The 475862-nt window shown below is 44.0% G+C and overlaps 1 protein-coding gene and 1 long non-coding RNA gene across 5 annotated transcripts; both read left to right on the forward strand.

Annotated features, from left to right (window-relative positions):
- Nucleotides 1-7537: 7537 nt before the first annotated feature.
- On the forward strand, nt 7538-10363 carry LOC142006949 (uncharacterized). The gene is made up of 3 exons (XR_012643861.1): nt 7538-8143; nt 10001-10079; nt 10195-10363. It is a non-coding gene; the product is annotated as an uncharacterized LOC142006949 (long non-coding RNA).
- Nucleotides 10364-50218: 39855 nt separating this feature from the next.
- On the forward strand, nt 50219-414424 carry APP (amyloid beta precursor protein). 4 transcript variants are annotated; one of them, XM_074997321.1, is made up of 17 exons: nt 50220-50402; nt 119961-120128; nt 177950-178079; nt 219956-220068; nt 221667-221860; nt 247961-248163; nt 260065-260232; nt 299668-299801; nt 312712-312786; nt 314272-314430; nt 331091-331219; nt 332978-333077; nt 366030-366251; nt 373803-373856; nt 399963-400063; nt 405529-405675; nt 413225-414424. In XM_074997321.1, exons 1-17 carry the CDS (start codon nt 50343-50345, stop codon nt 413324-413326), a joined length of 2259 nt encoding a protein of 752 aa, XP_074853422.1. In that variant the 5' UTR covers nt 50220-50342; the 3' UTR covers nt 413327-414424. The 4 variants fall into 4 exon arrangements, with proteins under 4 accessions (XP_074853443.1, XP_074853454.1, XP_074853422.1 ...); XM_074997342.1 differs by lacking the exon at nt 260065-260232 and having other exon boundaries at nt 50219-50402; XM_074997333.1 differs by lacking the exon at nt 373803-373856.
- The last annotated feature ends 61438 nt before the right edge of the window (nt 414425-475862 follow it).

The following is a 475862-nucleotide window of genomic DNA, read 5'->3' on the forward strand; positions in this document are numbered from 1 at the left end:
TTTTTCCATTATTTTCAGTTGCTGTACTGCCATGGGGACCAACAAAGCTTCAGGTTTTATATTTCAGCCCTGCTAGACTGGCAGCTCAAGAGTGAGCACACTGATGACTCTGGCTAGAGAACAGGCAGTTGTACTACTTAAAGAGTAGGACATGGGTCTGAGGTATACATTGGCTATACAGGCTCATGACAAGAAAAACTGTTGGGACAGAATTTTTGTATATGGGATACTAAATACATGTCATACTCTTCATATATAGCCACCCCAGGGAAAATTGCACCTACATATAGTGGAACTGAATTTCATCCCTAAAGTAAAAATTAAGGGTCCTTAGGTTTCATTGATGGTGGTAGTGGTGGTTCACAGTTTGTTTGCAACATGCTGAATTCAATATGACTAGAACAGAATTCAGTGTAACTGGGTTTTGATTATTCTAAGCTTGAGAGTGCTCCCCCACCCCAGCCAGTGGTTAAAGATTTTTTCCATTTGTTTTTGGTATTCAGTCTTTCTGTTAAGAGCCTACACGTAAAAGGTGGCTACTTTCTGAAGATAAAGCTATTATCCATGAAGAAATGTGCTTCCTGAAATCCTTCACTATTATGCCTGATTTTGAAATCAGAATGGAAACATTCTTAGATGGAGGTATGATGGACTGTCCTGGGTAATCTAAATCTCCACAGCAGATAACCATATTCATCAAAAACCTTGAGCTTTGCTGAATTGGGGGTCTTGAGATATTTCACTTCATAGTTTTTCTCTTTTCTGCAGCCAATTTGATTTCTGCAACTAAGCTTGATGTCTACAGCCTGGTAAAAAAAGCTTTGTGGGCAGAGGAATATTGAAGGTATTGTTACCTCTTGAGGGAAAATTTGGATTTGCAAGTTTATGGAGCAAATTCTAGCTTGCTAAAGGAAGCATTTATTAAAGGAAATGTACTAACACATTGAAAAGTAGAAATCACTGCAAGTAAACTTAAAAGTTTCAATATCAAACTAATAGATTTATGCAGAAGGAAATAAGGAGATGATTCGGTATGAGATGATGGTTCAGTTTTCTTGTTTACTGGAATCTGTCCTTGAGAGAATTTAGTTCACCAGTGCAGATAACTGAAATCTTTAGAATGTCATTTAAATCAGTGTTCTCTAAAATACTGATCATCACCTAAATAGACTTTTGCATGCTCTCATCACAATGTTTATCTTGTTTTGAGATAAAGACTGCATTATGTTCAATATCTGGAAACATCATGACTGTACATCCTTTTAACAAATACACAATAAAAAGACGAAAATACACAACTTTCATGATTTAAACCACACAGTTGGGCCCAGGAGGAAAGAACTGCTGACATCTATATTAGGAATTAATTATACTGTTTTATTTATTGCCAAATTTCAAATTACTAGTAATGTGGAGTGAGGGAAATATTGTTCACTACTATAGTGCTTGATTTTGAAACAGCAATATCTAAAAATCTTGCAGAGTGGGAAAAGCGGAGTACAGAGAGTGCTCATTATGCTATCTTGTTGAAATCTCTTTTCCCAGATTTTAATTAAAGATAGATTAGATTTTGAAAAATAAGATTTGCTAATTACAGGTTAATTTGCCTCTTTTTCACATGACAAGCTAATGGATAGCTTTAGTAACAAAAGTTATCTTTCTGTTCAATTGGTTTTAACCCACTCGTGGTGCTTTTACACGTAACTTATCCTTTTTCACTCTTACTCTGATGAACCAGCTTTGTGGTTAAAAGGAGCTGTACATAGGGAGGGTGATTTTATGACTTTTTAAATGTATTGTGACCTGTATTTTAAATGTATTGTTCCCATAATATAAGAAGTAGAGGACACTAAATGAAATTAATGGGTAGAAGGTTCAAAACTAATAAAAGAAAGTTTTTCTTCACACAGCGCACAGTCAACCTGTGGAACTCCTTACCAGAGGATGCTGTGAAGGCCAGGACTCTAACAGAGTTTAAAAAAGAGCTTGATAAAGATCTGGAGGTTAGGTCCATAGATGGCTGTTAGCAAGGGGTAAGGTATGGTGCCCTAGCCTTTTGTCGAAGGCGGGAGATGGATGGCAGGAGACAAATCTCTTGATCATTGTCTTAGGTTCACCTCCTCTGGGGCACCTGGCATTGGCTATTGTCGGCAGACAGGATACTGGGCTAGATGGACCTTTGGTCTGACCCAGTATGGCCGTTCTTATGTTCTGTTCCATCTATCACATCTTAGATCAGTACTTTGTAGGTAGGGGTATAAGGTATGTATTTTAAAATTGATAAATGTTTTTTTAAAATCTAGCTGAACTGAATTAGTATATCTTTAAAATATCACCACAAAATACTATAGGCCAAAACCACGTTGCAAATCTTTTGGAGCACTAGTGAGAGTCCCCAGTCATAAGGGCCCATCCATATCCTGCACCTGGGAATCCTTCTCTGGAGAGACTGTATATGCCCTGTGTAGTCCCCCATCCCTATATCTGCCTGAGACACAGGCAGAATAGGCACTGAGGATTGGTACTGCAGAAGACCATAGGAGGTACTGCAAATGTGCAGTATCCTTGATGCTGTGTGAAGGCTGAATTGCCACTTGTGCCCCCCCCGAAAAAAAAGGAGCTTGTAATTGAAATAGAGAAAGCAGACTGGGAGAGGAAGGGGTGCAAAAGAATAAAGTACACATTCCCGGGAGTGGCAGGGAGCTGGGAACCAGGCAGCAACCTGGCTCCCAGCTCCCTTCCACTTGCAGGAGCTGGGAAACTGACCAGCACTCCTGTGCTGGTCAGTTTCAAGTGGCGTGTATCTGGGAACTAGGTGGCAGCCACTCCCAGGAGCTGAAAACCAGGCTGCCACCTGGTTCTTGACTCTCTGCCACTCCCGAGAGTGGGGAAACTGACCAGGAAAAGCAGAGGGGAACTGGGAGCCGCCTGGTTCCCAGCTCCCCCCACCTCACAATTTCAACTTGCATTATTACAAGAAACACATAAGTCAAAATTGTGTAAGTCGGAGGTCTACAGTAGCTTATTTCAAAATATCCTTTATTCCCTGTCTCAAAATATCTATTCCTAGGTTTCAGAATAGGTGCTATTCCTGGTGGAATGAGGTTTACCAATTTCAAATCGGCCGTTATTTTGAAATAAGTTTGCTGTGTAGACATACCCTAATATGGCTGTTGCACAGGAGTCAGAAATGTGGCAGCTGTGGTAATTCCACAGCCACAGAAAAACACCTTGTTCATAGCCTGACTTGTCATCAACCAAGCACCAATGCTCAGTTTTGTAATTATTACTCAGAATTATTTAATTATTACAGTACTCAGCATATTTTTGTAAGTTATAACAATATAACTTCTCATCTTCATGAAATACTGCTATAAATACTTCCATGGCAAAGAAAATAATTGCTACATCCAGCAAGCACAATAAATGTAATACTATAATCTCTTTCTGAAGCATCATAGCTTTAGCCTGTGGCTAGACTTGTAGATAATACTGTGCAGTATATGTATTTTCAGGTGCAGTGCAGGAGACTTTTGTCCAAGCAGAAGTAATCAGTAGTTTTGTTTCACACAAATCTCTTTTGTATATGTTGAGCCAGTGTAACTTTTTCTCATTGTACTTGTGCTGTAATCTGGGCTATTTTAAGTGCTAATATAAATAAATATTCAGAACTGTTGGGTGAGTACCCCCTGGTCCAAGTGACTTATTATGGCTTAATTTATCAATTTGTTACAAAACCTCCTCTATTGACTCCTCAATCTGGGACACTTCCTCAGATTTGTCTCCTAAAAAGAATGGGTCAGACCTGCTCTACACTAGACCTTAAAATCAATTCTAGATAAGCAATTCCAGCTAAGGCAATTGTGTAGCTGGAATCAACTTATTTACAATCCACTGGCCATCCTCACTGAGGGAGGTTGACAGGACAAGCTCTCCTGTCAACCTTCCTTACTCCTCACAAAATTGATTAGTGCAGGGATTGACTGTCGACCCCTGATAGTTCAATTTCTCATGTCACCACTTGGCTCATGAAATCGACCCCCAGAAGATCAGATCTGACCTGTGGTGGATTAGAGAGGCGAAAACAAAAAGACCTGATTGACCACTTTCTAGGTCATTCCTATTCATTGTCCATTTCCTAATGTGCCTCTGGCACATACCTGGAAAAGCAATTCAGGTAAAGTATTGACCCCCTGACTGGGTCAATCTTCTGGGTAGTGAAGACATATCCTCACGTTAGGAAATCTCCTTCACATCCTCTGCCACGAAAGCTGATGCAAGAATTCATTTTGTTTCTCTGCAATGGCTTTATCCGGCCTGAGTGTTCCTTTAGCACCTTGATATGGAATTGAATGCACTTACTCCAGGACTGAACTGAAATGTACATTTGTAGCCTTTCCAGCTAGGAATAAAGGAGACAAGCATTAAAATCCATGATAGCATAATAAGGGTGATAAAGTACAACTTTATTAAAACTAGCGCCATACTCTGAGGCTGTTTAACTTATTTCAGTTTTCTGCAAACCCACTTGTCTCCTTCAACTGCTTTGATTCAGGTCTGGAAAATGAATACAACATTCCTACTATGTAACAGGCAATACAAAGGACAACAGATTAATGATAACAGTTTTAAATATTTCTTTTCTCAACTCACAGAAAAATGTTATGTCCTGACTTTAATTCATGCTATTGATCATTTGTGGTGTTTCTTGTGAATTTATGAAAGCATTTTATTATGGTTTAATTTATGGTGTGGTCGATGGATGTCATTTACCACAGCTGAGTGGGTCTGAAAGCAGCTTTGGCCTGGTTTGAGTTTTTAATTGAAAAGTTCTTCCTGTCCTTCATGTTTTAAGCTAATTGAGCAGTTATAAAGCAAAGTAAAAGGTGCAACTGACAGCCCCATATGACCAATTAATCTGAGATTTTACTAGACAATTCAAAACAACCCAAAGTCAGCAGTTTGCTTACCTACAGTCCATGCATGCACCCCTGAACTTGACGACCAGTCTCCCACTGAAATCAAGAAGGCACAGGGTTGGATTCTTACTTAGGCCCAAGTCCTCAAAGGTATTTAAGCCCCTGTTTCAGTGACAGTTAGTCAAGTGGCCCAGTGCCTTTGATAATCTTGGGATGAAGGAAAGGCCCATTTTTTCACTGCAAAAATGTACTGGGCAGCACAAATATTGCTAAAGTAGTAATTTTGTTTCCTTCCAAAGAGATTTATAGGACAGTGCCCAGCAGACGTGGGGAGGGTGCGAACATTCCTTACTCGCAATATATTGCTTCCCTTTCACTGAGAGTGTCTTCAGCTCAAATTCTTTGCATTAAAAACAAAATTGGTCATCACAGATGACATGCTCTGTTTTGTTTAATTATTTATGGTTGCATGTTCTCTTCAGCCTTCAGCCTCAATTAAGTGTTCCTAGCAACTTGCAAATTAGCCTGTCATTTTTAAACATTGCATTTCCAGCTCCGTAGCTATAGCCCTGTAATTATGTAACTATTCTCATTATGGCACTAATTCAATGAGGTATTTCAGCCCCTGAGTAGTCCCTTTGAAACCAATGGAACTATTCACATGCTTAAAATTAGGCATGTATTTAATTACTTTGTCAATATAGTGAGCTGGAGATGGTTATAGGAGTTGGTGGGTTGTACGCATTCTAAACATAATAAAAATTGATGTTTCTGAATTCTAATAACTGCCTTCCTTTATCATGAACATTTAAAATTAGTCTTCCCATCTCAATAATGGCTATCACCATTATAGCACCATTTGAAAAATCTTTAGATTCCTATAAATGTATCAGAGAAATCTGTCTTCTATCTTAGATACTAAACTCCTAAGTCCTATTCATGAGGAATAATTCCCAAAATATACACCTCACCCAGCATACTAAAGGCTACACCTACACTAGCCCCTTCCTTTCGGAAGGGGCATGGTAATGCGCGAGTTAGGCAGATGCTAATGAGGCGCTGCCATGAATATACAAGGAAAGAGAAACACTGCAATGAGTCATACAGGTAATGAGGTAAGATGCAAGAGTCACTCTGAGACCAAGACAAACAGGGTAGAATTGCTCCTTTTGGCAAAGAATTAGAAAGAGTTGTAAGAGGAAAAAAAGCAGCAATAAACAGCAAAAGAGAACCTATAAGAAATAAAGGTTTGTCTACACACACACTGAAACACAAAGCTAAAGTCATGTGTTTACATGTGTAAACATTGAATTTTTCTGTGTACCTGTGCTAGTAGCTGTGGAGCACTATTATTTTGGCGTAAAGGTGCCCATGTTTGATTTAACTTATCTGTTTTACCAACTGAAGTTGAAACTGGGTGCCCTTGTTCCCAAATAAATGCCTATACTGAGGGCATGTCTATATTTACAGAAAAATCAACGCTCTGGAGGTCACTCTTCTAGGGTTTGATTTAGCACATCTAACAGGAACGTGCTAAATCAAATGTTCAGGGAGTACCTTTCAACCCTGGTGTGCCTGACAGTCATCAGGAGTAAAGGAAATCAACAAGGAAGTTTTTCCTGTTGATTTCCTGCTGTGGAAATGGTGGGGAAAGTCGACCTAAAATGCATTAACTCCAGCTATTCTAATCTCCTCGCTGGAGTTGCATATTTGAGGTTGATGTCCCCCACACTCCCCTCCGTTGCCGCCAGTTTAGACCTGCCTCAAGTCTTGCACTGAAAGATCTTAGGCTACAGCCACACAACCAGATAAATTCGATTTTACTAAATTTACTTTTATAACGTTGGGTTTTACAAATTAGATTTTGAGTATCCTCACTTCCCACAAAGTCCACACAAAGTTGAGTTAGTGCTGCCACACTAGAGTGGCCAAACATCAACTGTTGCAGCAGTGCATTATGGGAACCTATGCCACAGTTCCCTCAGCCCCACATTCTGCGCCCTCCCCCCAGGCCCTGCTGCACCCCCCCTCCACTGGCAGCCCTTACCCTGCTGTCTGGTTCCCAAATGCCTGCACTTTGGGGGGAGCCAGGAAACTGACCAGCACTGCTGTGCCTAGCTCGCAGGAGCCAGGCGCATCAGGGAGCCAGGTGCTGCACGTGTGAGTTTCCAGGCATCTGTGAGTGGTGGGGAGCTGGGAGCCAGGTGCAGCAATGCCAGTCAGCCTCTGGAGGCTAATGAATTTGATTTAAAAACATGGCACTTCCACACAGGCTTTCATCTGAACTGTTAAGTTTGAACTTGGCACTACACCCGTCTGGTTCCGACCATAGTATGATATCGATATTAGTGCTCCCCAAATGGAGCTAATGGTAGTTACAGCAAAGGCAGTCACTTGGTGCAATTGAACTAACTGCCTCAAATTTGAATTTATTTTGTAGTGTAGATGTAGCCTAAAATGTGAATTAAAACCAAATTAGTTAGTTTTGATCTGAGTTTGTGTTGACAAACTCTAGATATTTACATAGCACAAACCATGGAAAATGGATCTGAAGTAGGGAAGCACTACCACTTGAAACGCTTATCTAGATCTCACTTGTACTCTTGACACAGTTGAGTTACACCTCTGATCTTCAGTGTCCATAGAGTCCCCTTTCTTCCCTCTCTGTGCCTTTCTTTTTCCATTATGAGAGGTTCTCTAATGTAATCCCTTAGTCTGCTGTCTGGCTACAGCCCAGGAAAGTGTGTTTTTCAGAAGCTAATGGGTTAATTAATATTTATGATCTTTGCTGCACTACATGTTTGCTCTTAGAAAGATAAACTGACTATCACCATTAATACAAGTGACTAGTCATGTAAACACAAGTATGGGATTCCAATTATTTTCTGTTTCCTTTTGTTTGTTCATTCATTGATTATCTAACAGCTTAACAGGAACAAAAATACACTTCAAATAACAATTTCATTTTACCTTATCACACCTATAAATATATTTAATATTAATAGACTTCTTCTTTTCATTAATTTGAAAGATAACGCTACTTTGGTATATATCCTCTACCCAGCTCCTTCTCAGGCTCCCGGCTGTTCAGCTGCATCTGATTCGGCTTATGATGCATGATGCGCCAGGGTAGAGGATCTGTTGTCAGTCCCTTCCCAACTGATCAGGAGAGTTATACAGGTGGTCTATGGAGAATCCTACCAATCATCTGCCTGACATACAATGTGGGTAGTAAGTATCGCAAAGACCCCTAATTTCCTTTAACTGTTTTACACACTTAGATATAACCTGACACTGTGGCCACATCCACACTACCCTTCCCTTTCAGAGGGGTATGTAAATGGCATGGATCAGAAGTGCTAATGAGGCACTGATATGAATATTCAATATTTTTGGGAAGAAGGGTGCTTGCAAAATCAGGGTTTCCTTTTGAAGGAACCCTGTCTACACGACTAGTTTTCAATTCAAAAGCAGTACTTCTGATGCTCTGGGTGGCTGCGACTATGCAAATCAGGTGCTGCATATTCATATCAGCACCTCATTCGCATTTCTGATCATCTCCAAAAGGGAGGGGTAGTGTAGGTGCTGCCTGTATGTTTAACATCATGTGGGTTGATTTTTTTTAAATTATTTAGTGTACACCACACAACATACCTGAAGTGTACTATGGCTGACTCAAGCCTGTCAAAACATTAACTTCTGAGGTCACTCTTCGTTGGTTTTTGTGACTTCTCTTTTATTACACGACCTTGAGTCATTTGTTGAACATGCACGCAGGTAGTCGTAGTGACCTTTCTCTGTACAGCTCACTCATCTGGAGCTCACTCATTATGTCTGCCTTTGCCTTAAGATGGTATAATGGTGAGTCCATCACTTACTGTTCAGCCATTTCCCTTTTCCTACTGTGTGCTAGCTTTAAAAAGTCGTAAATACGCTGAGATTGCAACCATACAGACACTGTCAGGCACAGCACTGACTGCTCCACAGCTCCTCATCACAGTCAGTACCATGCTGGGGAATAAGGAAGTGGGCCACCACAAGGATTTGGTAATTTTAGGTGCCCTGCCACCCAACAGAATCTTCACCCCTCCTTAGATGTCCCTATACAATAAACGGGGACAACTAAGCACCTAAGAGTGGAATTCATAAACACATCCATGCTAAGCAGGGGACCAGCTAAGCTAATCAGTAGGAAATGCTAGAGGTAAGGTTGGAGCCACCCCCGAAAAGGAGTCTGGGGCCTACCTCCACTCAGGATACTCAGTGGTGAGCTGTCTCCTGCCATTAGGTGCACAAGCTCTTTCTTACAAAAACCTGAGGTGGGACCCAGCCATGCTTATAGCCAGTGACCTGCTGCTCAGAGCACTCAGCTGGGTTACAAGAGACCTTGTGTCAGATTCTTGTTCTGCCTGATTGGAGTAGTGACTTGAACCCTTGGTCCCCACATCCCACCTGACTGCCCTAACTCCTGGCTATGGCCAACTCAGTTCTGCCTGTGGAAGCTCCTATGAAACACTGACACCGTGATTAGAGCAGGAACCAGAGGCTGACTCCCCCAAGTGAGTCAATGGATTATAGAGCCAGTCTAATTGTCTCCAGTCTGGAGTCAATTCCCAGCTGTGAATCTAGCAGAGTGGAGTACCCATATCTCAGGCAAGTGCTCTACTCATTGGCCTACTGCATGTATGGGGACATCTGAGTAGTAGTTAAAAAGTATATGTGGCCCCTTTTCGGCTCGAGAAATGGTGGTCAGCAGCGGTTGTGAGGATGTATGGTCAGTGTTAGAGTCTGCAGCTTCTCTCACGGCTTAGCCGTCCACTATTAGAGTTGAATGGTTGACTGCAATAGCTGCATGTCAGTCTATTTCCAAATTCTTGAGTCTGAGAGCTTCTCTTTCTAAGAGGAAGTTCTTTTGTGTGGTTTGCACATATGCTATCAAAGAATGATGTTCCCTGTCATAGTATTAACCAAGTGGTTAATGCTCTGTATAGTCCTGATCTACCAAATATGTCGAACACCTTTGTAAAGTCCACAAATACTATGAATAATGGTTTTCCTTGTTTTCTGTATTTTTCCTGTAGTTGTTGAAGAGAGAAAATCTTGTCCATTGTTGACCTTCCAGCCCTGAAGCCACATTATGTTTCTGGATAGACTCAATCTGTAAGTTTTTTCAGGCATTTGAGAATGACACGGGCAAGTGCTTTTCCTGTGATGCTCAGTAACGAGATGTCTCTGCAGTTGTTGCAGTCACCCTTGTCACCTTTGTTTTTAATAGAGAGTGATGATGTTTGCATCCTTCGTGTCATGTGGGACATCTCCTGCTCTCCAACACTTTAGGAGTAAGTTATAGAGGACGGGGAAAGGCAGAACCTTCTTTGCCTTCAGGACTTCAGCTGGGATTCTGTCATTTCCTGGCACTTTTCCATTGGAGAGGGCATCAAGAGGCTGAGAAAGTTCCTCCTCCGTAGGCTCTGCATCTAGCTCAGACATTTCTGAAAGGGTTAGGATTAGGTTGTCAAGTTCAGATTGTATTGTACACTCATGGGAATAAAGACCTGAGTAGTGTTCCACCATCTGGACATCTGCAGCTTTCTGTTTGTGATCACTTGTCCATTTAAATGCCTCCGTGGGGAAACTTTGGTAATGTTTGGTCTGAGTACTTTCTTCAATCCATCATACATATTTTTCAGGTCACCCAAATCAGACACCTTTTGAGTATTAGAACATAGATCAGCCCAATACTTGTTTGCACACTGCCTGGATTCTCTCTGAAGAACAGATCTTGCAGGTTGAAGTTCACCTCTTGTGCTTTGAGATGGGATTTTTATGTTATTCAGGTGTGCCTTGTGTTTTTCTTCCAGAAGAGGCCGAAGAATGTCAGCATTTTCATCAATCCGGTCTTTGCTGGAGAATTTACGTGTTCTAAAGACAGATTTGGCACAATCATATATTGCATATCTAGTCGTGGACCATGTTTCTTCAACAGTTTGTTGGTCCAGTTTGTGTTCCATTTTGCGAGTGAGATCATCTGTGAAGACAGCACTTCAGCACATCTCTGGTATTGAGGGTACTGATCTTTGGCTTACTGCATTCCTTTGTCATATAAAGTTTCTTTGGGATGATTTTCACTCTGCTGATGATCAAGGAGTGATCAGTGTTGCAATCTGTGCTGTGGTACATGTGTGTAAATTTGACGGTGTTGAGACGTTTCCTGCCTACCAGTACAAGGCCAAGTTGATGCCAGTGCCTAGATCTGGGGTGGTACCACAAAACCTTGTGACACTATTTCAAGTTAAAGGAAGTAGTAGTGATGCAGAGCTGATTCTGAGAGCCGAATTCAAGAAGCCTTTGACAATTTTTCATTCATTTTCCCAATACCATGATGACTGAGGCAAATGGGCCAGGACTGATAGTCATGTCCAACTCTTGCATTGAAGCCACCAAGGATGTACAGTTGTTCACCACTTGGAAAGGAGTTGATAACTAATGATGCCCAGCAGGTGCAAGGCGAGGCTGCAGTGGTCAGCTCAAAGGCAACCAAAAGGCCTGTAAGGTCGTCTAAGTCTTCCCACCAGCAACCAAGCACCGCCTCAGGTTTTACCCTGCAACCTGGATCGATGTCAACGGAACCTAATCCAGTGGGGTTGTACTGGGTGTGTGACTGAGCTGCGTTGTTCCCAAGGAAGGACGACAGACCAGTGATCAACTGTCCACAAAACAGATTTTATTTAACAAGAGCCGATTTGTTTTTATATTATAATACTTTCCCTTCCTATTTATACTTGCTTTTTACTCTATATTTTTGGTATTCTAAAACCTACAACTGTTTATTCCCCTGCTCCCTGAGTCTAGCACAGGATTTGGGACCCAACGGACTAGTAGCCCTTAGTCTGTATACTGTTGTAATAACTAAGTCTTTACTAGACCCTCTTAACTTACTGTGGCTCCACAAAGGTACACAACGTGGTGTTCTTCTTCGTGTGCTGTAAGAGAAGAAAAAATCAGAACTGGGTAGAAATATTCCTATTACTGATGTGTGTGTGTGTGTATTTATATATGTATTACTATTTATATGTCTGTATTAGTTAAATGTACATGCCAGGTTGTTTATACTGGTAACGGGCTTCCAGTATATATGTTGTTATGTATTGTTTATGCCAGATTATTTATCCTGGTAACGGGCTTCCAGAAATTATATGAGATATTTTAGTCTAAAAGGACTTCAATGTAATGATTAAGACTACATTGGCTTCCCTTTACCCTAGCATCCCAAAGCCCAAATTGTGGGTGGTTTGATCTAAAGAGACTACAATACGATGCCTCCTGGAAACTGCCTATGACGTTCCCCCTAATATGGGAGTCCCTTTATTGCCTTGTTCCAGGAGGTACTGGACTATACTGTATTCCCTTCACTACAGCGCCCCCGCGCCTCTCCTTCCCTTTAAAGGGCAAGGTCGTTCTATCCCAGGCCCAGCCTCCCATGAGAACAGGTGATATATTAATTGCCTAAGTGAGGTTGCCCCTGCTGGCCAGGCAGATGGGACCTCCAGAAGTAACACGCGGACTACTACCTTAGGACTTTAAATAAGTAAATACAATTAATAAGTGTAGGTACAGGCTCCTCAGTCTAATTTAAATAGGATACTATGCCTCCTAAGGCCGCCCCAGGTCTTATTGACAACGCCCAAGGTCTTTTACTGCCCTGCAGGGGTTTGAATAATGGGGTTTTCCCCTCTAATGGGTTATCCCCTCAATTATCTTCCTATTTATATGTATAAGTGTAAATTTGGGTTTTCCTGATTACAGGTTATCCCCTTGTGCTTCGACCTCTGCTTAGGTGAGCTCTACCTAGCAGAGGGAGCAACAGTTCTGAATCCCTTCTAAATGATTAAATCTAAACCAATCTTCTATAGTGAATGTAAAAGTATAACGGCTAGATCAGTTAGACCGCCTCCTGTGCTTTACAATAAAAACCCAAGGGAACAGGGTTACAAAATCTAAGGCGCCTATTTAAACAATATTGTTTCCAGATCTACCTTGCATACAACAACAGCAAGGGATCAATACGCATACTACCACTAACAACAATACGATAGATAAAACGAAAAATATTAAACCTAACTCCATTTGTGACCTAATTAGTTAATTAACCTAATGTATGTGGAGGCTCGATATTGAAATACCTATCCCTCCTGCTCTGTCTTTCTGGGCGCCGGGCCCGAGGGTCTCCGCTGCAGCTAGGAAGTGAAGCCCTCACGGCGCGCTTTTCTGGCAGCCGCAGCAGGCAGACAGGAAAGATAGGAAAAGAAGAGGTGGCCAGGGGAAAAGGCCAACGTGGTAAACAAAAACTCCCGGTGGTAAAAAAAGCGGCAGCGGCTCCGCCGCTGGCCCGCAGAGGCCGCCGCTTGCGCGGCTCACCAGGCAGGGCACCTGCCGGTGCGGTCTGCCCAGTGAGCCTGCCTCGGGTAAAGTTCTGAGGGCTTACAGTGATTACAGTTCAGTCACTGGATCCTCTTGACAGGAGCTCTTCAAAAAGGCTTCGTAGCCGGAGCTCTTCGAAAAAGCTTCTGCGTCCCGCGACGGCTGGGGTGCGTCGATTGACATGGCGGTCCACTTCAGCCTTCCGTGTCGAACCTTCGGCCACAAGCGAAGTCCAGCTCTGAACTCTGTCCTTTGGGTCTTCCGTCCGTTGTCCTCTTCCTCTGCTGTCCTCTGAAGGACTAAGGTAGCCAGGGCTGGGCTCCAGAATTTATAGAGCCAGGGTGGACCTGTTTGAACACTCGCAGGTGTCAGGTCCGCACCTGTGTTGCCCCGGCAACCAAGATGCACATTCCGTATACATATTCATGAGCATCTTAGATGGTCCAATCCGTGCATCAGAATTTAAACCTATGCTCATGAATAGTCAATTAGCTAATACATATTTATGAGTAACCGGCAACCCTAACGGTTACCTCCTATACCTTGTATTATACCTGTGTTACATAGCCATTTCAACATCAAATTTAAAAGTAAATCTTTTTACATTTTAATTCTATTCCTAGGTGGATTGATGGGGAATACTGTTAGGCTAATAAAAATAAGATTTTTAATTTAAAAATGCTTAATACCTCGAGGCTATCTGGTAAAGGGTAGTGGAAGGCACACAAACCTCACAGCCCATGGCCAGGGACATGTTCTCTAGAGAGGAATTTACAACAATAACATTCTGAAGATTGTAATAAAAGCAATCCTTGTCTTCGGTGCATGACACCAATGTGAGTGCATAAACACTGATGCTGTTGGCATATCCTGACTTGGTGCAGATCTTCAAGGATAGAATGCATTCTGATTCAGCTGTGGGCATATTGATAGATTCATCCGATTGTTCCAAACAGCAAATCCAATTCCACGGAGGCAGTGTTCCTCTGAACTCAAGCCCTTCAAGAAGAAAGTGTGGTTGGTGTCTTTCACTGATTCAGCATCTGCCAGCCTGGTTTCCTGGAGAGTAGCGGTGTCGAAGTTCAGTTTGTGTAGCTGTTGACCTGTGCCTGCTGTTTTGCATATTGAGTCCATGTTCATAAGGTCATGGGCAGATTCAAATCCTGGATACATGGTCCACATATTCCAGCTGCCGAGCCAGAGGCAAGTTGATTTATTATTTCATTTTTGGCAGGTATGTAATTTACATCTACTTCGATTTTTGGTCTATCCCCATGCACCCAATGAGGAAGGCAGATTGTGGCAGGTCAGCACCTTATTGATCGGGGCCTGCCCAGCTTGAGGCGAAAGGTAGGTGACCAGGGGAATGCAATGACTCCTCCCACTGACAAAAGTGTCCTGTGGTGTCCTCCTCTTCACCAGTTGCGGAGGGCTTATAGCCCGTAACTGCCACTTCCTGTGTTTTTTCCATGCTACCCACCAGGATGGAGTGTCCTCTCCATTTGGCGCCCTCTTACACTCTGCATTGACCTGGCTAGTGTTTGGAGCAAGTGCATTACCCAAGCAGCACTGTCCCCCTCTCGGTTGCCACAGTTGAAACCAAAGGAAAGACAGAAGTCAGTACGTTTGGAACTGAGGTGACTGCAAGGAGATGCCGGAAAGTAGGTTAGACAAATCCTCCCTGCTAACTGCCTTCAGGTCTCCACTCCAGATTTTCTGTCTGGGTTTACTCCCATAGCCTTTGGATCTCCCGAACCTACCCACAAGGCAGTGGGGAATTTTCTGACAGGTGATGTAAGGAGTCACACTTCTTTGGATGTTGGTGACCAAATCATGGTTCATATGCCATTTGGATTATCCAAAATAATCCAGAGACCCAAGAATTCCAGACCCTACTTTCATGCAGAATGAAGGGGCAGTAGCTTTATTTGATGATGGGCTACCTACGCCATGCAATAACGCTGTCATTGGGCACTTGTGATTTTTTTAGTTGAGACAACGGATGCCAACCAGTGTCCCTTCACACCCTGGTAAAGTTGCCTCTGTTGGTCTGTGGCTACATATTTGCATGACAAAGCACACTTAATTTGCCGCAGACCACTGAAGAGAGGCCCCCTCCCATCCACCACTTGGAGACACGCTGGGTAGCATGCAGCCCCATGCCGTGGCCAGGCCCGCTCGCCCCAGTCCACTCCCCGTAGCACCCTTGGGCCCAGCCAGACTCCCCCACCCACCTCAGCTCGACTTATCACTGAAACCCCCCACCCACCCAACAGACCCACACTGCTCCCCAATCTGCTCAGCCTGACCTGGCTCCACCTCCGGCCCAATCCCACAGCATGGGCCAGCTTGATCCTCCCCACCACTGCCCACTCTGCTGTAGCTGAGCTCCCCTCCCCAGCCCGCAGCACCCCCCCTGCAGCACTGACCCACCCTGCTCCCAACACCCCCCTCCCAGCCCACTGCTCCCCCCAGACTCCCTGGCTTGGCCTGCTCCCAACACCCAGCCCAGCCCAGTCCCCAAAACGCTCCCTCCCAGCCCACCGTTCCCCACCCCATCCCCCAGGTAAGTTAAAGGACTTAAAAAGTGGAGTAAGGAAAACTAAACTCCATAGTCCTCAAATGTAAACTCTGTTTACTCTTCGCTACACTACTGCCAATGCTGTTTTTCTGCAAGACCTGGTCCCATAGGTATATTCTAAGGCAAGATCTGAGCATTCCTACCAGATCAGACCACCCAGGTGAGTGAGGAGGGGGATATCCCAATTTTAGAATCCCCCCAAGGTTTTGATGCTGAGCAACTTGGCATGGTCAGAACGTAACTGACATTGCACATGCTTACAAAACAGTAATTTAAGTGCCATAGAGGTTTTACTGGAGGAGATTTAGGAGCCTGAAGTACCTACAAGGTTAAGCAGCAGCCAAACAATGGTTTTGAGGAGCTACATTCTTCACTTAAATCTCTGTGGATCTAGCCCCAAACATTTGCAGAATCAGCCCTTATTTGGGAATATACCTTCCTTTAAACAATATTCTTTTATAGCTTGTAACCATGGTGGAAGAGTGTGGGGCCTCCATTTGAATACTGTCAGTGCTTTGGGCTGCCCCAATGTTTTGTTTTGCTTACAAAATATATCTAAACTGGGTGGAAGATTTACAGAGGAGAGAAAAGTTTTAGAGATGATATGTTTTCGATTTTTCTAAGAATGCACTTCATTCAGTGTTGAGGAAAAGAAGTCATGTTTTGTGACCATGATTGCATGACAGCTGGGGAGGAGCTGAAAAGCATAAATAAATTCATGAACTCAGAGTTTACCAGCAAAAGGAATGAATTCAGTTCACTCTTTTGTCAGTTCACTGACAAGAAATTGAGAAGAATGTCACAAGTTTAACTTCCTTCTCCACATATATTATCTGGTGTCCTCACCAGCAATAAAAACCCAAGCTAGCACATACCGGGCAACATTTCTATGGAGTGGTCATTTTTATGTTAAAATTAGTTTAATTCACTGAAATCTCTTTTCAAAGGTATTGAATAACTCAGGGGGGGGAATGAATGATGTCTGGCCCTTATAAATAAGTCAGAGTTTACTAGAGTGCTAGCACTCCAGAGTTTGGAACTATTGCCTCCTACATGGGCCTAGGGCAGTGTTTTCCAAAGCGTGGTACACATATGTGGTACATGAAAGGATTTCAAGGTGTATGTGGCAGAAAATAAATTACTAAAAATCAGGAGATAAGCACTAGGACGGTGCTGGGAGAGGGGGTACACCTGTATGGCTGCAGTCCTGAAAGGGATACGCCAAAGTTTCAAGTTTGGGAAATGCTGGCCTAGGGGCTCAGAGTTACAGTCTAGGAGCATAAATATTGGAATTAGAGGTGTCAGGAGCTGTAGTGGGGTTGGACTCACCTCTGCAGTGTCTCCTGCTGGTCACTCCAGGAATTAGCTCTGTTCCTCGGCAAGAAGCCTTCTCCTGGCCAGTGTCGTGGCCATTGTCATTCTCCAATCTGATGTCTCTACCGTTTGGAACCATGTCAGTCCCTGGATTGCAGTGTCCTCTGCGGAACACTGCCCTCCAGCAGCGCCCGCCACTCTGCTCGCTCACCTCCTTCTGGGGGTTATCAGCAGTCCTCTGTCTCACCTGCTGCTGTGCCCATCTGCAGCCCCAAGCTTTATCCCCTTGCCCCTCCCCGTTTTGCCTGCAAAGAATGCCAGGCCTGGAGGGGGAACTAAAGCAAAGAGCCTGGTCCTGTTTGGGGCTGACTTGCAGGGAGACAGAAGGAAGTTCAGCGGAGGAGCCACAGTCTGCCTGCTCTACAGCCATGAGTGCGCATAAGCCCCCACCCTACCCCTCCGGGAAAAGGGGGACAATCCCCCAAGAGACCTCAGCTAAGGGGAATCTGGGCTATTGGGCCCACACCCAAACTTGAGGACTAGCTAGGGAGTGTTTCAGGGTTCCTCGGCCATGAGCACATGGGACAGAAATGGGCCAGCCCCCCTGTTCTGTTTGTGCCTGACTACTCTGTGATAAGAACATAAGAATGGCCATTACTGGGTCAGACCAAAGGTCCATCTAGCCCAGAATCCCATCTGCCAACAGTGGGCAGTGCCATGTGCCCCACAGGGGGTGGACTGAAGACAATGATCAAGCGACTTGTCTCCTGACTTTCATCTCCAACCTCTGACAAACAGAGCCCAGGGACACCATTCCTACCCCCTGGCTAATAGCCTTTTATGGACCTAACCTCCATGAACTTATCTAACTCTTTTTTAAACTCTCTTATAGCCCTAGCCTTCACAGCCTCCTCTGGCGAGGAGTTCCACAGGTTGACTGTGCGCTGTGTGAAAAAGAACTTTCTGTTATTCGTTTTAAACCTGCTACCCATTAATTTCATTTGGTGTCCTCTAGTTCTTGTATTATGGGAACAAGTAAATAACTTTTCTTTATTCACCCTCTCCACACTGCTCATGATTTTATGTACCTCTATCATATCCCCGCTCAGTCTCCTCTTTTCTAAACTGAAAAGTCCCAGTCTCTTTAACATCTCCCTATATAGGACCCGTTCCAAACCCCAAATCATTTTAGTTGCCCTTTTCTGAACCTTTTCTACTGCCAAAATATCTCTTTTGGGGTAAGGAGACCACATCTGATCTAGCCATTAGGCTACCCCGCCCCCAGGGACCCGCCCACACTTTCAAAAAAACTACTTTCCATTTTTCAGCCTCTTCTAGATGCAGCATTATCATGTTGCTGTTTTGATATTTTAAAACTCCAATGCCATGTGTTATTATTAGATTAGCTGTTCTTTCCCTCTACATAATATTACCATTACTAACCTAGGTAAGTTATATTAAAATAAAGCCTGGGGAGTTAACGGAACCTTAAATTTTACAGGCGCACGTTAATTAAATTGAATATTTTAGCTCTAGTAATAAAATATGACTTGTCTCAGCTAAGCCACAGTTTTAAGTTCTGAAACATCTCCAGGATGATGAGTGTGAGTTGTTTGGATAGGAGCATTAGCAGCAATGCAGCTTACCACGTATTGTGTGAGTGGTGCAGGAAGCAGGTAAATTAAGTATCTTCGTGCACTAGAATGCAATGAATGCGTATGTCTCATCGCAATGGTGGGAGCCAGAGTGACCCATCATCCTGCTCTGCTCTGCTCTGCTGCCCATCTCCCAGGCCGCTGTGCTCTGGTTCGCCGTGGTGTCAGCAAGCGGAACCACCTGACCCCAGCCCCAGGGGGCTCTGTTTCTCATTGCCCCTGTGAAGCAGAGCACAGCAGACAGAGCTGAGCAGTGGGGCAGAGGGTAGCTGGCTTCCAGGTTGCTCCAGATCCCATTGCTGTAGTGAGTGCGAGGCAGGGGTGACCTCTGCTGCTGCCCTGCCCCAAGCCTCCTAGATAATGCTTTGGCTCAAGTCGCTCAGGCGAAAGTGCTTCAGGCAAGGTGTGCAATGGAGGTGGAAAGGGGCAGAGCAGCGGTGGGAAAGGGTGAGGCAAGGTAGAACAGGGGCAGGGTTTGGGGGAAGGGAGGAGCGCAGGGGCAGGACCTCTTGATGGACCCGTGGCCCACAATTCCAAATCAGCCACCCTGGTCAGCAGTTTGAGCTCTGCCATCCTACAGCCAGGTGACCATATACACAGCCACCAGCTCCTCCCCGCCTTCACCATGAGTAAGCTACTGATACGTGTTCTTTGCAAGAGTCAGCAGGAAAGCGAGTGGGAAAGGGGAGTCGGAAGTGTAATGTCAAAATATGGATGCACTTGTGATTGAGTCAGTCTTTCCTGGAGGTCCACAATTGCTTTTCGAGCCATTTATCATTGCCTGCCCTACTCCAATTGGTAAATGACGGTGGGTTCAATCCAGCTGCCTTTTTAATCAATGGAGAATCAATGGGAGTTGGATTTGACCCCAGTGATGTTGTTTGAATTTGGGAAATGTAAAAACTCTAGACCCACCTATTGAAACATTTTAAATGAGGTCACGGGAGGAAAAGGAAGTGATAGGAAGTTGCCTGGATCAAAGGCAGAGCCCTGGAAGTAGGAGCTGTCGGAAACATGTCATGCAGAATTAGATGCATTTTTGACTTGTCTGGATTTGACTTTGTAGAGTTTTCATGAGTTTGGAGTGTTGTGTAAAAAATGTTTATGCAACTCCTTTCACCCACTTGTCACTTGGGAACTGCTAGGTCCTTTTTTTATGCATCTGCTGACTGAGCCAGACAAAAAACGTGGGGGAGGGAGGGGTTTCTTCTAGGCCCAAGCACTAGGGAGTCTTTTAGAAAAATCCCTCCCAAGAACCTACAAGAGTGATGTAGCTGTCCAAATTCCCTGGGAGTAAGTGGAAACAGCAAGAACCCCTGTGGGAAGGAAGGGTCCCCTGAAGACCATCCTGTTCCCCTGAAGACCAGCCTGGACTCAGCAGTGGTCAATCTTCATCAGAGGGATGAGCACATTATCAACCATGCAAACCATTAGTTCTTCCTCCCAAAATGCAATGTTAGGTGTGAGCTGAAGAGGTTGTTGGTGGCTTTCTGGTGGTGTGGTGACTGGGTTGAGCTGGAAGGTGGTGGGGGGGCACAATTTTGGCTTCAATAGTTTCAGGCAGCAGTTTGGGTAAGCGGCTATGAGTTGGAATTGAACTTTGATGGATTTGAGGTTTACACATAATTCTATGCTATCTAGGCTAATTTACTGCAAATGTATACAAACCCTTCTGTGAACATTCCAGAAGCTTGAATGTTATATGTATTTCTTCATCGCTGGATGTCATGACAGGCTTTTTGCTTTGGTTCAGTGAAAAGCTAACCTTTCTTAATAGTGCTTTTAAGATTATGGAATCATAGGTCAGCATAATCACTGGTTAAATCTAAACAATTATTTTTTAATTACAAGCAACAAAACTTTATGCCAATGAACCCCAAGAGAAATAGGCTATATATCCATGACAGGAGATTACAAGTAATTTAGTTATGCTGATGTTCATTCTTTGGCTATAAAGTCTCTTCAGGCCAAAAACCTGTCCTAATATGTACATAATAGAGCCCTGAACCTGGCTGAGGTCTTTGTATGTTATGGAACTAGAAGCCTAAAATAATTAATAATACATTTCATGCTCTTTTGCTGTACCATAGTGCTTCTTGATTGCTTGTTGTTGTGGTTTATTTCCCTCACCAGAGAAAGAGGGCAAGAATTATTTAAAAGAGAAATTTGTTCTTACTTCTATTTAGGATTCACAACTGAGCAGGGGGAAACCTGTGACTAGAACTAGCTCGAGCGGTGGGTGAGATAGGTTAGCTATCTGTCCTTCATCCATGCATTCAGTGAAACACTTCACTACCTGTGAGGGGGGAGGTCAAGTTCAGAAATGATTTGGCTACACATTTACTATACTAAGAGAGGCCTTCCAGTGTGGTCTTCGACTCGAATCCTGTCTACAGCTTCTGGTGGTCATCCTGGCTGACTGTACTCTTTTATTATGCTTTATATGGATCAACAATCCTGTGGCTGTTCGCGCTTTCTTTCTGTGATCCTGGCCGGGGCAGTTAGTTATAATGTTGAGGAAGATATTGTCTTCTGCGTGCCGTCTGTATTTCATCTAAATGCTGTCCTTTCAGTCCTGCTGCTGGTGTGTGACTGTGCCCTGCCTTACACACCCATATCCCTCCTGTCTAATGCAAAGTTGGTAAAAACACCAGCAGTCAATTTGTTGTGTCTCATTGTGACCTGTGCAGAAAAAGATACACTGACTGGAAACAGCTACCTGGGTGAGCTCTGGGAAGAAAATTTGGGAGAAAGAACTTTTTTAAAGAAAAGAATTAAATTTATAACGTAAGAAGCAGGGGTGTTGCGGGGGGTGCATGGGGGGTCACATGCACCCTCCCAGCCTGTTCCCCACCCCCATACTCACTGTCAGTGCTGTGGTGCCGCTTTCAAGTCATGAAGATCTGGAGGAGGAGCAGAAGCTGCATGGCGCTCCCAAAGGAAGAGGCAGACCAGAGGTTGTCCTGCCCCTCCCCTGGAGCAGCACAGACTGAGAGCAGAGCTGCAGCGCTCTGGGGGAGGGGTGAGACCACACGCCCCCCCACTGACCAGAATAGGTGTGGCACTTCCAGAGGAAGAGGCAGGTTGTGGCAAGGTGGGGCAGACTGAGGATAGGGAGAGAGCAGGACCTGGGGTGGGGGGAGTGTTGTCCCAGTTTCCCAGGCTAGGGATGGAGGAGCGCATGGCTGCTGCCCCCTCTGGAGCCCCCTTCACCAGTAGCCTCTAGTGAAAAGTGTCCTTGAACGAAGTGATAGTTCTGCTGCTTCTCTCCTGATGACACTTAGTACATTTTAAACTTTAATTAAAAAATGCAGTGCTAATAGAGCAAAAACATCACCTATTTACCAAAATATCCATATTCAATCTGGTGGAATGAAGACAATGTATGGGACACAGTCATACCAGGAGATAAAATATATCGGAAGGATAGAATGGGCCGTGTGGGTGGTGAAGTGGCACTGTATGTGAAAAATAACATAGAATCAAATAAGATAAGAATTTTGAATGAATCCAAATGTTCCCTAGAATCACTATGGCTAGACATTCCAAGCTCCACTAAGGATATAGCAGTGTGGATATATTATCAACCCCCTGATCAGGACAATGATAGTGATGTTGAAATGCTAAAGGAGATTAGAGAGGCTACCAAAATAAACCACTCAATGGTAATGGGGGGATTTCAATTATCCCCATATTGACTGGGTCCATGTCACATCAGGACGAGATGCTGAAATAAGATTTCTCAATGCCATTAATGACTGCTTCTTGGAGCAGCTGGTATGGGACACAAGGGGAGGGGCAATTCTTGCTTTAGTACTGAGTGGAGCACAGGATCTGGTCCATGAGGTGACTGTTACAGGACTTCTTGGGAATAGTGATCATAATGTAATAACATTTAATATTCCTGTTATGGGAAGAACACCTCAGCAGTCCAACACTCCAGCATTTAATCTCAAAAAGGGGAATTATGCAAAAATGAGGAGGTTAGTTAAACAGAAATTAAAAGCCAGAGTGGCGAAAACAAAAACCCTGCAAGCTGCATGGAAGCTTCTCAAAGACACTACAATAGAGGCCCAACTTACATGTATACCCCAAATCAAAAAACATACTAAGAGACCAAAAAAAGAGGCACCATGGGTTAACACCCATGTAAAACAAGCAGTGAGGGATAAAAAGGCATCTTTCAAAAGGTGGAAGGCAAATCCTAGTGAGGTAAATAGAAAGGAACAGAAACACTACCAAAGTAAGTGTAAAACTGTAAAGCCAAAAAAGATTTTGAGGAACAGCTAGACAGAAACTCAAAAAGTAATAACAAAATGTTTTTTAAATACATTAGAAGCAGGAAACCTGCTAAAAACCAGTGGGTCCCCTAGACGATACAAATACAAAAGGAGCAATCAAGGACAATAAAGCCATTGCAGAGAGACTGAATGATTTCTTTGCTTTGGTCTTCACGGCTGAGGATGTTGGGGAGATTCCCAAAGCTGCACCATTTTTTGTCGGAAATGAAACTGAGGAACTGTCCTGGACTGAAGTGTCATTAGAGGAGGTTTTGGAACAAATAGGTGAACTTAATGTTAATAAATCACTGGGACCAGATGGCATTCATCCAAGGGTTCTATAAGAACTCAAATGGGAAATTGCAGAACTATTAACACTAGTTTGTAACCTGTCCTTTGGATCAGCTTCTGTACCTAATGACTGGAAGATAGCTAATGTGACACCAATATTTAAAAAGGGCTCTAGAGGAGACCCTGGCAATTGCAGACTGGTAAGTCTAACGTCAGTTCCGGACAAATTAGTTGAAACAATAGTAAAAAATAAAATTGTCAGGCATGTGGGAGAGCATAATTTGATGGACAAAAGTCAGCATGGTTTCTGCAGAGGGAAATCATGTATTACTAATCTGTTAGAGCAACGAAGGGTCCTGTGGCACCTTATAGACTAGCAGAAAAGTTTTGAGCATGAGCTTTCGTGAGCACAGACTCACTTCATCAGATGCGGGTCATGGATTTCCATGTGATGGAAACAAATTCCATTTGCATCTGATGAAGTGAGTCTGTGCTCACGAAAGCTCATGCTCAAAACTTTTCTGTTAGTCTATAAGGTGCCACAGAACCCTTCATTGCTGTTACAGATCCAGACTCACAGGGCTACCCCTCCGATACTTGATCTGTTAGAGTCCTTTGAAGGGCTTAACAAATATGCAGACAGGGGAGAGCCAGTGGATATAGTATACTTAGATTTCCAGAAAGCCTTTGACAAGGTACCTCATCAAAGGCTCTAACGTAAATTAAGTTGTCATGGGATAAGAGGGAAGGTCCTTTCATGGAATGAGAACTGGTTAAAAGACAGGAAACAGAGGGTCGGCATAAATGGTAAATTTTCCAAATGGAAAGGGGTAACTAGTGGTGTCCCCCAAGGGTCAATCCTAGGACCAACCCTGTTCAATTTATTCATAAATGATCTGGAGAAGGGGGTGAGCAGTGAGGTGGCAAAGTGTGCAGATGACACTAAACTGTTCAAGATAGTCAAGACAAAGGCAGACTGTGAAGAACTTCAAAAAGATCTCATCAAACTGAGTGATTGGGCAACAAAATGGCAAATGACATTTAATGTGGATAAGTGTAAGGTAATGCACATTGGAAAAAATAACCCCAACTATACTTACAATATGACTGGGGCTAACTTATCTGTAACTAATCAGAAAAGAGATCTTGGGGTTATCCTGGATAGTTCCTTGAAAACATCCATGCAGTGTACAGAGGCAGTCAAAAAGGCAAAGAGGATGTTAGGTATTATTAAAAAAGGGATAGAAAATAAGATAAGGAGTATCTTACTGCCCCTATATAAATCTATGGTACATCCACATCTTGAATACTGTGTACAGACGTGGTCTCCTCACCTCAAAAAGATATTTTGGCACTCACCTAAAAAAAGATATCCAGGGACTGGAAAAGGTTCAGAAAAGGGCAACTAAAATGATTAGGGGCTTGGAACAGGTCCCGTATGAGGAGAGGCTAAAAAGATTTGGACTTTTCAGTTTAGAAAAGAGGAGACTGAGGGGGGACGTGACACTTATATAAAATTATGACAGGTGTGGAGAGGGTGAATAAAGAAAAGTTATTTACTTGTGCCCATAATACAAGAACTAGAGGACACCAAACAAAATTAATGGGTAACAGGTTTAAAACTAATAAGTTCTTCTTCACTCAGCGCATAGTTAACCTGTGGAACTCCTTGCCAGAGGAGACTGTGAAGGCTAGGATTATAACAGAATTTAAGAAAGAGCTAGATAAATTCATGGAGGTTAGGTCCATAAAAGGCTATTAGCCAAGGGTAGGAATGGTGTCCCTGGCCTCTGATTGGCAGAGGCTGGAGACGGATGGCAGGAAACAAATCGCTTGATCATTGTCTTTGGTCCACCCCCTCTGGGGCACCTGGCACTGGCCACTGTCAGCAGACAGGCTACTGGGCTGGATGGACCTTTGGCCTGACCCAGTATGGCCGTTCTTATGTTCAATATAGAAAAAAATATGCACAAAAATAATCCCATTTGGTCCTATATGATATGTGGCACATCAGTTTTGTGATTTCTATCTGCACCAAGCATTTTAGAAACACAGATTGAAAGAATTTTTATGTAGAGACTAGGGCACCAATTTTCTCAGCTTCCCTTTCAATCTTGTTTTCGCTGTGCCTTTATTACAAGACTTAACCTTCCCTATCACTCCTATATTTCATTATGAATTAGCTCCCCTTGAGGCTACCCCGATACCGTGACTGGCAAGAAGTGCAGATTTGGGTAGGGTGGGTTTTTCTCACCTCTTGTTTCATATAATTTTTCCCCCAAGGGAAAAGTCAAGGTGATTTTAGTGTTCAAAAAGGGTACTAGACTGACAGCTCTGAAGGCCCTCTCTCCACAGAGCAAGTACAGGAGGCATACTAATACTGCACGTTTCCCCAGCCTACGTCCATGTATCTCAACCTGGAGCTGGAAGAATAACCTTGAAGTGTGAAAGAGTATTTCAGTTTCCATGCCATTCACACGTCAACCCCTCTCCTTCTCTTTCTTTCTCCTTGACTCTACTCTTCTTTCTTCTTCTCTGTAGTGGGGCGGAGTGGCCACCCCACTACCCGAAAGTGGGGGATCCCTTCCGGCAGCCAGTTAGCCTGGCCCTTGGCCCCTCCCACTCACCTGACTGGAAGTCAGGAGGTGGGGCCAATGCTGTAAAAGCCCAGGCTGAAGACTCACTTGGGTCTGAGCCTCCAGAGGAGCCAGATGATGAGTCTGTGCTCCCTGCCTGGCAGCCTGAGGACCGGCTGAGGGAGGCCAAGGCCTGGGTTGGGCCGCCTGGGCCCTTGCTGATACTGACGCCCTGTGGACCCCAGCAGACCCAGCCTGTAGAAGACCTGGAGAACCAACCTGTGGACCGGCCTCCACCTTCACCCCGAGCCAGCCTGACGTCACGGAACCCCTACACCACCCAGACCCCAGCCGGACCTGGAACCTTGTGAGCCTGAGAAGTCGGTTGGACTCTGGATATGTGACAGGGGAGTGGCCCGAGGGTAGAGAGGACTGTTAAAGGTCCTTGGGCAGTGTGTTGGGGTCTGGATTCCCCGCTGACCCCCGCAGCAGACCATGTTGCTGTGAACAGGGCCCCTTCGTTGGGATGTGGTGGTGTGGGTGGGCCCGTGTCCTCCCTGCCACCCACTTGCCAGGTTGCAGTCTCCCCCTTCTCTGCCAGCACGGGCATCCTCATAGTTGATGCACCTCTCCCATTTTCCTTTTGCCTCCTCTCCAGGGTCTGTCCTTATTTGTTGGTTCAATTCTGCCTTCCTCAGTCTGTTCCTTCCCAGTAATCCATTTAACTCTATCTATCCCCTTCCATCTATTCTGACATTCAGAGATCCAGAATAGTAGAGCCCTACATATCTGCAGATGTGGCTTTATATCAGCAGATGTGGATGCAGACATCCGGGGACCATTTTCACAGACGCGGGTACAAATCTTGTTTTCACACTGGCTACGTCTACACGTGCACGCTACATCGAAATAGCTTATTTCGATGTAGCGACATCGAAATAAGCTATTTCGATGAGTAGCGTCTACACGTCCTCTACACGTCCCCTTGACGTTCAACATCAATGTTGGGCAGCACCACATCGAAATAGGCGCTGCGAGGGAACGTCTACACGTCAAAGTAGCACACATCAAAATAAGGGTGCCAGGAACAGCTGCAGACAGGGTCACAGGGTGGACTCAACAGCAAGCTGCTCCCTTAAAGGGCCCCTCCCAGACACACTTGCACTAAACAGCACAAGATACACAGAGCCGACAACTAGCTGCAGACCCTGTGCATGCAGCATGGATCCCCAGCTGCAGCAGCAGCAGCCAGAAGCCCTGGGCTAAGGGCTGCTGCACACAGTGACCATAGAGCCCTGCAGGGGCTGGAGAGAGAACGTCTCTCAACCCCTCAGCTGATGGCCGCCATGGAGGACCCTGCTATTTCGATGTTGTGGGATGCGGATCGTCTACATGTTCCCTACTTCGACGTTGAACGTCGAAGTAGGGCGCTATTCCCATCCCCTCAAGGGGTTAGCGACTTCGACGTCTCGCCGCCTAATGTCGAAGTTAACTTCGAAATAGTGCCCAACACGTGTAGCCATGACGGGTGCTATTTCGAAGTTGGCGCCGCTACTTCAAAGTAGCGTGCACGTGTAGACACGGCTAGGGCTCTACAGGTCACCATTTTGTCCCAGCAAAAGTGCATCAGGGCCATAACTAGGATGAGGCAATGAGGCACTCACCTCAGGAGCAGGACTGAGGGGGCGCGGGGCACCCGAGGAGTTCCTGCTACCTGATTCCGTGCCCCCTCCTGCTGCCTCCTTCAGGACCCCGCCGGTGGTGCTGCTGCTGCAGCTCCCAGCATTCCCACTGCCACTGCTGCCTCCCCCTGCACTTCCTGGGAGTGGCAGGTGCACTGGAGAACATCCTCTGCCCAGCCCTCCCCTCCCCTGCCGCTGGCTCAGAGCAGCTGCTGCTGGATGCCTGACCAGCTCGGCATCCTGGGAGCTGCACCACACTGCTGCCCGCTGCTGTCCCAGGGAGCGAGTGGGCTGCCATCACCGAGTCACATGCCGCTAATTGCCACATGCTGGCCAGGGAAAAACCCACCAGAAGGCAACGTAGGCAGGTGTCCTGCTCACCCGCCCTGAGCACTCACGGAGTGCCACGGGCTCGGCCCCTGCCCTCTCGTGCATTGCTCAGCTCCCAGCCATGGCCACGTGCTGGAGCAGACCTGACACTGGTACCAGCCCAGCACCCAGGGCACAGAAAGCCCCACAGCCAGGAGCTGGCACCCGCTTCCCTTGAGGGCACCCCATCCTCATGCATGGTACCGCTGGCACCTACACTTGCACACTCCCCCCGTGCACAGTGGTACGCACACACAAGCCCCTGTGCGCAGCAACACCCACCCTCCCTGTCCCTGCACACAGCACCACCCACATACTCTGCCCTCACACTCAGTGTGCCACCACACCCCCCCGCCCCAGTGCACAGCACCACGCACATGCCCTGCACCCATGCACAGCACCATGCACACGCCCTGCCCCCGTGCACGGCACCACACACACGCCCTGCCCCGGTGCACAGTGCCACTGCCACCAGCACACCTTGTACGCAGCATTGGCAGTGCTTACATACGCACACCCTGCCCATACGCACAGCACCACTGCACACACCTGTCCTGACACACAGGGCCACCAGCACATCACCCCACTTCCACACACTCTGCCCCAGCGCACTGCCCCACATTCACACACCCTGCACTGGCACACACAGGGCCACCAGCACTTACGTACACCTGCCCCTTGGCACAGCACCACCGCTGTTTACACCAGGCCTGTGCACACTTCACTCTCTCCACACGCTCTCTCCCGGCACAATATCAGCAGAATCTACACATGCACATACTGCCCATAGGCACAGCACCATCGTACAGAGCCTACCTTTACGTACACACACACACACACACACACACACCGCTTGCACACAGCACTACCATCACCTCCACGCAAACCCCCGGCCTTACACACCATGCCACCTTCCACGTTACTATCTTGGCTCTGCACCCAGTGCTGTCCGCACACCCACCCATGCCCTGCCCACCCCATCTTCGTGGGTGGCCCTGCCACAGCCCGCACTAGCGGCTGCTAGTGCCACAGGCCCCACTGAGGTGGGAGAGATGGGTGGGGGCATTGTGGGTCCACCACACACAGCTCCCCCTCCACCAGTGAGCCTGGGGAGCGGGGTGAACTAGACACAACCGGGGCATGCAGGATGTCCAGCTCCACCAGAAGGAGCTGCTGCTGGAGGGGAGGGTCCAGCAGGGACAGGCTTCCAAACACCATATGGTCCATGCAGAGGCTCTGGGGGGCTTGTGGCAGCTCTGCTAACCTGAGCAAGTGCAGGGCAGTGGAGTTTGGGAGGGGCCCTTTAAGACAGCAGCTGGCTGCAAGCCCCAGAAGGGCTTGTCAGCCATGCAACCCCATCTGTGGCGCTTCCCGCTGAGCTCTTTCGAAAGAGCAGCCATGGCTGTGTGGACACTCCCTTTGGAAAGAGCTGAGCGGTCTTTCGAAAAAGCGGATCTCAGGCTTGATCTGCTTTTTGTGTGTGGACACCCTCTTCTAAAAGACAATCTCTTGAAAAGTATCGTTTGAATGTTTGCCTTTCAAAAGAAAACTGTAGTGTAGACGTAGCATGACAGTGGAAATGAACCCTCGCCATACCTACACCTTGTATAGATGCTACATGCTCAACAATGGTTTTGTAAACAAAAAAATCAGATCAAAATCTGTAGATTCTCCCTTTGTGTATGGCACTCAATAGACTTTGTAGTCAGAAGATCATCATTCTAATACTGGAACAACCTATCAAACATTTGCTGTCTCTGGAATACAGTGATAGGAGTAATAGATGCATTTTTATATTGATTTAGTTTTAATTAAAGCATTCATGTACAGACACTCCATTGCAAAGTCTTTCAGACGTGGTCATTCAGGCCCACAGACTCCGACAGCGGAGTTCCAAGTGAGAGAGATGCAGGCTTTGAGCATGAAAGGTTCCTCATGCCCTAAACTTTCATTCACCAACATGGGAGTTGAAAATTCTTGCCACCTAGAAACGGGTGTTCAGATCTAATACTACAATAATAATAACCACACACAAAAAAGAAATGACTGGTGCTTATTAAAGCTAATTTGGAAAATTATACTGACAAACATCTTTTCTCAGGAGAAGAGTATGAATTCTGCAAGATAGCTGTAAATTTTGCAGACATTTAATTGATCAACAGTGTTATGACTTGATTCAACTTGGTATTTAAGTACATGAACTGTTCCGTGGAGCTCAGTGGAACTTCTGCCATTTGAAAGTTAAGTATGATGCTTGTGAATAGTTTGATTGATCTCAGTGGGATTGCTCAAGTGCTTAAAATTAGGCATTTGCTTGCTGAATTAGAGCCTGTAGCTGTGAGGTAACTTTTTTTTCATCTATCTCTTCTATTTAACTGCATTCTTCTTCTTCTTCCCATATTGATTGGGTTTACACTTCAACATCTTAGAAAGCAGTCATAAATGTCTGCACAAATCTGAGGATGTCAATAGTAAATGCCAACAATGGACCAAAAGGAAGGGGAAAAAAAGCCCTATCCATTAACTTTTGGGCTGGTATGTTCATTTTTATCGATAAAACCCTACTATTCATCAATCACGTATGTCCATTTTGAGAGATTTCTTTTTCTTTTGTTTTTACCAGCACTGCAAGATGTGATTTTCAGAGTTATATCCAAATGACTGGAGGTGATATTATCTAGAGAGCATGCAGTAAAGGATGATATTAGCAATGGAATACTTAATACCTTTTAGCTCATTTTTATTCTTTTTGCTCATTTTCTTATATTCACCTCAGCACTTGCTTCAACGTGAACTTAAACTATCCTTAAATAATAAAAAGCTTTAGACCACAATATCTCAATAACTGTAATATAATATCTTCAGTTTGCTATGCCAGCAAAAAAAATAAAAAAAAAAGTCTAAGCCTCCAAGAGTGCCAAGGTTAATAAAATCCTTTTACGTCATTACCAATTTATTGGCACAAATCTACCATAACTCACTTTGATATTTACTGGTTTTGGCTCAACCTCACACTAATGTTAATTTCTTTAGCTTTTTAACTTTCTCCAGTGTGTTTTGACATGATGTGAAATGGACCAGTGAGGCGGGAGAGGAGGCGGCTAAAGAGGCAATTGTCTTCAAATGTGGTGTTCCAGGAAAAGAGGAGGCTGTGTGCAGACTGATAAGGTTCTCTACAGTGAGCTTATTGTCAAAGTAAATTTCCTTATGTGACACTCTGATGTTTAAATTTCATTATTTCAAACTATTAGTCTAAAGCCATCCCCCACAAAATACAAAACCCTCCATTTGATACTGCTGCTACGATGAAGCCCAGCTCTGTCCAACAGAAAATGCAATCTGTCACTTCCCATAACTGTGTAGTATAACAGCATATCATTTCTAGCACAATTTGCTGGTGAACATTTTGGCAGGTGTCTACATGATACTAGAGCTGCTGAACTTCTACCCTTAACAGTAAGAGATGTGATTTGGAGCTAACTATGGATGGGGTTTCTGATCACCTAGTAATGGGAGTCAGTAGATGTTTTCCTTAGGAAAGAACTAAACGAAGACTCCAGGTTTGAAATCAGGCTTATGTAGAAATGACACCCATAATAACAGCTGGAACAGGTGAACAAATCTATGTAGCCCAGGCCACCAGAGAACTGTGGTTAGTGCATTCCTGCACAGTGATGCCAGAGCCACTACATATAATGCCAACACAGAGAAACCAGGGTAAGATGTTGTGTTCCCTATAGCTTCTTATGCTGCCTTCATGACACTAATATCTGAGAATCTTCCAGACATGGATTCTGTGATATGATTAAAACCTGCCAAGTGTGGTTCATTATCTTTCCCAGCAGGAAAATCGTATGAGCCATATGGAGTATTGGTGGGTGGGGTGAGGTGGGAGATAATTTTTTTAAGTGTATGTGACTCTGTGCTTATAAGAGAGAAGACAAGGTGAACGAAGCAGGCCTTAACCTTGGAACAGAAAGAGTGAGACTTGTAATGGCCTTTAGTTGCTCAGGTAGGTCATGAGAAAGTTCTGTGCCCTGCACAAAGGAGCTTAACACTTGCAATAGAAAGCTGCCTTATGACTGAGGAATAGAGTTGCACACCAGCAGGTCTGCCGATGGAGGAGTGTAGCGAGGTGCAGTGGCCTCCCCCTGACTTAGAGGCTGAGGACGCCTCTCAGAGACCATGGTGGGCAGGCCCAGAACACCTGTGCCCCGCCCCCCAGAAAGCAGCACCTGGGGCCGGAAGTACCAGGGCGGGGCTCGAGGCTCATTAAAAGGCTGGTCTCTGAGCAGAGCAGAGGACTCTGACCAGGTTCCTGGGAGCCGTAGCTGGGGGACCCAGGCCAGACTGCTAGGCCGGCGAGAGCCACCCGCCAACTGCTCTGGCGAACTCAGAGGGCCACAGTCAAGCCTGTTGTTAGCCAGGTACCAAGACTTTTCTGGTCTACCAGGGCCCTCAGGCCTGCAGCGAACCCCAGGCTCTGAGGCCCCGTCAGAGCTGGAGAGCCTGCCCGTTGCCAGCTACCCTGGGGACCCAGACAGGTGTGAGCCTGGAGTCTTGCCTGCCCCCCGCAATGCTGAGGCCTCGGACCTGCTGGAGCCCATGGTCCTGCCCCCTGCATACTGCGCAAATGATGTGGAGATGCCTCACTGGCCGGACCTGCTCAGTGCTACTTACCCGGAGGAGACCCACCTTCCAGAGCTGGCTGAGCACTCCAAGGGGGACCAAACACCGACAGAGGTGGAGGTAGGAAGTGGCCCAGGGAATGGTCCACCTGAGCCCAGGGTAGGGTGTTGCGGCCTGGATCCCCACTACCCAGCTCATGGTGACAGCTGTCGCTAGGGCCTAGGTCATGATGCAGTGAAGTGGGAGATCTTGCATCCTTCCACCCCACCCCTGAAAAGGCAGTCCCTCACCTCTCCTGATCCACACCACTTTGGTGGCTATTTGCCTGATGCCCCGTCCTGAACCAGGGTTGGGTTTCCTGACTGTTTGTCCGCTGTCCAGGCCAACCAGGGCCTGGGTGGGTACCCTGGTGTCCGGAGCCCCATTAAAAGGGACAAGAGTCCCAGGGAGATGGCCGTCAGTCCCAAGTTTGGCCATACACAGACTGGGGCAAGATGCGGAGGCCCACGTCATCCAGAGGGAGCACCCACTGCTGGCCAAGACTGTTACAGGAAGGAAAGGGGAGGCAGCTGCCCCAGAGTCCAAAGATTTAGAAGGCAGCAGCAGACAGAGTCCACGAACCCTAGATGGTTAGGGCCAGGCAGCACTGAAGGGCTGGCTGGGGGAGGCTAGACCCAGCCCCACGCCATCTGCCCAAGGTCCCCCCACTTCCTCAGCCCTATCCACCTTAGTCCTCATCCTGGAGCATTAGGTTATCTTTCAGATACGGTAGGCCCAGGCCACTGATTGCCTTAAAACTAAGGATGAAGTCCTAAAACTTGACAGGTTATTTTATGGGAAACCAGTGTAGAGATGGAAGCAGAGGTTTAATGTTTTGCAGTACCTCATGTTGCTGAGACCAGCTCCCATGTTCTGTACTAACTGAAATTTTCTGAGAGATGATGGCGTCATGCAATGGTATACCACATTATTGTAGTCATCCCTGAGAGGTATATTGAAGAGACTGCTGGTACACAACCCATCTTTTGAATAGGTTATTAGTATCAGACTTGGTAAATGAGTTAAACAGCCAATTCTTTCTACTAATCCTTTTCTTTCCAAATATTCTTCTGTTAGCAGATTTTATGGAGTACAGTCGAGCTATGTTTTCGTCATGTGCTCTATGATTACCTTTCAGGGGAATCAAAGTTTCAGGCAGTGAACCAGATCAATTGGCTCATAGGTGCTGACTCTGTGGGTGCTCTGGCCATGGAACATCTATAGGGAAAAACTGGTGGGTGAGGCTCACCCACAGGTAGCCCCATCTCAGCTATACATTTACACATATCAGCATACCTCCCACCACCCAACACCACACTCTCACTGATCAGTGCCTCCCTGGCCCTCCCCATGCCTCTTACCTGTTGTGATCACCTCTTTTGCAGTGTTTAGGAGGCTGGAGGGAGGGGGAGAGGAGTGAGGACATGGCACGCATGGGAGAGGGGGTGGAACTCGGCAGGAAGAGGTGGTGTAAGGGTAGAGCCGGGGTGGGAAGAGAAGGGGCTGTAGTCTTGGGAGAAGTGTGGAATGGGGGCAGGGCCTGGGGCAGAGCCAGTGATCAAGCACACACACACCCCAGCACTTTTTAAAGTCAAAGTCTTTGTATGGGATCCTGATTACCGTGGATTTGGACAAAGAAATGCTATTACGGTTGCCCCTTCCTTGAAGGCTCTATACTTGAATGTCATAGACCCATCAGTTAGAAAGCCCTCAGGTTGTGGAAACGTTGCCTCAGAACACAAAGTCAATGTCATCTACCTTCAGGAAATCAGTGCTAATTCCCTTGATGTTAGATTGTTCATAATCTCTAGTTTCAAACTCATAAACTGCAGACTCCATGAAAACTATAGCCAAGCCACTTGGGTAACGTTCTACTTAGTTGATATGGAGATCTACATATTTTATCTGACTACTCTGATGCAGTAAGGAGCAGCCCCTTTAAACTGGCTAATATCTACAAGTTCCATAACCAGTTATGGACAGCTCCTTTTCCGTCATCACTCCAGAATTCCATCATTCGTGCTGGAGACTTTAGTATGTATTGCATTATCTGGGGCTATAGTGAATTGGCTCCAAGTGGGATAGACATGGAGACTGGGCCTTCGTCTAAGAATTCATCCTTCATGATGCTAATTACCTAGCAACTTTTCACTCTTCCTGTTGGAAACAGGGCTTTTCCCTTGACATTATTTCTGTCACTTCTGCTGAAGACTGCCCTCTATTAGTTGTCTTCAGGGTCCTTGGAAATTTTTTCCAATAGCCAACATCTCCCCATCCTCATCCCAATACAATAGATGTACTATACACGTGGTGGCTATTAGCACAAAACTCCTGGAACAACAGAAAGACAACAGTGGGACACATACACTAAACTCATTGACAAATATACTGTGTCCTATTTAACATCTCTCTAGGTCAAGCATAGTCATGGTTTACCAAAGCTCTTTTTAAGGCCACCTCTAAGTCCAGCCTATGCAGCTACCGGTGCTCTATAGATCATGGCTGAATGAAGAATGTGCAGACATTCTGAAACAGTACAAAAAATTTGGTGATCCAGAAATAGCCAAATCTAGTGCAGCTGTAGATTGGGGGCCACATCAATGAGGGCTGGGTTTTTTTTGCAGGGAGGATTGACTCTCACGTGTATGGCCCCCAGGGAACTTTTGACATGCAAAGGATAGACTAGAACCCACATGAATCAACTTAGTCTCCTCCAGGTGGTGTAAGTATTGTCCTGAGCCTAGACATATGGCACTATTGTCTTTTTGCTGCACAATTTTTTTATTCAAGTGATTGTATTTGTTTTATTAAAGCTATAACTCATCAGGGTTTTTCCTAAGTATGATTATTGAACCTGTGCACCTCAGGGTTTCCAAATCAATATTAATTCTAATAACTCTTGGCTTCATCTTGGTACTAAACCTTGCCAACCACAGAGTGCTAACTGGACAGTTTTAAGTAATCAATAGAATGAATATATAATCAATAGATCAAGCAACTTGCTTCATCAGTACTGATGTGGTCTTTTTTCCACTTACCTGTTACTATTATAAAAAACAATCCTATTGTTTCATGAGTAGATGTAGAGAAGTATCAACTATTGCCCTAAGAGCTCATACTATTGCTTATATTCACTGTTTTTAGCCTTAATTGTTTTCATAAATAAGAATGGGAGCAGGAAGGAGATCAGAAGGTCTGCAATACACGGTTTCATCATTAGATTGCAAGAATTGCATTATGCTATACCTTCTGTTAGATAATATTCTATATGAAAGGTATAAGAATCAAAAGATTCTTTAACACAGTAAATCAGGCCAAATACTCTTAAATATATCTGTCTATTCAACTTATTTCAATGCACTTTTATTTCATATTATGGGTATGAAAACACTTCCATGTCCAATCTATGACATTGATATATATCATTTCTATTTATTTTAAGTACGTTTAATTATATAGACACTGCATACTCTATGTATGCTGTGTGTTTATTCTCATAGAAACATTTGGCTGTTATAATGTACGATATGTTCAAACTTTTAGTCTTCTCTACTGTAAGAATTTCCACCTGGCACAGTAAAAATGTCAGATCTTTCCCATTCATTTATTCTATATAAAATTTAAAACAAATAGATGGATCAAAAATAGTGAAACTTATTCACCTTTGGGAGGTGTTGGTCTTTGGTTTTTGGTTTTTTGTTTTTCTTTTATCATTGGCCAATATAAAGGTCTAGGGTAATATTTCCCAGTCTAAGTGACTTCTCAAAAGTGATTTTCAATGAGATTTACGCACTGGAAACCGATGGAGTCATAGCTACATTTCTCCATGTGTGAAAAATTCAATCCAGAGAGGCATACCTAAGTCAACCTAACCCCAAGTGTAAACACCACTAGTGCCAGGTCTACAATAGCACTTACTTTGGTATATTTTACCATCACTGAGGAGTGTGAATAAAATCCCTCAAAATGACACAAGTTACAGCAACCTCAGCACTGGTGTGGATGGCACTGTGTCAGTGGCAGCACTTCTCCCAACACCATAGCTGCCACCTCTCACAGAGGTGGAATTATGATGCCAATGGCAGAGCTGTCTCCTGTCGACATGGAGCACCTTCACCACGTGCACTATAGCAGTGCAGCTTGCTGAAGTAGCTCTGCTACGGTTGATTGCCCCTACGTCGACGGAAGAATTCTTCCATCCACCTAGCTACCAGTTCTTGGGAAGGTGGATTGAGGACAATGGCAGAGAACCCCCTCATGAGGGCCTACACAGGCACACTGCAGCAACATGGCTACAGCACTGCAGGAGTTTTAAGTGTCACCACAGCCTAAAGCTTCGTAGGGCCTGAGTCACTTTTAAAAATAGAACTTATACAAGCTATTGAGGGGCTGACACAATTGCTGGGCTCCTGGGTGGGGGGAAGAGGGAACAGCTCTGTACTTCCAGAAGGGGTTCGGTCTTGTACAGAAGGAGCGTGACTTGGGCAGCAAGCCCTCGGCGCTGGCTGGAAGGTGCCGTGCTGCACTAGCTGGGATCCCTGGGCCCTTTTGAATTGCTGGGCCCTGGGGTGGTTGTCCCCTCTGGTCCCTCCATCAGTGGGCCTCCAAGCTATTACTGCATATTATAGTTAAGTTTTATTTCAGTCGAGGCAATGTGCAATAGCTCACAGATAATTATGTAATATGATATCATAGCTAGTTGTGGATTTCTCTTCAGATGGATTTCTATTGTTGAGGCTCCAGTTTTGTGTCAGCGTTTGCTCTCACTCCTGTGTTTTTCAGCACTGATGCTTTGAGGGAGGAATAATCTTTCAAATGCCTTACACAGCACTCATAATTCTCCCCTGCTGTAGGATCAGCTGTATCATTAAATGCACCAATTTGGAAGAAGCTTTTAATACTTTTTTTTAAGCTGGATATTTAAAACAAGATGTGTGGGATGGTGATGATACATAAATGTCAGTATGTCTGTCATAATGGGTTCTTCATGCTTATGGGTGAAGCTCACACCTCCATCCCTGAAGACAGCCTGACTCAACAGAGGACTCAGCTGGTGTTTGGAGTGCAGAATCCACCCTCAATCATAAGCAGCACAGAGGGTAATTGGACAGCCCTTCTGAGGCTGTTACTTCAAATCCTGAAGTGGAGTACCAGCCACAACCACTCCCCTACATGGGGATTTGTGGCCATTGAATCTGTGATAATAGCAGGCGTCCTGTTCTTTACTTTTCTCAGCCTGCCTCCTAACCCTGAACCTGAGGTGACCCATGAATACTATAAGCCAATGTTTAGTGTACCACGTGTGGTTCTCATGCAATGGATCTAAGGCAATTCTAATACACCTGGGTCTTTCCACAACTCCTTCAATGGATAGAAAACCCATGAGATCACTTACTGACATCATGCCTTTGTCTTTCTATTCTGGACCAGAAAGCTTTATTGTCGGTTTTTAAAAGGGGGATGAGCCAGATATGTGTGAATTTGATTCCAGCAATAACTTTCAAGCCTGTTGCTTGCAGGAAATTGCAGTGTGACTGCAAAAAGATAGAGGAGCTGAGGATGATATTGTTCTTTTTTATGCAACTGGGATGGGGCAATCATAGGCTTTATGAACATACACTTATGCTAGCTCATTAGCAGAGTTCCCACAGCTGGCAGCATCTGTTTCCACTCATGGTGCACATCCACACATGCCTCATTGCGTATAACAAAATTTATTCTTCACATGACTGGAAAAAATGAGAGGGAACATTGGTGGAGAGTGAGGTAGTCCTGGTTGCAGGTTCTCCCCAGCTACTCCACCCAAGATGACTGGTGGAAACAACCAAGACTGAACTGCGGGAAGCAATGGGGCCCAGACTGGAAGTGTGTCTGGCCTGAGAAGAATATTATTAGAATCATATTTAGGATGAGTTCTTATACGTAACTTGTTTCTTTAGTGTATTAAGTTTAGCTTGCGTGTTTGCTTATTTTGCTCAGTTACCCACTTTGTACTGTCTGCTACCTCTTATGGCCACTTAAATCTTATCTTTTTGTACTTACTAAGATCACTTTTGTTCAGTAATAAAACCAGGTAAGTAATTACTACCTGGGAGAGCAAAGAAACTGTGTGTATTAATCTTTACCTTGAGAAAGAAAGTGAATGTCTTGAGCTTGTAGGCTATAGATCTCTATACTGTGTAAGATGGATGTATTTAGGATTCAGCTCCCAGAAGTGTGGTGTACATGAGTGCTCGGAAAAGAACGCACACTGTGTGAACTGCAATGTGTGTTTGCAACCTGGGAGGGAGAGGGGGCTTGTCTCTGCATCTGTGTTGAAACAGGCTGGAGAGATGGGCTCAGCAAGACAGGGTTACAGGGTCCCCAAGTTTTCAGTGGAAGCAGGCTTAGGGGTGTCTCTGCATATCAGTTGACAGGCCCAAGGGAGTCCTGACCTGTCGTAATAACAATATGAAGTTCTTCACCATTTTCTCTTCCTGCATTAGTAGTACTTCATTCACTTCAAAGATCCTGCAAGCTTTGATTTATATGCTGGTCATTGAAATCCTTTGTCTCTAATAATTCCAGCTCTTTATGAAACATAGTTACAGCAAATCACTTAGATTGGCTCAGAAACACCTCCAAGCCGTTATATTCTCTACTTACCTCTGTGTATTCTTTACCCTGTCTGTTGCTGTCTGTGGTGCTATTCAGCTGCCTCTGCTTCTAGTTCCTTGTCAGTTACTTCACTGTTGCTGTGAAACTTATTAAAAAGAAACCATGTGGCAATGTCTGGTGGCATTTTGTCAGTTGTTTAACCTGTGTAGCTGTATAATGTTCCACACTTCATGGTACTACTCAATAGTTGAAGAAAGTCTTAGGCCAAGTTTACATTAGACCTTAAAGTCAATTGTAGATATGTTATTCCAGCTGCAGCAATTGCATAGCTGGAATCAACTTACCTACAGTCAACTTACCTGGCTGTCCTCACTGAGGAAGGTCAATGGGAGAAATTCTGCCATCAACTTCCCTTAGTCCTTGTGAGATGGAGGAGTACAGGGATCAACTGTTGACACCAGGTAGTTTGATCTCAGGCATGCCTAATAGGCATGCAAAATCGAACCCTGGAAGACCGACCCTGCCTGGGTCAGTCTTCCAGGTAGTGAAGGCATACCTTAAGATTAGCTATGAGGATTTTGGTTGGTAATACTAACAGCCATTGGTCTTTGTCCCCACACAGTGGTCATACTGGTGAACAATGGGAACCTGAGGGTTGGCCAGTGCTAAGCCTAATCTTTGCTCAGCTCAGAAAAAGTTAAATTTAGGGCAGTGCAAAACAAAATACCTGTAACTGAATAGCTGCATGAAAAAAAGCTCTGACTTTTCTGGGGACCTTTCCATTTACTTGACCAGCATGAAGCAAAACCACATTAGAAGTTTAAATCAGATCTCAGGAAGGATGGATGAATATTGCACAGGTTTTTTTTTCCCTATCTAGCCATTATCCCCTTCCATCCCACTCTTTCTCCTTTAAATGTAGCCTACTTATTTATCTCAGTAATAGCAGGTAGGGAATTTAGCAGTCTTTACAGCATGTCATATTGTCCTATAACAGCTATCCAACAAGAGGCATTGCTCATAATGTCAAATGACAATAGTTTTATCCCTTTCTGCTCCATAATTTATGTCTTGAATTTAAGAGTTTGAAGTGTCACAGATGCAGGGAAAGAAATATCAAATCTCTAACAAATTCTGATCAAAATAGCTTTTCTTATGGAAAACTGGTATAGGATTAACAAGGCTGAACTATGCGGATTTTATCCAGTAGCTGAGTGTACACTGATATCCATGAAGGTGGATATCATCTGAGGACAAGAAGATAAAAATGACATGTAGCAAGATGGCTGATACATTGGGATACCATTCTTCAACGAACATACATTGTGGGAAGTGAAACATCTTAAAAATCTCCAGGATTAATATCACTGTATTTCAGCACACAAATTATATGAACATCTAAAGGATTGGTAACAATCAGATGCCTCTTACAGCTAGTCATTAACTATGAGTCAAACAAAATTGTACTGGAAACAGTAGCTTTTTAAGTATTGTGGGCTTCCCTGTGCTTGTTTTAGCTTTTGACCTTTCACTAACCATATATTTGAAGGAATGAGCACCTTAACAAAGCCCTTTGGCCCAGACCAGGTTAATAGGTCTTTGGTTTCTTTGTAGACTGTTCTCATTTTTTAATATTTTGGCTGAACCTGATGTTTTTTAAAGTGAAACTATCACTAGATATAAGGATAAGACTGCCACAAGCACAGATGCAGTGAAAAATTTCAGTATTTCCTCTTAATACATATTTCTTGTTTAGTTCAGAGCTAAACAATCCCTATAAAATTAAAAAAAGCTTCACTAAGTAAGTGGTTAGTCTTGTTATAGCAGGCCTTTAATCAGTCTGATAAAAACTAATCAGAATCGTTAAATGTCCTCCTTAGAGTGATAATAGAACACTACAGAAGGTCTTATCACTATTACTGGATAAGACATTAAAAAGGATTTTATACGTATTTTTTCACGTCTGGAAACTCAGTGACTATGGGCTGCCATTGTTGCAAATGATATAGTTTTTCTTTCTTCATGTCCACTAGGGACTATGAGAGAGGCAGGAAACAGTTACATGCTCCTTTCTCCAGGAAGACTTTCTCTTCTTCACAGTGAAGAGGAACTGGCTTTGGGAGAGGCTAGCAGTGACTTGCTCCCAAATCTTGTAACTTTTGGCCAGGGCAGTGGCTACCCAGTGCCATCTCTGGAGCTAAAATAGTTCAGAGACACACTGATGGTACTTTCTTCCTCCTGATAAAGCCAAATGGTTTCCTAATCAGCCAGGCAGTACACAGGTACTTTTTGCCCTCTTGGATGGTGAGGGAAGCAGTTTATTAACATTTGATTAAAATATGCAAGATTCAAATTAAAAATTGACCACTCAGAACACTGCATGTGACTACTCAGCACTCTACCAGGTTGTGAGTTCTGCAGACAGATCTAAATACAAACTGACCTTTACATTATGCAATAAGGTTTTGAGGCTGTATTGGAGACAACTGTGCAACAAACATCTTATTATGTAATCGGATTGAATATATGTGTAATTTTCTCCTGCTTCTCTGTGGTCATGCACCAATAGATTGTCTCTTTCGCTTGTTAAGATATGTCTCAATGTCAGGTCAGAGAATTTGAACTAAATACATTACTCATTAGTATTTTTATTGCACTTAGCATGTTCATAGCACTACACAAATTACAGTTAATGATTGTCATTATTCTTTGTACATAAAATAATTTGAACACATACTTTGAATATTTTGACCCACCCTTTACTTTAGGTTCCTCCATTTTATTTCACACCACTTACCAGATGACCTCACATGTGCATTAAATGTAATCCACACGTGTGCATTAAGTTACCATCTCTATGCTGATGAGTCACACGCTTCTTTGTAATTCATTCAGTTTTGACTCTGATGTCTCCTGGATGTCTGGCTGTTCATTCAAACATGACATGGCTTAATCTTTCTTCTTCGACCATCATTAGCTTTCTAATTCTATCACCACTGACAATGCCACCATCCTTGTGACACGGCCCATATAGGCAGGCAATAATCTTTTGGTACCTTCTCTCCGTAGCCCCTGTATCCAAGATTTATCCAAATTCTGCCATTTTTAATCCCTGTCATTTTCAAAAGCCATCTATTTCTCATCTGTTAAAATGTTTGTCCAGGCCCTTCTAATATCCTGTCTTGTTTGTTACACCATCCTTCTCTCTGGCCTCCTCAACACCCTCTTTGCATTTCTGGTCAACAACAACAGTTGCTGCCAAAACTTATCTTCCTCCCCATTAATATATCACCCCCCCCATCTCTAAAGCTTTTCACTTGTTTCATCTCCTCTACCACCTAATAGCCAGGCTTCTTGGTTTGCCTTCAGGACCCTGTATAAATTCACCCATCTGTACATAACTATCCTTGTCTCATTTCACAATGCCCACTCTGTCCGCATTGCTCCATCAGTGCTGCTGGCCTCATCTGCTCGTTATAGGGATGTTAATCGTTAACCCTAAATGGATGAGGCTTACTGGTTATGATTAGCAGATGGGGACTGTTTCAGCCCCCACACACTGTGAGCAGGCAGCAGATCCAGCCCTGCAGGGCCTGCTGTAGGTGGAGGGTGCTCCAGCCTGGCAGGAATAGCCCTGATCTGTGGTGGCTTGGGGCTCTCCAGGGTCAGATGTGCAGCAGCCCTGAAGCAGTCCCACCCCTGGACACTTTCCCCACCTCATTTAACTGGTTAACTGGTTAAACTTAACATTTAAATGGTTAACTACTGAAATGGGATTTTATGTCCCTAGCTTATTAGGCAGATCCTTAGATATTTCCTTTGTGCCGCCTTACACGACAGTCCACATGCTTGGAAGGTCTTAGTTGAGCTTAGCTCCAGGTCATCATCCTCTCCACATGCAAATTCCTCCTAAAAATCTACCTGTGCCAAGACAACAAATACAATCTGATTATTATGGCCAGGCTGTGGGGCCCTAGGGACAGGAGATGCATCACCTTTTCTTTTCCCCATAAGTATAACACATTGCATTACCAAGCGTTAAGCATTAAGCATCATAAGGAATTACCGCCATGAGCACTTCATATTGCCCATCACCTCTGTTTCTCAAATTATTATTTTTAATTTGTTTTCCAGCCTACATTTTATGCATGGGAAGTGCCTTACACTTACACTTCCAAGCATATAAATACATGGGGGATACTGCCACAATCAAATTAGTAATAATTTCAACCAAGCTTCTGACTGTCCTGGCTGTTGTTACTTTCTTTTCAGACCTAGCCAATTATAACAACTGATGCACTGATTTGAAGCTGAAGTGGGCTCTTTCACCTGTAACAACATCAGTTGCCAATGTTTCTAAATGAATGCAATTTATTTATCCCATTTCTTTGTGCTGAATTTATTTCAAGAGGTACAATTTTCACAGTGTACTGTAATAAATAGGAACATGAATGCCACTTAAAAGCTGCGTCTACACTAGCCGGCTATTTCAAAGTAGCTGGGCCAACTTTGAAATAGCACCCACCGCATCTATATGTGCTGAGCGCTATTTTGAAGTTGAAATCGACGTAAGGCGGCAAGACGTCGAAATCGCTATCCTTATCAGGAGATGGGAATAGCACCCTAGTTCGACATTGAACGTCGAAGTAGGGCACGTGTACACGATCTGTGTCCCGCAGCATCGAAATAGCAGGGTCCTCCACGGCGGCCATCAGCTGAGGGGTTGAGAGATGCTCTCTCCAGCCCCTGAGCTCTGTGGTCACCACGTGCAGCAGCCCCTTAAAGCTCCCCGCTCCCTTATTTCCTGCGCAGGAAGCTGAGAGCGCGTGCAGGCAGGAGGACACACATGTGCCCAGCCTGCACGTTCTCCACAAGCCCCAACCCATCACCCAGCACCCATGGCAGCCAGCCAGCTCCCCAAGCATCCACAGGGCACCCCCTCCAAGGGGACCAAGGGCTCCCAGCCAGCCAGCCAGCGGGGGAAGAGCCAGCGGGGCCCCTCCTGGTCAGAGGCCGAGATCCGAGACCTGCTGGGGCTTTGGGGCAAGGAGGAGGTGCTACAGGTAATGCGGAGCAAGCTTCAGAATGCAGATGCATTCACTCAGCTGGCCGAGGGCCTGGCTGCCCGGGGTCACCCTGTCTGCACTCCTGACCACGTCAGGAGTAAGGTGAAGGAACTGCGTCAGGGTTATGCCTGGGCCCGGGACACGACCAGCCGATCTGGGGCCGCCTCCTCCGCTTGCCCCTTTTACAGGGAGCTCAGGGAAATCCTGGGCCCCCGGTACACCACCTCCCCCCGGCCACCCTTGACACCTCGGCCGACAATCCCCAGCAGGCCCCGGAGATGGAGGCCAGCCCAGAGGCCAGCCCTGCACCCCAGGGGCCCCCACAGGAGCCCACCCCTGGGACAGCACAGCAGGAGGAGGAGGAGGAGGCCTCCAGCAACAGGGGGTTGCTCATATACCTCCCCTCCTGCAGCTCCAGCAGGGCATCCACCCGATGGGTGTCCCCCGACCGTGGGAGCGGACCATCAGGTATGTACCCCGGTGCACACCCCCGGGGTTAAGGTGCGGAGACAAGGGACATGACCAGGGCCTTCCACGCACCCAGATGACCATGGCCCCGAGGACAGCAGTGGCATGTCCCTCAGAAGAGTCCATCAGCCCCTGCCCACCCCCCAGCAGGACAGCGCCATGCCCCATCCCTGGGGATGGGGGGAGCAGAACCTAGAGGTCACCCCGGGGGGCAGGGGGGGGATAGCACACCCATCATCATCGGCAGCATCTCTGGGGGACGGGGATGGGGAACCAGCAGCAGAGGGGTAGGGAGACACGGGCCATGGGTCAGGGCCCAGACTAACGGCTGTCTCCACTCTTCCCCACTCTGTTCCACAGCTGTACCATCTGAGGGCCCTGAAAGCACGGGCGCTGTGTCCATTGTGCTGAACAGCCCACCGGGGTCATCACAGCAGGCCAGCCCAGCAGCGGAGCAGGGACCGGCCCCAGGACGAGCCCGACAGCACCGGAGCCATCCCCGGGCGGCCGCTGACCCTCAGCTCCTCGCCACCCTCTGGCGTCAGCTGGAGGTCTCGGAGCGCCGCCTGCACGTGCAGGAGCGAGCGCTGGCCTGGTGCCAGGAGGCTTGGGGGGCTTTCATGTGGACTTTTGAGCGGATCGCGGAGCAGTTGTCCCCCCCCCGCCGCTCTGCCCGCCATCCCTCCGAGCTGCCCTCCACCAGCAGCCGTCCTGGAGCCTGCCGCCGAGGGGGACTGCGGGCCTCAGGACCTGGCCCTGCCGTATCTGCCGGTTCTCCCGGCCCCCACCCAGCCTCCAGCCCAGACGTGGGTTGCGCCCCCCCCCCCACGCCAGGCGCTGGACAATAGGGGTGAAGGGCCAAGGACGTTGCCCCCCAGGCCCCCCCCCTTTGTATATATTCCCCCCATAATTGTAAATAGTTCATTTGTTCCACTCCCCTTTAGTAGCTGCCCCCCCCATGTACATAGTTCCCCCCCTTCTTAATGTAGAGTTCATTGTTTTGTTTAAAAAAAAAGATTTTGGTTTATTTACAAAAGAAGTGTGTGTGTGTGGTGTGTGCTCCCTGGTGCGGGTGTGGGGGCAGGTAGTGTTGTGGGAGATGTGGGGGGGCGGTTGGTGGCTCACCAGCAGTTGGCCCTGCCAGCGTTCACGCTGCAGCCTGCTCAAAATGGGCCCGCAGGGCCTCCCGGACCCAGATCCCCTCAGGGTCGACCTGGCGACTGAGGGCAGCGGGTGGCTGGGCCTTGGCCCTGCCAGCCTCCACAGCCCAGCCCTGGAAGAATGCCTCTCCCTTGTTCTCCACCAGGTTGTGGAGTACGCTGCACGCGCCCACAACCTGGGGGATGTTGGCAAGCCCTGCATCCAGGCGGGTGAGGAGACACCTCCAGTGGCCTTTGAGGTGGCCGAAAGTGCGCTCGACCACCTGGCGCGCAAGGTTCAAGCGGGTGTTGAACCGCTCCTGGCTGGCTGTGACATGGCCCGTGTAGGGGTGCATGCGCCAGGGCTGGAGGGGGTACGCCACGTCTGCGACGAGGCAGAGGGGCAGGGTGGTGTCCCTCAGTGGGATCTCCTGCTGGGGAATGTAGGTCCCTGCCTCCAGCTGGCGGCACAGGCCTGAAGTTCTGAACACCCGGGCGTCATGGTGCTTCCAGGCCAGCCAACGTAAATGTCCAAGAAGCGGCCCTGGCTGTCCACCAAGGCCTGGAGGACCACGGAATGGTATCCCTTCCTATTCAGGAAGCATCCTCCACTGTGCTCTGGGGCATGGATGGGGATATGGGTCCCATCTAGAGCCCCAAAGCAATTAGGGAAGCCCAGGCTGGCAAACCCCGCAATGGTGGCATCCGGGTCACCAAGCCACACGAGCCTGTGGAGGAGCAGGGCATTGATTGTGCGGACCACCTGCAGGGGAAGGACATGAGAGAGCACCCGTGAGGGGTGTGCAGGGTGTGTCTGGCCCTTTCCCTGGGCTCCCTCTCCCCCCAGGGCTTCCCCCTTGATTCCCCCTCTTCCCCAAGCTCCCTCTCCTCCCTGGGCACCCGCTCCCCCCCCGGGCTCCCCCCTCCCCCTGGGTCCTCTTATCTCCATGACGACAGGCCCGACGGTGGCCTTGCCCACGCCAAACTGCTGCCCCATGGATTGGTAGCTGTCTGGAGTGGCCAGCTTCCAGACAGCGATGCCGACCCATTTCTCAATGGTGAGGGCACGTCTCATGGGGGTGTCCTGGTGCTGTAAGGCAGGGGTGAGCCACTGGCAGAGCTCGAGGAACATCTGCCAGCTCATCTGGAAATTCCGGCGCCAGCGGTCGTTGTCCCACTCGCCAAGCACCAGCCGCTCCCACCAGTCCGTGCTAGTGGGGTACCTCCATAGCAGGCGGCATGTCCGGCAGGGGGAGGCTGGGAGGGCAGCAAGGTCTGGGGCTGCTTCTTCATCCCCCGAGGACAGCTCATCTTCCTCAAATAAAAGATGCTGAGCTGCCTCCTCCATGGCACTGAGCAGGGTGGCCACTGCTCCAGGGGCGGGTGTGTGGGCCTCTGGCTGCTGCTGGGGGTTCACGCTGCTTACACGGTGTATGTGTGCTTGTGGCTCTGCAGACCGTGTGCTGTGCAGGCTGAGTGTGTCTGGGAGAGGCCCTTTAATGGAGCGGCTTGCTGTTGCCCCGGAAGTGCTAGTCTGCCCTGTGACCCTGTCTGCAACTTTTCCTGGCACCCTTATTTCGATTTGTGTGTAGACGCTCCCCTGCAGTGCCTATTTCGATGTAGTGCTGTCCTACATCGACGCTGAACGTCGACGGCACCAGCCCTGGAGGATGTGTCGACGCTACTTGTTGAAATAGCTTATTTCGATTTCGCTACATCGAAATAAGCTATTTTGATGTACCGTCCCAATGTAGACGTAGCAAAAGAGTAACAAAATTAATTGGCATCACAACTTAAATCTGTGAGAAGCTGTCTTTCCAGAATGAAAACCAATCATAGGATGTATTTAGACATTTTGCTATTTGTCTTTAGTTTGACTGGTTGCCAGGTTGGTTGTTTTGTTGAGAGATTGGTTGGGCAGTCTGGCTGCACTCTGTCGACAGAGCAATTAGCTTTGCTGCCTGCCCACGGTCTGTTGACAGGTTTTGTTGGAATATATCGTCCGACAAAAACTTCTGTTAACGGATTGCTCTAATCTAGACATAGCCTCTGTACTGCCTGCTCATTAGTTTGCATGAGAAAGTACATATTTGTGTAAGGCTAAACTGTCTTCTAAATGTATGTTCCTGAATCTGCAAAAAAAATGGAGAATTAATATATTATCTGTCCACCTTATGGAATACTCTAGTTAAGATCATCTGGTAATCTCTGGAGGGATGGGGCAGGAAGGAGCGTGTGTGTGCGTGCGTGTGTGTGTTACTGGGCTTATGTAAAACAATTAAGCTATGTTAGGTGCAGCTATTATTTGCTTATCTAACACTTGCTTACAGAGATGAGATTAGAGTGCATAATATGTATAGAGTATAATACAGAGACCATGTTCCATAGCTTGGAGCATAGAGAACAAAGCTCATTCCTCTTCATGGGCTAAAGTACCCCACCTTGGAGTAAGGCCCAGGAAGGCAAAAAATGAGGGTCCTCTTGCAAAGTCTTTTAATTTTTTCAATCAGGGCATGGGCTTTGGTCCTCTAAACGCCTGTCCACCAATGTTAAGTCACATGAATCCAAGATACCCACTGAGAGACCTTGTAGTTCTGGTCTTCATGTTTCACAGGGCAGCTTTGATCAAGATGAGGCTCTGACAGCAGACTTTTACCTCAAATACGATACCAAAATCAGTGAAGAAACACAGCAGAAAGGTTATTATTGCCCCATCCTCCACAAAGGTCTCTTCCAGGTGCTACATTAGAGGAAGTAGGAACAACTTACATGTCACCCTTCACTTGGCCTGGCCACTTCTCCCCTATATGGGGACTCAGGACCAATAGACTGAAAGCAATGGGGTCCAGAGGAGAATGTAGACACTCTTGCAGAGGCAGATGATTCCCCCATTTGTGTGAGAGAGGAGATATGCAGGAATAATTTTGAGTGCAAAAAAGGGCAGATCTCCTGGTAGTCTTGAAACTGTGTGTGGAGAAAGAACAGTTTGCAACCAAATTTGCATTTTTTCCAGCTTTCACACATTTCAGTGTGAAACTGATAAAGATTATCCATTTAGACTTTCTTGCAGATGTATAATACAATACTAATTCTGTCAAGGCAGCAAGAAAATAAGTCTCTTTTGTCTCCCATCAGGCCAGCACCTAGATGCAGGAATACTTGGAATTATTTAATGTTTTTTTATTGTGTATGTGCCTTGGGCCTCAATCCTGCAGCTGCTTGCACGTATAATTAAGCAATTTTAATCATGTGAGTAGTCCCATAAATTCAGGCAGGAGGCTGCAACTGGGAGTGAGCAATGGTGCCCCCTTATGGACACAGCTGTTCACCTACTAAGAAAGGGTTGAATTCTGGCCTGGCTCACTTGTGTTTGTAGGACTGGGATTTAGGGAATTGAACACGTTTACCTACAGGATCTGATACCCTAACAAGAAAAGATCATGGTGTATCCTATCAACAATATTTGAAGAGACTAGCTTAATATAACCAGGCAGTTTGTTAATGTTTTACAAAGAGCAACATTTCTTCAAGTACCATAAGGTACAATTAACTTGTGCCTGGGTATTGGTAGAGACTATACAAACCTTTTTTTTGGGGGGCGGGGGGGGGTGTTTCCCTGAACCTTATTTATATTTTAAAATCGGGATGATTGATCAATCCAAGTACCTTCAGCCGTATGACCCCTGTGCAAGAGATAGCAGCAAGAACTGCTGCAGCACAGCATTCCAATGGATTTTGGAGCAAGGAAAATACTAGTGACCTCATGGAGGGTAAAAAGATGTTCTGGTTAGACCGAAGTAATAGAAGCCAGCAGTCCCTTGAGGCTTCATCCTAGGGGCCGGACTCCAGGCCACAAAGAAGTGCCACGTCCTTGGACATGAGCTGGGAACCAGCTGGCCGAATGTGTCTTTTATTTGGCTTTACTGTGGTTAAAATGAGGCCTGGCGCACGTGCCCAGCTGGGAGGGGGGCGGCGGCAAGGGACAGCGTTAGGCATCTGTACGCCCACTCCAGAGCGGGAAAAAACGGGCTGCCTCCTGCAGGCAAGGCAGCGGAGGAGCTGCTCTCCCCGCAGGCTCGGGGAGCCAGGCTAGGGCCCCAGCAGGCCGGTCGGCTGCGCTTCCCCCGCGCCTCCGCTAGGGGTCTCCCCGGGGTGTGCGCTGCAGCTGCTCGGGGTGGGCCGGGCTATCAGCTGACTCGCGCTCTCCCCGGAGCTCGGCTGGTGCTGCCGCAGCTCACTCCGGCTTCCCGGCGGCGGCGGGCAGCGGATCTACAGCCAGACTCCCGCCAGCCACCTCGCTGGGCTGCGCCGCTGCGATGCTGCCCCGCGTCGCGCTCCTCCTGCTGGCTTGGTCCTGCGCGGCCTGGGCTGTCGAGGTAAGGGCTGCCCCCCTCCCTCCCGCTCGGCTGCCCAGAGCCTTTGTCCGCGCCGCGCCGAGCAGAGCCGCTGGCTGCTTCGGGCTCGGCTCCAGCCCGGCGCCGCCCAGGGGCTAGGGTAGCCTGGCTCGGCTCCAGCTTCCGCTCCGCACGCCGGGCAGGGCAGGGCAGGGCAGGAGGCTCCCGCAGCTCGGGCGGGCCACGAACAAAAGCGGGTGGGGGCGGTGGTAGGCGCCAGGAGCCGGCACGGACCGCAGCCGGGCTGCTGGCTTGCGGGGAACTAGCTCCCGCCCCGCGCTGCAGGACACCCGGCGGCAGTGCACGCCCCTGCCGAAGGAGGGGGTGACTGCGCGCCCCGGGGCAATCCCGGCGGGGCGGGGGCTGCCTGGAGCAGGTCCCGCGGGAAGGGAGCCTGGCGCCGCCTGGGGCTCTCTCTCCAGCGCAGCGCAGCCCCGGCCGTGGAACAAAGGGCCGGCGGCGCCTCGCCCGGCTGCCTGTGGCTGGGGGCTCACCCCGAGCCGGGCTCGGCTCGGCTCAGGTGGGCAGGGAGCAAGGGACAGCCGGGGAGGGGCGAGGGAAGGAGGCGCCGGTGCCCGGCTTTGCGGGATGGGGGGGGCGCTGCCCCTCCGCGGGGCGCCGGCTTGCGGGGTCCCCCTCGGCCCGGCTGGCGGGGTTGGGGTGAACGCAGAGTAGGAGCGAGAAGATGGCGCCTCTGCAGTGCAGCAAAGCCAGGCTGTCAGGCGGGCTGCAGCCGGCAGACATCCTCCCGCCGCTAGGTGAGACTAGCCCCAGCCCGCCTTCCCTCCTGCTGCTGCTGCCCCGCGGGCAGGGATCCTCTCCGGGGCCGCCAGGCGGTGCTGTGTGACACGATGCTCTCCTGCTCGCCTCTTCCCTTCGGGGAGCTTCGCGTCCCCTTTGCTCCCTCCTCTCCTTAACTGTTCCCGGTGTCATTGCGGGGAGGAACATCTCCGCACCCTGGCGGAGCCAGCCGAGGTGTGAGCGCTTTGCTGGCGCGCTTAGTTAGCCCTTGTGGATTCAACCCCTCTCCGGAGAAGCATGGCTGTGGAGGAGGAAGATTAAATATGCGCCCCTCCTTTGGAAGTGAGGCGGTTCTGAAGAGCAAGGAGTCATAAGTTCATTTCTTAAATAGGGTTGAGTGTCCAGACCTTGGATCTTTTGGGAGGTAACATGCAAGTGGGGTGGGGCCAAATCTGGGCAAACACTGGGGCTGAGAAAAAATCCCTGAGTCATCTTCTGGTCTTGTTGTGTTCTTGTTTTCCACAGCTTGCCTTCAGAGGCACAGGCTCTCCCTCTCCTAGTAAAGCAATTAATGCCTAGCTAGAAAACAGGCATTCAAGGAATGGGAATGTGCTAAAGACAAACAGCAAGCACAGGCTCGGCAGCCAAGCAAAACCATCGACTGCCCTTCTGCAATGAACTGCCCCTCCTTATTTCAGGGAGGGGATGTGTGTGTCCAGGATATTTCACTCTAGATCAGTGAGGGGCGCAATCTAGGCTAGCGAGTGGGTCGCATGAATGGTCCTTCTTCATCTCAGTGGGTCTCAAGATTCTTGTTACCAAGGCAGTCTCCCAGGATAGGGTAACTTTCCTAACTGTGCTTGCGTACCTAGAATTTGCAGTGTGTGTCGACTGAACCATTGAGCATGAGAGCCATGTGCTCCCACTCCAATATTGTGTGTTATCAGCATGCACCTCACTTCACGTGAACCTGTTTTACATGTATGCTGCTCTTGTAATATCGGTAGAAAAAACCTCTATGGGCAAAAACCAGCAGATTCTGGCAAAGTTGTGCATGGGTAATAGGAAACAAAATTTCTCATAACAAAATGCCACAGAACCCCAATAGGCCACAGATTGCCCACCAGCTCTCTAAATTATTAGAGCAGCTGAGGCAGGATTTTTTTTATTTATTCAGTCTTTTCCTAGTTAATAAGAAAATATGTAGGCTTCAAATGCTAATATTACATGGGTTTCAAATTAAAGAGCTATAAATTCAGGTTCTGATCTCACAAACTCTTCCTGCAGAGTGCGTGGCTTAAAACTGAGGCCAGGTCTACACTAGGATAGGTTTGAATTAAGATACGCAATTCCAGCTACATTAATTGCATAACTGGAAATGGTATTCCCTGGTTTGAATTTTGGTGCTGTCCCCAGAGCGGGAGGTTGACTGGAGAAACACTCTCATTGACTTCCCTTTCTCGTTGTGATTGTGAGGAGTATAGGAGTTGATGGGAGAGGCCTTAACATTCGATTTTAGCCTGTCCCTGTTAGACGTGCTAAATTGAACCCTGGAGGATTGACCTCTGGAGCAGCAATCCTTGGACAAGTATAGCTGTGCTCTGAGAGTGATTCTGGGGAAGCTTGCAGGATTGCGTACTTGGTTTTCAAATGGGTTGGGTTCTGTCAACTGGAGTCAACCGAACATTGTTATAAATACAAATGAGTTAAACAGAATCTCCCCCTAGGCCAGGGTTTGGTAACCAAAATATCAAGAAGAGCCATTTTTTTTCAAATTTGGTTAAAAAAAAAACTCCATTCATGAGCGGCAATGCATGTGAACAGGACTTCATTAGTAGCACAATCAAAACACAGATACAGTATGATATCCCACAATGCACTACACACATTAAATGGGGAGTTATCCAACATTTCAAGATCACCTATCATTTGGTATTTAGATATGAGTTGTTCATTGTTGGGCTTTTCTATGTTCAGTTTATCAAAAATAATTAGGAGGGTTTTTGTTTTACTTTGCAATTATAGTGTTGGGAGCCACAAAGAAGTGTGCAACCCGCAGAAGACCCCTGCCCAAGGCTCTGTTAGTGGAATGCTAAAACAAGGTTAGGCAGAAAATTTAGAAAAAGAGGGCAAGTTTTTTATGTCTTTATTTTGCTACAATACTGTCTCCACTTTTACTGCTCTCTTTGCCCATTCTCTTAGGTTTGTTTGACGAAGAATGATATTCCTCGTCTTCAGCCTGACATCTTTTGTTTTGAAACAATTATTTGAATTGAGAAAATCATTTTATGTGCAAGAGTTCCTATTTTATTCAGTAACCTGTAATGCAGGCGATTCTTGGATTACCTGTCATTTAATTGCCGGGCATTATAGACATTTTGTTTTTAGGAGTATTCTGCATCAGAAAAGGACTTAAATTATTTTTATATGGTTTAAAATACCCCTGTAGAAACCTGATTCTATACTATTTAGAATGAGATACTTCAGTACATTATCAAAAATATTTGCTTATATAAGAGAGTGAGGGCAGGAAGAGAAGAAAGAATTTACTTCAGTTGAAATGGCTGTTTGCCTGTATCTGAGAATTTGCTACTGACTTCAGTTTATGAAAATCTTGCTTCTAGGCATATAAGCTTTTCCTCCTACAGTTTCAAATTGCTTTTGGAATTCATTAAGTAGCAGAAATTCTTGTCTTCAAGAAATTTTTTCTATCCCATATTTTTGGGTTGGGGGTTGAGAAGGAAGTAGAAATTAAGGACAAGGAAGAGAAATGGTTTTAAGTGGCATATGGAGAATACCTATCCTATACAGAGATAATCAGGTTCCTTGAAACATTTTTAAATAAATTCCTAGTTCTCTGGCCTTATACTGGTTTTAGTAAGTTTTTATTTCATTCCATGTAACTGATCTGTGTTTGAAGAGTATGAGATGCATTTTGCTTAATTAAGCAAAAATTGTAATGAGTATGAAAGTGATGGATAACAGGGAAAGTATCTATTCAAGAACATGATAATTAGAAGCAGAAATGCCTTTCAAACTACATCTATTTCCACTAATTGTCTGATTTTCAATACATTAACACAATTATATCTCTTCCTGAACTTCTTAGTGAACTTTTCTTATTAGCTGAGATTTTCTTTTTAAATTATATATTAATGGAAATATCAAGATTGCTATTAGCTCTGTTTTGAATGCTCTAGTTGTTCCAACAAGTGAGATTGTTTACTTGATTGTTCTAGCGTGGTAATGAAAGTTAACAAAAATTAAGATGCTTAAACAGGTCGTACTTTGGTTCATTTACTATGTGAATGCTTAGTGTATTGCTGTTAGTGAAAATACAAACGTTATTACCTAACAAAAGTTTTGACGTAGTGACTTACAGAAGTCACTACAGACCTCCCTACACCTCTCATTTACTTTAAGGAAGAAGATAACCTAGCAGGTATTTTTTTAATTAATGGTTTGTGGTTTTTTAAATACCCTCAAATACTCAAGCCTGGTTGAAAGAGAGACATACATTTGAAATCTTGAGAGGAATTAAAACAAATGTCTAAATTATTTGCATTGGTGTACCTGCATCCCCTGAAAATTACATTAAACAAGCCTTTTGAAATGTATTAAACTAAAATAAAATGTTTTTCTCTTATTGTCTGAAACCTACCTTAACAAGTGGAAACTTGTACAGGGGAAACAGTGAAGCTGGTTTTGCACATAATGCTGGCCATTTAAAGAGTAAGAACTTATTTTCTAATTTTACTTAGTCCTGTTAGTAGGCAATAAGTAAAGAATATTCACACAATTATCCTTTTCCGAGGTCATTTTTTGTTGTTCACAAGCATTTCTTTTTACCAAGAGAAGTTGGTCTGATAAGCAAGCTCTCTTAATATTAATATTGCATTCTCCATCAGTACAAATTACTTGTAAGAGACACTTTCTGGTGAAAGTTTCTAAATTTTCGTGCTTTCATAAAACAAAGCAAAAGAGGGTAGAATACAAAATGAGGTATTAAGAATCTAACGCTTTTTTTTTTTTTTTTGCCCCCGGAGGGTTATTGTGCATTAGTTATGATTATCTTTCTTTATGCCGTGCTGGCTCTCCAGTGTTTTGTGCAAGCTTGAAGCCAGAGTGATACAAGCTTTTGTTTCCTGGCTCCAGGAAGGTTTATACTGATTGACCGTTGTATTTGTTTTCTAAATATTTTGTTGTGAAAGTTAAACATGGAGAATATTTAGTGTCAGAGTTTTGAAGAACAAATATTTTTATTATTTTTCTGTTAATACTTCTGTCAGAGTATGAAGTGCCACACAATAGTTCCATAAATTGGCAGTTGTTTATAAATAATTAATTAGCAACTTCATTTTTATTGACTGGTTTATTTTTTAACATCTCTGAAATAGTGCCCCAAAGCTGTTGGTTGAAGGTAGTTATTCAACAGAACATTTGGATCATATTTAAGTTGCAGAATATCTCAAATGATTGGGTTGGGTTTTTTAAGAGTGTCTTTAAACTTAAATTATATTTGTTCCTCTTTTGTCTATTTGTCTCTCTCCTTACAGCATCTTACTATAAAACTCAGAATTCCCCAACTTGAGAAGTATAAGGTTATCTGCATTCAGTCTTCCTGGAGACTTTTAATTCTTCCCTGTTTTTCACCCCAGTTCTGCTCCAGCCCTCCTCCCCACTGCATAACAGAATAGTTCCTAGCACTGTATTTAGGTTTTTACTAAGTATTTCTTAGTAGGGATTTACCAAATTCATGGTCCATTTTGGAAAATTTCACAGTCATAGGATTTTAAAATGGTAAATTCATTATTTCACATATTTAAATCAGAAATTTCACAGTGTTGTAATTGTAGTGGTCCTGATGCAAAAATTAATTGTGTGGGAGTTGCAAGATGATTGCGGCAAGGAGGGGTTGTTGCAGCACCGCTACTCTTTCTTCTGTGCTGCTGACAGCAGCTCTACATTCAGAGCTGGACTCCCAGCCAACAGCTACCGCTTTCCAGCTGCCCAGCTCCAAAGTCAGTGTCATCGCCAGTGGCAGTGCAGAAGGAGGGGTGGTATGGTGTTGCCTCCCTTACTTCTGCATTGTTTTCTGCAGAGGTAGGACCTTAGTCAGTAGTTGCCACTCTCCAGGTGTCTAGTGCTGAAAGTAATGGTGACATGGGTATGGCGTTGCCACCCTTACTTCTGCACTGCAGCTGGTAAGGTGCTGCCTTTAGAGTAGGCACTTGGCTAACATTGCAACCGCTGTTCTCCAGTTGCCTGGTTCTGAAGTCAGCACAGAAGTAAGGGTGGCAATACTGTGAGCCTTCTAAAATAACCTTGTGATCTTCCTGCAGCTCCCTTTTGGGTCACTATCCTCAGTTTCAGACATTCTAGTCTCCTTTGTGAAATCTATATAATATAGGGTAAAGGGACACACAAGGGTGGATTTCAAGGGAGGACACCAAACTTCATGGTCCATGAGCTGTTTTGCATGGCTGTGCATTTGGTAGGGCCCTATTTATTAGTTAATAAGTATTTTGTGAAGTAGATTGTAACTACAGAGAAAGAATAAAAGTAATTCTAGACTAACAATAAGAGTATAATTGGGTTTATGTATGATAATATGTTCTTCTAATGTGCTGTCTGTCATGCTTTTAACTCTTTAAGTCTGCAACTATGTGTTGTTGGATTTAAATTCTTCGGATTTTGGAAAAATCCTCTGGTATAAGGAGATTAAAAGTGAAGCAAATTAAAGAATACCATGCTATTTTGTTAGGTTGGGTAACTGTTTGTTTGTTAGAACATGCTCTTATATGATGAGCGTTCCCAAGTTTCTGCCAATCTGAGTAATGTCAACATCTGGAGAGAGAAACAGACAAATGAGAGCCTAAAGCAATATTATGTGAAAGAAATTTACAATGAAAAAGTCAGAAATGTTTTCTTATTGCTAGATAAAAGAATATAATTAAGGGCATATGATTCCAGAGTAACAAAATTTGTGGCAGAATCTACATTTTAACACAGACGTTGCTGCAAAACGTAATCCATTCACATGGATAACAAGCATATTCCAATTGTTAAACTGAAATACTCAAGAGATGCAATCCCTTTTGAAGGGACATAAATCTTCAGGTCTTGGAGCATCAGCCAATATCATTGGGGCTTCTAAGTATATTTTTCTGGTGGGAGATTGTACCATAACTTTCAGCTGTAGTGTCTGTTCTTCAGCAGGTGGTACTGGCCATTGGCAGAGACAGGACATTGGACTAGATCATGTGCCGGACTGATACAGTACAGCAGTTTCAGGGCTCCATAATCATTATGCGGTTGCTGCATAATACTTAACTCATTTGTGGCTATCGTGGGTTTTCCTATGTGCAGAATTTCCACTAGATTTGTATTCATTAGTTATTTAAAATTTAGTTTTTTGTAATTTTAGAAATCTAGGGAAGCCCAGAATTATGACCAGTGGGACTACAGTTAAGCAGTGTACCTCCAGTTAAGTTTGGCAGTGTCGTCATTCATGGATAAGAAACTCACTCACTAGCAGAAGTAGTATCGGAGGGGTAGCCGTGTTAGTCTGGATCTGTAGCAGCAACGAAGGGTCCTGTGGCACCTTATAGACTAACAGAAAAGTTTAGAGCATGAGCTTTCGTGAGTTAACTCACTTCTTCAGATGTCCGAGCAGAAGAAGAGCTCTCTATGATGTGAGAGCTTATGCCTTCCATGAAAATACGTAGTTCCAATGAAGGGCACCACCTCCCAGCCCTCTCTCTGTTTCCTGGCTATCCTTTCCTGAGCATCCCTTTTTTCCTGAGCATTTTCCACTGAGCAAAGATGGAAAAAGGAGGAATAGGCTAACCACCGGGAGTTATTTCAAAACCCATCCCTAGGCTGTGGTTTTTGTCGTGTGTTCTTGAAGCAGGTTTAATGTTACCTTTTTCAGCAGAATTGCAAATTGGGGAGGGCTGGTGTTAGAGGCACTGCTTTATTCTAAAAAATGTTAAAGAATCACAAACTGGGCCAAACTGGGGGAGAGGTTCACAGGACCTGGGGCACCCCTTGCTCCCTTCCCCCAATTATGGTGGTGTGGTATGTTGGCAGCAGGGGTCACCTCCTTCCACAATCACCATACAATCAGTGGGAGCAGAGCTTCCAAGCAGCCTGCTACACTCTGGCCTGTTTTGCTGCTCTCCTGGCCTGTTTTGCCTTTGTTCTTAGTGGGCAACAGGAAGCAGAGTGCCCTTCCTCAGTGTGCTTTGGTTTCTGACCCCTGTGAAGGGAGGCATAGCTAGCCAAGAGGGCGGCATGGTTGGGCAGAGTGGAGCAGGCTGCCTGGCCTCTTTGGCTCCCACCACCCACTTGGTGAGTGATGGGGGAAGGCAACCCCTGTTGCTGCCACCCTATAATCCTCCAGTCCCTTCCAATCCATACGATGGTTAGAGCGGCTGCTTTGCCCCCCCCTCCCCCGCCAAAGTACAGGGCCTGGGGCAGCCACCCGGATTCGTCTTGTGGATGCCCATATGGATGGGATGAGTCTGATCATAAACCGTGTAATTTAAAACTCAGCCCAAGACAATCAGCTAACCCAAGAATTGTTTTATTTTCCTGATTCTCTCCCATTTCCAGACTTGCCCTTGTTCTCATATGCCAGGCAGAACTCTGAGACAGAAACTTTCTGCTGGATTTTGTGTCTACAACAACAGCTAATGTCAATTATTTTTAAAATTCAGTTTTAAATATTTTCTGTAACTAAGATTCTACAATAAGCCTGAAATGTGGAACATTATGCTAATACAGTAGTTTTAGATGTATTTGCATCGTTAAGAGATCTTGATGGAGTTCATGTCCTCTTCCAGTTCTTGCTTTCTTTTTGAAATTGGAGAAATGGTTTAGTTATTGCTAAAGATTTGTTAGCGTATATTTCAATCACATCTTTCTAAGATTTAAAGTGAGCTTTATCATAAGTATGCACTGAAGAGCCAAGCCCATGATTTTAGCCCAGAAGAAATATATAGATTTCTATATGCAAACACACAGAATATTAACTAAGCATATATTTATGCAGAGAAATAAAGTACAGCATTGTTTTGAGGAAAGTAAAATCACAGAAGAGCACTGCACATTTAATTTGGAATTAAAAAATAAACCCCATTCATAATACGTGTGAGTCATCAGTTGTAAGATGACTCATAATCAAGAATTAAAGACATACAAACCATAATAGCTATAGATATTATAAATGAGCATGAAGCAATTGTGGATAAACAGTAATTGACTTGTAATATGAGTTGTGAGTTATTCCCTGGAGAATTGCAATATTTCTTTATTCATTGAATCAAGATTAGCGATATAGTAACATGATTTCCTAATACTAGATAGTGTTAGAGTCATCTTCTGCATTTTTGCAGTTTCACTATGTGCCGCATTCTTTCCTTTGCCTTTTTTAAATCCAGAGCTGAGTAAAATAGCTTTTTAATGTGTCGGTGTTCTGGAGCATTCACTAAGACCTTCTGATAACTTGTTTAGTTATCTGACTATCTGTGCAATTGCACTATTTTCCTTGAAAGGATGGTGTTTACAAAACTGAATATTTTACCAATAACAAACCATTAAAATTGAGAACTTCAGGTCTCCAGTTTACTTGTCATTGTGTCAGTCATGACTGCTCCTTCAGTTCTAACACAAGTTGCTTGATCTTTCTTAAAAATCCTTGCTCCTGGAGTCCAGTGATTTATGTGAGAGTCTCAAACTTAATTAAGAAGAGCATTTCTGTTTGTGTGAAAAGCTGGAAATTCTGAAGCCTTAAATGCTTCAGAAAACCTGAAGGTAAATAAAAGACCATGAAGGTTTTTTTTTTAAATGTCCTGGCTTTTTAGCCACTCTCTCAGTACCAATAATAAAAATCATAGCTTCTATTTATAGTAACAAAGGGGAAGCTGTGCTAGTTTATACACTATCAAAACAAAAAGCAGTCAAGTAGCACTTTAAAGACTAACAAAATGGTTTATTAGGTGAGCTTTCGTGGGACAGACCCACTTCTTCAGACCGTAGCCAGACCAGAACAGACTCGATATTTAAGGCGCAGAGAACCAAAAACAGTAAGCAAGGAGGACAAATCAGAAAAAGATAATCAAGGTGAGCATTCTCTGATTTGCTCACCTTGATTATCTTTTTCTGATTTGTTCTCCTTGCTTACTTCTATTTATAGTCATTGTTTGTTTGTTTGCTTTCTGGTGCTTCTTTGTTAGTTTTTAAGATTTCAGGGTAATGTTTATTTAAAAAAATCCAGCTGTTTTCCGTTTAAATAGATTTATTTTCCTCAGAACTGTTTTGCACTTTTAAATTGATAATGTTACTTTCGGAATCTGGTCAGAAATGTGCCACAGGCCTGAATTCTTCTTTTTTTCCTCCCTCCCTCCCCCCTCAAACTGTCTTAGACATACTGTAATTAAGAGGTTCTCCTTGTCCTTAGAAGCTATATTAAAACAAAGTTCTGCATAGGAATTGTTGTATTGGATCAGGCCAGTCATCATCATGTATTTAGAATCATAGAACACTAGAACGGGAAGGGACCTTAAGAGGTCATCAAGTCCAGTTCCCTGCCCTCTTGGCAGGACCAGACACCAACTAGATCATCCCTGCTAGGTGTCTGTCTAACCTGCTCTTAAATATCTCCAGCAATGGAGATTCCACAACCTCCCTAGGTAAATATTCCAGTGTTAAACCACCCTGACAGTTAGGAAGTTTTTCCTGATGGCTAATCTAAACCTCCCTTGCTGCAGTGTAAGCCCGTTGCTCCTTGTCTTATCCTCAGAGGCCAAGGAGACAATTTTTTTCCCTCCTCCTTGTAACCCTCTTTGAGGTACTTGAAAACAGCTATCATGTCCCCTCTAAACCTTTTTAAGCTAAACAAGCCTAGCTGTTTCAGTCTTTCCTCATAACTCATGTTTTCTAGACCTTTATCCATTCTTGTTGCTCTTCTCTGGACTTTCTCCAGTTTCTCCACATCTTTGTTGAAATGTGGTGCCCAGAACAGGACCCAGTACTCCAGTTGAGTGCTGAGTAGAGCGGAAGAATAACTTCTTGTGTCTTGCTCACAACAATCCTGTTAATACATCCCAGTATTATGTTTTCTTTTTTTGCAGCAGCATATTTAGCTTGCTGTCCACTATGACCCCTAACTCCCTTTCCGCAGTAGTCCTTCCTGTACAGTTGCTTCCCATTCTATATGTATGAATCTCATTGTTTCTTCCTAAGTGGAGTACTTTGCATTTATCATTAGTAAACTTCTTCGTGTTTACCTCAGACCATTTCTCCAGTTTGTCCAGATCATTATGAATTACGAGCCTATCCTTCAAAGCAGTCTGGCATGATTTGTTCTTTACAAATCCATGCTGGCTGTTATCTATCACCTTTTTAGCAGTGGCCAATACTGGATGCTTTTTAGGAGACTGGTACAAAGCTCAGAATTCATTCTGTATTTGGGATGTGAAGGTTCTAGTATTGATCCGTGGTGTTAGCAAGGGTTGGAACCATGTGGAAAGCCGCTTACGGATTTCTGCTGACTCACTGTAGCAGGTATGACTCATTAATGTCATTCTCATTGTAAGGAAGATTTGAAGTGCCCTTCAGGTAAAAGGACCTAAGGTCTGGGATGGAAGCATTTGCAAGGAAATCCTTGGAATAGCCGAGCTGGGGGGTGGAAAGAGTAGACTGAGATACAAGCTGGAACAATTTACTGTGATGATTTAAGTAACTTTAAAAAAAGATTTAAATGAGTCCGAGGCTAAAAGTAGTTTGAAAATTTGTGCTATTTTTAGATTGAAGTTGGTAAGGAAGGAGATTAAGTACCATTGTTAGGGAATGTTTGAATTTTACAAATTGGCTATTGGCAAGGACAGAAGGTTGACAATTAAGGCATTGACCCTGCAAACACAGAATGAAACAGGCATGTAAATTCAGTCATATGAACAGTCCTTCTGACTTTATATTCTGTTAAGCAATAATGCAAATGCTTAATTTTGGCTGCATGAGGGGCAAATATTTTTATTAAAGCCTTTTTTATGAAATAAGATCTGCCTTTTTAAAAACAAATTTTTTTATGATGTAATTCTGTTTTTAAAGGGAAAAAAAAGTTTACAGCTACAGTAAAATTCCTTTAATCTGGACTTTGATGGTCCGGAAATCCTGATGGTCTTGCATCCCCTGAGATAAGCATAACTCTAGATTCGCGTAGGTTGTGGGGCTTGGATGGTGGGTTGGGGCTGTGGAGGGGGGTGGGGGATTAAGCCTGGTGTGGCTTGGGGCTGGGGTGTGCAGAGTTTGGATCTGGGGCATGCAAGGGAAATGAAGGAGTTGCAGGAGCATGGGGGTGGTGATGGGGTGTAGTGGTTATGGTGATGTTCAGTGGTCTGGAAAATTTGGTAATCTGGCACCTGTCTGGTCCCAGATGTGCTGGATTAAAGAATTTTATTGTACTATGTTCCTCACAGGCCCTATTTAAAACAAGATCCTGAATGTTGAGCTCACTAAATATATATTTAGTCAATTAAGGTAGTTTTGGGACCTTCGGGTTAAAGCTGCACTGAAGTTTGTGTTTTGGGACCTTCGGTTTAAAGCTGCACTGAAGTTTCTATTTTGGGAAATATTTTCTTTTACTATTTTATTCTATTTCTATCCCAAAATAGAAACCCCATGGCCAAACGCTGTGATCAAAATAGCAGGGCTATTTCAAGCATGATATTTCATTCCCGCTGCCCCTCGTTGTGAGAAGGATAGCGTGAAATTTGAAGTAGGCACTTTGATGCCTTGTAGCTGGCACAGAGTTCAAAATACGTTACCTCAAAATAACTTAATGCAATTTACACAACCCAAATTGCGTAAGTTACTTGGAGAGAGGACTAGCCCTAGCCTTAGAGCCTTCTGGCTTAGACGTATTAGTCTTATTGTCCTCAAGCTGCAAGATCTGAGAATAGCCTGGTCTAAGCAATTGTTTGTTGCCTTGTGGAAGTTCAGCATATCACAAAGTGGTGTTGATTCCACATACAGCTGATATTTAATGAAGATTTTGATGTTTTGAATTTGTGGTATTCTCATTAAAGATGTTAATGAAACCTTGAATGCTGTTTTTCAGCATAGATGAGCATCCTTTGTTTGAAAATTCTTGGCAACTACAAAACATCCACTTTAAGACTATACAATTGTAATCCAGTCAAGCATGAGCAATATCTAAATAGGACATTTTTTTTAAAAACTAGTTTTATAAACTGGTGAGATCTGTTTTGAATTAGAGGTGGAATTAGATCCCAGAAAGAGGATAAGTTTGCACTGTGTCAGAGCCTGTGAGAGTCTTACACAAGCCTAACTCTCAGTGAGTGAAACAGGAATTAAGCCTATGTTGTCAAGAGCCTTTAGGTTTTGAGAAAACTGTGTTGATTGTCAGTGGCCTCAGCATTTCAGTGGCCTGTCCATCAAGATGACTGCTTTATTATTTTGTTCATAACTATTGGACTTCAGACAGACTGTCTGGAGTTCCTAAAATGCATACCTGTATATATGAAAACAATTTCTTTTGTAAAGTTTTATGAGAGTCTGGAGGCATTTCTCAACTTGCGAATATGTTGAAAAGGGAAAGCTGCGTTTTTGATGGCTTGTTATGAATCTGCATATAGACATTTTGTTCTGAATGATTAACTATTCTTGTACATGTTCTGATGTTACCTCCCTCTATAGTCCCGTACAGTTTCAATTGTATCTGATTACATTTATTTATTATTTCACCATTCCACTGACAAGATCAAATAGTTCAAGCCAGATATTGCCAGACCATACGTGATAGGTAACATAGAAGATGAAAGTGTTCGTCATAGACGAGGCAGTTCTGACTCGAATATTTTTCATACTCTAGCCCAGCAGTTCCCAAGCTTTTCCAGATGGGGACCCATTTTCACAATTCAGAAGACTTGGTGACCCAAAGCAATTCAAAAAGGGGGTAGTGGGGGGGAAGGCTGTAACTAGCCAACTTTGCACTTGTGGTGAGAATATAAAATTGTGCTCCCTCATGTTTATACATTCATAGTTATTTTGTAGAAAAGGGGAAACAAATTAATAAAATAAAACTACATTTAGTATAGTTAATGAGAGTTGTGGTGGTGGAAAGACGCTCATCCCCCAACTGCTCCCCACAGCTTAAACCGCACACTCAGGGGCTAGAGGAGTCACATTCAGGGGCTAAGAGAGTCACACTGGGGCGGAGAGAGCTAGCGTAGTCACACTCGGGGTAGGGGGCTAGAGGAATCACACTCAGGGCTAGGAGTCCCTCAGGGGCTGGAGGGGGCTAGGGCAGTCCCACAGGAACCCAGCTGGGGGGACCCAACCTTTAGAGGCTGGAAGCCAGGGAGCTTATCAGTTCTGCTTTCTCAACCTCCCTCCCAACCGTGGACCCATGCCCCTACCTTACCTGAGCTGGGCACTGCTCTACCATGTATGCAGTTCTCTGCCCTGCAGCTGAAATTGTTCTCAGTTTAATTGATTGTTTTAACTGCCTGACAGCTGTTAATCTAATTAAGAAGTTGAGAACCACTTCAGGAGTGTGAATGGCTTCTTAATAGCCACCTGTGGAATTGCTCAGCCCAGCCAGTGACACTTTTAAAATGTAATCACTACCCATGTTTGGGTCCAGACCTGTAGGTTGGATAACCCTGCTCTAGCCACTTTAAATGTCCTCTATCATGTTGTCTGGGATTTTTGTTATGTATACCACAAAATCAAAAATTAGAATGGGCTTATTTTCGTTGGCGTCAGAGTGCAGTGTTGCATTTGGAGTATTCTGGAATATTTTTGGCTTCTGCTAAGTGACAATGTATTCAGCTGTTTTTCTGAAATACGTTATAAAAGCATTTAAATTAATTGAGTTTTATAACATAGCATTACGTATATTGAGTGAATTGTGAAATTAACATTAGGCTCCTTTTAAGAATAATTTGCATAGCTATCTCTAAAACAAAGTGTAAGTCAAACATTTCACACAGTCTTATAAGCCTCAATGAACAATTCTGAGCATGCTGTTTATGGTTCTTATTTAGCTAGAGAGTTTAAGTATATGCTGAAAACCATCTCTGTTCAGGAGACTCATTAAGATTTAAGCTAGTTCTGAAATGTTTTTCTGGAAAGAGTTTTTTTTTTTTTTAAATTGGGGCCTATTTGCCCATGAATGTTGTTTGATGTAGTAAAGAACCGTGTTAAGACACATGTTTAAGTTGTCCCTTTTTATGACATCAAAGGCAAACATTATAAAAAGGTACAGCTTCACCAATATTCCCACCAGTGCAAACAGCTATCACTGAACTAGGAACTCATTCTAACAGTGGTCCAGAGAATGTCCTGAGACACACCTTGGGCTTGTCTACACTAGCTCCCTATTTTGAAGGGAGCCTGGTAAGTAGGGTGTTGAGAGTTTGCTTAATAAAGTGCTGCATATGCACCACAGCACTTCATTAATAAATGTCCCATCGCGGCAACTTTGAAGTGCTGGCTCACATCTAGCCACGGCTCACCCGGGTGAGCTGCGGCTAGATGCAAGCTGGCACTTTGAAGTTTAACACTTTGAAGTTCCTGTGGGGGGAATTTGCTTAATGAAATGCTACATGTGCACCTCAGCACTTCGTTAATAAACTCCCAACAACTTACTTACCATGCTCCCTTTGAGGTAGGGAGCTAGTGTAGACACAGCCCTTATGTAGTACCTTCGATTATTTTGACAACCACGTGGCATCAGCCATACTGTGCTTGACCCAGAGCATTCATACTGTTTGTTTACTCCCTTGTAAGTAAACTGTCTTGTCGCTCTTAATACCGGATTTGTCCTTGGGCAACTAACTGAGCTACCCCTCTGATACTCTTCTTAAATTGTTGTTCAACCCCTATATATAGATTGAAGAGTTTGAATCCTTTCTTCAGCAAAGGTTGTATGAGGTAACGCTTGTTCACCTTCCGGCAAACCCACCAATCTTGTCTTGGCTGCCTGAAGTTCCCTCTCTCAGTAAGTTGCTGTGTGCCTACTTGGAGGAATGTTCTTAATCATGCTGGCTACCAAGTCCCTTTCTCTAGTTAAAGGTGACTTGCAAAGAGGGAAAAAATAAGATTGCGGCCTTTACGCTAGCTTGAAAGGCTTGTTCAAAGATTGAAAGACGGTTACTGTGATTGGTAACTTGCTCTGTGGGGCTTTTCACCATCCTGTCTTGCTGGGCCAGATCTTCTGGTCTGCCCTCGCCAAGGCACAGAATTGTGGTTACTGCCCCATAGCAGAGCAATGCAGACACTGAACCAATTCAGCTCTGGGACGACAAAATTCTAGGGCTTCCCCACTCCCCCTCAGGAAATCAACCCCTTCCAAAGAAATCTGTTTTTCCCCCTCTACAGGAAAGTTTGACCCAGGGAAAGCTTTTAAGAGAAGCACTCTAGATCAAAAAAAAAAAAAAAAAGGGGGGGGGGGCGGGGGCCGGGGGGGGATATGCACAGTGGTTGTTTCCCTGCAGGTAACAATAACTTACATTGGGACTGATGATAAACTAAAGTGTTTTTAAGTGACTGCAAGTGAACACAGATCAGAGTAAGTTATGAAATTAAAATGAAAAGAAAACACATAGCTAGTGTTAATTCATTAAGAAGCTTGTTGCATGCAAATTCTCACCCTAAACTTCTATTCTTATTGCAGGCATAAGTGTCAAGTCAAAGTTGATCTTTTTACTTTGACTTGGGTCACCAGCCCTTCAGAGTTCTTTGTTTCCTCTTGGAGTGTGCCAGACAGTGTTAAAAGCTAGCTGAAGACTGAGCTGACAGACTTTCCCTCAGGGCAGGATGACAGCCCCACTTTCCACGGAAAAATATTGGATTCAAAGTGGATTTCAGTACTAAGTGAAATGGTCACATGTCTAGCTAGCACCAGGCATTGGTGAGACCTAATAGGACAAACAAGGCTGTTTATAGGTCAATGAGTTGATTACAGGTTGTACTACCCTGGTCTGGCATCCTTGGGAACTCAGTAGTCCCAAATGAGGGATTTTGTCAGACCAGGGGAGGTTGATGTTCCTGACCACCCACACTGGCCTTCCAGCTGTATCTCTCCATCCCTCCTGCTGTGGCTGGCTCCCCCAGTCTCCCATGTGGCTGATGAGGCATGCCAGTAGGCCAGCTTAGTTTACCCTCTTGTTCTGGTGCTCTGGTTGTGGAGCATCCCTGGTCCTGCTGGACAGGGGATGTCACCAGACCAGAAAATGCTAGTGTTAGGAGGTGCAACCTGTACCAAGCCATTAGGCTTCCAGGACAATTACTTTCGCTAGCACATTTTAAATTATAAACAGATGAACACTTCATATTTTTAGTTTCACATACAAGAATGACACATGCACAAAAATAGATTATACAGATTCAGCAGAGTGTAACATTAAAATAAATAACGTGGTACTTAGTTTAAAGCATCTTTGATGCATATTCATACTAGAGACAATTTTCTTAAAGGATGGAGGGTGCTGTCACACTATCACAAGATAGGAGTGCAAGATGGGAAGGAGTTTAGTCATTCTTCAATCTTAGTGTTTTGTTTTTTTTTAAAGCATGTGTTTAATTGCAATGACCAATAAAGGCTTTGGCCAGAGGACATCCTTTTTTCATCTGCAGTTCAGGTCTGAGAACTCTGTATATATTATGGGACACACCAGAAGTGGTTCAGCAAAACTGGGCTTCGTTTCTGACATCTCTGAAACAAAAATATGTGCAAGAAAAAAAAATGGTTTTGAGACAACAGCTGCCCTGTCCTCCTTTGTTACAGAAGCAAACAAGGACACAGGACCAGGTCTGAAAACTCTGTTATAGGGTATCTTTAGTGTTTCTGCTCTCCATTGTCAGAGTTGTTCCTTGCTTAGTTGCTCACCTTCCCCTTAATTTGGTTGAAATTCAAGATGAATTTATGGGAGTTTGACCCCAGTATCTTATGTTGTGTTTTGCTGCCCTATTTGTGCATTAAAAGTGAAATTGTTTTCTGGTGCAAGAACAAGATAGGAAGGTGATCCACAGGCCAGTAGCCTCTAACTTTGGTTTAAAAATTGGCTTGAGGTATTGCTTTTTCCCCTTTTCTCTCTCTGCCTTATCTCTGTTTTTTGGCAAATGTAGAGAGAGCAATAGGGAAAATAGAATATTGCAGAGTTACTCTAGGAGGAGTGTAGTTTCTTGTTGGCTGAACTCTACTTGTTTCTTTCAAGAAATATTTATTTGTAGAATCATCTGAGCTGCACAATGAAGTGGATGCAAGATACAGGGCACTGTTAGGCATTCTGAAACAGTTCAGCAGATAGCTTCTAGTTGAATTAAAATGCAGTACTCCCTCTCCAATGTAAACATCCATGCAGGAGTTCTGGAAGCTTGGCTGTGAGGGATGCTGTGGGCCCCCCACTTTTATAAGTGGAAGGGCTATGCCTGCCTACCTTTTACCATGGGCATAGTTTGGGAGATGGGGCCACTTGGCTACCCTCAAACTGAAAGCTTTGAACAGGGGTAGAGGAGGGCCAGCAGGGACTACACTTTGTGGTGGGAAGCTGATCATCAGCTCCCCTGCTGTGAAAGCACCCTGTGCTTGTGACACCAGCCTCTTCCTGGTGGGTGAGAGAGTATGGGTCGATGTGGGTCTTATCTCTGTGCCTTGCTACGAGGCTGATGCCTCTCATTTGCCTCGTGGCTACTTCTCTTCTTCCCCCCTCACGTCCCAGCCATTGGCCAGGCTGTGGCATGAACTGGCCAGGGAGCCTGAACCACGGAGGGGCAACCCTGGGCAGGATAGTGCCTAAGAGTAGCCCTGACCCATGTTTCCAGCTCTGAGGGCAGGGGGAAGGTTGGGGAGTCCCTGCAGCAGCCCAGGTTCCCTGGGCAGTTCTTATCCTGCCCAGCTATGGCTTGGGGAAGGGTAATGGGGAGAAGAGGAGCAAGGCAACTGAGAGGTGCCAGGTCTCCCTGCAGAGAGATTCCACTTTTGCTTCTTGGGAAGGTAGATTAACGACAGTGACAGAACTTCTCCAGTGTTTGTAGGGAGTGGCTACACTGAAGTGTTAAGGGACAAAGTTGCAAAGCTACACCTGTGTTCTGCTGAGGACACGAACACCAGAAGCATCTCTGTGTTTGGACCATTTAATTGCTTGGTTCCTTTAAAAATTAAAAAGTATGAAGTAGGTTTTAGACCGACATTTCCTTTAGAAGTCTGATACCTTGGGGCGGGGTGGGGGAGGTAAGGAAACCTTTGTCTTAAAATGTTCCTGAAGCTGCACAGGCTGATTCGCTGGTCTGCCTTAGATCACATCTGTTAGTTTTAAAGTAAATGTTGCTAATAATACCCTGACTGGAATACAGGACATGGCATCAGTTGTCTGAGCCTGGAGCTGCTGTTAAAAATGCAGGCAATGTTTTTTCACAAGAAATTACATGTTAAGCAAACAGCTTGTACATCAATGAGAAAAGTGGATTGTATGAATTATCTGTGTATTTTTAAAGGTAATGGTGCGGCCTTTTTTCAAAAGCAAAATTTAGTTTTTGTTTGGAGAACACTGTAAATACATAGTTCTGCAGCTGGTATTATACACTTGGATTTGGTGTTAAAATGCTTTACAATAACCGCTGAAGAGTTAACACTACACTTAACCACAGGCTGCTGAGAATAAGCAGTTTTTTGCCTTGAATGTTAAAACCTTTTCAGAAGTGATTTGGAACAATTAATTTCTTTTCAGTGATAACATTCCATGCTTTAGTTAATCCAGGAAAAATTGTTAATGAAAACACATCAAGACTTAGGCCGGGTCTACACCAAAGTTAAATCGATCTGTTTATGCTGCTTAAGGGTGTGAAAAATCTGCATGGCTAAGCACTGAGGTTAAATTGAGCTAACTCCAGTGCAGAAAGGGCTTAATTGACAGAAGAATGTTTCTCGTTACTTCCTCTTGGGGATGTAGATTACAGTTAAGAACACTTCCGGTCTGTGTAGAGTGTAGCTACATTGAAGTGCTACGGTAGCACAGCTGCCTCTCTGTATTTCTGTAGGGGTTTTAAATATGGATATCACCTCAGTTTGGTTCCTATGCAGAAATCGTAAGCCTTTTCCATTTGTTTTCACGTCTCTTAAGGACGCATGCAAACATTCTCACTATTTCTCCTGTAAGGGTAGGACTGGTATGTTTGGCAGCCCTTATCTCTTGGCGGCTCCTAGATGCAAAGGAAATCACCATCTGATTGCCATCTTTGAAGATAAATGATTTATAAGCCTCTTCAGTAAACAGTAGAGTTACTACTCTGCTTTCAGTACACATGCTTACATGCTGGGTTTGTATTTAAAACTCTTCTCACTTTCTGGGGGTAATTCATTTGGAACTGGAAAACAGACACTAAATCAGGGCCTGAGATTTCTTCTTCACTGGCTCTTTCCTGGTGACAGCTTTTGCATCAACCCCAGACTCTCTTGCCTTAAACTCTTTGGTTTTGTTAAACTAGGAGAACTTTCCAGGGTTGGAGCTAATGAGACCAGCCCCATCTAGATTCTAGGATGTCAAGGTATGGTCCTCTTGCAAAGTTCTGGTTCTTGCTGTGCCTCATGGGTTCTCCTTTTGTGCTAGGAAACCAAGCAAGAAGTAGTGGAGGTTGCTCCTCAAAGATGTATTTCTTCACAGTATTTTCTAGCAGTGCCACAGTCACCACTTTCTAACAAGAAAAATGTCTGTGCCCCTCAAGCTACTTGACTGTTAGGTTACTTTCAGTCACTTTCCTTATGACTAAATATCACAGCACTGAGGTTTTTTGAATAGGGTGCATTGTCAACAGAATCTCACCGCTGTGTATCAAGTGAAGATGGTGCAATTGTTGACTCGATGCCAGAAAGATCAGCTGTGCTCCACTTTCTCACAAAATTTCTTCGTTTACCTTCTCTCAGAATTCTTATAAGGAGGAGTCAAAAACTGGTACAATCTAGTTAGGAGGAAAGCCTTAGGATTGTGCTAAGTGGATGAAAACATGTAGCAAATTAATGTTGGTGCCTTACCAGGCTTTTGCAGGTATGATGAAGCAAGAGAAGGATAGCATAAGATTAATAAAATAATTCGTAGCCAAATTCTACAAAGACAGTCTAGTTCCTTCATGTGTTCTGCAGGCACATTACTTAAATGCTGCAGTCACCTCCTGTGCTGAAAACTGATCAGTATCCCCAAGAAAGTATATAGTATGGTCATATGATCCATTTTACTTAGCTTCCTGAAGCATCAGCATGTGACTGCAGATGCTTGACGTTCTATAGTAAAAGGGGCGGTGTGTAGGAAACAGAAGTTTTTGCTTGCTAATATTGAGAGAGCAGCCGTTTTGTGTTTTCAGTTCAGAAGTAAAAAATTAGCAAGTGGATATTCTTGTCCCATTTTTTTCCTCTTGCCCATTTTTCCTTAATGTGAAATAAACCATCCTCACTGGAAAAAGGGTGCAAGAGAGGATCGAGTTTTCCTAATATTAGTCACTGTGCTTCAGTGGCTGCCGCTTTCAGGAGGGTGGTGCTGCCTGTTGTCCCCATATGAGAAGTTGAGAATTTTTCAGTGAACAGGGAGGAAATTGAATTTGTTTTATAAGTGTACCTCACTAGATTCTAATAATCTTTATGTGGGCCAAGATGAGCCCTTTTTTTAAAAAATACGCTGCTGAGTACTGGGAACTGATATTGTATTTCCTTCTAACTTCTAAGTGATTGGGGCATTTGGAAATCCAGCCACTTAAGTGCCTAACTTCAGAAGTCTTGAAAAATGTATCTTGGCCATAGTACTGTGTATTTTCTTTTTTCTGCATGTTTCTTTCTTTCTTTTTTTGGAGATGGCGTAGTTAAGAGCTTTGTAGACGTAAGAATGGCTGTTGTTTCTGAGGATACAAAAGTTTGACTTGCTTGTGCTTTTGCTTTTTATAGAACTTGGCACACTCTCTCTCTCCCTATCCCTGCATCCTCCCCACCTCCACCCTGTGGGTATAGAGGGAAATGGAAGCTGGAGAGTGGGAACAAAGGAGAGAAAATCTAGATTCCCTGGAGTCTTAATTCCAGTCAAATCTGTAGCATCTAGGATTTAAAATGCTACTATGGTTCCAGTAATTTGTGTGTGTGTGTGTGTAACCACATTAAACAACACTTAATTTATCTGTATACCATTCTCTATGGGAAAAGTAAAAGGAGTATGGCTCATTTTGTAGTTCTGAGTTTGCCTTTGCCTGCAACCAGCTGGAGGTATAAACCCGAGGCTGACAGGCATACGGTACTACCTGAGAAAAAAATAGTAAGAAGTTTTCTCCCCTCATCAGTAACTCCTATTTTCGCCCTTAAGCTCAATGCTGCTAACTCTTTCCTACTTGCTCTGATTTCTCATTTAGGTTGATGGGAAATTTTGTAGTGCAAAATGGGGCACTAGCACTGAAGTCCTAACAGTTGTACATGTATCTTAAGCACCAGTCATCACTGGGAGTGTGGAGGTGTGCTTCCCCCTCATCTCCCCTGACTTCTCTGTTAGTTTGGTGATGATACATTTAATGATAGCTTCAAGGCGTTTGGCAGTAATGGATCATTAGCTCAGATGGAGATTTTTTTTTGTGTGTGATAGTTTTTTGTATATATAACTGTAAGTAATATACCGGCTGGAGCTCAATACTACTGAAGGATTTGGGGAATGTGTCCTTCATAGATCATTTGCATGAAAATGCAGAGGTGGGCATATGTAATTACACAACATTGTATGCTCCTGTCCTTAATATAATACAAACAAAAGCAATTCTAGAAAAAAAATGAAAATAGTCCTTAATGGGAGACTAAACATTCCACCTTTAATATTTTTGTAGCAGGTTGAAATGTTGGAACTTTGAGCTTACCATGTAGAACTTTTCTGTGCTACATACCCTCCTACTGGAAGCTCTGATATTAAATTGCATTTATTTGCAGTTTTAGTAATCTTCCCTGTGTGTGTTGATGGCTCTTGTGGGGAAGTACAGAATAAGTGGCAATACCTATCTCGTTTTTAACTGAACATATTGCAACGTCTACCTGCAGCTGGTGCTTTAAACACACACTCTGGATTGTTTTAGCACAAGTACAAGAATAACCATTAATTTGTCTATTGCACCTTCTAGCTTGCAAGTAGTAAAGCATAAGTTCGTTACATGTATTCTCTAGGACAAAGATACGTCTTTTTCTCTGTAAAGCTGTAGTGCTGTATTTAAATAATTGCTTATTAAAGAGTCAGTCAAGTTAGAGTGGGTACTACACAGGTTTTAGTGTCAAATATGATCTTATAATCAAAATAAATGATTACAAGTAATTAATGGTGGTTAAAATTTTGAAAACTCATGGCGGCAGCGTGGAGAGCTACTCCTGCCTGTTGGTGATATATTTCTGGAGTTGAAACACCATGCAAAATCTTACCATGTGTGGGTGGGGGCGGGGGGAGATGTAGCAAATCACTGAGGACTGAGGGAATATGATGGGCTCTTCTGAATGCCAAAAATGGAGAACCAAAGTCTGAGAAGGGGCTGTAGTAGCCCATGTTCACGATTCCCTAACAGAAAGGGAGTGATGTCTAGCTGTATTCAGTTCTACTTTAACAGAGCCAGGACGATTCCCTTGCCCCCACTGTGAAACACCCATGCCGTTCAGAGGTAGGCCTCATGGGAGGTATAAAGACTGCATGAAGGCCAGCATTGCTCATGCTGGTTTAAAACATGCTGATCTGGTTTTAAACGAGCCTGAGCAATGTTGGCCTTCACGCAGTCTTTACACCTTTTTGTCCTGGGAAAGTTCACCATAGAGGAGTTGCTTAAGGATTTTTGACTCCTCCATTCGTATGACATGCCCTGTCCAGTGAAGCTGGGCTTTCAGAATCATGGATTCCATGCTCATGGTTCCTGCTCTGTCCAGGACTTCCAGGTTTGTAACTCTGTCCTGCCATCAAATGTGCAGTACTGACCTCAGGCTGTGTGTGTGGCAGTGCTCCAGCAGTTCTATGTGTTTTTCTGTACAAGGTCCAGGTTTCACAGCCATGCAGGAGACTGGTCAGGACTACAGCCTTGTACACTTTCAGTTTAGTGGACTGTCAGATATTGTGCTGATTCAACACTTGCACTCTGACGTCCTCGTGCCCCAGCTGGCCTGGCAGATTCTGGCTTGGATTTCTTTGTCAAGGGAGCCATCACTGGCTATCACACTGCCAAGGTATTTGAACTCCTCTACTGTTTTTAACTCTGTTCCTTCAATAAAGATTGAAGCGGGGAGAGCAGCAGATCCTGGAGCAGGCTGAAACAGTACCTTGGTCTTTCCTAGGCTGATGGTCAAACCAAAGAGGCGAGTGGCATCAGCAAACTTGTTGCCAATGAGCTGGAGATCAGATTCCTTGTGTGGCATAAGTGCACAGTTGTCAGCAAAACGGGCTTCAAGGATGAGCCTCTCAAGTGTCTTGGTTTTAGCATTCAGACAACGAAGGTCAAAAAGTGACCCATCAAGCCTGTATTTTATGTAAACCCCATGGTCTAGGTCACTAACTGCATGGTTGAGGACACGTGAAAAAGAGGTTGAATAACACTGGGGCCAGCACGCACCAGTGCTTCACACCATTGGATATCTCAAATGGATCTGAGGACTCTCCATTTGAAAGAACAAAGCCAGTCATGTCATCGTGGGACAGGCGTATGAGGTTAACGAATCTTCTCGGGCAGCCAAGTTTTGACAGGATAATCTACAGGGCTTCTCTGTTGATGGTGTCAAACGCCTTGGTCTGGTCTATAAAGACAATGTACAGATCCAAGTTTTTCATGGCTATTTGCTATGGGGAATTGAGGCTCTGATTTTAAGCAAAGCTATGAAACATGAAAGCAACTTCTGCAGTTTATAAAGTTTCACAAAGCAAATTCCAGCAGTATGGAAGGTGTAGGTGTAATATTGCCAAGACATTACAGGAACATGCTTTTTGCTGTGGAGGTATATATATGTGGTTATTCATATGTAAAATATATCATGCAACATAGACCAGTTATTTTGAAGAACATTGTGAGGCCTGGTACGTTTGAATTGTGATGAAAGATCCAGAACACTTTATTGACATTTGTTGACCAGAGAGGTTCGCATAGTGAATTTAAACACTTCCAATAGTCCATGCTTTATGTTTACGTAGTATTTTGCATTTCAGTTAATCGTTCATATAGTCATGGCACTTATGACTTTCCGAGAGAGAGAACTTTACAGATCAATTAAGTGAGAGCTTCGTGGGCTTTTACCAAGACATACACAGCTGTTGGCAGAGCTGGGTTTATTACATAGCTCAGAAGTTCTGTCTCCCAGTCTCTTGTGCTTACTTCATTACCTACGCGGTCATTCAGGAATTGAAGAAGCATTGTGTCCAGCTATCAGTGAGCCCATTCATGATCTTATGGTAATATTGTGATCAGACTATTAACTTCAAACATACTAAGGAAAAGCCTCTGTGCCAGCTGAGAAATGAAAAGGGAAAAACTTTGCAAGTCCTAATATGTCTGTCTCATTTCTCCTCATACATTGGGTAATTTTATTTAAAACAAGATATAAGAGGAGATTGTCCTTAACACCCAAATGAATTGAAAAATTGCTGTGAATAAGCTATCATTAAGATAATTATGCACGGTGCTAGAATAGCCTAAACATCAGTGCCTAGTGTGAAAGAAAGATTTCTTTGTATGAAACTTCTTTTAAAAAAGTACATGGAAATGCTACAAATGCGGAACACTTCTTAAATGGTAACTTTTTTTTGGTTTTTGCTTGTCAAACACCTTACACTATGACATTGCTATTAGTCATTCTGCTTTTTGTACAATTAAAAAAATCTATACAGCTGAAGTTAAACAACTGACAACTTCTGTGTAGAATGCTTTGAGACAAGAACAGTTAATTCTTCGTCTGTGTAGAATCAGAGAACAATAGAACTGGAAGGGATCTCAAAGTCATCGAGTCCAGTTCTCTGCCCTCTTGGCAGGAGCAGACACTGTCTAGATCATCCCTGATAGGTGTTTTATCTAACCTTGCTCTTGTGGAATCTCCATCACTGTAGACTTTTTTAACCTCCCTAGGTAACTTATTTGAGTGTTTAACCACCCTGACAGTTAGGAAGTTTTTCCTAATGTCTAATCTAAACCTCCCTTTCTGCAGTGTAAGCCCATTGCCCCTTGTCCTATCCTCAGAGGCCAAGGAGACAAAATTTTTCTCACTCCTTGTAACCTCTTTGAGGTACTTGAAAACTGCTATCATGTCCCCTCTAAATCTTCTGTGTTTTTTTGTTTTTTTTTTTTTTAACTATACAAGCCCCATTCTTTTAGTCTTCCCTCATAGCTTGCGTTCTCTAGACCTTTATTCATTCTTGTTGCTCTTCTCTGGACCTTTTCCAATTTCTCCACATCTTTGTTGAAATGTGGTGCCCAGAACTGGACACACTACTCCAGTTGAGGCTTAATGAGCACTGCGTAGAGCGGAAGAATAACTTCTGGTGTCTTGCTCACAGTACTCCTGTTAATACATGCCAGAATCATGTTTGCTTTTTTTGCAACAGCATCACACTGTTGACTCACATTTAGCTTATTGTCCACTATGACCCCCAAGTTTCTTTCCACAGTACTCCTTCCTAGATAGTCGCTTCCTATTCTATATGTATGCAACTGATTGTTTCTTCCTAAGTAGAGTACTTTGCATTTATTAAACTTCATCCTGTTCACCTCAGACCATTTCTCCAGTTTGCCCAGATCATTCTGAAGTATGAGCCTATCCTTCAAAGCAGTTGCAGCCCCTCCCAGCTTGGTATCACCTGCAAAGTTGTTAAGCGTACTCTCTATGCCATTATCTAAATTGTTGATGAAGGTATTGAATAGAACTGGTCCCAAAACAAATCCCTACGGAAACCTACTTGTTATGCTCTTCCAGCGTGGGTAGCATAATAATATGTCTGACTTCATTGTTTTTAAAAATAAATAAATAAAACAGCCTCTTTCCTTGTATATATAAATTCTCTTTGGGTCCCTTATTTCACAAGGCTACAGTACGTAATTCTTCACATCCATTTTTGTTTCCTGTTGTATGCAAAGAGATCTAGAGTTTGTATCAAAATATTTTTAATCATTGTCTATTCCAGGAAATTTCAGCCTGCACCAGTGTCCCTAAAAGAGAGAATTCCTATCATAGGTGGCTTACCAGCCCTGGCAGCCATTTCTGTGCTCTGAGCAGAGTTACATTTTTGTTGAGTGGGGAGAGAGGAGGGACTTTTCATAAAACACTCTATCTGAGAATTGGAATACGTCTACACTTACTGGGAGAGTGAGCTGGTCAGGGTCGATCTTCCAGGGTTTGTTTTTTTTGTACCTAGTGGGGATGTGTGGAAATCGAACTAGCAGGCTTGACTGTCAACCTCTGTATTCCTCATTAGCACAAGGAGTCTACTTCCCTCAGTGAGAACGGCCATATAAATGAAACCTAGATGAGCTGATTCCAGCTATGCAATTGTCATAGCTGGAATTGTGTGTGTAGGATTGACTTTCAGGTCTTGTGTAGATCTGCCCTCAGTTATTAATTAATGGGTGGCATCCCAGCTACTAATTGCCATTGGTGTTAAGAAGAACCATGGAAGAATATCTGAATAGCTCTCCTTAGGGTTACCTTGATACATTGCTATGGATTGATGGAGGAGAGAGTAGAAGTAGAGGAACTAGTTAAGATAAAATAAATCTGACTCTTACAGGAATTCTTTTTTTCTGAGATACACTCAGACATGAGAAATGCCTGAAACCTAGAAGGTAACCAAATCCATCTCCTTGTTGAGGCGGAATTTTTTTTTAAATAGTGCATTCTGACTATCTTGTCCAGTTGCTCTTAATGTTCCAAGAGACCGTTAAAGACAGATGCACCCACTCTGACACCTGCCAAATGACCGTGACATCCCATCCCCTCTGTAAATATCCATATACCGTCCTTGAATTATTATTCCTCTCAGTTTGATGGAGAAACAGATAGAATACTCAGTCTTTTTGATTTGATGCCTCTGAGCATTAACAAGGGAAAGATGAAGATAATGAGGATCAGCCAGTCAAGCAATACCACCATCACGCTGGGAGGGGATGACCTGGAAGATGTGGAGCAGTTCATATACTTTGAGAGTATTTTGGGCATGGATGGAGGAACAGATAAGGGTGTCACTGCCAGGATAGGGAAAGCAACAGCTGCGTTCAAGACTCCCAGTTCCATATGGAGTTCACAAATAATATCTGTGAAGACGAAACTGCGGATCTTCAGCAAAAATGTGAAGAGTGTGCTCTTGTATCGTTGCAAGACCTGGCATACTAAAGTCTTCAAATCACAAGCTACATACAGATGCCGGAGATATATCCTTCACATCAAATGGCAATACTTCATCACAAATGAGCAGCTTTGGAACAGAGCAGGACAAGAACCAATTGACATTGAAATCAAAGGAAGAAAGTGGGGATGGCTAGGCCACGCTCTCAGAAAACCATCATCCAGCATACTCTGTCAAACTCACATGGAATCCACAAGGAAAACGCCAAAGAGGAAGACCTCAGACAACATGAAGATCTACTGAGACTGAAGGACAACATCTGGGCTACTCCTGTAGTCAGCTAGAAGAATCATAGAAGAGTGGGACTGGAAGGGACCTCAAGAGGCCATCGAGTCCAGTCCCCTGCCCTCATGGAAGGACCAAGCATTTTCTAGACCATCCCTGAAAGCCATCTATCTAACCTCTTCTTAAATATCTCCAGTGATGGAGATTCTACCACCTCCCTTGGCAATTCTTTCCAGTGATTGATCACCCTGACAGTTAAGAACTTTTTCCTAATGTCCAACCTGAACCTCCCCTGCTGCAGTTTCAGTCCATTGCCTCTTGTTCTATCCTCAGAGGCAAGGAAGAACAAGTTCCCTCCCTCTGCCTTATGACACCCTTTTAAATACCTGAAAACTGCTATCATGTTCCCCCTCAATCTTCTCTTTTCCAAACTAAACAAGCCCAATTCTTTCAGCCTTTCTTCATAGGTCATGTTCTCTAGACCTTTGATCATTCTCGTTGCTCTCCTCTGGACCCTCTCCAATTTCTCCACATCCTTCCTGAACTGCGGTGCCCAGAACTGGACACAATACTCCAGCTGAGGCCTAACCAGTGCAGAGTAGAGCAGGAGAATGACTTCTCGTGTGTTGTTCACAACACACCTGTTAATGCATCCTAGAATCATGTTTGCCTTTTTCCCAACAGCATCACACTGTTGACTCTCATTTAGCTTGTGGTCCACTATAACCCCCAGATCCCTTTCTGCTGTACTCATTCCTAGGCAGTCCTTTCCCATTCTGTATGTGTGACACTGATTGTTTCTTCCTAAGTGGAGCACTTTGCATTTGTCCTTATTAAACTTCATCCTGTTTACCTCAGCCCATTTCTCCAGTTTATCCAGATCCTTTTGAATTATGACGCTATCCTCCACTGTAGTTGCAACCCCTCCCAGCTTGGTATCATCTGCAAACTTAATAAGTGTACTTTCTATGTCAATATCTAAATCATTAATGAAGATATTGAACAGAACCGGTCCTAAAACAGACCCCTGTGGAACCCCACTAGTTATACTTTTCCAGCTGGATTGAAAACCATTAATAACTACCCTCTGGGTATGGTTATCCAGCCAGTTGTTCACCCACCTTATAGGAGCCCCATCTAAGTTGTATTTGCGTAGTTTATTGATAACTATATTATGTGAGACCGTGTCAAATGCTTTACTGAAGTCTAGGTATACCACATCCACTGCTTCTCCCTTATCCACAAGACTCGTTATTCTATCAAAGAAAGCTATTAGATTGGTTTGACATGATCTGTTTTTAACAAAGCCATGCTGGCTGTTCCCTATCACCTTACCACCTTCCAAATGCTTGCAGATGATTTCTTTAATTACCTGCTCCATTATCTTTCCTGGCACAGAAGTTAAGCTGACTGGCCTGTAGTTTCCCGGGTTATTCTTGTTCCCCTTTTTATAAATGGGTACTATATTTGCCCTTTTCCAGTCTTCTGGAATCTCTCCCGTCTCCCACGATTTACCAAAAATGATTGCTAAAGGCTCAGATACCTCTTCTATCAGCTCCTTGAGGATTCTAGGATGCATTTCATCAGGCCCTGGTGATTTGCAGACATCTAATTTTTCTAAGTAAATTTTAATTTGTTCTTTTCTTATTTCAACTTCTAAACCTACCCCTTTTTCACTAGCATTCTCTGTCAGGCATTCCTTCGGATTTCTCAGTGAAGACTGAAACAAAGAAATCATTAAACATCTCTGCCATTTCAATATTCCCTGTTACTGTTCCTCCCTCCTCACTGACCAGTGGCCCTACCCTCTCCTTAGTCTTTCTCTTGTTACCAATGTATTTGTAAATAGCCTTCTTGTTTCCCTTTATGCTTGTAGCTAGTTTGAGCTCATTTTGTGCCTTAGCCTTTCTAATCTTGCTCCTGCACGCTCGTGTTGTTTGCCTATATTCATCCTTTGTAATTTGTCCTAGTTTCCATTTCTTATAAGATTCCTTTTTTATTTTGAGATCATGCAAGATGATCTGGTTAAGCCAAGGCAGTCTTTTGCCATGTTTTCTATCTTTCCTACACAGTGGGATAGCTTGCTTTTGGGCCCTTAATAATGTCTCTTTGAAAAACTGCCAACTCTCCTCAGCCGTTTTTCCCCTCAGTTTAGCTTCTCATGGGACCTTACCTACCAGCTGTCTGAGTTTACCAGAATCTGCCTTCCTGAAATCCATTATCTCTATTGTACTGTTTTCCCTTCTACCCTTCCTTAGAATTGTGAACTCTATGATTTCATGATCACTTTCACCCAAGCATCCTTCCACTTTCAAATTCTCAATAATTTCCTCCCTATTTGTTAAAATTAAATCTAGAACAGCTTCCCCTCTGGTAGCTTTTTCAACCTTTTGGAATAAAAAGTTGTCTGCAATGCAATCCAAGAATTTATTGGACAGTCTGTCCCCTGCTGTGTTAGTTTCCCAACATATACCTGGATAGTTGAAGTCCCCCATCACCACCAAATTCTGGGCCCTGGATGATTTTGTTAGCTGTTTAAAGAGAGCCTCATCCACCTCTTCCACCTGGATGGGGGGCCTGTAGTAGACTCCTAGTAGGACCTCATCCTTGTTTTTTACTCCTCTGAGTCTAACCCAGAGACTTTCAACCCATCCATCTCCTGCGTCCATCTCCACCTCTGTCCAAGTGTGTACATTTTTAATATACAAGGCAACACCTCCTCCCTTCTTTCCCTGTCTGTCCTTCCTAAGCAGGCTGTACCCTTCAATAGCAACATTCCAATCATGCGTATTATCCCACCAAGTTTCTGTGATGCCAACGATATCATAGTTGTATTCATTTCTTAGTACTTCCAATTCTTCTTGCTTATTTCCCATACTTCTTGCATTTGTATATAGGCATCTCAGACATTGATTTGGTCTTGCCTCCCAGTTTTGCCCTGGCCCTCTTTTTACTCTCCCAGTGTAGCCCATACTCCCTCCCATTTCCAATTCATCCCCCATGTATTCATGCTGTCCACTTACCTGCAGGCTTTGCTCCCCTGTCCCCCTCGAACCTAGTTTAAAGCCCTCCTCACTAGGTTAGCCAGCCTGTGTCCGAATATGGTCTTCCCCCTCCTTGAAAGGTGAACACCATCTCTGCCTAGCAGTCCTTCCTGGAAAAGGATCCCATGGTCAAAGAAACCAAAGGCTTCCTAGCGACACCATCTACGCAACCAAGCATTCACCTCTAGGATACACCTGTCTCTGCCTGGGCCCCTACCTCTGACAGGCAGGATTGAAGAGAATACCACCTGCGCCCCAAACTCCCTGACCCGTGCCCCCAGAGCCCTGAAGTCACTCTTGACCTGCTCAGCGTCACACCTCGCAGTATCATTAGTGCCCACATGGATGAGAAGCATGGGATAGTAGTCAGAGGGCGGGATAATCCTCGACAATGCCTGCGTAACGTCTCGGATACGGGCCTCCGGCAGGCAGCACACCTCCCGAGAGGAAATGTCAGGGCGACAGATGGGTGCCTCCGTCCCCTTCAGAAGAGAGTCTCCAACCACCACTACTCTGTTTCCTTCTTGCAGGAGTGGCAGTAGACTTCCCAGCCTTGGGGCTACGAGGCTTCTCCTCATCTGTACGGGGTAATTCTTGGTCTCCTGTATCGAGTACAGCATAACGGTTTTCCAGTACCACGGTGGGAGGGTTCTGAGCAGGGGTGGGACACTGCCTGCTGCAAGAAGTAACCAGCTGCCAGTGTCCACCCTGGTCCACCTCCTCCAGTGGTTTATCAGCCGTCCTGTGCACCGGGACAGATACCTCCGCAGTCTCCACCTGAATACTATCCAGGAACTGCTCATGGACTCGGATGCTCCTCAACCTGGCCACCTCCTCCTGTATCTCCCCCACCTGCCGCCTGAGAGATTCCACCAGCAGGCACCTTTCACACTGAATATTCCCCTCAGCCTGGGTATCAGTAAGTGGGAACGGCAAGCCACAGTCCGTGCAGAACCACACCAGGATCTGGGTAGAAACATCCATGGTCAGGCAGTCTGTCTGGCTACAGGCACAAGTGGAGGAGACAGCAGTAGTGCTGCCACAGGTGTTGCGGGTCTTCCTAACCATTATAGTCCTCTCTGTCACACTCCCTCTGTCAAACTCCCTCTTTAAACTCCCCTGTCTGCAGCTCCCTGTCTCTTCGCTCCCCTGGTCGCTCCTGCTTCTGGCTTTTACGCCTGCTGGCCTCTCTCAGGCCCTCCTCCTATGAGTCACATGGGAAGGCTGATCAAGGAAGCAAAAGGTCAGGCAGGCAGTCCCAGCTGAAACTGAAACTCCCTCCACCTGGAATCAAAATGGCAGTTCAATTGCCAGCAGTTCAAGCACATGCTCACTCACCCAGAGATCAGCACTCTCACCTGGTAGCTTCTTCAGTGGTGGGCTCACCTGCTTTCCTCCCTGTTTAAACTCCCCTGTCTGCAGCTCCCTGTCCGCTTCGCTCCCCTGGTCGCTCCTGCTTCTGGCTTTTAAGCCTGCTGGCCTCTCTCAGGCCCTCCTCCTATGAGTCACGCAGGGGAAGGCTGATCAAAAGTTTTGTCCCAAGACAGAGTGAAGTGGAGGAGACTTGTAGATGACTTATGCTCCACGCGTACAAAGGTTAAATTGTAGTGAAGCATGCTAGGACCTGGATTTTTGCCATAAGGGGTGAGAAGCATTTCCCAGAGAATTTTGGGTCCAAATGCAGGAGGCAATAGTTAGAAATCTTATAGGAGTGCAGCCTCTTATGAAGCTTTCACTCACTTTTCCTGGCTCCGAGCAAACTTAGTAAGTCGCCAGACGTCTGAATGTTCATCCAGAACTTTTTGAGGTTCACCCTCCACTGTGATAGATTTATTGCTGATCTTTTATCCTTTTTGCTTTTCCTGTTCTCACTCAGTATAAATTTTACTACTTGTATGGGCAAGATGAAAGGTCGGGACAGCCTGACAAGGCAGATTTATGCTGAATGTTTCATTATGTTGCCTTCCTCAGTGCCCTGCTCTGAATGCTGTGCTGTGTGTGCCAACAGTTCAGGCTAGGAAGTGTGAACATTTCATTTAATCAGCCTGGCCTGTATGTGATCAGGTCAAAAGTTAGGTTGTATGAGCTCATTACGCTCATCCTGTAGCTTGTTCCAAATGTTTTGATGTCTGCTTAACAGGGATGAGTTCAGCATCTGCTTTTTCTCCTTAGCTTATAATAAATGGAAAATATGCTTGTGATATTTTTCATGTAGTTATATTTTCCTCTGGTGCTTAGATATGTGAGTTTCAATTGTTCTGCAGTTCAATATTAAATAATTATGTTTCAGTGCTTTGAGCTGTTATCTGAAGAATAGCAGATTCATTGATTACATTTATAGCTGAGTTCATGAGTACAACCCATTTTAGTGAACAGTCCATCTTTGGGGTTGTTTAATAAGTGTACATTAAACAAATTAGTTTTCTTTTTCCCCTCATCTTTGCATCTTAATTGAATAATTGGTTATTGAATATTTCGATCAGCGAAAGTGCCAAGGCTGAAGTTTATGATGCCTTGAATAACATAATGTAATGCTTTCATGGAGACATTGTTTTTATCTTCCATAAGTTTGTGTTGATAATTATGTAATTTTAGAGATACTTCCACCCATATTGGGAAACTTTGAGTAGGTGGATGCTTTCTTTTGGTAAGCTCAGGTCTTATTATTTGTTGCCTAAAACGACCCAATTTGTATCAGTTGCTTACGGAATATTGAGAAGTTGGTTACTAAAGATTTAAATACCTTTTTGGATTTCCCAATACTGTTTTAGTTTGCTACAGACACTTTGTTGTTGTTGTTGTTTAAAAATAATCGACAAATCTTATATTAGTGTAGCTCTATGTCTTTCAAACTGTAAATAATCTGTGTACTGAATGAAGGAAATTTTCACTGGAAGAATTATGTATACCTTTGCAAGTATGTACCATACGCAAAATGGCAAAGACAAAACAGCTTTCATTATTAAAATATTTTTATTCCTCAGCTGTTGGCTGGGAAGTATGATCAGTAAAATGTTAGCATTAGTCCATGAAAAGGGTTTTGTGTTGTTTTACACAGAAAGAGAACAATGCCTTTGAAAATGTTACTTGAAGTGGTATCTAATTTGGACAGGTTCTTTTCTTACTTTGACAGGCTGCATTTCCTCTGTTGATTGGGGAAAGTAAGTTTGTAAACTACAGCCTCATGAATAACCTAGTAAAATATCCAAAATATTTTCTCTGCATATTTTTAGTGAATCTTAATGTTTTTTGTTGAAATATACACAAGAATGTTACTGATAACTTACTCAGGTGATGATATCAGTGTTCCTGCTTTCTTTTTCCATCCATGGGTAGAATAACTTTTTATGTGCACCATCTATAGAAACACGTTTCCCACTGTGGGTGACTGTGGGCTCTCTGCTAATTAGGTGGGTAGCACCTGAATCTTTCCGAGGTGGCTACCCAAACACTCAGCTTACAGGGAATGTTGATACCAGATAAATTCATAAGCTTAAACAAGAGATCCAAGAACTGGGAGGGGGTTGCTTTAAGTTTGTTGAGTTCTGCCTCATTTCAGGTAAGGGTGTGATTTAGCTAGCCCTGAAAGATTTTAATACATTTTGGAAAAGTAATATAAAGCTCTGTGCTCTTTGGCTTGAGAATACAACATAGGCCTGTATTTTGCTTTGGAGCCATGTCTTTGGAGGTAATGAGTTTTGGCTGTTGGAAATCCACCTTATTTTAGCACTTGCATTTTTTAATGTTTCTAAAACTTGTCAGGAGTTGAAATTCATACCGAGTTTGTCCCGTTACATCAGTATGTTTTTAACAAACCTTTATCCAAATAAATGTCAGTCGTTCCTCTAGATCAGTATTAAATACTGTGTATAATGGTTTAATCTTAGTTGCACTTTGCATCCTAGCTGACAGGATTTTCTTGCTAATTGTAGCTGTAAAGCAAACCAAGTGGAAAGGAGTGGAGCAGCGTTAAGATCAGTGTACCACTGCATTCCTTGAATTCTCTGTGGCTTTCAAGCTTTAATCAATATGGAATGAAACAGAAGTCAAATTAGCAAGACATGTAAAGAAATGGAGGGTTTTGTTACACATTTGCTTAGCAGTACTGCCTCTCTGGTTAAGTAATATTACAAACAGTGAATTATTAGTAGCAATTTACATGGCTGCTGTTCTAGATTCCTTCAGTCTTTTGTCAGAAATCCAAGACTAAAGAGGCTAAGAGTCTAAACGGCTTCCTTCTGGAAACAAACAGACTTATTATTGCAGGCAGTATTTTGTTACAGTTAGTCCCTTTTCATAATGAAGAGAGAAGAAACAGGGTATTGTTATAAAATAACTCCATTGTATATCCATATAACATGCTGCTTTGTAGGGGAAGATTGGGAAACTGTCTTATGTTACCTTTGAACACATACAAATGCTTTTGTTTATATAAAAAAAAACTGAACTAAAGGAATTGTAAAGGCAGGTTCAAAACATTTTATGTTTGATACAAAAGCCACATGAATAAACTGCTGTTAAATGGGTGTAAATAACTTGAGATTTTTTTTTAATGTGCGGGAAAAATTGGGTTCTGGATTTTTTTGGTTTTTGAGTGGAGTTGAAGTTTTTGCAAATCTGAAAACTTTACTTTTGTTTAAGGTAGTTCCTAGAGGCTTGTTCTTTGTTTGGGTTATCACAGTACAAATTTATAAAGGTGCCACAGGACATTTCGTAGATTAACACGTGGATTTGGGCATAAGCTTTCATGGGCTGGAGCCCATTTTGTCTGATGCATCTCATGAAGTGAGCTTTAGCTCTCAAAAGCTGATGCCCAAATATATTTGTTCGCCTTTAAGGTGCCACAGGACTCCTCGTTCCTTTGGCTGACACGGATACCCATCTGAAATTTATGGCTCCGATAATCTGTGGAGTAGGAATCAGATTTGTTGAACTGTCCTGAGTATTTATGTGGTTAGAGCATACAAGTGTAACACCAACAGACCCAGGTTGCCAGCATCAGGGATTGAACCTGCAATCATAGGGGATGAAACCCTGTGCTCTACTGCATGAACATGTGGTGATAGGATGATTTTCATATCTGTTTATATAGCAGTTTGCTTATTGAAACATCAGACAAATTTGCATCAAATAGGTTTGCCTGAATTGTTTGTTTCTCAGTGAGCTGTTAATTCAGCCTCACCTAACGCACTTTACAACAGGTTTAATTTGTAGACAACATTAAGGGAAAATACTATTCCCTCTCAAGTAATAGTAGAGTAGTAAAAAGGCAAATGATTTTATTATTTGTCTGTCTGGTAAAGGCTTCTGTTGTGATGGGTGTTCTTTCAAGGAGTGAAGCTGAGTAGAAGATGAGTAGTGGTTAGCTTTTCAGGAAACTTCCTATGTTCCTAGAATGTTCTGTGTACTGTGAGAGCTATTGCATACTACAATGCTAAGGCTTACCATACAGAAAATACAGAGGTAGAGGAATGCTGCCTTTTAGGTTCTCTATGGGGTCATGCTTTACACATCTTTGTATTCCAACATTTGACTATTTTGCACTTTTGTGAATGATATTTTAGGGCAGTTTTTGGCATGGTCCTAAGCTTACTCAGTTTCTTTAATTAAAAAATGGGTTTGAAATGCAAATTTAACAAAGCTCATGTGGATTTTAGGGATAGTGGACATATTGATGTTGATACAGGATGTGAATACTACAAGATAAGCTCAGTGATTTATGAGGAGTTGTGATGAACTGGCTTCTTAAACATGGCAGGGACTGGCCTGAAGTCTGGCCTGTTTTTGTCTGGTCAAGTGATTACTATGAAGAAAGCTCCTGATGATACACAGACTAATGCACAGAAAGGAGAACTACATCCATTTCTTACAGGGTTTAAGGCCAGAAGGATCATCATGATTATCTCATCTGACCTCCCGCACACTGCAGGGCACAGAACCTCATCCACCCACTCCCCTAATCTCTGTCCGGGTTACTGAAGTCCTTGAATTGTGATATAAAATCTTTAGGTTATAGAGAATGTACCATATGGAGTAGACGAATCCTGCAAGTGCCTTGTGCTGCAGAGGAAGGCAAGTTTCCTTCTCTGTTCCCCCCGACCCCCCGGTGTCTGCCATTCTGACTCCAGGCCAGGGGCTGGGGGAATTCCTTGCTGACCCCCAAACAAGGTGATCATTTATGACCCTGAGCATGTGGGTAAGACCCACTGTTCAGACACTTGGAAAAGAATTCTCTGTATTAACTCTGAACCCTTCTCACCTAGTGTCCCATCACAAGCTTCTCTCATTGATTAGATGGAGAGAATCTAAATGGTCAGTCCAAACTGATGCCTGTTCACTAATTTTTTGCACACTGTTCCAAACATTTTTTGGGGGGCATATCTGTTAATATTCAGTATTTCAGGGACATGACCTAAAATTTTGGGCCCCCAGATATTGTCTGACTGGTGGTTGCCTCTTGTCTTCTAACCTTATCGACTCCTTAATCAACGTGAACCAAAAGAAAGAAATTGAGAGGGAATGAGAGAAGCACAAAAGTTTTCTTCTTTCTCTTTTGTTGCGGCACTTTAGCAGCACATAACCAGAGTGTTCTCTTAACTTTATTGAACCCCCTTGAGGAATGCATTTATAGCCTGTTAACTTGCTCTATCTCTGAGAATACTTCTGAGAGTGCTTCTTTGAGCAATGGGGGGACTTGTCTTTCCTTCCCCTCCCCTCCAGCCTGAGCCTAAAAAGGGGCAGAGCCAGGTAGAAAATCACTAGAGCTGTAGGAGAAGCAGAAGGGTATCTGGAGTGGTTTGGTTGGGGAACTGAATTAATTCCTGGGCAGAGAATGGGCAAATGTGGGAGCTCCTTCAATGCTGAGCCGTGTCACTACAGAGCTCTCTTCCCACTGCCCCTTGGTGGGCAGTGTATGTTCAAAAATCAAGGTAGACAAAACCCAACAGAACCTTAAAAAGCATGATTTTGAGTAGACTCTCAGGGTTTTTGGGAGTGTGAAATTTGACTCATGAACCTTCGGGTTTGGAGTTGCTGCAGTTTAGTTTCAGCTGTGTCTTGCGATGTGGCTAGTTGAATTTCCATTGCAACTACTAAAAATAAGCTATATTTAAAAAAATTTTTAATAGCTGTATGCCAGGGCAGTAGTGTCAAATCACAGTGCTTTGCATTAAAGATAAAAGGAACAATTAACTAGGAGGGTTGTTGGACTGTGATACATTCAGGTGTGCTAGTGTTGTGCTTGTAGGGGTTGCTAATTGAAAACTTTAACTTAAATCCATTTTGATCAGGAATGTGGATTGGAGCTGTGGATGCTGATGAGATTTGACAAGCCCATTTTGAAAGCAAGAACTTGCTCTCTACTACATCTCAAAAGCTGCAAATGAAATCATGGAAATGGTATGCTTGTGAACCTAATCTCTTAAACCTGCAAGTGCTTAGTTGTCATAGCATCATATACCTACAATGCAGTATTATGTTAAGGGTGATTGAAGCCCAGACATCTAACACCACAAGCCCAATTTTGTTCATCATGCAGAAGGAGAATTTCCTTATCTATGAGAAAATAAGGTGATGTATTGTTTTTTTGGGCTAGTCCAGTATGAGGAGTTGTAATCAGATGGGTGAGGCTACTTGTGTGTATGTTCTCCCTGTTCCCTGAATCTAAGCATTGGAGTTTATATGCCAGCCCGAGTGACACTTCTGTGGCACTGGCCTATACTTCGGTGCATGGCAGATGGTTTTAAACATGATTTAAATAATAAATTTGAATTGTTTTTCATTTGTAGATATTTTGTCATTAGTTGGTAGATATTTAAACATTGATTTGCAGCTAAACATAGCCTGTGCAGTAAACTTCGTACTTCATTTGCTAATCAAGAGGATATATTTTGTCTGTACGTTTCTGTTTAAGCCATTTTGTATCTTAATTTACATTTATTTGGATTCTTAACTTTTATGATTTTATGCTAAATGGTGGAGGATTAATATTTTTACTTGTGTCAACATTATTTGGATGGAAATGAGAAATGCACTGAAACTTTTTTTTTTAATTAAAAATAGGTGGGCTGTGGGGCTCGGGACTAAACACCTACCCACCAGTGGAGTCCATGCTGGCCCTGCAGCCCCGCAGTGCCCCCTCGCCCTATGAATTTCTTGCCCCAGCACTACCTTCCTGCTGGTGGGGGGTAGGGCGTAGAGCCCCGGCGCTGCAGGCTGGATCTGGTGTGTAGGGCAGATGAAACATAGGGCCATGTTCTGTTCTCCCCCTTCCCATGGCTGGGAGGGTGCAGAGCCAGAAACTGCTCATGGGAAGAGTCCCCTGCTGCTCCCGTTGGTCGAATAAAACCAGTGGGAACAGTGGAGGGTGGTGTACCTGGGAGCAGTGGGGGGAGTGCAGAGTCAAGCAAGAGCTCATTGCCACACTCATCTCGTGGCCAACCACGGCACTCCCATCCTTCTGTGCCCCCCTGCTCTCCCAGCCCCAGTCAGCTCTAGAAACCCTCTGCTCAGCTCCTGGACCCCCCACTCGCCTCCTGCATCCTGTTTGTCTCTTCCCCCAAGCCAGGCACCCTACATCCAGCCTGCTGTTGCACCTCTCTCCTGGCCAGACATGCTACCCTTCCTTGCTCCTGCATTCTTCCCCTGGTCAGAAACCCCGCCCACTGCTGCATCTTTCCTGCCTCCAAGACCTCCTCACATCTGTCTTCTCCTGTGCCCTCCCTCCTGGCTGGACACACTACCCCATCTTGCTCTTGCGCCCTCCCACCCTTCCAGAGACCCCACCCGTAGCCTGCTCCCTCACCCTTCCTCCTGGCCAGGCCTCTGATCCCAGCTGGTTCCATAGCTCTACCTTCCACTCAGTTCCCTAACAGACTCCCTGTCATCCTCCTCCCACACACACTGAACCCCTCATTTTTGGCCTTACCCCAGAGCCTGGAGTGGTCTCTCGAAATTCTCTAACCCTGGGACCCCAAAGGAGTTAACCCAGGCCATGGGAAGCCCTGAAACTTGGTTCTGCCTGCTTTCTCACACCAGCGAGTGTTGTTGTTGGTTCTTTTTTTTTTTGGGGGGGGGGGGTGTTGCCTCTCACTTGTGTAGCGCCATCTGATTTTTCTGTTAGTGAGTGAATCTCAACCCAAAAATGTTCATTACCCTTGCTGTAAATAAAGGTAACATTGAATTTTTGACACATTAGTAAGTTATTTAACATGAAGTTTTGTAAACTAACATAATAAAGTTAAAGCACTTGATCTGTTAAATTATTTTGATTTTGATTATTGAAGTATTTCCTTTTTTACCAGTTTTATTTACCTCTGTAGCCTAATATGAATATTTTAGTATGTAAGGTATTTAGAGAGAAACAAAAGCATTTTGTCATCATGGATGGTTAGCTGGTGTTCCACAGAAATGTTTGCACTGAGTGTGGTGGACCATAAGCCAAAAAGTTTGAGAACACTGCTTTAAATCTTATATCTAATAGGAAAAAAGTTTATCAGAAATGTTTTGCATTTAAGACTAAGTGATACATTAAACAAAGGATTCAGTAATTAATTGAGTAATTAGTGAATTGAACAGATTTGTTTTTGGTCACTGTAGGTCCTTCATGATTTTAGAGCTACAGATCTCTCACATCTGAATTTATTTGTTTTTTACTAATAGATTGGAAAAGGAAAACTAGCTTTCCTGCTTCGGCTCACTATTAGTTTCTTAAGTTTCAGTGAACTGGGCATTGAATTGAACTAGATGAATAAGCAGAAAGGGAGAAAATCTTTGCACCTTCAGAAATGCTGTTGCTGTTTAAAAGCTGATACAACTGGTGCTGCTACTTAGCCCGTGACAATTTCATTGGTTTAGCATGCTATAGAGTTTTGTAGGAAAAATGTACTCCTTGAATATAAGCCAGTAGATAATTTGACACTTTCATTACCAAAATATGAGCCCCTACCCTCTGCGACTGGTGGTGTTCCATGGTTTTATGTATAGAGAACCCATGGTCTAAACTGCTAAAAGTCCTTCTGCTGGTGACCATGTGTAACTGCCAACAGGCGGACATGAACCTGGGACCTCTGGAGCTTAGTGCATGAGTCTGAGCTAAAGCCAACTGGATCTTAGCTAAAGCTCTAAAGAAGACTCATTCTTTCTCTCCAAGTACAAGGGTTGGCACATGTTTCTCTGTGCAAGTGGTCGAGGTGCTAGTATGTGGGACAGTGAACCACACCTAGGTGTGTGGGTTACACATGGTGTCTTTGTTACTCCTGGGGAGAATTCTGCATCAAAAAATGAAAAATTTGTTGCCAAGTATTCTAACATTCTGCAAACTTATGCATATTTTGTTTGTCAGCAATACATAATCTCACCAGTTTCAATTATTTTGTAATTTAATTCAAAGTACCCAGCAGTAATCATGTCTGTAACAACATAGGCACACACAAAATTATGCAGCAGAAACAACCCAATTCCTGTTTCCCTCCCCTTCCTCATCCCCCTGCTCCCCCACCTGAGCTGAGCATGTGTTTGGGGCTGCCAGCCATGCCCACCCTCAAACCCAGCTCTGGGGCTTCCCCCTAAGCCAGACACTTACCTCCTCTACCCATCAGAGCCCAGGATCAAGAAGGAGAAACAGTCAGTCTTTTAGTTTTGTTCGCAAGCTGGGTTCTGCTGCGTCCAATAGTGTCGAATGGGAGCCAGCATCATTGCAGCCCATTTCTGTTGGAATAAGAGGACATTCTTTGCATAATATTAATTTTTTTACAAATTCTGCATTACACAGTGGTACAGCATTCTCCCAGGAGTATTTTGTGTATTCAGCTATGGCTTGTTAGTTTAGCATCTTATATTGTCTTTGATCTGTGTGCTCATCATACATTACACCTTGCAAAAAGGCATAAATTTTGACTTTTTCCACTCACATACAGAAATAGAATAAACAGAAAGGTTGGGTAGGTGAACCTGTTATTAAACTATTTGCCATGTTACAGTGTGACTGAGGAAGTGAATAAACAGTTTTATATTTTGATTGAACTATTCTAAGCTTTTGAGTTATGACTATTGGTGGTGAAGTTCTTCCTTGTGTGCTGGTTCTTGCATGGAAATTGTTTTTAACACTAATCTGAGCTCGTGCTATTTCTTTGCCTCATTCTTTCACTACTTCCAGAAATACCATTTGTATATTGCTGCCAGTATAAATTATTCTGCGTAAGAGTCAGTGCAGAGGCTCAATTTGTCAGTGCTTGAAATACCTAATTGTATGATGACTATAAGTGGGTTTATGGTGCACCAGTGTATTCAAGATCAGTTGCTTCTGACAGTTTTTTTTAAACAGAAAGATTTCCAGTTTGTGTCTAAATGTGTTTGGACAGTGCGTGCCTTGACAATCCAAGTCTGATCTGAAAAGGAGATAAAACTGATGGTGTGTGTATATGTATGAAAGAATGTTTGTTTGTTTGTTTTTTTGTTTGTGGTTTTTTAAATAGGCTTCATAATCAGATCAAGATTTTGTGACTTGTCTCTTCTGAAATCTTGCAAAACAAATGATTCAGACTTGTTCTTCTGGTTAGGAAACCATAAGGATTGATTCTGTGGCATTTAGAACGCATTGCCTTTCCCCTCAACATTTAATCTTTTCTGCCACTGAGTGTAGGGGAAATCGTGTACTGGGAACTATTCTGGAGGCATTACTTTGGAGAAATTGCAAGGGTGTGGATAGCTTACATGAGTATGGTGCATATATGGAAGCTAGATTTAGAATTAGTGGGAAAGACAAACTGTTCTCTACATAAACACAAAAACATGTTTGGGAAAAACAGACTTCCTCATCATGTCCTGCTCTTTGTGTGAACTTGGGCAGTAGATGCTGGTCAGTATTGAGAGAGGGAGGGAAAAATTCTCGTGTGGCAATACATCAGTATTTAGTGCTTTCTTAAATTTTGGATTTGCTCGTTGTCTATTGATCCTGAAACACATGTTGGCTGTTACGCTGAGACATAACAAGAGTGACCTTTCACTTTTTTCAAATAACCTTTCCTATGTTGATCTGACTTCAGCTAATTGAATTATGTCTTCGTACGTTACTTTGGTTTTACTTCCCTTTCATGTAATTTAAAAATACATTTTTCTTTAAAAAGTCCACTTTTTCAAATAAGTCCACCCAGAGTTTTGCAAATGCCCATATTAGGCACTCAGTTTCCCAGTATACACACGTAAGGAAATCAGTGTATTTATCAGATTATATGTGTCAGAATGTTTGCCTAAATGAGAAGTCCAACTAAAACCTTGGCCAAACAGTCTAAAATATAATTTTATATTTACACCAACACACAAGAACGGAGGTGAAGTTTATTTCTTCTGGGTGCCCAGGGAGAAACACTGGATGTCACTAGAGGACCACATTAGAGTGGTTTAGCCTATATCCTGACTGCATATCAGGCATGTTAGTAGCCCAAGTGAGAGATGAATCTGGGCCCAAAGCCCATGTCTACACAAGCAGCATCTGTCGACAGAGAAACCTTGGCAGTACGTCTGTAGACACGTAGCATCTGCACACAAAAGCAGATCGAAAGAGCAAGCCATTCTGTTGGCAGAGAGCAGCCAGACTACCCTGCTTTCTCTTGGCAGAATGGCTGACTGAAAGCTCTAAAAATCCCCAGCAGCCCTCTCTGTCACCAGCAGTATTTACACAGGCACTCTGACAAAACACTGTTGACAGAGGTGTTATACATGACTGGGGGGAGGTATAATGCTGCTGGCTGAACAGAACAGCTGAGTTTTGTTGACAAACTCTCGACAGAGTGCTTTAACCGTGTAGATAAGCAGTGAATTTTGTCGACAAAAGCCCAGTTTTGTCACTAGAAGCTGCCTGTGTAGGTATGGCAAAAGATGGACCCATAGCCAATGTTGAAAGTGCTGCTTCTCTCAGGTGAGGGAGTCTGGGAGAGAAAATTAGGGTGCCCATCCGAGGCTGCTTCTACACTCGCCACCTGCAGTTGTAGGGGGCATGGTAATGAGGCAGTTTGAAGCAGGCATATTCAGCACCTCATTAGTATATGGCAGTCATACGATTTCAAAGTGCAGACTTCGAATTGCAGATTGACAGTGTAGATGTGGGCAGCTTTGAAATGAGCGCCCTACTTTGACATTCCCTTAGTCCGATCTAGTTTTGTGAGAGTAATGGACTGTCAAAGGGGGGCGTGTATTTCGAAGCTGCCCCCCTCTACACTGTCAATCTGCAATTTGAAGCCTGCACTTTGAAATTTGCCTGGGAGCCGTTATGCTAATGAGGTGCTGAATATGCACATTAGCACCTCATTTGCCTGTTTCAAATTGCCTCGTGTAGAAGCAGGCCAAGTAATACATACCATAAAGAGATACAGCACAAAGCTTGCAGCTTTGGGGGGACGGGGAAACAGTGGCACTAAGTCACCTTTTGCACACTCTTTGGTTTGGCTTCTGTTGTGGCTGCCTGCCAATGGCTCGAAACCTCACCCAGAATTTTTGCCCCTCCTTCTGTTCTTCCCCTTTGTCTTGTCTCTGCTATGCTCCATATGCATGGGATGTGAGAGACTTCTGAAGTTGGTTTGCGGCTTTCTCCTGCATACTGATGGGAATCTCCTTTGGTTGGAGCTGGCGCTTCATGCCATTCTGGCACCTTTGCTCCGTTCACAAGGCAGAAATGGGGGTTGCGGGGGGCAGAGGAGTGGAACTCAGCCTTTATCAGTCAATGCACATCATCAGCCAGGAGTAAACCAATTAGAATGTGTTGTGTTAAAATGTCCTAGCAGTACTAGGTCTGTTTATCTTGGACCATGACTGGTGGCGAAATACAGCTGTCTAAACAAGTGTATCGGGGGGAAAGGCTCCAAATCTGGGGTTTGAAACTTAGAAAAATAAAAGCACACCAATCGCTTCTGAGCAAATTACAGTCTGTTAAAGGGACATTGTGGGAACAAGTTATTTTAGAAATTGGGTAGATTGTGATCCAAGCAGTTCCACTACCAGTTTACAACAGACTTTTGATATGTTATCTAAAGGCAGCGTTTCCCAAACTGTGATCTGGGATTTTGATAGTTGCGATATTTTTCCTTCTAAAATATTGTGTGTGTCAGATATTCTAGGGTACTTGAATAGTATTTAAGTTGTGGGCATATTAATATTTGTAACACATTCATAATACTGTAGTCAGTGCTCTTTTATTTTTTTATGAAAAAAATGAAGAGCCGGTACTCAGCTGAATCCCACCCCCCTTCCCAGCCAGTCCTGCAGCTGGGACTACCGGTACTGGTACTCGGTATTGGCAAACACTGGCACAAAAAAAGCACTGGGTTCAGTTGTTCTTATGTAATTCATGCCGAAACAATCAGAGTCGATATGGATTGTTTTGGCACCAGTCTTCTTCAGAGAAATCGTGCGGTGCTGCACCTGATATGAGGATCCAACTCTCCAGCACCGTTCCTAATTTTAACTGGATTTGTGATTAAAAGATGCAAAAACGCTCGCCCTCTTTTTAAAAAAATTTGTCAAATGTTACTTATTTTTCTTTCGTAGTGTTCTGTAAAAATAACAAATTTACATGAACAAAAAATTTAAAAGTATTTTTCTATATCTAATTTATTTTGCATTTCTTTTTCATAAATATGGTTTTTAAGCTTTAAGGAAGGACAGTCCTTTTTGAACAACATTGTCCTTTCTACTTTTGTACAAAAGCATGACATTAACCATCCTTTCAGCGGTTATTGATGTTTTGTTTTGCATTGGTACTTTAATTTTTTATTTTTATACGTAATTAAAAGGTTGCTAACCTGCCTCCCATCAGGACATTAGTTGTTCAGTCGGATGGATTTCTGTTGTTGTGTTTTGTTCTTTGTAAAATAGAAGACATCTGAAAAACTCTTTTATATCAACTTTTAAGCATTATGTGTAGTCATTTTTTTATATAAATCTCACCTCCCTTCTCCGGACCAGCATGCGTGTGTTCTGTCAATATATTCCATGCCTAAAAGTTCTGCATACAAATTAGTTTGGGAAGTACTGCTTTATTGCTTCTTAAGCATTGGAAACCATTTTAAAATCCATCCTAACTTAATGAAATCTAGCTAAACTCCATCATTTCAAATTCTTTTAAGTTATAACATTACTTATATTCCTCCCGAGATGTTCCTTCATGTGTGTGTGTGTTTTGTATATTTCTTTTTCACTGGTGTCAAAATAAGGAAGAATGACTATTTTTAACAGGGTGGATGTAGCTAACCAGGGCTCAAGGATTTCCTTTTACTCCAGGAAAGATCCTTCTCTGATTCTTCCCCCTGCCCCCCATTTCTTGACTTAACTCATTAACAGTTACTTATTTTTTCCTTTGTGTTCCACTCTAAATATGAAACCTTTGTGCAAAGAGCTGTTGACTTTTGGAGCTGTGTGATCTCCAAGGAAAACCTGTCTTGTAAAGCGTCTTGGGTTCCGAAGAAATCTGCACTGTCCTTGGTTGGCTGATACTCTACTCGAACTTGATTAATGTGTTCTTCAAGTGCGAGTAATTCTGGGCAGGATCCCTGTGTTTTAATTCAAATGAGGATTTATAAACTCAATGTCTACATTTGTCTGTCTGTCTGTCTGTCTGTCTACCCTGAGACTGTGCCATTTTACGAAGAATAGAAAGAATTTCCGTGTAGAATTACATTGCCAGGCTCATGTAGTATTTCAAAGTGAAGTGGGGGCAAGGATGGTTTGTTTTTGTTTTTTTTTAAACCTACATCTGTACTGGACCTAGCACAAAGGGGCCTCAATCTCTAAATGGGGTTTCTAGACTCTGCCACAATATAAATAGCAGTTGTGGCAGCCTGTTGTAAACAAAAGGACATAGCAGGTGTTTATGGTTTGATCTGATTGATTTAACTGATCCATGTAAAAAGCATCTGGAGTTGTACTCAGTAATTTTTGGGGCATTGGTAATGGTAATGGAGGAGTGAAACTCCCAAAGCTAATTTATGTAAAGGGCATTGTAGTCACCCAGAAGGTTGAGGTTTTCCTATTATGCTGAAATTGTGAAATGGAAACAGTCAGGATTACATCCTGTTATGTGGCAGCTCCTTGTCCAGTTTATCTGTGTTGATGATCTCCTGACAACAGAATCTAGGGTAGAGTATCTGTCAGAAGACTTAACGTTCCTATACCCCAGACTTCTGTCTCAAAAATTAGGCCCTAAAAATACCACAGTGTGGAAATACTCTGAAAAGAAGTGCTGTCCTGAAGCAGGGAGCATTCCCCTCAACAAAGTCTTGCTGCTAGGATTGAGGGCTTCTGTGTACATTTTCATCGTACGAGGAGGAGCATTGAGTAAGACCCATTTTGTCCCTAGAGACTAAACTGTGTGGAAATGTTGGTTCTGTGCATGAAGAAGTATTCCTTGATTTGATTTGATTTTTTTTTTGTTTAAGCGTGATTAATGTCTAAGATTTTTTGGGGGTAAAAACATTCTCTATTAATGATGGTCCTTGTTTCATTCATACCTTGTAACATTCAAGAGAGCTTCCTTCCAGTTATGTGGTGGTTTTTTAGTTGTTGGCAAGGGTAAATGTTGAGATTCTTACAGACTTGCAAATATTGCTTCTAACTCATGCATAATGGGATTATATTTTGTCATCACTCAGTCATGCTTATTCTCTGTCCTTTTTTCCTGAGGCTGTGGTAATGGTCAAGAATGAGTCAATCTTCTTGAATGCGAAATAGTGCCAACGCGCACATTGGTCAAAATTTGATGTGTAAAATGTGGATTTTTTTTTTAAATGTAATGCTTGTTACATGTGTGGTACTAAGAGCTTTTGGGACACATGCTTCTATGTGAAGACAAACGTGTATGAAACTGTTCTTCAGGTAAGATCTGGTGTTAATCTAATTGAACAGGCTGCCTAATGATCTTTAAAAGTAACTGTTTTTTAGTTGGGCTTTTTAAGATGAGATTTATTGAATCTTTCTGTGAACAAAGAAACACTTTTATATAGGGATAAATTTAGTTCTTTCTGTGTCACATTTTTTGCAGTAAAACTTAATACATTTGAACCTCTGAAATCTGGATTCCCCTGATCCTGGTCTTTCATGAGGTGGCTGGATTAAAGAGGTTCAAGTTTGGTTACAGTCATAGTTTGTTTAGTAACGCCCCACCCCACCCCAACAATGCTTAAAACTGTGCCTTTGCCATGTTCTTGTGGAGACAGTGAGAGAGAATTGTGTAGGATGCATTGCATTTATACAGATGAAACAAATCCATAACCAGGTCCATTCAAAATCTGTTTTTGTCTAGGATGCTTGTCAGTCAAGGCTGTTTGACTAAAAATTTTCAGCTTCCTCCTCAGTCACTTTGGAGTTTGAGCTATTAAAATAAAAAGCTTAGTTTTTCCTTTGATTGTATTTTGTAATGGGGCAGAGCGGTTCCCCCGCCCCCTTGTTTCATTGTCCCGAATGGCTGTTTTCTATACACTCATCAAAAACTATTCACTTTCAAACAGTGAGAAAATCACTAAAATTTCAGTCCAAATGATGAAAAGTTTTACAAAGTTTTGTATGTTGCTGGTAACGCTTATTTGTAGCCATCACTTCTGATCTTGCATTAACAAAACCAGCAAGATAGTGGAGCCTCATTCCAAATTATCCAGATTCAGCTTAATAAACCTTTACTCTCCTGCAACTTTTAAAATCTCTCCTCTCCAGTCTCCTGACTTTTATCAGTCAGTCCACCTTGTAATTTGTAACAGAAGACATACAATAATTCCATACTCCCTCTCTATTACATTTTACAGCTGTAATCCAGAAGAGGACCTTTTCCTCCATTACTTGCCCATGTATTAGGAGGAAGGAGAACAGCCAGGGAGTTTAAACTACATCGCTTGATACTTTTTTTCCTTCCCAAGTTATTCATTTAAAACATATTTTTGCTTAATTTGATTCAACTGGATTTTTTATAGCCAGATTTGGACTTGATTTAAAATGGCAACTGGGAGGGAGCACTAATTTCTAAATCCACTTGCTTGATATATAGCTGGTGACCATTGGGTACGTGGTTATATGACTGCTTGTTAGACTGGCACTTAGGATTGGCAACCCCCTTGGTTTCACTGGGAGCCTCACGGAATTGGGCTCTATCTCCTGAAGGCTGTTGAAGCCAAACTATGAGATCTGCTGGTAAAAGTCCAGTGGTGCAGCTGGGCTAAGGTATGCTTCCTGCCTGCAGTGCTCCTGGAACTGGCCACATATCCCCATGGCCCCTGGGGAGCAGGGGTTCTCCTAGTCCTCTTTGTACTCCCGAATGCTGACTGTGCACTCCCATTGGCTGTGAACTGTGGCTGGTGGGAGCTGCAGGGGCAGCATGTTTGCCTCTTCCCCCATGCCCAGCATTTGCAGGGAAATGCGGGTTGCTTTTGGGAGCAGTATGGAGCCTGAGCAGGCAGGGGCCTGTCTTAGCCCTGCTGGCCACTCACTGGCTGGGAGATACCTGAGGATAAGCACTACTGGGCTGTGCCCAGTCCTCCTCCCACATCCCAACCGTTTGCCTCAGCCCTGAGTCCCCTCCAGTGCAGACTCCTCCTGCGGCTCACGCCTCCCTCCTGCACTGCAACTTCCTGCCCCAGTCTCGCCCCGATCCCCCTCCCCTGCACCCAGTCCTGCACATAAGCAGGTGGGGGAGAGTAAGTGGGAGAAGGAGAGGGGGTGGTGTGAGTGGGGCAAGGCCTTGGAGGAAGGTGTGGGGTCTTGGGAAAGAGTAAGGTGAGGTGAAGCAAGGGTATTTAGGTTTGTGTGATTAGACAGTTGGCAGCCTTACAGGCACTTAATTGATTCATCACTATATCTTGAAAGATAGTCTTGGTGTATATGGCTGAGATTATATATTGGGCAGACTACTGTGTATTTACCATGGCTCCTTTTCAGAAAGAGTATGACCTTCCTCCTTGGCTCCACTGGTGTGCCAACGTGGAAAAATCTAAGTCTTTACTCTTTGATGGTTAGTCTGTAGAAGAGTGAGGGGCAATTTGATAGCGGCTTTCAACTTCCTGAAGCGGGGCTGTGAAGAGGATGCAGAGAGACTGTTCTCAGTAGTAATGGATGGCAGAACAAGGAGCAGTGGTCTGAAGTTACAGAGGGAGAAGTGTAGGTTGGATATTTGGAAAAACTATTTAGTCAGGAAGGTGGTGAAGCAGTAGAATACATTACCTAGACAGGTGATGGAATCTCTGTCCCTAGAAGTTTTTAAGTCTCAGCTTGGCAAAGTCATGGCTGGGATGATTTAATTAGTGTTGATCCTGCTTTAGGCCAGGGGCTGGACTTGACCTCCTGAGACCCTTCCAGATGTAAGTTTCTGTGTTCCTACATGTGGAAGATGGTAATTCCTTCATTTTCTATATCTGAAAATAAAATTCTACCCTTGAGCAGTCACATCTGGGAAGATATGGTTTCTGTAGTTTTAAAATAATCAAAGCTGTAATTTCTTTTAATAGGTAGAAAAAAACTTCAGCCTGACAGCAGTCTGAGCATAATACTGGAAGGATGGCATAACGCCCTAGCAGTGGAAATATGTCCCTTGCAATATTTAGTCCTCTCCAGACCGGTAATCTATGGAAAGGGTTTAAGAATTTGCCTGGAATATTGTGTAGTGATTACAAAGGGTAAAACGGCCCTTTTAAAAGCTGCACTGGCACAGTCAAATCTGTGCTGATGTAAGATGCTACTACTGCAAAGGGGGTGCTTCTCCCATTTGTGCAGTTCATCTGTCTCTCCCAGAGGTAGTGCCTATGTTGTCAGAATCAGCTCTCATGGAGCTAGTGCTGTCAGCAACAGGGGCTGGGGCTGATGTATCTATGTGTGGGTGAGGATTTTTGCCCTGCCTGACGTAGTTAATGTAATTCTGCAGTGTAGACCTGGCCTTAGAGATGAGAGACTGAAAGAGAGAATTTTAATCAAGTGGTGTAGCTAATGAATCAAAATTAATTCATTACTCTTGTGTCGCATGTAAACATGGAGGTGCATATAGATGATCTCTCCTTGCAGATAGTAGCACATAAGAAATTGTGATATGAGACGATCTGGTTTGGAGCTTATTGCCATTTGAGACTGGCTTATAGAGGCGACTCTTTGAAAGTTTAGGTATCTGTAAGGAAATGTTTTGGAGCGACAGTGCTGGAGAGAATCTGCTCAAACTTACCGTTACCTCCTTTGGCAACTGTTCATAGTTCTACTGATAGTCACAGCTTTCTAGTGTTAAATTATATAGCTTTGGTAGCTCAGCAAAAGCTTCTTGAGGTAGATAGTGGTTTTTTTTTTTTAATTCAGTTAAAGTAATAGCAAATTTTAAAATGGAGGAATGGGGAATCGAACATGTTTATTGGTCATGTTCGAGCTGTTGGGGTTTTGTGTGTGCTTGTCCTGGTGGTTGAACTGAAAAATCTAAAAAAATTGTTTTGAATTAAAACTGATTTTTTTAAATTGTTTTCTTTTCAGTGAGAAACACATTTGGGTTGAAAAAAAATACTTGTCAATGTTGATTGTAATGACATTTCAAAGGAAAGTGTGGATTTAGATTAGACTAGTGTTTCCCAAAACTAATTTGGCCACAGAATGCTTTTGGGCTTAGAATATATTGGTGGAACACATACATGTGGGATGGGGGCTTTGGGTGTGTGTATGGGGAGGGTTTCACACTGAAGAATTGCCCCATGCAATGCTCAGAAGTTGATTTAGAAGTTAGGTTTTTTGATGTCTTTAATTTTACAAAGGACAAAAAAAACAAAACAAGAAAAGCATCTGGATGAACAATTAATGTCCTTCTGATAGAAGGATGTTTAGCAACCCTGTAATAAACTGTAAAAATAAAAAATTAAGTACAAGCCCAAACCAAAACATCAACATAACAGCTGAAGGAAGGATGGTTAGTGTTCTTTTGTACAAAACTAAAAGGACAGTCTTTCCTTACTGCTTAAAATATTTTTATGAAAAAGAAATGCAAAACAAATTAGCTGTGGGGAAAAAAATTTAAACCTGTTTTTATACAATTGTAATTTTTACAGAAAACTACTGGAAAATAAATAACACTTGACAGTTTTGTAATGGGAAGAATGTTTTTGCATCTTTTGATCACAAGTCTGCTTCATGGTAGAAATGGTGCTGGAGAGTAGGATCCTTGTATCAGGAGAGCAGCACCAGGTAATTTCTCTGAACATGATTAGTGCCAGGGCAATCCAAATTGATTATGATAAGCGGTGAAAGTGTTGGTGATACTGCTAGACAATATTGACCTCCTGTGGTCTGGCAGATTCCCTGGTTTAGCACTGGTGAGGTCTCTGGAGTGCTGGAATTGAGAGGTTCAACCTGTAGTAACGGACAACCAGCATAGCTATTACAATAGCATGATTCTCCGCCCCCCCCCCCCCCCCCCGCCCAGTTTGAGGAATTGTTGCACATGGCTATGCCAGAAGTCAGGCAAATAAAGTATATCACATCCTTTCTTTAAAATGAGTAGAATAATGTATGATTACTACTTAAAGAATATGTTTGGAGACATCAGTCTTTCTATTTAAGTAATGAATTGGATTGCTGCTGTTTAAAATGGTAATTGGTATTGTATGAGCTGATCTTTGGAAAACTAATCTGAATGAAAGCCTGTATGATCAGTAGAGGGGAGGTTGGCACCACAGGCAGGTCTTGTTAGGAACAAACACTGTTGCTTTAAGATGCTCACCATTTTCATTTAGAAATGGCTTTGTACAGGTGCTGTCTTTGAGTTGATTATATAATTACATTTCAGTAGAGAAAAGGGTTCTTGGCAGGGTATAGACTTCTCATTAATGTGAATGAAACAGATAAATCATTGGGTACAATGAAATGTAGCATACATAGAATTCTTTTTACAAATGTGCTTATTTTAACTTGACCTTTGTTTGAAGGATCAGTGCCTTAAATGGAACACTTGAGGTACATTTTCATTATCGAATTTATGTTAGCACCTCGAGAACTCAATCGGGATCAGGACTTGGCTGTATTGGTGCAGGATAAACACATATTTTAAGACTTAAAATACCACCACTCAGCTTCGTAGTTCTCTGCTGGAGTGCATGCAGTGTTTAGATGTGTACAATAAAGGAAACTGATACCTTTAACCATTAAAATAGGTTATTGTACTTCTTTTTAACTTTTCATTTTGTCTTTACTATACATCATTATGCAGGTATTAGCAAAACACGTTTGGAAGTTGTATTTTTTTTACCTTTTTGAAAAGTCCACTTGTGTTTGGTCATTTTTTTTGTCGTCTCCATATTTATTTTTTTCAAATGTCCAACATGGTAACCATACATTATAAAGTCTGCTTGATGGTATAAGAGTCTTATTTTTTTCTGTTGAAAGGATTTCTGAGTTATTTCTTCTTGATACTGACATTGAGGGATCTGTCCTTTTACTGTTGTCATCATGGTATTATGGCAATAAGTATCTTAAGACTTCAGTGAATTTCATGCAGCCAGTCCTGCTTACAGAGTGGGTCTCTAGAGACTTCTTATTAAAGTTGTGGGGAATTTTTGGGTCCATACAAATGTAATAAAATTCTTGTTTGAATTTCTTCTAGACTTCTTAATATCCGTACTAGTAAGGTTTGAAACATAAAGTTAATTTTTGGCAGCCATAAGATAGTTGATTGTTATGACTGCAATATGGCTTAGCCAATCCAACAAATACACTTTTAATGTTGAGATAATGGAAGGCAAGTTAATTTCCTGTAGCTAAAGGGTTTTTTTATATATAGAACTCTGTTTAGACTGTACAAACTCAAATGTAACTTGCAGCAGTTTAATCATAGCTTTTTCTAGCCCTATATTTAGTATTTGATCTAGTGTAATGTATAGCTTAATGTATCACTAAATGTATTAGTTCAGGATCTAAGTCATAGATTGCTCTTGATGGGTAACCATTAATATCTCAACATCAACATACAGTACAGTTCTGTTCCATTTTATTAATTTTAATCCATTATGCTATTATTCTGAGGGTTTTTTTTTTGTGGTACAGATTCAGTAAAATTAGGCAAACATCTAGGGAGATAGAGGGATAACCTTGTATGTTTCTTCTTCGTAGCTGAAATTTTTTGGAGTGTGCTTCTCATTAAATTTTATTCTTTGACTTTATATTATCCACGTCTTTACATTGCTTTCCAGACCTATCTTTGACTGCAGTGTTTTTAGGAAAGGCCATCTGTTTTATCTAATTAGCTTTCTGACATATTAGTGTAGCGTTAGCACTTTTTTATTCTGTTTTATTAATTACTTCTATGAGCCATTGAATGTGATTACTCAGTTATATCACATGAAAACTGAAGAACTCTTATTACTCTTTTAGCAAGAGTCTTTGAAAATATTTTTGTCTACTTTCAGAAGCAATATTAACTTGAATAAGGCCAGTTTTTTAAAATTCTTCTTAAATATGAGAAGTTGAGGAATAAAAATATTTAAAAGTTAACTATAAAACTGTGTGACTGCATCTACACTATAGTGATACTTTGAAAGAAGTTCTTCTGGAAGATCTCTTCCAAAAAATCTTCTTTCGAAAGATATAGTCCAGAGGCAAAAAAGTCATGTGCTTTTTTGAAAGCGCGTCCACACAGCCACCACTCTTTTTAAAGAACAAGCCGGGGATCAGAAAATCCAGTGCCATAAGGGCTGCTCTTTTGAGAGAGGGGTCCCTGGAGTCCTGGAGTGTCTACACATGCTTTTTTTTAAAAAAAAAAAAAAAAAAAAAAAGACTTTCCAAAAAAGGCACTCTTCCTCAAGTGGGAGAGGAAGAGGGACTCCAAAAGAACTGCTACATTCTTTCCAATTCCTTTTGGAAAAATGCATTTTGTGTGTAGACAATCCATGGGATCTTTCGAAAGAGGCCAGGCTTGTCCAAACGAGCTTGCTAGTGTAGACACAGGGCAATCGGTATTTTGAAAAAGAAAGTGTGTCTAGCCATTCCTCATTATAGTTGAAGTTATTAAGAATCCCAGCAGTTGAGAAGCCTAACAGAAGGGTATAAAAGAGAATTGTTAGTAGAATAAAATGAACTTAATTCTAATAAACACTTGATTTAGCAAGTCATTCCTTGTTGACATCAGTGGGTTCAATTATTATATTGATAAAACCTGGGAACTCTGTTTACTGCCTGTAGGTAAATCAATACAGTATCAAAAGGATTAATATTTCACCTGATCTTCAATGTGTTCCAAAATACACTGTTCCAAAATCATGAGGTAAATTTTGCACATATTTATATTTCACTTGGTTTAGAACCAGTAAAGGAGTTGACAAATTTCATTGTATTGTCACAAACCTTTTATCCATATTCTGATATAGTTTTCTAGTATTTTGAAGATGACACAGACATCTGTACACTTGTACTGAGCAGTACTCCTCAACTTTATTTGGGAGCTCACACCAATAAGACAGAGGAAATATGGTCCCATTCAGTCTGCTCACCAGATTGAGATTGTGAAAGCCAAATGAAGGCTTTCATGTGTTAGCCTTTCTGACTGCGTACATATTTGAGACTCTCTCTGGACCATCTGCCTGATGCTTAACTATTGTTGGTCACTACCAGGGTGGGTACAGGTTAAATAGTGACCTAGATAACAGAAAACTACTTGCTAGCTGCCAAATCACTGGTATTAAGATTTATATTGCTTTGTCAGTTTAATGTGTTTTTTTTTTTCTTCATTCGCAAATAGAAATGAAAAGTTTCAAAGAAAACTGCCAGTTCAATAAATATTAATGCTCTAGGGAAGATTTTCTTTGTTGTAGATTTTTGAGAGAGATTTTCACCCATAAAAAGTTTTTAGAGTAAAAAAAACACCAACATTAAAAACAACAAAAAAAATGGTCTTTTAGAGCTGTGGTTCTGAGCAGGACTTGCATTGTAACTAGGCTAAAGTAAATTTTGCACAAGGAGGAGAATTATGAATTTTTTCTCTCAGCGCATGTAATTTTGATGTTTTTAATGCACAGTTGCACTTTTTTTAGACTAACAAATTAAATAGCCTGCCCTTTATGGATGGAGATGGGGTGGGGTAGTAGGAGAGGGAATGTCTTCAGGGTACATTTTTGAGGTCACTTTAATTCTAAATGTTTTTCAGCAGGGATTTATTCTTTGTTACTTAATCTTTATTCCTTTGTGTTATGTTCCCTTTAAATTCTCATGTTGAAAGATGGATGCGTGTAAATCTGAAAGAGCACAGTATGGTTCCACCAAAAAATCCTTCTATTTACTTGATGGAAAAGAGAAAATGAAATAATCCCTTTTACTTTTTTAAAAGCCTAAACAAAATGACGTTTGGAAAGAATGGTGTTGGATCATAAAATAGGGAAATGTGAATCTGAATAGAGAGATCATGATCCTAGTAAGAGATCAGACACTAGTATAGATCAATTTTGTTTATGAATCCCAATTTTTGCTTAACCTTCAGTGAATTTTCTGACACTTTGTCTATATTATGGAACTGTTTGGAAAGGGTTTGTATTGAATAATGTATAAAAGTTCTGTAAGAGCCCAGTCTATATCCTGCCTCTAAACATCATGATGTTTTATGAGAAGTAAGTGCTAGAGTCAAGGTAACAGTGAGAAAGCCATGCTAGTCTATAGACTATCAAAACAAAAAGGCAGTAAAGTAGCACTTTAAAGACTAAATTATTTTGTTAGTCTTCAAAGTGCTACTTTACTGCTTTTTTGTTTTGATAGAGTCAGGGTAGTAACTCACTACCAGTTTGAACATCAATTGGACAAAACGTTTGTAAATTTATGGCACCCTGAAGACAGTGTGTTTTTGTCTGAACTCAGAAAAATCTGATTTTGCTTCTTTGGGGCAGAAATCAGGAGAGAAGAAAAGGGAAAAAATGTAGTTTACTGGGTTATGTAACTGTTCATATGGACTAGTCCATAAAGCTGAGTTGGTAGTCAAATTGAAAAATAAATACCATTTGAATTAGTAATGCTACTATGGCACGTGGATTAATATCTATATTTAGCTTGCCTGGAACTTGCTATTGCAAATTGGGGAACTGTGTGAGGGAGCTGAGGAAGTCCTTGACTCCTCAGAAAATTTGTACGAGGAGTTGTGCCCCTTTTGTATCCTATCTGTGTGTGTCCTGTTTCTGTTCAGTTAGTTCCTTCTCCTTGTGGACAGGTGGAGGTTTGTGACTGGAAAGCCATATCCTGCAGGCCATTAAGAGAGGTGGTGGGTGGTGTTTATGGGGAGATTGTGGGAATTTCTCCATCCTAGGAACTCAAGGCTCATTTGTTTTCATCCTTCAGAAAAGTGTAGCATGCCTTAACCTCTGATTTTAAAAGACTTGTTATAATCTGTAGACCCTAATTTGTGTTGTCAGACTAGAGGTTATAAGGATTGAGTCTTGCTGGTATGTGGATGGTCTTTGGAAGCCTCCAAAGAGCTATCTTTGGCCTGTTGTGTAGCTCCAGCAGCTTTCTGTGCATTGTAGACAAGGCCTTGGAGCTGTCAGTGCTTTCTTTACTGTTTGTCTGACTCTGATCAGAGTGGATCTGAGTGGTATGGTAAAAATGCTGGCTGTTTCTGACTCTCTATACCCTACTATTCTGACTGTTGCCACAATTGCTGGAGCTGAACTGGTGGTAGAAGAGTATACTTTTTTTTTTTTCCAAAATAGGCTAGTGTTTAAAAAAAAAAAAAAAAAAAGTGGGTATTTTTGGGGAGAAAACAGCCTTTGTTCTGAATTTGTGCACTTCTAAGTCTGACCTGGAGAGGTGATGTTCATCTCAACCACCAAGTGATGGTATGTAACTGCCTGTCTAACTTAACCTTCAAAAATGTGTTCATGTGTTGGAAAATGGCCCCTTTATCTTGGGGATGTTTCCAATGATAAGCCTATCCTCCTTACTCCAGCCTGGCTTGTGTGTCTTTATTCAGTACTAGTCACAACATCCATGACTGAGATTTTGCTGTTTGCCACGGTGGTTAAGTGAACGTGACTGTGGCACAAGAAGTACATCTACGAAAGTGTAACTGAGGTAGCAAAGGCACTTAAAATGAATGCTGCTCTTTCACGTTCAACATAACAAATTTCTACCAAGCTTTAATGTAATTATTTCTGAAGCCCTCACTTCACTGTTTGATTTTGTCAACTGGTACCTTAAGTCATAAACTTTCTCAGAAGTGGGATTTATTTGTTACTCGCTTTTTTTTTTAAATATGTTTGAAACTAAAAATGTTGGTGTTAGATACTAATATTTACAAGCCAATTGGCTAAAAAACTTGGCAAAGGGCTTTTGTAAAAGGGTATACAAAACCAGGTCGGATATAACTATATCTGTAGGTATATAGGGTATGTATTAATTCTAGTATAGTCTAACAGACTTTGTTTTCGTAAATAAAGTCAACATTTGTACCTTACTTTAGCTTGTATACTGCATATGGAAATGTCTGTGGTGATAATTTTCTAGCATATAAAATTGTATGAGCAACTTTTAACCACAAGTGTTTTAATGTTAGTGATGCACTTTTTTTACCAGCTTAATGTATTTTGTGCATGACCAACCCACTATATGCTTGTGACCAATCAATAAAAATCAGTTTTGTCGGGATCTGTGTCACCTGTATCATAGACCAAGGTTTCCATCTGTACAGCGGCAGAGATGGGATACAGTAGACTGTGTACTTCAAATTTTAAGGAACCATTTAACCCGTTCCTGTTGCGTTGAAATTATTACAAGGCTCAGTCCAAAGTCCATTGAAGTTAATGGAAAAATTTCAATTTACTTTGATAGGCTTGGATCAGGTCCCTAAACAGCAAAATAGGAGCTTGGAATTTTTCTGCCATGGGCCCCAGATACCACACACGGTTTTGCTTGTCTTTGGCGAGGTCCTTTTGGTAACCTAGATTAAGGGAGGTCTCCAAGACAGAAGCCTTGGGGGAGGAAAAATACTTGTCTCCCTATTTTAGTGAGAGGGTAGTCAATATGCAGACTGTGGGCCACATCCATCCTGCCAGATGCCTTAGTGATTTTAAAAAGTATCCGCTTCACTTGGACTGTACATATAGGTCAAAAGGTCAAATTTCAGCACTCTGCCTTGGAAAGGTTGCTCACTCCAGGACTAGATGCTGACGGTTATTTTTAATTTTTCTGAAAGCAGGTGCTATGTTGAATAAATGATACAAACTTAAACATCAGGTATGATATTTTCATTCTAATTCAGAATTCAGTATAGTTAGCATGCTCTGAAGAAGATGCCTTGAGGCATGTTAAAATGTTAATGGTATCTCGTTAGGCATGAGAGAAAGCATGAAGACACAGTTGGTGCTTACATTTCTGTTAGCTTTAATTGGTAATGAATAAGGCCCTACTTAAATTGTGGGATGACTGTCCAGTAATTGTGACCGAGCTGCTGACAAGACATGGAAAAATCACCGAAAAGTAATAATGGATGTTTATTATTTGTGCTAATTTGTAAACATTACCAGTATTTATGTATTCAATATTGATATTATGTGCAGTAAAAGCTGACAGCTGGAGCCCCCACCATTGGCCATTTGGGGCTGACAGTCGGAGATCCTGCTGTCAGAATTGCTGGGAAAGCCTAATATTGCAGAATTGGCTAGTTCTGCAGTATTGTGAATTTGGTTGGGCCTTAGTAATGAGAAATACCATTTTTTCTCCAGTGTAAGAGAAACTCATTTTGAAGCGGAATGTTTAATGTGAGGTCTTCAGAATTTTCTTTAATTCAGCCGTAGGGACTCAGTGGGAAGGTTAATTGCCAAGTATCTTGGTGACAGGTTTTCAGTTGATACTTCAATATATTGCTTTAAGTACATAATAAGCACAAAGAAATCCATAGTCAACAGGAGCAAATGAGTAAATGTAAATAAAGGAATCCATCAACACTACTGCTAATTAAAATAGTTAAATGCTTATGTTGTAGGAAGTATATATAATGAATAAGTTGCTTCATTAAATTCAATTTCAGTTTCTTACTTTGCGCTGCATTTTATAATAGTCAAGTCCCTTAAGAAAACTGCAAGCTCCCAAGATCACAGTGAAGGAAATAGGATGATGCAGCATACACGGTGATTTACACATCTAACCATTTAAGAACTGGTATCTCTTTTCACTCTGGTTGAGCTTGGATGCACTGTAGCTGAGGCTACTATTGTCTTCTATTTTCTAAACATCCAGTTATATGTCCAATTCCAGCCTCTCCTCCCAGCACCCCTGCAGATCTTTCCGAGGACCTCCAGCAGAGAGACATGAGGCATTGATATGTTTTTAATATTAGAATATTATACTAGAAATACCTGATATTTTAAAAAATAGTGGGGCTGTCAAGTTACACAGAATAGATTTTTTCCATATTTTCAAATATATTGATTTCAGTTACAACACAGACTACAATGTGTACACTGCTCACTTTATGTAATCATTTTGATTACAGATATTTGCACTGTAAACCTGAAAGGACATATATACAAATATTTAGCATAGCTAGCATGTAAATACCTGGCATTTCCAGCTAAACAGTGCCCTAGGAATGCCTGGTCTTACTTTCAGGTGACAATGTAAATAAGAAGTAGGCCTTGTTATGTTGTATAAGTGTAAACAAATTGGTGTTAGTGATTGGCTGAACTAGAAGCCCTACAAGAATGGATTACAGGCTGCTAAATATTTACAGTACTTGGTTTTGAATGCAGTTATATATGGTAAAAAAAATTACCCATCTGTTGGCTACTTGCCTCGTTGAGCAACCACTCCTGCTCGCTACATGGCTCCATTCTGGGGCTTGGGCGGTATGCAGGCCTCCGTGGGCTGGCAACAGAGCCCTACTCCAAAGATAAAGTGCCCCGGCACAAGGTGGGTCAAGAGAACCAAGCATAGTTACTACAAAGTCCAGAAGCAAACCGTCATGGTGATGCAGAGTGTATGCCCAAGTTCTGGTGCAGGGTGGGGCAGCAAACAAGCAGAGTCAACATAAAGTCAGTAGGCCCAGGCCCTCTCAAAGCAGAAAGTGCCAGGCAACCCAGGCATATGCCTAGACCAGTGAGAGGCGGGAGACTGCCACAGGCCTACCCACACCACCGTCGTCCTGCCCGGGGCCCTGTTAATGGTAGCAGCCTGCTGCCAGAGTCAGCGGGGATCCACACTACAGCACGCTGATGCTTGTTATCCTTGGGTCACTTCCTGATCTCCCCCTTTCCTCAGACCTGGTTGTGAACTGATGGATCTCCTCTGGCTTTGTAGGGGTGCAGAGCCCCTGCCACAGCAGGTAGTTTCTTCTCCAGGTCCTCTGGCAGGGGCCCTGGTGGTCCGGGCCAATCCTCAGTCTCCTGGAGTGAGGGATCTTCCTCCCAGCTTGAGAGCTCGGGACCTGTGTCTGGCTTTCCTGGTGGCTGGGCCTCATCTGAACTTGGGACTGGGTATTTTATACTTGTAGCCCTGCCCCTTGCCTTACGGTCAGGGAAGAGAGGGGGCTAAGTTCTGTCATCCAAAGTTCAGGGAGGGGTTCTTCCCCTTCTGATTCAGTGAGTGGCCGCTCCTGCTCACTACACCATCGTATGTTGTATTTTCATAGTAAAGAGATTGCACCACAACACTTGTATGTGGTGATTTCAAAAATACTATGGCTTGTTTCTTTTTCACAGTGCCAGTATTTGTAATAAAAGTGAGCACTATCCACTTGTATTCTGTGTAGTTGAATTCAGAGCATTTGTAAAGGTAGAAAAACATCCACAATATGTATAAAACTTAAAATGGTATTCTGTTTTCACAGTGCAATTAAAACTGTGATTAATCATGATGATTTTTTAAATCTAGTAATTTGTTTTGTTTTAATCATTTGAGTGAACTACAATTAATTGACAGTCCTAAAAGTAGCTACCATACATTACAAGGAAACAACAGGAAAACCTAAAATCTTGGGTACTTTTTCTGCTTTGTAATTAATCTTTAATACCAAAGTTCAGAACTACAAAAAAAAAAAAAAAAAAAGAGGGGGGGAGGGGTGGTTTCTTGGTTACTGTGTCTCCAAGGCCAGGGAGGGACTTATCTTCTCTTTCCCTTCCTGTGAGGCTCCAGTAGTTGACTAGTGGTATAAACTGGAGTCCAGACAAACGAATCTGCTTCAGTCTCTCACCAGACACAATTCTCTTTGAGGGTCTGTTGACAGTCTTCCAGGGTACTTGGTCTCAGCAAGGTCCTCTTGCTGTGTGTCAGCATCAACAATCTCTCCCTCACTCTCCTCCCCTAATAATAGCAGGTTAGTTTCACCCCTGACAGGGTGGTAGCTTCTTTTTCCCCCTCCCTACCCCTGACCCTATATCCCATCAACATGCTGTGTAAAAAAAAAAAAAAAAAAAAAAAAAAAAAAAAAAAATCACATCCCGGTGAGTTGCTGGCATTAATTTAGAACTGGGGAAGGCTGGGGGTGCCTGGGTCTGGGAGAGGGCACAACATGTATTTGGAGCAGTGGTTCACAAACTTTTTGGCATCATGCCCCTCTTTTGATGCTTGAGAAACCCTCACCCCCCCACCTCTTCTTTACCATCATCTATTCCCCTTTTAACAAAAAAATTAAATTCATAGTTTAAAATAAAAAAAAAAAATTGATAATGTAATTTAAAAATAAAAATAAGGACAGATAGTTTTTCTTGGTCCAAAAATTTAATAAAAATGTAATTTAGTATCAAACAGCAGAAACAAAATGAACTTAATGTGAAGGATGATGCTGCATTCTAATGAGAAGGATACTGAGCCCCAGCCAGGCGTCCAAGCCAAGGGCCTGCCACCCGAGTTCTGCCAGCTGCTGGCCTGAGCCACCGGAGCCCCTTCAGCCGCAGGCCCAAGCTTCCTGAGCCTTGGCCAGCCACCAGAGCTGCAGGCCCTGTGCCGGAGTCCTGCCAACCTGCTGCCCCAAACCCTGCGAGCCGCAGGCCGTCTGCCCCAAGCCCCGCCAGCCGCGGGTTCACCACTCGAGCCCCGTGAGTTGCAGGCCTGCAGCGTGAGCCCTGCCAGCAGTGGGTCCCCCATCTGAACTGCAGGGCCGCCGTCCGAGCCCTGCCATTGCTGCAGGCCCACTTCCTGAGCCCCACCAGCTACAGGACAGCTGCCAGAGCCACAGGCCCACCACCTGAGCCCTGTCTGAGCAGCGGGCCTACTGCTTGAGCTCCACAGACCGCTCCCTGCATGCCAGCCAGCCAGCCGAGTCAGAGCTCCCCTGCTGCATGTGAGCTGCCAGAGCCCGCCACCGCCCCCAACCGTGCAAGCCACCTGCCAGCTGGATCCATGGTCCAGCTGCCAGAGCTCCTCTCCCCAGTCCAGGTACCCCAGCCCTCCATCCTCCTCTCCTCTCCCCTCCTCCATCCCTTCCCCCAACCCACACTCACTCACTTTTGCAGAAGGGCACTGTGTGGCTCTTCAAAGCCACCTCCTTTTTATAGTGGCTGCAGGGTCACCCACGTGAAATGGCAGGGGCTGCTCACAGTGCCCCTGCGTGCTGAAGGAAGGAGGACTCAATTGGAACTTAACCAATTGAGTCTGTGGTTGAGAGCGAGCTCTTTCTTGGGGTGGAGGGGGAATTAAGGGGTAAGATGAGTCACCTCGTGCCCCCCCCCCCCGCCCTAGGTTGGGAACTCATGATGTGGAGTGTGTGGGGTGGGGGGAGGAAATGCAGTGAATATGGAAAGTTTGATCTTTGGACACCACTACCTAAATTTGTGTTTTGGATGATCTTCATTCCTCAGATTTATTTTTTTTGATATCCTATCATACTCTCGTGTTTTAGAACTAACTCCGCTGATAACACAGTGGTGGTAATTTCTTGAAATTCAAGAAGCTGCTGTTTTTTTTTTTTTTACTGAGTCTTAGGACTTGTCTCCACTATGCCCGGGATCAACCCTCTAGCAGTCGTTCCACGTGCCGTCAACTAATCACGTCGTCTTAGATACAATAAATTGATCTCTGAGCACTCTCCCATTGATGCCAGTACTCTTATTTCTCTTTGCTTCCTTTAATATTTTTTGTTTACAATTCCTACCTTCTGGTTTATATTCATTATGTTCAGCTTTCCTGCTCTTCCAGTTTAGTATACACTCATCCCTTGCTATACAAGCGCAGTTGGTTCCCAACTTTCTGCTCGTAGGCGAAAACTCATAAGAGCTACGTTATAGTCCCATTAAAATACATGTAAAAGTCTCCAATTTGTTCCGAGTGCTTGTAACTTGACATAAACCAGTTGAGTTTAGGGACTTTTCTGATGTATTTGAATAGTTTGGCACCAGAAATAGGATGTAGTGTATGTACGTATGTAGAGCAGGGGTTCCCAACCTATGGGTCGGGACCCAAATGTGGGTCCCATTAGATTTGTTAAAGGTTGCCAGCTGAGCAGTTCCCAGCTGCATGTGGCTGTTAAAGAAGCCATTTGCAGTTTCTTAACACTGCTGCCTCAGGCAGGTATCTGTCAATAGCTATAACTGCTGGAGATGGCAGCTATTTCTATCACTAGGGATAGCAATTACCTTATGCCTAGGTGATGAAACCATAACACTTGAGTTAATTGCTGGGAGCAGGAGGGCTGGGGAAGCCACATGAAGAGGCTGCAGGAGGAGGAGGAGTGTCTAAGGCTGGGGCTGTTGAGGAATGTGGGGTGGGGGGTGTTGAAGACGGGGGGGAGTTTGGGGCTCCTGGGTGATTGTAAAGCTGGGGGCATTTGGGGGCTGCTGGGAGGCTCTAAGGCTGGGGGTGGTTCGGGGCTGCTGGCGTGTGGTTAAACATGGCCGAGGGTGAGGTCCGTGGGTTGGGTGTGTGTGTGTTGGGGGGGGGGGTGTCTGATATAGTAAACCCTGGAGTTACCCAGGGGTTGTTCCTGCAACCTGTGCATAACTCAAATGTTCCTGCAAGGGGAGGGGAGCCAGGAACCACCAGGGCTGGTCAGTTTCCTGGCTCCCAGAGTGGCAGGAGCAGGGGACCAGGGTCAGGCTGGTTCCAGTCTTCCCTGGCTTGCAGGGTCAAGAAACTGATCAGCTCATGGCTGGTCAATTTCACATTCCCACCATTGCAGGAGAGGGAACCAGGCTAAGAGCCTTCTCCCTCTCTTCCCCCAGTCGTAGGGCTGTCAGACAGCTGCATGTCTGAGGAAAGGGAGGGAGAAGGCTCCAGCTGTGGGTCTCTCCACCCCTGGCCAGGAACCCTGCTCATATAAGTGGGAGAAGTTCACTCATATAGTGAATAAAGGTAGGTATATATGTTCCTTGTTTTAACCAGTACTCATTAGTAAAGTGCTTGTTAAACAAGGGATGAGTGTAATATTTTTGTCTTTAATAGCTGTCTTCTCGTTCCCTCTTAAACCAGTTGAGCTTTTTTAATCAGCACAGCCTTCTTAGTTGTGGAACTGTGACTTTGAGCGATCTAGTAAATGTTCATAAACAATTCCCAGTTATTCATATTTTTCTGATTAAATTCTTCTTCACAGTTAATTTGGCCCAACATTGCTTTCAGCTTTGTAAAACTGGCCCTATTAAAACACCATATGTTGTTCTGTGTGCACATTTCAAATGTTAATTAAAACATAATCATGTCACCTAAGCTGCCATTAATTTTTAGTCTTTCGATTAGTTCCTCTTTATCTGTTAAGACAAGGTCTAACAGAATTCTGTCAGGTTGTCTGCAACATGTTTTGTGTTAGGAAATTGTCATCTGTAACACTTAGAAAGTCTAAGGGTGTTTTAGTACTGTCAGCTTCAGATTGCCAGCATATGTCACTCAAATTGAAGGTTTTTTTTTTTCCCCCTACACATTATAGATAGCTGCATAAGGAGGTAGGAGCGAGATTTTAGTGGTCTGAAGCAGACACCAGTTAATATCCCATCTTATACTTTGTCTCTTAAGAGCTGATCCATACGCATTCAAGACAATTTTCTTCTAAGTACTCCGTAACTTGGGAATGAGTAGTGTCTTTTTTGACACCCGTTCACTGTTGCGAACTCAACCCTTCCTAAGTAGATCATAGTCTTTAATTTTAACAATCCACTTGTGCAAATCATCCCACCAGATTGCAGTAGCACCTGCAAGATTAAATTTATGTTCGTTATATTTGTTATCCAGCCTTCTAGCATTGGCGAATAGGCAAGTTAATTTCTATTTTTTGTGTCTTTTGTTTCTTTGGTTAAATCTGTTCTTAGAATCTTGATTTGGTATTGCATGCTTCTGTCTTTTTTATCCCTTCTCTTTTGGTTTTAATTTAACCCAATCCAAATTACTCTAGCAAAGCCGTCTTCACAAAGTTTGCTTCCCCTTCCACTGAAGTGGAGGCATTTTCACACTATGCAACCCACACTTCCCATAGAAGTTCCATAAACAACAAACCAAAGTGTTCTGGAGGCAGACTGAAAATTGGTAAGGAGACGCATAGTAGGGAGGTTTTTTGGAAAACTCTTCCTTCATCCTAAAGCAAAGGTTGGATAGTACAGGTTGAACCTCTCTTATCCAGCACCCTGAGGACCTGACCGGTGCTGGCCAAGAGAATTTTCTATATAACATGAGGTTAATATTTTCTAGCACAACAGCAACACTTCAGTTGCTTATTGGGCTCTTAGAAGACATTTAGGGGTAAATTACAGCTAAATAACAGCACAGAACACTGAGAGCCAGAACAGGTGGGAAACTTGGTCATGATGGCTGTGTCTACATGAACTCCCATATCCCCTTTTGAAAGGGGGGTGCTAATGATACACTTTAGGATATGCTGATGAGGTGCTGTAGTGGATATGCAGCGCTTCATTAGCATAATGGTGGCTGCGGTGCTTTGAAAGTGCTGTTTTTGTTTGCGTGTGGCTCGTCTGCACGGGGTCCTTTTTGAAAGGACCCCACTCATGTCGAAATCCCCTTATTCCTATAACCAAATAGGAATCAGGAGATTTCAACCCTGTGTAGGTGAGCCACACGTGATGGAAAACGGCACTTTTGAAGTGCTGTGGACACCATTATGTTAATGAGGTGCTGCATATCCATTGCAGTGCCTCATTAGCATATCCTGGAGTGTCTCATTAGCATTCCCCTTTCAAAAGTGGTGGGCTAGTGCAGACACAGCTGACAAGTGCTTGTCCAGCTCACTAAAATCATATGCCACATGACTGCTGTTTTTGTTTTGTTTTGTTTTGTTTTGTTAAAATCATGCCAGATTACAGAGTTTGCTGGATGAGAGAGTTCTGGATTAGAGAAGTTCAACATGTAATAGGTACTAACAGTAGTAGGTTAGAGGACGGGACAAAAAGACTTTTGTAGGTCTATTTTTGTACGGCAAGAGGGTTTATTTTATTTTTTACCTTTATTGTACTGCCCCAGAAAATAGAAATGAGCACATGATGAAAGGCATGCCTTTCTTTGTGGCTGGAAATAAGCTTAATGGCAATGAAAACCTCCATTTGTAACTTGGTTGCCTGAATCATAGCAGCTGCACTAACATGAGTATATGAGTCAGACCCTAAATGTGAGGGTCAGTTTTAAAAAAAAAAAGGTGCATGCTTGATAATGCAAATGTCTGATGTGATGGACAGAAGGAAGAAAGGCTTTGTTAGTCTTTTTGCTAAGGTAATGGCCCAGAACTTTCATGGGAGATCTGTCTTTTGTTTTGGACTCACCACTTGGTATCTGGTTAATTTTTCAACCTTCTGATATTTAGAGTAGTATTCAGCACAGATGTTTAGATCCATCCTTACTCCCTGTTGAAAGGCAATACCTTCTAATGCTGATGCTTGACATCTGTTTCCATTGAATTCTTGCCAGAGCTTCTTTCTGTTAGTAACATTGTGGTTAATGTATCTGCTGAGTCTTACATTTCATACTCTTACATGGTTTCATTGCATATTCAGCATCTTGAGGATGATTTCAGCTGTGAAGAGGTTCAGTGTTGAGTTACTTAAAGAGACAAGTTCTAGACAGAAGGATGTTTATCATGCATATGGCAGTCTCTGAGAACGCTGATTTGTAATGCATTTAGAAATTCTTGTGGGAGGGTTCACGAGATCTGGAAGTAAGATGTATATATAAATGGTGAAACAAACGTTCAAATATTTGAAGTTTTATGTAAATAACCTATTACAAGGAAACGACATTATGATAGGAATATTATTTTAAAATCTGTGAATTTTTCAAGAAGGTGCCACACACCATCTTTAATTGACCCCAGGAAATAGTTATAACAACTTTAACTGGTTAACATCCCTACAACATAAAAGCTTAATTTGGTAAGCATGAGACTAGTTAACTCCGTCAATGGCGAGCTGCACTGGGCCAGAGCACCCAGGCCTGGCCTGGCAGTAGGACCTAGGTTAAAATGGTTAACTGTTTTAACATCTCTATTTTGTTGTGGTTGTTGAGTATATATCAAACAAATCTGCACAATTACATATGCATGTGACCCCTTTCAGCAATTACACAGGCAATATGTGGTGGTGGTATTAATTGTCACTTATACTCCAGTAACACTTAGGTGCTTCAAATGGGTGGAGAGACCCAGGGTGCCAGGCATTGTAAAAACACATTGGTCTTGCCTACAATATGAGTACATTTTGAAAATGTATTAATGCATCTTAGTTAGCACATTTTAGTATTTTAGAAATGTCTGTGGGAGCTGGGGTTCATCTCTGTATCAGCTCATATGTGAAAATATACCTCACCCTGTTTACAAAAGTCTTTAGAAATGTTAATTTAAATAGAGCTGCTTGAAATTTTTCATTTATTTTTTTTTTTACTGGAAAAAAGGTCCAGATTTTCAAGAAAACTTTTTCACATTTTTTGATCAGCTGAAGTTAAAACATGTTTCTGCATGTTTGTTACCCAGCATATTTTAGCCACATGCATCTTTTGTCCTAGTCTAGACAGGCTTACAGAGAATGCCAACCCCTGCCCCAAAGAGTTTTCAGTTTAACATGTCTTGAGTTGGTTGTGTTGAATTAATAAAGGGATTTTTGTTTTGATTTCCCAAATATCTGTACAGATAACCATGTATATAATTTCTGCCTTGTGTGGATCAGCACAAGTCATTGGTTCTAGTTCAGTTGAACTGTTGCCACCTTGGATTGAGGTTTCAATGGTCAATAATGGTATTTTCCTTTTTCCAGGTGCCTACAGATGGAAATGCTGGCTTGTTGGCAGAGCCTCAAATTGCCATGTTTTGTGGCAAACTCAATATGCATATGAATGTTCAGAACGGAAAGTGGGAATCTGACCCCTCAGGGACCAAGACCTGCATTGGAACAAAAGAAGGGATTCTGCAGTATTGCCAGGAAGTAAGTTCCTAGTTCAATGGAGAACATATTTTTCAGACATGAAAACAGAACTTTTGTGTAAGAGTTGAGTCCACTAGAATGTTTCCTTCTCTTCTCTTCTTACATTGCCTTGCCCTTTCCTATATTTTAAGGAGGTTCTCTTCAAAGCCTGCCAACCCTGCTCCCAAGCAGTGGCTGAAGAGGCTACTCGCAAGTGATTCAAGGCAGTCCTCCTGCTGAGACTAATTACATGCTCCACACAATGAACTAATTGTTTGTAAAGCCCTTTGAAAATTAAAAATGCTGAAGGGATGTTGTTTGTTCACATTAATATCCTAGCTCCCGCTAGGCACGTATTGAGGGATTGGGTTGTGATAATCTTGATGCCGTTGGGGCATTCCATAAACATACACCCGGTAAACCCACAGCTGTTGGTTTCTGTGGTACAAAGAATTGTTTGAGGATTTTTTGAGTAGAAAGCTTTAGCTCCAAATGAGGTCACAACAAATGACTTGGTGTTTGAGAGCAGAAACTTATTGTCCATTTGCTTGAGTCGTGTGAACAGATTGTGTATCTGATTTTATTTTGTCTCCACGCTGCGATATTATGATAACCTTGCCACCAGTGTGTGACAAGGGGAAGAGAAAATGTGGTTTTCATGCCATGAAAGACAAGAACACAGCTTGAGCTACTGTTTTAATTCCTCTGTCTTCTCATTCAGACTTCCTTTTTTTTTGGGGGGGGGAGGAGCACAGGCCAATGCCTTCCAAAAAAAAAAAAAATGTTGTCTTGCCTATAAATGTCACACTAATTCTTGCTAAAATCCCTTTCTAAAAAGCAAACTATTTTAGCATTTGAATCTTCAGTATCCTGATCCATATTTACCTACTCATCAGAAATTCTTTCTACTACTTGCACTAATTTTTCCTGGTGTATATTATTTTTTATTGTGGCTTTTGGCTCACATGTATAATTCTGTAAGGTTTATGGGTTGGATTTTTGTCTTGCAACTGTAATGCCATGACAGCAACAGTAATTTTCGCTCCTAGCGTTCTCTTTACCAGAATCAGTACACTCATCCCTCATTAAACGAGTACTTCATTTACGAGTACTCGCTTAAACAAGGGACGCACTAACCTACCCTAGCTCACTCAGAGTTAACTTCCCCTGCTCATGAGCCTTACCCCCCTCCCCCCGGCTCCACCCCCCTAGTCTGATCTCCCTGCCAGCCCCGCAGCCCCAACCGCTGCAGCCAGACCCCCTGCTGGCCCTGCAGTCTGACACCCCACTGCTGCCTGCACTCCCTGTGGCCCCGCAGCCCTGAACCGTGAAAGCCTGACCTCCCTATGGGCTCCGCAGGCTGAGCTCGCGGCTGCCTGTACGCCCTGCAGCCCTGCCGCCAGACCCCCCCCACCCCTCTGCCTGTGTCCCCTGTGGCCAAAATGCTCTACGCCGCCTGTATTCCCCAAGGCCAGGACCCCTTCCCCCGTAGCCAGACCTCTCTGGGGCTGCCTGGACCCCCGTGGCCAGACCCCCTGCGGCCACCTGTACTGCTCCGGGTCTGCCTGTACCCCTCTGGCCAGACTGCTCTGCAGGTGCCTGTAACCCCTGCGGCCCCGCAGCCACACTGCTTTCCGCCCCCCACCTCCGCCTGTAACCCCGGCAGCCACAAACCATGGCAACCAGACCCCCTTACCAGCTCTCAGCCAGACAGCTCTCCCCTCCCCTCAATCTGCCACCAGCTTTTAGCCCTCCCTCACCACAGCCCTAAACTATCCCAACCTTTAACCTTCCCCAGCCAAGGTTCACTCACCTTTCAAAAGCAGTGCCACCTGCTGCCACTTCTTCCCACAGTTCGGAGCCCTAGGAACTAATCAGAGACTTTTACATGTAATTTAATAGGAATTTGGTGTCCCTCTTCCAAGTTTCTGCCTACGAGCAGAAAGTTGGGAACCGGTTATGCTTGTAACGCAAGGGGTGAGTGTATTAATATGAGATATGACATTTGTTGAAATAGTGTAACTGTTTATCTTGCAAGTTGTCACAATGATTTAGCTTTGAAAACCATGGGCTTTATATCTGTTTTCAAAAGCATCTTTTAGTCTTCTCTTGGCTTCCTTGGGACTTGTATATAACCAGTGTTTGTTTATAGTGAAACTGTGAAACCTGAAACAATTGAGGAAACAAAAGTAAGGCAGTTGTGCTATGTCAAGTATTGCCCATTGGGATAAAAATCCGTGGAGGTATTAAGACTTAAAATAAGCAAAGAAACAAAACAACTTTTTAAAAGCCGTTATCAGAAGCAATAAAATTACGCAGTTTCAAGGCATAAACCTACAGTGGCCTGATATCCTAGTTACACATGCTGAAAGAGAGTGTGAAGGGCTTTAAAATAAAAAAATAAAAAAAAAAAAAAAAAAGGCAATAATGAAAACAAATTGCATTTTGAAATGCAGGGTGGTTAAAGATTTTAACAATATTTATTAAACAACTAGAAGGCAAAACTAAAGTGTTGGGGGTGGCGGGGGAGAGGAGAGGAGAATTCTCCATAAGCCTGTTTCTCATGGAGAACAGAATTACATCAGACTGGGATGGACAGCATACAGGCTATATTTGTTTAGTGTCTGGAAAAATAGGGGACCAAGACAGTGGGAGAGCTATGCTGTATGTTTTCCAATCCTGTGTGAAGTCGCTGTGTGTGTTACTTACTACACCTATCACCTTCACCTATTGACCCCATAAGAGGTCAATTTAAATCCTGAGTGCCCTCATTGCTAGCATTCTGATCCCAGGGCTGAGGCATTTGGACTGGAAGAACTCAGCTCTCAGGAACAGTGGAGATTCTAGCTAGAAAATTTGTGTCCTGAGCATGTGCCTAGAGCCCCAGGCCAGAGTAGGGCCTGGACTCTGTTCAGACCCGAGAGGCTTAATTATTTGGATCCTTTCATAGGAGTCAGGTGAGTGTCTAAAAAAGCAATGAAGGGTCCTGTGGCACCTTATAGACTAACAGAAAAGTTTTGAGCATGAGCTTTCATGAGCACAGAGTCCATCAGATGCACAGAGTCTGTCCCTGCTGTAGGAGAACGCTTTAACTTCCCTGGACATTCAACAATGGATTTAAAAGTAGTCAGTCTTCTGCAACAGAATTTTACCACAGGGTTACGAAAGGAGATATCTGAATTGGAATTCATTTGCAAATTTGACACATTTAACCTAGGCCTGAACACAGATCTCAACTATCGTATGCATTCCAAGGGCAATTTCCCCACCTTTTGATATTCACAGCAATGGGACATGTCCAACTTAATTTGCTTCATTAACTGCTCCTGCTAATGACAGGTCACTCCCCTCTTCCCTCCTCCCCATTCAATCCTTGCTCTATAAATGCTTGCTTTTTTTTTCCCCCTACGTCTTGCATCTGAAGAAGTGGGTCATGAGAAGGAAGGTGAGGAAGAGAGAGTGAAGAGGGAGGGAAAAGTGAAAGTGACTTTCCGATGTTGCTGCAGCAGATCAGTGGTTTAGCCAAGATTAGAATCTTGGTTTCTTTAGCATTTTATTCTGCTGCTTTATTCACTGGACTGCTACCTCATTTCCCTTGTACCCTGATCCCAAACCCCATGCTCCAGCAGTGGTGGACTGCTTATGGGAGTCAGCTGGTGGTTCCCTTCCCATCACAAGCAAGGTGACGGTAAGGGTAATCAGCACATGCCTCTTAAAGGGGCAGCAAGGGTTCTGCTGGCACTTTGGAAAATAGCAGAGGGAATATAAGCTCTGTGTTCTGCTAAATTGGGTAAGTTTAGGGTTTCTGTCTGCCTCTGAGAAGTCATCTGCTGGCTGTTCCACCTCATTCCATTTTTTTCCTCATAATTGGCAGGCTATATATAACCTGCTAGTGGAGGGATGATGAGCAGGAGAAAGGAATGGCCTCAGGCTGACTCACTAATGCAGGTGTTGGGTGCTGCACCAGAGTGGAGGTTTGCTTCCCTCACTGTGTTGTGTGGCTGCCTCAGCTCCTTTGTCTTTGCTCTGCACTGCGGTATGTTCTGCTTATAGTCCTTTTCACCCAAGGATAGAGAAATATGCTCATATGTGTCGTAGGTCCTATGGGTCATTTGGCAGCTGGGACTGCACAGATTCCTCTTTCCAGACACAGATAAGATCCTAAAGCTCCACAGTGGTCCAAGCAAGAGAGCGTTGGAAGCAAGAACAAGCCACAGTCAGCTGGGAAGGTGCTATGAGAGCACTCCACACTCAGCCATCCAGCAGGATGGAATTTGTTTCTTGGGGCTTAAAAAGGGCAGGGATTGATTTGCTGTTTAGCTGGCTGCAGGGAAGTGGACTTGTAAACTGTTTACTTGGCAACTTGGGCATTGTGGGAAACGTTCTGGAGTTCAGTCAAACCTCAAAAAAAATTGGGGGAAGGGGAAGGAGACGGAGAGAAAAACCTTCCTCATGGAGGTGGAAGATTTTTGTTCCCAAAAATGGTGGGTTTTATTTACTTTGGTCACATTGCAGTGCGGATGCAATCAGAGTTTTGTGGCTGAAAAGGGTTATTGATGACAAAACTTAACAGTTGAGACCTGCCCGGCTGTGCTGCCAATCAGACACAGAGGAATTGGCACACTTTCAGCTTTCCTGTTAGCAGGGAAGCAATGAAGCATCAAGGCTGAGATGGCTATTCAGACTCCTTTTGCCAAACACAATAATCTCCCTTCTTCTCTTTGTTGTCGTTGCTGCTCTTCTACTGAATGAACTGATGTAACTCTTGGAGTGCGGCTTCCACCAGCAGAGATGGAGACTGATTTCTTCTCCTTTTATCAATCAGACCAGTCTTGGATACAGCTGTTCATGGTTAGTTCCTTCTCTTGACATACAGGCAGCTTCCATTAGGTGTTGTCCTGCCTCCTTACGAACAGCTACTCCTGGTACTACTACTACTACTACTACTTTCTGCTGAGGCACCATTTTTCTTCGACTTCTCAGCAATGATTTGAAGTAACACGCTACATGTGAGGGCAAAGGAAATTTACTCATGTAGAAAGCTGTCCGTGAGATAGTGCTGTCCTGAAATCTTCAGCAGAACGGTTGTTACACCCATCTTCTCTCTTCCTTTTTCCTCATGCTGTGATCTTGCCATGCTGGCTCCATGCCAGGCACAAGCATGAATTTGAGTGGCTCAACTCTAGATGAGCACGTTCTACTAAAGTGGATTGCCCAAGGTTTGGGGGACCAGTGGAACAGCTTATAAACACTACTAGATACCCAAGAAATCCCCTTCTCGATACCTCTCCAAGGGGAATTCAGGTGTCAGGCAGGGGTTTGCAAGATACATGCTGGAAGTAGTGCTCCCTCCTCCACCATCTACTCATCTAGGAGTGGCAGCCTGGATCAAGGGGATCTGTTCTGCCTTCCTGTTTACCTCCATTAAAGGAATCTTTGATCTCCAAAAGAACTTGTCAAGAATTCTCCCCTTCCTCAACAGGTGGGCTTCCTGGCCCCATCTTTCATTGCTCCTCTTTGACATATGAAAGCAAGAAAAATCTTTGTGATTGGGTGCAATCAAAGAAGACCCCTTGGGATGTTCCCTGGTGTGCTGATCAGGCTGATACTTGCCTTCTTGCTCTCTGGGGCTCCCCACCACCCTGTCCTGCTGGGCTAGAGCCTCTGGTCTCCCCCAGCCCAGGCACAGAGTTGGGGGTTACCATTCTCCCTGCAAAGCAGTGTAGACACTGATTAACTAAAGCTCTGCGTGGATTCAGTTTTAGGGCACAATACCTGGGAAGTCAACCCCAAATAAATTTCTCTCCCTCTGTGCAAAAGGATTTGCTCATTAGGTAAGCTCCCTTTATCATTGAAAGGGACACATGCACTTTGGTAGCCTTCCTAAGGTAGTAACCATTTATGCCTTGCTTGATTTATAAACAAATCACTTTTTATTAAGCAAAACAGTAGCATTTAAGAGATTATAAGAAAAATGGGCAGATCAAAGTGAGTTACCAAATTAAACGGAAGAAAACACTAAGAATCTAGTTAGTTGTGAGTTCTTACCCTAAGCAGCTGCTTTTATGTCAGGTAAAATCTTCAAGTCAGAAAAGATCCTGTCCTGACTTGGTCTCCAGTTGACTATTAAGTTCTCTGCCTCTCTCAGGGTGTGCCAGGCAATTTCCAAGGAGGGCTGAAGACAAAAGACAGAGGAACCCAGGTCACACTTTATATCGTTCTCCTTTGGAGGGAATTCAGTTATTCCCTTTGTTTAAAAGTATACTTCAGGATGGAGATGAGTTTGTCTTGCGGTCCCTTCTGCCACATATTTTATATACTTTACACAACTTGAGGAGGATCACACCAGGACGCTTACACTTGTTCTCCTGCATAACAAAATCTCTTTTCTCTCAGGTAGAAAGGAATGCTGAGAGGATGAGCTGAGGGGAATACTAATTTCCACATAGACATAACTGTGTCTAGACATCAACTGTCTGTTTGGGCAGAAGGAAGCAACAGGTAGTGCCTATTCTTTTACTGTATCCACCTTGCCCCAGACATCTTCGGATTCTTCAGCTGAATGCCAGCATCCATAGTTTCTAGCTGTATGATCCAAAAATGGGCTTGCAGGCTTCCCATTTTTAAGCTCTCAGAACTCCCTCTGGGGACTTCATGGCCAGGAAGCTGGAAGGGGCTGTTAACTGTGTTTGAACTGCAGCGTGCTCAGCTTACTGCTTGAAGCCTTGCCACTTACACCACTTACTGGTAAATAGTCTGAGTGGTAGCCACGTTAGTCTGTATCTTTGCAAAACAAAGCAAACAGTCCTGTAGCACCTTAAAGACTAACAGTTTTCTTTATTAGGAAATGAGCTTTCATGGGTCATGTTTAAGGTGCTACAAGACTGCTTGATTTCTCTTATTCACAGTTCACAAGGATGCAAGAGGACAAGGCTAATTGTATCTCCATGTGAAATGCCTTGTAGCTGTCAGTGTCCTCGATGAGGTGGCTCAGCGTTAGGGACAAACAGCTTTGGAATGTCTGTCCTGGTCCATACAGCTTTGATACCTGGACTGTGCCTGTTCTCCAGAAATGCTCTGATGGGTTCAGTCTGAGAAATAGCCATCAATCTGATATTAAAAGGAGCACTTAACACTTTGGAGGAAGGGACCGTTCAGGAGGTGTTTCATTATGAAAATATACCATGTCCTTCTTTTCCTTTTCATGGTTGGGTAAGGTGTGGGGAAAAACTTCAGGAGTAGGGGAGGACTACATATTGGACCTCAGATACTTCTATGAAGTCTTACACCACATAATTGGTTGATGCTTTGTGTTTTATGTGCTTGGAGGGTGGTTTGACTGTTGAGCCAGTTCGTGGAATATACATGAGTCCGTATGAATTCCACAGGACTTTAAAAAACACTGTTTGTAGCTGTAACAACATGGATTTGTAACTTGCATTTCCTGGCAGAAAATAGATGTCTGAGATGCCGAAACTGGGCCATCACTCTTGAATGGCTCTTCCCTTGTGGGAGAGTGGAAGCAGCAGATGGAGCCGCTGTCTTTTAGCCGCCCTCTGTTAACAGTCAAGGAAGGTAAATCCCAATGTAAGAGAAGGAGGAGGACAAGCTGTGAAAACTGACTTACAAAGAGATGTGCTCTGTATGCAGAAGCAGCAGACTCAGCAAGATGTGGGGGCAGGAAGCATCTTTAAAAAAAAAAAAAAAAAAAAAAAAAGTTCCAAAGACTCTCAAGAATAGAGAGGACACTGAAGAAAGGAATTGTATTCGGGTGTTACTTGTTCTCACTGTAGATTTTTTTTTTTAACTTCAGTGTGCTTTTTAAGAGTGTGGTTGCATGTTTGTTTAAGAAATTCCTTTGTGAGCCCTCTTATCTTTCTTTAAACTAGAATCATGAGGGTGGACCTTTGAGGCGGACTTGCCTAACTGATGAGGGGCTGGAAAGCCTGGGGTGGGGTGGGGAAGGTGTTGCGTATGAGGGCAGTTTGCCTTGCAGAGTCTTACATCCCAAGGAATGGGTCCAGACAGGGAATCTGAGTTTCAGAGCTTGTCTGAGAGGACACAGTTAGACATAATATAGAGCAATGATTCTCAAACTTGAGCAATCTGAGGACCCTGATTGTGATTTAAAACTTTTGTGGACCCTCAGGTCTCCACCCCATTCTACCTCTACCTCTTTTCTTCTCTGCCTCTTTCTGCTCCCCCATCCCCAGCTCTCCTTTACCCTCCCACCATCTCTTGCATGCTGCAGAACAGTTGCTGAGGGAGGAATGTGGAGGACCCCCAGATCAGCAGACCCTGGAGTATCCTCAGTTCAATAAACAAGGGCTATCATGCTAGACCCTATGGAGACGCATGTGGGATAACTGATATTGGCGGAGACTCAACAAGGACTGTTTGTAATATGAATGCGCTAAGTTTGCCAAGAAGGTACGTCTGGGCAGTAATGGCAGTTTACGTTGACTTAAAGATGATGTAAAGATGGCAGAAAGGAAAGAGGTCAGGGCTGCAGAATGAGGGAGAAAAACAAGAAGCAAAATGTATACCTCTTTCTATATATGCTGATTTATTTTTGATCTTCTCCAACTTCCTCATAAACAGGAATCTTAATTGTTTAGTGGCACCTTAAATATTCTACATGCTGCTAAAAGAAAAACTAGTCTCCTGTCCCTGACAGCTCACACTCTGGAAAAAGTTATTTGTTTAAATAAAGTCAATTATGCTGTGTTTAATTTTTCAACACCTTGTCAACATGTGTAGAACTACGGTACATCAGGCAGGTTTGAGGATGTAGAGAGATGTCATTCCCTTCTCTTTTAGGGCAGTGTTGTGTAAAACACCACATCTCATTGAGAGTTAGCAGATAAAGTTGGTTGCTCTTCCCATATCGGTGATTTATTGCAAAGTTTTTATTTTTCTTGAATCTTGATGGAATGAAACACATTTGTAGAAGTGAAAATAATCAGTTGTGTTTGTTGTCACTAAATTATTTATTTCCTATAAATAATTTCTTCTCTGCCACATAACAGCACTTCTGAATGGTATGGACCTCATCCGTAGCCAGTCTACAAATCTGAGTGCTGTAAGCAGTAGAACAGTACGATATTAAGATCAATTAATGCAAGATGGATGGTAATACCTGTACAAGTGCCAGTATAGCTAGTGTTGTGGCCATAGTTCACTGCCATATCAAATTGAGCTGTCAATCCCATCTCTATCAGCATATAGTACCAGTAGCTTCAAAGGAAACATTAAAAAAAATTCTTTGTAAGTAGTTGTGGAATAACCTGTCCACAGGGAAAGCGTCTTCCAAACCTCCATTAATTAGAGTTTATCTTGAAGCATGAAGAGACAGCTGCTCTTTCGTTGTGGGAACAATTTAACGTCCCCACGTGTAGATGTTGGAGATATCAACTGGCAGATTATTTTGTTGAAGAAGCTGTGTTATAGTATCCATTTTAGTACACCTGTTCAAAGTCAGTTGGCTGCAGTCTTGAAATGGCTTTAAGGCTTTTGTGTGTCCTTGCAAAATTCTGCTTTTGTGAAAATATGAATGTATTCACAAAGGGGGAATTACTTTTTGAGTGAGTTTTGTTTCAATGGAAAGGGATTTACTAGAAAAAGGGTTCAGGCAGAATGTACGTTTTACTCTACTAACAATATTGAAAATTGCATCTGTGTGCTGCAGTTGAAGTGCATTATAAATATAGCTCATAGGATTGAATTAATTTTGCTCTATATTCTGAACTGGTTGTGACATGCAAGGATGGTAATACATAAATCCATTTTTTTGTCCAGGATGTGATGTCATTCAATTAATGTGAGAATGCTCATTTTTAAATTACATTTGATTTTTCTAACTAAATGTGCATTGAGTTAAGCAAAATGCAAAGGAATATTTCTGAAAATTAAGCTCTGCAAGAGTAAGCCAGGAATTATGGTAAATTTCGTTTGAGTGGTGAAGTGGATGGAGCACAGAACGAGGTATTGAGATATATGGGTTCTCTCCCTCTAGTCTGCATATGCAGCTGCCCTGTTGTGTGATCTTCAGCTTGTATCTTAGGCTACATACAGAGGATCAACAGCTTCTATTAACTTTAATGGGCATTGGAATGCCCAGCATCTCTGAAAGTCCCTGAACTCAGTTTAGTTCTCTGTAAAATGGGAGAGTAAACCACTGAGAACCTTGAAGGCAGTAGGTAGATATTGTCTATTCTTGCTATAATCCTCTGCAAAGAAATGCTTGTATAAACGGTAACCACACACTGCTGTTTCTTTCGATTGTTTGCTTATATTATTTGGGACAGGAAATAACTGCAGCATATTTGATGTCACTGGTATAGCTGTTGGGAAAATATCTGTCCTAAGACAATCAAGAGAAAATTCATTAAAAACTTTACTGTTACTGTTCTAACCTGAGGCATTTTCCTTTAGCCAGAAGGTACCTGAATATGTTCATGTTTTAGTCTACGTAACCTGCAATTGATATTTGGGGGTTGATCCTGCTTGAAGCAGGGGGCTGGACTAGATGACCTCCTGAGGACCCTTCCAGCCCTGTGATTCTGTGATATAACTTCCACACTAAGCAACTGACGTAGCTCAGAAGATGCATTTGGAAGTACCTTCAGTTTTGTGTTTACATTTCATACACCTGCAGTATCCCAACACTGTGTTTCTCATGATAACTGTTTAAACAACTGATCTGAAGGGCATCAAGTATGTAAGGCAGGGTGGGTAATAATTTTTGATGGGTGCCACTCCAAGAACTTGGAAAGCAGGCAAGGGCCATGCTCTTCATGATATTAATGGAGAAGGTGCGGGGTCTGGGATGGAGGTAGAGTTCAGAAAGGAGCTTAGGGTGAGCTGTGTGGTTGAAATGAACTCTGATGCTCAGTTATTGCCGCTATTTCCGAGTGAAAGACCTAACTCATGGCTTCCTAAACTGGGCGGCGTGCAGAAATTCCAGGGGGTGTGAGGCAATCCAGTCCTTCCCCCCCGCCCTTTTCTTCTGGCTCTCAGCCCCTGCCATGTTACATGGGTGACCTAGCACAGCTGCTGTAAAAAGCAGGCAGGTGGCGAAGACCCATGTGCTAAGGTGAGTGAGTGTGGGTTGGGGGAGGGGGAGGATGGAGTTAGATGGGGGCCTGGGGGTGCCTGGCTCAGGTAAGGGGGATGGAGTAAGAGCAGGGGCTTGGTGGTGCCTGGTTTTGTGGGAGGGGAGGGGCTCTGGTGGGCAGCTTGTGGGGCTCAGGCGGCTGGCTGGCTTGCAGGACTCACGGGTCTTGGGCTGCAGGCCCCGGCATTGCAGAGCTCAGGCAGCTTGGGCTGGTGGTTGGGTGGCTGGCCCCAGTAGCCCAGGGCTCAGGTGGGCGGCTGGCCCCAGTGGGGCTCAGACTGGTGCGCGGGTGGCTGGCACGGGCAGCATGAGGCTCGGGCAGGCGGCTCAGGCAGCTAGCTGTGGCTGTTGGCTGGACCCAGCGGTATGAGGCTTGGGCGAGCAGCTCTGGCAGTGCAGGTGTGAGGCAGGTGGGCAGCTGGCATGGGGCTCGGGCAGCTGGCCAACTAGGGCTACACCAGGCACTCGCAAAGGTCCAAGAAAAACTATTTGTGCTTATTTTTAATTTTAAATAACATTTTTAGATCAAGTTTTTGTGTTTATTTTAAATTATGAATTGAGTTTTTTGTTAAAAAGAGGGGTTGGATGATGGTAAACAACAGGTCTGGGGGGTGTGAGAGTTTCTCAAAAAATCAAAAAGGGGTGTGATGCTGAAAAGTTTGGGAACCACTGACCTAACTATTTGGAGAGTTTTGTTCCCTGGGAAGTGGGAATTAAGTACAGGACTCCTAACTTTAGGGTAAGGGACTTACCCATTGATGTCTAGTTGGAATTTTGAAGAGAGTTTTTAATGTATTAGCTCCTGTGGTTGGGAATCTGTATAGAAAAAATGCTGAAAGATGAGGTGTGCTGAAAATTATAAATTGAGATACAGGATGTGGCTTAGATAGGGCAAGTCAATATAATGGACTTGTTCAAGCTCAGTTTTGACAGTGCTGTACCTAGCTTATTTGGATACTGCAGTCTTTTGGGAGTGAAGAGCACATTGTACTGAGCCCAAGAAACAAATCTGGATGACTGCCCGGAATTTTATCTTTCCTGAGATGATAGGACCAGATGAGTCCAACAGAATTAATCCTAACATGATCCCATGCATTTTGCAGGATTGTGCGTTTAGAGTTTTATATCCTTAGTCTTTCCTCTAATGATATTTATTAATGACATTACTCTCATTAATACATTTTAATCAGTTCCTGAACACCTGAAGTAATTGTGCTTTGATCACTCCCTATTTTTTCTTATTTTTTTTTTTTTTCCTCCTAAACATCCAGGCTAAACTTTTCTCTCCCTTAAATTCTTAAATTGTGTTAAATTCTTCTGGGACGATGAATAATCCCTTCCTTTACTAGTAGAGAAAACGTACAACACACAAACTGCTGTTGCAGTATGGTTCTGTCTCTCTCTGCCTTGCTGTATGCCGGTGGAGGTTCAAGTGTATTTTCAGGTTTATATCACTCTAACTCCAAGTGCTAGTGAGGAATAACAAACTAAATAAAGCTAAGAGTTTCCCTCTTCATATGGTGGAAAATGGCTGAGAGTCCAGAGCCCACAACTAGGAATCTGGGTTACAGTCCCATCAGGGTGTCATCATAGACAACTCATTTAACTTCTCTCCACCTCAGCAACCCCCTCTGTAAAAACTGAGGGGAGGTTTGTGAATCTCACAAAGGTCTTGTTAGCTTTGTTAATTTTGAAGTGCTTTGTGATCTAGTTGACAAAAGAGCAGAACCTGATATGTTAAGCAAAAGTGTAGTAAAACCTTGCCTGTGGTGGGCATGTCGAAGATGGGGACAATTTCTCCCCCGCCCCCAGCTTGCTCTCCTCCACCGTAGCAAATGTGCCCCAGCCTCTGCAAGTAGAGCCTGCAGCTAATACTGCAGACTAGGAAGAAATTACAGACACAGTGAGGTGCTTCCTTTTCATGCGCTTTTGGCTCTTCAGAAGAAAGGAGGTAAGAACCTGCTGATGGTGCTGTCTGACCTTCTATTCTAACTACATCCAGAAACATCTTGGCACCCTGCTGTGTGGCCTTCAGGAAGGTGCAGAATTCCTCTGGGTAGTGCTTGGCCTCACTTTTTAGCAGAAACAGTGTTACTGCTGTGTTGTGGACGCACCACGGAAGGACGAGATGGTCCCACAGGATAGTTGTGTTTAACTGCGCTTGCGTCCCTAGAATTTGAGTCTGAATCATAACAGCTCTCTGATTGGATGCAGAGGAAATGCATGCCTCATAGTCAATGTTGTGTACAATCAGCACACACCTCACTTCACGTACGTGCGTCACTGTAATACTGATTAGTAACAGTAATAATGTAGAGCAGGGGGAGGGAAAACTACATGCATAGAAACCAGCAGAATCGGACAACCCTACACATGGGTAACAATAAACAAAATGTTTTGTGGGCCACACACACAATCCCAGTGGGGCACCGGTTGTCCACCACTGATGGAAAGTGATGGAAACAGCTAAAAGCGAGGCTGCAGGCTCCTTCTATTTAGTTTAAATCATTACTGGGATTCCCAATCTATTGTCCCGTTTTTAAGCTTTCGGTCGTTTGGCTTTGTGAATTATACCTGTGTGGTGTATGGGCTACAGTAAAGCATCTAGGTCATTTCCAAGAGTGTCTAATCATTCTGATATCAGAGGTAACTGAGCCAGTCACTACCGTTACTCTGCAACTGACCTGAATGCAGCAGTTTCGTTGACTATATAACGGAGACTGCACAGACGGTGGATTCCTTGGCCCAACAGCCACAGTTCATCAAAGCCACCCACACAGCAACATAGTCAGCACACTCCATAAACTCAAATACACATCGTCCCCCTCAGTAACAAACATCCTCATTCACCACCCCCACAAATCAACACACGTTCTCTCAATATATATAATCACCCACCTTGCTCAGAAAAGCTGTAAAATCATAACGTTGATCTGCGGGTCGTCACTAAATAATAAATATATTGCAAATAGTGTTCAAAATAACAGAGAGAGAGCTCGGATCTCTCTAGTGTCTGTCCTGTTTGGAATGGATCCTGGTGCATTGTCATGGTAGTGGCAATCCTTTTGTTTTTATTCCCTATTTATTTCTTTTACTTTTATTGTATGTAGAACTAATATTGTACTTCTCTTTTTGATGTCGTCACCCCCCCCCCCACCCCAGGAGGATTTTACATCCCCAGCATCTGTGTCAGGATGACATGTTGATGGACTGTACAGAACTATGCCTCCTGCAAATTAATATTACGAGCGCAGTTCAGTTTAAAAGGGGATATTGGTCATGTTAGTGGAAGGTCAGGAAAAGCTCCATAACTTGTAGCACTGCCCCTGTTGCATTACCACTTTTCCTTTTCACGGGAGGGGGGAGAGTAATAATATCCTTGTTGTTCTACTGTTTTCCAGAGCTTCTTAGCTTTTCCAAGGGAATGTATCTTTATAATACACTAGGCCAGAGGTCTGCAACCAAACTAGTGAGAAGAGACCGTTTTTCAAAATCTGCAATGCATGTGGCTATGAGACAGCCTTTAAATAAATACGGTCAAACTGTACTTTTTGTAACCTCTATTTTAAAAACAGTGCACACAATGATTTGTACCTGTTAGGTTTGTTGTTTTTCACCCCTGGACTAGAGAGAAGAGGAGGATAAGGAAAATGCTGGGCCTGGGGATAGCTCTACCCCCCTTGACCCACACACTTGCTCCCCATATTCTGGCTTTACTGCCCAGCCCCAGGTTTAGCCCCTCTCTGCCCCATCCACCCCTGCCCCCATCCACAGGATTAACAATCTCCTCCAATTGGTTCTGTAAAGCAAACCAACCCCCCAGTCTCTGGGGCTGCTGCCTCTGCAAACTCCAGGGTCTACATTCACATCTGGAAATAGCATACTGCTCCTTCTGGCCTTTGGAAAGGAGTGGTGGGGTAACATTTGGCACAACCGTTGTGCACTTATAGAGAAAGTGGGACAGCTCAAAGGGGACCGGAGCTCATGGCCACCGCTGCTACAGCCACTCCACACTTCCTGCTGTCGGCGCAGTTGTAAGAGCAGTTCAGCTCTTGCCCAAGCAGTTGTGTTAAAAGGAACTACAAGGATCACAGACACTAAATGTCTTAGTAAGCTGGCTGGAGTGTGCATGTGCTACAGCCCCTCGGCTGGAGGGAGTAAGAGTCCCTCAAGTGCGTGTCCTAGGGCCTACACTGCTAATGGAGCTAGTCTTTCTGCTTCCATGGGCATGGGAGGAGCCTCTGCTTTAGGAGCCAGAGGATGTGTGTGCTGCTGTAAAGTTCACAAAGACCATGGTGCTCAGCGCAGCAACAGCTGTTAAGCATATGGTAGATGGACAGAGATTAGTAACTATCTGCGGGATGTGGGGGGGATCTAACTTTTGTCACTTGGAAGAAGTGCAGATGCATGCCAGAAAACCCTGCCTTTTCCCCCTTGGCCGCTGCTCTCCTCAGCAGTCCTGCTTGCTTCCCCCACCTGCAGCGCAGGCATCTCCCTGCCTTGCTGCTGCTGAAAGAATGGAACTGAACTCATTTGTTTTAACAGCTGGATCTCTCCTGCCAGCCCTTAAACCAATTAAATGTAGTGCCATTGTTCCAGTGGCAGCAGGGCAGGGAGCTGCAAGAGGAGTTAGCAGTGGCAGCGCCCAGAGCTGCAAGTGACTTCTTAGAGAGCCGCCTGTGGCACTGGAGCTGCAGGCTGCTGACCCCTGCACTAGGCAGTGGGTACAGTCATACTTCCCTCGAGTGACTGGCATCTCTAAAGGTTTTAGCATTACAGTTTATTTTAAATATCGCTCGGGAGTTATAGTTTTGCTGCTGAAGTTTCCAGATTCAGACCCCACTTGTGACCAGGAGAGAGAGGGACATGTGCATGCAGTACTTAGATACATCTCCGCTCTAATCTCAGCCCAGAGTATTTTTAAGTTGTCATCTTCCCCCCCAAATAGTTCCATAGCTTGTGTCTGCTCCCCCAAGCAGTAGCAGAGTGAAACTCACACAAATCTTTTCAATTTCACTGCTGCCCACAGGGTTCTTAGCAGCAGCAGGGAAACTGATCAGCGTTTTGTTAATTTCCCTCTGGTGCTGTTTAGGAAAGTGATTAGGAGCAAATGTTGGTATGCTATGGCTGCAGGCTTGGACACAGCCATATACGTTCACATTCAGAAGCCTGTCTTCAGAACCTTAAGAGGGTTAGCATGCTTTATGTAGGTGTTTTTACACCTTAAATTTGGCAGAAATCTATAGATTATTTGTGGAGTGTGGGGGAGAAGAGAGGAAATCTGGCTGAAAAATTCTGCTCTACATTTCAGTGTAATCCTCCTCTTATCCTCCCTTCCTCCCCATGTAGAGTGCCTGCTGCTGCCCTGGAGCTTTATAGAGTTCCAGAGAACTGCTGGGAGTTAATCCATCCCCTTGTCCCCATCCTCTTGTCCTTCCCTAAGTGTCTCTTAAAAGCTCCCAGCTTGTTCATCCTCGTAGCTCATTTGCCCCCTCTGTGGGGAGAGGCTCCACTTGTTTCCTTGTCCGCGCAGGCCCCAGGGAGAGGTAACAAATGAATGTATGGGAGAGGCAGACATGCATCTTGAGAGGTTGTGCCTGGTGGAAGGTATTGGGAATGGAGAAAGAAGAAAACACTGGGGGTGGAGGGGGAGAAGCAACCTCTGCTGGATTTTCAGTAAGCCCACCACAAAATTACAGAGGGTGGGTGGGATCTACAGACAGCGCTCAACATCCTTCTACTCTCCATCCAGCTCCCAAGCTGTTGAACCAGCAATGAGCAACCAAGAATAGTGAAGGGGCCACACGAGTGGCCCTCCTTCATCTTAGTGGGTTGCAGACCTTCTGTCTGCACCTTCTCCCCAGGCACCTCTTGCACTTGGACACTGGATCCCATCTGATTTGGGCTCCATCCCTGCTCCCTGACCCATCTCTTCTAGAGCTGAACAGACACAAACATCTGATTTGCAGTGTTCCAGCTCTGGGAGGGAGGGAGGGGGAGGAGCAGGGATGAAGCTCAAATCAGACAGTTTATGGTGCTCAGAAAGTGCAGGGAGGAGTAGGAACTGTGGAGCTCCAGGGCATGAGAAGGGGTTCTGCAGTGGACCACCAGGCAGTGCACACAGCCCACAGGCCACAAATTGCCCACAACTGTGTTAGATGGAGTCTGTTGTGTTTCTCACCAGAGCAGAGCCCCAGTGGGATTGAGAGGGAAAAGGACTTTTGTCTTCTTATTGGCCTGCTCGCCGGATAAAAAGCTTTCTAGATTCTTAAGTCATTCTATTACATACTATTCCCACTAGGATTTTATACTATCATTTTGTAATCTGTGATTTGACATTTTCCTCTAGTTGGCATTTATCTAGTTAAGTTGCTCTATATTGAATGCCTTCCTGAAATCCAAATGCAGTGTATCTGAGTACCCTTCATCCATGTAATCCGGACTTACACTGATAGTCTAACTTCTTAAATTTTATTTTAATTTATTTTAATGAAACTATGCTGCTTTTAGGTATCTTTGTAGTAATGCTATCATTTTGTTCATATACGTACCCAGAAATGTCAGAATATGAATAATTGTTTCTTTTTTCCTACCTGTTGTTAAGATGATATCCGGTTTCCCTCTTTTTAAAGTCATAAGGCAAAATTCTAGCCCCTGGGAATTTTTTCTCTTGGGTTTAGTGAGGCCAGATTTTCACATGGAGTATGCTTTTCTCATGACTTACTAAAGGTTCTAATTAGAGATTCTTCTTTTGGTTGCTTTGCAACTGGTGGGTGCTACTGGAGGCACAATTCTGTTTCTAGTCTGTTCATCAGTTTAGTGCTAACGTTATTTTTATATAGTATGGAATGGTTTTGGTTTTTGAATGAATTTTTTCTAGAAAAGAAATTCGTTTCTCTGCCCTGCGCTAAAATGGACAAGGAGTTTAATATTTACTTCTGTAAATGTGCCAGATGCTCTTACAAATGCTACACAGTCAGCATTGAAATTTTACTACACACTGTTAAAAATTTTATTTTGCAGACCTTGACATTTGTTGCCTGTAGTGATGTTTATGTAAAATGTGTTCTGCAAGGAAAAGATTCAGTGAAAATAGCTTAAAACACATACATGTTCTTCCTCTAGGTCTAATCTCTAAAGACTTAATGCTGTTAACGGTAGGTCTGTACAGCAAAGTTACTTTGAAATAACTAGCCTCGCTTACAACATAACAGCTGTTTTAGAATAGTGGTTGGCTTATTTCAAAATTGGTAAACCTCATTGCATGAGGAATAGTGGCTATTTTGAAGTAGGAATTTAGAAATCAGGGCTGTGTAGACAGGGAATAGAGCCTGTTTTGAAATAAGACATAGTAAGTCCAATGGCTCTATTTTAAAGCAGGCTGTGTGCGCAAGTTTTGTATTTTGAAATCGCCAAGTGCTATTTCGACATGGATTTTGTGTACAGCAGAATGGTATAGTTTTGAAATCAGGCTGCATTGTAGACATACTTTTAGTTGAGAAATATAAGGAAACGTGAATTACAGTACAGTAAACCCTCGATTTAGTGGAGGCTGACGTAACAGTCTTTGGAAATAATGGACGCTGTCCGCCAGCCCACCTGTCAACCCCTTAATAAATGCTGGAGACTCACCAGAGCCACTGCCGGAATGGCTGGGGCCACTGGGGCTGGAGGGGCCACCACAACGTCTGGGGCCACCAGGGCCAGAGCAGATGTGGGGGGGGGGTCTGCGGTGGGGAGCAGGAGCTCTCCTTCCCCAGCCCCATGTGCATGGAGCATGTCGGCACCTGGCTGCCACTATCTGCAGTGGTGCTGAGCAGCAGCCAAGGTGTTGGAGGCTGCTGCCTGCTGGCACGCTGGGCTGTCACGCTCTACCTTCGCACGGGCAGTTCAGAGCCAGGGCGGAAGGAGCTGCAGGGCTGAGAGCTGCAAGAGGTGGAAGGAGCCAGGCCAGCATTCAGCTCATCTCCTGGTAATTGGGAGAGGAAGGGGGAGGGGAAGAATGGGATAAGAGGGGAGAAGGGAAAGGGGAGGCAGAGGACTGGAGTGAGTGTTGGGCTGGGAAGGTCAGTGCATCATCACACAGTGTAACCATTCTGATATAATGGACTTTGGGCATTAACGGACACGGCTTCTGCCCCATTATTCTGTTAAATTGAGTGTTTACTATTCTGTTTCCTTGTCATCATAGCTTGTCTTTCAATAAATCTCCTCTTGGTCAAGAAGGAATTGCTCCCAATTTGATCCTCTCCTGAATGCTACCAAAGAAGCTCATCCATATTTTCTTAAGGAGTACATTATGGTGTTAAAATTGTGGTGTTATATTCTGAATGAATCATCTAGTAAAATTAAACTTGATTTAATCATTTGGTTCATATTCTGGGTCATATCACCAGACTTTCAGCAAGATACAGCATTAGTCATTTACAGAGCAGATGAATTCCTTCATTCACTGCATACTACTGTCTTTTAAACTTCTTTCAATGCAGAGAGTAAGAATGAAGTTATCAGTAAATGGCCCATTTACCCTGATACGTGGGTGTAATTTGTTTATTAGGTGTTCCAGCTTGCTAAACTAGATTTGAAAGAGTGAGGTAAATTAGAGTGTTTGAGGTAAACACAACTTGGGACAGGGACTGACTTGTCTTAGTTTGACTTAAACCCTTGTACTCCAAGTGGAGCATAGGTCATGTATAAGTCTCTTTTACTTCACTCTGTCTTGGGACAGAACTTCCAGCCGACTCCAGGAGTAACGCAATTGTTGTCCTTCAGTCTCAGTAGATCTTCTCCATGTTGTCCAAGGTTTTCCTCTTTTGTGTTTTCCTTGTGGTTTCCATTTGAGAGCTTAATGGACTATGCTGGTTGATGGTTTTCTGAGAACGTGGCCTAGTCATCCCCACTTTCTTCTCTTGACTTCAATGTCAATTGGTTCTTGTCCTGCTCTGTTCCAAACCTGCTCATTTGCGACAGAGTCTTGCTGTTTGTTGCGAAGGATGTACCTCAGGCATCTATTTATGAACGTCTGTAGCTTGTGATTGGAGGATGCCAGGTCTTTCTAACATACAAGATCACACTCTTCACATTTGTGTTGAAGATCCACAGTTTTGTGTACGCAGATACTATGTGTGAACTCATATGGGATGAAGAGTCATGAATGCAGCTCTTGCTTTCCCTTTTTCAGCATTGATATCCTTGTTTGTTCCTCCATCTCTACCCATAATACTCCCCAAGTAGGTGAACTGCTACACATCTTCCAGTGTGATGGTAATGTTGTTGAACTAGTTGATCCTCATTCTCTTGGTATTTCCTTTGTTAATATTCAGTCCAGTCATTGGGGCAGTTTTGTCTAGGGCTGCAACCTTTTCTTCCATGCTTACATGTTGGTGTGAAAGGAGGGTGATATTGTCAGCAAAATCAATGTCCTCTAGCTGTTTGAGAAGCATCCACTGAATGCCCTGTTGATGACCATCTGTTGTCCTGCTCGTAATTCAGTCCATTGTGACGAAGAACAGGAAAGGTGACAGTAGGCACCCTTGTTGCAGTCCTGAAAGTATGCTTAAGGATTCTGTCAAGACGTCATTGTGAACAACTTGGCATATTGAGAGTTCATACGTTGAACAGATCAGGTTAATAATTTAGAATGGGATGCCATGGTGTTGCAGCAGTTTCCACAAGTTGGGACAGGGGATCAAGCGTAAGCGGTAACACCTTGATATTAATTCAATGCAGGAAAAAAATAAGCAGTGACAACACACCGCTACTTGTTATCTGACATCCTACACTGGAACTCGTGTGTGTGGTACCATACAATTGCATTGCATGCTCATGCAGGAGCACAACATCAAATCATTTTGAACCCCCTCTTCTATCCTTCAGACAACCAGTTACTTTTATTCCAGACTCCTCATCAGAAACAAGCTGCCCACCCACGAGGGGCGCAACAAACACTGCCGAAACAACATGCAGACATATCTTCACTGGTACAATGATAAATACTTTCACATCCTTCAAGATTCGCTGATCTTACACATGTCTATCAAATGCCAAAATAGCAATTATGTGGGTGAAACCAGACAATCAGTGTGCTTTCAGATGAACTCACACAGGAAAATTATAGAAGACAAAAACACCATATCACCACGGGTGAACACACTTTTCATAATATGATCACTCCACATCTGATTGTTAAATACCCATCTTTAAAGGAAACCTGCATAACACTTTCGAAAATGCCTGAGAACTGACATTCATAATGCAACTAGACGCTAAAAAACATGAACTTAACAGGGACACTGGTTTCATAGCTCAGTATAATAATCTCTGTCTGCTTCCCCATCTGGCTTATATGTCAGTACAACATACGTGGGCTAACACTTAAGAGCCCATATCAAACCGATTTCTGCATAACCATCTAATCCTTACAGCACAATCCCACTTTAGGTGGCATCCTGCAACTGTTGGTGGTTGTGGTAGCCATTTCCACAGTGGGATCTACTACTACTTTGTTACAATGTTTGTTTTTTTTTTAAATGAAAGCAGTTTTAATTGTGTATCGTGGACACTCGCTCTTTGAAACAAATTTTATGGCATTTGAGAACCTGGCTGCAAATAACAGATTATTTTGGTGTGTTTGAGGTGGTTGCTGGATCCATGAAAGTAAATAGTGGTGTGATCTGTGGGTTTCTGTATATAGTTGTGCAATTTCATCACTTATCTTCTATGTAAATTGTACAAAGGGGTGGTCTTTTAGTTCTTTTTAGTAGATGGTGTCAGAGTATTCTGTTGTGCTTGTCGGCGTAGTTGTTACAGTTAAGGACTATGATAAGCCTCCCTTTATCTTCAATAAACTATGCTTGAGTGGAAGGTGCATCATTCTGTTGATACTGTACCAATATATAACCATTATTGATAATTACTTTTTTGTGTTTTGACATAAGATGAACTTTCAACAGTTGAAAGTACCCTTTTGGTCTTGATTTTATATTTTGATTTTTATATTTAACAGCATATTTTTATCCATGTTTTTAACCCATTCATTAATCTGGCCCATCTAAGAAAAAAGGATAAGTATATTCTGCTTTAGACGTGTGTATACAACAGAAACAAATGATGCTTATGTGTCAAATCCGAGGCTGTTGTGAGACTTGTAGGAAAATCACTTCTCAAATGACATACTGGAGACTTAAACTTGTAGTATGCTAGAACAGTGGTTTCCAAATTGTTTAGGCCACGTACCCGTTTTCAAATAATGTAGTTAGTTGCATACCCCCATCTGAATTAGCATCATAATATACCTGTGAAAACAGAGGAAGAAATATCTGTAAGGGATAACAGCGTAAACCAGTGCACAAGCGTTGTAGTGCATTGGCCTAGATATTATTATCATTTATTATTCATTTTGTATGAGAATAGTCCCTCAGACAAGCTTCTTGTTGCCAGGGAGTACAGGGACTAGTTCTAAATCCCTTCCCCGAGCTCTGTGGCTGGTATCCAGGAGTGTAGAGCAGGCTGGGGCCAGGTTCCCGCTGCTGTTGGTGTGCAGTGTGAGTGGGTGCAAATGATCCCCTGCTGCCTCCCTGCCCTGATCCTGCTCCCCCTGCAGCTTTGAGTGTAGTCCCTCTACGGAAGGGGCCTGCCAGAGTAGTTCCCTCCCACCTGGGGGGGAGGCTGCCTAGGACACCAGGGCTTCTGAGGGCAGCCTTTTTAGCAAGTCAGTTCCTGGCTGAGAGTGGAGGGGCTTGCCAGGGAGACTCTTCTTGGCCGAAGAAGCTCAACAGAGAATCTTTAGAGTTTTGTTCCAGCTGCATTTGCTTTGTACAGAATTGCATGTGACCATAAACAATCATTAATCACAGTATCTGCTGAAACAGTGAGTGTATTCGGCAGATTTTCAGCTTGCAAAAAAATTTCCATCAAGAAGTTTGTGATTGAAGAGGTTGAATTGGTTATCTTTGTTCCAGCGAAATTCAGTAAATGTAGTTGTTGCTGGGGGGAGAAAGGTAATCTGAGGTAAAGGTTTTAATCAGCAGCATCTAAACATTGCATAGTGTTCTGAACATGAAACATAAAAATATACAGGTTGAACCTCTGCCGGATGAGAGAATTTGCCAGATGATGGGAGGTCAGTGTTGTCTAGCAGCATTACTGGGCTCTTCGAAGACATTTAGGGGTAAATTACAGCTAAATAACAGAACACTGAGAGCCAGGACTGATGGTTATGATTAGAGTTTCAACCTGTATTGGCAAATTATCATTTGCACATGGATTTTAAACTTCCTCTTCAGTCTTTGGGAAGGCCTTAGTTTCATGGTGCATGCAAACTAAAGCATGGACGAATTCCATTAGTGACTGTATTGCCTTAAATTCCATTAGTGACTAGATGGGATTACCTTAAATAATATCTTTTGGTGAGCGTTTTGGAGTTTGAAATTATTAAACCAAAAAATGCAGATTACTATGTTTTCATTTCTTCCCCTTTTTGAAAGGTGAAACAAGGGTATCCTGCTGCCGTTCAAGGTGCTGACTTGTCAAATACTGTTGCAGAAAATATATATATACTTCAGAACCACTGAAGAGAAACATTAATGTTTTTGAGTTAGTGCAATGCTCATTGCAAAATTATATTTGAAGTAGTTATCCTCTCATAACCTTCCTGCTCGTCTTCCCCACGTAGGCTGTTACTTATTGGCATTTTTGTAAAAAACTATTTGGATAAAATGCATCAAGGGCTTATTTAGTTGTTGTGTGGAAAATGTGACTGAATTGAGATATTGCATGTTAATTGGTAGCTTGAAGCAAACCGCACAGGGAAGGACAGGAAAAGAAATCATAGCAAACTTTAAATGTCAGTAGAATTCCAGTACATGTTGTTATACCCTCTTAAAGTGAGCTTTGCTCCTATTTCCTTGTCTTAAAGTCTAAAATCTTAGTTGAGCATCATCCAAAAGTTTATTTCTTACTACCTGTAGTAAGAGATGAGGGAGAAATTGAAGATCTACTGTACAGGTCGCTTGCATAGCTGCCTTCAGGGGAGGAAGTTCTATCAGACGCAACTGTTTCTCTATAGGAAAAAAGACGCCATAGTGCTTCCCAAATGAGAAATGAACAGTTGTTCATGAGAGGTGTGCTATTGTCCATCAGACGTGTCTTATGTTCTCTGCACTGGCCTCTTACAGAATATTGCATTATATTCAATATTGCAGTCTGTATCTTTGAAGTACTCTGCAGTCTGGGCCCAGGTTATATGTATAAAATATCCCTTCAAGATTAAGTCCATTGTTGACACTGCCACTTCTCAGAATTTGTGGATGCTTACCTGGGCAGGAGACAGAGTTTTCTTGGGGGCTGGTCCAAGACTAGGGAATGTACTCTCACCAGATTTAATCATTCTCCACACCTCTACACCACCTGCCCCCAGGTGCAAGGCACACTTCAAGCCTGAGTAGGGTTTAAGAACCTATATAACAGAAAGCCAAACAGGCACTCATAAGGAATGATGAATGGTTGATAATTTCATCACAGTTTTGGAGGTAGTGGAAATTGATTTTTCCATAAATTTTAGGGCTGGAACACTGAAGTTGCAAGTCCTAGTTATGTGCTTAATCAAAGTGAATAGAAATTATTCTGTCCGGACTGCTGATTCAACAGGATTCAACAGACTGCTATATTTATAGCATTGCGTATACAATCCATTATGTCATTTATTGGTGGTAAATTTGTATTTTTGCTTTTTTATTTTGAATATTTGGCACATGTCTAACTTTGAGAGCCTGGGTCGTAAAGGCCCTTGATTAGGAGGCACAATAAATAAATATACCTCTCTGAGTCTGCCTCAACACTCCCCTCTGAAAACCAACTGAAGAGACCAACGGCACAAGAAGTAAGCCAGTTTCAGTAAAACACTCCAGTTGTATTGTATGCATGTTGGATACTGAAGGTTGCACTTTGTGGAAAATCTGCATACTTTTGCTTGAAGGTACCAAGAAATTAAGAGCTTTTGAGAGCATTATACTTAAATACAGGTTCAGCCTCTGTAGTCCCGCACCCTTGGGATGTGACTGGTGCCCAACCAGAGAATTTGCTGATATACAGGAAGTTAATATGAGCTAGCAGCATTATGAACACTTCCACCATTTACTGAGCTTTTGGAAGACATTTAGGGATAAATTAGAGGTAAATAACACAGAGCACTGAGAGTCAGGACTGGTGGCTAGAAATCTTTTGGGACCACAGGAAACTTAGCTAGATATCCACTTATCCTGGGTATGGCCAGCTGAAATCATGCTGGACCAGAGTGTGCTGGACAAGCGAGGTTTAGCTTATACTGTGTGTGTATTCTGTATGAGTGTCAAATGAAACCTATATCTATATGGTCATTGTGTCAAATTTGTTATAGAATATATACCGTCCTTTGAAATTTTGTGGCACAACGTTGTTCTAGTACACGGGTCAGCAAACTTTCTGAGGCAGCGATCTGAAATTTGACCTTTTGACCTCTGTGTACAGTCCAAATGGCAGTGGGACTTTTTAAGTGCACTCATAGCCCTACTTACAACATCTTCGTAAATAAGGATGCAGATCTTTAATGATTTGGTGGTGGTTAGTAGCATTAGCTGATCATTTGTTATTCCACAGGGGGCAGGGCTTGACCAAGCTCCCAGCTGCATGGGAGGAGAGGTGGGGCTGAGTTCAAGCCTCACGTGCCAAAGAAAATTGGTTTGCATGCCACTCTTGGCATGCATGCCAAGGTTGATGACCCCTGGTCTATTAGTTATTTACTCCAGTAAATACTGTGTTATTTTGATTGGAGATTAGATGTATTTTTGTTTCAAAGTGTCTGTTGTCTTCTAGGAAGAGTGCACTTTCTTATTCCGCTATCTTCATTTTCTCAGAGGTTTAAAACCTGTTTGCACTGAAGTCAGTGACAAAACTGCTAATTTCATTGGTTAATGAGCAAGCCCAAGTGTAAGGTTCACATGGAAGAAGGTTTAGAACAGAAAGACGGGTGGCAGGAGAGCATTTGAAGGGCTTCTGAGATGTGTATGGGGTAAGAAGAGGAATAGACAGTACATATTTCTGGAGGCTATATGGGAAGCATGTCTCACACCTTTACTTCTAAAGGTAAATACCTGAACTGGTGCTGTTGCACATGAAGTATATGGATAGTTGAGTGACTAGGGCCCTGACATAATACTTAAATCAGGAAATAAGGTGTGTTGTCATAGGACAGGGGTCTGCAACGTAAGGCTCTGGAGCCTCACGTAGCTGTTTAAGGGTTTCTTTGTGGCTCCCAACACTATAATTGCAAGGTAAAAACCAAGCAAACAAACAAACCCCCAAAACAAAAACCTCACCCAATACCTTTCTGATATTTTAGTGAATGACTAAAAGCTGAACAATGAACGCATATCCAAATAGCAAATGATATGTGATCTGGAAATATAAGATAATTCCCCTTTTAATATGTGCAGTGTGTTATGGGATATGTGTGTGCACAGTTGTCAAAAAGGGGTTACAAAAAGTATGCTTTGACATTATTTATTAAGGACCATGTCATGTTCACGTGCATTGCAACTCTTGAATTATTGAGTTTTTTACTGAATTTAAAAAAAAAACTCTCTTCTTGCTCTTTCGATTGCTGACCCCTGTCATAGGACTACCAGCCTCTTTCACTGGATACAGTTGTTTCCTCTATTATTAGCAGGAAAATGCTGGTGAACCTATTCTACTGGACTTCATTTTTTTAATTTTTTTGGCTGTAACAGAGTCCCAAGCTTAAATCATAGGGCTCTAACCTTTCTTGTTTTTAATAATCAGCTTTGAAGACTTGGATAATGGAACTTTCTGTGTGTGTGCAATATTGTCTGACAAAGCGCATATAACATAGACTAACTCTGGAAATAGAATAAGCCAGATGGACCTGCTGTGTTAACAAAATAGCAAAGGAAGGTTTCCTGTGCAGTCATGGATTTTCACGCATGAAGAGACACAACACAAAAGATAGATAGCAAGAAGATTATAGTAGGATTAATAAGAACACTAACAGTTATGCAAGAGAACTTCCATAACCCCCATGATCTTGCAGTCACCAAGAGTCTGAAATAAGCATAAATTAACAATTTGCAGATGTTGATACCCCACATGAACTATATCTGTTGGGTATTTATTACATGCTCTTTGATAATGCTCTGAGGATACAAAGAGTAGGAAGACATTGTCATTCCAAGCTTTACTGAATTTTGAATTGACATGTATGGAAGCCTTTAGCACTAGTATACATTTAACCTCTGTTCAGGGAGAGATGAGGTTTGCAGATCTTGCACTGAAGAAAATCCCACAAGCATTTGATGGCATAAGGAATTTTAGGCTGTCCATTTGTTTGAATTGAGACATGAAATTAAGTGAACAATATGCCTCTTAAGGCTGATGCGTGAAACGTCATGTGAAAAGAGAGATTTCTGAAGTAATGAACAGAAAGCTGTATTGACTGGGCATTCAGTCCAGGAACTTTGAAATGTAGCCTTGAAAAGGGATATGCGGGAATAAGGTTATGTACTTTCTTGCTGCAACAAGCACACTTGAAATGACTGATTTTTTTTTTTTTTTTTTTTGAAAGGGTTTTGTTGACTGGTAGCTGTCAACAAATTTTATGGGGCCATGGGAAACTTGGCCACACTCATGAGAAGTGGTTGTCTGGCTAATTGAAATCATGCTGGATTATGGATGTTGCCGGGCGAGAGAGTGTCAGATGAGAGAGGTTCAACCTGTAGTGTTCCCTGTGTTAGGCATACTGCATCTCACCACAGTAGCGAGAAACTGTTTTACATACTTCGTCTAATCTAATGTATGCTTCCAAAGAGTCTTTATTTGCAATACTACCCTGTAGTTCACTTTCTGCATCTCCCCACTTACTGCTTTCTTATCAAATGAGAGCAATAGGGGAATGACTTGTGGCTCCTTCCTTCATGTCTCTGCTTCTACATGAGGGATACATTTTGTCAGCACTGATAATGTGAACAGAATATTGCTTTTTTTTCTCCTTCTCCCAGTGATATGTGAATGTTGCTTGGGCAGTGGCATTAATGGCTGAACTCTATTACTGGGGACACAGGGAGAACAGACCCTGGAATGCAAGGATAGCAGAAGGAGACCCAGCACAAATTCTTGGAATGGAGAATAGTAACAGAGAGAGAGAGCCGTGCTAGTCTATATACTATCAAAACAAAAAAGCAGTCAAATAGTACTTTAAAGCCAAACAAAATAATTCATTAGGTTAGCTTTCGTGGGACAGACCCACTTCTTCAGACCATAGTATGGTCTGGCTATGATCTGAAGAGGTGGGTCTGTCCCACAAAAGCTCACCTAATCATTTTGTTAGTCTTTAAAGTGCTACTTGACTGCCTTTTTTTTCTTTTTGTCTTGGAATAGAGTGTGAGTTTTAATTTCAAAACCATGATACCTATGACGTAAGAGAGCTGCAGACCTTGCCGGACACCCATCTTCACTTTGCCATAGTACCTGAATATCAATTTCCTGATTATTATAACCCAAGGACATAATTCAGGTGCTGTGCTGCGATAAATGGTGAAATCCAGTTCTTCTTCGAGTGTCCCCGTGGGTGCTCCACAATAGGTGTCGGGCTTGCCTGGCGCCGCAGATCGGATCTTCCAAGCAGTTTCTGCCGGACCGCGCATGCGCCGGCGCGCGCCGCTCCCTTGCGCGCTCCTGGCCATGTGCGCGATCCGGTCCCCGCCAGTTCCTCTTAACCGCCGTCGGCTGCAGACGGAATCCGAACTAGGCTAAGGCCAAGTAGCGTATTCAATGACTTTAACTGTTTTTCTTTAAAGTTTTTCAAGTACTTAGGCTACTGCAAGTTAGCCGGTTGTTATTTTTGCAAAAAAAAAAACAAAAAAAAAACAAAAGCAACAAACAAACTACAAGCGGGACAGCTTCAATCCCGTCCCAGTAACAAGCGCCGGAGGCCAGGAGCATAGGGCCATCAGCACTCCTGCTGCGGCAGGCCATCGGAAGGGGAAAACAGCACAGAGAAGGTGCTAAGTACCCGTTTAACAACTGAAAGACTCACCAACAATGTCCTCTTCAGGATTTAAAAAATGTGAGTCCTGCCGAGAGGTGATGCCAGCGTCCGATGGGCACAGTCTATGCATAAGGTGCCTTGGGGAGTCCCATGTTGCACAGAAATGCTCCTTCTGTGCTAAATTAACAGCCAGAGCAAGGAGAGACAGGGAGATGCGGCTTAAAATGCTGCTTTTTGATAAGGCCCTCCAGCCAGACGTGCTGGAGCGGCCGCAGCAGGAGGGACCCTCCGGGGCCCATAAAAGGAAAGCTGCCTCCCTCACCCCATCAGCGCAAAAACGGAGGAAAGCCTCCCCAGCCCGATCCCTGCTAGCAGCAACAGCGAGCGGGACGGGAGGAGCGAGCAGCCCCCAGCCGCAGCAACAGCTGATCGGCGGCGGCACGGAGAGCCACGTGGAAGCGGCTCAGCCTCCGATAATCAGCCAGCCGCCCCGCACCGCAGGCAGGGCGGCGGCTAAACGAGCGCCGGTACCGGCGGCACTGCAGGCAGCGGCACCGACCCCCGGGGAACCGGCAGTGCAGAGCGCGCAGGCACGCAGCCTGCAGGCACCGAAGGACACCGCACGTGCGGCACCGCCTTCGAGCGTGCCTAGCACGGTGCGGACGGGGCTGGGATCCCTTGTGCGTCAGGGGGCGGAGTTACCTCCTCCAGGGAGGGGGAAGGCTGCACACAAGAGGAGGCATTGCAGCCCCTCTCCAGACAGGGCTGCGGAGTTGCTTTCTCACAGCCCTCCGCTTATGTTGCAGACTCCAACCAGAAGGCAGGGGTCCCCCCTAGCCTACCCGGAGCCCCCTTCTCCATTTTTTTTTTGCAACCAGCCTCACCCTGGCTGGGACCACCTTCACCCTTCCTGGGGTTTGAACCGCTGGACTATTATGCAAAATCGCTCTCTCCAGTGTCTCGATGATCTCCCTCCCCCAGAAGCAGAGGGTATGCACCAAGGGAGTGGTCTAGGTCACCTTCCCAAGAACAGTGCCTATACTGCCATGGTCGCCCCTACCACGCGGGGCATAGACACCATCGGCAATCTACTAGGGAAAGATCCCCACAGATGATCTCGTACTCCCGAGGGCAGTTGCGACCGGGGACAGAGACTCAAGCATCTCAGGGGGGACTGGTCATGGAACCCCGAGATTTTCCCTCGCAAACCTCCAGCGAGAGGGTGTACCATCACCAGCAGGAACCGGAAGGGTCCAGAGAGACGTACCCCAGCGGTTCCTTGCTCTTCTCCCCGGACGAGGCTACGGCCCTGGGGGACGTCCATCCTACGGACGATCTCAAACAGTTTCAGGAGCTGTTTAAGAGGGTGGCCTTCACGCAAGGCATCCAGACAGCAGAGGTGCAAGAGAAACACCATAAGCTCCTCAAAAATTTGAGACCCCCGGCCTCCTCCAGAGTAGCAATACCGCTTGATGAAGCGATCTTAGAGTCCGCCACTACGATATGGCAGACCCCTGCGACTATTCCGCCTGTCCAAAAGAGAGCGGATAAGAAAAACTTCGTGCCGGCGAAGGGCATGGAGTTCCTGTTCAGCCACCCAGAGCCAAATTCCTTGGTGGTGGAGTCGTCGCAACAAAGATCAAAGACATCTCAATTCAGGACAGGGGGAACAGACAAAGATGCCAAGAAGCTAGAGCTGTTCGGCAGAAAGGTCTACTCCTCCTCCACTTTAACGTTGCGAATGGCAAATTATGCAGTGCATTTAGCGAACCATAATTTCGACAACTGTTCCAGGTTAACCTCCCTCATGGACTCGCTTCCAGAAGACAAAAAGCCGGTGCTCAAGGCCATAGTGCAAGAAGGCTACGCGGCCTCGAGGACGGGAGTTCAGATCGCCCTGGATGTTGCAGACACAGCAGCACGTTCCATAGCAACGGCAGTGGTGATGCGAAGGGAGTCCTGGCTCCAGACTTCGGGTATACCGAGGGATCTGCAGGCGAAGATAGTTGACCTTCCCTTCGACTTGCAGAAGCTGTTTGCTGAATCAACTGACTCGGTCCTTCATTCCAGTAAAGATTCAAGAGCCACACTCAGGACCCTGGGGATTTACACCCCTCCATACACAAAGAAAAGGTACTACCCTCAACAAAGACGGTACCAGTACCAGCAACAGCGCCCCCAGTACCACAGGGGTTACGAGCAAGGGCGACATCAACAACACCAGCAGTACAGAACTCCCAGGCGACGTTCACAACAGAGCCGTGCGTCCTCGGGGCGGGGCCAAAGGCCACAAGTTTGACATACAGATCCAGGGCTGCGCCATCACTACCATCGCACAAGGTCATCCGAAGCGACTATTCCACCATCGCCTCCGACCATTCTACGACCAGTGGCAAAGGATCACCACAGACAAATGGGTGCTGGAGATCATAGCCACGGGGTACGCCATCCCCTTCCAGTCGCTCCCACCGTCACGACCTCCACCCAAGCCCCACCTCCAGGAGGCCTCCCATGTAGCGAGGCTCAGGCAGGAGGTGGACCATCTCATGCTCATAGGGGCAGTGGAAAGAGTGCCGGAGCAACTGCAAGGGAAAGGGTTCTACTCCAGGTACTTCCTCACGGAGAAAAAGACAGGAGGCTGGAGGCCCATCTTAGACCTTCGCGGCCTCAACAGGTACCTGCGCAAGCAACGTTTTCAGATGACCACAATCGCCTCCATCCTTACAGCACTGGACGATGGAGACTGGTTCGCAGCCCTCGATTTACAAGACACGTACTTCCACATAACTATCCATCCGGCTCACCGGCGATTCCTCCGGTTCATGGTAGGCAACGAACACTTCCAATACAAGGTCCTACCGTTTCGCCTCTCCTCGGTCCCCAGAGTCTTCACCAAGACCTTGGCAGTGGTGTCAGCCTACCTGCACAGACAGGGGGTATTTATTTTCCCGTATCTGGACGACTGCCTGCTCAAAGGGGCCTCGAAGGGGGAGGTTCTGCGCATGATACGCGTCACAGCAAACACGTTCTCTTCACTCGGCCTGGTTATCAGTCTGGCAAAATCAAAAATAGACCCCACACAGGACATAGAGTTCATAGGGGCTCGCATAAACTCGGTTACAGCGAGAGTATATCTACCAGAGGCTCGCTTTCGGGCCATCGGTTCCCTCGTGCAGGTCATCACCTTCAGCCCTACGGTGCCGGTCTTGACGTGCTTGCAGCTGCTGGGCCACATGGCAGCGGCGACGTTCATAGTACAGAGCGCCAGGTTACACATGCGCAGCATGCAGCACTGGCTGGCGAGCGTATACAAACCGGCAGTACACACCGTTCACAGGGTGGTGTCGCCCACAGCTGGGGTGCGCAAATCCCTACAATGGTGGGTAAACCCCAGGAACCTGCTAACAGGGGTACCCTTCCACCAGCCGCAAATATCGGTTTTTCTCACTACAGATGCCTCCCTCATAGGGTGGGGAGCGCACATGGGCAAAGAGGTGACTCAAGGACTGTGGTCATCCACGGAGCAGTCACTACACATAAAGATACTGGAGCTCAGAGCAGTGTTCAACGCCTGCAGACACTTTCGAGACCATATACAAGGCAAAGTCGTCGGGATCAGTACAGACAATACCTCCACCATGTTTTATATAAACAGGCAAGGAGGAGCTCGATCCCGTGCCTTATGCGCGGAAGCAATCCGCTTATGGAACTGGTGCATCGCCAACAATATAATCTTGAAAGCCTCATACTTGCCGGGTGCGCACAATGTGAAGGCAGACCAGCTGAGCAGGCGTTTTGCACTCACAGACGAGTGGCAGATCCGTCCCGATCTGCTACGACCGATTTTCCACGCATGGGGTTTTCCCCGAATAGACCTGTTTGCCACTCAGCACAACAAGAAGTGCCCACGATTCTGCTCCAGGGCAGGACTGGGATGGGGGTCCCTGGGGGACGTGTTCGCGATCCCGTGGAGGGGCCCCCTGCTTTCTGCGTTTCCTCCCACAGTGCTGATCCACAAAGTCTTGCAGAAAGCCAGGAGGGAAAGGGCCCGGATGATCCTAATAGTCCCAACGTGGGATCGACAACAATGGTTCCCCCTACTCCTGCGCATGTCGGACCGTCCACCGATGCCTCTTCCGGTGGCGCCGGATCTGCTCACGCAAGCCCAGGGGTCCGTAGTGCACCCGCACCCCCTAAGCCTGCCACTGCAAGCGTGGTTAATCCATGGCTCAGCTCCCTAGAGAACACATGCACAGTGGAAGTACAGCAAGTCCTAGAAAGTAGCAGGAGGACTTCCACCAGGAAGACCTACAAGCAAAAATGGACTCGCTTCACGGCTTGGTGTTCTACCAAACAGCTGGCCCCCCTTTTGGTGCCTATACCTACAATACTAGAGTACTTACTGGACCTCAAGAGAGGAGGACTCTCGCTATCCTCGTTGAAGGTCCACCTTGCCGCCATCTCGGCGTTTAGACATGAGGAGGAAGGGCACACGGTGTTCGCCCACCCTATGGTTACCAGGTTCCTCAAAGGGTTGGTAAACCTATACCCCCCTCGGAAACCGATTCCATCTTCGTGGAACTTGGACCTGGTGGTTACCACGCTAATGGGACCACCGTTCGAGCCTTTGGCCACGGTTCCCCTCCGCCTCCTTACAATAAAGACGACCTTTCTTCTTGCAATTACGTCAGCTCGTAGGGTGAGCGAGCTCGCGGCAGTCATGGCAACGCCACCCTGCACTGTTTTTTCCAAGGAGGCAGTAACCATACGGCTGCATCCAGCCTTTGTTCTCAAAGTTTCTTCTGAGTTTCACATTAACGAACCTATTGTTCTACCCTCATTTTATCCAAAGCCTCATAACTCCAAGGAAGAGGCGCGCCTACACCTCCTGGACGTGAGGAGGGCGCTAGCCTTCTACGTTGACAGGACCAAGTCCTTCCGGAAAACGGATAGACTCCTAGTCTCCCTCGCTCCCAAATCAAAAGGAGAGGGTCTCTCCTCGCAGAGAATCTCGAAGCACATTGTATCCTGCATAAAAATGTGCTACGAGCTCAAAAAGACTCCTTTATCGGCCACTCCCAGGGCTCATTCCACCAGGGCGGTGGCGGCATCAACAGCCTTTTTCAAGGGCGTTGCGTTAAAAGACATTTGCAGAGCGGCGACCTGGTCATCCTACGACACCTTCGCCAAACATTACGCCCTTCACAGGGTATTCCAAGAGGATACCCGTCTCTCTGCAGCGGTCCTCTCGGGGACAAGCTGCCCATAATCCGATTACCCACCTCCTATCTTGGGTTACTGCTGGGTAGTCACCTATTGTGGAGCACCCACGGGGACACTCGAAGAAGAAAGAGAAGTTACTCACCGTAGTAACGGTGGTTCTTCGAGATGTGTCCCCGTGGGTGCTCCACTACCCGCCAATCCTCCCCGCTTCGGATCTCTGTTAGTGTTTTGCAGGGGCACCCGAGGCGGTTGGTCGAGGAACTGGCGGGGACCGGATCGCACACATGGCCAGGAGCGCGCAAGGGTGCGGCGCGTGCCGGCGCATGCGCGGTCCGGCAGAAACTGCTTGGAGGATTCGATCTGCGGCACCGGGCAAGCCTGACACCTATTGTGGAGCACCCACGGGGACACATCTCGAAGAACCACCATTACTACGGTGAGTAACTTTTCTTTTCTCTACAACTGTAACTTTCCAGGAGAGAAGAGGAGTCCAGCGTGTGTGGGGGGGGGGAGGGGCTGGAGCTGGGGAGGGAGAGGTGGTAGGGTGTAAACTAATAGCACAACCTAGAGGAAATTGTCTTCTGGGCATCCTGCCCTGCTTTCACACTGTCAGTCTCAGGAATTCTGCAATAAGTTCAGGAATATTTCCCATTTGAAGACACACAAGGAGAGTGCTTCCATTACATAATAATCTTGACCAAAGGATCTGTGACTTCTTCACAGCAAGTAGCACATTTTAACATACAGATAGTGTTGTGGACACATTCCATTTGCGATAATGCATGACAGTCATCTTTCACATTCAGGTGAATGTTACATTGTTGAGGCAACAATAGCAATTGTTCGCCTAGAAAAGAAATAGGAAGCAAATTTCTTGTAATTTTCAGCAGTCTTCCAGTGTAATTTAGAAGATTGAAACAAGGAAGAGGAGTTAAAACTATTCAGTTTTCTGAGGGCCCACCAGTAGCTAAATGTTTATCGTTCGCAGTTTGGAAACTAATGAGAGAGATCGATTCTTAGAATTAAAAAAAAAAAATGAAGCTCCATCTCCATTGCAGAAGAGGGAATGAACGATACCTTATACATGAGGTTTCAATAGAGAATTTTTAGAAATTTTGTCAGGCTCCTCGCTTTTGGATCTACGCACTGTATCTCTGTGCTTCTTAGCTCCACTGGGTGTGGGCTTCAGCAAGTCTCTCCTCTCTTGGTTAGATGTCCCAGATCCAGATTCTCTTTCTGATATTATTTTTGGAAAATATAGCTTTGAGGTCCAGGTGCCCTAGGAGTTGATACCTTAAGAGATCCCAGTTGCTCAAGCACCTCCTCCTAAGACCTCGGCCTTTGTGGGTATTCTCATTTATAGTTTGTCTTCAGGGATACCTGAGGCAAGTGACAGACAGAAACCTTCGAGGAATTTTTAAACCAAATAACCTTAGCTCATAGACAAAGTACTGGAGATATGTAGACATAGGCAAAATAATAGCTCTGATGGAGATAATTGATAACTGGTGTTTATCACCAGGTTGAGTGTATGTGGATTCAGGGTTTCAGGGTTCCCCTTGCCTTAATTTCACTTTCCCAGCTCTGTGTGTGTGTGTGTGTGTCTGTGTGTGTTTTTGTGTGTCTGTTTTTGTTTTTGATTTGTTTTGTTTTCCTGGGTCACGGAGTCTCTTACTCCTGGGGCAAGCTCTCCTCTCTTCAGATTTGACAGTGAAAAGGTTCCCCATGTTGGACAGCATGTTCCTTTTGTGTTCCCTGAGCCTGCAAGAGTCTGGTGAGTTTTTATTAAAACTGGTCCCACCATCCTGTTTCTTTCTCCTTCTTTTTTCTGTTGAGGATCTTCAACGACTCTAATGCTTCCACTTGTAGGCAACCTGGGTAGAACTAGTTTCTCTGAGGCTGTAGCTATACTATTATTTGAGGACTCTCCCATTTGAATGGGGGATGACACCTGCCCTGGTAGCAGATGGCTGATGCAGTTGGTATACATAGACATTTGACAATACAACAACTTAACATCTACCAGAATTCAAAATTTTACAAAGCCAGTCCCCCAAACTGTTGTAAGAGGCATATAGAGATTGTAGCAGTAATTGATTTGCCCTGTTCTCATCCTAGATGTGCAAAGTAGCAGAGTTTGTTACCATAAGCAGTACTTTATTAGAGAAGAAACCACATTTTGAAGAGTCTTAAGTTTTAATTCCTAAAGAAGAATAGTAAATATATTGCACATCCCTAACTTCCCTTTCCTCCTTTTACATCAAACAGATGCCCTGATGATTTGCCTTGGGAGTAGAGGAAAGAGCCATAGTACCTTACATCAGCTCTTTTCTTACGCATGCTGCAGGGCCCAGTTTACTCATGCTGACTCTGACTTTATTTATAAATGGGTAATATACCTTGATTGCAATCAAGGACTTATGCTGTGTCTATCTTTTATATTTTATAAGAAAAATGTTAAATCAAGCTAAGGGAATGATTTAAATACCACTTTTTTCCTTTGTGGCGTGGGTAGCTTACAATGTTAAGGGGACGCATCTTGATCAGTTAAGCAGCAACAAGGCACAAGGCCCACAATCCTAACAAATCCCAGTGATACCATTTCAAAGGGAGTAAAGGACAAATGGAGCATACGATGTGTACCCCTCGCCACCCCCCAGTGGTTCTTCCAAATTAAGGTTATGTATGTGGGTAGGCAGGACTTGACTGTATAGAGTTATCCGACTGTATAGAGTTATTACTGCTTTGTAGCACTGAATCCACTTATTATTTCTAAAGAAAATGTGTAACCTTAATGTTCACGTTCAACCAGAGTTAGTTAAAATAAAACCTGTCTCTTTCTCCTGCGTGTTTCTCTCTCCCCACCCTCATTCTTGTCAATTTTTCCTTTTCTTTCTCTCCCATTAATATGTGAAAAATCCACTCAGGAAAGATGGAATAACTAGTTGGAGAGAGCTGTGAAACTAACTATGCAGTGAAAAGGACTAAGTAAACAAGATGAAATGGTGGTTAAGGCAAAAATATTTTTTTCTATTCTGTAACAGTAGGTAAAACATTTTCAGAGAGTACTGTCAATTTTTTTCAAGATGATCATGTCAGATTGAATGGAAAATACTAGCTATGTTGTGTTCCATTTGTCTGTTTATATATATTCTGTTTTGCTTTAAAAAAAATGCTGCTGTAGCGATCTGAGTAACTACACCAGAAATCATACATTTTACAGACCAAATCCAAGGACTTTGTATATACCTTTAAAATGTAAGTTTAAGTAACTTCAGCAAATAAATTGCAGAAATCTGTCTTCTGCAGATTTGACTATGTTCTGCAAATTTACTTTAAATATCTTTGTCACGTTTAACTTTTCATAGGTAAAAATAACAGTTGATCAGTTTATTTAGGTAGGGTATCTCTTTGGCAGCATACTTCCTAGATCTTACTCTGTTGCTTCAATTTAGTACTAAGCCATATTCAGTATATGCAGTAGTGTATTTTGAATTACTTGGAGCACAATCTCTGTTTCAAAGGTTAAACATATGTTACCATATTACTGTTTTATATTTTTGAACTTAAGCCCTGAGGTGAATTCCATAAAAAAAAATTAAACCCCAGCTCTAGTTATCTCCTGGGATATAACTAAAGCAGAATCTAAATTCTTAGCCTGGCAAATTACCCCTTGGCTAGTTCCGTAGTAAACTCAACAATGCATAAATTAATTAGATTATTAAAAAATGAGTTTCCAGGCCAGTTTGTTTCAGCTCACCCAAGGCCCAAGGAGAACACTGAGAAGTAGGTCATTTTATAAAGTGATGCAGCTTGGAGCAGCTGAATGGAGAGAACAAGTAATATTTTTAAAGGGACTTCAACAGAATGTAGGCTACCTTTTGGGAGCTCATGCTGTAGTCTACTTAATAAACATAACTGTAGCTCATTCAAATACCCATCTGTCCCAATCTGTTTGAAAGATGCAATTAGAGATTTGCTAGATGAAACTTGCAAAACTGACTCAGTTGCTAATATGATAATTAAAGATGAAGTGTAGTTCATTAATATCTAGGAGCTCTCAAACATGCTGTTGTTTGTCAGTAAAACCAGACTCTAATCTTACACCATTTGAATGTTTCTCCAGAATTAAGTTTTGGACTGCTAATTTTCTGCATCTAAACACCTTGTTCTATCCTTAGGCATAAATTGCTGGGAAAAGATGCACCGGAGGAAGAGGGGGATCCAGCAGGGGCAAAGGACGCATGGCATAATCTTGCAATTTATGTCAAAAGACTCTGACATTTCATCTACATGATTATGAGGCCAGGCGTACATGAGTCAAGTGTTTTGATTGCTCTGAAGAAGCTCTTAGAAAAATACAGTCCTGCTAAAGCAACCTAAGTGCAGGACCTGCCACAGTACAGACTGTTGAAATTTCTGTTTACAGTCTATTGACCCTGCCAGGAGTCCTGTAGCAAAGGCAGCTTTGTTTAAGTATCCTCCTAGATACACGTTGCTTTTACCTCAGAAGCAGAACAGGTTGTGATATAGGGCAACAAAAGGGTTTCAGTAACTGCGTAATATGAGAACTGATGGCTGGTTGGGAAGGACAAGATGCCTTCTACTGAGCCTAAAACAAAAGATCCAAAAAGCCCTGCTGCTTTCTGACACCAAAGGATCCCCTACTAGCTGCTGAAAAGAAATGTAATTTAGTAGCTTTGGAAAAAATTAAATATGCTGTTTTAAAATTACTTTTTTAAATGTGCCTTCCTTCGTTTCTTTAGTGTTTTACCATGTTCCTGTGATACACAGGATCAGTGCAGCAGTTTGGTAAATTATTGCAGGCTCAAGGAGTCTAAGGGTTTGCCAGGAAAGAAGACAAGAGTACAGACCCTGTAGCTTATATCTATACCTGATTTGCTTTGTGGATGAAGTTGCAGCATCCATGCACAGAAGAAAAGACCTGATGAATTTGAACAAACATGTTGATTGTAGGCAGGTTTACGGGAGGCAATGCATGTAGACATGTTTAGATTGACCTCTTGCATAGAACTTGAGTGTCATGTAATTGCATTAATTTCAGTCTGTCTCTTAAGAGATCAACCAAATTGGGCAAGAAGGAGCTGAATTTTTTTTCTTATTGGTAGGGGGATTTTTTGGTAGAAACTGGGATATGTTTTGCAAAGTTTGTGTGTGGGGGGGAGGGAACAAACCCCAAACCATAACAATCGTTGGTATCCTGCTGTGTCATCTAGAGATTCCACACTGATTGTTTCAATTTTTGGGAGAATGTGGAGGTAATTTTATGAACAAACGACAGTGGAGCTGTAGAGAATAGGGGGATTACGGAGGAACTGATACTGTTGAAGCAAGCAAAGGGTGATTTTCTATTTGACTCAAATGGACAATGTTGCCTGGTTTTTGTTTTGTTTTAAGACTCCTTTCCCTAGGTGATGCTTTTCTGAAAGGTTGATGTCCATGCCTATTTCCTTGCCAGGAGATTAGATCAATCTCTTGCTGAATCTGGCCAGTTGCTTGCAGATTTTTTTTCACAGCCTTTGCAAGAGTGTGATGATGTCAGTTACTGCTGTTACAGCTTGGAAGGCAGTTGGTATTACACAAACAGATGTTTCTAGGCCTATTTAGGGGTATAGAAGAGAGTTAAACTGGTTTTTGTTCAGATAAGAGGGGGAGGAGGCAGATCTCTTTATATGCAAATTATTCTTAGCCTGGGAACTTTCCAGGGACCAACAGAAAACAATATTGATCAGTTGAATGTTGAGGGTAATAAGGATGGCAAATCAGGTGTAAGGAATGTAAATATAGAATAGTAAATATCTGTGTTAACTTGCCTTCACCTTCATTTGCTTCTGTGCCTAGGTGTTTGTGGGAGACTGAGGGGAGGAGTGTTGCCTTTGCTTGGGTAAAATTATAGAACAGTTGAACTGGAATAGGTTTGACTGAAAATCAAATGCAGTATCGTTAACTCATGTAAAAGCGTAGTGAGCTGGGAAGGTGAGACCTCTCCTTCCATTCTGCAGAGTGCACTGCTGAGGAGAGAGGGAGCTGTGCATTTAACAGAATGCTTGCAAAACTGATGCAACCCCCAACACATAAAAGTGGATTCTTTACAGAAATATAGAAGCATAGTGCTAGAACTGCTGAGCTGAGGAGGAGCACTGATCCCCTTTTGACTCTGCATTGAAGAGAATTCAGTGCCCATTCATACTTCGTACTGCAGACATGTGAACAAAAAGAGCAGCATGCTTCCTGTGTATGTCTTTGGTGAGGAGTAGAAGTCTACACAGGGGTGCATTCAGTTGCTCTCTTCTTTCATTTCTTGTCTGTGTTTTTTATGCAGATCCTGCTTTTGTAAGACACTGAAAATGTTCTTCATAGATTCAGGGCTAGAAGGGGACCATTGTCAAGTCTGAGTTCTTTAAAATATAGTCTTTTTTGAGCATTTTGTGTGTTCTGTTTTACTGAACACCTTTCAAAAACTGTATAGCCCCTGTTCTCTTTCTCCTTACAGATTTTGTCCTGGAAGACTTCCAGATGCCTACCAGCCCAGTATCATAGTTTCCTTATGCTAGGCAAGACATCCTATTGAGTCTAAAAGAGTGCTGGTTTTTTCCTCTGGTTTCCCACAGGTGGTGATTAATGCTCCTGGATTAGTTGTATTATGGTAGGACTCAAGAGCCCTAATAAAGATCAAAGTCCCATTGTGCTAGAGCATGGGTTTCAAACTGGGGGCTGTGCTGTGAAGAAATTCTAGGGGGGGTGTAAGGCGACTCCAGCTCCCCACTTCATCCCCCCCACCACCTCAAGAAAGAGTCCGTTTTCAACCACAGACTCAATTGGTTAAGTACCAGTTGAGTCCTTCCTTCAGCGTGCGGGGCGCTGTGAGCAGCCCCTGCCTTTTTACGTGGGTGACCCTGCAGCCACTATAAAAAGAAGGCAGCTGCGAAGAGCCATGTGGAGTGCCCTCCTGCAAACATGAGTGAGTGAGTGTGGGTTGGGGGAAGGGATGGAGGAGAGGAAAGGAAGATAAGGGGAGGAGGGGGTGCCTGACTTGGGGAGATGTGAGGAGAGGGGCTCTGGCAGCTGGACCTGGATCAGGCTGGCAGGTGGCTTGCATGGTGTGGGGGTGGAGTGGGGTGTCTCTGGCAGCTTTTGTGTGGCAAGGGGGCTTGGGCTCGGGCTCGGGCTCAGGCAGCTTGCTGGGGGGCGGGGGGCTGGCTTGGGTGGCTCGTGTGTGTCTGGCAGTTGGCTCTGGCAGTGGGCAGCCCATGGCTTGGGCAGGCGGCTGGCCCATGTCTCAGGAAGCTGGCCTGTGGCTCGCAGGGCTCTGGCGGCTCGGGCTGGAGACTCGTGGGGCTCAGGCGGTGGGCTTGTGGCTCAGACCTAGGGCCTGTAGCTCGGGCGCAGCTGTGGCTGGCGGGGCTCGGGCATTGGGCCTATGGCTCAAGTGGCTGGCCGGGACTCCAGTGGCAGGCCTAAGGCTAGGGCGGCTGGCCAGGGCTCTGGCAACTTGGGCCTGCGGCTCATGGGACTCTGGTGGCTTGGGCCGGCGGGACTCAGGCCAGTGGTCCCACAGCTTGGGTGGCTGGCGAGGGCTCATCATCCTTCACATTGTTACATTTTTATTAAATTTTTGGACAAAGAAACACGATATATGCTTATTTTTATTTTTAAATAACATTTTATCAATTTTTGAATAGTAACAGAGAGGGAGCTGTGCTAGTCTATACACTATCAAAACAAAAAGCAGTCTAGTAGCACTTTAAAGACTAGCAGAATAGTTTATTAGGTGAGCTTTCGTGGAACAGACCCACTTCTTCAGACCATAGCCAGACCAGAAGAGACTCAATATTTAAGGCACAGAGAACCAAAAACAGTAAGCAAGGAGGACAAATCAGAAAAAATATGATCAAGGTGAGCAAATCAGAGGGTGGAGGCGGGGAGGTCAAGAATTAGATTAAGCCAAGTATGCAGACGAGCCCCTATAGTGACTCAGAAAGTTCCCATCCCGGTTTAAACCACGTGTTAATGTGCCGAATTTGAATATAAAAGACAGCTCGGCAGTTTCCCTTTTGAATAGTGGTGCGAAATTTTTTTTTCAGTAACACACATGCTCTTAAGTCATTAACAGAATGGTCCACTGCATTAAAATGTTGACTGACTGGTTTGTGGATCTGGAGTGTTTTGATGTCTGTTTTTTTCTATTAATGACCTAAAGGTATGTGCGTTACTGAAAAAAAACTTTTGCACCATTCTTCAAAGAGAAACAGCCGAGCTGGCTTTTATATTTAAATTCAGCACATTAACACGTGGTTTAAACCGGGATGGGAACTTTCTGAGTCACTACAGGGGCTCGTCTGCATACTTGGCTTAATCTAATTCTTGACCTTCCCCTCTGCCCCTCCACTCTCTGATTTGCTCACCTTGATCATTTTTTTTCTGATTTGTCCTCCTTGATTACTGTTTTTGGTTCTCTGTGCCTTAAATATTGAGTCTGTTCTGGTATGGCTGTGGTCTGAAGAAGTGGGTCTGTCCCACGAAAGCTCACCTAATAAACTATTTTGCTAGTCTTTAAAGTGCTACTTGACTGCTTTTTGTTTTTATCAACTTTTGTGTTTATTTTAAACTATAAATTGAATTTTTTTGTTAAAAGGGGAATGGATGAAGGTAAAGAAGAGGTTGGGGGGGCGTGAGGGTTTCCCAAGCATCAAAGTGGGGGGGTGATGCCAAAAAGTTTGGGAACCTGTGTGTTAGAGGCAATCCAAGAACGCAGGGAAAATACAGTCCCAAAGAGTTCAAAATCCTAAACTGAAACCATGCAATGACTGTACCAAGCGATGGAGAGTCAAAGAGAAAGAGAGTGAAGATCATTTTACTAATAGCCCATACTTACACAGATGAATGGTGTGCACAATTTCACACCGCTGGGTCTTCTGAACGTTGGTTTGTTTTTTTTTTCCCCCTTTCCGCTTTCTCCAGCTTCATTCACTGTTGCTGTGAGTGTAAGTCCAATTTCCTGTAGGCATCAAGGTACAAGTGACTGGATAGTGACTTTATGGAGTACATGCGCCTTCCAATCATGTCCCTTTGAATGTCTACACTAGGTCAGTGTTAAATGAACCCCACTTTCACTTATAAGTAAAGCCATGGATGTATTTTGCAGGAAGACAATTTAAAACCATGCAGCAGAGCAACAGAAACAGACTGCATTTAAACATTCAAAACATGTCCTTCATGAGTCTGTCCTGAGGCTTAAATCTCACTGCAAGGATATAAAGTTCTTACCTCTCAAGGTTCTCTCTAATATGTAAGAAGGAGCTGTAAAAAAGGACAGCGTAGATTGAAATATTATCTCCTGACACCACAGAATGTCTTGAATTCACACACAACTGACCATATTGCAAATGTCTAGGCAGTTGTTAGTAACAACACCAAGAAAGGACTATTTAGCGATGTCTAATCTGTGGTGAGGACCAGATGCCACAAGCATTGCAGCTGTTCTAGTTCATCTGGGGCTTCAACCTCCATCCTTCAATGCCCAAGCATTCCTTGCTCCCAGCAACAGTGCTGCTTCAGGAATCTGAGGGGTGACCATTTTTGCCATATGTAATGTATGTGGGAACATCAGAACCGCTATCGCAATTGTCACTGCTGGGTGGACATTTAAGGGACAAGAGATGCAATATCCATCCAAAGGTTTCCTTAATTGTACCTCAAAGTTCAGCTACTCAGTCGAAGAAAAAAATCCTGCTTTTCCCTGTAGGTGCTGTTGAACCATCAATTTGTTTGACTTTCTCTGCCTTCTGGCAACTTTATCAAAGAACTTTTTGAGCCCTTAAAATCTAGTTGGAAAAAGAAAAATCTTTCCATCAGCTTCTAATGTGGCATAGGCAAAACCTGTGAGTGAAGATATTTTCCATATTCAGAACATGGTTTAATTATCTTTTTCAAAAAACCCTCTCTAAATCTTCAAGAACACTCTTTTCCATAATCAATTATATAACAGGCACTTTCCTGAAGATTGAATATTGAATGTACAGATTCCTTTGAAATGTGCTTCTAAAATGTTTTCTACCAGATATTTCATTTAGATGATCAAAAGACTTTCCTGACTCTGAAGCCTGAAGATATATTTTTACCTGTTGTAGGTCCATTAAATTTTTCACAGCTCTTTTCAAATCAGTTCTCCTAAGACTTCAATGCATATTTGGTGGTGATTAATGCAATCTAGGCATTTTAATAAATGGTTTATTAAAAAGTATGAAATAGTTGAGCTGGAAGAAATTTTTTGACTTTTTGCACGGGGAGCAAAGATTTCAAATTTGTTTACTTGGGAACAAAATTTGGTTGTCTCCATATTGAGATCATATCTTATTTTTTGTCAAACCAATTAAACTGTTGTTGCTTGATCTGATTTCTTCTGCATTCTATTTTGGACTGTCAGGCGAGTGCTTTCAGGCTTATCCTTTTTTGTACATGACTGCCCTTCACGTAGTTTTATGGGTTGAGTTTGTCCTAGTTTTAATGTAATTAAAGTTTTAATGTAAGTAAAGATGCCATTGCCACCAACAACACCTGGAGCCTCAGTCAAATTTGAGACTTACAAATACTAGAAAAAAAAATTTGCAGATTTGAGATCTGGAATTGATCTCACAGAATAGCACCCGTCCTGTACTAGTGCTGCCTCTTGCTGTTGATGGGTGTGTGAGTTGTGACTGTCCACTTTTTCTGTTTCAAGTCAGTAGAGAATTGAGAATTATAATATTCAATACAGCTGATTTTTGGCAATCCCAAACAGAATTAGATCCCCATTTTGGAATGCAACAGACTTTTCGAGGGAGGATGGGTCAGGGGCAGCAGAAAGATCTCTTAACTTGTGACTGTTATTTTGAGTTGGATAGGACCATCTCTTATCTCTTCCTTTGCTGCTCTGCATAGACTTCAGACCAGAGCACAACAGAGAGCCCATTCAAACTGAGATGGGAACTACTTAGGGTTTTCTCTCCCTTTGAGTATTTCAGATTAAATTGAGAGTTTATTAAGTGAGTGAGTTTTGCCTAATAATTAAGTTTCTCAAGTTTTCCGACTACCAAATGTTTGAGTCAGACGTTCAAAACAAATGATGAAGATGCAAGCTAATTCTTAACTTTTTGTTCTAAACCATTTCATTTAGTCAGTGGTACCTCCATGAAACACCTCTCTTCCGTAATCCAAGATAAACAGTATCCAGGCATTACAGCAGCACCATGGCAATACCTTTCTTCTTCTAATGGGGGGTTTTAGTACATTTTAACTGTCTTCAATCAGCAAAATAGCTCTTAACCATTACATCCTGCTAAAACTTTTTTCTTAATTGAAAGCATGTTAAGACCATGGTTCTGGATGTACAGAAAAATACTTCAGCTCTTCAAATCAAGATATATAAAAATGATTATACATAATGTAATTTTAAAGTACAGTACAAATATGCTTACAGAGAACTTATAGATAGCTTTGAGTTACTGATACAGAAGAGTTTTAGTTTAAATCCTTGCAGACAAATACTAGTTAACTCAAAAAATTTTGTGAATAGTTGAGTTGATGTCATTATAAACGCTCTAAATCTCTTGGGTAACAATAAACAAGAAATGATATAATGAACAAGCGGAGGTTGCTATATTAAAAATAGACAGGGCTGGTGAAAACCAGTGGGCTCTTTGATGAAGGAAATACTGTGCCTTATTATATTGGAATTGACAATAGATGTCTTAGACAAGTATTTGTTTGATATTTTTTTCTAATATTTCTTTACAGCCTTTTGCTTGACTCTATGCAGAGCACAGTGAGTTCTGTCAGTACATATGATTAATAGTGAAGACCCCTTCTAGCAATTTCTGATAGATTTTAATGTGATAGTAATTAAAATATCTCTTTGTAGATATAGATCTGTTAGGTTCGTAGATTTTAAGGCCAGTAGGGAACCATTGTGATTATTTAAACTGTGTTTTGCACAATACAGGCCATGGGAATTCCCTAAATCAGTTCCTACTTTGGGACCAGTTGCTTTAGTTGAACTAGTGTGTATGTGTCTTAGAAAAACATCCAGTCTTGATTTTAAAATGTTCATCATTGGAGTATCCAACACAATTCTTCTGCAGTTTTTCAAGGTTAATTACTCTTCCTGTCAAAAATTGCACTTGACCGTAGAATTTGAGTTATGAACACCTTGGTCAAGTGGAGGTTGTGGGTAACTCTGAAATGTTCATAACTCTGAACCAAATGTTATCGCTGTTCTGTACAACTGAACGTTGACTTGATACGGCTTTGAAACTTTTCAGTACGTAAGAAAAAGCTACTTTCCTTATATTTTTCTAGTAGTTTACATTTAACACAGTACTGTATTTGTATATATTTTTGGCTCTGCTGCTGCCCAGTTATATACTTCTGATTGCAAAAAAGGTGTGTAATTAACTGTTCACTTCAGAGCTCTTGTGTTCAAAACTCTGTGGTTCTACTGTATTTCCAGTCTGCCTAGATTTTGTATTCCATATGGGCTAATTCAGTGCTTCTTCAATTGATGCAATGGGCAACAAGTTAGCAGATCTCATGAAGACATAAGTCGATGGGAGAATGTTTCTCTGTCAACTTCAGTAGTCCACCTCAATAAGAGGCAGAAGCTGTGTTGACAGGGAACTTTCTCCCATTAACATAATGAGGTGTAGCTGTTTCTGTAAATCATGCCAGCTGAAGTTATATAACTTAAGTCACTTGATTAGTGTAACTTAAGTTGATTTAAAAGATTAGTGTTGAAAAGGTTCTTGTTTTGACTTTTTTTAGCTTCTAGATCATAGTCATAGAACACTAGAACTGGAAGGGACCTTGAGAGGTCATCGAGTCCAGTCCAGTCCCCTGCCTTCATGGCAGGACCAAGCACCATCTATATCATTTCTGCGAGATATTTCTCTAAGCTGTTCTTGAATATCTTTATTGATGGAGAGTCTACAGCCACACTAGGCAATCAGTTTCAGTGCTTAGCTACACAAACAGGAGTTTTTTCCTTATGTCCTAACTAAACTTCCCTTACTGCAATTTAAGCCCTTTGCTGCTTGTCTTATCAGAGGCTAAGGAGAATAATTTTTCTCCCCCCTCCTTGTAATACCCTTTTAGGTATATGAAAGCTGCTATCATGTCCCTTCTTGGCCTCTTTTCCAAATGAAACAAACCCAGTTCTTTTACTCTTATCTTAAAGATCATATTTTCTCGCCCTTTAATCATTTTAGTTGCTCTTCTCTGGAACCTCTCAAATTTTTCCACATCATTCTTGATATGTGGTGCCCAGAACTGGACACAGTACTCCAACTGAGACCTCATCAGCACAGTGTAGAGTGGAAGAACTACTTCTCACGTCTTCCTCACAACATCTGTTAATCTTGGTCATTTTCCCCCCCTCCCCCCTTTGAGAGTCTATCAAATTTCTGTTCCCCCTCTAGATACTAGTGGACTGCAATTGCATCACCCCATAATCTTCTCTTTGATTGAGCTTCTGGAGCCTTACACTAAAAGGCATAGTCTTTAATCGTTTTTATGGCTCATCTCTGATCCCTCTCCAAGTTATCAACATCTTTCTTGAATTGTGGATATTGGAACTGAACACAGTATTTCCAGTAGTAGTAGTTCCAGAGCCAAATTCAGAGGCAATGTAACCTCTCAACTCCTGCTCAGCATGTCCCTGTTCGTACATCCATGGATCACCTTAGCCCCTTTTAATGACAGCATTACCATAAGTTTGTTTGTGTTCAGTTGTTTGTCCACTAGTACCCTTACAGTCTTTTACAGTCACTGCTTCCTAGAGCAGAATTCTCTAATCATGTAGGTTTCCTAGATGTGTACCTTATTTTAGTCTGTATTGAAATATATATTGTTTTCTTGCACCTGACTTATTAAGTGATCCAGATTATTTTGTATCCATGACTTATTATCTTCATTATTTAGCTATTTTTTGGTCACCTGAAAATTTTATCAGTGATAACGACGAGAAGTCTTGTGCGTGCATGCCTGCATTTGACGAAGTGGGATTTTGGCCATGAAAGCTTATGCTCCAAAAATGTGTTAGTTTATAAGGTGCCACAGTGCTTCTTGTTGTTTTTGCAAATACAGACTAACACAACTACCCCTCTAATATTTATCAGTGATGATTTTGTTTTCTTCTGTTAGATTTAAAAATCAAATATATATTGTGCTATGAAGCATCACACATTTGACTGAAATACTGTTGCACAAATCAGTGAACAAAAGGCAGGGGTGAATCATACTTCCAGTAATCCTGAAAGTAAAGCTTATTGAAGTGTTTCAGTTTCTTGGTTTTAAAAAAAGATTTTGTTTTGAGAAGTTTTTTTTTCTGCAGTTTTTTAATGAAGAAGAGATCATGAGAACCAAAAGTGTTCTGATTTCAGTTTTATGTTAAAAAAGAAAACATGATGTTTTGAAGGGGAAATGTAGGAGAAAAAATTTTCTTAGAAGTATTGTCTTGTAAACTTTCTTCATGCAGAAACCAACTGATGATCACTTGTGTGGCATATGGAGGATTTTTTGTTCTGTACAAAGCAGGTTTGGATTTATTCATTTTACTATGCCTCCAGTTTTTTGAGAGGAATTCTGCTACTTTCAGAAATAATTTTACACATAAGTCTTTGCCAGATTTGGGCCTACATAATCAAAAGACTTATTTACAGCTAAATTAATAGGATTAAAATTGCATTAAACAGAATCAAGTTGCGGGGGGAACTCATCTCAAGCTTAAAGAGCATTTACGTATGAACAATTTACAGTTTGTCACCTTTTGACTGCCAAAATGTCTTGCTCTTTGTCTTTGCTTTTTTATTCTTAGGCTATAGTAGACTTTGAAGTCAACCACTGATACACAATATTAGCTGTGCCAGTTGCGTAGCTAAAATCGATTGATCTGTGGTTGACTTCCGTGTCTGTCCACATGGTGGAAGGTTGACAGAAGCATTTCTCCCATCAACCTTCCTTATTGCTCACTTCTCACGAGAAGTACAGAGGTTGACATCGACCCCAGGAGTGTCATTTTGCATGTGTGAAATGAAACCCCAAATCATCGACCCTCAGTGGGTTGATATTCTGCTGTAGTGTGACTCTAGCCTTAGTGTAGTAAAATGTTGTTTTACTGCACAGTAATTCATAGGATTAAGAGCATTTAGAACTATTCCTTCTGCCGTAATCCTCTCAAACTAGTAATCTTGACCATCTAGAGGAAATTAGCTCCACAGGAATACCACAAATAAACATGAACATAGTTTCCCTCTGATCTGGAGCAGTTCCTACTTCACTTCAGATCAAATATCTCGTGTAAGTCAAATTGCAGAAACTGTTGCCTCAGTAGGTTCATGTTACCAGTATTTGATTAATTAGTGAAACTGAAACCTAATTTTGGTTATGCGAGTAGGCAAGACTTCATTTATGTGAGCTGCCAGAAGATATTAGGAGTGTAGTAAATAATGTAAAATATACTGGTAGACTTTTTTTTTATTGGTGCTTTTATGTGGATAAATGACTTGTGTCAACAGCAGACTATTCTTACTATTTGGTTCAGTAAAAAGTATTTGCCAACAGCTTAAACTGGAAAAACCTGAGCTGAAATTAGCTCAGACATTTTTTTTTCCTCTTCTTCATAATGAGGTCCACTGATCCATCATACTTGATCTCCATGTAGCCTTGGAGGCAGGTCATTCCTGTTAATCAGAGACAGGAGGGGGGAGTAGCTAATTTGCTAAAAGTCATGTAGCCATAGTAGCATGGGCGGCAGAAGTGACAAACGCTAGTGGCGCAAGTATGTTTCCCATTGAAAAGGGAAAAATGAAAACCCAAAACCAGTAACAGAAAATGTGGAAATGGTAGAGGTACTTAATGATGTCTTTGTTTTGGTTTCGTCAAGAACATCGCTGGTAACTAGCATAGTGAATGCCGGTGGAAATGAGAGAGGTTCAGAAGCTAAGATAGGAAAAGAACAAGCTAATGATTACTTAAGCAAGTTAGATGTATCCAAGTCACCAGGAACTGATGAAATCATCCTGGAATACTTAAAGCTAAACGTGGAGGTATCTGAGCCATTAGCAGTTATCTCGGAAAAATCACGGAAGATGGAAAAGATTCCAGAAGACTGGAAAATGGCCAATATAGTGCCCATCCATAAAAAAGGAGAATAAGACCATCTTATCTATGCCAGGAAAAATAATGGAGGAAATAATTAAGAAATCCATTTGCAAAATCTGGAAGATAAGGTGACAAGTAACAGTAAGCATGGGTTTGCCAGAATCAAATAATGTCAAACCAACAAGCTTTGTGAATAAGGCGAAGCAGTAGATGTGACATATCTAGACTTTAGCAAGGCATTTTATATAGTCTTGCATGACCTTTTCATTAGAGAAATACAACCTAGATGCAGGTACTATAAAGTGGGTGCATAACTAGTTAGATAACCATTCCAAGAGAGTAGCAATCAATGGTTCACATTCATACTGAGAAGGTATAAGAAGTGTGGTGGGGATCAGTTGTTCAATGTCTTCATCAATGTTTTTTTTTTTTTTTTAGATAATAGCTTAGAGAGTACATTTATGAAGTTTGTGGATCATACCAAACTGGAAATGTTTGTAAGTGTTTTGGAAGAGAGGACTATAATTTAGAATGATCTGGACAAACTGAAGAAGTGGACTGAGGTAAATAGGATAAAATACAATAAGGACAAATGTAAAGTATTCCACTTAGGAAGGACGGACCATTCAGTTGCACATAATGCAAAATGGGAAACGACTGTCTAGGAAGGAGTACCACAGAGAGGGATCAAAGGGTCATAGTGCACCACAACATAAATACGAACTAATATTTTGTAACGGTGTTTTTTTTTTTAAAAAAAAAAAAAAAAGCAAACACCATGCTGTGATTTATTAAGTGGTGTTAGCAAAATGTGAGAAATAATTGTTTCACTTTATGCTTATTAGACATCAACTAGAGTATTTGTCCATTTCTGGACACCACATTTCCGTAAAGATGGGGAGAAATTGGAGAAGGTCAAGAGAAGAGCAACGCAAATGATTCAAGATCTGGAAAACATGAAGGAAGATTGAAAAATATTGGGCTTGTTTAGTCTGGAAAAGGGAAGACTGAGAGGGGACATAACTGCTTTGAAGTATTTAAAACGTTGTTACAAGGGGGAAAGAAAATTTATTCTCCTTAACATCTGAGGGTAAGACAGCAAGGAGGGTTTATGATGGACATTAAGAAAAATTTCCTAACTGTGGGGATGGGTTTAGTACTGAAGTAAATTGCCTGCGGATGTTGTGGAATCTCCATCATTGGAAATTTTAAGAGCAAATTAAAGAAACACCTCTCAGCAATGATGTAGATGATGCTTGCCCATGTCGTGAGTGAAACAGAATGGATCTTTTGAGTTTCCTTTCAGTTCTATTATTTTATGAGTCTATGTACCCTCGGGGCTTGGGGAGGGTGTTTGTACTTAATGTGGCTAGTACAGTTCCGCAGCCTGCTACTGCAGCTGCTATTCTCTGTGTGCTAGTTAGCAGGAGTGCGTTTACATTAGTGGGAATCACATTCCTAGCTGATAGCCGGTGTAGCCCAAGAGAGGGAAAGCCAGTGCTTAGACACGATCTGGGTTTTCAGCAGCCTCCCTCCCTGAGCAGGAGAACTTCTAGGGATCTTTGGCAGTACCTCAGCAGCAAAACTCTCCACACCTGGTACATGCTATGCCAGCAGCTTGAGAACTAGTAAGTGACTTGCACGCATCTCACATATAGGAGGAGGAGAGGAAGTTGAAGCACAGTATTAAAGGACCAGGGAAACTTCATGTCTCACTGATGGAGGCATGACTTTTGACTGTGAAGCACCTGCCCAGATCCTCTCCTGTACTTCTGCAGTGGCAGGGAGCTACTGACTGGGATCCAGAGACTAAGGGGAAGGAGAACCGGGGAAGGGGCCCTGGACTCATCCCCTCCCTCTGCTGTACATCAAGCTCCTTCCTGGTCCAGCAGTGGCTCTGGGCTACACCTTACCAACATCAGCCCCAGTATTGTGTCCCAGTGCAGCAAACAAGACAGAGACTTGTCTAAATATCCAAGTTTTGAGCCTGATTCCCTTGTGGTGAAGTTGACTTATCTCCAAACCAAATCCAGGAGTTTCCCTTAGAGCAAGAGTTGCAGGGGAGCCCTCTTTCTGGAGCCATTCTAGAAAAGAATCTTGCTTCTGAGTCTCTTCTTTCCCAGGGCAAGAAACCTGATCAAAAGAGTAACCAAGTACATGAGTCTCTCCCCCACAACACCCTGGACTGTCACTTCTCTCCTGAGCAGGAGACATAAGAAAAGAAGTTTCTCACATTTTCAGACTCCTAGTTGTCCCAACATAAGTTAAAAATAAAAGCTCTCTGCCCATTTCATATTCTAAAGTATCTGATTCAAGGGATTCCTGTTGGAAGTGCTTTTTAAGAGTCACAGAGACAAATCTGTTTTCCCTCAAACTCTAGAAATCTGCTGTGTGTAGCAGGACAGATATCCACAGCACCCAGTTCTCCTGCTCGTCCTCCTTGTGTGCAGCTTCAGGGATCCTCCATCAGCAACTGTTCCCTTCTCACCTTCAAAGAGTGCACCACGTCGAATCAGTGCTGGAAAGACTAGCATGCAGACAGATACTTTTTCTTCTTGGCATGCACACACAATCCCACAGAAGAAGTTCTCCTTGCTTAGAGGAGGGAGGCCAAAACGTCGATTCAGAGCAGAAGACTCGAATATTAAAATATTTTTTAAAAAGGAAATGCCCCTGGAAAATGGACTTTAAGGCAAAAGAGAACTAGGGCTGCATCTACACTACGAGATAAAGTCGAATTTAATTCAGTTAGCTCGATTTTTACCACATGAGTGTCCTCACCGTAAAGACCATTAGGTTGACTTTGGGTGCACTAATCTCAAGATGACAAAATCGCAGTTACCTGATGGGTATAAGCATCAAGCTCGAAATCAGAAGTTGGATTAAACGCCAGTGTTGAAGTGCCATGTCTTAAAATCAAATGTATTAGCCTCCAGAGGTGTCCAGTATATAACCCCCAATGCCTGTCTCATTGCTACACTCTGGCCACTGCTCTCCAGTAGCAGGAAGAGCCTGATTTTTCAAGCAGGAGCAGTGAGCCTTTAGCCATGGTTATGACAGCCTGAGAAATGGCTTCTTTCTTTCTATTCTGTTAGCGGGATGCATGCATCTACTCATTCAAATAGCCCCTACAAGGAGTTCACCACTGTCTGTACAGTTGCTATTTTTTTCTGCGCTGTCTGGTGCCAGCACCTGCCCCACCGTACATGTGTCAACAAGTCTGTGCTGGAGGTCGTGCTTGCATAACATGCCAAGAAACTACTTCTCAGTGGTTTACATTTGTGTGTGAATCCCCTTTTCTCCCTCACAGGCGCCACACAGTCTGGGTCTTTCCTGCACTCAGGCACATCATGTGGGTCGCCCCCAACCCCATAAAAGGATGTGCCTGCTGTTCGGCGCCGGCAATGCTGCCAGTCGCACAGGAAAGAGAGGGCGCTGCTGCTGCTGTGGAGAAGTCTCCTCGGGAGGTTAAGATACTGGCGGGGCTTTGCTGCTGCCGTGGGGAAGGAACAGCTCAACTGGTCATCCAACGACACCCCCACACCCCCTTGGCCCATACCTGGGCTTGCTGCTGCCCCTGGGGAAACATCTCCCAAGCTAAGCAAGCTAAGGGGCTTGCTTCTGACGGGGGAGAGTACTTCAACTGGTCGTCCAGCAACACCCCTCTCCCTCATAGCCCACACCTGGGCTTGCTGTCGCCGGGGGAAAACCAACAGTTCTCTTTTCTGCGATGATGGGAGGTGGGATGGATGACCAGTTCAGAATACAGTTGCTGAACCTGTGTTGCCACTATAGTGTGTGGGGGGGGAACCAAAAATTCTTTCCTTATGCTTCTCAATCTAGCATTCCAGGCCCCTGTATTATTTTCAGGGATTACATTTCGGCAATGATGGGAGATGGGATGGATGGCCAGTTGAGAATACAGTTGCTGCACCCATGTTGGCAATGTGGTACAGGGGGAAACCCCCAAAAATTCTTTCTTGTAATTTTGAGTGTCTTCTGCCTTATTTCCAGGGCTCCACATATTTTCAGGGATCGAGAGGGGAATAATGAGATTGCAATATGGGAAGTTGACAACAAGAGCAGTGACCATACCCAGAATGCTCTTAGCCCCGCTCTAGAGCCTGACACCCCCGCCCTTGAGTCATCACACTCCTGTACTGCAACCCTCTGCTCCAGCCCTCAGCCCCCTCTCGCCCTCAGAACCCCTTGACCCCACTACTGCCATGTGATTTTTTTTTTTTTTTTTTTTGGTTTGTGTGTGTCCATTAAGATGATGTGTGATGCATGCCTGCCACATAAGAAAATTCATTCCTCTCAGGTATGGTAATTTCAACCATATGCTTAAATCTGGGTGACTTCATTGCGGCTTAACCGTGTGTTTGTATTGTCCTGAAGTCTGCATATGCTTTTGTCAGTGGTTTAATTTTTTTTCTGCATAGTAGCCAAATTTCCATTCTTTCTTTGATTTAGTCGATGAACTATGTCAGAAAAATTCTCCAGTGAGATCATTTGTAACATTGCATCATATCTTAGCCTTATGATCAAAGGTATTGTCAATGATGCCATCTGAAATTCAGGTTAAGATGTCTATAGTGGGGGTTAAATTTGGAGCGGTAAACGTTGGTCTCTCAACTATTACCATTAGTCTACATAGCAAAACAAATCTTGTAACTCACTCAGGGCTCCCAGAACTGTTTGTGTGCTTTCAGGTAGTGTTTACCCACCAGTATCAGCTTGAAACCAGCATCATGGAATTCTAATTAATCCATTCTGGTACTGCTGTGAAAATGAACAGGAACAAAAGCATAATTGTACACTCACCTATCAGGAGAAGGATAACAGGAGAACCGAATGGAAGAAATACCCAGTTTCAGAGGGTGAAAAGAACCTTTTATTTCATTCACAATATTTTCACCTTGATTAAAATTCACTACTGTGACACTTCAGGAGATAGAGCAGCAAATTCTGTTGGATTCACTTTTTACTGGTGTTTCATAACTGAACATGGAAATTTGGTGCATTTACCTTGTAAATAGTGAACGCTTAAATCTGTGTGCTGCAGAACAGACATAGGAAGTGGAACACAGCCAGTCCAATGTCTTACAAATATAAAAATATTTGTAACAAACACCACAACCATTTTGTCCATATAGACCCAGAATCTTTAAATATTGTTCTTTGCCTGATGTAAATAATGGTCTGAGAAGCTGAAGTAAAAAATCCTAAACTCTGTTGGTTTTAGTGTTCAAAGAAATAAATCTGATCCATTGTAAAAGAGGAGCTGTTCATATAATGTTGGTAGTACAGTGGTTCAGCCATGGAGATAACATAGTCATTTTTGTCTTCCCATTTTAATTAGTAATTAATGAAAACTCTTGAAATGTGATATACAGGAAGTTATTCACACTGTCAGTTATGAATGTTCTGCATAACATGCTAATCTTTCAGCCTTGAATAACTGTCTCCTTCCATAATAGATGAATAGAAGGTAATTATCCTGGGCTTACATGTAACAAATTATTTAAATGTAATTTATAATGTGCTTTAAACACACAGTCTAAGGTGCAGTTACTCAGTATTTTAATTACAATTTCCTTCAACTGACCATTAGGTGAGAATTGCCTATTCTCTTAATTGTATGATTTAATGTTTATACCACGTCCTACCCATCCCTTCCTTTACTACCTTCCAATTCTGCTTGAATTCGGTTAGTGCTAATCTTAGAGCAGCCTAAAAATAGCACAAATGTGTATTACTACTTATTGCCATTTACATTGTTTTATATTTCAACTTTAGTTGAAGATACACTTCTGATTTTGCTACATCTGGCTTGATTGTGAACTCTTTGGGCAGGGATCATCTTTTACTCTGTACAGTGCTGATCAGGATGGGACCTTGCCCCTGTTTGGGTCGCTACATGTTGTGAGAATGAAAGCAGTAAAAATGATAATTTAATAGCAATCGGGCATTTTTAAAACTCCACCCATCCTCCAAAGGGGTTCCTTCTCTCCAAGGTGTATTCCATTCAACAGCACAGAGTTCCCAACTACAGTAAAACACAACAAAACCCTCCATTTATGGAAGGCAGGATTTTAAGACTCCAGGGCTGTATGTTCTTTCAGGTATCTTAATGCATAATGAGTTGAGAATAGGTTGGAATGGCTGATGAGAAGAGAGGTAAAGGGAAGCTGGTGCCCTAGAAAATTACATCTCAGGATCTACGTGACTGATCACTGATTGTAGTCAGCATTAGAGATGAGTTTTTCACTTCCTTTCAAAAGAAGGTAAGGAGAAGTTAGATTATTGGAAAGTGAATTCACTGTTCATATAGCTAGCGAGCAGGAAAGAATTGTCACCGACAAAGAAGAGCGGACAGTCCGGAAATGACAAAGGAAAAGGGATCGAATGAGTGTCGGATTGAGGGAGAGATGAGATCACAGGTAGGAGTGGATTGGAATCATGGCGATGACAGTCATTTAGTAGTTCCTGTCCATACTGGTGTCAGCACATGTGTGGGTGAAGCACTGTTGGGAAGTGTTTGAAACAGATTGGATTTTGAGATGAGCAATTTAGGAAAGTGAGAAAGGAGGGGATAACAAATAACGTTATTCATCAAATGAATAACAGATTCAGCAAACTGAGTGTGGAGGCAGATGAGGGCTGTGTTGGGAAGGTGATAACTGACATTCGCCAATAGACGTTCTGAATGCAACAGTGGTGGGGAAGAGGAGGGCTTTGAGTTAGGGTGAATTCAAGATTAGACTTGAGAAATGAAGGGAAGTTCAGAATCTTGAGCAGGGGATTGGTGGACTGGTCATTCAGTAGGGGATACTGTAGCTTTTGGTGATGCTCAGCTGAAGAAAATTAAGTTGAACAGCGTTTGATATGTTCAATTCAGGTGGAGATGGAGTCGAGGTGGTGGGAGGAAGTCATTTAAGGTTTTAAAGGAGTTGATAATTATTGGTGGTTGCTTTCTTAATGGAGTGTAGCTTCTGCTTGGTGTATCACGCAACAATGTCAGTTCATGATATGAAATAGAATTGAATGGTGACAGGTATCTTAGAGGTAGCCGTGTTAGTCTGTAGCTTTGAGAACAACAAGAAGTCCTGTGACACCTTATAGACTAACATATTTTGGAGCATAAGCTCTCGTGGGCAAAGACCCACTTCATTGAGTGGTGGTCACATGATATGCAACAGATGGGGGAATGTGTGAAATTGAACATCGCTCTGTTTTTGTCAACGTTATTTAATAACACAGTAAGTTTGCCTTTGATTATATTTGTTCTCGTTTTATTTTGAACATTAGGTTTATCCTGAATTGCAAATTACAAATGTTGTGGAAGCCAACCAGCCTGTGACAATCCAGAACTGGTGCAAGAGAGGACGCAAGCAGTGCAAGAGTCACCCTCACATTGTGGTTCCCTACAGGTGCTTGGGTGAGTAGTTGTGTAGATTTTAAAATCTGCAGTTCTGCTTTCTCTCCATATCTGTTCAAGGTTCATTTAAAACTCTCCCTTCATTGGGAATGGGGAAGGAGTATGTCATATGTTTACATCTTTATATTTCTCCGGGGGAGGGAAGTGTTGTCCTTTGCAGCAGTTCTATAGGCAGTTGGAATTTTGGGGGTGTGTATATACAGATAGAGGCATACATACTTACTAGGAGAAAGGTTGTTTCCTTATAAATGTGTCCATCTTCTGTTTAGAAGTAGTTGTATAATTTTTCCTGTATATCTAGTCAGCTATACTTTTTTGATTTTTGTGCTAAATCTTTCACCATTGAAGCTGATGAGAACATGGCATCCCTGGAAGGAAGAAAAAGGTCTTGCATGTGTAGGCTTTTAAAATACTGTGCCTCCTTACCCACTGTAAAGCAATGTCCCTGTGTTTCTTCAAGATTCTTTTCATAACAGGAGCCTTCTATTCCTTTCTGTGACCTTCCTCTGGTGAAACAGCTTGCTGGCTAATAGTGGTGCCGAGCTAAGTGCTCACTTTTGACACACTTTTTATAAAGAAGGATAGGGAAAAACATAATCATGTTGATTCTTGAGATGTCTAGCTCTGATTTTTCACAAGTTCCTCAAGTATCTGCTATGAAATAAAAAGGGATTGAAATAATAGTAGGGAACTTATAAGGACTATGGTAATGTGGGATTGGGTGTTTTCCAATGTACATCCAAATTCCAGGTGGAGTTTGCCTTTGTATAAAGCCAGCCCTACTAAAAAACTACTGTATGAACCTTAGTTTCCTGCAAAGCAACTATGAACACCTGAAGTTTGACCAGTTATTCAGTCAAGGGAAGGGAGTGATGACAGAAGGCTTGTCGTCTGTAGTCCTTTATTTTTCATGTTATCAGGTGGAAGAGGTACAGTAGGTAGAGTTTTACTATTTCCTTTCTGATATTGAGGTATGGAACAGTTTCTGTAGGAAGAGGCTTGAGACTGAGACTGTTCAGCTTAGAAAAGAGATGGATGAGAGGGAAATGTGGTAGAGATCTGTAAAACCAAGAATGGCATGGAAAAAGCAGATAGTGTTATTTACCCCCTCACATAACACAAGAACAGGGGACATTCAGTGGAACTAACCAGCAGCAGATGTCCAAGAGATATAACAAAGTATTTCAATAACTCATTGCCTGGGGCTTTTGTGAAGAGCAAAAGTATAACTGGGTTCAAAAAAAGAATTAGATGAGTTCATACTGGTTAGGTTCTTCAAGGGCTATTAGCCAAGATGGTTAGGGACCTAGCACAATATTCTCAGTATCCCATAACTTCTGACTGACAGAAGCTGGGACTGGACAGTGGGATAGATAATTATCTCATTCGGTTTGTTCCCTCTGAAACAGTGGGAAGCAGCCATTGTTGGACTCTGGGCTTGATGGGCCAGTGCTTTGACCCAGTATGGCCCTTACATTCTTGTATCTTTCTCGGTGTTTGAATGGTGCCCCCTCCACAATGCTTCATATCAGGGCTTCTGAATGCTGTTGTAGTAGTAATAATAACTGCTGGGAAATTATAGGAAATGTCTGAAGTTTAGTTCCCCTTCACTTGCTTTGGATCCTACTTTTTCCTCAGTAGAGAACAGGCTGTTTAAACTGAGAATATACTCAGTTGCGTGGCCTTCGTGGTGGTGATGGCGGTTTCCGTTAGTCATTGTGATACATGTTAAAATGTTGTGATTTGTTCGCTGAAAGCTGTCTGAGTACAAAATTAATTTCAGTTACAACACTTAGGGGAATGTAAAAGGTGTGAACTGTGTTTTTTTTTTTTAAACTGTAGCAGGAAGACTGTAAGGAGCAGCACTGATGATAAACCGTTTAATTCTTTGCACACGTTTTGGATTTTGACTTAGAAACTTGTTAACAGAAACAGCACAATTTGGAGAATGCAGTCAATGGCTTGTTCCAGTAGTTAGTGGTGTGGTGGGAGCATATGTTCTAGTGTTGTCAATGTCTGGACCTGCATAGTGTACATTTTTTTTCCAAATGTGGTAAGGAGAGCAGCACTTTAAAAGTGATTAACACGGATTCTACAGCGGCTTGTGAAAGGATGCTAAACATCATTAGAAACGTTCTGGGTGAGGAAATGTCTAGGACTCGAGGGATGTGCTGTTTCTGGGTTTTGCTGGTTTTCCCCGTGTTCCACAAGATGGAAGAAGAAGACGGTTCAGGATTTCTAGAATGGGCTCCTGCAGATTGTAAAAAGCAATTTATGAACCACAGATGTTAAATACGGAACAGAACTGATGAATTATCCAGATGCAGATCTCTTTGAATAGTTTTCATTTAAGTACACTTGCAGTAATTCAAGTATGTGATTATTTAATATAGAGAGAGATAATCCAATGCATTAAAGGAGTTAAACACCCAGTTGACACTGATGACTCACTATGGTCCAGGTTTTTAAAGGTCTTCAGGAGCTTGACTGGCATTGAAATCAATGGGAGTTAGGTGCCTAAATACCTTTACAAGTGTCCACTTCACCCGTTATTTTGTCTTTTAAATATCCAATAGTCTGTCATTTTTCACATTTTTATTACCCTGAGATCACTTTATAAAGTGTTAATTATCCCGGTGCGTTTAGTCGAACACAATTCTGCTGTACAAGAGCGATCCTGAAGAGCTGTCGTTCCGTAAGCCTGCTCCCACGTGTCTAACCTGTTCACCAAAATAACAAACTGACTCTCACGCAGTCTGGATGGCCTGTAGCTGAGAAAGAAGGCAGGCTTTTGAAGGGATTTTTAGCACAATGGACTATACAGGAAGCCCTTGGTTTTAACGGACCAGTGAGGGGAGGGGTGTCCATGAAACCCCAATACAAGGGTTTACGACCCACCCACCCCTGCCAGGCTCTCTGACCCCCTCAAGACGCCCCTTCCCTCCTAAAAATTCCGGTGACTCACCCAAGTTGGAGGAACCACTGGAGGAGCCGCAGCTGGAACCCCACCACCACCTGGTTGGAGCTGCCAGCCAGCTGCATGCCTGGGATCCCGCTCTGAGGCTGGAGCTGCCAGGCCCCGCTGCACGGCTGAAGGAGCTGCTGCTGGAGCTGCCACATGCTCCTCCCACCAGCGGTGGGGCACGCACCACGCAAGTGCTGTCTGCTGTCATGTCCCCCCCCAACCCCACCCCACCGGAGGAGCATGTGGAGGCTTTGCCAGCAGAGGTTGAGGGTGCAGTGGCTCTGGTGTCTTGGGTGAGTCTCCTTTTTGAGGGGGTGGGAGGTGGGATTTAGGGTTTTACAGGCCCCAATTAAGCAGACTTGGGGAACAAGGAGGGTAGGGGTCTGGTGGATGTCTGTTGTTTCTCAAGTCTGCTAAATCGGGGTCCATAAAACCAAGGGTTTACAGTATTTTCATTATAAGAGCCATACAGGGTCAGAGCATCAGGCGCAGGATCCTGTATTCCAATAGACCAGCTCTTGGAATAGAAGTTCCTGTTGTGTGTTGCCTTCATTGACTATGGAAAAAAGAGGTAAGCAACGTAGAGATCTGTGCAGAAAGGCAGAGGTGACCTACGTAGAGCTAGTGATAGAGTGGTGATCTGAGCAAAAGTCCACTGGCAATTGTGGATCTTGGTCTCTCTGCAATTACTAGGTTCTTAATTACTTTTTATCAATAAGCACTTTAAGCAGGGCCAAAAAGTAAGTTGGCGGCCAGTGAAAATACCTCACCACATGGATGTCATAGGCTTTTCTTGAGTCCCCCCTCCTGAAATGGTAGTTGGGTAGGGTTCTGTGCAACCTTTAGCAGTAACCTTTAGGGCTGTGTGCAGTGGTTCTGCCTGGATATGAAGAATGCATAGCTAATGGTGGCAGAGTAGAGCTCATAGCAAACACAGTTTTACAGCAGTTGAATGAATATTGAAACGTTGCTGAAATATGTTTTCGTCTAGCTTCACTTTTAAGAAATATGAGGCAGGGTTATCTTCCTCACTTGAGGGGGTCGTCTCCATTATCTGTCAAGTAGGTAACAAGTGGTCCTCTATTCTACCACAGTTTACTGCCTCAGTGAGTGAGACTGTTTCTCTCTCCTGTTTAACATGAAAGAAAGAAACCGAGAGAGAGAGACTCCAGGTTCTGTTTTCCTCCTTTGTACTCAGTTTCTCCCACCTGCCTCACAGTCTGTGTATTAGCTCCTGTTTGAAGCAACAACAGCTGCTTGTATATTCTTTTCATGAATCCAGCATACGCTTTCTCTCTGATAGCTCTGTGCTGATGGTGACACAACAGGTCTCAGAAGGGGAGGGCCCCCCAAAGCCAGAATTTTTAGTAGTAAAGTCTTTTTATATAGTCATCCTGACCCTCAATATATAGCAAAGTGGACTTCTGCTTAGATCGCCTCTCTCTGTCTAGTTCTATGTATGTCATCTCTGTCATCTGTCATGTATGTCATCTCTGTCATCTATGTCTGTGTTCCAGGAACATAAAGAGAAAACAGATTTTCATATATATATGTCTGTGTGTCTTGTCTCTGAATTAGAGTACTTTAATGGAGTGAAACCAATAAGGGTGCTGAGCAGGCTTTTCAGAAAACATATTTTGGTCCTGTTGCCTCAGTACAGCTGGAACTTTCCTCTTACTTTCAACCTATTGTTCTTCTTCGAGTGTCCCCGTGGGTGCTCCACATTAGGTGTCGGGCTTGCCCGGCGCCGCAGATCGGATCTTCCAAGCAGTTTCTGCCGGACCGCGCATGCGCCGGTGCGCGCCGCTCCCCCGCGCGCTCCCGGCCATGTGCGCGATCCGGTCCCCGCCAGTTCCTCTTAACCGCCGTCGGCTGCAGACGGAATCCAACTAGGCTAAGGCCAAGTAGTGTATTCAACGACTTTATCTGTTTTTTCTTAAAGTTTTTTTCAGGCACTTAGGCTACTATAAGCTAGCCGGTTGTTATTTTGTAAAAAAAAAAAGACAACAACGAACAAGCTAGGAGAGGGACAGCTCAGCCAGTCCCAGTAACAAGCGCCGGAGGCCAGGAGCTAGGGCTATCAGCCCTCCTGCTAAGGCAGGCCATCGGACGGGGAAAACGGCACAAAGAAGGTGCTAAGTACCCACTTAAAAACTCAAAGACTCATCAACAATGTCCTCTTCAGGCTTTAAAAAAAAAAAAAAAAAAAATGCTGCTTCTTGATGAGGCCCTCCAGCCAGAAGCGCCGGAGCGGCCGCAGCAGGAGGGACCCTCCGGGGCCCTTAAAAGGAAAGCTGCCTCCCTCACTCCATCAGCGCAGAAACGGAGGAAAGTATCTCCAGCCTGATCCCTGCCGGCAGCAACAGCGAGCGGGACGGGAGGAGCAAGCAGCCCCCAGCCGCAGCAACAGCTGATCGGCGGCGGCACGGAGAGCCACGTGGAAACGGCTCAGCCTCCGATACTCAGCCAGCCGCCCCGCACCGCAGGCAGGGCGGCGGCTAAGCAAACGCCGGTACCGGTGGCACCGCAGGCAGCGGCACCGACCCCCGGGGAACCGGCGGTGCAGAGCGCGCAGGCACGCAGCCTGCCGGCACCGGAGGACACCGCACATGCAGCATCGCCCTCGAGCGTGCCGAGCTCGGTGCGGACGGGGCCGGAATCCCCTGTATGCTCCCCAGCCCGATCCCTGCCGGCAGCAACAGCAAGCGGGACGGGAGGAGCGAGCAGCCCCCAGCCGCAGCAACAGCTGATCGGCGGCGGCACGGAGAGCCACGTGGAAGCGGCTCAGCCTCCGATAATCAGCCAGCCGCCCCGCACCGCAGGCAGGGCGGCGGCTAAACAAGCGCTGGTACCGGCGGCACCGCGGGCAGCGGCACCGACCCCCGGGGAACCGGCGGTGCAGAGCGCGCAGGCACGTAGCCTGCCGGCACTGGAGGACACCGCACGTGCGGCACCGCCCTTGAGCGTGCCGAGCTCGGTGCGGACGCCGGAATGCCCTGTATGCCCCCCAGCCCGATCCCTGCCGGCAGCAACAACGAGCGGGACGGGAGGAGCGAGCAGCCCCCAGCCGTAGCAACAGCTGATCGGCGGCGGCACGGAGAGCCACGTGCAAGCGGCTCACCCTTCGATAATCAGCCAGCTGCCCCGCACCGCAGGCAGGGCGGCGGCTAAACAAGCGCTGGTACCACCGACCCCCGGAAAACCGGCGGTGCAGAGCGCGCAGGCACGCAGCCTGCCGGCACCGAAGGACACCGCACGTGCGGCACCGACTTCGAGTGTGCCGAGCTCGGTGCGGGGGAGCGGCGCGCACCGGCGCATGCGCGGTCCGGCAGAAACTGCTTGGAAGATCCGATCTGCGGCGCCGGGCGAGCCCGACACCTAATGTGGAGCACCCACGGGGACACATCTCGAAGAACCACCGTTACTACGGTGAGTAACCTTTCTTTATGCATCCTGTAGAATGGGTACAGTATATGAAAAATTTAATTCTCTCTTAAATTCTGGAGGATTAGAAAGAGTAGAACTGTTGCAGTTAATTCTGTAGGTCTTTTCCGTAAGGCCATTCCCTTTTTTGCTTTTCCCCTCTGTCACATTTGTTTCAGTTGCTCATCTGCTTGCTGTTAGCTGAGTAATCACTTCTTCAGTGCAAGTTCTTTTAAACTGTAATGGAAACATAAGTATTACAAATATCACATTCTACAGGTTTTTTGGGCACACATTGCTAATTTCTGACCATGATCTGAATTGTGTCAAAGTTCAGGAATAGTCCAATGTGAGGGTTTGGTTTCAGCTCATCTTAAAATCCTGTGCTAACATGAACTACATGAGCTAACTTCTGTCAGCCTGCAAAATTAAACTTTTAGCAACTCGTTACAGATACTACTATGTAATTAAAGTCACTGTGTGACACCTGTTTTGGATTATTTTATCCTGACTTTACAGCCATGTTATCTTAATTGAGTTAAAAATAAGCTCTACGTTTTTTTAATTAATTTCTAAGAAAATGGATATTCTTTAAAAGCTATTAATGTCATTTTTAAAGGTCATACTTTCTTTGTGTATATTGGTTCTCTTACACATCCACTGCTCAGTCTGGGTGCATATGTTAGTTGCCAAATGTGCAGTGTCAGCATTGTGACAACCCTGTACTACTTTCTAAGACCCTGGTCCTGCAATGAGCTGCACGCAGGCAGACTCCAGAATAGAAACACAGTCCCACTGAAGCCACTGAGAATCCAGACAGACACATAAGTCTTCCTGTAAGAGCCTCACTGCAGCATAAGAGCATAATACATCCAGAAAAAATACTTGAAATAGAAACTTTAAGTGCTTCTCCTACTTAGGGATCTGTAAAAACATACACCATCATAACATACTATGTGATTCTTCAAGAATCATTATATGGGCTTTTTAAATTATATTTCCAGCAAGAGAGGCACTGGCAGTACCCTAAATCAGCATATAGTCTATTTCAGTTTGGGATTTCTCTCTCCTTAGGGGTGAGTAGCAGTGTCTGAGTGGCAGAAATATGTCTGCTTTCATGACAGTATATCTTCACTATTCATTTGCATGCCTGTCTTTTAGTAAAAGCCTTCTGGGACATGAGGATAAAGCAAATCTCTTCAGCACTTCACTGTGTTCTTAGCTTCACACGTGACAATGTTTATGCTCTGTGGCAGTTAGCACACTTTGCTGAAAGCAACTTGCATAATAATTTTAATTAAATTTATTAGGTTATGTAGCTTGTATTTCCTTGTTAATGTGACTAAAAATAGACTATAAATAATTAAAATGAAATCAAAGTCCATTATCTGAGAAAGTCACGTATTTAAGTTGCTACTACTTAATTTTTTTTCCATTTGAGTCTGGTGAAGGAACATACGACCACATTTGCTTACTTTTCAGATGTAGGCAACACCTTTGTGCTGGTTTTGCCTCATGGTTTTTAAAATTGGTTCACGTGAAGTTGGGAGGTCTCATGCAATGAATGCATTTTATTTTCAATAATCTAATATTATGGTCTGGCTAACATATGCCTTCATGGGCAAATGGGATTGTTTTAGGCATGACAGATTGTGGAGAGAAGGAAGCTTTTCATTAAAAGAAAAATTGTCAGGATCCAATAAGTGAAGTTTTGCTTGTCTTATGAATACATTTTTTTCCCTTTGGTTGGAAAGTCAATCTGGTTTAGAGCCTCTTTATTATTTTATTATCCATTTTTAATAAGGACCTACATAAGTAAGACCCATCATGGATCTTAAAGAGATTAATAGGCTGAATTATGCTGTATAGGAGACAAATGAGGGTTGCTTGTGTAGCTGTATCAGGAGACGGAACGACTCCTTTGTTCTTGGTGAAGGATAGTCAGTGGGATTTGCCGGAATAATAATGAGGACAATGATGAGTGTAGTCCATGCTTTTCCAGAACTCTCTAGGCACCACTTATTGGTGTATTTGCCACCCCCAGACATGAAATTACTTCATGGATTTTAAGGCCAGAAGGCAGCATCATAGTCACTGGGTTAGATCTGCCAGAAATTTTTCACTTGGTGATTCTTCAACCAAGCTCATAACTTCCTTTTGAGCTAGAATATCTATTAAGAAAAAATATCCTGCATGAAAGTTTGGCTCTATTGAAGTAAAGGGGAAACCCCTCAGTAGGGACCAGGGTTTCACCCTGAATCTTCTCTTCTTGGAGCAGTGAGCACTGCAGGTCATTCAAGGTTTTGCAGTCTCCAGCACCTTTAAATCTTATTTACCACTAATGAAGTATAGAATGGACACTCATTATGTGCCACAGCCTTGGGGAGGATGGATCAATTATATGAAAAGTATGTTTCTGATTTTTGGTAAGTCATTTTTCTCCTTAAAATTGCATGGGAAAGTGTAGGATCACTTCGTGTTACTGGTATATGGATATATTCTTATAATGTGTGCTTTTAACTTTGATTTCAGTATTCAAAAAACTTTCTTGAAACACAAATATATGTTACAAGATCAACTATTTCTAACAGATATCAGCAAAGTGCACATTTTACTTCAGAATGTCAAATAGGCTTTTCAGGTTTCAACAAATTAGATTGCATAAGAAGTATTCTTATTCTGTTCGGCATGGCAGAAAAAACCCTGACTTGAGATTTGATTTTTGTTTTTAATAACAGTTGGTTTGATTGTGAATATTTATTAACTTGTCTTATTTTTTTAAAAAGCAAAGAAATTAGAATTGCCGAGTTGTGGGGGTGGGAGGGAAGCCCATTGTAGTTAACTAAAGCTTTTATGTATTTGCTCAGAAAATTGTAGGGAAAAGTGTGTGCTTGATACAGTGCATTTAAACATAGGTGTACACAGTACTGACATCTTGTGATATATTTGGTAAATAATATGCAATTTAAAAATGTTAAGTGTGAACAGTATGCACTCTTTTATACCAATGCTTATGTTTCCATATTTATTTTTGGCAGCTCATCTTCCACTCAAAACACTTCTGTTGCCCTCCGACTCCCAACAGAATGTGGCAGATGTGCATGTGAGCAACAGTAAATGTAATGCCTTGTGGGCCAAACATTGCAACCCCTTGGGCTGCAGGTTGCCCACCTTTAGCATAGAGCTAAGCAGAAAAAAAATGACAATTTCAGCTGCACCAATGTCAGTCAATATAGGGCAAAGACAACAGGAAAAAAAAAAGCACTGCCACCATTCTTCCTATGCATAAAATCCTACATTACTTTTTTTTAAGCCAGAATTGTAATATTTCTTGCAGAGAAAATTAACAAATAAGTGAAGCTGTGGAAATCACTTCCTTACATCCAAAATCTTAGATAAATTCATACTATTTCATAGCTGTGCAGAAAATGATGAAGTGATGATTCATAGTCATCACCAGTAAACAACTCAGGAACATGCTGAAATGTTTGATGGGGTATACTTAAGAACTGGTATATTGAAAGCTGAAGAAAAATTATACCTTATGAGCCAAGGATGGAATTTATGCTTGAGTCTCTTGTTCACAATGAATGCTACTGAGACTGTATTTCTATAGGCTTGTAGGGTAGACTGTATTTCCCTCCCTGCTTTTAAAGCTGTAGTGTTTGAGTAGAAATGTGTGTTGTTCTATTAAATCTATCTGTGAAATAAAGGGGTGTTTTCTTTGGGTCTTTTTTTTGACTGGTGGTTGATAACATGCTCATTATTAGAGTGCCAATGAAAGTGTGTGCCATGTGGAAAGTGTGTGGGGGGAGGGGAAGAAACAGGAAACCCATTTCATTTATATATGGCATAATAGTCATGGGGTAGCTAGTCTGCCCTGGTTAGCTGCCAAGTTGCCACCTGGAGACTATTAAATACAGGGGTCAGGAATGAGTAACATCCAATTGCCTGGAAATCAGGGTTGTGCATCAGGTTGCAGGCCGCAGACAGATAGCAGGATTGGAGCTGAGCCAGGTCAGGATGCCAGGAAGTTGGGAATAGGTACCCCTGTATGGACACTAGTTGAGTAGCAAAGTCAGGGGTAAACTAGGGTCAGAAACCAGAGGTCTATTGCAAGCAGGGTCTGAAGCAGATTCAGGCCATCCTTGGTTCTGCTCAGACTGTTCCTCAGTTGGCTTCCTGGTTTAAATATGCATAGTGGCCAATGAGTGGATTGTGAGCAAGTGCCACTTAGGCATTGCTGGATGGTACTTTCTGATGGATCTCGCTTCATGGAATCCTCCTGGGGGACTCCAGGCTATGTCTCAAGTGGTGATGCAGAAGCATCAGCAGCCCAGAACCACGATGGTCCCATATTCTTTTTCTGCAGGTTCTTACATTAAGGTTTATGAATTAAGATACAGAAGCTCCAGTTTTAATCCCCACTGGCCAGGATCTACCCAGGGTATCACTGTTAGACACCATACAATCAATTGCTCATTTCCTTGCCCATTAAGCTGACTTCTCCGACAGGTCAAAGCATCATTGCTATAAATTTTAAATCTTGTGCTCTCCAGACAAGGAATTATTCTATATAATAGTACTTCGACCCACATACCAGGCTAAATTTTTGCTTAAAATACATTTGATCTCCAAGCTATACTTAACAGTAAAATGGTGCTTAATTTACTGTATTTGAGAAAATAAAATTCAAAACAAAACAATCCCCCCCATGCCTAATACAGTCCACACTGTGTATTGGTTTTTCATTTTCAGAGAACTATACATACAGGCCACCGTCACACAAGTGAGTTTTGTAGACAAAACTGGTGGAGCATCTACACGTACAAGGCGTTTTGTCAACAGAAATTACTGACAAAATGCTGTGTAGACACTCTGGGGGCACTTTTGTGGACAGAGCAGATCAAAAGATTGATACGCTTTTATGTTTAGATTTCATCTGTCAACAGAAATTTTGTTGGAACATTTCTTCCATCAGTAACTTCTGCAGACAGATGCTGTAGTGCAACCGTAGCCGCACAAACGAACTAATCTTCCCATTGCCTCTTTAAAGTAGGAAGACAAAGATATCCCCATCTATAAAGTGCTGATAGTGCAGAGAGAGGGCCTTCTTCAAAGTGCGCATTACCATGATATTGTTTTTGACCCTGCACAGAAACACAATGTTCGGAATTCCACCCATGGGGTACATGAAACAACTTACAGATTTACCCAGTGATGCTCAGGTCCTTAACGCAACTTGTTTAAAAAATAAAAGGTAAATGTAAATTAAATTAATTAATTAAATTAATTTTGTTTTTCAAAAATAGTGTCATTTTTATGAAGTTATTTTCATTTTGGATTTCTTAAAGTATTAGAATATTTTCCATTTAATATTTTTAGTAATTTCTTTGAAATGGGAATTTCATCGTGTATTTTTTTCTTTCTCCTTCTCTTTCTCTTATTCACTGGCTACGTCTAAACTAGAGTGTTTTGTAGACAAAACTAGCAGAATGTCTACACGCAAAATACATTTTGTTAACAGAAAAAAGCTGTGTAGATGTTCTGGGGGGCCCTTCTGTCAACAGAGCAGATTGCAAGATCAATCAGTTTTCACGTGTAGACAGTCTGTCAACAGAAGTGTGTTTTTTTTTTTTGTTTTTTTTTTTTGGAACGTCTCTTCTGACATTAACTTCTGTAGACCGGTGCTTCTAGTGTAGAGGTAGCCACTGTTAACAAAAAAGGGCTCTAGTTAGTTTGGTTTCATTTTCTTATAATGTTTAAACCTTCAACATTGATTTAGCTGTGCCAAAACAGAACAGTACTCCAAATTTTTCTATTTTATGCCTTTTCTGTAAGGCTTAATGAGAAGGTTAATCCTATTTTTCTGGGTCTCTTTCAATGTTTGCAGAGTCTGTCAGTTATGAACACTGTACCTCATTTGGTGATTTTCTTTTCTGTTTGGTTTTATGAGAAACAGTCCCATTCCAGACGCATCCAGTTTCTGTGGCACAACGAACCCATTAGGTGTCTTTGAGTTACGATACAGGGAAGCTGTACACCAAATTTGGTCATAGTAGTTCTTACTACAAAGGAGAAGTTTTTAGTCAGACAAACTCTCTAAAATATACAGTAGATAGGAGTCTCCCTTCTTGTGTAAACAGAATTTGAACATTTGTTCATAAATCTGTAAATTGTGCTGCACACAAGAAAATTTAGTGTCTTAGCTTTTCATTGGATAGTATATATATATTTTTTGCAATATTTCCAAAAAACCATTGGACCTCCTGAAATCACATAGCCATGTTAAGAGTGGGTGTGCACGTGTCAGAGAATGCCCAATAAATTTTCTGAATGGAAAGGGATTTCTTATTAAGCCCATGCTGCCTTCCATGAAAAAAAAACTCTCATAAAACCGGTACTTAGTGATTTGGCAGAGCAAAGTGGCAGAATTTGTTGTCTGGATAAATTGCTCAGAACTAGCAAAGAAGGACCTAACCCTATAGCCTGTTTGTTTTCTGCAGCAGTAATTGAAGGCCTTCAACTCAAACGCATTTGACATTTGTGTTCAGCAAGTCTTGTCATTGAAAGCACTAGAAGAACAGGAGGATGTGGAGCCATGTCCAATATGCTAAACTAAGCCATATTCCCATTTTATGAAATGGCACACATTATATACAAGTATTCTAGACTGATTTCCATAAAATTGTATTACGATGGCTCCTGCCATCTCCAGCTGAACTGATTGCTATGCTCAGGATTTCCCCTTAGGGAAAAGTTACTGAACTTTATGATTTTGTAAACAAGATCTTTACAGGATGAATGTTGCTGACATTTGAAGGTCAAACATGATACTACCCATCTCCCTTTATTCTCTTCTACCTGAGCCCCATTCTTTTTAGGCATATAACCATTTCTGTTTAAAGTAGAAAGTTGTTTTGGGTTTTTGAATAACTAAGTACAAGTGTTCACATGGAAAAAATAGAGTGAAATAAATCATCTGTGTATCAGAAAAGATTTTGTATGCAACACAAAATAATTCTTACCTCCAGTACGTTTACAGAATGAATAATAGGAATTGAAAATTATATATGCACTGGATTCCCTGTGGTGCTGTTTCTCACTTATCTGAGGCAAAGGGGCAGCACCTGCCTCTTCCCAGTGGGGGGGAAGAGGGGCTGAGGTGGACATTACTGCCCTCCCTCACCACAAAGTCTCACACCTACTCTTCCTTTTCTCCCAAGGCCCTGCCCCCTGGTTTTGCCAGAGGCTGGAGACAGGCAGTATTAAGAGCTGACAGGAACCCCATGCTGCTGCGAGGAGTTCTGGACTTCCCACTTGCCCTGGGCAGCATGCCTTGCGATTCAGGTCTGGACCAGGCTGGGCTGTCTTTAAGATTTTTGTTGCCCTACACAGCTCAGCACCTCTACCCTCCAGCCCCATGGAGCAGGGCTATGCAGGAATGGGCAGGAGGAGGGCAGGGATGCTGTTGAGGGAGCAGGCAGACTGAGGGGCACCAGCTAGCTGGAGCTGCAGACTGGCAGATGAAAGGGTGAGTGGAGGATTGAGGTCAGGAGACTTGGGATGGGAGGCAAGGCAGGGGTGAAAGCTGGAAAATGGGGCTGCTGGAGCTGGTGCTGCCCTGTGGCTGGTGGTGGCCCCAGTCATATGCAGCACAGGACACTACTAAATTTTGGAGAACCGCTGGTGACCGGAATTTAGTGGTGCCCATGGATCTGCAATATGCCTAAGGATGGCAGTGGGACCGGGACAGCTTCTGGGTGGCCTGTCTCCCTGCTCATGTCAGACGTGAGTTCAGGGCTCCCCACAGCAGCCCAGGCTCTTACCACTGCTCAGCTGAGCTTTTAGCCTGGCCAAAGCATAGGGGCTGGGACCACAGAGGGAATGTAGCCACAGAAGAGGTAGGGTGGGGAAATGGAGAGGGCAAGGCTCCTGCAGGTGTCCTGCCTTTGCCTTTTGAAAAGATGGTCACCCTGTAGCAGCTGAATGTAATAGAGAAGTTCCAGTCTTCAAATCACTATAAATACGAGCTTTCATTGAAATGCATCTGTTAAAAAAAACAAACAAAAAAAAACAAACTTGGCTTTACTTTCTCTTTGTAAATACTGGTCTTGTGACAAAGAAGGAAGTACTTTAACTTATGTGTTTCATTTTCAGTGTAAGCCAAAATTTTCTGAACTGATTTTTTTCAGTGAATTTTTCATCAAAAATTAGAGTAAACCCTGCAAATAATTTTGAGAAATATTGTAATCAACTTCCCACATCCCACGTTTTTTTTCAGCCAGCAACAGAGCAGTCTGCAATTTTTTTTAGGGGGGCGGGGGGGAAACTAATACAAAACTTAAAAAAGAAAAAATCCTCAATTGTAGCTATAAATCTGTCTGAAGTATATATCAAACTAATATTATCACCTGTTTATCCCTCTGCTGCTTTAGAAATCTCTTATTTACTAGCATCCACTTATGCTAAGCCATCAGTAGGTGTGTTTAACTTGTTGGTAGTACAGGAAGTATGTTTTGCAATTATTTTTACTTGTATGAGAGATTTATATCTTCTGGCCTGCTTAGAAGACGTGTGTTCCCCTGCTTCCCACTGGATTCTGAGCCTTTGGATTAATGAATCAGAGGCCTGGAAGGGAGATCATCTAGTCCAGCCTTCTGCTTCAAGCAGGATTAACCCCAACAAAGTCATTATGCCGGCCAGGACCTTCTCAAGCTGGGAGTTGAAGATCTCTAGGAATGGAGAATCCACCACCTTTCTAGGCAGCGCATTCCAGTGCTTCACCACCCTCCTGGTAAAGTAGTTTTTCTTAATATCCAACCTACTTCTGTAACATCAGACCATTGCTCCTTGTTCTGCCACCTGTCACCACTGAGAATGGTTTGTCTCCATCCTCTTTAGAGCTCCCCTTCAGGAAGTTGGAGGCTGCTATTAAATCACCCATCAGTCTTCTCTTTTGTAAACAAAATAAGCTCAAGTCCCTCAGCCTATGCGCATAGGGGCACCAGCCCCTTAATCATTTTTGTTGCCTTCTGCTGAACCTGCTCCAGCAGATCCACATCCTTTCTATACTGGGGGGCCCAAAGCCAGACACACTATTCCAGATGTGACTTCACCAGTGTCAAATAGAGAGGAGCAAGCACTTCTCTAGATCTGCTCGCAGTTCTCCTCCTAATGCATCCTAATATGCTGTTAGCCTTCTTGGGTACAAGGGCACACTGTTTACCCATATCTAGCCTTTCATCCACCATAACCCTTAGGTCCCTTTTTGCTGTACTGGTGCTTAGCCAGTCGGTCCCCAGCCTATAATAATGCTTGGGAGTCTTCCGTGCCAAGTGGAGGACTCTACACTTGTTGAGCCACATCACATTTCTTTTGGCCCAGTCCTCCAATTTATCCAGGTCATTCTGGATCCTGTCTGTACCCTCCAATGTATCTGCCTCTCCCCCTAGCTTGGTGTTATCTGCAAACTTGGTGAGGGTGCAGTCAAGTCCCTCATCCAGGTCATTGATGAATACGTTAAACAACACCTGCCCCAGAACTGAGCCTTGGGGCACTGCACGTGAAATGGACTGCCATCCAGATCATGAGCCATTGACTACTACTACCTGTTGGGCCTGACCATCAAGCCAGCTTTCTGTCCATCTTATAGTCCATAGATCCAATCCATATTTCCTCAACTATGGGCAAGAATGTTGTGGGGGACTGTATCAGAAGCTTTGCTGAAGTCAAGGTATATCAGATCCACTGACTTCCCCATGTCCACAGAGCCTGTTACCTCATCATAGAAGATAATCAGATTGGTGAGGCTTGACTTGTCCTTGGTGAATCCATGTGGACTACTTGTGATCACTTTCCCCTCTTCCAAGTGCTCCGAAATGGGTTCCTTGAGGATCCCTTCTATTATTTTCCCAGGGTTTGAGGTAAGGCTGAGTGGTCTATAATTCCCTGGATTGTCCTTCTTTCTTTTTTTAAAGACTGGCACAACATTTACCTTTTTTCCAGTCATCACAGTGGAACAGTCTGAATTAGTTATAGCAGCAGAAGAAAAACATTTATTCATTACAAAAAGTTAGTTATGGTATTGGTAGTTTGGTTGTGGGGTGCTAGTTCTTCAACTGGCATATTTATGCTGTAGGTGACAATACTGACTAGCCTATTTTATAAAAATGAGTACCTTCATTGCTTGTACAATTTTTTTTCTATTTAGCTCAAACAGAAATTTAATCTTTTCTTATGTATTAATTAATGTGAACTTGGAATCCCAGTTATATTTGTTCTATTTTATCAGAGTTAAAATGGAATTGTTTATGTATTTCCAAGCTTATTTATAATAAAAAGTGGTTTAAATTTCTTGCATTGGGGGGAAAAAAATCTGAATTAAGAGACAAATAAGTATGAATCAATGATATTTTGACTTCAGTGGTTCCGGAGCCAGTTAGCAGTTACCATTACTCAAAACCACTACATTAATGTAAATTCATTGTTACATTGACATATGTGTAGTTTCGTTTTCTCTCTTTTCATAAATAGTAAATGAAATTATTTATGTGAAGTTCTCATATGAAAGTGACCAAGTACTGTTATATCTATTGAAATTAATTAGATAGTAAAACCATTCTGACTGGGTAATAACTTCATTGGGTTAATAATTAAGTCACTCACTGTTTTAATATGTGGTGGAAACAGCTGCATGAGACATATTAAAGAGCCACTTGTGATCTGCAAACCTCAATCTGAGTATCACTGGTAGAAAGTAATTTCCTCAAGGAAAACAGGGGGACTTAGAAGCTATAAAGTTAAGGTTAATATTACATATTTCAGTTTTGATGAATATCTTAAAATTTGCAGAAACAAGATGAAAGATCTTAACTTGTATGTTTAATATGCTAAAGTTTTACACTTTGTGCAAGTATTGTTACAAAGTAGGCCTGGTCTTTGTTTCTTTATTTTTCACCAAATTATGTCTATAGGTCTGTGCTTCTAGGTCTAGTCCTTTACTCATTGTGGAAGTGCTGAGTTAACAGTTCAAAAATGGTTTCTATGTGGATGAAAGTAGAGAGAGGTGTAGACCCATGGCTGCAAAAATTATGTTGTGATTGTTAAGGATCAAGATTTCTGGGGACCATTTCACTCTTAAACTGGTATCCTATATGATATAGTGGTTGCTGTAGAATCTAACATTAAATTAGTTCTTGCTATACAAAATCTTTAAATCATTGTCTTTAGGTCAAAAGAAAATGGAGTCATACCAATTTATAAATCGTTCATCTGGTTAAATTGGTTTGAGCTCTGCAATAATGACAGCTTTTTGTGAGGAGGGGCAGTTTCTGTACTGAAGGTAGAAAAATAGATCAAGGCAAATACATGAACAGGATATACTTTTCTGTGGTCTGATATTGCATTCTATGCAGGATTTTTTTCTTTAATTCTGAATATTTTAAACTGTGCCTTTGTATTTTTTTCTCTTCATAACGAAATGAAGTCTTCAAGCTACCACTTAGTGACTTCTTTTAAACCACAGAAGAATACAAACTCACTGCTTACCAAAATACTGTGGAATTGCTCAGAGGGTAGCTGTTGTAGTATGTAGCTTCACAAGGTAAACTCCCTGGTCCCCTCACCCCTCAACAAAACAAACAAACAAAAAACAAAACCCACCTCAACCCAACACCCCCTGCAAGCTAGGTTTTGCAATAGGTTTTCATCTAATTGTAGATAATATGCAGAAGTTTCATAAATGCTGCATTTTTTCTTGTTTTATAGTAAGGAAGAGAAAGACCTCTAAAAAACATGGTTCTTGATTTTTTTTAAAAGATTTATATACACAGGCAATCGTTTATACATCCGTAGAATTAAGGATGTTACTTAATTATTACATAATTGTGGTTTGACTCTTGCTTGTTAACTCTTAATTGTCAGTTTGTTGCAACCTTTGTGTTCTGCTCTTACTGAACTCAGAGTCTGGTTAGTGATTTCATCTGAAACAGGAGTAGATCTTTGACAGGAGCGCTAGAAAAATGAGCCCTTAAAAGGTTGGAAACAATTGGCCTGGACATGCCATGCCACGTGTGTCTGAATTAGGCTTGTGGAGATTGGTAAAATTGGATAATGCACTGCAGGTGGTGTTTGGAAGCCTGGATTTTGTGCTCTCACAATATCAAGTTACACGTTCAGTATAAAAGATATCATTTTCTTTAAGTAATACAGTTTGTATATAAAAATGAGAACTCTGCAATAGCACTGGACACAATCAAAAGCTAATAAGGGCTTTGGCTCTTACTTTTTTTTCAGGAGCTCACATTGATTGTTGTCTTCTACAGTGTAAACGTGGGGTCTTTTGCATATAGCTGAGGTTGAACAAGATGAGTAGTTCAGGTATTCCAGGCAATTCTCTGCTCTCATTAAATGCAGAGTGGTATCATAATTTTTGATTACCCTCCTTTTGATGTGCTGAACCCAGGAGCTTTAATTGTATGAGCTTGTGGGTTTGTTTGTTTTTTTAAATTTGTCGAATAGTACTTTTGTGGATTTGTGGTGTGTGAAATAAAGCACCATATTTTGTAGGTGTTTAAGGGACTACCTTTACTGTTGCTTCATTTGAAATATTTTAAACACTGTTGTCTGAGCCTGATTCACTTCTGCATTTATCCTGCAAAGAATCATTGAATGGACACATACGCCATGGGAATAGAGCTTGCTACTGCATTACAGTAGGGTCTCAACATTCGTGAGGGTTCCGTGTTGAGAATGCTCGTGAATGTTTAATTTTGCAAATATGGCTCCCGGTGCTCCTGCCCAGAGCCCCGGGGGAGGCAGCAGCTGCTGGCGCTCCTGCCTAGGGCCTTAGGCGGGAAGCAGCTACTTGGCTCCTTGCAAATAATTGAATTCAAAAACATTAAGTTTGCAAGTCTTGACACCCTACTGTATGTAAAACATTGTTCCCAGGCCATCATTTATTTTCCGTTACTTGGATTGCATCCAGCTTCTTCAACAACATGTGCTTTGAGTTGATGTGTTGACATGACATAATCAGAACCTGCCTCTTAAAGGAAAATGGATTAATTTTTTCCTTGGGCATGGCAGTTTGGGTAGATAATCACCAACTTGTGTGCTCATCTGGGAGACGGGCATGCTAACAGGAGCCTGCAACCTGCCAAAAATAACTTGAGCACTAACTTCTAATTATAGAGCAGCGGGTTTTGTTTAGAATGGATTTGACTCATGGATTCTTTCAAGAAATTGCCACTACATCATACTAACAGCTAAGTAATTTTCTTTAACTTTAGTATATTGAAACACCATGATGTGTCAACAGACTAACTTCATTTTTATACTCTGGTTCATGCCTTTCCTTTTTTTTTTTTTTCCCCCCCCCACCCGGGTACACAGGGTCTAGTCTTGCATTGATAACTAGTACACTTATCGGTGCATTTGTAAGAGTCGTCTTCAAGTGATGTCCCCTATTGTATTCCACTGGTGGCTTACATAGATGCATGTTTTCCGATTTTTAAATGCATCAATTTGGCGATTTAGTTCTCCAAGCATTGTGCAGCAAATAAAATTTTTAGAGGAAAGGTCAGATTGATATGATTGTAGTGCTCTTCTGTAGCCTAGCCAACCTTTTACAGCATAGTTTCTTCTTTTTAGTTAGTTCAAATAGCAACTCTGAAATCTAATACAGGAAGTGTACTCAAGTAACTTGTGCTCTTTTTTATGACACTGATGTAAAACTATTTTTATTTCAGTTTCCAGTAATGTAACTAAATAAAGAAATACAGAAAACCTTATCCCACTATGTCAAGTTTCAAGAGTGGCTTTAAAACGATAGTAATTATGGAATGTGGAACTTTTATATTAAAATACAATGCGAGTCTTATTATGTGGAAGCCACTGTCTGTGTGTCCTTATTATTATCCAGTCATTTGCAACAGAGTCAATTTGCAACCTGTGTGTTGCAATTTGTGTGTTATCTGGAGTCACAATCCATGAGAAAATTTCCAATAAAATAACATGAACTCCTATCCTAGCCAAGAAATTTACATAAAGGGGGCTGGAGAAGTGCATATTCTAAGCCTTCATTTTTGTATGTTGCTTTTATGATGTTCTCTATTTGCTTGGAACACTTCTGGTCAGATCACTGATTTAAAAGCAGAAATCCCCATTAGCATCTGAGAGGTTTGCTGCCTAACAGTTGATAACTGTGGCTGGGGACTAGTAAGAGTAGTGTAGTATCTGAAGTGAAGTCTGCGGTACCATTCTGTGCAATCATTCAGTCAGAGGTTGAAGCCAAGAAGTGTAGGAGGTGGAGATTTTTGATATCCAGAGTGCAATAACCTGCGTAAGCCACTGCCAGCAGTGGCAATACTAAATGTTATGCTTATTGCGGAAGGCAGTTAAAAGGAGGCCTTTTTGAAGTATTAGCACAGCTAGCAGATCAGGAGAGCAGGAGGGAGGTGAATGACCACAAAGGGTAGACATGACCCTTTGCCCTCCTGATGTTAGCTTTTTGCCAAAGCATGTGGCTTTGCAAGATGGAAAATCTGGCAATAGTTATCTATTGCTATGTAAAATATGTGTTGATGGAAAATTCCCTGGCTGACAGACTGGAAAATGCCACGCAATTTCCTCTCAGCAGCGTTTTTGATGAACAAGCTATATATTACTAAGAAAATGTGTATAAAAAGATTAAGAATTCTGTACTCAGTCAGCACTTGCCTACTCCTCAATGTCTCATGCAATTGGAATGCTAGCCGTTGGAAGTCTACAGAAATTCATGCAAGTCCTCCTCAAGACCATGGATAAATATTGATTGAGTGTTAATGTGGAGTGCTCTGCTAGCCTGTTGCAGACTTGCGTAAGTACTGGAGACTAAATAAAGTAGAAGCTTTGAATGAAAGCACTTCAGTTTTCCTGTTTGCATTAACTATCTGTTTTTGTTCTTTGTTTTTTTTTAACTGTGTCCCTCTCCTAAAGAGTAAATTTACCAAGAACTTTGGGTTCAGCACAATTCTAGAAAAAGGAGGGCTGTCACAGGTCAATTTAAGGTGGCAGTCCTTTAAAAGTACTTGAATTGTTAAACTCTTAAATTCTTCTTGTGTGTTCTTTTTAGTTTGGGAAAATATTTCTGGTACAAAATTGTTAGGCAGAATTGCTATGCACTGTTGAACAGTTGCCACATTTAACTCCTAGCAGTTGTTTATTTTGATGGATAACAGGTGATGTGATTGACGTGTAATTTGTATATAATGTTTTCTAAGCACCGAAGAATTGAGTTTATTGTCATTAATCCAGTCTCTGTTGGATCCATAAAACAGCATCACCAGAGACGATACATTTGCAAACACCTAGAAGATAAGGTGATCAGTAACAGTCACCACGCATTTGTTAAGAATAAAGTGTGTCAGACCAATCCATTAATTTTCTATGACAAGATGACAAGCCTTGTGGAGATGGGAGTTATGGTAGATGTACATATTGACTTTAATAAGGCTTTTAATGTGGTCTTCCATGACTTTCTTATAAACAAACTAGGGAAGTACAGTGTAAATGGAGCTACTATTAGGTAGGTTGACAAATGGTTAGAAAACCATTCCTAGAAAATTAGTTTGCAGTCAAGCTGGAAGGACCATACTGAGTGCAGTCTCACAGGGATCAGGTTTGGGCCTGTTCGATATCTTCGTCAGTGATTTAGGTAATTGCATAGAGAGAAGATTTGTAGAGTTTGTGGATGGTACTAAGCTAGGTGGGGCATCGAGTGCTGTGGGGAGGATAGGATTAAAATTCAAACTGATCTGGATAAACTCAAGACATGATCTTATGTGAGTAGGATGAAATTCAGCCAGGACAAATACAGAGGTACAGTCAGTTTTACATACACAAAACGGGAAATCGCTGTCTACAAAGGAGTACAGTAGAAAGATCGGGGGGTCACAGGGGATTGCAATCTAAGTGACTACATGAAAAATTTATTGCAAGAAAGAAGTAGAGAGCTATGAGGACAGAAACTGAAACAATGGCCTTAAATTGGAGCAAGGATGGTTTACGTTAGACATTTGGGAAAGCTTCCTAAGTATCAGGGTCATTACGTACTGATATATGTTGCCTAGGGTGTTACAGATGCTCTCTGATGCAGACCAGAAAGAGTTAAGCAACAAGCAGGAGAAATTACCCACGTTTATTTTTAAAGGCATGCCTTTTAAAGACATACAAGGGAATATGTCAGCAATTATTAGGATAATCCTTACAAGTAACTAGCAAAGCCATGATAGAATAGAGCTTTCAAATGTAAACTTTTGTTGTTAAAGAGTTGGAAGAAGATTGTACTTGTAGTAATTGTAGTACTTGTACTACAGTTCGTAGTACTTGTAGTAATCACTTCTCAACCACTTTTTGGCTAAGGTCAAGTGCAGTAAAACATTGTCTCACAAGGCAGCACTGCTGAAGGGCATGAGTTTGGGCCAGTAATCCCTTGGCAGGATGTGGAGCCCATATCAGTAAGATGATGCACATGGTTCTCCTGCCACAAAGGGTGAAAGCCTGGCTCTGCCTGGATGCTCTGCAACCTTCTTCATAAGAAGAAATACCTGTTTACCTATGTCTTGTTAGAGATTCACACTAGAACTGAACAGGTCATGAGAAGGGTAGTCCTGTTTGTCTGTAGCTTCACAAATAACAAGCAGTCCTGGAGCACTTCAAAGACTAACAAACTCTTTTAAGTGCTACAGGACTTCCTGTTGTTTGTCAAACAGTTCCTGTCAGTACTTCATTCAGTCACTTCAGAGATCAAAAGGAGATCTTAACATTTAAAATAACTGCAACTAGATTAATTGATTTCTCTTTGGGTGTGTCTACACGGGCACAAATCTTCAAAATGGCCATGCCAATGGCCATTTCGAAGATTACTAATGAGGTGCTGAATTGAATATTTAGCGCCTCATTAGCATTAGGATGCTTCTGAATGTAGTGCTTTGAAAGCGCCGCTTTTGAATGTGCGCAGCTCGGCATGGCTACCGGGGGGTCCTTTTTGAAAGGACCCTGCACCTTTCAAAATCCTCTTATTCCGTTCAGTAGAGTGGAATAAGGAGATTTTGAAAGATGCAGGGTCCTTTTGAAAAGGACCCCTGTGGAGCCACGCTGAGCCGCGCGTGTTTGAAACCGGCACTTGGAAGCATCCTAATACTAATATTCAATTCAGCGCCTCATTAGTAATCTTCGAAATGACCACTGAAGATTTGTGCCCATGTAGAGACACCCTTTGAGACATATATAGCAGATCACCTTCAAATAGAAGATAGGAAATGGTCTTGTGTTAACCAAAGTAGCTAATTACAGGTGATGCTTAGCAAATAGACCTACTTCAAAATCATGATGATTGCCAGATGGTCTCTTGTGGACAGTATGCCTGGAACTGTATAAAGGACTTTAATCCTCTTTAACTCAGATCCAAAGAGCAGAGGAGATTGTGTCATCCTAACATCTTGTGGAATCCAGACTAGCGATCATTAATCCCATCTCCTGTCTTCTATCCACCAGCATTAGTTGCTTCATACCAAGATGCTAGCAAATCTCAGATGGGGGAAAATACACATTGCAGAGGCCAATTCAATATCTGTTCAGTGGGGAATAGACTTTGACATGCTGTGGGCTTCCCTCCACCCTCAAAACGTTCTTGTTTTCGCATCTGATTCTCCTCTAGCTCCAAGTAGAAAGTTGACCAGTTCTAGTCCGTCATCAGCTTGTTTAAAGGTCAGATGCCTTTAGTCTTGATGCCTTTGAACTTTGAATTTAATTTCTAAAATGGGGTAAATCAGTTTTAGTCTATCCAGCTGTGCCTCCTGATTATGCTGTCTGTTTGGTTTTAATATAATAGAGCCCATTCTTATCTTAACTAGATTTTACCTCTTACTGCAGACTGCTGTGGTTTTGGTTGTGCGTTTTGTAGTTTGTTTGTTTTTCTTAAAAACACCAAGTTAACTAGCTTGTAAAATCCTCGTGGGAGAAAGGGCACTGTAACTCTTACCTCAGTTAACTACTACATCAAGGTCAATCCTGGGTGGATTGCATGGAGTTGGTCTTGAATAGCTATATCAAGATAAATACTGCCTCTGCTGCGTCCCACTAGGATTTTACATGTTAAGTAAAAACATGCACACCTTTTTTGCAGTGAAAATGTAATTTGGATGATATCCAAAGCTCAGTTGTTTTGTTTCTCTGGTGTATTGCTGTCATGCATTGAAGGCAGCTCCATGTCTTTGAATATTGACTTGATTGTAAAATAAAGAAATAAGAGGAAGCGTTCTTAATAATTGTTGAGCTCTTGTGTAAAGGCATGTTAAAAGATTGCAAATAAAATAAAGTGGTAACTTTACTGTATGGAGAAGAATAGCCAGTGTGTGCCCTGTTTATCTGTGGCACTCCAGATCAACCTCGCTAAATTTTACTTTATCTGCTCTGCTTTTTTTTTTTTTTTTTTTTTTTGTTCAGTGTTTTTGTTGATAAATACCTTCTCTAAGGCCATAGGAAGACCAAGGTACTGTGATTCTTTCTACTCTCCATTGCCTGTTGCTAGACGCGGAGGCCAGGGGTAGGGAACCTCTTTTTCAGGGATGTGATTGGATGTCATCCATTACCCTGTCTTGTCATGCCCTGTGAGCCAAAGTGCTGACATAGAGCCATAGGAGGATCCTATTTATCCTCTCTCAGGCAGCATATTTCTATTGGCTAGGGTATTTTTTCAAATCTTCTCTAAGTAGTACTTCATATTTGGGGCTTAATTTGGGGTCACCATCCATTATATAAGATACCATTGGGGAAATGAGGAGCTTGACAAAACTCACCATTGCTCCTAAATTTGAGAAGGATTGCACATACCTCTTGGGACAGAGGAATTGTATAAAGGGACCTTGCATAGTTAAAAATATGGGCAGAAAATAACAAGAAAAGATGTAAGTAATACTTCCAGGAAAAATTTTCCAAAACACATTTTCCCAGCAATGGGGGAAGCTACCCACGTGTGAGAGTGTAGTGTATACATGTCTTCTCGAGCCTTTGAAATGTGATCTCTGCCTGTCCATCTAAGATTTTCTGTATTGCGTATCACTACAGGCAGATAATTTTGGTTTGGAAAGTGTTCTCCACAGTTCTGTAGTGTGTTCTGCTTTCCTGATAAAGGACTTCATGTATTCTGACTTACACTAAAAGTTCGGAAGGTAACAAATGCATGGATCGTTGCAGCCAAATCCTTATTCAAAAGGAAGGGTGTAACTTACTAGAAAGTTAGACATGGAAGGCAGCAATTTGTGACATTTCAGTATTTCAGCCACCTGGACTAATAAGTCTGACATGACCCCACCGTTTCATAGTTCTTGGATAAATGGAGGGTAGACTTCTTTGTTGGAAGGAGAACTGAGTATATTGGCCAGTTCCTTGAAACGTTTTTCTGACTTCCCATTAATAGCACTTGGTTTTGCCTTGGTCCAGTATGAGTCAGCTACCCTTCAACAAGGAGCTAATCACTTGCAGGTATTGGAACATCTGTTAGTTTGGCTAAAGGCTGAATGAGTGAGTAGATTTGGAGAGAGAGCATGAATCCAAAGTATTTGAAGGGTTTACATACCCGTCATGGAGAAAAGGTGTTCAGTGTTACATATGGATATAACCAAGAGTAAAAGGATGAAATTCAGGAACAAAAGAATCACTGTTTTGGCAGGGGGTTGGATTGGCATGATCTGTATCTTTAGTGTGGAAAAATTGGCTTCAATAAACCGTGGAGTTCACTTCCTTTATTACTAGAACATTAATGTATGCTGCATTTGACATGTAATTCTACAGAATGTACAGGCTTGTCAGGAATGAGTGCATTTTGAACCGTCTTTATTGTGCTAGTAAAGGAGCTTGAATTCTAGTTGTATTGGAGGGAGGGTGGCAGAAAGAACTTTTACAGAGAAAGCAAAATAAAACTTCACATTTTTAGAGTTCAAATTTATCATTTCCATAGAAGCTCTTTGAGACAGTGAAGGTCATAATGATCTCAACTTCTCCTATTTTTTCTTGTTCTCCTAGGCTGTGTCTACACTAGCCCAAAACTTGGAAGTGGCCATGCAAATGGCCATTTCGAAGTTTACTAATGAAGCGCTGAAATACATATTCAGCACCTCATTAGAATGCCTGCAGCTGTGGCACTTCGAAATTGACGCAGCTTGTCCATATGAGGCTCCTTTTCGAAAGGAACCCATCAACTTCCTTATCCTAGGAATAAGGGGATTTCGAAGTTGCTGGGATCCTTTCAAAAAGGAGCCCCGTCTGGATGAGCCGCGTGGCTGCAAGCCGTGTCAATTTCGAAGTGCTGCGGCTGCTGGCGTTCTAATGAGGCGCTGAATATGTATGTCAGCGCTTCATTAGTAAAGTTCGAAATGGCCATTTGCATGGCCATTTTGAAGTTTTGGGCTAGTGTAGACACAGCCCTAATCTATAGAGTTCTTTGAATAGCTTTAAAAGTGATTATTTCAATGCTGCTTTTTATTAAAGATACATTTCTGTTGGGACTGTCAGTTGCAGGTAACTCATGGGATTAGTTCACAAATTCATCATTGTTAATCACAGCTGTAAACATATTTTGTTAAAATATAATAGAATACCAATTAAAATTTAATAATTTGTGATTTTCTGTATTTTCAAATATATATGAAATATTTCATACTTTTATTGCAAATGTTTTCACTGTAAAAATGATAAAAGAAATAGTATTTTTGTTCACCTCATACAAGTACTTCATTGTGGTTTCTTTATCATGAAAGAGCACCTTCCAAAGGTAGATGTTTCTGTTACATAACTGCACTAAAAAACAAAGCAGTGTAAAACCGTGAAGACAGAGTCCACTGAGACCTACTACTTGTTAAGCCAATCGCTAAGACCAAACAACTTTGTTTACATTTATAGTATATAATGCTGCCAGCTTCTTATTTACATTATTACCTGAAAGTGAGAACAGACCTGCACATGCTACTTTTGTAGTCAGCATATTAAGCTTTTTACAAATTAGATATGCTAAACATTTCCATGTACCTTCATGTCTCAGCCGCTGTTCCAGAGGACATGCTTCTGTGCCAATGATGCCTGTTAAAGAAATAATGAGTTAAATAAATTTGTGATTGAACTCTTTGGGGGAGAACTGTATGTCTCTTACTCTGTTTTACCTACACAATCCTATGTATTTTATAGTATAGCAGTCTTGGATGATGACTCAAAACCTTTTGTTCATTTTGAGAACATTTAGACTTCAGATCTGACAAAATGCAAAGAAGGTGCCAGTGTGAAATTTCTAAGGACAGCTACTGCACTTGACCTGAGGTTTAAGAATATGAAGTGCCTTCCAAAATCTGAGAAAGATGAGCTGTAAAGCATGCTTTCAGAAGTCTTAAAAGAGCAGCATCTTACATTACCCAAAGCATCAAAAAGGAAAATCAGCCATATACTGATGGCATCTGACTGGATGATGATGAATATATGTGAGGCCATGCTGCTTTGGATTGTTACTGAGCAGAGCCCATCATGTCAGCATGGCCACAAGCCCCCTGGAATGGTTACTGGAGAATGAATGGATGTAGGAATCTTAAGCACATCTGGCATGGAAATATTTTGTGACGCTGACTAAAGCAGTGCCATACAAGTTCTTTTTCAGACTTTTTGGTGATGTAAAAAAGGACTGGGAAGTATTATCTCCTGTAAATTGAACTTTTATGATAAAGGTTACAATACAATATTTGTAATGTGGGAATCGAAAAATACTATTTCTTTTGGTTTTTTACAGTAAAAATATCTAATCAAAAATCAATACAAAGCGAATGTCATCATTGAAATAAATATATTTCAAAATGTAGGAAACAGCCAAATATATTTAAATGGTATTTTATTACTGTTTAACAATATGATTAATGATGATTAATTTTTAAACTGTTAGATTAATTGGGATTAATTTTTAAATTGCTTGACAGCCCTAATTTCTACTGAACAGTTTTATATTTGTGTGACTTGTTCTTTGACACAGAAGAACAGGAGACATGAGCAGTCATGATTACCAACCAATGTGATGGAGAAAGAGAATTTTGTATTTTCGTATGGGAGTATGTGGAGGCAGAATTGGCAGCACCATCTCTGTGCAAGATTGCTTATCACTTATAAGAGCCTTTTTTACAGTGTATAATCCTCAGACTTCTTCATTGAGCATGCTCCGTTCTTCATCGAGTGTCCCGGTGGGTGCTCTACAATAGGTGTCGGGCTCGCCCGGCGCTGCAGATCAGAATTCTTCCAGCAGTTTCTCCTGGATCGCGCATGCGCCGGCACACGCCACTCCCCTGCGCGCCCCCAGCCATGTGCGCGATCCAGTCCCCGCCAGTTCCTTCTCAACCGCCATCGGCTGCAGACGGAATCCACTCAGGCTACGGCCAGAGTCAGATTAGATAGTGTTTCTGCGCTTAAATTGTTGGTTTTTTCTGGTTTAAAAAAAAAAAAAAAGGACAAAGAGAATATCAAAAATATATATAAAGAGAGAGGAGCGGAGAAGCAGAGTGGACGTAAGGCCCGTAGGCCGCCCGCTGCCCTGCAGGCCGGTGTCCGCGATTCGGGTAAACAGGCACGGATTGAGTGCTAAGTACCCTATTAACAGTAAAAGACTCACCGCGATGACCTCTTCAGGCTTTAAAAAGTGTGAATCTTGCCGTGAAGATGTGCCGGCCTCCGATGGGCACAGTGAATGTATCCGATGCCTGGGGGAATCACATGTTACCCAGAAGTGTTCCCACTGTGCTAAGCTCACAGCAAGGGCCAGGAAAGACAGAGAAATGCAGCTGAAAATGCTCTTGTTTGACAAGGCCCTCCAGCCGGACCTGCTGGAGAGGCCTCAACCAGAAGGGCCCTCTGGGTTCCACAAGAGGAAGGCAGCTTCTTTGACCCCCTCGGTGCAGAAACGGAGGAAGCTCTCCACAGCTTGATCCCTGCTGGCGGTTTTAGCGAGCGGGACGGGCAGAGCACACAGCCCCCAGCCGCATACTCAGGCAAGCGGCAGCGCACATGGCAGAGGCTGAGCCTCCAGTTACAAAACAGCTGGCATGCGCGGCGCCTAGAGCGTCGGCCAGGCAAGCACCGGAACCAGCGGCACCGACCCTCGCGGCACCAACGGTGCAGGGCCAACAGGCACGGAGCCTGCAGGCACAGGAGGATGTTACCCGCGCGGCACCGCAGCTGAGCGAGCTGAGCGCGGCGCCGACAGCAGGGCCGAGATCCCCGGCGTGGGGGGGGGGGGCGGTGCCAGCCCCCGCAGGGGAGGGGAAAGGCTAGAACAAAAACCCGGCACCGCAGCCCTTCTCTGCACAGGGCTGTGCTGCTGCTGACAAGAAGCCCTCGCCCTGTGCTACACACACCGCCCAGAAGGCCTGGGTCTCCACCAGCCTATCCAGAACCACCTCCTCTGTTCTTCCAACCAATGTCACCATGGCTTGGGCCACCTTCACCCTTTCTGGGATTGGATCCCCTGGAGTACTACCATAAACCAGTTTCACCGCGATCTGTGTCATCGCGGAGGTCTTGCTCTCCCAGACATCGGGGGTACACACCCCGAGAGTGGTCCAGGTCTCCATCCCCGGACCCGTGCCCGTGCTGCCACGGTCGTTCTTATCATGCTGGACACAGACACCACAGGCCTACGCCCAGGGGAGGGTCCCCCCCGGCTGTCGAATACCCCCGTGGACACTCTCGATCGGGGATGGAAACACAGTTATCTCAAGGGGAGTTAATTTTAGAACCCCGAGACTTTCCTTCGCAATCCTCCAGCGAGCAGGTGTATCATCAGCCGCAGGAACCTGAGAGTTTGAAGGAGGTTTATCCTAGTGGTTCCTCCTCATCCTCCCCAGGTGAGGCCATGGCCCCCCGGGGATGTCGCTCCCCCGGATGACCTCAAACAGTTCCAGGAGCTGTTTAAAAGGGTGGCTTTCACGCAAGGCATTCAAACGGCAGAAGTGCAGGAGAAGCATCACAAACTCCTGAAAAATTTGAGACCCCTGGCTTCATCCAAAATTGCTATCCCGCTGGACGAAGCCATTCTGGAGTCAGCCATTACTATATGGCAGACTCCGGCCTCCGCTCCGCCTATGAACAAGAGAGCGGATAAAAAGTACTTTGTCCCGGCAAAGGGCATGGAGCTCCTCTTCAGTCACCCACAACCAAATTCTTTGGTGGTCGAGTCGTCCCAGCAGAGGACAAAGACTTCTCAGTACAAATCGGGGGGATCAGACAAAGATGCCAAGAAGCTAGAGCTGTTTGGCAGGAAGGTATATTCCTCTTCTACCCTGCTACTGAGAGTGGCAAATTATGCGGCATGCCTAGCGAACCATAATTTTGATAATTACTCCAGGCTTACTTGTTTCATGGATTCACTTCCAGAAGATAAGAAGCCGGAGTTAAAGGCAATTGTGCAAGAGAGCAATGCGGCTTCGAGAACGGGAGTCCAGATCACCCTGGATGTGGCAGATACGGCGGCACGCTCAACGGCTACAGCAGTGGTCATGCGCAGAGAATCCTGGCTTCAGACATCGGATATCCTGAGGGACCTACAGGCGAAGATCATGGATCTTCCCTTTGACACACAAAAGTTGTTTGCAGACTCAACCGACTCGGTCCTCCACTCCAGTAAGGACTCGAGAGCTACACTTAGAACCCTGGGTATTTATACTCCTCCATATAGGAAGAAAAAATATTACCCTCAGCAAAGACGTTACCCGTACCAACCACAGCGTACGCAGTACCAATGGGGCTACGACCAAGGGCGACAGCAACAGTACAGAACTCCCAGACGACGTTCTCAACAAAGCCGTACACCCTCGGGACAGGCCCAAAGGCAACAAGTTTGACGGGCATGTCGAGGGCTGCACTATCACTACCATCGCGCAATGCCACTCTCATCTCATGTTCCATCATCGCCTCGGACCGTTTCACTCCCAATGGCAAAAGATCAGCGCAGACAAATGGGTGCTGGAGATCATAGCCACGGGTTACGCGATCCCCTTCCAGTCGCTCCCACCGATGAAGCCTCCCTCCAGGCCTCACCTGCGGGATGCTACCCACGAGGCGAGGCTCAAGCAGGAGGTGGACCACCTTATGTTCATAGGGGCGGTGGAAAGAGTGCCGGAACAATTCCAGGGGAAAGGTTTTTATTCGCGCTACTTCCTCACAGAGAAGAAAACAGGAGGCTGGAGACCCATCTTAGATCTTTGGGGCCTCAACCGCTACTTACGCAAGCAACGTTTCCGGATGATTACAGTCACCTCCATACTCAAGGCACTGGACGATGGAGATTGGTTTGCAGCCCTCGACTTACAAGATACTTACTTTCATATAACGATCCACCCAGCACACAGGCGCTTCCTCCGCTTCATGGTCGGCAAGGAACACTTCCAGTACAGGGTTCTTCCGTTTGGCCTCTCCTTGGCCCCCAGAGTCTTTACCAAAACCCTGGCAGTGGTGTCAGCCTACCTGCACAGACAGGGGGTGTTTATATTCCCATACCTGGACGACTGCCTACTGAAAGGGGCCTCGAAGGCAGAGGTCCTACGCATGATCCGCGTCACAGCGGACACGTTTTCTTTGCTGGGCCTAGTCATCAACCTCGCGAAGTCAAAGACCGACCCCACACAAGATAGAGTTTACGCGTGCCCCTATGAACTCTATATCACAGCACGGGTGTACCTACCCGACGCCCGCTTCCGCGCCATCAGTTTGCTGGTGCAAATCATCACATACAGCCCCACGGTGTCGGTCTTAACGTGCTTGCAGCTGCTGGGCCACATGGTGGCAGCGACGTTTGTGGTACAAAATGCCAGATTGCACATGCGAAGCCTGCAGCATTGGCTGGCGAGCGTCTACAAACCAGCATCTCACACTGTTCATGGGCGGTGTCGCCCACGACAGAGGTGCGCAGATCCCTGGCGTGGCGGGTAAACCCCAAGAACCTGCTAGCAGGGGTGCCTTTTCACCAACCACAAATTTCTATTTTTCTTACTACCGATGCCTCCCACATAGGATGCGGAGCGCACATTGGCGACAAGGTGACACAAGGGCTATGGTCCCCTGCGGAACAGACACCGCACATAAACATACTGGAGCTCACAGCAGTGTTCAACGCCTGCAAACGTTTTTGAGACCACATATATGGCAAAGTAGTCGGGATCAATACAGACAATACATCCACTATGTTTTACATAAATCGACAAGGAGGAGCCCGATCCCGTGCCCTATGTGCGGAAGCAGTCCGACTGTGGAACTGGTGCATCGCCAACAACATAACGTTGAAAGCCTCATACTTGCCAGGCGCTCACAACGTGAAAGCAGATCAGCTAAGCAGGCGCTTCGCACTCACGCACGAGTGGCAGATCCGCTCCGATCTGCTACGACCGATTTTTCATACATGGGGGTCCCCCCAGATCGATCTGTTTGCCACCCAGCACAAGAAGAAGTGTCCCAGTACTGCTCCAGGGCAGGAGTGGGGCGGGGGGGTCCATGGGGGACGCAATCATGATTTCATGGAAGGGCCCCCTACTTTATGCGTTCCCCCCCACAGTGCTTATCCACAAGATCTTGCAGAAAGCCAGACAGGAGAGAGCTCGCATGATACTAGTAGTCCCAACGTGGAATCGGCAGCAATGGTTTCCCTTGCTTCTGCGCATGTCGGACCGCCCACCGCTCCCTCTACCGGTGGCTCCGGACCTCCTCACGCAGGCTCGGGTCCATAGTGCACCCGCACCCTCAGGGCCTGCGCCTACAAGCATGGCTAATTCTTGGCTCAGATCCTTAGAAAGCACATGTACGGAGGGAGTACAACAAGTCCTGGAAAGTAGCCGAAGGACCTCCACCAGAAAGACTTACAAGCAGAAATGGACTTGATTCACAGCCTGGTGTTCCGCCAAGCAGTTAGCTCCCCTTGATGTTGCTATACCGATAATACTAGAATACTTATTGGACCTCAAGAGGGGCGGGCTTTCCTTATCCTCGCTGAAAGTCCACCTCGCCGCTATATCAGCCTTTCGGCATACAGAGGAGGGGCCCACGGTATTCGCCCATCCTATATTTACCAGGTTCTTGAAGGGGTTGGTAAACCTGTACCCCCCTCGGAAACCGCTTCCACCATCGTGGAGCTTGGACTTGGTGCTCAGCACACTAACGGATCCACCTTTTGAACCATTAGCCACAGTTCCCGTACATCTCCTTACGATAAAAACAACCTTCCTCCTTGCAATTACGTCAGCTCGCAGGGTCAGTGAGCTCGCAGCAGTTATGGCAACGCCGCCCTGCACAGTATTCTCAAAGGAGGCGGTAACCTTATGGCTGCACCCAGCCTTTGTTCCAAAAGTTTCTTCAGAGTTCCATCTTAACGACCCAATAGTTTTTCCCTCGTTTTACCCGAAGCCTCACAGCTCCAGCAAAGAGGCATGCCTACACCTCCTGGACGTGAGGAGGGCGTTGGCATTCTACATAGACAGAACTAAATCCTTCCGGAGAACGGACAGGCTTCTATTATCTCTCGCTCCCAGGTCCAAGGGGAAGTCCTCTCTTCACAGAGAATTTCAAAGCACATTGTGGCCTGTATAAAAATGTGCTACGAGCTTCGAAAGACTCCCTTGATGGCCCCACCTAGGGCTCACTCCACCAGGGCGGTGGTGGCGTCAACAGCCTTCTTCAAGGGCATCGCCTTGAAAGACATCTGTAGAGCGGCGACCTGGTCATCCTACAACACCTTCGCCAAGCATTATGCCCTACATCGGGTATTCCAAGAGGATACCCGTCTGTCGACAGCAGTCCTTTCGGGGGCAAGCTGCACATAAACCTATTACCCACCTCCTTTCTTGGGTTACTGCTGGGTAGTCACCTATTGTGGAGCACCCACGGGGACACTCGTAGAAGAAAGAGAAGTTACTCACCGTAGTAACGGTGGTTCTTCAAGATGTGTCCCCGTGGGTGCTCCACCCCCCGCCCATCCTCCCCGCTTCGGATCTCTTTCTAGTGTTTTTCAGGAGCATTCAAGGCGGTTGGTCAAGGAACTGGCAGGGACCGGATTGCGCACGTGGCCGGGGGCGCGCAGGGGAGCGGTGCGCGCTGGCGCATGTGTGATCCAGGAGAAACTGCTGGAAGAATTCCGATCTGCGGCGCCGGGCGAGCCCGACACCTAATGTGGAGCACCCACGGGGACACATCTCAAAGAACCACCGTTACTACGGTGAGTCACTTCTCTTTCCAACACCTTGACCCCACTGCATGTGCGTGATCTGCGCCGTGCAATAGAGCATGCCCCATGCAGGACTTCCCTTATAGTTCTGCTTCCCAATGCCTTGTGTTATGCTGTGGCCCCGTAACTGATAGATGGAAGAATCTTTCTTGTAGTTTCCATTCTGGTACTCCAGCAGCGTGGAGAAAGAGGAATTGACTTGGCTGGAATGCAGAGAGGGAAGGGTGAAAGTAGAAGGGATAGAGATGGGAACTGGGAGACAAGGTGGGCAGGAGCTGGGTGGTGGGGAAAGGTTTGCTTTAGTTAGTGTGACATCAGCACACAGGAACTTTGTGGCAGTGGGAGGGTTAACAACCAGTTTTCCAGCCTGACATTCAACTAGCTACCTTAATTGCTAGATGCTCTTTCCTTTTCCAGCTATGGCCTGACTCGCTCATTAAAGAAGTCAGGCTCATTCATCTGAGCATGTGGGTCTTACCCACAAAAGTTCATGACCTAATAAATTTGTTAGTCTTTAAAGTGATAACAGATGGCTGGTTAATCATCAAACAGGGTGAGTGATTCTCAGAGGGAGTGCTGTTAGACCCCTGCCTCATTTGTTGCTGAAGTTGGTGGACATGTAGGCTACGTCTACACGTGAAGCCTACATCGAAGTAGCCTATTTCGATGAATAACGTCTACACGTCCTCCAGGGCTGGCAACGTCGATGTTCAACATCGACGTTGCACAGCACCACATCGAAATAGGCGCTGCGAGGGAACGTCTACACGCCACAGTAGCACACATCGAAATAAGGGTGCCAGGCACAGCTGCAGACAGGGTCACAGGGCGGACTCAACAGCAAGCCGCTCCCTTAAAGGGCCCCTCCCAGACACACTTGCACTAAACAGCACAAGATCCACAGAGCCGACAATGAGTTGCAGACCCTGTGCCTGCAGCATGAATCCCCCGCTGCAGCAGCAGCAGCCAGAAGCCCTGGGCTAAAGGCTGCTGCACACGGTGACCACAGAGCCCCGCACGGGCTGGAGAGACAGCGTCTCTCAACCCCCCAACTGATGGCCGCCATGGAGGACCCGGCAATTTCGACGTTGTGGGACGCGGATCGTCTACACGGTCCCTACTTCGACGTTCAACGTCGAAGTAGGGCGCTATTCCTATCTCCTCATGAGGTTAGCGACTTCGACGTCTCGCCGCCTAACGTTGAAGTTAACTTCGAAATAGCGCCCGACGCGTGTAGACGTGACGGGCGCTATTTCGAAGTTGGTGCCGCTACTTCGAAGTAGCGTGCATGTGTAGACGCAGCCGTAGTGGATGAGATGTGCAACTTCAGAAATCAGCATCATCTTCTACTACTGTTATGGGCTCAGCGCCCATTGGTGTGTGATGCCTCCCTCGCTATTTCCTTCCACATTTCCCTGTCCAGTGTGGAGTGGCTTAGTTTCTGTACACTGTGTCTGCACCAATCTACTATGTCCTCTTCCCATTCTCTGTGGGATCTGCCTCTCCTATTTGAACCATCCATTATGCTGAATACCAGGGTCTTGACTTTTCGCTCATCATTCATTCTGCAGATGTGCCTGTAATAGCTGTAACTTCCATTGCATAATCTTCTGCAGTAGGTTTGCTTTTGGCTGAATCTTCCTATATAATTCCTTGTTGGTGACCTTCTGTATCTATTTAATTCTCAGGATCTTTCTATAACGACACCTTTTGAATGCCAATATCCTTTTCTTTGAATATGTTTTATCACCCATGTCTCACATCTGTACAGCATGCTGCTGAGTACCCACGTTTTCAAGATGGTCCCTTCGTTCCTAAGCTAATCATTTTGCTTTTCCAGATCTTATCCATTGCCTTCAAACTTGCTTTTGCTTTCAATATTCTAGTCGCTATTTCCTTCTTACAGTCTAGATCATATGTTATGTTGCCCCCCTGAGATACATAAACTTCTTTATGTTCTCTGATTTCTGTCCCATCTACACTGATCTTCCTTCCTATTTCCTGATATCCACATACCATTGTTTTTGTTTTATCAGCGTTGACCTCAGAAAGACAGACCTCAGTTCTCCCACTTTCTAATCATGGAGCACTTGGCTTTGCATCGAGATTTGGGTTGTTTTGTCACGTAATATGTTTGAGAGGCTGCACTTGGATTTATGGTGTAGCATTTTTTTCAGTGCTGCATGAAAACTGGGTTATCTCAACAGATATGCCCCTGGTGAGTCCAAGCTAAATGGAAGGTTTTCACGTAGCCTTGCTCTAATAACCTGGAACATGAGGTGGGAGTAATGGGCATTGTTAATAAGTGAGCTGGAGAAAGGAGGGCATTTCACCACAGGATTTCACCAGGAAACAGTTCTGCTTTGAAGAAAAAAATAGAAAGCAAATGTATTTAAAGCATGAATGAACCACTGTTAGATGCTACCGTCCTTTAAAATGGCTTTTAAACTGATGCATCTGTAAAAGTGCCAGACCTTGTAATGAAGCATTTTTAAATGCTTTTGCATCTAAACAAATGCATTCCCTATTTGGATGGTGTGTAAAATCTGAATGACAGTTGCATTCACTCTAAAAAGAGAAAAGACATTTTCATTATAAAATGCAGTCAAGCAGAAAAGTAGCAAAGTGAGCAGAAATTCCCATTTACAGCTATGATGAAAGCATTACTTGAAGGGAAAAAAGACCAAGGATTGAGCTAGCCCAGTTTTATACAGTTATGTAAAAGGGCATTTTATGATTCAAAAGAATTGTTGGACACTTTTTTACTGGCAACATACAAGCTCAAGGATTGGTTGCCCCTGTTTTACACTAACTGGGTTATTGGCTGCTTCTTACCACTTTATTTGTGGGGGGGTGGGCTTTGCTTGTTTATTTTTTCTGTCTTAATTGTACATTGTATACGTTCGATAGTTCATTATTTCGTTGTGGCTGATGTTTCTCCCCTTGATTATTCATTAAAATTTACAAAATTTTAATTTTAGGCCTTTGTTTCCAGAATTTTGTGTCAGGCTTGGAGCTTCCTGAAAATGATTAATGACTATTTATATACGGGAGTACAGAGAGCCCTGTGTCGAAATTGAGGGTGTGTTGTGCTACTGAGCTAGAAGCAGATATAGTGCTTGCCCCACCCCAAGAGTTTATAATCGGTTTCCTGTTACGCCAATAGGGTGTTACTCACCTGATTCCTTGTGTGTCTCACTCATAGGTCAACCTGTGTTCATGTGTCTTGTACTGTCACAGGTTTCATGGAAAATACTGCTCATACAGGTTCCTATAGGCTGTAAACTGCAACCAGTGAGAGTTGCAGGAGTGGTGCCTACAGATGGCTTAGTACACTCAGCTGTCTACATAGGTTCTAGAGGGGGACAAACCCCTTCTTTTGGGAACTGCTTGAAGTAAGCAGCACAGGGAGCTGCACCTCAACCACCTGCTCTAGGCCCAAGCCCCTTCCCACCCACCGAACTCTTTGGTTCCAGACCAGCGCTCCCACCATAGAGCCTGCACCTCCAGCCAGAGCGCTCACCTCTCCTTCACCAGCCTCCCCAGTTTTGTGAATATTCTTGGTCCTTCATATTATTTCCATACCCTGCTGTGGCCCATAGGCCAAAACGTTTGCCTGCTCCCAGGTTACATGTTGAAATAATGGGTACATGAGTCATAGTGAAGTATATGTCTACTCTTAGGTCAGGAAATACGTGCTGGCTACTGAGTATGTGCTGGCTCTTAAGAATTACTTATTGATTTAAAACGTCTGCTTTAAAAATTAACAGGGAAAGTTTTTCAGTATCACACTTCATCAAACAAAGGCACATTCTTTTTGCTAATGATCGATATTTGTAGTCCATCTGTTTTTTTTCCTCCTGTATTTGATGCTAGTGGTTAAAATCATTGAAAGCCAAAGTCAGCAAACTTCTGAGGGAGAATAAATTTTCCTTCCCCAGTCCACCACATCATAATGCTTGCACTTTACTCTCAAAAATGTCAGAAAACCCAGAAGGCTATGCCATTATTCTGCATTCCCAATGAGTTTGTGAGATCCATGACTTAAGGTGGGGTTACGGAATCCGTGGAACACAAACATTTGTAGCTGCTGGGCAGCATGTTCAGCCTCTGCTCCTGGCAGGCATCGGATGGTACTGAAGTGAGGTAAGAGTAACAGTCTCTTGCCAGTGACTTGCGAGGGAGCAGGGAAGTGAAGCACCAAAATGCAAGACTGTAAGGGACCTCGGTGTGTCATCTAGTCCAATCCCCTGCCCTGAGACAGGCTGAAGGATTATTTTGACCATCCCTGTCAGATACGTGTCTGACCTACTCTTAAAACATCGAGTGAGGGGATTCCACAATTTCCCTAGGTAATTTGTTTTAGTGGTGAACTATCCTCATAGTAAGGAAACTTTCCCTAGTATCCAAGCTCACTGCAATTTAAATCTATTACCTCCTGTCCTGTCCTCAGTGATCAAAGGGGAACAACACAGCAGAATTAATTCCTGAAATGTGGTGCTTACAAGTGGGCAAAATACCTCTGTGCTAAGGTATTCTTTATAATAGCAGCCAGTATCAGACACTGTCTTCACCATCTTTCCCTACCTCAGTGACTGGGTTCTTGGGGCATAGGCATGCGAAGAGGCTTCCACATTGACTTCGGCAGTGCTGTAACTCCTCTTCTACTTGAGGAGGAGCATAAACTCTGAAAACCCCATCCTTGCCTCACCACAAACTGCAGACTTCATCAGGGTGTACCAAAATTCAGTCACAACAAGGCTTGTCTGCCAATGAGTAGGTTCCCAACAGTGAGCAAGTTTGCAGATTAAATTGTAAGCAACCCTTATGCACTTCTCAAGATTTGCCTTTTTTTCCCTGGGTCATATGGTTGCATTTACGTACGTTGCAGTATGTGCCGTGTTCCACCTTGGTCTGCACGTCTCTTCAGTGTATTTCGGCACCATAATAGTTGTGTTGCCTAAGTACTATAATCTCTCCTTTTGTGGGAGAATCTCCACCAGTTATGCATTGGGGTTCTCTTCCTTGCTGCTTCATCAGATAAGGCAATTGTTACCGACACTTCCTTGTTGACCTGGAAACTTGTTTTGGTAACTGTACAGTACAGGGCACCTGGGCATTTCAAGAGTCCATGTCCATGGCATGTCCAGTATTTTGAAAAAGTGACTGGTTCAAAGGGTTTGTAAACCCTTTCTCTTGTTGTTCTGGGTTGCAGTGTCCTTATGATATCAGACAATATCATGACCATCTTTTACACCAATAAACCAGGATGAATGGGATGTATTCCACTGTGTGCAGAAGCAGTCAGACCATGGAACTGCTGCACCAGCAATCAGATCATTCTATCTGTGGACTTACCTTCTAGGCAGCTAGAATGTGCCAGCAGTCATTATGGCCATTACCCATGGGGAACAAAACCAATTCAAAAAGGTTTCTTAGACTATATGTGACCCTAGCAGAATGAGATTGGGGACAAGTTATATCCTCCCAAAGAATCTTTTGAAGTAGCTGCTACCATCCCAGTGAGAAAAAAAGCCTTTTTTTTTTTTTTTTTAAATCCCAGGCAGACACACTTGGGATGTCTCCTTGTGGTGTAACCCCAAGCTCTTAATCCTCCCTTAGGAGAGAGCTTGCAAACAAAGAGGAAAAAATAAAGCTGCAATCTGATAGCTGACCTTTCAGTCTAAGGCATGTATATACACAGACTCTTCTCTAGAACACAGTAATTCAAATCATTACCTTTAAACAGAAAAGGTGGTTTATTAACAAAAGAGTTACTTGATAAAACATATTTGGTTGCTAGAGTTATAGAGCAACTTTAAAAACAAAAAAAAGGTAGATAAAAGCACATAATTACTTCCCTGGGATTCGGTTTAGAAGTTACGGTGTACAGTTGGGTACGTCAGCCAATCTGAGGAGTCCTGCACCAAACGCAAAATAAACAATAGCATGATCATGTCTGTCTAAACATTTTCTTCATACATCTATGTCTGTATGTCCTGATCTCTTTGTGGCCTGGATGTTTAAACACTGCCCAGGCCACACACATGACCCCTCAGCAGGTAGCGGCTTCAGTTCAAAAGATCCCCATCCTCTCTTCGGCTCACCCGGCTGCTAGCCAACAGAGAGCTCGCTTTCTCTGGGTATAACCCTGTACAGGTATTAATTCATGACGGGGCGAATGTGCTTTCAAACACAAATGCTGCTTTCAGAATTCTGCAGGTGCTCCAGGTGTATGGAGCACACATGTATCCACAGTGGAATACGTAGGTGACACATCTCAAAGAATCACCAGATACCAAGTAGCCTAATAATCTTACTGTTCAGAAAGCATCCAGTATACCAGTTCTCTGACAGCTTCCTGCTAGTTATTTGTCCAATATCTTCACCTTTGTTATTTTTTAAACTGCAGAGCTAGAATTTCTAAAGAATTATGATTGCAGCACTGTTAGTTGTGGTGTTCATCATATTTTCCCCATAATTGTAAACACTAACACTGTAGACATTTATTCCCTGGTGTGTTTTTAAATACTTTTTAATTGTATAGCAGGTGGGTCCCTCCTGGCCAATTAAAGTATAAAGCTTAAGAGAGGCAGCAGTCCTGCATTAACTTGATACACAGAGCTGACAATTGGATGATCTCAGTGTGTTTTTTTATGGATGTTGTTTCAGAGTTCCATTAACCTTCTTGTTTACCCTCTGGGCCTTCCTGCTGGTGAAACTGGCTTAAACTGAAAAGAAACTAAAGTTTTGATTTGTTAAATAGCTACACAATAACAGTGCCCTGGCAGTCCTGTCCTTTACTAAAATATTTTTAAAGGATTTAGAACAGCAATTTGGTGTCAGATTTGTTCTGGATGCAAAGAACATAACCATGTTCCCTCAGATTTCTATGTTCATGTTCGTCAAATACGAAGATCACAGTAAACATCAATGGTGAAGTCTCTGGTGCTGGAGCTTTTGTATTAGGTCCGTAGGAATTGCCACACTGGATTAAAGAGAGTATCCTGTCTCACTGAAAGGGACTGGTACTACATTCTTCAGGAGAAAGTTAAAGAATCGCTATAGAAGGAAATGTATTGAGTAACCAGTCTGTCAGGGAAATATTCATGCTTGTCTCTATTAATTGGAGGTTAACTTACTTCCTTTTAAAAAAAAAATTGGAAGCTGAACGCATGAGTGAAATGAAGGCTTCATGTTATTTTCTTCCAGTTGGAGAGTTTGTGAGTGATGCCCTTCTGGTACCAGATAAGTGCAAGTTTCTCCACCAGGAAAGGATGGATGTTTGTGAAACCCACCTGCACTGGCACACTGTGGCTAAAGAGGTACTGTATATCATTTATTGGAAATCCCTAGACATCATTTTCCTAGAGATGCATCTAATTACAACAGTGCTGTTGAGAGAAAATGATGAGGACACAGGTGCATTTAAGTTTTTATTGATGTTTTATGAATGGTGCTTTTATTTAAGAGGAAAACAGGACAAGTTCTGCTCCGTTTATTTTGTTTCAAAAGTGGTATTCTTTTATAATTTGATATGTCACATGCAGTTGACATTTGAACTTTATCATTCATATTAAATTTGATCATTCCTCTGATGTTTATATTCAAGTTCCAGTGTTTGTGTATTGTTTCTCCCATAGAGGGAGGCTTAAGGCGTCTGACTCTGGCCCTATGTTGTATCCTTAAGGTCATGTCAAGTAATTCAAAGGGAGAATCATAAAGATGGCACTGCTGTTGTATGAAGAAACTCTTTATCCTCATCCTTTATGAATTTCTGCATTTCCTAAACTTACATTCATTCATAGAAAGCTGCTGTGTTAACACTGCTCTTCTGTTGAAGAATTAAAATAACATCTGCAATATCACTTCTCTGGGACTGGAAAACAAGAACATATAATTCACTTCCCATAAAATGTTGCACCACGTGGTACGTGGCAATAATAATTTGTCCTCTAAGTTCTTTTAAGCACCTTTTATTGCTTGACTCACATTTTTTATTATTATTTTGTGGTGTTTCACAGAATTAAGATGTATCCCATACCTTAGAGAATTAACAACCTAATCTCAGAGATGATGCAACAAATCAGGTTGTCATCTGACTGAAAAGAAGGGGGATGGGAAAAGAATAGGGGAGAGAGAAGAGAAAGACATGGAGAGGACAATCTGTAAAACTGATGCAAAGCATGGGACATGCTATTTTACAACTCACTGACATTTTATTAAAGACCCTCTTAGTTTTGATGGAGTCATGCATCTAAACAATAATCTCTTAAACCTGTGTAAGGATATGTTCTCTTAAAAGTAAACTGATAAGAGCTTAGAGTTTCAAATTATAATTTTTCATGGACCTTCCTGGAAGTCTGTTTGACCTGCTGATAACATCAGCTCGCAAATCCATAGCCTTGGGTGGATTTACTGTTTAGGATTTAAATCTGTTCTCTTTTTCTGCGTGTTTGCTGTCTTTTATGTGTTTTATGCAACTTCTTAAATGATGCATCATTAAAAATTTCCCAGAATGGCTAGATGGTGCCATACTGTATGAGGAATCAAACCTCGATGTAGCAAAGTTTTAAGTGTTGCTCTCCTCTTCTGTAGCACTGTTACATAATGAGAGCAAACTGTCACTCTCCCTTGGTTATTTGTGCACAGCAAAAGCAAACCCTCGGAGGAGTTCTAGGTGAGAGAATGTAGAATTACCTTGATGTAGGTGAGGGGATGAAGTATTTTGGGTAGGGGAATAATTGCTGCCTAAATGTTCCCCCACTGAATCAGTTTCAGTCACAACAGTTGAATTAACAAGCTAACTCTAATCTTCTGAGGTTGTACATAGCTTTATATTATTTTCCTAACATGTATTCCAACGTTTTCTTGGCCGCCTCACTTTGAAACAATGTCGTTGCCATTCTCTTTATTTTTGTAGTCCTGTAGTGAAAAGAGCATGAATCTACATGATTACGGTATGCTGCTGCCTTGTGGAATTGACAAGTTCCGTGGTGTGGAGTTTGTTTGCTGTCCATTAGCAGATGAAAGTGACAACATTGATTCAGCTGATGCTGAGGAAGATGATTCGGATGTCTGGTGGGGAGGTGCAGATGCAGATTATGCAGATGGGAGGTAAGAATGGTGTTTCCTTTTTCTAGTTGACTGAAAATTGTCAGAAGCCTGTTTGGACATTTATAAGTAGGTTAAACACAACACTAAAAACTCTATTTCATGGACGTGGTCTTTAATTGCAAGAGTGTGGATTACATGAACTAAAGCATTTTCTCTGATTCTTTGTTACAAAGGCATCAACATTTGGTCCCATCTAGGGAGGGAGAGGTCTTCAGTCTTGGAATATTTGAGTTTTCTTAAGTACATCTAATATCCAAAGTGTTGCAATAGAATTCACTTTTGAAGAGGTTTATAGGCCAGCTCTCATGTCATCATTGTGCAATTTCTATATATTTTATTCATTCCTGATTGGGTTTCAAGTGGTTGAAAGTGTGGGCTAAGAATTAAAAAAAAGTTTGTAATCCTCAAATTAAGTTATTTCTGAAGAAAGATGAAGAAGTTGCCAAAGATGAAATATTCTCTCTTAAGTCTGACCAAAGATACCTAAAATATGAAATAAAAATTCTGTCATAATGGTGTATGTTACAGCAATTAACAGCAATTAGGAAGGATGTATATATAGCAATCTAAATTACCCATTTGTTCAATTGTTCATGTTTGTCGATGGAGAAGCATACATAATAAGCCAACTCATAAAACAATTCAAGTTTTAAATTGAGCATGTCAAGGATGACTTCAGAAAACTAATATCCTGTCAGAGCATCAACTGGAGTTACATTTGAATTCAATCCTACAATTTCAAGTGAATAGGAAAAACTGTTTTTCATACGGAAATACATACAGCAAATCTAGATAGGCCAAGTTGCTTTTATGAAATAGTTGAACTTTAATTAAAATGAAGAACTCAGCAATTTGCAGTTCTTATAAATTAATTCTCTAGTTTCATTTGCTGCCTCTTCAATTCTCAAGCTGCATCCAGTCCCTCCTCTGCCTTGAAGCCAAAAATATACTCATGAAAATTGAGTCCTTTTGCATCAAAATTAGAATATCCCTGATTTTGAGTTACAAAAATAAATTGTCCTATTTTAAACATGAGGAAGTTTAAATGCTCTATGCTTGATACAGTAACAAACACAAATCATAGAATACATTATGCTCCAGTATCTGAGTCCTAATACCAAGCAAGCAGAGAGACTCACTGTGCCCCTATGCAAGATTGGGAGGGGTGACTCTGCACTTTCAAAAGGGACGGGGCCCAGGGCAGCCAGCCCCTGATGATCCCACTCCCCACAGCACTATCTGCAGCATGCCATGTACGGCTCTGACTGCAATTGGGGCCTGAGGTTTGGGCAGCTGCCGCAACAGCCGGGAACCCTGGCCCCATTTCAATCACCAGGCCTGGCTAGGGCCAATTTGTTCCCTCTTCAGCCAGGGGCAATTGTCCTCTCCCACCACCTGGTCGGCAGGCCTGACCTTCCACATATCATTAAATAGAAGGTATGATAAAATTTTGGATTTCTGTATTTTAGTTTTAACATCAGCGTGGAGGGATGCTGATAATCCTTGTTATGTCACCAAACTGAAGTTTTTTGTAACACTAAAGCAGTTTTCTCTGTTTGGAATATTTACTTAGCTCTAGGATGAATTGATTTAAATCACTGAAAATCAAGTTACCTAAAAAGCTAAAACTGACTGTGCTTAGAGTGCATTTAATTTTGGAGTAAACCCCATTGAAGCACTTTTGTTGTTTGATAAAACAATTATAGAATGGGTTTCCTTTGGAAAAGCTGAAGTAGAATTATGGCATCACCACTGTGGTCTGTGGCCACAATGTTGCAAAATAAGGGGCATGTATTATTTAATATCAAATAAGAAAATGACACTGTAGTAGCCAGCATCTCTGGATTTCTTTTACTGAAGCTTTCTATATGGTATGCTTGAGTGATAGATGCTAAATCTTGTTAACTAATTAAATAAGCCATAAGGATAAGCCCTGATAAAACCCCCCTCCCCTTCCCCCCCCGCCCCCAGCAACATCCACTACAACAAAGAGCTTGGTAATTTCCTTGTTAAATCACACATACGCTAAAAAGCACAGGGAATGTCTTGAAGAATGATGCATTGTAATGTAAATTATTCACATCGCTAACCAGTTGATCCCCTCAGCCATATCCACATCATTTTCTCCCAATACGTAGCTTTCCTTGTGATGTTTCAAAAATGTTGGGGGAGGGGAGTAGACAGCTGTGAGTGTTCTAAATAACGCTTTTCCTTTTTCTTTCTAGTTCACTGCGGTATTTGTTTTTGCTGCCTCCATCTTTTCCTTTGTTGTTTCTCTGTCTTTGAGACAATGTCAAGGTCCACCACCACATAAGCATAGAACAAAATCAGTCCTATCCAACCTGTGTCCGTCTTTGCACGTGTTACTTATTGTTGAGAAACAGACATTGAAAGCCCAGAACTTTTAAGAATCAAGAGCTAGTAGTTGGGCTGAACAGACTAGAGCCATTAATTCATTTTTATGAGACTATAAGTGTACATGTAGCATGTTTGTGATGAAATTTAATTGTAACTGTTATTTTTAAATGAGAAATTTATTAATGATTTTTTTTAAAAATGAAAAATTTTTAATAAAAAAAAACTATTTTAGCCACCCTCTTTAGCTCCAAGTAGTTTTAACAAAAGCTGGCCACATTACATTTATAGTGTTCCTTCCATCATGACTCCTTCCAAAAAGCTTAAAAGCTCTCCTTGTATGTGGATATGATGTGACATTGTACAAAAAGTACAGAAAGTGCTGGTAACTCCTGCATTAATGAATGTTAAATTCAAGCTTCTGTTTCTGTCTCTCTTTTCAGTGGCTTTTAATTTTCTGAAACAAAATCTTACTGGCCACACCCCAGGGAGATTCTCTTTGTGGGGCAGGTAGTAAAGACAAGATCAGTTTTGGCAACATCAAATTTTAGTCATCAGTGGGTCAGCCAAGAAGACTGGAGAGAGAGGTGAATTTGCAGGTAATCCACATAAAAGTGAAAGTTGAAAAGTTAGAAATGAGCAAGTACAGGCAGGGGGCACACACACAGAAAATGTGTTCAAGGGCAGGAGTGTGGTGGATACTAGGAAAGGAGCCAAGTTAGAACACTGAAGAAGGTCTACAGGAGGAAAAGAGAAGATGAAGATTCAGTTAAAGGATTTTAATTATTGTACTTCAAATTTAAAATAAACAGCTAATCAGTATTTATTTTATTGTAAAGTGCTTAGGGGATTTTGATGTATCTGCATGTAGGGTTTACAATCTAAATACAGGTTGATCCTCTCTCATCTGGCACCCTCGGGAATTTGCTGGACCATGGGAGATCAGTATTGTCTAGCAGCATTACCAACACTTCTACTGCTTAGTGGGCTCTTAGAATACATTTGGGGTAAATTAGAGCTAAGTAGCAGCACAGAACACTGAGAGCCGGAACTGGTGGCTGTAAATTAACTTTATGGAACCATGGGAAACTTGGCTGCACCTATGATAAGTAGTTGTCCAGCTAACTAAAATCATGCTGGATTATGGAGGTTTCTGGAAGAGAGAATTCCGGTTTAGAGAAGTTCAACCTGTAGGTAAAACACACATGCAGCATCTGCACTATCAAGTTCTTTTTTTTTGAAAAAGCCAGGCCTTTTTAAAAAAAACCTATGGAATGTCTACACACAAAATGTGCTCTTTTGATCTGAAATCCCTTCAGAATCCTTTTTCCAGTGGCCCTCTTCCTCTCCCAGATGAGGAAGAAAACGTTTTTCCAAAAGATTCTTTGGGGCGGGGGGAAAGGCAGGGGGGCAAGTGTAGTTGAGGGTGCAGGCCCTTCTTTTGAAAGAGCTGTCATCATAGCACTGGATGTTTTGATACCTGGCCTGTTCTTGCAAAAGAGCAGGGGCTTTGTAGACTCTCTCTACCAAAAGAGCAGATGATCTTTCAATCCATTTTTTGTGTGTGGATCCAATCTTTCAAAAGAGGTATTTTTGGAAGATCTCTTCTGGAAGAAGTTCTTTCAAAGGATTATTGTAGGGTAGACGCAGACACAGTTTGAAGAGGAAAAAAATGCACAGAGGCAGGGTATTGTGTCCAAGGCCACACAACAGGTTAGTGACACAGCTGGGAATTTAATCTAGGTTTCCTGAGTCCTGGTCCAGTGCTCTGTCCACTAGAACCTGACTTTTTTGAGGGGAAGGGAAATGTATGAGAAATCACACAGCTGTAACTGACTTCTTCTAGTTTCTTTCATTATTTTAATTTTCTTTTGATTTTTACTTTCATTTCTCTGTTACACATTTAGTTAATTAGCTTTGTATCCCCTTTGTGCAGTAATCTTGTCAAGAACTGCAGCTCATAGCATACTTGGATTACCTTTTTTCATGAAAAAAATAGAAAGCATGCAATTTAGTGACCCCGTCTGATGTCAACAAGTTGGTATTTCTGTATGTAGTAGATTATCTAGGCTAGTGGTTCCCAAACTTTTTGGCATCATACACCCTCTTTTGACTTCTGAGAAACCCTCATGACCCCCACCTCTTCTTTACCATCATCCAACCCCCACTTAACAAACAAGTTCCATTTGTAATTTAAAAGAAACACAAACTTGATATAAAAATGTTATTTTAAATTAAAAATGAGCACAAATAGCTTTTCCTGGCCCCTTGCGGGTGCCTGGTGCAGCCCTAGCTGGCCAGGTGCCTGAGCCCCATAGCAGCTGCCAAAGCTGCCCATGCCAGCTGACCACGTGCCTGCGCCCTCTGGTGCCAGAGCCACCCGCTCAAGCTGACTGATCCCCATGTTGCTGGGGCCAGGGACCAGCCTGAGCACTGCAAGCTGCCTGCCTGAGCCCCATGAGCTGCCCAACCAACCCCTGCCCCTCCCCTCCCCCAAAGCCAGGGACCACCTTTACCTGCTCTTACCCCATCCCCCTCTCCCAAGCCAGGCACCCCCAGCCCCCCATCTAAGCCCACCCTACTCCTCGCCCCTCCCCCAGCTCACACTCACTTACCTTTGTAGGAGGCAGCTAGCAATACGTGGGTCTTTGCTGGCTGTCCGCTTTTTATAGCAGCCGCCCACATAAAATGGCAGGGACTGAGAGCATTTACAGACCAAATGTTTCAACTTTCAGTGGCATACCTTGTGGACATTTTTGAATCTTTGAACGATCTCAATTTGAAGCTGCAAGGAGCAACAGTACAACCATTATAGCGCACCACAATGTCATTAAAGCGTTTATGGAAAAAAATCCAGCTTTGGAAACATCAAACACAAGCTCAGACGCCTAACTGTTCATCTTCTCCAACATTTTCATTACTCACTGAAAATGGAGGCTTCCGAGAACTTTGTGAAGAGGCATGAAGAACAAAATTGCATTTCATCTGGACTGCCTTGCTGACGAAGTCATCCACTATTTTCCAGACAACTTTTCTGGCACCCCCATTCATAAATTAGTATGCAACTCATTCAACATTACTGTTGATACGTTGCCAGAAGTATTGCAAGAAGAAGCACTCAAAATAAAATATGATTCAACTGCAAAAGATAATTTTGAAAACTCAAGCTTGGAAGAATTTTGGATAAAATGTTTCCCAGTGTACTCGAAAACTGGAGAAGCGCTATGTATTCTTCATTTTCGTCAACGTACCACTGTGAAAAAAGCTTTTCAAGTTTAGTCATTTACAAACAAAACAAATAAGTCGACTGGATGTCCAAAACAAATTGCATTGCACACTTTCGCAAGCATCAAAAGTGGGGGCATGATGCCAAAAAATTTGGGAACCACTGATCTAGGCCTTTTAAACTAACTGTCAGATTAAGCACTTGCAATGCAGCAGTAGTTTCTGGTGACAGCTTTTAACATCTTCATTGCACCGTAAGGAATTGGCCTTTGGAATAGAAAGTACAGTTCTCAAAAAAGAAGTGCAATTCTCGAGCTTGCAGTAATTCTCAGTGAAATTGCTTTATCATGTCTTTTACTGTCATTAAGTGTGAAACATTTCTGTTCATACAAAGATAAATAAAGTTAGAGGATTTTCTTTTAAAAAGGTTTAATTGTTGTATTCTTTTAGCACACCTCTTGGAGTTGCATTATTTTCAAATTTTTGTCCACTACTTTTGCACAGGTGCAAAGCTGCTGATAAGAATAAATGCACAGTGAATTTTGCATTCAATTGTCTTTTTATGTTTTTTATTGAAAGCTAGCCAGTTTTGTATTGTGATTTAGCCATATTATGCAAATAGGAGCTGTTAACAAATTTTATCAAAGTTGGATTTTCTTTAATTTTTCATGCAGCAAATATCAAAACACGGGACTTTAACTTGTTTTAGCCAACGTACCTGTGGCTGCTGACTTTTTCATGTTAATTGTAGAGATAATAATGAGCTTGCGTGTGTTCTGCATCTCTTGGGATAAAGTGTTATGTCTGAGTTTGAACACTTATTTGATTAAAATTTTAAATAGTGGAATTTAATTTCTTTTGTTTTCTTGTTGGCAAGTTGCAGTATTTAGATTTGGAGACACTTTTGCTGCATAATGGTTTTAGTAACTAATCTTTCTTCTAATGGAAGCTATTTAAATAAACAAATACAGAAAGTTTAGGGGCATGTGAGCATTAGTGAGTCCAGAAAGACAAATATAATATTGGATCTCTTCAAATGGATGAATAGACTAAGAATGGAAGTGATGAAGCAGCTTATTGCTTTAAGAAGCAATTGCCACAGTACTGCAGTAGCAATTCCAAGCACCATTTGCATGCAGACTGTTAACTCCAGCTCTTGTGCAGAAACAATAGATCTAATCTGGGAAACAATGAATAGGATATAGTTGAGCTTTCTTGCTTCCTTGGAGGCTCAGTTTATCAGTCGTGCGATCTTCTATTTGACTTCAGTAAATTTTCAAGATCTTGTTGGATGCTAATTCCACAGTTTTGCATTTAACTGACCAAATTTAGCTTGAACGTGAAGCTTTAAATAAGATATGTCTTTGAACAAAAGCTTTTTGATAAGGTTATTAGTGACCATTATAAAGTTGTAGCTGTGTGGTATTATACCATATAAACTACTGAAATTTTGTAATTACATGTATACTACTTACAGCTTATGAAAAGGAAAACTGGATGTTTGAATTTTCGCCAGAGACTTCTGATCTGTATCCACCTGTCTTACTGTATGGTGTCAGATTCATATCCTGCTATTCTTCTCCGACTCAGCAGTGGTGACAGAGGCAGTGTTGTTTCAGTACTCAAGTGACTGAATATGGAGGCATAGAAAGAGACCTTTTGCTATGGGGAGGAGCTTGAAACCAAAGAGAATCTTCATTCTGCTTGCTAGTCATCTTCTGTGTAGCAAGGGAGGTCAGAGGTTGGAGTTATGTATCTTTGGCATTGTAGAATTTTTTCTAGTATGAACAAGAGCCCACCATCATGTCTCTCCATGAGATGTTTCCTGTAATTCTGTGTCTACACCTTCACTTACATGTAGCATCTGATCCCTTAAGGGTTTGTGTGTCCCTAATGGATCTGTGGATACGCTATGGTAGTTTGGAGAGTGATGGTGTGAGGGAAGAGTGGTGTGTGGAAAATAACTTTTTAATTCCTTTCAAATTTGTTTCATAACTACAGTATTATTATAATGTTTTGTTTTTAAAATTTGTTTATAGCATTAACTAATTTAGTGGAGCTGCGTCTGGAGATTTACTTTAGAGAGTATTTTAAAAATTTGGTGTAGAAAACTAATACATTGTTCTGTTTCCTTTTGTTAAAGGATGTAAACTCTTTCAATTGTAGGCATGGTCTAATGATAGCAGATGATGATGTGTGAAACACATTACAATGTACTAGACCAGTTACACATTTTGCCAAAGCAATCTATAAGCTTGTTGAACCCAAGAGATTTGACCATTTACAAAACCCACCTGAAGTCCACTGGATCCGAAAAAGCCATCCAAATATCTAAAATACGTATTGAATAATCCCTGTGGTCTTTTTTTAGGTGGTAAGTGAAGCTTTTCTTAAAATTTCCCACCATTGCACCCTTGCCTGGACCCAGCAAGGGTGAGACATCTGTTGAAACACAGTGGTTAGGTGCATTGCTACCTCTGTGCATTTCAGTTCCCTTGAGCAGGGTTAGGTCACCTGGCAGTAGAATTACCAGTGAGTGACTAGCACTTCCCCTGTTGGTTGGCCTTAGCAGAGTTGCACTGATGCTAATGAAATTGTGGGAAACTTAAGTAAAAGCTCTGCATACATGCAGACTGTGACTCTCCTATTATGTATTTTAATTAAAGAGGGGGGGTCTTGTGATGTTGTATAAGTTGGAGCTAATGATCTAGGACTAGTATCATGATGTAGTGCACCTAAAGAACCCCAAAGAAAATTAACTTTTTTTTTCCTGGGAATAGAAAACAAATTAAAAATCTCTCCTGGGGGAAATGAAAAAAGAATTACACTACCAGCTCTGCTCTTCATTCACTCTGGTGCATTATGAGAAATGAATACTTACGGCAGAATAATACTGCAGTACAGATAAGGCAGAAGATTATTCCATAATAAACAAGACAGCAGAGGGGAATCATAATTCAGTTGACCGTAACCACACTGTGGAGTCAAGAGTGACATAGTTTTCTTTAACATGATTCTCCAGGGATTGAGCCAGAGTCCATTGGAGTCCACTGAAAATTTGCCGTTGGCTTCAGAGGGGTTTGAATCAGTCCTTCACTTTAAAATACAAACCTCGCAACATTTCATTCCTAACTGGAAATATGACACTTTACCCTTGAGGATGCTGATAAGTATCAGAGTAAAAGAACTGCTTACAGATACAAGCAATACAAAAAGACTCATAATTTTTGGGAAAAAAAGGCCTTCCTAGCAAGTAGGAGAGGCTGTGGTACATAACTGAAAATGCTGTATTCCTAGTCAATAAAATATCAAATTAGTTAGGGCTACTCGTGCATCTTGTGGCTAGTGATGAAACCCCTCACAGTAACTACCATTTATAGCTTTATAGTTGCACTGATATCTGCAGCCATAAATAAGTATACATAAATTGTGGAACTGCAGTGCTCTCCCAGGAACTGCAACAGTCAGTGCCCCGCAGCAGCAGACACTCTGTCCTGGCTGTCCCACCACCCAGTTCTGCCCACTGAGGCGAGCATTGGGCTCTTGGGAAACCCCTGGGCAGCCATACCAGAAGACCTGCTGGCGCAGGGTCCTCGTAGTGGCAACACCATATTCTTCTTCTTTCTCTGCTGCACTTCCTCGAATACTGATTTGTGTCTGTAGATCTCCAGATCCATGGGTTTAATTTTGTATCTGTGCAGTGGTCTATTTACATGCTTTTAACACGTCTCAGTTCACACATGCTTAGTAGAGACTTGTTAGAATATGACAGCTAAATTCTCAGAAGGCTCTGTCCACAGTGAACCTGCTCCAGCTCAGAGGTATGGAAGCAGAGCAGGACTTCCCCTGCAGTTGCTGCTGCAGGCCCCTTTTCACCAGGCACCAGAGCACAGAATAAAGAGACTATATTTTCTGGGGTTTTTTAGACTCCTTTCTGGTGCCCAGGTAGCCCAGAGGATGAGGAGGAAGCACCCTGATTGAAGTGCAAATGGAGGGGGGTTGGAAAGTAGGGTAGGACACGAGGCCAGGGGAAATGGAACAAGAGTGAGTAGTTAAGTGCTCTAAATGATCTAAATTTACTCTTCTGAGGAGTCATTAGTAGATGACTGGGATGGGGAGCTAAGGAGGGGCTCATGGAAAACTAGAACCTGGTCTGAAGAAGTGGGTCTGTCCCACGAAAGCTCACCTAATAAACCATTTTGCTAGTCTTTAAAGTGCTACTTGACTGCTTTTTGTTTCGATAGAGCCAGAGGGTGTGGGAGGCTGGAACTGGGACAAAGAGACTGAACGGTAGCAGAAGGGTTCAGATTTGTGAAAGAGTGGAAGACAGGCATAAAGATCTGGAAGCATGGGAGAACACTCAGGAACATCAGGTTCTTCTTCGAGTGGTCCCCGTGGGTGCTCCACAATAGGTCCAATAGGCTCGCCCGGCGCCGCAGATCAGAAATCTTCTAGCAGTTTCTCCTGGATCGCACATTCGCCGGCGCGCGCCGCCCCCCTGCACGCCCCCGGCCGCGTGCACAATCTGGTCCCCGCCAGTTCCTTCTCAACCGCCATCGGCTGCAGACGGAATCCACTCAGGCTAAGGCCAGAGTCAGATTACTTAGTGGTTTTTTTCCACGTGTGATTTGTTGTTTTTCGGTTATTAAACAAAAAAAAAAAAAAAAAAAAAAAGAGAGAAAGCAAAGACAAAGAGAATACCAGCAAAAAAAAAAAGGAAAAAGAGAGGAGCGGAGAAGAAAAGAGCAGACGTGAAGGCCATTAGGCCGCCCGGTGCCGCGGGCCGGTGATCACTCTTTGGGGTGGAAAGGCACGGATTAAGTGCTAAGTACCCTCAACAATGAAGGACTCACCACAATGGCCTCTTCAGGTTTCACACAGCGTGAGTCATGCCGTGAAGCTATGCCGGCCTCCGTGGGGCATAGCGAAGGCATCCGACGCCTGGGGGAATTACAGGCTACCCGGCCGTGTTCTCACTGTGCTTTGACACCCCCCGCCCCAGTGCAGAAATGGAGGGAACTCTCCCTGGCTTGATCCTTGCCGTGCACCTGCAGCGAGCAGGACAAGTGGAGCACACAGCTACCGGCCACATACTCAGGCAGCGGCACCGTCACAGGCGGCACAGACCCCCGCGGCACCAGCGGTGCAGGGGTGCCAGGCACGGAGCTTGCAGGCACCGGAGGGGGATAGCCGCGCAGCACCGCAGCTGATGGTGCCCAGCGCAGTGCTAACAGAGGGGCCGAGATTCCCGGCAGGGGAGGGGGCGGTGCCGGCCCCGCAGTGGAGGGGCAAGGCAACATCAAAAACCCGGCACCGCAGTCCATCTCTGGACAGGGCTGCTCTGCTGTTAGCACCAAGCCCTCCCCCTGTGATACACACGCCGCACCGAAGGCCTGTGTCTCCACCAGCACATCAAGGGATAAAAAAAAAAACAAAAAAAACTCCTTCTCCATTCCTCCAACCAATGTCACCACGGCTTGGGCCACCTTCGCCATTTTCTGGGATTGGATCCCCTGGAGTACTATCACAAGCCAGTTTCACCTCTATCGGTGTCGTCGCGGAGGTCTCGCTCTCCCAGACATCGGGGGTACACACCCCGAGAGTGGTCCACGTCTCCATCTCCGGACCCTTGCCCATGCTGCCATGGTCGTCCTTATCATGCTGGACTCAGACAAACCACAGGCCTGCACCCAGGGGCAGATTCCCCTCCCCCCGGCTGCTCAATACCCCCATGGGTGCTCCCGATCGGGGACGGAAACACAGTTGTCTGAAGGGGAGTTAATTTTAGAACCCCGAGACTTTCCTTCACAATCCTCCAGCGAACAAGTGTGTCATTGTCCGTGGGAACCCGAGAGTTCGAGGGAAGTTTACCTTAGGGGTTCCTCCCCAGACGAGGCCATAGCCCCCAGGGATGTCTCTCCCCTGGATGACCTTAAACAGTTTCAGGAGCTGTTTTAAAGGGTGGCTTTCACGCATGACATTCAAACGGCAGAGGTGCAGGAGAAACATCACAAACTCCTGAAAAATTTGAGACCTCTGGCTTCATCCAAAATTGCTATTCTGCTGGACAAAGCCATTCTGGAGTCAGCCATTACTATATGGCAGACTCCGGCCTCTGTTCCGCCTACGAATGAGAGAGCGGATAAGAAATACTTCATCCCGGCAAAGGGCATGAAGTTCCTCTTCAGTCACGCACAACCAAATTCTTTGGTGCTCGGGTTGTCCCAGCAGAGGTCAAAGGCTTCTCAGTACAAATCGGGGGACTGGACAAAGATGCTAAGAAGCTAGAGCTGTTTGGCAGGAAGGTATATTCCTCTCCTATCCTGCGATTGAGAGTGGCAAATTATGGGCACACCTAGCAAACCATAATTGTGATACTTTCTCCGGGCTTTCTCCCCTCATGGATTCACTTCCAGAAAACAAAAAGCCGGTGTTAAAGGTGATTGTTCAAGAGGGCTACGCAGCATCGCGGACAGGAGCCCAGATTGCCCTGGACGTGGTGGACACGGTGGTACGTTCAACAGCTACAGCAGTGGTCATGCATAGAGAATCCTGGCCCCAGACGTCGGGTATCTCGAGGGACCTACAGGCGAAGATCATGGACCTTCGCTTTTGATACACAAGAGCTGTTTGCTGACTCAACCGACTCGGTCCCTTGCTCCAGTAAGGAGTTGAGAGCTACACTTAGAACCTCGGACATTTATACTCCCCCATACAGGAGGGGAAAAATTTTATCCTCAGCAAAGACGCTACGCTTACAACCACAGCGTGCTCAATATCAATGGGGCTACAGCCAAGGGCGCTATCAATAGTGGCAACAGTACAGAACCCCTAGGCAATGTTCTCAACAAAGCCGTATGCCCTCAGGTCAGGCCTCAAAGGCAACAAGTTTGATGGGTATGTCGGGGGCTGCACTATCAATACCCTCGCTCAATGCCACTCTCGTCTCATGTTCCATCATCGCCTCAGACCATTCCACTCCCAATGGCAAAAGATCACCACAGACATATGGGTGCTGGAGATCATAGCCACAGGTTACGCGATTCCCTCCCAGTTGCGTCCACCGACGAAGCCTCCCACCAACCCTCACCTCAGGGACGCTGCCACGAGGCGAGGCTCAAGCAAAAGGTGACTCACCTTATGTTCATAAGGGCGGTGGAAAGAGTGCCGGAATAATTCCAGGGGAACGTTTGTATTCACGCTACTTCCTACCAGAGAAGAAAACAGGACACTGGAGGCCCATCTTAGATCTTCGGGGCCTCAATCGTTACTTGCGCAAGCAACAGTTTCGGATGATCACAGTTGCTTTGATACTCACTGCACTGGACGATGGAGACTGGGTTGCAGCACTCGACTTACGAGATGCTTACTTTCATATAACAACCCAACCGGCACACGGACGCTTCCTCCGCTTCACGGTCGGCCAGGAGCGCTTCCAGCACAGGGTTCTTCCGTTTGGCCTCTCCTCGGCCCCCAGAGTCTTTACCAAAACCCTGGCAGTGGTGTCAGCCTACCTGCACAGACAGGGGGGTTTTATTTTTCCTTGATCTAGGCGACTGCCTGCTGAAAGGGGACCTCGAAGGCAGAGGTCTCACGCATGATACGCGTCACAGTGTACATGTTTCTTCGCTGGGTCTAGTCATCAACCTTGCAAAGTCAAAGTCCGAACCCACACAACATATAGAGTTTATAGGGGCACGCAGAAACTCTATCACAGCAAAGGTGTACCTACCCGACGCCCGCTTCCGCGCAATCAGTTCGCTGCTGAAAGTCGTCACATACAGCCCCACGGTGCCGGTCTTAACGTGCCTACAGCTGCTGGGCCATATGGCGGCAGCGATGTTTGTGGTACAGAATGCCAGATTGCACATGTCAAGCCTGTAACATTGGCTGGTGAGCGTTTACAAACCGGCATCCCACACTGTCCACAGGGTGGTGTCGCCCACAACAGAGGTGCGCCGATCCCTGGCGTGGTGAGAAAACCCCGAGAATCTGCTAGTGGGGGTGCCTTTTCACCAACCACAAATTTCTATTTTTCTTACCACCGACGCCTCCCACATGGGATGGGGAGCGCACATCGGCGACAAGGTAACGCAAGGGCTATGGTCCCCTGCAGAACAGGCACTGCACATACCCATACTGGAGCTCAGAGCAGTGTTCAACGCCTGCAGACATTTTCGAGATTACCTACCTGGCAAAGTAGTTGGGATTCAATACCGACAATACCTCCAGTATGTTCTACATCAATCGACAAGGAGGAGCATGATCCCGTGCCCTATGTGCGGAAGCACTCCAATCGTGGAATCGGTGCATCGCCAACAACATGACGTTGAAAGCCTCGTACTTGCCGGGCGCTCACACTGTGAATGCAGATCAGCCAAGCAGGTGCTGCACAATCACGCACGAATGGCAGATCCGCTCCGATCTGCTACAGCACATTTTTCGTACATGGGGGTTTCCCCAGATTGATTTGTTTGCCACCCAGTACAAAAAAAATGTGCCCCCAGTACTTCTCCAGGGCAGGAGTGGGGCGGGGGTCCCTGGGGGACGCATTCATGTTTTCATGGAAGGGCTCCCTACTTTACACGTTTCCCCCCGCAGCGCTTATCCGCAAGGTCTTGCACATAGCCAGAAGGGAGAGAGCCCGCATGATACTCATAGCCCCGCTTGGGATAGGCAGCAATGTTTTCCCTTGCTTCTGCGCATGTCGGACCACCCACTGCTCCCCCTGCTGGTGGCGCCGGACTTACTCATGCGGGCTCAAGGGTCCATAGTGCACCCGCACCCTCAGGGTCTGCACCTACAAGCATGGCTAATCCATGGCTCAGATCCTTAAAGAGCACATGTACAGAGGGAGCACAAGTAGTCCTGGAATGTAGCCAAAGGACCTCCACCAGGAGGACTTGCAAGCAGAGATGGACTCGATTCACAGCCCGGTGTTCCGCCAAGCAGTTAGCTCCCCTTGACGTCCCTATACCTGTAATACTAGAATACTTACTGGACCTCAAGAGAGGCGGGTTTTTCTCTATCCTCGCTAAAGGTCCACCTGGCCGCTATATCAACCTTTCGGCATACAGAGGAAGGGCCCACGGTATTTGCCCATCCTATCATTACCAGGCCCTTGAAGGGGCTGGTAAACCTGCACCCCCCCCTCGGAAACCACTTCCACCATCGTGGAATTTGGACTTGGTGCTCAGTACGCTATCGGGTCCACCTTTTGCACCATTAGCCACAGTTCCCCTACGTCTCCTTATGATAAAAACAACCTTCCTCCTTGCAGCTACGTCAGCCCGCAAGGTGAGTGAGCTCACGGCAGCGATGGCAATGCCGCACTGCACAGTATTCTCAAAGGAGGCGGTAGCCTTAAGGCTGCACCCAGCCTTTGCTCCAAAAGTCTCTTCGGAGTCCAATCTTAACGACCCAATAGTTTTACCCTCGTTTTACCCGAAGCCTCACAGCTCCAGCAAGGAGGCACGCCTGCATCTCCTAGATGTGAGGAGGGCATTGGCCTTCTACACAGACAGAACTAATTTCTTCCGGAAAACGGACAGGCTTCTAGTCTCTCTCGCTCCTGGGTCAAAGGGAGAAGGTCTCTCTTCACGAAGAATCTCAAAGGACATTGCGTCCTGTATAAAAACGTGCTTCGAGCTTCCAAAGACTCCTTTGCTGGCCCCGCCCAGGGCTCACTCCACCAGGGCCGTGGTGGCGTCAACAGCCTTCTTCAAGGGCATCGCGTTAACAGACACCTGTAGAACGGCGACCTGGTCATCCTATGACACCTTCGCCAAGCATTATGCCCTGCCTCGGGTATTCTAAGAGGATACCCGTCTGTCAACAGCAGTCCTCTCGGGGGCAAGCTGCACATAAACCGATTACCCACTTCCTTACTTGGGTTACTGCTGGGTAGTCACCTATTGTGGAGCACCCACGGGGACCACTCGAAGAAGAAAGAGAAGTTACTCACCTTTAGTAACGATGGTTCTTCGAGATGTGTCCCCATGGGTGCTCTACCACCCGCCCATCCTCCCCGCTTCGGATCTCTGTCTAGTGTTTTTCAGGAGCCTCCGAGGCGGTTGGTCAAGGAACTGGCGGGGACCGGATCGTGCACGCGGCCGGGGCCGCGTAGGGGGGCAGCACGTGCCAGCGCATGCACGATCCAGGAGAAACTGCTAGAAGATTTCCGATCTGCGGCGCCGGGCGAGCCCGTCACCTATTGGACCTATTGTGGAGCACCCACGGGGACACATCTCGAAGAACCATCGTTACTACAGGTGAGTAACTTCGCTTTCTTGAGTCTCAACATTCTTCTGCTAGCAAGTAGCTGTTGAACCACTGGCAAAAAACATGCTGCATCTCCCTCTAGTGGCTGGCTGTACTATTACGTTCAGTTATTGTCTGAGAAGGGTAGCCGTGTTAGTCCTGTAGCTTCACTAACAACAAGCAGTCCTGTAGCACCTTAAAGATGAACACATGTATGGGGTAATGAACTTTAATGGGTGAGACCCACTTGTTTTTTTATTTAAAACAAAGATGCAAATGCAGTTGCTTATCTCATGGATTCGCCTGAAATGTGAGTGGTTTCATAAGTGTTAGTCATATTACTGTCGTATTTCTTAACTATGTCCCGTTTGACAAAACTGTAAGCTAGGGAGAGATGATTCATGTTAAAATCTAGCTTACTCCTCTGGTGCTTCTGAACAGAAATGTTTCCATGGTTAGAAAATGATTTTTTTCCCCCCGTGTCAGGAGCCTGAAATAGGTCAAGGTTGCTTTTAGGATCCCTTGTGTCTGTTGTTAATGTACATTGCTGTCCCTAATTGCTGCAGTATAGTTGTTGACATGAGGATGTGAGACATTACTGTTTTTGTGAACATTGTAGATATTGTGGATATTTTCAAAGCCATATTCACCTCTAGCAATTTATCCCAGTTGGTGCTGCTGTACTATAAAATTCAGATAATGAGGCTTCATGAATAGGTGAACTTGTCACGGTATCAAGTAATGTCTTGACCTGTCTCTGGAAAATCCTGTCACCACCCCCAGTAGATTACAATATCTTGTAAATTAGCCACTACAGTCTGTGGTACTTCTAAAAACCTGGCTGAGAGAATGCCAAGGGAGTGTGTAGAAACAGCTGTTAAAAGATGGTTAGTGTGTTAACCAAAAGCAACAAGACGGAGTCAGGTGTGCTTAGCCAAGGAGTAGAATGCAGAAGCACGGTGGTGAGTGTGTTAAATAAAACATAAAGAAACTCTCAAGCTCATGAGAGAAAATATTTGTACTTAGCTGACTTCTGTAAATACTCTTTCTTTAAAAATTGTTCTGTAACTTGGAGCCAAGATGCTGGAGAGATTAGACTGAATAGCTGGAGAAAGCGTCGCTCTGATGCCAGTTTTTGGGTGCAGTGTCAGAATAAGAGTGTTTGCTGTAACCGAGACGAAGAAATTGACAATACAAATTGTGCACTAAATAAAGAGATACGCATCCTTTTTAAAATATACATTTGGAACTTCATTCCATTTGAGAGCTAGTCTGTAAATAGTTTACTTCTCATTCAGACCTCTCATGAACACTCAGGTTTAATGTGATTTGCTCAGAAACAGGTACATTTGCACATGCGTATAGACACACACACTCTGTTACGTATGTTGTGCTGCTTGCATCTTTCAGCAGTTATGTAATTTTTGCTGTAATCCATCTTGTCCTTCCTATTGTTACTGAGGCATTCCACTGTCAGAAATTACACCATGGCTGATCTGCTTACTGCAAGTTGCTCTGCATGAGAGGATAGTTTTGCCCTGACAGAGCCCCTTGAAGTCAGAGGAAGCAGGAATTGACCCATGGAATGAGTTGCAGGATTGGTTCGTAACATTGGTAATTCTTCAGCACAGCGATGGTGGGTTTTAGCTGTGGGATGCCTATCACACTACTGGGTGCTGTGAAATTATCACTAACAAGCGCCCATGAAACCAAAGATGACTTTTTCTTTTCTTATAAAAGGTCGGTTGTCCATGAATATAGCACTGCATCTCTTTTGGCAGAAAAACAAGCCATTGAGTTGTCTTGGGAGTCAGACTGTTAAGGCGATGTGCAGTATAGACTGTCTCATTTGTCAGAGAATCTCCAGAGCGCTGGCATTCAGTGTTGGCAGTGCCAAGCATGCACTGCCATTTCATCGCTAAGGAGAGCACCAAAATGTCGTTCAAAGCCCACCTCTTTCAATAGAAATACTCAATGAAATGCCAAGAACTTAAGATGGTTCTGTTGGCACCGCACCCAAATTCTGTCTGTACAGCCCAGCTCCGTGGGCTGGGGCTGAGGCTGGGAGCTAGAGACCTTGCCTGCCCAGCAGCAGCTGGGGAGGAACAGGAGCCTCCACACCTGTCCTGTGGAGCTAGGGAACGGAGCCAGGGCCCCTTGGATGTCCCGTGGCAGCTCACCTAGGAGTGCAGGGCTGTCTGTGGGCAGAAGTCGTGGACCTCCCCTTGGCTACATCTGCACTAGCCCAAAACGGCCCTTTCGAAGTTTACTAATGAGGCGCTGAAATGCATATTCAGCGTCTCATTAGCATGCAGGTGGCCGCAACACTTCGAAGTAGGTGGGGTCCTTTCGAAAAGGAGCCCCATCTGAACAAGCCACGCGGCAGCGAGTCGTGTCAATTTCGAAGTCCCCTTATTCCCATCTGCTCATAGGAATAAGGGGACTTTGAAGTACCCGGGGTCCTTTCGAAAAGGATCCCCGTCTGGACGAGCCGCGTGGCAGCAAGCCGTGTCAATTTCGAAGTGCCGCGGCCACCCGCATGCTAATGAGACGCTGAATATGTATTTCAGCGCTTCATTAGTAAACTTTGAAAGGGCCATTTGCATAGCAATTTTGAAGTTTTGGGCTAGTGTAGAGACAGCCCTTGTATGACAAGTTCTCTTGTTCAGGACCTGCCAGGTCCCAACCACGCTGGAAAAAGGAGGTGCAACCTGTATTTCTAACTTCAAATACAGGAATAATACATGCACAGAAATAAAAAAAAAATCATTTTCAGTCAGCAGAACTGACAGCAACCCCAGGGCATGGTGAGAGGAGTGTGGCTTAAGCCTCTGGAAGGGGTAGGGCCCGGGGCAGTCAGCCATTAGCAACACTCAGGCTGCGGTGCTGGGAGCCCCACTTCCCTCAGAGACATGTGGAGTGGCAGAACAGTGCTGCCACGTTTCAAAGGATCCCAGTTCATCTGCCCCTTTTGGTCCCCCATTGGTGGGTCAGTATTCAGAAGATTACTTTTCAAATGATAGCTTAAAATAAGTATTATGCCTAAAACATTTTCACTTATGCATCATCATAAGCATATTCTCATAAAGAATATGAAACACATGGTCCAGTATGTTTGCTATCAAAATTGACTTGTCATGTAAACAGTCATCTTTGAATGCAGATTTCCAAAATCCTCAACAGTGATTGGGGAAAAAAAAAAAGTAATTTCTGCTTTTATAGTGAGACTGGACCCCGACTTTAGATGTCTGCAGGATGGTTAGTGCTTCCAATGAGAGGCCAGAAATTTTAGGAATTATGGGGGGGGTCAGAAAGAAACCTTTTTAGATATTAGATTCAGTCTGAGAATGCTAAAAGCTGTATGTACCTGCCAGTACTCTCGGTTCTTCCTCAGGTGTCCCCGTAGGTGCTCCACGATAGGTGTCGGGCTTGCCCCGGTGCCGCAGGTCGGATCTTTCCAGCAGTTTCTGCCGGACTGCACATGCGCCGGCGCCCACCACTCCCTTGCGTGCTCCCGGCCACGTGCGCGATCCGGTCCCCACCAGTTCCTCTTTAACCACCATCGGCTGCAGACGGAATCCGCTCAGGCTACGGCCAGAGTTAGCGTATTTAATGTTTTTAAAGTGTTTAGAGTTTCTTTTTCAGTCTTTTACCTTAGCTTGTTATTGTTTTCAAAAAAAAAAAAAGAAAAGAGTAAAAAGTAAAGTTTTACAGCCTTAGTAGCAAGCGGAGCACCAGAGGCCCGGGGATGTAAGGCCATTAGTCCGAGAGGGGAACAAGCACAGAGAAGGTGCTAAGTACCCTATTAACAACTCAAAGACTCACCACATTGTCCTCGTCAGGATTCAAAAAGTGAGAGTCATGTCGCGAAGCGATGCCGGCCTCCGATGGGCACAGTCAGTGCATTAGGTGCCTCGGGGAATCTCATGTCACCCAGAAATGCTCCTTCTGCGCAAAGCTCACAGCCAGAGCAAGGAAGGACAGACAGATGCGGCTGAAAATGCAGCTGTTTGACAAGGCCCTCCAGCCAGACGCGCCGGAGCGGCCTCAGCAGGAGGGACCCGCAGGGGCCCATAAAAGGAAAGCTGCTTCCCTAACCCCATCAGCGCAAAAACGGAGGAAGTTTTCACCAACCCGATCCCTGCCAGCAGCCACAGCGAGCGGGACGGGTGGAGCGCATAGCCCCCAGCCGCAGTCACAGCTGAGCGGCGGCGGCGCAGAAACGCACGTGGCAGAGGCTGAGCCTCCGAAAAACAAACAGCCACTCAGCACTGTGGGCAGGGCGGCCGCCAGGCAAGCGGCGGAACCGGCGGCACCGCAGCTAGCGGCACCGACCCCCGGGGAACCGGTGGTGCAGAGCTCGCAGGCACGCGGCCTGCAGGCAACAGGGGAGACCACCCGCGTGGCACCGCAGCGGAGCGTGCCGAGTGCGGCACAGACAGCGGGGCCGAGATCCCCGACGTGGAAAGGGGCGGAGCCAGCCCCACAGGGGATGGGAAAGGCAGCACAGAAAACCCGGCACTGCAGCCCTTCTCCAGACAGGGCTGCAGGGCTACTCGATCTAAGCCCTCCACTTATGCTGCGGACTCCAACGAGGCGGCAGGGGTCACCTCCAGTATACCCTGAGCCCCCATCCCCGTTCCTACAGCCAGCATTACCATGGCTCGGACCACCATCGCCCTTCCTCGGCTTTGAACCCCTGGAGTACTGCCACAAATCAGTCTCTCCATTATCTCAATCACCCAGACAATCTCACTCCCCCAGACGCAGGGGGTATGCGCCTCCAGACTGGTCCAGGTCTCCATCTCCGGAACAGTGCCCGTGTTGCCATGGTCGCCCCTATCACGTGGGGCATAGACACCATAGGCATACTCCCAGGGACAGATCCCCCCCCCCCCCCCCCAGACGTTTCAATATCCCCGAGGGCAATCGCGGACGGGGACGGAAACGCAGATATCTCAGGGAGAGTTGATTCTGGAACCCCGAGATTTTCCCTCGCAAGTATCTAGCGAGAGGATGTATCACCGTCAACGAGACCCAGAGGGGTCCAGAGAGGCGTACCCTAGCGGTTCCTCGCTATCTTCCCCTGACGAGGCCACAGCCCCAGGGGACATCCATCCTCCGGACGATCTCAAACCATTCCAAGAGCTGTTTAAAAGGGTGGTGGCCTTCACGCAAGGCATCCAAACAGCAGAGGTGCAGGAGAAGCACCATAAGCTCCTTAAAAACCTGAGACCTCCGGCCTCTTCCAAAATAGCTATTCCGCTTGATGAAGCAATCATGGAGTCCGCCACCACAATATGGCAGACCCCTGCGTCCACTCCGCCAAAAACAAGAGAGCGGATAAGAAGTACTTCGTCCCGGCGAAGGGCATGGAGTTCCTGTTCAGCCACCCACAACCAAATTCTCTGGTGGTGGAATCGTCTCAACAGAGGTCGAAAACTTCTCAGTACAAGGCAGGGGGAACGGACAAAGATGCCAAGAAACTAGAGTTGTTCGGCAGAAAGGTCTACTCCTTCTCTACCCTACTGTTGAGAATGGCGAATTACGCAGCGCATCTAGCAAACCATAATTTCGACAACTACTCCAGGCTGACTTCCCTCATGGACTCGCTTCCAGAGGACAAGAAGCCGGTGCTGAAGGCCATCGTGCAGGAAGGCTACGCAGCCTCGAGGACAGGAGTTCAGATCGCCCTAGACATAGCGGATACGGCAGCATGCTCAACACCTACGGCAGTGGTCATGTGCAGGGAGTCCTGGCTTCAGACATCGGGTATCCCGAGGGATCTGCAGGCGAAGATCGTCGATCTCCTCCCCTTTGACATGCAGAAGCTGTTTGCTGAATCAACCGACTCGGTCCTTCATTCCAGTAAAGACTCAAGAGCTACTCTCAGGACCTTGGGGATTTACACCCCTCCATACAGAGAGAAAAAGTATTACCCCCAACAAAGACGATACCAGTATCAACCACAGCGTCCCCAGTACCACAGGGGCTACGAGCAAGGGCGACATCAACAGTACCAACAGTACAGAACTCCCAGGCGACGTTCTCAACAGAGCCGTGCATCCTTGGGGCAGGGCCAAAGGTCACAAGTTTGACACACAGATTGAGGGCTGCACTATCACTACCATCGCGCAATGTCATCCGAAGCTACTATTCCACCATCGCCTCCGAGTATTCTATGCCCAATGGCAAAAGATCACCATAGACAAATGGGTACTGGAGATCATAGCCACGGGTTACGCGATTCCCTTCCAGTCGCTCCCACCGCCACGACCTCCACCCAGACCCCACCTAAAGGACTCCTCCCACAAAGCAAGACTCAAGCAGGAGGTAGACCATCTTATCCTTATAGGGGCAGTGGAAAGAGTGCCGGAGCAACTCCGAGGGAAAGGGTTCTACTCAAGATACTTCCTCACAGAGAAAAAGACAGAAGGCTGGAGGCCCATCCTAGATCTTCGAGGCCTCAACCGGTACTTGCGCAAGCAACGCTTTCAGATGATCACAGTCGCCTCTATACTTACGGCACTGGACGATGGAGATTGGTTCGCAGCCCTCGACTTACAAGACGCGTATTTCCACATAACTATTCACCCGGCTCGCAGGCGTTTTCTCCGGTTTATGGTAGGCAAAGAACATTTTCAGTACAAGGTTCTGCCGTTCAGCCTCTCCTCGGCCCCCAGAGTCTTCACCAAGACCTTGGCAGTGGTGTCAGCCTACCTGCACAGACAGGGAGTGTTTATATTCCCATATCTGGACAACTGCCTACTGAAAGAGGCCTCGAAGGAGGAGGTACTTCGCATGATACGCGTCACAGCAGACACATTCTCTTCGCTGTGCCTGGTCATCAATCTGGCAAAATCAAAGAGACCCCACACAGGACATAGAGTTCATAGGGGCACATATAAATTCCATCACAGCAAGGGTTTATCTTCCAGATGCCCGCTTTCGCGCCATTGGTTCCCTCATTCAGGTCATCACCTTCAGCCCTACGGTGCCGGTTCTGACGTGCTTACAGCTGCTGGGCCACATGGCAGCAGCAGCGTTTGTGGTACAGAACGCCCGATTGCATATGCGCAGCATGCAGCACTTGCTGGCGAGCGTCTACAAACCGGCAGCACACACCGTCCACAGGGTGGTGTTGCCCACGACAGAGGTGCGCAGATCCCTGCAATGGTGTGTCCTATTGCCCTTTGGAAAGTGTCTTATTAGATAAAGTATACCTTTTAATAACAAGAACATAATTTTCTAGAAAGTTAAAGTGCAAAGGATATTAACTTCTGTTGGTTTGTAGAGTAATTGCAAGAGCTTAACTGCCTCAGCCATCATAGCATTTATGGCTAGTCCTGATAGTGTCATACGTATTAGAATTCATTATTGTCTGCAAGGTTAGAGAAACCTAAGAACAAACCAAAGGCATCCGTGGTATAGTCATGTGCTTGCAACCAGCATAAAACGTATTGGCTAGTGCTGGCAGCTTGAAGCAAATGAGCAGTCTTGAACATTCAAAATGGTCACTAATTTGCATATGTGAGCAGCTCATTTGCATATTCACAGCAGAAAACGAACAATGAATATGTGATTCTTCCGGCAAAAAACCCCTCTGTCACCAGCCTGTTATACCTGATTTTTTTTCAGGTTAAGGGACTGGAGACTGAGGTGTGTTTTGGCTGGCAGAACCACATCTTCACTGCTCATTTTCTGCCATAAATATGGGAATGATCCACTTAGATACACAAACAAGCAGGCATTTTGAATTTTCAAGGCTGCTCATTTGCATCAAGCTGCCGGCACTGGGGGCAAGCATAGCGCTAGCCATTAAGTAAAGGAGGATATGTCACTCATATAAGGGCTGTATAAACATATTTTTCATGCAAGAAAGTAGAGGATAATTTTCCAGAAATTGAATTCAAGGTACGTATGTCATTGTCTTTTGCTAGACCTTATTTGTTTGCTGATCTTTTTTTTTTTTATCCATCCTGAATTCAGTATTTGTGCTGCCAGCTACAAGTAAAGTGTTGCGTGGATTCCTATGAAATGTCTGTAGACTATCAAAAATGTGCTGTTTCCCCGATGATTTTAAAAAAAATATGGAACATATTTTACCACTTTACTAAATATATTTAGGCAACTTTGGCCTGGCAATAACTTTGTCAACAGTTCCAAATGTCAGATTTGTTTAAAATTCTACAGGAAACAACGAAATTGAGTTTGGGGTTTGAAAATGCAATAACCAAATGTTGTGCACAGAGCTGTCTTGTCCAGAGGACATTTTGGGGTGTCCATCCCAGACCCCTTTCTTTCGGAGGCACCAAGGTGACTGCCTTAACCATCCTGCAGGCAGGGCCCAGACGACTACCTGGCAGCTTGGTGAAGGCCAACAGCAGGCTGCTGTGAAGAAGTGGATCACAGTGGGTGGGGAGAGAGTGGCATATTAGAGGCGGGGCTTGAGGAGAGGATGGAGCTGGGCCAGGGTCTGCAGTGTGGGGTAGGTTCTCCTATGCCCCACGGCACAAGAGGGGAGGTTGCCTCAGGCTCTGTGCCCCCCTTTGGGACGGCCCCAGTTGTGCACTCACATGGTAAAGTGAATTGCTTTTATAGAGCTAAACACAGCCGAATCTTGGATATGTTCAAGTATATGGGTTTTATAGCGCTTTCCCCTGTGCCTTCCTAAATTGGCTTTCCATTATTTGCTCCATCAGTGTTTTTCAAGAGCTCTGAAGTCTGAAACCATAGATGCCTTAGAGCATTCTTTGGGAAAATAAGAGTGTGTATTGAAGAGTAGGAGTCTCTCAAACTAGAGGGCACAAATGGGTGTCAGAGATTCATGAGCTTCCTCCTCTTCCTGTATTGCTGAATGAGTGGGTTGCCCTAGAGTGGGAAGAAAGTGACTATGTAAAAGGTGTGGCCCACTGCCTAAGGCACACTTTCAGAGTTGAGAACACTTTAGCTTGCTTGTGCTTAAACAAAAGGGTCTATTGTGGTTGTGATTGAGACCCTCTCATTTGGCCTACCTGACTACCCAGGTGAATTAAGCTAAACTGAATAAAGACCACTTCATTTGTGAAAAACAGCACCCATAGTAGGATTTACAGAAAACTCTTTCATATCCGGCATTCTGTTATCCAGAACTCTCAAACAACCAGCACCTCAACCATAAGTAAATTTTAGTTGCGTTTTCCGTAAGTACAGTATAGTGAAAGTAAATACAAATGAACACAGCAATACAGTGTAAGTTTACAGTGTGCAATACTACTGTTGTTTGGTAAATACAGTACTCTGTATACATTTTTGTTTTTCTTAATATTAAATCTTGTTTTACTTTAGTATCATGCATTGCTAAGTATACCTCTCTGTTAATTCAGAATATTTGAGTAACTGGCAACCTCCCAGTCCCTGGGCTGCCGGATATGAAAGAGTTTACTGTAATGTGGTTTAATCCATTTCAAATATACATCTTTTTGTTAATTTGGGTTAATTTTCCAGGATGCCTTGGTTAGGCAGCCCTTTGTTCCAGTGACTTAGTTTTGTTTCATGTCCTCATGTGTGTTTGAACAGCAGTTAGAATGTAGTGGGAGCTCCCAGCATAAAAAAAATAATCTGAGAGTTTCTGTGAGTTGATTTGTTGTTAATGATCGATGTCTTTTTTGATGATGATGATCTTACTCATTATGATCTGGGGTGTGGAAGTGTTTAAGAAAATATCACTTGGTGCGGAAAGCATATTGCTATCGACTTCATTCCTCTGTTTGAATTTACCACAGCGATTTCACAGAATTGCAGGGAACAGCAGCCGTCAGACCTCCAAGAGCAGTATAAATCTCTCCTCCCCTTCCCCCTATCCCTCTCTGGCCAAGCATTAATCAGTTGCCACAAATCTGGCATAGTTAATACAGGACCTTCCCCCTTCCAGTGCCTGGAGAGGGGCTCTGTACTGGTGTCCTGCTATGCTATCAGCAGAACATAATCCGGGGTAAGCAATAAAATATACAAAGATGCAGAATTAGTCCCTGGCAGACTAGATCCAGCCTGTGGGATGGTTTTTGCCCAGTCCTGACATAGTGAATGTTTATCTCCTGTTACTGTTTCATTTTCAAAATGTGCATTAAATCTCACTGCATTACTCTCCAGAGTCTTCGTTCTACTTTTTTGAGAGGGGGCTTCCTTGTCCTTTCGCAAGATTCTGGCTAAACCATGGTCAGATTTGTTATCTAGAAGCTGTTTCGTGGCTGCTTCAACAGAATCCATTGATTCTTTCAGCGATGACAAAGTGGTAGAAGAGCAACCAGAGGAAGAGGAGGAGGTAGCAGATGTGGAGGATGAAGATGCAGATGATGATGACGATGATGGCGACGAGATAGAAGAAGAGGCAGAGGAACAGTATGAAGAGGTCACAGAAAGAACTACCAGCATTGCTACCACAACCACCACAACTACAGAATCTGTAGAAGAGGTTGTTAGAGGTAAATTAATGTTTGTTTAATTTGGGGTCTGCAAAATACATCTTACTAGTGTGTATTTGCCCTTTACTACTAAAAATGTTCCAAACAGCAAAATATCCTAAGTTGCTACATCATTATGCTTTGTCTATATGATTTGCAAGTTTTTTTTCTTTTTTATATCTATCTTACATGGATAGTGATTGCCACATATTTCATTGACAACATAGTCACGAACAGCACAGTAAACTATATGAGAAGAAACAGTGTTGCATGTTGGTGAAATGGTGGTTATGAAAGAAAAGAGAATGTTGATATATAGTGGAAAATGTGTGTTAGAAAACCCTATCAGATAGGATGTTGTCCTATATTAACGTTTTCTGTTGTTTTATTCAGATGTGTGGTGATGTTATACCCAGCAGTTCTCAAGAATAAGCAAATACTTATTTTTTTAAAATCACACAGCTTACTTAGTAACAGAGAGTAAGCCGTGCTAGTCTAGGTTAGTGTCTGAGTTACAGCTTACAAATAATTAGTAGCAAAATTATAATGCATTGTAGTCTGTGAAACTTTTTCTCAAGGTGTAATATTTATATAATCTCATTGTTGTTTTACTGTATTAGTCATCCCCCTTGGGAGCATTGTACTAATTAAATGTCTTTATCAGGGTCTTGTACCTCCAAAGAAGTGAGAGACAGATAAAAGCCAGGAAAAACATAAAATGAGCTGAATTCCTAGGAGGTACATGGAAGGAGTTGTAACTTCATGTGTTCAGAAACAAAATGACGATAAAATAGTTGTAATATCACGTGGACATTTCAGTCTTGGTACCCTTAGTCCTTACCTGCTGCTATTGGAATTGAAGGACATGGACCCTTGTGACTTAAGTGTGTAAAAACCCACACTGGCCTGCCTATCTCTTCCAGGTAACAGGTTGTTCTCTCTGGTTGAACGATGTTTATGTTGTTAGGTGGTGGCGGGGACAGCGTAAGATTGATCTTAGCTATGATTTTCATTGCATGATCAGATATGTATATAACTGAATTAAGTTAAGTAGCTAACCTAGAAAAGGTGTGCTTCCTTTTATTAACATGTTTTTTATTCTTCCTTATCTTTTCTTACTGTATCAGGCGAGTGCTGTAATCAAATGAATTTGTTTGAGTAAAGTGGATTTGCAAGAGCTTCCTTTTTAGGCAGAAAAAACTCCTATTTATTCTGACTTTGTCTCTTGAGTCTTGAGTTCACTCACTGGAGAGCCAGTGAGAGACAAAAGTAAAAATCCCAGTTTAGAGCTTTAAACTACTTAACTGTATTTCCATCTGTGAGTGCTTACTGCCCAGGGATGAAGCACCCCATTTTCACTAGTAAACGAATATTTAAGAGCATACAGTTCACTTTAATGGGATTTGAAGTTAGTTGAAATGAGAACAAATTAGATGCTGTATGTCTTTTACCCAAGATGAAATTTCAGAGGTTAAGATGTTGTCACTGGTAAAACACATCAAAAGAAGCTGAAGTACATTAGGAAATCAAGATGTTACTATGACAAGTTGAAGACTGACACAGGGATATTACACTGTTGCACATGGGAGAACAGTAGACCCCCAAGACTGGAAATAGGAAGAGGGGAGGCTCTGTGAGACTTCCTCTACTAATATGTGGTCCATACTAAGGAAGACTTTTGAATACCTTTCTAGGTAGGACTTCTGTGCCAGGAATGGCTGACTAGCTTTAACTCAGTCGTGTTACAAGTAAACTAAGGTTTACTTACAGTAACGCTAACCCTAAGGTCACTTTTCCAAAGGATTACTGCAGTGAAATTTATACAATGTATTTACTACTTGGGTAAATCTTTGCCAAAAATTAAAAATCCTGCCCTCATCCCATGTGTCCCTGCATGCTGCAGTGCTCTGGCTGGCTGTTCTCATCCACTGCCTTCGTAACCCTGGTGGCTGAAAAGTATAATTGTTGTACTTACCTGCCAGAATGTATTATTCTTCAGGGGACATGAATTCTGCGTGAACGCCATAGGACAGAATTCCCCCCATGAGTAAATACTCTCCCTACTGTTCACTCATCTAGTTGTTCAACTACATCTGCATAGTTGCTGGAGACACAATATTTAATTAGAACCAGGAGCATTAAAGAGTGTGCGAAAAAGTTCATCATGTTTTATATGCTTTATCATTCCTATATCAAATCAGTGAAATTATTTTTCTTCTCAAACCATAAATTAAACTCTTCTGTTAATCGGAATCCAAATAAATGGACTTACTCTCATTGATGCCAGAGGATCAAACCCTAAATGAGCAAAGCATGTGCAAAATCAGTTATTTCATAGCTTGTGGCAAACATGTTTTTAAAATCTGTGTGTTTTTTTTAGCCTTTTTTAATTTTTAAAGAGAGTGTGGAAAGGGTGGCCTTGGTGAACTCCTTTCCATTGCCCTAGCACAGTACTTAGCAATATGTCCATGCATTTGTCTGACACGGGCATTAATGCTATAGGTTTTCATTCAGGTAGATTAGGATTCTGTATATATCTGTGCTATTAGCTGGTTAACAGCTAGTAAATCTGGCTAAGGAAGCTGTGTATCTTGACTGGTGGAGTTGAGGTCATGGGCCCTAGGTAACCCAGTCAGGCCTTCTCCATTATATATGTCCCACTCCCTGAATTTGTATTCTTGAGGCTGAATGAGAGAGTTCTGCAGAGTGCTTCACCCAACCTACTCAGCAAACAAGGGAAATCACTTTAAAGACTAGTCATAAACCACAGATCTGCCCTGGTTCTTTTGATATCCCTGCCTCACTAGACAATAAATTGCTTCAGAACCAGAAGCAGTGAAAAATCCAGGTCCCCTGGGAATTTTTGCTAGGACTGAATGAGTAATGGAGAAACTCCATCCTCCTGCAATGTGTACTTGTATGTGATTCCATTTCTGTTCTCCTTCAGCATGGTTGTTGGTAAGCAACTTTTTTCCTCTCCTAGCTTGCATCAAAGAAAATGCAATTAGATCTTGTTCTGAGCATAATGCTGCCTGTCAACATATCAGGCAATTAGAGTTTATTTAGAGGCAAGCATCAGGGCCATCACAACAGCCTTGTTGAACATTTGGCAGTTTTGCACATGCAGATGCGGGAGATTGAGCAAAGGCTTGACCACCTGGTTTTGTAGAGTGGTGCCAGTTAGCAATGATTTCTCCAGCCCTCAAGTCAAACAGATTTGTTTAAACATTTTAGGAAAGAATTGAAGTGGGGTGCAGCTTGATGCAACATATTGAGTGTGTATGTAACCTGCCATTGCACGTGGGAATCTCTGAGCCAGCTTTCTAGCAAAAGAGACGTGCGGTAGCGTTAGGTATGGCGGCTGTTAGTCTTGTTACTCTACTGCATTGTTTTCTCTTCACTTATACATGCCATAGATTCTTTAAATCCATTCAGTGAAAATTATTGCCTATTTACAAAGCAAGTCAATCAGTTTATTATAGTAAAGTACTGATCCTATCAATTGCAGGCTTTGATACAGTGTGGAGTATTAATGCCTTGTTCAAAATCAGTTCTGGTTTAGTATGTAGTGACTTAATTGCTTTTCCCTTTTTTCCTTCTGTGACATGTCATTACCTTGGTTTAAGAGTCAGGATGTTTTATGTTTTGCTTTAGCTAACTGAGGGTAAATTGGATTGGAGGCCTCACTGGGTGAAGGAAATTCAAAGGAGATAATAAATGCTCATACTGCATTTTATGGGGGGAAAAAAAACCTACATAATGTTGCATCTATTTTTCTGCCTCTTGACAAACAGTGGGTGTGATTTACCTTACTCTTATGAATGTTAAAATGCTCAATCTAGCCCTGATCACAGAGAACCATATATTGGTACGTTTCAGTTGGCACAAATATGAATTTATTGGACATATTGATTTAAAATTCAGTTGTCCCTCATAAAAGGATGTATTTAATTTGTGTCACATCAAGTGGAATCATTTTCACTGTTAACCAAGAACTGCTGACTCATAAAAATAAATAAATAGAGCTTTTTTCATTAAAATTCTGGGCCAAGGACAAACATAGCAGAACTGCACTATAAAGCATTCTAATATTTTACATAATGACAAAACTTTCGTTGTGATTTACGCTATACTCTGTCGAAGTCTGTCCTCTGTTAGTCTGATTCTTCAACAGAAAATATGTTAATGTACTGAAACCGTGATGATCTAGAGTTTTGGTTTTATTTACTAATCTGTGTAATATTGACCCTGCATTATCATTGTGTGGGGATAAGCCTTTTGAATGAGTAAAATGCATTTCCGTACTAACCTTCTCAATCAATGTGTCTGGTACATTGGTAAAATCATACTGTGACAGGAAAGCTCTTTCTCGTAAAACGTATATTAATTATGGAAGTTTGTTGATCTAGCCTTAAATTCAAGCTGTTCTTTCTTTGCCCTTTGATACGTTGGTTCTGAGTGAAGTTACTATTCACGCAAAAAATGAAAATTTATGTTTCTTTTATATTGGAATCTGAAGGTTTTGTATTTTAGGCACAGTATGCAACTGTTTTATTTATGCCAGGGTGACCATATCTCCCTGTCCCAAATACGGGACAGGGAGATATGGGGGGCGGAACGGCTTCTTCCAGCTTCACCAAGCCCTGGAGAGCTAGTGCTTCCCTCCTCCCCTCCGAGCCACAGGAGAGTGGTGGCCATGGGCACTCCTGGCCCCGAAGCCTTGGGAAAGCAGCATCATAGCTGCTCCTGCCCCCAGCCCCCAAGGGCCTAAATATGGGGCACTTTGTCCCTTTTGAAAAATAACTAGGGATGCCTTTTTGTGTCCCAAATATGGGACTGTCCCACCCCATACGGGACAGTTGGTCACCTTATTAATGCTCGTTATTTACCCTTGAGTAGGCTCCAGGTCAACATTAGAGAGACAAATTCACTCTTAACTGGCAATTACAATTTTAAGGCATTTAACTGTTTTAAAGAATTGTTCTTTGTATTTGCATTTATAAATAATCATTCTTCATTTAAAAAAAAAACTCTCTCGAAGATATTTAGTGCTATTGTGTTATGAATGCATGGGCTATATTCACAGAGCTGGTGCCAGTTCTACAGCTGCCTCCTGCTGAATTCCAAAAACCTCTTTGATAATTAGTTTAGTCTATGACTGTTCAAATTAAAATTTGGCTGCTGGTTTCAGGCATATATTCAGAATGAATATTTTCTTGTTCTTTAAATATTCCCTTGGGAATAATCCATAGAGCAAAACATTAGCATGGCTTTTTGATGATGGGAAGTGTAAGTGCAAACAAAATCAGTAAAGGAGTAAACTTGATTTAAAACATAGTTCTGTGTCTCGAAGCTGCAACCTATGGGAGAGTGATGCTCCTGATGATGTAGATATGCCCAGATTAAGGAAATGGTAAAAGTACTGACTGGAACTCTTAAATAGTATTCCTTAATGTTATTGAACAGACACTTGGATGATGTTTCATTTGCAAGAGTGGTTTGATTCCCTTTCCTGCTTCATTGCATTAATCAAACTGCCATTTTCTATTGGAATATAGATTATAAAATACAAGTGCAGTGTACACCTCAAAAAATTATGGCCCCAGTTAAATGCCTGCTTTAAGCCCATGCTAAATTGCTTTGCCTGAACTAGGGTGTACACGGATGCAGCGTAAAGGAGCTGCACAGATAAACTCATAATATTTACACAGTTTTTATTTCAGTAGTTATTTGCAATAACTTGTCTTTATAATACACACTGACATATTTGATTGTATACAGTTTTTCTGTTTTATACATAAGTACAGTTTGAACCTCTCTAGTCCGGCATTCTCTGGTCTGGAAACATCCATAATCTGGCATGACTTTAGTTTGCCAGTTACCCAGTTATCCTGGGTGTGTCCAATTTTTCCATAATCCCGTAAAGTTTGTTTACAGCCACCATTCCTGGTTCTGTGCTGTAATTTAGCCATAATTTAATCCTAAATGTCTTGTAAGAGCCTAGTAATCAGTAAAAGTGTTGGTAATGCTGCCAGGCAATGTTGATCAATATTGATAGTTAAGTAGCAGTCAGATCCCAAGGTCCCTTCAGTAACATCAAGCTGCACGTTTAGGGGAATAGTCTTCGGAGTGCAGCATAGTATTGGGAATCAAGAGATTTGGATTTCTTTCCCTTTCTTTGCCAAAGACTTTCTGGATGCAAATCACTTAATTTCACTATGAATCAGAGACTTCACTGCATCTTATGGCTTTTGTTGTGGTGAATTGTATACAGTTCTCAAGAGGAGCTTTCGGATTCCCTGATGGATGGTACTATATAAAGTCACAATGTTGATTTTGCAAGAAAATATATTGGGAAATGAAGATTTGTGGAATATTTAAATTTTGCCTTTCCTGATTGTGGATTAATTTAACTATGACCATTTGAGATTTCCCAAAGGCATTAAGCAGAGCTTAGAAGCTCAGTTCTGTGAGAAAGAATCATACAATCCTAGACTTGGAAGGGTCCTCAGGAGGTAATCTAGTTGAGCTCCCTGCCTAAAGCAGGTTCAACACCAACTAAATCATCCCAGCCATGACTCTGTCAACCCGGGACTTAAAGACGTCTAGGGATAGAGATTCCACCACATCTCTCTGTAACGCATTCCAGTGCTTCACCACCCTCCTGGTGAAAGAGTTTTTCCTAATATCCAACCTACACTTCCCCCACTGCAACTTTGAGACCATTGTTCCTTGTTCTGCCATCTGTGACCCTTGAGAACAGTCTCTCTTCATCCTCTTCAGAGCCCCCTTACAGGAAGTTGAAGGCTGCTGTCAGATCACCCTTCAGTCTTCTCTTCTGCGAACTGAACAAGCCCAAATCAATCAGCCTCTCCTCATAGGTCGTGTGCTCCAGCCCCTGAATCAGTTTGGTGTGCTCCACTGAACCGTCTCCAGTGTGTCCACATCCTTTCTTTAGTGGGAGGTCCAGGACTGAATGCAGCACACTAGATGTGGCCTCACCAGTGCTACGTATAGGGGAATAATAACTTCTCTAGATCTGCTGGAATTGCTTCTCCTAATGCACCCCAGTATGTCGTTAGTCAGTTGTTGTCTAATTCCCATTTCTTTCTTCACAAATATCAACTGTAGTTCTTTACATTTAATTTCCTAGGTTTTTTTTGAAAAGTGCAGCAGGGTGCACCCACATTTAAGTGTACTCAAATTCTAAGGAAACTATTAATTTATCTGCATAATATGTAAGGTGAAAAGGTCTGTAAGGTAACAAAATGAGAGCAGATGAGAAAACTAAATGTTTTCTTATGAGAAATTTCAAACTTCATTTGAAATTTCAGGTGGAAAAATTTTGGATTTTCCACAGAAATTTTCAAACCAATTTGAAAAAAAAATACATTTGTTTAAAATTAATATTTTGAAATTAAGACAAATATTCATTTCGTGTCAACTTCTATGTAGTTTAACATTTCTGTAAAGTGAGCAAAATCATATGTATGTCCTCTATAATGAAGCGAGGTATTACTCTTAATTGTTTAATATTGCTATTACTTTGTCAGTTTTCTAATTACAAAAACAGAAATGTAACATTTTAAGTTAAATTGCAACTCAAAATTTTCATTTTAAAAGTCAGTCTAAACTAGACAATTTCTGTTTTGACATTTCCCATGGGGAAATTGTACTGTTGAAACATTTTTCTTAAGAAAATGGTATAGTAATAATACATTTCTGTTTGAAAAATGTAGAGGACAATTGTATTTTTAAACATGAAAATATTCCCCACAAAAATTGCAACTAGTTCTCTTAATACTACTTTGATCAGTGAGCTTTTGTGAAATAGGTAGATGTAAGTAGTGTACATCCAAAAGTCTAAATGTTTTCCCTTGCTTGTACAGTAGCTGCTTTTCAATCAATAACTTAATTTTCTAGTCACTTTAAAAATTGTCGATATATCCCTCAGTGAGAGAGATTTTCCTGCCATATTGAAAGTTCAGCCATTTTTGCGTCACTTGTGTGGGAAAAGTATGGTGATTTAGTCAAATAGGAAAGATGAATAATTTTCTCCCCATTAGAACTCAAAAATTTGAGCTGAAAATATTTACCTGAAACTTTCTGGAGGGCTAGCAACAGAAAAGCCTCATTTCCCGGCAAAAGACAACACGTGGAAAAACAGCAGGTTAGGACCTGAACTGTTCAGAAACCTCAGTTGTAGCAATAACTACACAAAAGCTCTCCTTCTTTAATTTACTTTGCTTTCTTACAGCTGCAGGTGAAAAATTGTTTGTTCTTAATCAGTTCTCAGAAACAAGATTAAAATATGAGTTACCATTGTGCCATAGCATAATTTATTTTTTTTCTTATTGCAGGTAATTTATTTCCAGTGTGGCCTTACTAGTGAATCTTCCATTACATTTTTGTTGAAAAAATTAAATGTAAAGTTTGTTTTTAATTCTAAATGACATGATTTTCAGTTTGTACTTTCTCCTGCTAACTGTAAGTGTACCATCGCTCATAGATCATGGGCTAAGTCTTCACTTGTACTCAGGCAAAAAATTAATTATAAGGCACCACCTTAGTTTTTTACATGGGTTATGTGTATCATGGGTTTCAGTGAGGGAGGGAAAGCTACTCTTTTTCTATCCCACAATAGATGGCAAGGATATGGACTCTGAGTTACAATCTGCTCCCTGGGTCAAGGTGAGTGATAGTGATGGTTTAACCCCATATTTATGTCGTATATTGTTGCTAATCTCTAAGGCTGTGTCTACACTACAAAAATAACTAAGTTCCTTACTTTGAAGTACAATTTCGAAGTTGAGAGTTTACACACACCCTACCTCAAAGTTAAACTTCGAATTAGGGCACTGCTCCATTCCTGGGAATGGAGAAAGGACTTTGAAGTTGGGCTCCCTTCGAAGTAAGGGAAAATGTGTGTAGACTTTCTGCTGGCTACTTTGATGTAGTGCCTAACTTTGAAGTTAGTTCCTAGTGTAGACACACCCTAAGGCTACATATACACTACAGCAGTCTTTCAAAAGAAGTTCTTCCAGACTCTCTCTTCTGAAAAAACTTGTTTCAAAAGAGCGTGTCCACACACAAAAAATGGGATTGAAAGATTAATCCACTCTTTTGAAAGAGAGCATCCACACAGGTCCTGCTCTTTTGAAAGAATGGAATGGGGATTGAAAGATCTGGCGCCGTGAGGGCTGCTCTTTCAAAAAAAGGGCCCGTGGAGCATCTACATGTGTGTTTTTTTTTGTTTTTTTTTTCCAAAAGAAGCTTTTGAAAGAAGGCACTCTTCCTGAAACAGGAGCAGAAGAGGGGTTCCGGAAGAAGAGCTGCATCCTTTCAATTTCAGGTCGAAAGAGTGCATTTTGTGTGTAGACACTTCTGCATGTTCGTTCAAAACAGGACCAGCTTTCCTGAAAGAACTTGATGGAGTAGACACAGCCTGCATGTTTAGTTTGCCTCTCGTCACCACACAATAGAGCTGTGTTCTGCTATTGCAGTTTCCTGGCAATGGAACACCATCAATATAAAGTGTCAAATGCTATGTAGATCTGAGAGGAAGATTTCACCCTGAGGTAGCACTGGCTTCCCCATGGGGAGGGAGAAGGTAGGCTGTGCAGTGACTTCAAGGAGGGCATCTGACGTAAATTCATGATTAAGTAGTCACTCTTTAAAGATCTGTATTTTCCATTTTCATGCAGTTTTTAGTAGTTCTGGTTGCATTCACTCTTAAACTTGATGACATTTTCCTGACTGCCAGTCAAGTGAATGCTTAATGTGAATAAATACTTCCAGTGCCCTAAGATTCCTGGTAATCATTACCGTTATTTTGCTGAGGGGTTATCTTCATTTTTATTTGCACTATGTAGATAGCAAAAAATATACAAGTGCTAAAAGTCATTGCTTTTATTTTTCCTCTGTGCTTGAGACATTGAGAGCGAGAGATTGAAAAGGAAGTACCAAAATGAATCTTTGGAACTTTAACAGATTGAGTGTCTGAAATACATAAATGATAACTCACATTTCTTAATAAAATAAATGTATCAAGAGACTCAATCCTAGATGGCATGTACTACTTTAAAGATTGCGTATGTCCAATTTATCGCATTAACTAATTTTATTTTTATAACTCCTAATGTTTTTGAAATTACCTATTCTATCAGCAGAATAGATTTTAGTTATAGCTACCTCTTTAAAGTCAATTACTATGCCAGTGATGAATTTTTAAAATGTAATTTGTGGGGCTTCTTCGTGTATTCATAGCTGGGCAAATTTACATTGTGCATAATTGTATGTTGTTTTAAAATCGAACAGGAGTAACTGGTATGGAAAACTGTGTTTCAATAATCACACCTATCCTGATCTTTTAAAAGTAAGATGCCAGCTATTCTACACCATAACTTACTTCATTCATTTTTTAGAGCTGTACTCTGTAACTGCCTACACTTTTGACAGATCTATTTAAAGCTTTGTGGTGAATCAATTATGAATACTTTCCAGTAAATTATTATTGATATAAATATACATGTGTGTTGATTACGTACAGCAATTTGGTATAAAATGTACTATGTAGAAGGGAGTGGAGAAGGATTATGTGCTAAACAGAGCAAATAGCTTAGAAGAAAAGAGGCTGCGAACCATCCAGTGAGACTCTCCAAATCTGGCCAATGCCAGTGAGAGCTTTTAGGTGGTAATGGGCTGTGAAGATTTCTGGTGTTACATCCACTAGCAGGTGTGGAAGTGACCAAGGGAGCAACCCATTTCAATAGTAAGAAGTCAACCTTCCTCAAAATCAAGACTTGTAAAGTCAAAAAGTTTGTAGATAAGTTACCAGTTGCCTGACATTGTTTTGAACCTGTGTGTGATGGAAGCATAGAGGTGGTAGGTACTGGGTTGTGTTTGACTATTTTGCAAATGATACACAGCATGCTGAATGTGAATGCAGTTTTTCCTGTTTGGAACATTATTGGTAAAGGGTATATATATGTACCCAGGTGATGGGCTGAATTCCAGTTTGAGACACTTCTAATCTTAATTTGTACAGCTCAGTTCCCCACAGATTTCTTTGAGTTTTAGTGCAAATACAGTGACTCTTCCAGCTCCCAGTGAAAACTGAGAAACATAAATCATGATATATATTGAAAGCAGACTTCGTACTTTTGTATATACTATGTTAAGTAAGGAGGAGAATCACCCCTCCTCACATAGCCAGCACACCATTAAATCTTACTCTGAGGGTTCTTGTGGATTTAAGTGGTAGATAAGCATTGCATTGAGTTTCTACAGATGACGGAGTTTCCCCAAAGTGATTTTGTATGTGCATGGAATGCACTGTACTCCCTGCATTGTTTATGTAGAGCCATTTTACAGGCCAAGAAAACTCAGTATTTGTGAAAGACATTTTCTATCTTCTAGGATTTCTCCAAAGATGATAACTCAAGCTTCCTCCTGAGCAAATGGCATGTCCACGCACAAAGACTGTACTGCTTTAACTGCACTGGTATTGCAGTAGAATGCCCCTTTTGTGGATACCGGTGTAGCAACTCCCTTAACAGATATGGAACAATAAAACATCTGTATCCGGTATAACTTTGTTCACACTAGGGGTTATACCAGTATAACTACTTTAGTAAATAAAAAATGCTGCTCATCAAAATAGATAAACACGTCCCAAAACTGTGTGTAGAGCAGGAGGGATTTAGTTGTAAATGCAGATGAGAGTACATTTTTTAAAGGCTATAGATAAAGAATTAAGGGGTAGGTAGTTGAATTGCTTTGTGAAAGATCTTGAATGATGTTTCCTTGATGCCTCCATTTTGTAGCTAATAATGTGCAAGAGTAAGTAAACTTGTATAGACTGAAAACAAGACAATACCATTTTCATGCTAAATGTAGTTCCTCCACATCTCCTATAATTAGAGGTATGCTCTGAACAAGCTGAGACTGGTCCTTGCCGAGCAATGATCTCCCGATGGTACTTTGATGTGACTGAAGGGAAGTGTGCACCATTCTTTTACGGCGGATGTGGTGGCAACCGAAACAACTTTGACTCTGAGGAGTACTGCATGGCAGTCTGTGGCAGCGTCAGTAAGTGGACCTCTCAAGCCTGTAGCAGTCTTTCTCTCTCTTGCCACTGACTCTGCTGTTTGTAACAGATTTTTTTGTCTAATACTTGGGATGGGCCTGTGCTACCACTAACCACATTTCTGTCAAGATGTTATGATTGCCCATCTTCTATAGAATGTGTTCACTCATTACTATATGTCTTTCTAATCCAGCATGACAGTGGCTGACTTCTTTAATCCATGTTATAGATGCAAGAGTCTTGCAACTAGCGAATGAAAATTTTGTCCTAACATTTCTATCAATAAGGTAGTTTACAGCTATGGTGTCTCATGTAAGTCTTTCTGTAAAAAAGCGTACTTACATTTCTGTGTCAGTGTGTTTGTCTTCATGCATGTATTATGCATGTGCAAAAACCAAAACCTTAAAACCAGTTGTTAGTGAAACTTTAAGTGGATTAAAATAGTTTTTAAATCTGATTCATGAAAATGCTGTTTTATGTTGATATTCCCTGTTCAGGTTCCTATTTTTATCAAAGCAATACAAACGCATCAAAATGTTTATTTTCTCATTTAAATATTCCTTTTGAAAGATGGTGTGTGTGTGTGTGTGTGTGTGTGTGTGTGTGTGTGTGTGTGTGTGTGTAAAAATAAGTAACTACAAATATGTGTTTCTAAAAAAAGGAAGGAACATAGATTTTCCATTTGAGATTTGTCTCTTCTACAGGTGTGATGGTACACAGTGATGTGAATTAGCTGTTATTTTATTTGAAATATGCCATCTAACTTAATTAAAAAAAGGAATATTCACTTCTGAGTCTTCAATTTGTGAAGTGCCCCTCTACGCCTCAGGGGAATACCGAAGCTGTTAAATCAAAGATTACATTTAATCTGGGTGTGTTTTGATTTGTGAGCCTCTTGTTCTGTTCATTTTCCTCTCCCTGAGGGTTGTTCAAAGGTTGTACTTCTTTAATTTTACCAGTATCATTATAGCAATACAGCACCCCTTTTGTGGATGCTGGGCATACCAACAGTTCGAGAGTTTAGATAGATTGTGTGTGTGTGTGTGCGCTCATGCACACATAAACAGTTTCCAAGGACACCCCTCCACACACACCGGGTTCCATAATTCATAGACAGCCCCTTGTCTGCTTCATTCATAGGACTTAGAGCCTCTATTGACCCATGAGATGTACAAAAATGATTGCATATGTCAATCTCCATCCCGCTTTGCAAGAAAAGATCTGTACAGCCAGATTAGGATGCTTAATTTGGTAGAGCATATTAGGAATGGTGGTCAGAAAAGCTTTAAATATTACAAAGGTGAGAGAGTGAGTTTGGGGGTGGAGAGTTGGCAAGAGGAGGGGAATCAGTAATGTATAGACTAACAAGAAAAGAGGATTTTGCCAATGGCTTTTTCAAAACGTATGGGGAGTTGGAGAGCGGTTCAGATTACAAGCTGCCAAGGAGTCCACACCAGCTATGGCAAGATTGTATGGAAGGACGTGGAGCAGGCAAGTGCCAGAGACATGGGATAGGAATAGTAGAAAGAGACAAGAATATGAAGTAGGTGTCGCAGCTGCTGCTGAGACGCCGAATGTGACAAGCCAACCACGAGACAAGGGTGCTGCGTGAGCAGTGAGAGCCGACCAAAAATGCCGAGCTCTATCAGACCTAGGCTCTAACAAAGGCTATAGGTCTGTGGTGTAACGACCCCTCGTGGGTTTCCCTCTTTTAATAAAAACAATTTGCTTTAAAAAGGAAACACAGTGATGCCTGATTGAATTAAAAAGACCCAAGGGTAATATAGCATGGTGGTCAGATTAAAAGAGAAACAGGTGTCTGCAAATAGCTAATAAAATTCCTTAGAGGGCGTCCCCTGGTGTTAGGTCCCTGCAGTTCCCTGTATAGCCCAGAGAAAATGGAAGCTGAGAGTAGTTAGTTGTTGCAGGAACAGAATGGAAGTTTATTGTAAGTGTTCCCTAAATGACGATGTTACAATATTACAAACACGGTTACAGTTAATACAGTTGATCACATCTACTTACATAAAGGATGAATCCTGTTGCCATTCTCATGCCTTCTGACAGATTGCCCAAAGAAGTATTAAAGAGTACACACTAGTGTGCCCCCGTGTGGGAGGCACTGCTTTATATGACAAACAGGGTGTTGTTTAAACTGGGCAACAATCCCTGCTGTCAGTTAAGTCCACGGGGGGCGCTATTCCCCAGGGGCCCAAAGAGAAAATAAGACAGTATAAACACTGTGCTCAAGTATAATATGCTTGGGGGCCCTGCTACCCCCTGCGTTTACCTAGAAGGGGGCGGAACTGCTGCTTCCTGGTACCCCTTATTTATACGTGTTTGGCCCAGGGGTTGCTAATCCCTGACACCAATGGAAATTTATACTTATGATTTTGTAAATATATAGCTGTACTAAGTTAATTAACAAGAAAAAGGTCTTTGAGACACTTAATAAGCTTCTAATAATAACAGTAATACTATGCCTAATACTTATATTTAAATATTAATAGTTAAGGAAGCACAAAAGCATTTAAGAACAACAATAACAGTAATAATAATAATCAACAATAATATCTATAACTGCAAATAGAAATAAGGAGAGTGAGTCAATATTGGTAGGATACAGCAGTTGGAGCGGCCTTTCTATTGTAGCCTATGCTCACAGCTGCTTAGTCAGTCGGTTGTCCAGTCCGGTAAAAAAGTCTTTTTGGAGTAAGGGCCAGCCCTGGACTGGTCGGCCCCTGCCGGGGAGCGGTGCCAGGTGCTGTGATATACCGCCGTCACTGCTGAGCTTTGCCGCGATGTTACGGCTGTGAGCTGCAGGCGACGCCTGGTGCGGCGATCCAGGTCCCCTCAGTGCCGCTTGTCTGTCCCGTGGCGCGCTGTCCCTCGGGGTGGTGCGAAGTGATTTTTCAGCTGCTTCACCCTGAGGGGCTACCAAAAGGGACTGGTCTAAGTCATAAGACAGGGCCTTCCCAAAGGGCCTCGTCCGTAGTGAGTGCGCTTCTTTTATACACCCAGCTTATGAATTAATCATGAGTCTGGGGCCTGGGTGCGGACCTGACAGGGAACTACCCCCACAGGTCTGGAGACTTAGGATTTTTCCAGAAGTCTTTCCTTTTTTGGTCATGAGTGACCAGTTATGATTCATTAATATTCATGATTCTCATAAATATTCATAGTTGTTGGCTGTTGTTTTCCTGCCAAAAGTTACCCCCTCAGTCTAAATGGATGGCTGTGTATTGATTTTAAGTTAAAATGACTTTCTGAAGGAATTTCTGAGGTAAAACTTTGTGTTTTGTTAATGTATCAAGCATGACCTGTCACCAAGGAGACCTTGCAGTACATCAGAGGCTGGGGGCGTCTCGAAACCCTGCCAGGGGCTTCTCCGACAGGATTTCTTGACAGTATGATGGAGCAGGTTCTCAGAGCACTCTTCAGAAACAACTAAAATGTAAGAGTGCGGGGGGCAGACAAACTTGCACCTGCCTTAGCCAGGGGCATGCACGCCTTCCTTAGCTGTGCCCACTGGAGATTCAGCAGCCATGGAATGGTGCTTCTGACCTGGTCCCAAGCTGCTGTGGTGAGAGAGGGCTGGGGTAGCCCTCTTTCCTCTGGTGCAGCTTGCATTCTGAATCCCTCATTCCCAGCCCCACCCCAGAGCCGTGATTCAGAGGAAGCATGTACACTGGCATTCTATTTTTCCAAAAAACAAAAATTTAATTAAGGATCAGAGCAACAAAGGGTAAATCTCCTGGTACCAAGGTCTGCAACCAAAGGAGTGAGATGAGCCATCTTTTCAAATTCCATTACAAAATCAGTACTACAAGAGCTGCAATGCATGTGCATACGAGATGGTCCTTAATAAATAATGTCAAACAATACTTTTTGTGACCTTTATTTTAAGAACAGTGTGCATTACTGATTTGTAATGCAGTACATATTTACGTCAGGACGTTCAAAAACTTTTTACATATTGTATTTTCTCACACTTTACATTTATATGTGTGTGCCGCTATCGTCCTGATTTTTTTTTTTCCCCCACTCTTGAACCTTCTCTTTCTGTGGAGGATGCTAGGTGTCTTCTGCTTTCCCTTGTCAATACAGTAAGCATATAGACACAGCAATTATATCTTTCCCAACAAATATACTGTTAATGTGAATTTGTATCAATGAAACAAGACATTTAAAAATTTTTACCATCTTAAGTATACTCAAAAATTTTTCAGCTTATCAATATTTTCAAAAATTCACACTACTAATGTGAGTTCATATCTTTGAAATGGGGCATTTAATTATTTTCAGCATCCTAATTATACTGATAGTTTACAGCTTACCGATATTTTAGTGTGATTTCTGCTGCAGAGTTTCTTTGGAGAGTCATTTGATCTTTGGAGAGTAGGCTGTTTTCATTTTCAAGCAGGACTGTAGACTTTCATTATTCAGTTGATTTCTCAGTTTGCACTTTATGAAATTCATATTTGAAAATGCTTGCACAGGTAAGCAGATCCAAAGATGGACAGGATACCAAATGCATATCTCTTCATGTTACTGTAGGCACCCAGTTCAACATAAAGAAGAGGGTTCAATGTAAAGAATTCCAAACTTGAAACACAATTTGGTCTTATTTTTTAAGTGCAAATATTTCAGTCCAGCTGTGTTGAAGTGGCAGGGTAGCTTTCTGCCTTTCTAGATCTTCCGGTTCAGTCCCCAGGCCTCTGAATTTAGAAGTCCATATGTCCTTGTCCTGCAAATCAGCCAATTGCATGTCCAGTTCTGCTTCGTCCACTCCTGTAAATGCTGAAAATTTCAGTGCAGAGGTATCTGCTTGAAGGGGGTTCAATACAAATGACAAAGTACACTTTTCCTTTTAAATTTCTGAAATCGCTCTGCAAAAGCTTCTTGAATTTTCAGTATCACATTTTTAGGTTCACGATGTTAAGCTCATACTTTTTTGCCTCCTTTAATGGCTTCAGTGTCAAGAAATGATCCAGCAAACCTGTCTCCATGTGTCTCATGAACAATATTGGTTTTCACTCAAATGATAGCACCTCCATTTGAGAGAAAGGTGTTCCCCTTTCTTTGTAGCTTTCTGAGTAGGCCATTTAAATGTGAGGTGATGTCCACCGTTATGTGAAATTTTTTTAGCCAAGTAGGATCTAGCAGCTCTGCATATTCATAGCCATTTTCCTGCATGAGCGCCTTCACTTCTTCCACACAGGCAGCAAAACTTGCAAGCACATTTCCCCTGAACTGTACCACTGTACCTTGTGCTGGAGAAAGTCAGACTTATTGACAGTAGACCTCTTCAAGGCATGCGCAGAACTGCTGGTAGTTCAAGCCTTTTGCCATTATTATGCATGACCAGGGTCCTCACTTCTGTGATCTCAGGTGGAAATGTTTGTGCACGGAGTGTGTTTGATGAATTTGATGCAATGAAACAATATCACCTTATGATGCAGCATTTTCTGCAACAGAGAAACAAACCCCGGTGTGCCCCTCTCAGACTTGCCGCATTCAGTTGTGACTGGGATGATGTGGCTGATGTATTTCTTTCCTTTTCATCTCCATGACAGCTGAAGAAAATATCTTCTTCCTTTTTTGGCCTTTGAGCATCAGCAATTGAATAAACAACCTCTAGCGGTCCTTTAAAATTCACGTACTTCCCGAGAAGTGCAACATCATCAGCATTACTCATCTCATCACAAGCAAGAGAAACGCACGGGGCTCTATTAATGTCCTTAATATGCTGACTAGTGATATGTGACCCTTTTTAGAGTTCTATCCCTCACCATCTTTACAGACAATGGAAAATTTCTAGTTCTCTGAACAATCTAATTGTTTTTAAAATCTCTGTACAGCTGCTTTGGTAGTTGGATAAAGTACTCTCTTACATATTCGCCATCCGTAAACGGCTTTCCTCATTTCATGATCTCTTGAGCTGCCGCAAAACTAGCCACAGTTGTGCCATGTGGTGATTTCACCCATTTAGCAAACGTGTTCTTACTTCGCTCTGTCTTGTGTAGCAGCTCCTCTGTGGCTTTATTCTGGCATGTCCAGTTGGATGCTGTTGGACAAAAGTAATGTGTTTTTGGAGAAAATGCCTCTCAAGGTTGCTTTTTTGTTGTTGACAAATTTCTCATTGCAAATGAGACACAAAGGGAGCCCAGCCAAACTGAGTATAAATGCAAAGGATTGGGTCCATACAGTTTGCAATTCTTGGTTGTCATCTTTGACTCTCCTCTTTTTTTGAAGCCATTCCAACCCCACTTTAATTATGCCAATTTTACTTCATGTTTAATTATATTTTTCTTTCTTCAGAAGTGCGTTGCCCTTCATAGCAGAAATGCTGCAAGATTCCTTTTCCTTTTCCTTTTGAAAATGAAGACTTAATTAGCCTTATGATCAAAACAGAGTATCATATCCCACAATGCACTGCACTTACTAAAGGAGTTATCCAGTGTTTCAAGATCACATATCAGTTGCTTTTTGGAAATGAGTTGTTAAGAATTTAACATAATTTTTAAAATATTATCTTTAATATTTAATTATATTGAATGAGTTAGTAGGGGCACCTCAGAGCCAAAGGGAGGAAGGAAGGTTTGCTGAAAACTTGCCCAGGATGTTCTCTGCCGTGGTGGGACAGGGAGTTGGGCTGGGGAGGCAGCAAATTTGGGCATGTACTCTCCATACCCAGGGCACCCTGTGCTCCTTTGAGCTCTGCATCTGGGGGACACTTCTCACCCATGGCAGAGGCAGGTAGAGGGGCTGGCAGTGGCAGCTGCATGGGAGTCCCCTGTGAGAGACCCACAACCCCCCTCCCATATACCTGTTCCACCTACTCCTCCCCTGGCAGCACTCAGATCCGCCCGCCTTACCCTGGCACCCCGCTGCTAACATGTACCAGGTGGAGGTAGGGATCTGACTAGAGCCAGCCAACATGAAAGATGCAGGTAGGAGTGGGGAAGGGCACAGAACCACCCCTTCTAGTTTCCCCCTTCTGGGGCCGGACCACTCTTTCCCAGGGCCCGGATGGAGTCCTTGCAGGTCTGGACACTGCCACTGACTCCTCCTCTGGTTTAGCGGCCAGATTCCCTCCTGCTGCCCCACCAGCCATTAAACCAACTGAATTTATTTTTTCTGTTTAAGCGGCGGCAGGGCAGGAAGCCACAGAGAGATGTTGGCGGTGGCAGCATTCTGAGCCACAACTGACTCCACAAAGAGCCACAAGTCGCCGACCCCTGTCCTAGTACATTGTAAAACTAGGTATTTTCTTTTCAAATCTACTCTACTGTTGTCCCCAAAATGCAGGTAGGCTAACATGTATGTCTTCATCTGTTATTCTTACATGGGCTAATTTGACATGGACTTCCAATCTGGCATCAAAGGATCAGCATCTGTTGATGAGAGCATATTTCTTAAAACACTTGGAATTTGTGCTTCTTAGCGAAACTTCAAGAAAATTGTGTTACATCACATCACAATGATATGTACTATCTAGTTTAATTTATCTTCAAATACAATAAACTCTTTCATATCCGTCATTTTAACCATGAGTAAACTTTAGTTAGGTTTTCCACAAGTACGGCATAGTGAAAGTAAATACAAATAAATTACAGCAAATACAGTGTAAGTTTACAGAGTACAATACTACTGTTGTTACCAAATAAAGCGCTTTATACATTTTTGTTTGCTTCTTAATATCTAACCTTGTTTTTCTTTAGTGTTATGCATTGCTAGGTATACCTCTCGATTATCCAGAATGTTTAAATATCGGGTTCCAGGGCTGTGAGGTATGAAAAAGTTTGCTGTGTAACACAAATTGCAAACTGCCTCTTTCAAGACTAGGTGCTGAAAGCCTGGAAAACAGCACTACCATAATTTCTTGTTCTCAGTATATGTCTTGATTACTTTGCTGCTTGTTTTGGATCTTGATGGCCCTCTAATTAATGGGGAGTAAAATGTTTTGATAGCTAAATGTCCATTTTGAAATCCAGAGTGTATTTAGCAGTAAGCAGTTGAAGTACTTTGCTGCATTTGTGAAAACAGAATGGGCAAAATATATGTAATTTTTAGTTAAAGAACTAAATGGCTCTTTCTATCTTATTTATCAGATGAGTGCTCCAGACAGATGGTGGTGGAGTAGCAGGCTTGAGGGCATCCAAAAGCAAATGAGAAGGTTTACATTTGTTTGCCCTGGATGGCATTGCCCTTTCGCTGTTCTTGAATTTTATAGGAAAATTGGCAGGATGGTGTCTTTTTTAAAAAAAAAAAAAAAAGGCAGAACTTGCAAGTTGCTTCATCCAAGAAGTACCTTTCGAACAGAACAGAATGTGAGGGGAAAGGTTGATCACAGTAAGCTAGCTGCAGCCTTAATTCACCATAGAGTTCCTGAGGGCGTAATTTAAGATCTGGAAGCCTAGCTCTAAAATTTAAATCCTAAAAACCTAATATTTGTCAGTAGTGAGCCCAAGCTTGACACTGCAGCTATGTGCTTCTCCTGAGTGTGAAGTCTTCAATTTGAATGAACACAGAAATGAACCTGATACAAACATATATTAAACCAGTCCCCAAGTATAGTCTCCCAAGAATGATCACATTATATAGGCACTTTCTCTATTCACAACAAAAGGGTTGCACTGGCTCTTGGTATTATTTTAAGAAAAGTTTTCTGAAGCTGTCTCTTCTCCTTTGTGGGCTGCCTGCCACTGCTGGCATCTATTCTCTGGCACTGGAAACTGACAGGACACGTGTCTTGATGGAGTTGATGACAGTTTTAGCAAGGTGCGATTCAGACAGGAATGTAGGTCCCTTTGGTAATTGTTTGAGATTTGTTCTCCAATGACTCTTACCTATAAATTTATTTTTATGTATATTAGCTTCGATGGCTGTTTAGTCACAGCTGACTCACTGTCAGTAACCAGTGTATCTGGGATGAGCCACTTAAAACTGTAATAATGTGAGTTGGGCCCATGGCTTGTCCTTTGTACACGTATGGAATGAGGAATAGGGTATGGTCCTTCACTGTGTTATAGTTTGACTTTAGAATATGAAATGGTGGATTAGAATTCAAATCACTGAACAAGAGTAAGGTTATGGCAAGTGTTAGATTCACGTGTTGGTGATTTTAACAATATTCCCTTGTAACTTACAGGAATTGACTTTATTCTGTCTGATACAGTCATGAAACTTGATTAATCTCAGTTATGGTCAATAACTTTGCTTGTAAATTTTTCTACAAATAATTTATTTTTATGATTAAGAGATCAGAGTTTTTTATAAGGGCTTGTTCAACTTTTGTCGCTTTGGCAGGAGGCACACGTTTGAAATACATTAACATCCTTCACTTCTTAATAGTAATTTCAAGAAATTTAGCACAAGTGAGGGAAGATTTTGTATTGCACCATTTTTTTCCTAAATTGGCACAAATTTCTTTCTTTAATTCCCTTCCCCGTATAGCCACTATTTAACACATTATTATTTGTAATACTGTAGTGCTTAGGGGCCCTAGTCATGGCTGGAGCCTGTGACAGAGGTGCCAACTGGCAAAAGGTTCACTGTTCTGTACAAGCAGTTCCAGTCTCAAACCTGACAAAACACACGACACCTACACACTCTTTTTGAGCTTCTCTTCCTACTTTAGACACCATCTGTTTTTGCTCCAGGCCACTTACTTGACAACTAGAATTTTGAGGACAATTTCAGACAAGCTTCTGTGGTTACTAAAAGAAAGTATCTGACTTTAGGTAGTATTTACACCGTCTCCTGTGCTAGAAAAGAAATGACAACTACAAAATAAAAGGAGGTGACTAACAAAATGCAATGGTCAAGGTAGCCAAAAATACCTGTTACCATTTGGTATCCTCCAGTTTGTCCTTAACTCTAGGATACGTTTTCCATGAAGGGTAGCTAGTGAACTCTCTGCTAAAAGCTTGTAACTTAGAAGTGCTCATAATCATTGTGAGTTGTGGGGTCTGGTTATGTTCAAGGAATAATGTAACTATATTGTGAATTATCCCTTTACAGTCTGGGAGTAACTCTCCAGCTAATCACGTTTCTTGACCATGACCCATTCAAGTGAAAGAGAGAGACTGATCACCCCTCCCTGGCTGGCTGGCTATCTACTGTATTGTTCAATTACCCATCCTTACCCCATCCCAGACTGGTATTTGGCTGGTTTTTATGGAGTTGTCAAAAAAAAAATCCATCTGTTGATGGAGAGAGGGTTATGCAGGTCTGAAGAATTTGTATTATCAGAATAAGTGGGTATATCTAATGATAAATGTTTCTGTGTTCAGCTAAAGAGGCTGCAGTGTCTCCTTCTGCAATTTAAGAAAGAAAAACAATATCAGTTATGTCTCTGCATTATCGCTCTAGCTACTGTATGTGGCTGTTGGGTTCAGGTGTTGCGGAGTTACCTTTTGGTTGGCAGTGAGGATTGCTCTGTGGGAAGCAGTATTTTGTTTTTGTTTCACATTTCAAAGGCAGTAATCATATCCAGAACAGTCAATAGAAATCCATCCAAAATAACTGCAAATAATCAAAACTATGTGCAAGTAAAAAGGAACATTGTAACTGACACAAATCACCCTTTCTGTGAATAAAGACAAAAGACGGATTCAGTATATGGCAGGGCAGGGAAAGACACTCTGCAGCCAGTCACTGAGGAGCCATCTTGTTGAGCAGGAGCATTTTCCATGAGGGATTGGATTCTGGTTTTGGGGAAGCCATGCAACGCTGCAAGAGGCTGACTTTTTTTATTTATTTTTTTTAAATTGGGTCAGGGGGAGGGGTACAGCATTGTTAGAAAACTATTAGTAAGCGTAGGCCTGAGGTTTTTTTTGTTTTGTAATTGTGTTGTGTATTGTAATCATTTGCTTCCATTGTACTCTCTTCTTGCAAAAGAAGACTTATGGAAGTTTTAGCTCAAGTGCTCACACGGGCTATTTGTTGGACAGAAGCAGTGATTTAAGGTAAAACTGTTAAACTGGGGTATAATCGGGTGGGTCAACAGAATTGCCAGGCCCTTGGGCAAGGACGAGGAAGGCAGCTCCACACTCCTTGCAGGGGTGGGGCCACAGGTGGAAGGGGCGAGTCTGGGGTATTCAGCCCTCACTGCTGCCTGAATGATTCCAGCTCTCTCCTCTTCTTCTCTCTGCTCTAGACAACCCTTAGTGCCATCCAGGGCTCTCGAAGCAATTTACAGGGCCCAGGCACTGCCACTGCAATAATGGCAGCAGTGGTTGGGAGTCACAGGCAGTAGCCCCCTCTGACACTCCCCCAGCTCCCAGTCACCGGGCCTGGGTATACCGAACTGGGAGCAGCGAACCTGTCATTTCTAGAAGTAGCCACTGTCCAGGACAATATGTCACAGGGGAATACTGCAAGGGCACATGGGAACTGGGGTGCATTTCTTTGTTAACCTGAAAGGCAAAGACAGAGCTGGCATAGCCCAGAGGAGAGCAGTTGTGGCTGAAAGGCTGGTGCAGTTAGGGACCTAACACCCAGCTACCACAAGCAAGACCCTTGTTTGCCAAACGCAGGAGATAACAAGGTGACATACAATCCTGGGAATACCAAAAACCATCACAGGGCCCCATTATACTGAGGCAGTATTGCTCAGCATGGTAGGTATGAGCACACCTTACTGCATAAAAGATGTCCAGGCCTTACGTCAAAGAAGAGTGTTGAGGCAGGATTTGGTAGCGTGTAATGTGGTAGCTTTGCAGATGTTTACAGGAGGGGTCAAGAATCACTAAGCAACTCCTCTACAGTGAACTCTTCCAAGGGCAAGACAAATCAAGGTAGCCTCACAAGAACTATAAAGACCACGTGAAGCCCAACATTGCTCATGCTGGTTTAAAACCAGGTCAGCTAGAGCAGCATGCAAAAGACCAAACAGGCTGGCGTGATCTTGTACGACACGCATATGACAACTTTGAAGAGCAGCGACGCGTACACCTCAGTGATGCTCGTGAGAGGAAGAAAGCAACAGCAGCAGCCTCACTAACAGAGCCAGGACAATTCCCTTGCCCCCACTGTGAACGCCCACGCCCTTCAAAGCTTGGACTCCTCAGCCACATGCGAGTCCACAACCGATGAGCCTGTGCAAGCTCAAGACGTCATCGTCGGACACGACAGACTACCTACTGCTACAGGGGACTCCTCCCAAATGTGATTCACAATGTGGGACAAAGCACAAAAGGGCTTTGGGGTTTTTTTGTGTTTTTGTTTTTTTTCCAAATAAATTTTAACATGTCATGCAGTGGCAGACAACATTTTAGTAATATTGAAGAGATGATAGGTTGGTGGGGATAGGTGCTGAACAGCCTTGATAGTGAATACCAGCAGGTTATGTGTGACATGATAGAGAATGAGGAGTGAGTGCATGCAAAGAGAAGGGTGATGTGGTCCAACTGACCTGGATAGGAAAGTGATCTTTGCAATGCTATTCTTAACGGATAGGAGCAGGATAAAATTACTTTGGTCACCACCCTAGAAGAGAACAGGAGTCAAGACTGCAGGACTCGAGGTGCAAGATGGTGAGAGTCTGAATGTTGTTTTTACCTGTGTGGATGAATTGCTGTGGGGGCTATGGGTTCCCTGAGTTCCATGTGCCCCCGAGTGGTTCAACCTGTAAAACATTCAGGGGGTGAATAGATTACTTCTGAAATGCAATATATTTAACTATGTCATCCATGTAAGTTTTAAAAGCTTTTGCCTTAGTCACTGACTGAACAAATTCAGATACTTACATCGTTTAATCTAAGCTTTCAGTAATTCACCTTTCCCATGTCCTTCACAAAGTGTATTTATGGAATGTCTTGGGAAGATGGGTTTTCAATATTATCACTGCTAATTTAGGATAGAGACTGTTTTACATGATAGTACTTCAGTTCTTCTGTGGACAAATTACTCACTCTGAAGCTAGGTAGTTCAGCCTGAGTATTATCCTATAAAATACGTAGAGAAAGCAAATAAAATTAATACTGTGAAGCTAGTTTGTTTTTTAAGGAAATTTATTAGCTGAGATTTGGAAGAAGATCAAGTTTCTGTTGGACACTTGAAAGAGGGTTGTTTTTTGTATTTATCTGCATGTATGCAAACATGCATACACATGATTTTAGAGGTTACTTTAAAATACTTAAGTACGGTCATGTTGAGTACATAACCCTCTCACTCCCCCTCCTCTGTCTGCTTAGCTTTCATAATTTTGAACCTTTGATATCATCATTTCATTAGTTACCACAAAGTCTTCCAGAGCAGGCAAGCCCTGAACTTCTAACAAAAGCCAGGAAAAACCTGCCCCTTATTTTAGCAAGAATCTCTGAAATCTTTTCCATATATTTTCTAAGTCTCTCTTTCTCTCTCTCTCTCATTTGAGGTCATGTTTAAGCAAGTAGCTCTGTAGGGAGGAAAAACCCCACACCAAACCAAATCCTTTTCTTTGGTTATGAGAAACTTTGTCCTCGATTCCAGACATGTCTGCAATCTCATTTGTACCCACGTGCATCAACACCCTCCTTTACAAAAAGAGTTGCAACGGAAAGAAAGATAGCCGTAGGCTATTAGATTTTTCACTCAGAGGGAGCTTTAAAAGGCTTGGATGAGAGCCTCTCAGTACTTAGGTAACCTTATTGAGCCTTGCCCATCACTAGTCATATTACAGCTATCCAGTGCAGATACAAATATTTTTAAAGATTAAATTTTGTGGGTTCACAAGATCTGTGAGGTGGCTAAGCAGCACGTCTCTCTGCACAGAAGTTCAGAACACTCCATTTGAAATTCCTGTCTTTGTTAGAACCTTCCACTTTTGCTGCCCATTTTATAATTTGTAATGAGTGTATAATATTCTGAACTCCCATTAAGACTTTTGTTGCTGTTAATGCCCAATTCTTCATCCATTTCATATACATTTTTGCATCCAGTGTGAATATGAAAATTTGGTTGTTTTATTAATTTCCTCCTCCAATTTTTTGACTGTTTGTATTTTTTTTAAAGAAGGGGAGTGAAATGTTTTTGAGAAGAAAATTTTCTTTGCAGAACGCAAAGATTTGGCCTTAATCTTGGGCTGTAGATAACAATTAAGTATGTTGCATTCCAGAAATAACATATTAATTCACTGAATATTATATTATGTTTATTTAGCATTATGCACCCCCCAAATCACAAAAACAGCTTCAGTAAAATCCTGTAACCTTGAGGATGGGAGAGTTTTGCTGCACATGTATGTGTGTGTGTTCCCACGTACTTGAGTCAATACTTAGTTTTGAAGTACTCTGCATACTTTTATTTAAATATTTCAAATAGTCCGTATTTATATTTCAGTACATTTTAAAGCATAAGTTACATTTTTTTTAATTTGACCGAACTTTAAAAAAAAAAAAAACAAAAAAAAAAACCCCACAACATTCCCAACTCTCCTGGATTCTGGTTGGTCCAAACCCACTGTCCCAACTTTGGAAACTTCAGGCTGCCACATTTTTTCTATGACCCAGCTGTTCTCTCCCCACCCCTGGCTGATGGTGGCAGCCCTGTCCTTTCACTCCTGATTGATAATTGCAGCTGACCAACTCACCAGCCCAGCTGACCTCAGCAGCAACTGGGAGACAATCCTGGCTGGTCGTGCCCAGAAGAGAGATGACAAGTCCGTACGGATATGGGGGCATGCAACAGAGTGGACATCTGTGGGCAGCTTTCTTTCAGCTTTTCCTACCATGCTTCATACTCATTCGGTGCGGATTGCCAACTCCTCCTCTGGCTTGAAAGAGCTGTATGACGTCACACGGAAGCTAGCTGGCTCATGGCGTACAGTGGATCAGCCAGTATAGGATAAGGAGGGGTGTATGCTAATGACCCCGAGTGAGCAGCTCAGTAGATAGAAGGAACATGTTGAAGAGCTTCTGAATTGCCCTGACCACAAGGAACCTCTGTTGTTACCACCTGCAAATATACCACTGTGAATTAACAGAAACAGAGCTACAAAAGAATAAATCAGAAAATCCATTGCCTGTGTGAAAAGCAAGAAGAGCACCTGCTTCAGACAACATTCCCACTGAAGCAATGAAAGCAGGCAGTGCGACATCAGTCAACATGATGTATAATTTATTTGGTACACTGAGGAGATCCTGCAAGACTGGAACCTTACCAAGTTTCCAAAGATAGGAAAGGTGAAGGAATGCAAGAATTGGAGGGGCATCACAATACTGTCTGTTTCGTGGAAAAAGTGTTCAATAGGATTCTCTTGGAGAGAATGAAGGCAAAAATTGATAGACGCCTCAGGGAAGAGAGGTCTGGCTTCTGAAGCAAGAGATCTTGCACTAACTGAGTGATAATAGAGCAGTTGTTTGAGTGGGACTCCTCGCTGGGCATAACCTTCATAGACTTCGAAAAAGTCTTCAACAGTGTTAATAGAGACCCTTTGTGGAAACTGCTGCAACACCATGGATTCCCATCCAAAACTGTTAGCTTGATCTGGTCAGTGTATGAATCCTCGACATGCCAAGTTTTTCACAATGGTGTCTTGACAGAATCCCTTCAGCATACTCTTAGGAGTGCGACAAAGGTGCCTATTATCACCTTTCCTGTTCTTGATCAAGTGGACCAGATTATGAGCAGGACAAGAGAATGGCCTTCAACGGGGCATTCGGTAGACACTTCTCAAACAGGTAGGGGACATTGATTTTGCTGGCGATTTTACCCTTTCACACCAACATGAAAGCATGGAAGAAAGGGTCACAACACTAGACACAGCTGCCTCAGTGACTGGACTGCACATTCACAAGGGAAATATGAAGACAGTGAGGATCAGCCAGTCAAACAGTAATACCATCACACTGGGAGGGGATGACGTGGAAGATGTGGAGCAGTTCACCTACGTGGGGAGTATTATGGGCACAGAAGGAGGAACAGATAAGGATATCAGTTCTAGGATAGGGAAAGCAACAGCTGCATTCAAGATTCTCCATCCCATACGGTGTTCACAAATATCTTCAAAGATGAAAATGCAGCTCTTCAACATAAATGTGAAGAGTGTACTCTGGTATGGATCTGAGACCTGGCACACTAAGAAGTCTTCCAAGCACAAGCTACAGACACTGATAAACAAATGCCTGAGATACAGCCTTTGCATCAAATGGCAAGATTGTTGTCACAAATGAGGAGCTTTGGAACAGAGCAGAAGAAGACCCACTTGACGTTCAAATCAAGAGAAGAAAGCGGGGGTGGCTAGGTCACACTCTCAGAAAACCATCATCCAGCATAGTCCATCAAGCTCTCACATGGAACCTTCATGGAAGACATAAAAGAGGAAGACCTCGGACAACATGGAGGAGATCTACTGAGACTGAAGGGCAACAACTGGGTTACTTCTGGAGTCTTCTAGAAGTTTTATCTCAAGACAAAGTGAAGTGGAGGAGAAGTGTAGATGACCTATATTCCACTCGGGAGTACAAGAGTTCAAGTAAGTCAACAGAGTGGGCAGACACATACCTCTTGGGCTGTGTCTACACTAGCCCAAAACTTTGAAATGGCCATTTTGAAGTTTACTAATGAAGCCCCGAAATACATATTCAGCGCCATATTAGAATGCCGGCAGCCGCAGCACTTTGAAATTGATGCGGCTTGCAGACGCGTGGCTTATCCAGACGGGGCTCCTTGTCGAAAGGATCCCGGCAACTTCGAAATCCCCTTTTTCCTAACAGCAGGTAGGAATAAAGGGATTTCGAAGTTGGTGGGGTCCTTTTGAAAAGGAGACCTGTCTGGACGAGCCAAGCGGCTGCAAGCCGCGTCAATTTCGAAGTGCCGCGGCTGCCGGCATTCTAATGAGGCGCTGAATATGTATTTCAGCGCTTCATTAGTAAACTTTGAAGTGGCCATTTGTATGGCCATTTCGAAGTTTTGGGCTAGTGTAGACACAGCCTCTAGTGTCTAATATTGAGAGAACAAGTCCAACAGGCACATATTTTACTTTCTTTTCCACAGTGTGCATATAATAAAGGGACAACAACCTAAATATTGACCTGACAGCTGCAGGAAGTGCAAGAGTTGAAAGCTTTTGTGCTTGTATTTGCACTTGTGTTGTTTCCATAGTATACTGTACTTAACAGCATCACTAAATTTGTAATGAGAGACATACCAGGGCTCAAGCTTTCTTTCCCCCCCTTTCTTTCATCACTGATGCAGCAAATACATAGTTACTGGGATTATGAACAGTGATGCTTAGAGGTTCTGGAGCTTAGCCCTGGCACACATTAAACGCTGCCTATAACTACACTTATCCCTCGCTATACAAGCACAATTGGATCCGAAATTTCTTCTCGTAGGCAAAAACTCATAAAAGCAACACTAAATTCCCATTAAAATACATGTAAAAGTCTCTAATTTGTTCCAAGTGCTTGTGATTTGACATAAACCAGTTGAGTTTAGGTACTTTTCTGATGTATTTGAATAGTTTGGCACCAGAAATAGGATGTAGTGTATGTATGTGGAGCAGGCATTCCCAGCCTACGGGTTGGAACCCAAACATGGGTCCCATTAGATTTGTTAAAGGTTGCCAGTCGGACAGTTTCCAGCTTCAAGTGGCTGTTAAAGAAGCCATTTGCAGTTTCTTTACATTGCTGCCTCAGGCAGAGATCTGTCAAAAGTGATAACTGTTGGAGATGGCAGCTCTCTCTCACTATCACTAGGGATAGCAATTACCTTATACCTAGATGCTGAAACCTTAACACTTGAGTTAATTGCTGGGAGTGGGGGGGTGGGCAGGACACGAAGCCTAGCAGCCCCAGTGAAGAGGCTGTGGGTAGAGGGGGAGTGTTTAAGGCTGGTGTTGTTGAGGGATGCAGGGGGGGCAGTCTAAGACTGGGGGAAATTTGAGGCTGCAGGGACAGTCTATTGCTGGGGGCAGTTTGGGGTTTCTGGCGGGGGGAGTGTAAGCCTGGGGGCAGTTTGGAGCTGTGGGGCGAGTTAAAGGCTGGAGGCATTTTGGGACTGGGAGCGAGCGGTTAAGACCTGGCTGAGGGTGAGGTCTGAGGAGCGGTCGGGGAGTCTAATACAGTAAACCCTGTAGTTACCCAGGGGTTGTTCCTGCCACCCCTGCATAACTTGAATTCTTCCTCGAGTGTCCCCGTGGGTGCTCCACGATAGGTGTCGGGCTCGCCCCGGCGCCGCAGATCGGATCTTTCCAGCAGTTTCTGCCGGACCGCTCATGCGCCGGTGCCGGCGCGCACCACTCCCTTGCGCGCTCCCGGCCACCTGCGCGATCCGATCCCCACCAGTTCCTTCTTAACTGCCATTGGCTGCAGATGGAATCCGCTCAGGCTGCAGCCAGAGTCAGCGTATTTAATGTTCTTAGTGTTTTTAGAGTTTCTTTTCAGTCTTTTCAGTCTTTCAGTTAGCTTGTTGTTTGCTCTTATTGCAAAAAAAAAAAAAAAAAAAGTATATAACAGCATAGGCAGAAAGCCTTAGTAACCAGAGGAGCAGCGGAGGCCCGGGGATGTAAGGCCATTAGGCCTCCTGCCACGGCAGGCTGGGTCCGAGAGAGGGGAACAAGCACAGAGAAGGTGCTAAGTACCCTGTTAACAACTCAAAGACTCACCACAATGTCCTCTTCAGGATTCAAGAAGTGTGAGTCATGCCGCGAAGCTATGCCAGCCTCCGATGGGCACAGTCAATGTATTAGGTGCCTGGGGGACTCTCACGTCACCCAGAAATGCTCCTTCTGCGCAAAGCTCACGGCCAGAGCCAGGAAGGACAGAGAAATGCGGCTAAAAATGCTGCTCTTTGATAAGGCCCTCCAGCCAGATGTGCCGGAGCAGCCTCAACAAGAGGGACCCACAGGGCACCATAAAAGGAAGGCGGCGTCCCTCACCCCAACAAAAGCGGAGGAAAAACGGAGGAAGCTGTCTCCAACCCGATCCCTGCCGGCAGCCACAGCGAGCGGGATGGGTGCAGCACATAGCCCCCAGCCGCAATTACAAACAAACAGCGGCGCGGAAGCGCACGTGGCAGAGGCTGAGCCTCCGATGATTAAACAGCCGGCCCACACTGTGGTCAGAGCAGCGGCCAGGCAAGCGCCGGAACCGGCGGCACAGCAACTAGCGGCACAGACCCCCGGGGCACTGACGGTGCAGGGCTCGCAGGCACACGGCCTGCAGGCGCTGTGGGAGACCACCCGCGTGGCACCGCAGTTAAGCGTGCCGACAGCGGGGCCAAGATCCCCGGCGCAGAAATGGGTGGAGTCAGCCCCACAGGGGAGGGGAAAGGCATCAGAGAAAACCCGGCACCGCAGCCCTTCTCCAGACAGGGCTGCAGGGCTGCTCTCTCTAAGCCCTCCCCTTATGCTGCGAACTCCAACAAGGAGGCAGGGGTCTCCTCCAGTCTACCCTGAGCTTCCCTCCCCGTTCCTCCAGCCAGCATCACCATGGCTTGGGCCACCCTCACCTTTTCTGGGATTTGACCCCCTGGAGTACTACCACAAATCAGTTTCGCCACTGTCTCAATCACCCAGACGCCCTCGCTCCCCCAGACGCCGGGGATATGCGCCTCGAGAGTGGTCCAGGTCTCCATCCCAGGAACCGTGCCCGCGTTGCCATCGTCTCCCCTATCACGCTGGGCGTAGACAGCACACCCCCAGGGACAGGTCCCCCCAGACGGTTCACTATCCCCAAGGGCAATCGCGGACGGGGACGGAAACGCAGCTATCTCAGGGGGAGTTGGTTCTGGAACCCCGAGATTTTCCCTCGCAAGCCTCCAGCGAGAGGATGTATCATCGTCAACAGGACCCCGAGGGCTCAAGAGAGGCTTACCCCAGTGGTTCCTCTCTGTCCTCCCCCGACGAGGCTACAGCCCCAGGGGATGTCCACCCCCCGGCCGATCTCAAACAGTTCCAAGAGCTGTTTAAAAGGGTGGCCTTTACGCAAGGCATCCAAACAGCAGAGGTGCAGGAGAAGCACCATAAGCTCCTCAAAAACCTGAGACCTCCGGCCTCTTCTAAAATAGCTATTCTGCTCAACGAAGCAATTATGGAGTCCACTACCACGATATGGCAGACCCGAGCGTCCGCTCCACCTATAAACAAGAGAGCGGATATGAAATACTTCGTCCCGGCGAAGGGCATGGAGTTCCTGTTTAGTCACCCACAACCAAATTCACTGGTGGTGGAATTGTCTCAACAGACGTCGAAAACTTCCCAGTACAAGGCAGGGGGAATGGACAAAGATGCCAAGAAGCTGGAGCTATTCGGCAGAAAGGTCTACTCATCCTCTACCCTACTGTTGAGAATGGCAAATTCTTCTTCGAGTGTCCCCGTGGGTGCTCCACAATAGGTGACGGGCTTGCCCGGCGCCGCAGATCGGATCTTCCAAGCAGTTTCTGCCGGACCGCGCATGCGCCGGCGCGCGCCGCTCCCTTGCGCGCTCCTGGCCATGTGCGCGATCCGGTCCCCGCCAGTTCCTCTTAACCGCCGTCGGCTGCAGACGGAATCCGACTAGGCTAAGGCCAAATAGCGTATTCAACGACTTTATCTGTTTTTCTTTCAAAGTTTTTCATATACTTAGGCTACTACGAGTTAGCCGGTTGTTATTTTGCAAAAAAAAACAAAAAACAAACAACAACAAACAAACTACGAGCGGGACAGCTTCAGTCCAGTCCCAGTAACAAGCGCCGGAGGCCAGGAGCTACGGCCATCAGCCCTCCTGCTGAGGCAGGCCATCGGACGGGGAAAACAGCACAAAGAAGGTGCTAAGTACCCACTTAAAAAAACTCAAAGACTCACCAACAATGTCCTCTTCAGGCTTTAAAAAATGTGAGTCCTGCCGAGAGGCGATGCCAGTGTCCGGTGGGCACAGTCTATGCATAAGGTGCCTGGGGGAGTCCCATGTGGCACAGAAATGCGCCTTCTGTGCTAAATTAACAACCAGAGCACGAAGAGACAGGGAGATGCGGATTAAAATGCTGCTTCTTGATAAGGCCCTCCAGCCAGACGTGCCGGAGCGGCCGCAGCAGGAGGGACCCTCCGGGGCCCTTAAAAGGAAAGCTGCCTCCCTCACTCCATCAGTGCAAAAACGGAGGAAAGTCTCTCCAGCCCGATCCCTGCCGGCAGCAACAGTGAGCGGGACGGGAGGAGCACGCAGCCCCCACCCGCAGCAACAGCTGATCGGCGGCGGCACGGAGAGCCACGTGGAAACGGCTCAGCCTCCGATGATCAGCCAGCCGCCCCGCACCGCAGGCAGGGCGGCGGCTAAACAAGCGCCGGTACCGGCGGCACCGCAGGCAGCGGCACCGACCCCGACGGAACCGGCGGTGCAGAGCGCGCAGGCACGTAGCCTGCAGGCGCAGAAGGACACCGCATGTGCGGCACGGCCTTCGAGCGTGCCTAGCACGGTGCCGACGGGGCCGGGATCCCCCGCGCGTCAGGGGGCGGAGTCACCTCCTCCAGGGAGGGGGAAGGCTGCACACAAGAGGAGGCATTGCAGCCTCTCTCCGGACAGGGCTGTGGAGCTGCTTTCTCACAGCCCTCCGCTTATGTTGCAGACTCCAACCAGAAGGCAGGGGTCTCCCCTAGCCTACCCGGAGCCCCCTTCTCCATTTTTACAACCAGCCTCGCCATGGCTGGCACCACCTTCACCCTTCCTGGGGTTTGAACCACTGGACTATTATGCGAAATCGCTCTCTCCAATGTCTCTACGATCTCCCTCCCCCAGACGCAGAGGGGTACGCACCAAGGGAGTGGTCTAGGTCACCTTCCCAAGAACAGTGCCTATACCGCCATGGTCGCCCCTACCACGTGGGGCATACACACCATCGGCAATCTACTAGGGAAAGATCCCCACAAACTATCTCGTACCCCCGAGGGCAATCGCGACCGGGGACAGAGACTCAAGCATCTCAAGGGGGACTGGTCATGGAACCCCGAGATTTTCCCTCGCAAACCTCCAGCGAGAGGGTGTACCATCACCAGCAGGAACCGGAAGGGTCCAGAGAGATGTACCCCAGCGGTTCCTCGCGCTCTTCCCCGGACGAGGCTACGGCCCCGGGGTACGTCCATCCTACGGACGATCTCAAACAGTTTCAGGAGCTGTTTAAGAGGGTGGCCTTCACGCAAGGCATCCAGACAGCAGAGGTGCAAGAGAAACACCATAAGCTCCTCAAAAATTTGAGACCTCCGGCCTTTTCCACAGTAGCAATAACGCTTGATGAAGCGACCTTAGAGTCCGCCACTACGATATGGCAGACCCCTGCAACTATTCCGCCTGTCCAAAAGAGAGCGAAGAAGAAATACTTCGTGCTGGCGAAGGGCATGGAGTTCCTGTTTAGCCACCCACAGCCAAACTCCCTGGTGGTGGAGTCCTCGCAACAAAGATCAAAAACATCTCAATTTAAAACAGGGGGAACGGACAAAGATGCCAAGAAGCTAGAGCTGTTCAGCAGAAAGGTCTACTCCTCCTCCACTTTAACGTTGCGAATGGCAAATTACGCAGCGCACTTAGCGAACCATAATTTTGACAACTATTCCAGGTTAACTTCCCTCATGGACTCGCTTCCAGAGGACAAAAAGCCGGTCCTCAAGGCCATAGTGCAAGAAGGCTACGCGGCTGCGAGGATGGGAGTTCAGATTGCTTTGGACGTTGCGGACACGGCAGCACGTTCCACAGCAACCGCAGTGGTGATGCGAAGGGAGTCCTGGCTCCAGACCTCGGGTATACCGAGGGATCTGCAGGCGAAGATAGTTGACCTTCCCTTCGACTCGCAGAAGCTGTTTGCTGAATCAACTGACTCGGTCCTTCATTCCAGTAAAGATTCAAGAGCCACACTCAGGACCCTGGGGATTTACACCCCTCCATACACAAAGAAAAGGTACTACCCTCAGCAAAGGCGGTACCAGTACCAGCAACAGCGCCCCCCGTATCACAGGGGTTACGAGCAAGGGCGACATGAACAGCACCAGCAGTACAGAACTCCCAGGAGACGCTCACAAAAGAGCCGTGCGTCCTCGGGGCAGGGCCAAAAGCCACAAGTTTGACATACAGATCCAGGGCTGCGCCATCACTACCATCGCACATGGTCATCCGAAGCAGCTGTTCCACCATCGCCTCCGACCATTCTACGACCAGTGGCAAAGGATCACCACAGACAAATGGGTGCTGGAGATCATAGCCACGGGGTACGCCATCCCCTTCCAGTCGCTCCCACCGTCACGACCTCCACCCAAGCCCCACCTCCAGGAGGCCTCCCAGGTAGCGAGGCTCAGGCAGGAGGTGGACCATCTCATGCTCATAGGGGCGGTGGAAAGAGTGTCGGAGCAACTGCACGGGAAAGGGTTCTACTCCAGGTATTTCCTCACGGAGAAAAAGACAGGAGGCTGGAGGCCCATCTTAGACCTTCGCGGCCTCAACAGGTACCTGCGCAAGGAACGTTTTCGGATGACCATGATCGCCTCCATCCTTACAGCTCTGGACGATGGAGACTGGTTCGCAGCCCTCGATTTACAAGACGCGTACTTCCACATAACCATCCATCCGGCTCACCGGCGATTCCTCTGGTTCATGGTAGGCAACGAACACTTCCAATACAAGGTCCTACCGTTTGGCCTCTCCTCGGCCCCCAGAGTCTTCACCAAGACCTTGGCAGTGGTGTCAGCCTACCTGCACAGACGGGGTATTTATTTTCCCGTATCTGGATGACTGCCTGCTCAAAGGGGCCTCGAAAGGGGAGGTTCTGCGCATGATACGCGTCACAGCAAACACGTTCTCCTCACTTGGCCTGGTTATCAATCTGGCAAAATCACACATAGACCCCACACAGGACATAGAGTTCATAGGGGCTCGCATAAACTCGATTACAGCGAGAGTATACCTACCAGAGGCTCGCTTTCGAGCCATTGGTTCCCTCGTGCAAGTCATCACCTTCAGCCCTAAGGTGCCGGTCTTGACGTGCCTGCAGCTGCCGGGCCACATGGCAGCGGCGACGTTGGTAGTGCAGAATGCCAGGTTACACATGCGCAGCATGCAGCACTGGCTGGCGAGTGTATACAAACCGGCAGTACACACCGTTCACAGGGTGGTGTCACCCACAGCCGGGGTGCGCAAATCCCTGCAATGGTGGGTAAACCCCAGGAACTTGCTAACAGGGTACCCTTCCACCAGCCGCAAATATCGGTTTTTCTCACTACAGATGCCTCCCTCATAGGGTGGGGAGCGCACATGGGCGAAGAGGTGACTCAAGGACTGTGGTCACCCACGGAACAGTCTCTACACATCAACGTACTGGAGCTCAGAGCAGTGTTCAACGCCTGCAAACACTTTCGAGACCACATACAAGGCAAAGTCGTCGGGATCAGTACAGACAATACCTCCGCCATGTTTTATATAAACAGGCAAGGAGGAGCTCGATCCCGTGCCTTATGCGCGGAAGCAATCCGCTTATGGAACTGGTGCGTCGCCCACGATATAATCTTGAAAGCCGCATACTTGCCGGGTGCGCACAACGTGAAGGCAGACCAGCTGAGCAGGCGTTTTGCGCTCACACACGAGTGGCAGATCCGTCCCGATCTGCTACGGCCGATTTTCCACGCATGGGGTTTTCCCCAAATAGATCTGTTTGCCACTCAGCACAACAAGCAGTGCCCACGATTCTGCTCCAGGGCAGGACTGGGATGGGGGTCCCTGGGGGACGCGTTCGCGATCCCGTGGGGGGGCCCCCTGCTTTATGCGTTTCCTCCCACAGTGCTGATCCACAAAGTTTTGCAAAAAGCCAGGAAGGAAAGGGCCCGGATGATCCTGATAGTCCCAACGTGGGATCGCCAACAATGGTTCCCCCTACTCCTGCGCCTGTCGGACCGTCCACCGATGCCTCTTCCGGTGGCGCCGGATCTGCTCACGCAAGCCCAGGGGTCCATAGTGCATCCGCACCCCCACAGCCTGCGACTGCAAGCGTGGTTAATCCATGGCTCAGCTCCCTAGAGAACACATGCACAGTGTCAGTACAACAAGTCCTAGAAAGTAGCAGGAGGACTTCCACTAGGAAGACCTACAAACAAAAATGGACTCGCTTCACGGCTTGGTGTTCTACCAAGCAGCTGGCCCCCCTTTCGGTGTCTATACCTACAATTCTAGAGTATTTACTGGACCTCAAGAGAGGAGGACTCTCGCTATCCTCGTTAAAGGTCCACCTTGCCGCCATCTCGGCGTTCAGACACGAGGAGGAAGGGCACACGGTGTTCGTCCACCCTATGGTTACCAGGTTCCTCAAAGGGTTGGTAAACCTCTACCCCCCTCGGAAACCGATTCCACCTTCGTGGAACTTGGACCTGGTGCTTACCACACTGATGGGACCACCGTTCGAGCCCTTGGCCACGGTTCCCCTCCGCCTTCTTACAATAAAGACGACCTTTATTCTTGCAATTACGTCAGCTCGTAGGGTGAGTGAGCTCGCAGCAGTCATGGCAACGCCACCCTGCACTGTTTTTTCCAAGGAGGCGGTAACCATACGGCTGCATCCAGCCTTTGTTCCCAAAGTTTCTTCCGAGTTTCACATCAACGAACCTATTGTTCTACCCTCGTTTTATCCAAAGCCTCATAACTCCAACGAAGAGGCGCGCCTACACCTCCTGGACGTGAGGAGGGCGCTAGCCTTCTACGTAGAGAGGACCAAGTCCTTCCGGAAAACGGATAGACTCCTAGTCTCCCTCGCTCCCAAATCGAAAGGAGAGGGTCTCTCCTCGCAGAGAATCTCACAGCACATTGTATCCTGCATAAAAATGTGCTACGAGCTCAAAAAGACTCCTTTATCGGCCACTCCCAGGGCTCATTCCACCAGGGCGGTGGCGGCATCAACAGCCTTTTTGAAGGGCGTTGCGTTAAAAGACATTTGCAGAGCGGCGACCTGGTCATCCTACGACACCTTCGCCAAACATTACGCCCTTCACAGGGTATTCCAAGAGGATACCCGTCTCTCTGCAGCAGTCCTCTCGGGGACAAGCTGCACATAATCCGATTACCCACCTCCTCTCTTGGGTTACTGCTGGGTAGTCACCTATTGTGGAGCACCCACGGGGACACTCGAAGAAGAAAGAGAAGTTACTCACCGTAGTAACGATGGTTCTTCGAGATGTGTCCCCGTGGGTGCTCCACTACCCGCCCATCTTCCCCGCTTCGGATCTCTGTTAGTGTTTTGCAGGGGCACCCGAGGCGGTTGGTCGAGGAACTGGCGGGGACCGGATCGCGCACATGGCCAGGAGCGCGCAAGGGAGCGGCGCGCGCCGGCGCATGCGCGGTCCGGCAGAAACTGCTTGGAAGATCCGATCTGCGGCGCCGGGCAAGCCTTCACCTATTGTGGAGCACCCACGGGGACACATCTCGAAGAACCACCGTTACTATGGTTAGTAACTTCTCTTTATGCAGCACACCTAGCGAACCATAATTTTGACAATTACTCCAGACTGACTTCTCTCATGGACTCGCTTCCAGAGGATAAGAAGCCGGTGCTGAAGGCCATCGTGCAGGAAGGCTACGCAGCCTCGAGGACAGGATTTCAGATCACCCTGGACGTAGCAGATACGGCGGCACACTCAACGGCTACGGCAGTGGTCATGCGCAGGGAATCCTGGCTTCAGACATCGGGTATCCCCAGGGATCTGTAGGCGAAGATTGTCGATCTCCCCTTTGACACGCAGAAGTTCTTTGCTGAATCAACTGATTCGGTCCTTCATTCCAGTAAAGATTCAAGGGCCACTCTCAGAACCTTGGGGATTTATACCCCTCCATACAGGAAGAAAAAGTATTACCCTCAGCAAAGACGATACCTGTATCAACCCCAGTGTGCTCAGTACCAAAGGGGCTACGAACAAGGGCAGCATCAACAGCACCAACAGTATAGAACTCCCAGGCGACGTTCCCAACAGAGCCGTGCATCCGCGGGGCAGGGCCAAAGGCAAAAAGTTTGATGGACAGATCGAGGTCTGCACTATCACTACCATCGCGCAATGTCATCCAAAGCTAATGTTCCATCATCGCCTCTGACCGTTCTACACCCAGTGGCAAAAGATCACCACAGACAAATGGGTACTGGAGATCATAGCCACGGGTTACGCGATCCCCTTCCAGTCGCTCCCACCGCCACGACCTCCACCCAGGCCCCATCTCAAGGACAGCTCCCACGAATCGAGACTCAAGCAGGAGGTGGACCATCTTATGCTTACAGGGGCAGTGGAAAGAGTGCCGGAGCAACTCCAAGGGAAAGGGTTTTATTCAAGATACTTCCTCACAGAGAAAAAAACAGGAGGCTGGAGGTCCATCTTAGATCTTCGAGGCCTCAACTGGTACTTGCGCAAACAACGCTTTCGGATGATCACAGTCGCCTCTCTTCTCACGGCACTGGACGATGGAGATTGGTTCGCAGCCCTCGACTTACAAGACGCGTATTTCCATATAACAATCCACCCGGCTCACAGACGCTTTCTCCAGTTTATGGTCGGCAAAGAACATTTCCAATAAAAGGCTCTGCCGTTTGACCTCTCCTCGGCCCCCGGAGTCTTTACCAAGACCCTGTCCGTAGTGTCAGCCTACCTGCACAGACGGGGGGGTTTATATTCGCATATCTGGACGACTGCCTACTGAAAGGGGCTTCGAAGGAAGAGGTACTATGCATGATACGCGTTATAGCAAGCACGTTCTCTTCGCTGGGCCTGGTCATCAACCTGGCGAAGTGAAAGATCGACCCCACACAGGACATAGAGTTCATAGGGGCACGCATAAACTCCATCACAGCAAGGGTTTATCTACCAGATGCTCGCTTTCGCGCCATTGGTTCCCTCGCACAAGTCATCACCTTCAGCCCCATGGTGCCGGTTCTAACGTGCTTACAGCTGCTAGGCCACATGGCAGCAACAACGTTCGTAGTACAGAACGCCAGATTGCATATGTGCAGCATGCAGCATTGGCTGGCGAGCGTCTCCAAACTGGCAACACACACTGTCCGCAGGGTGGTGTCGCCCACGACAGAGGTGCGCAGATCCCTGCAATGGTGGGTGAACCCCAAGAACATGCTAACGGGTACCCTTTCATCAACCACAAATCTTTATCTTCCTTACCACTGACGCCTCCCACATAGGGAGGGGAGCACACATGGGCGACAAGGTGACAAAGGGACTGTGGTCCCCTACGGAACAGTCAGTGCATATAAATATACTGGAGCTCAGAGTAATGTTCAACGCCTGCAAACACTTTCGAGACTATATACAAGGCAAAGTAGTCGGGATCAATACAGACAATACCTCCACCATGTTTTATATAAATCGACAAGGAGGAGCTCGGTCCCGTGCCTTTTGTGCAGAAGCAGTCCGGTTGTGGAACTGGTTCATCACCAACAATATAACCTTGAAAGCTTCGTATTTACCAGGTGCTCACAATGTGAAGGCAGACCAGCTGAGCAGGCGCTTCACACTCACACACGAGTGGCAGATCCGTTCCGATCTGCTACGACCACTTTTTCACGCATGCGGGTTTCCCCAGATAGACCTGTTTGCCACTCAACACAACAAGAAGTGCCCTCAATACTGCTCCAGGGCAGGACTGGGATGGAGGTCCCTGGGGGACGCATTCGCAATCTTGTGGAAGGGCCCCATGCTCTACGCATTTCCTCCCACAGTGCTCATCCACAAGGTCTTGCAGAAAGCCAGGAGAGAGAGAGCCCGCATGATCCTAGTAGTCCCAACTTGGGATCGACAGCAATGGTTCCCCTTGCTTCTGCGCATGTCGGACCGCCCACTGATGCCACTTCCGGTGGCGCCAGACCTGCTCATGCAAGCCCAGAGGTCCATAGTGCATCCACACCCCCGAGGCCTGCGACTGCAAGCATGGTTAATCCATGGCTCAGCTCCCTAGAGAGTACATGTACGGAGGGAATGCAACAAGTCCTAGAAAGTAGCCGAAGGACTTCTACCAGGAAGACCTACAAGCAGAAATGGACTTGATTCACTGCATGGTGCTCTACCAAGCAATTAGCTCCCCTTGATGTGCCTATATCTGTAATATTAGAATATTTACTGGACCTCAAGAGATGCGGACTTTCCCTATCCGCGTTAAAGGTCCACCTTGCCGCTATATTGGCTTTCCGGCATGAAGAGGAACGGCCAACGGTGTTTGCCCATCCCATGGTTACCAGGTTCCTCAAGGGGCTGGTTAACCTGTACCCCCCTCGGAAACCGCTTCCATCTTCGTGGAGCTTGGACCTGGTGCTTAACGCGCTAACGGGACCACCTCAGAAACATGGTGGAATGAGGAAAATCAGTGGGACACTATCATACCGGGATATAAATTATATCGGAAAGACAGAACAGGTCGTGCGGGTGGCGGAGTGGTACTATATGTGAGGGATAATATAGAATCAAATGAAGTAAAAATCCTAAAGGAATCAAAATGTTCCATAGAATCATTATGGATAACAATTCATTCCTCTAATATGAATATGGCATTAGGAATATATTACCGACCACCTAACCAGGACAGTGATAGTGATGCTGAAATGATAAGGGAGATTAGAGAGGCTATCAAAATAAAAAACACAGTAATAATAGGAGATTTCAATTATCCCCATATTGATTGGGTGCATGTCACCTCAGGACGGGATTCAGAGATTAAATTTCTTGATGCCTTAAATGACTGCTTCTTGGAGCAGCTAGTACAGGAACCCACAAGGGGAGAATCGATTCTCGATCTAGTCTTGACTGGAACGCAGGTTCTGGTCCAAGAGGTAACTGTTACTGGACCGCTTGGAAATAGTGACCACAATATAATAACTTTTAATATTCCTGTGTTGGGAAGAACACCGCAGCGGTCAAACACTCTGGCATTTAATTTCAAAAAGGGGAATTACACTAAAATGAGGAAGCTAGTTAAACAGAAACTAAAAGGTAGAGTAATTAAACTAAAATCCCTGGAAGCTGCATGGAAACTGTTTAAAGACACCATACTAGAGGCCCAACTTAAATGTATACCCCAAATAAAAAAACACAGAGACCTAACAAAGAACCACCATGGCTAAACAGCCATGTTAAAAAGGCAGTGAGAGAGAAAAGGGCAGCTTTTAAAAAGTGGAAGTCAAATCCTAGTGAGGAAAATAGAAAGGAACATAAACACTCCCAAATTAAGTGTCATAATGTTGTAAGAAAAGCCAAAAAAGAGTTTGAAGAACAGCTAGCCAAAAATTCAAAAAATGATAGTAAAATGTTTTTTAAATACATTAGAAGCAGGAAGCCCACTAAAAAAGCAGTGGGGCCCTTGGATGATAAAGATATAAAAGGAGCGATCAAGGAAGACAGTGCCATTGCGGAGCGATTAAATGATTTCTTTGCTTCAGTCTTCACAGCTGAGGATGTTACAGAGGTTCCTAAATCTGAGCCAGCCTTTTTAAGTGACAAATCTGAGGAACTCACTCAGATTGAAGTGACATTAGAGGAGGTTTTGGAATTAATTGATAAGCTGAATAGTAACAAGTCTCCAGGACCAGACGGCATTCACCCAAGGGTTCTGAAAGAACTCAAATGTGAAATTGCAGAGTTATTAACAGTGGTTTGTAACCTATCCTTTAAATCCACTTTGGTACCAAATGACTGGAAGACGGCCAATATAACACCAATATTTAAAAAAGGCTCTAGAGGAGATCCTGGCAATTATAGACCGATAAGTTTAACATCAGTACCAGGCAAATTAGTAGAAACACTAGTAAAGAGTAAAATTGCAAGGCACGTAGAAGAGCACGAATTGTTGGGCAAAAGTCAGCACGGTTTCTGCAGAGGGAAGTCGTGTCTAACTAATCTATTAGAATTCTTTGAAGGGGTTAATAAACATGCGGACAAGGGGCACCCAGTGGACATAATATACCTAGATTTCCTGAAAGCCTTTGACACGGTCCCACACCAAAGGCTTTTATGTAAATTAGGTGGTCATGGGATAGGAGGAAAGGTCCTTTCATGGATCGGAAATTGGTTAAAAGACAGAAAACAAAGGGTGGGCATAAATGGTAAATTTTCACAATGGAGGAGGGTAACTAGTGGTATTCCCCAGGGGTCAGTCCTGGGACCGATCCTGTTCAACTTGTTCATCAATGATCTAGAAAATGAGGTAAGCAGTGAGGTGGCAAAGTTTGCAGATGACACCAAGTTGTTCAGGACAGTCAAAACCAAAAGGGATTGTGAAGAACTACAAAAAGATCTCAGCAAACTGAGTGATTGGGCAGCAAAATGGCAAATGAAATTTAATGTGGGTAAGTGTAAGGTAATGCATGTTGGAAAAAATAACCCAAATTACACGTACTACATGATGGGGTCAAATTTAGCTACGACAGATCAGGAAAGGGATCTTGGAGTTATAGTGGATAGTTCTCTGAAGACATCCACGCAGTGTGCAGCGGCAGTTAGTAAGGCAAATAGGATGTTAGGAATTATTAAAAAAGGGATCGATAATAAGACAAAAGATATCATACTTCCCCTATATAAAACTATGGTACGCCCACATCTCGAGTACTGCGTGCAGATGTGGTCTCCTCACCTCAAAAAAGATATATTGGCATTAGAAAAGGTTCAGAAAAGGGCGACTAAGATGATTAGGGGCTTGGAAAGGGTCCCATATGGGGAGAGGCTAGAGAGACTGGGACTTTTCAGTTTGGAAAAAAGGCGATTGAGGGGCGATATGATAGAGGTATATAAAATCATGAATGGTGTGCAGAAAGTGAATATAGAAAAATTATTTACCTTTTCCCATAATACAAGAACTAGGGGACACCAAATGAAATTGATGGGTAGTAGGTTCAAAACTAATAAAAGGAAATTTTTCTTCACACAGCGCACAGTCAACCTGTGGAACTCCTTGCCCGAGGAGGCTGTGAAGGCCAGCACTCTATTAGGGTTTAAAAAAGAGCTTGATAAATTTTTGCAGGTTAGGTCCATAAATGGCTATTAGCCAGGGATAAAGTATGGTGCCCTAGCCTTCATAACAAGGGCAGGAGATGGATGGCAGGAGATAAATCACTTGATCATTGTCTTCTGTTCTCCTTCTCTGGGGCACCTGGCATTGGCCACCGTCGGCAGATGGGATGCTGGGCTCGATGGACATTTGGTCTGACCCAGTATGGCCATTCTTATGTTCTTATGTTTGAACCCTTAGCCACAGTTTCCGTCCATCTCCTTACGATAAAAACAACCTTCCTTCTTGCAATCACGTCAGCTGGCAGGGTGAGCGAGCTCGCGGCAGTTATGGCAATGCCACCTGCACAGTATTTTCAAAGGAGGCGGTAACCTTATGGCTGCATCCAGCCTTTGTTCCGAAAATTTCTTCAGAGTTTCATATTAACGAACCTATAGTTTTACCCTCGTTTTATCCAAAGCCTCATAACTCCAACAAAGAGGTGCGCCTACATCTCCTGGACGTGAGGAGGGCACTGGCTTTCTGTATAGACAGGACGAAGTCCTTCCGGAAAACAGATAGATTCCTAGTCTCTCACACTCCCATATCAAAAGGAGAAGGTCTTTCTCCACAGAGAATCTCGAAGCACATCGTATCCTGTATAAAAATGTGCTACGAACTTAGAAAGACTCCTTTACTGGCCCCGCCTAGGGCTCACTCCACCAGGGCGGTGGCGGCATCAACAGCCTTTTTCAAGGGCATTGCGTTAAAAGACATCTGCAGAGCGGTGAGCTGGTCATCCTACGACACCTTCGCCAAGCATTATGCCCTACACAGGGTATTCCAAGAGGATACCCGTCTTTTGACAGCGGTCCTTTTGGGGGCAAGCTGCACATAACCTGATTACCCACCTCCTTTCTTGGGTTACTGCTGGGTAGTCACCTATTGTGGAGCACCCACGGGGACACTGGAGGAAGAAAGAGAAGTTACTCACCGTAGTAACGATGGTTCTTCGAGATGTGTCCCTGTGGGTGCTCCACCACCCGCCCATCCTCCCCGCTTCGGATCTCTGTTTAGTATTTTTCAGGAGCGTCCGAGGTGGTTGGTCAAGGAACTGGCAGGGACCGGATCGCGCACGTGGCCGGGAGCGCGCAAGGGAGCGGCGCGCACCGGTGCATGCGCGGTCCGGCAGAAACTGCTGGAAAGATCCGATCTGCGGCTCCGGGGCAAGCCCGACACCTATCGTGGAGCACCCACGGGGACGCATCTCGAAGAGCCATCGTTACTACGGTGAGTAACTTCTCCTTTTCCTGCAAGGGGAGGGGAGCCAGGAACCACCAGGGCTGGTCAGTTTCCTGGCTCCCAGAGTGGCAGGAGCAGGGGACCAGGGGCAGGCTGGTTCCAGTCTCCCCATGGCTTGAGGCCAGGAAACTGATCAGCTCATGGCTGGTCAGTTTCACATTCCCACCATTGCAGGGGAGGGAATCAGCCATAAGAGCCTTTTTCATCTCTTCCCTCAGCCGCAGGGCTGTCAGACAGCTGTATGTCTGAGGGAAGGGAGGGAGAAGGCTCCAGCTGTGGGGTCTCCCAACCCCCAACCACGGACCCCACGGCTGGAGCTGATCCTGCTGCGGGGCTCCCTGGCCACAGACCCTGCTCATGTAAGCGGGGGAAGTTGACTCATATAGTGAATAAAGGTAGGTATATATGTTCCTTGTTTTAGTGAGTACTCATAAATAAAGTACTTGTTAAACAAGGGATGAGTGTTCTCTGTAATGGTGTGCTTGATGCTTATATGTAAATATTTTTGTTGCTACTTTCAGTAACACTTTCGGGAGATGGGAAGTTTTCACAGAATCATAGGGTTAAAAGGGACCTCAAAGGTCACCTGTTTTAACTCCAAGGACATTGTTACTTTATTAACAGGAGGGGGGTGGGGGGGATCATCTTTTATTATCATATTTGAAAGACACTGTATGCTACAAAAGGCAAGGAGCGCAGCTGGCCCTGTTGAGATTTAAATCTATATTTCCAAAGCTTAGAATCTTGTTTTATTTTATTACTATATATGACATGATATTCAGTACTTGTATCCTCTAAATCACCTGTCCATAAACCTATAAAGAATGAAGTAGGCTTTATTCATGAAAGTATGAACCTTTATGAATAGTGGGAGGGGCTCTTTCCTCCCCTGCACTCCAGCAAGCTTGTTCTTGTGGTTCTTCTGTCTTTGATTTCATCTAGTTTCTAGTCGCTGTTGCATACTCAGCATACCTAATTTAACTGATGGAACACAAAATATAGCAAAATTGAAGCTTCCATTTATTTACGAGTACTTTGATAGAATCAAAATAGATAACAAAAAAATCTTCAAGATATTCATACGTTAGTGATCTCTACTAAAGTGCATTTGCTGTTGGTACTGAAAAACAAAGTCTGGAGTACCTGTATCATTTAACATCCCCAAATTATTCAAATATAATAAAAATTTCCATGGAAGGGAACAATTACAGTTTTTAATAAATACTTTTACACATATAAATGTAGACCAGGGACTGTTGTAATTGTTTCTTTTGTGTTCATGATTGTTGTAAGTCAGAAATCTTTAAACTGGGTTTTCATATTCTTGAAGATACATAAGTGAGCATCTATAATATAATTGTTTTGGACTTTGTGAATACACTAAATGGATTGCATGGTGAGTGTGATTATTAAGCAGACTTTTTTTAAACAAAGTTTTTATAAATCTCTTATGCCAGATTGATTGATGTTTTGCCTTTTATTTTAAAATTGTTTTTAGGCAGTTATTTCCATTTTCTAAAAGTAAGCTAACATAAATTAACTTCTGAATCCCCAATACCTTAGTTAAAAAACTCCATAAAAGCATTAATCATAGCCATAGGAAATGGAAAAGATCTGCCTAGTCATCTTACTCATCCTTTGATGATGCAGGATTGTTCACTACAGGAAAGCGAATTCTAGTTTTAAATCACACAAGAAGATTTTGTCCCTTTTTAAATGGGAGACTATTCTGCAGACTAATCAACCTCGGTGTTAATATTCTGTTCTAATAGGCACTCTAAACTTTATTTTGATCAGTTTCTTTCCTTCACTCTTAATTAAACTTTCTGTGCAATCTTAAATAGTTCTCCTCCATCTTTGATGTTAATATCCTTCACATATTTGTATGTGGTCATGTTAAGCTCAGCAAACTCCAATGCACTTGTAACATACGGCCCATCCACACAACGCCAAGTATTCATGCCACGAGTGGCGTTCTGCTTGAACTGTTGCTAGACTAGTGTCAACAGCAAGCACTGATCTGCCAACTTCATCACTTCATTTGGTATTCTCATTTGACTCCCACAGTGTTTCTGCCCACTCTTCAGGGATGCCTTTGACAGCTCAGAGAACTGACTGGGTCACTGCTCTAATGGCTGTGTGAAGGCTTGAGGTGTTCTCATTTCTCTCCCGTTTGTCACTGTCCATGCATGCCACAGGAGTTCCACTGCATTAGGTAGGTGAAGAGGAATGTGCTGGGCGCCGTGGAAGCATCTGGAGGGGTAGCCACCCTCTCCTGCCCCGACATAGTTCACTTCTGCTTCTGGCTGATGGGGCAGAACTCTAGAGAGGGATGGCGGATCTGTTGTTTCATCTAGAGCAGTGTTTCTCAACCCCTTTTTTTAATAAAGTACCCCTTTTCAAATATATCTATAATAAGTACCCTCAGACTTCTGTTTATGTATCCCTGAGAGTATGCATACCACCAGTTGAGAAACATGGTCCTAAAGTAATCTGAGGTCTTGAAACAAGCTCCATTCAACCTTTCCAGATTACTCTTTTCAGGAGTCAGATTTGTTTTACATACCACCACGTTACACCTCCACTTAAAAACTACTTAATTACAAAAACATGCAAAAAAAATCCGAGAAGATGACTACTAAAAACTTGTAGACTTTCTACCATCTTATTATCAATAAATGAATTGGAATAGAAATATGGGACTTACATTTCAGTGTAAGGCATATGAAGTAGTAGAAACAAGTCGTCTGAATGAACTTTTACATTGTACTGGCTTTACTAATGTTTTTTATGTAGCGTCTTGTAAAACTTGGCAAATATCTAGATGAGTTGGGAGACTTCGGTGTACCCCCGTGAGTACTCGTACCACTGATTGCGGAACACTGACCTAGAACATGAAATGGGACAGTCCAGGGCTAAATCTTAAAAACTGAAACCATTAACCAAATAGATAAAATTGGACTCACTAGTGCCTCAGGACCCAAAAGTGGCAGTGCTTGTCTTAATACACACCAGGCCGCATGGGGTCTAGAAGTTGCTGTTGATGCTTTCATCTTGGTTGCAAATGGGGGTGCAAAGCAGGGCATAGTGGAACAAACCAAAAAGGAGAACACATGAAAGTGGTTGTAGACATCTTGGATTTGCTTTCAGGGAGTACTCTGGGATAACTATGATATTCATGATGTTTTAAGTGCCTGCAGGGAAGCTTGCATCCTGTGTGTTTGGTGTTCAGCGTGGCAGAAGTCGCATGAGTGATGTTGGATGTTCTACACTGCTGCAGTCCCACTCGTTTTGTTAGCAATAGTAGATTAGATTAATAGAGTTTTAGACCAGAAGGGCTCCCGCATAAAACAGGCCATCTTACCCGTCGCTTGTGGTGGAACTCCAGCTTATCTTTTTAGAAAGACATCCAGTCTTGATTTAAAGATTGTAATCTTGGCAAATCCACCATGTCCCTGGGTAAGGGTTTTTGGTTTTTTGTTGTTGGTTTTTGTTTTTTTTTAAATTCCAAATCTTAGTTAGTGCTCCCACACACACCACCCCGTTAAAAATATGCACCTTATTTCTAGTCTGAATTTATCTAAGTTGGGCTGCCACCCATCAGGCCTTTTTATTCCTTTTTTCTGCTAATTTAAATAATGGTCTTCTATCAGAAATTTCTACCCTGTATAGGTTCTTGTGATTGTTATGGTTTAACCTTTTCTTGGAGAAACCAAATTGACTGAGCTTAAGTCCCTTGTTATAAGATATATTTTCTAGACTTCAGATAATTTTGTAGCTCTTTTCTGAATCCTTGTTCGTTTTTCAACATCCTTTGGACACCAGAGCTGGATCAAGTATATTCCTAGTGGTCTTACTAATGCTGTAAACAGAGGTAGCTCCACTTTCCTAGTCCTTATTGACACTCTTGTGCTTACACATCCAAGAACAGTTTTATTCTTCTTCACTGCAGCATCTCTTTGGGCACCGTTGTTTAACTGTGTATCCTGGTGACACCAACATCCATCTCAAGGTCCCTCTATTTCAGGATACAGTCCCCCCAGTTTTGTAAGTTTTATCTATATTGTTGGTTAGATGCGGCTACACTTCCTCTGCTTGCACTAGAAAATTCATAGCCTTTGTTTTCTACAAATGGTAGCTGCTCTGAGAAGGGATAGGTGATGTGTTGGTTTAAAAAATAAAAGTTTGCTCTGTCTCTTAGCTACAACTGCTACAGTTTCTACTGGGGATGGAGCAGCATCAGAGAAAGGGGTTCAGCACACGCATTTGGGTCCAGATTTTCAAAACAGCTGAACATTCAATATCTTGAGCTCTTCGGAAGAACTGACCATAAGTTATTCTAAATGCTCTGACACTTTTTTCTTGTGCAAAAAAGTAAAGGTCAAATTTGCATAAGTATTTATTTCACTGTTTCATTTAGTCACTTTTTTACAATTAAAGTTTTCCTTTGTAATACATATTTTAATTTTACTTCTGTATTTCTAATAGGCTTTAGTAACTGTAGTTTCGTCAAAGAAATAAATATATGGAGGAAAATCAAAAAAAGTTTGTGACAAACATTAAGTTAGAAAATTATATTTTTAAATGCTTTAATAAAAACACAAAGCTTTCCCTTCGCTCAGTTCAACTTTCAAATGATCATAGTTGGAATTCCCCAGTGCTAGTAAATTTTTGCAAGATCACTTGCACCATCATAGGCATGTCTTAACTTGAAGCAAATTATTTGCCTTATCTTTCATTTGCAAAGCATCTTGTAAATTTAAGACACTATCTAAGAGTTTTCTTATGAAAACAGCATGGATGTCCAGCACATGCAATGTAAATGGTACGTTCATGTGTTTAAACTCCTGTGTTTAGTGGCATGACAGCTGGGGGCAGATTGATCAGAAGAGCATAACCAGGAATTCTTCTGAGTTCTAATTTTGTCTCTGAAACTCTCTAATTCCATGTTGTCAAAGTGAAGTGACCCTTTGTGTCTGATTCCATATCTGCAAAGTGGAGATAACATCTTACTTTTGTCACAGGGTTGTCATAATAACTAGTGTTTACAAAGCACTACGTATGTAGAAAGTATTAAGATTGATTAATGTATGTTGGCTATTACCAGGATGGTGAATATGTGTAGGTGATTAAATGATAGAGCTATACAGTATTTACATTACATCATAATTATATAGTGACCCCAGAGTAGAAAATACTACACATTCTGCACTTCTTGACTCATTAGCATTGATATTGTACAATTTAACTTCCCATTCACTTTGGAGTTCCAGGCAAGGAGTAAGAGCGTTCAAAATTTAAAAAAAAAAAAAAAAAGTTTCTTTGGGCCTAGTATTAGTGCTATCAGGCTTTAAATACCACATAGAAATGTTGTAAAAAAAGGCTTCTGCTTTTTACAGCTGGTGTTATTTGCCTGGAGGGTGGCATTCGTTTCTATAGTCGTTATGGTTTTACAGTTGCAAAAATGATTTTATTGAAATGAAATATTAAAATATGATGGATTGCAATAAAAGTTATGGAATAACTTTAATTTCCATATGGGAGAGCATTGGGATACCATGATTTTCAGTAAATCTCTCATAGAAATATTTCCCCCTTATTACTTAGTAGTTGATGGTTGTTTCTGAGTCACTAAAGAGTAGGCTGATGATCTGATGAGTGGTTTTGTTTTTTTTTTTGTGGTTTTGTTAACCCTCCAAAGCACTTAATAGTGGAAAGGAATAAAACATATTTGTGAGGATAGACTGCAACTGAGAGGGACTTTTACTAGAATTTTTTTGGATTGCCATATGGTTGTGATTTACATGGTCTCTGTAGATGCTTTAAAGTGTGTTCATTTTGTTGCACATTCATTTTTAATCTTTGGAAATAAATAAAGCATGTGGTTTTGAAAAATGTCTGCTGGCAGTTTATGTACCTTAGGTAGTGCTCAGTGTGTTTGCTCTTTGCATGTTGCCTTTGCTAATAGCTCGTACGTTAAGTAACATCGTATTGAGTAAAACAGTTATTCCTGAATTATAAAAAAGTGAAATATTTCTTCAGTGCCATACTCTACATACATATATATAGTTGATACTGAAGTTTTATCAAACTAGTCTCCAGCCTGAAATTTCTTGAGTGACTTCATTCCACTGGAAAAAGTATGATATTCATTTCGGTGTTCACATTAACTGTATTCATACTAAACTGGAAATTGTGCTGTTTCTCCCCTTTTCTCCTGTTAAACTCCTGCTCTAGTCCCCACCACTGCTGCCAGCACTCCTGATGCTGTTGACAAATACTTGGAAACACCTGGTGATGAGAATGAACATGCGCATTTCCAGAAAGCCAAGGAGAGACTTGAAGCCAAGCACCGTGAGAGAATGTCTCAGGTAAGTCATACCAGTTGTTCATAGCTAAGGCGGATGTCTTGTTAGAGGGGTCCCAGGATTCATGAATTTCTTGATTCCTGTATTCTGTGGAAACTTCCATGGCTTTTACCTGCTCTTCTTCTAGTCTGTGGAGTTGTCGTCTTTGAGTAAATGTTCCTGTGATGAACACACGCATACAGGACGCTCATGTGCCTGTGAATTCTTGGCAGGAGAAAGCAAAACAATGTTTGCAAGCCTGACCCTGCTCAGAGCAATACCATAGGCTTACAAACAATGGCATATGGGGAGGCCGCAAGCCTGCTGCTACTGCTGTCAACAGTCTGCAACTCGGTGGAACAGTTGCATGCCCCTTTATACTCCACTTTTGTCCTTTCTTAGTTTATCATTCTGGCAATGTTCTCCTTTGTTATTTTTATTGCTTTAGCTTCATACAGTTGTGTTTAAAAAGGGTGTTCGCTTCCTTTTTTTCCCCCATTCTGTCTTCCTTTCTTTGGGCTGCTAGATCTCAGGTTACAGCCCTGTGTGACGGGGTGTGCCATGCAACACTTGGATGGCACCTCCTTCTGGACACTCTCGGGAATAACTTGCAAGATTGATGTCCCTTTCCACAGGTGCATGCAGTCCTACATCTCTCTTTCAGGATCTACAGTGGCCACCTCACTACCTGCACCACAAATTGCTGCTGCCTCTTTGTGACTTGCTCATCCAGCCAGGTTATCAAATGGCTTCCCCTTCTAGCTTGGAAAGTCTCTTCCCAGAGCTTCATGCAGTCTTTCTACTACTCTTTGTCTCCCACTCCTACTTCCCCAGTAGCTGGGTGGGGAACCCAGACCTACCCTCTACTCAAGGTTCTGGCTGAGTCCTCCGAACTGTCCTAAACTTGCCTCTTCAGCACTCCCCTACCCGCTCACTGAACTACTGCTTGTGGGTGTTCTACAGAGGAGTAGTTATAGGGATGTATGCTTGAAGGAAAAGTAGCTGTTACAGTAACATGAGTTCTTCAAGGTGTTTGGTCCCTAGCAGTAGCCTTCTTCCAGCACTCCTTCCCCTGTTCTGTGGAGCTTCTGCTTCACAATTGAGAAATAACTGATTGGTGACGGGACTGTGCCTCCCTATGTGCCTTCATTCGGAGGTGCAGAGCAGTTGAGAGCAGATAGACTCAGTTTTTATGTTCAGAAGGGAGCATTGTGATCATCTAAGTCTGACCTCCTGCACACTGCAGGCCACAGAATCTCACCCACCCACTCCTGAAATAGTCCCCTAAACTCAGGCTGGGTTACTGAAGTCCTCAAGTCACTGTCTAAAGACTACAAGTTACAGAGAATTCACCATTTACATCGTTTAAACTTGCAAATACTCCATGTCCCATGCTTCACAGGAAAGTAAAAACCCCCCATGGTCTCTGCCAATCCTATCTGGGGGGAAAATTCCTCCCTTTACATATGGCAGTCAGACCTGGAGCAGCACCCATTAGCCAGATACCTGGGAAAAAATTCCCGTTAGTAACTTTGAGCCCTCTCAGTCTAGCGTCCTGTGTCCACATGTTGGAGATTTTTGCTACTGGTTGTCACTAATGAGCCACATGCCATTGTAAGCAATCCTGTCATACCGTCCCCTCCATAAACTCATCTAGCAGTCTCGAAGCCAGTTAGTTTTTTTTTTTTTTTTTGCTGCTTAAAAACTTTGTTAATTTTAAGCCTAAACTTGTTTACGGGCAGTTTATATCCATTTGTTCTTGTGTCCACATTGATGCTTTATTTAAGTAACTCCACTCCCTCCCTGATTTTTCTGTCTCTCTCATGAATTTACAGAGAGTGATCATATCTTCCCTCAGCCTTCTTTTAGTTGGGCTAAAGCAGCCAAGCTCTTGGAGTCTCCTCTCAGAAGGTAGGCTTTCCATTCCTTGCATCGACCTAATAGCCTTTCTCTGCACCAGTGCTACTTTGAATTCATCTTAGACATAGGAGACCTGAATTGCACAGTGTATTCCAGATGAGGACTCTCCGGTGCCTAGTATAATGGTGCCTAGTATAATGGTACTAGCAGTTCCCTGTCTCTGTTGGAAATACCTCAGCTGATGCATCCTAGTACTGCATTAACTGTTTTTTATGGACACGCCTCACTGATGACTCATGATCACCAACCGATACACCCAGATATTCCTCTTCCTTCTGTCACTTCCAGCTGATCAATCTGCAAGACTGATGCCAAAAATTGTCGCTGTTAGTCCCTAAATGCATGGCCTTACACTAGTAAATTTCACCCCCTTTCTGTTACTCATTTATAAAGTCATCCAGATCTCCTTGTGCAATATTCCAGCCCTCTTCCACACTGATTATTCCTCCCAACTTTGTGTCAGCCACAAATGTTATTAGCACTTGCTTTTTACATCAAGGTCAGTAAAGAAAATGTTAAATAACATTGGTTGGAAGCCCTGCGGCGCTCCCCTAGTAATCTGCCAATAGCCCAAGCGCTCACCTTTCAGTGAGCTCCATTGTAGTCCTCCCTTCTCCAACTTAGCTAATCATTTTCCATGGAGAACTGTGTCAGCTAATCTAAAAACATCATTTATCTCCTAAAAGAAGGAGATCAGTTGTTCTGATCAGCATGAAGGCATCCTACAGCGGAGCACACCTAGGGACAAAACATCTTGAAGAATTTAAGTTACTATAGGGTTAAGTAACTGTTGCTGCTTAAAAATGGATCACAAACCTGGACTTTGATCAGAACTTGCCATGTCTTATCTGCAGGGATGTGCAAAAGTTTCTGTGGAAAAACTGTGTCTCCTCATTAGAGAGAGAGCAATTTGTTCTTAGTCTTTAGCGTGGGAGTTGCCATACATCTAAACACAAAGCAGGGAGGAACTTGAGCTAAATATTAAGCCACATTTTAGAGCACAAATCTCTTTTGTCTTTCAGGAAAATCACTAGGTTAATTAAAATTATTTTGGTGGCCAAGCTTATACGCTGCTGGTTTGTCTGTTGTACTAATATCACAGTGTCCTGTACGTTTACCACTCACCACGTGTGGCAGATAGGGTTGTGGTGAATACCGGGGTGGCCAACCCATGGCTTTCGAGTTGCATGTGGCTCTTAGAGCCTATAAACGTGGCTCTTCCTGAAAGCCACATGTGGGGAGTGCCACCCACCCGCTCTGCACACATGCCCCACTGCGTGGTTGGAGAAGCACGTGGCGGCTCCAGCAGCAGCTTTGGTGAGTCACTGGCATTGAATTAGAACAGGGGGAATGGGGGTGCCTGGGAGGGCATTCAGTTACAGGGGGATGAGGCTGCCTGGCTGGATGATTATTTATTTAATGTGGTGAATATAGAAAGACGACAAAAGCAAATGTGGTGATCTTTGAATTCCTATTGGACACCGCTATATTAATACATGAAAGAACCTAATTGAAAGCTGTCCTCAACTCTTTGTTTCACTAGCATGGAAGTGACCCTTGTCTCCAGTAGGTAAGCAAAGATAAAGAGGAAATTATTCACTGTACCCCAAAGGTGAAGTTAAGTCGTCTGACCTGATGCCGTTAGTAGCAAGTTCTTGGTGAGGCTGCAGTGATAGAATATATTCTTTTGTAATACAATCTCTCACACAAAGAGTTTCCATCAGTAATAGCATTCTCTAAGTGGCCAGCTGCAATTATTGAAGAGCCAAGGGGATCTACTTTGCAAATAAGAAGCAGTGTATAGAAGATGAGATGTTTTTAAAAATTATTCCTTGCAATTTTAGCTCACGCTTTCAAGTTGATCCCAAAAACTTGATATGATTTTTATTTGTATTAGACAAGTTTCAGGAGGATAGATTTGTTAGCAAAAATAAGGTGGAGTCCTGTGGTACCTTACATACTAACAAATTATTTGGGCATATACTTTTGTGGTCTGGAACCCACTTCGTCATGTTTGAATTACCCTTTAAGAATGACGTTTGCACAAAGTGACTTTATATTTTGTTCAGAGCTGAAGGGTTCATATAGGCCGTGTAATCACCCAGAATGTATTATGGAAAGAGTATGTAATTAAAAAATTACTACAGTACTTGGAATTACATCAGTTAACAGGAAAAGCATGGAAAGTATAGCTCTAGAGAACTTCAAAATAAAATTCTGTTAATATATATGCAAGTAGGCAGTTTTGCTGACTTCATAAATGAAGTGAAATGACATATGCTGGGAAATTATTTAAAGGGACAGAGATATTTTAAAATTTACTGTTTACCTCTGCTTCAAGTTACCCTTTTTCTTGTGCTGTCCTCTCATCATTTGACTTTTTTCCCACAAAAGTGGCAGAGTGGCTAAGATTTGTGATGTTTAAAAAAAAAAAAAAAAAAAAAAAAAAATTGAGACATTCTGTTTGCCATCCCTCATCCCATCTCCAGCTACATGTAGTGTCTTGCCTCTGTGTCTCAGTTGCTACTGCTCATAATTCATCCCTATCACATCAGGTAAAGTTCCAGTGACAATTTTTCCATTGATTTGGATCTCTTTAGTACTTCATGTTTGCTTAAAATGGCACTAATTGCAACAGGTTGGTATATTTGCACACAAAATTCATCTATAGTTTGCCTTTGCTTACTGTGAAACTCTCAATCTTCTGCCGTACAAAAATCTTCAAATTTATTATGACTCAAATTGTTTTCTTCTGTGGCTGAGTTGGTTTATTGTTTGGAAGTCCCAGAGGACCACTGTAACACCATATCAGAATGCTGCATTGTGCTGGTTTAATATCTTGACGCATTTCTGTCCCTCAGACCATCTATGAAAAAGGATGATCACATGGTTAAGTTGGGGACTGAGACCCAAGTCTGTCACTGGAATTTCGTATGATCTCGGACAATTCACTTACAGCCAGGGTTTTAAAAGTATTTAGGCACTTAACTTCTGTTGGTTTTTGTGTAAATTAGGAAGCTAAATACCATTTAAAATATGGTTTTTAATCTCTTGGGTTCCATGTCAGTAAATGGAAAATAATATTACTTCCTTTGTCCTATGATTTGTCTGTATCATTTAGATTATAAACTCTTCAGGAAAGAAACACTGTTACAATAGAACAGAGTTTCCCAAACTTTGCGGCATCACCCCCCCCCCCCGCCCCCGATGCTTGAACATCCCTCACGCCCCTCTTCTTTACCATCATCCATCCCACTTTTAACAAAAAAATTCAATTCATATTTTAAAATAAACACAAAAAGTTGATTTAAAAAAAAAAAGTTATTTAAAAATAAAAATAAGCACAAATAGTTTTCTTGGCCCCAAAATTTAATGAAAGTGTAATTTAATATCAGAAACAGCAGAAACAAAATTAATTTAATGTGAAGGGCCACCAGCCTGAGCCCCATGGGCCAGCCGCTGGAGCCCTACCAGCTGTGGGCCCAAGCTGCCGGAGCCCCGTGAGCCACAGGCCTGAGCTGCCAGAGCCCTGGCCAGGTGCCGTAGTCATGGACCTGCCACTGGAGTCCTGGCCAGCTGCCTGAGCCACAGGCCCGACACCTGAGCCCCATCAGACATGGGCCCACTGGCCCAAGCCCTGCCAGCTATGGGACAGCTGCCAGAGCCCCAGCCAGTTGCCCGAGCCCCACGAGCCTCCAGCCCAAGCCACTAACTGCCCACTGCCAGGGCCAGCTGCCTTAGACACCCAAGCCAGAGCACCGGTCCCCCTCCGCCCCCGCCGTGCAAGCTGCCTGCCAGCCTGATCCATGGTCCAGCTGCCAGAGGCCAGGCAACTCCCAGCCACCTAGCCAGACACCCCCAGCCGCCCATCCTCCTCTTCTGTCCTCTGTCCCTTCACCCACCCACTCTCTCTCGCTCATGTTTGCAGGAGGGCACGCCACATGGCTCTTTGCAGCCACCTTCTTTTTATAGTGGCTGCAGGGTCGCCCATGTAAAATGGCAGGGGCTGCTCACAGTGCCCCTGCGTGCTGAAGGGAGAAGGGCTCAGTTGGTAGTTAACCAACTGAGTCCATGGTTGAGAGTGAGATCTTTCTTGTAGTGGGGGAGGCCTAGTCACCTCACCCCCCACCCTGGGAGTGCACCTCTGAGTTTGGGAACCCACGCTATAGAATGTAGAGGATCTGGTAGAGTGGAGCCTATTCAAGGTATTTAGGCACTGGCTGTCATACAGATAATTATTATGGTGGCATATTTTAGTTTTTACCAACAGAAGTACCCAAACAAATGCCATCAAGAAAACTTTGCCTCTGTGCTGACAAAATAGCTATTAATCCATCCAAATGTGACATTTAGACTTCTCTTTTTCCTATTTTGTCAGTACAGCTTCATCCCTTTCAGGCCGTTCTAGTTCCTGTTTCTTGTCCTGAAGAGATTCTCCCTTTCCATTTCTCTCTCTGTGTCCACTAGTTACAGAAACCCCACACGGGTGCAAACTCCTCTTCCTCTCCCATGGTATTTTAATCATTTGTTTAGGTCCTGTTGGCAAATAGCCTTATGGCCACCAGCTGCTGTTTTCCTCCAAGCATGGTGGGGTTTTTCAAATTATTCTTCCTGAAACTCAGCAATATTTTAGGAAGCATAGTCTACATTGGGATTAGGACCAGATTAAAAATCATGTCGCCTCTCCAAGCATAGTCCTATTTGCCATGCAAGTCAGATCTTTTGAGAAGGTGCAGCAGATACTTTGTTTTCAATTTAATAATAATGCGTTTTTATTTTTTTGAGTTATTTCCATAGCACTGTATTTTAACACACAAAACATAAAGTAGTTCCAAAGCAAAATGTTAAATATTGTTATTCATTGTACAGTATGACTTTGAACATTCAGGTTGCGTATGTGTGAAACAAGATGGAAACTTCTAGAATGCCACTAGGTGAAGTTCTTCCTCTAGGCTGTTCAGAAGGTAGTTCCCTGGTATTGCGTAGAGTGTCTGGTTTGACATAGCCTGCTTACCTATCAGCTCCCTCTCAAAAAGAAGTGGTAGATAGCATTGTAGAGCTCCTGTAGACCATAGTCCAGAGAAGAGCAACCATAATGACTAAAGGTCTGTAAACATGACCTCTGAAGGAAGATTGAAAACACTGAATTTTAGTATAGGGAAGACTGAGAGGGGCCATAATGCTTTTCAAGTACATAAAAGATTACTACAAGGCAAAGGGAGAAAATTGTTCTGCTTGACTTCTGAGGATAGGATAAGAAGCAGTGGGCTGAAGTGGCAGCAAGAGCAGGTTAGGAAGCACTTCCTAACTTTCAGGGTGATTAGGTACTGGAATAAATTGCCTCGGGATGTTGTGGATTCTTCATTACTACTTTATCTCATTGTCTACAGTGCTTATTTTCCTCATGTAGATTACCAAAATGGCTTTGATTTTTAAGAGTGGGTTAGACAAACCTCTGTTTAGGGATGGTCTAGATAGTACTTAGTTCTGCCATGCGTGCAGGAGACTGGACTACATGACTTCTTGAAGTCTTTTTCCTGTACTATGATTCTGTGATTCTCCCACCAGTAGCCGACATGGCCCATTGCCTTTTCTCACCCAGAATCTGTGATCCTGCTCCACTATAGTCTCGGAAGAGAGTCCTTGATAGATGTTCACCTCAATGTCATGGTTTTGCCATTCTGAATAAAGCCTTTTCCAGAGACAGGTACCTGTACTATCACGCTTGTTTTTATACAAATTAGCTTGGTATGCCTAACATATACACCATGCACTAGTATATACAATCCGAATAAATTCTTCTAGCCATAGTATAGTAGGATTTGTGTGAGTAGCATTTGTCTTAATAATAGATAACATTTTTGTTACTCCCTCTTCTGATTTCCCCTCATATCCTGCTTACCTTCCCAACCCTCCAAAAAAGTATAGGATGCAGTGTACCCTGAACTCCACTGACTGTATGACTTTGAAATGTCTTGTCTTAAATCTCAACCTACAAGTTATTTTCCTGGAATGAAACAACCATGTCTTTGAAGTGCCATAAATCTGTATGGACTTGATAGCTTTGTTCTTTCAAAGAAGTAGAGTATCTTTATAAGCACATATGAGACAATTTCATGATCCTGAGGCAGCCTTTTCCTGCAAATGTACTTCATCAGAATGATGCTGTAGTTGTTATAGATGCTTACAGTTTTTTGTTGCATTCTTGTAATTTCTCTTAAACCTGTTATCCAAAAAATAGATGTTTCCTTTGGGTTTTAGACTTGATGCATATGGTTGCTGGCAGGCAAAAACAGAATTTTTTTTTTCTGATTAGCTAGTATAAATAGAGGCTTTTGGCACTTTAGATTTGAGTGACTACAAGAGTACAATCCTTAAAATAGTGCAAATACAGCACGGAATGTTGTTTCTAAAGATAATCTTGCTATTCTATTTTGTTGCAAGCCGTTCATTCTCGCTGCACCGGAGTTGAACTGTGGATCCCAGAATCTTCATCTTATTAGCCCAGAACAAAAAAGCAGTCAAGTAGCACTTTAAAGACTAACTAAATAATTTGTTAGGTGAGCTTTCGTGGGACAGCTGAAGAAGTGGGTCTTTCCCACGAAAGTTCACCTAATAAATTATTTTGTTAATCTTTAAAGTGGTACTTGACTGCTTTTTTGTTTTGGTAGTATACAGACTAGCATGGCTTTCTCTCTGTTCTTATTAGCCCGGCTGTGTGAACTGTCACTTCATAATCTCCCCTCCTGTACCCTGAAGGGTTTAGGGAAATAACAGCCTGTGAAATCTGGCCTAGCCAAGTATGTCCTTATCTCATTGCCTACTATGCTTATTTTCATCATATGGATTAGCAAAATGGCTTTGACTTTAAATTTCAGGGTTAGTTTGGAGGACAAAGATCAATTGTTTGGCAAATAAATGTTTTCAGAAACTTCTAACTGCAAATTCAGAGTGAAAAGATAGAGAAAGTTTAAAGGTCTGATTTAAAGCTGCAAAAGTTAAAAAATGAACATGCAGAGTTGCTAATCTAGGTTGATGCTCAAGACTTAACACATACTGTGGTGTCTTAGAAAAGCATAGTGAATTGAGTTAATTGTGTATTTTCCTCATTCTCTCATCTCCTGCCCCATTCAAGATAATTCAGTCTTCTAAGCAGCAACTGCCTGAGTGGTGCAAGCAAGTCTTTAAGGCCACCAAAATCATGACCTAAAAAGACACGTGCTTGATGTGCACTGAGTACCATACTGTACGCTAATGGGTGCATTTCTAAACAGCTTAACTAGTTTTATTGAGCGAATATTTACAACCAATTAATAGCCAAACTGCATAGAATAAGAAATAAAACACGTAAGTCATCTGTGGCACAGAGGTGTGTTACAGTAGTAACAAGCATTGAACATGGTTAACAATTGTACGTGATAATTGCACTGGATACATGTGGTGGGAAGATTACATTTAAGCCAATAAGTAGCCCCATAGTACAGTGCAATTGGGATTCACAGACCACTTGTTTGATGATCTCCAGACCTCTCCTTGTTCCACCATTATGTTCAGGCTGGGAAGCATTAGCTATTTCACAGTCAATCTCAGTTGACATCAGTTTCACCATACATACAAACCCATGAAAAAATATTTTATTGATAACATAAATTCATATATAGGCAAAGAAAGAAAAATGCTGCCTGATGAAATACTAGAATTTATTTTGAGCATATTCACTTTGCACATGTGGACATGCCATGTTGACCATTCATATTTTAACGGTTACAAAATGTTAACTTTTACACTGGGTATCAATACTCTTGTGACAAAAAGAAAATACAGAAGGTCACAGATGGCTCAACAGTCTCACCCACAACACTGACTGAACAGCCCAAGAAGATGATCAGATTGCCTAAGAAGTGGCCTTCCTCTGCAACGTCAAAATGCCTGTTTTGACTCAGTGGTTGAGGGTTATGAACTATCTCCCACTCCTGTTCCTGTACAATGCCTGTTCCCCTCACACTGGTATGGCAGTCCTCTCTCCCATTTTTTACCTTTCTGGGCTTCTGTTAGCTCAGATGGATGGATCGTGGAGGTGATTTCCCTAGGCCATTCTATGAAGTGCAGCTTTGTGTCACCCTCCTGCCACATTCCTCTTCAAGGACACCTCTCACAAAGACCCCTTTGAGACAGGAGGTACAATGTCTCCCAGCTCTGGGGGTGATGGAACCTGCCCCACCAGACTTCATTGGGAAAAGGTTCTCTTGGTTTCCTTGTCCTGGAGAAAAGAAAGGTATGGAAACCTATCTTGAACCTCAAGGATTTTAAGTATCTTTATCCACTCCTCGCAGGTGACCCTAACAACAGGAATTTCTTCCTTGGATCCTGGAAATTGGCTTGTTTCCCTTAATTTTGAGGCTATATATTTTTATGTCGCCATTTATGCCTCACACAACTATTCCTACATTGTGTGGTAAACAGGAATCACAACCACTACCACAGCCTACTCTTTGGCCTCTCTGTCACCCCAGAGGTCTTTACCAAAGTTCTGTCAGCAGTCTGCCTTCACTAGATAGGCTTCATAGTCTTTCCCTGTCTGGATGATTGATTTCTGAAGGGTTGCTCCCTTCTCAAAGCACACACAGAAACCAGCAAGACCCTTTGTCTGTTTTTCTTTCTGGGTCTCTACTTCAGCTAGGAGGAGATTACCCTAACACCACACAATATATAGACTTCATCGGAGCCACTCTGGATTCCTCTCCTGCCAGCACATAATGAACCAGGAACTGATTAACCACTGGTTACCTGGACTGTGGTACTGCTCAATCTTCCAAATACACTGTCCTGGGCTGCCTCTAACATTGTGATGCTGGTGTCAAACCGCAGACCTCTGACAGGCACTACACTTACACAGCCATCCACAGGTAGAAACACACCCACCCAAAATACACGAATTATTTCCCAGGCTGTCATGAGCCATCAAGAGGGAGTCTCCAGCCAGTTCCTTCCATCTCCCCAGCCTTCCACCCCAGAATTAATACCATCTTGCACCTCTCGGACACCTAGCCAGTGTAAGCTCAGTGCCTACTTCATCACTCCATCAAAAGGAGAGTGGACATGCAACAGCCATTGTTAACCTGAGCTCAGATGTCCCAGGATCTTCAGCCAAAACAAACTGTTTTTGGTAAAATATAAGGGATGTATTGTTTACGGAAAGATAAATTTTAAGTGATTATTAGTGGTAGGCAGGAAGGATAGAGACAATTACCTTAAGAGATTAAATATTTAGCAGATTCCTGGAAGGATCTAGTCCTGTCAAGGGTAAAACTTTTCTTAATTTCCAGTGTATGGAAGCTCACTTTCCTTGGGGACTGAGACTTGGGGGAAAATATTAGTAGCTGAATCTCTTCATTGACACAGAATTGAGAAGAGACTTTAGGAAGGAAGTGAGGGTGGTCACAGAGTCAACTTACCTTGGTAGAACACCATGTATGGTATTTAAGGACTGAAATTCTTTCACCCGTTGGGTAGAAGTCATGGCTGCAAGGAATGGGAATGGCAGAAACAAATGGAAGAGAAAACAGCTCCCCATGGGTTCAAATGTGGGTTTCCTTAGAGGACTGATAACTAAGGTGTTGTGCCGTGGTGGAGCTGTTTCCTTGGCACGAAAGAAAAGATTGAAAGAAGATGATGTTTCTTTGCAGTGGTAGGGTGGGTGAAGACTGAGACTCCTCTACAGATGGTGAAATGTTGTGAGAGAAGTGTGTACTCCAGACTATAAAGGAGGCATCTGTGGTGATACTGCTTGTGGAATGGGCAGTATGAAAGGAAATCCCTTTGAAGGGACCTGCAACCAATTTACAGAATTGAGGGTTTTCTGAGAGCTTGACACCTCTTTGGACAAATTTATGTCTGCTGGAGGTGTAGACTGGTTTCAATCACGTTTTAGGACACCAAGGGTGAAGTTTTGTAAGGGAGTTAACAAATGCACAGTTTACTACATGACCCAGAAGTTGTCAGCACACCTTTGCAGTGTTTTGTGGACCCTCTTGTATTAGTGAGACAAGGTCACACCTGCCCTTTGGAAATTTTATTTAAATGAGTTTCTTTTCTAAATGGAATGAAGGCTGCATATTTCCAGTGAGGGGAGGGGAAAAGGAAACCTGTGGGTATTTTGCAAGAGATTAGGGAGGGGTTATTTATTTACAGTGTTGCACACAAAAGACACTTATTTGCATACGCAGTGTTCAATGAAAGAAATTCTACTAATGCACAGGAAATGCTGTCTTCACAGATTGCTACCTAGGAACGAAAGGGGAAGTTCATGAGCAAGGTCAAGTTTTTGATAAAGTTTTACAGTGATTTTAAGTGGCATATATAGAACACACCGAGAAGTAAATCGCAGTTGCATCCTTCACTAGAGTGTATTACTTTCCATTCCTGTGGCAGGTGACCTTTCAGATTGTTCAAAATAACCATACTGCAGGTCTGCCTATATTGTTTTTCTTCCAATAGTTTATTTGAAACATAAGAAAGCTGAGTACTTTGTGTTTGCCATGAATACAGAACAGGCTAGCAGAAAGTGCACATAGTCTTGACCTGTTCTAACCACAAGCCAGTTGTTGCACTCCATCAAAAACTAGAAAGGTTTATGAATCAGTTGAAATCAGTTCATTTTGACAGAGGACATAAAAGAGATTTAAACCTCTTATTTTTCTGTGAGCTGAAAAGGTCAGTGTATTAACTCATCTGGTAAACTCTGCTTCCGCTGCTGATGCTGAAGGGTCTGCTAAACATCAACAGTTAATACATTCCTTCACTTCTAGCAACCTCAGGTTGAGAAAACTTGGATGATGTTCAGAATGAGCGAACCTTTTCTTGTTTTTAAATGAACGAGACTCTGTTAAATGTTGAAACTATTCTTTCTAAGGGGAGCAAAAGAGAAGATTATCTGAACAAGTTATTTGTTGGTAAATCCCAACCCATGAGAGAGAAACTCAAAACTTGTGCTCCCTATTTTGTTGCTGTGTAGGTCATGAGGGAATGGGAGGAAGCAGAACGCCAAGCAAAGAACTTGCCAAAGGCTGATAAGAAGGCTGTTATCCAGGTAAAGAACAGCACAGTTACAAGCATACCAATTGCATACCAGTTGGGGTTGCAAATAGAATATGAACTGCACTGTGCCAGAATTTGGATACGTATTTGTACTGGGGACTTAATATTTTCTGCTCTCACAATTGCTCTTTTAAATGCCAAGGATGAGTCGCTTCTGTATGTTTTTGTAGTGGGCAGCCAATCAGTTGAATTGCAGTGGAGAGCCTCACAATGTGTGCTGTAACCACTGTAGAGAAAGTTTTCAACGACCTTATGATTTCATCTTCAGAAAAATGGTGAACCCCATTCCTTTAGGCCTATTTGACCATCCCAGCTGCAGTGACCTGCTACACCAGAATTGTAACAGTTATTTTTGATACTGCATGAGTATCATGGTTCCAAGTAGAAAGGGGCAAACAGGTTAGGGGAGTTGGGAATTGGAACCAACCCCATACAACACAAACCTTTGGCCCAACTGGAAATGATCTATTTTTCTTTCTGAAATGTTTGGAATGTGTGGAGAGTTCACCAAATGTATCTGAATACGCTAATAGGAAAAAGGACAGCATTCTCTTCTCTGTGCACATCCAAAAAAACAAATCAACCACACACAAAAATCTAGCCCAAGTAGAGCTGTGTGTAATCAAAAGAGCCAGGGACTCCTATGGGATTAATGTGGAAGGCATTCATATACTTCCATGTTAGCTTCAGTGCAGCATTGCAAGATACGTACAAATGGGAAACCAGAGTATGATTTATTAAACCTCACAATCTTGCTATGTCGTTTGTCCATTCAGCCTTTTCCTATCAGATATTTTCCAGCTTACGAATGTTTGTCTTAGCTACGTGACCAATGTTTAGTAAATTCCGATGCCTCATTCTGTTGAAGGTGGAATTATTTTCTCACTGTATATACATTCCTGATAGTCAGAAGAGCCTGACTATCTCAGAAGGTAAAGTACCTGTGAAGATCAAATGCTTTCCACTGGTGCATCTTATCACCTTGAAGAGGAACTTGAATCTCACTGGAAGGATTTATTTGTTGTCATGCTGAAGCAGGCAAAAATACTTGATTGGTTAATAGGGCCAGGTGATCAAATGTGCTGAGCACCTGCAGCTCCTGTTTTAAGCTAACAGAGTGTGCATGCAAAAAGGACACATCAGAGTAATATATTTGGCTTTTGTAGAAGGTAGGTCACCTCCGGTGTTCCCTGTAAATTGAGTGTTTGGGCAGCCACCCAGGAGAGATTCAAGTGGTCAGTAGGGTATCCACAGCTGCCCAGAGTGGGCATCGTATGGCTCTATTGGTGATGCACATCCGCACATAATTTATTCTGCCCACAGATGGAAAAACATAGAGGTTGGAACCCTGGTCACCTCCATTAGTTAGAGGAGGATTTTCAGTTGTAGAAAAGGAAATTAATGTGCTGTGCAAAAGGTGCTAATCCTGATCCTCCTGAGCTCTTTAACTGTTGTTTTTTAAATATTAAACATGCAGCATTTCCAGGAGAAAGTGGAATCACTGGAACAAGAAGCAGCAAATGAGAGACAGCAGCTAGTGGAGACTCACATGGCCAGGGTGGAAGCCATGCTGAATGACCGTCGCCGCATTGCTCTGGAGAACTATATCACAGCCCTGCAAGCCATCCCGCCAAGAGTAAGCAGAATACCACAAAGTTCACTTGCTCTGTATAATCACATTTCATAGCCTAGAAAAGGGAACACTCCAAAGTACAATTCCACTCTATAAAAGCACAAAATAATGTTTTCTTTTTCCCTCTTGAGAGATTCACTGAAGATGTCACACAAAATTTTCAAACCTGGGTCCCAAATGTTATGCTCCTTAATTTGTGTTTAGGCACCTGATATAAAAAGTAAAAGAGCTTCAGAAGTTGAAATCACCCACAAATCTCAGAGTTAATATTCAAGTGTTACCATATGCTGTGTAAACGGTAAGACTTAAGATGCCCTTTCTATTTTTGTGTGCTTAAATATTGGAATGGTGCAGGGTAGAGCCCTTTGTTGAGGGTTGTTGAGCATTGACTTCAGCTCCAGAACAGAACCTGGAATACAGTAGATATGCCTTACAGTGTTGCTAATTGTGATATAAACACCATTTTACGGATGTGGGTGGTTAGAATTTTTAATGAATCCATATTTGTAATGTCTAAACTTAGTCCAAAAATAGTAGGCCTGTAATTCCGAGAGGAAAATGAGCCCACTCAGTTTGTGGAAAATAGTCAATCATTTTATATTTTACTGGTGCTTATTTTAGATGGAAAAAGCCTGAGGGGCCTGACAAGATTTTAAGTCCAACTGCACGAGTTGCATAGACTCAGAAGAGAGAGATTCAGCAGCAAAAGAAAGAAATACATGGCTACTGAGATTTTGAAACAAACATTCCTATCACTGACACACATCCTTATGGTCTTAAACAGTTCTCTGATATGCTAGAACGTTGATGGTGATGACCAGGAGTTGAGCTGAAGTAAGAAGTTTAACCTTTCTTAGTCATCAGAATAGACTGTGTCAGAGAACTTCTCTCTGATGTCACTTGAGTAGGATGGTTTCCTTTATGGACGAAAATCTGCTTTGCAGGGGAAAAATTGCCTTTTAGAAGGAAAACTGCTTGTCAGCTGGATTGTGAGAGAGATGGTTGCTACTTAACCACAGGTGTGGGGAAGATACAAAAGCTAGACTTCCACGTTCTAAGACTGTGCATTGTATGACACAAGGCAGTAAACAAAAATTCCTACAAACAAGTCTTTCAACTAAATGAATAACATGACTATTTGTAGCTATAATAACTATTTTTAAAATGAGGAAAACTTGGGTTACAGGTGAAAACCCATTCTCAAAATCAGGGAATTGGAAAATGCTAAGGTTCAGGGAAGTAGATTGGTTGGTGGGTTGTTTTTGTTTTGTTTTTAATTAACCAGCTAATATTTCTTCTTTAGTTTTAGCTCAGCTTCTCTCTTCCGATACTGTGATACACTTGTTTATCCTGCACAAACATTGCGGTGCCTATTACCTGGCATAAAAGGAAAACAGAAATCTCCCGTTTCATTGACAATGCTGCCATCTTTTGTAGGCTCCTACAGTCTGGCTTCATCTTTCACCCTGTATCAAAAGGGGAATTTCAGGCCTCCCTGGTGAAGGTTTGGAGTGTACCTCCAGTGCATTCTGGATGAATGTGGAAAGAGTTGATCCCTGCTATATGTTTTGAATCCTGGGATTGCTGATTCATTTTGATGGGATGAAAAAAAAAATGCAGTCTGTGGTATAGTAGTGGATGGTACAAAGTCTCTTGTAACCATATGTTAAGAGTAAGGTGTTACATGTTGTGGGCTCTGAATTGTACCATAAGGATAGTAAAGAGCTTGATTCCGTCCTTAATTAATGGGTAGATTAGCAATTTATAGATCAATATGTATTTCCTTTGGGATAGTGTGGTCAGTAGCTCACAGCTCAAAGATATATGGGGTAAATCTGAGATAAATCTGATACTGGCTTTTCGCATGATTTATTTCATGGCCTTAGGAAGTAAACATCATTAAGCTAAAGTTTTCCTCTCAGTAAAGTATGGATGACATGTTGGCCTTACAAGAGGATTGTACGGAGTAAATGAACTCCTAAATATTGGAGAGCCTCCAGTAAAAGGACTAAATATTTTAGTCAAGGGAGCACAGTAACTAACATGCACGTTTGAGGTCAGCTGCAAGTCAAAAACAGTTAAATCTTTTCCTGCGTGGGTGGAAAAAGAAAAAAAAAACTATGACGGTTGGGACTGACAGCCTATGTTAACCTGTGAACTGATGTGTTGAGTAATGTGGATTTACACATCTCTCCATGGATATGGGGTTTTAATGAGGCATCTTAAAAAGACCCTCAACTAGTCACAGCAGAAACTCCACAATACAGAAATTGATCTGTTTAAAGAGAGCTGGCTCTGAAACATAAACCTATTGCCATGATCGAGTGACAGCTCAGGGCTCTGCTCAGCAGCTCTGAAATTAACACTTCACCTGCCAGTTTTGTTAACGATGCTACCCTTTGCCTCTACTTTTTTCCTCCTCTCATTTTCATTACTTTTTGTTGCCAGTATCAATTTGGATGTGAAGCTCACATAAAAAGAGCAAGCCTATTTTGAATGCTGTGTCAGGGCCTATTTTGTTTCAATGTTGGACAATGACTGAGAGCTGAGGGATGGTTAGTTCTGGGTGAACAGGCTGTATCAGATAAAGCTGGGCATGTAAACGCTGAATTGATATTCAAACCCATGAACAGCAATACCATCAAAATCCAAATATCAATTCTCTTGCAAATCTCTGCATTCAAGCTCATCTGTCTTTGGGAGACAGCATGGTGGAATGACAATGAGCTAGAATGTGCTCCTGAGGGATCTGTCACTAGTAAATTGAAGGAGTTTGGGCCTGAAGGAAGCAAATCTTCATTTTTGCTAAACAATCCTTGCCTAGAGGGAATTCCTCTATGCCACCTTTGAATGATAAGCCAAGCATTCTGCTATTTTGCTAATATACTCACTACAGGAATAAAGTGTAAATATTTCCAGCAGCTTAATGAGTTAGTTTACCAAATGAGGTAGCCATTTTCTCTCAGGGAAGCCAGCAGAGAACCATTTTTGTTTAAAGTAAAAAATAAATGGCTCTGTTCCATTGCAGTTCCACCACAGAAGAATGTGAATTCCTGGTGCACACTCTGAGGGTTGAGCATTTTGTGAATGCTTTCTATTAAGATGCTAGCAGCACATCACCACTGTGAGAGGGAAGCAAGCTCAGATTTGTAATAAAGCTTGTTTGTTCCACCCCCGCCCCCCCCCCCGCCCCCCGGAGGTTAATTTTCTTCAGGGCTATGACACATTGTTTCCAAATGGATGAGAGAGTCACAAGCATTACATGTTGTCACTTTTCCTTTGTATATCACAAATTCCCTTTTCACTGTAAAAAGACTTTCAAAGAGAAGATCATTTAGACTGGAGGCACAGGGAATTCAATTATGTATTTATTTTGTGCAGGACAGAATCATAGAATGCTAGGATTGGAAGAGACCTTGAGAGGTCATTGAGTCCAGCCCCCTGCCCTCATGGCAGGACCAAGTACTGTCTAGAGCATCTCTGATAGACGCTTATCTAACCTGTTCTTAAATATCTCCAGCGATGGAGATTCCACAACCTCCCTTGGCAATTTATTCCAGTGTTCAACCACCCTGACAGTTAGGAACTTTTCCCTAATGTCCAACCTAAACCTCCTTGGCTGCAGTTGAAGCCCGTTGCCTCTTGTTCTATCCTCCGAGGCCAAGAAGAACAAGTTTTCTCCCTCCTCCTTATGACACCCTTTTAGATACCTGAAAACCGCTACTATGTCCCCCCTCAATATAGATTTGTATAACTGCAATATTTTGAGGTAATTGTGCACGACGGTACAATCCCAGCTACATAGCCATTCTGTGTAGTGACCTAACATGCAGGAGAACAGACAATGTGCCAAATGGAGTCACATAGCTCAAGGCCTATTTAAGAACAAAGCTAAGCAGAAAATTGAGCAAGTTAGTGCCTCTGACAGCAACATCATGCAGGCTGTCCAAAACCTCAGATCTGATGCTCATCTCCAATTCTTTGCACAGCTGAACTGTTCTGTACTTTGTTGCCTTTGGAAATGGAATGCAGCTGTTGCAACTCCAACATCAAAATATTGCACTGATTTGTACTGCTCAACAGTCGAACTACAGAAAGAAGGGATCAAAGCAGGTGGTGTTAATGTGCAACTACAGCCTAGATAATCAGTAATTCTTCATTTTGCAGATAAATAAAAATGGAAAATACAGACATAATTCTTACTGAGCAGGTTTGGTCAAATAGTTGTTCACATGTTATAATATTTTTCACATGCTCATTGAGTTTAATTGGCTTCCCCTCCTTTCCTCCCCCTTTCTCTATTTGATCTGCACAGTTACCTTTGGCTTCCTGGATAAAAACTTGCTTTTCCCTTCAGGTTCACAGGGGTACATGAAAGAGATATAAGGAAAAAGTTATGGGGTTCCTTTTCACAGTCTCGTGCACTGTGCACAGAGGATTTGAAGAGTTCTGATTTGGAAATGCTTCGTACAAGTGGAAATCACAAGCAATGGGATACAGTCCTGAATTGCTGTACTGAGTGTCAGTTGTTTTAGGGAGACTATAGTTTGTGCTTTTAGGGCAACATTGACTCACTTTGGAAGGCAGTCATATTCCCTGCACAGTGGGCTGCTGGTTTTGGCCATAACAGTGGGAGACAAGAGCATGTGAAGAAGCCATACTCAAGGAGCCTCTGATCCCTAACCACTGCAGGCAGGCCCACTGACAGTGGGGATGAAGTAGGCAGCTGCCTGAGGGCCCAGCAATTCAAAGTGGTCCCAGGCTCCCAACCAGCACTGCTGCTTCTGCAGCACTAGCAGTGGCAGCCAGAGCCCCAGGTCCTTTACTTTGCCACCAGAGCTCTGGACAATATGATCCAGATGGCGCTGAGGGGAAGGGCAGTCCAGGCAGCACCAACGGTGGGCTGCTTTGGACCTGCCACTTCCATCCAAGGCTCTGCCCCTCAGGGATGCCGAGTCACCCCTCCACCCAGGGGTGTCAGCTCCCCTGACTGCAGGTCTTTTCCTTATCCAGTAAAGTGTCTGTGGGAAAGGGCAATTGGGAGTAGATTAAGCAGGAAGAGACTTTTGTGTCTGCAGTTGCACTGACGCAGTTCTCAAAGTACTGTGATTTGGGAAAGGGATAGCAGCCGTTCTTCCCAGCCCATAGACCCTCTCACCTGAACACACTTCTGTGAAGGTTTTTGCACAAAGCCCAATTGTGGGATTTGTGCGAGGAGGAGGGGGTTTCAGCTTTGCTTTTAAACTGGGTCAGACTTTGAGAAATCATTTTCAGCATTTTTCCAGGTGCTATTGAAAATGTCTTTGTGTAAATAAAAATAAACTCCTTTTGCTTCCTAGATGGCTTGCTTGATAGTATAGTGTAGTTAGTTATAATCCTCAGTTTGCCAGTGCCTTGAGAACTCAGTTCTCTCGCTTGTTAGTTTAAAAAAAAAGTGTTATTTAAACCACACACAGGCACAATGCCACCATTTATATCCAACCTTCCCAGCTTTATATCTCCCTTGACTTTTGGAGAAAAGGATTAAATGGGTCCAAGATTTAGAATGGTGGTTTTTGCTTTTTTGAACCATAACTCACAAAGTTTTGCAAAATTAAAAACACATGCAAAATATTGCTCTTATTTGACATTGAGATGGAGCAAAGCCAGGAACATGATCATAAAAATTTTCCTCTGAAATGTTGGGTTTTAGATAAAATGGTAAAGCTATGTAAATCCTGCCACATGTCTAGGTTTACCTTCATTTCATTAAAATAGTAAGTGGCAGATGGAGGCCTAATTAATACCATGTGAAAGGAAAATGAATTCAGGTTTTAGTGATGTTTGAAATCTTATTTCAGTGTGAAAGTCTGTTTAAACCAAAACCTGACCTTGCTTTAAGTTAGGGTAAGAGGAAGCTGCGTACCAAATTGGCTGGTCTTAATTCTCAACATTTAGGAGGAGTTCTTGAACTAAGAGACTCTCTGACAGAGACACAAACTCAAACGGATTAAAGAAAATAATTGTTGGGCATGCCTGTTGTTTCAAGTGTGAGAAATGTGTTTGAACAAAGTGATGGGCTACTCAGAATTTTGCATGGCAGTGTCCCTACAAGCTGTTTTTTTTCAAGTATGCATACTTGATTTAATGGAGTTCCTGTTGCTGATGTTTTCAGTGGTCAGTATTCTAGTCTAGAAAAATGGAAGTCAGCATGTGTAGATCAGTCTAGGCTAAATTTAGTAAACTTCCATTTTCCATAGACTGAATGAAATTGCTGTTTCACGATGCATTACACATGAGTTGCTGGGGTTGAAATGGTGGTTCAATAGCATAGGAAGATAATGTGTTTAAGGGTTGTACGGTATTTCTCACCTGCTTGCAACTATTGTATCAGAGCTGAAATTTCTGATAAATGTCTAGTTTCTGGGTCAAGAAAGAGACTACTGGGACACTTTTCATTGTAATTGCCTTTCGAGAAGAAAATACAAGAGTTCTCATCTGCTAACTTGTTGGTGATAAATAAAGCAAGGCTTCCACCAGTTAATCATTTCCATAGGTCTCCAGTATAATGGAATCCTTCGGGTACTAAAGCTGAAAGCTGGAATAAATGAGAGAGTAAAAGGGGGACTAAACCTCAGCACGTAATTTAATAGAATTCCCTATAGGCAAAAGGCACAAAACTGTCAATCTTAACTGGAAAATAAAAATCAAACTACGGCTTTCCTGGTATGGCAAAGATTAGTTAAAAGTTGAGATAAGGACCTTTTTTCTATTTAGGATGTTCTAGGAACAACTTCTATTTGGCTATGCTTTGTAGCTTTCCATGTGCTTCATGAAATATTTCATAAATGACTGCCTATAACCGTGAATGCACTTTTATGAAGGCGACTGTGCCTTCATAATACCTTACATTTATAAAGCTGTTTCATCAAGAATGGTCTCAAAGTGCTTTTCTGACCTTAGACGTAAGTGTCACTTCTACCACCATTGAAATGCAACCATTTCTGGAATGAACATAAGAATGCAGGGGTGTGGAGGAGGTGTCACCAAATGAAATCAATGGGTAGCAGGTTTAAACCTAACAAAAATAAATTTTTTCTTCACACAGTGTGCAATAGGCCTGTGGAATTCCTTGCCAGAGGTGGTTGTGAAGACCAAGACTTTAACAGGGTTCAGAAAGAAACTAGATAAATTCATGGATTGGAATATTGGTATAGAAGGGTACAGCTTACTCAGGAAGGATAGGCAGGGTAAACAGGGAAGAGGTGTTACCTTATATATCAAAAAAGTGCACACCTGGATTGAGGTGGAGATGGATGCAGAATACAGACCTGTTGAGAGTCTCTGGGTTAGGTTAAAAGGGATAAAAAACAAGGTTGATATCACAATACAGGTCTACTGCAGACCACCTCACCGGGTAGAAGAGGTGGATAAGACTTTCTCTAATAAATAACAAGATTATCCAAAACACAGGATATGGTGGTGATGGAGGACTTCAACTACCCAGATATATGTTGGGAAACAAACACAGTCAGACACAGACTATCCATGGACTTCATGGATGGTGATTTTTTATTTCAAAAGGTGAAAAAAGCTACGGGGGTGAGGGAGCAGTTCTAGATTTGATTTAAACAAATAGGGAGGAACTCATTGAGAAGTTGAAGGTGGAAGGCAGCTTGGGAGAAAGTGACCATGAAATCATAGAGTTCATGATTCTAAGAAATAATGAAAGGGAGAACAGCAAAATATAGACAATGGATTTCAGGAAAGCAAATTTTGATAAACTCAGAGAGCTGGTAGGTAAGGTTCCATGGGAAGCAAGACTAAGAGAATAAACAACTGCAGTGTGTTGGCAGTTTTTCAAAGGGACATTATTAAGGGCCCAAAAGCAAGCTATACTGCTGCATAAGAAAGATAAAAAGTATGGTAAAAGACCGTCTTGTTTTAACCAGATCTTGCATGATCTCAAAATCAAAAAGGAGTCATATAAAAAGTGGAAATTAGGAGAAGTTACAAAAGATGAATATAAGCAAACAATGTGTGTCTGTAGCGGCAAGATTAGAAAGGCAAAGGCACAACATGAGCTCAGACTAGCTACAGACATAAAGGGTAACAAGAAGTCATTCTATAAATATATTAGAAGCAAGAGGAAGACCAAGGATACGGTAAGTCCACTGTTCAGTGATTTAGGCAGTGGCATGAAGAGGACGCTTATTAAGTTTGCAGGTGATACCAAGCTGGGAGAGGTTGCAACTGCTTTGAAGGATAGGCTCATAATCCAAAATGATCTGGACAAATTGGAGAGATGGTCTGAGGTAAACAGAATGAAGTTTAATAAGGACAAATGCAAAGTACTCCACTTAGGAAGAAACAATCAGCTTCATACATATAGAATGGGAAGCGACTGTCTCGGAAGGAGTACTGCAGAAAGGGAATTAAGGGTCATAGTGAACAACAAGCTAAATGTGAGTGAAGAGTGTGATGCTGTTGCAAAAAAAAGGAAACATGATTCTGGGATGCATAAGCAAGAGAGTTGAGAGTAAAACATGAGAAGTCATTCTTCCGCTCTACTGGGTGCTGATTAGGCCTCAGTTGGAGTATTGTGTCCAGTTTAGGGCACCGCATTTCAACAAGATGTGGAGAAATTGGAGAAGGTCCAGAGACGATCAACAAGAAAGATTAAAGGTCTAGAGAACATGAGCTAGGAGGGAAGACTGAAAGAACTGGGCTCGTTTAGTTTAGAAAAGAGAAGGCGTAAAGGGGACATAATAGCAGTTTTCAAGTACCTCAAAGAGGGTTACAAGGAAGAGGGAGAAAAATTGTTCTCCTTGGTCTCTGAGGATGGGGCAAGGAGCAATGGGCTTAAACTGCAGCAAGGGAGGTTTAGATTAGACATTAGGAAAAAATTCCTTACTGTCAGGGTGGTTAAACACTGGAATAAGTTACCTAGGGAGATTGTAGAATCTCCTTTGCTGGAGATAGTTAAGAGCTGGTTAGATAGACATCTATCGTGGATGATCTAGATGGTGTTTGGTCCAGCCAAGAGAGCAGGAAACTGGATTCAGTGGCCTCTTGAGGTTCCTTACCGTTCTAGTGTTCTATGATTCTATGGTGAATAGGTCCATCAATGGCTGTTAGCCAGCATGGGTAGGAATGGTGTGTCTAGCCTCGGTTTGTCAGGGGAAGAAAGTGGATGACAGGAGCGGGATCACATTGATTAACTGTTCTGTTCACTCTCCTTGGGGCATGTGGCATTGGCCACTGCCAGAAGACAAGATACTGGGCTAGTTGGACCTTTGGTCTGACCCAATATTACTGTTCTTTTAAAAATTCAGCAGCTATTGCACATCAGGAGAACTTAGAACAAGCAAAATTATAGCAGGGATTTTAGATAGATTCTCTTTATCTGAATTTGAAATTTGTCCAAGACATTAGAGTTAACACTTCACTCTTGGACACGGAAGTGGAAAAAGGTGTCTGTGGGTATTCATGGAATGAATATGGTCAGGAAACTACTTCTTGTCCAAACTAAGACAATGGCACTAGCACACCGCCCGTAACTCCAATGCAGGGGATAGATTCAATACTACTGTAACTAAAAGGAACAGATGTCATCTGCTAAGTTATCATCAGTATTTGCTGCTTTTTCTGGACTTTCATTGTATGTCCATTTCAATTTTCAAACTATTATGGAAGTTTTAAAACTGCATGATTGAGTCAGGAAATTACACAGTCAAGGTCATATCTATAAACTTTACTTTGTCCTTGTATACTTTTTCACAGCACGTAACTAACCTGTTTCTTAAATAGTAGTGTATAGAAACCCCTTCTACAATCTTCTGCACAAGTTCAGTTTTTTATAATAATATAGATGCCGGATAAACTGAATGAAAGACATTCACAAACCAGCGATGAAAACTAGATAGCCAGCATTGCGCACAGCATGCTACAAACTAAGTCACATTTAATTGGCATGGGGCAAATTTGCAGCCAAGTTACATTGTAGTTACTTGTGTCATCATCTGAATTGGACCAAGAAAGTAAGGTGCTGCTGAGTTGATTGAAGAATATATAATATTTGGTTGCCAGCCAAATGAGTTTTAAAAAAACCCTATCTTAGAACTTATCAGAGAAAAAATGAGTCTGTAAAGATATAATACTAGACCATTACAGCAATTAATTTAAGTATAAAAGATTTTAAATATGATTGTAGAAAATAATGCAATATGTAGCCTATATTATTGGAGAAATAATATGTGATCATGTAATTAGGCTCAACCATGTGGCACACAAAGTAGGGGACTAAATGCTTGTTTTTTAAAAAGGCAGGTATTGGCATCTGCTGAACATTTAGAAATCTTAATTAAATTCTGTCGAAGATGGCCTACTAGGTAATATGCAGGTGAGGTAGTCAAGAGCGCTTGATAAGCACAAGTTATCATACCACTACACAGTTTCTTATATAGATAACCTCAATCTGCATGTCTGCACACATGTACGCATTGTTCTTGTTAACATAAAAATAATGTAAGCATGCCCTTAAACTTATGAAGTATAGTCTCAGTGCCAACTCATCAGGATTTTCTAATGTTCTGATATCAGCATTACACAATATGAAATAACGATTTGTTCAGAATGTTGAGGAATTCTGGGTGCTGATGCTCAGGAGGTAATTTTCATATTCTTTTTACTGGATTAATAAGAGTAGCTGAAAGGGCCAGTCAGGATAAATACAAGCATGTGGATGAGGAAAGTCAGTTTGCAAAATACAGGTTGCTTTCTTACAAAGTTAAGTGAGATTATTTTAAAAATAGATTTTTGTCAATTATTCTCACTGGACTGTAATGAAAATTGTTCTGTATGGCTCAGGCAGTCCTGGCTGGCAGCTTTAAATAGTTTTTATATGTGCTTTGCTTAGAGGCCTCCAGCTGTTTTCTTTTTTATTAGTATAGCAACAAATGTATAAAAAAGAAAAAGATTTTTTTACAAATGAAGCAGAATTTTCAACTGTCAAATACCTTGTCCAGTATTTTTTCAGAAATTGACAACCCTGCGAATTAAATACTAAATGTAAGACAAATATAATACGAGCAGACTCATTCATCTAGTAACTGTGCATTCTTCTTATGCAGATGGACTCTGAGTTCAGACCTTGAGATTTAAATGACCAGACAGTAGCAACATTTTCATTTATACTTGAATTTGAAATTCCGTCTTCCCCTTTCTGCCTACATCTATAGTAATCCCTGCCTCCACATTACAATAATCATTCCAGCTGTGGGGACTGTTCTGCATCCCTTCAAAGTGGGTAATTCTCAGTGAAGAGAATGGGAGTTGCATGTGATAGAACTACAGGGATTTGGCCCATGTTGCAAACTTAGTTTTTGTGGGATGGATATGAGATCATTTTAATTCCGCAAATCCCTCTTTACAATTTAGCTCTTCCAGGATGCCTATAAGATGTCAGCCACTTAGAAGGGCTGGGCAGGAAGCGAGCCACAACTGATGTTCATTTTGCCAAGACATGTTCATTTTCCTGTCTCTTCAGCTTCCCCTTGTTTGCTGCTTCCACTTACAGAAATCTAGATTATAAACTGTGAGTAGGAGCGTATTACACTTTTGCCCAGTCGCTAGCATGTTGAGTTCCTGATCTCAGTCAGGCCCTCAAGTTACTATCGTAACACAAATACCCACTGACCATGGTTCTCTGTTATCATAGGTGGGGGAATGCTTTCCCAAACTGCCTCATCAGGCACTGCCCATGTTTTGATGGAGGCCCCCGGGCTACCTGCCCCCAGCCTGCTTGTGTGGGTGATAAAGGTTGGGAAAGGCAGGCTGGGGGCCAGGCATCCATGCCAACAACTGGCTCCCTGGAGCTCAGGAGGCTGGGGTCGGGGGGAGGGGTGGTTCTCACACCATCTTCTGGCCTCCCCAGAGCTCCAGGGACAGGGACAGCTGCACCCATGCTACCTGACGGTTCCCTGGAGCTCCATAGGCTGGGGGCCAGTGGCCACATTGTGTGGGGGCAGGGAGTTGGGCAGTGGATATAATGGGCGTGGCCTTGAGTTGAAGGGGTGTGGCTGGGCATCTTGCTTCCCTAAGCTGTGGGGTCATCCACAAGGTCCTACCGTTTGGCCTCTACTCGGCCCCCAGAGTCTTCACCAAGACCTTGGCAGTGGTGTCAGCCTACCTGCACAGACAGGGGGTATTTATATTCCAGTATCTGGATGACTGCCTACTCAAAGGGGCCTCGAAGGAGGTGGTACTACGCATGATACGCGTCACAGCAGGCAGGTTCTCTTCGCTCGGCCTGGTTATCAATCTGCCAAAATCAAAGATAGACCCCACACAGGACATAGAGTTCATAGGGGCACTCATAAATTCTATTACAGCGAGAGTGTATCTACCAGAGACTCGCTTTCGGGCCATCAGCTCCCTCGTGCAAGTCATCACCTTCAGCCCTACGGTGCCGGTTCTGACGTGTTTACAGCTGCTGGGCCACATGGCAGCAGCAACATTCGTAGTACAGAACGCCAGGTTACACATGCGCAGCATGCAGCACTGGCTGGCGAGCGTATACAAACCGGCAGCACACACCGTTCACAGGGTGGTGTCACCCACAACAGTGGTGCGCAAATCCCTGCAATGGTGGATAAACCCCAAGAACCTGCTTACAGGGGTACCCTTCCACCAACCACAAATATCGGTTTTTCTTACTACAGATGCCTCCCTCATAGGGTGGGGAGCACACATGGGCAAAGAGGTGACGCAAGGGCTGTGGTCCTCCACGGAGCGATCACTGCACATAAATATACTGGAGCTCAGAGCAGTGTTCAACGCCTGCAGACACTTTCGAGACCGTATACAAGGCAAAGTAGTCGGGATCAGTACAGACAATACCTCCACCATGTTTTATATAAATCGGCAAAGAGGAGCTCAGTCCCGTGCCTTATGTGCGGAAGCAGTCCGGTTATGGAACTGGTGCATCGCCAACAATATAACCTTGAAAGCCTCGTACTTACCAGGCGCTCACAATGTGAAGGCAGACCAGCTGAGCAGGCGTTTCGCACTCACACACGAGTGGCAGATCCGTCCCGATCTGCTACGACCGATTTTTCACGCATGGGGTTTTTCCCAGATAGACCTGTTTGCTACTCAACACAACAAGAAGTGCTCACGATTCTGCTCCAGGGCAGGACTGGGACGGGGGTCCCTGGGGGACGCATTCGCGATCTCCTGGAGGGGCCCCCTGCTTTACGCTTTTCCTCCCACAGTGCTCATCCACAAAGTCTTGAAGAAAGCCAGGAGGGAAGGAGCCCGAATGATCCTAGTAGTCCCAACGTGGGATCGACAGCAATGGTTCCCCCTACTCCTGAGCATGTCGGACCGGCCACCGATGCCCCTTCTGGTGGCGCCGGATCTGCTTACCCAAGCCCAGGGGTCCATAGTGCATCCACACCCCCGAGGCCTGCGACTACAAGCGTGGTTAATCCACGGCTCAGCTCCCTAGAGAGCACATGTACGGAGGAAGTGTAGCAAGTCCTAGAAAGTAGCAGGAGGACTTCCACCAGGAAGACCTACAAGCAGAAATGGACTCGCTTCACGGCATGGTATTCTACCAAACAGCTAGCCCCCCTTTCGGTGCCTATGCCTGTGATATTAGAGTATTTACTGGACCTCAAGAGAGGACTCTCACTATCCTCGTTAAAGGTCCACCTTGCCGCCTTTTCGGCGTTCAGACACGAAGAGGAAGGGCACACGGTGTTCGCCCATCCCATGGTTACCAGGTTCCTCAAAGGGTTGGTAAACCTATACCCCCCTTGGACACCGCTTCCACCTTCGTGGAACTTGGACCTGGTGCTTAATGCGATAACGGGACCACCGTTCGAGCCTTTGGCCATGGTTTCCCTCCGCTTCCTTACGATAAAGACTACCTTTTTTCTCGCAATCACGTCAGCTCGCAGGGTGAGCGAGCTTGCAGCAGTTATGGCAACGCCACCCTGCACTGTTTTTTCCAAGGAGGCGGTAACCATACGGCTGCATCCAGCCTTTGTTCCTAAAGTTTCTTCTGAGTTCATATTAACGAACCTATCGTTTTACTCTCGTTTTATCCAAAGCCTCATAACTCTAACAAAGAGGCGCGCCTACACCTCCTGGACATGAGGAGGGCGCTAGCCTTCTATATAGACAGGACCAAGTCCTTCTGGAAAACGGATAGACTCCTAGTCTCTATCGCTCCCAAATCGAAAGGAGAAGGTCTCTCTTCGCAGAGAATCTCGAAGCACATCGTATCCTGCATAAAAATGTGCTATGAACTCAAAAAGACTCCTTTACTGGCCACGCCCAGGGCTTATTCCACTAGGGCGGTGGCGGCTTCAACAGCCTTTTTCAAGGGCGTTGCGCTAAAAGACATTTGCAGAGCGGCGACCTGGTCATCCTATGACACCTTCGCCAAACATTACGCCCTTCACAGGGTATTCCAAGAGGATACCCGTCTCTCTACAGCGGTCCTCTCGGGGACAAGCTGCACATAATCCGATTACCCACCTCCTATCTTGGGTTACTGCTGGGTAGTCACCTAATGTGGAGCACCCACGGGGACACTCGAAGAAGAAAGAAAGGTTACTCACCGTAGTAACAGTGGTTCTTTGAGATGTGTCCGCGTGGGTGCTCCACTACCCGCCCATCCTCCCCGCTTCGGATCTCTGTTTAGTGTTTTGCAGGAGCATCCGAGGCAGTTGGTCAAGGAACTGGCGGGGACCGGATCGTGCACGTGGCCAGGAGCGTGCAAGGGAGCGGTGCGCACCGGCGCATGCGCGGTCCGGCAGAAACTGCTTGGAAGATCCAATCTGCGGCACCGGGCGAGCCCGACACCTAATGTGGAGCACCCATGGGGACACGTCTCAAAGAACCACCGTTACTACGGTGAGTAACCTTTCTTTAAGAGGGATTTCCAAGTTTATTGCCCTAGTGATAAGACCTCTTACTATATTGGTCCTAGCTGTCTTAAATCTTCCTGGTTCAGGTCATCACAGTATACAAAATCGTGTTGTGTTAAACAAGAAGTGTGTCCTCTGGCATTAAACTTGAAACTTTAAATGGAGAGTCTCTTCAAGAAAAGTAAATTAATGTTTGTCTCCTTAATTTACCCTAACACATTACATATATACTTTTTGAGGCAAAGGCACTGAAATGTCAGCAAAAATCATGTCGCTTCCTTTCTCTGAAGTTTCACCATTGTTTTAAGCCCCCAGGTGTTTCCTTCACATTTTTAGGCTCTGTTTCTGTAATCCTTTGACAGTTGATGTTTCAGTTCACTTTGTCCATACTATAGCACTCCTAAGGCTATTTACTTGTAGGGACTTTGTCTGAAGCAGGAGTCCCAAGACTGTATCACTACTGAATTTCAGTGTTAAAACCAATAAAGCTTCTCATTTGACTTGGAAAGAGTTTTGAATCTTTTTTATCTTTTTGGCTAGAAATTTCCTTAGAGTTTTCTTTTCTTGAAATTCTTAACTCTTTGAACACTGTACGTCAGCATGCAGATCCTAAGTAAATTTGAGCAGGCTGTATTCCCATAAATAAGTATCTGACTCACTATTCCTTACGTTTTCTAAACCCATTCTCAGTTCAGTCCCACACTGCTCCTCCAGGATGGAGGTGTGAGAATGGGAACCTGGAGGTGGGGCAACAAGAGTGGGGAGGCAGGGCTCTGGGGCTGAGGGAGGAGACAATAGAAAAGAGAGAACACAGAGACCCAGTCGTGAGCGACAAATGGAAGAGCATTGGGGAAAAGAGGGGTGGGGGTGCATATAGAGCCTGGCCTAGGGGAAAGTGGGGAGAGAGGAGTGGGAGGATGCACAGAACATCTCCCATGACCGGGGGGTCAGTGGTCTGGACGCAAAACCCCTTAACACCAGTGACAGGCTGGGAAGGAATGGAGTTCCTGAAATGGTTGGAGATGGGAGTGGCGCATAAGGAGCCAGTGAGCGGGAGGAAGAGGAATGCAGAGAGCCTCTGGTGGCTGCAGTGTGCTCAGCCTAGACAAGCTGTGGAAAAGCTGTGGGGAAAAATGTGAGTGAACTCCTGGTTTCAGGTAGGCCATGATTAGCGTATTAACTAAGCAGTTCCTGTCAGGTGGTTCAGGACGGTTACTTATTGCTAACTCCAACGGTAAAATAGTTAATAACCACATCTTTCCTGCAGTCAGACACCCATGGTTGGGCTGTACCAACTGACTCGGGCTGCGGGGCTGTTTAATTGTGGTGTAGGCATTTGTGCTAGAGGCCAGGCTCCTGGAGGCTACGAAATGGGAGGATCCTAGAGTTCAGGCTGCAGCCTGAGTCCAGAAGCCTACACTACAGTTAGACAGCCCCAGAGCCCAAGCCTCGTGAACCCAAGTCAGCTGAGACTGGTCCACTGAGAGAAATGTAACAAATAGAATTTAAACCTGGCTAAGCTGGAGACTCCCAACGCTCTCTACCTATCAGCTCTCTTTGCAGTCGTTGCCCAGATGCATAACCTGCAATATACCTGTCAAGGGATGTTCTTCCCAGTGGTTGCAAGAAGCAACTGTTGGGTGCTTTGTCTCACAATCTAAGTCTTCTGATGTGGGAAGTGCCAATGTGCAGATAGGCAGAGAAGTATGTTGAATTCAGAATTTTCTCCTGCTTTTCCTCCACAGCCCCGCCATGTGTTCAATATGCTGAAGAAGTATGTGCGTGCAGAGCAGAAGGACAGACAGCACACCCTGAAACACTTTGAACATGTCCGCATGGTGGATCCAAAGAAAGCTGCCCAGATAAGGTCTCAGGTAATAGTCAGGAAATGGAGTGAGCCATGTTTTGAACTTTTGCAAATCTGCCATCAGCAAATTTAAATTAACTTCTCTGTCCTGCATGTAAACTGTGATGCTATCTGTTAAATATTTGACTCCCCCTTTTACAGTTCTAAACACAAAGGGGTCTTGAAAGTTCTGACCAGGATTTCGGTTGCCATATGTAAGGGTGTTTTGGGGTGCCCATAAATATGGATTGTGCATTTTGCTTGCGTCTAACCCACTTTTTGGCTAAGATCACTCTATTCCAAAACACGCTGACTGCTGGATGTTTGTGCAATCTTTGATATGTTTATTTTGGGACAGTTTTCACAGCACATTACATAGAACAAAAAAAGAAAGCAACAGATCTTGGTGGTTTCAAGATGTCAATTAAACTTGTAGATACAGTGGCTGAACTTGGAAAATCTGTGCTGTAATCTGTAGAACCCCTTTGCCAATGCCATGTAATTGGAAATTCTGCCACAGCTGTGATTCTTGAATTGATAAGGCATTGCTAGCAGCCAAATTAAAGAGACACAATTCCATTTATGTCACGGTTTACAAATCCTGACTTGAACACTGATGCCAGATTTGGAAATCTCTGGAATCTGCAGTGTTCACCTTTAGCAAGCCCCTGAAAAAACTTTGAGAAGCATCCATCTTTTTGCCTTTAATGTGACCATTTGCATTAATATTTCGAATACATTAAAACTTGGATTGTGTGCAACTGAATTTGGAATATACAGGGCGTTGCTGAACAGGGAAGGATGGGAATTGACAAATAAGGAATTAGAGCAAGAAGTGCAGATGTATTTCTAAATGTATCTGCCCTGATCCCTGTGCTGTCTCAGTACAGCAGACCTGCATTTAGAGCCAGTGTGAGCGCTGAGATCTTTATGCTGAAGGATGTTTCCTTCTCTATGTTTTAGTGACTACTAGAGTTGGGCAGAAAATTGGTAGAGAGGTCTGCAGAATATTAATTTTGGGTGAAAAATTAAAAACAAAATATTCCAATTATGTAACACTACTGCAGTGCCTCATGGGCGTTGATTGGCTGCCTTATGTTCCTACTTTCCTTTATGGGGAAATTTCATGACATGCCATGGTCTAGCCCCTTGGTGGTGGGAGATGGTGCTTCATGGCAGTCCAGTGGCCATGGTGCACCATGAGGGACAAAGTCCCACTGAGAAGCCCCGTCCACAGCGAACACACAGACATGAAGTACCAGAACAGCTACCACAGCTGCATTTCTGATTGGAATCATTTTGACTCTTGAACAAATATATTTTGCTTTTGGAACTTTCACCATTTTTAACCAAAAAAATCAAAATTGTCCTCAGAAATCACTTCCCATGAAAGTGTTTGTTTAGTCAAAAATCTGATTTTCCATCAAAAAGCAGGATTTGATCAACTTTACTGTCAGTCCTTTTCTCATTCAGTCCTTGTTCACATGTTAAACAGGGACAAAGAGACTAGATGAAGGTGCAGGTTAGGGTGGGGGGAACACAAGAAGGTGCCAGACAGAAGAAACATTGCCAGAAAGACTGTTTCTGTGTCACCTACCAGAGACAGCTGAACTGTGCAGCAGATTTCATGACTGGAGAATTGCAGACCTCATGAGGCATACCTCAGTGTGTTTATACCTATTTCCTGTGAAAGTTGTCATGCTCTGCGTAATATATAAATCTGCAATGACAATTGTAGGTAGAGTGCTAGTGATTTCCCCTCAAGATGGTTCTTCTATTTCCGTAGGTTATGACACACCTACGTGTGATATACGAGCGCATGAACCAGTCTCTCTCCCTTCTTTACAACGTGCCAGCAGTTGCTGAGGAGATTCAAGACGAAGTGGGTAAGTTAACGTTTTTTTTTTTTGTGTAAGAATCATAATGATCTAGAAGGAAATTGGGTCTTAATGTTAAAATAGAAAAAGACATACAGTGCTCTCTTCTCTCTGTAGTGAGGACAACTAACAAATAAGAGGAGAAAGCAGTCAGTGTTTTAAAACTGTAAATGGGGACATTTGCAGGAGGGTTTCAGATATCTTTGATCTTGATTGATGAACTCTTGACTAGGATAAATCTTCCTGAGGAACAGAATGGAAAAAAATTATTCATATTTTGCTTGCACAATGGCCTCTCCCTCCAACATTGTGTTTTTCTCTGAAGTGTCTGTCTTTTCATATAGGACCCCTTTAATTATCACAGAACATATGCAATGATGTCATCACAATTTTTGTCTGACAGTATGTTAATTTACACTTGGAGCCCACATACTTCAAACATATCATAGACAGCTATGGACTCTTGTCACAATTAGATTTCAGAAGATAAGTCTTGATGAGCAAATCATATTTCTTCCTTTTGGATATTTAATTCAATGTGATAAGGTAATACAACATGGGAGTTTGAGAGTAGCAATGAAGCACACCACTACAGAGGTTCAGTCTAGTGATGTCAAACCTTAAAGTGCAAAGAATGAAGGAACTGGAGATGTGATTGGCTTACCCCACCCTCCATCACCTCAGGTGAAAGAAGTATTTCTGCTCGTGAAGAACTGAGGCAGGAGCCCTGTTTTGAGTACTGATCAGCTTAAAACCTGTACTGTGTCAAGTCTGTATTCAGAAAACATTTGTTTTACTCTTTGTAATTTTCCTAAACCCCAGCATAAAGAGTTGTAGAGTAGCTATGGAATATGTAAGGAAGTAAACTGTTAATAAGACTGCATATTGTATCAGTTCAGAGGGCAGAAATACTGTAGCTCCCATTAAAAAGACTAAGGTTTCATGAAAAACCTTTTGTGAAAAAGAATTGGCTTAGAAATCTGAGCCTGTGAATAAGTTTTATAATGTCCACATGTGAACTTATTCACACACACAATCTATCTGAATAATAGAGCATTTGAAAATTATCTCTGCAGCTGCAGAAGTGACTTGGGTGGTTGATTTATTTTATTTTATTTTAGCTCTCCGTATGATTATTGATCTACTTTTTCTAATTTGCAGACTACAGGCCTACTAAAGAAAGTTTATCAGTGGAAACCAGGTGTCCTTTTTTCATAAACATGAGAATATGTATCAGCAAGATTCAGCAGGGAGCTCTGTCATTAACTTAGGAATCCTTTGAGACTCTTACATTGATCCAAAAATTCTAACATAGTTCTATTGGTAATCCTGTATTGTGCCTGGGACACTGGCAGATGCACAGAGAATCTTCTGCTTAACAAGTGCCTTGCATGTTGAATAGTAACAGAGAGGAAGCCGTGCTAGTCTATACACTGTCGAAACAAAAAGCAGTCAAGTAGCACTTTAAAGACTAGCAAAATAGTTTGTTAGGTGAGCTTTTGTGGGAGAGACCCACTTCTTCAGACCATAGCTAGTTCTGGTCTGAAGAAGTGGGTGTGTCCCACAAAAGCTCACCTAATAAACTATTTTGCTAGTCTTTAAAGTGCTACTTGACTGCTTTTTGTTCTGCTTAACAGTATGTATAGAGCCCTACAAATTTGTGGATCAGATGTAGATACAAATGTCTGTATCTTCACAGGGTTCTTAAGTGTGCAGACCCTTACAGAGATTATTGCATACAGACAGAGAATCTAGCACTTTCATGTATAGCCTCTGTGTAAACCAAAATTCCTGAAATGGATTATGGGGAAGTCAGGAGAGTCTGAAGATATGTTGAAAAACATGAATGGGAAGTCTGAGAGAGAGAGAGATCTTCCTTGTCCCACTCCTTTGACATCTGTGCATTGCTTTCCCTGCATTGTTTGACTTCACTGGAGGAAAATTATATAGTTGAGGGTTACAAAATAAGAAATCCAGTTCTCAAGCAAAAGCCACGCAGCCTTATGCATATGGCAGTTTGTCATAAACACCCGCAGTGAAGAAGATAGCAGGAACTTATCTGTGGTACAGTCCACATGAGTTGTAGTCACTGTCCAGAGTAGTTTCTGATTAGTTCATCAGCATTTTTTGGTTTAAAAAAAAAAAAAAGAAATCCTTGCACATACAGATACGTAAAAGGTCTGTGCAGCCCTAGGGAACAGAGAGAGAGAGTTGTCTTTGGCATCCTTAGGTGCCTTACATACTTATTCTGGCTAGCTATACAGGCACATCTTATAAAAGCCAGTCTCAACAATAACAGCAAGAGCAGAGTTGGTATTGGTGATGGCTGATACTAGCCTTTGGTGTTAGGAAAATCAGTCTGTCTCAGAGACACAGCACAAGTGAGGATTAGAATCAAACTGTGTGTGTCTTGTGACGAAGCTGGGAGACATAGACAAGTTATTTCCCCAGGAAAATATGTCGGCCTCTCTGGATGCCAGTGATCTCTCAAAGGATATCTAGACAGCCCATGTTACAGTTCATACGTAGGTTTTGTGACTGCCACAGCCCACGTCATTCAGCACTGCTATTCAGAAATGCATTTGGTGCATATATGAGTGGCCTTGAGAACAGTACTATAACACTACAAATATGCAGAAGAGTAGATTATCTTAGTAGCTTGGCATTTTTATTCTCCTGATAAATTTCATGTAAAATGCAGTTTCTGTAAGACATCAGGCAGAGCAGTGATGGGGTGCAGAGAGGAGGTAGCAAAACCATCTTGACATATCTTTAAATCCTCATCTGATTATTTACCAGTATATGAAGCAACTTCTTCCCAGGAATGGTGCAGCAGGCATAGATTCTGAATCTTAGAATGGTGATGCTAGAATTCCTATTTATCAGTCAAATATGCCAAGGTCGGGCACAATTTTATTACTACAGGTTGAACCTCTCTTATCCGGCACCCTTGGGACCTCACTGGCACTGAACGAGAGAATTTGATGGACAATGTGAAGTCAGTATTGTTTAGCATGTTACCAACACGTCCACTGCTTATTGGGCTCTTAGAAGACATTTAGGGGTGAGCTACAGCTAAATAACAGCACAGAACACTGAGAGCCAGGACTGGTGGCTGTAAACTAACTCTGTGGGACCAAGGGAAACTTGCCCACACCCATGATAAGTGGTTGTCCAGCTAACTAGAATCATGCCAGAATATGGAGCCTGCTGAATGAGAGAGTTCTGTGTTAGAGAACCTGTACTACTGTATTCAGTTCTCAAAGCAGTCTCTCTGGTTCCCAACTGGTTGCCTTTTGGTGGAGTCAACAGGAAAATCTGCATCCTAGCCCGCTAAGGTAGCGCAACAGCTCCATTTTGAAACAATTGAGATGAAGGACTGGGTAAAGATGTTACGAACTATAGTTCATATTGCAGTTTCGGTGTGTGTTATCTATTTTTATGTTTACAGTATTCATCAGACTTATTAAATCACCTCTTTTGATCATCTGCAATTACGAATTCACTATAAAACTATATTCCTTTTCATTAACTTATCAGAGTCTTTTCACAATACTAAAGACAGGAAGATATATTTAACAAAGTGTGTGTATGTGTTTCAGACATTAACATCACAACTCTGCTGCTTCTTAATAGGCAGAGATAGTTGACAGGTGGAATGCCAATTACATATCACTTCAGGGTTTGTAAATTCTGTACATCATTAGGCACTTTTTAAGAGCTAAGGAGCCTGAGCTGTTTCATGTGTTTGGGGGCTCAGCTCTGTCTGCTGCTGATGAACTGTCTTTTGGGAGTTGAATTAAAAAAAAAAAAGATCTTAGGAAAGGTTTCTACTCTCATGCACTTCCTGCTTCTGACTCACTCTCATCTGATTTGTCATAGGAAAGGTGGCATAGAATGCTAGATTATGCAAAAGAAAGTATTAGCGCCCCCTGTTCAGACAGATGCTCTCAAACATTTACAGTACATTACTATATCCTCCCCATCTTTTGTAGATATGTGATGTATTGTGCCTTGCTAATTCCAGTTTTTCAGGTAGAAGCTCTTTCTTTTAACTATAAATCTCATAAATATTTACATGACTTTAGATAACAAAAGTAACCAGCAATCTGGAATCTGCAGATACTCTGAAAGGGATGGATGATTTTACACTTCAAAAGAAAAATTACAAATCTGGGAAAATATGGGACATACTCTGCTTTTTAACTTTCAGAGATGAACTGAACAGAAAGGTCTCATAAGGGTTATTTTACAATTTTTTTCCATTTGGCTTAAAAGAAAGCATCTGAAAACCACTCTTATTTAAAATTAGTATTTTCCTGTGAAGAAATGTGGGTCAAGCACTGATCTGGAGAATGGAAACTCAGGAGATGTAATGCTAACTCTCTTGGACTACAGATTTGGATAAGGCAGCACCCCTCAAACTCTGCCATTTAAATTCTTTCTCGGTTTCCTCACTTCTAGCCTAGGAGAATATATACTTTTTCCCTCAGGAGCACTTGGAGAATTAACTAGGTAATATTTATTAGTGTTTTCTAAACTAAGCGCTTGTTGTGATCAAAAGCCACTAATTAGAATACTAGCCAAAAGAATAAATCTAAGGACAGGCATATGGTGGATAAAGTATTTAAGAAAACAAGCTACAGTTTTGAGCAAGATATGTTGGACCCAGTTTCTAAAGTAAGCAGATGAGATTGTGTTGCATATATTTGCGCACCACTGTCTTCCATACGTAAACATAAGATTCAGTTCTTCATCGAGTGTCCCCGTGGGTGCTCCACAATAGGTGTCGGGCTCGCCCGGCGCCGCAGATCGGAAACTTTCCAGCAGTTTCTCCTGGATCGCGCATGCACCGGTACGCGCCGCTCCCCTGCGCATCCCCGGCCACGTGCGCGATCCGGTCCCCGCCAGTTCCTTCTCAGCCGCCATCGGCTGCAGACGGAATCCGCTCAGGCTACGGCCAGAGTCAGCTTAGTTAGAGTGTTTCGTGTAAATTGTTGGTTTTCTTCTTGCAAAAAAAAAAATATATATATATATATATATATATATATATATATAGTAAAAAGAGAGAGAGGAGCGGAGAAGACGCGGGGACGTGAAGACCAGTAGGCCTCCTGCCGCGGCGGGCTGGGGTCCACGAAAGGGGAACAGGCACGAATCTAGTGCTAAGTACCCTATTAACAGCTCAAAAGACTCACCGCGATGTCCTCTTCAGGATTCAAAAAGTGTGAGTCCTGCTGCGAAGCTATGCCGGCCTCCGATGGGCATCGTCAGTGCATTAGGTGCCTGGGGGAATCACACGTTACCCAGAAGTGTTCCCATTGTGCTAAGCTCACAGCCAGGGCCAGGAAAGACAGAGAAATGCAGCTGAAAATGCTGTTGTTTGATAAGGCTCTCCAGCCCGACTTGCCGGAGAGGCCTCAACCGGAGGGACCCCCTGGGCTCCATAAAAGGAAGGTGGCTTCCCTCACCCCCTCGGTGCAGAAACGGAGGAAGCTCTCTCCAGCCTGATCCCTGCCGGTGGTCACAGCGAGTGGGACGGGCGTAGCACACAGCCCTGAGCCGCATACCCAAACAAGCGGCAGCGCAGCAGCGCACGTGGCAGAGGCTGAGCCTCCGATTACTAAACAGCCGGCATGCGCAGCACTCAGAGCGGTGGCCAGGCAAGTGCTGGAACCGGCAGCACCGCCGCAGGCGGCACCGACCCCTGCGGCGCCAGCGGTGCAGGGCCAACAGGCACACAGCCTGCAGGCACCGGAGGACGTTATCTGCGTGGCATTGCAGCTGAGCGTGCTGAGTGCGGCGCCAACAGCGGGGCCGAAATCCCCAGCACGGGAGGGGGCGGTGCCAGCCCCACAGGGGAGGGGAAAAGCAAGAGTAAAAACCCGGCACCGCAGCCCCTCTCCGGACAGGGCTGCAATGCTACTGTCAACAAGCCCTCCCCTTATGCTGCACACGCCACCAAGATGATCTGGGTCTCTTCCAACCTATCCAGAGCCGCCTTCTCTGTTCCTCCAACCAGCATCACCATGGCTTGGGCCACCTTCGCCCTTTCTGGGATTGGATCCCTTGGAGTACTATCACAAACCAGTTTCACCACTGTCTGAATCATCATGGAGATCTCGCTCTCCCAGACATCAGGGGTACGCACCCCGAGAGTGGTCCAGGTCTCCATCCCCGGACCCGTGCCCATGCTGCCATGGTCGCTCTTACCATGCTGGACACAGACACCCCAGGCATACACCTAGGGGCAGGTCTCCCCCAGCTGTCCAATACCCCCGTGGACACTCCCGGCTGGGGACGGAAACACAGCTGTCTCAAGGGGAGTTAATTTTGGAACCCCAAGACTTCTTCGCAAGCCTCTAGTGAGCGGGTGTACCATCAACCACAGGAACCTGCGAGTTTGAGGGAGGCTTACCCAAGTGGTTCTTCCTTGTCCTTCCCTGATGAGGCTACGGCCCCCAGGGATGTTGCTCCCCCGGACGACCTCAAACAGTTTCAGGAGCTGTTTAAAAGGGTGGCTTTCACGCAAGGCATCCAAACAGCAGAGGTACAGGAGAAGCATCACAAATACCTGAAACATCTGAGACCCCCGGCTTCATCCAAAATCGCTATCCCACTCGACGAAGCCATCATGGAGTCAGCCACCACCATATGGCAGGCCCCGGCTTCCGCTCCACCTATAAACAAGAGAGTGGATAAGAAATACTTCGTCCCGGCGAAGGGCATGGAGTTCCTCTTTAGTCACCCACAACCAAATTCATTGGTGGTAGAATCGTCTCAGCAGAGATCAAAGACTTCTCAGTACAAATCGGGGGGTTCAGACAAAGATGCCAAGAAGCTAGAGCTGTTTGGCAGAAAGGTATGTTCCTCCTCCACCCTGCTGTTGAGAATGGCAAATTATGCAGCACATCTAGCGAACCATAACTTTGACCATTACTCCAGGCTTACTTCTCTCATGGATTCGCTTCCGGAAGATAAGAAGCCGGTGTTGAAGGCGATGTGCAAGAGGGCTACGCGGCTTCGAGGACAGGAGTCCAGATCGCCCGGGATGTGGCGGACACGGCGGTACGCTCAACGGCTACAGCAGTGGTCATGCGCAGAGAATCCTGGCTTCAGACATCGGGTATCCCGAGGGACCTGCAGGCGAAGATTGTTGATCTCCCCTTTGAAACAGAGAAGTTGTTTGCAGATTCAACCGATTCGGTCCTTCGCTCCAGTAAGGACTCCAGAGCTACACTTAGAACCCTGGGTATTTCTATCCCTCCATATAGGAAGAAAAAATATTACCCTCAGCAAAGACGATACCTGTACCGACCACAGCGTGCTCAGTACCAACGGGGCTACGACCAAGGGCAACATCAACAGCAGCAACAGTATAGAACTCCCAGGCGATGTTCTCAACAAAGCCGCGCATCCTCGGGGCAGGGCCAAAGGCAACAAGTTTGACGGGCATGTCGAGGGCTGCACTATCACTACCATCGTGCAATGCCATCCACAGCTAATGTTCCATCATTGCCTCCGACCGTTTCACCCCAATAGCAAAAGATCGCCACAGACAAATGGGTACTGGAGATCATAGCCACGGGTTACGCGATCCCCTTCCAGTCACTCCCACCGCCAAAACCTCCGCCCAGGCCCCACCTCAGGGACGCTTCCCACGAGGCAAGACTCAAACAGGAGGTGGACCATCTTATGTTCATAGGGGTGGTGGAAAGAGTGCCGGAGCGATTCCAGGGGAAAGGTTTTTATTGACGCTACTTCCTTACAGAGAAGAAAACAGGAGGCTGGAGACCCATCTTAGATCTTCGGGGCCTCAACTGGTACTTGCGCAAACAGCGTTTTCGGATGCTCACGGCACTGGACGATGGAGATTGGTTCGCAGCCCTCGACTTACAAGATGCGTATTTTCATGTAACAATCCGCCCGGCACACAGACACTTCCTCCGTTTTATGGTCGGCAAGGAGCATTTCCAGTACAAGGTTCTTCCGTTCGGCCTCTCCTCGTCCCCCAGAGTCTTTACCAAAACCCTGGCAGTGGTGTCAGCCTACCTGCACAGACGGGTTATTTATATTCCCATACCTGGACGACTGCCTAGTGGAAGGGGCCTCGAAGGCAGAGGTACTCCGCATGATACGTGTTACAGCAGACGCGTTTTCTTCGCTGGGTCTGGTCATCAACCTCGCGAAGTCAAAGACCAACCCCACACAAGACACAGAGTTTATAGGGGCACGTATAAACTCTATTACAGCAAGGGTCTATCTACCCTATGCCCGCATTCGTGCCATCAGTTCGCTGGTGCAAGTCATCACATACAGCCCCATGGTGCCGGTCTTAACGTGCTTGCAGCTGCTAGGCCACATGGCGGCGGCAACGTTTGTGGTGCAGAACGCCAGATTGCATATGCGCAGCCTGCAACATTGGCTGGCGAGCATCTACAAGCCGGCATCCCACACAGTCCACAGGGTGGTGTCGCCCACGACAGAGGTGCGCAGATCCCTGCAGTGGTGGGTAAACCCCAAGAACATGCTAACAGGGGTACCCTTCCACCAACCACAAATCTCTATTTTCCTTTCTACCGACGCTTCCCACATAGGATGGGGAGCACACATCGGCGGCAAGGTAACGCAAGGACTATGGTCCCCTACGGAACAGTCACTGCACATAAATATACTGGAGCTCAGAGCAGTGTTCAACACCTGCAAACACTTTCGAGACCACATACGAGGCAAAGTAGTCGGGATCAATACAGACAATACCTCCACCATGTTTTATATAAATCGACAAAGAGGAGCTCAATCCCGTGCCCTATGTGTGGAAGCAGTCCAGCTGTGGAACTGGTGCATCGCCAACAATATAACCTTGAAAGCCTTGTATTTGCCAGGCGCTCACAATGTGAAAGCAGACCAGCTGAGCAGGCGCTTTGCACTCAGGCACGAATGGCAGATCCACTCCGATCTGCTACGACCGATCTTTCACACTTGGGGGTTTCCTCAGATAGATCTGTTTGCCACTCAGCACAACAAGAAGTGCCCCCAGTACTGCTCCAGGGCAGGATTGGGGTGGGGGTCCCTGGGGGACGCATTCACGATTTCATGGAAGGGCCCCCTACTTTACACGTTTCCCCCCACAGTGCTCATCCACAAGATCTTGCAGAAAGCCAGAAGGGAGAGAGCCCACATGATTCTAGTAGTCCCAACGTGGGATCGACAGCAATGGTTCCCCTTGCTTCTGCGCATGTCGGACCGCCCACCGCTCCCCCTTCCGGTGGCGCCGGCCCTACTCACGCAGGCCCAGGGGTCCATAGTGCACCCACACCCTCAAGGCCTGCACCTACAAGCATGGCTAATTCTTGGCTCAGCTCTCTAGAAAGCACATGTACGGAGGGAGTACAACAAGTCCTGGAGAGTAGCCGAAGGACCTCCACCAGGAAGACCTACAAGCAGAAATGGACTCGATTCACTGCATGGTGTTCTGCCAAGCAGCTAGCTCCCCTTGACGTTCCTATACCTGTCATACTAGAATACGTATTGCACCTCAAGAGGGGCGGGCTTTCCCTTTCCTCTCTAAAGATCCACCTCGCCGCTATATCTGCTTTTCGGCATGAAGAGGAGGGGCCCACGGTATTTGCCCATCCTATTGTTACCAGGTTCCTGAAGGGGCTGGTAAAACTGTACCCCCCTCGGAAACCGCTTCCACCATCATGGAGCTTGGACCTGGTGCTCAGCGTGCTAACGGGCCCACCATTTGAACCCTTAGCCATGGTTCCCCTACGTCTCCTTACGATAAAAACAACCTTCCTCCTTGCAATTACGTCAGCTCGCAGGGTCAGTGAGCTCGCAGCAGTTACGGCAACGCCGCCCTGCACAGTATTCTCAAAGGAGGCGGTAACTTTACGGCTGCACCCAGCCTTTGTTCCGAAAGTTTCTTCAGCGTTCCACCTTAATGAACCCATAGTTTTACCCTCGTTTTACCTGAAGCCTCACAGCTCCAGCAAGGAGGCATGCCTACATCTCCTGGACGTGAAGAGGGCGTTGGCCTTCTACATAGACAGAACTAAGTCCTTCCGGAAAACGGACAGACTTCTAGTCTCTCTCGCTCCCAGGTCAAAAGGAGAGGGTCTCTCTTCACAGAGAATCTCGAAGCACATTGTGTCCTGTATAAAAATGTGCTACGAGCTTCGAAAGACTCCTTTGCTGGCCCCACCTAGGGCTCACTCCACCAGGGCGGTGGCAGCATCAACAGCCTTCTTCAAGGGCATCGACTTGAAAGACATCTGTAGAGCGGCGACCTGGTCATCCTACGACACCTTCGCCAAGCATTATGCCCTACATCGGGTATTCCAAGAGGATACCCGCCTCTCGACAGCGGTCCTTTCGGGGGCAACCTGCACATAACCCGATTACCCACCTCCTTACTTGGGTTACTGCTGGGTAGTCACCTATCGTGGAGCACCCACGGGGACACTCGATGAAGAAAGAGATGTTACTCACCGTAGTAACGATGGTTCTTCGAGGTGTGTCCCCGTGGGTGCTCCACCACCTGCCCATCCTCCCCACTTCTGATCTCTGTTTAGTGTTTCTCAGGAGCGTCCGAGGCGGTTGGTCAAGGAACTGGCAGGGACTGGATTGCGCGCGTGGCCAGGGATGCGCAGGGGAGCGGCGCATGCTGGCGCATGCACGATCCATGAGAAACTGCTGGAAAGTTTCCGATCTGCGGCACCAGGCGAGCCCGACACCTATTGTGGAGCACCCACGGGGACACATCTCGAAGAACCATCGTTACTACGGTGAGTAACTTCTATTTTCTCGACACCCAGTATAAGTAAATAAATAAGGCATGCTCTGTGTGTACCACCTCTCTGAACGTGTGGAGGTTAGGGTGCATGTGTCGCCCTCCCTGTGGTGAACTCCAAAGCCTTAAAAAGAAGAAAGTAAATAAAAAGAATCCAACTATGGAGAATTTCTTTTTAGCAGAGGTTCAGTCAACTTGTTGTGAATTTGAATATTTGCACTGCATTGTTCAGATTGTTTGCCATTCAACTCACTTGAATACCAATAATTATAATTTTACCAGGTGTCCTGTATTCAACTTGCAGAAATATGATCATCGTAAAGCTGGGGGCATGGAAGTAGGGTGCTTGGTCTTTGCATGATCAAGCCTTAAATGGGCTTTTGGAAGTTGTGCTGAGTTTGCAGACAGGATGACCTCAAAAAGTTAAGGTTAGGATCTGGAGCTTTCAGGAGAGCGGTGAACCAGACTTCCAGAAACTTGAAGCAGGGAAGAGTTCAGTGACCTAGTCAAGGTCACACAGAAAGTCTGTGACTGAGCCAGGATTTAAAACAGTTCTACAACCATGTATCATCAACTAGACGGGGGTGCGGAACCACTGACCCATCAAAACATCAATTGGGGGCCACACACAAGTGAGAAGAAGAAAGAAAGAACCCTCACAGCAATGGCCCCAACTGAGAAGCAGGCGAAAAAGAGATGCTTGCCTCAGTCCATTCAAGCTCCAGCCCCAGGGGGAGAGGGGAGATGCTGTGTCTCAAGGCTTACCACCAGGGCTGGAGTAACTCCCCCCAGCCTCTGGAGGAGGACCAAAAATGAGGAGTTGAGTGTGTGGAAGGGAGCTGCCAGGGTACAGGGTATGAGCAGGTGGTAAGGTGCAGGAGCAAGGTGGAGTTGGGTGTGTGGGATATGGACCGGAGGAGTGAGGGTGTAAGCATGGTGGGTGGTCTGGAAGAGAGGGAGGGTGCAGGAGCCTTCTGGGGTCTGGGTGGGAGGTAGGATAGAAGAGTGGGCTGGGGTGGGAAGTAGGGGCTGGGAGGAAGAGGGATGAAGGAGCATAGGCTGAGGGGAGTGTGTGTGAGCAGGGGATGAGGGCACCTACCAGGTGCAGCTCCTCAGAGCGGGGTGGGCGGTGAATGTCACAACTGCCTTCTCATGCCTCTTCTTGCAGCCCCAGTTTGCCTGGTTGGGCCTGCAAGCTACAGCCCACTCCCCCAGCACACATGCACATGCCCAAGTGGGGAACCAGCACTACTGCTCCAGCCACAGCTTCCCCCACATGGCTAGAGCGCAGTGCGGGCTTCTCCCTCCTTCTCGCCAATGGGCTGGATCAAGGCAAGTCACGGGCCATAGGTTCCCCACCCCCTGGACTAGGCCATTCTTCCTTGCAGTACAGTGTATAATCCTTCAGTATCCAAAATGGGGATTTTTATATATATTTAAGAAATGTACAAACCACTTTGGCTGTGGCCACACTTGGCCAAAACTTTGAAATGGCCATGCAAATGGCCATTTCGAAGATTACTAATGAAGTGCTAAATTGAATATTCAGCGTTTTATTAGCATTAGGACGCTTCCATCTGCAGCTACACGGGGGTCCTTTTTGAAAGGACCCAGCTCCTTTCAAAATCCCCTTTTTCCTCTCTAGAGGGGAATAAGGGGATTTCGAAAGGAGAGGGGTCCTTTAGAAAAGGACCCCCGTGTAGCCGCGCTGAGCCGCACACTTTCGAAGTGCCGCGTCTGGAAGCGTCCTAATGCTAATGAAGTGTCCTAATGCTAATGCCACAGCCTTAATTTCATAGCTTTGTACTTATCAGTTGCAGTGATGGATTTGTACAAAAGAGTAACTTTGGACTTTTTTTTATTTTTATTTTCCTACAACACTCTGGGCATGCAGGTAATGGAAAGCAAAGATGAACACTGAAAGAGATGTGATACTTGTTGGTTATTAGGGTACAATCATCATACAGGATATTAGCATTTCCCTAACAGACCATTACATTGGCACTATCTTTAGGACAGAATTCATTGTTCTCCTAAGCAAAAGTGACTTCTGTCCTTTTTCAATTTCATGCCTCCTCTTAAAAAATTGCTCCTGCCAGTTTACTTAAGGGAATTGGGCTGTTAGTGCATCTTGCACTGAACTTAACATGTCATTCTTTTGCTGGAGGACAAAAGTATGAAATTGAGTCCTGAAGCTGTCTAGATTGCAAACATTGCTTTAAGAAAGGTTAACTCTGATGAGCCAGACTTTGCAAATGTATAGCTTTCAATCAGATGAAGTGGCACTGGTTCAGTGAAGCATGGTCCCTCTTATAGAAATGTTGTTACTCCTTACTATAGAAAAATATTTGCACTGAATGTATGTACAGTGTGTTTTGAAAAGCCACAGCTATCTGAGGACCACAGCTATCTTACACATGCTTCAGATAAATTTGAAGCAGTCTCCTCTTTGGAGTTGATATGGAGGATCCACAGCTGTGCCAGAGGAGTGTTTGGCTCAGTCTGGGGAGACTGCAACGATGCTCTTGGTTCACCTCTTCCAACCTGAGCCATGGATCAGTGATAACTGGGGTAGACTGAGACAGCCAATTTTTTTTTCCTCAGCTGGCCCTGTGGGGCCTGCATCCATGTGTGGTAGACCACTAAGGCAGTCCCGTGTCACCTGAGATCCTCAAGGGACCAGGTTTAAAGCCATTTCGTGCCAGCAGGGCACTGCAGACCTACTTGAGCATGGGCTTCATACATGCTGCTTCCAGTTCTCGCCTACTACTGCATGACAAGTTTTTCGGTTCCTAATTGCTTGTCGAAAAAGATACAATTTAGTCAGCCGTAGGCTATTGCCTAATAGGCCACTGCAAGCTCTAAGATGAATGACGGAATCATCTCTAGGGATTCTAGATAAACTTTCCCATAATACACAAATAGTAACCATTTACCAAAGTATTGGAGATAACTGTCCACAATAGTTATGTACATTTAGTACAATGCTCTGTTTTCACTAATCCTCCAGCCACTGAGCAAGACAGTGAGTCTCGGGAATTCTTAATTGGGGGATTGAAACATTGCTGTCTGTCATGCATAGCCACTATAAAAGTATCCTGGCTAGATTAGGATGTGCCACTGTAACTAATGGTGTACAAAATTAAGTTTTTCTCTGTTCAGGTAGCTGTACTGAAGGAAATGTTGGACTGTTCTAATAGTGGGCTCCATGTAACTAGAACATAACAAAGATCGTACTAAATAAGACAAGTAGTCTGTCTACTCCAGTGTTCTGTCCATCTTCCAATAGTGGCCAATGCCAGACACCCAAGAGGGAATGAACAGAACAGTCAGTCATCAAGTGATCCATCCCGTTGTTCACTCCGTTTCTGGCAAACAGAGACTAGAGACTCTCCCAGTTGCATTCTTACCCACCCTGGCTAATAGCCAGTGATGAACTTATCCTCCAGAAACTTACCCAGTTTGTTTTTTAATAACCTGTTAATAGATTTGACCTTCACAACACCGCCTAGGAAAGAGTTCCACACATTGACCCTGAATTGTGCAAAGAACTTCCTTTTGTCTGTTTCAACCTGTTGTCTGTTAATTTCATTAGGTGTCCCTTAGTTCTTGTGTAATATTAAAGTGTAAATAACAATTCCTTATTCATTTTTTAACAACATTCAGGATTTGATAGACCTGAAAGGGATTCCAGATGAAGTAATTTTTCTGCAGGATTGTGTCTACCAACACTACCTTTTGTGGGACTCTCAAATGCCAGATTTAATTTCCTAAAATGACACCATATGGGTAGGGTTTCAGAGCACAAAAGTGATTTCTCTTCATTATCCTGTTTCCTTCTAGAGAACCAAGTTTGTTAAATGTTTTATGAAAACTACTGAAGTAAGATGTACTGCATTTATCTGTACTTCAGTATAGATGACCAGGATACTCATGTCAGGAATATTCAGATGATCCAGAATGCACTTCGCATGTAAATGTAGTACACACAGAAGTAATAATAAGTATTCAAGACCTTATCTAAAAATAGTCTAAAGGTGCTTAGTTGAGATGTGTGGAATTCTGACATGTTTTAATGGATGCCATTTAAGTAAATAAAGTGGATCAGGAATGCATTGCTATGGCCATAGAACCCCAGAGTGATCAATCAAAGGTTTTGAACTGTTAAGGTCTGTATCTGTCTTCGATTTTCATAAGTCTTTCCTTGGTCCCAAGTGCCACAGAAGTCAATGGGAGTCAATGATTTATGTGGGGTTCAGACTGGGTCCTTTATTCATCTCAAACAGAAAACTCTTTCATATCCAGCATTCTATCAGCCAGAACTCTCAAATAATTAGCACGTTAACCATGAGTAAATTTTAGTTATGTTTTCCATAAATACAGTAGAGTGAAAGTAAATACAAATAAATATGGTAAACCATTAAAACACACAGCTTCATGTTGCACATAACTGGCCTTATTGCGAGTTAAGCACAACTTGAAGCTGCTCTGTGGCTTTCCCCCAGTGGTGCAGCTGTCAACCTGACAGCCGCACAACTGGGGGAAGGCTTTTAGCTTGCCTAACTGCCTGCAGCTAGGCATCCTAAAAGCCCCTTCCTCTCGTCTTCCCCCAGCCACACACAGCTGGGAGAAGGCAGGGAGCAGGGGCTTTTAGCTTGCTTAGCTGCCTGCAGCTGCAGACAGCTAGGCAAGCTAAAAGCCTTTCCCCAGTGGCACAGGTGTCAGGATGACAGCTGCAGCAGTGGAGGAAAGCAGGGAGAAGCAGCCAGGAAACTGACCAGTCCTTGTGGGCTGGTCAGTTTCCTGGTCCCGCAAACACTGGCAGAAATGGGAAATTGACCAGCCATGAGCTGGTCTGTTTCCTGGGTCCTACAAGCAACGGGGAGATGGGAACCAGGCTGCCCTCTGGGTCCTGGCTCCCTGCTGCTCTGGGAGTCAGGAAACTGACCAGCCCTAGTGGACTGGTCTGTTTCCCAGCTTCTGCAAGCCCAGTGGAGCTGGGAACCAGGCAGTAGCCTGGGTCCCTCTCCCCCATGAGTTGCAAGCAAATTCAAAGTATGCTGGGGTTCCAAGAACACAACTGCCATGTAACTCGAGGATTCTTCCTCGAGTGTCCCCGTGGGTGCTCCACGATAAGTGTCGGGCTCGCCCCGGCGCCGCAGATCGGATCTTTCCAGCAGTTTCTGCCAGACCACGCATGCGCCGGCGCGTGCCGCTCCCTTGCGCACTCCCGGCCGCGTGCGCGATCCGGTCCCCGCCAGTTCCTTCTTAACCACCATCGGCTGCAGACGGAATCCGCTCAGGCTGTGGCCAGAGTCAGCGTATTTAATGTTCTTAGTGTTTTTAGAGTTTCTTTTCAGTCTTTGTTAGCTTGTTGTTTTCTCTTATTGCAAAAAAAAAAAAAAAAAGTATTTAACAGCATAGGCAGAAAGCCTTAGTAACCAGAGGAGCAGCGAAGGCCTGGGGACATAAGGCCATTAGGCCTCCTGCCGCGGCAGGCTGGGTCCAAGAGAGGGGAACAAGCACAGAGAAGGTGCCAAGTACCCTATTAACAACTCAAAGACTCACCGCAATGTCCTCTTCAGGATTCAAGAAGTGTGAGTCATGCCGCAAAGAGATGCCAGCCTCCGATGGGCACAGTCAATGTATTAGGTGCCTGGGGGAATCTCACGTCACCCAGAAATGCTCCTTCTGCGCAAAGCTCACGGCCAGAGCCAGGAAGGACAGAGAAATGCGGCTAAATATGCTGCTCTTTGATAAGGCCCTCCAGCCAGACGTGCCAGAGTGGCCTCAACAAGAGGGACCCACAGGGCCCCATAAAAGTAAGGCGGCGTCCCTCACCCCATCAGTGCAAAAACGGAGGAAGCTCTCTCCAACCCGATCCCTGCCGGCAGCCACAGAGAGCGGGATGGGTGCAGCAAATAGCCCCCAGCCGCGATTACAAACAAGCGGAAGCGCACGTGGCAGAGGCTGAGCCTCCGATGATTAAACAGCCGGCCCACACCGCGGTCAGAGCGGCGGCCAGGCAAGCGCCGGAACCAGCGGCACCGCAGCTAGCGGCACAGACCCCCGGGGCGCCGACGGTGCAGGGCTCGCAGGCACGCGGCCTGCAGGCACCGTGGGAGACCACCTGCGCGGCACCGCAGTTAAGCGTGCCGAGCGCGGCGCCGACAGCGGGGCCAAGATCCCTGGCACGGAAAGGGGCGGAGTCAGCCCCACATGGGAGGGGAAAGGCAGCAGAGAAAACCCGGCACCGCAGCCCTTCTCCAGACAGGGCTGCAGGGCTGCTCTCTCTAAGCCCTCCCCTTATGCTGTGAACTCCAACAAGGAGGCAGGGGTCTCCCCCAGTCTACCCTGAGCCTCCCTCCCCGTTCCTCCAGCCAGCGTCACCATGGCTCGGGCCACCCTCGCCTTTTCTGGGATTTGACCCCCTGGAGTACTACCACAAATCAGTTTCACCACTGTCTCAATCACCCAGATGATCTAGCTCCCCCAGACGCCGGGGATATGTGCCTCGAGAGTGGTCCAGGTCTCCATCCCAGGAACCGTACCTGCGTTGCCATGGTTGCCCCTATCACACTGGGCATAGACACCATAGGCACACCCCCAGGGACAGGTCCCCCCAGACGGTTCACTATCCCCGAGGGCAATCGCGGACGGGGACGGAAACGCAGCTATCTCAGGGGGAGTTGGTTCTGGAACCCCAAGATTTTCCCTCGCAAGCCTCCAGCGAGAGGATGTATCATCGTCAACAGGACCCCGAGGGCTCAAGAGAGGCTTACCCCAGTGGTTCCTCTCTGTCCTCCCCCGACGAGGCTACAGCCCCAGGGGATGTCCACCCCCCAGACGATCTCAAACAGTTCCAAGAGCTGTTTAAAAGGGTGGTCTTTACGCAAGGCATCCAAACAGCAGAGGTGCAGGAGAAGCACCATAAGCTCCTCAAAAACCTGAGGCCTCCGGCCTCTTCTAAAATAGCTATTCCGCTCGACGAAACAATTATGGGGTCCGCTACCACGATATGGCAGACCCCAGCGTCCGCTCCACCTATAAACGAGAGCGGATAAGAAATACTTCGTCCCGGCGAAGGGCATGGAGTTCCTCTTTAGTCACCCACAACCAAATTCTCTGGTGTTGGAATCGTCTCAACAGAGGTCAAAAACTTCCCAGTACAAGGCAGGGGGAATGGACAAAGATGCCAAGAAGCTAGAGCTATTCGGCAGAAAGGTCTACTCATCCTCCACCCTACTGTTGAGAGTGGCAAATTATGCAGCACACCTAGCGAACCATAATTTTGACAATTACTCCAGACTGACTTCTCTCGTGGACTCGCTTCCAGAGGATAAGAAGCCGGTGCTGAAGGCCATCGTGCAGGAAGGCTACGCAGCCTCGAGGACAGGAGTTCAGATCGCTCTGGACATAGCAGATACGGCGGCACGCTCAACAGCTACGGCAGTGGTCATGCGCAGGGAGTCCTGGCTTCAGACATCGGGTATCCCGAGGGATCTGCAGGCGAAGATTGTCGATCTCCCCTTTGACACGCAGAAGTTGTTTGCTGAATCAACTGATTCGGTCCTTCATTCCAGTAAAGACTCAAGGGCCACTCTCAGAACCTTGGGGATTTATACCCCTCCATACAGGAAGAGAAAGTATTACCCTCAGCAAAGACGATACCCGTATCAACCCCAGCGTGCTCAGTACCAAAGGGACTATGAACAAGGGCGGCATCAACAGCACCAACAGTATAGAACTCCCAGGCGACGTTCCCAACAGAGCCATGCATCCTCGGGGCAGGGCCAAAGGCAGCAAGTTTGATGGACAGATCGAGGGCTGCACTATCACTACCATCGCGCAATGTCATCCAAAGCTAATGTTCCATCATCGCCTCCGACCGTTCTACGCCCAGTGGCAAAAGATCACCACAGACAAATGGGTACTGGATATCATAGCCACGGGTTACGCGATCCCCTTCCAGTCGCTCCCACCGCCACGACCTCCACCCAGGCCCCATCTCAAGGACAGCTCCCACGAAGCGAGACTCAAGCAGGAGGTGGACCATCTTATGCTTACAGGGGCAGTGGAAAGAGTGCTGGAGCAACTCCAAGGGAAAGGGTTTTATTCAAGATACTTCTTCACAGAGAAAAAAACAGGAGGCTGGAGGCCCATCTCAGATCTCCGAGGCCTCAACCGGTACTTGCGCATACAACACTTTCGGATGATCGCAGTCGCCTCTGTTCTCACGGCACTGGACGATGGAGATTGGTTCGCAGCCCTCAACTTACAAGACGCGTATTTCCATATAACAATCCACCCGGCTCACAGACGCTTTCTCCGGTTTATGGTCGGCAAAGAACATTTCCAATACAAGGTTCTGCTGTTTGGCCACTCCTCGGCCCCCGGAGTCTTTACCAAGACCCTGGCAGTGGTGTCAGCCTACCTGCACAGACGGGGGGTGTTTATATTCCCATATCTGGACGACTGCCTACTGGAAGGGGCTTCGAAGGAAGAGGTACTAAGCATGATACGCGTTACAGCAAGCACGATCTCTTCACTGGGCCTGGTCATCAACCTGGCGAAGTGAAAGATCGACCCCACACAGGACATAGAGTTCATAGGGGCACGCATAAACTCCGTCACAGCAAGGGCTTATCTACCAGATGCTCGCTTTCGCGCCATTGGTTCCCTCATACAAGTCATCACCTTCAGCCCCACGTGCCTGTTCTAATGTGCTTACAGCTGTTAGGCCACATGGCAGCAGCAACGTTCGTAGTACAGAACGCCAGATTGCACATGCGCAGCATGCAGCATTGGCTGGCGAGCGTCTACAAACCAGCAACACACACCGTCCGCAGAGTGGTGTCGCCCAGGACAGAGGTGCGCAGATCCCTGCAATGGTGGGTGAACCCCAAGAACATGCTAACAGGGGTACCCTTTCATCAACCACAAATCTCTATCTTCCTCACTACCGACCCCTCCCACATAGGGTGGGGAGCACACATGGGCGACAAGGTGACGCAGGGACTGTGGTCCCCTACAGAACAGTCGCTGCATATAAATATACTGGAGCTCAGAGCAGTGTTCAACGCCTGCAAACACTTTCGAGACTATATACAAAGCAAAGTAGTCGGGATCAATACAGACAATACCTCCACCATGTTTTATATAAATCGCCAAGGAGGAGCTCGGTCCCGTGCCTTATGTGCGGAAGCAGTCCAGTTGCGGAACTGGTGCATCGCCAACAATATAACCTTGAAAGCCTCGTATTTAGCAGGCGCTCACAACATGAAGGCAGACCAGCTGAGCAGGCGCTTCGCACTCACACACGAGTAGCAGATCCGTTCCGATCTGCTACAACCGCTTTTTCACGCATGGGGGTTTCCCCAGATAGACCTGTTTGCCACTCAACACAACAAGAAGTGCCCTCAATACTGCTCCAGGGCAGGACTGGGATGGGGGTCCCTGGGGGACGCATTCGCGATCTCGTGGAAGGGCCCCCTGCTCTACGTATTTCCTCCCACAGTGCTCATCCACAAGGTCTTGCAGAAAGCCAGGAGAGAGAGAGCCCGCATGATCCTAGTAGTCCCAACTTGGGATCGACAGCAATGGTTCCCCTTGCTTCTGCGCATGTCGGACTGCCCACCGTTGCCCCTTCCGGTGGCGCCAGACCTGCTCACGCAAGCCCAGGGGTCCATAGTGCATCCACACCCCCGAGGCCTGCGACTGCAAGCATGGTTAATCCATGGCTCAGTTCCCTAGAGAGTACATGTACGGAGGGAGTGCAACAAGTCCTAGAAAGTAGCCGTAGGACTTCTACCAGGAAGACCTACTAGCAGAAATGGACTTGATTCACTGCATGGTGCTCTACCAAGCAATTAGCTCCCCTTGATGTGCCTATATCTGTAATATTAGAATATTTACTGGACCTCAAGAGAGGCAGACTTTCCCTGTCCTTGTTAAAGGTCCACCTTGCCGCTATATCGGCTTTCCGGCATGAAGAGGAAGGGCCCACGGTGTTTGCCCATCCCATGGTTACCAGGTTCCTCAAGGGGCTGGTTAACCTGTACCCCCCTCGGAAACCGCTTCTACCTTCGTGGAGCTTGGACCTGGTGCTTAACGCGCTAACGGGACCACCGTTTGAACCCTTAGCCACAGTTTCCCTCCGTCTCCTTACGATAAAAACAACCTTCCTTCTTGCAATCACGTCAGCTCGCAGGGTGAGCGAGCTCGCGGCAGTTATAGCAACGCCACCCTGCACAGTATTTTCAAAGGAGGCGGTAACCTTGTGGCTGCATCCAGCCTTTGTTCCGAAAATTTCTTCAGAGTTTCATATCAACGAACCTATAGTTTTACCCTCGTTTTATCCAAAGCCTCATAACTCCAACAGAGAGGCGCGCCTACACCTCCTGGACGTGAGGAGGGCGCTGGCTTTCTATATAGACAGGACTAAGTCCTTCCGGAAAACGGATAGACTCCTAGTCTCTCTCACTCCCAGATCAAAAGGAGAAGGTCTCTCTTCTCAGAGAATCTCGAAGCACATCGTATCCTGTATAAAAATGTGCTACGAACTTAGAAAGACTCCTTTACTGGCCCCGCCTAGGGCTCACTCCACCAGGGCGGTGGCAGCATCAACCGCCTTTTTCTAGGGCATTGCGTTAAAAGACATCTGCACAGCGGCGACCTGGTCATCCTACCACACCTTCGGCTAGCATTATGCCCTACACAGGGTGTTCCAAGAGGATACCCGTCTTTCGACAGCGGTCCTTTCGGGGGCAAGCTGCACATAACCCGATTACCCACCTCCTTACTTGGGTTACTGCTGGGTAGTCACCTATCGTGGAGCACCCACGGGGGCACTCGAGGAAGAAAGAGAAGTTACTCACCGTAGTAACGATGGTTCTTCAAGATGTGTCCCTGTGGGTGCTCCATCACCCGCCCATCATCCCCGCTTCGGATCTCTGTTTAGTGTTTTTCAGGAGCGTCCGAGGCGGTTGGTCAAGGAACTGGCAGGGACCGGATTGCGCACGTGGCCGGGAGCACGCAGGGGAGCGGCGTGCGCCGGCGCATGCGCGGTCCGGCAGAAACTGCTGGAAAGATCCGATCTGTGGCGCCAGGGCGAGCTCGACACCTATCGTGGAGTACCCACGGGGACACATCTCGAAGAACCATCGTTACTACGGTGAGTAACTTCTCTTTTACTGTGAAGTAAATACAGGACATAGTTACGAACCTGGAAGTCCTGGACAGAGCAGGAACCACGAGCATCGAAGCTGTGATTCTGAAAGCCCAGCTTCGCTGGACAGGGCACAACATACGAATGGAGGAGTCAAGAATCCCAAAGTAACTCCTCTACAGTGAACTCTCTCAGGGCAAAAGGAATCAAGGTAGCCTCGCAAGCGGTATAATGACTGCATGAAGGCCAACTTTGCTCATGCTGGTTTAAAACCAGATCAGCTAGAGCAGCATGCAAAAGACTGAACAGGCTAGCATGCTCTCATACGACACGCATATGACAACTTTTTAGAGCAGTGATGCATATGCCTCAGTGATGCTCGTGAGAGGAAGAAAGCAGCAGCAGCAGCAGCCTCACTAACAGCCAGGACAGTTCGCTTGCCCCCACTGTGAACGCCCATGCCCTTCAAAGCTTGGACTCCTCAGCCACATGTGAGTCCACAGCCAATGAGCCTGTGCAAGCTCAAGATGTCATCATTGGACGCGACGGACTACCTACAAGATACAGTATAAGTTTACAGTGTACAATACCACTGTTTTTGGTATATACAGTACTCCGCACAGATTTTTGTTTGTTAATATCTAATCTTGTTTGTCTTTAGTGTTATGCATTGCTAGGTATACCTCTCTATTAGCCAGAATATTTGACTATCTGGCAACCTCCTGGTCCCTGAACTGCCAGTTATGAAAGAGTTAACCGTATAAATCCACTGACATCTGGCTTTCTATTTTAAAGACTGTCAGAATTTGGGGAATGTGTTCATACAATTCATGAATTTTGCGTGAGTATGACTCTAGAAATACAAAGATTATATATCTTTACCAAACTGCAGATGCCATTGTGAGAGTGCATCTTTTTGCCTTCTCTGTTAAACTGAAATTTCAGAAGTGGAAGGCAAAGGGCTGACAAAAGAGGCTTGTTGACACAAGTGATTGACTGCTGAATGTAGTAGCTTTAGAAAAGAGGCTGGATGCTTCCCGGAGGAACTGATTTAGCAAGATCACCTAGCAACAAAATCACCTGGTACCCTGCAGTTCTGTCAGCCTCAATGGAATAACTCAACAGAAGAGAGAGGAAGATTATGAAGGACACAGTTTCCTGTATGTGCTCTCACTCTAGGCCATTTGTCTCTAGCTTAAGATGATGGAAACTGCTGCAGGAGCCAGATAAGTTGGTAGCAGGGGGGAGGTTACCTGCCTGCCTGTCTACCTGAACAGAAAAAGTTCTCCAAGAGGAGAATGACCTAGAGTGAAGAGAGATACATGTAGGTTTTTTTTAATTTTGCATGGAACTGTTTATTTTTCATGTGACCAAGTTCAGAGTAATAACATGTTGCATAGCTTATATGACACACCTACCGTATGGTCATGAAAGCTGAATGTAAGCTAAAAGACACTCACCTGTGGGTGGCGTTCAGAAAGAGGTGGTTGTTTATCCTGTAAGGGGAGTCTTGGGACTTAGCTATGCCTTTGGGCACTGTGTCAGGGCCATGTGGGTGTTGCTCTCAGAAGGGGTGATAGATGGAGAGTCTGCATTATTAATGTGTGCCGAAGAGCCCTCAAAACTGGGAAAACCTGTGTAGACTCTGGAGGCTTAACATACCTGGGGATCCTTAAGTTGCAACCCCATGGGCTGCAGGCTGGGGGAGTCTAACCAGATCCATGACACTGCTGTAGTCGCTTTGTCTTTTGAATTTTGCTGTGTAATTAGATGAGGAATCTCCGTCGCTGGAAATATTTAAGAACAGGTTAGATAGATGTCTATCAGGGATGGTTCAGACGGTACGTGGTCCTGCCATGAGGGCAGGGGGCTGGACTCGATGGCCTCTCGAGGTCCCTTCCAGGCCTCGCATTCTATGATTCTATGATTTGCAGATGCTTATATCAGTGCAGAAAACTTGATGATAACATTCTACAGAAATGTTCTGTTCAAAGGCTTTTTTTATAGGGTAATTTTAATTGTAAATTATCATTACAGTAAACCCTCAATTTAACCAACTTCAGAAATAATGGACGGTATCCCGCAGGCACCCGTCCCCCACCTAAATAAATGCTGGCAACTCCCTGGAGCCACCGCCAGAGCATCTGGTGCTGCCGATTTGGCTGGGGACACTGGGGCTGGAGGAGCTCCCGTTAGTCCGTTAAATCAAGGGTTTCCTGTACACTGTATCTTACTCTTTTGGGATGCGTACTATATTTAGATTGCTCCCAGGTAACCACCTTAGAGTAACCTTATAGAGAAAGGTGACAGTTGCTGGTTAATCATGATAGAATTGGCCAAGGTTCTGCCTTTGTTGTGAATTCAACCAATTCCAAGGCAGTAAGAGGCTTTGAGCAGAAGTTAAATAGGCATTGAATGCTAAGCATCAGGATTTTATCATGGATATTGCCAAGTAAACATTATCATCACTGAAATGGTAGTGAGTGTTATTGAACGTGATATTACATTTTAAGTAGGTCTTTTCAGACCTTTTCTGATGGCCCCTTTGTTTAATTGGGGTGATAGGCTGATCACCAGCGTGTCCCAAGAGAATCTTACTGTATTGATGAAAATATATGGTTAATTTGTGGCTTGCATTAGCCAGACTGTTTATATGGAGGAGCCCTTCTATATAGCATAACCAGAAAGAAAATGTCTGAGTCTGCTCTGGTAAGAGACTCTTTATTCCATACATCTCAGCAGAAAAATGGAAGCTTCCTGGAGGCCAGTCTTGAGCATTGTAAGGATTTTTAAAAAAAATCTTTCATGATAATCTAATGTGTAGTATGCATAGCATTATTTTTGCTAATCTCATTGTTTGAGCATTTATTGGTATGGGTAGAGTGTGGATGTAATGCAAGGAAAAATATTAAGGCCCCCCATCTATACTGAGACAAATGGATATGTTTTGGAGCATGGTTCTTCGCTGAAATGCAGTAAGTATCTTCGGCCATTGAAGGCCAAACCATATCATGTTTTAAACAGTCTGTAAACTAGAATAACATAGAAAGTCAGAGAAAGTTAATATGAGCCTCCTGGAGGGGAGTGATATGGTTTAAGTTGCAGATGGAAAAGAATATTCTCTCAATGGTTTTCTGAATACATTGGAGATAAAAAGGCAAGGATAGAAGTTAGCAATGGTCAAGGGGAAAAATGACGCAGGTATTGATAAAAGTTTGAGCCACAAGAAATGAAAGTGGGAGTGACAGACTTTATTTTTTATATTAATCTCATTTTATTTATATTAATCCCATTTAAGAGCCTTTGAGTCCTAAATATTGAGCGTGTCCTTGTATGAAGACATCTTAAAATGTTTGTTCTAAAATTATGTAAATACTATTTCTGTTAGTGTCTGTATCTCCATAATTTTCAGTGGGCCAAGGAGAAACAAGAATGGCATTTAAGGTGTTAGGAACCTGGGAACCATGCCCACCAGCTGTAAGTGGGTGGGCAGTCGTGGCACCTCACTTACTTTCTGGGGTTTTTTTATGTTGGGGTTTGTTTTGTTTTTTTTTTTAGTCCCAATTTATGTGCTTTTGTACTGGATGCGTCTGTCTCAGTGACATATCGTGTGTTCTGTGCCTTTTTAGGTTTTTATAATTAACATTTCGAGGGAGGCATAAAAGAGAATTTCTTTTAAGGTTGCTGGAACTCCAGGGTTGCAAAGTTGAAATATTTGGACTTGTCATGTAAATAATTGCGTTCTATTCAGAATTTGTAAGAAGCTGGTGAGGAACAGCAACTTGCACTATGTTTAAGTGACCATAGCTTTTCTAAGGAACTGGAACTGTGGCTATAACAGCACATTTTCAGCTTCAGAGTAGAACTGCAGTGCAGCAATGTACAAGACATAATACAGTCTATTTGTGTACAAATAAGATTTAATCACAGATGAGTAAAATCTCTTTATATCTAACTTTTAATTTATTTTAATCATCTGCTATCTAGCAGATAGTTTCATATATTGCTGTTTGAATGTCTGAAAAATCAAAGGTTTTTAAAGCTGTAAAAGGCAAGTCCTGTTGTTTTTTGTTAAAAATAGCATTCAATTAACCAAATTTAATATTTAAAAAAAAACACTGGAACTTGATAGAGGGCCTTGTGTCATGAAACTGTGCTCTGTAGTCATACTTTGAATCTATTCAGGAAAAAGCAGTCATTCATTTTATTTTTTTTCCATTCACAGCCACAAACCTCAGGTTTTAGAGTCTTGTCTCATCCTACAAGCCAGCTCCAATATTCTTGGCCTTAACTAGAGGAAAACAGCTGTAATTAATTTTAACCAAGAGTTAAATATTAAATAAATATTATACGTGCATTCACATTTATGTATATGTATTTTGATGGTCTATGTGCATATGTGAATTCACATACACTGACACAATATTTAGTAAAGTTTGCTCACTAAGGCTGTGTCTAGATTGCTGAGAATTGTTGGCAAAAGATACACAAATGGCACAATGCATTTGCTAGTCTCCTGACAACAGATCTGTCAGGAAAGGCTTTCCTGGCATTTGGCCTTTCCACATGGGGCCAAATGTTGGGAAAAGTTCCTCTGCCAACACTTCCCCTTTGCTCGTGGAACGAGGATGACTGGGATGTTAGCAGAAGGCTCCTGACGACGCAGACTTTTGTTGGGAGACCAAAGTTTGCAATCTAGACATAGCAAAAATTATTATAATTAGTAACTGCAGTTTCCCCAGAGAAATATATAGCAGATTTCTAGAATCAGACAAGAGTCCAAAACCTGAGGTTTGTGGCAGACTCTGGAGAAAGTGGAAACAAATGACTCTGGTCTAACCCTAATAAAATGTGTCTCTGAAACTGGTAAATCTTTGTTTTAAACTTAAACAAAAGTGCGTGTGTTTAACTTTAACCATATGTTGAACTCCATCGTTATTCAGCAGGGGCATAAACTAAAGCTTCATTTCAAGCACATACTTAAGTTGCACTGAGATCAAAGTTAAATATGCACTTGTGCTTCACTTAATTGGGTTCTTTAAAATTCACTGTGCCTTAGTATTGCATACTATTAAGTGTGATCATTATAACTTTATCAAACACTACAAAAAAGTTAATTATGCTCTGTTCAGTGTTGAAATAATCCTTTTTAAAGCATGAGACAAGCTCCAATTTGCAGGGGACAGTGGACCAGAATTCCATTAAATGTGACCTGCTAATTGGAGGCAGCATTAGTGTTTTTTTGTCTGTGCAGTTTGATGGTAACAGAGAGAACATAGCGCAGTACATGAACAACAACAACAAGCTTCAGGAGATAAGAGTGGTGGTGGTGATGGTGATCAAGGGTTGATGTTTTGGACAGTTACTGTGTGGAAGCAGACCCAATGTTCAAAATGCTCATATTGGAAAAGAAGCTTTGTCACCTTATCAGAATTGAAGTTTTTCTATTCCAGGAATTATCCAGCAGATCTCATTTGAAATATTTTACTGAAGCGCTGTGAAAGTCTCTCCTCAGTGAGGAGTTGAGTGAGACCATTGTTGTCTTTCACAACTCTTGAATTTGGCTTCTTTCAAAATACATGGGCACTGCTGAAGAGAAAAGTGTGAGTAGTAGCACAATACCTTTGTAGACTCCTCTGGAAGATTTCTCTATTATAATCTTTAAAGCCTTTGTTCTAATAAGCTGTCAAAGCTTCTGTTTTCAGGATTCCTGGAATAAAATCAGTGAGTTTATGGAAAGCAAAACAAAACAGCAGTCATGTAGCACTTGAAAGACTAACAAAAGGATTTATTAGGTGATGAGCTTTCGTGGGACAAACCCACTTCTTCAGATCCCTTATGGAAAGCAAGTTGTTTAAGATGATGTAAATGAATTTTCTAAGAACTCTCTCCTCTAGTGGGGGGGGGGCCGGGGGGGAAGCCTCCTGTTTTATACAGTAATGGTCTTGAGCCAAAATTCAAAAGACCAACCACCCTGACCTACAGAAACTTTTATATGGATCTGGACATTGCAGACTGGGCCTATTACCAGCATACTGCAGTAGTAGTCCAGGACATCACACCTGTATAGTCCTCTTCATTTCTCTTCCGTTTCCGGGTGCTTGTTCTCCTCCTTGATATACTGGACGTCAGTAGCTTTGTTACCATCAAAGCACTCAGGCAAAAGAGGAATTCTTGCTCCTGCCAGTATATAGATCACATTTAATAAAGCTCAGGTCAGTTTTGCCTTCCAGTTTAGAGCTTGACTTAATACTATAAAACAGGATTAGTTCAACCCAGAATAAAGCATGGTTGAGTCTTTGTGTTTTTGTAGTGCTTGATAATGGTGTAATGATCACACTTAATAGTATGCAATATTAAGATGCAAAATAAATCTAATAACACCCAATTCAGCAAAACACTAGCACAAGTTTAATGTTTGATTTCAGAGCATTTAAGTAATGCTTTAAGTTAAGTACGTGCTTAAAAGCTTTCAGAGTAAGGATGGACTTCAGTAAAGTCAAGCCCTTACTTAATTTTTTTTGCTGAATTGGGTCCAGAATGCAGTGATTGTTAGAAATCTTTTATATGTTTTTTTTTATGTTACTGAGGTAACCATTTTCATGTAGTGGAATGTGGTTATTTTCAATGTGAAAGCTACAATATGTGCAGTCAGAGATTGATTTGATTCACTTAACCAAGCCTTGGGAAAAGTTGGATGAATCATGCCATATCTTAGATTGGTGGGGTTTTGCCTATTTTTAACCTGACAGTGTGTAGGAAGCCGAGTGAGTTCAGTATGAAATGGAGACAATACAGGAGTTATTAATAATGGAGAAAATACTCAATCTCAAACCAAGCATGTCTCTCCGCAGTTTGAGTATTTAGGCTTCTGTCATCAGCTGGGCAGAGCACATTTGGGATAAAGTTCTACTGAAACACATTTGTAAGGTGCATAGAACGCAACTCTTTGAAATGTTCTGTGCACATGCTCCACATTTCTTAATGCGGTCTGCTTCTGTTTACTGAACAGTTTGAAATTCAGGTGATTTTAAAGTAGATTTCTTTTGAAAGACATGTCTACACTGAAAAAAATTTGCCAGCATAGTGGTGTATTGTTTCATTTAACAGTATAGCTGTGCCAGAAAATTCCCCTGCGTACCTACAACAATAACACTGGCAAAATAATGCTTTTGCTGGACGAACTTATTTCACTCTCCAAACCAAATATCATTAGGTACTGTAGTTCTTGTACATATATTTGGTTTCCTTCTGTTAGCCCTATAAGGTGAATAAATTGTAGCAGTTTAATTAAATTTGTTTAGAAACTCCTCTAACTAAATTCGTGTAATCCTGTTGTAAGGGGACACTTACTTCAGTCTGAATGCATCTTATATATCAGTGTGGCTTAAGCTAATCCAGGTTAGTGAGACGGATGTTGTAAGTGTGTCCACAATTGCATTAATTATTTAAATCCACTTCTAGACCAATTTAATTAAATTGGCACAATTGTCTCATGCATGTACGAGTTGCCAAGTTTCTACTTGCACAAAACCAAACTGTTGCCCTAACCCGCCCCTGGGATCACTCCATACTCTGCGCTCTGTGTTTGCTCCCCGGCTTCCCACTTTCATTGGGCTGGGAGGATGAGGGATACAGTTGAGGGTACAGGCTCTGGGGCAGAGCTGGGGATGAGCTGTCTGGGGGTTGGAGGGTGCTCCAGGTTGGAATCGAGGGGGTTGGAGGGTAGGAGAGGGATCTGGACTAGACAGAGCTGCGGGTGGGTGGCATTCCAGGTGGGGGCATGGATTCTGGGGTGGAGCTGTGGGTTTTGGGCACTGGTAGGTGTGCTGGGTTGGGACCAAGGTGTTTGGTGTGCGGGAGGAGGATCAGGGCTGGGGCAGGGGTGGAGGGATGCAGGCTCCTGGTGTCACTTAATTCAGTCAGCTCTGGGAAGCAGCAACATGCCCTCTTCCTCCATATCCTACACAAAAGTGTAGCCAGGTGGTTCTGCACACTGCCATGCTGCAAGCACCATGACCACAACTCCCATTGGCCATGGTTTCCAGCCGGTGGGGAGCTCGTGCAGGAGCTGGAGGGAGGACATAGCCCTGCTGCACTGCCAACTGTACTTTCACTGGCTGGGTCCGCACAGCTACCAGGGTCCCTTTGCCTGGTCAAAAACTGGACACCTGGAAACCTTAAATAAAGGCTGTGAGGTGAGTGAGTGCTTGTCGGTGGAAGACGAGTAGTCTTATGAAGATACTTTACAGAATAGTACACAGAACAGCTTTTTTCTTGTGTTTGGAGGGAGGGGTTGATTTGTTTGTTTGTTTAATGTGATTTTCTAGCCGGACAAAAATATCTTGAGGGAAACATCCCTGACGTTGTGGTGCTCACCAGAATGGCCCGTGCTCTGCTATGCGTTCTTTCCAGTGAGCTAGTACTACTGAGTATTAAACCTGGACCCTTAAGATGCTTCAGTTAATGAAAGGTAATGGTGTGGAAGGAGACTAATGGATTCCTGGGCAGTCTTTCTGTGGTAGGGATTGAAACTTGATCTGCACTTAAAAGTTTTGTCTGCATAGCTGTATCAGAAGTGTGGCGGACATCAGGAAACACACTTGTCACTGACATAGTTATGCAACCAGAAACCTAGTGTGCATCCAGGTACACCACCGAAAAGGTCATTTTGCTGCCACCGCTTATTTTGTTTTCAGGACTGGTGTGAGGGTACCAACAAAATAGCTCGGTTCCTCTTATGAGGTGCATCTTCACTTGAAGGATTTGCGGGTGTAATTCTGCTAGCAGAGGGGACAATGCTGCATGAATGTCAGATTACTTCCCTCATCTTTCCTCGTTCTCTATAGCTTTTTTCCTCCCAAAGAGGAGAGTGCCATGCAGAACAGCCACAGGCAGTAGGAGAGGATGGGAAAGACTGTGCTGAGGAGATCAACGTGAGAAGTGAAATGCCCTGTTTTTCATTCAAAAAGGAATACAGTGAGGCAAGGCCTCTAGCTGCCTGGGGAAGGGAAATAGTATTGGAGGGGAGGGAGGAGGGCGTTCTCCATAGTCTGGATAAGAATCCTCTTTCTAAGGTATTGGAACCTGACCCAAACTCTGAGCTGCTGGGAGTTCTTCTGTCACTGATTTTGTACGTAGGTTATTGTCAGAGTTGTGGTTAGTTCTGAGCTTGTACTCACAAAGCAAAACAAGATGTGTCAAAACAGTATCTCTTGTATCCGTTGGCCTGTGTTGATGCACTGATTAATGAGCTATATAGGAGGAGAACATCTACAAGAGGATTTTACTTTTTCTTTATTGTCTGCTTGCTCTGGTATGAGATGAACTCTCGTGGAACAGCCTGAGAATGGTCTTTTTTGAGGCCCTGATCACAAACATAGTTACCAAATACAGCAATCTGCCGATACACACTTGAATGCTCACTCTGGCCTCCAAGCTTATCTGAAGAATTATCCTTTGCAGGGTGGGGAAAATTAAGGACTAGCAACTATGGAGAACAATCTGTGGAAGAACAGGAATATGTTTTATGGCTTATATTAGTTTGATCGATAGTATCAAAAGCTATGAATAATTTGAGCAAAGTTAGCATTGCAAGAAGACCCTGAAATTTGGCAGCTAGTATAAATGACTGGACATTTTTGAGTAGTCTTTGTAGAGGTCAGTGTTGTGTTGCCAGGGTAGATAACTCATTTGAATTCCATTCTCACATAAATGCTGAAAGGTAGCAGTGTGCATTCAATTCTGGGATAAAGAATCAACTAAACTGTTTACCTCAATGCTCAGTTTGGTGGCAGGCCTGAGTGTGCTTGTTTTCTATGCTCTAGTAAGTGCACTATATCTCTGTCATTTTAAGTTGGCACAGTTTAAGCTGTTTTATCACACCAAGACCACAGATTTAAATCAAAGGACGGCAACTCCATTTTTTTCTGAAGCTCAGGTAGTCAGATTCTCTTAAGATGCTGTTGATGGCATGTTGGGAATTTTTTTTCTCATTTTCATAGCGTGTGTATGTCACTTTTGTGTATACCCATCCCCCCCCCCTTTTTTTTTTTATAGTAAACCTCTGTAGAGAGACAGAGATCATTGGTCAAGTGGACTGAGCAAAGGTATAAGACTCAGGAACTCGTGGGTTCTTCTTGAGTAGATGTCACTGTGAGTGCCCCACTTCAGTTGCACATGCATCAGACCCTTGCACCTTTGATCACAGATTTTCAGTGATCCCCATCTACCCCAATTGTCCTTATACTCTGATCTGAGAAGGTTGAGTCGGTGTTACTTCGGTTCCTTATTGGACACTTGCACCCTGCGATGGACCTTTGCAGTGTCAGTTAGTTTTATAAACATTTGCTTAACTGTTCTATGTAAGTTATGTAAGCATGCATTCAGCGTGTTTCATAGAACTATCTGTAAATTCATACAGGTCATGATAATTTGGGTGTCTGCTGTGCTGGGATTCTTGAGATTATAATTATATTGCAACAGTTTGAATGAGGTGTCTGTGTTGTATGAAAGAAACAGGTGTTTCCTTATGTCAGCTTAGTGTCTTAGTATCCTCTGGTTTATGCAGCATTAAGACTGTGGATTCCTGGGCAGATAGAGGTCAAGAGCATTGCAGAGATAATGACGTGCTGAAACTAGGAGAGGAAAGAATGAAGCTGTTCTTTCCTACAGATTCCCCACATGCGCACAGCTTAACACTTGGAGTAATGCTGAACTGAATTTTAACAAATATTGAGAAAAGACATAGAGGAGACCATCAAAGGGAATGAGATGCCCCAGAATGAGGGGAGTTTGGCCCATGGTCTGGGTAGGGAAACAAGGTATCAAATGTTCCCTGATGGCTTTTCACCAGGCACTGTGAAAAATGTTACCCAGGCTATGTTTTTACTTTTATTTTCCCTTTTTATAACAATAAAATCTGTTATAAATTCCTGCAGAAGGAAAATTGAGAGAATCCTCACATACTGACACCAGATTTTCTTTTGTTTGTTTTCAGATGAACTGCTTCAGAAAGAGCAAAACTACTCTGATGATGTTTTGGCTAATATGATTAGTGAGCCCAGGATCAGCTATGGAAATGATGCCCTCATGCCTTCATTGACTGAAACTAAGACTACAGTTGAACTTCTTCCAGTTGATGGAGAATTCAGCCTTGATGATCTTCAGCCATGGCATCCTTTTGGTGTTGATTCTGTCCCAGCCAACACCGAAAATGAAGGTAACATAGGATCACTGAGAACAGACCCCAAAGTGTTTTGAATTGAGTTGGTGTGGGATGATTGATTCATGCCCTAAAAGTCTGGAGCTCTCTGCCTTAAGTAGGAAATTACTCATTCTGATTGGGAAATGGGCTGCCACACCTTCCTGGTTTCCTTGATGGGGCAGGAAATCCTGACTACATCTCAGAAGTGTAAATATATATTAAATCTCAGCATTGTATTTAAGCTACACCCCTTATTATAAACACAGCAATATTTAAGACATTCTGTAAATTAATGGGGATAACACCAGAATTGTGTGCATTTTAAATAACTTAATTAAACAGGAGCTTATAGTTCCTAACATAAATAAGCACCCTATCCTGCAATCATGCTAAAAATAACATGATGTGGTTTTACTGATTAGAATATTGTCTGGTGTTTATTGCAGAGACATTCTGCGTGCATTCTGCCTTGTGGAACTGGACACAAAAGTTTCTAAAGGAGTACTTTGCATAGCTGATGGAATAGTTAAAACAATCATATTATTTTCATGTTTTTAAACTGAAATAATTCCCATCTAAACCATTAAAGTTCATTGGGCATTTTACCATAAAGGGCAGGTTTTGTCTAGGTGCCCAAGCCACATTAGTATGACAACTAGAAAACTCTTAATTGTTCATTTCCCCTACATCCCATCTTAGTGAGAGAAACCCAGTCGAGGTGAATTGAAACAGAAATATGCATTTATGAAAGAATGGAGATGCTACCCTAAGATAACAATTTATTGCTCCCAAGGGCAGGTGAATTGCATCTAGGCATGTGGTTCTTATTTCTTTTAGTATGTTCCTAATAAAAATACAGAAAGAACTCTCCTTTTAATTATGCACTCTGTTAACACAGTGACAACTATTCCCAGATGTACTGAAGGGTCTGTATAGACCAGAATATTCCTATATCAGACCAGAATCAGCATTCTTGTACAGTTAAGGAAATGACAAATGGGAACTACTTGGTGACAGTAAACCTGCTCTCTGGCTGCCCTGTACCCATGTCACTTCCTTCCTATCTATCAAACCACAGATGCTAACAATATATATTGATGGTACTGATATGGTCTGACCTACAAGTACATTGTTTCTCTCTTCCCCTGTCCTCATCTCCTCCACAAATGTTATTAAATTTGAACTTCACTTTCTCACCTTGGCTATGTCTACACTAGCCCCAAACTTCGAAATGGCCACGCAAATGGCCATTTCAAAGTTTACTAATGAAGCGCTGAAATGCATATTCAGCGCTTCATTAGCATGCGGGCGGCCACGGCACTTCAAAATTGATGCGCCTTGCCACCGCGCGGCTCGTCCCAACAGGGCTCCTTTTCGAAAGGACCGTGCCTACTTCAAAGTCCCCTTATTCCCATCTGCTCATAGGAATAAGGGGACTTCGAAGTAGCTTGGGGGCCTTTCGAAAAGGAGCCCCGTCTGGATGAGCCGCGTCAATTTCGAAGTGCCGTGGCCGCCCACATGCCAATGAAGCGCTGAATATGCATTTCAGCGCTTCACTAGTAAACTTCGAAATGGCCATTTGCGTGGCCATTTCGAAGTTTTTGGCTAGTGTAGACACAGCAATAATGTTTCTGTTATGGCCACAAACACTATAGCTTGTCCAGGCTAAGGCCTTCCTCACTATGGCATGTTTAAGAGACTAGGGAAGCAGGAAAAATGTTGAGGGAAACACTTTCCTCCACAGGAGCGAATGCACCACGTTCCCACCTTGTGTTTTTCTTTTACACTGTGCATTCTCCAGTATTTTACACTGTACTGTACTGGCCATTGCTTAACAAATAATTAATTGTCGTACAAGTAAAATTTAAAAAACAACCCACCTCCCATCCCTGAGGGATTTCCAATACTCTGTAGGAAATAGTTGAAACAACAGCAGTAGCTCTTGGGTCCTCTGAGCAGCTGAGACACCTAGGATGTTCTGACTTTTGTGGAAGGTCAGAGCAGTCAGTACTGGTTATGGTTAAATGGAAATGGTTAAATGAGATTTCTGGCCTCTGGATTATGTGCCATATGGCTGATCCAACAGCTCTAATGGGAGATGGAGAGGTTGGTAATTTGCTTGCTGTTTAATGACTATCCAATATAAGATGCTAATGCTATTTTGCTTTAGCTGGAAGTAAACATAATTTATGGCATACTGGCAATCAGAAATCCTGAGTATTAATCATTTTCCCTGGAAGCCTTCATTCCCTAAATACAAACATTACCAGGAGCATAATTCTATTTCTGTTTGCCATTGGGACATGATATGCTTTATCATCATCATCCAAGGAAACCTTTATAATATGTTGGGTAAGTCAGTTGCCTTTTTAGATTTAACACGAATATCAGAAAACAAATTTTTCAGATAGACACTGATATCTGTCAGTTAAATTAAATGTGTATTTGTGGCAGAATGATTTTAAATGAATTGTTACGATGTTTTTTTTTCTCAACATTGTCACAGCTGCATGAAATTTTTTTAATTAACCATTGGAAAAGGAATTTGTGAAGTTGAGCAATGGTATGAAAGAACAAGTGTGAGTGCATCCAGTCTTAATGTCATAATTATGGTATTTCAACATAGCACCTACCCCTTCTGCAGGTGTGCTTAAGTGATAATCAGGATATATAGTATGTGCAAAATTGCTGTCTGTCCAGAGATCTTTTTCTTACACTAGTGTTTTATTAAGTCTGAGATGTCTGACTTTACACAAGTATGCAATACACTGGGAGATTCAGGATAAAAGTAAGTGTTGTTTTAGCAGTTTCTCTGCCTAGAATTGTTTCCATCTGCATAGAAGTTACAGCCAGTCAAAAATTGATTTCTGTGCAGTCTAAATTTAAGCCTGCTAAGATCCAGCACATCCCCTCAGACTTCTGAAAATCCCTCCACACAGATAAAATAAACTAATTTCCCAAAAATACATAAAGAATCTACGTCCATGCAATAAGACTGAGTAATATGAGACAGTGTATTTTAAAAACTTGGAAAAGAGAATTTCACAGGTACTCTTCTTTTAAGAATGAATTATAATACAAGTTAACATGTTTCTGGATTGGTTAGTGACACGTGTCCATTGCATTTGCTAGTGTCTAGCTTGGCTTGGCTAGATATACTTGCCCTAACACTTCTGAAGAAACTAAGAGTGAAATCGTTGCTCTATTGAAGTCAAACTGAAGATTTTACGAGTGCTTATGATTTTTCATCCTATGGGGTTCCCCTCCTGCCTCCCTCCACACACAGGCATAGGTATCTTCAGTGAGAAACAGGCTATATTTTTTAAAAATTACATTTTTTGTTAACATAGTCTTATACTATTATGATGTGGCCAGTTGCCATTTTCACCTGTCTTGACCCTGTGCAAAATTGTACTACTAGGCCTGCCTTGGATTTTAAGTTCTTTGGGAAGGGGACTCTCCCTTCTCCTTTAGGAAAGAAAAGCAGATTGTGGTGCTTCCAGGTAAAATGATAATTAAATATAAAGTGCTAGGGGTGTTCATGTTTCACTCAGGTTATCTTAATATTAGATATAAAGTGACTAAGGGCACATTGCATGAAGCCTGCATAGTCATCCTAACATGGGGGAAAAGTATGTATAATAAGGAACTTTATTGGGTCAAGTTTTTATGGAAAATAGCACTGGGCTCTGATTTTGTGCACTCGCTGATTTGTGCCTACAGTTACCATATTTGCATGTGAAAGTTAGGGTCATGTATATACGAATAGCTTTGGAGCATGCAGAATTAGTGTACTTCCTGAAAACTGGGTCCGAAGCCTATCTTGTGTCTTAATACTGTGGTTATCATATCTTCGCACATACTCATCCTGTACATTGCAGAGTTACACCACTTTACATCTTTTCAGCAACTACCTATTCTTCAGAGCACATACCAATAAGTTGGTGCTCTCCCTGATGCACACCTCATGGCCTGAAACATGCTGTTCCCTGTGTGACAAACCCTACCTGCTGATTGTTTTGCAGACATGCATTCCTAGTCTGCTGCTCTTTTTCCAGCTGCCCTGGTTCATTTTCCCTAAGCACACGGAAAGTTGTCGTTGCAGACAATCCCCTGGGGTTGCCAAGTAACTGACAGCACTAATGCAGTTAGCCCAGAATTGCAAGACTTACTTTGCATTGGATGTACCAATGTTATAATGGGGGGGGGGGACACGGCAGAGTGCAGCAAATGCAGTGGATTAGGAGTCAAGAATAGCAGGCCAAGATTTTCAGAAGTGATTAATGATATTTGAATTCCTAGGGACTGGATGTCCAACTTGGAAAAACCTTGAAAAGGGCCTGATTTTCTGAAGACAGCAGTTCAGCACTTTTTGGAAACCAGGCCCCATTCAAGTGTCTCATACAGAGCACCCAGAAATGGAAGATGGCAAAATCATTAGTTACTTTAGCAGATTTTAAGTTTCTGTTCCCAGTTTTAGCTTTTCTCTGTGACCTTGGGCAAGTCACTTCTCCCGTGTCTCAACTTCACCCTCCGTAAACCTGAGGGGTAATGACCCTTGCCTTCCTTTCATAAAGCACTGTGAGAACGCTGGTTGATAAAAACTGTACAAGTGTTAAGTACAGGTTGTACCTCCTAAAACCGGCATTCTTTGATCAGCAACATCCCTCATCTGGCCGGAGCAGGGATGTTCTGGGACGAGAGAGCTGGGCAGGAGGGCAAGCTGCAGCCCATGTCCTCTGACTTTCCTTGGGGGCTGCAACCAGGGATGGCAGCCCCAAGCTGCACAGGCAGGAACCCATATCCCCCAGCAACCATGTGTGGGGGCAGCCACGAAGGGCCCGGATCAGAGCCACATCCCAGGCAGCCCTCTGGGGCCAGGCCAGGGGTAGCAGCACAAGGCTAGAGCTGCATCCCAGGCATCCCCATGGGGCTGGATCCCAGCACCGGATTCTCCTAGCACCCCTGCAGGACCAGGGCAGCCCCAGAAGGCTCCACCTGGAGTGGGCCTCCCCCCCCGGCAGTTCTGCAGGGTCAGAGCTGGCAATCATCTGGGGCTGGGGCTGGGGCTGGGGCTGGGGCTGGACTCGGCATTCCACAACAAGAAAAGCATAAGCAGAGCCCAATCCAAGGTGTCCACACAGCAGCAGATAGGTGAGCAATCTGGTTGCGGGGGTGGAGTAGGTGGGTTAGGGCCATTGTAAGGAAACTTCCCCTACTATGGCAAATTATCTTGTCTGGGACCAGTCAGGTTCCAGCCATGACGGACGAGGGAGGTAGAACCTGTAGTGTGATTTCCCTCAGCATCAGAAGTATTGGACCAGCCAGGTGTAGGCCACACCAATTTACAACAAACAGGCCCCTTCTCCTCCCTATTCAGCTGCCACTGTTTTTCTTGCCCACAACCAGGTCTTCTAGTTTTGCAGTGGCTGATGTAAATTTTACTCTTGCATTCAACTATCGCTTCTCATCAGCCTTTGCCACAGCATATTCAGTCCCTGCTTTGAAGTATCGAGTGTAACAGCGTAGGGGTACCAGCCACTCGGGAAAAGATGTTCAGAGAACATGGGAACTGGCTGAGGGCGATAAAATGGTGACGAGCAGAGGCAGGAATAAGGGCAGGATGTCTGCAGCAGCAGGATTGTGCGGCCCTTTTCAGGGGAAAAATGTTGTTGCCCTGAAGGGCTGAAACCCACAATTGGAGAAATTGAGCAAAAGGCTTCGACGCAGAGGTGACAGTAAGGTGGAGCACTGCACTGCAGGAGGAGGCCTGGTGCGCTCTCAGCCTGGCTGCCGGGGCTCTCCTGAAGCTGGCAGCAAGCAGCTAAGCAGGTGAAAGGAGACAACTGGGGGTGAGCCCCTTCATCCTTCCCAGCTCCCCAAACACACACACTCTCTCTCTCTCTCTCTCTCTCTCTCTCTCCCTCCTCCCCCCCCGCCCCCCGGATGGTGGGGGGATGAAGCAACGCTCCCATACCCTACCTGATTCATACTGAGATGCTGCTTGCTGTTCCCCTTTCCATCATTCTCAGGGAAGCAGAGGAAAGCGCACACTGCGCACGCATTCCTATCTCTGTTGGCAGGGGCAGAGCAGGGGGCAGAATCATGAGTGACTAAAGCGATGTGCTTTCCTCTCGCTCCCTGAGCGTGACCAAGTACAACAGCAAGCAGTGTTCTGACGTGAATCTTAGGAGAGGTCTTCAGCTCCTCCTGCCTCCCCTAAATAGCGCCCTTGTCCCCACACTCCACACACACACCCCAAACCTTTGCCCTGAGCCCCCCAAAGTCGTCATCCTCACATGCCCAGTCTGGACTCCTGCACTCCCCCTCCCCACCTGCATTGTGCCCTTTTGGCATTTCCAGTGCCCGCTGTCACAAGGAAGCACAAGGGTGGTGGAGGGAAGGAATAACACCAGGTGCAGTTTGGGTTTACCTGAAGTTGTGGGAGAAGAGTCAGATTATTCCCATTCTGCAGCCCATGTCCATTATTCCAGCTTCAGCCCATGTCCTCTGGCTTTCCTTGGCGGCTGGAGGCCAGGGGTGGCAGCCCCAAGCTGTGTAGGCAGGAACCCATATCCCCCAGCAACCATATGGGAGGGCAGCCACGAAGGGGCACAGACCAGAGCCACATCCCAGGCAGCCCTCTGGGGCCAGGCCAGGGGAAGCTGCACAGGGCTAGAGCTGAGCCTATTTACTGTTAGTGCCCTGTGTTCTGATAAGCAGCACATAAAGTCATCAGGTAGATGTGGCCTCCCTGTGGGAATATCAAATTTTTAAATATGTGTATGGGGGCACTGACATATAACTGTTCTTCAAGTCCTCTTGCATTTTGAAAATGGAAGGTAATTTAATTAGATGGATGATTAGATTTACTGGATACCAACCAAAACATTTTGACTGCGTCTACACTATCCCTCCCTTTCAGAAGGGGCAGGTAAATGCAGCTGATGGAAAACGCAAATGAGATGCAAATTTAAATGTCTCATGCCTTATTTGCATTCTCCCATGCTTCTGAAACACAAACCGCTGTTTAGACAGGGTTCCTTCGAAAGGAAACCCCACTTTCGAAAGCGCCCTTCTTCCCAACTTTTTTTCTTCTAATGCCTGATTGGTACCTTCAAAAATGAATAATCTGGAAAAGTAAACTAAGATTTAGTGAGGAAGAGGTTAGAAATCAGCATTAATTAAAACTTGCTGAAAGGACTCATTGTGTCTCTTCCTGTTCCGACTTCTCCTCAAAAGTCATTTCTAAGCATACGGTGTATAAAGCCTTATTTTTACTGACTGTAAAATTCTTTGATCTTCGTGGTTTCTAATTTGAGCAGTATCGAGAATATAAAGCACTGGATTGATATGTCAGCAACAAAATACACTATTGAAGTTGTTCCTCTCTCCTTCCTTTTATTTCCAGGATTAACTTAAGACAATCTTTTCCAGTCAGTGCTATTATAACTTTCTTTATGGCAAATGTCTCTCCTGCACTATCCCAACAAAAGAGTAGTTGACTTATCATTTTGGGTTTTTTTTGTTTGTTTGCTTTTTTTTTTTTTTTTTGCACATGCCCAGTTGAGCCAGTTGATGCCCGACCAGCTGCAGACAGAGGATTGACCACCAGACCAGGTATATAACTTGCATGGCTTTTATCTAACCTGTGTTTTTCCCAGCATGTCTGTGTCCTGCTTGAGCAGAAATGATCACCTTTTCTTTGTTATGACCCCCTGTGTCAGGTCATAAGCCAGTACAGAGGGGGATTTGTGGACAGAATTTTAATAGGGGGTCTCACAAATCTCCCCTCTGAATGCTATCTCTGTATTTGAATGTGCTTGCAAAAAAAGGAAAGGAGAGGAGACTGGAGAAAGAGTCCATTTTTAATTCCCATATAGAAAAAGTGTAGGGTTTTCTATTTGTTTTTGTTTTGTGAACAAGAAAGCAGCAGCACCACTGCATATATAAAGCTTGAATCCCTCTTGTCCAGTACACTTGGGACCTGGTCAGTGCTGGAGAGAGAATTTGCCGGCCTAAGGGAGGTCAATGTTTTCTAGCACATTACCAACACTTCCACTGCTTACAGGACTCTTTAGAAGACATTTAGGGATAAATTAGAACTAATAATAGCACAGAACACTGAGAGCCAGGAGTGGTGGCTGTAAACAAACTTTATGGGACCACGGGAAACTTGGTTACACCCGTGATAAGTGGTCATCCAGCTAAATAAGATAAAGCCTAGATTACAGAGTTTGCCAGATGAGAGAGTTCTGGAGTAGAGAGGTTCACCCTGTACTTCGAAAGTAATGGATATACTTTGTCCTGAAAAATAGATTTTATATATTGAATCAAAAAATGCAGGATTCAGCTTCTACAATTTGAAAATTGGTGGGGGCCATTAAAACTTTTTAGGAGTGTTTAAGGAACAGGACTTTTTTCTTTTTAATATCAGCCATTTGATGCATTTCTCAAAGGCAGAGCTGCTTTACAGAAGTATTGTTCAAGCTCATGAAGGAGTCCTTTCTGGTAGTACTTTCCTTTCCAGATCTGACTAATTTAGATTCCCCTTTATCACATCTTTGAAATTAGATCAATCTGGTTTGGGATCAGAATTCAGCACTGCACCATCACATTTTTGAAAAGCAAATCTATGAACTTTAAAAAAAAAAACCTCTCCCCCCTTCCATATTTCTGATACCAAAGATAAGTGTCACTGTCTTGCATGCTTAAATATTTTAGAGAAAGTGATTATGTACTACCTACAGAAAATGCTACAATTTAAAAAAAACAATCTTGCAAACCAAGTCTGAAGTACATTTCCAGTTTCAGCCTGGGTAATATGATCATACCATCATTCTAACAATGCTTTAGTTTTGTACAGAGTACCAGTTTATTCCATTTAAGATGAGTGGGCCCAGGAATCCCCTCAGTTACAGATCTAGGCATATGCCATTTGAAACATATTGAGATCATGGAACATGCTCATAGCACCTTTGTATTTTTATCTCGTGGGATCTATATCTTCCTAAAGAGGGACAGAAATACCGCAGAATATGCAGCATTTTCATACAAATATTTATATTCATTCTCCCTCACCCCCAAAATACTTACATTTTAATCTTGTCTTCTTTACAATGATTTTTCCTCTCATACTTTTCCTATGCAATGTCTTATTCACTTGTTTATGCTTGTTACAGTGTTAAATGGCATTTTCACATGCATAATCAAAAGCCTGCTGCTAAGAGACCCATATTCATTTTTAAATATTTTTCACAAATGAGCTGGGGGAAAGTCTGGTAGGTGCCCATATGAGACGATATACTCTTGCTCCCATTTGCCATGTTCAGGCTTCACTACAGATTGTTACGTAGACACACTGAACTCTTAAAAGTCTGATCAAGCCAGGTCTCAAATAACGTGTAAAAACCATAGTGAGACTTTTTATTGCCAGTCGGCCCAAAGTAAGAATGTCTGGCAACAACTATCCACCTGATCTTTCATCACAAATTGAAGTTCTAATTCAGATAACTTTCAAATCCTGAAGCATTCAGAGCTATTGACAGGGGTATATACACTAGCCCAAGTATTGCATTTCAAATAAATAATCAAACTCAAAGTATTAAATATAAAATCACTTTTAAATTAATCACCATTCTGTTTGAATTTTAACCACTTATTACAAGAAATACTTCAGTTTATCATAACGTAAAGAAGGAAAAAATGGTTTGCATTGGATATAGTCGATTTCACTTCACTTTTTATATAGAAAGTTTTGTGTTGGCTGTTCTGTCATGCATCATAGAGAAGAGAACACCACTGTGAAATATGAGAGTTCCTTTGTAGGACCATAAACGTTAGCCAAGGCAATGAAGCTGGTGAAATACCTTATTCACTTGAAGCTTTAAATTCTAGCAATTCCACATTAGTTTCCCTTTAAGGTCTTCAGGTCACCATATTAACTCTTCATTTTTTGCTTCAGCGGGATGAAAATATTGATTTCTTTCATGCATAATAAGGCTTTCCTGCTGGATTTGGGGGGGGAAAATAAACCTCTAGTCAGACTTGCCAGTGGGTGCTTAAAATGTTTTTAAAAAATGTTTAATGCCGCCATATGTACATTTTAAAAATGGCAGACATATTGCCAAGTAAGTAGTCCTCTTCTCGCAACAGCCACCTCATTTCTGTGCAAATAGCAGGATCTCCTTGAGATTACAAGTAGATCAGAACCCACCATGCGAAATAATGCAGTCTAGGTTTATCCATGAGATTGCTCAGGAGACTGTTACTTACTAGTTTACTAGACTCTATATGGAAATACTGTTACAGTTGACAAGATGGGGGCAATCATGTCAGAAAATGTTAAGGGGAATGTGAAGAGTTGTCCAGTCTATAGAGTGGTGAGGCTTCTCAGGAAAATGGTACCAAGTCTCCAGGGCCTTCACTTGGGGGAAAAAAATCAGTTGTATAATTTTCACCTGTGCAGCTCCACTATTGCTAGCAAAAGGTGAAACGCTCATGTAAACAGGGCCTACTCTTGAACCTGAAGTACAAAAGTCCCTCTAAACCCTCAACATAGTTAAAGTTTAAAAAAAATGCAGAGAGAAGAAGGGGTTTCTTTGCGCAGTGGCCTATAGCTAGTGGTGTTGCTGTGTGACCCATTTTTCCAAATGTAGCTGTAGCATCTGCATGACAGATTTTTGAAATGAAGCCTAATGCTTCAGCACACTCTGTTTTCCATTTGTCATTCACAAAACATGGAACAGAGGTAGAATTGTGCCTAAATACATGTATTCTTAGCTTCCAAAAGGAAGTAAGCTAAGAGTATGAAGAGGTCAGTGGGAAGGTAAAAATGCATGGAGTTGGCTCAGCATAGGAGGTTTTGGATACCAAAATCTTAAGCTGTACCTGCTTTTCAATTCTAATTTTATAAATTCAGTAAACCGTTGAGATAAGCGCAATCAAACTGCACATGTCTTGGGTTAATACAACTGCCGCCCCGACAGCAGCAGGAAACCGCTCCTGTCAAGGGCGGCAGCTTGACTTTTGCTGCTCCTGTCAGGAGTGGTTTCCTGCTCCTGTCAGGGGTGGCAGCTGGTGAATCAGGCTGCTGTCCTTGACAGAAGCAGTTTTTCCCCACTCCTGTCAGAGATGGCAGCCTGACTTGGCTGCCGTGACAGGAAACAGCTCCTGTCAGGGTGGCAGCTGTGAGTCAGACTGCTGTCCCAGGCAGGAGTGGTTTCCCATTCCCCAGAGTGGCAGGGAGCTGGGAACTAGGTGGCAGCTTGGCTCCTGTCTCCCCTCCGCCTGCAGAGCTGGGAAACTGAGAAGGGCAGCAGCACTCTGGTTAGTTTCCCGGCTCCTCCTCCCTCGACTTGCATGAAAATTCAAGTTACACGGGGATTGCAGAAATGCAATCCCTGCATAACTCAAGGGTTTACTGTAATTAAATATTGCCTGACCAAAATTAGTTCCATCCAGTGGGAATGTTGTAATAATTAACTGCAGCCCATAATTAAATGTATTGCCAAGCTTTGAAAACCACTTTTATAGAGTCCAAGGCATCCTTCAGTCTGTGTAGATCGCACCCTTTGTAAGTCCATTTAAGATCATCATTTGCAGCATTGACTGTGACTGTGGAGGCCCACATAAGAGTGACAGTCCTTGCTACATCGGCTGCGTATGTTGTGGGTGTCTGGCAGGTCCTTGCTGTCCTTTCTATGGGCTCGCTTCTCCTCTGCCAGCCGTCTGATCTTCATCTTGCCCTTCTGTAGGCCCTTGTGTAGTTCCTGCTTCCAGCTGCTGTGGTTGTCTGCCAGCTCTTCCCAACTATCTGGGTTGATGTCTGCCTCCTTGAGGTCCCTGTAACAGACGTCTTTGTAGCACAATTGGGGGGCACCCAGGAGGTCTTTTGCCAGAGGCTAGCTCACCGTACAGTATGTCTTTTGGGATCATTCATCCTGTGGATGTGGCCAAGCCAGCAGAGCTGCCGCTGCCTGAGGAGGGTGTGCATGGTTGGAATTCCAGCTTACTCAAGGACGGCGTTGTTGGGCACTCTGTCCTTCTATGATATCCCAAGAATGCACCTGAGGCAGCACAAGTGAAAGACATTCAGCCTCTTTTCCTGGCAGGCATACAAAGTCCAAGACTTGCTGCCTTAGAGGAGGGTGCTGAGGATGCAGGCTCTGTAGACTTGCATTTTGGTGTGAGTGTACAGCTTGTTGTTGTTCCACACTCTCTTGCTAAGTCTGAACAGAGTTGTGTCTGCTTTTCCAATCCTCCTGTTTAGCTCAGACTCCAGCAACAGGGTGTCAGTGATGGTGGACCCAAGGTAAGTAAACTCGTGGATGACCTCTAGCATGTAATTCTCAGTGCTGATTGATGGAGGTTCAGCAACGTCCTGACCAAGTACGTTTGTCTTCTCAAGGCTGACGGTAAGCCCGAAGTCCTTGCATGCTTTGGAGAACTGATCCAGCAGTTTTTGAAGCTGGTCTTCTGTGTGTGTCACTACAGCAGCGTCATATGCAAACATCATGTCTCTAATGAGCACTTCCCGCACCTTATACTTAGCCTTCAGCCTTGCAAGAAGATGCCCTCTGTTGAGGACCCAAAGGCAGGCTTCAGGAGGAATGCAAAGAAGATCCCGAACAATGTCAGAGCAAGGACGCATCCTTGTTTGATGCCACTCCTGATGCTGAAGGCATCCGATGATATGCTGTCATATTGGATGGTTCCTCTCGTGTCTTCGTGGAAAGACGGGATCATCTTGAGTAGCCGTGGTGGACAGCCTATCTTGTGGATCAATTTAAACAGTCCATCCCTACTGACCGAGTCGAAAGCCTTTGTCAGGTCAATGAAAGCGACATCGAGTGGCTTTCTCTGCTCCCTGCATTTCTCCTGCAACTGCCTCAGGGAGAAGATCATGTCTATGGTAGATCTCTTGGCACGGAATCCACACTGGGATTCAGGATACACCCTCTCAGCGAGCTTCTGGAGTCTGACGAGGATGACATGAGTGAACAATTTACCAGTGATACTTAGGAGGGAGATTCCACGGTAATTGTTGCAGTCACTTCTGTCTCCTTTGTTCTCATACAAGGTTACAATGTTGGCATCCTGCATATCCTGTGGAACCTCACCCTCTCTCCAGCACAGGCACAGCAGCTCATGTAGGGGTTCCAGGAGTGTGTCCAAGGCACACTTGATTACCTCTGGTGGTATATCATCGTGGCCTGGGGCCTTTCCTACTGCAGTGCTGTCAATAGCTTTCTTCAATTTGACCACAGTTGGTTCCTGGTCCAGCTCGTCCATGACTGACAGGAGCTTGACGACGTTGAGGGCTGTTATCAACCACAGTGTTCTCACATGACTACAGTTCGGAGTAGTGCTCAACCCATCGCTCCACCTGTTTGGCTTTGTCAGTGATGACTTCACCAGATTTGGATTTCAGAGGTGCTGTCTTGTTCTGGATGGGTCCCGTTGCTTTCTTTATGCCTTCGTACATTCCCCTGAGATTACCAGAGTCAGCACAGGTCTGGATGCTGCTGCATAGCTTAAGCTAGTAGTTGTTGGCACAGCACCTGGCTGTCTGCTGTACTATTTTTCTGGCTACTCTGAGTGCCTGCTGGGTACTCTGACTCGGTGAGCGTTTATACTCCAGAAGCACAGCGCGCTTCTTTTCAATGACTGAAATCATCTAATCGGAGTTAGCTTCAAACCAGTCGTTTGTGTTTTCAGCTCTTCTTCCAAACACTCACAAGGCCGTATTGTAGATTGTGTCCCCCAGATGCTGCCATCTGGATGTTGCATCAGCACACCCAGAGCTGCTGCACAGATTCTCCTCAAGGGTCTCTCTGAACATTTTGTCTTTTTCTGAGTTTGCCATCTTTCTGGCATCAAGGCGGGGCCTTCCAGTTGGTTTAGAATGGTGCAGCTTCTTGGGTCTCAGCTTGACCTTGGAGCAGCCAGCGAATGATCTGTATTGCAGTTGGCACGATGGTAGCTGCGTGTCAGGAGGATGTTTTTGAGGTTGTTGCATCTGGTGGTGACCAAGTCTAATTGGAGCCAGTGTTTCGAGCGTGGGTGTCTCCATGACACACTGTTCTGTGGCTTGGTTTGGAAAAATGTGTTTGTGATGCACAGGTTGTGGTACGTGCAAAGTTCGAGAAGACACTGTCCGTTGTCATTCATTTTTCCCACACCGAAGTGACCTAGGCAAGAGGGCCACAAGTCATGATTGGCTCCAACTCTTGCATTGAAGTCACCCAAAAGCTACAGTTTGTCACGAGCAGGTATTTACACTATGGCGGTACTGAGCTCATCATAGAACTTGTCCTTTGCTTCTGGTGTGGCATTCAGGGTTAGAGCACAAGCACTGATCAGGTGGACAGGACTGGCACAGGTTTGAAGTTTGACCTGAAGAAGTCTTTCTGATCCTCCCGTGACTAGTTCCACCATTTGCAGAAGGGTGTTTCTGATAGCACAGCCAACACTGTGCTCTCTTGGTTCCTCTTGGACTTTGCCCTGCCAGAAGAAGGTGTAGTCCTTTTCCTTTAGGGATCCTGAAGCTGCGAGTTGTGTCTCCTGCAAAGTGGCGATGTCAACTTGGAGCCTCTTCAAGACGACCTTGATGACAGCGGTTTTTTGGGTGTCGCTGATGTCCCGAAGATCTTCAGTCAAACCGCTCAACATGGTCCGTACATTCCAAGAAGCAAACTTGAAACTTTGATGATTTCCTTTTCTTAATAATTTTCTTGTTAGTTTGTCTGGTGCTCATTTCAGTCACTTGTCAGGTTTGGGAAACTTAAGCCTCATGCACCCGGTGAGGCAAGTGAACTGTGGCGAGACAGTACCCTACTGGCTGGGGGCTGCCCAGCTTAAGGCAGGTGGTGACTGTCCAATGAGATGTGATGATCTCTCCCACTGTTGGAAGCAACCGCTGGCGCTCGTTCTCTACGCCAATCGAGCAAGAGCTTATAACCGGTATCTGTTGCCTCCCGCGTTGGTTCAACACTGTTAAGCAATGCTGGAGTACCTCTCCAGGCGCGAGCCTGGGCAATTTTTATGGAGACCCTGGGCTGCCCAGACACCAGGCCCCCGCCCCCCAGCTTTACTGATATAGTCCAAAGGAAAGGATAACGTCTACATTTGGTACCAGCTCAGCTGCGGGAGTTGCTGGGACAGTGCCAGAAGTTGACACAGAACCACCTTAGGATTCCCCTCCGGATTTTCTGTCAGGGCTTACTCCCTCAGCCTTACTCCTTCCCAGGATAACCCACAAGGCAGTGGGGCGTCTTCCTCCGCCTTCACAGGAGTTGTCTATTTGCGGCACCACACCTCCTGGTCCGCTGTTGAGACTGTGCATTAGAAGGGAGAAAGAACAAGTCCCTCCATAAGGTCAGTATGTGAGACAGACTAGACCCGCCCCCCTCACCGTGTTTCGCCTGCTAGCTGACGCAGTTGCTCGGGGGATGGCATCGCTGTAATGCACAACAGCTGCTTGGAGCCAACAGAGAGAGTTGAGTGGTGGGTGAGGACCAGTGCTTTCGTCTGCCTGAAAAGGCGTAGCTGCCAGAGAGTCCAAGGTACTACCTCTACCCCAGACACCCCATATCCACCCACTTTTATAGAAACCCCTCTAAAATGAAAAGACAAACACCTCTTAGCTGCACTAAGTGCTACTTTTAATAGTGTTTTCTTTCCAGAGGTCACTTGTGCATGGTTAATTTCTTACAGGCGATTTTTTTTTTTTTTTTTTTACTGCCTGTGTCCCAATATATTTTTTTATTAAAAACAGCATTATGAATATACAGAAATGAGCCTATTATACCTCAGTAACTCCATAATAACTTGGTGGCCCTGGTCTTGGAAAGTGAAGGTGAAATTAGAAAACTAACCTGTTTTTCAGTACTACCAGAATTTTCAAATCTTTTCCAAATACAATATTGCCAAATAAAATTGCTAGTGTTGCCTTCCTTTTAGGTCAGATTCTTATTTTGTGCGTCCCTCTGCTTACATCCACATACCACCACCTGACAATGAGTCTTTATGGCCCATGGTACACGAATATTACGGCATCATTTCTTCATATGTTTATTGAATGCTGTGTCTGGTTTTCAAATTATTTGGCCTTTTAGGATTTTCCCCAGTGCAGCTGTCAGGCTGTTGTAAAAATATTTATCTAATAGTTTTGAGGGCACTGTGCTCATAGAACCTTTTCTAGATTCTCTTTTCCTCCCATCCCCCTACTGCTGTTGCAAATTAAGGCTGTGTCTACACTGTGAGATAAATGCGAATTTAAGGCAGTTATCTTGATACTAAAAATGAGTCTTCACTGTAAATACCCATTAGCTCGATTTAGGGAGCACTAATATCGATATAACATCCATATCATAATATTAGCAGAACTGCGTGTGTATAGCGTCAAGTTTGAATTCAAAGTTTTGAATAAAGGCCAGTGTGGAAGCACCATGTCTTAGAATCAAATGTATTAGTGTCCCACAAAGCTACACAGTAACAGAGAGTAAGCCGTGCTAGTCTATACACTATCAAAACAAAAAGCAGTCAAGTGGCACTTTAAAGACTAGCAAAATAGTTTATTAGGTGAGCTTTCGTGGGACAGACCCACTTCTTCAGACCATAACCAGATCAGAACAGACTCAACATTTAAGAGACAGAGAACCGAAAACAGTAAGCAAGGAGGACAAATCAGAAAAAGATAATCAAGGTGAGCAAATCAGAGAGTGGAGGGGTGGGGGGGAAGATCGTCTGCATACTTAACTCAATCTAATTCTTGATCTTCCCCCCCACCCCTCCACTCTCTGATTTGCTCACCTTGGTTATCTTTTTCTGATTTGTCCTCCTTGATTACTGTTTTTGGTTCTCTGTGTCTTAAATATTGAGTCTGTTCTGGTCTGGATATGGTCTGAAGAAGTGGGTCTGTCCCACGAAAGCTCACCTAATAAACTACTTTGCTAGTCTTTAAAGTGCTACTTGACTGCTTTTTGTTTTGAAAAGCTACACAGTTAACCGCCAAGTATGGCTGCTTCCTTCTCCTCTGCTCTCCATCCAGGTGTGCAGGAAGAATGTCATAGGAAGCCTGCAAATTTTCGATTAAATTTGAATTCATCCACACCCAGATGTGCAAATATAAAAGGCTCCCACGATGAAAAAATTCTTTCACCCATCGCATCACACCATATCAGTAGCCAGCGCACAGCATTGGTAGCAGTCGCTTCAGTAGCCATCTCCTGCAATCATGAGCATGCAGGGTAGTGATCTGCCTAGTAGTTCTCAGACTTGCAAGAGAGCTCCAGCATGAACCCACCAGGCAATTCTGGATCGTCTTGCAGTTTGAGGAAATGAATCAGTGGCGAAGAGACTTTGAGTGGCCAAGAGAAATGCAGTAAACTATGATCTCCTGTGGCACGAGATGATTGCCAGAGGTTACCCATGGGACTCTGCACAATGCCAGGTGAAGGTGAAAGAACTCTGGCAGGCCTATCACAGAGTCTGGGAAGCCAACCAGTGGTCAGGGTCATCTCCACAGACATGCTGCTATGATGAACAGTTGCACGTGCTTCTTAGGGGGACCTCACCACGGAGCCCAGTAATAATTACTATACTTGTGGAGGCCCTGGTGTGGAATCCAGCGTGAGCCAAGAGGAGCTGGAAGAAGAGGCCAATGAAGAGGAGGAAGGAGCAACAAGTAGGGGCCTGAGGAAGTTCTGACAGTCCGGATCTCTTCATCTGACCCAGCAGATGGCAGGAAAAACCCCTTTTCCCACCAGCATTTCCTTTTACTTTACAGGGATTCCTCCCCACCCAGCATGAACTGAACCTTGCCCTACCATCCCCTCTTGCCACGTGGCTGCCAGGCTCTGTGTGCCTTGCTCATTGTGGAGGATTGCTCCAGGAATGGCTGGAAAAACGTTTTTCCCTGGCCCAGGACAGTGGACGGTTTCCCCTGCTTTGCAGTCCTCCTTCTTCCCACAAAGCAGACAGCGTCCGTAACAGAATGTTCTGGATAAATGATGGTAGATGATGGGTTGTGCAATGCATGCTTCGAATCCCATTCTTAATAAGCCTTAAAAGACCTTGCAAAAAGGAACTTTCCATGACAGGAGAAACAGACACCTATTCATTCCATGGGGAAGTGCTTTGTGTGGATTGTATCTCAATTTTGACCTTCACTTTCCAGCTGCCATGCCCAGTGTGGGAGATGGTGAGGAAGTGAGAAAGGTGCAAGCAGGATTTCCTGCAGCACATGGCATGGTCTGATGCAGAAACTAGTAAAATGACAAGGGACACAGCTCAGTGGTGGTAAAGTACAGTTGAGTGGCAGCAGAAAATGCTTGAGCTCCAGCAAGAGCAAGTGACAAATCTCATAATGATAGTGAGTGACCAAGTGGAGGCCCCGGCAGAGGGACTCCCAACACAGCACTGCAGGTCCTCCGCTCACTGCTGCCTGGAGTCCCCTGAAGATGGACCCGGGGGCAGGGGTAGAGGGCTGAAAGCACGGGTGGCCTTTTTTAGGAAAATAGCATTTCCTCCACATCCATTCTACTTTCTGCAACTTAACCCCCTCCCACCAAGTAAAATCATTCTTTCAATAAGACAGTTTGGTTTGAGGGCTTACTATAATTAAATATGGGGAGTGGGACTTTGTTGTTACGACAGAGAAAGACATCGCTGTTGTGTGTATGACAGATCATTCATGAAGCTATGTTTTAAAGCATCCCTTACTGCTGTTGCCTCCACATGGTTATTGGTGAATGGCCATGTTAGACAGCTGTGAGTAGGCCCTGCTCATGGCTTCAGCCTCAGAATTCTAGATGGATGGGAAATTCTCCTGCCTGGATTCACAAATCTTTTTGCAAAATAACACACGCTATAATCACAGTGGGAACATTAGTTTCAGAAAGGTGCAAATGGGTTAATGGGCACCTGAACCTCACTTTTAAATGGCCAAAGGCACATTCCACCATCATTCTGCACCTGCTGGGTCTGTGATTGACATTTTCCTTGTTGCAGTCTAGGGCTCCAGTGTAGGAGTTCATAAGGCAAGGGAGCAGAGGGTCAGCAAGGTTGCCCAGTATTAGAATAGGATCTCCACATCACCAATCTTGATTTTCTGGTCTGGAAAAAAAGTCCCATCTATGAGCTTTCTGTACAGAGGCCAGGTGGTCTGGGGCCGTGACAGAGATGTGTGTGCTATCTATTGCCCCACCACTGTTAGGAAACTCCATAGCAGCAAAGCCATCCATTATGGCCTCTACATCTCTAGGGTCATGGTCTTCCTGAGATGCCACTGAAAGATTGCATGGGCCACCTGCATCACCACAGACCCCACTGTAGATCTGGCCTCTCTGAATTGATTTGCCACTGTCTGGTAACTGTCGGGTATAGCAAACTTCCACAGAGTGATTGCTACTTGCTTCTGAAGTGTTAAAGCCCGCCTCATTCTTGTGACACTGGACATCAAGGCGGGGGCCAGCACATCACAAAGTTCCCTAAAATTGGATTTGCACATGCAAAAGTTCTGCACCTGCTGCTGGTCATCCCAGGACTCCAAAACAATGTGGTCCCACCAGTGTGTGCTGGTCTCACAAGTCTAAAACCTCCATTCTTCCTTGAGTGTCCCCGTGGGTGCTCCACGATAGGTGTTGGGCTCGCCCCGGCGCCGCAGGTCGGATCTTTTCAGCAGTTTCTGCCAGACCGCGCATGCGCCGGCGTGCGCTGCTCCCTTGCGCGCTCCCGGTCACGTGCGCAATCCGGTCCCCGCCAGTTCCTCTTTAACCACCATCGGCTGCAGATGGAATCAGCTCAGGCTACGGCCAGAGTTAGTGTATTTAATGTTTTAAAGTGTTTAGAGCTTCTTTTTCAGTCTTTAGCTTAACTTAGCTTGCTATTGTTTTCAAAACAAAAAAAAAAAAGAAAAGAGAGTAAAAAGTAAAGTTTTACAGCCTTAGTAGTGAGCGGAGCAGCGGAGGCCCGGGGACGTAAGGCCATTAGGCCTCCTGCCGCGGCAGGCTGAGTCCAAGAGGGGAACAGGCACAGAGAAGGTGCTAAGTACCCTATTAACAACTCAAAGACTCACCACAATGTCCTCTTCAGGATTCAAAGTGTGAGTCATGCCGCAAAGCGATGCCGGCCTCCGATGGGCACAGAAGTGCTCCTTCTGTGCAAAGCTCACAGCCAGAGCAAGGAAGGACAGAGAGATGCGGCTGAAAATGCTGCTCTTTGACAAGGCCCTCCAGCCAGACGCACCGGAGTGGCCTCAGCAGAAGGGACCCGCAGGGGCCCATAAAAGGAAAGCTGCTTCCCTAACCCCATCAGCCCAAAAATGGAGGAAGCTTTCACCAACCCGATCCCTGCTGGCAGCCACAGCGAGTGGGACGGGTGGAGCGCATAGCCCCCAGCCGCAGTCACAGCTGAGCGGCGGCGGCGCGGAAACGCACGTGGCAGAGGCTGAGCCTCCGATAATCAAACAGCCGCCCCGCACCGTGGGCAGGGCGGCAGCCAGGCAAGCGCCGGAACCGGCGGCACCGACCCCCGGGGAACCGGCGGTGCAGAGCTTGCAGGCAGGCACCGGGGGAGACCACCCGCGCGGCACTGCAGCAGAGCGGGCCGAGCGCAGCGCAGACAGCGGGGCCAAGATCCCTGACGTGGAAAGGGTCGGAGCCAGCCCCACAGGGGAGGAGACAGGCAGCATAGAAAACCCGGCACTGCAGCCCATCTCCAGACAGGGCTGCAGGGCTACTCGCTCTAAGCCCTCCACTTATGCTGCAGACTCCAACGAGGCGGCAGGGGTCACCTCCAGTATACCCTGAGCCCCCATCCCCGTTCCTACAGCCAGCATCACCGTGGCTCAGACCACTATCGCCCTTCCTGGGCTTTGAACCTCTGGAGTACTGCCACAAATCAGTCTCTCCATTATCTCAATCACCCAGACGATCTCGCTCCCCCAGACGCAGGGGGTATGCTCCTCCAGACTGGTCCAGGTCTCCATCTCCGGAACAGTGCCCGTGTTGCCATGGTCGCCCCTATCACGCGGGGCATAGACACCATAGGCATACTCCCAGGGACAGATCCCGCCAGACGGTTCAATACCCCCAAGGGCAATCGCGGACAGGGATGGAAACGCAGATATCTCAGGGGGAGTTGATTCTGGTACCCCGAGATTTTCCCTCGCAAGTATCTAGCGAGAGGATGTATCACCGTCAACAGGACCCAGAGGGGTCCAGAGCGGCTTACCCTAGCGGTTCCTCGCTATCTTCCCCTGACGAGGCCACGGCCCCAGGGGACGTCCATCCTCCGGACGATCTCAAACAGTTCCAAGAGCTGTTTAAAAGGGTGGCCTTCATGTAAGGCATCCAAACAGCAGAGGTGCAGGAGAAACACCATAAGCTCCTTAAAAACCTGAGACCTCCGGCCTCTTCCAAAATAGCTATTCCGCTTGATGAAGCAATCATGGAGTCCGCCACCACAATATGGCAGACCCCTGCGTCCACTCCGCCTATAAGCAAGAGAGCGGATAAGAAGTACTTCGTCCCGACGAAGGGCTTGGAGTTCCTGTTCAGCCACCTGCAACCAAATTCTCTGGTGGTGGAATCGTCTCAACAGAGGTCGAAAACTTCTCAGTACAAGACAGGGGGAACAGACAAGATGCCAAGAAACTAGAGTTGTTCGGCAGAAAGGTCTACTCCTCCTCTACCCTACTGTTGAGAATGGCGAATTACGCAGCGCATCTAGCGAACCAGAATTTCGACAACTACTCCAGGCTGACTTCCCTCATGGACTCGCTTCCAGAGGACAAGAAGCCAGTGCTCAAGGCCATCGTGCAGGAAGGCTATGCAGCCTCGAGGACAGGAGTTCAGATCGCCCTAGTCGTAGCGGATACGGCAGCATGCTCAACAGCTACGGCAGTGGTCGTGAGCAGGGAGTCCTGGCTCCAGACATCGGGTATCCCGAGGAATCTGCAGGCGAAGATCGTTGATCTCCCCTTTGACATGCAGAAGCTGTTTGCAGTATCAACCACAACGTCCCCAGTACCACAGGGGCTACAAGCAAGGGCGACATCAACAGCACCAACAGTACAGAACTCCCAGGCGATGTTCTCAACAGAGCCGTGCGTCCTTGGGGCAGGGCCAAAGGCCACAAGTTTGACACACGGATCGAGGGATGCACTATCACTACCATCGCGCAATGTCATCCAAAGCTACTGTTCCACTATCACCTCCGACCATTCTACGACCAGTGGCAAAAGATCACCACAGACAAATGGGTACTGGAGATCATAGCCATGGGTTACGCGATTCCCTTCCAGTCGCTCCCACCGCCACGACCTCCACCCAGACCCCACCTAAAGGACGCCTCCCACGAAGCGAGACTCAAGCAGGAGGTGGACCATCTTATGCTTACAGGGGCAGTGGAAAGAGTGCCAGAGCAACTCCGAGGGAAAGGGTTCTACTCAAGATACTTCCTCACAGAGAAAAAGACAGGAGGCTGGAGGCCCAGCCTAGATCTTCGAGGCCTCCAGCCGGTACTTGCGCAAGCAACGCTTTCGGATGATCACAGTCGCCTCTATACTTACGGCACTGGATGATGGAGATTGGTTCGCAGCCCTCAACTTACAAGACGCATAGTCCCACAAAACTATTCACCCGGGTCACAGGCGTTTTCTCTGGGTTATGGTAGGCAAAGAACATTTTCAGTACAAGGTTCTGCCGTTCAGCCTCTCCTCGGCCCCCAGAGTCTTCACCAAGACCTTGGCAGTGGTGTCAGCCTACCTGCACAGACAGGGGGTGTTTATATTCCCATATCTGAAAAAAAAAAAAAAAAAGACTGCCTACTGAAAGGGGCCTCGAAGGAGGAGGTATTTCACATGATACGCGTCACAGCAGACACGTTCTCTTCGCTGGGCCTGGTCATCAATCTGGCAAAATCAAAGATAGACGCCGCACAGGACATAGAGTTCATAGGGGCACATATAAATTCCATCATAGCAAGGGTTTATCTATCAGATGCCCGCTTTCGCGCCATTGGATCCTTCGTGCAAGTCATCACCTTCAGCCCTACGGTGCCGGTTTTGACGTGCTTACAGCTGCTGGGCCACATGGCAGCAGCAACATTTGTGGTGCAGAATGCCCGATTGCATAGGCGCAGCACTGGCTGGCGAGCGTCTACAAACCGGCAGCACACACTGTCCACAGGGTGGTGTCGCCCAAGACAGAGGTGCGCAGATCCCTGCAATGGTGGGTGAACCCCAACAACATGCTAACAGGGGTGCCCTTTCACCAACCACAAATATCTGTTTTTCTCACTACCGACGCCTCCCACATAGGGTGGGGAGCACACATGGGCGAAAAGGTGACGCAAAGACTGTGGTCCTCCACGGAACAGTCACTGCACATAAATATACTGGAGCTCAGAGCAGTGTTCAACGCCTGCAAACACTTTCAAGACCATATACAAGGCAAGTGGTCGGGATCAGTACAGACAATACCTCCACCATGTTTTATATAAATTGGCAAGGAGGAGCTCGGTCCCGTGCCTTATGTGCGTAAGCAGTCCGATTGTGGAACTGGTGCATCACCAACAATATAACCTTGAAAGCCTCGTATTTACCAGGCGCTCACAATGTGAAGGCAGACCAGCTGAGCAGGCGCTTCGCACTCACACGCGAGTGGCAGATCCATTCCGGTCTGCTACGACCTATTTTTCACGCATGGGGATTTCCCCAGGTAGACCTGTTTGCCACTCAACACAACAAGAAGTGCCCACAATACTGCTCCAGGGCAGGACTGGGACGGGGGTCCCTGGGGGACGCATTCGCGATCTCGTGGAGGGGCCCCCTGCTCTAAGCCTTTACTCCCACAGTGCTTATCCACAAAGTCTTACAGAAAGCCAGGAGAGAGAGAGCCCGCATGATCCTAGTAGTCCCAATATGGGATCGACAGCAATGGTTCCCCTTACTCCTGCGCATGTTGGACCGTCCACCGATGCCCCTCCCGGTGGCGCCGGATCTGCTCACGCAAGCCCAGGGGTCCATAGTGCATCCACACCCCCGAGGCCTGCGACTGCAAGCATGGTTAATCCATGGCTCAGCTCCCTAGAGAGCACGTGTACGGAGGGAGTGCAACAAGTCCTAGAAAGTAGCAGGAGGACTTCCACCAGGAAGCCTTATAAGCCAAAATGGACTCGATTCACTGCATGGTGTTCTACCAAGCAATTAGCCCCCCTTGCTGCGCATATACCTGTAATACTAGAGTACTTACTGGACCTCAAGAGAGGCGGACTCTCCCTATCCTTGTTGAAGGTCCACCTTGCTGCTATATCGGCTTTCAGACATGAAGAGGAAGGGCACACGGTGTTTGTCCATCCCATGGTTACCAGGTTCCTCAAAGGGCTGGTAAACCTATACCCCCCTCGGAAACCGCTTCCACCTTCGTGGAGCTTGGACCTGGTGCTTAATGCGCTAACAGGACCACCGTTTGAACCCTTAACCACGGTTTCCCTCCGTCTCCTTACGATAAAGACGACCTTCCTTCTTGCAATCACGTCAGCTCGCAGGGTGAGCGAGCTCGCAGCAGTTATGGCAACGCCACCCTGCACAGTAATTTCCATGGAGGCAGTAACCTTACGGCTGCATCCAGCCTTTGTTCCCAAAGTTTCTTCAGAGTTTCATATTAACGAACCTATAGTTTTACCCTCGTTTATCCAAAGCCTCATAACTCCAACAAAGAGGCGCGCCTACACCTCCTGGATGTGAGGAGGGCGCTGGCTTTCTATATAGACAGGACTAAGTCCTTCCGGAAAACGGATAGACTCCTTATCTCTCTCACTCCCAGATCAAAAGGAGAAGGTCTCTCTTCTCAGAGAATCTCGAAGCACATCGTATCCTGCATAAAAATGTGCTACGAACTTACTCCTTTACTGGCCCCACCTAGGGCTCACTCCATTAGGGTGGTGGCGGCATCAACAGCCTTTTTCAAGGGCATTGCGCTAAAAGACATTTGCAGAGCGGCAACCTGGTCATCCTATGACACCTTCGCCAAGCATTATGCCCTTCACAGGGTATTCCAAGAGGATACCCGTCTCTCGACAGCGGTCCTCTCGGGGACAAGCTGCACATAAACCGATTACCCACCTCCTATCTTGGGTTACTGCTGGGTAGTCACCTATCGTGGAGCACCCACGGGGACACTCGAGGAAGAAAGTGAAGTTACTCACCGTAGTAACGATGGTTCTTCGACATGTGTCCCTGTGGGTTCTCCACCACCTGCCCATCCTCCCCGCTTCGGATCTCTGTTTAGTATTTTTCAGGAGCATCTGAGGCGGTTGGTCAAGGAACTGGCAGGGACCGGATCATGCACGCGGCCAGGAGCGCTCAAGGGAGCGGCGCGCACCAGCACATGTGCGGTCCGGCAGAAACTGCTGGAAAGATCCGACCTACGGCGCCGAGGTGAGCCCGACACCTATCATGGAGCACCCACGGGGACACATCTCGAAGAACCATCGTTACTACGGTGAGTACCTTCTCCTTCCACTGTCATCAGTGGATTCAGGGAAGCCAGCATTTGAGAGTTCTTGGACTGCAGTTGAAAGATTTCCTCTTCAAAGCCAGTATCATCATCAGCATGTTGAGCAGTGTTGTCATCAGCATGTTGAGCCATCATTCTGCTTTTTTAATAGAAAGCATAATTGCGCGACAGTCTGGGAAGTTGCCATAACAGTGCGTGCAATAACTTGAAGCATTTGGGGATCTCTACTTGCCCTAGCGCTGTGCCGGAGGAAATGGCATGATCTCCAGTTCATTTTTCACATGGTTCCTGGGTGCTCTGATTTCTGGGACAGTGCTTTGCATTCTGGGATTCTGACATGCAACACCCACAAGCAACCGAGGCTAAGGCACTGTACCCACAATGCATTGGTCAAGCAGTTGAACTTGAATGAGGCAATGAGGACCCAGAAACTTGACACGGAGAAACGGGGGGTCAAACTTCCAAAAAGTTTGTGGACATGTAAATTTGAATTCATAAGAACAAAAGTTAAAAAATCAAATTTATTAAATGTCAGATTTACGTAGTGCAGCTTCAGTAACCTGTCTTCCTCCTGTGATAGCAGGCTTAGGTAGTAGTAGTCAAAACATACAAAGATTCCCAAAAGACCATTTCTTTTACAGTATCATCAAAATGCCCAGGACGGTGGTAGGAGGTGCAGGCAGACAAGTGAACTACTGATGATTTTCATACCATGAATAATTGCTTTTCTTTTTGCGAGATGAATTTTTCAGTTTTTGTAACCAAATCAAAAAGAAAAGGATAACACAGCAATGACTCACCATATGGCTCTGCTTTGCAGTTTACTATTTTTTCCTTCTTTAAAACAAAAATTTTGAGTTAGTTGCTTGACCATTAAGGCTGGCTCTCTGATGGAACTTGTGAAATAAATTCTTGGGTTACTAGCAAAACAGGTTTTAAAAAAAAAGTTTAGAAATCTATTGTCTGAAGTTGGCTGCAATTGTGATCTCTATTTTCAGATGCGTTATTCTTCTGAAATTAAAAAAATGCAGTTATTTTTTCAATAGGAAATTTTAAAATCAGCTTAATAGACAAACACAATGGTTATTTCTGTGCCTCCACATGATTTTAAAAAAAAAATTTCCATGAGAATTTACAGTGCATTTGCCAACAGTTGCATCAACATTTGCTTGGGAGAAGAGCAGCCAAATTGGATTTGTTTGGCAATGGTGGTTTATACCCTTATTTTAAAGCTTACTTTTAAATTCAAGTATTTTATGTTGTTTCAGGGAGATCTTTAAAATCTTCTTTGAACTTGCTCACTGTAGTTCTGTCAGACAACTCTGCAGTAAAGCATTCAGTACAATGTTAACAAAATACCGATCTTAAACTCCCAAGAAGTATCTGCAAAATTATTGATTCTAGGCAGTTTTACAGCACTTTCATCCCAAGATCTCTCATACTCCCATACAGGTTTATGTCACCCTCATTTTACAGGTGAGGAAGATGAGACAAAACTAGTTTAAATGCCTTGCTCAAGATCACACAGCTGGTAAGTGGCAGTGTGGGGAATAAGTGCTTCAGTCACATCACTAGATCATAGCTCCCTCTTAATGCAAATGTTCCCTTTGGAAAATATTTAATCCATAATCTGCTACAAAGGAGTGACAGTCCGAGCATACACTTGAGGCATTGTCCTAGATTGAGGTGTCAGGAGAGCAGGTTTTTGGAACAAACTGATAAACTTAACAGTAGCAATTCACTGGGACCAGGTGGCATTCACCTGAGTTCTGAAAGAACTCTAATGTAAAATTGCAGAACTATTAACAGGGGTTTGTAACCTATTCTTTAAATCACCTTCTGTATGTAATGACTGGAAGATAGCTAATATGACACCAATATTTGAAAAGGGATCTAGAGGTGATCCTGAACAATTACAGATAGGTAAATTTCATGTCATTGCCAGGCAAATTAGTTGAAACTACAGCAAATAATAAATTCTTAGACATATAGATGAACATAATTTGTTGGGGGAAAGTCAATATGGTTTCTGTGAAGGGAAATCATGACTTACTAGTCTAACTAGAGTTCTTTGAAGGTGTCAGGATCCAGTAGATATAGTGTACTTAGATTTCCAGAAAGTTTTTGACAGAGTCCTTCACCAAAGGCACGTAAAGTGAGCTGTCATGGGATAAGAGGGAAAGTCCTCCCATTGAATGATAACTGGTTAAGAAAGGAAACAAAAGATAGGAATAAATGATAAGTTTTCAGAATGCAGAGTGGTAAGTGGTGGTGTCCCCCAGGGGTCCATACTGGGACCAATTGTGTTCAGCCTATTTCTAAGTGACCTGGAGAAGGGGTAAACAGTGAGGTGGCAAAATTTGCAGATGATACTAAACTGCTCAAGATAGTTAAGAACAAAGCAGACTGTAGAGAACTTCAGAGAGATCTTGCAAAACTAAGTGACTGGGCAACAAAATGGCAAATGAAATGTATTGTAAATAATGCATATTGGGAAAAAAAATAATCCCACCTATAGATACAAAATGGTGGGGACTAATCTATCTATAACTAATCAAGAGAGAGACCTCAGAGTCACTGTGGATAGTTCTCTAAAAACAACCATTCAATATGCAGCAGCAGTCAAAAAAAATAAAGCAAACAGAATGTTAGCAATCATTTTTTAAAAAAAGGGGATAGAATATCTTATTGCCTCTATATAAATCCATAGTAGACCCACATCTTGAATACTACATTCAGATATTCTTGCCTCATCTTAAAAGAGGTATATTGATTTGGGAAAAGGTTTAGAAATGGGCAACAAAAACAATTGGAATGGGTGTCGTGAAGAAAGATTAAAAGACTGGGATTTTTCAGCTTTATATGACAGAGGTCTATAAAAGCATGACTTGTGTGGAAAAAAGTGAATGGGAAAAGTTATTTGCTTGTTCCCATAACATAAGATCTAGGGGTCACCAAATGAAATTAATGGGTAGCAGGTTTAAAACTAGCAAAAGGAAGTTTTTCTTCACACAGAGGATGAGCGGACGAGGACTTTGATAACTATGTGCCCACGGGAATGGGCCAAAATGTCGGAAAAGTTTCTCCCAACAGAACTATCTGGAAAAGATACACAAACACATTGCACAATTTGCACATCTTTTGCTGACACTACTCAGCAATCTAGACACAGACTCAGTTGTTACCTGTTCTGTTCACTCTTACTGGGGCATCTGGCACTGGCCATTTTCAGAAGACAGGATACGGGGCTAGGTGGACCTTTGGTCTGACCCAGTGTGGCCATTCTTATGTTCTGCAAAAATCATAGAACTGGAAGGGACCTCAAGAGGTCACGTGCAGTCTCCTGCAATAACATGAAATTTCTATCACAATGCCCAGAGTATTACAACAGTACCCTGAGGAACACTGCAAAAAGAGGTTGATAATAATGATAAAACAAAACAAAACAAAAAAAAAAACCTCTGCCCCTCCCACATATGGAGCCTGTACATCCACCCTGCAGTCCCTCCCAGCACCTCCCTAGGCAAACAGTGAGTTTCAATGGATGGTGCAGCACTGAAGTCAGCCAACTTTAAAGAAAAAAGCAAAATAAATGAATAAGGATGCACTGAAAGTATGCAGGAGAGTAAGATCATCCTTACGTTGCTCTGGTCTGGTGGTTAGTTTGGGTCTTAGTAGCCTGACTCTGACTCTCCTCAGCCTCCAGGGTTTTTGATCTCTGGTGAGATGCACTATTCATTGTCCCATGAAATGCTAAAATCACTTTTCTCGAGCGTAGGAACACGGAGAGCTGGACGGTTCCTCGCTGACTTGGATGCTTGCCTCCCAGCTGCTCTCTAAACGTAACAAAGTAGGGTAAACTGAAGGCCTTTGGATATGGCTACGTCTACACTACAAGATAATTTCAAATTTGATTTTATAATGCTGTGTTTTAAATTCAGTTTTGAGTATCCTCACTTCCCACAGGCTCCCAAAAAATTTGACATATTACTTCCACGCTGACATCACCAAACATCGACTTTCAGCGGTGGATTGTGGGAACCTTTCCCACAGTTCTCTGAGCCGGGAGCCAAGTGCAGCAGTGCTGTCAGTTTCCCAGGTCTCTGCAGCTTGCAGGACCTGGGAAACTCACAGTGCAGCAGCCCTAGTCAGTTTCCCAGCTCCCGCTAGTAGCGGGGAGCTTGGAGCTGGGTACAGAACGTAGCTTTGTGGGATACACAGGGGACACTTGTGCAGACTAGTAAATTTAAATGAAAGACATGGCGCTGCCCCACTAGCCTTTATTTGATGTTTTAAACTCGAGACTGTTGCTCTACCCATCTGTTAATATTAACATTTTGTTATCGATATTAGAGCAGAGTATACTGAGTTAATGACATTTGCAGTGAAGACAGTGACTCAATGTCGAGCTAACTCCTTCAAATTCGATTTTATCTCATATAGTGTAGATGCAGCCCATGTCTGTATGTAGAGCTACAGCTGTGCTGCTGCAGCATGTCTGTCTGGTGAAGACGCTTATCAACATTTAAAAAAAAAAAAAAAAGCCTCTGTGAGCAACAGAATCTATGTTGGTGGGAGAAGTTTTCCTGCCAACGTAGCACAACCGCTGATACTGGCTTAACTTTCAGGGGCACATATTCAATAGGGCTATGCAGGAGTTGTATGACTGGTATGGCCTCCTGCAATACAGACCCACTGAGTGCTGCATAGCTGTTTAATCAGTAGATGAAGCAATTACAAATTAAGAAGTAAAAAAATATACAAGTAGCTAGCTAGCCTTTGGAATTCACTTGCTCTTTAAAGGCCTAAAGACGTATTTACATAAAAATATATGCTAATTTATTGGAGACAGGAGCATTCCCACAGCAATTGTTGTACTCCTTAGAGGAATTTAATAAAATTTCAATTTCTTTCCTTTTAAGCTAAATTAAATTATGTATAACACCACCATTAAAAGCATGTGAAAAAGAATTAAAGCTACTCATCGCCACCACCAGTCATTACATATTACTTTTGTTTAATCTAAATATTTAAAAGCAAGGCAAAACGTGTTTGTTTTGTGTTTTTAGTTGCACATATAATAAACATATTATCAAGTATGAAATATATTTGATCAGAACACAACCTACAGTTTCACTTAGGGAAGTTTTAGCATCTTCTTTCTGGACCAAAATTTTTTTCTGTTAATGCATAATGTTAGCTGGGAAGCATCAGTAGTGGGTTATTCAAATTAAAATATGCAGAATGCTGTATGTAATAAAAGGAAAAATTACTTACTATAAAATTTAAGACCTTGCAATGAGGCTCTTTGTTTTTAATGTTTTGTTATATTACTTTTTCAAACAGGTTTTGTATTGTGTTTGTACTTGCCAGTGAAAGATCATCATTTATTTTGAGTCAGAGTTAAGGTTGTTTTGAGGCATAGTTTATATTTCTTTATGCTCAAAAAGAATAATGTGTTTATTATGTGGACAGTGCAATTTTAAGAATGTCCTTAACTGGTTCTTGTTTATAATACGTTTGGCAAGCTCTTTAAACCCTGCTGTTCAGTTGCCTCTTTTCCAGAAGTGGCATCCCCTGTGCATATGCCCACTAAGCAAGTGTGTATTTTGTACGGCAGGCAGGAGAGAGTGTCACTTAAACAGATCAAGGCGTTTCCCTTCACTTTGGAAAATTAGCCTTAAGCTGTTTGGAGCTAAAAAGAAAATTATTCTGTCTCCACTTTATATATTTATTTAACCGCCCTCTGTTTCCTTGACTAAAGCATTGTGTATTTTTCAAATTGCAGTTCCTTTAACATTTTACTATTCATGCCTTTAAAAACTGCTTCTCGCAAATGTCAAAATCGACTCTATTTCAAGCTTAGTGATATAGGGTGATGATATTCACAAGCATCACAACCCCCTTTTTAATTTTAAGTGTTAATCTAATAAAGCAAACATGCCAGAAAGCAGTCTCTATGCCTGGAAGACTGGCCTAAAATGTGAAAATGTGAGGACTTCTCTTTTGGGTTGTGGGGGGAGAGGTTTATGTTGGAAGAAGACGCAAAAGCAGCCCTAAAATGGGATCATTTGTAAAGCAGTGATTCTAAGCCAAGGGTCCATTGTAGTGTTCCCTATAAGCTGTGTACTTGTGTAGCCACTCTGGAGCAATTCAGATGCCACTTAGCAAATTAGCAGAGTGCCCACAGCTAGACTCGTTTTGTTTCTACTGGTGGCACACATTCACACATGCCTGGTGCACATAAAAATTATTCTGCACACTGATGGAAAACATTAGAGGGAACATTGATCCAGGTTCCCAACATCAGACTTCCTGGAGCCAGTGGCAGAAAGCTGAATGTCCACCACATGGTGTCAAAGCCACAGCCAGTCACCCTGCTTGTTATCCCTCAAATATGCAGAGAAACTAATGCTGTGGTATAGGTGCACTGTGGAATTTTTATAGCATGTTAAGAAGGCCTTAGAAAAGCCTTGAGGGCACCCCTCATCTGAAGATGGTAATTTGGGAGCTTCTGTTATCCTTGTCTCATAACACAAGGAGAAGAGGGAATTCAATGAAATTCAGAGGTGAGGTATGCAAAAAAGAGAAACACTTTGCACTCAGCAATAGATAAGGCTGGGGGAATAAATTTGACAACATGTCACTAAGGCTAAGAATTTACCCAGTTTTGAAAGAGGAATTACGCAGATAACAAGACTATCCAGCGTGATTATACAAAGCTCTAAAAGAAGAAACTTGGAAAGGATATAAAACCTAATTATTCAGTTTTCAAATGATTACTGGTTCCTAAGGATTAAGAGCATGAGAGAGGGAGCACACTAGCTACTGGGCTAAATACCGTTAGTCTGATCCACTATGGCAGATCCTATGTTGTTACCATGGTAACTGGGGAGAGGTGATAGTTTCTAATTAACACCACATACCTAAATAGCTTAACTAGAATCCTTGTGTTGTGGCTCTATAAAACACAGATCATTTGAACTTTTAGGAAAACAAATCTTACTCAGCTACAGAAATACCTATGGATTACAAAGTAAAAATCTGAAATCACAAAAATGTCTAAATGACCCACATTATAGAACCAGAGGTCAGTAAACTTCACTGGACATCATTTACCTTAAAATTAAGTGTCCCAAACTAATAGTCCTAGCCAAAGCATAAAGTGGCGTTCAGTAGGGCTTCATATGGAAAGCTGCTTAACTCACTCAATTATGGTAAGTCGTCTACTTCATAATTTAAATAACATTTAGTAGAAGGTACAAGCTCACAAAAAGCAAAGAAAGGTACAGTTTTATCTTAGCAGTGGGAGCTAAATAAGACAATTTCATCCTTAATGTCAATTTTCGCTGTTGTTGTTATGGTAAGTCAGAACTCTTCATCTTGAGAGCCGTCTTACGAGGCCACTCCTTTAGTTCCTCGCTTTTTGATTCTGTGTTTCATAGGGCCTTATCATATTTACAATTTATTTTGACCAATTTCACAATTAGTGGATTTTTTAAAAAAAAAATCATAAATTTCATGATGTCAGCTATTTAAATCTGGAATTTCAGCAAAGCAATTGTAATTGTATGGGTCCTGACTCAAGAAAGAGTTGTAGGGACCAGGAGGGAGAGCACAACATTATTGTGTGTGTGGGAGGGAGGGGGTGTTACTGCTACCCTTACTGGTGGCAGTGGCACTGCCTTTAGAGTTGGCTGTCCACCCAACAGCTATCATTCCCCATCCACCCAGTTCTGAAGAGACCTTAAAAGTACAGGTGGCAATATTTCAGCTCCCCTAAAATACCCTTCTGTCCCCACTGCAACTCTCTTTGGGTCAGAACCTCCAATTTGAGAAGCACTGGTCTCCCCTGTGAAATCTGTTGTATGGGGGAGAGGCACACAAGACCAGATTTTACAGTGTGACCCATTTTTTATGGTTGTGATTTAGGTAGGGGCTCTATTCATACTGTGGATCTTTGATGCGTACACTGCCGCAGCAATAGAGGATTGAGAAAACTAACACAACAGAAGAATTTTACTGGCTCATTGTCAGTTGAACGGCAAAATTGGATACACTTCATTTGTTCCCCAGCTCAGTTTTCACATTACATTACATCTCATTTAAGTGAGTGACACATTGCCTCATGCTGTCATCTTTTGCCAGTTAATTATTTAAGTGGTGGATTTAATAAATTATTTCATTGTGACCAATGCAGGTTCTGGGTTGACCAATGTTAAAACAGAAGAGATCTCTGAAGTAAAGATGGATGCAGAATTTCGACATGATTCAGGTTATGAAGTGCATCATCAAAAATTGGTGAGTGAACAAATTAGAGTTTTCAGTTTGTTTTGAATCACTTTGGCTAATAACATCCTTGCTTGCAGAGACACTGTGGCCCACATTTTTTTTTAATTGCATGTTTGGAAAAAAGATCTACGTATGATTTCACATACACCCGTCTGAGTCTCCTCACTCTTAAAAGGGTATAAATTGGGAATAATTCTGTAGGAGTCAGTGAGTTTATACCTGTGTAAAAGTAGGGTGAGAGGAAAATCAAACTAACAGTTACCACATATGTGCATCAGTTACCAACATGTATGGTCATTTATGTCAAGTATGGCCTGTACCAGGCATGCTCAGTGCATCATTAGGTGTGTGAAAAATACTTCAGAGAGCCCCGTTTTGTTGCAAGATATCAGAGAAATGAGGGTGTGGGGGAAGCGAGGGAATATCATTTCGTCCTGTTGGTGAGAGACAAGCTTTCCAGTGACCCAGCACTCTTCTTGAGGGCTAGGGAACACAGCTAAGGCTGGCACTCTCTCAGCCTTTTTGATACTGGGGACTGGCTTGCTGCCTTCCTGAACAATGTTGGGGAGCTCTCATGGATCAGTTGTTGAGAAATGCTGCTGTTAGGGACCACTCACGATGCAGGGGACTATTCACCTTGACTGAGTCCTTAACCTGTGCAGTGAGTACTTTCTCTAAGCCCTTGTTCAGTCTTGTGTTCATCTGTCATACTCTGGGCGTGCCTAAACTGCTGTTAGCCCCTGGCTGACCTGGCTATCTGACTCGAGCTAAAGGGTGATTTAATTGTGATGTGAATTGTCAGGCTCAGGCTGGCACCTAAGCGCTAAGATTCTAAGCATTAGGAGAGTCCCAGGACTCAGGCCGCAGCCAGAACCCGAACATCTGCTCCACAGTTAAACACCCCAGCAAACTCAAAACAGATGGCACAGACCAGCCACCGGTGTTTAGTTACAGTGCAGGCCTACCTTCTGAGTGCCCTTCCCAGACCCAAAGAACGCTGTATAGCTCAAAAGCCTGTCTGTCTCACCAACAGAAGTTGGTCCGGTGGAAGATATTTCCTCACCCACCTTGTCTCTACAACCCTTGCTAAGATGCATTAACAACATGAGACCTACAAAGAGTTCAGGGTGAGGCTATGTGGAGGTAGGGAGCGATAAGGCCACAGCCTCAGGATTTCATAGCCCATCCTGCTTGTCTGAGATTTTGAGCGTGCGCGCGTGCACGCACACGCACACGCACACGCACACGCACATGCACGCGCTCGCACGCACACGCACACACACAGAGTTCTGTCTGTACCCCAGCAGAAGCACTGTGCCAAAATCACGCCTAGAACCATGAAATCCACCTAGGGATTAGGTTCAGAGTCCAGTGCAGTCCTGGAACATGGCTCAGACCAAGTCTAATAGTATCACTTGGGCTGGACTGTAGACACCGCTTTGTTCCCTAAGGCACTCAAGGCTAAATTAACGAAGTGTCTTGGCACTGCAGCACTCAGCACCTAGTGGCATTTGCAACTGGAAGTTATGACTAAGGCTCCCTATATGGTGCATGTGCAGAGTAAGGAACCTAGGAATGAGCATCACAGAAGTAATCACACTGAGCTGGGAGTCAGGTGGGCTAATTAATAGGCCACACCAAGGAAAGTGTAGCCTATACCCTGCCTCAAAGGGAGTTGCATGCCTCCCTACAAACTGGAGTTAAGCAACAGTCTCCACTGGGAATTCACAGCTGTGAACCCTCTCCCGAGGGGCGTCACCTAGGGGGTCATCTAAACCAAGATTGTAAGCAACAGAGCAGGGGGAACCAACAGGAGTGTCTAATCTGCCTTGTGCCCTTTAGCTCATTTAAACTACATGACTTTAGGGCTCTCAGCCAGCATATGGTAGACCTGGATTCAGTTTCCAGGGCTTCTGCCTCTCAGATGAGCACCCCATCTACCTCCTGAGAGGGAGACCCACACTGTTTATACATATTCATTGAACAAGAGAGAGAATGATGGTCTCTCCTCCCCACCCCCCTCACCCAGTGCTTAGGGCACTCATCTGTGAGGTGAAAGACCCATCTTGAAATCCCTTCTCCATATCAGGCACAGGAGGTAATTGAATCTGGGTCTTTCACATCCCCGTAAGTGCCCTCACCATTGTGCTGAAGGTTATAAAGGTCCTGCCACATCCTCCTTTTCCCTGTCTCACTTCCTTTCAGAGGAGGAGATTCTCCATGAGATTTACTTTGCACCTGTAGTTAGTTATATCTTGTTTGCAATTTTTGTACTGTAAGCAATAAAACGTGCTGTGAGATGGGCAGGGAGAAGAAGGGCTCTGCCTTAACAGTGCACTGTGACTCTTGTGGCTACAGACATATCCAAGTGAGAAAACATAGCTAACGGGCAGATCTAAAGACCATTCAGAAAGATTCCCACAGATTCCAGCGAACTTTTTGATCAGGACCATAAGGCACAAAGTAGTTAGTCTAACAGCAGTGTTGCGGTAGTATAGGCTGTGGCAGGGCCAGGGTGAAGGAAGCCTAAACAAGCAGAAGGGCCAGCAGGGCAATCAGAGGCAGCTGGGTGGGAGATGGCTCCGCCTAATTAAAGCCAGCTGGCCCCAATGACTGGCCAATGAGAGGCCTTTAAAATCCTCCACAGTGGGAAGGGCAGGGGAAGAGAGTGAGAGGAGAGCAGAGAGAGAACAGGTTTGAGAGGAGAACAACAGGAACATTGCAGATCACAGAGAGAGAGCAGGAGTGTCTACATAGTCAAGAGAGAAGGCCCAGGACTGCTACAGCTTGGAGAAAGTACCAGGGGAATTGTCTGGGGAAGTGGCACAGGGGGCAGAGTTGCTGTGCCAAGGACCAAGGGAGTCAGCTGCTCCCACTGGCAGCTGCACAGGGTCCCTGGGCTGGAACCTGGGATGAGGGGGTGGGGGCTGGGTTCCACCCAGACCACCCCTCACCCCAGCGAGGGCAACAGGGACCTTAGGGGGTCCTAGTGGACTGGTCAGAGGACAGAGGCCCAGGAATTGGACTGACTTTGTCACAAGGCAAAGAGTTAAATCTCTTTTCTTGCTTCCACTTTTGTGAATTTTTTATCTTAAGAGTTCTAAGATCCTAATAAACTAGGATCTTTAATAAAATAATCTTCAGCCTAAGTAGGGTTGAAAAATTAAGAGGAACTTGGAGCTCAAATTTGCATTTGAGCTAAGTAATGAGTGTAAAAACATACTTGTCTCTTTGGTGCTGAGAATTCCCAGGTGAGAAGCTAATCCAAAATGTGTTACACTAATTGGGAAAATTCTGCCACACCTTGCTCAAGGGGGTTAAATATTATGACGAAATTAAGTCAAAGAAAAGGTTGCTGGAGAGAGGAAACCTGGCGCTGGTCCATTTCAATACTTATTTTCCTTTTGTTGCTTCTGTGTCTCACAGCCAGTCAACTCAAAAAGTGTCAGTAGCAGATATTTGTGTAAGCAATTAAGAGCTGCAGCTCCCTCTACTGGGCTAATGGAAAAAGATAATGTACTGTGTTTAGTAAAGGGAACATTCTCTTTAAAAACACCCTGATTTTTAAATTGTGTTATCCTAAATTTAGAATAAGTACAGTTGCACGTTTTTTTCTTTATATGCAAGTAATATTGACAGAAGATGACAACAACACTGCAAACTCTGTAGATTTTGTGTCTGTACCACTGCATTTTTAATATTGCTGTCAGCAAAAGATGTTTAAACAATGGAACAGCATATTTAAATTTGAATGGGAGAATGTTTTCTTTTAAAAGTTCAAATATGATACAGTGCTGAGATTTAGATAAGGATTTTAAAACTCAAGGGAGAAACAAGAAATCGGCTAAGTATTAAGGTCTTTAAAATGAAGAAAATGTGAGTGAAATTAAAAACTTTCCCTGGGGGCTAAATGAAGATGCAATAAAGAGCAAATAATTTCTCCTCTATTTAATATGTACATACTTAGGGCTTGTCTACACAGACACCTGTGGATAGCCAGCCAAAGTGGGACTGTATATCAGAGTGCACTACAGCACATTTAATGCTTGATGGCAGAGCACACACAGCAACTTAGTGTGGCAAGCTAGTGCACTGTACACTCATGCCAGGTATTGAGGGCTTGTCTGTACCACGCAGAAAATTGACCAGGTCAGAGTCAATCTTCTGGATTTCGACTTCACGCATCTGGTGAAGAGACAGAAAATAGATCTGTGTGGGGTCAGCCGCCTGTACTCCTTGCTATCATGAGGAGTAAGGGAGGTCAGTGGGAGAAACGCGCCCTTTGATCTTCCTTAGTGAAGACAGGTAAGTCGATTTCAGATACATCGATTCTACCTGGAATGGCATGTCTGAAATTGATTTTAATAGCTAGTACAGACCAATTTCTGTGTAGAAACCTTATTCTGATGATGAACAGGACTGGTCATCATTAAGAAGCAGGCAGGCAGTACATGCTGTACCTCTCTAGTCCAATGCCCTCAGGATCTGACCAGTACCTAACACAAGAATTTGCCAGACCCTGGGAGGTTACCAACATTTCCACTGCTTACTGGGCTTTAGGGGTAAATTACAGCTAAGTTACAGCACAGAACACTTAGAACCAGGACTGGTGGCTATAAGCAGGCTTTGTGGACCATGGGAAACTAGGCCACACCCATGATAAGTAGTTGTCTGTCTAAAATCATGCCAGATTACAGATGTTATCGGCCAACAGCATGCTAGATTAGAGGTTCAACCTGTAGTTATTTTAATTATATAAAAATACATTTCAGACTTTTGCAGAGTGAGGAGAAAATTTTAATTGCCCTTACTAGGCTCCTTAAAATAGTATATTTATTCTCCCTTGTGCTAAACTCTGTGCTGCTAGACAAATCACCTTGGTTTCTTGAACTTTGTCCTCTTAAGACAGCTAGTTATGTGTAGGCTTCATTGTTATCCTGTAGGCATGAAATAAGCCTTTATATTGGACAGGCACATCATACTTACCTAAACCAATCCTGAACAAATGTACATTCATGACAATATTTCATACTTCAGCCTCTGAAAAACATATGTTCTCCCAGTACTTTCCTGCAATCCTCAGTCAATCACCCTGGGGTATGTGTAGCCATCCCCTAAACTAGCCTGAGCAGCAATTACCAATTGTACTTCGAGTGTCTCTAAAACAGATGGCTGGTGTTGACTTGGCAGCCAACGAGATAAGTAAAGTCCATTCATCCACAGAACTAGTACACCAAAAGGCAGGAGTACTTAAAACTTCCCACATCATTCTGTGTACCTTTTCTATGACAGGGAGAGCTTGCTGCTACGGTGACCTAGTTTCTGAGCTGCTGAAGAGATTGGAATGTGGGGGTCATAAAATAACATTTCTCTAAAGAGTACTTAGACATTTTGTAAATTGCATAGAAAGCTACAATTTAGCTAAGTAGCAGAGGGGATTCTGTGACTTACCTGATTTTATTTTTGTTTCCTAGGTATTCTTTGCTGAAGATGTGGGCTCAAACAAAGGTGCCATCATTGGACTAATGGTGGGTGGTGTTGTCATAGCAACAGTCATTGTCATTACTTTGGTGATGCTGAAGAAAAAGCAGTACACATCCATCCATCATGGTGTAGTAGAGGTAGGTGAAAGTTACAGAACGAAGCTGTACTTGAGCGAATCAAGTTGGCAGCAGAGTGCCACATCCAACCACGTAATTTCTCAAAAGTTCTCGGCCATGTTCTTTTCTCAAAATTAAAATGGTTTCCTTTCCCAAAGAGTCACGTAAATCCTTCATGGGCTCATAATAGAGTTAAAGTACTAGTGCTGCTACCACCTACTGTGATTTAATGGAACATCAGTAAAAAAGATTCCTTTTTTCCTTTGCTACTGATATCTTCATTTCGCATTAGTGCATTATATCCGGCAGTCCTTAAGAGCTTCTTCTGTTTCCAGAAACCACCAGCTAAATATTTTCAGTTTTAAATTAAACTAAATTGTTAATTTCTTCAGGTCCATTTGTCTTCAACGGCCATTTAATTTAGATGACACTCAGGCCCTGTGGGATACATAGGCGGGATGTTTCCTAAGCATGTACAGTGCAGAAGACTTTTACAATTTGCAGGACTGTGCTTTGGTGCTGTATTTACACAGATTGTAGTTAGTATTCTAATAGCCCAGGAAAATAGACAATTGTTGACTTGTTGGTCTGTTGTGCTGTAGGAGCTTTTAAGATTTGCATCAAAAAAGTACAGGTTTGAATAAAAATGGAAAGGATAATCTTCCATCTGTGTGAATTTTCCTCTACAAAACTGAAATCAGAAATGTTAGCCCCTCTTATGTTCAACTGATCGGGATGTCAGTGACAGCGTAACTGAACAGTGAATAAACAATAGCAGCCGCTAGCTCCTACCAAGGACTTTTGAATCTAGCACAAATACCTAATCAATTAAGCAGCAGAGAAATTAAGGCAGTATGATTTACTGGTTACTCTTTGTGCATAGGCACCAGGGTTCTTGATTGCATCCTTGATTTGTGGCCTTAAACCAGTCACTTAACCTTTCTGCTTTAGTTTCTCACCAGCAAAATTGGATAATACTTATCTATTCCTATGGATGTTGAGGATTAGTTAGGAAGTGTTTGTACAGCACTTTGAAAAATGTAAAACTCTGTAGGCAGTAAATTCTTCCTAACAAAACATCTTTGAAGTAAGGATATTCCAGTCCAAAGAGGTTTATCTAGCAAAGTTGTGCAGTAAAGGCGTAACATTTGAAATATAAATAGCTTTGTATCTGGTCTATATCAGGTGTTTTTGATAAACTAATTTGTATCCCATCTGCATGTGTTAGAAACTTCTATGACAAGTTAAATGTATGTTAATAGGGGTAAGATTACAAAAGTTTCCATTACGTTTGTTTGCTCCCCAACAATTCTGTAGTGGGGATAAAATTCTTAGCAGTCGTTCTCTCATGTCTGTAAATAAAAGCCTCTCACGACTGGAAAGGCATTGCAATTTTTTTTAAATAGATTTATAAAACTGGATCAACTTTGACAGTTAATTTTTTCCCTGTGATTTGTGCTCCTTTAGAGGAGGACAACTACAAACAATTTTTGGAGGGGGCCAGGCACCAAATAGTTAATATCAGTTACTGCAAACAGCTAAATATTGCCATATAGATGTTGGGCATCATCACCTAAAATAAAAACCCAAATCTCAAAAAAAATCTTTGCTTGGGATATATTGCCTGGGTTTCTTTACAGCTGGAGTATCAGGCTCAAGTTAGAGTACATGCAACTTAGAAATTCTTAAAAACCAGCTCCTGAAGCCACATTATGATTAGCTGCATAGAACATATGCAGGTGAGATCAAAAAAGGTGTGACGACAATAGAGGCTGGATGTATAAAAGGAGACAAATGGCAGTGAATTCTGCTCAGTTTTGTAAATCAAGAAGTATTGTCTGTCAGAAAAGAGAGAGAATTGTTACCATCTCTCTAACTCCAGCAATACTTATTAGCACACCAATAACTAAGAAAGGACATAAGTCTACAAATACATAAAACGTGTAGCTATCAAAACAAGATTACACGTGACTTATCATAAAATGTTTAAAAGGAAGTAAGAGAAGGAAAATTGCGGCTGCAGCAAGGTTGGCTATGAGATCCTAGGTATGATCACTCCCTGAGAAGCAGAAAGGGTTTTGTCATCCTTTGGCACTTCTAAGCCAAACTCCAAAAGAAAAGTCATATAATGATTTGGTGGTGAAAGGGAATGTATTCTAAATTATCTTATCAAGTGTAGGTTTTGCCTTGATTTGGAATATTCTTCAGTTGTAAGAGTACTTATCCAACTTGGCCATGTTTCATAGCCACATTTGTTGCTTTTAAAATCTGATTGTTCTTGCTGCTCCTGATGTTTTCTTCAGTTTTCTGTCCATTCTTTGGTTTCTTCTTGTGAGTCTGATTAGTCTCCAGTCTCTTTTATTTGTTTAGTCTCTTCCTGTCTCACAACTTGGACAAAGAGCACTGCATGCATCTTATCCTTTGATTCCAGACAAAGGGGGGGGACTGTGGTGTTGAGTTTAGTGTGGCATTGTCTAGACAAGCTTCAGTAAGCACAGCATGGGCCATGGCACACTCCTGGAGCTCAGATGCTCTTTCTCCAGAATCAGGGACTAGTCTCCTCTGTGGCATTCAGCTTGTTTGTCCTGTCAGACACTGAATCCATGTAGAGGTCCCTAATCTCTCAACCCATGAGCCAGCACTTTGTGCATCAGATTCTTAATCTGTCATCATTTGGGAGTTTTCTGTAAGTGTTTTTGGCTGTGAGCGCTTACAGTGGCCTGCGTAGCATGATCCAGACTATATCTATCAAATGATTTTGGTTCTTGTGTACATATAAAACTTGAACCTACTATGACATTACATTAGCTCATTTAGGAAGAAAGCTGGGAGGTTTTTCATATGCATTGGCTCTCTTTTCTACCATTTCCAGTACAAGCTGGAAGCTTGCTGGACTGGTCAGTTGTTGGTTTTGTTTTTTTTTGTTTTGTTTTTGTTTCTTCTCGGTAGGTTCTTCCAGGCAGAGGCAACGTCCTCTTCCCTGTCTGTAGAATATCCACCATAATACTTAACTAGTATCAACTCCTTCATATTGTTGTGTAGGGCTCCAATGATGATCCACTGGATAAACACTCAACAAAAAGATTACTTCTACCCCAATATCTTACACTTGGTCTGATGGGCTATACTGGGCCCTACTAAAATGTGACTTTCACCCAAAAATTAAAAATGTGGCACAGAATCCTGATAGTGGAGCATAGTCCTTCCCAGGTATTAAATTACTGAAGTATGTTAGCTGCACCATATCCAGGGGTAGGGCCAATGGTCATCTGTGATGAGAGGGTATTTAAACAGCAGGAGCTAGCGTGGAGATAATTGCCGAGATGATTTTGTGGCAAGAGTCTGCAGCACTGTCGCTGGCCTTCACCAAGTCCCACTAACTCCAGGGCTGCTCTCGCTGTGGGAAACAGTAATGAGGTAGGATAGCAAGAAAAGAGCACTGGCAGGCACGGAGCGGGTCATTAAAATGCAAGCGCAATATTGTACACTAGCTGCTGAGCGCATCATTGTACCAGAAGCGTCCTGGGGCTTGAGTGCAGAGTTTGAAGAGGAGACAGGATGCGAAGCTCCCAAGGGTTCCCTTGCCTTTGATAAAGTGGAATGATTGTTGACAGCTAAGCTGAGCATTCATCCACTGCTTGCGCCAGCTAAAAGAAACTGCAATAGTCTGTCACTATCATGATGGGTTTTTTTTCCCCCCCTTTTGAAAAATGAAAGGCTTGTTCCTGTGCCCGAAAGCTAGAGAAATGCAGCAGGGCAGCCCAAAGAGTAAGCCGCCTCTCCAGCCAGCGCCTGGTTTGTACTAAGCCATGGGTTTGTCAGTTTGATTGAAGAGTAACGCTCTTTCGTTTTGTTCCGAGAGTGCTTGTGTACATTTTTACATCTAACGAAATTACTTCTTGCAGGCTCAGCTTTAAAAAGCCTCACGCCCTTATAGGCAAGTGTTTTAAACAAGAAAAGGGTCCCATTACATTCCAGAATAGGAAGTGTCAAGTTAGACCAGACCAGCGAAACAGCCAATCTAATATCCTGTTTCCTGCAGCAGCCAAAGAGAGAGGGCAAGAAGCCCTGCTGTAGCCAGTTATGGAACAACCTCTCTGTGAAAGCAGGGTCTGACCCTTAAAGACGGTGACCTGACTTAATAGAGAAGGGAAAGGATTATTCTCAGACCTACAGAAGTATTTTTAAAGGTGATTCCTGGTCAGTTGAAACCAGGGCCAAGGTGGAGAGAAGATTTTAAAAAAGAGGCAGCAAGTCATCCGATGCATTATCACACATGAAACTGTAGTCAATGGGATAACATGAGATAGGAAAGGGTTCTATAGGGAAGACATGGAAGCCATTAGACACAGCCACAGACAGGGCCACAGAAGTAGGCAGATTAGATTGCACTTGCCCGGGGGGAGCAGTGGGGGGGTGGAACAACATGTCTTATTTTATTCTGGAACTTCAGGTAACAACTTTTGAAGTGGGGGGGTCAGTCTTGTTCTTCCAATGCTACAATATTTCTAGCTTATAAATCGGCCATCAAGTTGTGTTTAGACTGGAAAAAAAAGACAGATGGGACATAATGGTTTAAGTTAATAAAAAAAAGACTTATTGCAAGGAGGAGGTGGGGGTAGAGAAAAATTGTTCTTAGTCCCTGAGGATAGGACAAGGAGCGATGGGATTAAATTGCAGCAAGGGAGGTTTAGGTTGGACATTAGGAAGAACTTCCTGCCTGTCAGGTTGGTTAAGCACTGGAACACATGGCCTCAGGAGGCTGTGGAATTTCTATCACTGGCGATTTTTTTTTAGAGCAGGTTAGACCAACGCCAGTCAGGAGTGACCTAGATAATACTTAGTCCTCCTATGAGTGCAAGGGACTGGACCAGATAACCTCACAAGGTTATTTAAGAACTACTTCTTTACTTATTCATGGAAAGGTTGGACAAAACTAGCCTGTTCCATAAGATTTCTTGAGAGAATACATTTTCCATTATCCAAAAGGTTATTTTATGCTAAAAATAAAAAAAGGTATTTTCGATAAAGGTCATTACAGAAATTCACATTAAAATGTTAATAGCTAATGTTTTAAAGTAGTTGAGAACCTCTGTGCCCTTCCTGCTTTTCAATTTTCTGACAAAGTAGAATCGATTTTGTTTTTAAAGGGAGGTGGCAAACACTAGAGCCAGGGTCTGCAGCTGAAGTAGTGACGAGCCATTTTTTCAAATTCAGTTACAAAATCAATCCTTCAAGAGCCACAACGCACGTGAATGAGCTGCTCCTAAATAAATATACAAAAAATATCAAACTGTACTTTGTAACCCCTGTTTTAAGAACAGAGCACACAGTGGTTTTTACCAGTTAAAAAGTTTGTAAGCCCCATCCCCCAGCTTCCCCCCCGCCATTCTGAAAAACCACCCTCCCCAATCTCCAGGCTGAACCCCTTCAGCCCCAAACTCAGACACCCCAACCTCAGGATTTACCTGGCTCAACCAAAAAGCTCCATGCACTGCCACTGCTCCCTCTTCACCCTGTGCCTGCACAGCTCTGTCAGGGCAGGCTCAGCCACCCCCTCCCCAGCTCTCTTGCAGTCTGACCTTACCCTGGCTTCCTTTTCCAGTGCTCCTTGCCCTGCCGGCTTCCCCACCTGCTGCAGCGAACTGCTTAGCAGCTGTGGAGGCTGCCATCACTTAAACAAAAAACATTAAGCGGTGGCAGCCTCTGGAGCCAAACATGGAGCCAGCGGTAGCAGTGCTTGGCGCTGCAAGCGGCTCCTTAGAGCACCACATTTGGCTCTGGAGCCACAGGTTGCTAACCCTTGTGCTAGAGGTAAAGGATAAATAGAGTAGCTGACAGTAGTGTCAGTGTTTAGCATGAGAGCCAGGAAATGGTAGGTTTTGAATACACGACAGTGACTCCCTTCAGACTATGGGGGTAATTAGGTGTTTTAATATTTAGGCTATGTCTACTAGAGCATTATGTCGACTAAACCTGGGGAGTATCCGGATTCCCAAGGCTTTCTGTCAACAGTAAATTGACACAATACAGCACTTTTGTTGACAGTCTTATCCTGCTCCCCACAAGCTATAACGCCTTTGTTGACAGAAAGCTGGTCTGGACGCCCGGGGGTGGGGGGCTGTCCACAGACTGGGCTTCTGGGACACAGGGCAGCTCTGTCTGCTGGGCTTCCAGCTGCTCTCTGTTGACAGAGTGGATTGCTCTTGCGATCCACGTGGCAGTTTGGCTGTGATCTGTCGACAGAAGTTTTGTCACAAACTACCTTCTGACAAAAAAAAAAAAAAATTCTGTTGACAAATTGCTGTAATCAAGACATAGCCTTACAGACTGGTCTCAACAGCTCTGTTGGCTTCTAGTTTCACATTGGTTTCCTCTTTCACTGAACATTATAGCAATCTATGGCACAGGGGTTACTTAGAAACCAAAGTTGCAACCGCTGAACTGTTGTTATGCCTGTCTGCTAAGAAATCAACATTCCACTTCAGGGTGCAAGAAGGTACTTAACTGGTTCAGAAACAAAACACTGGGGCTATTGGGGATCAAATTCAGCCATGGAGGAAGAACCATGGCCCCCATCAAATTATAGGGGATTGTTGAGCACCCTAAATCAGCAGCAGTTTTTCATTTTAATTAGCAAATTTGAAAATATTTTTCAACTCTAGATAGCGTCTAGTAGGGTTCAGCAAAATCTACCTCCTGCTGCTTGGTCAAGGTAGTTTTGTGTTATAGGAGAGTCTAGTTTCACCCCTTTGTGTCAGGCCCTCTGCAAGCACGGGAGGCGAGACCACTCCTGCTACTAACCGTTAGAGACTTGGAAGACGATCAACACGTGAAAGAGGTGGTGAAACGGGATGCAAACGTCTCCCTTTTCCCCATTTTTGTCTGTCAGGCTGCAGATTCAGTGGAGCAAGGACAAGGAGTGCTGGTAAGCTCACTTCAGAAGGAATCCACTGGCTTGCTCTCTTAGCGGATTGCCAGATCCTTGAGCAAATGTAACCCCTTCAGATGACTAGTTCTTGTCCTGCAGATTACAGCAGCGGAGATGCAAGCCATCACTGTCTAGGTCCAGAAGGAATTTCCTTTGGGCCAAGGCAATAGGAGCAGCACTGAGCTTACCTGCCTGCAAGTTATTCTTTAGCCAAGTGCTGTGATGACTAATAATTCCAGGTGTTATTCAAGGTGTTGATCCATCAAACTCTTCTTGTTTGGGAGAGTCAGCCTGTTTCTTTAAACTGGTTGTTTAGATTAGGCAAGATTAGAGCTAACAGAAGTTAGGTTTTTGGAGCCCTGTTCACTGGAGAACCAGCTCGTCAGGCCCAGGCGAGTGGAGTCTGGTTAAGCTCCAAGACTTACATCCATGCTTAGGCTTTTCCTGGGAGGGTAAGGTTGAGGAGTGAGTCCTTTGTTTGCTTCTGTTTCTTAGGGAGGTGGAGCTTTCAAATCTGTGTTTAACTGCACATAGGAGAACTCTGATAACTCAGAATATATTTGGGAGAAGTAAGTAAACTTGCCACTGTACATATTGGAGAGGAAACCTGACTGCAAATCTGTTTCCTTCCTGCGCTAGGTGGATGCTGCAGTGACACCAGAGGAACGCCACCTCTCCAAGATGCAACAAAACGGCTATGAAAATCCAACCTACAAGTTCTTTGAACAGATGCAGAACTAGAACACCACTACAGCCTCATGAGTTGGACAGCAAAATGATTGCTTCACTGCCCATCGGTGTTCAATTATAGAATAACGTGGAAAGAAACAAAAACACTCTGTTTTATTATTTACTCATTATCGCCTTTGACAGCTGTGCTGTAACACAAGTAGATGCCTGAACTTGAAATAATAAAAAATAAATCAGTAATGTATTTTCTCTCTCTTTACATTTCAGTCTTTACACATTATTAATGAATGTGTTTTTTGTGTACTGTAAAGAGTTTAGCTGTCTTTAACTAGTGCATGGATAGATTCTCTTTCCCAATTATTTATAATGTAGCCCCTTAGCCAATTGTATATTCTTGTGATTTTGTGGCAAAAATTCAGTCCTAATTGAAACATGCTTTAAGAATTGATGGGGGATGCTTCCTGTGACTTAGCTGCTTCTCTTTGAGTATTTTTTCGGCTCACTATGCATTTTAAAGTACAACTGCGTTTTTTTTAAAGTATTCCAGATGAGTTATTTTCCTCTGCAGTTGCATTTTATTGTACAGATGGTTGCTTCTGCTGTATTAGTGATGTAGAAATCATGGGAATACACATGTTTCTTTGTGCCTGTTTTATGTGCACACCTGAGGCATTGGAAGGTAAACTTATTTTCTTTTCCATGTACCTTTTAGATCTTTTAATACAAATTACAAATGAAAATGAATCCCTATTAATTGTGAGCACTTTCATAGGGGAAAAAGTGCCTGCTGGTTGAAAATTAATGGGGATCCTACAAATGTCTCTGCAGGATGATTGTACAGAACCATTGCTTATGAATTGATAGCTTTCTACACTGTGTTACATAAATAAATTAAGAAAAAAACCTGTGGACAAGAGTTTTCTTGGGAGGCAGAAACAAGCATGTTGAAAACAACTTGAACAGTAAACGAGGGGGAGGGAAGGGGCATTACCTTTCCAGCAGATGCGGACCAGAACCTCCACAGTTGGACTAGAGGGGAACAAAAGGCAGTGTGGGGAAGGGGCAGGGCTTTAGGCTCCTCTCCCCTTCTTAAAAATGTCAAAATTATACACTTTGTATAACAGTGTCTTAATGTAAATAAATTAATTCCTGGAGGAGTCCCAGTGTAGTGGTGTGATTATGTGATTACCACCCCCCAAAAGCGTACGTAAAGGTGTGCAGATTGACGAACATTGTATACGTCAATGGAAGGTGGTTCTCTTATTACTGCCGCTCCTCAAGTAGTGTCCCTTTTAAAATCAATGTCTTGGGCTGTGGGCAGGAAATTAGCAGCCCTGAGATCTGTGGCAGAGCATACCTGCTGCACAGCTCTCTTCTGCCCACAGTACCAATATGCCATTTGTGAAGGTGAAAGCTAAAGCGAAAATTGCTTTCCCTGGGCCTGCCTGAAGGGAATGAACAGCACAGCAATTGCCGGGGAATATGCAGCTGTTGTGCCTTTCACTCCCTGGGTGATCCTCAAGAGGGGTGTGGCTGCCTAGCTCTCCTTCAGTGACTGATCTGGTATGCGTACTCCAGGCCCTGTACAGAAGCTGGTAGTGGTGCTGCTGTTGTAGAGCTTAGACATTTTAGCCAGGGGTTAGAGTACACCTTCAAATGTTCAAAGCCTAAAGACTGCTCCTACCCCTGATGTGGGGCTTCTCTGTCTCCTCTGGGAAAGCTGTGCCCTTGGATAATTTCTTAATGTGGAACTGCTTCCATGGAGAGCTTGAGAGATCCCAGGGGTTAGAGAATTCTTCTGCACCTGGGACCCAGGTGCAAATCCTTTCTGCTCACCAGGCAGAGAGCGGGAGATAGGCCAGGGGCTCCCTCATTTCAGGTCAGCGTGCGGTCACCCAGCATGAGAGTTAAGGTACGGGGGAGCACTTTCCCCTCCAGTCAGGCTTGGGATGGAACCAGAGCCATCAGGGCAATGTCTGCCTGTCTTACCCTGGTTTGAGGCTATCATCAGGGCTTAGGCTGATACCAGGCATCCAGAAACCCAGACTGAGGCTGCATGGCTGGGGCAGAAACTTCCATGTCCTGGCTCTTTTTATAGTAAAAATGTAAGTACTTTAAGCAGCAATCAGGTGGAGGTTGAGGTTCACAATCAAGCCTAAAACTGTGTGAACCCCAGCTCATTCCTTTGGGGAGTCCCATCCTAAGCCCCACTGCATTTCACTGCTACCTCACTTAGCTGTAGTCCCGGTTTATAGACACTTTCCACGAATGGTCTCAGGAGCCTATGCAGCCAACTTAGATTTGTGAATTCCAGTAGCCTGCAGGGTACATAAGAGTCTGCTGCTGCTGCAGCATCCGAGACCTGTGAATTAACTCCATGGAGCCCTCGTGCACAACACTTGCTTATGTAAGTGTCATACACTGATGGGGAAAGGGAGTGACGAGAAGAAAAGTCTCCTACTTCTCCCTATTGTACACATTATCACAAACTGCAAGTTCATCAAGCACAGGTGCTTCCCAAGCAATTACTGCAGTTAGTAACCAGCTTTCTCTGGCTTTCCTGCTACTGCTCCAGTGCAGGCTGAGGCAAGGTCTCCTCCCCATGGAAAGGTTTGGCATCTTGCACCCTTCTCACATGCTGCCTAGCAGATAGTATGGCACCACTTTCCAAGAAATAGGCAGCTGCGGTAACAAACAGCTGTACTCTAACTGCATTTCAGCCCCTCTTGTCTAATGGCTGGCTATTTCAAAGCACCGCTGTTGGAGGGTCAAAGAAGCAGCTGAATTCATCTAACTGTCCTTTCACTTCCATTACTGGCTCCTGCCCCAACTGGAAGAGGTCAGGAAAACCACAGACCCTCACTGGGGTGCTAGAGGCACACTGGAGATGTAGTCAGCAGGAAGGGTAGCTGGATGGGGTTTTGCCTGCATTACTTTGCACTGAATTCCATGAGGATCAGGGCAGGGTCTGTTCCCTTGCCCACGTTACAGCAGGTCTCCACCCATCCCCATGTCACCCACATGCATACAACAACCTTTCCTTTGGGAGTACATACAAAATTATCAGAAAGAGGCTTTGCTACAACTAGGACCTAATGAATGTTCCTTTAATGAGCTCACCATACATTATTAAAATTCCATTTAAGAGTAAAGTAATCCACAAAACAATGCCTGTTCATCTACAGTTCAACAATCGTATTCATCATACCATAGTTCAGTGCCATCCCAGTTACAGAAACTCTGGTTGCTTTGAACAACTCCCATATCATACTACATGCTGCACAGTGGGAGGCATTCATCTAATGAGACACGCATCATACAGCTGCTCACAGGAGCAAGAGTGGTGCGGGGGGGGGAGGTCATGTAGGAACGCTATCATATTACTAGTCCTGTTTAAGTTTAATTATAGGTAAGGTTTTTACAAATGAAAGAATTGTCCAACAGGAAAGCACATGCTATTGCCACCAGCACAGAAACAGGACCCTAACATTTACAGAATGTAAAGCTCTCATCCTAATATCCAGCACTTACTAACATGAGCAGGGTAATGGTCCTGCCACCGTGAAGGGAACTGTCCTGGCTTCTATGCTACCCTGGTGATATGGGCCAGCAAAAGGGTCTGAGTCCCTCTTCCCACTTTTTACCCAAAGGCCTCCCTGACCGTGGGAGATCCTCTTCCACTTGCCTGCATAGCAGAGTCCTTCTAACCCCAACAAGGCTGGACACAGGATTTTTGGGGAGGTCAAAAACCTTGTAGTCATTTAAGGCAGGGACCAGGCTGTCCCCACGCTGAGCTGTTCTCTCCAACCTGGATGCTTCCCTGAACCATTACGTACAGTTCAAAGAAAATTAAGTAGCAATTAAAAAAAAAAAAAAAAAAAGGAAAAACACACAACCCTGCTCTGGGGCAGAACCCATCACAAACAGTTGCCACTAAAGCACAGGGCAGTTGGTTCTACCCTCCAGCTGCTGGCACCTTGCCCTTCCCATCATTTGGGAAGCATGTGACCCTTTGTGCACCTTCCTCCCCCCACCCACACGCACACACACAGAGTCCCTGAACAGAGCTAATCCATGCATTGAGACAAGTACACACAAAAGCTGGTGAGACTAGCGGGGGACTCAGGAGAGCAGTTAGAAGTATCAGGTTGAAACACAGGATCCCCTGGGTGGGATGCATCTGTCCAGTAAGGCAAAAAGGTGACCTGTTCAAAAGAAAGAAGGGCTGATCACAATTCCAGGTCCAGACTTTGAGCAAAGTCTTGATGGCAAAAGCACCTTCCCAGCTATTGAATTGGAGTGCTATTCCCCTTCAAGCATCCACCAGTGCTTCAAAGACACCATGGCATAGTATGTGGCTTACACAGCTCATGGTTTGCTAGATTCTAGACACATCCGAATAGCATGCAGCACTTCCAGGTGGTTCGAAAGGGTGCTGTAGAACAGTGGTGCTCAACCATTCCAGACTACTGTACTCCTTATAGGAGTGTGAGTTGTCTTCCATACCCATATTTCATCTCTCAAAAATCAGACAAACACAGGGCCACAGCCCACTATTACCGAACAATTGCTTGCTTTCTCGTTTTTACCATGCAAGTATAAAAACTAAATAATTTGGACTATAAATGGGGTACTTACATTTCAGTGTATAGAGCCACTGTCAATACAAGAACATTTCATTCTTCACTACAGGTTGAACCTCTCTCATCTAACACCCTTGGGAACTGAACAGTGCAAAACAAGAGAATTTGCCAGACCACGGGAGAGGTTCAACCTGTAGTGCTTTTTATGTAGCCTGCTGTAAAACTAGGCATATCTCTAGCTGAGCTGATGGAACCCTTGGAAAACCTCCGGATACCCCAGTGGTATGTGTACCCCTGGTTGAGAACAACTGCTGTAGAATAACCTACAATAGGCAGGTAACAGAGAGGGAAGTTAGTACAGGAAAATTATTGAGCAGTGCCCATCCTGGGCCAGATAAGTAACTCACACAGGCCAAGGACCTTGAAAATGGGGTAGGGGGCCCTTAGAATTCAACTGCCACATTCAAACACTTCAGTATATGGCTTGATTTTTTTCCAAAGGTGTTGCCCACCAGTGCCTCAGATGTGCGTGTGTGTGTGGGTAGTTGCCTTTATTTAATCCACACACCTGGTACCTCTGTTAGAGTCATGCCAGTTACCTGTAACTAGAAAGGTGCATGTATCTTCTCAAGCCTGACCAAGCCAACCATTTTCCAACCCATGCTCCCTTCCCTAAATACACCTCTTGCCTTTCTTTGAGAAGGGTAAGAGAAAGGAAAGTGGCTGTAGCTGCTTTCAAACTCAGCTGTACCTCCTGTCCCACCCTCACATGCATGGTGGAAGTTTTTGCATGATTTAAAGTGTTTCCACCTGAAGCTTTTGGTTTTGCATGAGTTAAAGTGTTTGCACCTGTCACTTCTGGTTTTTGATTAGGTGAAACACTATTTCAATTGTTGCTCAAACAACAGGATGAGGCTGTTTTGGGGTATGAGGAAGGGGGAAGTACAAGTATGTAGCATCTTATTTTAGAAGTCTCAACTGTTAACAGCAATTTACAATATTCTAGTCAATTTCACAACTGTTATTTTGAGCTCTGCCTGCTGCAGTAAAAACAGCAGGGGTCCTCTCAGTGTCACATAGTGGGTACTCTGGGGAAATCTATGAGAAGAAGCAGACACTGGAGTTCCTACTGGGGAAGAAGATTCTCTCCTTTGCAAGTAGGAGCAGAGATTGAGAAGGGTGTAGCATAGTGAAACCTTCTTTTCCTCCTTTTACGACAGCCAGGTGTCTGGTATAGACTGAGCTCTGAATGCACAAAAGGTGGTGGAATATGGGCACTGGATCTTGGGTTGCCCATCACCTAAGTTCGTGCTCTAGGCACTACCCACTGATAGACACATGCAGGAAGCCTGGACCACATTTCCCCCTTTACTTTTCCTTAGCATTTGTGTCCGTCTCTAGTTGCTGAGATTAGTGCTCTAGTTAGCTGGTGATCTGGTAAAGGTTCCAAGCCCTCCATTGGCCAGAAGAACAGCTTACAGTCAATGTCCATTCCATGAAATTTTATCAGCCTCCATCCCCATGTTCACACATAAAGCTGATACAGTGCTGCTGTTACTGAATAGCCCAGCCAGTCATTTTTTGTTTGAAGGATTTTGTGGCTGGGTGAGTTGTAGTTAAAATGCTTCTTAGTAGAACAACAAAAACATCCTAATGATAAGATAAGAATTGATTACAGTTAATAGTCTGTGGAGCCCCTTGATACTGTAAGCTTGAAACCTTGTGAATAAAAATTACTGTTTTCTAATTCTGTGCAATTGTTTTTACCGCTTGGATAGGGATGGCGCACATTCTGCTAGAAACACAGTTAAAGTGTTGGGGTCTTTTTCCATTCTACACTTATACATACACTCTCTCTGCTACTTTGTACAGCTCTAGGCACTCTTTTGGATGGCTGCACTAGAAAATGTACTTAATTTCCAGTTGTAGGGCTAGGCTGAGATTTATTTAGAAGAAATAAAATATTCCTAAATAAAACTGATTTTACAGACCCTGTAGGCAGATTTTTCATTGGCATTAGTCTTAAGTATTAATCACCCATTTTCTTTTTTATGGTTCAGCTGGAGAGGACTATTGGACTTTTTGATCTAAGACTGAATCTAACCAGTACATTACACATAAAACATTCCACTTGGGGGGAAAAAAATGAATAAGAAAGAATGAACGTGGCAGAAAGCCCTTGCCTCGTTAAGAATTGCGTTTGACCCTCTGCTACCAAGCATTGAATCCTTGCAGAAATGTTTCACTTTCTGCTGCTGTTCTAAAAGGTAATGAGGTAATTATGGCAGACCAGAGCCACTGATAGGGAGGTAGAACTGTTTTATATTACCTCTAACTACATGAGGGGAAACAGACTGCTCTGAGCTGCGACACTGGGGAGGGTTTCCAAGAGCTTTTTTCTTATCATTAGCCCCACCCCCCATTCCATTTAACCCATTCACACTCTCCCTCCACCCCCCTGTTAAATAAGGGTCTCGCACAGGGCCAGGCCAGACTCCCAAGTGGGAGTTTACCCTTATTCTGGAAGAAGCCAAAAGAGCTACAGTTTCTTCATTGGGTTTCAAACGCATGTAATAGACTTCCGGAAAAAGTAGATGCTGAAGAAGTTGTATTTATTTTACCTTTCAGAAACTTTATATGGACCTAGCTCCCCTGAAGCCAGAAAAGATGGGCCAGTACTTCAGTTTAAGCAGAGATGCCCAAACTGTGTTGGGGGGGTGCCCCTAACATTTGGGGCCACACAGCTGGCACCCAGGCCAGCTCCCACTGCAGGAAGGCTCAGGAAAGAAAATGGTCCAGTTATGCTGATGGTCCTGGCTGCCTAACCCCCATTCCACTCCTGGCACCCCACCCCCCAAGCTATGGCCCCTGCCTCAGCCTCCCTTACTGCTGTCCATGTGCTCCCCACCCTCCTGCAAAAGCCACAGCCTTACTATCTGCATGTGTGGACATGGACAGAAGTAAGGGGGAGTGTGAGGTACACAGTTTGGGGACCGTTGGTTTAAATAATCTTACAAACATATAGGGCTTGTCTACCCTACCACCTTCCTTCGAAGGCAGGGTGGCAAGTAGGGTGTTGGGAGTCTACTAATGAAGTGCTGCCGTGCATAAGCAGCACTTCATTAAGCAAATTTTCCCCCCGCGGCAACATCGAAGTTTTAAACTCCGAAGTACCAGCACACGTCTAGCCGCAGCTCACCCACTGGCACTTCAGAGTTGCCCCAGCATTTCGAAGTCCCTTTGCTCCTGAAAATTTTGAGAAGTAAAGGGAGTTCGAAGTACCGGCGGGTTAGCCACGGCTAGATGCGTGCCGGTACTTCAGAGTTGCCGCGGGGGCGGGGAAATTTGCTTAATGAAGTGCTGCCTATGCAGCACAGCACTTCATTAGTAAACTCTTTGTACCTCACGTGCCCCCTTATTTCTGTCCGTGTCCACACATGCAGATAGTAAGGCTGTGGCTTGTGGGGAAGGGTGGGGAGCACATGGTAGTGTAGACAAGCCCATGGAGAAGAGCAACAGCTGCAAATGGTGTGAACCAATTGCCAATGGATTTTATTTGTAATCCACTGTGAAGGGGGCTCCAGAGACATCCAGCCTATCTGATGATCCCCACAGGGCTCAAGCAATTGATTTTTACTTTGTTAAGCCATATTAAGACTTCAGTGCCCCTAGTTAGATGCTGAAATTGAACAGATACCCTTGATGAGGCACCCAACAGTGATAAAACAACTGCATCACTGGACTAAGGCACCCCAATGAGAGGCTATCCACTAGGAGAGTTTAATACTGTATTTCAAACCGTGACAGGGTTACACCTGAATGCATGCTTCCCATGCAACATATGATCATCATTCATTTGGTGCAATTTCACAGCCCAGATCTTCAGTTGGCATCAATCGGCATACCTCTGTTTCACACAATGATATTGTGATGTTACTGGATTTGTACAATAACTGTGAAGCTATTTCTGTAACCACCGTATTAAGTTTGCACCAAATCTTGTGCCAAGTGAGACATCTATCGGAAACTGGTAATGTCTTGAATCTGTTTATGCTGCTTGTATATCTGTGCCTTTTTTGGGGGGGAAGTTATAGATATTGGCTCTCTACCTGTATTAGAAACATTTTAATGCTGGGATTCACAATGGATGGTGTTGTCACCTCCAAGTCAGGTGAAATGGGCTGAACAAAGGAGCAGACACTCAGATTTCGAATACATATCTTGGAAAATTGGCTGAGACATGCTGTCTAACCACATGGCCAATGGAAGAATGCCCCAAAAGGTGACCTGATCAGGTGATCCTCCAGAGAGTATGCGCTGAGGAAGAAAGATCTTCCCACGATGTGGCAAGACCATAAAGATGACCCAGGCAGTGGCCATCTTTGTCTTTCAGTCCTTATGAACTAAGTCTGCATGGACTGAGGATCAGTCCCTTAGAGGATGTACTTTCAAAAAGACTTTGAAGATAGCTGCTGATGGTACAAGCTGCTTTAACTGATGTATATCCTTCTTGTGGATTTCCCTGGCTCACCATCATCTCCAGGCTTTTACCATTATTAAGGAGCCATGTTTAAATATGGGTCCAGCTAAAACTGTCTCTGACCTGGTCTGTCTGACCATTATGTGGAGGGGCAAACTATAGTATACTCAGAGCCTTTCAAGTCAGAAGGGACCTCTGTGATAATCTAGTCTGACCACCTGCATACAGCAGACCACAGAATCTCACCCATCCCCTCCTGTAAGAGACCACAGCCTCTGGCTGAGTTACTGAAGAAGTTCTCAATCCCAATTTGAAGACTTCAAGCTACAGAGAATTTATCATTTTCACTAGTTTAAACCTACAAGTGACCCAGGCCTTATGTGTAGGAGCAAAGCAAACATCCCGCCCCCCCAGGGTTTCTGCCAATCTGACTAGGGGAAAATATTCCTTTCCAACCCCAAATATGGTGATCACTTAGACCCTGAGCACATAGGCAAGATCCACCAGCCACATGCCTACAGAAGACGACTCTGTAGTATCGAGTCTCCACCCGATGGAGATTTTTGCTACAGGCAGCCATAGATGGACCACACGCTACTGTAGGCGGTCCCAGCAAACCACCCCTCCCACAAACTTCTCTAGCTCAATGCTGAAGGCAGCTCAGCTTTGAGTCCCACTGCTTCCCTTGAAAGGCTGTTCTAGAACTTCACTCTGATGGTTAGAAACCTTCGCCTAACTTAAAGCCTAAATTACTTGATAGCCAGTTTACATCCATTTGTTCTTGTGTCCACCCTGGCATTTTATATAAATAAGTCCTCTCGCTCCCTGGCATTTCTCTCTGATGAGTTTACAGAGGGCAATCACATCTCCCCTCAGCATTCTCTTGGTTAGGCTAAGCAAGCCAAGCTCTTGGAGTCTCCTCTTATGAAAGTGAGTGATTTTCTTAGTAGCCCTTCTCTGCCTTTTACTGTTTGAAATCATCTTTCCTTAAACATGGGAGACAGGAATTGCACACTGTATTCCAGATGGAGGTCTCACCTGTACTTTGTAGAATGGTACTAACGTGTCACTGTCTCTACTGGAAGTACCTGATTGCCTCCACCCCAGGTCTTCATTAGCCTTTTAAATAGATGCACCACATTGATAACTCAGTCATCCTGTGAACAATCAACACAGCCAGGTCTCTCTTTTCCTCCTGTCACTTCCAGGTGATAAGTCTCCAGCTTATAGCAAAAACTCTTGTGATTAGTTCCTAAATGCCCTTGCACTATCAAATACCATCCCATTTTTACTACTCCAAGTTACAAGATCATCCAAACCTTCCCGTATGACATTCCTGTCCTCTTCTGCATGGCTATACCTCTCAAGTTTACATCATCTGCACATTTTATGAGCACACGCCCACTTTCAGTGCCAAGGTCAGTAATAAAAATGTTAAATAACATCAGCCTCAAGGCCTATCTCCAAGGAACTCCAGAAAAACCTGCCTCCAGCCCTGCAGTTCACCTTTCAGCCTGGCCTATTCTATTCCTCCTTTAACTAGTTCCTTATCCACCTTTTAATTCTGATATTAATCTGCAACGTCTCTAATTTAACTAATAATTTCCTGTGTGGGTCCATATAAAATGCCTTCCTGGAATACCAATAATTAAATTTATTGCTTTTCCTTTGTCTAAAAATACAGTTCTCCCAAAGGAGGAGATCAGATGGGTCTGGCCCAATCTATCTTTTATAAAACTCCTAGCAACTATTCTCCTAGCTACTGCCATTTCTTTCTCCATTGCTGTATCCCGTCTTAGGAAATTTTCTTCCCTCAATGTTAAAAGTCAGCATGGAGATTGCATGACCTGAATTACATGAGGCTATGTTACTGAAGAAGGGCTTGAGCTGGCAAGTTTGAATCCCCATCCAAAAATTCCTAAATGCCTATATATTGTTCGCGTTGAATGGTTTGGGTCAGGCTCAAAAAGCATTGAGGAAGGATGTTTTAGATTTGCAGTAGGTCAAGCATTCTGAGTTACCTGCTTTCCCCATTAGTGTGTGTATGTATGTACATATGTGAGACAGATTTGTCCAGGTATATTAACACTAATTTTGCTGGAAAAAAAAATCACAGCAGATACCATGGAACTAACCTCTTTCAGAAGTAAATGTGGATCTATTTTCCCCTCAAGAACGTCTGTCTCAGTTTCTTTCACACTCATAGCCAATAATATCACATAAACACAACTCTTAAGCTAATGAAGTTATTTCTCCTACAAACTGGGAAGGAAGAGACTGCTTGTATCACTCCTATTTTTAAATAAAAGAGAAATTGCTGGAATGCTATAGTTATGTCACCACGTACAATGCAATATTAAGTGCATCAGTTTTGGAAGTTGTATTTGATGATGCAAGTTTAAATACACAGTCTGGGACATGCAAGAGTTAAGGGATTTAAAATGAGCCACATAGGCCGTGTCTACACTAGCCCCAAACTTCGAAATGGCCATGTAAATGGCCATTTCGAAGTTTACTAATGAAGCACCGAAATATATATTCAGCGCTTCATTAGCATGCGGGTGGCCACGACACTTAGAAATTGACACGCCTCGCCGCCGCACAGCTGCTCGCAGGAATAAGGGGTCTTCGAAGTAGGCGGGGTCCTTTCGAGAAGGAGCCCCGTCGGGACGAGCCGCGCCAATTTCAAAGTGTCGCGGCCGCCCGCATGCTAATGAGGCACTGAATATGTATTTCGGCGCTTCATTAGTAAACTTCGAAATGGCCATTTACATGGCCATTTCAAAGTTTGGGGCTAGTGTAGACATAGCCATACTGTTTACAGATGTTAGTATGTGTGCATCCACCATGCAGATATTATCTCACTAGTAACAAGTTACACATACATAAATGTAGAGTAAGCCAAAGTCAAATTAATATCAGAATTAATCCTTTGATACTTGAGCATCTTAAAGGTCTGACCCCACTTCCAGTGAAGGCAACAGGAATTGTGCATTGACTTCAGCAGGAGTTGAAACTTGTTCTACCTTTAAAACATTATCAGTGCATTAGCAGTTTTTTCCCATTTAATTGTTAATGGAGCAGAAGGGAGAAAAGTCTAATCATAGGTACCCAAAATGAAGCAGTTGAATCATGTTTTAATGGCTCCACCTGTTTCAAATGCAGCTATTTACACCACAATAGCTTTGGCACTACCACAGAAATGTGAGGCTGGAGGGACATCAAAATATCATCCAGTCCAGCCCCTTCTGCCAGCTGCGCAGTGTTTTGTGCAATTCCATAATGGTGCAAACCATTTTACAACTTAATCTCAATGACTTCTCTCATTGCAAATCAACATCAAAATGTACAGTTTTTATAAACCTTTGTTTTGGTAGTTTTTCCTGTCAGCCATACCCGGAAACTAGCAGGACTGTAAATTCTTTAGAGCAGAGACTGTCTTTGTGTTAAAAAAAAAAAGCAGTCCAGTAACACTTTAAAGACTAACAAAATAATTTATTCTTAGGTGACGAGCTTTCATGGGACAGACCCACTTCATTTCTGTTTCTGGGCAGAATCTAGCCCAGTGAGGTCACAGTCCCTGACTAGCATTCTTTTTAGGTGCTACCGCAATTCAATTAACAACACTCACTGGGGACCTGTCTCTTTCACTGGTTTGAAAAAATCTTGGTAGCTTTTGAAAAAGAAAAAAAAAGGGTTCTCTCTATATAGGTGTACCTCAAAAAGTGCCAAATGAGTTATAAAGAGCCATTTCTCATGGACATTTGGAACACAGGCAAGTATATGTGTAGCCGTCACCACTAATCTGAAAATGTAACTTTCTTTCCCCATGTAGAATTGGGCACAGACACATTAGAAAAATGGAGGAGGAAGGTGCTGGACCCTACTAAATGTATTCTGAAATATCACAGAAGTTCCTTTCTTTTGTACAATGGAAACAGTTCATTCATCACTTAATTTTTGTTGTCATTGAGCAGGGAGCTTCAGTTTCCACACACTTGCATGCCAGGTCCACACTAGACCTAAAAGTCAATCTAAGAAGCACAATTCCAGCTACAGCAATTGCCTAGCTGGAATTAGCGTATTAAAGACTGATTTTTTCTGTCCCTCCACACAGAGGGAGGAAGACGGAAGAATGAGGAGTACCAAGAGCGGTGGGGACACGTTAAATCGAAGCTCGGAAGATCAACCCTGAAGGAGTTAATGTTCTGATCAGCGTAGCCATACACTCAGACAGGTGTGACCCACCTGCCTTTGAAAGAGAAAAGCGTAGTGAGAGGTTTAACCTCATTAGGGCCACCAGAAACCTCCCAAGTAATTCCGCATTGATGAATTTTAAAGTAAAGGAGCATTTGTGACGAAAGTTAATGCAGCAGCTGTATAGATTCCTGGAGTCCAGACAATTATAGTCTGCACAAGAACCCTGAAAGAGGACAGGGTCAAAGACCTCGCACTCCAGACCTCAATTAAACAGTGCCACAGTAGGAGCTCAAGTCAGCTAGCATGGGCCAGCAGGAGGGTATTCTTAACTTCAGCACAGACTTTCCTGAAAGGGCTGGCTTCCCTCAGCAAGCACCAGACACACAAAACACGACCAGGGAAAAGGCAAAAAGACTTTTGAAAATATCCATCATTGAACTGACAACCAGTCCACCAGAGAACAGACAATAGCAGTTGGTAGTCAGCAAGTGTTCATTATCGCCTGCCCTAGAATAGGCCATGATCATATTTTGGGAGAAGTGAACAGACAGATGTACCGAGGAAGTCACAGAGAATTAACTAGACACATCCTACGGTACTTCAATTCCTGATGATTCAGGGTAATTTAGTCTTGTGCTTTCCCCTGCTGACACCAGCTTCCTATTCTGGCACAGGCAGACAACAGCCCAAACAATGTGATGGGGCAGTGGGGCAAAGCTTAAACAAGGAATCAGGTTGCCAGTAACTACTTATGGTAATTTGAGCTTTTTGGTCGTCTGTGATACACGATCTACTTGCATCTGTCAAAAAAGCATTCAGCTACCCCGCGCTCGGGTCCTGAAATCTTCTCAGTGCTAACGAGGCAATGACTTTTCCCATCACGTGGCCTGGAACGATTTTGCTAATTTGTTGTTGGAAATAATAATCTCTTGATTGCAAGAAATAGTGGGAGAAAGGCAACAAAGCCTTCACAGCTCCCAGGAATTTCCCCAGGTACAGACCACATTATTAGCAGTCTACCGTATGCAATTAATCCTTTTGTCACAGGCTCTCTTAGCAGTAGTGGGGCAGACAGCCAGCGTGGACCCCAGGGCAAGTTGGGAGAGGGACCATGCTCGGGGTGTGGCCAAGGTCAGTCAGCCCTTAGCACTGCCCCTCCCTCTTTCCATTCCGCAATCCAGAGCTGTGGAGAGCAGTGGGGCCGTATTGCTGCAGCACTTCGAAGTGGCCGAGAGCTCCAGCTGCCGCCACAGGCGAAAGTTGTAGCAATGGTCGCCAGGGCTCTAGGGCCCTTTGAAACTCCAGGCCCCAGAGCAATTAGCCACTTTGCTCTCTCCTCCCATGGGTGGGCCTGCTCAGCAGCCATGCGGTGGTAATGATCAGCTGGAAGATGACTTTCAAAATTGACGAACAAGGAGAGCAATGGCACAGAGGGGCTCGTTTTTGCTGCCACGGTCACTAGGCATGAGACGGCGCACAAGTGGTTAAAACTAAAGCAACTCTGGAGCAGGAATAGTTATTGAAATAGGAGAGTAAAACTGCAGTGCTGACATAGCAGTAAAGTCTGGCAAGGGAGATGTTACCCGCATGCATGGTCAGTGGTCCTTCACCGTGATCAAATTGAAATCAAACACGCAGGCAGAGTAAGTGAAATAAAGGAACATAACTAACACTGCAACAGAGATCTTTTTAAGTTAGGTTTAAAGGTTGCTGAGAGAACAGTATTGTTTTTCACTACTGTGCAGGGCTGGGTTTGCACTTGCCCCCAACTTCAAAGGGGGCATGGTAATCAGGGCCATGGGAGATTACTAATCAGGTGCTACGGTGAATATGCCCAATGAAGTGCTGCGTATTCATCACGGCGCTTAGTTCGGCTAATTCAACATTGCCGTGGGGACAATTAACCTAATGAAGTGCTGTGTATTCACTGCAGCACTTCATTAGTAATCTCCCATGGCCCTGATTACCATGCCCCCTTCGAAGTTGGGGGCAAGTGTAGACAAGCCCCAAGAGACCTGGCTTTGATTCCCATATTGGTGCCTTTGCTGGGAAGGACGCTGCTTCTCTGGCTAATTGAGCAAAGGAGCAGAATGGACAGGCTCCAAGACTAGGTCCATCATAGCAGCAATGTGGATTTCTGAAAGGGATGGAAGTTCAGGGCTTTGACAACAATCTGGAGGATCGCTGCGAACAAAAGGTAACTTTAAAATTCAAATGCGGTCATGCAGAAAGAAAGATTGGATTCAGCTCCTTAATGCCCCCAGGGGACATCATTTTGCAATGCTAAAATTTAGAATGGAGACAAAATGGAGACAAAACAATTTTCAGAGTTGACTTTGAGGACATGGCAATGAAGGATCAGCCCCCGGCACTTGCTAGAAAGGCAGCTTCCTTAAAGGATTCTGATCACTGGGACCAGTGCTTTCTTAGGTACTGGCACCTCAACAGCCCCAGCCATGGGACCGATTGCGGGGGAGGGATCAAACAGCTGGCTGAGTACTGACTCCACTTCTGTAAAAAAAAAAAAAAAAAAAAGACGCTGACTGGGACTATTTACCTATGCAACACACCTGCCATTACCAGTGCTTTTTTTGAAAAAATAAGAGGACCCAGTAAGTAAAGCTTCTCTCCACCCCCATCCCGCAAACCCACCAGGTTCCCATGGCTGGGGTTCCAGAGAGCAGGCAGGGACTCTGGCTCCCAACTCTGTGCTGCTGTGGGGCTGGCAGGGGGGCTCCGCCTCCTGGACCTACTCTGCTGTTGGGCATGGGGACTCCAGCTCCCAGCCCCACTCCTGTGGGGCTGGCGGGAAATCCAGCTCCTTGTCCCACTCTGCTGTGGAGGCTGCAGCTCCTGGCCCCGCACTGCCACAGGCTGGAGGGGGCTCCAGCTCCCAGTAGCTTTGAAAAAAAAGGGGATGGTACACAAAGAAAGAGCACTGTTACAGTCAGGTCACATGAGGGAGCTCTCATCCCCTGGACCTGCTCTGCCGACCTAGTGCTCCTATTTGGCAGCTGGGGAAGACTCTGCCCCCATTTCCCTAGCAGGAGGGCTGGGGATGGTTGAGAGAGACTCCAGGTGCAACTGGCAGGCAGACTCAAACCTAGGACGTCTGGAGCAAAACGGCAGCTGGCTCTCAGCTAAGGCTGTAGAGGTGACTCATGCTCTGTCTCTGTCAGTGGTCTAAGTGCCACTACATAGGACAGTGAGCCACATCCTTAGATGTGGGGGTTACACAGGCAGAAGGGGTGTGGAGGAGCCCACACTCTCTCTGGCTCAGGGCCTCTAATCCACCGACCGCTGTACCACTGTCCCTCACACCCATACATTTAGCCACCCATTGTGGCTTGTCATAATCACAGACCAAGAGCTCTCTATGGTTGGGGCTGTCGTGGTGTGAAGTCACTCAGCGCGGTAGCCATGTTCGTCTGTAGTTTCACAAACAACAAGCAGTCCTGCGGCACCTTCAAGGCTAACAAATGTATTTATTAGGTCGTGAGCTTTCATGGGTAAGACCCACTTCCTCAGAGGCTGGTCGTAAGTGTTTGCGCTGTGCCTAGCGTACGGCACCCGATTCCTGATTAGGGCCTCTAGGTGCTACTAGGATCTCAAGTGTAACAGTAAAGCAGACTTACAAAGGAATAGAAGGAGAGAAGCCGTGTATTACTTTCCCCAGCCACAGGCCTTTTTGTTTCCCTCTGCCATACTAGGGCTCTATAGCTGCAGCTCTTGGTGTGGAGGGACAAGGCAGCACCACTCTTTCCTTTTGGGCTTGGCTTTGGGTACATTTACACTGTGGCAAAAGACCTACTGCACAGCTGCAGCAGGCCCATGTCAGCTGATTTGGGCTCACTGGCTTGAGTTCCTGGGCACGCACCATTTCTACCCATATGCAGAATAAATTGTTGGGTGCACGGAGGCTAGTGTAATGTGCACCATCATTTGAAACAAAAATCTAGCTGTGGGCTCTCTGCTAGTCAGCTGAGCAGCATTTGACGCTCTCCTGGATGGCAGCACAAGCATACAACTCACAGGGAATACTGCCCCGGCCAGGGCTGTACTGTTGCTTGCTGGAGCTCAGACCGGAGACCAGGCTCTGGGATCTTCCTAAGTCTGAAAGCCCAGGCATCAGCTCCTGAGACCTAGGAAAGGAGGTGGATTCTCACAGACTGCTGTAGCTCAAGCCTGAATATCAACACCGCAATTATATTTCCCTGCAGCTGTAGCCCCACAAGCCTGAGTCAGCCACCCCCCCCATCAACCACAGGTCTTTTTCTGCAGTGCAGTGGTGCCCTTGGTGGCCTTGCAAGCTCAGAGGTTCACAACGAGCCAGAAGTAGCATGGGATTGCTTGTAAAACCTACAACAATTCTTCCAGACTTGTCACCCTTTATTGGCTCACTAACAGCATTGTAGGTGTCCTATCATTTGCCATTTTAAAGAATTGAAGAAATAGAACATATTTGCTCTCAAGCATTACAGGCTCCTTTGGGCTGATCAGCATTGTGTCTTGTTTAAAAATAACACTCGTAACTGTGCACAAGAACTAGTACAGCTAAGCTAACTTTTTAAAAAGTTAAGAAATAGCAATCCTGCAACTGAAATGCTTCCTCTTAACTCAGGTTTTTCCCTTCCTGTTTTGGGAGAGGAAAGAATTTGGTTGTCATTCCAGCCCTTGGTGGGAGAACTTTTAAGCTGATATCATAAAATCCTGAAAGTGGGGCTTGAAAGGCATCATTAACGTCATACTGGATTTACATTACTTCAAAAACAGACCAACCTCACACCTGCATCCTGGTTGTGATACAGTTCAGAGAGCTACCTGTGAGAGAACACTTCACTCTCTCTGGACACTCAGTAACAGTTGTAAAAGTAGCAGTCCTACAACAACAAAAAAAAACCTTCAAAAATAAACTGCAAAGAGAAACTTCAGAGCTGCAGTTCATTTGCAAATTTGACTCCCTCAACCGAGGACTGAGCAGAGAGTAGGAGTGGCTGGCCCATTACAAAAGCAGTTTCTCCGCTCTTTATGTTCACACCTCCACATTAGCTACTGATAATGGGCCACATCCCCCCGCGACTGAATAGGCCTTGTCAGCTCTGGCCCTCCCCTTGACTGAGACTCCCTCTTTAATTCCTCCTCTGAAAACCCCTCCACTCTTGCATCTGACGAAGTGGGTCTTTGCCAACGAAAGCTTGTGCTCCAAAATGTCTGCTAGTCTAGAAGGTGCCACAGGACTTCTTGTTGTTTTTGATATATGTATCAGTTTGTCTGCACGCTTAGCCTGGAATACACTCTCTCTCTCTCTCTTTCTCTCTCTCTCTCTCCCCCGTCCCCCATCCCCCCCATTTCTCCAGGCATTTCTTTCTTTTGAATATAGAAAGTTTTGCTCTGACTTTGTGCTCATTATGTTATCGTATTTGACCTTTCAAAGAAAAAAAAAAAGAGGACACCCCTGAGAGGTAGTGTATCCGTATCAGATCTGCCAACTCACATATTAATGTACTAGATATAGTATAACACATTAATACAACATAAGTTGGTAGATACTGATACAAATACACTCTCTCTCAGAAGTGTCCTCTTTTTTTGTATGGAAGCACTAATTAGGTACGCTAACCAAGAGGTGACTGCTTATGCTCCTATATCTTCATACCACTAGAAAATGGAAACCTCTCTTTGTATCAATCCACTCAATAGTCAAAACTGTGCCATGACAATGAATGTACATTTCTGTAGTTCCTCGCCTGAAGTACTTTCCCCACCAGGTGAAAGTCAGAAATTTTAATACCCACTACACTGAGAGAGGAGGGGGGGAAAGGGGAGTCATCAGTGGAGAGAGGCACACCCCAAAGGCTGTCCTGGATGAGATGGAGCAACAAAGGAGTGGTGGCTCCTAGTCGCACCTGCTGTACAAGGAAGAAAATGTGCCCTTAAAGGAGAAGGCGTCCTAGAGAAAGCTGTCATGGCAGGGGTGGCAGGGAATGGTCAGGCTTCAAGGCCTGGCTTGGGAGGTTTCATATACCACCTGCTGAGTAAATAAATTAAAGGCCTCCATGCCTGAAAAATTAAACAGGCTGCTCACTAACAGAACGATTGACAGGGGGACTGCAACTGCAGCTCCATCTCAAGTCATGTGCACAATGACTTTTGATGCGTCTGCCAGACTTTTCCCTCTCTCCACCCCAAGTTCCACGCACTGTAGGAGCCCACCGTGGCTTGAGGAAGGGTTGTGTCCTCCTTTTGCTATTTAAAAAGTCATTAGGTCTTGCACTTTATACACTGTTCAGAGGAAAGGGGGTAGTTAACATGTCTCTGACAGACAGCAGGTTGTGCCAGACCCTCAGCTGCTGTAAGTCACCACAGAGTTAGCTGAGCCATTGCTTCAGGCCCTCTAGTTTCATTTAAAAAGAAAAATTAAAGCACACAAAGAATTTTCTTTCACACTGAAATGCTTCATTCAGCCACATACCCCAATTACATGAATGTATGTGCCTAGATGGTGTGATGGATATTTCTAGTTCTGCAACACCAGTATTTCCTTCAGTTAGCAAATGGGGTTTTATTGTGTTGGTCTAAGAAGGAAAAACCCCTTATTTTGCTTTTAAAAAATTGAACAGCTGGGAGTTCATATTGTCTCTCCCGGAAACTTCTGGCAATTACTGCATCCCCGGACCCTGCTTAAAGCTCAGCAGTATTGCAGGATAAGAGTGTGGGCAGAGATTTGTGATATCTAACACCGAGATGACTCATTAAGAGAGAGTTTGAGGACAGACCTTCAGAGGGCTAATAAATCTTCGAGCAAGCCAAGTGAATTGGTAGATGAAGTGTTCATTAAGCTGTTTAGAGGAGTCAAAGCAGTGCCATGGATTGCTTGCACAAATGCACACGCACACATAGGAATGAATCATACTATTAAAGTGACAACCCTGTTTCCAGACCATGGAGTCCTGGGAAGGTGGGAGAACAACTAAAGAGTATATGACAGGGCTGAGTGATCTACTTATCCCTTCAGAGGACATTGTGTTCTGTTTTCTGTCAAAGTGCCACAAACAACCTTCTCAAAGTATTTCCAAGCCAACTGAAATCAGCAAAGAACTGATGTTCTCCTAGAGATTTCCAGCCACAGCACAATAAGTATGAGTTGAATCTCTCTAATCTGGAACTCTCTCATCTGGCAACATTAATAATCCAGCATGATTTCAGTTAGCCAGACAACCACTCATCATGGGTCTCGCCAAGTTTCCTGTGGTTCCATAAAGTTTGTTTACAGACATCAGTCCTGGCTGTCAGTGTTCTGTGCTGTTATGTAACTGTAATTTACCCCTAAATATCTTCTGAGAGCCCAGTGACCAGTGGAAGTGCTGGTAATGTGCTAGAAAATATTGACCTACCATCATCCAGCAAATTCTTTCATCTGGAGCCAGTTAGATCATGATACAGTACTAGACTGGAGAGGTGCAACCTGTCTTCTCATTTCTAGGAACATCTCAATGATTATGGATCCCCATTGTCTTTGGTCATGTAATGAACATCAAAGGCGGCTGGGCAGCCTGAAAATGGGTGGAGTGGTTAAAGATCAGCATCTTACATAAATTCTGTTTAAAGAAAGTATTCTGCTGCTTGGGTGAGTCAATCTCCAGGCGCCCAACTTCCTGGCTGATTTACTCCTGTTTTATTCTTGTTTGGATTCTTCGTTCTCTGTCCATCCTGCATCCTAGCTTTGCAGGGATGACTGAAGAGAAGATATTCCATTGTATGGTGCACACATTTGGTAGCTGTTGTCATCTCAAGGAGAACCTGAGTGACATAAGGGCAGGATGGAATAAAATGGAAGACTGGAGGAACACATTCAGAGCATGCTAGTCTACCTGATCCCTTGGGAACAGGAAGATGCAGATGACAAATAGGGTGATCAGATGCCCCAACATTATAAGGGCAGACCTGAAATTTAGGGCTTTGTATCCATTTTCCCGACCCCTGTCCTAATTTCCCTAATGACAAAGCCAGGTGCAAATGCATGGGAGCTGTGGGAAAGTGTCCTCAACTGAGTGGAACAAGCTTCCAGAGGTCAGCTGAATTCAGCCAGACAATTTATAGCAAAACCTCCTCTTCAAGAAGAAAACATTTATCAATGCCCCCCCCCCACAAACAAAAACAAAAACACCTAACAAATCATCCAACCCACCAAGAATCACAAAACAAAAATACAGCAAGCAGAAGTTCTGCCCTGAAAATGAAAATCCAGAAACATCATGAAATTCATTCACAATTTTGCTATTGCTATTCACTTTACACAGAAGCCACTTAGTGCTATGGTGCTGGGCAGGCAGACAGAACCCTAAGACAGAATCTTCAACACAAGGCTTACAAGGGTGGGGTGGGACGACAAGTGTTTCAATTGGGAGAGTAGGTTACTAACTGCGGGAAGGGATGGCTAAACCCAGGGTTGTGAGCTCAATCCTTGAGGAGGCCACTTAGGGATTGAGGCAAATAGATGTCAGGGATGGTGCTTGGTCCTGCCAAGGGGAATTACACTAAAATGAGGAAGCTAGTTAAACAGAAACTAAAAGGTAGAGTAACTAAACTAAAATCCCTGGAAGCTGCATGGAAACTGTTTAAAGACACCATACTAGAGGCCCAACTTAAATGTATACCCCAAATAAAAAAACATAGTAAGAGAGCTAACAAAGAACCACCATGGCTAAACAGCCATGTTAAAAAGGCAGTGAGAGAGAAAAGGGCAGCTTTTAAAAAGTGGAAGTCAAATCCTAGTGAGGAAAATAGAAAGGAACATAAACACTCCCAAATTAACTGTCATAATGTAGTAAGAAAAGCCAAAAAAGATTTTGAGGAACAGCTAGCCAAAAATTCAAAAAACGATAGTAAAATATTTTTTAAATACATTAGAAGCAGGAAGCCTGCTAAAAAAGCAGTGGGGCCCTTGGACGATAAAGATATAAAAGGAGCGATCAAGGAAGACAGTGCCATTGCGGAGCGATTAAATGATTTCTTTGCTTCAGTCTTCACGGCTGAGGATGTTACAGAGGTTCCTAAATCTGAGCCAGCCTTTTTAGGTGACAAATCTGAGGAACTCACTCAGATTGAAGTGACATTAGAGGAGGTTTTGGAGTTAATTGATAAGCTGAATAGTAACAAGTCTCCAGGACCAGACGGTATTCACCCAAGGGTTCTGAAAGAACTCAAATGTGAGATTGCGGCGTTATTAACAGTGGTTTGTAACCTATCCTTTAAATCCACTTTGGTACCAAATGACTGGAAGACGGCTAATATAACACCAATATTTAAAAAAGGCTCTAGAGGAGACCCTGGAAATTATAGACCGATAAGTTTAACATCAGTACCAGGCAAATTAGTAGAAACACTAGTAAAGAATAAAATTGCAAGGCACGTAGAAGAGCACGAATTGTTGGGCAAAAGTCAGCATGGTTTCTGCAGAGGGAAGTCGTGTCTAACTAATCTATTAGAATTCTTTGAAGGGGTTAATAAACATGCGGACAAGGGGCACCCAGTGGACATAATATACCTAGATTTCCAGAAAGCCTTTGACACGGTCCCACACCAAAGGCTTTTATGTAAATTAGGTGGTCATGGGATAGGAGGAAAGATCCTTTCATGGATCGGGAATTGGTTAAAAGACAGAAAACAAAGGGTGGGAATAAATGGTAAATTTTCACAATGGAGGAGGGTAACTAGTGGTGTTCCCCAGGGGTCAGTCCTGGGACCGATCCTGTTCAACTTGTTCATCAATGATCTAGAAAATGAGGTAAGCAGTGAGGTGGCAAAGTTTGCAGATGACACCAAGTTGTTCAGGACAGTCAAAACCAAAAGGGATTGTGAAGAACTACAAAAAGATCTCAGCAAACTGAGTGATTGGCAGCAAAATGGCAAATGAAATTTAATGTGGGTAAGTGTAAGGTAATGCATGTTGGAAAAAATAACCCAAATTACACGTACTACATGATGGGGTCAAATTTAGCTATGACAGATCAGGAAAGGGATCTTGGAGTTATAGTGGATAGTTCTCTGAAGACATCCATGCAGTGTGCACCGGCAGTTAGTAAGGCAAATAGGATGTTAGGAATTGTTAAAAAAGGGATCGATAATAAGACAAAAGATATCATACTTCCCCTATATAAAACTATGGTACGCCCACATCTTGAGTACTGCGTGCAGATGTGGTCTCCTCACCTCAAAAAAGATATATTGGCATTAGAAAAGGATCAGAAAAGGGCGACTAAGATGATTAGGGGCTTGGAACGGGTCCCATATGGGGAGAGGCTAGAGAGACTGGGACTTTTCAGTTTGGAAAAGAGGCGATTGAGGGGCGATATGGTAGAGGTATATAAAATCATGAATGGGGTGGAGAAAGTGAATATAGAAAAATTATTTACCTTTTCCTATAATACAAGAACTAGGGGACACCAAATGAAATTGATGGGTTGTAGGTTCAAAACTAATAAAAGGAAATTTTTCTTCACACAGCGCACAGTCAACCTGTGGAACTCCTTGCCCGAGGAGGCTGTGAAGGCCAGGACTCTATTAGGGTTTAAAAAAGAGCTTGATAAATTTTTGCAGGTTAGGTCCATAAATGGCTATTAGCCAGGGATAAAGTAGGGTGCCCTAGCCTTCAGAACAAGGGCAGGAGATGGATGGCAGGAGATAAATCACTTGATCATTGTCTTCTGTTCTCCCTCTCTGGGGCACCTGGCATTGGCCACCGTCGGCAGATGGGATGCTGGGCTGGATGGACCTTTGGTCTGACCCAGTATGGCCATTCTTATGTTCTTATGTAAGAGGGCAGGAGACTGGACTAGATGACCTCCCAAGGTCTCTTCTAGTTCTAGGAGATGTGTATCTCTGATCTTCAAATTGAGATTAAATGGTAAGAGATCTTACAGTGTTAACAAGACCTTGATAAAAGTAACAGATTCCTATGGATGGCAAATTAAAAGCCCTAGGAAAAATTTGCCTCAACCAAAAATCTCAAAATATTAGGAGTCACTGAAAGAGTGAAAGCCCCCATACTAATTGTCTATGGAATGCATGTCAGATGGATCTGAATCTAGAGGGTGAAACTGGAGTGCAGAATTCCAATCAAGGATAAGTGCATACACTAGAAATGCAACTGTGATAATAATCATGACACATTCACCTGGTAGGGTTGCAAACTTCCCTGCCCAGATGCCATTGCCGCAAACAACATTCAGTCAGGAAAGTGGGCAATCCTACACCTGCTAAAAGAACATTCTAGATTACTTTGTCTATTGCATTTCCAGAAGTAAATGTGTGACTGGGAAGGAGAGATGGCTTTGTTTCTTGTGCTTTAAAGCTTCCATTTTTAATAAGGAATCTGCTAATGTGCACAGGGAAGAGAAATTTTGTTTTCATGGTTGCAAAATCCTGTGCAGAGGATGCAGAGCTCTCTCACTTGGGCATCTGTTGTTGTTATCAGTTCCTGGCATGATCTTTTGAAGAGCCCTCCTTAGATCTTGGTCAAGGTACTTCTTGAGCTCTTATTGCTAATTAAACCTAAGTTTCACTTTCTTGGATGTGTTCGGGGAGAAAGACTGAGGAAGAGATATCACTCTCTTTGCTATTCCACTCCCTGGCCTGCCTCTTCCCTGAAATCTGAACTTGCTAAGGTCCTGCCCCTTCCATCCCCCCTCTGGCACTCACAGTTCTCCACCTTCACTCAGTTTATTTTCACACAGCTGGGGCAGGGGGCTGGGGTACAGAAAGGGTTGAGGGCCGAGGGTTTAGGATGTAAGATGGGGCTCTGGGTTGGGAACATGTGGCTGAGGGTTTCAGAGTGCGGGAGAGGATAAAGCCTTCTGTCAACAGAGCTATGGATTTGCCTCGACAGAGATCTCTCTCAAAAATTTGAGGCAGTGCAAAGTAGACATTTCTGGCTACAGAAAAGGGCTTCCAGGTGCCAGCAGCCCTGTTTGCAGCGCTGCCATTCTGTCACCAGAGAGCAGTGCAGCCTGGCAGTTCTCTGTCAATAGAGCAAGTTGTGCGTAGCAGCTATCTGTCAATGGAGGTTCTGTCAAGATTTCTCTGTCGACAGATGCTTTTGGTGTAGACATAGCCTACAAGCAACAAGTTGACAGAAGTCTAAACTCTACTAGTAATGAGGCTTGAGACAGTGCACGCATCTGATGAAGTGGGTCTTTGCCTATGAAAGCTTATGCTCCCAAAAACCCGTTAGTCTCTAAGGTGCCACAGGACTTCTTGTTGTATGTGAGACAGTGTGTTTGGTTTAAGTCAGATATATTTTAAAATGCACTTAGAGTAGCAGTGCAGCATTCTAGAGTTGTATTGCAGTAGGTTATTCCGTGATATTTAACTAAAAGGTATGTCTTAGCAGAAAACTGGATGTTTAATCATCTAAAGTAACACCACTCCTCTGTTGGGAGTAGACATGGGCAAAATATTCACGTTATGTTTGCAGCATAGAAACAGAGATGTCAGACAATGCATAGAATACTTTTGCGAAAAGACTGCAATGAAACACTACGGTGTTTCTTAGAATTCAAAAACAACAACACACAAGGATCCCAGCACAGAGATACAAAGCAGACTGTTCGCTCAAGCCCATAGGCCCAACTCCCCCCATTTTTCCATAAACAGGCTGGCTAGAGATTGACTGCTGCTGGGGCCAGACTGCATATCTACCTCCAGATTCCCCTAGCTTGCAAGTAGGGCCAGGAATGATTTCTAGAATCTAAAATGACAGCTTGTAACTTCAACAATGTTTTCAGTATACCATAATTCAGAGACAGTTGTTTTAGAACTTGTAGAGCTACTGAGAAAATGTATAGGACGTGAGGATGTACAGAGTGCATATTGTTTGCCTCCAGAGATCAAAAATCACGAGTCAGATCTCCCCCATATCATGACACTGACCCTCCCAAAATCATTAGATTAAACCAAAGCCCAGCTCTTTTGGGGTCTGGTTTTTGACTTCCTGGCTCCTCTGCAGTCCTCTGCCCATGTGTATATGATAATGTCACGCTAAAAATTCAAGGCTCTCAGATGCATGGCTTCCCAGGCTGCTCCAGTGAGACCATCACATACCCCTCCTCACCCTTAAGAAAGGGAATCTGCCACCCACTTCTCATGATCATCTTGACAGCTGCAATGCATCACTGGGTCCCACTATCCAGTGTCTTCTCTAGCTGGGAGCTAGCAGCAACGCTTTCCTGATTCCCTCACCTGGAATTCCCCCTGGCCTAGGTCCCAGCATTTCCCCACTTCCCCAGGATCCCCTCTTTGCTCTATGTCGTATATGATGGCAGGTCTGCATCCACAGCAGCAAGGTTCTGCCTGCATGTCCGGCACAGGCACCCAAATCCCACTACTTGCAACCAGCTCATGAGAGCTGACAGTGCAGCATGCTGCTGCCCAGAGGGTATGCCCCTAATCCACCACCAACTCAGCCTGGGGGGCATTGTCATCTGATTTCTCCATCTCCCACCCATCATTATCCTCTTTACCCTTAGCCTCCGTCCTCATTCTTCCCCCGTACTCTGCTACTGCTCAGCCCCAGTGTCCTACCCTACCCTGAACCAGAGTAGCAGCCACTTTGTCTATGGGCCTGGCTGAAAACAGAGAAGGGGCAGCCAGTTTTATTAGGGGCACTTCCTCATGCATAGCCCCTATGGGGACGTGGCCACCATCTTGTGGACTTCAGTCCATTGGCAATAGGAAGAGATCAGAGATTTTGAATAAGGAAAAGTTCCTCATCCGCTGGCTTGAGCAGACTGGGATGCATCATTGAATTAGCCTTCACAACGCCCCAGTGAAGCAGCTTTAACACTACTAGGATAGGGGGCAGGGAGGAAGCAAGAGGAGGCTCCAGGGCTGGTGCTGATCGATCAATCTCTTCTTTGCAGCAGGCTCAGGCTCCTGCTAAACAACTGGGGTTCCACCCCCCCACGCCCATTCAGCACTCGGGTCCAGAGTCCCTGAGGTATTCGTATGCCTTTGACGATTTGGGCTTCAGAACCAATGTGGAAAGAGGGAGCTGGCCTAGCTACAGGGAACAGCCGCCAGCAGCAGGGTGTTGTAACTGGCACTGCAAACTTCTTGAATCCTAGAATCTTAGGGCTGGAAGGGAACTTAGGTGGTCATCTAGTCCAGCCCCCTGCTTCAAGCAGGATCACCCCAACGAAGTCATCCCAGCCAGGACCTTGTCAAGCCAGGACTTAAAAACCCCTGAGGAACCACCACCTCTCTAGGTAAGGCATTCCAGTGCTTCACCACTCTCCTGAACTAGTTTAGTTTTTTCCTAATATCCAACCTACTCCTCTCCCTCTGTAACTTCAGACCACTGCTCCTTGTTCTGCCATCAGTCACTACTGAGAACAGTCTGTCTCCATCCTCTTTAGAGCCCCCCGCTTCATGAAGTTGAAGGCTGCTATCAAATCCCTCCTCACTCTTCTCTTCTGCAAACTAAATAAGCCCAGATCCCTCAGCCTCTCCTCATGTGCTCCAGCCTTCTAATCATTTTTGTTGCCCTCTGCTGGGCTTGCTCCAGTATAGAAAGGCTGTGCATGCACTGGGGGGGACCAGACCTGGATGGGAGGGAGGCAGGGATACTATCTCTTTCCTTGATAACCTCCCTTCATACCAGGTGGTGGAAGTGCAGAAACACACTGTAGCCACACACTGGTAGACAGGGGGGAGAGGAAAAGTGTTTTGCCCATTCTCCTCAGTGAAAGTTAGGCCCTCCTCACATATTCCGCCCAAAGAGCCCACTCATTTAAGCAGCAGCCATGGCACCTCCCCACTCTGTATCCACATTTTTTCTTCCAGGGCATCCACTCATATATTCAGCAGCGTCTGTCTTCAAAGTCATTTTATTCTTGGTCTATTTGCTACATCTCCTCAAGGTCAGTGTTCATGGGTGATGATTGCTGTGTCCTCTCCCTGGCAAAAAAAAAAATTTGAAGTGTAGATTCTTTATGCCTAGGAGAAACCAATACAGTTCAAAGCAGGGGGCATACAAACATAAGCTGTGTATTTCATACCCTCATTGCTGGAGGCTAGAGGCAAAGAGAGACCAAAGACCACTATCAATTCTTACTACTGACTAGGCTTGCCCACCCTCCAGGATTGTCCTGGAATCTCAAGAGATTATGTTTTAGAGACATAATCAAATCACTTAGAGATTATGTCATATGGTGAAACCTCCAGGCATATATCCAACCAACCACAATTGGCAACCACACTACTGACTAGAGTCAGTAGAAGGAGTACGTCATCCAAGTGTCCAACTGAAAAATTTTACTTTGTTTAAAAACAAAACAAAACAACCAAAAGCCATGTTTTGCAGTTGATTTTGTGTGTTTCTCAGGTAAAATTTTTCAGTTTAGGGCCTAAAATTCCAGCACAACAAACAGTTTTTCCTGAAGAAAACACATGCTTTCAAAGAAAAAAAAACCCAAAGAAAAAAAAAACCCAAAACACTTTGCTGCATTGCTGACCTTTCCTGTTCCCAAGTTGACAAACTTTTTCCACCAGCCCCATGAGCAGAGGCCCCTGCCTGAACCCTTCCCTGTATAGTGCCAGAAAAGGTTTATGCACTCCAGAATGTGCTTGGACTCCAAGGACCTAGATAGCTGTACAAATGAGCTTTATGAAACCTTTCACATTTTAATTGTTCCCTATGACTAGTAAGTGTGTGAAATCTACCAGGGTCACAGGAGGTACCTAACACCCGTTTGAAATTAAGACACATACTCCTTTAGAATAAAAGGCCTTTTGAAAAAAAAATCTACAAAAGCAAGAGATTCTTTGATGCGCACCAATCAGGTATTCTTTCATGCAGGCACAATTCCAGCAGCAGCTCTACACAGCACTGTCAACTCATATCATTGCAAAGACACAGCTGCTGCTTTTACGGTCTTCAATGGGCGTCTTCTGAGCAGGAATGATCAATTGTGGCAAATTGTGTTGGTTTTATTATTCAACCAAACGCCCACTAACAGCCAAGGATTTTCACTAGTAACTTGCAAAAGCATAGCAACACACCTTACACTGCAGTATCTGAGGTTCAAATGAAGCACTCAAGGGAGACTTCCGAGTGAAGAGTTAGCTTATGCCATATCAGCGCCCACCCCATGGCTGTCAAGTGTGACAGCAGGGAGAGTGAAATGGAAAAACAATAGCCAATATAAATTGCCTAAGTCGTCCACAGCGTCTTTGGAGTAATGAAGTAGGTAGATTCTTGAGTGAGTACACTATTTATAAAAACATTGATTTTCTTTCTGCAGTGCCGGTAATAAATGACAGAGAGAGATGCTGCTTCCATTATGAATGGGAGATTGTCCACTTCAATGTACCTATCTTTCAAGGCAGCACACAGATCTACTGGCATACTTAATCAATATGACAGCCTAGAAATATCCAGTATTTCCTAAGACTCAGAATTGCTCCTCAGCAGGGAGTTACTTTGTCTGGATGTCAAAGGGTAGGACAATGCTAAGTTATTGTCAAAAAAGAGGAATGGGCACTCAGCCAACTGCCCACCCCCAGCCAAATCATATGGCTGGGGCTGCCAAGGTGCTGGTAAGTACCAGCACAAAAAAAGACACTGGTTATTGATAATATGTGTTTGCTTGCCAACAGAATGCTAGAGAGACTGAAAACATGTTGCTGTGTAGCTATAAGCATTCCAGGCTACCCCTCTTGGAATCAAAGAAATGCTTGTAGGAGTAATACTTCTGACAGTGTTTATTTATTGTGTCATACTGTCATTCACCTGCCCCCAACACTCTATTTCCATTAGCTCAAAGACTCTTGTGCTTTATTCTGGGTGACATGCCTGTTCTCTCCTACAGACAACCTCCCAACCTCATGAGGATCCTTACTAACAGCCACAGTCTATACCCCAGGAACACCAGTCCTGGAACCTTTCCGTGCAACAAAGCCCGCTGCCAGCTTTGTCCACATATCTTCTCTGGAAATACCATCACTGGACCTAACCAGGTTACTCACAGAATCATGGGCACTTTCTCATGCTCCTCTACTAACATCATATATGCCATCATGTGCCAACAATGCCCAGATGCTCTGTATATTGGACAGACTTCTAACTCCCTTAGAGAAAGGGTCAATGGGCACAAAATAGACATCAAAACACTCCAGATCCACAAACCAGTTAGTCAACATTTTAATGGAATGGGCCATTCTGTCAATGACCTCAAGGTATGTGTGTTACTGAAAAGAAATGATCACGCTTTTGTAGAAAGGGAAGTAGATGAATTGACATTTATATTCAAATTCGGAACATTAACACATGGTTTAAATCGTGATGTGAACTTTCTGAGTCACTATAGGGGCTCGTCTGCATACTTGACTCAATCTAATTCTTGATCTTCCCCCCCACCCCTCCACTCTCTGATTTGCTCACCTTGATTATCTTTTTCTGATTTGTCCTCCTTGCTTACTGTTTTTGGTTCTCTGTGTCTTAAATATTGAGTCTGTTCTGGTCTGGATATGGTCTGAAGAAGTGGGTCTGTCCCATGAAAGCTCACCTAATAAACTATTTTGCAAGTCTTTAAAGTGCTACTTGACTGCTTTTTGTTTTGATAGTGCTTTATTCAGTCGCTGCTTAATACATGTTCACTTTAATTTGCCAAAAGTCTCTAGGCCCTAATATATTTTTAAATATGCAATAATATAAAAATCTCAAAGTACTTCGACATAAGCATATTATAGTACAGAGGTAAATAACTGACCACAGCAATAGGTATTTGCATTACATACCTAATGTGTGTAATACAACCCCAAGTTAAGCCTTTTCCCACCATTCTGTTACAAAGGCAGCGTGTGTAAGGGGACAAGGGGATGTCCAGACGCAATCCACAGTGGAGAAGCCTTAGATTATGATATATTCTGAAGTCTGTTGCCTTGTAATACAAGTCCCACAATGGCATGAGATAGAAGTGGGCTGCCAGCTTGTTCTCTGAAAAGATTTCCTCTTTGTTCTTGGGCACAGAAGCGAATTTATCTTGCCAGCTCTTTCTTCCTCAAAAGACAGAAGAGGAGTGGTTCTGTTTGGTCAACCACCCTTCAAAGAGTGTCAGGAGTTAGGATACAGCTGGCTAGCCAAGCCTTAGAGCGATCATAAAAGCAAGACGGCAATAGGGAGGCATTGGCACTCTCCTACTTCATAAACCAGCAAAAGCTAAGGAACAATCCAAGACCCCTGGAAGATGATGTGCTGAGTTTTGGCTTTGAGTAGAATCCCTATGAAATTTTAGGTTTACTTGGCTTTCAACCAGTAACATATAAAATTCGGTGCCATTGGCTAAGTTTTGCTTTGACTTTGGGAAGCCCTAGACCAAATGGCTCCCCAGACAAGGATAATTTTCAGTGTCTTCCCCCACCATTTGTTAAACTTTTGAACACCTATTTTTTAGTGAATTTGTGGCTCATTTCACAACTTTAATGCAAGATAGGCACACAGGATTTATCCCTGTTGTATTTGGATGATATATTTGCATACTAGGCTCTATAAATCTATATTTATTCATGCCAACAACAAAACCAGCACCCCAAGCCCAACAGCAAAGGTAGTCACTTGGGTTATCTGCCCCAACATCCAGCCATGATACCATTTGCACTTGAAGCTCAATGGCATGCAAACCCATGGGAAGAAAAGGGACAGTAACAGTTACCAATAACTTGTAAATCAACATAGCTTGGTTGCTTAGACAGCTGCCTGGTTTCAGTCATGACTCAACACAAAAACACTTATTTTTTCATAGATTAATAAGTAGAAAGCCATTTTGATGGGTCTGGATAGGACTGTCTGAGGCTATGTCTATAGTAGACATAGAAGTCGACCACCAATATGCAATTAGCTACGCAATTGGCATAGCTAAAAATCAACTTATCGGTGGTCAACTTCAATGTCTGTCTACATGGAAGGTCAACAGGAGCATTTCTCCCATCAACCTTTCTTATTCCTCACTGCTTACAAGGAGTCCCAGGGCCAACTTTGACTTGAGAAAGCACCATTTTGTGCATGCATGAAACAAGACCCTGAGTGGGTCGATCTTCCGCAACAGCATTGACTTAACCTGACCCTTCAGTTATTTGAACCCACCCATAAATTCCTCAGATTAGAAGAAAATTCCATGCCTCTCTCTTCCTAGGTCTCTCAAACAATACAGCAATTTGTCTGGGAAACATTAGTTCTGTTTTGCCAAACATGGAGGTTTCAGAATTTATTTTCACTCACTTTCCATTTTATTTCAGTAAAAAGTGTTTTCCCTTCCCCCAAAGAAGCCAATAGCCAAATGGCTAGAGAATTCATATGGGATAAGGGAAAATTCAAGTTTCAGCACCTGGCTCCAGAATAGGGACACAGGCTTCATATTCCCCTTTTGCAAGTGCATGCCCTCTCTGCTAAATTTTAGTATTGCTATCAGTGGCCCAAAGAATAGCTAAGCATTTCCACAAAGTGGAACATATCCAACAGGAAAGACTGACTTTACAGCTTGGTGCTCAGGACATTCACCCAAGATGTGGGATGTTTAAGTCCCTGGTCTGGGAAATTCAGAACAGGTCTCTCTCTCTCGCTCACTGACACGTGCCACACACACATGTCTGTGGAAAGGTTTTGGTTGCACTGGATCAACATTTTCAGTCAATAACGTTTGGTCAACAAAATTCCTGAGCAAATAGGAAAATGAACTAAAAAAGGCTGAATTACAACTAATACACATGCATGATTCTCTGTAAGCTGCGGATCTGCTATAAAAACTGAGGCCTGATCTCCATTTAATAGTTAGGCCAGGGTGGACAGCGAGCAGCCCATCAGCCAGATGCAGTTTGCCAGGGTTTGCTATGGGCAGGCCACCAGCACTCTGTTTACTTGCATTGCCCACAATTATGGCCACTTGCAGCTCCCATTGACCACCGATCACTGTTCCTGGCCAACGGCAATTGTGGGAAGCTGTATCCCAGTCTGTGCAAACCAACCAGTTTTAGTTTGCCTAAGTGCTTTCCTCATTTTAGGAACAGGAGGAACAGAACAGTTAAATGACTCACCCAAGATTGCTTGGTGAGTGATGGAAGCAAAACCACTAGATGAGGTGATCAGTGAGTCAAGGTTCTTCCTGCTTCACAGGACTGATTTCCCTGTGATTCTTAGGGGTTACTGTTTTTTTTTAAAGCATTAAAACATTAAGGCTGTGTCTACACTACCTCCCTACTTCGAAGGGAGCATGGTAAGTAGGGTGTTGGGGGATTATTGATGAAGTGCTATGGTTCCTATGCAGCACTTCATTAAGTTAATTCTGCCCCAGGGCAACTTCGAAGTGTTAAACTTTGAAGGGCCGGCTCAGATGTAGCTGCAGCTCACCTGCCCGGACTTCGAAGTCCCTTCACTCCTCAAAATTTTGACAAAAGTTTAAACACTTGGAAGTTGCTGCAGGGAGAATTAGTTTAATGAAGTTCTGGGTATGCACCACAGAACTTCATTAATGAACTCCCAGCACCCTACTTGCCGCCCTGCCTTCGAAGTAGGGAGGTAGTGCAGACACAGCCTAAACACCATGGTGGTAAAATGAAGATTTTTCTTTCCAAAACCTGTTTTTGAAGCCCACAGTATAAGGACAGTATATCTTTAAAACAGGGAATTGCGGGGATTGGGAGTAGGCATGAGTAGCAGGCATAGAACTGACATTTTAATATATTTATCCAAGTTATTGACACTGCAATTTTCTTTTTAATCTGCTTTGGATTAATACCTTTCTTTAGGGTTTCTATTTATACATAGCAGCGCTATTAGATTGAAAGCTCTGTGGGAAAAGTGAGTTTCTATCTGATAAATAGAAGGCATAAAGGTAACAGACAGCGTACGCACTTTGTACACACAGTCTATAGCTCTGTTTTTTTAGGGTGTGGTGCTTCAGCTGAAGTGCTTCAAGCACAGCATGGAAAGTGTCTCCTTTCGGCCATATTGATTTGCTCAAAGCATTGATGTGACTCCACATCACACATGGAAGGATGGTAAGCACCTCTAGCTGCCCTCTGCTGATGCTTTTGCAGCCATCTGCCACTCCCCATTAGGGAAGAGAGATGTGTCAGCGTTTCCCATGTTAGGGCTCCTTGTCATAAGCCTGCTCTGACCACAGAGCCCATTATGAAACACATTAGGAACTGAATGTAGTAATTGAGTGCTGTTTGTTTGGAGACAAGAAACAAAACATTTTCATAGACTTGTGAGGGAAATGGTAGAGGAGGCCTGGAATGAACGGGCACCTTAATTGACTCATAGCCTTATATTCATCATTGTCACACACTTTGTCAGAGTTCATTTTCTGTGATTCCCCTCTCAATATACGGATGGAAGGCCAGAAGTATAAGCCTGCTAGTATGCTTGTGTTCTTAGGTTATAGTGTAGCCCTCTCGTTCCATGCACACTGAGTTCCCTGCCTCTGTTTGGCCAAATCAGAAAGTGTACTAGAGTACAGCGTGAGCAAGCCACCTGTTTCTGAGGCTGACCCAATGCCAGCGCAATGCAAAAATTGCCCAGTGCACATCAGCCTGACTATATAGCTGAGATCCACATCTTTGAAGGAAGCACTCTCCAGTAAGTGCTGTATGTACACACCACACATGAACAGGAGCAAAACTTTAGATCCTATATTTAGAGGAAGGGCTGTTCCATGGCAGTGCACTGCTCTGGAGATGAAGTTAAGAAAAGAATTGCAATTCCAGAACATGATTCCAGAACCTCCCCCGTGTTTTATAGTAGGATGAGACTTCCTCCACATTCAAGCCATTTAATCAACTTGCAGTTACTTTAGAATGAGCTCCTCAAAACTTTCCATCCGTTGCCAAATTGCGTCATGCAAACTCATCACATCACCTCTCCTCCTTGTCACCAGTCTCAGCTGGTGTAAACTGCGATAAAGCCACTTATGTCAACTCCACCCACTGCAGATCAACAGTGTGTAAATCTGAAGCCTTTTCAACAGGATCATATCTTAACATTCTTTTACAATTTCCCACCCTCCACTCAACGGCGCTCTCGTTCCCTCTTTTTCTATCAGTCTGTTTTATTAGGACAAAGCCCTACAGATCTGTTGAGGTTGTGCGTAGCTTTGATTTCAGTAGCATTGTACAAGTGAGGTAAGAGCTCAGTTCATCCTACTCAGCCTTAGTGACCTCATGCTCCACTTTCCAGAACATGCTCTTAAAGCTACTTCAATGAGCAGCTGCAAAGTGTTAGATTCACTTGCTATAAAAAGTTTCAGAATGTGTAAGCAATTTGAACCTTAAAATTGGGTGCCTAGTGAAAGACACTGAAAAAAAACCACAGTTCCATTTGAGCAGTTAATTAAACATAATATGGAAGTTAGAGATGGAAATGACTTGTTAGAATAGGTCACTACTGCTATCACACCTTCATTTTCAGATCTGATGTCCGCAATAGATTTTCTGTGACTGTGTCTAGACTAGCCCCCAACTTCAAAGGGGGCATGTTAATTAGGGTGTCGGGAGATTATTAATAAAGTGCTGCAGTGCATATGCAGCACTTCATTAGGCTAAATCTCACCCGGGGCAACTTCTAAGTGTGAAACTTTGATATTCCGGCTTCAAACTTTGAAGTGCTACAGGTCAGCCACGGGTACTTGGAAGTTCCCACTCTACATCGAAGTCCCTTTACTCCTCAAGTCCCTTTAGTCACACTTCGAAGTTCCTGCAGGGGAGATTTAGCCTAATGAACCACTGCATATGCGCCGCAGCACTTCATTAGAAGTCTCCCAACACCCTGATTACCATGCCCCCTTTGAAGCTGGGGACTAGTCCAGACACAGACTAGGTGTTCTGCCTGGTCTAGTTGTGAGAGTCCCCTTACAAGGCTATTCCACGGCCTGATACATTCTAAAGCCCTCAGATACCCAGCACTTGGTACCTGCAAGTAACAGAAAGCATTAATTCCATGTGCTACACTGAAGTTCAACAACCTATTTTCCATTTTCAGACTTTTGGTGGCAAACTTTTAGGGCAATGGCATATGGAGTTTTGTTGCCATTATTAGTAACATCTTCTTTGCTTTTGTTTTTGTAGTTATCAAAAGTCCTAATTCCTTGCTAGGGGGATCAGATATTCCAATCCATTACCTGTCACTTTGCAAAAGCTAAGACAATTTTGGTGTTCTGTTGAATATTGAGTCAGGGCCATCGATCAGAAATTACTGCGATTATCACTGAAATTGCGGGGGTGGGGGGAAGACTATGACCAAATTTCATCTTAAAAATGCATGCAGCACTTCCATCATCCTCTAGACTCATTGCACCCTTTCTGCAGGTTAAAAGGCCAGATAAATGAAGGTTTTCTGTTCACCCACCCACTGACACCCAAGCTGAGTCTTTAGCTCTTCAATTAATACTAATTAATTTCCCTCCTATCCCCTGAAGATGGGGTTTCCTCTCTGTTTAGGAACATCATTAGAAAAGATTTGTATTAGGATCTTTGCTTTCCTACTTTAACCCAGCTATCTTTAATTCCATCACTAGAGTGACATCAGCTGGAAAAAGCAGGTACTGAAACAAGTAGAGACTATTGGCATTTCTGTTTCTACCCTTGCCATAGAAAACATTTAACCCAATTCTGATGAAATCCCAAATGCCTATTACAGAGCAGCAACTAAACCCAGTCCCATCCTCACTCCAACCCTTTACAGTAGCATGGGGCCGCCCCCGCTCACGCCTCCACATTCAAGCTGTCTTCAACTGTATCAATTTGAAGTTGTTATTTGCGAATTAGGTTCCAAAACTTTGTATCCTTTGCTGAATTGCTTTATGCAAACTAATCGCATTGCCTCTGTTTAAGAGTCATAAAAGCTACTCTCCACTTCTCACTCATCTCAGCTGGTTAAACTCAGATAAAGCCCTTTACGTCAGTCAACAGAGCTACACTGAATTCTACCCACTGCAGATCACCAGTCCAATCTTCACTTCCTTCAAAAGAGCCATCCCGATTTACGTCTGACCTCATTTCCAAAATTGTAACTTGTTTAAACATAACATTTATAAAAGAAGCTCAGATGGTTACAATGAAGTTCAACGTTAAGATGCCCTTTCCAGTGAGCCTAATTCTGATCTCACTTAATTGAATAGGTGTAAACTGAGATCAAGTCTACTGGGGTCCTAAAGGTTACACAAAGGTGTGGACTTGGAGTAAAGTCACAGTCAATGTGCTGGTGGTTGGTCTCTGGGCATTCTTTCTGGTTCTCTTGGAGACTGCCTATTACAGTGGAGGTTGATATTTATAAATCCAGCAACCTCTGGTCTGGCAACATCCCTCACCCAGCAGGATGAGGGATGTCACTGGACCAGAACACCAGGCAGGAGGGTGCAGCCCACGTTCCCTGGCAGTCCTGGTCAAGGGCTCCGGTGGAGCCCATGTCCCCCCAGCAACCCTTGTGGGTGGGCAAGTGCATAGAGCTGGGGCTGAAGACTGCTTTCCGCCATGGAAATGGGGCTGGAGCTGGAGACCCCTTTCCCAGTCCCTCCGGGTGTGGGGCAGCTGCCCAGGGCCAGAGCTGCATTCCCAGCATGAAATTCAGCCAGCTTTTCCTGGCAGCCCCCAGGCAGAATGTAGAGGAGCAGCCCAGTGGCGGGGGAGGAGGGGGGGAGGTTTGGGGGCCATGGCAGGGAACCTTTCGTTGTCTGGCAAATTCTGTTGTCTGGGACTGGTCAGGTCTCAACCCATGCCAGACAAGGGAGGCGGAACACATACTGTGTTAGAAAAGCAAGGGCTTTTGACAAGGAACTGCAGTTGGCTAACCCTGAGCCTGGGCTTGGCCATGGCTTTCTTTTGGGAACCACCACTTCTGGGCAGGGTCACTGTTTCCCACAGGAGTGGAGCTCACTCCCACGATCCTTTCTAGGTCCAATTACCTGCAGTCCCCATTGCTGCTTCTCAGGTCCAGCTACAGAGCAACATGGACAGAGAACAGAGGTGTATGGCCCTTCTCCAGGCTTCAATATCTGTCTACTCTAAACAAGGGAGGGTGGGGTCAAGGGACAGCTAGTCACTGCCTCTGGCTCGGCTCTCCTAGCTACTGGACACCCTCACAGCCTCTTCTTCTGAGCAATCTTCCCCACTTGTTCTGTAGCCTCACCTTCTTAAAACTCCCCGTCTCTAGGCAGGGCATGCTCTGCACGTACACCTAATTGGCATTGCCTGAATGCAGGGGCACTGCTTAGACTTGTTGTTGGTGGAATGCAACAGGCCTGCTGCCGCACAATTTACTAGGTGATTCAACACATTTATATTATCGTTTCTGTTTCTGAATTGCCAACATATATAGAAATTGTCATACAAGAACATAATGAACTGTGTATGATCTTGCACAAATCAGGATTAGAGTTCTTCCTAGAAGATGTTGCTACAAATTAAATGACCTTGGGGAATTTTGGAAATGTGCAGATAAGTGGGAAATCTCTCTTATCAGACACCTAGTTGGAGAGAAAGCCGGTGCACTTCATTTCTGAACACTGCTAGGAGACGGACAAAAGCCTTCTCCAAATAGAGGGTAGATAAAATAACCCTACAAGGCTTAGATCAGTGTGGGGGGAAAAAAGGTCATTCTTCTTGGGGGCAAGGAAGGCTTTCAGTAATGCTTATGGAAATTTTAATATGCAAGTCTCCTTAGGTGCAGCTTAGCTTGCCTTTAGTTGCTAACACTAGTGACATTTGACACTCTTAAGTCTATTAACTGATTTGTTGAAAAGACATGGTTTTGATATAAGAATTCGTAATTAGGAGCAAGGCCTGATCTACACTGCAGACCTCTATTGGCATAACAATGTCACACAGGGATCTGAAAGATTTACTCCCTCTTAGCAACAGTTACACCAACCTAACCCCCTATGTGGATGGTACTATGTCAGCTAGAGAGCTTCTTCAGTTGGCGGAGGTACAGCATCTCAGGCTGCATCTACACTACAAGATAACTTCCAATTTAAGGCAGTTAGCTCAATATTACCACATGGCTGTCTTCACCATACATACCATTAGCTCAACTGAGGAAGCGCCAATACCTGATGGGTGCAGCATCACAAGTTCGATTAAAGGCTAGCATGGAAGTGCCACATCTTAAAATTGAATTTATTGGCCTCTGGAGGTGTCCTGTATGTAACCCAGAATGCCCCTCAGTGCTCCGCTCTAGCCCGGGCTCTCCAGCTGTGGAGGAATTTGGTAACAGGAAGACCATGAATTTCAAATTAGGACCAGGAAGCCTGTGGCTGTGGGCTCATGTTTGTACGAGTGCCTGAGAAATATCTTTCTTTGCCCTTAGTGCTGTGAGCGCATCTACCCATTACAAATAGCCCCTGCAGGGAGTTTGTGGTTCTTTCTCTTTTCTTATTTCTATCTGCACTGCCTGGTGCCAGCTGCTGCCCTGCTGCACCACATGACAGCAAGTCTATGTGGGGGTCATGTTTGCATAAGAGGCCAAGAAACTTCTTATCTGTTTACGTTTGTGCACGAACCCCCTTCCCTGCCCCACAGGGGCCATGCAGTCAGGGTCTTCCCCATGCTCAGCCACATCACTTGGGTAGCCCCTGACCCAATAAAAGGACATGTCTGCCATTCAGCGCTGACCATGCTGCCAGACAGCACCACATTCTAGCTTGCGTGTGGTTAGGGCTCCTAGGGTGGGAAAGAATTTCAGGGACTTGCAGCTGCTGGGGGAAGATTTTGGGGGGACTAATTCAACTGCCCCCCCACTGAACCCCCCTAGAAGGAGGCAGTGGGGCTTGCTGCCTCCAGAGGGTAGGGGGAAGTCTCCCCTGGTGGCTAAAATAACTGGGGTGGGGGGAGACTACTTCAACATTTCAACCAGCTCTGCAGCTGCCGACCACAGCACACCTCCCGCCTCCCACCAAAAACGTTTGAGGGCTTGCTGTCCATTGCAGAAACCTATTGGTTTAAGATTTCTGTTCGAAAATCTTTTTCCTAACATTTCCTATGTATCTTCATGCTTTAAGCCCCCAAAAACAGAGGGAGGAGGACCAGCTGAGATTCCTGTTTCTGTTAAAAATTCAGTGTATGAGATTTCACTGCCATCCCGTGTTGGCAATGGCCGTGTAGTGAAGAGGGAAGACAAAGATATTTTTTCAAAACCTTTCCTATCTTCTCTTTCTTCAAGCTTTTCAGGGTCCCTGTATTATTTTCAGGGATCAGATGCAATCACGGGGTGGAGGTGGACAGTCAGTGGATGGCCAGTTGAGAATTCAGCTACCAAAGAAAGAGATTTCTGCAAAAACTTTTTTGCCATCTCTGTGGACACCCTACTTTTCCTTCCTTCCAACGTTTGCATTTTCCCCTCTTTTCCCCTCCAATGATAAGCAACGTGAGAAGATGATCTTGAAGACCAGCGAGCACACCCAGAATGCTATGGGAATGAGAAAACTGTGGGATAGGTTCCCACAATGCACTACTGCAACAGTCAGTGTTTGCCCTGAGTGTAGCAGCAATGTCGACTTTATGAGCAGCACCTGAGGAGGTGAGGCTTCTCAAAAATCAAATTTATTATTAATTCTGGAATTACAAAATCAATATTAATACATTTGAATTTATCTCATAGTTCATCTACCTCCCTGAGGCTGCAGCTGCACTATGTACACAGGACAGTTCTCTCCAGTCAGATTAGAGCATCAGCACCCGAGGTACATTGGTGTAACTGTGCTGACACAGTGGTTTAAGTGTTGGCTTGCCCTCAGCTTTGCAACTAGAGTGCTGTATCCTCTGTGCATGGCAAACATTTGGAATTTCTCTGTGACTTGAGGCTATGTCTACAGTACAAAGTAAAGTCAAATTTATTAAAATTGACTTTGTAACACTAGATTTTATAAAGTTGAAGATGAGCATCCACACCTGCTCACAAAGCCGACTGAGTGTGTCCCCACTAAATCAAAGTTGAACTAAGTCTGTGGCACCTTATAGACTAACAGATTTATTGGAGCATAAGCTTTCACGAGCAAAGACCCACTTCATCATGTGCGTTGGATGAAGCGGGCCTTTGTCCATAGACTCTTATGGTTCCTTCAATCCTTTTGCATTTTGTTTTGTTTGATGGTGCATTATGGGAAAATATGCCCTGCAAGCGGTTGAGGGTGTGTGATGTCATCTTCCCACACTTCATTGCCCTCATCCCTGCCCCTGCCATTGAAGACAAATGGCCATTTTTCAGAAGTTTCTTTCCCTGCTGAGAGAAATGGTTTGAATCATCTGCATTGTGGAATCAGTCACCTTTTACAAAAAAGAAGAGTTTTTAACCAAAAGACTTTACATTAACATTAGATACAAATGAACGGGGTGGGGGGTGCTGAAGGAGCCAGGTTTGAATGAGAGAGAAATTTTTGAGTGGTCACCTCACGGAAGTGAAGAACGGCTGTTTTTCACAAGTCTCTTCCCCTGGTGAAAATACACCAAACAGAAATGATTCAGCATGGGTCTATGTGACTTGTGAAAGATTTCATATTATTCACAAGGGAAGAAGATACAATGACACGAGAAGGAAAGACTCTGTATGGAATCCCAGAAGGCACTGGTGTCTACTGGTTAGTGTGCTAGAAGCTGCCATTACACTGACTTTTCCCACATGAGGTAAGGAGACCATTAGAAGTAGTAACTCCAGACTCATTATGAATCCCCACGACTAAATAAAAGAGAAAGAAGGAATCACAGAGGGTGCTGGTGTCTAGTGGCTGCTGGCAGGAGCCATTACCCTGTCAGAAATAGTAGTGGCTTGAGGAGAGAAGGAAAAGTTAAGGAAGCATTAGAAGAGTTGAAGAAAGAATGAAGGGATTTTCTTTACCAGAAGAGGCAAGAAGCCTTAGCCCCAGCAACTGCCTGTGCGTGAGAGGGAAGGGAGAGAGAGCTCACAAGCTCCATTCTGTCACAGGAAATCCTCTTCTGAGACACACACTTTGGGAAGGGCAACTACTCCATATGTTCTCTCCCCCCAACCCCCAACATTACATTCTGCTGCCACCCCAGTGATTCCTGAGCCAGGCTGTATGGTATCAGTAGGGTGCTCCCAGAACGGCTTAAAGCAGGTAAAAGACAATTGGTAACAAGGTTATTTTTAAAAGTCATGGTCCATACAGCCCAGCAGTCCCATGGTACGGGGATGTAGGCTAGCCTACCAGCCACACGGTGGCGGCCCCTTAAAATGCACGGTGGAGAAAACCACTCAAACAACCTGAAATGGTTCAGGTCAGTTGGGTGCTCTCAGAACTGCCCAAACGAGCTGAATTACATTTTGTAACAAGGTGATTTTTAAAAGTCGCTGTTCCTTAAAAGGGGACAGAATGAAGCACAGTCCCAAAAGTGACCACTTAAAAATGTAACTGCTGCATGGTGGCTTGTGGAGTTTCTCAGCCTCTCTGGTTAAATACTGTGCAGAGTAGAGGCCCCCTCAAGCTCTTTTACCTCAAATACAGTAAAACTACACAGTGTTCATCAGAATCAACAACAGGCGGTGATGTAAAGCACACCACCCTTCCAAAGGTACTTAGCCGACCTCTTCCTTTACATACACTTGCACCCATTACATTGCAACATGTGTTTTGGGATTGGCTTGGTTACTTTGCCTAAACCACTGCCAGTACACTCAGTGTCCATGTGTGTTTTATTCTTTACCTCATCTTTACGTTCCCTGCTTACCCATAGTAATTGATTCCCTCCATGTTCCTCTTTATCTTAACTAGCACATTCAGTCTGCGTCTACACCATCCTCCCTACTTCGAAGGGAGGATGGTAAGAAGGGTGTTGGGAGTTTGTTAATGAAATACTGCGCTGCATATGCAGCACTTCATTAAGCTAATTCCCCCTGAAGTGCTGCATATGCACCGCAGCACTTCATTAATAAACTCCCAACAGCCTTCTTACCATCCTCCCTTCGAAGTAGGGAGCTAGTGGAGACAAGCCCTCAGTATCTTAGCTTACTGCGCCATCTTAGTTAGCATAGACATTCTGCTTCCGGACTGCTGATCTATTCACTGCCCCAATGTTGTCTCTCAAGAAATGAGGCTCCCCTTTATGTTCAGTTACTTATGTCCAACCAGGCCACACTCTCAGAAAACCATCATCCAGTATAATCCATCAAGCTCTCGCATGGCACCCACAAGGAAAATGCAAAAGAGGAAGACCTCAGACAAAGTGCAGAAGGTCTACTGTGATTGAAGGACAACAGGTGGAGCACTTCTGGAGTGAGCTAGAAGTTTTGTCCCAAGACAGAGTGAAGTGGAGAATTACAGGTGACCTATGCTCTGTGTGGAGTACAAAGGTTAAGTAGCAACAGTAGTAGAGCTACAGTATCCTATGATCAGCCCTGCTGATGGGGTGGGGGTGAGAGAGCAGCTGCACAGGGGACAAACCCTTCCAAGGGGCCTGGTGCTCCAGCCATTGCCACCACTGCTTTGGCAATGACTACATCCAGAGCTCTAGTCCGCTTCAGAACGCCCCAGGAATGCTGCTCCACCTGCAGCTGTGGGGAGTGGGCAACACTGCAGTCTGAGTAGCACTAAGTACTGACTGCCCCAGGGTCTGCCTCTACTGTCCTTAGCCTGGGGCTCCCAGAGCCAAGCCCCCTTCCATCCCGCTCATGCTGGCTGTCTGTGGTAAATTTTGTGAAGTGTTCAGTCATCTCTACAGTTCAGATTCATCAACACCCAGAGTTAAAAAGTAAGTTTTATGTAAAGGACATCCAGGAACTGTTTCTCTTTCTGAATACGTACTGTGAGCAGGTGAAACATACCGTCTCCTAACTGCCTTAATTACACAACATTTTGATGCATTGCTGTTATTGATTATTAGCATTACAGTTCTGCTAAGAGGCCTAAAGCAGTACTGTGATCCTATTATGCTGATGTAGGGAATGTGGCAGAAGGAATGCAGTGCTGCTGAAGGCCGGGGGGAATGAGTCTCCCAGAGGTCGTCTGCATGAGAATGCAAAAGGTGTGCGTGTGTGATACCTTTTCAGGCAAAGCCTAATGGGTAGCAACTAAGCCATGAGATTTGGTCTATTGTAAACATGTAGTTGTAAAATCACAATTTAAGCTGACACTTAATGCGGGAGTTGTGAGATCTCACCAATGCTCTGGGTTGTTGTGGGGGACAGGGCAGTCGCCTTAGCTGTGTAAGACATTGATTACACAGGGCTCCCTGGTTTAAAGCATTGTGAGAGACAGGGGAGGGGTACTGGATGAGTCAGCTTGTTGAGTGTCTTGGCCCTGCCTATGCCTTGGCCATATAGCTATAAGCCTGGCTTGACTAACCCTCCCCACCTGTTAAAAGATAGAGCTGGATACTAGGGTGTTTGTGAAACCCCACACTAGAGATACTGAGAGCTGAAATCACAGAGTGGCAGCTGAGGCCACCCAGAGCTGAAATCACTGGGTTCTGCCTTAGGGCAGTCCCAAGCAGTGGGGTTAGGACCTGTGGACAACAGCAGGTGGCCTGTGGGAGCGGTGGTAGATGACGGCAGGCAGCTGATAGGAGCGGCAGCAATGGTAGATGACAGTGACTGGCAGGTGGCTGGTAGGAGCGGTGGCAGACGGCAGTGACTGGCAGACGGCTGGTGACAGCAAGGGGAGGCTACAGACAAGTGGACAGCTAGTATTGCCCTGGTGATATATCTGTGGGCTTTGAGTTTGGGACTGCACCGCAGAGGGTACACCCTGAAACTGTGTGTGTGTGGAAAAGGGCCAAGAGCCCTAGCAAGAGACTGGGTTCTACTGCATATGGGGATGGTATCTGGGTAAAAGGGGTTTTGTCTCTTCTGTGCTGAGATATACTGCATCTGTCGCTGTAACCTTGGGGTAGGTTACGGTCTTTAAACAAGCCATTTCTATCTCAGACTCTGTGCTTGCGGCGGGGGGTGGCGGGGGAGAACCGCCTTACAGGCACCCAGCACGGGGGTGAAATTGTCCCAGGCCACTGGGTGGGGGCTCGAGCCAGTTGGTTGTATCCTTGATAGGAAAACCCCACAAGAGTTGAACCCAGCCCTTCTGGCAGGCGTCTGGCGTTAACAGAAGGGTTACACTAAGTTCTGTACAAACATACAAAGAGACCCCGTCCTCTCCTAAGACTAAGGCGGTGTCTACACTTGGCCAAAATTTCGAAAGGGCCATGCTAAAGGCCAAATCCCAGAATACTAATGAGGTGCTCAAATGAATATTCAGCACTTCATTAGCATGCTGCCAGCCAAGGCACTTTGGAAGTGCCATGTTTCAATTGCATGCAGCTCACCTGCGAGGGGGTCCTTTTTGAAAGGACCCCACAAACATAAAATCCCCCTATTTCTACCAGCTGAGAATCTGACGAATTGGGTCTTATCAACAAAAGTCCTGTACCAAATAAATAAAATTGTTAGTCTTTAAGATGCTACAGGATAGCTTCCCCCCGCCCCAGCAGCTTACCTACCACTGTATTCCTAGCACAGGAGCATTCCATGTGTGTGATTTGCTCTTTGTTCCCCAGAGCAGCATGCTCAGTGGCCAGATACCTGCTGGAACTTTAAAGGTGGGGTGGAGGGGAAGGGAAAGCTGCATGCCTGCAGGGAAGGCATTGTGGGACGCTAGTGGAAGCCACTTATGTCAAGGAAACAAATTGCAGTGTGTGCATTGATGCTTTGTCACTTTAGCTTTCACACACACCAAAAAACACACACTGAAGTGGTTTTATTTTGTTGGCAAAACAGCAGTTTTGCTGCCCAAAGTAGCTTTGTAGTGTGTAAATCTACCCTATTTTGTTGGTTAAAAAGCAACTTTTGCTAGAAAAGCATAGTACAGACAGGGCCTAAGCTTTCTGCATAGCTTCTCTGTGCAGTTCAGTGGTGTTTCTGCTGCTTTTCCTATACTGTACTTGCAGACACACATCTCCAATCAAGTCAATCCCCTGCTTCCCATGTTCATTACTGGATCCCCAGGAAACCCTTATGACTGCATGGCTCAGCCACTCCCCAGGGTTCCATGAGGTCTAGTTTGTGGGTGGTGGCTTCCATTGCTTTAGCTATCCTGAAACAAAGGGACATTCAGTTACTCTCTCATTTATCTTATCAACCCCATCTCCTTCAGGGAGGTCATGTAATTGCCCATCCCACAGCATAACAATATATTTGGCCTTTCCTAAACTCATACCATCCACTTCACCCACTCATATGCAAGACTTGGAAATCTTACCAAACAACCTCTGGGCAGAGGACTTATGCCTGGTCTATGTTGGGAAATTAGATTAGTAGAACTAGATCACTCAGGGATGTGAAAATCCACACTTCTGAGCAAGGCAGTTAAGCTGACTTAACCTCTGGGCTGGCCAGCACTTGGTCAAAGGGAGAATTCTCCCATTGACTTAGCTGTCACCTCGCAGTAGGCAGTGTCTACCCTGAAAAGCTATAGTGGCACAGCTGCAGCAGAGCCTCTGCAGCATTTCAAATGTAGACAAGACAATAAGCAATAGGAAACAGACCAGTTAAAAAGTAAAGCCCCCTCTTCACAGCCCAGCTGTTGAGAAAAGGGAAAGGGGCTGAAATTCTCCCTAGGGTGCCCTTATTGGAGAAGAAGATGGGGGGTCTCCATCTTGGATATCTCCCAATTCATAGGTACCTAATAAATGTTCAACACTCCCATTCTCTGGGGCTACTGGAGAGGAATTCTCTTCTACCATCTCACACCAGAGCATCCCGGGTGGCATAGGAATGGGTAGGGGAGTGTCAGATTCCATGTGGGAGAACATAACTTCCATGTCGACTTCTGAGGACGCTCATAGCTTTTCCAAGTAACAGCAAGATAGAGTTGACTCTCTCTTCAAATTTCCATGTAATCCACAAACACTTCCATCCCACTGAAGCTTGGAAAAACAGCATATAGCATCTCAGGCATTACTGATGTCTGCAGGCTTCATACCGCAGCACTTTGCAGGAATGATAGGGTTATATAGGTTGAACCTCTCCAATCCGGCACACTCTTATCCAGCAAACTCCATAATCTGGCATGATTCTTGTTAGCCTGACAACCACTAACCATGGGTGTGGCCAAGTTTCCTGTGGTCCCATAAAGTTGCTTTCCAGCTACCAGTCCTGGCTTTCAGTGTTCTGTGCAGTTATTTAGCTGTAATTTACCCCTAAATGTCTTCTAAGAGCACAGTATGCAGAGGAAGTTTCGGTAACGTGCTAGAAAATATTGACCTCCTATTGTCCGGCAAATTGTCTCATCCAGCACCAGTCAGGTCCTGAGGGTGCTGGAAGAAAGATGTTCAACCTGTATTTTAAATTATGGAACTATAGAAGGGGCTTACAAATGATTGAAGGAGTTTACTTTTTTCTCCTAGAAGTGGCTTTTCTGACTGTGTTTAAGACCAGTTTGGGATCTTTTATAAAATATATTAGAAGATTAAGTAGGCTGTTATAAAACAAACTGAAATTTAAGCACAGCTAGGTACATGATCTTGTACTCCTGCAAACCAATCAGAAGTATATTACAATGGTCAAACTGATATTACAGTGGAACTACTTCCAGTTAGTCAAAGGTTCAGTGTATCTAGTTAATTAATTAATACATATTAAATTATCCTAAGTCAAGAAAAACAGTGCTTTGGTGGGTTTAATATAGTTCCTTCCCTGTGTTACACAGTGCCTGTAGTTTATTAGTCTGGCACAATGACAATATGATTTACAAACTTCCAGACTTTCAGCCACTTCAGAACAGCACTGGTTTAACACAGGGAACCCTCACCAGTGTGATAACAGACTTAAGGGCTTAGTGTCTAACTTGGGAAACAGGTTAGTAATGCACAATTTGACACATACACTCACTCTCTCTAGTGGGCACTGGAGTATTCTGAACCTCCTCAACCTGCTCTGCAAAATGATATTCACATTAGGGATGTAAAATCCAATTTAATTGGTTAACCGGTTAACCGGTTAACCAGTTAACCAAATTAAATGGGTTGGTTGGGCAGCTGGGGAGGTGTCCTCCCCCCTACCCTGCCATGGTCAGGCGCTGGCACCCCTGAGCTGGAGCTCACAGCATGCTGGGGCCCAGGGCCGCTCTGGCCCTGGTGGAGCAACTCTTCCCAAGGTGCTGCCATGGGTGAGCAAGGGTGCTCCAGTGTCTCAGAACAGCCCCTGCTCCATGGCAGGCCCAGCCAGAGCAGAATCCACCCTGAGGCAGGCCTGGCCAAAGCAGCCACTGTCTGTGGCAGGGGGTCTTCTCCAGCCTGGCTGGGGTGGAGCAGCCTCCCCAGCCACCCCTCCCCATGCAGGGCCTGCCCACAGTGGCCTTGTGAGGCAAGAGCAACTCCATGCCCCTACTGGTTAACCAGTTAACCTTTAACATGCCTAATTCACATCTTATTTCTTTATGGTCTTTACCTCACATGACTGATCCTAACTTGGATTTAAGTTGGTATTTCAATTAAAAAATAAAATTAAATTAAAAATTACAATTTACTAGTATCTCCATCAATGAATCATAAAATAAGATCTGCACTTCTGCCTGGCGTGAAGCTTAAACATTTACATCTCTCTTTTACACCTCAGGCTCATCTGAATCAGTGTCAGCATTCTCCAGTTTTCCTCCTCTAGGTGGCTGGTCCAGCAAATGGAGCCGGACATAGCTTCAGGTATCTCACAGGTGTGCAAGAGTATCCCTTCTCCCTTGCGCCACCCAGTTGACAACTTTTGCAGGGGTCATGGACTCCCCTGCTCTACCTGAAAGGGATATTCTTGTCCAGTACAGATTCCAGCATGCTGGTATAGGTCATCAGGGACCAATGATTGGACACCGTGTTCTGAGAATTATGGCAAAAAAGATTCCAGGCAAGGGTGGATAAATTATAATCTGATTAACTACGAATCACAAACATGCAGCTGATTCAGAGCAATCTGGATTGCATGGTACAATGGATGCAAGCAAACAATATGCATTTTAATGTAGCTAAATGTAAATGCAGACATCTAGGAACAACGAATGTAGGTCACAGTGACAGGATGAAGGTCTCTATTCTGGGAAGCAGTGACTTTGAGAAAGATTTTATGGCTGTGTTGGATAACCTGAACATGAGCTCCCAGTATGATGTTTTGGCCAGAAGAGCTAAAGCAATCCTGAAATACATGAACAGGGGACTCTTGAACCAGTGCGAAATGCAACCTGTCTGCTCTGGAGCAATCACTGGCACTCAGTTTTGGTGCTCAAAACTGAAGGGAGTTAATTCATAGAAGAGCCACAGGAATGATTGGAGGATTAGAAAAGATGCTTATGGCGAGACTCAGAGGTCAATCACTTTGGCTTAAAGAGTCAGTTAAGGAGTAACTTGATTACACGCTGAATCTCTGCATGAGGGAACAAATATCTAATAATGGGCTCGTCCACCTAGCAAAGAAAGGTAGGACAATCCAACAGGGCTCAGCTTAAAGCTAAACCTATCCAAATAGGAAATAAAGGTGAACATTTTTAAAGGCGAGAGTAGCCACTGGAACAATTTACTTAGCACCAAGGTGGATACCCCATCACAGACCATTGTAAAATTAAGATTGGATGTTTTTCTTGAAAAAGATGGTCTAGGAATAACTTTGGAGAAGTTCCAGGGCTTGTGTTATGCAGGAAGTCAGACAGACAATTATCACAGTGGCTCCTCCTGGTTTTGAAACCTATGGCTCTTGCAAACAGGATGCAAGAAGTTGTCATCTGATAATTAATTGTTAGGAGAGTTTCTGCTTTAGGCCCCAGACTCAAACATCTTGGCAGTGTAAAATGAGCAAATTCAGATCCCTGAATAAGGCATGAGGATGTTTGAACATAAAATTTGTGACAATGAGTTGATTATCGCAATTCAGATGGGGCTACTATAAATTGAGTGCATAACTAGCTGGATAACCATTCTCAGACAGTAGTTATTTATGGTTCACAGTCATGCTGGAAGGGCATAGCAAGTGAGGTTCCGCAGAGATCTGTTTCTGGACCGGTTCTATTAAATATCTTCATGAATGGTTTAGATATTGGCATAGAGTATGCTTATTAAGTTTGCAGATGATACCAAGCTGGGGGAGGTTTCAGCTGCTTTGAAGGACAGGCTCATATTCAGAATGATCTGGACAAATGGTCTGGAGGTAAACAAGATGAAGCTTAATAAGGACAAATGCAAAGTACTCCACTTAGGAAGAAACAATCAGCTTCATACCAATAGAATGGGAGGTGACTGTCCAGGAAGGAGTACTGTGGAAAGGGACTTAAGGGTCATAATGGACAACAAGGTAAGTATGAGTCAATAGTGCGATGCTGTTGCAAAAAAACAGACGTAATACTGGGATGTATTAACAGGAGCATTGTGAGCAAGACACAAGAAGTCATTCTTCCGCTCTACTCAGTGCTCATTAGGTCTCAATTGGAGTATTGCATCAAGTTTTGGGCACCACATTTCAACAAAGATGTCAAGAACTTGGAAAAGGTCCAGAGAAGAATAACAAGAATGATATAGAGAACATGAGCTCTGAGGGAAGACTGAAAGAAATGGGCTTGTTCAGTTTAGGAAAAAAGATATAGAGGGGACAATAGCAGTTTTCAAGCACCTCAAAGAAGGTTACGAGGAGGAGGGAGAAAAATTGTTCTCCTTGGCCTCTGAGAATAGCACAGAGAGTGACTGTCTTAAACTACAGCAAGGGAGATTTAGGTTAGACTTTAGGAAAAACTTCTTAATTGTCAGGGTGGTTAAACATTGGAATAAGTTACCTACGGAGGTTGTGGAATCTCCATCACTGGAGATATTTAAGAATAGATTAGACAGACACCTATCAGGGATGATCTAGATGGTGTTAGGTTCTGCCAAGAGAGCAGGGAACTGGACTCTATGACCTCTTGAGGTACTTTCCAGTTCTATGGGAAAATAAGCTAAAGAGTGCGTAGTGACTAGGACAAGCATATAAGCCTTTACTCTAGTAACCTATTGCCTATATACAAAAAACTGCTTTCAGTGTCTTATAGTAATGGTCAGTTTATTCATTCATTTGGCCAACCCAAGATACTTGGGTCTAAATCCAGATACGTCCTGCATTTCTTACAACATCTGTTAAACTGAACTTATATTTGGGGGATTTTCTTCACAATCACACAGGCTGGCAATTTACTTAAAAAAATGAAAGCTTACCATCTGCAGAAGTTGCTAGTACAACCCCAGCAAACTTCCTACTCTCCATGGATCTGGCAAACATTGAAACCCTGGACATACTTGCAAGTGTGAGATTATCTCGGACATGGCTCTGCCACTGGAAATTTAAAGCTCAAGGGGGAAGAGATACTGAACTTAAATAAAGAAAAGTATTCTAGTTTTATTAACACTCTTCACTGAAGCCTGGAGGACACAGAGAAGCAGCAAAAAAACTGCAGGGGTGCACATTGCAGAGTTGGTGTCTTCCCTCCTCTAATCATGTATAAGAGAGGCAGGCATTATCTCAGAGAAGGATTTTCCCCCCCGCATTCTGGATTTCTTCCAAAAGGCAGAAGCCTGAAATATTTAGGTGAGTGAGAAAACAGCTAAATACCGGTCTCTTTTACTTGTGTTGTTCTCTTGTTTGTCATTTTTCTCTTGGCTGGATGGGTGATGGCAGTATCCCCAGACTTCCTCTAGGGTGGCCAACTGGGGTGGCCAAAATTTTACCTGAAAGTATGAGTAATGTTTTATAAACTGAGGCCTGTAGCTACAGGGAGCTACTCCCTTGTACAGTGTGAACACAGCTCTAGCCAAGATGGAGAAACCCCCTTAAAGTTTATTTCCCTTTTCCATGGGCACATGATTTCATATTTATGTCCAATACACACTCCCCCGCGAAAAAAAAAACAAAACAAAAAACAATCAAGAAATAATCCCTATACCCCTCAGTGAAACAAATCTAAGGGTACAGCTTGTGATTCATTCAGTCACAGAACTGAGTGTCACCTGATATATTGATCATACCACTGAGCCCATCTCCCTATATTTAGGGGTAGCCCCCACCCCATCCTGGCTGAGCCAGAACCTCCGGTCTCCCCCCAGTGATAGTAAAGAGTTGGTGTCACAGCCCACAGCACAACGCAAGCACTGACAGCTATTCAGTTTTGGGAAGGGTCAAAGGGGCTTGACACACCACTGAGGTGCACAGCCCCAGTGGGACACAAACCCATCTCACTATACATCAAGTTTATGCAGAGCAAGCTCATAAGGTGTTCACACCCTTTCTCAATGATATACACAGCTGTTGCCCCCACCCAGGTAGCAATTATTTACACCGAATTTATTAATTTTAAAAAGTGATTTTATTAGGCACAGGAAGTAGGATTTAAGTGGTAGCAAGAGAGAGCAGACAGATCAAAGTAAGTTGCTAAGTTAGTAAAATTAACACACAGCAGCTAAGTCCAACACTCATGAAACTTATAATTTCTCCTGCTAACAAGGGTTCTAATAACCTTTACTCACAAGCGAGGCAGTCTCTTAGCGTGGGCCTCATCTTTCTCCCATTTGGTCTTAGATGTTTCCAGTAATCATTTACATGGTCCCCAGGGATCTGTTGGAGTATGGCAGCCATATTTATTGTTTGATTCCGTGCCTTTATATAGATTTTGCCAAGCCAGAATCCTTTGTGTTGAGTTCAAACTTTTCTGACCTTGAGTGAAACAGTGCAGAAGTCCAAAATGGATTCCAGCATCAGGTGTCTTGGCCACATATCTTTCCAGGACCAACCATAGGCCAGGCTTACAGGAGAAGCCAGACTATTCACTGTCCCAAATACCAGGCCATTAAGTTCCTCAAGTAACTCTAATGCCTCTCGCTTCGCATATCTAGATCAGTAAACAGGTTTAATGCTTCATATTTCTAATTTCACATTCAGCAGCTTTTAACTTTTTAAATGGTACCTTATATGCAGTATTCTGCATAAAGCATATTCAAGTTAAATATAATCATATTCAAAAGTGTATTTCCATAAAGCACACAAGGGTGCACTGTCACATGGCTTCCACCTTACCTGCTAACCTCTCCATACACCTGTTCTTGGGAGCAGGCAATTTACAAGAACTGTGTTCCCAGTGGTTCTCAGCAAACAATGCACTTCTAAGTTTTCCAGTCTGACCCAAAGCACTTCATAAATCCTGAGGTGCTCTCCCACAAAGAGGGGTGATATAAATTCCATCAATGGCTGGGGTAGGCAGTGGTCAGATGGACTACATGGTCACTTAAAAATAGCTGAGGCTAATGCATTATTTACAAACCAATCGTGAGCCAAAAATGCATGACAGTAGATCTTTACAATAATTAAAAAGCTTCCTGAAAAAAATAATAAAAAACAGAGATAGAAGCCTTCAATTTATATTGAGGACAATAAATAGTCTGATTTAAATTACTGCCCCATCAAAGGATGAGCCACAGTAGGATATAAAACACAAATTAAAGATATGAGATAGTGGCAACCACAGCCACCATTTTAGATTTAGACATATGCACTTTTTAATTCTCACTCCTTGTGTTCACTTGCTTTAACTTACCTTCTAGATGGAAATTCTAATGTGTGGGGGGGGCTTATTATTATTAAAACATGCAGTACAAATGAGGAAGCTGTCAACATTTTGGATCAGATTTTTGCTTTCAAAAAGTGTCAACAATTTGTTCTATCACAAGATGTTTGATGTTATGTAGGATAAAAATTGTTTGGGATCCAAACAGTAGGAAGATAGGCCATGAGAAGTCTCTTGGAATGAAAATGCTGAAGAACTCATAAAAAGCTCAGTGACTGATGGAGGATAACAAGTCATCTGAAATTTTACATTCAAAAGTACAGCTGGAACTGGATTAGAGTGCACTGCCTTAAAAAATACAAGGCAGACGTCATAGTTTAGCCAGAGCTTTTTCTCCCTGCCTGAATGCCCCAGAATGTCAGTCCAGCACCTTTTTTCAAAAGCTGGCTAGACAGCTGTGTCCAAGCCACACCTGGCCTCTGGCTGACTCCCCTGTACTCCCTCCCAGCTCTGAAATGCCAGTGGCCATGTGGAGGCAGCAGTGCCAAAGTATGGGGTGAGGGGCATGGGAAAGCGGGCAATAAGATGGGTGATGGATTGTGTCCCCATGAGGGGAGGGGTTAAGCCATGGGGGGGAGTTGGAGCTGCACAGCAGGGGAGGCTCATGGGGTTAAGCCATGTGGGGAGGCTCGGAGGGGATGGGTCTGCGTGTGGGGGAAAGCCACAATGACAACAGCAAAAACCTGCTGTCGGCCAGCCCTTATCCCTGATTTTTTCTAGGCGTAAAGGGGCTGGGTTTTCTGGAAAAGCCACATCTTCATTGCTTGTTTTCTACCATGAAATATGCAAATGAGCCACTCATATGCGAATGAGTGGCCATTTTGCAATTTCGAGACTGCTCATTTGCATCAAGCTGCCAGCACTAGGGGTGAGTGTAGCACTAGCCCTGATGTTCAAACAACTAACCTTGCTGTCCACTGCAGCACCCCTGCACAGGAAGGTATGTTTTTATGGAAACTTTGTATTGCTATGCATTGGGAAAGGATTAACGCCATCTGCCATTGACTGGCGATTCATGGTGCCTGGGTTAGTGGGACAGAACAGAACTGTGGACTAACCCATATAAAAGAGGATTGGGTTTTTTGTCTTGTCAACATTAGAGCACTGATCCAGATCAACCAAACTTGGCTCTACACTCACACCTAATCCAAATGGCCAGTGGATTAGAGTGAGCAACTTTGAGTAACTATAAGCAATCACAAGACTTTGTGTGTCTGTGCCTAAACCAGGTATACTAGATGCATATAATATGATGGTGCTATAGTCTCAATAAATGCAGGAGTTTTTGCCTTTTCCCTCTAAAAAGATGCTGTGGGCATCTTAGAAACATAACACTGTCTACTGCTCTGGGGACGTGCATCTTTGAGTAGTACATGTAGAATGAAAATAAGGTTACTAAATGCTACTACCTGTTTAATATAGGTTGAAATTCAGGTTGGGGAGCCAAGAAGGAATAGATATAAAATGTCATGAGCTATGATAGAACTTGTACTGGTAGTGCCACTTAGAAAAAATAGAGAGAGACTATCAAAATCATAGTCACCCCAAATTAACATAGTTGTTCAACATAATGAGCAAAACATTTGCACCACTTTTGGAGATCAAATGAAATGTTTCTGTGAGATTTAAAAATTCCACTAGAGTTTGTTTTGGAAATCCCTTTGCAATGTTTACAGACCAAACATTTCAACACTGGAAACCTGAAGTTGAAAAGGCTATAAACAAAATTTAAACTGATGTAATTGATTTCTGTTGGTTTAGATGAGATACGTGCAAAATACAGTAAACTCTCTCATATCCAGTAGCCCTGGGACTGGGAGGTTGCTGGACATTCAAATATTCTGGATAATATAGAGGTATACCTCGCAATGCAGAACACTAAAGAAAAACAAGATTAGATATTAAGAAACACAAATGTATGCAGAGTACTTTATTTACCATCAACAGTAGTATTGTACACTGTGAATATATACTGTACTTGCTGCATTTTTTATATTTACTTTCACTAAACTGTCTTTATGGAAAATATAACTAAAATTTACTTATGGTTAAAATGCTGGTTATTTGAGAGTTCCAGATGATAGAATGCTGGATATGAAAGAGTCTTCTGTATAAGTTACATTAATAAAAAACCATGTTAGGCAAAGATATTACAAATACAGGTAACGACAATTATGTACAGTAAGATTTAAATTGTCTTTCATGGAGATTAAATAGTCATTACTGGCTAGAATTTCCCCTTTCAATTACCTTAATATCTACAAAGCAGTTGAATTAATTAGCTGCTTACAGTTTGGTGCTATTTTCACATCATGGCTTATTACTGTGATACCACCTACACAAACAACATGCTTAGATGTTAATTGTATCATTAACTATAGATGCAACAAACCATTTCCTTGTTAACCAATATAAGCAAGAAAGTGACTGATGCACAGGCAACAAATATTCAAATGTTATTGCTATTAGAAATTTTGGTTTCAGAAGGACCAATTCTGCAGAGAAGGAAACATATTAAGGTAGGTAGATATTCGATACTTGCTGTTCCTTCTCTGCCTTTTCTGACCTTCAGTTAAAATTATTAATGGCCAAATAATCAATACTCTAAATCAGATGCTGTTAAAACTGGAGTTAGGTTTTTGGCTAGATACTGTGGGCTCCAATTTCAGAATTCAGTCAGACACATTTAATGTTTTACCTAGTCTGTTTACATTTTTCTAACATCAGAACACAGCCTAACAGCTTTATAATAATTTGCTGATGTTTTCCCCACCACACATCCTTACTATTATAATTAGGGGCCTAAGTAACAAAGCACAAGCAGGGTTAACTGCATAGGACTATTCTAGGACTTTGGTAACCTGTGCTCAAATCCCTGTTTTGTGACAGACTTCCTTGGGCAGATCACTTAGCTGTAGGAACCTCTTTTTGCTAATTGGAGGTGTATAAATTTTTTTTTTAAACAGATAACCCCAGGACCAGATAGATGCCTAATAATTCACTAAAGAGTGGCATGTGAACTCATCCTGTTAACCCTTGCAAAACATTGGCATGATGTTAGCTAAAGACTTACTGAAAAACAAGTTTAATGGGCCAGAACACCTCTCAGCCAGCTCTTTAAAATTACTAAATGCAACTGAACAACTGGAGTAGTTGCTGTTTAACAACCTTCTGAGCTAATGCTGCAATCAAAAGTATTTCGTGCTCAGATAAAACCTTTTGTATTTTCCCAAATACACATCTTCCTTTTCTGCATTATTATTGGCAATTATACTATTTCCTTCTCCTAAGAGACCAATGCCATTATGAGGGTTCCTTTTGTTCCTAATATACTTGAAATTCTTGCTTTCCATGACTCTGCCGGTCATATAGATGTATCCTTGTGTCCTTTTATCAATTTTCTCCAATTCCTGTTCTGTAGTGCATATTTGTGAATGTACCTATGACAGCCAACATAAACTGATGGAAACAACTATCAATGACCCACATGTATGTGCTTTTTCTTGAGGGCATTAGAAATCAGCACAGACTAGTGCGTGAAGAGGAATGACCTTAACTACTTACAACATAATGATGCCTGGCTACAGATTTCTTTATTACAGACAAATCTAAATGTGCACATCACTTTATGTATCTTCATGCCTACTAATATATGAACTGCCTTCATCCCCCTCCCCCCGCAAAACCTCACACATCAGGGGCATAGTTTTCCACCCTTTATGAATACACAGCTTCCTTATAAGAAGCTGGAAGAGACCAGGAACTCTATACATCAGTTAAATGCTCACATGAAGAGATGAAGAATACTCATGTTTCAGGGAATGGTGCAAAATTAACTACTATGACAGCTTTGTATAAAATCTCATAGGCTCTCAGCCAAAATGTCTCAGTAGAATGCTGCTGCTTTTCTTGGGTTACATGGAGTGGCATTTTACTGAGAGAACTGGACTGAGGTCCCTTTAGGCCTTTGTAGATGAAGACTTATTACTGGACAGGAAAAAACGTAGAGCACAAAATAGAGGTAAAATATAGGCATTATCTATACTTGTAAATTGCTCTTAGCTAGGATGGTTAAGTATGATGTCCCTAACCTGTGTTTGTCAGAAGCTGGGAATGGGCAACTGGGGATGGATCACTTGATTGATGACTACCTGTTCTGTTCATTCCTCTAGGACACCCGACACTGTCGGCAGACAGGATACTGCGCTAGATGGACCTTTAGTCTGACCCAGTATGGCCATTCTTATGTTCTAAAACTAAAGTGCAGCCACAGCAGAACCATTAGAAGAGAGCTCTCTGAGTGCTCCGTGTAAACCAGCTCCATGAGGAGAGTAGCTAACAGCACTGGGAACCTCTTTACATGGGTGCTTTACAGCCCTGTGACTTGCCATAGTTGGTAGGTATTTTTTCACACCCTGAGCTAGAAAACAGCAGCACAGTAAAGTGGCAGCAAAATTTAGCTACAGAGTTCTAAATTCCAAAACCTGAAGGGACTATTGGATTTATCTAATCAGACCTTCTGTTGAATACCACAAAAATACGTTTATTTTTGAACTACAGCATATACTTTTTTCAAAAACAATCCAAATCTTGATTTCCAAATGGCCTGTGATAGAGAATCTTCTGCTCACCCCTTGACCTTGGTAAATCGTTCCAATGGTAAATTGCCCCTCCATTTAATCTGTTGAGAGTTTGCATTTTATTTTCAGTCTGCAGAGATCTAAGTTCATGTCAACCCAGGCTTTTTTTCTGCCAGATTAAAGGGCCCTTATTATTTTCAGATATTTTCAAAGTTTGTTGCCCATTTATGTACTTACAAAGTGTGACCAAGTCATTCATAGATGATACTGCTTGTCTTTATTTATGCTGGGCAGGGGAATCTTCTTTGGGTGGGGATCACTGACCCACAGAAAAAAAAAGTCATTTGGGGGCACACAACAGTAAGCAAAAAACCCAAAACAAGCCCACAACCCTCACTGATGTGGCCCCCAACTGAGAAACCTCACTCCCCAACCCTACAGTGGGGTGGGGAAAGGAAGGGAGAGAGAATTGAGGTTCATTGTTTCCTACAGACCAAATCAATCCTTCTGGGGTCCTGGGACTAGCAGATTTTGTGGGCTCTCCTAGACTCTGGGGTGGGGCCAAAATGTGGGGTTCAGGGTGTGTGAAGGGTCTGCTGGGGAGCAGGATAGGTAGGAGTGTAGGCTCTAGCCAGGAGGTGGGGTGAGGGTCTGAGGTCTAGGCAGGAGGCAGGGTAGAGGAGGAAGCTGTGGGTGGGGGACTGAGTAAGAGGGAGGATGTAGGAGTGGGGTGGGGGTCTGGATAGGAGGGAGAGTGCATTGGACGACAAGGACCATGGATAAGAGGCAGATATGGGGATGTTTACGTGGCTCTGGGCCACCTGCCCCTCACAGGCACCTTTCCAGTTGCTCCCATTAGCAGTGACTCCAGACAATGAGAGTAGCGAGAAAAGCCTCCAGGTAAGTGGTTTCCTGCAGTCATTCCCCCAGCCAGCAGGAGGAAAAGTGGCAGCACGTGGAGCTACTTCTCCCCCCACCCTCTGAGCGGGATCTGGCCGACATGCCCCCCGACCCCCAAAGTGGGAAGCCAGTGCTGACTTAGCCCCTCAAGCATGCACGTGCACACATACATCACTTCTTTCCAGTATCTTTTTATCAGGATACCCAGGACCTTCTGGGTCCCCCAAACAAAACATAACAAAGGGTTTAAACCAAAACAGGAAAAACAAGCTCACCTAGTACACAGTCCTGGCCGTCTCCACTTCTCCCATAGCACACTCCCGCCTTTGGCAGCCAGGAGTGTTCTCCCAGCAGTACATGCCAGCCTACGCCCATTTACCAGGCTGCTCTGGTTTCCTGGAAAGCTTTGGGGTCACCCTAACTGGAGCCATTATCAGACAGACCTACCTCACACAAGCCCCTTTTATCGGAGGCGTGGCCGTGTTAGTCTGGATCTGTAACAGCAATGAAGGGTCCTGTGGCACCTTATAGACTAACAGAAGAGTTTTGAGCGTGAGCTTTCGTGAGCACAGACTCACTTCATCAGATGCTGGTCTTGGAAATCCAAGACTAGCATCTGATGAAGTGAGTCTGTGCTCACAAAAGCTCATGCTCAAAACTCTTCTGTAAGCCCCTTTTAGTTCTCCCTGACTAGGCAGCCTTCCCCTCCCTGCCAGGGGAGTCCACAAAACTCTTCTCCCTCTGCATGTCTCCTCTTCACCAACACTCCCAGTCCACTCAGCTGCAACTAGTCACCACCTAACTAGTCACATGTCTCTCACCAAGCTGAATTAAGCTCCTGATTTGGCCCCATCTCCTCTAAAGCAGCGGCTCGAGGGGCTGCAAGCCACAAGCCCTTGGGTAGAGTGGAAGGGGACACAGAGAGAATTGCCCTCCAAGCTGTACTGCTCTAGTGAGAAGGGGGCAGTCCGGGGAGCAGCTTCACCTCCCACCCCTGCACCAGTTCTCACTCTCAGGCCAGGTCAGAGGCTGGGGGCTGGGAGCTGGAGCCAGGCAGGGAGGGGAAGCAGCTGCTCTGGTCGGTGTCATGGCACTACTCTGGCTGCTGCTCGTGCTCGTTTCCTTTTGACTGCTTACAACGCGGTAAGACCTGTGTCACTCCCCTGGGGGAACAGTGGCGGGGGCCTCCCTTGTACAGCCCCTATTCACCTCTCCAGGCAACAAGCCACTTTCACAAATTCCCTAGCCCCCCCCCCCCCCCCCGTACCTTATGTGGTTTTCCCTTTTTGAATGGAACCCCCCCCCCCACTCAAGTTATAATTCCAGCAGTGCATCCCCCTATCCCCAACAGGCTGCGTATCCTATCAAAACTTAGCCCCTCTCCCCCCAGACTCTGGGCCGTGCCAGTTTTTCTATCAGGAAGTGGAGCAACTTATAAAGGTTGAGACTCCCTGCTTCACACAGACAAAGAGCTCTGAGGCTTCTTTTTTCAATCTTGTAACAGGAAGGTATTTATTATTCAAAAAAACCCAGCTAGTAGGGGCTCAGTTCTCAGCTTGTGTAAATTACCATAGCTTTGTTGGTTGCAGTGGTACTGACTTTGAAGATGTGTATGTTTCAGTTAGAACATGGCTTTTTCTCTAGACTAGTGGTAGGCAACCTGCAGCCCATGAATGCCCTAGTAATCCTCTTCTTCTTTTCTGCATTGAGGCACCAGAACCCTGCACTTCCTACTCTTTTTTCCTCGTCCCTCGCAGCGCTTTTAGAGCATGTGACTCTGACTTGCGCTGTGTCCTCCTCCTGCTCCTCCCTGCCCTCTGAGAGCTGGGGCACTGCAAATGAGCTGCTCATGGGCTGTTCCAGCTCTGGAAAAGGAGGAGGGCAGAGCACAAATCAGGTCATTCATGGTGCTCTAACAGTGCTGGAAGGATGGGGGCAGGAGCAGGTAAGTGCAGGGCTCTAGGGTAAGAAGCCTGGGTAAGGTGGGGGGTGTCATGGGTGGAAGCCCTGTAGGCTATGGACTGCTGTGGCCCACTGGAGTGCAGGAGGATCACTCGTGAACTGCTCACAATTCACAGTTGCCTGTTGCTGCTCTAGGGTATATAAAGACCATCATGTAGGTGATGTGTGCCATAAGCACTGAAATAGTTGAAGAACATCGTCCTTAATAAGGCCTTTTATACCTGAGGTAATATGAAAGTCGGATGCATTATGTTTCAAATTTACAAGAAGAGTAAAAAGAGAGCAATTACGATGCAGAGCCATGTTGTAAAAGGTTAAGCATTTAAAATCCAGTAGAATTCCAAACATGACACCATTTAAAAAACTGGCATTGCAGTTTTATATCTGTTTCTTACAAACTCCCATAGCAGCTTTGCTCAATTTAAAAGTAAAATAGATTTGGCTACCGTCATGTGCATAAGAACTCCTGGAATTTAAAAGTTAAGCTGTGTTTTTCCTGACTCATGTGTTACCAACCAGTAATACATCCTATATGTAACAAAAAAGTGTAACATAGGCTATGCCTACATTAGCCCCCCGACTTCGAAAGGGGGATGCTAATGAGACACTTTGGGATAGGCTAATGAGGTGCTGCAATGAATATGTCATTAGCATAATGACAGCTGTGGCACTTGGAAAGTGATGCTTTCCATTGCACATGGCTCATCTACATGGGGTCCTTTTTGAAAGGACCCCACATTTCCAAATCCCCTTATTCCTATTTGGTTATACTAGTATTTGGTTATAGGAATATAGTATAGTCTATATAGTACTTGGTTATAGGCATAAGGGGATTTTGAAATGTGCAGGGTCCTTTCGAAAAGGACACCATGTTGACAAGCCCCATGCGATCAAAAGCGGCACTTTTGAAGTGCTGCAGCTATTATGCTAATGAGGCACTGCGTATTCACTGCAGCACCTCATTAGCCTAACCCGAAGTGTCTTATTAGCATCCCCCTTTCAAAAGTGGGGGTAGTGCAGACAGCCATAGTTGCATAAGTAGCATATTTTACATAGGTGTTAATTCAAACTAAGGGCCAGTTTTATTTTAATCTGCACAAATATATAGAACATCCTTACAGAAAAGAATTTAACAAAAGGTTCTGCAGTGACATTCCAGTTAATTCCATCCTGGATATATACAGACTCCATCTCCTGCTCAAAACAAGTTTTGAGGAGTTTACAGCACAAACAAGAACAGGAAATGTGTCACAAAACCAAACATGCTGAAGATAA

Source organism: Carettochelys insculpta, chromosome 1 (assembly GCF_033958435.1).
Source record: "Carettochelys insculpta isolate YL-2023 chromosome 1, ASM3395843v1, whole genome shotgun sequence".
In the NCBI taxonomy this organism is placed as follows: domain Eukaryota; kingdom Metazoa; phylum Chordata; order Testudines; family Carettochelyidae; genus Carettochelys; species Carettochelys insculpta.

What these genes read in the sequence shown, in the direction of transcription:
- APP (XM_074997321.1), top strand. Translation starts at nt 50,343, where the DNA reads ATGCTGCCCCGCGTCGCGCTCCTCCTGCTGGCTTGGTCCTGCGCGGCC. An exon ending in GGCAGTCTGTGGCAGCGTCA is followed by an intron (nt 260,233 to 299,667) that starts GTAAGTGGACCT and finishes CTCCTGCTCTAG; the next exon opens with TCCCCACCACTGCTGCCAGC. An exon ending in GGAGATTCAAGACGAAGTGG is followed by an intron (nt 333,078 to 366,029) that starts GTAAGTTAACGT and finishes GTTTGTTTTCAG; the next exon opens with ATGAACTGCTTCAGAAAGAG.